This window comes from Mustela putorius, unplaced genomic scaffold (assembly GCF_011764305.1).
Source record: "Mustela putorius furo isolate JIRA1106 unplaced genomic scaffold, ASM1176430v1.1 tig00003858_pilon_pilon_pilon, whole genome shotgun sequence".
NCBI lineage: Eukaryota > Metazoa > Chordata > Mammalia > Carnivora > Mustelidae > Mustela > Mustela putorius.
In genome coordinates this window covers 19,612,488-20,100,973 of record NW_025422010.1, presented here as the reverse complement: position 1 = coordinate 20,100,973, position 488,486 = coordinate 19,612,488, and the positions used below count along the sequence as shown (strand labels likewise).

General features: G+C 43.4%; 5 protein-coding genes, 1 long non-coding RNA gene and 1 other non-coding gene across 24 annotated transcripts; 2 read left to right on the top strand and 5 right to left on the bottom strand.

The window, feature by feature from the left end:
• Positions 1–13,671: 13,671 nt before the first annotated feature.
• Positions 13,672–277,669, bottom strand: LAMA3 (laminin subunit alpha 3). Of its 8 annotated transcripts, XM_045065455.1 has the most exons (77): positions 277,129–277,661; positions 250,127–250,279; positions 213,020–213,137; positions 211,621–211,739; positions 210,167–210,337; positions 206,677–206,768; positions 202,017–202,132; positions 198,706–198,824; positions 182,344–182,434; positions 179,959–180,090; positions 178,537–178,599; positions 171,028–171,162; positions 160,745–160,882; positions 158,590–158,636; positions 157,468–157,567; positions 156,503–156,555; positions 156,177–156,282; positions 155,362–155,461; positions 147,967–148,123; positions 143,116–143,248; positions 141,626–141,768; positions 139,213–139,310; positions 138,574–138,727; positions 130,573–130,626; positions 127,545–127,705; positions 124,088–124,196; positions 122,283–122,380; positions 121,210–121,351; positions 119,395–119,521; positions 119,166–119,305; positions 117,520–117,635; positions 116,130–116,341; positions 114,934–115,138; positions 103,667–103,811; positions 102,849–102,989; positions 101,185–101,346; positions 98,625–98,723; positions 96,334–96,417; positions 91,194–91,424; positions 89,808–89,861; positions 87,166–87,279; positions 82,501–82,610; positions 80,021–80,101; positions 73,815–73,921; positions 70,557–70,607; positions 69,540–69,691; positions 65,151–65,261; positions 64,930–65,041; positions 64,522–64,689; positions 63,145–63,341; positions 61,822–61,938; positions 61,039–61,193; positions 60,629–60,770; positions 59,717–59,819; positions 57,877–57,993; positions 57,596–57,775; positions 56,542–56,684; positions 52,940–53,110; positions 50,436–50,587; positions 50,117–50,279; positions 49,336–49,469; positions 48,356–48,500; positions 44,895–45,014; positions 44,396–44,529; positions 38,850–38,967; positions 38,334–38,474; positions 35,677–35,816; positions 34,610–34,741; positions 33,403–33,556; positions 29,761–29,930; positions 26,404–26,587; positions 24,286–24,426; positions 18,927–19,086; positions 18,691–18,821; positions 16,386–16,479; positions 14,984–15,103; positions 13,672–14,231 (listed from the first exon to the last, which is right to left on the bottom strand). In XM_045065455.1, exons 1-77 carry the CDS (start codon positions 277,399–277,401, stop codon positions 14,086–14,088), a joined length of 10,101 nt encoding a protein of 3,366 aa, XP_044921390.1. In that variant the 5' UTR covers positions 277,402–277,661; the 3' UTR covers positions 13,672–14,085. The 8 variants fall into 8 exon arrangements, 6 of the variants coding, with proteins under 6 accessions (XP_044921390.1, XP_012906919.1, XP_044921391.1 ...); XM_013051465.2 differs by lacking the exon at positions 89,808–89,861 and having other exon boundaries at positions 277,129–277,660; XM_045065456.1 differs by lacking the exon at positions 130,573–130,626 and having other exon boundaries at positions 277,129–277,660.
• Positions 277,670–282,075: 4,406 nt separating this feature from the next.
• On the bottom strand, positions 282,076–308,026 carry LOC101679314. Of its 3 annotated transcripts, none has more exons than XR_006602076.1 (3): positions 307,795–308,026; positions 306,602–306,762; positions 282,076–282,332 (listed from the first exon to the last, which is right to left on the bottom strand). It is a non-coding gene; the product is annotated as an uncharacterized LOC101679314 (long non-coding RNA). The 3 variants fall into 3 exon arrangements; XR_006602075.1 differs by lacking the exon at positions 282,076–282,332 and adding an exon at positions 303,260–303,702; XR_001177917.2 differs by lacking the exons at positions 282,076–282,332; positions 307,795–308,026 and adding exons at positions 303,260–303,702; positions 307,011–307,475.
• Positions 307,492–362,191, top strand: ANKRD29 (ankyrin repeat domain 29). Of its 7 annotated transcripts, XM_013051461.2 has the most exons (11): positions 307,494–307,636; positions 308,042–308,161; positions 318,541–318,670; positions 330,281–330,379; positions 334,061–334,159; positions 337,834–337,932; positions 341,038–341,136; positions 350,620–350,718; positions 352,514–352,609; positions 354,833–354,931; positions 359,778–362,191. In XM_013051461.2, exons 3-11 carry the CDS (start codon positions 318,632–318,634, stop codon positions 359,859–359,861), a joined length of 813 nt encoding a protein of 270 aa, XP_012906915.1. In that variant the 5' UTR covers positions 307,494–307,636; positions 308,042–308,161; positions 318,541–318,631; the 3' UTR covers positions 359,862–362,191. The 7 variants fall into 7 exon arrangements, with proteins under 7 accessions (XP_044921389.1, XP_012906917.1, XP_044921388.1 ...); XM_004742840.3 differs by lacking the exon at positions 308,042–308,161 and having other exon boundaries at positions 307,493–307,636; positions 318,541–318,651; XM_045065452.1 differs by lacking the exon at positions 308,042–308,161.
• A 13,462-nt stretch (positions 362,192–375,653) lies between these two features.
• Positions 375,654–423,516, top strand: NPC1 (NPC intracellular cholesterol transporter 1). The gene is made up of 25 exons (XM_004742838.3): positions 375,654–375,893; positions 390,240–390,362; positions 391,720–391,826; positions 393,885–394,060; positions 396,857–397,024; positions 397,576–397,825; positions 399,834–399,907; positions 400,430–400,800; positions 402,019–402,245; positions 405,333–405,433; positions 408,008–408,110; positions 410,593–410,782; positions 411,390–411,572; positions 412,681–412,795; positions 414,325–414,452; positions 414,546–414,686; positions 415,873–415,962; positions 416,401–416,588; positions 416,928–417,043; positions 417,696–417,825; positions 419,124–419,324; positions 420,261–420,492; positions 421,229–421,342; positions 421,958–422,120; positions 422,729–423,516. Exons 1-25 carry the CDS (start codon positions 375,837–375,839, stop codon positions 422,809–422,811), a joined length of 3,831 nt encoding a protein of 1,276 aa, XP_004742895.2. The 5' UTR covers positions 375,654–375,836; the 3' UTR covers positions 422,812–423,516.
• LOC123387687 lies at positions 410,261–410,364 on the bottom strand. The gene has a single exon (XR_006602197.1). It is a non-coding gene; the product is annotated as a U6 spliceosomal RNA (small nuclear RNA).
• RMC1 (regulator of MON1-CCZ1) lies at positions 423,213–442,424 on the bottom strand. 2 transcript variants are annotated; one of them, XM_045065450.1, is made up of 20 exons: positions 442,062–442,423; positions 441,251–441,327; positions 439,139–439,223; positions 438,105–438,161; positions 437,235–437,321; positions 434,093–434,233; positions 433,660–433,763; positions 432,324–432,413; positions 432,130–432,235; positions 431,248–431,359; positions 428,406–428,450; positions 428,098–428,151; positions 426,813–426,941; positions 426,158–426,264; positions 425,303–425,422; positions 424,927–425,004; positions 424,543–424,647; positions 424,379–424,447; positions 424,067–424,292; positions 423,213–423,385 (listed from the first exon to the last, which is right to left on the bottom strand). In XM_045065450.1, exons 1-20 carry the CDS (start codon positions 442,161–442,163, stop codon positions 423,306–423,308), a joined length of 1,974 nt encoding a protein of 657 aa, XP_044921385.1. In that variant the 5' UTR covers positions 442,164–442,423; the 3' UTR covers positions 423,213–423,305. The 2 variants fall into 2 exon arrangements, with proteins under 2 accessions (XP_044921385.1, XP_044921386.1); XM_045065451.1 differs by lacking the exon at positions 423,213–423,385 and having other exon boundaries at positions 424,149–424,292; positions 424,379–424,425; positions 442,062–442,424.
• Positions 442,425–455,617: 13,193 nt separating this feature from the next.
• Positions 455,618–480,346, bottom strand: RIOK3 (RIO kinase 3). 2 transcript variants are annotated; one of them, XM_004742836.3, is made up of 13 exons: positions 480,108–480,346; positions 472,150–472,265; positions 471,410–471,555; positions 471,209–471,316; positions 470,891–471,000; positions 469,325–469,468; positions 468,637–468,764; positions 462,724–462,921; positions 461,294–461,453; positions 459,732–459,812; positions 459,551–459,640; positions 458,572–458,679; positions 455,618–457,308 (listed from the first exon to the last, which is right to left on the bottom strand). In XM_004742836.3, the coding sequence occupies exons 1-13, from the start codon at positions 480,168–480,170 to the stop codon at positions 457,201–457,203; spliced, it is 1,560 nt and encodes a 519-aa protein (XP_004742893.1). In that variant the 5' UTR covers positions 480,171–480,346; the 3' UTR covers positions 455,618–457,200. The 2 variants fall into 2 exon arrangements, with proteins under 2 accessions (XP_004742893.1, XP_044921384.1); XM_045065449.1 differs by lacking the exon at positions 480,108–480,346 and adding an exon at positions 479,654–479,889.
• Between the last annotated feature and the right edge of the window lie 8,140 nt (positions 480,347–488,486).

Sequence of the window (488,486 nt, the reverse complement as noted above, 5' to 3'; positions counted from 1 at the left end):
GGCTACTGCGCCCCATCAGCTGAGGCCTTCACTTGGGGGTAACTTACTACACCTCCAGCTGCTCCCGGATGGTACAGCTGGGTTCTGGTGTGCTGGGGCACAGAGGTCCTGGAGACCAGTGAGGAGAGCTGGCAAGGAAGGGTCTCCCACAGCTGCTCTGAAAACAGAGGTTGCCGAGAGGGTGTGAATGGGACAGAGGGCAGCGGCTACATCTAGGGAATAATGGCCCTGGTGGCCTAAGCCTCACTTGGGTCTGCAACTTGGATACTGGAGCCCAAACCAAGCCCCATCACTCACTCACTGTGAAGCCCTCACAGGTGTTAACCTTTCCCCTTAAGCGCTGGTTCTTCCTGTCTGTCTGAATGGAGATCAGTAAGGACCACGCGGAGCAGTGATGGGTATTAAATGCACTAACAGATGCAAAACAGCTGATGTGTGGTGACAGGTCATACACACGGTAGCAGAAATTTTCACTCATCTACCCAAAGACACATATGTTGGTTGCCAGGAACCGGGGGTGCATCTGTGAATGAGACTGGCAAGGTCCCTGCCCTCAGGCAACTTCCCTTTGGGGGGTGGGGTGTGCATTGGCAATAGACAAGTAAATAAATAAATATGCAGGGTGTTCCGGATGACAGCTGCTGCAGTGGAGGACATGAATAGGGTGACAGTATAGAAAGTAAAGGGTAAGGATGAAACTGACAACAGAAACTTTCAGGCCTCCAATAATTGCTTGTTAGCAAAGAGTCTGAGGACTCCTTTTTCATGGGAAGACGAGGCCTGGAGCTATAAAGCCTTTTACAACCAGTTAATTGTTAAGGGGAAAGGCTTGCAATATTAGTGGGATACTGGATTTGGAAATCTTTAGACTATAATCCTAATCCATGTTGGGGTAAATGCCCCATTGTATCTGATTGACTTGTCATGTATTTGGTTGTCATGAAAATGTCTTAGTCAGTCTATAAGAATTATGTTGGAGACATCAGGACTTTAAAGTGTAATATACGATCTCCTTTAGAATGAAACCATCAATCCTAAAGCGACATAGTAATTGATTGGCATAGAAAATTACACTCGGCCCACTGTTTATAATTCCTTAGAGACATGAATTCTTCTTTTTAATCTTGGTTTTTTTATTTGGGGGGGGGTAAGAAAGTATCAAGACTGCAGCTGTCTCCCTTCTGGCCTGATTGAAATAAATGACTTTAACATGTTTATTGTAATAAGGGGCTCTAAGATTTCTTTCTTTTCTTTTCTTTTTTTTTTTTTTTTTTATCAGAGAGAGAGAGGGAGAGAGCAGGCACAGGCAGACAGAGTGGCAGGCAAAGGCAGAGGGAGAAGCAAGCTCCCTGCTGAGCAAGGAGCCCGATGTGGGACTCGATCCCATGACGCTGGGATCATGACCTGAGCCGAAGGCAGAGGCTTAACCCACTGAGCCACCCAGGCATCCCTAAGATTTATTTCTTAAAAGAGAATTCTTTTAATGAGTTTATCTGTGTGGTGTGTTACCAAAAATCACTCAGACCACAATGGGCAGAATAACTTGTAAGAAGCCAGAGCTGATACAGGGTGATACAGGAGGCCCAGTGAGGAGGGTATCCCAGTAGCCCGGGAGAAAGCCTGACAACCTGATCTGGGGGCACAGTGAAGACACAAACATGTGGACAGATCTGAGGTGTGTGTGGGAGGAGGAACCAAAACGACAGGCTGAAGGGACCCAGGATGAGTCATAGGGTTTTGGCTTGAGCACTGAGATAGACAGTGATACTATTTACTGAAATTGGGACATTCAGGAGACGAATCGTTTTGGGTGAATAAGCAGTATTTAGATTCAGGCATATTTCAGCTCAGGGTGCCTAGTTTGTTATCCAAGGGGGACTACGAAGTTGGAGGAACATAAGCCTGGGGTTCTGTGCAGAAGACAGTCTGTGCCCAGAGAAGGGATCTCAGGTGAGGGTCCAGGAGCAGTCCAGGATTTGCAAAAGTAACACCCACCCCCATTTACAGGTAGGGAGTAATCTGTTAGTAAAAAGAATAATGCCCATGGATTTTTCCGGCTCAATCCTCTTTTGGAAGCCCCGCAGATCCGAGATGTGGTTGAGGCATATAGCCTATGGGAGAAACTGCAGCTCCATCCTTCCCAAAAGACCCTCTGCAGTTACTTAGGGACACATAATGGAAGCTCACGCTGGCAGTGAGGACCCAGTGTCCACGGAGGACAGCAAAGCCCTATTAACTGTGTGACTCAGAGCGTTGAATCTAGCTCTCTCTTGGGTGACTAAGATTCCTTTGAAAAGCACGCCTTTGAAAGCAGATGTGGTGCTTGGCGGATGTTTCAGTAGTTGGATGTTGGAGTGCTCTGTGCCTTTTCTATTCACGCGCGCAGAAGTCGCTTGGAGCAAGAGAGGAGGAGCGGGAGGAGGGCTGTGCTGAAGCCCGGGAGCTCAGCCCTGCGCTAGCTGCTTTTCCTAAACGTGGGACTGGGCCGAGATCAGCTCAAATGGACAGTCCTGTGTGTGTCCGCCCAGAACAGTGAGGTGGGAAACAGGATGAATAAAGTTATCTTGGCGATTAATTCCTACTTTCAACCGAAGTCTTTGGCTTAATGATCTGTTCTAAGTATGCTAATTTGGCCAGCTGGCCCTAGGTAGCTAACTTTACCCGGAAGTTAAAAGCTTCATCTGGGGGGCGCCTGGGTGGCTCAGTGGGTTAAAGCCTCTGCCTTCAGCTCAGGTCATGATCTCAGAGTCCTGGGATCGAGCCCCACATCGAGCCCTGCATCAGGCTCTCTGTTCAGCAGGGAGCCTGCTTCCCCTTCTCTCTCTGCCTGCCTGTCTGCCTGCTTGTGATCTCTGTCTGTCAAATAAATAAACAAAATCTTAAAAAAAAAAAAAAAAAAAAAAGCTTATCTGGCATGGAAGAGCACTTCTGGAGGAAGTAAGAAGGCCCACCCCCCAGAGGGAAGGAGGATTGTTTAGTCTCACGCTCTCAGCCTTTTCTAGCCCACCCTTGATGCATGTGCAAGTCCTGGCCCCCAGATATTCTGCCACTTTCCTTCCCTGTCACTGCAATGCCATTGAAACTCATCAGGAAATGGAAGGCTGCTGGGGGGGTGGTGTCTAGGAAGGTTACTGGGTTAGACTAGTGGTCCTTCATGTCCTGGAAGGCCTTCTTTTGTCTTTTGTCTTCTTTTTATTTTTTTAAAGATTTTATTTATTTATTTGACAGAGAACACAAGTAGGCAGAGAGAGAGAGAGAGAGAGAGAGAGAAGCAGGCTCTGCACTGAGCAGAGAGCCCGATGCCGGCCTCGATCCCAGGGTCGTGGGATCATGACCTGGGCCGAAGGCAGAGGCCTTAACCCGCTGAGCCACCCAGGCGCCCCTTTTGTCTAATAAATAGGATGGGATGTTTCCCCTCTTATGTTTCAGCTTTCATGACTCAGGTTAGTGCAGGGGTGACCCCAGGTGTGTGTATGAAAATGTAGGAATGATGAGGGAGCAGGAGGCTGGCTGAGGACAAAGCAAAAGCTGGCGCCTTGCACCCCCCCCTTCATCCGCTCCCCTCCATAGGTGTAGCATTCCTCAGGCACCCCTGACTGCCATAAAATGATAAATAGTTAACTTGCTGAGATCGCAATCCTGCAAGACAGGAGTCTCCCTTGGTTTGCAAATGTCCTTGAGATTTACAACAAAGAAGTTACCTTATCAATAGCCCAATTTCCAAAGACACAGAACTCAGTTCCTCAAGCCTAATGTCACCCTCCCCTCCATAAAAACCGAAGGAGGTGGAGGTAGAAGGAAAAGCAAATAAAGTTAAATTTCTTCTAAACCTAAATGTCATTAACAGGGATGCTTGATAGCAGGAATGTAACATTCCACCAGGAGACTCTCAATTGTCTTTACTTGATAGCAACTAAGCCTTCAATATCCTGATAGTATTCTTTGCCCCAATAGCCCTTCTGAACACCCCTTTGTCCTCACCTACCCAACTCCTGTGTATATAACCAACCACCCCTCACAACCCGGGGCGGCAGCAGCTCTTCCTGCCCACGGGTCCTGTCCCCGTGCTTTAATAAACCACCATTTTGCACCAAAGATGTCTCAAGAATTCTTTCTTGGTCATCGGCTCCGGACCTCAGCCCACCAAACCTCACCTAGGTTCTAGAACTTCATCAGGTCTTATTACTGTTCAGGTATGGTGAGATCAGATCAGGAGACAACGGCCTTTGAAAGCTTGTTACACTCACAGATCCCAAATGGAGGGGACTCACCAGGCTGTGCGCGGGCAGGGGAGCCCATGAGGCGGCATCAAGGTCAGTGAGGGGGCAGGAGCAAAGGATCCAGATGGGGGCAAGAGCCTTCCTTGTGGTTTCTGTGAAAGAAACAGGTAAGGCAGGGTAAGCCGGGTGGGGAGAGGAGGATTTGAATAATTTCAATGGACTTGGGGGCCATGGGGCTTCTTCCTAGCTATCTGGTACCTGACCCAGTGAGATAATGGTCCTGAGCTTGAGAGCCACAGGGTAGGTGCTGGGGTATGGGCTTTGGATTGGGGTGGGGGGCTATGTAGGGCAAGTGCTCACAGGGGATTCTTTGACCGTCTGTGCGAATTAGCTAACCCTGGGAGATGCTGCCCCACCAGCATGAGCAAGCCTGCCCTCCCTCCCAGCCCCCGCCCCCCATGCTGGAGCATCCGAAGCAGAGGGTTAATACAATGTGAATCACTGTCCTGTAAGGACTGACCTGCTTCTGATCTTTGACAGGGACGAGCTGGAGCTGCAGAGCACCTTGGGGTAATCTTGGCACTTAATCCCAGAGTCTCAGTTTCCTCCTGGGCTGAACAGAGGAGTAATACCTGACTCTTAAGGTAGCTGTTGAGATTAAAGGAGATTGTGTAGTCAGGAGGTTAGCACAGTGTCTGGTACTTGCCACATGCTCAATAAATGGTACATGTGCTTTTTGTTTTTTAATTAACATCCAGATCCTGAGCTCTGGTCAGAAGCCTGACTTGTTCTGGTTAGAGAAACTCTCGGGCTGCTGTGCTCTTGCAACATCTGATTCTCCTTGTTGGAAAGCAGTTCGTATCAGGACCCACGGGATTCTTTTCTCTTTTCAATTATTTTAAATGCCCTAAGAGCTGCTTTGCACGTAGGTGATGGTGTCACTTTGATAGGTTCATAGGCTGAACTGAATCCACTTACCTGGGGAAACGTTGGGCCCAGGAGAGAGGAAGTGGTTCCCTTCATTTTCACCCAATAGTCGAATAGCAAGCCGTTTCTGAGAGTCTTCCACTGATTGATTAACGGATCAATTTCCCATTAACCTTTAGTAATAGAACACGTGATGCTATGGAGAACGGGGTTTGGGAATCTTCACATTTTAGTTTATCTCCCACTTGTGCCATTTCTTTCTTTCCTTCCTTCAGAGAATATTTATTATGCCTGAGGCACAGGGAGGAAGCAATTTACATAAAAGAATTTAATGGGAGGAAGGAGGGCATAGGAAGCTCAGGGCGCAGCACATTTTCTTGCGATGTAACCAAGTTTGCTTTTATTTTAGATCTCTTTCCATTTTTGTGCGTGTGTAAATGAAATTACTAAGAGAAGATGAAGTCTGAGGCCAGCAAATGCCTGCCCCGGACAGTAATTAGTTACCTCTCCTTTAAATTTCCCTTTCCTTTGACATGAGGGCTTAATCCAGCTTCTAATTATTCTGCCGTGTCTTCAGACCAAATGATGTTAGCGCTCGGATTTGTGGAACAACTGACAGTGCAAAACGATGTGGATAATAGAATGTGAAAAACCCCCTTATGGGCCGACGCTCTCCGCCTTCATCTTTGCTGCAGCTTCCGCTCGTCGTGGTCAAAGATCAGAAGTAGGTCAGGACCATGGGGCGCCTGGGTGGCTCAGTGGGTTAAGGAAACCTGTCCACGGTTATAGAAACCCAGCTGTATCAGAGCTTGGTCTCTAGCCCATCTGCTGAGTCCAAAACGCACACTCTTTCCTCTTCGTTTTCATTTTCTACCGAGGGCATGAAATCCCAAGGGACCCACTTTAGGGGTTGAGAGATTAGAGAGAGCTCAATAACAAAACAAACAGCAGCAAAAACAAAACAAAACTGCCCAGCTGACACTGGAGAAAGTTCTCGAAGGGCTCTCGGCTTCCATCTCCTTCCGTGTAGGTGATCATGGCAGGTGGTGCCTACCTCCCACCATGGCTTCCAGAGCTTGAACCCCCGTAACTCTACTCTCTGGGCGCTCGCTGAAGACTAACCTCCTGTGGCCAAGAGGGACAGGTGGAGTCACACACATTTAAAGGAGTTCTTCTACCTCAAGACTTGGTAGAAATTCAAAAGATTTGATGGAAAAGGACATTGCAAAACGAAAGCTATGTTAAGCTGTAACAAAATGAAGGCCGCAGTGAAGGAAATGTGTATAGAGCAAAGTTCAAAAGGGTTTCAGTGGCCACCTCATAAAATTCCACTTGTTCCTCACCAAGCGACTGGAAAGGACTCTTCCCTAAACATGGCTGACATCAGGGGATCTGGATCCCAGCTGTACATTAGAATCACTCGCTGCTTTAAAAATGACTTAATGTCTCTCCTCATGCAAGGTCAGATCTCTGGGGATGTCTGGGGTACAGACAGACATCCATATTGAAAAGAAAGGCCCAGAGGCTTCTGCTGCACAGGGCAGACTGGGAAACCCCTGGACCAGAAAAGCCAACCAGGCTGGGAATGGAAGAGAGCAAAGAACTCTTGGCACCCAGAAAACTGAAACTAAAAATTGAAGGAAAAAAAAAAAAAAAGATCTGAAGCTTTATTCTTTATTTCTCTAGCCATCTAAGTATTAGTTATGTGAGTCAGTCTCACCAAAAGCCTACTGAAAAACATATCTCCCGAGAAACCCCAAGTTCTCCTCAGTAACAGCTGGGAGCTGGTCCTCATCCCGCCCACAATGCTCTTGACGTTTTGTCTCTTGTCCTCAAGCCTCCTTCCCCAGACCACCTTACTGCTTACTTCTCTGGGAAAATAGAAGCTTCCTAGGTTCCCCATGGGCGCTGCCCCCTCCCCAGCCACCCTCACCTCCTCTCCTCCAGGCTCACAGGAAGAGCACTCCCTCCTCTTTTCTCAAGGCCTTACCTCTTGAGCAGCATCAAAATCCTCCCTCTGCCCTTCCCCTTTAACTTCTTATAAACGGACTTGTTGCCAGCACACTAAACACTCTATTCTGCCTTCTTAAATACAAACAAAACAAAGCAATCCACCTTAGGCCTATGTTTCCCCCCTCCCACCCCCCCACCTCCCCGCCTTGTTCTTTCTCCTTTTCATCACAGTCGAGCTACCTGAAAGAGTGGTTTCCATGAGCTGCCGATACTTCCTCACCTCTCCTTCACCCTTCTTGGGTCTTCCAGACCCTGACTTTTGGCCCTGTCACTTCACTGAAATTTGCCTCACCCGCTGGGCCTTTCTTGTGCTGTCCAATGTCTTGTAGCACCTAGCCCCAGGACTTGGTTCCTCACCACTCCCAATACCCTCTCTTGACCTGTCCCTGCCTCCTCTGTGGTCACACTCCGCCCACACAAGCTATCCAGGAATCTATCAAGTCCCTGAAGCCATGCTCACTCTCTTCTCTGTGCCTTAGCAATGCTCTTCCCTCTGCCTGTAATGTCTGTGCCTACCTTTTTTTTGCTCCTGGATTACACACAATTCAGCTTAGATGGCTCCCCACTCTCTTTTGACAGGAGGAGTTATTTCCCGGTTGAGATGAGAGGGGGAAAAATGGCTTCTGCCGGTGGGCAACGCCATGGGCTGATACTTCCTGTGTGACACTGATAGTTGTCCCCAACTTTGGCAGCTCAGAAGGTTGATTTTCATCATTCTACTATAAAACTACACTAGACCCTTCTTTAAATGCAGATTCTCGATTAGAAGAGTACCTGGTTTGGAGGCTAGTAATAGGATTATTTTCTAGGTAAACCTACGTATTTGAAGAATCATGATGGAATGAAATGTGGAGTCCTATGTAATGCAAGTACGTCTTCTATAATTCTGTATTTCCCATATTCCCATATTTGATTAGGAGAATCAACTGCTGTATTTATTAAAGATAAATTTTTAATAAAGAATTTTTAATAAATAATAAATAGATTTTGGGGTCCCACTCCTACCTTGGGATTCAGAATCTCCAGGGCAGGGGCTCTCTTATTCATGAGTCCTCAAATGTCTCATTATCTCCCAGGACATAAGTTTGTGACTTATGGATAGCAAGGCCAATTACCCACCCATTACCGGTTGAAAATGCAAGAAAGACCTTGCAGGCAGAACTGGAAAAACTGGGACATTTGAGCAACATCGGAGATCAAGGCAAAACTAAATTTCCCTCATGCATGGGCTCTTGATGGGTACCCCTCACTCCTGCCAGGATTGGGCTTCTCCAAATGTGTTATCATTTTGCACAAGGCATGTAGGCGAGCAGGGAGGGGAGTGTTTGTGTGTCCCAGCAATCTTTTACGGTCTCAGCGTTTTGGTGTCATTGCAACAACTGTGGTTCGAGTTTTAGAACATCTGGTTCTCTGGGCTCTTTACACTTCCAGAGAGCACAGCCAAAAAACACAGAGTATGGTCAGAAGTCTGGACAAGATCTGTGGGACACGTGGATGGCTCAGTTGGTTAAGCGTCTGCCTTTGGCTCAGGTCATGATCCCAAGATTCTGGCATCGAGCCCCACATGGGGCTCCCTGCTCAGCAGAGAGCGTGCTTCTCCTTCTCCCTCGGTTTCTCCCCCGACTTGTGCTCTCTCACGGTCTGTCAAATAAATAAAATCTTCAAAAAAGAAAACTTAGGACAAGATCTACTCTCTCAGAGGGCATCTAAAGTTTGGGGTCCCCTGAAGCCAAGCCTGAGCAAGGGTTTGAGTACAAGTAGTTTATTTGGGAGGTGACAGAAACACAAGTAACTGGAAAGGGAGGAAAGGAAGACACAGAAGGGAAGGCAGCCAATGAAGTGAGCTCTCCAAGCTGGTTTCCACCGTGGGTGGAAAGAATTTTGCCGGAGAAACTAAGGGAACCAGTATAAAACCAGTATAGAACATGTGCTTCCAGCAGGGATGGGTAAAAGACACCAAGTCCCAAGAGTCATTGATAAGGGACACACCTGGGGCATTAATCCCGCATAGCTGACTTCGGCAATCAAACAAAGGCCTCAAAGAAATGGGGGTGCTGGCATTCGGAAGTCAGGGCAGCCAGCCCTCAGGGGGGAGAGTGAAGGGACATGAGCTGGCGATAGGCTTCCTCTACTACAAAGGATTTTTTCTTCCCCTGAAATATATCTTGCTTGTGTACATAGCACACATGGTAAACACAGGGGGGGACGCTGACTTCCTCCAACGTCTCCCCAAAATGGCAAATCAGCAAAAGGGATAAACATAAGCCACAAGTAGAATAGGAAACTTCCTCATTAGGTTTCTGGCTTTCATACTTTTGGACATTTGAGGTCCTTTCCTAGGAAAAACTAAAGGCATAAGGAAGCATCAGCTTCTAATACGTGTGTTCCCGGTTTTACATTAATAGTAGGTAACACCCACGACGACTTGCTACATCAGCTCATTGAACTTCTGAGAAGTCTTGTGAAGGGATATAATTTTTTGTCCCTCAAACTTCTAGAATATTCTAAACCATCTGACAGAAAGCTTGCATGCCTGAAACGCCATTGAAATAACAGGCCCAAGAGGGCAAAGAGTGCTCAGATTCAAATGACTTCCAAGAGCAAAGGTTTATCCTGAAGGTGGGGACTGTCTTTCCCGAGGGGCTTCCCTCTAATTGTGGGGTAGTGGGAAGAGACGGGTTATGGGGACCAGTAGAGCAGGAGATAAACCCCACTGGGATCTGGACTTGACAGAAGCTGTCAAGCTATCTTGGCAGCAGCTGGACATTTTGGTGCAGGAAGCAAATAGAAATCCCACAGCACCTCCGTCTGTGAGAGAATCCCCGCACTGAGGACATTGCAAAAACATGACACTAAGGATTGTATTCTCTGATGACGGCACTGTAGTTGAATACCAGACAGGCTCACTTATTTTTCAGGGCACAGACCACTTCTGAGGAAGCTTATTTCCTACAGGAATAATAAGTACCTACTGAAATTTGTCTTTTGAATGGACAGCATGCCAAGCTACGCCACTGGATACCCAGCTCTATTAGATTTGTCCGGGAACGCACATTCCTTGGGTGTGAAATGATTAACATTACTGATTAATTAGCAAAAGCCTTTTGAGCAGGCATGATTTAATCAGTAAGCCTACGCTGTGCTGTGTGTTGGTGATGAGCAAAATGCTGTAGAAAGTTCCAGGCCTTTGCCTTCTAAAATTCTCAATTCTCATTTTGTCAAGGATTCTGTGTAGAGTAAAATAAACCACACATTCAAAATTTATGGGGACTAAAACCTTCTGGCAGTGGAAAGGTACACTTCACATTCGGAGGTCACCGAAGTCTTTACGAACCAAGGAGAAAAACCAATTTTCAGTAAATAGTATTCAATGTCTCAGGACCCTGCCCTCTAGGAGAATAATTGTTCCTCACCCCAAGGATGATTAACAGAGATATTCCAATTTTGTCTCCGCTTTTCACGCTCAGGCATGCAGACATTATGCTAGCATTTCAATGCTGAGGAATTAAGTTATATTGTCTGGTCAATTAAGGAACTGGAAACAGGACACCTCTGTCACCCACCCCTGGTGTTATTACTGTGCTATTATTACCATTATTAGTCATGTTGAGTGAAAAGAACCTACGTCTTGGATTTCTCTATTGTGGGGTGGGGGAGGGCAGGGTAAAGAGCAGAATGGGAGCTTGAACGCTAGCCAGTTTGCCCCAGTGAAATCTTTAAGTCTCAATCACAAAGAAAGCAAACTTACAAGATGGAGGAGGAGGGAGCGGCCGGCGGGGCCTGTGGGTGAAGCCGGGCGGTTGCCCGGAGAGCAGAGTACGTTCTCCAGGTCCTTGGGTGAGGGCCTTGCTCCTTCCTGGAAGCAGGTCCCAGGCCCAGCACTGGTTTGGAGCTCTCCGATGGCAACATGTTCTGCAAACGTGGCTCTCTGTGGCTTGGCACTAGTTCTTAGGGGCAAATAATAGAACTGCCTGTGTTTTTAAGGCTTCGGGTGTTTTGCAGAATTACCCATCAGAGACTTCAGCTGACTGTGCTTGCCAGGTGCTGGGATTTGGGCTCAGATGAGTGTGAGCAGGGTGGCTGTCTGTGAGCTGGCGTGCTCAGCTGCTCCCTGTCTGTCTTGAAGACCAGGGGCGGATGCTGGCAACTTTATATTTAGTGGCATCAGACCCTCAGGCCAGTTCAAAAAGATTTGAATGTAAGTGGACATATAACCTTTGAGGAACCGATATGGCAATAGTTAGCTACAAACATAACAACGTTCTACCCTTTGACCTGGTAGATACCCTTTGATACTTCTAAGAAAATAAAGAAATGAATTTATCTTCCATGACCTAGCCATTCTTGTGTTGCTTATAATCACAAAAAGTTGAAGCAACCCAGTTGTCTAAGTGACTGGAGGTTCGTTAAATGCATTATGATAAATTCATTTGATGGCATGGTCTATAGTCAAAGACCTGGGAAAATTCACTATATAGTTTTGAAAACATATAAAAATATATGGGGTATAATTGCAATTTTGTAAGGAAATCCATGCGCATTTAAAAAGAATGCAGACATAGTACTAAAGACCTACAGATTTCTGAGTGAGGAGCGATGGGTGATTATTATGCTTTTCTGCATATTCTGATTTTTCTATAGCGAACTATATAGATGCCAGTTTTATTCAATTACAATCATGCTATTTACAAATGGAAGTTCTCTGGGTAAGTGAGACCACCTCTCACCTGGGTGGAAGGAAATGTCCGCATGTTCTGCCCAGAGCCATTGCCCTCTGACAAAAACTCAACAACCCTTCTACTGAGAAGTGAGTTCAGGAGGTACCCTGGGGGATGGGGGGGGTGTTGAGGGGTTTGGGGTGGGGAAGGTTGCTGAAGGAAGCAGCCCATGAAGGCACAACCCTGGTTCATAGTCCCGTGATGGCCCCAGAGTGACTGTTGTCCAGATTGCTGGGCAGTGCTGTTGGTCTTCTCCCAGTGGGTTTCCTCACAGTCCAGTGTTCTCACCCTCCCCCGCACTCCTGGACCAAAAGGAAACCAACTGTGGACCTGTCTCAAACTGCACCCAGCCAGCCACCGGCGAGCCCATGGTCCCTCTGGGGCCTCCCACTGCAAGGTCAGCCCAACCCGTGAGGGACTTTGAGTCAGGAAGAAGACAACAGGGACAATATTTGTATGGCACTTTACAGTTTACAAATAATTTCCACGATGCTTCTGTAGAGGAGCTGTAGACATTCCTTTCAGAGAACACACATGGGCAGTCTGAGAAGAGGCACGCCGAGGGCTTTCTGTTTCCTTAACTGTAATTCCATCTGTGACACTCTCGGCTGCCTTCCGGTAACTGGGGGGACACTTGGATAAGGTGGGGGGACAGCTGTTCTTCAAGCTACTACCAAAGGGAAGGAAGATCGGTGGTGTAGGTGAATTCGTTATCCCTTTATAATGAATCTAGAAGTGCTAATGAATAATCACTAATAAGTCACTTAGGTTAACACCAGGAAGCTGGACGAGAGAACCACGCGTTTAGTGAAGCTGGTGCCAAGGCAGGTAAAATGGAGGCTCTTCGTGCAGACTCAGTGTCCGGGTGGTGATCGCCTGATGAAGATTTCACTGGAAAATTAAATGTTCTCAAAAAACACCCGACTTGAGTTCATGCAATTCAACGTCTGAGTCTGCACAGCATCCCAAATGCCCACCAGTCAGCCTCTGTTGAATGCCCTCTGTGATGGAGAACTTGCTACTTCTCCAGGAGAATATTCCACGGTTGTACAGCTATGGTTGTTAGAAAACATGCCCATAGGCCTGCAGTGTGAGGGTCATCAAAGAGTACTGGGTTGAAGGGAGTGTGGCTCCGTTTCAGAGAGAGAGAGCAGGGAGCAACACGGATACCATATAGGATTACTATGTCCAAATTTCAGAATTATTTGTTCTTTTTCTTCTGAGGGACAAATACCATGTAGAAGACAAGTAAGACAAGCAAAAATGCTTACTTAGTCTTCTTCGTTAGGAAGAGTGGTGCTGTGTAATATTATTGGCCTCGTACATGGCTCATTATTTTGTAGATAAAACCAGAAGCAGGTCCTCCTTCCTACTAACTTCTGTTAGCTTGCCATGCAAAGCTTTAATTACAGGATGTAGAGCCATCTCAGTTCTCCTCCGAGTCTTTGTCCTCAAGGAATTGATAATCATAATTGAGACTTGGTTGGTAGCAGACTATACGTGGGAAACCAAAGGGAAATAGAGGTTCATTAATTCGGTTTGTCAGTTATTTAAAAATTTTACGAATACTGCGTGTCTCCCCAGTTGGACTGCGTACTCATTCAGGGCAGGATTTACTTCTTGTGCCTGATTATGTGTCCAACATTGGGAACACAAAGTACCTCACTGCTATGTGCTTCATGATTATCTGCAGAAAATTATGTTGTAGGTAGCATGCCGAACATGTGCTGAAGAATTAGTATGATTAACAATGCCCATCAAGCCATTGGTTTAATGCTAATAAAACATCATCATTTAAAGAATACACTGCCTTTATTTAACCCCATAAGTTATAAGCCTTAACACATGTACAATTTGGGTGTTTTTAAAGTGCTTTAAAAGATATTTATTTTTTTTTTTAACCAGGTGGAAGATAAAGTTCTTTAAAAGACATTTCATTTTTAGTGGAAGAGGAGATTACCAAAAGCGTGCAATAATTTGTTCAACATCTGTGAGAAACGGGATTTTTATATAAAATACACACGGGGCACTGAATGCCCAAATGATGAGTATGTGTGGTCAGAATTCAAAATGAGACTTGCTAGCAACCTCATCTAGAAGGTGTCTTAAGTCAAGAATGATCCTGTGGGGAGAGAGGGAGGTGTGTTGGGGAGCTGTGCTCTTGGAGGTCTAGTGCGTGGCTTCCCCTGTTGTGTGATGGGTTTGAGTTAGTGATGAGGACAGCCACTCAGACTGACAGTCCCCTGGATGTCCAGGGCTTCTGTGACAGGGATGGGAACGTGGTTGACTTGAATGTTCTTCAGACAGCCAAAAAATGATTCCCACACTGGGAGCTTCAGGGTCTTCAAACCAGCTTCAAGAGAAAAGAAGAGGCATTCAGTGGGTAATTCATTCTTTCAAGTGAATGTACCCAATTTAAAAAAGAGTCTTCTTAGAGCTCAAGGGACTGAGGGACTTGGGCCACCTGGTGGCCTCCTCCTTTGAGCTGGTACCCCACACCCCCACCTGCTATGATCAGTCAACAACAAGGCTATTCTTTGAGTTCTTCCAAGAAGCTGATTCCACAGCCCAAATCAATAGATAATAACTCTGAACTCCAGTGCTTTTTATGGGTCATGGAAGACCCATAAAATTAACAAACTATTGGGAGGAACATAAAAGAAGGAAGAATGACAAAGCTCCTTCCAGGCAGAATTCCAGAACCTGCTTGCTCCTCTCATTCTGGCCCCCCAGAGCTTAATAACTCACCAGGAAATCTAAGCAACTTATGAGAAGAGACCAATTTCTTAGCCCCTTTCCTGATTCTTTGCTGATACCAGACTTCCAGGTTAACACAGCCTTGTAAGAGGGGCTTATTATAAGTGATAGGCCTGGGACAGAAGCAGCAGCAGGAATGTGGCCTGGGCTATACAACATGCCCATTGCTAGCAATTGAGTTTTCCCATGTGTTGGAGCAAAGGGCTTCACTGTCTCCACCGTCCAGCCAACTGCTGCTCATCTAACGACCCCTGGGCTGGGGCGTTGGATTTGCTGGGCTAAGACGGATATGTTAAGAGCTGACGTGGGGCAACATGGGTGTGTAGGAGAAGTCAAGACCAGAGTTACCTGGGACACCTCCAATGTGTAGTGGCTCTCGAGTGTCGGCAGGTGGGAAGGGGAGCCGTCCAGCTGTGTAGCTGTTCTCTGCATCCAGCTCCAGGTGCAAGATGTGCTGTTTGATGGTGACTGGTGGGGAAAGGAAGCTGGTCAGGTCAGTCACCCAAGGAGAGCCCTGCCCAATATTTAAAGTCTACGCTAGTGTGTCACCACCGGCTTCTGCTCAACTCATTCCGTGGGAGCGCTGCTGGTAGGAATTCAGTTGACCTAGACTCAAATCCAACTAATTTCTCAATGCCAAGGGGGTATTTAGGTATTCTGCATACATTACAGAATTCAATCCTTAAATGCATCTGTGAGGAAGATATCTCACTCTTCTTTCCGAGAGAAAAGACTATGACTCTCAAGGCATTGAGGAGCCTGACAGGACAGTTACAAGTTGAATGGGTTGGGATTCCGAGCCCCGTCTCCAGAGGTCATGTTTATTTCATGTGATCTTAGCTTCTTTCCGGGAGACGCTGACTTCTGAAACCTGAGTCGCTTTTTGACCCTCCAAATAAAATTCCTCCAATGTTAACAGTCGTCCCTAATCGCTGTGGAGTTAGCATTCCAATTAGACAAGCAGACACTAGCTTTTTTACAAAAGACATTTTAGCCAATGCGCTTTAATGTATCTCCAAGCTCACGCACACAGGTTACTCATAAAACAGCAGACTGGCTGCGGGAGGCCAGGCCCTTCTCCACCCAGTGGTAAGTCTACCTCCCTTGCAGAAAAAAAAAAAAAAAACCACACAAAAAAACTCCAGCCCAACAATAAACTTTAACAATAGTAAGAGCAAATACTAACTGGGCCCTTGCGACATATTGGACCCTGGGGGGCACTTTGCGACATATTGGACCCTGGGGGGCACTTTGCATACATTATCCCGTTTGATTTTCACCCTGGGAGGCGGAGGTTACTTTTTTTACCTCCATTGTGCAGAGGAGGAAACGGAAGATAAAGAGCAATTAAGTGGCTTGTTCAAGGTCACTTAGGTAAAGGCCCAAACTGAGATTTCCTCTTTGTTCTTTTTTCTTTCAGAGCCAAAATCTAAATCACAATGTTATACTGCCTTGTAAACAAACAGCTTATCAGTTTTCCGAGCTCAAAAAAAAAAAGAAAAGAAAAAACTTCTCTGTTGGCGACAGAGGACCGAGGAGGGAGCACGGGTTGCAATCACCCTGAACTGCGTCCTCACTGCTGGGGTGGGTTGAGGATGGTGGTGTTCGCACTGTGAACCCGGAAGGGGGTGGGGGGCGTAGCTGAGCTCAGCCAGGGATTGAGTTGCTGACGAGGCCTCAGGGACATTCAAGTCCAGATGGAAAGGGAGACAGCTTCAGGGTGTGAACAACAGGCTACTGGCCATCATACCTGTCACAGAGTGCCACCGTCCATCACACAGAGACCGCTTTGGTGTGACCGATGCCAAGATGCCCCCTGCCTCACTGTCCACAGAGGCCGTGACCTGGAACACACAGGCATTTTCCTATGGCCTTCAGAAGGGCTGGTGGAGTCAACTTCCCAGGCTTCCTGCCTTCCCAGCCCCTGCCACCCCACCAGCCCGAAGCACTTTAGACGTAAGCCCCCTCCCACACCGGGAGATGATATGGGGGCCAGCTTTGCAAGAATCTCTCTGCTGCACCCCTCCCAGACGAGCAAGCTGCAAACCCCGGGACCCAGCCTGACGTCGCTGCCAAAAGCTACGAGCCCTGTCCTCCCAGTCCAAACCCCTCCTCTGGCAGGCTCCACTCAGAGGGCACTGGGTAGCATGGTAGAGCCTTCTCAGCTGTTAGCATGTGACAGTGGCAGCTTAGAAGGATGTGAAATTTGGAAGGCAAAAATGCTGGCTGAGGCGTATACCCTGCTGCAAGGCCCCGACAATGACAATAATTCCATGAACGCACGCCTTACAAGGGGCTCTTGTTCAACGAATTCAGCAAGCTCATGGATTGCATTTGTACTGGGCACGCGCCAGGGGTCAGGTCCTCATGCTATCATATAGAATCCTGAATTCCCCCTGAATTCTGGGCCAGGGCCAAGGGCTGAAGCAAGGTGAAGGAAGGCGAGGACTAAAATCAGCAAGCTGGTAACTAATTTGCATTTAATTTGCATGTAGCTAGATTGTGCTGCCAATTCTCAGGCAATTTTCCAGCTAAACAACGTCACTGCCCTTACGGAGGTCATCAGGTCTCAGTGTTTGTGTGTGTAATGATTTCCTCTCTAGAAGGCCTCCTGGAGCCCCTCCCGCTCCCCTGAAAAGCCGGCCTTCTCTCCAGGCCAGCCAGCAAGGGGCTGCTTGTGCCTCTGGCCTATCTGAGGCCTTGCTCACACTTAAATGCCACATCACAAATACAAAGTGTTCCAGGAGTTTGGGCTGTTTTATCTTCTTCTGGGAGTTTACCCCTCATGGTTAATAAGCCGTGGAAGGGTAGAGGTGAAGGAAAATGGCATATTATGGCTAAATAGAAAAACACAGGCCCCAATTGGAGCCCCCTAAACCCTGTTACCAGACCAGGGCTGAATACCTAACCTAAGTGACCTTTCAACCTCCCCCAGAAATGGAGTCTTAATAGATCAGTCAGGAATTTTCTGAATAGCACCCATGACATTATAATCTGTCATATGGGTCTTCTTCATTCCCTGCCCTCCCCAAATCCCACCCCAAAAGTTAGGTGAGGTAATCCACCCACTTAGACCCCCTGCCCTTGCCCTAATGGAAGGTGACCTTGCCTGGAAGAATCTTTTCTTTTCCTTTGCTTATGACTGCCTTGTCCTACCCTCGCTCCTTCTGTACAACTCCTCAGAGCTCCCCTCTGCTTGCTAGATGGGATGCTGCCTGATTCATGACTCGAGTAAGGTCAACAAGATCTTCGAATTCACTCAGTTGAATTTTTGCTCTTTAACATTATCATGATTTGCTCTTTGCCTTGAGGTCTTCCTGGAAGGATTTTTTTTTTTTTTTATAAGAGTTTTTGAAAAGGAAAGAGGTAGAACCTGGTGGTGAGAATAGGATATTGACCAGCCCCATGAGGGATGGGCAGGAGGGAACAGTAGAAGCCTATGCGGAAAGAGGAGTCCAGGTCAACCCAAAGGAAGCCTGGGGGGCAGACCGAGGGGCCACCCTGGCTGTGGGGGCCGCAGAGGTGGGTGGGTGGTGTTGGGACCATAAGGGAAATCCAAAACTGACTCCGTGGACACCAGGCCATGGGCATGGGCATGACACGGTGTAGATAGTTGTTGGGAACATCTATTCCATGACTCCTGGTACTGCCCTTATGAGGAAAAGTGGAGATGTGACAAAGGTGAAGGGGAGGAGAGGAAAAATGGACATTTATTGACTATATGACAGTTTCTATTCTCTTGATAAAAGCCCTAAGATATCAGCATTATTACCCACATTTTAAAGATAAAGAAGTGAGTCTGAAGTAAGTTAAGTAGCTTCCCTAGGGCCATGTAACTTAGTGCAGCAGGTAGAATTCGGCCCAGCTTGTTTGAGTCTTCCCAATTTTAAAGATGATGAACAGGAAACACGACCAAATGATTTGCTAAAGGAAAACACTAAGTTAGCCCCGAAATCAGGTCTCTTAAAACAAGATGGAATCCCGCTCCCTCACAACACCCCCCACTGTGGTCTCCAGCAACGAAACCCACAGACCCTGTCCTCACACGTGCGCACCTTTCCAGCCTCCAGATAAACACATAAGTGCCTCCCCGGCCGACTCCCGACGTGTATTAGGATGCCAGTAAGGCTTCTTGGGCGAATGCTGAAGACCAGCTTAAATTCGGGCCCCAACAGCACAGAGTTAGCTTTCAAAAGGAAAGAAAAAAAATTAGTTAAAATATCATAATTCAAGAAAAAAGGATCGAGTTCTTCAAACTCCAAGACCTAAACTCTTCACAACTGACCCTTACCTAGGACAACATGTCCTCCTTCCTGGGAGAAATAAATGCCTTTCTCCAAAGAGCCACCCAAGCAGGGGGACACACCAACACTCAGAGAAGGGGTGTCCAGGGGTTTCTGATCCAACTGAAAGTTCCTCAGGCATCCCACAAAGCTGTTTTGGGGGAGACTCTGCAAGAAGAAAAAAGCAAGCTTCATTAAGTTAAGCCACACTTCCCAGAGACACAGGGGCAGCCAAGGTTAAGGGCAGAACACCTGTCTGCAGAAGGGGACAGGTAGGGGGATTCAACCATCCTCCCTGAGTCAGGTGGGCCTGACGGTTTCATTTGGCTTCCTGTCCTCACTGCCAAGAAAAGGCTGCACACCAGCTGTCCAGTGGGTGGCTGAAGTCTGAGGGGTCACCTGCGTGCAGGAGGCAGGGGTGGTGGAGGCTGCTGGCCAGTGCTGGTCAGGGACCTGACCCAGGTCTGCAGACGGGGCTACAAGAGGGGAACCTTGCCTTATGGTGTCCACATCTCACCGTCTCTTTGCAGGTGCAAACCCCTTCTGATAGTTTCGTGAGCCTATGTGATTGCTTAATGCAAGGCAGCTGACTGAAAAAGAGGCCAAAACATTCCAAAATAATAAAGTGTAAAAAAGCTTCCTACGTTGTTGGGCTCAGTGTACCACCAACAAATCATGAACGCCGTGGAGTTAAAGGAAGACACGAGGCCCAGCATCGGGGGATGCGGACAGCACCTCGAGCAGCCTATCCAGAAGAAGGGCTCCTCCCTGGAGGGCCCAAGGATGTACCTCTGGGGATTCTGTGATCCCTTAAGTTACATACCGGATGTTCTCTGCACATTTTTCTGGGGAGAAAGACTGTAACTTTCAAGAAGTTTTCAAAAAGAAATGGAGGACTCACTGAATAAAATCCTTAAACTTCCTTCCAGAATAAGTGCTTTTAGGACCCTGGAATCCTACACAACAGATGCAGGATAGGCCAGTTTTAAGACATGGTGACATTAGAGACGCACATTAGAGATAGTGTCAGTATCAACGGTAAACTACCCATTGGACTCACAATGAAATTTTTAGTGTCTTAAGATTTACCACCTAATCCAATGAAGAGCCTGTCTCTGAAACCAAGCTCAGACCGTCCAGGGGAGATCACCCCCTAACACTGAAGCCCTCGGGGCCGACCGCAGATTTTGGTGATCAGAAGAGACGGGGATTGGATGTTGCCTGCCCTCTGAAAGGTTATGGAGGAGAGAGTAAGCGTTGGTTTGCCACCTCAAGCGGAAGGAATGCTGCAAGGAGAAACTTGGTTTGTAAGCGTGATGCAATGGAGTACTATGGGTTGTGCCTTATATTAGGATCCTGAGTGTGATGTATCCAGGGCCAAAGAGTGCCCATATTGTGCTTCGGAATAGCTACCCCAACCTGTGACCTCGATGAGAGGGAAATGGGTACAGAGGTTACAGAAAAGCAAACATTAACATTGAGGGTTCTCTTTGGCAATTAATGTTTTCTATTACATATGTACTATATGCTATATCACATATATATTACACAGTATTATATACTATCCACTATTATAATGCACATGTAAAATTACATGCAGTATTAATATAAACTGATTATATAACTATATTATATGTTATAAATATATATGCATATTAAATGTATAATAGGAAATAAAGCAAAACAATATTTTATGACTTGCTGGGGCTTTGACCCAAATCCCAGTGCAAAACTCAAGTGGACCAGGCTGAGCCTATTCCCAGGCTGAGACACGGTGGCCAAGGCGAGGTCAGCCTGACCGCCTAGAATCCAAGTTGCCTGAAATTTCCTCTTCGAATTAGGCCCAGATTTGGGTCTTGGGCCTTCCTCCCGCACTGTAAGCAAGCATCACGGCAGAATGGGCCAGCAGCCCCAAGGGAAGGGGCAAGAGGGGCTGGGCTGGGGCAGCACGTTCAGGGGAGGGTGGTTCTAGGCCTGAACTGTGCAGACGGCCACCTTACTTCACTGTGTGGGAGCAAGAGACAAATCAGGGAGAAGACAGACAGCTGGGTGTAGCACCGCAAGTAATGCAGATGTAATGGGGGCTCTGCTGGTGTGGCAGGAGAGAGGAGCAGCAGGGTGCCCACCGAGCTCAGCCCCGGAGCCAGGGCCACCTCGAAACCTTTGCCCTTGACAAACGTCGCACACATCCCTGCTTCCTGGGACAAACGGACTTGTCTCTTTCCCTTAGCCCCAAGTTTTCCTAAATTTGGTTCTTGAGATAATTTTATTTCAGGCACCAAATAACATGAAAACACATATTCACTTACCAAGTTTGTCCATTTTCACGTCCCTTTCTAACCTTCTGATTAAGACAAGGAACACATTCTATTTTTGCACGAATATGTCTTAAATGCCACTTGTAATTATGCAAGATGTATCGATCGGTTGTCAAACTCTTTTTTCTCCAAATGAAGGGAGCATAGCCACACTATCTGGCCAGACTTTAATAACACTGTTTTGTGTTTAAAATCACTATTATTGGGGTGCTTGGGTGGCTCAATAAGTTAAGCCTCTGCCTTTGGATCAGGTCATGATCCCAGGATTCTGGGATCAAGCCCCACATTGGACTCTCTGTTCAGTGGGTAGCCTGCTTCCCCCCCCTCTCTCTGCCTACTTATGATCTCTGTCAAATAAATAAAAAAAAATTTTTTTTAATCACTATTATTATTATATATTAATAGGTAAGTATATATATTACTATATATTTTATTTTATATTTATATATCTAATATAAATATACAAATATATATTAATATACACAATAATGTTATATTATATTATTAATACCATTATTTTGTGGTTACCTACTCTTTATGGCAAAAAATATTGGGTTTCCATGCATGGGGAGACAAAAATATGTTTTAAATAAACTTAACTTTGGGGGTTGTGGGTGGCTCAGCTGATTAAGTGTCCCACTCATTTTCAGCTCAGGTCATGATCTCAGAGTTGTGAGATCAGCCCCTACCTCTGGCTCTGTGCTGAATGTGGAGCCTGCTGAAGATCCTTTCTCTGCCCCTCCCCTCAACAGCACATGTTAAAAAAATAAAATCAACACAACCTGTGAGTTGACCAAGAGCAAGCTATTAAATAATTTTTTTTTAACCTCTGTTTGGCAAAGATGCTGAATGTGACACAAATTGCTAAAGTTTGGAAAACAATATCTTAATCAAAAATCTCCATCTATAATCTAAAACCTATGTTTGTGCATTTCTTGGAAGAGAAACTGACAGATTCGTATTTATAAAGCTATGGAGAAGCCCTAGATTCATTCCTTCAGGCCAGTGTGTCAAGCTGAACCTTGAAAGTGAAGGGTTGGGAGGGCACCTAGGTGGCTCAGTTGGTTCAGTGTCTGCTTTCAGCCAAGTCATGATCCCAGAGTCCTGGGATTGAGTCCTGCACCGAGCCCTGTACTGGGCTCCTTGATCAGTAGGGCGCCTGCTTCTCCCTCTCCCTCTGACTGCTGCTCCCCCTGCTGTGCTCTCTCTCTCTCTCTCTCTCTTTCTCTCTCACTATCTCTCTGTGTCAAATAAATAAATAGAATCCTTTTTTCTTTAAAAAGTGAAGGGTTGGAAAGGGGGAATATTCTCTGTGGGCTTTAGACATCAATTAGGGATTTTATTTTTTAAAGATTTTATTTATTATTTATTGGACAGAGAGAGGGAGAGATCACAAGTAGACAGAGAGGCAGGCAGAGAGAGAGAAGGAAGCAGGCTCCCCGCAGAGCAGAGAGCCCAATGTAGGGCTCCATCCCAGGACCCTGAGATCACGACCTGAGCCGAAGGCAGAGGCTTAACCCACTGAGCCACCTGGGCACCCCTCAATTAGGGATTTTAAAAATTATTTAAAATATTTTGAGATTCTTGAATACTTTATGTAATTATAATGATTAAAATGTGAGACGTAACTGACATATAATATTTTCAAGTGTAAAAGCATAGTGATTTTCTCTCTCTCTCTCTCTATATATATATAAATATACGTATTTATGTATATGTATATAGTGGTATGATCACCACAATAAGTTTAGTTAACATCCATCACTACACAAAGTTACAAGTCCCTTTCTTCTTGAGATGAGAACTTTCTTTGCAACTTTCTTTGATCGACTTTCTTTGCAACTTTCAAATATATAATACAGTATTATTATTATTATTAACTATGGTCACCATGCCATACATTATATCCCCAGGACTTAATTGTTTTGTAACTGAAGTTTGTGCCTTTCCACCACCTTCAGAATTTTATTATAAGGTGAATTATTTTTCTATATGGTTCTAAAGCATAACTATTTTTTGGTACCAAATGCTCCCCATGCTAAGTGTAGTAATGATCCGTCACCACACAGTTATTACAGTATCACTGACCACAGACCTGCTGTACTTTTCATCCCTATGACCTACTTATTCGACAACTGGAAATCTGTATCTCTTAATCCCGTTCTCCTATTGGTCCCTCCCCCACCTCTCCTTCTGCCAACCTCCAGTTTGTTCTCTGTATTTATGAGTCTCTTTGTCTTTTTGCTTGCTTGTTCGTATATATATATTTTGAAGATTTTATTTGACAGACAGAGATCACAGGTAGGCAGAGAGGCAGGCAGAGAGAGTGGGGAAAAGCAGGCTCCCTGCTGAGCAGAGAGCCCAATGGGAGGCTCGATCCCAGGACCCTGGGATCATGACCTGAGGCGAAGGCAGAGGCTTTAACCCACTGAGCCACCCAGGCGCCCCGCATATGTTTTGTTTTTTAGAGTCTACATATGAGTAAAATCATATGGTATTTTTCTGACTTATTTCATCTGGCAAAATAGCCTCTATGTCCATCTCTCTTGCCATGAATGGCAAGATCTCATTCTTTTTTATGACTAATGTTCCTCTGTGTGTGTATGTGTGTGTCTATCACATCTTCACATCTTTATCCATTTCTCTATCAGAGGACACTTGGGTTGCTTTTATGTCTTGGCTACTGTGAATACTGCTACAGTAAACACAGGAGTGTATATATCTTTTGGAATTAGGGTCTTTCTTCATTTTCTTTGGGTAAACTCTCACCAGTGGAATTACTGGACTGTATGGAATTTCCATTCTTAATTTTCTGAGGAAACTCCAGACTGCTTTCCACAGCAGCTGTACCAATTTACATTCCCATCATCCGGTCATAATGGCTCCCTCGTCCCCACATCTTCACCAACACTTGTTATTTCTTGTCCTTTTAATAAAAGCCATTCTGACAGCAGTGAGGTGCTCTTTCCCGGTGCTTTTGATTTGGATTTCCCTCACAATTAGTGATGCTGAGCATGTTTTTGTGTGTCCGTGAAGGGTAACTACTTACCTTTGGCTTCCCCGAGGGAGAGGATCCCAGGTAAATGGGTGCTCTGAGGCTGACGGTGGAATTTCCAGGCAAACTTCCCTCCCGGACCCTCAGACCATCCACAACCAAGTGCCCCTTCTCTCCATCTTGCCCAAACACCACCTTAAGAGTAAAGAAAATATGTTAACATGTTTTATCTTTGACAATTGGTGATGCATTTCATTACTGATCACAGGACATTTTTTTAAAACAATGTTTTTCTGTTTCTTCAAGGAGCTTTAAAAAGTCAGAAATTTGGGGGCTCAGCCATTAAGTGTCTGCCTTTGGCTCATGTCATGATCCCAGGATCCTGGGATCAAGGCCTGCATTGGACTCCCTGCTCAGTGGGAAGCCTGCTTCTCCCTTTCCACTCCCCCTGCTTGTGTTCCCTCTCTCTCTGTATCTCTGTCAAATACATTAAAAAAATCTTAAAAAAGAAATCAGAAAATTTTCTCCATACTTTTGTCATCGTCATCATGATTTTGTGAGATCATGTTAGATACTGAATAGAGGAAGCTAGAAAAGTGAGCTTTTTTTTTTTTTAAGACTTTATTTATTTATTTGACAGAGAGAGAGAGAGAGATCACAAGGAGGCACAGAAGCAGGCAGTTGGGGTTGGGGGGGGTGGGGAAGAAGGCTCTCCGCTGAGCAGGGAGCCTGATGTAGGGCTCGATCCCAGGACCCTGGGATCATGACCTGAGCTGAAGGCAGAGGCTTTAACCCACTGAGCCATCCAGGCACCCCCAGAAAAGTGAGTTTTACAAGGATTCCTCAGTGTGCCCGGGTGGCTCAGTTGAGCACCAGACTCTGGGTTTGGGCTCAGGTCATGGTCTCAGGGTCCTGGGACTGAGCCCCACTTTGGGCTCCACGTTCAGTATGGAGTCTGCTTGAACATCTCCCCCTCCTTCTCCTCCCCCACTTGCATTCTCTCTCTCTCATATAGATGGATACAATATTTTTTAAAAAATCCTTTGGCAGGGCTCCTGGAGCAAGGGGCCAGTGGCTACTTTTTAACTAACAAGGGAGCACCTATTTTCAACTCTTTGCTAAAAGTCAAGACCCCTGGGCTCTACAGTGCATTCTGCCATCTCACGGCTATGAGACCTCTGCCCTTTACTCTCTAGAGCAGTGGGCTTGAATGTCTGGCAGGCAACTCAACCCTAGGAGGTTCACAGCAGAACCCTGACTCTTGCCCAGCTGTAAACTGCTCCTTCCCAGCCCACATGCCCCTATTCCCCATTTTCTGTGTCTCAGTAGCAGTCCCTCTATTGTCCCAATTGCTGGTCCCAAATCACAGGACTTGATATGGACCCCTCTTTCTCTCACGCTCTACATGCGAGATCCTTCAGCAAGCCCTCTCGGTTTGGGGTGCAGATGCTAGACAGGGTAATTCTGTCCATGTTCCCTGTGGCCTCTTGAAGCAAAGGCAGTGGCATCCATCTGGCCACTCATCCCCATTTTAGCTCTTCAGTTAAAGACAGCTTTGAAAATATCCACCTGTTCATGCAATGCTCGTTATTTAGTTGAAGAGTCTTAAGAAGCTTCAGAGATACTCGGAATAAAATCCAAGTCCTCACCTTGGCTGCAACACTTGTATGATCCGGGCCCTGCCTCTCTCTTGAATCCCAGCTCTTATCCTTTCTTATCCTGTATCTCTTGCCATCTGGAATGCCTTCAGGCAAGATCTGAAAAGCTAGGGATGTGGGTCTTGAAGCTTGTGTTATGCAGAAGATATTCTGGGCTCAGAAAGGAGCCCCAGAGACCTGGACATTATCTTGACAGAGAGAAATGGTCCAGGCAGCAGGGATGGGAGGGGGAGGGGACAGAGCCAGGGAGGCATGGTGGAGACTGAAGAAGCAGTGAATCGAGCCTATCTTGGCATTGAGACATTGATGCACAAGATCCTTGCACGGTGTACACAGTGGTCTTCATGGCCAAGGTGCTAGGGTGCTTGGTACCTCTGAGCACACAAGCTCTGTCTGTGCTGAGCTCTGCAGCTAGTAGGCGGCTGAGACGCCTGTCCAGGTTCTCCACAGGGAGCTCCATGGCAATGGGAGCTTCTCACACAGCCCCCGCAGCCCCCACAGCCCCGGCGCTTACCGTGTGCCACTGCCTATCGTTGCATTTCTCCTTGCTTTTGAGCTTCAGTTTCTTCCCGTCTGCCCCCAAGACAAAGACCAGGCGTCCCTTTGAGAGGTAAAGAGCCATATAAGACTGCTGAGTGCCCGTGAAGAACACGAGGCCTCTGGAAGAAGCCGTCTGCACATCCACAGCAAACCGTGACCTGTCAGGAAAATAAAGCAACAGGCAAAGAAAGAAAGAGAGGTTTTTAGTGTTTTCCTGAGTCCCTGAAGCTGGAAGAGAGGGTGAGGCGCAAACACCCCAACCCTCATTATTCAAATGAACAAACTAAGGCATGTGCTGATTAAATGACTGATCTCTTTGAGAATTTATAAAAGCTGTATGTGTGTGCAGGGGGTGAGGGGGCATCTGGAATAACAAGGATTTGGTTCAAGCATCAGGTAAGCATTTTCTTTCTGCGAGACATATTTAACACAGAGGCAGAAACGTATGGAGCCACTTTCTCCCACCCGCCTTTCTATTTCTTGGACCTTAAGACCCCACCTAGGATAGAACAGGAATTAAGCAAGCATCATGCAGTAAAAGAAGAAAATGAAATACTCCTTTGCATGGTGGTTCCATAGTGTATGCACATCTGGCTGAGCAAGATGGACTTTGCACGAGAACTTACGTTCACTCTTTTACCCACCTACCCATGCATCCAACAAATACTGAATGAGTATGCAGCATGTGTAAAGGCACTGTGGTGAGCGCTGGGAATGCAGAGATGGAGGTTTTGCTCTTAGGTGTTTCTGGTGAACAGGTGCACTGATAGCGGTGCCTAAACGGCAGCATGCAAAGGTAGTGGGGGATCCTGGTATCAGCAGGCTGTTACCACCCACTCCTTGGGTTGACAGAAGGCAGAAACTTGGTCTCTCCTGCTAAAAGCTGTATCCCCACTGGGTGCCTCATACACAGCAGGCACTTGACAAACAGTTGAGTGGAATTAAATAATGGAATAGTTGAATTAAATGATAAATGGAAAACTTGGAGGCAGTATCAGGAAGTGGAAGAGAAAACGACACTGTCACTTCTCTTTGCTTTTTATTACCGTGAAGCTGAGCAAACGCAGAGATACTTGAATTTTTTAGATGAGGGAGTTTCCTTGAGGACGGTGTTCTTCAAAATGGAAGGGAAATCTATATTTGTTAAATTAAACCAACCAGATGGTGACACTGCTCAATATTTCTCTTGGTGGAGCTGCGTGCGGAGGTTTAGAGGATGAGGGTTAGCCAATTTAAGGAGGATATTCGAACCTGCTACAGAATTAAAGTACTTTACATATGTGGGCTTGGTTATCAGGCTTGACATTTGCTTTCCAGAGTTATTTCCTAAAGCAGCTCTCTTTCATAAAAGGCTAACTGCCTAACACCCAAAAAAGACTCCAGTGGATTCAAATCCCCGCGTACGATGCTGTAGCTCAGACGCTTCATTGCTGGTGGATGGGAGAGTCAGGCAGAGAGTGAAGTGGCTTTTTTATACATTCATCAGCAGGAGAAAATAGTGGTGCAGCATTTCAAAGGAGAGGCAACGGATTGCTAGAATATAAATTCGAAGGAGAGCAATGGAATAGTCCATATTCGGGACTTGCATGACCCTGAAAATATGCTCATCTATATACCATGCAAAGGAGTATCAACCATATATTATAACCAAAATATATTAACCATATATTTACCACTTCCCCATTGATTACATATCCCGTGGTGTGACAGGGGAAGGTGCTGGGGTTGAATCATCAGAAGCCAGAGAACTCGCCACACTGAGCATGCTCCGGGAGGAGATGCAAGACAGGAAGGGGCTTTGCAGGGAGGAGGAGGGCAGCGCTGGTGGAGGACAGCCCGAGCCCAGGCAGGAAGGTGGGGAGGCTGGGCAGCATCTGCAAGAGACTGCTGTCCCCAAGGTCAACTTGAACAAGAACACAGTGATGGGGAGTAGGCCTTCCTCCCAAAGGGTAGCCCCAGGAAGGGCTAATAACTGAGTGGGACCTCATTTCTCAGTCTCCATTGGCAAGTCAGGGATCACCTGCCTTTCCGTGGCACAGATGGAGATGAGGAGCTGCTGGCATAGGGTTCTCCTTCCAAACTCCACCCTTCCCCTTTCCAGCCTTCACAGCTGCCCGTGAATCATGCACTTGGCTTACTGAGTGGGCCTCCAAGGGCCCGCTCCTTGCAAGCTACTGCATCCCTCCCTACAAGGAAAGCATTATCAGCTCCATTTAAGTGATGAGAAAACTGTGTTGCAAAGAGATGTCGCAACTTGCAAAAACAATGTTGTTGCCAAGTTCATGGAGAGAAAGCTGAGGCTTAGAAAAGTTGAACAACAGCCTATGGTACCCATCAACTTGCTGCTCCAAACCCCCTTTGAGTGAACTGGTGTAGGGCACCGTGGGTGGCAGGTCCCAGTCCCCGTGCCCTCGATCTGCAATGGCATATGGGTGACTCCCAGCCAAGGACCGAGCTCAACAGCAAAACTAGACCCAGGCCATCGATGCCCAACATTGGATTCTTCTAAAGGGCGACCCTCGCTTGCAGGAGCTCCATCATTCACAGGTGCGGGGCCCCTGTCTCGGAGGAAGGTTCTTCCCACCAGCCCCTGCCCCCTCCACCTTTATTTCCCACAGGAACAGAACATCTCTTGCAACATCTAATCCCATCTTGACATCTGCATCCCAGAAGACTCACCTGGCAAGTGGCCTGAGGTCACACAGCCAGCGAGTGGCTGAGTGGGGACTGAAAGCTGGGTTTTAAACCCAGGCCATTTTGACCCCAGGAAACTCTGCTTCTGTACATAAATCATAAAGGAATTTTGGCACCTTGTTATTTATGTCTCCAAATCACATGAAAATGACAAGCCTTGTTTTCTTACTTTTTTTTCCCTGACATAATTAACATCTCTGTTCACTCCCTCCTCCCCAGAAGAGATGCGACTTGTTAGCACAAGAAATCCAAAAGGGCTCTCTAAAAATGATCTATGTGGCGTTGAGTCTACTTACAAGAATTATTTCTCTCTGACTATAGAATGTCAAGAAGAAAGGTGATTTATCATAGAAATAAATAGCAGCTTTGAAAGGAAGTAACAGTCGTATTTTTAGAATGCCATCAATTCTACACCAGAGCCCAGCGGACTGTTTCAGCCCTGAGCAGCACATGTCATGTGTGCCTTCCAGCTGTGGGGACAGAGCACACTCACGCAGTCACAGGCTGTGCCCTGCGCGGGCCAGCCCCCCTTTCCCCAAAAGTGGTGTTGCCACTTCATTAGTGACAGGAACGTAGTGTCCTACTGGCTGACCTGCTCTGGGGTACAAATGTGGGGTCGGGTTCTGAGTCAAAATACCTGTTTGTCACCAACTCCTGGGGAATTGTGAACAGCAAGTGGCTGGTGGGCCTGTCCCCAAACCTGAGGGCTCCATGACTGGCCTGGGCCCCAGGAGGTGGTAGGCAAGACTGGGCCTCTCGCCATATCTCCATTCTCCGTGGGGAGGCCACTGGTGTGTCCTGCAATGGCTGCAAGGCAGAAAAGCAAAAACTCAGGAGAGCTCAGTATCAAGGGGAAAGAGTAAAGAATACTTATCTTGCTAAGTGCCTCGCTCAGCTTTTACTCTGATCCTAGGAGATTTACTCAATAGAGATGAATTCATCCTTGGGGACGATGCATGTTCTTCCCATCCTTGACACAAGTCTGGCCTCTTTCCTGACAAGCGGTCGCCCCTGAGGCCAGTGGGTATCCAGAGCCCCTCCCCACCATGGAGCTGTGGGAAAATCATGGCATCCTTGAGAGAGCCAGCATTTGGCCAGCAGCATGAGCCTGCACAGCCCGTCAGAGGGACATGGAGCCGACGACCTGCTACCCATCTTGGAGCCAGCCATTCCCTTGGGTTTCTGCAGCAGGGCAGTGCAAAAACAGAGAGCAGGAACCAGAAGGGGTGAGTGTGAGAGAGAGAGAAGGGGCAGGGCATGGGGGTAGGAGCAGCCTGTCTTCACTTTATCCAGAATTGAACCATACACAGAAGCGCGTCCTGAGCTAGACAATGTGATGAGCTTTTGAACAGAACAAAGTTTTAATGCTCAAAAACAACTGTAATAAATATCAAGTAGGAGGAGGAAAAAGTGTTAGAAACTGAGCCTCTCCAGCTGTTCCTCCCTTTTTCCTGGCTAGGGGGAGCCCAGATTTTGATCCTGTGCCCACAACTCCCCCAAGACCCAGGGCTCAGCTGGCCTCTCTGTTTGTTCAAGGCAGAGGGCATGGATTCCCCGTGCCAGGGACTGGTTGGTTGAGGGATGAACATGTGACCTCCCTCTTAGCCAGTGAGCTTGGAGGGGGAGTAAGGGGCGGGGCCTCTGAGAAATACTTCTTTACTAATAAAGCCCAGCGGATCCTTGGACGCGGTGTTGGGCACTGCTGGGGTGAGGATAGGAAGCCCTGAGCTACACAGGATGGAGCTGGGATGAGCTTAGCCGGGCCAGGCCTCAAGCCCTACTTGCTCCCGAACTGTCTATTACTTGACTTCATAGCTCCTCTTACTGTTTAAGCCATTTTACACTTGGAGCTAATAGCTAAAAGCTTCCCAACAAATTTAAATTCCTTCAAGATCAGGTTTTCCGTATTTACCCTGAAGATACAAATCTAGCGAAGGGAAGGGGCATGTGCACCCGAATGTTTATAGCAACAATGTCCATAATAGCCAAACCTAGATGCCCATCAACAGATGAATGGATAAAGATGATGTGGTATATATATATACAATGGAATACTATGCAGCCATCCTGCCTCTGGCTTTGGGCTTCTGCTCACACAGTGGCACCACTCACGTGTCTAAATCCAGCCCATTCTCCAGACCCAGCTGGTGTGTCACCTCCTGATCTCTGGGGCAGGAAAATCTCTGCCACCCCAGTCTGGTGCATGTTTTGTGCCTTTCACTTAGGTTGTTACAGTGTATGATGACCACAGCTGATGCTCACCGGGTGCCAGACACTTTGCTACATGGTTTGTGTTTATTATCCCCCGTTTAACTCTCACAGCACCACTATGAGCTATTACTTTATATATCCTCATTATGTTGCAGGAAATAGACCCACAGAGAGTTTGTATAATCACCCAAGGTCACACACTTAGTAAGTGATAAAGCCTGATGCAAACCCAGCAAGTCTGACCCCAAAGTCTAGTCCTTAACCACAAAGCTTTGTTGCTTGTTAGCTTTCGTTCTGTCAGTGCTTTCAGAGGCAGAATTAACGCCTTATTCCACCTAATCTGGGGGCTTGCATAGAACAGGGGCACAATTCGATACAGTGTGTTCGCTGGCAGCTCCCACACGGAGGGTTCCAGCCCCCGCCCCTGCCATCTGCTGAGGCCCCCTCAGAGATACCTGACAGGCCCAGCCAGCTTTCTCCCTGGAGATGTCCTGCGGGCTCCTGTCACTCAATATAAAACACACTCCCCTCAGTCTCTTCCTCCAAATACTTGTCCTTCTCCTATCTCCATGAACAGCACCTCCAACCATCCAATAAGCCGGACTAGATGCCTTGGATTGATATTAACTCCTGCCTCTCCCTTGCCACCCACATTCAATTATTATCCAGGTCCTGTACATTCTATCTTCTCAATAGCTTTGGATCCATTTCCTTCTCTCCATCTCCACCATCTCTGGGTTAATTCAGTCTCTCCATAACCTTCAGCCTTCCAGTAAAAAGAGGGAACACATGATCTCATTCCTGAGAGCCATCCTAAAAATGTTCTTCTCCTAAGAGTAAAATGACTCCCCTCTACCAACTGTATTTCTTCTTAATAGTATAGAACATTTCGGACGATGTGCTGTCCGTTCAACTCTTCCAAGCCACTGTGCCACAGGGAAAACACTGGCAGGCGAGCGGCATGGGGCTGATGGGGTATGGTAAAAAGTGTGTTGAAGAGAAGCGTGTTCATGTTAAGAGGGCATGGGCTGGGGTAGGGGGGCTGTCTGGTTTTGAATTCCAACCCCGCCTTCTATCTGTGGGAACCTGGGCCAACTGCTTACCTTTCTACCCTGCAGCATTTTCTCCTGTTAACATGTGGCTAGTCACAGACTCCCTGGCTACTATTACTTTAGGATGGTGATACGGAAGTTTAGAAGCTTAGTAATACTATTTCCCACACAAGGTTACTTGCAGATTTAGTAAGAAAAGCCACTTAAAGGGCTTAGCGCGATGGCTGGCACAAAGGAGGTACTCAGCATTACCCATTAATCGTTTTAATTGTAACCTCCGGACGTGGGGAGGTCAGACTGTTGACCTCAGGCACAGCAAGGAATTCTTTAAGTCCTAACCCTGTGTCCAATTCATTATGATGCTTCTGCTCCTTCAAATCAGAAATTGTACTCCTTCCAGACTCTCTTAGCACTGTACATTAGAATCACCTGGAAGCTTTACAAGCTTTACAAGCTCCTGCCACTTGCGCCAACCCCCCCCTCAAGAGCATCTGACCTGATTGAGGTGGGGGAGGCAAACTGAGCCTGAGCCTTAGGCTTTTAAAAGCCCCCCAGCTGTTTCTAATGGGCAGTCAAGGTCAAACCACACTGGTCTTGATAAGGCCTGGGGGCGTGCACGAGAGGCGGGGTGGAGGGCTGTCTGTGGGCAGGGAAGGGGCATGACTCCTGTATATATTGTAACCACTGGAGACACAACAGAAGTGTCAAAAGAGCAAGACATCCTCTGTAGGACTTGAGAAACTTCAGATTCAATTTGTTCTGTCAGCAAAAATTGCCCAATTTTCACCAAGGTACAAAGTAAAAGAGAGGAAACCTTTTTTTTTTTTTTTTTTACATTTTGGTATAATCCAACTATTATCGACCCATCAATCCCACTTCATGGGGGCCCCGACCACCAAGGGATCAGGCGATTTACACTCCCACCCCTTCCCCAACATCTCACATGAGGCAGGATTTGCTTCTGAGAATCCTTGGGGGGTGGGGGAAGAAGCAAAGCCAGTGTTGGGGATCCTTACCTGGTTGATATTGAAAGTGTGGGATTTGTTAAGCCTTGTAGAACCTCTAAGCAACAGGAGGAAAGGCGGTGGGTTTAAACTGCAGCCTCCCAGGGACACGTCTCTCTTGAAAGTTTTATTGGTCAAGTCCAGGACCGCAGGACTCTCTGATTGCCTGGAACGAGGGTGGAGAAGAAAACCACTGTCCAACTGTGAAATCTCAAGGAAGATACGCTGGCAGATAGAGCTTGCTTCAAAGCCACACCCTGGCAGATAGAGCTTGCTTCAAAGCCACACATTCTTACTGTTGGGCTTTAGGCAAACTTTCACTTCCTACCTGCACATTATATCTAGAGGAGACCCCGGGCTCAGAGAGGAGGCCAATGTGCTGTGAAACATTTCTGCAATCCCTAAAATTCCCAGCACCTTGCCTTGCTCATGGGAAGGCTTAAGAAATTTCATTGGCTTGCACGGTTAGGGCTGAGGCAAAGCCAGAGGATGATAGTGTGTTCTTTGAAACAGGTGTCATTTAGAAATGTGAAAATGAACTATGCACAGAGGAGAAAAGTCGGCACTGATGACCTAGGATGATGGTGAGCATCAGGAAACCTTAGAGGTGAGTTTGCAGACGGGTTGAGCTTGCTTCATTTGAGCAAGGGAGTCTCACAGATAAACCTGCTTGTCTCATGTCTGAGCCTTGATGGACAGTAGGAGCCCCCAAGAGCCCCCAAAGGTTGCCAAGGTTCCTGATCAGTCCTGGGCCTTCCTTTAAGAACAGCTGAACATTTGCCTGCAAGCACCAGGCTCCTCTCTCTATGAAAAGTCACGGTCTGGTTTCCGAGCAGTGCTGGCCCATGCAAGTCCTCAGCCTCCCCAAAACAGGGGAGCGCTGATGAAAGCAAACTGCACGACCTTGATTAAAATGGAGTAAAATTTCAGTATGGAAAATCTTCAGGGCCATACTCTGAAAGGTAACTTTCAGTAGACCTTTTCTAATGTTTTGTGCCAAAGCTGCTCCTACAAAGGGAGGCTGGGCCCCAGGCAGGAGTTTATGGGAGAAGGTTTGTTTCTAATGTGTGTATCTTGTCTAAGAAGGTATTTGAAAGTTGATGCCATGAGAGTCTCATGCAGCACATGGTGAGAAACCCAACTTCATTCCTAGAGCAAGGAGATGCCCTCCTGCTCGTCAGGTCATGCTCGTCAGCCACACACGGTAAAGGGCACGCACCTCCGGATGAAAACATTGCTGATACAACCCTCGAAGTGACTCCCGCCCAGATACAGGGGATACTGGGAACCTGACAAGTCTTGTAGCCTTTGGTTGCTTTTCAGAGTCTGGTCGTCAATGAGAAGCCGGAGTCTGAAAGAGGAAGAAAGCAAAACAAGAGTGAGAATGGCAGGGAGGGAAAGTTTCTCACCCCAACGTCAACTTAGGGTCTTCAACTCAGACTCTGTATCTTTAACCTAAAATAACTTGTTCAATGAGGTTTATTTTTAAAGAGCACTGAAATTGTTTTTTAAATTACATTTTTATTATTCTATACATAAAGTGCACATATCCTGTGTGCTCAGTGGAGTTTTTGCCATGTGACTACACCAGTGACACCAGCGCCCAGCCAAAGAAGCAGAAGCGACCAGCACTCAGGAACCCAGCCATGTGCTCCCTTTTCCCCGTCAGAGGGTATAACCCCCGAATCCTGAATTCTGATAAAAGAAATTAACTTTGTCTGTTTTTAAATTTTATACCAATGAAATCACAGGAGATGAATTCTTCTATGTGCAACTTCTTTGACTCAGCAGGATGCTGCCACGTTCACGCACATCATACAGTTGGAGGTCTTCTGTGCTCATTACTCAGTTTCATTCCCACCATCTGAATAGACCACAGTTCGTTGATCCAACCCCCTTTTGGCTGATGGATTTTTATCCATGCACTTTTTAAAATTTATTTATTTGACAGAGAGAAATCACAAGTAGATGGAGAGGCAGGCAGAGAGAGAGAGAGAGAGGGAAGCAGGCTCCCTGCTGAGCAGAGAGCTCGATGCGGGACTCGATCCCAGGACTCTCAGATCATGACCTGAGCCGAAGGCAGCGGCTTAACCCACTGAGCCACCCAGGCGCCCCATCCATGCGCTTTTTAAATAAGGACATTGATAGAGAACCAGGAAGAAGGCTAAGACTTACTGGTAGTATAGTGTTAGCATCAAGACACATACTTCACAAAAAAGATACTAGAAAATTCCATCAAACTAAATAAAAGTCTTAGGAATCTGGCAAAAGTGCTGTCGCACTCACCCAGAGTGGTCACTTATCACAGATACGTAATGCAGTGAACCATCCGTGTATGTCTGTGGAGTTTTAAAAATTGGTCTGCTGCTATCCCTGGTGTTGAGTTCAATGTGACCTTCTTCCAGGGAGATCTGCAGGCTCCGCGTCTGAAACCATCATAGAATATACCTGTCAATGTCATTAATTTCCACTGAAAGATTATGGTGATATCAATACTGAAGTTATGGTCAACACTATGGATAAGACAGTCAGGATGTTTTGACCCAAATGTTTTGACTTCACTATTTCAGTTTAAAGATTATTTTGGAATATTCTGACTCTGTGTTTATGAAAATAAAAGTCTTATGCAGATTATTTCAATACTGATGAATCTGTCAAAAGCCTCTTATGGACCTACGTCCATAAACTAATTTTTTTTAAAGATTTTATTTATTTGATAGAGAAAGAAAGCACAAGGAGGCAGAGCAGTAGACAGAGGAAGAGGGAGAAGCAGGCTCCCCACTGAGCAGGGAGTCCAATGCAGGGCTCCATCCTAGGACCCTGGGATCATGACCTGAGCTGAAGGCAAACACTCAACTGACTGAGCCACCCAGGCTCCCTCACCCTTTTTTTCTTTTTTCTTTTTCCAATTTAACTTCTCCATCAATGATACAAAACAGTTTTTTTGGTTTCGTTTTTGTTTTTGTTTTTTTTTCTGAAGTTATTTTCATTAGGATCAATTCTTTTCTGAATCAATTTTGAGATGAAGACTTGATTCATCCTTTTCTTAAAATATATGATTATAGCAATGATATCTTCTCTTTAGTTATTATGAATTTTTAATTTTCTGGTCATAATTTCTAGGAAGTTCAATTTTCTAATGTCAGACTCTACAGATTGAAATTTTGGCATGATGATTTGGTTCTGTCAACTCTTAATAAAAAAATATGTGTTGTTTTTGCAGTTGTCATTTTAATTTTGTTGATATTTTTTCTATCGAGTACAATTTTTCCAGTTTTCAACAAGATGTCATCATTCAGTGAGCTTTTAATCCCAAACAATTTTTATGGGGTCGCTGAATGGCTCAGTGGGTTAAATATCACAGATACGACTCTTGATTTCAGCTCATGTCACGATCTCAAGGTCCTGGGATCACACCCCACACTGGGCTTTGCACTCAGCAGTGAGCCTTCTTGGGGATTCTCTCTCTCTTTTTCTTCTTCTGCCCCTCTCCCTCTCTCAAATAAAGAAATCTTAAAAAAAAATAGAACAATTTTACCGTGTGTGGTTGGCACCACTGTCAGTTTTATTTTTATTTTTTTCAGTTGGTAATTTTCATTATGAACTGGATAAATGCCAGTTTATATGTATGCCTTAGCTCACCCACTAGAAGTTGCAGGCAGTGTTGCTGGGTTATCTCTAGGATCCCTCCATTGTCGAGGAATGATCCCCTCTTTTGCTAAGTCAACTCTTCTGCCAGCCTTTGACCATTTTGTATATTGCGTACTCCGAGTCCCTACCCTTGGCAGGGGAAACAAGCACTAGACGTCAAAAGAGCTAGGTTGAAACACCCTACTTTGATAGGAAGGGCACTCTTGCAGTCAAAGTGCTGGCACGTGCTTCCTCAGGGGGTAGTTTAAAAAAAAAAATCTCTAGCAGAATGGGGGGCTTGGAGGGTAGAGACAGAAAAAAATGAAACAAGTTGGGATCGGGAGGGAGACAAACCATAAGAGATTCTTCATCTCACAAAATAAACTGAGGGTTGCTGGTGGGGGAGAGGGTAGGGAGAGGGTGGTTGGGTTATGGACACGGGGGAGGGTATGTGCTATGGTAAGTGCTGGGAAGTATGTAAGCCTGATGATTCACAGACCTGTACCCCTGGGGCAAATAATACATTATATGTTAATAAAAATAATTAATTAAAAAATCTCTAAAGGCTGATGAGCAAATATATATCAAGAGACATGAGGACTTCTAATATGACATCACCACAGAATCCGCTACCATTCTTCCTTCTGACAAATACTAATGTTTGTTGTGCAGACAATCCTAAAGAAATAAAGCCAAGAATGTCAATGTTCTACTTCTACGCTAAAATCTGCTTCATTCCACAAGGGGATTTCTAAACATTAGTTAACACTTACACCTACATAACAGCACAAGGGAAATCCTATGAAGCTGTAAGGGTACCATCTTGTCGCTCTGTTGTACATGAACAAAGAGCCAAGGACCCTATCTTCTCTCATTCCCCAGACGTAAATATTGACCAACCAGCTACTGCTGCAAGAAAGGAATCTGAAGAGCTATCTTCTGTGGAATCAAAAAGGAATAGTGGGGAGGCATTTGGATTTTTTTCTTCTATCAAAAACTTCAGGCTCCATTATTACTTTTAACAGTTATAATTCACCTTAACTCATGAAATAAACCCAGGAAGAATGAAAACGAGTCCATGAATACATACAAATTCAACTCTGTAAACTCGAATGTACTTTCTTGGCCTTATTTCTTTTAGGACTTGCCCCACAATGAGGAGTAACCTCCATGGTTGAAACAGGCAATGTCATTTACCGTGTGATGATGGATGAAATACCCAACTAGTTTACCTTCAAAATCTCTCTATCATTTTTGACATCAAACTTGATTCAGGTTTAAATCTTAGTCAGTATTCATACAATACTTCATACCTGTGCCTGGAGATTAAGTAACATGCCACTGGGTTGAAAGGTCTGAAACCCAAAGGAGGCCTGGAATTCATTGGGCAAAGGGAGGTCCACATTGGTGAACCTCAACTGTCCACCCCTGGAGAATGAGGCAGATCGCACGAGCTGAAATGCAAATGTGGAATAAATTACTGGCATTGGAATGGTTTGATGGCTGACATTCAGGATCTTATCCTATATCACTTCACCCGACCTATCTAATGTGGTTTCCATTGCCTTAGAAAGAAACACAGTTTGCTTTTCTGCATGAGTTTTGTGTGTGAAGTTGGTATTTCTTCTTTCCTACAAAGGTAATATGCAGACCAGAGGGGTTCTATGTCTTGCAAACATGGGGGACATAGAAATGAATCAGTTCACCATAATACTGTGTGCTACCACAAAAACTCAAAAGTTGGTCTGTAAATGAATACAGGGCTGTAAATGAGTACAAGACGGGCTGGCTGGGGAGCCGCGCTGCCCTGCAAGGTTTTGAATTCTTACCTTCCAGTCTTCTGAGCATTTTTTGGTGACTCCCACAGTGTCATTCAACCTAACAACACCAGTGGTTTTCTTCAGATTTTTCATGCAGCCTCGGAAAGCAGGTGTAGAAATGTTAAACCTGATTTGGGATACAAAAAAGAAAGAGATGTAGCAGACCAGGCTTGTCTGAGACCTGGAGCTGAAACTCTCCGCACCATCTGGTCCTTCTCTCCCACAAACGAGTACGTGTTTTGTGGGTACCTGTTCTCATGGGATTTCTATAACACTACTTATTTCGTGAAGCTGAGAAAATTGACTTCCTTTCTCCACGATCCCACATTCTCAGCTTTAAAAATGAAGGTAATAAGGTTGACGGAAGAATGGCCAGTGTCTTCAAAAAGTACAGAGACAGAAAAGGTAGATCTCTAGAATTGCTCTCTGCTCTCCTTCCAGAGTCGTGGTGATACAGGTGACTAGGAAGTGTATCAACAAATGAACAGACCACAAATATTAGATAAATACATATTAACAAACACATTATTTATAAGAGCTGAGAATGCCCTAGAAAAGGCTTTGCTTTTTTTTCTGTCCACTTTTAAGTTAGTTACTGTTAACTCTGTAGAAACAAACGGTTGCATTTTGGCTCTAGTCAGTGATGAAAAAATGTGTCTTGGTATTTCATCCATGCCACTTTGGAACAATGGAAAGCACTGTGAGGATTAAACAAGTTAATACACAGGAATTCTTGGCACTGCGTGTGACTGTGACAGCTCAAGGGCTCTTTCCGGGAGCTCAGGGCTCTGCACCCACACTGCCTGGGTTCAAGCCCCATTCTGGTGACGTAACCTGTGACTAAACAGTCACAGTCCTCCTTCCTACAACGGGAATGTGTTCATCTGTCTCACGGGGTTGTCGTGAATTTAGACGGGAGTTAAGATGGTGCCTGGGACAGAGTGAGGACCCCATGTGGGGTGGCGGGGTAGGAACTCCCCACCTTATGAGGAGAGTCCTCATAGCAAGAGCGATTTCTTTCTACAGCAACTCTGCCTTTGTGACTACCTTGGCATTCTGCCCCCCACCCTTTTTTTTTTTTTTTTTTTGACATTTCCCCTTTGATTTGACTTGGATCTGTCTGGAGCTGACTTCACATAAAACATTAATACAGATGAACTGAATGGAGTCCAGGCAAATATTTGTGTTTCTTAAACAAATGATGTACGGAGGAAAACACAAAGCTGCTTTTCTTATAAATCCCCAAGGTGGCTCACCTTTCTAAAAGGAAAAGTATCTGCATTCATTTTTATTCAAATCATTATAAATAGTTGAGCTACAGGTAATGTGCATTAAATTAAATTTCATTAGAAGGAAAAGGAAGAAATGAATCCTCACGGGCATGGCAGCTTGAGCATAATTATTTTATGAAGATGGCTTTTTGCCTCAGAAAAGAAGAAAAATTCCTATTAACTGCTGGAGCTCATCTATTTACACATATTTTAACATCCATTCTCTCTTGGGTTTCCATGGGGTTTGGACCCCTCGCCATCCCCTGAGGTCCTTCTTTCCGTATAGTCTGGGTCAAAGGTAGAAGAGAAGCAGAGGGGGGAGGAAAGGCAGCTGGAAGATCCTTATGGAGTCCTATTCTGTGTAAGGCACTGTTACTCTAGCCTCACCATGACCTTTCCAGGGAGGTATTTTCCTCTCCAACATTCACCGAGCTCTTACCACATGCTGGCACTGCCCTAACTCCTTGACTCGCTTTGAATCGTCACAGGACCCTGAGAGATGGGGAGCTACTCTGCCCATGTCCCCGAGGTTGCATGGGGAGTTGTGGGGAGACTTAGCAACTTGTCTAAGCTCATGTGGCAAGGAAATGGCAGCTCTGGGATCTGAATGGTCAGCGTGTCCTACCAACGAGGGCGACTCAAGTCCCTGCGCTTCACACTTACACAGTCTGTGTCCCCATGGGGCTCAGAAGAGTTATGAGTCTTTCCCATGGGAGAACAGTTATCTCCAGCAGGGATGTTAAATGGAGATCTTTTTCCACTCTTCTGGGGTGTTTTGGTTACTTTGGCTCATCGGAGGGCCTAGACTTCCACATTTGCTCCAGGAGGCAAGGGCTGAATATACTTGCTAGAGGGATGTGATTGTGTAGGGGTGCAGGCTGCTGTATTGGAAGGTTAGCACGCTGGTGGGTGGATGCACACTGGGGGCCAGGCCATTCACGAAGGTCTCCATGGTCCACGCCAGTGGTGGGCAGATTTCAGAGCCATAGGAGCCGAAGGTAATCCTGAACTGAGCAAATGTGCAACAGATCCGTGGCTGATTTTTACTTTTTTGAATTATTTTCATTTTAATGGTTTATTATTACACTGACACAATGTTGTAGCTCCTCCGGAAAGATTCCCCACTGGTTTGAGAGCCTCTGGAGTTATCGGGATGATTCTCTCGTCTCATGGAAAGCAGATAGGATTAATAGATTCTGACTTCTGACTGGAATCCTGAAAAAGTCATTCCCAGATCTAGGCCCCCATTCCTAGAAGATACACGATAGTGGAAGAGGAGAAAACAGAGCATCTACAACATCTCTCGGTGTTTTCGAGATCATGCTGGCTGGCTTTGCTCAGGAGTAGGCTTAAGGGCTACTGTCTGCGAGGGCCTTCTCCTCAGGCTGGGGTCAGAACACCCGCCTCCTTTGGAAGAATTGCTCACTTGCTCCTCAGAGCTTGGTTATGACTGATCAGTAGGACTCCTCTCTGCCTACTTGCCCCCTGCCTCCGTCAGAGGGAGTTTCATCAAAGATGTTGCCAGAGGGCTGCAGCAGGGCCAGAAACACCCAATACTGCTTAGCATTTTATTTGCAAGGGAGTAAAAGGCCAGTGAAATCTTTTGACTGGTTGCTACCTCCTACATTTTCCATGTTCTTATGATTTTAATAAAAAAAAAAAAAAATCAAGGTATAAGCTTGTCCAGAAAAAGGAGTAATCCCTTGTTTGGAAGACTCTAGGACAGATGACTAGGAAAATTCTGAATGGACATCTATCTGCATATGCATAACTAGACCCATGTACCTATTTCTTAAATGGATAGGGATGATAAGGGAAAGAGAAAGAAAGCCTGAGTGCTGACTTAACTCAAGGTCACATAGCTCTTCGGCAGCTGAGTCTAAACTAGAACGACTTCTTTTGGTTCTTACCGACTACCCTTTTCTAGGAAGCCCTAGCTGGCGGGCACCCGCATGTCTATCGGGGGTCTTGTGCTAACACTGTGCAAATGCAAACCACCAGCCAGGGGCTTCCTTGTTGCCTCCGGGAATTCCTCAGCGGTCTGCGTGAGCCCACCTGCCCCAGAACCTTGACAAGCACCTGTACCTGAGCTGTAGTCACCCTTTCTCCAGCCTGGACTTCTCTGCAGAGGACCAAGCCTTTCATCCCACTCCTCTCCCGCATCTCCACCTGCAATCTCTCGGGCTCCAGGAACTCAGGCGGTCTCAGCCTGCGGGTACTATCCACTTGCCCAAGTGCTGGAGCAAAACCTGGGTGTTACCCTTAAGCACTTTCTATTTTCCTCCCCAAATCCAAGTAATCTCTCAATACTACCTAGCCTCTGTCCTAAACAGATTGAGAATCCTCTCCCTTTGTCACCTGCACTGCCATTTCCCTGGGGCTGCCTTCATCTCCTGCCTCTGTGCTCGTCTTCCAACCACTCTACTTGCCTCTGCCTTTTCCCTCTTGAATTGAATCTCTGTGCTGCACCAGTTGAATTTGATAATGTCCTTTCTCTGCTGGTGTCCACCGAGAGTCACCTTACTGTGATTTTCAAGATCCTCTGTGTTCTGGCCCCTGCTTTCTACACCAGCCCTGAGTGGCCTCCCCGGTGTCCTGAAGTTCCTTGGAAGGTCACACTTTCTCCAGCTCTTGGTGCTTCCCATATGTTGATTGTTCCTGCCTTTCAGGGCCAAGCCAGAGGCCACCTTCCCCATGCCCCCACTGGATTAAACTCCTTCCCGGGGCCCCATTGGGCCCTGAGCTTCCCTCCCGTGGCACCCACCACACTCTTTGGTCCCCCTCCTGCTATGCTCGAGGTTCTGGCCTGCTCACTGTTGCCTTCCCCACATCTGCCACGCTGCCTGATGTCACTCAACACTATGAGTATCTGTGTAATGAGTAAATAAACGGGAATCTGAGATGGGCACAGGAGTGCTGACTTCCTCAAGTCACATCACATCCAATGGAATAAAATCAAGATTATTGCTCATTTATCATAGCAATTCATGGTTGAACTGGTATGAGATCGACGATATTAAACATGGATACCACCTCTTTGGTTCTCAATTTCTTTATCTATCAAATTCAGAGGTTATGTTCCATGCAAGGTCCTTCCTAGTTCAAAAAATCTAAGGACTTCACTCCCAAATTCAAGCGCTGAGCTTTCTCACCTGCATTTTTGTCTCTGAGGGCAACCTCAAGAACTTTAAAACAATATTAGTTTGTCTTTAGTAGAGATGGACAGATGCCCAAATATATAAGGATTCTTGAAGACAGACTACCTTTGTACAACACCTTGTAAATCACATCTAGTACTCCTTCCAACTGATTTATAAATTAGAAGAAGGGTTAACTAGCCTCAGATCTCATATAAGAATGATCACAATCAAATAAGGTGAAAAGGCTCTTCACTCAGTCACGAGTCTGTACTAACCCTCCCAGAAAATCTTCTTCCCACACATTAACATAAGCTGTTTAAAAGCCTTTTTGGAGGGGTGCCTGGGTGGGCTCAGTGGGTTAAAGCCTTTGCCTTCAGCTCAGGGCATGATCCCAGAGTCCTGGGATCAAGCCCCGCATTGGGCTCTCTGCTCAGTGGGAAGCCTGCCTCCCCATCTCTCTCTGCCTGCCTCTCTGCCTACTTGTGATCTCTGTCAAATAAATAAATAAAATCTTAAAAAAAAAAAAACCCTTTTTGGAGGATACAAACAAATTTAAATGTAAAAGTTATTTTAAAGTGCATTCTCGAAGTAGTATTGTTTTTTTTCTCATTCAGCTTCACTTCCTTTCCAATTAACTTAATTCATCCGTGTATTCATTATCCAGGAAGCAGTTATGCACCTGTTCTGTTGATAACACATAAGGGGCAGGTCATACAGACATGCCTTAGATTTTAGAGACACTTCCTGAAGGCAGCAACCCCAACTTTCAGTGCCTAGTGCTGCTTTTCAGGCCATGGAACTGCCGCACTCTCCTATGCTACCGTTAGGGACCCCAGGGCCACAGCCTCTGTTCTTAATGGCAGCATTGTCAAAACCAACCATATCCCCTATGGTTTCTCTCTCCCTGAGAATTACACTTAGGGGTGACCCATGGCTCCTTCACTCTCCTTCAGTGGCCAGTCCCGTAATCCGGTGTTTATAATCTGTTTGACTCTGTTGGTTAACATTGTAAATACTGAAAAGTTAAATTTTTTGTATTTGTTTCTTGCTAGACTTTAAAAAGGCAAACTAATTAGTAGCAATCATAACCATAACCACTCAGAGAGTGCATCTTTTTTTTTTTTTTAAAGAAACATCATCTTACCTTTCCCTGATTGAAATTGGAATTCCTCCCAGATAATATGTGCTGAAATCAAATATGTCACCGTGAATTAGGCTTCCAACCAAATCCACATTTATCCTCATAAGTTTTTGGGTTTTTCCAATTATGATCTGTATCTAAAATGAATGAGAGATGAGTCAGTAAGCAATGGGGAAATTAAGGAATCCTATTCAACATGGGTCAGGGGTATTATGTTTTTATTTCCTTCAGATTGATTATACACGTGATAGGAAGACTTTGAGCAGCAGCATTTATGGATAAAAATATAACAGTGAAACATTTCAATAGAAATGTTTGAAATTAATCATGTCTTATATATCCCATATACATATTTCATGCCCAGGTACTCAGATTTTGAAAGGAGGTGTCCTTCCTCTTTTAATAAGTTAGTCTGGGAATAGAAAAATGTTCTGGGTGCTGACTTAATTTTAAAGGACTGAGGACATTTAATAATTCACGTGAAAAGAATGAAAAGATGTACCGAATGGTCTTTCCCATTGTTGACAACCTGTGTAACTTCTTTTTCTTTCGGTGGCTCTGAATTCAGTTTGTATCGCACCAGGAGCTTGCCATCTTCTATATCTAGAGATATGAAGCGATCCTAGGGCACAGAGACAATGTACATTTACCAGAAGATTCCACAGAAGAAGGAGGAATCTCCTTCTCTAGAGGACTGGAACTCAAGTTACTCTCAAGTCACAAACTACTCTCAGCCGCAGCCCCCTCCTCAGTTAACAGGAACAACAGTGCTGTAATATCCAGCTGCCAGGATGGGCACGACGGGCAAGTGTTCTAAGTCGTGTTCCACATTGTGCCCAGTAGCGGCACACGGGAAAGGTGTAATACATGCAACTGTGATCACGATTTTGTTTCATGTGATCCCTAACCAGCAAGCACAAATGGGAAGGAAAAAGACACAGGTCATTACTACCATTTGAAAAGATGGCCGCCACATATTGGAGAGCGGTATGGTCTTAGTGAAACCCCCAATCGTTGCCTCCCTCTGTTCGCTGGTGGCTCGCTGTCTCAACCTCATTTGCTGCCTCATCTCCCTCCAGCCCCCCTCCTTCCATTTGAATGTGAGGGGTTCCTCGAGGGCCCACAGAGGAGCTCTTCTCCCCTGCCGCCCTCTCTTTGCCTCAAAGTCATAGTCACTTTCACAGGCCCAACCCAGGTGTGGGCCCACGAAGCCCAGATGCTTCTCTCCAGCCTAGACTTGTCTTCTTGGGGCCAGGTCCACACATCGGGTAACCTTATTGTTACTGCACGTGACTCCTGGATCCCTCAAATTTGAATCCCACAAGCAGAGCTTGTGGTCCACATGCCTCTCGGCAGTCCAGCCTTTCTCTCCATCCTTCCCACTGCTCTCTCTTCCTTGCTCTCTCTCACTAGTAAGAACCCTGCTAAGCCAGCCACGAGCCTACTAGGCGTCACTCTTTAACATTCCTCCCTCTCCCTTCCTGTCAAATCTTGTCAGTTCCCCCCATTTCTTAACTGTCTCTCCGTTTCATGCCACCCAGGGTCAGTCATACTTGACTAGCCAGACTACACAGCAATAATGCCCCATCCTCCCCACATCCACTCTGTCCCTTCGTGAACCCACTTGTCACTCTACAGCCAGAGCATTCCGTGGGAAATGCCAGCGTGAGCACATTATATTACCCTCCTTTGCTCTTGGGGGAAGCTCCGACTCCCCAGCACATGTTGTGAAGCCCCAAGCTCTCCTTCAGTTTCTTCTGCCTCTCTTTGCTCCAGCCATGTGGGCCACCATTTTGTCCCTGAGCACTCCCTGCCCTTCCCACCTCCAGGCTTTCTTTATGTCCCTCTCCCCACAGGGATCACCTGTCTGCCTTTCCCCTCCAAATGTTGTCTTCTCTTCCCTCCAGGTCTCAGAGTACCCATCCTTTTGTCTTTTATTCATCTTCATTCACCTCAGACTTTTCCTCTATACCGCTCATGGCCATTGTGATGACTTAATTAATCAACTAATGAGTACAGCTTTGTTAAGTATTTCTTTCCCCTCTAGAATAGAACGTTCTTTTATTTTATTTTATTTTTATTTATTTATTTGACAGACAGATATCACAAGTAGGCAGAGAGAGAAATTGGAGAAGCAGGCTTCCTGCTGAGCAGAGAGCCCAATGTGGGGTTTGATCCCAGGACCCTGGGACCATGACCTGAGCTGAAGGCAGAGGCTTTAACCCACTGAGCCACCCAGGTGCCCCTAGAATAGAAGGTCCCTGAAGGCAGCCACTGCATCCTTATTCCTGCGTAAAGCACATACTTGAAGCAGCCCTTTCCTTAGAAAGATATGCTGAGGAGTTTATGATGTAGGGCTTAAATGTTTATTCTTCCACAGTCCCTGGATAACAAGGGTTCTCTTTGATGTCTTCAGACAGAGTCCTTACATAAAAGTAACATCAGTCCATGGGGCACCTGGGTGGCTCAGTGGGTTAAAGCCTCTGCCTTCAGCTCAGGTCATGGTTCCAGGGTCCTGGGATTGAGCCCCACATCGGGCTCTCTGCTCAGCAGGAAGCCTGCTTCCTCCTCTCTCTTTCTCTGCCTGCCTCTCTGCCTATCTTTATCTGTCAAATAAATTTAAAAAAAAAACTTAAAAAAAAAAAAAAAGAAACTAACATCAGTTCTTATCTGGACCCCACATCTTGTTTTTGGGAACCAGTTAGCATTCATCACACTTGACAACTGCTGAGTCACGTCAGTTGAGTAATGAGCCACTCTGCTCAACAGCGTTGCTCACAATCATTTTTCCCTTATCTGGTTACTAAAGGCGCCATAAATTTTCTTCTAATATGAGTGGTACTTCTGGCTCTTGGTCTCTGAGAACTTCAAAAGGTAGTACAAAGAAGACCATTTTAGGAAACAACCACCTGGCCCTGAAGATGCTGTGTGACTTCTCAGCTCCTTGAATTCTATTGGCAGGTCAGGACCTTCCCAAACCCTCAGAACTGGTTCAGCCTTAAAATCTCCCAGAGGGTCAAGACCAGCCTCAGAGAGAAGAGTTGGATCAGGTCTGTGTCCCCACCCTGCAGGCAGAAGGGGCTGGTCAAATCCCAAGCTCCTTATCAATCCCATGTTCACAGAGATCCCAAGGGCTGATGCACATTTCTCCAGAAATGCTCCCTGTAGAGCAACCACCGAAGGCCCTACTGCTAGGACTAGTCACTCCAGACCCATCTCTGAGCAGATGGCGCTGTTCATCACTTATACACTTTGGATTTCCCAAACTAGACTTAAGAATGGCCTCCAGAAACTTCAGTGGCTTAAAAACAGAAGTGCTGGGCACCTGGGTGGCTCAGTTGATTAAGTGATTGCCTTTGGCCCAGGTTACGATCCTTGAGTTCTGGGATGGAGTCCCACATCGGGCTCCCAGTTCCATGGGGAGTCTGCTTCTCCCTTTGACCTTCTCCTCTCAAGCTCTCTCTCACTCTCTCTTTCTCAAATAAATAAATAAATAAATAAAATCTTTAAAAACAAACAGACAAACAAAAAAACAGAAAAGCTTCCAGGTCTTGGAAAGCCGAGGGTCAGGCTGAAGAGACATAATTCCACAGAGCCTGGCAAGAGTGGGACCAAGATGCAAACAGCAGAAAGTCAGTCTCTCAAACACCCTGGAAGGTTGTCATGTGATTCCAGGCAGACTAAGTAGATTATCAGGCGGACCGTGGTTTTCGAAGAATACAAGTGACAATGGCATGTTTGGTGGCATGTTCTCAAATTCCCAATTACTTGCCTCATTAAAGCACACACTCCCGTGGCCAAAGAAAGCAGACTTAGGCCAGGAGAAAAGATGCAGCTAACATTGGCACACTTTTTTCAGATCTAGCTAGTTACTGATAATAACCCAGTTATCCCAAACTTGCTTAATTGAGTGGACAATTTGGATTGTCCAAATTGGTTATTTGGATGTTTGTTATAGAATACCTTGTTTTCTGCAAAGAACAGCAGTCCTCTATCCATGGTGGTCTGAATCACCTGTCCGAAGGTTGGGATGGGAGCATTTGGTTGAGTTGGAACTCGAGCATAGCCTGTACCTTCAAAGTAATTTCTGTCTGACTCTTCCTTTCTCCTGTCAACATCAATGACCATACATTACAACACAGCAGCAAAGGACCACCACTCAAGTGTGCTCTCTGAAAACTGAGAAAAACCCATGCAATGTAGCTGTCATGATTTTGTTCAAGAAGAAACATCTTTAGAACAGGAAAATAGCCAACTGTTTCTCCTGGGTATGCGCTTAGGCTCTATGGTAATCAAACCCTACCTCGAAAAACGTAACAGTTGGAATCCCCTTTGAAAATATCTTCTTAGGAAGATGTGGCCTAGCAGCTGAAGACTGTGAAATGTATAAAATTATATTTCAAGTTAATAATTTTTTAACTTAATAATTTATTAACTTGAAATATAATTTTATTTGGAGCCGCAGTTTGCCCAAATCCTTTTAACTAGAGGGAAGGTCAGGAGCTTAAGATAACAATTTCCAAATAGTTTCAGGTGTCAGCGTACCTAGAAAGTCATGGTGTACTATGTGGACTAATTTTTTTTTGAAGCTTACAGTAAATATGTAATTTGTGCCTGAATCAGGTGCCATCTAATATTGAATATTTTGTGGTAGGAGGCACCAAAAATTTAAGAAGTATTGATTTTTTTTCAAAAAATCAAAAATTGGGAAAACTCTATCAATCTAATATTTTATGCAAATGAGGAAATTTTAGGGGTGGGCTAGTAGTATTGCATGCAATCATAATTTAAGATCTACTGGCCCAAAGCTATCCGTGACATCAAAAGCAATCTCATTGGCTCATTCCTTTATTACACGTAATATAACTGCAAGTTACCAAAAATCATAGTTACAGAGACGCTAGTTCCTGATTGTTTTGTTGTTGTTTGTTTGTTTGTTTTACCTTCTACAAGGCTCTACTTCCGTTGTGTTGAGATTGAAAGTTTGTTTGAAGTTGTACAAGCTCAGAACATTTTCATTGAGGTCATCTAACTCAATACAACCTTTGTATGGAGGGAACCTCAGTCTAGCAGGAAGCTGAAAAAAAAAAAGAAACAAAAAATCGAATTCAACTAAGGACAATGATCAGGTTGGGCAAGAAAAAGTATGAGCCCATTACTTTTAACTGCCATTGTAACACAGGGTTAAGAATGGGTACCCTGGGGAGCACCTGGGTGGCTCAGTGGGTTAAGCCTCTGCCTTCAGCTCAGGTCATGATCTCGGGGTTCTGGGATCGAGTCCCGCATTGGGCTCTCTGCTCGGCAGGAAGCCTGCTTCCTCCTTTCTCTCTCTCTCTGCTTGCTTCTCTGCCTTCTTGTGCTCTCTCTCTGTTAAATAAATAAAATCTTAAAAAAAAAAACAAGAATGGGGACCCTGGAGCCAGAGGCCCTGGTTTTGTTATTTACCATCTGTCTGACATTGGGCAAGTTATTAAACTACTCTCTCAGTTTCTTCATCCACGAAATGGAACGGTAATGATGCCTATTTAAATTCATAGACTTAAGTCTAGATCACAGCACACAGGAAGTACTAAAAAACGGTTAGCTTTTATCACTAGATATGCTTTAAGAATATATAGTGAAATCCATTTTATATATAATGGATAATTGAAATAGAGACCTGAGGTCCTTATGCCAAAGTGCAATGTAAATATTTTTGCTCAGTGAAATAACATTTACACTTACTCTGAAGTCAGGTGGGTAACCTCCAACATAAAATACAACATTTTCAGGATCCAGATTGAGGAGCGTGTGGCTGCTTCCACCATCCATTTCATGGAATTGGGATGTTCCGGGTTTAATGGATGTGGCTTTTTTGGTGTAATTTAGACTTGCAAACTGATAAATTCTGTTTAAAAACAAGTTAGAATTATATGTAAAAGTTATAGAAACACTGAAGAAGTCAAAGTCAAGATACTGAAAACGGGGTTTAGCAGTACATACACTGGGAGTTCCGTGAGTATGGGTCAGATTAATAAACAGCAGCAGGCCATGGGAGTCGTACCTCTGAAATTTCACCCGGTCCATAACTGCCTCCTGAGTTTCGCTCTTGGTCACGCTCTGGTCCACCTGGAGTTCCGACTCCTGCTCTCCCAGGTTGTAGACACACGAGAGCTTGCCATCTATAACTGCCATGCCAATGTAGTCCTTGGAGGCCTGGGGACATCAAGGCCACTTCAGAACATTTTGCAAACACACTGCTCCTCTCAACTTCACATCCCAAGAGAGCGCATTTCAAATAACTAAAGGGTTTTCCACAGTATGCCTTGGCCAGACAGAATGAATGAGGTACCTCTTTGCACAGAATAATACAGACAAAACAATTAATAATGTCTGCACTGTCTTTGCTCCCAGATTATTGCACTCAGATTCACTCCCCCTTTCGCTCAATCTGCAAATATTTGCCAAGCACTTGCCATTAAGATGAACCAGATATAGACTCAGGTCTCCATTAGATTTTAGTCCGGAAATAAGCCATTTTTGTTCTCCCTGTAGCACATAATGATCTCTTAACACTTTGTGCATGCTTTTGTTAAAACACCTAGAACCCTCTGTTATCACATGAGGTCAGTTACATATGCATCTTTCTTCTCTGTTAGAATACTAGCACCTGAAGGTACACACGGAGTTTTAAAGTTGTGGTAAAATATACATAACATGAAATTGACATTCAAGAAACAAGTTTCTGTTTATCATAAATACAGGGTGGGGTGCTCTGCAGGGAGATGGTTTAAATTTGTTGCAGGAATAAAGTAATGTGCATTTTGTCAAAATACACAGCAGAAAGTCATGTCCTAAGAAAGCGACAAATAAAGAACCAACATTTTAAAGCATTAGAGAGTGATTAATAATAGTGTCAATTTTAGGAATCTTTAACACCCACATACACAAATGATAGCCAATTACTTCCTAATTGGTCAGAATTTTCCAGAACCATGTTTCAGACATTTTCTTTTTCTTACCCATTATATTTTAATGCAGCCAGCAATTACCTTTTCCTCTGACACTTAAGTTGAAGAAATGTATTTTAAGAGGAGGAACTAAAGGCTACAATCAACTGGTCGAATGAACTGTTGCCTAGGTCAGGCTCAGTCGGTTAAGCATTGAGCTCTTGGTTTTGACTCAGGTCGTGACCTCAGGGTCGTGAGATCAGGCCCTGTGTTACGCTCTGCACTGGGAGTGGAGCCTGCTTAAGATTCTCTCTCCCTCTCCCTCTTCCCCACTCCCCTGCTCACTCTTTCTCTCTCTCAGGAAAAAAAAGAAAATGAAGTGTTCACAATGCCTGTAATAGTCAGTAGTGGTTTGAATAATTGAGAATGAGAAAGAGTAGGGCAACTACATGCCTTATTAATGAGGCAGCAGAGGCTTCATTCCACTTCAACCCTCATCTACAGATGGTCCCACCCCTGCCCACTTGGGGAAGGGTCTGCAGCTTGGCATTCTGAGGGGGAGGGCAGGGTCACGATTTTGTGAGGAAGAACCACGGCTGGTTTCCATGAAGCTTTGATATTATTGCCCTGGTTGTTTAGGGAGGGGTGCCGAACTTTAACCCCTAGTGTGCATGTGCTCGCATGTATACACACATATGTCATGTGCTGAGCCCACTGGGCATGTTGCACTATTTTTACCAAAATGCATCTATCTATAAACTGTAATTAGACTTATTTCTCATATTTTAAACATTTTATCTCCATCGGATAAGGCCAACAGATAACAATCTGCCCCTTGTGATGCCATCAGAGGGGGTGGAGTCTGTTGACATACCAGTGGGATTTCTTCCTGCTGTGCACATGGCAATGACACGTTTGAGACATGTGTCTCAAAAACCATATTCTTGAGCACCTGGGTGGCTCAGTGGGTTAAAGCCTCTGTCTTCAGCTCAGGTCATGATCCCAGGGTCCTGGGATCGAGCCCCGCATCGGACTCTCTGCTCAGCAGAGAGCCTGCTTCCTCCTCTCTCTCTGCCTGCCTCTCTGCCTACTTGTGATCTCTGTCTGTCAAATAAATAAATAATATCTTTAAAAAAAACAAAAACAAAAACAAACATATTCAACCCACAAAGATGATGGTGGGTTGGTGATGGCGGCATGGTCACCCCAGCAACATTCCAGGGGAAGCCTTCTGCTGTGTCATGTGGACACTTAACAGCCCTATGGAGAGAACTATGTGGCATGAAAAATCCCTCCTACCAACAGCCAGTGCTAACTCACAAGGCATGTGAGGGAGCCAAACTGAAAGCTAATCTCCAGCGCCCGTCAAGCCCTCAGATGACTGCTGCCCCAGCCCACACCTTGCGAGACACCTCATGAGAGCCCCTGAAAGAAGCCATCTGGCTAAGCCATTCTTGAACATCATACCATAGAAAGTGTGAAATAATAAATTTTTACTGTTGCTTTGGGCCACTAAATTTGGTGGTCATGCAGCAAATATATAACCAATATTCAAAAAAAAAAAAATCCTCAGGCCATATTGTTCTAAAAACAAGAGAAATGTTGAAGGAATACTTACATCTTTATTTCCGAGGTACATCACAAACATATTCTCCGTCCTCCCATATTCTCTTGAGTCAGGTCTTTGGAGAAACAAAGAAAGAGATGTGTATCCTTTCAAGTCTTCTAGGTCATTTGGCACCCGGACTTCAACTCCAGATTTACCATTGAACCTCATGGGGATAGCGACCTGTGAGGGAAGAGATCTATGTCATTAAAGATTCTTCTGTGAGGGAAGAGGGTATGCTGGGTATGCTCAGAGGGCCAGCCTGGGACTCTGCCACGACTCCTTTCAGCTCTGCACCAACATTTCCCAGTTGTTATGATAAAGGGCAAAGGAGTGTGCATGTCTCTTAGATCTGGCTTATACACTCATGAAGGTGTTTCAGGAGCTGGGTAACAAAGCATTCATGTTCTTCCTGTTTGCCAGTCAGGGGTCTTTGAGAAGTGCATCTAGTTCTCTGCACCAGAAATGTTAATCTTTATTATAATCATAATATAATTATGCTGCAGCCCTAGAAGGTTTTGTACAGATGACCTAGCATGTATGGAAGCACTTAGCATGGTGCCTGGTGTGTCGTAGATATATAACACATCAAAAATATTTTTAAAATAAATTCTTTAAGGAATCATTCCTGATTAATATATTACATGTTAGGGCGCCTGGGTGGCTCAGTGGGTTAAGCCGCTGCCTTCAGCTCAGGTCATGATCTCAGGGTCCTGGGATCAAGTCCCGCATCAGGCTCTCTGCTCAGCGGGGAGCCTGCTTCCTCCTCTCTCTCTCTGCCTGCCTCTCTGCCTACTTGTCATCTCTCTCTGTCAAATAAATAAATAAAATCTTTAAAAAATATATATATATATATTACATGTTACGGTTGCATTTACTATAGGCATTCACTCCTTAAACATGAATGCATCAGGGCTCTCTAAAAACAGTGCTTCTCAAATTCAGTTGGTGAAGGATCATTTTTCCCCCTCTCTAATCTTCCCTGGAACAATACTTTTGTAAATATATTAAAAATGAAATTATTAGAGAAATGAAATAAAGAAGGTATGCAAAATACAGATCTACTATCCCAAGCTTGAATTTTGAGGCAATTCAAATTCTTAAAAGTTTTTAGACATATACCTTCAGCTTTATATTTATATATAATGGACCAATAACAAAATTTCTAATTTCTCTGATGAGTGCTGGTCTGTGGACCAGCTTGGGTAGATGGTATTCAAATACAGAAAATAAATATTCCTTAATAATCTAAAGAATGACTCCTGGAATGATACCTGCACCAAGTATATCTTGTCTATCAAGCATTTAAATATTTATGGAAAACCTGGTTTATGCAAGGTATTATGTTGGAATGGCATACTCAGCAGTAGTGTGGGCTGTCATTTCTCAAACGTGCTGTGACTGAGCACCCCTCACCCACTTTACAGGCTCATTTGATGCCTCTATGTCTCCTCCCCTCTGCCCTTCCGTCTACCCAACCACAACCTGAGTCTTTCCTGGCATGTCCTTTGTCACCTGGAAAACTCTCAGTCTTTTAAATTTTTTAAATTAAGAAACCATCTCATGTACACATAAAACGATGTAGAATATACCTGTATATTCACTACATTCTTAATAAACTACACATAAGTTGTATAACTGAAGCTCCTTGCAAATCTCACCTTGTCCCCGTTCCTCTCTCCCACCTCAGAGGCCTTCAGAACCTGAATTTAGATTCCTATGCATAGGAATCTAATGTTGTACTATTTTCACCAAAATTCATCTATTTATAAACTGTAATTAGTCTTATTTCTCATGTTTTAAATATTTTAATATAAATGGTATCTCTACACACTCATCTACTACTTGTTTTTTTGGCCTCCCTCTGTTTGTAGATTTATCTATGTTGACATACCTATTGGCTCCAGCTCATTTACGTTTATTGTGGCATGCATACATTGATCACATTGTATACATTGTATACATTTGTATACATTTATCACAGTTTTAGCCATCTCCTATTGATGAACATTTGGCTTTTTTTTCCAATTATTTTTTGTGATGACAAGCTGTGTCACATTGAACATTCTTCTACATGTCCTTTAGTACCATTCTGAGACTCTCCAGGTAGAAATGAGTGTTGTCAAGACCTTCTCAACACAGCTTTATCCAGCTTCTTAGCCTGCTTACCAGCTGCAGCACTTAGCAGCTGGTGAGTAACCTGAGGCCAGGACTATGGCTTCCTAATCTCTCTGTCCTGGGTACCCAGAAGAGCGCCACAAAACCCAGGTGTTCAAAAGTGCTGGCTTTTTTTAAGCTGTATTTTATTATTTCCCACTTACATGGTACTATTAGCCAGGGCGTATTTTACATTACATAGTTTAATCTTAAAAATCTCTTGGGGGCCATCTTATTATGTACCCTCCTCTACAGATGAACAAAATAAGGCACAGAGAGGTAAAGTGGCTGGCCCAAGGTCCTACAGCTCATAAGTGACAGAGCTAGGATCAAAACCAAGGCACTCTGGTTTGGTTAACAAGTTCTTAACCACGGTATTATACATTTCAAATTTTGTTGGACAAATTAGTGAATGAACATAGAAGGGCAAAAGCTAGAAACATACTATTTCTCATTTTGGTTTCTATAAAGCATGAATGGGTATGTGGGTATGAAAAAGTAGTGTCTTCCAACTGCGCCTTATGCTCTTTTTCTACTAGAGGTTTTTCTTTTGTTTTGTTTTTTAAGACTTTTTTCCTTTATTCGACAGAAAGGGGGAGAACACAAGCAGGAGGAGTGGCAGGCAGAGGGAGAGGGAGAAGCAGGGTCCCTGAGGAGTGCAGAGCCTGATGTGGGGCTCCATCCCAGGATCCCAGGATCATGACCTGAGCCAAAGGCAGACACTTAACCTACTGAGCCACCCAAGAACCCCCCTGCTAAAGGATTTACGCTAAGAGTTCTTCTCTTTTCCCAGACGTTAGGACTCAAAAGAAGTAATAGTGAGCCTTGGAATCAACCAGTGTCCTTAGGGCAGTGATATTCTGACTTGGTTTCTCGACCCTCTGTCTCCAAATATCTCACAAGGGGGTGGATGAAAAATGCAAGCTGTTTCATTAATATTGTTTTAGGACAAAACAATTTCTTGAGAGAGAAGTGTCAGGAATTCAGGTAAATACTGTCAGGTTTAAACGAGAAAAGCTGATGAATTTGTGTTCCAGTGAAGAAAATCTGCTATCATCCTCTGTCCTCAGTAAAGGTGGATTCTACAACTTTCAACTTATAATAAGAAAGTAGGATCTGTGCAGTATCATATCAGCATATTCTGATGATAGAACCCTTACTTGAACTTGCAATAACACTTCACCAATGGGCTCTGGAAAACACTTCATCCCGCCTGCATAAACTCAGTGGGGAAGAAACTGCTTCAGGTCTCTGACATACCAGATCATTTAGGGCATGAAGGTAATGTGTGCTTTTGAAGGTTGACAGAAGAAAGTCATCTTTCACTTTCCAAACCACCAAAGAATTAGAAGAAAGACAACCATTTCATGTGTAAACAAACGTCTTCCCTTTCTTGGTGAATGTGGTAACTTCTCAAAGACCGAGCCTTGGTGCATGATGATGTGGGACACACCTACCTTATTTGCAGCATCTCTGGCCTGCTGAATTAGCTCCCGGATACGGTCCACATTATCAGAGATGTTGCCTAGTGGCAACAGCTGTTGGTTGATACTCTCAATCTTGCTCAAAATATCAGGCAGTTTATTGGTTAATTTCTTTACTGTTGGTGAGATGACAAAACAAATTTATAAATGTGAATTGAGAAAAGGTTAAATAGGATTTTCTCATTGACAATATTTGTCAAGAGTTATGATTGGTCCCCAAATATTGGGTAGGATGACTCAGAGTCAGGTAATACCTTCCCTAAATACATCATGGATTTTTACCTACAATCTAGTTATCAAATCATCTTTCTTGACCACTACAGAAGAAAATAAACCTCTGTTTTTGTTTTTGTTTTTTAAGATTTTTATCTATTTATTTGACAAACAGAGGTCACAAGTAGGCAGGTGGGGTGGGGGGAAGCAGGCTCCCCGCCAAGCAGAGAGCCCCATGCAGGGCTCCATCTCAGGAACCCGGGACCATGACCTGAGCCGAAGGCAGAGGCTCAACCCACTGAGCCACCCAAGTGCCCCTAAACCTCTGTTTTTTGATCCTTAGTATCAATTATAACTTAATACCTCATGATTAAGGGATCTGTATCTCTACTCTATAAAATGGAAAATCAATAACAATGTTAATGAATTAAAAAAAATCTTACCTAGTCTAATGAATAGAATACCCATATTTTTTAATGTATTATGTGAAACTATTTTCTAATATTTAAAAAAAAAAAGATTTTATTTATTTATTTGACAGAGATCACAGCAGAGAGGAAGGCAGAGAGAGAGAAGGGGAAGCAGACTCCCCACCAAGCAGAGAGCCCAATGTGGGGCTCGATCCCAGGAACCTGAGACCATGACCTGAGCCAAAGGCAGAGGCTCGACCCACTGAGCCACCCAGGTGCTCCACTTTCTAATATTTTAAATTTCTAATTTTGGGCTTTACCAGGGAAGAATTTAAATAAATCGACCAAAGCATATAACAATGCACAAAATGGATAAGATGTCCTGGCCAAAGGATGCCTGATACCTGAGTTATCCGCATCAGTGAGAGCCTTGTTGAAGTCTTCACGCTGTGTGCTCCCATACGTATCTTTAATTCTCGTCACATCTGTCTGAATGGGGCCGAGCCCATCTAGCACCTCATTTGTGATGTCATTGGCATTTCTGACCATGCTCTTTGCACTACTGATCATACCACTGATGTCACCTAAGGCACACACAGAGGGAGGTTTAAGGATCTGAAATGGTGGAAAAAAAGAAGCCAAGGACCGGGGGCGGGGTGCGGGGGCGGCGTAGGGAGATGCTGACCTCTCTGTATCCCACGAAGGTCATCACGGATGGCGGTGATATTGGTGTCAATCAACCCTTTCTGAACTGTTATAACCTTCAGAGTCTGTTGTAGGTTGTTGAGAGCAGGGCTGATTTCTACAATCAAACAAAGCATCAGGAGGCAATTACCTATGGTTTCTGATCTTCCATTGGTATTGGTGGCGCCTGAAGTAGCCAGCATTGGCAGAGCAGTGAGCAGATGTGCATCTCAGAGATACCCACTGTAGGTGCCTAGACCCACAGTTCCAGGGCACTCTGCTTACAGAGGCCAGGAGCATTCCCAAGCCTGTGGTATCAGGCTCCTCAGAAGAAATGGAGAGGCTTAATCTTTTAAGGGAGGTTTAACTCCCTTAAACTTGCCTCTGCTCGGGGCAAATGTCTCTTAGTGTAAGAAAAAGAGGTGACTGTCCTCTTCATTGCTGTGTCACAGTGCATTGTCTGGCAGTAGTCGGAGCTTGATATTAGGGCATACTTATTGAATGAATCAATGAATGAATGAATAATGCAGAAAGAATGCCTCTTCCGTCAGAATATAATAAAGAAGTGCCATTGAGAGAGCCTTATCCAAGCAAATAGACACACAAAGGAGGCTTTGTTTGTTTCTGTTTGTTTCCAGACTGACACATTTAAAACCATTTAGTGAAAGGGAAGGAGTTCACAGACATTCCTCGCTGATGATATTACCATTTGGGGTCATGGGAAATGACTAGTGAATGCTTGAAGAGCCAATGATGATATATGGTTTAAATTGTGATTCTAGGACTGATTTAAATAACAATGTAGACAAATACCACACAATCTTTCTTGTATGTGGACTCTAGAAACACCCTCAAAACAAAAACAACAAGCTCACAGATACAGGGAACATATTAGGGGCTGTCTGTACCTGGGGGTGGGGTTGGGGAAAATGGGTGAAGGGAATCAAAAGGTAAAAAGAAGCAATCAAGCTTGGTAGAAAACAAAAGAAAAGATACCGATGTCTTAGTATTTTAATCCTATTTAAAACCAAACCTCACCTCTTAGCTCAGATTTTGTAAAGGGAAGAGATGTTATACCAGGAAATTTTAATTCCTGCAATGTGCGAAGCAAATCATTCTATGTCACTACATATTTTTTTTGATGTGATTTTTCATGTATTAGGGTTTTTTTAATAAAAAAAAAAAGAAAAATACATTTGTTTACTGTCAGAAGGCCATCTAATCACTAAACGGACTAAGATGACTTCTTGGCTATGAAGGAACAAGAGAGACCAGAGAAAAATCAAGAGACGGCATTTTCAGAACACTGGAATTTGGTGAGATTGAGATGGTTTAATTGTTTTATAAAAAAAATTAAGCAAATGGGAACTTTTCAAAGATAAAATTTATGATTCAAAAATTCTCATGCTTCACAGTAGTAGTAATTTGGGTACTTTTACCTACTAAGACTCTAGGATTTAAGAAACTTTGAAGCCCCAGTGACCTGGAATTATTATGTGGGCCTTGAATGAGAAACCAGCCCTGCACATTGTGTACACCTCCAATGTCATGGTCACCTTTGGATTAAATGAAATAGGCCCTCAAGTCCTGGCCCAAAGAGACCTGTCACCTTTAAGATTTATGTATACTCATGAGGTTCTTGTTATTTTAGTACATGAGAGAATGTTGGGTAGAAACTTCAAATCTATAAAATAGACCTTGGATTTACAAGGTATCATCTGCATTGACACTGAGATTCCAGGAGAGCATCTGCTTCTAGAATTTGCTACTACTCCTGGTCTTATAGGTCCTTCTCAAGCCCTTGGCTATCCCAGCCACCCCCTACCCACCAACCCTAATACCTTGTCGTAGCTGCTTCTCTGTTATCTTGGCTTGCTTCAAGAGTTTATCACTGTCAGAACTCAGGGTTTTCGCTTTTCCAGGAAGATCTTCCTTTATCACTGTCTGAAAGCAAAGCATTCATCAGCCTCCAGCAAGTAAGTGGAAACCCAGAGGGAGATTTTCATCCTACTCTGAAAAGTCTTATCTTCAGTCTTTAAAGGATGAGGTTCAAAGGTGGGAAAGAGGTTTAAAAAAAAAACAAACTGTTTCTTAAAAGATATAATTAGGGCTGTAGGGAGATAGAGAACTCAAGGCTTAGGGAAGCAGACCTTTCCCTGGTGACCGACTGACAACCTATGTAACACCTATTTCATTTTTCTCCCTGTCCGCACAATACCCTCTTCAATAACTGAGACAGAACTGAATTGCTTTTGGGTGTTCAATATTTGGGAGAGAAACGTCTTTAACCTTCCAAGAAGGCCTGTCTCCTAATTCTCTGATGTCTAATATTCTGTTCTTTATTTTTAGGTATAGGAATATTATATGGTGCAGAGAAGGCCCCATAGGACGCTAAGGCATGCCTAGGTGTGAAGACAAATACGGGAAATAAATGATCACCACATTGTCCATAAAATCTTTCTCTTCCTTGGTAAATGTCAATACTTAATCACAGCCTAAATCATTCCTAGAAAGGGGCAGGATATATCATCCATCTTGGTTCAACACTGACAATCAGTGTAATTTCCATTTGGCTTTACAAATTGTTTTTTCAGCAGTGCAGCACAGATCAAGACCGTCAAGTGAAATACAGAAATGGTCCGCATCTAGAGCAAGTTCACGTCTATTCTATACAACGAATTCTGATTTACAATAATGCTTGTTTATATTTCTCAGTGCATACAAAAAGAAAGGGTCCCAGCGCAGGTGCCCACCTGGAGCGCAGACTCGGATGCGCTGGTGGCCTTGTTGGCGGCGTCCTCAGCTGCTTTGATGGCGTTGAGAATGTTCTCATAGGCCGTGGCGGCGTCCACTGCACAGCGCACCAGCTCATTCCCGCTGGTGTTCCTCTTGATCCTGAAAGACAGTGCGGGCCAAGGGCTCCAGCAGTCCCCACTGCTTGCAGCGGAGGCCCTCTCCACCGGCCTCTTCCCCCAGCTTCCCAGATTCATTGGGCAAATGGAAGACCAGAGGCGGCGTGCACGCAGCTGGGAATCAAACCCCTGTTGCAGGTGGGATTGGGTCGGGCCCTGGGTCCCACCCTCCACCCTGTTCTGGAGACCCAGTTGTCGGGCAGGCTTGCACACTAGGCTCCCCGTTCAGTTAGACCTCGGGGCTCACTCACTCCTCCAGCTGCTTCGCCAGCTCTTGCAAAGACTGCGCATGCGCTTCTGCCTCCGCCACCAGGGACGCTTTGCTGGTGGACCGGGAGAGTTCTCTCACTTTGTCATTTAGCCTGTGTCTTTCTTCCTTTATAGTGGCAGCTAACTTTTCATATTCCTATGTATCCAGGTAAACAGAGACAGTGTCCAATTGAAGCAAACAATGCATATGCCATTTTCTTGAACTCTCATAAACTTCAGGCTCCCGGGATGCATTACTTCGGCAGTGGGACTGACAGAACTCTAACTTTTCCCAACTTTGGAACTTTTTTCTTATGGTGGATACCCACTTTGGTAAGTTTTATAAAAGCACACTGTTATCATTAGGGTAAAGTTGTACTAAACCAAACCCTTTTTTTTCTGATTTAAAAGTAGCGATTATAAAAGATATTTCCCAAATACCCATTGGGCAGCTAATGGGGTCAATCTTTGATCAGTCCTAGATAGGCCCCACTAATAGTAAAAGTAGGCTTGATATTTTAAAAACAGCATTCCAATTTCGTTTCGTTTTCACAAAAGCAACCTTTGCTTGCTGTGGGCTAATTAGACGATAGGACTAGACAGAGGGAAGACCCATCATTGGCACTGCGGCACCCCAAAGGGGCAGCACGGTAAACATTTTGGTTTATTTCCTTCCATCTAAAAGACATCTATTGCAGAAAAAACACAGATTAGCCCATATTCTAGATTCCTCGTATACAATCTGAATGTTTTTCCAGTTTTCTGGAGAAGCAGTTTGTCTCTACCTCTTGGCTTTCCCTCATCTGCTGCAAGAGCACGTTGGTCTGCAGTAATGAAGAGTCCGCCGTGGCTAGGTACTTGGACAAATCACTCCGCAGGGAATTCGTTTGTTGGATTTGTGTCTGGAGAGAAAAAAAGAATATCTGCTTGAACGACATGATATGTTATCAGAAGGCAGAGGCCCAGTCATTGGGACTGCAGCGGAGAAGTAATTTCAGAGCCTGGAGCTTCTCTTGAACTTAAAGATCATCTAGGCAACTACAGAGCGAGGGGAAATCAGTTCCCTTTGCTGTGTGGGTGTGTTGTCATGGTTTCGTCAAACTCCATGCCAGGAAAACAACAGTTAACGCTGGGGAAGAAGCTTCCTATCCCGGCAGTGACTGGGCCAATGAGATGAGTCAGCTCTGCTTTGTGAAGCAGAATCGGGGATTTTCACTAAACAAATCAGCACCAACCATCACCATCGTCTATGCGCCAGGCCCCATGGGCACACACAGGTGCTTCAAAGTCCTCAACAAGAGAGCACACAGGACCTGGGGAGCCACCAAAGCTCCAAGACAAAATTGGATCATGCTCCATCATCATCATCGGTGACACTGGCGTCATCAGTGACTTCCAACAGCAAAGTCAGTCTAAAGAGTTTTCTGGAGTTAAGTGGATTGCCATCTACTAAGATATTATTTATTTTCTTTTACCAAATTCTTCTTGTTGGGGCTCAGTTCTGTGTTACTTCCCTCTGACCTTTCTGTCATTTTTTAAGGCCACAAGCTCGTGTTGCTGTCTCAGCATACAATGTGCACCACTGAAAAAACACAAGTACTATGAAATCTTGGGCTCTAAACCCTGTCTCTGCAGCTCCTGCATGAGGCCTGTATTTTAATCTATTTCCTGTAATGCAGATAATGGCTTAAAATGCCTTTGCCGGTGATTATGATAATGAGGTTTACCCAGCTGACACAAAAAGTCGCTTATTTAAAACATATATTATATCCTTGAATTTAATTATAGCAATATTGGTTTCATTTCTCATCTACTTGGCAACATTATTCCTCCAGTACTCCGTCAGCCCGGGGCGGGGGTAAAGCCATTTGCTCCGCTTTCTCTGTGGTTTGAGTTCACAATCTTTTCTGGTGACTGAGAAGTAGGAATGACTTTGGTTTTGCATTTAATTCCCGATTCCTGTTTGATGAGCATCTGCTATACAGACAGACACACACAGACTAGACTAGATGTGTGGACAGGTGCCCAGCCAAGCCACTTTGTTAAAGATACCTGCTTCCTCTGCCTCATCATTAATGAAAGCGTGCAGATGCTAACTGTGGACCCACCTTGATGGATTCCAAAGCTTTCTCGTTTTCTTGGTTGAGGCCAGTGGCCTGCTTTGCTTGGGCAGCTGCCTTCTGTAGCATGGCACGGAGGTCGCTGAGTTTGGCTTCGTAGTCATGCAAAGAATCCCGTAGACTCTTAACAAGGGCGCTGTTCTCGCCTTGGTGCTGTTCCAACCAGCTCTTAATCCGAGTCAGCACTGGAATACATCACATTTTGTTTTTCACTTGAGACATGAGTACTTTGAAGCTAAACTATAAAGACTACAGAAGAAGAATCGAGTTTCCACTCATTTCCTGGTTTTCTTTGAACTTATAAGGGAACAGGAAAGGAAACTAACATTTATGCAGCACCTGCTGTGTGCATGGCTATGTGTGCATATGTAACCCACATGAAAACAGTAATATCAGTCTCATGTTTCAGATATGGAAAAGGACAGGCCAAGAAACTAGGGGACTGATCCCAAGTTTCATGGCCAGTCTTGGCACTTGAACAAGACCTGCAGAGGGTAAATAAAGTACATACTCCAAACAGTACTACTAACACTACCAACTAACACTACTACTACTACTGTGACCGACTACTAACTGCAAACTAACACTGTCCCCTCCGTCAAAAGCAAACACTACTATTAAATCTGAACACCACAAATCGTAAAAGGAAACTGTTACCATCTGTATATTAGCCACTGAAGTACCATTTTATTAGAGAAGAAAGATCACTCTTTGAAAAACTATGCACCAGACTTGTGTTTCTCAGTTTTGAACTAATGAGGCATTGTCTCTTACCAGAGCCTTTAGATATATTCAATATCTACACCCAGTTTTTGGTTTCCACAATAGTAGTGCTAATATCAATTTGTGATTCCCAACCCCGATGTTGGTGAGGTGACCATTAAAAAATGATACCATGAGAAAGTTGGGTGGAGTTGAATGAAGAAGAAAAATGTTGTTAAGAAGGAAAAGGAGGTCTCAGTATCTAATGTCTTAGGAGAAGAATCTCTCTCTCTCTTTTTTTTTTTTGTGCATGACGGTAAGATGTTATGTTCTTACCACCTCTTGGTAGCTCAGAAAGGCTACCCAGGTTCACATGCTGCTCTAAAAGTCGTGTATGTTGGGGTGCCTGGAAGGCTCAGTCCACTGAAGCTCTAACTCTTGATTTTGGCTCAGCACAGAGTCTGCTGGAGATTTTCTCCCTCTCCCTTTGCCCTTCCCCCACCCTTCTAAAATAAATAAATAAACCTTAAAAAAAAAAGTCCTGTAAAGTGAAATGACAAGTCTTTCCACCTGTACCCAGGGACCCGACTTTGTTGTACTTTGCACACTGTATTTCAAGCCCACTAGAATGGACAGCATGCAAGGCTCTGGGAAGGTCCTTACAGAGCCGAGCCTCTCTCTTATCAGCTTCTGCTTTTTTCAGTTGCTTTCCAAAGTCGCGGTTCCGTAGCTCTCTCATCATGCGCTCTGCTTCAGCCCACTCTCTGGAAAAATCCCCTGGAGGCAGGTTGTTGCCTTCCCCATTGGTCCCAGAGATCTGCTTCAAGAGAACTAGAAAACATCGAGTAGTTTATTAAACTGGGAATTCTGTACTCCAGTCGACTACTAAAATACAAACAAACAAAAAAAAAGCACAGAGATTTTTATGGAGGGTTCATATTAGTTTTTTAGTGTCACTATAGGATCCCTTCCATAGTGTTGAACTCTTTAGGAGAAATTCTTTCAGGGCACAGAACAGGCTATGTAATAATAAAAAAAAAAAAAATTTAATTGGATTGAGTAACTCCTTACTGTGCACATTCTGGATGACATTTTTAATCTTTGTGTCCAGCTCTTTCGCACTTTGGATGGTCTGATCAACATTGTTATGTAATGCTTGTGCTTTTCTGGAATTTACTTGAACCTATATGAAAATAAATTCATTAGCAACAAACCATTTTGGGGAGGCAGAGCTATCAATATTTTGGGGACAGTAACAATAAAAAGTAAACGTTACTGACGTAACATCTTACCTTTTCTTGCAAAGTTTCAAATTCATGATTCAAACTACCCAGTTCCTTTTCTAGACCATCCATTTTTAATCCATGATTTGAAATGGCAGACCGGTAGGTGAGTAACTGATTCTGAAAGTAACATGCAAAGTTAATCTCACATTAGAGCAGAATTTTGGAGTAAGTCCTATCAACTTGGTAATCCTGGTAATGATACAGAAAGATTCATTTAGCAAGCCCAATACAGGTCCACAGGAAAAGGTTGGGTTCTTTGAAATCGGCTACTTGAAGACTCTACTCTCTCTCTTTCTTTTTTTAAGATTTTATGTATGTATGTATGTATGTATTTAGAGACAAGAGAGTATGGGGAGGGGCAGAGGGAAAGGGAGAGAGAGAATCTTAAGCAGACTCAGTGCTAAGCGTGGAGCCCCACAGGGGGCTCCATCTCACGACCCTGAGATATGACCTGAGCCGAAATCAAGAGTCAGATGCCCAACTGACTGAGTCAACCAGGTGCCCCAAGAATCTATTTTATGACGTAAGTTGTGACAAGGCTCTAAAATAAACTTAAAAACATGAAGAGATCAGAGATACTTTACTTGAATTAGTGACCTAACCTTAAAGAAATGAGGATGATACCACCTACCACCTACAGTCTGAAATGTAATACACTGTGTTGCTTTTAACTTTTATTTATTTATTTTAAGATTTTATTTATTTATTTGACAGACAGAGATCACAAGTAGGCAGAGAGGCAGGCAGCAGAGAGAGGTGGGGAGGCAGATACCCCGCCAAGCAGAGAGCCTGAAGGGGGCCAGTCCCAGGACCCAGAGACCATGACCCGACCTGAGGGCAGAGGCTTTAACCCACTGAGCCACCCGGGTGCCCCTTAACCTATATTTAACAATATTAAAAGCAGTGCCGAAGGCTACTTTAGCGAAGGACCCACTAGATTCAAAGAATCTGATGGCAGGAAGGGAATTGAGAGCTCATTTAAATGAACGCTCTCACATTACAAATGAGAAAATGGAAGTCCAAAGAAGTTGACTGACTTATCCATGCCACAGCTGTCGAGCTGACCACTGATTGCTTAAGGACCAGAATCCAGTCATTTTGGGTACTAAACTGTTTCATTACTTTTAGAGGGTGACATTGCTGCGCATAATATCTAGACTGGTGATCATTTTCTTTTTTTTTTTGGAAAAAAACTTGTTAATTCCTTGAAGAAATGTACAGGAAAAAGCAACATTATCACTTCCACTTGCAATGCGAGAGAGCCAGTGTTGGAGGGAACACAGGCTTTACAGCTTAGGTCCAAACCCGAGGTCTGCCACTTTGTAAATAAGCCTCACTGAGTTTTATCTCCTTCATCGGTAAATCGGGGAGTATAATATTACACTGCCAGGTTGTTTAGATGATGTTCTGAAGTGTCACATAACATCAACCTTCAAAAATGTCATTCCCCTTCTCAGGCTTATTCCTAGTGAATTTTCAGGGTATGTGTGATCTAAAATAGAACTCTTTTAATTCTACTGTGGGAAAGCTGAGGCATCCTACAGAATGTTAGCAGAATACCTAGATAAGTAGAGTGGGTAGTAAAGCGTGGTCTTTGGAATTTGATCTTGGTTTGAATTCTAGAACCACCTAGTAACCACCAAGTTACTTAGCTTTAACATGACTGGTAAATGAAGATAATACTATTTTCCTCATAGGACATTGTGAGAATTAAATAAAGCACTTACCACAGAGTCTGGCTCTTAAGGCCAGTACTAAATTGCTGGGTCCCTGCCCTTTGTTGAAGAGGTGCAGTGTTGGTTATATTGATGACAGCAAAGTGACTCCAGTGGCTTCTTTTTCTCTCCAAACACAATGGCTTTTTCCTCTCTATATTAAGTCTGAACTAATCATGAACTAAAATTTACCCTGATGGGATGGAAAATAGTCATTTTTCTAGCATGATTTTTTGCTACACAAAGTTCACCCTTGAACAAAATAGGTTTGAACTGCCTATGTCCACTTATACATAGACCTTATTTTCAACAAATATTTTGGAAAATTTTTTGAATATTTGTAACAATTTGAAAAAACTTACAGATGAACCATGTAGCCTAGAAATAACATAAAAATTAGAAAAAATTAGGTATTATTGTAAGAATACAGTATACAATACCTACACAAAAAAATGTGTTAACTATTTTTGCTGTTGGTAAGGCTTCTGGTCGACAGTATGCTACTATTAGTTAAGTTTCTGAGGAATCAGAGTTATATGAAGATTTTCAACTGTGCAGGGGGTTGGTGCCCCTAACCCCCACACCGTTCAAGAGTCAACTTTCCCCAAAGTCTCTTTTTACTATGTCTAGTTTAGGGTTTATCTCCTCTACTGAATTCTTCTACTTCAATGAGTAAAATTTTTTTTCATTTCCATGATTTTCAACTGGATCTTTTCATATCTACCCCTCTTATTTAGTTTCTAGTGTTTTTAACAATTTTCTAATTTCTTGTTCTTTCAATTGAATTGTTAATTCCTCAAAATAATTTTCTGATTGTCTTGGGATTTTCATTTTCTATAGAGGGAACTCATCTCTTAATGGTTGTTTCTATTGGATATCTTTTGTGTTGATATTTGTCTACTCCAATGTCTGCTGGTAAATATTGTCTCCCTTTCTCTCTGTGCTCTCTGTGTCCTGACCAATGACCTTATGGTCATCACCACTCCCACCCTAGATCTCCAAGGCCAGAACCAGATCTTACATTGGCAGCTTGAGTCTTGTACGTTATGGTGATGTTGAGGATGTCACATTCCAGTACAGACCCTGGTTTGTGAATCAGGTCTATAGCTTTTCTAGTTTCACCTGTACTCATTGTTCAACACTGAACACTGAGCCGTTTCAAGGTTTTTTTGTTTTTTTTTTTTTGTTTTTTTTTTTTAAGCCTCCATTCATGGGCAGAAGTGCCCTTCATTTCCCCCAGGAAGCCCGACTCTGACTCTGTGGGACACTTGAGGCCTTATTCTTCTCTTGGATATCCTCTGGGCCACCTTCTTTCCAAGTGCACATAGAATATAGTCCCAGATGAACCAAATCCTGGGCTATGAAAGAGATCTCAACACGTTTTTTTAAAAACTGGTATCATATTTAAAGTATATTCTTTGACCACAATAGAATTAAATTAGAAATCGATAACAAAAAGTTACCTGGAAGATAGATGTCCAGTTTGGAAATTAACACATTTCCAAATAATTCAGGGGTCAAAGACACATCATAAGGAAATTAGAAAATCTTTTGACTTGAACAAAAATGAAAATGCAGCTTTTCAAAATGTGTGGAATACAGCTGGGGTAGTGCTTTGGGGGAAATTCATAGCATTAAATGCTTATAATAGAAACAAGAAAGGTTTAAATCAGTAAGATAAACTTCCATCTTAAGAAACTAGAAAATGAATAGCCAATTAAACCCAAAGCAAGAAGAAGGAAAAAAAATATATATGGAGAAAATCAATGAAATAAGAATATCATTAAAACTAATAAACCTGGGGCACCTGGGTGGCTCAGTGGGTTAAAGCCCCTGCCTTCGGCTCAGGTCATGGTCCCAGAGACCTGGGATCGAGCACCACATCAGGCTCTCTGCTCAGCAGGGAGCCTGCTTCCTCCTCTCTCTCTGCCTATCTCTCTGCCTGCTTGTCATCTCTGTCTGTTAAATAAATAAATAAAATCTAAAACAAAACAAAACAAAACAAAACCCTAATAAACCTCTAGCCAGAATAATTAAGAAAAAGAGCTAAGACATAAATTATCAATATCAGGAATCCATGAGAGGGTATTTCTACAGATTTTACAGATATTAAAAGAATAAAATAGAAAATGTATGAGCAATTTTATGTCAATACATTTGATAATTTAGATGAAATGAAAAAATTATTTGAAAAGCACAAATTACCAAATGTCACTCAAGAAGAAATATATAACCCCAATAGTCCCATATCTAGTTTTTAAAGATTAAACTTATTGAAAAAAAAAAACCCCAAAACAGAAAAAAATCTTCCAACAAAGAAAATCTCAGGCCCACATGGCTTCATTGGAAAATGCCATCAAACATTTAAAGAATTAATACCAATGTAATGCAAATCTGTTTTTGATTCTTCTGAATGCAAGATACTTAGCTAAGGTTTCTAGAAGAAAAATTAGCCCAGAAACATGCAGTCAGTAAAGAACGTTCACTTAGAAGTATCAGTTTTGTGTGTTCACTAGTACTTTCCTGCCGTAAAAACCTAGTCGTCTTTTGGATCAGAGGGAGGAAAGCCCTCTGAGCCTTAACCAGAGCATTTCCCCATCTCCTGCTTGAGGGGTAGCCCTGCATGCAGCATCTACCCACCAAGGAGCTATTCTGGGCCGGGCATTCTGCTGGTATTTACCCTTAGGTCCTTGATCTGGGTCTCCAAGTGCTTCATCTGCTCCAGAGACCCGGTGCTGGTGCTCAGGCCGTGCAGCTGAGACTTGACCAGGTGGAGCTCATTGCCCATGGCGGCCAGGTCGTTCAAGAGTGTCATCACACAGCTGTCACAGTCTGTAAGGGCCACAGTCAAAGGCAAATGTGCCACAGGAATGGAAACAGAATACAAGGGCCATAGAGCCCGGTTAATATGCACATTAGGACATCACAGGCAAAAATCACAATCCTGGACTTCTCGGGAGGGATGCAGATTCTGCAAAAGAGAGATCTCTAGACAGGGAGCATCTTAAAAAGAAGTGGTAGAGTGGGGGAAACAGGGGAAAGGAGTCAAAAGGTACAAACTTCCAGTTATAAGATAAGGAAGTTCTGGGGATGTAAAATGTACAACACGGAGACTATCATCAACAGCAATGTATTATGTATTTGGAAGTTGCCAAGACTGTCTTAAAAGTCCTCCTTACCATAAAACAAGTTTGTAACTTTGTGAGGTTATTAACGAAATTTCCTGTGAATAACATTTCACAACATAGACAGATATCAAATTTATTATGTGGCGCACTTTAACCCAATGTTGCATGTCAATTTTATCTCAATAAAACTGGGAAACATGGTGATTCTATGCAACATGCTCATTATTTTGTATGTGGAAAAATAATAAAAAGGAGCTTTTATTTATTGAGAGCTTGCTATTTACCAGATATTGCGATAAGAGATTTACCAACATTTTCCCAGTGAATCTATGAAGTACATATAGTTATTATGGCCATTTTACAAATGATGAAAGTGAGACTTGAAGAAATCAGGCCACTTGCCCAAAGTCATACAGCTATGAGTTGACAGAGGCTGGACTTGACCCTAAGAAATCCTCCCTCGACTTCCTCCCACCATTGCTTTCCCATCGCATGTCCCAGCACGAGGCCTGCATTTCTTAACTGAACCCCACAAGTCAGAAAGGGGGAGGGGGATTTTCTTTTCTCACCATCACATTCTTCTCCAGGGCCACCATCTTTGGGCTCTTGGTTTAGGCAGTCTGAAAAGAGGGATAACCAAAAAAAAAAGACTATTGTTAAACTTTCTCTTCATCTGCGTTTCAACTTGGCTTTCAGAAAAGCTACTTGGGAAGATTTTAGTCACCCAACTATCCAACATCGCTGACTCTTCTCTTTTCTCTTCTTTACCCATGCCATTGTTCGGGGAACTTTCCCGTCTCCCACCAGTCTTGCTGTAGGAACAACTCTCGTGACTTCCCTGTCTATTCAGTTTCTTCTCTATAAAGTGTCATGATATTTTTATCTAATTAAAACCCCTGGGGCGCCTGGGTGGCTCAGTGGGTTAAGCCGCTGACTTCGGCTCAGGTCATGATCTCAGGGTCCTGGGATCGAGTTCCACATCGGGCTCTCAGCTCAGCAGGGAGCTTGTCTCTCTCTGCCTGCTTCTCTGCCTACTTGTGATCTCTGTTAAATAAATAAACAAAACTTTAAAAAAAAACAAAACAAAACAACAACAAAAGCCCTAATCATTAGTGTTAAGGCTTTCTTCACTTGACAGCTTCCTATGTAATTGTTGATATCTCCTCCAGTGTCATTCAAGAACATTAAAAAAACATCGATTAAGCACCTTTGGGTGTCCACGGTGTGCTATGGCATTGTGGCACATACAGGAAATACAAAGCTACTAAGTCAAAAATCCCTGCTGTTCGGTAGTCCCCTGGTCCCATGGGAGAGGCAGATAAATGACACAACGGTGTGACAGATGCTGAGAGAGAGATGCCACTAATGTTAGTAGACCCGCACTGCTAACAACCACAGATACAAGCTAGATTTTGAGGTTCTCAACTATAGTCAGGAGAGCCGACTGGTCATCACTGGACATTCTTTACTCTTCCCATTTCTCCTCTTTTCCCCATACCATGCATTGTTACAATGAAATGCCCTCTCCTTCCCTCTGGAAAAATAATCTAACCTCACCACAGGAAGTCTTAAAGCTCGAAATTTTCCTAGACATGCTACAAGGAGGCTTTTCTGTTTTGCCTTCTCAGCAGCAGACAATAATCCTCACTTTCTGTGTATATACATAGATTTTAAACTACATTTACTTTAATTATAAAATAAATAATGTAAGTTCACTATGGAAAATTTGGGAAAATCAGAAAAATAATATAAAGACATCATCCCTGATCCCACCACTCAAAGACAATGTCTCCTTTCTATATATTTGTAGACATTCTAGTTTATTATATATGTAATCATAGGTTGTTCTTACTCATCCTTTTTTTAAAACTCATTCTTATGTGTATGCATCCTTACATCACTTTCATATTCTCAATTAGACTATAAATGCCTTAGGGCCAAGAAACATGGTTTTATTTTCTTTACAATCTCCCATAGCATCTCAAATTGTCTAGGGAGGACTTGGCTCAGGTGGAGGATTGATTTATCAGGGCAGTTTTTTCAACAAGTTTGAATTTTGACCACCAAGGAATCTGTGGGTTATTATTTAAAAGAAAAAAATAGAATGAAAAAGAGGGGGGGAAATAAGATTCACAAGGTAAAAAAAAAAAAAAAGGTCACAGGAACAGAAAATCTCATGTGTGAGCATTTTGTTCCATTTGGGGAACACACAATTACCATCCATCACATCAGGCTGCTTTGTTATTGTGGTTATTGTTGTTAGAGTAGGAGACAAAGAGGGTTGAAAAGATATTAATCTCATGAATATGCTGTGTGTGGTGCTGAAGCTTCTCCTTGAATAGTCACAGTAGAAACTCACTTTTTTCCAGAACAGTCCTTTTCATCTTTAAAACCCTGAAACATCTTCCTTAGGATGATTTAAAGTAGATCTTCCTCTTTCCTTTATTTATAAAAGTTTATTTATAATAAACTTTCCACTTCTTGGGTTCTACCTCTTATGCCACACAGAACAAAACCAACCCTTCTCCCACACATCAGCCTTTCAAATACGTCCTTTCCAAGTCTTCTTTTCACAGTCCTGGTTGTCAACCCTTCATGTGACATGGCTTTGAGTTTTTTCAAAGTCTTACACTCCTTCTGAACACACTGTAGCTTGTTTAATATCTTCTAGAGAGATAAGCCTTACATGAGGACTTACATGAGCAGCATACCAGAGAATGGCAGACCACCTGGTTTTAGACTCTGGAACTCACTGAAGATTATATGAGGCATTCCAAGGGCCACCTTACTTTCCTGAGCCATATTGAACTTGGGGCTGACTAAGACCTCAGTCTTTTTCACCTGTTGCTACTAGCCCACATCTCCCTTGTCACACACTTATTTTTATGCCATTCAACTATAAGACCATGTGCTTATCCCTAACATAATGTTGTCTTGTTAGACTTGGCCCATCGCTCCAGGCTGTTGAGTCCTTTGAGTTATTTTAAATGTGCCATAGGAGACATTTTCTATTTCTCCCAACTTTGTGTCATCTGATAAGTGGATGGGCATGTTTTTTATATTTCCATTCAGGTCAACAGTGTTGAACAAGATGGAGCCAAGGATTAAGCCCCAGCACACATCAACAGATACCTCATTCTAGACGGATAATAATCGATTTACTCTACATTCCTTTGGAGCAGTCACTTGACCAGATCTAAGCCCACACAATCTGGGTTTAGTTCTTCATCTTGTCCATAATTATAAAATAAGAGATTTTATCTAAGGTTTGGCATTACATATATCCATGATATTTTCTTGGTAAATCATCTTAATATTCTCCATCAAAGAAAGAAGAAAACCATTTTCCCTTCTCTTCCAAGTTGTTCCTAATGAACCCATACTAAATCCTAGTAATTGTCTTTTCCTTGGCATGTGAAATCCATCCCAGCTATACCACCCCCATCCCAGACATTTATTGCTATCCTAGAAAAACTGTTGACTTCTTCAGTTATACACATGAAGAAAACTGATGTGATGATAACCTTATAATGCCGAGGGAGAGCTTAACAAAATCACCAAAGTAGGAGCTGACGTTAGCTTGGCTCTAATTAGTTGAGTTTTAAAACAATTCATCTTTTTTAAAAAGGTTGACTTGAAGTAAATTATTTACCGAACTGTAAATACTGCCTAAGCATTCATTCCCAAGGTTGTCAAAAGAAGGAGATCATTTGTTCACTGGACTTGTGTATTATGGTTCCTGAAAATATTTGCCAGGGTTCTTTGCCTACTACTATTTTATACCAGATTGATAAATGCAGGTTAACAAAGGTGTGAGTCCATCTTACCTCCAGTCAGGGGGTGACAACTGCCTGGATGGCCATTGCTGTTACAATTGCATGGTTGGCAGCTACCTCCAAGCTTCTGGGGAGTCCCAAAATATCCTGGTGCACACCTACTCAAAATAAAGAAGAAAAGGAGAAACATCCAAAAAACTCATCATTTGTTCCACCCAATATTTTTTCTCCTTCTAACTCCCTATTTGGGACACTGTAACCGTATAATAGGAAGGCAGACATTGATTTGCAGGAATAAATGTGTCTCAATACAGAGAATGAGAACAGAGGATGTGGAAGATGGCCAGAACTTAGTCCCTCCTCCTTGATACCAGGAAACAAAATCCTTAATCACCCCTAGATTAAAGGGCAGATGAACAAAATGCCATACAGGATCCAGTGGTTTGACCAATATGGAAATCAGGGGTGGATGAATTTTATGCAATAATTATGTTCTTGAAGATACCACACAATGAAATATTGCTTATTTTATGGCTAATTTCCTCAAAGAAAAATTTAAAGTAAAATTCATATAGTTTCAAAATGTGCTCAAAAATGGGTATTTTATTAATATTTCCTATTGGGCTATTTCAAACCTGCATAATTCATATTTGCACTAATTGCTGCAGTTCTGTATTTAATGAGCTTCAATGACTGAGAGCAGTTATAGTGACTACTCCCTGCTTGGAGCCTTTATTATTCCACATAATTTAGTGATGAGAACTCAATTCCTTTTTTAAGTTAAAAGACACTTCCTTGATACCAAGTTTCTGTTTAAAAACAAAAACAGAAACAAAAACAAACAGGGATGGCTGCCTGGCTCAGACCCTTAAGGGTCTGCCTTCGGTTCAGGTCATGATCTCGGGGTCCTGGGATCTAGCCCTGTGTCAGGCTCCCTGCTCAATGGGAAGTCTGCTTCTCCCTCTCCTTCTGCCCCTCCCCACGCTCATGCTCTCTTGCTGTCTCTCTCATAAATAAATAAGGTCTTAAAAAACAAAACAGACACATGTTAATCTTCTGGAATTAGGCTGGAAACTAAAATACTTCTATTAACAAAGTTCCACAACTCTGTAACCACACCCCCACCAAAACTGTCATTAACTCGATGTGTGCGTGTGCTGTCTTTTCATCAATGGAATTGATAGAATCAAGAGAATGTGGTATTTAACTCTCTTCCCCAAATTTAAGCTTTGCAACAAAGAACTGTTAGGTTATTTTTATAGGCTTCACCAATGGATATACTGGTGATACAGTGCAAAGGACACGCGCTTTCAATTGGGAAGATCTGGCTGGATGCCTGCCTCCAGTATGTGCTGTGTAACTGTGGGCTGTTATCTTAACCCTTCAAGCTTTGGTTCCCTCATCTACTCCTGTCATGAAAGTGTGAACTCCACAGGGGCCTGGGTTCTCTGGCTGGTACATGGCTAGCTCCTGGGTAAGTGCCTGTGCCCATATCAAGTGCCATTTAAGTATATGCAGAAGGAATAAGTGAATGATTGCACTAACAATGCCTGTTTGGATGGATGAATATGAGATTAAAATGTAGTGAAGAATCTAATACAATGCCTGCACATAATAGACACTCAATAAAAAGTAGCTACCATTTTAAGACATGATGAACTATTCCTGTAAATATGCATGTATGTATAATTGGTATCATTCGGAATGATTACATTTCAGAAAGCAGAGAGGAAGCAGAAAACCCATGCACTCCCTAATTATCAAGAAGGTAACTACGCAGAGGTGGCTTATCTAAGTCCACTAAGCATAAGTTGGCATAAGGCTTTACTTGATGTGACAGGCCTCATATTCTACTTCATAAACCATACTATGCAAAAGATCTATGTTTTTTAAAGATTTTATTTATTTGAGAAAGAGTGAGAAGATGGCCTGAGGGTGGGGGGAGGGGCAGAGGGAGAGGAAGAAGAGGACTTGCCTCACAGGGCAGGGAGCCTGACCTGTGGCTCAATCCTAGGACCCTGGGATCATGACCTGAGCAGAAGGCAGGTGCTTAACTGACTGAGCCACCCAGGTGCCCAAAGATCTATGTTCTAAATACGTTATTTTTAGATGGTTCACCTATATCTAAATTTTCCATGTAAAAGATACATAATTACAAAATACTTCATGTTGAAGTCACATAAATATTCAGGAAGTTGGACTCCACTTCTTCCTTACTCTGGTAAAAAGCGTTAATTAGCCATTACAGAAATAACCGGTTCCCTTATTCTCATTTTAAGTTAGTGTCCAAACACAATGGATTGAAGTAAAACTTCCTGATATCATAGATGGTATGGGGCAACAAATAAAGAGCAGAGAACATATTTGTCATCTGTGGCTCTGAGCGGCCGAGGGAGAAGCGTGCCTCAGAGCACAGTACAAGCTGGGAAGCCTTTCCTACCCCAGTGCTCACATTGGCTGCCCCCAGCCCAGAGGCTCCTGCTTATATTTTCCGTTTACCCTATCTTGTCCTTGTAGCTACCACTGTGTCGCTGACAGCTAGATCCAGAATGATGCCTGGCCCAGAGGGGGTCCTCAATAAATGTTTAACAAATGAAAAAAATTGACATTAATATGGCATTTACCTGTGGAAAAGTTTTAGAAAAAAAATTTTGAGAAACCCTCGTTTGCTTTCCTGAGACAGCAAATGTTAACAAACACAATCTGTGAGAACTGTTAATTAAGAATTTCTCTTTTCAGATCTGCTGCCTGCCAAATGGATGCCTCAGACAGTCTGTTGCTGTTTTCTGCTTCATTGTTTGTGAAGAACCGTGAGGAGGATTACACTAAGATGCCTCTCCCAGGTGGGAGTCTCACAGCTTTTCAACCACAGAGTCTGAAGAAACTGCCTATTTCCCATCCCACCATCCTTCCTGCCTCAGTGGAGCAGCCACTTCTGTCCCTCACCAGGGAGGCTGAGGCTAGTTGGAGGTCCTTCCCACAGTGGCGGGACCCAGCCCGGTTGTGTTCTCCATCACTGTTCCAACAGCTGGTTTGTATATCTGCCCACCACTAGATCATAACACCCTGAGGGTACAGCCTCTTCTCCAGCTACTAACGGGTCCCTAGTGTTTAGCCCAGTGCCAGGCATATACTAGGATCTCCATACATTTTTCATTGAAAGAAAGAATGAAAAATAGATATGAGGCGATTGTGGGCAATGTTCCTCCTGTGGAAATGGAAAACAGAAGAACCTTGAAATTGCTTCTTTTTACCACAGGACAGTGTCCAGCCCCTTAGCTGATGCTCAAGGACCCCATACTAAGTCTCGTACTTTCCTCCCATGGCAAATATCCTCAAGGCCCTTTGGTTTTCTTGCATTACTTCCCTGACTTGAGCCACCTTCCAGCCCCACTGGACTCTTGTCATCCCTTAGACCTACCCAAGCCCCACCCTGTCCATCAAAGATCTCAGATAACACCAGTCTAGAGTGGCCCTGCCTTCCTCCTATGAAATCCAGCTGAATACATTTTCTGGTTATTGAAATAAGGTAAAACTCTTTCTAAAGTGTATCCAGGAAAATAAGGTGCCAGAATGGCTAAGGAAAACATTTTAAATAACAGTTATGTGGGAAGCCTTGCTCAACCAAACATCAAAAGGCATTTTATGCTTTCGGAAATGACACGGAGATGATAACAGCACAAAGACCAAATAAAATGTACAGAAACGAGTTTAAGTTCACGTAGAAATTTTGTAAATGCACACTGACCTTTAGTGAATTCAACTACAAGTACTTGACAAAAGCGAGAGAGGTAAGGGAGAGGACAGGAGTGTAATAGCATGAGAGGAAGAGAAGGAAAAGCTCCCATTCCCTCCGTGAGCACATATCCCACAGTGAGTATGGCATGAGGGATGGGAATCTGCCAGGCCCCTTACTGGTCTACTCTCCTTGTGCCTCCCCTAGTGTGAACATCTCACCCTACTGAGTGTGGCTCTGGGATGCAGCTAATTACTATGTGTGTTTCCTGCAGCATGGGCCCCAGGTCACGGAGATGGGATCCTGGGCTAGTCAGAGTTACTTGGACCCTTGTAGCTGCACGTCTGACCCTAACTCTCTACCTGCCATGTGAGATGCCGGGACACCACCAAAAGTCTAGCTTCCAAATTCTCACCAACAGGAAGAAATAAAACTATAAAAGTAATCAAAGGAGGCATAAACATTTTTATAACCTCCCTAAGCATGACCCTAGTGGCTGACCACTGGAAGACTACAAGAATAGATACGTATAATAAAACACAAAGCCAAAAAAACCATACAAACAAAAACAAACTGAGAAAAATATCTGCAACATGTAGTACAAAAGGTTCATTTCTTTCCAAAGAATTTGTATAAACCAATAAAAAAAAAGAACGTTCCACTAGAAAAAAAAAAAAAGAGAGAGAGAGAATAAAAGGCTCAAAAAGCAATCCAAAAAATAAAATCTACAAATGGTCAGTAAGCACATGAAAAAAAATCCAATCTAATTATTAAACAAAGAAATACAAATTAAAATGATAAACACTTGGCCCCAACAAACTGGCAAATATTTTAAATTTGATCATTTCTGGTATCAAAGCCTAGGGCACTTGCTCTTTTGCTCCTGATAGGAATAAAAACAAGGATGACTTTTCTGGAGGGCAATTGGGCAAAATGTGCCAAAAGCCTGAAAAACACACCTATCCTTCCATCCAAAGGGCCCACACCTTGAGGATTCATGTGCACGAGTAATTCGAATAATTAGCTGCAAGGATTTACTTTTAGCGCCACTTTGAATGGAAAACAGTAGAACTATCTCAAGGGCCAGCAGCAGATTCCAGAACCTCTTGGTTCTGACACAATGTTATCAGTGAGTACTTATTGATATGGAAAGATAGTTCTAACCTTCCACTAGATGAGAAAGCAAGTTGAAACAGAGAGTGAAACAACAATCGACTCTGTTTTCAAGAAAACATCTGTGCACACAGATTGATTAGTAAGAACACACAAGTTTTAACTGGGGTTTTCTGTAAATAAGACAATTATAAGTAGGATTATATGAGCCTGCATGAGTATGTTGAGCTACAGAGACGTGTAGTGGGCCTCGTTGGTTCTTTGCTCACCTGCCTGTATTACATCATTTTTATAGGTATGTATTGATTTTATGATAAAGTTATTTTAAATTTAAAAATATGTTGTCCATATGATTCAAATGCTGTACTGTTATTTTTTCAAATATGTATGTGCTATCCTCCCAGGAAGACTGTGAATACCTTTTATGGCCTTTATAAGGCTTGGCAGTGCCCTGTGTATGGCAGCTAATCATGAAAATTTGCTTCCGAATAACGAAAGCTTGGCTCTACAGCCCTTCATAATTAAGTTCATAGTTTCCATCTTGCAACATTTTTTCTTTTGTTTCATTACTGAACACCTATTACAGGAACAGTCCCACCATAGGCAGTAGTGATTCAGAAATGAATGACATACACTGTCCGGCAGGTGTTCATAATGGGTGAGGATAGAGAGGGGATAATGTGTAGGGATAGGGGTGCGAGTGTGGAGGAATATTTAGGGCTGTGGATATGCGTGTGTGCATATAGGAGTATGTTGAGTTGTATGTGTGTGTCCAGGCAAGTAGGGATATACGTGGGGTGGGGTCCATAGGAATGGATCTGTAGGGTGAGGAGTATGTAGGGATGAGTTAATAGGGAGCTAGGGACAGGGAGGGTTATGTGTACCAGGAAGGGATATATAAGGATACGTGTATGGTGGGTGGGGTATGTAGGGATATGTATAGTGGGGTAGGAGTACGTAAGGAAGGAGTTATATGGAGGTAGGAGTAAGTAAGGACAGTAGGGGGTATAAGTCTGTAGGGTTGTAGAGGGGGAGGGGCAGGTAGCAATACATAGGGGCAGGGGTACCAGTGAGTGTGCAGGGGGATAGGCGTATGTAGGAGTATGTGTTGGGGGTCCATAGGGCTGTGATATGTTGGATCTCATTCTCAAATTTCTTGAAACATGTGAAAAACAAGAAAGAGAAGGAGGTTAATGATTTATTAAGTGAGCAGTCTTGTATTTTTCCCTAGGGACCTTTTTCTAGCCTCCATGAAACCGACAGCCCCACCCAGCTCTGAGCCACAACCCAGCACAGCCCCACCCACAGCCAAGCCTGCTGCGGCCTGACTGCAGAGCCCACCCTCCCTGCAGGCTGGGGGAGGGCGTTGGAGGAGGGGCAGTGGAAGTGGGGGAGGGGTAGCACCCACCTTTCGCACTGTGTGCCTGTGTATCCGGGTTTGCAGAAGCATCTTACGTTTCCCCCATTCACAACACAGCCAGTGGCAAAGCTTAAGGGAAGACGGAAAAAAGCCTCAGTGAAAATATAAATCGATAGTCCTTGTGCTCATTATCTTTTTTTTTTTTTTTTTTTTTTTTTTTTGCCACAATGCACTGACTTGCATTAAATGGAAACAGACACCAAGACTCTGGTTGCTTTTTATATGAAGAAAAATATGTCCATTAAGACGTGTATAGGTAATGATGAACTATTTCAGCTCACACTGGGCATATCTTGGTAAATAAGGACTGAAGGCATTTATTTGGTTTTATTTTTGGCTTAGAGAAATACATTCCTTCACTCGAGACAGAGCAAAGTAACTCACTTTGAAAGAGATGATTACAACAGCATTTTTCCAGGAATAACAAAGAAGGAATAAAACAAGTCTAGGCAGAAAAAAAGAACAGAGAGTTCTGATTCTTCAAAAAATTTTCCTCCTGTTTATTCTAGTTCCTTCATATTGGGCACATTATCTCCCAAGGAGTAAAGGTGCCAGGCCAGAGGGACCAAGGTACAGAGCAATCTTGCCCATCTAGATAGTTCTGTGGGCACAATCATCGGTGATCTTTACATTTCTGAAATCAAGTTGTGGCATTCTGATTCTCCTTTTTGTCCTGAACTAGGGCATATTTGAGAAGCATTTTTTTTTTTAATTAAATTAAGTGAGCAGATCATGAAAAAACTCTGTTGCCTTGAGGGATGTCTCTGAACATTACACCCTAGTAAGTCTGAGGGAAAGTAACTCCATTTATCACTTGCTGATAAGAGAATTCTTATCTAGGAAGCTTCTCTTGGCCTAATAGATGGATAGAGTTATACTTCTAGAGGGACAGTTAGAAATTTGTCAACAGCATGAATATCACTGGAGGGAGAATTAGATAAAAACAGTGTTTCATTGATAAATCTGAGGAACCGTGCATTACTTCAGCTGCATGAAAGCCAGAAGCTGGCCTTCGTAATAACAATATGCTTTGCAACCAAAGATGAAAAGTTTTCCCCAAGTACCAGGTGAAAATCTACTCCCTCTGGCTTCTGTTCCAACAAGTCTAGGCAAGTATCAAGTGATAAATCCCTTTGCAAATCAAGCCATAGGACTGGACCGGTTTAGGAGTATCAAATACCCAGGGAGCAAAACAGGATGCCCATTTCCAACATATATCTTCAGGAAAGCCACAGCTGGGCAGCAACTTCTGCTAACGTGGCCAATTCCTCAGATACTGGTCTGATATTAATCAGCCTAGTGGTCTGCACTTGTTCCTGAGTGGGCGTGCTGCCTACACTCTGAGTGGCATCTTCCTGATTTTCCAATCAGCTCTTGCTTTGTTGCTGTGTTCTATTTTGCTTGGACCCACCGCAAACGTGTCACAATGGGCAAGAATAGGATGAGGTACCAAGCCCAAATAGAATATGAGTTACCATGGAATACACGTGTCAGCTTGCCACCTATGCAATGGATCTGCCCTGCTGGAGTCTGAATGACAGGTCACATCCTTCCATGGGTCAGGACTGGCTTGTGGCTTCCAACACACTGAGGATAAATCCAGCGCCTAACTAGAGCCTGCAAGGTCCAATGGGTCTGAACCCTGGGGGCCCCACCCAACTTGCCTCCTGGCCGTTTCTCCTGCAATGCACTCCAGCTGCCGCCTTACTCCCCCAACACACCATCACAGAGGCTGTCTAGTCTTTTCCTTGCCTTAGACCTTCATTGCTGAGACACTACCCAACTTACTCCATTTCATTGTTCCCTGCTCCTTGCCCAGAAAACCCTCCTACTCCTCTGTAAAGAGTCTGCTCACTCACTACCAATCACGTAACCCTGTTATCAACTGCATAGCCCATCTCAATGTGAAATTATGCTTATTTGTTTGTGCATTTATTTCCTGAGTGTGACAACTGCCCCTGCCCACATTCTCCAGGTAAAGCCTTGTGAGACAGGAGACTTTGCCAGTCTGCTTTACTGTAATCACCCCAGCACCTAGAGAACACTGGCTCTTAGCCGTGTATTGGGCGCTCAGTAAATAAGGTTCGGCCATTAAATGAAGAGTAAAAGGAAAGAGGAAATGGAAAAACGCCCAAGTGTATACTTGGAAAACTGTTTTGTTTGTTTTGCTTTTGTTTTGCACGTTCGTGTGTTCTTTTTAAAATATAACTGCTCTACTGAGCTATAATTCACATACCATACCACTCGCCCATTTCGAGTATACAACTCCACGGTGTTTAGCAGATTCACAGAGTTGCACCAACTATCCAGCATGATCGATTTTAAAATATCTCCATCATCCCAAAAAGAAATCCTACCCCCTTCGCCGTCACTTCCCGTGTCCCCCCACTCCCCACCCCACCCCCATTCCCAGGCAAACAACAAACCACTTCCTGTCTCCTCAGGTTATTTTCAAGCTCTCCCAGTACCTGTTTGAGTGAGGACACGGGCAGACGCTACAGGATCCCTGGATGGCGTTGCCATAGTGACCCTCCTTGCAGTGCTCACAGTGTTCTCCGGCGGTGTTGTGCTGGCAGTTCTTGGGACAGAGGAACATGCAATTAACAGCAGCCAATCACACTGATTATTATTAAAATCACTACCACCTTCATTCCTCACACAATTATAACTCAGGTCCTCTAATTGTACGATCGTATCAGTCCACAAATGGTATATTTTTCCTGTCAATCCAATTATTGTTGGTACTAAAAAAAAAAAAAATGTAAGTATCCTTCCATCTGCTCTTTGGGGCTTGCATTTATTTGGAAGTGGAAATGGAGGAAGAACAGTTGCATCCAGACTCACTCTAATGTTTCATAGCTGTACTGTCTTGAGCAAGAAACTTCACCTCTGAGCCTCCCTGTTTTTTACAAATCAGTTTTATTGAGTGAATGATTTATACACATTCTAGTTCTCTTAAGATATATCATTGAAATAATACCCACTTTTCAAGGGTATTATTTGCTGGGAGGATTGTAAAAAGAGCCTCAGCAAAATGTCAACCCCCATCCTCTTCCCCTAAGAACAGCTTCTATGAAAATTAACTTGATATTGCTTCGTAAATCACGTAATGACCATATACTAAAAAGGAATATAGTTGTAATAAGTTTAACATGTGGAATTTGTTTAAAACAAAAAAGCTGTCCCATATCAGAAGAAAGCCCTCAGTTTAATTCCAGCGTCTCAAATAAGCAAGATAAGTTTATCTACGCTGTGTGTTTACATAAATCCAATTATTTTCATGTCAAAGTCAATGTCTATGGAAAGCTGTCCTTCAGTAAAGCATTGAGATGAGACAACTTTCCAACTAAGCAGTCCAATGAGACAAATCCTAGAGAACTGTATCAAAGTTGTTTATTTTGTGAAATTTTTAGCCCCCTGTGACATTTCTTGGTTTTACTCTAGTAACAAATATCTGAATGAACAAAACTATCCAGGAAAACTCCCCTTATTGTGGGCAATTGATAATTCAGAGATAATCTGAATTACACAGAGATACTCTTGTGTTAATTATATGGCCTGGAGTAAGGATAATATTTTAAAAATTGCTCACAAATCTTACCTCTGTATGCAGAGATGGGGCTTGGTAGGAAACTTTAATGGATATGAGTTTTCAAGAATATCTGAAGCCGGGTTATGAGAAACAACCCACATGTATATCCTAAGTGGGCGTGGTCCTGTTCAGAACATGAGCTATAATGTCCCTTCCTCATCACGTCATCTGTTCCTTCAGCTTAAACAGATCCATCCTTCACGAACCTTTGAATAATGGCCAATTACACAAGCCACTAAGATGTTAAGACATCTTCGGCTATTTTTTCCAGATATGAAATCGCACTAGACACACAAAGAAGGCTGCTCACATGTTAACGTGGGATCATCTCCAGAAAACTCATCCTGGCCCTGAATCCTTCCCTCTTCTCCCACATGTGCCCACCATGGAGGCTTCTCCCACAGGCCTGGAGGCTGGGAACAAATCCACGCGGAGGGTTATCGGACCCACAGAGCGGTCTCTCCTTCACCTTTCCCTTGTCCACCGTTCTGCCTCCCTCACAAAAGTCATTCTATTGAACTAATTATTTACCTCTCCTCTTTAGTTTCCTTCCTTTTTAAACTCGAAATGGCGATCTTAAAGAAGAATAGAGCTGCTGAATTGATACATGTTAATCCTGTATCCTGATCGGATCTGAAAACATTGGGAAGCGAGGAAGTAGAGAAACAAGAATTGCAACTGGGCCATCTGTGTCCTACTGAAAACGCCCCAGACTCTGGCCCTCCTAGGGAGTGGGGAGAGGATTGTAGAAAGGGGTGAGAACCTGTGTTGCTTGATAAGGTCCGGTAAGAATGTCTGAGATAACCCCACCCTCCGCCGAGAGCATCTACCCTGGAAGGTGTCCTTCTCAGTACTGCAAACTGCAGACATCTGCCTGTCAAGGTTCCTTGCTGTTCACTGCAAATAAATGAATGAGTGAATGGATGAATGAATGAATGAGTCTATATCTACTCCCACAGTACGTGCTCTCCTAGCTCCATCTAACACCAAACATCCATTGGGTGAAACACCACCAAACACCACACATTTACTCTGTGTCCCCCCATGCTAAGTACTAGGATTGCAAAGACGGATCGGCACCCTGACCAGGGAGCAGACAGAACCCTGTGAGTGGACCTGTTCAATATAATGTGGAAAATACGATGATCACCATGTGCCAGCATCTCACAAGAGCAAGAGGGACCTCCAGGAAGAGCTTCTGGAGGTGATGATGCCTCCTGCGTGGAGGAGAAAGGGAGAAGAGTTGGCTGAGTAGAGAAATGAAGGGAGGGCCCACTGGGCACGGGGAACTGTGGACACAGCAGCTTAGTGTTGCAGGAGTCTGGCAGGGTATACAGGCAACATGAAGCCACTGGTATTCTGGAGGGTGAAGGGCAAAGTGGGGCAAATATAGCTGGACACAGCACACACCCAGGATGTGGGAGTCTGGCCGGGATCCTCGGGAGCACCCCGTGTTGGCTGTGAGCTTCAGATAAGTCATGCTGGGGGCTCAAGCAGCAGAGAGTAAAAAATGAAAGAAAACCAAAGGCAGAGGAAGGAAAGAACATGGGAACAGCGAAGTAGATGAGGTGTGATGGAGACGGTGAAAGGTGAGGGGAGTTGGGGAGAGCTGGAGACACGGGGAGAAAGCTGGCAAGGAGAAGAGGGAGAGGCAGGGCCTCGTCAAAGAGAAGGGGCCTGTCCCTGCAGGTCCTTTGGGCTGATGGTGCCCACGCAACCATGGCCTGCTGCTCCTGGACACACGAGGCTTTATCGGCAAGGACCCCGGCAACTTTCTCTCCGGACTTCAAAGTTTATTCTTGTAATGACATGGATATTTGTGTGTGTGTGTGTGTGTGTGAAGGTCCCAGATTTTAGAAACTGACTTTGGATGCTGAATGGTGAAGGCCAGTCTGCAGAGGAACCAGTCTATTTGACGGTGACAAGCACTTGATCTCGTCATTACTGCTCTTTGAGAAGGAGGGCTGCATCCTTGGCTCCCGTGCAATGCGCATCCCCCACCCCCAGAGCAGTGGCAGCACTCAGTGCCTGCCACTGAGCAGTAGCCTGTGTGTGTGTGTGTGTGTGTGTGTGTGTGTGTGGGCAGGCACATTCCCCACCGGACAGCAGGCCTCGGGAGAGTGGGGATTATGTTGTATGGTTTTAACCACAGCATTTAGCTCAGTACCTCCCACAATAGCAAATGCTCAGTAAAGGTTTCCTGAATGAATTCTTTCTAGAGACCATATGGCCATTAGGGACAAGTGAAGACAGAGCTACAAAGAAAGGAAATGGGAAAGAAAATCTTCCTGTTTGATTAAAACAGAGGAATTATGACTCACCAGTGATCCTTTCACTGGGTGAATGGGCTACACAGAATGCCCGCTTTGTTCTTTGGCAGCTTTTATCAAGTGGACTCAACATCTAGCGACGGTTTGGTAACAAGATAAATATTTATTTTAAATTAAAGCATCTACCTGTGTTACACACAGCATACAGTATGAAGCATAAACTATCATAAAAGAATACTCAGGAGCTGAAAAATCATCTTTCCCAGTGTCTTTTATTCCTTCTGAATTTACAAAGTTAAAGTCCTCTGGAATATTCTATCAGGCTCTTTGCAACAATGTCCTGTCCTGACCTGTCCCATCTTGCAAAGGAAACAGTTCCCTGGGACATGCTGAACTTGGCTTAATACAGTCTAGGAACTCAAAGAGTTGAAACACACTCTCGATGCATTACACAATGCAAAGGAAATCTGTGCCAGAAGAATGTATTTCCAAAGAGCACCCCATAAGTAGGGGCTTGTGTGTCTGGGGGTACTGATTCTCTCTCCTTTCTCTGTCACTATCCATTCTCCTTCAAGGTAGGGAGGCCCTGACTCCCAGGGATGAAAGAGAGGAAGGCAGAATAAACAATGTCTAAAAAGGATACAAAAGAAAAATTTCCTGAGAATCTAATTTTGAATAGGAAATATTTTTTAAAAAAATATTCTCAAAGAAGATCGTTCCCCAGGCGATAAGCCATAGACAGCAAGGACTCCCTTCATCTGTCTTCCTATAGAAGCCCACTTTGTCTTGGCGCCCGTAGAAGATCGGTGTTTGAGTGACTCTGAATGCCCCTTAAGCCTTTTCATCTTAGCATCTTCTCCCCCATTACATACTTGGGTCTACGGCTCTTTTGACGGCTCCTGCTACTTCCTGCCACTCCCATCGAATGGGGGTCCAAAGTGGTGGCTCTGCTTTGCTATCTTCCAGCAAGAATGAAGTCTCAGGATGCACCCACTACAACACTCAATGGAGCAGAGACTGATAGGCTAACGCGTAATTTCCCTGTTCACAGAAGGACTTCTCTGATGGCACGTGTGAAAATGGAGGAAACAGTAGAGTATGAACTATTTCAGCCTGATCACACTGGAGCCTCCTATGTTTACAGAGCAACCTCTGTTTAGTGGCAAATGGGACATCTGATGTCTCAGGGCCAAGGGGAGTTGCAGTGGGAGGGGAGCGGATAGAGAGACACATACTGCCTGTGAGTACCTCTAGACTATCAGTTTACTCACGATACATGTTCCCGAGCCATCCTGACATCGACTGGAATGTCCGTTGCAATTGCAGGGAGCACATCGTCTGGTATACGGCCCTTCGTTAACCCGATAGTATCCAGGGCTACAACCCTATTTTTCAAACAAAGCATTTAGTCAATATAAAGAAAGAATTATTATCCAAAGCAGGTGACAATTCTGACTGTCAAGCATTCCCTAATTCAGTCTTTTGTCCCTTAGATGGTGTGTAGATTTCTACTTTCAAACACTGGCTGGTCCACTGGCTCGCTATGTCAGGTGTTACCTTGTTTCCACACCACGGCAGGAGTGTGTGCTTGTGCCAGAGCGGGAGACCTATAGGGGGATGTCAGAGAAAGGGGAGGAGTGTGCAAAATGGTTTTCTCTCCTTCAACTGATTGAGGGTGAATGGAGGGGAGGAGGGATGAGGGTAAATAGGATCAGGATCTTTAGCAGGAGGGTCTCTAAGAAAATCCCTTCAAGTGCAAGTTCTCTTTTGGTAGGCATTCGCCCTCCACGGGTGGGTTTGGATTGGAGGGGGAGGCAGTGTGGGAAGGAAAGATTAATGAGTCTTCATTTGGATTGACGTGGTAATGACAGAACAGGACTCACGTCACTGCCATGCACTGGTCTAGGGACAACAGGGAACCCTGGGGAGAGGAACACGCGTTCTCTACAGAACCCTGCAGGGGTATTCAGTTCTGATAGGACACATGAAGACCCAGCTGGAGGGAATTCCATGGGCTGGTCTTCTTCTCTAGTTCAATACTCCTTTGAATATTTCTATCTCTACACATTGTCTCTTTCCAGGATGAGTTAATATTTTTCACATGGATGAAAGGAATTACTGTTTACTTTTGATGAACTGATATTAAAAAAAAAAATTCTAGTTAAGAATGACCCCAATAGAAAAAGAAACAACTCTTCCAACACCAGCCATGAAAAATTATTTAGATTTCTGTCTTTAAAGAGAGTCATAGACACTTTGCTTATTTTGGCAGATTGAATCAGTACACTGATTAAAACCAAATGCTACCCCCAGTTTCTTTAATGACCTCCTCATATGCCCTATCTAAAATATCCAGAAAAATAATATTTCAAGATAAAACATCTTTTATCTAATCCTCTTTAAACAGCACTAAGTCTGTAAGACTCTGAAGCTACACTCAAGGGAAATTTTTGAATGAACTGTTCATTCTCATTTATTCCAAGTTTCTACCTGGTCAGGTGGGAAAGAGGAAGCAGCTAACCTGATAGGGCTGGAGGAAAAAAGCCTCATGTACTCCCCAGAGTGGAATATCTCAGTTTCTGATTGGAGCCTCTCCCCAAATTACCAATTACTACATGTCGTACACAGTAAGACTATAATTCCCAATATATTTTTCCCTTCAGCTATTAGAAACCATGTTTAGGCAAAAGAAGCTATTGCAAAAAATGAGATTGCTTTATGTGTTATATGAATAGGCTTGTCTACAGGAGAATCAAAGTATGAAAGGAATGTTCTTTAATTGAAAACATGACTGAGAGATACGTTCGAACAAAAGTCAGCCACTGGTGGTGTGATCATATCTACAAGCAAATATTCTTTGCTACTAAATACCTCTTAATTACCACCATATATCATATTACATGCTTATGAAACAATAATATTTGGTAAGGAACAAATTATCCAAATAAATAAATAAATATATGTGGTTCATTTATGACAGCATGCCTGAGTAAAAAGCCTTAATTAAACATGCTCTGGAGAAAAGATAGTCCAACCTGATTAAAACTAAACCACCCACCCTAATTTGCTTTGGATTAGAAACAAAAAGTCCCCTGCGAGAGTTCTGTAACTATCACGTGACTCTTTGGGGGAACATTTGTCAGTTACTGAAATATAATCATTTTCTCACCTCTGTAAAGCTCACAGATTGCACTGAAGACTTACCCTACATGAAAATGAATGTATCCTAATATACTATTCCAGTCAAATGGTTTAGCAACTATTTTTTTAAGGACAACTTTTCAGGATAACTTTTCCAATAAACTTTTCCAGTACAAATGAGAAAATTATGTCCCTATCAGGTTTTCAGGGTTATTTGAGTAGACATAGGATCTATGTCTCTGAGTAAACATGTAAATATCCAGAAAGTTGAGAGAGAGAGAGAGAGAGTGCACAGACAGAATTTTTGAGTGTATAATGCCTGGCAAATTGAAGCATGTCTTGTTAGGTATTATACAAACTTGATCTCATCACTTTTCGTAAACACGATTTCACTGATTCTTGTGGTTTGCTTTTTAGGTAAATTTTCTTCCAAGAAGAATCTGGAGGTCTACAGGCTTTGGACTTTTTTGTCTTAGGGGTTGGGTTACTCTCAAAAGGCAAAGTTTCATAGGGTACTAACGTCCCACAAATGTTCAGACTCTGAGCTGCCTGGGCATTTCCAGGCGGGCTGATGTTTACAGGGTTTGCGGTTAACAGCTCTGGAGAGCAATCTGTCAGGCACCCTAATAAACACTGTCAGTCAATGGGACAGGGAGGCTCTGGGTCCTTCCCCCAGCCCACCCAGAATTCATTCATCCCCTTCACTTCAAATGTCACAAAGCTAAGAACCCTTCCCCATCCCAAACCAGAATGTAAAAGGGAATGATGTTACCTGGCTGGGTTTAAAGTCCGTATGACTTGCTTGCAGATGACTTTGACCTGGAGGCTGAAGAAAGGCCAGCCTCTGCTGCTGCGAATTATATCCCAGACACTGCCCCAGGGCTGCCCCCAAGATCCACAGCCACCCTGCGCTCCTGGCTGACCACCTCACTGCTGGGGGCATTCTGGTCCTCGGGCGTCCTGCTGCCTACACACAAGCCTGCCTCTTCCTCTTATACCTGCGCTTCCTGCTCAGCGCCCAGGCCCGCCTGACTCAGGTGAGGCAGGCTGTCTGCGGCAGGAGGCCCCACCTGTAAACTTCACCCATGAGTCAGCCTGTGAGAGAGCACACATAACAGTCCCACAGGGAAGCACGCCGCTCTATAATTCCTGCGAGGTGGGGCATGCACCACCTTCTACCCACCTCACCCCGCAGACGGCACTGGCCCATCAGAGCAGCTGCAAATCATAGGCTGAGTCATGCGCAGAGAACACGCCCTGGGCAGGAGGCTAGTAATGGAGAGGTTCCACTCCTTCCCTGGGGCTATGATTTTATTTAGGTGGGCCAGAAATGAGATAGGAGGAAGGGGGATGGCGGGGGGGGGGGGGGGAGAAGAAGGTAGCAGCCACCTGTGGACTACATGTAACAAGACAGAAGTCTCCAGAAAACCAGCACAGGTGATGTTTGCAGGTTAAAAAAGGAACCGGAATTCAGATCCCCTGGGGGCTTTCTGCTTCTGAGGGGTGAGGACAGAAAGGGAAGGATGTTGCGGAATGTACACACGCGGGGTGCAGGGAATACACCAAGTGACAATGTTTGCTATTTCCTATTAACTGCACCAAACATTGTGCTTTCTCTCCCTCCCACACTTACAGCTTGAGATATGAAACGGTTTCATTTTACAGCACCTTTTAATCATCTGAGGACAAGTCAGACTGGCTGGGCCTCACATGAAGGAAGCTCTGCTGGGAGCCAAGAAATTGGACCACAACTTCTGGAAGAATCAGGACATTCTCTGGGCTCTAAGTCTATCGGCAGCGAGTGTCGCAGGGACTCTTTTTTCAAGAACAGCCTGAGAACCCCAGGTCACCCAATGCGAAGGCAGTGTCTCAAATCCTGGGATGCTCCTTTCGAGTTCCCAGAAAGTCCTGATTTCAACAACTCTCAGGATCGCTCGAGTGCCTGTGGCTTTCCTGTGGAATTCGAGATGTTTGTGATTTCTTTTTCCTATTTAATACCTGGAGGTGGTCCCGGGAAGACAGAAGCTTGAGCCCAGTGGACACCTGTCTGCTGGGCAGAGTGCTGCGGACCATCTGGGCAGCAGTGCCGGGCGGCAGACAGGAGGGCCAGCCACGGCAGTCCCGTGGGGGAGTCTGATGGGGGAGGAGAGCTTCCTACCTGGCATGAGTCACCAGTGTAGTGAGGGGGGCAGGAACACATCTCGACGTTGTGTGCTCTGCGCCCACTTCCTGTGTCCGAGGCCTCTTCCAGCCCCACCCCGCTCAGAGAGAGCCGCTGCGTCTCCGTGAAGTAGAGGCCTCGGAGGCGCAAGTCTTCCAGGCTGGACAGAACCATCATCAGCTCTTCCCGGGTCACCGGGCCGCCGCTACTGGCGTGTCTGAAGTTTCCCTACAAGTGAAAACAGAGAGACAAGGTTTCCCCTTGGCAGGCTCACTTCTGCGGGGTTTCAGAGAGACAGACACCCAGCACAAGTCAAAGGGAAGACATTTATAGGGCATATGGGAGAAGAGACTAGAATAGACAAAAATAAAATAAAATAAATTTAAAAAAATAAATAAATAAGTGAAAGATAGTGGATTTGTAATTCAGAAGTCAGGTGCCGCCCTGGGTTATTCCCAAGAAGACAGTACCACATGAAAGGGGAAAAATGAAAGCAGGAAATAATGAATAAAATGAAATGAGACTTCCCAGTTATCCTTATTTTAAAATGTACTTCTGTGTGTGCAAACACTGAGCGAGAATGATATAGGAAAGAGGCAAATGGAAGGCCACTGGGTCATGCAGTTAGATCACTCATTAAACACACATAATTGGGACAGGAAACTCAATTTTTTCTTGCACACACACATTTATGTTATTTTATTTTACTCTTACAATGGTAAAAAACACACAACATAAAATCCACCATCTCAACCATTTTGAAGTGTATTTTTAAGGGTAATGGTGTTAATTATATCCACATCGTTGTACAACCGATCTGCAGAACTTTATCATCTGACAAAACAGAAACTCTGTACCTATTAAGTAATAACTCCCATTTCCTCCTCCCCCCCTTCCTGGCAACCAGCATTCCACTTTCTGATTTTATGAATCTGACTGCTTCAAATACCTCATCTAAGTGGACTCGTGCAGTATTTGTCTTTTTGTGACTGGCTTATTTCGCTTGGCATAATGTCATCCCCTTACGCCCTAGCATCTATCTAGCTAGAACTATCATATTCCAGCATGTGACAGGCTTACATAGTGTTCCAATAGATGTATATATCATATTTGCTTTATCCATTCATCTGCCAATAGACATTTCAGTTGTTTCTACCTCTGACCTACTACAAACAGTGCTGCAGTGAACATGGGTACACAAATAGCACTTCAAAACCCTGTTTCCAATTCTTTTGGATATATAGCCAGAAGGAGGATTGCTGAACCATATGGTCATTAGATCTTTAAATTTTTGAGGAGCCTCAATACCGTTTTCCACAGTGTTTCCACTGTCTTATAGCCTCACCAACAGTGCACAGGTGTTCCGATTTCTGCAACTCTCCCCAACACCTGTTATTCTCTGTTTTGTTTGTTTGTTTAAATAGGACCCATTTCAATGACTATAAGGTAGTATCTCATTGTGGCTTTGATTTGCATTTCTCTAATGATTATTGATATTGAACATCATTTCATATATAATCTTTATATTCTGCTGCCTCCTTTAAATTTGGTTTCCACATCTCTTTAACGGACATAGTAATACCTAATCTCTCAGGACTATGATGAAGAGTAAAGCAAATTAAATAATATAGTGTATATAAAGTGTTCATCCCAGTGCCTGGCATGTAGTTGACATTCAATAAATGGTAACTATTGTTATTTACATATAAATATGATAGGAATAGGAGTTTAGTTTAAATTTTTAACAGTTTGAGATATGATTTACATATAGTAATAGCCCCTTATCTTCAGTACACAATTTTTAGTAAATTTACAAAAGTGTATAATCATCACAATACAGTTTCATATTTTTACCCCCTAGAAAAAGAACCTTTGTGCCCATTTGTAGTTACTACCTATTTCCACCTGGAGTCCCAAACACCACTATCTATATTCAGCCCTTATATATTTGCCCATGATGGACTATTTATGTAAATATGGATTGGATTTCAATGGCCCACAAATACTTTGCTTTTATTCGCTTCATTTCATCCCTGCTATATTGCAGTTGTATTTTAAATCAAAAGGAAAAAAAGTTACAAACAAAAGATATATTTTTACTGCCCCTTATATTTACTTATGTTGTTACCTTTACTAATGTTCTTCATTTTTAATATGTATTGAAGCAATTGTCTATTAGTGTCCTTTCATTTCAGTCTAAAGAGTCCCATTAGTATTTCTTACAAGGAGGGCTGGATTCTGAATTCTCTTGGGTTTGTTTATAATGTAATGTCTTATTTTCTCCTCCATCTTTGAAGGACATTTTGTTGTATATGTAATTCTTTGTTGACAGTGTGTTTCTTCTAGCACATTGAATGCCATCCCATTGTCTTCTGATTTCCATGGGTTCCAGTGAATGGTCAGTTGTCAACCTTATTGAGAACCTTGGATGTGCATTGATTCTCTCCCACTGCTTTTAAGATTCTTTCTTTGTCTTTCAGACCCTTTATTATGATGTTTCTGTGTGTGGATCTCTTGCATTTATCCTACTTGGAGATTGTTGAGCTTGGTTGTATAGATTAATGATTTTCATCAAATCTGAGAAATTTTCAGCCATTATTTCCTTAAATATCGTTTCTCTTCCTTTCTCTCTCTCTCCCCTTCTTCGGATACTCCAATTATGCATATGCTGTGCACTTGACTCTGTCTCACATGTCTTTCAGAGTCTTTGTTTTTCCTCATTCTTTGTACTTTCTGTTCTTCCGACTAATCTCAGTTGACCTTCAAATTTGCTGTTCTTTCTTTTTCCTGCTCAACTCTGTTGTTGAGCCCTTGTCTTAGCTCTGGCTGCCATAGGAAAATACCATAGACTCAATGGCTTAAACATGAGAAATATATTTTCTCACAATTCTGGAGGCTAGAAGTCCCAGATCAAGATGCCAACCAGTTTGGTCCCTAGTCAGAACTCTCTTGCTAGCTTACAGATGGTTGCCAACTCACTGTCTTACTTAGTTGACAGAGAGTTTTCCAGGATCTCCTCTTACAAGGACATTGATTCTATCGGATCATGGTTCTACCCTCATGATCTTATTTAACCTTAATGACTTCTTTGTTCCAAATATACTCAAACTAGAGATCAGAGCTTCATCCCAAAAATTTGGAGAGGACACAATTCAGTCCATAGCAGCCGTTTTAGGGAAATCTTCATTTCACTTATTGCAATTTTCAACCTCAGAATTTCTATTTGGTTCTTTTTAACAATTTCTATTTCAATACTGTTATTTTCAATTTGGTGAGACATTGTTCTCTTATTTTCCTTTAGTTCTTTAGACATGGTATTCTTTAGTTGTATTTGATGTATATAGATTTAAAGTCTTTCTGTATAGGTCCAGTGTCCTGGCTTCCTCAGAGACAGTTTATGGTTATTGCCATTTACCTCATGTATGGACCATGCTTTCCTATTTCTTTTATACATCTCCAAAAAAATATTTATTTGTTTGTTTATTTATTTATTTATTTATGACAGCTGGGCATTTAACATAATGTAATGTGGCAACTCAGGAAATCATATTTATTCCCCTCCCCAGAATTTGTTGCTATTAGTGTTTACTGTTGTTGGTGGTGTCTTTGCTCAATGACTTTTCTGAATGGATTCTGTAAAGTCTGTATTCTTTGTCATATATGGCCGCTAAAGTCTCTGCTTGGTTAGCTTAGTGGTCAGCTAGTGACTGGAAACAGATTTCTTTAAATGCCTAAAACCAAAGTCCCCAGTCATTGCAAAGTATTCTGTGGGTATGTTGAGGGACCTCTCAACACTCAGCCAGGCAGCTAACAACTCTGCTTTAGCCTTCACTTCCTGCTTGCTCAGAGCCTCAAGGTGAGTCAGGGGTGAGGAATTAGGGCCTTTCCTGAGCATGCTCACACCCCTGAGTATGTGTGGCCTTCTACCTTTCTAAGATTGTGTTGGAGATTTGCAAAGCCCCTATGTATTCCTTGTTCCCAGCCTTTTATTTTAAGCTTTGTGATTAGCCTATTATTATCTCCAGCTCTAACCTATCACCTCAGTCAGGTCTGAAGTTAAGGAGTTACCTCTAAATGTTTTCAATGACAGCACTAAGGGAAAGGCTTTTCATTTTGGGAAAGCTACAAAAGTCAGATCAAACAAAGACAGCCTTGGAAGGAGCATCTTCCAGAAAACCTTCCAATGGGTCAAATTATGACATCTCTGGGAGTGAGGCTTTGCATAAGCTCCAATGCCACTCTGTCTCCCTTGGCGGCTGATGGGCTACTGGTTTTCACCTTGCTGGTGGGCTACTGTGAAGATATGGTTGGGGGATGGGAACAGAGCAAACTGACTGCCACAGAGCCTAAGGTTCTTACCAAGATTCAGCCAGTTTTCTTGATTAAACACTTTTCAGATTGCTGTGAGCCTGTGGTCAATTTCCAGAGCTCTAGATAGTCGATTCTAACCATTTTTGCCAATATTCTCATTGCTTTACTGAAGGAGAGAATTTAGTGGATGTTCCCACCCCACCATTTTTGCTGGCATGGCCACTCTCATAGAAACAGAATGACATGCTCTTCAATACATTCATCCCAAGCATTTTTTGGCCACTGAGGAAGGCATGAGGATGACAGGGGGCTACCTCATAGCATTTACAAGCTCACGGGGTTTGTAAGACAAGGATAGTTACCTCTAAGACAGGGGAGACTGTGCCAAGTGCCATAGAGATAGTATAAACAAAGCCCTATGGGGATGAAACTCCGTATATTTTATATAACTTATATTTTAAATGTATATATACAAATTATATATACATAAGTATAATTAACATTTTAAATTCATAACATAAAATATCACAATTGCTTGAAAGAACTAAGGTGTAGAACAAAAGAGGATCATCAAGAACGATTTTGGGGGGCACCTGGGTAGCTCAGTCAGTTAAGCAATGGCCTTCAGCTCAGGTCGAGATCCCAGGGTCCTGGGATCTGGTCCCACATTGGGCTCACCTGCTCTCTGGGGAGCCTGCTTCTCCCTCCCCTTCTGTCTACTACTTACCCTCTTGTGCTCTCGCTCTCTCTTTCTCTCTCTCTCTGTCAAATAAATAAATAAAATCTTTAAAAAAAGGAATGATTTTTTTGTATGTGTTTCTTTTACCTCCACCACCTGCACACGCACATGATACAGCCGGTCTGGTCGTGGGTTACTTGGTTCCTTGTAGATGATGGACATGTGCTGACCCTGTGTAAAGAAAAACATCAGTGCCATGGTTGAGATATTCTGAGGTTTATAATCCATAAGAACAAATTTCTGTGACTGCATTATATGGAATACTCAATTCTAATAAATAGTGAAATGAACAGACTGGCAAAAGGATTAGTCAATGGAAACAGGAAAATAATACCTAATATAGTGCATGTTCATAAACAGAAACCAGGAAAATTCCCTTGATGGAAAGTGGCTAAAAAGATGGATTATTATTATTCCTATTTTACAAAAACCATGCTTCACAATCAATGTATGAGGTGCATTTCCATTGCTGCTGACAGGACCAGACTTTGGTAGCAAGAAACTGCTTCTTCGGTGGGTGAGTTCATGAGGAGGGCAGGGCGGCAGAAGGGCTGGCAGGCTGTGGAAATGGTGAGCCGTGGAGCTGCCACAGGCCAGAGGGAGAGCCCTGCAGCCCACTCCCCGTGAGATCCAGCCTTGTTCACTCTTGGCCTCTGAACCCTCCTCTCCATAAAAGGGGCTCTTTAAGGACTCCTAACAGGGCATAATGGGAAGGTCAACACCCACCATCACCACCTCCACCCCAAACCTGTGCCCCCAAACCCTAGCTTTTCTATTACAGCCCCAAGCCCAAAAGTGTTCCACACGCTAGCACTGGTGTTTCAGAAAAAAGACCATTCTCTGCCATCCCAAATGTTTCATTTAAGAAACATGCCCCACAGGCTTTAATTACAGTGGTTTGGAACAAAGCAGCAGAGTGAAGGTTTCAGGAGCCTAAATTATTTTCCATGTTCGGAGGTAAAATTCAGGAGAAATTCTGGTCATCGCATTCTGTGAATTCCAACTGTTTGTACAATAAACTCTTTGACAATAAGTACTGGTGTACTAATGGCCCAAGCTGGAGGTATTCTGAAAAAAAAAAAGTAGGAAACTGAACTACAGCACTGCCAGGCTGGTATTTCTATGGTGGAGCTCTTTTCCCTCTAAAATCTCTGGTGTTTCATTTTCAAGATGTCTGACAAAGGTTCCTCGTAGTTTTTAAAACAACAGTTCAACAAATTTGGGTGCCAATAAAAACAAAACACAACACAGCAGCGCCTAAACACAAAAACCCACCAGAATGCCAGGCTCTCAGCTGCGACAAGATGTGTGAGACTTGCGAGTCCCTGTCTTATGGTGAATGACACACAAACAAAAACCTTCAGGAAGCTGTAATTGCACTGCCTTAACCACAGCACTAAAACCAGAAACAGAATCAAGTTCAGGCTCAGACACCTCAACCTGTGTTCAAGATACTGGGCCCTGGATGTCTAGAGGTTCAGAGCAGAATGTGACATGGACCCTGCCCTCAAGGAATTTCTAGATTGCAGTTCTAGATCATGTGGCTGGTACATGGTGTACAGATGTCACTTCTCTTCTCAAAAAACCCAAAGTGGCTCCCTACTGTCAAAGTGAACTCATATTCCTTAGCGTAGCACTAGATATCCTCTTTCCTACCCTTCCGCTTGTTTTCTATGACTCTGGAATCACTGAAAATACAGCCAAGTGGGACAGGTCACCCCTTGGGCACTGCCCCTCTGCCTTGGTTTATTTTTTTCTTTGCCCCTGGAAGGGCGCTTCTCCCGTCAATCCCCTGCTGAAAGGTCTGGCTCAAAATTAACCCTTTCCATGAAGCCTTCTGGGGGTTTCTCAACCACATAAGCCCCCACTCGGACCCCAATTCTCAGAGTCTTGTTTGAACTGCACCTCAAATATGTTTTGTTCAGTGGGTTGTAGCTACGTGTCTATTTCTTCCATCTCCCCTCTTAGCTCCCACTTGAGTGAAGGACAGGGATCAGCTGTCCTTTATGAGCCCAGCGATGTGGCCTTGCCAACAGGAAGGCCAAAACAATGTTCTGAGTGTCTCAAAAACACTGGTGAGACAAAATTGAAAGATAGAGACATTTAAAAAAATTTAACATGAAGTAATAATTTAGAAGAAGCAAGCGTGAGATACTGTTATGTTCTTTGGGAGCAGAAACAAGGGCTGGATGGGGAGGGGAAGCAGGATCCTGAGAAGGGACTTTCCTACATTCAATGTCCCTTTCGATCTCTACAAAATATTGGAAAAGACTTAATCTAATTGGTTTATAGGCTCTTTATCAAGATGCCCTAAAGTTGGATCAGCAACCAATGGCAACTACTATTTCCAGCCACTTGGGTTGTGTTCTGATACCTACAGTCAACTGCACATCTGGCATCTTTTCTAGAAGAACCATGTCACCAGGCAGGCCAAAGGACTTGATCTGGTAGGTGAGGAAGCCTCCGTATGAAGAAACCTAAAATTGTATTGATAGGATCAAGAGCACAAGCATTAGAAGAGCCCATGGAAACACTAATCACATAAAAACCAGAGGCACATGAGATCTGGAAAGATACCATCTACCTGTTAGTGGTCATCTTGGGCGTGAAGAATTGAAGATGGTATTTTAGCTCTCTACTTTGTACCATTTTATATTATTTAAAATGTTTGGCATGAACATGATTGTTTTGCAAGCAAGGAGATGCTTCTCTTAAAAATAAAGATACTAGTGGAGCACCTGGGTGGCTCAGTCGGTTAAGCATCTCCTTTGGCTCGGGTCATGATCTCAAGGTCCTGGGATTGAGCCCCACATCAGGCTCCCTGCTCAGTGGGGAGTCTGCTTCTCCCTCTGCCCTTCCTTGTGTGTGCTCGCTCTCTCCTCTCTCTCTCTGTCTCAAATAAATAAATAAATAAATAAAACCTTAAAAGGAAAGAAAGATACTAGTCACACAAAGAGGTAAGATCTTTCTATTCTTGATGATGTCTAAACTAATGTTCATTTAATCTATAGTTACTCTAAGAAATCTAGGCCATTGGCTTCTTATTTCACTGAAAGAATTGGTTAATATCTATCAGTTACAAAATGAACCTCTAGAAATAATTTTTTAAAAACTTCTCCTGAGAGCAGATGGTGAGCATTTCCCACACGATCACACATAAGCCATGCCAGACTGCTCCAGTGGGTCTAAGGACCTTTTCTCAATGCCACCTAGTAGCACGATCATGGTGGAGGTTTAAGGTCATAGTTTGGGGAGGGCTACTTCACCTCCGGTCCTGTCACTTCCCACCCATAAGGTAAAAACCAGTCAAGAAAGGAGTAATTGAGAGAGAAAACCAAGAGGCAGTATCACCTTAGAGTGGAGAAGCACAGAACACCCTTCTTGAGACACACATATAATTTGGAGCAGGGGAGAGGGAACAGCATTTCTGGGTCCCAATTCACCGAAGTCCCCTAGAATCTGCAACCTGACCAAATCACAGAGCTATGATCGTAGAGTCTGGAAGTATTCCAGGCTAATAATTTAAATCACCCTATGGAGATTAAATACTGTCTTTCTGATGGGCTAAGGTGATTTTTGAAATATGGCCACAGATTCTCTGATACTTTTGTCTTCAGGAGGCGGAGCTTAAATCTCCTCCTTGAAGTTGGACTGGACTTATGACTGGCTTCTAATGAATGGAATATGGCAGAAGTAAGGGTACGTTATTTCTGAAATTAGGTCATAAAAAGATCGTGGTTTCTATTCTGAGTTTTCCTCCCTCTCTCTCTTTCTCTCCATCTCTCTCTCTCTCCCTCCCCCCCACCTCTCTCTTTCTATTGGTTATTTTAGGAGAAGCCAGGTGCCCTGTCAGGGGGAGTCTCAGGTAGCACCTGGGGGACTCCTAGGATGAGTGCTCCCCTCAGTAGCCAGTGAGGAACAGAGGCTTATGACAACCACATGACTGAGCCTGGAGGTGGACCCTCCAGGTCTGGAGCCAGGCCTGACTTACATCTCGCCCATAACTCTGTGAGAAACCTTGAGCCATCTACTCCTGAATTCTTGATCCACAGAAACTGGGCAAGGGGACTGCTGCTTTAAGCTGCACAGTTTTGGGGTAATTGTTTGCAGAGTAATAGATGAGCTCTACATGGGATTGCCATGTGAAGGCGAAGATGAGCATTAAATGAGGAAGGAGAGGGGTTCTAAGAGAGGAGCAACATTGCCCACACTCAAAGGTCAAAACCCAACGCCCTTCAACCAGAAGTCAGAATTATAGATCTCCGGCTCACAAGGCCCTCATATTTAGTGATTCTAAGAGAATATGCTGCCTCCTGAGCTGGGCCCTGTGACATCTACAGCTTCTAGAACATTCTACCCTCTGCTACCCGGTGCATACATTACCAAATGATGTTTCTACAGGAAGCCCACACTTCCGTCCTCTGAAACAAGTGTAGGGGACCAAGCTATGCCAATTTGTGCAGCAAAGGAAGAGCAACTTGTTTACAAGCTCCCAGAGGAACAGGAGCGTCTCACTAACTGCCTGCGATTCTGCTAATGACAGCCAAGCTGCCCCCGGATCCTGTGCTTCTTTTAATAAGCTCGTGAGTCACTTTTCAGCTTTTGTTTTCCTGACAAGGAGCCTTTCTTCTGCTTTAAAACAAAGAATTCTTAGCACTGGCTTTGAAAAGCACACATGCCCCATTTGCAACAGATATTATTTAAATGGTTAAGTAAAGCCAGAGAAAAGCTGTGGTGCATGATTTCCTTTGCTGGGGAGTGAACACATGTCGGGTACATTTAGCCCCTCCCAGGGGAGGGCAGCGTCTTTCCAGTGTTTGTAGCTCATCTAATTTCTTTAGTTTTAGTAACCTGAACTTCCTGATGCTTCCTTCCAGACAGGAAATGATGCTCACGCCGTGACGGAGGGGACCCGGTGAAGGCTCAGGACGTCCTTACCTTGTCTCCTAGGTAGGAAAGAGGTGCGACCCAGGACGCACTGTGGACTGTAGAAGGCAGCTCCTGGAGGTCTGCAACCACGCTGCTGCTGCCCGGGTTGAAGGAGACAGGGATGTCTGTTCCGTCTGCCGTCTCCAGGCGCCAACCCATCATATCCACAAACTAGAACACAAGAGCAAAGGATAGAAACATGTGCCTTCAGCTTCTCTGGTGATGGCTGAATTATGCGCAATAGAAGAACCATGGGGTGGCCATCTTGTTCTGGAGGCTTCCTGTATATGCCCCTTCCTGAGCTTGCACAGAACTCTCACCAAGCACTGCCTCCCACTGCCCCAAGACGACTAGGAGTTCTCAGACAACCGTGATCATATGTATGTGGGATTGCTCTTTGTATCCCAGCATACATCCTGGGTTCTTGACATTTAGCAGGTGTTCAGTAAATGTCTGAGTAATATATAAATAAGTGTGGGAATAATAACTAGGACTATGGGCACATTTTAATGGCGAGTTCCTTAGAGAACAAATGTGAGATGGAACGCAGTGGCCTGCTCTCATTACTTTCCTTTAAATAAATCCTCATAATAAATCCTTCCCCCCACTTTCCCTGATCAGACAGGAAGCCAAGAGTTAAATGATGGAGGGAGGGGAGGAATTGATAAGACATTGATGAGGAATAATGTTTCCGGGCTCCCGTGAAGATAGAAGACTTCTGTGGATTTATAAACTAATTTTGGGGGGCACCTGGGTGGCTCAGTGGGTTAAAGCCTCTGCCTTCAGCTCGGGTCATGATCTCAAGAGTCCTGGGATCGCGCCCCACATCGGGATCTCTGCTCAGCAGGGAGCCTGCTTCCTCCCTCTCTCTCTGCCTGCCTCTGTGCCTACTTGTGATCTCTGTCTGTCAAATAAATAAATAAAATCTTTTAAAAAAAAAAAAACTAATTTTTTTTCCTTAACTACGAGCCTACATTCCTTTTGGGAATGACATATATAAAATAACCTTTACTTGAGGTATCTGTTGGACGTAAGACATCACTCATACAAAGAAAGCAACCATGAGCCTGCTGGTTCATGGAATAGTGGAGGCAACAAAAGTTTCAGTTTCATGGAGTTAATTCAAAAACTCATATAAATCATTTAAAAAATTTAACTTAAATGTTCATATAAAGTAATTGAGACAGAAAGTAAAACAGAAAGAAAATAAGCAGATAAGAAGAAGCAAGGGAAAAGAGTGACCAACTCCATTTAGCCGATGAGTGTAGTGTTTATTGAGCACCTACTATATTCTGGATCCAGTGTTGGGCCCCAGGAACGCATAAGGAGTTTAAATGCTAGTGTTAGAGGAAGATATATAATAAACAAATTTTAAAACTAAACTGTAGAGTATGTCAGGGAGGGATAAATGCTAGAGTACACTAAGAAGGGTGAGCTACTTCATAGAGGGTGCTGAGGGAAGGCCCCTCTGAGCCCATCTGACAAACTGGGGCACTGAGCATGAGAACATCTGTGGGAAGAGCAGGGCAAGCTGAGGGATGCTGAGGGCGAAGTTTAACATTTCAACAAAGTAATATATAAAATCTCCACCAGAACTGCATGCTTCAGGACAACCCACTTCTTCCCCACTTGGAAGTACTAACTAAAAACCAAACTTTGACTTCCTTGCATACCTTAGCTCTTCTTTTATGTGTACTGTGACAATGATTACTTATTCCAAAACAGAAGCAGCGGGTACAGCCCTTGGGATTTGCTGGGTCCAAGTAGAACGATCCTTCTCGACACACGTTACATTCTGTACCCGCCACATTCTCCTATTGAAACAAAACACGAAATGAGAGATCATTTCCTCTAAAGCTTCTCTGATTTCAGTTCGTCACTTTCCCAAATTTATTGCCAATACAAGATGTTAGAACATGGATGCTAACAAAACATGAAGTTTACATCGTTGTGAAGCTTTTCTGTCACATTACTTTTTTAAACTCTTCTACCATATCCAAGTGAAAGAGAGAATCTTCTAGATCTCACAAGATGCCCCTTGGCATCTTGAAGGTAGATAAATGGCAACATGAGGATTCACAATATGGGGGTCTTGGTTCACCCCACTTCCTACCACCTCAAAACATCTGCTGGGACTAAGAAGCTCTCTTACCACCTGACAGAATGCCCTGGAGCAGATTATTAACCTGGGGTCTATGAGCTGGGAATAAAGCTTCCAGGGAATCTATGAACCTCTTAAAATTGTGGACTAAGGTTTGTGGCAACTTTTCTGGAAAGGGTCTGTACCTGCCGTGTGATTCTCCAAAGGATAAGAGGGGGTCTTCCCTTCTGTTTCTATCAAACGAGCTAATAACTATTAAATGCTACATGCGTTGTAGAAATCGGTTACAGGTCAGTCCCACTTCCCATTTATTTTGCTATGTTGACTCGACTTGAAGAACTTCCTCACTGACCAGTGGCTGACGTGACAGAACTGGACATTCTGTCTTACCTTACAGAGGCAAGCTTCGGTCCCTGGGTCACAGACTCCTGGCTCAGTCCCATCCCTGTTGCAGTGGCAGGGAAGGCACTCCGGGAAATGATAAAACCCAGAAGCGCACCGGTCGCACTGCCGCCCTGTGACTCTGGGCTTGCACCTGTATTCAAAGCAAAGGCGGCACAAGTTTTCATCACTGTCTCCACACAGTTCTCAAGTCTGCCTGCGCTGTTGCAGAGCAGCTCTGATGGTGCTTCCCTGGGGGAGCCTAAAAGGACAAGCGTCGTGGGGGTGGGTGTTCCAGACAGAAGGAAGAGAGGGGAACTGCCTGGTGTGTGCAGGAAGCACACGGATGAGTGGAGAAAGCTGACCCATGAACTGAAGAGGGAGGCAGGGGGCATCTCATGGGGACGGAGATGCTGGCTGTTGTGACACTGTCCAGTGGCAATGGAACGAGGTAGCTGAGCCCTGGGCGCTGAGGGCCCTCTGGCCGGAGTACTGATGAGCTCTGGCACCCAACAGAGTATCTTAATAACTCACCAAGGCTTCATATTCTCATCTGTGAAAGGGGAAAATTGCTAGCTGCTGCCTCCCAGGACTGCTGTGGAGATAGACGAGGCTGTGCCTGGAACATGCAAGCTCTCAGAAAGGAATTGCCATCTTGAGAAATTTTAAGTAGGAAAGAGTGTGGTCGGATAAGTGTGTGTGGATGCAGTCAAGATGACCATTTCCACAGCTGCCTGTTGAGTCAGGAGGAAGAAGGGGCTGAAGTAGGCCAAACACCCTGGGGATGGAGAGGAGGGAGGGGTTCCAAGCTATTTTGGGGTGAGGTTCCTGGGGCTTGTGCTGTTCTGGATGAGGGGACAGAAGAGGGGAAGGCAAGGAAGACCCTCGGTCATCCAGCCTGAGCGCCAGAGTGGGTGCTGGTGTGGGCAGGGCTGGCGGGGAGGCTGTGCCTGGGCTCCAAGGAAGGCTCTGTGGGGAGCAGGGAGCGATCCACATGTCTGAGCATGTGAGCCACAAGAGAGGAGGGGAGAGCACAGAAGCTGACAGAAGAGCAGCTGCTGCCAGCAGAACCGAAGCGCATCACCCCAAGGGTTGAGGAGAGAAGGAGGAAGTGGGTACCAGCCTCCTGTAGCCTGATCTTGGAGCCCAAGCTGACATCTGGTGGGACCCACACGCTGATCTCTTCTTTGTGGGTCTAAAGAAAGTACTAGGAAATGTGCTTTATATTAGAACATGGGAGTATAATCTGATCCAAAATATTTTATCATTAACTTGCTACTAATACCTGTTAAAATATCTTACCCAGGGACCATCCTGAAAAAGAGATATCCAACTTGATTTCCCACTAAGTCTGTCTTTGGTAAATACCTGCTTATAACCAAAAACAGAATTTTGTGTTTGATTAAGTACACATACTCGAGACCAGTCAGCCTACCTTTGAATCCCAGCTTTGCTACTTACCAGGTATAGAACCTTGAGCAAATGAACCTCTTTGTAGCTGAATTTACTTACCCCTAAAATAGAGATCATAATACTGACCTTGTAGGATTATTGCAAACATTAAATAAAATAATACATGGAAAAGCCTTAGAGCAGGGCCATGCACGCCTACAAGAATCTGCTATTACTATTCTTGCTATAGCATTAGCTAAGGGGAGTGAACAGGACTCCCTTTCTCCCACTCTGCACAACCAAAAAGATAGACTCAGTTTTTCCCCCAAGACCTGCTGGCAGGTCAAATGTCATTTCAGTTCCAGCCCCATCCCCCTTGTGTTCCTCCCCACCCAATCCCTGCAGAAATTCTTTTTGTAAGGAAGCAAAAGTTCTCCAAATCACACCTATGGCAAGGTAGATGGAAAGTGTCAACGTTCTACTTAAAGAGATCACTCCCGTGTGGGGGATGGAAACTTTGGAAAGGGGTCAGAGACTCTTCTGGGAAGCTGGATAAACTGTGGACCACTCACAGATTTCATTCATTCATTCATTCATTCATTCATTCCCTCCCTGTCTCTCCAACACACACAAATTTGTATCCACTCTCAGAGGGTTCCTAGACTCTGACTGATAATATTTGCTCTCTTCTTGTGAATCTCAGACTAAAGGCAATCAGACAGTCCAGCCCAAAAAAAAAAAAAAAAAAAAATGGCTGTTGCCAGATGACTCTCTTTCTGGAGGGAGCGGCGAGGGTGGAGCACAAGGCTCTGGTGGTCCAGAGAGGGGAGTGAAGAGAGTAGAGACAGACAGCCCCGTCCAACCAAAATTGTCAGAAAGAGGAACCCTCGATCAGGAGTGCAGCTGGGAGATGGCCTGACTTACACTGCGCAGGCTCTGCTCCTCTCACCCGGCCAGGAGAAAAGGACACTGTGCAGAGACGGTGCTACTGTCACACACTGCTAGTTGGGCAGCTTGTTGAACCAAAGTCCATGTTTCTTTTAGCTAACACGCAGGGCTTCTGGCTTACAGGTGCCTTAAGTGAACACTGGTGCCACAAGAGCCACTCACATATGGAATGCCATGCGTGGACAAGGCTAAGAGGGGCCCCTGGAGCAAATGACCTGGACCCGGGCCTAGAAGGCAAGGACAGGCAGACAGGAGCCTATTTTTTATATTTTCACTTGAGTGAAAAAGAAAGGAACTGGAGCATTTTGCAGGGAGGGCAGCTGTGGAAGCTGCTTGTGGAGACAAGGAGAAATGGAAGCAAAATCCTTCCTTGCCTCCTTATTTCAGAAGGCTGTGAGAGGGTGGTGGCGGGGACAGGTGGGCTGAGGGCATGTGGCCATGTTGGTGACGTGAGGCAAAGCTCTGGACCGCACTCCACACACAAGCAGCATCTGAGTGCCTGAGAGTGGATGAGAAAAAGCAAGAAACCGGGCAGAGTGCGAAGAGCAGGGACCTGTGAGCTGACCCAAGGGCCCCAGGTGGGACGGACAAGGAAGGGTTAACCAAAACACGGAGACTATAACATCGGGATTCCTGAGCACTGAGCATATGAATCCTGGACAAAAACAAGCAACCAGAGGACTTTTTGGTGGTGTCATGACAACAGGGAATAAAAAGGAAATTCTTCTGTCAAGTCTGGCTGAACATCTCTTAGAAACTAGCTAAAGTCAGCCTGACCTTGACACATTTCTCCAGAGAGATACTCTGCTGCCCGAAGAGCTGCCCTCCCTGAAAAGGCAAGGAGCCTCCCGCAGAAGCTGCCTGTAGGTGCGGAACAGCAGCGCCGGGGGTGTGGGTCAAGAGGATTTATCTCCAAGGCAATGGGCTCATGGCCAAGGCTTACGTAATAACATGTGCGCATGTGTGGGTGCTCTCCATGTGGCACAGACAACTAGAAAGTCAGGTGTTAGAGGAAACTCTACCTTTTGCTCATTACGTATGGTGGATCTCTTAATATCACACTCTGATCGACTCTAGTTGTCATCTAGAATCCAAAGTCTACCTGCCTTCATTGATTTACTCAATAATCACCAAGAGTGGTAGGGGATGCAGGGGGGAGGGGAAAAAGTAGAGTAAGTCGGTCTTGACCTTGGCACATTTCCACTGAGAACACAGGACACGGAGATGCCGAAAGTGAGGTAATCACGTGAGAACTGGAATGGCTAGCTGGAGGCACTGAGATGTTGAGGATGTGCTTGTGGACTCACAGAAGGCTTCGTGCCTTCTTGGGGTCTGTACTTTTCACACATAATCCTTGAAGGATACACAGGATGTGGGGGAAACAGTAGAGCGAGGAGGAGAACTGATGCCTGGAGAACTGAACATATGTAAAGTGTTTAGAGAAAGTAAGAAAACCAAGCCAGAGAAGAAAGCTGCAAAAAGGCTTAAGTTAGGGTAGTGATGGGCCATATGACCATGAAAGCTGGTCTTTCTCCTGTCAGGGAGCTGAGACAGGCTCTTGTGTAGAGTAATGTGACGGAAGTGGCACCTGGGAGACTGACACACAACATGGCGCCCACCACGCCACATTGCCATTAGTGGTTCGTACAGCTTCCCCTGCCAGACCATGACCCCTGATACATGAGGCACAGCACCCAAGCTAGAGTCAGTGCTTATAGTTATATAGTTTGAGCAATAAGATATATTGGTATCTAACAAAACAGAATTTAAGGCAAAAATAAAAAATCGCAGTAACTGAGAAAAATGTTTCATCCTAGCTAAAAAAAAAAAACACCAAGAAGATAAAATCATAAGCCTATATACATTTATCAACATTGCCTCAAGTTCTGCAGACTAGATTAATAGTTCCATATGTTAGTGCCAAAATTATGGGGAAAACAGATTTTTAAATCCCAGGGTAATTGTGTACTTGGCATATTCCCTTTAAAGTAAGGAGCCAAATAAAAGGGGGAGGGGCAACAAATGAAGAATGAGTGCATGAGTAAACCAGGAAAAGAAGGCCAGTTAGGAGAGCATGAAATCATTCAAAGATGAGAGGGTCAAAGAACTTAACCAAGGTAGCAGCAGAGAGCAGAAAGACATGGAAAGAAAGGAGAGAATCCATACCCGGCCAGAAGTTGACACCTAATCAACTGTAGGGAAAAGGGGTTGATTCTTAGATGATACTGGGATTTCAAGCTTTGGGACTGGGAAGGGACTGTCACCAGTAAGCAGAATAAAAGAAAGAAAGAAAGAAAGAAAGAAAGAAAGAAAGAAAGAAAGAAAGATAGATTGATTCAAAAAGAGAAATGGTTTGAAGGTAAGACAATGACATGGGTTTCAACTATGGAATCAGAATTTTGGAGTTGTAAGGGCCCTTCAAGTTCATCAAATACTTCATTATACATATGAGGGGACAGGTGTTCAAAGAGTTTAGGGGACTTGTCTGAGGTCCCTTAAGTAAAGCCAATAAAAGCACAGAGGTTGAATTGATTTGCAGTGAAGGTGGGATAAGCTAGCCATTGAGGGTCAGGACCAGAGCTCCGGATCTGGAGTGGGGGTGACTGAAGCCAGGAGAATGGGCAGGGCCCATTCCATATGAAGCCTGTGCAAACTCACACCACACATCTTCTCTGTCTGCAGGAGATGGAACCAGGGACAAAGCCACAGAGTGATCATTCAGAGAGACATGGAGAAAGACACTGGTGCTACAGAAGATGAAGGAAGACAAAGAAAATGGAGGTAAGAATTCTGAGCTCTATCCCTGTGGCAGGACCCCGTCCACCCTGTTCACCACCAAGGCCCAGTGTTCCCTGTCCGCCTCCCAGCTGCCTGGAATTTACCGTTCCTATTAATCAATGACGTGCATCCAAAGAATTGCTTCTCCAAGTTGGTACGGCTGATGGAACTATGCCTGTAGCTGGAAGCACTTCGTCCCAAGAAGGCCAAGTCTACGACCTTTTTGGGTATTTTATTTTTCCATCTAACACAAACATTGAGTAAATCTGTGGGGATTCGTGGAGATAGGGGTCCCTCCCCCACAAAAGGCATTCCTTTTGCTACTGCTATTCTGAAAATGCACATTTGTACACGTGGCTTTACTGAAAGACCCTGATGGAGCACCATCTCCTCTAGTTGATCTCAAAATAGCCTGAAAGGGGGGCGCCTGGGTGGCTCCGTGGGTTAAAGCCTCTGCCTTCAGCTCAGGTCATAATCTCGGGTCCTAGGATCAAGCCCTGCATCAGGCTCTCTGCTCAGCAGGGAGCCTGCCTCCCCCTCTCTCTTTCTGCCTGCCTCTCCGCCTACTTGTGATCTCTGTCTGTCAAATAAATAAATAAAATCTTTAAAAAAAAAAAAAAAAGCCTGAAAGGGGTCAGCATCATGCTAGTTTTTAAAAGCAGTAATGCCTGGCTTTTTGTATCTGTCAATGACTGACAAAATCTTCCGAGGATATTCTAACCCCTTTGTTTGTTCACAGAATCTGATGACATAACCTTCCATTATTAAAAGCAAGGCAAAGGTACATTTTCATTGGCTTTCTATCAGATTGAATTAGTGTTGCTATTAAAAACAAAATCTTGATCAATATAAGCATCTTTAGGACCTCGATCTAGCACCAGAGAAAATAATGTACTTCTTGGCATTTGTACAATATAATTTTGCAATATTTTGCATGTTACAATCAGAGATTGAAGAGGAAATAGAACAGGATTTTAAATTTAGGTAGGAAGGTAGAGATAATTTTACCAAATGTTTAATGGCTTAGGAAACTGATAGCCAGGAAGGCAGAGTAACTTGCTCAGTCTTCTAGCTAGTTTATGACAAAGGTGAATTTTATGGCTCCAACCTAATTTATTCCCAATTGCTTCTAAAATTATACCAGTTTTAATAAGGTAGATATTGAATAAGGTAGAGATTGCTACAATTATTTTTATAACTTATTTTAAGGTAGATTAATATTTTTAATAGTTTCATTTTCTTTTAATATGACAAACTTGAATACCTATAAACAGTGAAATAAAATTTGAAAATTCCAATTTTTAAGCTTTGTGATCTGTGACAATATGTACACCTGCAAGAGAGTCTGTTTTATCACTGAAAAAGGATGTATTTTTCTTCTTGTTGCAAGTTCCAGGTTTCTTTGATCATTTCTTTCCTGTGAACTTTAGGTTCCTCCAAACACATTCTTCATTTTCATTAGGAAATTTCATTTGGTGGTGGAAGAGGGACATTCTTTCTTCTAATATTTTCTAAAGAAATAATCTTTTGGGTAATCAAAAGCCTTTTCAGCATCAACAGTGGAATTATCATGAGCAATCTGTGTGATTTATAGCCATCATAAACTGAAAATTTTTCTGAGATTATCTGTTAAAAGCCCTTTCATGACAAATCTACTTTGATCATGGAAAGATAAGTCATCCCACTAGGTTATTACAGTCTCTTTGGTAACGTCAAGATAAATAATTTCACCTTTTGCTTTGGGTGTGATACAGGCCAATGAGACTCCATTCCTATTGGTGTTTCGTTAGGTTTGAGCAAAACTGTGCAGCATGCCTTGGACCTGAGTTAGGGTTTTTCCAGTCAACCAAATTGTCATTGTTCTATGCAACTAATGAATCATTGAACGCTATGCAAAAAACTAATGATGTACTACATGTTGGCTAACTGAATTTAAATTTTGAAAAATGGGAAAAAATTGTCATTGGCCAGTGAAAGTTTGTTAAATGCCCCTTATAATTTCTACCTAAGATACTACAGTAAACCTATTCATCTATCACAGATGGTGCCTCGATGCATTTTTTAAATTTTCAATGCTTTTTTTTTTTTTTTAAGATTTTGTTTATTTATATGACACAGAGAGAGAGCACAAGTAGGCAGAGAGGCAGGCAGAGAGAGAGGGGGAAGCAGGTTCCCTGCTAAGCAGAGAGCCCGATGCAGGGCTCGATCCCAGGACCCTGATATCATGACCTGAGCTGAAGGTGGAGGCTTAACCCACTGGGCCACCCAGGTGCCCTTTAATGCATTCTTGATTTCCCTTTTCTGTGGCAACAGCATTTGGAAACCACGGGTGAGGTTGTGTCTGCAGCAACTTATTCTGTTGACCAGTTACTCCCTCTTAAAACTCTCCCATTATTTCTCAGACAGAGAATTCCTCTCTATCCCCTGCTTGAAAACTGTGTCTCCATCTCCTCGGCTTCTCTGCTTCCCACAGTTAAAGGAAGGTACCCCCGCAGAACGCACAGCAGCTGTTTCCTCCTGTGTGTCCATGCCTCCTCCTGGGGGTCCTCCTCACTCTAACCAAGTCCCAAACTTCCATTCCAGCCCCAAGCTCTTCACTTGTATGTTCTGCTTGTAAAAGAAAAACCGAAGTAGACGTTACAGAAAAACAGCGCTCTGCTGGTCTGCCTTGCCCTTATTTTTATGGCTTTGTGTTTCTTTTAATTATATATGGGAGTGCTGTAATGTTTTCAGTATTTAGGGCTTTAAGTTGCTTCATGGCAGATGTGGTTGGGCCACTACAGAATCCTGCGCTCCAGCCTCTGCCAGGACTCCCGGGCCCGCATAACCTTTCCATGCGCACTTGCTGGTCCTGCTTGCTGGTCCTCCTCTCCTGCTCTTCCCAGGGTTTCTCATCCTCCAGGTGACTGATGCATTGCTTATTCTGCTGTTCAAATGGAACCTGTTCTTTTGGCCTTTTTTTTTTTTTTTTTAGATTTTATTTATTTGAGAGGGGGGGGTGCACGAGCAGGAGAGGGAGGGGCAGAAAGAGAGGGAGAAGTGGACTCCCCAGTGAGCAGGGAGTATGATGCAGGGCTCGATCCCAGAACCTGAGATCATGACCCTAGTCAAAGGCAGATGCTTGGGGCACCTGGGTGGCTCTGTGGGTTAAGCCTCTGCCTTTAGCGCAGGTCAGGATCCCAGGGTCCTGGGATTGAACCATGCATTGGGCTCTCTGCTCAGGAGGAAGCCTGCTTCCCTCTCTCTCTCTGCCTACTTGTGATCTCTGTCTGTCAAATAAATAAATAAAATCCTTAAAAAAAAAAAAAAGCCGATGCTCAACTGACTGAGCCACCCAGGAGCCGCCTGTTTGTGTGTGTTTTAGACAGGGGTACTGCTGACATGTTTCAACAGCAACAGACCGCTTGACTGACTGTCTTTCAACTGTTGTTCTAACTCTCCCTTGATCGCCTTTTTAAACCCAAGATGGCGGACCTTGTTGGTGTTGCCGTCTTGGCTTCCTGGAGAGAAATATTCCATCCTCCTTATCCTTGTGGATGTTTCCATTGAGAGCCACACATTTTATTCACAAATATGCTGGAGCTCTGGTGTCAAATGTTTATGACTGGCTACCAGTGGGCTGTCTCTAAGAGAGTTCTGGTTTTCCAGAAAGGGAGACTGGCATCTCTGGGAACATGAAAAGGGAGAGGTCAGTGGTAAGGGAGTGATGGCAAATAATAGTGTACATTCCCTATTTGAGGGAGGAAGGCTCTGGTACAGATAGAAAAGAACAAAATGGAAATCATAGTGGGGCTATTAGCCTCCAGACAGAAAGTGAGACCCACCACTGAAAGAACAGAAGGAAAAAAGACAGTTCTGTGGAATGAAGAGGTCAGGAGAGGAGATGTCGAGAGGAATACCACACAGCCCCGCTGAACTGAGGCTGTGTGGCGGTGTGATTGACCAAATCTATGAGATTCTGGTATTTGTCCAGCTACTGTTTTAGACCAAGGGTTCAAAGAGAGGGAATGGAGGCAATTTTCCCGGGGGAGACAAACCTCGGTCAGCCACAAAGTCACAGGATCACACACATCTTGTCTTTCTCTCTCCTTTCTGTAAAGTTGATTACATCAAGATGGGCACAGACAGGGTCTCTTCACTTCCCGAGCTCCTCCCGCCTCTGCAGCCAGGAGCCTATGAGCATCCCCTCGGCCCGGTGCAGCTCTGAGCTTACGCACTCCTGCACATCTGTGCTATGGGCCCAGGTGTCACTGTCCTCGAGAATAAGCTAGAGGTTTCCATGGGCCCATGGCAGCCTTCCAGACCCAGTGTTGGATCTCCAGTAATGAACTAAGAGCCTGACTTCCGTTCAGAGAATAGCTTAAGCAATGGACGGAACAGAACCTAGTGTATGTGAACTTGTGGTGATGAAACAACTCTGGACATCACCTCAAAATCCTTCCTGCAAATCGCCTTCGGCGTCGGCTCACAGTCTGAGTGGGGTGAGCAACGGAGCTGACTCAGGGCGCGCTCACAGCTGTGGTTTGAAAGACTCGGAATGTTTCATGACTCACGTTGTCACTCTGCTTCCTTTCCTGTGGCGCAAAGGGGCTGGGAGGCCCCTGGGCAGCAATTAAAGGGTGGGGAAGGGTCCTTCCTTAGGAAAAGTGATCATCGCCATTACAGAGAGTTGAGCTTGGTCCCCAGAAAGATATGTTCAAGTTCTAATCTCCAGTCTAATCTCTAATCTCTGAGAAGGTGATCTGATTTAGGAAGAGGGTGTTTGCAGATAGAATCAAGTGACGAGGAGGTCATGCTGGCCTAAGGTGGGTCCTGATCCAGTCCAACTCGTGTCCTTATGAGAAGAGGTGCACACAGAGAGGAGGGCGCCATGTAAAGACTGAGACACGTCAGGCGCGTCCCTGTCACGGCGGAGCAGAGATTAGAGTGACGCGTCCACAAGCCAAGCAACTCCAAAGATTGCTGGGAACACGAGAAGGTAAGAGAAAAGCATGGAACAGATTCTCTCCCAGGGATTTGAGAAAGGGCACGGCACTGTCAACACCTTGATTTCAGGTTTTCAGCCTTTAGGACTATGAGAAAATAACTTTCTATTGCTTGAAGTCACCCTGTTTGTGGTAATTTGTTACAGCAGCCACAGGAAATGAAGATAGCCGCCCTTGAGCTGGGGTCACAGATGCCTGCTGCTGTCCCCAGCCACCCACCCACCCACACCTGTCACACCCAGATCACCCGCACAGACCCCAAAACATCTACTCCCCATAGGTGGGGGAGCGTAGGGTGGGCGGTGAGCCCTACAGGCACTCCTGCACACTGCCATACCACCAGGGATGTGGAAGCTCTAGCTCAGTGTTCCGCCCCCATAACCCCCTCCTGACTCTTTCCAGCCACTTCTAGAAGAATGGATCCATCTGGCATCCCCTGGGGCCATTCCCCAGTCCTGCTGAGATCGGGTTCAGTACCTGCAATCACATGACACTGGCCTCTAGCTCCCGACACAGAGCTCAACCCACGGAGCCAAAGCTCTTAGCAACGCAGTGTTTGTGGGAGCTGACGTTTGCCACTGCCCCTTACCAGTCGTGCACGGGGCCTCTCAGTCAGTCCCAAGGGCAGCCTCACTCTCAGGTCAGGCTCTCCAGCGTCTACCTTCCTCCCTCGCCTGCCCCCCCATTCCCCCGCCAAGGCCCTAGCACCTATTTGAGTTTGCCTGTCTGAGGGCAGCAGGCCTGAGGCCCTTGGACTTTGTCACACACTGTCCTCAACAAAAACGCCAGCTTACCCTCGAATGAAGACTTGGATCCCAAACCTAAATACCAATGGATAGGTGCTCGCCACACAGTGACACAGTAGAAGAAAGGAAAACTTAATTATGCATATATATCGGACACCCCGAGAACAATGCTACAGAGTCTGGGAAGGAAGTTTATGGCCTCAGGTGCCTGGCATCCACTTGCCTGGGCTCTGCCAGGCTACCCTGAGCCTGAGGGGCCCAGTTACCCCACACACCACAGCCCGTCCAGGGTGGGGAGCTCCACCCTGAGGTGAGCACGGTGCCATCTTTGGACCTGTGAGACACGGGAAGGAATGGTGACTGGAATGTGCAGAGGACACCTTCCCTTCCCATAATAGGACCTAACAGGTTAATCCCCCAGGCTCACCTGCACTGCCCGTGGTCCCTGTCGCACTCTGGGGTGGTGACCCCAACTGAGCCTCTCCTGGAACAGTTGCAACCTTCACAGCCCGCCAGGGGATGGAAGCTGAAGGAATGTACGTCACACATCTCACACTGGGGCCTGACAGTGCGGGGAGGGCAGAGGCACTTCCCTGTCATCTCTTCACAGAGGTGTGGGCCACAGTTGCAAGCTGGCCAGAGAATAAAGAGACACAGTGTAAGGGAGAGATGCCACCTGGCCTCTAGCAGATTTCACCCACTGCCAGCATTTCCAGAAGTTTCCAAGGGACCTGGGCGAAACGTCTTGCTTTTTCTTCATTATGGCATTATTGAGTGCAGCTGATCTGAAAGGTATCTTTCTTGGGGTCCGGACCAACTATACCAAATGCTCACAGCACCCATAGTGTGAGAACGTTGAATGACACCGCAGCTGGACCCACTGGCACCAAGACAGGAGCTTCAAGGAACTCACCCAGCCATAGTTACACGCCATTCTAATGAGACACCTCTCATCTGTCAGGGGGGCCTCTCCATACGGGCTCCCTGAAGGGGCTCCATGTCACCTTAGCGTGATGGAGCTCTAGGTCAGGGCATAAAGCAGCAGCAGGACCCTCGTTAGGCAAGGGCTGGTCTCCAGGTGAAGACTGTGTTTGCACCACACACGTACCCCTCACTGCCACCCCATGGCATGTACTGACCCTGTGTCTCAGGCCATAGGATGGGTCTTCGATAAAGGTCCCCAGGCTTCCCATTCAGAAACCACTAGGTGCCTGTGACCTTGGCTCTCCTCCTTTTTCAACTGAGTTTTGGTTAGGCTGGAAAAATTGAAGGGGCTTCCCCGAGGAAGAGGGATGGGGCTAATAGTTTGATGCTTAAGGTTCTTTAAACTCACCTGTTTTGCCAAGCACTTGAGTCACATAGCATGGTAAACACAAATGTTTATCTTCTAGAACCTACCTACTCAGACTGTACTCCATGGACCCCTGGCATGGGCATCATCTGAGTGCGTAAGAGAAATGCAGACTCTGAGGCCCCCACCAAGCACTCTAGAGTCAGAACCTGCATTTTCACAAGATCCCCAGGTGAGTGTCCAGCAGAGTGAAATTCAAGAAGGCCTGCCCTAGATGAGCGGCAGCCAACTGGGATCAGAGACAACCTTGGATGCCCCCGATGTGCACTTACGTTTGCAATGTGGAAATCCATAGTAGCCCGTTCGACAGCGGGTACACTGCCGCCCAATGACACTGGGCCGGCACGGGCACTGCCCACCCTCTGGGCTGCAGTGATGGCCAATGGACCCGGTGGGGTGGCACTCACAAGGCAGTGCTCCCTTGTGGTAGAGGGCCACCAGGGACCTGGCGGAGTTCTTACAGAATCCAGAGGCTGTCTGGGGGCTGTGAAGACAAAAACAGCTCAAGGCATTATCCCGGGAGGGGATAAATCCCAACCTTCTCCTTCCCACTTGCTCTGCCAACTGGTGTTTTGGGGAAGGGGCTCTGGCTGTGAAGTCTGGGAAGAAATGAGAGACTACCCTACCCCTGGATTCACAGCCAGTGACAGCCAGCCTTCCTTCTACCCATCCACTCCAGAACACATCCCAGGACCGGTGGGTGGGAACTTTTGGTGGCTGAAATAGAAGGGTGAAAATTCACCTATAGGATGAATTCTATGGTATGTGAATTACATCTCAATAAAGCAGTTACAAAAAAATTATACCTAGCAGTGTATGCACCAATAATAATAACAATGGGAGGAGGCAGTGGCAAAGTGTCTACTTTTATTGAATGTTGTTGTGCTAGAAGTTTTGCCTACATCTCACTTAACCTCACAACCACCCAACAAGTTAGGTCTAAGCCTCATCTCATAGATAAGCCTTCTAGAAGTTAAGTGACATGTCCAAGGCTTCAGAGCTACCGAGTGGCCAAGCAGACATTCAAATCCATAGCTGTTGGACTTCAGATGCTTTACTCTTAATATTTTCAGTGCAGGAGACTTCTGCCCCCCACCCTGGTGTCCCCTGGAGCTCCTGGACCCCTTAGGAAACCTGCAAGAGGGCAGGGTGGGTCTCCAGAAGAGAAGAGCAGGAGCCCGTACTCAGGACTGTCCTTAGCTCTTGGCATTCAAGGATCCAGGGTGAGGGGACAGGGAGGTCCGCCTCTCTGTGATACTCCCCACTCAATCAGATGGCAAAGGAGAGGGAGAATCCAGGCTGATGTGCTTCCGGGTGGAAGGCACCCCACATGAGACTTTTAGGAACCTGAGTTGGACAACAGGATGCAGCAAAGAGGCCAAGAAACACCTAGGCAACACATGAATCCCAGCTTGGAGGGTGAACATCTGGCGGGATCGAAGCTGAGAACAGTAATCTTGCCCAAATGGGCAGCACAAGGTCTGGGGTAGGATGGTGTATGCAGAGGAAAAGCATCTCCCTCCCCAGACTCAGAATGCATTGCCACCCCCGTGGGTGGGCCCCAGGAGGAAGAAGATAGACCTGGAAGCCAGCCCCACCTTGGGTCTCACTCTGAGTGTGAATGTGGGAGAACCTGAGGAAGCTCCACAAAGTGATACTTACTCAATATAAAAACTGTTTCTTCCACAACTGTTGATAAACTCAAATGACTTGTCCACTGATTTTTTGTGAAGTATTTGGTAGTCGTAATCCTCGGCAGGCACCACTAGAACACGGACCTAAAGGAAACCTGTCAGCATGGCTTTGGATTTCCAACAGCAGGGCACACCTATGGCTATTCATTGTACTTTCCCTTCACTATGAGCAGTGTTCTCTGTTGTAAAGCCCAAGACCACACGAAACAGGTCTTACGAGAAAAGAATCCCAAGAACTCCCCTAAGCCAGTGTTAAAGGTTCAACCCACATTCCTCTGTTAGAAATGGCGTGTGCTGGGGCAGACCCCTTGGAGCACCTGCTCAGAGAAGCTGCAGCCTCAAGTGCTCAGTGGGGACAGGACATCTAAGGGGTAATCAGGGGCCTATTAGAGGGCCAGGGCCCCATGTGATCTATGCCTGGGGTGACCCTGGATCACCACAGGTCACATTTTGTATTTTTAAAGGTGAACAAACCAAAATGGTGGGACCAATGGGGGAAACTCACGTCATGGCTTGCCTTGAAGCTTACATCCTGTCAGATACTCTGTTATGAATAACTGCATCCCTAGTCTTTAAAAGTACTGCTCAGCTCTCTGTGCCTGTTTCAATCAGACTCTTCCAGTAACAAATGCTATAGGAAATTTCAAATGTCTTTGTCAATGAGTCACCAACACACAGCTTACAGAGAGCTCACTGCTCTCATGTTATTCAATCAGTAAGCATTTGCCAAGCACTGTGTGCCAGGTAGTATCCTAGGCACAAGAGATACAAAATACATAAAGTCAGGCCTCTGTCCCTAGGAATATGGCCTCCTCGGAGAGAGAATGAAGCATGAGCAAGAAACTAGAGGGTCACACAGCAGGGCTTGGACAATGCTACCTGTTTCCCTGACAGGCTTTACTGGCATCGAGTGACCATGATTCCATTAATCAAGGTAACAAACAGGGTAGGGGATACCTTGTGCAGGTAACAGGCTCATGTTTGAGGGTCTCATGAGGGCCCTAGCTGGGCAGATATGCATTAAATGATCCCATAGTGGTTCCACAGCTCAGAAAATATCAGAGATGAACTCAGCAATGTGGTGTCATTCCCACCACAAGAGAGAACAGAACCAGAGGGTACAGAGGATGTTATCCAAAGAGAAATGACAGAATAAGGGGGCTCAGGGTCACACCTGAGGGAACGCCATCATATGTGGACAAAAGGAAAAAGAAATCAGTGAAGAAGCACTAGAGAAAAGGGGGAACAGAATGAGAGAAAGCAGCTACGGAAGTCCAAAAAGGAAAGTTTTAAGAGCAAAGGAAGAGTAAATGCTTTAGAAAGAGACCAGTCAGGTGAGGAGCGAAGAGGGGCTGAAGCAGAGCGAGACCCTTGTTCACCAGAGCTTCCTACCAGGGAGTTTCTCCTTCTTATTCACTTACCCATTATTCCAATTTCCCTTGACCTTAATTGTCACCTGCTTTTTTTTTTGCTAAAGGTAGCTATGAAATTTAAACATTTTTCTATAAGACTTCAATTCCTTGGAAGAATTATTGTCACGAGCCAAACAGGCACCCAGAACAGCTGACCAAAGCAAGCACATGAAGAGCAAGCTGAGGGAGGAGCAGACCATACCAATACTAGGGACTTTCCTTCTGGAACCTTCACGGTCACAGCCACCTCTTGCTTGGAGATGTCCAACTCAACTTGATCTTCAGCAATGACTTGGTCCCGGCAGCCAAGCACATGCGGGCAAAAAGAGGCACGGAAGACACCTGCAGGCAGAGCCAGACAGGAGCTCCTGTCATGGTCCCAGGAGGCCCAGCCCGGCTCGCAGCTATGGCCCCTGCTCCCTGACACTCACCCGGCCACGGCCGCCCTCCATCCACAAAGACCTGTGTGGGAAATGCTGGGTGTGCTGGTTGATAAAAGTGGATGACAATGACATATCGGCCTAGGCGTGGTACAAGTCCTCGCAGGGTCACTTGGTTCTGGGTAGAAAAAAAGAGGATAAGGAAAACTTCTCAAGTTGCAGAGCTATGAACATTTAGAGTTTGAAAACAAAAACCCTCTAGATATTTCCCCAAGTGAAATGAACACTTTCCCTTGAATGTTTACAGTGACACTCTTTTGTAATCAGAAATACTGGAAACAAACCAATGACCCGCAGCTCAGATGAACCAACACTGTGGTCAGCCGTTAATGATGCTGGAGGGAGTGTAATTTGGTACAATCATTTCGGTAAACTGTCTGGCAGCTTTTACCAAAGTCAGACATGTCACTGAGCAATTGTACTCTTAGGTACATGCCCAACAGAAATGCATAACGTTTGCCAAAAGGCTGTTCCCAGAGTGTTCCCAGCACTTATATATCACTTGGAATAACCAAGAGAGAAAGAGTCAGACTCCATTTTGGATGTTTGACTGACAGGTTTCAAGCCCCATCGATCGTCTTTAATCTTCTGCCCCACACCTGCACAAGCCAGTAAGAAGGCCCAGGAGCCCATCCGTTGGCACAGGGAGGAAGTTCAAGCCACACTAATTCTAGCCCATGGGAAGGGGGTCCTCCTCTTGCCCTCCTCCACCTTCCCTCACCCCTGCCCAACCACAGTGAAAACCAGAGTTGTGCCCCCACTTTTGCTCAAGCTTGAGTGTGAGCCCTGCTCTCTCTAGGAAACTTTACTGTGAGATATGTCTTTTCAAATGCTCAAAAAAAAAAAAAAAAAAAAAAAAAAAAAGAAGAAAGAAAAAGAAAAGGAAAAAGAAAAACAGCAGCAATAAAAGATTATCCTCATCTTTCTGACAAGAACCGTGACTCGAAGAAGGCAAGTAATATGAGAAAGGCCATGCTCTAATTTAAGAGCAAAGCCAGAGCTAGAACTCCTTTGTCATGATTTCAGTTCATCTCCTCCTATGAATCTGGTGGACTTCCCCACAGAGGCTCTTATTAAATTTTCTCTCTCAGATCCTGTTAATTTTCTAACTTGATGCAATGGGAACGGACATGAGCCATCCTCTAGGACTGAAAGGACACCGTATCATCAAGACAAATGCTAATTCCTGCAATTTCATAGTTTATAGTGAAAAAAATTCAGTCAGTCCCTTACTATATTTCATCTTCATGCTATCGATTATTAATTAATAAATGTTTATTGAGAATTTCTTGCCTCCCAAGCATTTTGCTGGTATAGTTGGGGATGCAAAAATCAATTAGCCAGCGCAGCTTTCGCAAGTGCTTATATGCCACCTTGGGAAGACAAGTGATTATCTCAACAATGTTACACTGTTACAATGTTACACAGCAGTAGCCCATGAAAGTATGACCTATCACAAAACGGGCCACGGAAAGTTGCTGAATGGCTGTGTAGATAGAGACACAGAAAGAAAAGAGAACATCAGGATGGGGCAGTCATAGACAGGAATAGCCAGATGCCTCATATCTGGGATTCTCCACAGTTGAGAGCAGATGTCCCCAAACTTCAGGGGCATCCAAATCCCTTGGGAGGTTTATTAAAACACAGACTCCTGGGCCCCGCCTCCAGAGTTTTTGATTCAGTAGTTCTGGAGTGGACTTGTAAACATATATGTCTAACAAGTTCTCAGGTGATGTGGATACTTCTGGTAAGGGTCACGCTTTGAGAACCATAATTCAGAAACAACACACTTGAGCAGAGTCCCACCTGCGGCGCCTTCAAGATGACTCCAGTAACATCAGCAGAAGGCAGAGGATCCTGGGGCAGGAAAGGGGAAGGCTCACCCCTCGGGACATCCAAAATCAAGGCTGTTGGAGGAGTTTCAGGGACCAGAGAAACACAAGAGGCACTGAAAAAAAGAAAAGAAAAGAAAAGAAAAAGAATATTAAAAAACAACCAAAAATGGAAGAACTGTCCATTGGTGAAAATAGCAACTGTGAGCACAAGACTGTGCGACATCGACAGGACCTAGTCTCGGGAGAACCACAGGACTGTGGAGGGATCTTTATACAAAGACACTCAGTGTAGTCAACTGCCGAGTGTATTCTGGCAAACCCACTCAATGCAATGAGCCAAAGCAGAAAGAAAATCTTAATTGTGATAGAAACCAGACAGAAACTTAAGACACCTTCCCTTTTAAGAACTATAATTCATGTTAAATGAGGTCAATGCCATGAAACATTATTATTCATTTCTAAACATAAATGTCGCCATAAAATCATATAAAAACAAAGAAGGCAAGTGCACATCATTTCTCTTAGGCACAGATTTCTTTTAGGCCAGATGTCACTGTCTTGGTGGCTTCTACAGCCTTAACTATATGCCTAAGATTTTACGACTGTGTCTACAAATTATTTTTGGATCTACAACAAAAAAACCCTCCTGAAACCCCAATAATCAATCGTCAGCTAATCCTCATAACACAGCGGTGAGGTGGGTCATTATTTCCATGGTTTTTTAAATGAGGAGTCTCAGACAGTTAAAGGATTGGAACAAGGTGAGTCTTTGCGGGTTTTCAGAACAGCCCGCAGGAACTTCTCTTGAGGGCAAAGCTTACCCATTCTGCCCAGTGGCTACAGCATCAGCTTCCTGACATTAATGGAATTCTGGAAAGATGGCTCGGGGCAGTGATTTAGCTCAGTTTTTATTTTAACCCATCATCAGCCTTTAGTACCTTGGCCTACGATCCCTTCTGAAGTTAAGCATAAAGTCACAGCCTTACAAGCATTGTAGTACCACTCAGAGCACAAACAAGGAAGAAAGGAAAGGACACCCATTACCTTTGATTAACATAACCCCCGTAACTGGCAATGCATTTGACTTCAGGTCTCAAATATTCAGTTGAGAATTCTTCAATGGGTATGATACAAATTTGATGCTGTTGAGCAAATACAGTGCAAAAAGGTAACATCACAGTTATCAGCAAAGTCAACGGTAACGGTCAAACATATTCTTTAAAAAGCCGTTAAGTAAAGAAATTACAATTGTTATTTTAAAGTAGAAAAAACCTGCAGAATGGCACTCCCTATGGCATCCTTATGTGCATAAGGATTTATCCTTTTTAGCATTACACAGGATCGCTGCCCGAATGTTCTTGGGATAGTCACATGAATAAATGAAATTATGACGTTCAAAAACAACTCTTTGTCTGTGACTTCAGGTGCCTGTTTTCCTCTCCTGCCCTGGGCTGATGCTGGCTTTTCAGACCCATTGGCAGGAAGAGGCGGAGGTGGCAGGCAGCTAGGGAGCCTGCTGTTCAGAGCCTTTTGTCTGTAACTCCTGCTATAAACAATCTTTCTGAATAGAGAATGACCTGATTCTCAGGCACATTTGAACTTCATTAAGGGAAGTGTCTCCAGAACTAGTTTCTGAGTCACACAAGAGACTCAGTTATCAACTTATCACTACATTTTATTTTAATCCAAACTGTATTATCAACTCGATCACAAACCTATTCAGTAACAACAAAACTTTTTATTGAACACCTACTATAGGCCAGGCACTGAGACTAAGGGATCCTAGAAGACCAGGATGGTGAATACCCCTGCTCTCATGGAGCTTATATCCTAGTTAGATGTCCAAATGACATCAGACTATTGCAATAAGGGCAAACTTATGCTTAAAAGATGAAGACTCAGCCCTGTTATAATTCCCAAAGATGAAGAGGTTAGATTTGCTCAGATTGTTATGTTTAAAAAGATAGTCACAATTTTAAAAAGAAAGCCTTAAGCTATCATATAATTTATGTAATAACTTCTAAAAACTCAATTCCAGATAATTCTGAAGAGAAGGCTCAAAGTTTTTAATATTGTCCAGCATGAATATTTAAAAACACATTAGAACATGCTGGCCTAGCATTTCGCAGAGTGTGATTTGTGCTTAATATCAGCAGTGACAGAAAGTTGCTTCATACTTAGATTATCTTCTATTCTTTGAGGCATTTATTAGAAATCTGGCCATCCTTTCTTAACCCAGTCCCACTGCCTGTGTTTATCATAATTCTTAATATTTAAGTTGCGCTATTAAAAGGGAGGCATGAAGGTATCTAACCTGCCAAACTTAGTATTTTTAACTCTTAATTGTATATATCTAATTAACTGAATAATGTGTTTTTTGAGATAGAGTTACAATATTTTGGAAAGGAAATACCAGGTAGTTGCAACATTGAAAATTCTGAAGGAATTTGCCAAAAAACTAATAGACATGATTAAATAGTAAAACGGGCAAGAAAATAAACAGTAAATAATGGCATTTCTATACACCAGCATAAAACAAACTAGGAACTATAATGACAAAAGAGATTTCATTCATAATAGTAACAATGAATAAACATTCATGAAATAGAGTTTTGTGAGCTGTGTTCAAACTTGACAAGCAAACTTTACCAGTGCTATAAAAAAAGGCTCAAATGAAGAGGCAAAACAGAGTTCTAGATGCAAATAAAACACATCATAAAACTAGCAACTCTTAACATATTCACTTTATAGGTGGAATACAAACCCCACCAAAATTTCTCTAAGTTTTAAAATATAGAGATATCACCAAAATGCTTCTAAAATTCAAAGGGCAAAACAGACAGCGTTACCAGAAGGAATCGGGCCCTGCGTGCTCTGAGCCGAATGCCCGCATCTGCCAACAGCTCATAGACGGCGAGGCGACTCCTGCCATCAGTCACGACACTCCGGCAGAGGACACTGTGAGAGGACAGAGTGTTCTTAGCTTGAATCCTCTGGTCTCCCTGACCTTGTGCCTCCCTACGGGGTAGCTGATGGCTCTTCTGTTTCTCCTGTTTATAACTAGGTCACTGACAGTGAATTTTCTGACACAATGCATTCTAGAGAGATGCAGTCCACAATCAATACAAGAAAAAGACCCTTCTGACTGTGGCTCATCTCAGGGCTAAAGGCCTTGCTTCACTTTTTCCACCCAGCTTTATGCAATACTTGGTCTAGTCATTGGGAGAAAAAGCCCCAGGGTCAATAATGTCTGATCTTGGGTGCCTGCGTGGCTCAGTTGGTTAAGTGACTGTCTTCAGCTCAGGTGATAACCCTGGAGTCCGGGGATTGAGTCCCGCATCGGGCTCCCAGCTCTGCAGGGAGTCTGCTGTTCCCTCTGACCTTCTACCCTCTCTTGCTCTCTCTTACTCTCTCTCTCTCAAATACATAAAAAAATAATAATAATAATATCTGATCTCCAAGATACAACCTTCATGGAGACTTATCAATATTCTTAGTACTGTTGGTGACTAAAGTTGTCTATCAGCCTCACAACGACTGACGATATCCCACACCCCGTCAGCGTTGGGGCTGGCCTCACTCCAGTCATGACTAACCAGAATTTGCCATTGGAAGCTCAGTCTGTTCCTCTCGTGCTTCCTTCCTCATTGCATCAGCTGCACTCCTTCTTTCTACCCCACCAGGTGAAATACGGAGGTCAGGAACATTTAAAAGTTCGCGGTTTGAAACCAAAGAATAGACTCTAATGGTAAAACCCACTGAAGAAGTATTTTTGGAGGAATGTTTCTGACTTCATATTCGATAGCCACTTTTCTGTCTGTAAATGCAATTTGGAAACTAGTTTGGAGGCAAACTAAAAGAAATGGCCATCTCTGGGAAATATTTGAAATAATTTATGCAATGTCTTTTGGGTAAGGATTAAAATGAGATAGTATTATAAAAAGCCATAGTTAGAAACTCAAAGAACAGCTGTTTTCTTTTTCCTTTTGAGCACTTGTGTGTGTGTGTGTGTGTGTGTGTGTGTGTGTTTGTGTGTGTCTGCATGAAATTAAAATGCATTCCTTTTGGTTCGAGCACAATCCTGGGAGTTAAATATATTAGGTGATTGACTTGGATTTAGTTTTATCCATATCCTTTTAAAATTCTTACTAAGAATAGACTAATGATAATAACTGGATTGAATTAATCCGAGTGAACTTCTCTCACAGAAGGGCGATCAGATTTAAATCACAACACTGTTTTGAAAGTGGTACTTTAATTAGCACCACTACTCTTCTGTTGGGATATTTTTTAATATAACTCCATTAGAACTCACTCAAAAAATGCTGGGAAAGATTCAACTCTCAGCAGGAGAAGCTGCAATGTTGAAAGGGCCTGTCATTTGAAATAGGCTTTGATGGGTCAAATATTTTCCAATTGCACCACATTTTTGGACCATGGTACTTACAGCCTGTTCATGTTTACTTGTCCACATGACAGCCAAAGTAGAGACGGAGGAAATATTTTAGACTAGTGAAACCATATCATGGACATTCCTGGATATAGTTAAATACAATAAAAGGGAGTCCTAGTCTAATACAACCCTGTCTTGGTATTCTAATGTCCCCGGTAAAGAAGAACTTGGTGCTGTCATGTCCAGAGTCAAAGTGATCTCCAGAATACTGCACAGTTGTTTGCCCCAAATGCCATTCGGACAGACGTCATGAAACCAGGCTTATGGCTTATGGAATTCTGGAACAGTGCCCTTTCTTTCTTTAGCTTTGAAACCACTCCTCTGCTTGGTCTAGATATTCTCAGCCTCTTCTGAGATGGGTCAGAGAGCCACCAGGGACATTAAGAGTGTTTCCTCCTGGGCCCTTAGCCATCACCACCTTGTATCCTGTGGAGAATGGATCAAGCGACATGATTTGGAAGGTGGAAGGAGTCAGAGGGCTGAACCAGAGGGTGCACAGGACCTGGAGAGGCCCTGCCCCAGCCCTGTGGCCAAAAATCTCCAGGACTCAGATGGTGAGGTGACCCACTTGCCTGGGAGTGTACATTCCAGTGGTTGCTTATGTCATCCACAGATGAAACTAACATTTTCAGATAATGACAGAATATTCTGGGGAAATTTTTTGCACCATTAAAAATCCAAATATATATGTGTGTGTGTATGTGTCAGAGAGAAGAGCTGACTAGATTTTTTTTTAAAGATTCTTAAAAGAAGCCCTCACAGTTTCCTTTTTAGGGTCTCTAAGAGCATGATGTTAATTCAATAACCATTTCATTAAGTCTCATAAAAGTTTCCATTCTGAGCTTCTAAAAGTAACTCTTTTCATAACTTCTTTGATTTGCAAAACAGGGAAAAATGTCCAACTACATCAGGTCATTCGGAGTTTGACAAAAAGCCATAGGCAAGTCATGGAAACAAAATGTGTAAGGCCTTGGCCAAGAACTGGGTGGGTTCACTGGAGTTCCCCACTTGCTGTCTGAAGAGATTGACTCCTGGAGCCATTTATTATAAAATTAATTTCATGTTGAAAGCACCCCTTGCACAGATTCTTTAGTTAAAGCATATTATGGGGGCACCTGGGTGGCTCAGTGGGTTAAAGCCTCTGTCTTCAGCTCAGGTCATGATCCCAGGGTCGAGTCCCACATGGGGCTCTCTGCTCCATGGGGAGTCCGCTTCCTACTCTCTCTCTGCCTGCCTCTCTGCCTACTTGTGATCTGTCAAATAAATAAATAAAATATTTTTGAAAAATAAAGCATATTATGGGCATTTGCATGGATCTTGAAATAGTATGCAAAGAAAACAATTTTTAATAAATCTTTGTCAAAGTTCTTGGAAGAGAGTAACTAAATCAGGGTGAATTTTTAAATCTTTGGTTAATTATTTTTCACCTGATGATCATCAAACATTAATTATTCCCAGTTTCTGCACAGTGTGTTGTGAAGGCAGTTGTGATAGAGTCTTTCCTCTTTCCTGTGCGCCCCTGTGCTCTACCCAGCATTTGAGGCAAGAGCACTGAGCTCCCTGCACCGCCCAGGACTGTGGTGGCTCCATAGGAATCTGAGCCAAAGTAGCGAGCACAACACACAGAGCGTAACACACAGCTTTTCAAGAAGATACAACGTTTTCAAGCTGTCCACAGAGAAGCAACCCAATACCACACTGGGGGTGAAACCTGAGAGCATAGTCTCCTGCTTGGCTTCAAGATCGGCCTCAAAAAGGAAACAACTTCCCAATCCAGATAAAAACCAGAGTTCCCAAGGCTGACCTCCAGATCATTCCAGGACAAAGGAATCCCCCAGGACAGGATTGGTTACCTGTACTTGCAGCTGTAGATGTTCACCTGGCCTGCCAGGACAGACCCCGGGCTCTCCATGTGCACATCAACAACGGACAACTGGTCTACTTCTGTGGAATACTGGAGCACGACCACGTAGTTGCCGACGTGCGGTACCCGAAGCCGCAGGTGCAGCTCCACCTGTCAGAGAGCCCGAGCACGTGGATGTGAAATGCACTGGACGCGTTTACATAGCAACAGTGAAACCAGGGCTGAGCAGACACCTGGAAGTAGTGTCATAGGTCATCATTGTAAGAAACGTGGTCTTCTAGGTAGGAATGCCAGATAAAATACAGGATGTGCCACTAAATTTGAAATGCAGATACACAATACACATAATTATTGTTTGCACGTTAAATTGAATGGGGCATTTGTATCTTTATTTTCTAAATCTGGCAACCCTACTTATAGGGGCTTCTACTCTTTCACGTATATATTTGCCTTGTTTCTTAAGGCAAAAGACACTCTAAAACTTGAGGTAAAAAGGTATCTCCAGCAGATGTTAAAAGGAATGGAAGTCTGCCTTCAGGCTCTTTTGCTGTTCTTCAATTTAAAAAATGAACTTAAAACTTTGTGGTTGCAGATAATGAGAAGAGATACATGCACCCCACTTCTGGGATGACAGCTAATAACAATTTGGTTTTCGTACTTCCAAACCATTGTCCATGTCTGTAAATGCACATGCATGTACTTTTCTTTTTTTAAAAGAAATACTGCTTATAATAGGCAATCATGGATGCTTTTGTACATCCCAGCAGAGCCAAGTAGCTCTGACAGAGTCCATATGACTCTCAAAGCCAAAAATATTTACTATCTGGCCTTTCACCCAAAAACAAAAAAAAATGCCCATGCCTTGTTAGGAGCTTGGAGTCTGGAATCATACTGCCTCCAGCTGCGTGACTGTGAACAAGTTACTTAATGTCTATATGCCCCAGTATTCTCCAGTGTACAAATGAAGATAACAATAGTATCCACCTTTTAAGATTATCATGAGGATTAAATGAAGTAATATGGGAAGAACTCTCAGAAATGTATGTGGCATGTCACAAATACTAAATAAACACTGATGATTATAATTGTAATTATTGCCTTTTGCCATGACTTGCTTTTTTTACTCAATAGTATTTTCTCTGTTTATAGCAGGTACATGCAGATAAACTTTATTTTCTTAATGGCTTCCTACCATTTCATATAGTATGATCATAAAGTGATTTATTTAACTAATCCCCAATTGATGGACACTTAGGTTGCCTCTAATTTATATATTAGAGAGATATATAATATATATTATTATACATTATATAATTTATATAATATAAATTTAATAAATCATAAATAAAATATATAAATTATATATAGTTTATAATGAGATATTACTATGATCTATTATAGTATATATAAATTATGTAATTTATATATTATAATAAAAACCTATTATAAATTATATAATTTATTATATGCAATATATAATTTATATGTGTATATATGTATATTATAAATTATATAATTTATATAGATGTATCTATGTATATATCATCATATAGCTTTATATGTTACATGGGAAAAAAAAATATATATGCATATCCTTAGGCTAGTATTTCTGTAAGATTCCTAGGAGTAGAATTGCTGAGTCAAAGGATAGGTGCATATTGAATGTCTGAGCCAATATTAAAACTACATTCTATACAGTTTAACTCTCTTCAGTCTGTAAGCTCAGGCCTAGCCAAGCTTTACCACTTAATTAAAATCCTCCTGCCCCTTGCCTTCAGAAATTCACATTTACTGTTCTCTCTGCACAGCCCTGAACCACACAACTAATATTTTCCACAGTGATTTTTCTATCACTTATATAATAGAAAGACTTCCCTCAGGGGGAAAAAAAAAGTGGATTATCCACACCACTTTTCCACTCTGTTACAGAGTGAAATATGGGTCCATGTTCAGAGGTTATTACCAGCATTTCTCCCCTGGGCATCTCCAGACAAGAGTCTGTCTGTTTTTACCCACCATAAAGCACATACAGGTCAATGATATATTCACTTTTCTCCCAGAAGTTATTATTGGCTTCCAGTTTTATCACAGCACTCTATTATAAATTTCTATTGTTCTTTCCACTCTAAGTCCTATAGATTGACTTTTTGGAAGACGTGTAGGAAGGCTTTTGAATACATCTGTTGGTAAAAGTAGGCTTTGAGGGGCGCCTGGGTGGCTCAGTGGGTTAAAGCCTCTGCCTTCGGCTCAGGTCACGGTCTCGGGGTTCTGGGGTCGAGCCCCACATCGGGCTCTCTACCCAGCAGGGAGCCTGCTTCCTTTCCTTCTCTCTGCCTGCCTCTCTGCCTACTTGTGATCTCTCTCTGTCAAATAAATAAATAAATAAAATCTTAAAAAAAAAAAAAGTAGGCTTTGAGAAACTCAGATAAAAGACAAATGATGGCAAATGGAAATTTTACTAGTTGCTGTTTGTTTTCAGTTATTTCTATATTCCTAGTAAAAGGGAAGTTCAGTGTCAAGCCGGAAGGTTCCTTTTGGTTTTATGGCATAGAACTGCCCTTACCTAGTTATGAGTGTTTCAAGATAAAGACATAAAAGGTGGGCATATCAAATCTGATGCTTACACAAAGCTAAAAGGGATGATTAACACATCTGATGTCAAAATGAGTCTTCAAAATGATTTGGTCAAGCTCTTACTAAACAATTACTGTATGCCAGCTCCCCTGATGGGCTTATATGATGGGAAACAAGACAGACTTGGTCTCTATCCTCAGACAGACTTCAGTCAAATACTTAGATTATTAGATCAACACAGTATGAAATTACATGTATGACAAATGTTCTGACAAGGTGGGCAGGGGGCTGCCTGAGAAGGCCAGGAAGACTAGGGAAGGAGGGAGACTTCCTGAAGAAACAACTTAGCTGAGTGCTGGAGGATGAGGAACAGGCCCCAAAGGGAGGGAGGAGCATTCAGGCAGAGGGAACAAGCTGCAGTAGGAGGCTACCCTGTCACATACCTGCTGTAGGGTAGCAGATATGCAGTCCAAGAAACTGAAGGCAGGCCACCGTGACTGGGAGCAGAGAACAAGAAGAGTTATGATAAAACTGGGAGGTAAGAGGGGTAGCCTTAGAGATTCTTAAAATCTTTTGTCTCTATCCTAAAATCAATGGGATGTTATTGAAATTTCCCAGTTGTGTATGGATAAGGATGGGGTGAGAGGGTCAGGGATGACTGGATATTTCTATCAACACGAGTATGAGGACAATTGTATGGAGTCAATATTGGGAGATGCAACAGCAAGAGCTGATGTGAGTGAGCTAATTTGGTTACTGCTGAGATCCTTATGAAAGATATCATATACTGGGCAAGAAGGATACATGGAGAGGAGTAGAAACACTTAAGAAAAGGTTGGGATGGACACTCAGAGATGGGTTGTCTTTGGTGAGGGGGAGAACAGAGGAAATCATGGTTGACCCTAAGGATTCTGATTTATACAATTAGATGGATGGTGGTACCATTTACTTAGGTAGGGACATTAAAATGTAATTTGAGATCCCTCTGAGACACCTAAGAGGTAACGTCAGGAAGGAAGTTGGCTATGCTCTTCTGCACCTAAAAGCACAAGTATGACTAGACATACCAATTAGGTAGTTTTCTGTGTAGAGTTGGTATCTATCACAACAGGCATGGAGGAGGCTGCTTAGGGAGAGAATATAAAGTAAAAAGACAAAGGCCAAGATTGAGCCTGAACAAATTCTAATATCCAATGGCTAAACAGAGGTTGAGCCTGTAAATGATATTCTGAGGAAGCAGCCAGAGAGGTAGGAAGCGCTCCAGACCACTCCTAAATTATGGAAAACAAAGCGTGAGAGTATTTTAAGATGTGAGGGGTATTCAACAAGTACTGAAAGCTTTTGAGAAGTTAAATAAGTGAATAGGCGAGGAATGAAAACTATCTGTTGGACTTAGTAAAAAGAACATAATTGGAAACCCTGGGAAAGAAAGAAAATATAGGAAGGAAGGAAGGAAGAAAGAAAGGAAGGAAGGAAGGAAGGAAACCAGACTGGTGTGGGTTGAGGTGTGAATGGAAGTGAAAGAATTAGAAACAGTGTAGAATTGTCTAACTCGCTGGAGAAGTTTGGTTGTGAAGGAGGGAAGCATTATGGCTGAGGGGCTGTGGGAAGAGAAAGGAGGGTTTTAATAAAAAGGAAGATAGACTTTAGCATCTTTAAAAGGTGACAGCGACTTCCAGTTCAGATGGCATAGTGAATTCACATTTTTTTGCACCCCTTCTGCTCCAAGAGACAGCAACTATAGACAAAATGTTTTGAAAGGAAAACAAAAAGATATGTTTGAGATTAAAAGTGATGGAATATAAGTAAAAGAAAAACTAAAAATGCACTAGGGCTGAAGCCCAGAGCCTGTTGTCCTCCAGGTCTGGAAGTATGTTGTTTTGGTCAGCAGTTCAGCTCATGCAGAGTAAAGAAAACAAAAGATGCCTCATGAGACAGTGGTTAGATTCAGGCTCATTTTCTGAAGACAAAGGTAAGGGTTCCCTCAAATCATGAAAAGCTGAAAAAGGTGCTGACAATCTGCAACTTAGATCTCAGCATTATAAGAAGCTGTTGAATTCAGGGCTCAAATATCAAAGATGGAGCCTCATGACCAAGAACTGATTTAAGCCACCCACTGACTCAGTGTCTGAATCTGTGCTCACACTAGTATCACAGCAATAGAAGTGGCACATTGTAATGCTTGCCTCTGAGCTAAGGGTCCAGCGGACTGGTAAGACATTGCAAAACTATGAAGCTGAGACAGATATAAAGGGAGATGATAAAAACCTTCCATTCAAAACAAGCCAATAAGCCTGCAAACAAGATAAGCTTCCAAAACACAAAAAGAAATCTAATATCAGAAATAGGCAATGATATCATCAATCAGAAGATGAGTTTACTTCAGATGAAATGAATTTTATAGGACAGTCTGATAAAGACTTTAAAATGAATATACTGGTCCTTAATCTGAAATCTTCAAACTTGAAAAAGGAAATTATTTTGGATTTTGTTTGGTGGCAAAAACTAATCTCACCTAACCAATCAACACTTGGTGGCAAAATATGACTTGAACTAAGTTCACATATATGGTCTTCATGTATTTCTCTTGGAGTGCCTATTCATGCTTTTCACTGAAGAAATATTAACATGTTTGGTTATAGGGTGTTAGCCAGGGCCCTCCTGGAGATTGTGTGTGTGTGTGTGTGTGTGTGTGTGTGTTTATGTAGAGAATCTTAAAAATTCTTAATTCTGAAACATACCTGCCTCCAAGGGCATTAAGATACTAAAAAATATAAATGAAAGAGTAATCTCTTTAAAAAGTAAACAAAGTTGGGGCACCTGGGTGGCTCAGTGGGTTAAAGCCTCTGCCTTCAGCTCAGGTCATGATCCCAGGGTCCTGGGATGGAGCCAGGAATCCAGCTCTCTGCTCAGCAGGGAGCCTGTTTCCCCTCCCCTCTCTCTGCCTGTCTCTCTGCCTGCTTGTGATCTCTGTCTGTCAAATAAATAAATAAATAAATAAATAAATAAAATATCCTAAAAAGTAAACAAAGTTATGAAGCTAAATTGACAGAAATAAAGCAAGTAAAAATAAATATGAGTAAGAGCCAATTAGAAATCTTGAGATTTACAGTATAAATTAAACTGAATCAATAGGCTAGATAAAATCTAGACTGGAGAGAGTGAAACATTCATGTATTCTGAGGAAGTCTTGAGTAATTAACCCACCAAGTAGCTAAAGAGACAAGAGATATAAAAATATGAAAGAGCAGTTTGGACATAGATTGTGAGGCTCCAAGACTCATCCAGACTAATTTCCAGAAAAGAAAAATGTAAGGAATGGCACCAAAATTATACTTGAAGTGATAACATATGAGAATTTCCCAGGATGAAAGACATGAATCTTTATTCTGAAAGTGTACCTGAGGACTAAACAGATAAATAAAAACAAATCTACACCTAAACATACCATAATGAAACTTTAGAATGTCACAAATAAAAGTCTATCCCAGAATTTCTGGTTAAACATGGTGGATTAAGCATGTATATTTACTGATCTTCCCTCTCAGAACTCCACAAAAATTAGTCAGGATTTTAAAAATCATAAACACACAAAGAGAAAGAGAATAAGAAAGAGAAATAAAAATACAACAGACCAGAGAAATCAACAAAATTTTGGAAGCTGGAAAGCAGATGAATGTCAACCAATTAGACGAGAGAAAGCTGAAATCTAAGTGTCTGTGTGTATGTGTAGAGCTGGGGTGAGAGTTGGAAGAAAAGATTGAAGAAATCTCCCAAAGCATAAAACAAGATCAAGAGATTGTAAATGCTGATTAAAGATAAATAAATAAAGTATCAAAGAAATAACTCAAGAAAGTTTCCCAGAATAATGGATAAAAGTTTCCAAGCTAAAAGGCTGAGAACCTGGCACATTGGCTGAAACACTATCTATGTTAAGGCACATCCTTGTGAAATATCAGAACATAAGAAACAACAACAAAAAAATGATCTCAAAGGCTTTAAGAAAGGAAAACCAGATTGCAATCAAAGCCCTGGGAACCACAATGTAACTTCTCAAGAACAGGACTTGAAGCTAGAAGTCAATGAGGAAACATTATCAAATTCTGGGGAGAAATGATTTCTAACCTAAAATCCTACATCTAACCAAAGTAAAAAAAAATCAGGATTGAGAGTAGACTAAAGATAGTTTCAGATATGCAAGTACTCAGCAACAAGAAAAATAGCTCCTGTGTGGCCTTTCACAGGAAGCCTCTGGAGGATATAATCTATCAAGATGAGGAAACAAAAAAAAGAAAAAAGAAAAGAAGTTGAAAGAAGTTCCAACAGTCAGAAAAAAGAAGATTCAATAAAATGAAGATAAAGAAGAGAATATCTAGAATGGTGGGTGATGGTGGTGATGGTGGTGATGAAAAATTTCATGAAAGAGCTATGTCTCAGGCTCAGAGACTATATTCCAGGGTCAAGAAGAGAGATGAAAGATTCCAGGGAAGATACCTCCAAGAAGAAATGGAGAAGAGAAAAAAAGAAGAAAGGAAAGGAGAAGAGAGGGAGGGTTGGTATGTGGTGTATTTGAATTAAGATGAAACTTACAGTCTATCTGAAAGTCAGGGAAAAGGGTAAAAATAAAATTTCTAGACAAAAACAATAAGTAGGAGATTGGTTTACAATGGATAAATAAGCATTCTAAAGGCTACGTTGTACAAAAGAAGAGATCAGAATTACTGAGTAACTTTAGACCTTGTTGGAAAATATATACTTAAGAAGATATTTTAACATATTAAGGGTAACCACTAAAATATTAGAAAACAATCTGTACCTATCAAACAAACAGAAAGATAGAGAAAACTCTTAATCAAACAGAAGAGGGTACTCAGCTGGCTCAGTCAGTAGAGCATGTTACTCTTGATCTTGGGGTCATGAGCTCAAGTCCCATGTTGACCCCAGATCTTACTTAAAAACAAACAAACAAACAAAAACAAAAAATCAGAAGGAGGAAAATTATTTTTAAAAACATAAATTAAAAGCTAATAAACAGGTATGGCTGCTCTAGACAACAGTATAGAGGCTCCTCAAAAAGTTAAAAACAGAGCTACTCAGCTAGTACTGGCAACTGCACTACTAAGTATTTATCCAAAGTATATAAACAGTGATCTGAAGAGGGCATATGTACCCCAATGTTTAAAACAGCAATGTCCACAATAGCCTAAATATGGAAAGAGCCCAGATGTTCATCGACAGATAAATGGATACAGAAGATGTGGTATGTGTGTGTGTGTGTGTACACAATGTTGAAGGAACTAGAGGGTATTGTGTTAAGTAAAATAAGTCAGTCAGAGAAAGACAAATACTATATGCTTTCACTAATATGTGGAATTTAGAAACAAAATAAATGAACATAGGAGGAGGAAAGGAAAAATAAAATGAAAACAGGGAAGCAAACTATAAGAGACTCTTAACTATAGGAAACAAACTGAGGGTCATGGGGGGGTGGGGGAGGGATAATTGGGTGATAGGCATTAAGAAGATCACTTAATGGAATGAACACTGGGTGTTGCATGTAACCGATAAATCACTAAATTCTATCTCTGAAACTAAAAATACAGTATACGTTAACTAAATTGGATTTTAAAGAGCTAATAAATAAAATGATAAAAGTCTAAATATGTCTGAAATCACAATAAATATAAATGGATTAAAATCACATTGTGAAACAGAGATGATCAAATTGAAATTAATTTTATATATATATATATATATATATATATGTTTGTTTACAAGAGACAGAGTCTTGGTGTACAACAGTGTGATCTGACTTTAAAAGATGAGCTGTCCAGATTACCTTTCTCAGAAAGAATAAAGAAGAGAGACTCAGGTGGCAGTAAGTGCCAGAGCTAGGAGTTAACAAAGAAATGGGACCAGAGCAGACTTCATGGCATGTGCGTGAGACAAAGAGCTATGAGTAAACAAAAGAAGTCATTTCATATGGGGCGCTTGGGTGGCTCAGTGGGTTAAAGCCTCTGCCTTCGGCTCAGGTCATGATCCCAGGGTCCTGGGATCGAGCCCCGCATCGGGTTCTCTGCTCAGCAGGGAGCCTGCTTCCTTCTCTCTCTCTCTCTCTCTGCCTGCCTCTCTGCCTACTTGTGATCTGTCAAATAAATAAATAAAATCTTTAAAAAACAAAACAAAAAAAACTTTATTAAAAAAAGAAAAAGAAGTCATTTCATAGAAGGAGAGGTAAATAGGCAAACACATGAAGAGAAGGGAAGGCTTCTGTGAGAGCCAGGTAGTTCTGTCCCTCGAAGATTTCTGAGAGACCTGAATGTACTCAGTTCCTTCCCCTGGAATCCTGCCAGACCTCCCTGTATCCTAGAAGAGGAAAAACTATTCATATGAACTAGACTTCTTAGTGGGTTGCTCTTTTGACCCACGGTGCTGACGAGAACATGTTATAGCAGTATGGCTAATGGTTACTGAGTGATCACTTGATCACAACAAGAGCCCCTCATGGATTATTTATTTAATAGTAACCATGAGTTAGCTACTATTCTTATCCCCATTTTGTATACTAGTAAATTCAGGCCTAGAGAGATTTTACAGCTAGTTATTGATGACCTAAGACATGAAAGCAGGCAGTTTCACTCCAGAACCATCTTGACCATGACATATGGTTTCCAGAGGAAGGATTACTCTGCATTGCTCCAGGTGGCTAATGACAACCAAAAATTAGCCTACCTCTAGAAGAAATGACTCCTCCATCGATTCCAAGTATTCAACAGAGGCTAAGTGAATGTTTAATAAAGATAAGTTAGAAAGGATTCCTTCACAGGAAGGGAAATCAAATGATTTCTATGACCTCTTCTAAAGCCATTAGTCTTTGAATTTTAGCACAATGATCCACTACAGCACTGTGCAATAGAACTTTCTGTGATAGCTAAAATATCCTATACTCTGTGTTTTCCGTTAAGGTGGCCACTGGACATCTGTGATTATTGAACACTTAAAATATGGCCAGTGCAATTGAGGAAATGGATGATTAGTTCTACTTAGCTTTCATTAATTTAAATTTATGGAAAGCACATGGGCTAGTCATTGCTATACTAGACAGCCCAAATCTGTAAGCATTTAGATACAATGGTAAAACAGACTGTTAAATAAAACTGGACAGCCCAGGGCTAACTTTTATGCATCATGCAAATATGGGCTTGCCCAACACCTCAGTGCCGTGGCTCTGGGCTGAATCAGAGGCAAAGACACTTCCTGATGAGTCATTAGCATCATATCCTGGAGGCTGGCCCACTTCAACAGCACCTCCCTGCTGTCTGGGGAACACACACACTGTATGCGTGTGTGCATATTTAGGTATGTATGTATTATATATGTATATATTGTGTGTGTGTGTATGTATGTATGTATGTGTGTATGTGTGTATGTGTGTGTGTGTACAGCATGGTTGGGAGGGATACAGCAGATTGTTAGAATGCAGTGGGAATGAGATCATTAGCTTTACTTTATGCATATCTATATTGCCTTACTTGTTACAACAAGTACACACACATATAAACTTTTTGCAAAACAAAAACTCAAGTAAAATGAAATGAAGACTAAAGAAATATCCTTAAAATCCTATAACAGCTACCCTAGAAATGTTAGCAATATAGTTTACAAAAAGGTATACATCGAAATATTCAGTGAGAATTAGTACCATATATGTTATCAGTCTACACATTCAAGCATAAACATTGGCCTCAAAAGGTACAAAACAGAGAATGTTGTAAAAAGTCAGGAATAGAAATATAGTAAAGGAAGTTTTGTTTTGTTTTTTCAGTGTCTTTATTTTGAGGTGTTGCACTGTTTTCTTAGTGTTGATGTACAGGACTTCTAACCCAAATCTTAAATCAGTAGAGTCTTAAATTGTTTTGAGGTTTACAAACTCCAGGAAGAAAAGCAATGCCCAAACTTGTAGTGACCTGTCCTCTAAGCCACAAGGGAGGGGCCTTGGGATGCAGGGGTTCCAGATTTCTGAGCTCAAAGAAATCAGCCCTTACAAACTGCTTAGCCTGAGGGGCTGAACAGTCAGCGAGCAGTGCATCCTTTTAGGGTAAGCTGTGTAGTTTCTGAAGGCTGTTTAGAAAGATCTTGCCCTGAATCAGGTAGAGCAAGACACACCCTTATAAGTCTGAGGAATTAAAAAGGAGAGGATTCTGTGATTGCCCACGTTCCCTGCCCTGTCTAGAAAGTGCTCAAAGACAAACCGTACTGTGTTCCGCGGTGCATACTGCCCAGCCACAGCCTGGATCAGAGAACTCAGTATACCTATAATTAACACCTCTGAGAAATCTTTCCAGGTTCCCCTGAATTTGAGAAGCAGCTGCGGCCAAGGGTTTTCAGCAGACACAGACGGGGAGGTAGTAATAGCTTTGACAGTAAATAAAAGGCTGCCCCACCTCTCTCCCGCTGAGGTCCGCCATGACTGGGTGTGCGGGGGTGGGCTGCCTCACTGCCAAGGCTCTTGGCTCCCCATCAAGCAGGAAGTGTCTGGCCTCACAAGCCAGGGCACAGGGGAATCGGGTCACTGGCAAATGCTGGTAGAGCAAGCAACTTCAACAACAACAACAAAATAACAGTTACAACTGAGAACAAAACACAACATCAAAGTACATCCCCAAAGAACTCTCCCCCTTCCGTTCACTCATCGTTCCTTCAACAAACTCCTATCACGTGCCTACTGTGGGAATCGGGTGGTAAACTGTCATCTGTGTGAAGAATAAAAACAGAAAGGTCCATAAACCCAGATTCTATTTTAAGCCCTCCCCCTCATCAGATGCTCGATCTTGAAGGTATTACTTGGTCAGGCATCCGTATTTCCACAGGCTAGAGGGTGGGCGTCCCTCTAAATGCCAACTACAGGGTTCAAAGCGTTCTGTGACTCTTGTATATAAGACAGTCAACGGCCTCAGAGAAAGACCACCATTAAACAATTATCCCATGCAACTTGCTGCGGTTGTGAAGCTGAGACCTCCCTCAAATCCTTGCATCAAAGGTCCCTAATTCAGAGGACCCCAATGACACCCCACCCTACTAACTTTTCTTGGAGTGGTCCTGAGTCGGCGCACGGCTGGGTGACTGGCAGTTGCAGGGAGGAAGCCTCATAGTAGTCTCTGGGAAGCAGGACCAGGTAGTCCTAGGAAATGAAGACCAAGAGGACAATTACTCAGATGATGGTGGCCCTTCCTGAGTAATAAAACTATCAGGCATGGTTTGATTAGGTTGACGAGGTTAATAATAACCAGGTGAAGCTCGCTAAGTTAAACTGTCCCCAGCAGCTGCTTTGTTCCCCTCCCTGACTCCCCAAAACACACAAAGCAACTTGTCACAGGTGCTCCAAGCAGGGGAGATAAGCGTCTCAGGGTGAACGTGTTTGTATTCACAACTCAGGGGGAAGATTTTACCCCCTCTTCTGGGCTGGGTATCAGTTCAAAAATAAACAAAGATAATAAACCCTCAACTGATAATCTGGCCCTTTGAAATACCGGTTGCTTTCATCACCACACATCAGAACACCGAATTGTGGATCGGGTATTTCAGCTTTTTATCCCCCCACCAAAGCAACGTTCGCCTGGCATGGTATTAAAAAAAAAAAAAAAAAAAAGCCGATGTTTTGTGATCCTGGTGAATCACAGGCTGAAACTGGCTGACTGCCTGTCCTAGAAGATGAGAGGAAGATTGTGTTCCACGGAATGTGCCAAATGAATCCCACAGCGTAAATTCAGCTAAACAGCTCTTCAGGAAAGAGCAGACCTCCAGGTTTGTCAGACGCCAATGGTCTGACAGCTTCAGAAGAATGCTGGCACCACTGGCTGTGAGCAGAGGGAAGGAGGGGGGATGTCTGCCACAACCGTGAAGAGACTCATACGCTGACCATAAAGCTATTTCTCTCGTCAGGAACCTTAATTGGTCTCTAATGGAGAAGAGGAGATATGCATGGAGAGGAAAAGTAGGAGATGGTGGCCCAGGGGGCTCCGTGGTCTACCACGGGGGTCTCACTATCCCAGTGGGCTTTAATTTAACAGTGGCTATTATTCTCTTACTGAGGTTCCTCAGGATGGGACCATAGCTCCTCATTGTATTATTGTCCCATAGGTCTTAGAACAGTAAGGGTTGATAATAGGTGTTCAATGAGATAGCTCTAGAGAAAACGGGATCACAACATGGAAGCATATATATGAGAAGCTACACCACGGCACTAACTACATGTCATCAAGCATCTTCCATGCCTGTGGAGTAACATAATGACCTTCTTTCCATGAAACCAACTTTGTACTCATTCTTGGTACCAATGGGATTTTCCTTGTCCTCGTTTCTAAAGTCTTTATAGAATTCCAGAACTTTTGTAAAGCAACAAAGCTTTCTACCAAGAAGATGCAAGAAAAAAAGGGACTGAACGAATAGCATAAACTGTCACATTATTCCATAAGATCCCGATTTGGAAAGGACCTAGATAAACACATCCCTATTACAAGTAAGAGGTGACTAGGGCAATCTTGGAGTTAAAGAACTTGCCTAAGATCTGCTAATGTAGTAAGTCAAAAGGATAGTGCCAGAAGGAAAAGCTTGCTCTTTTCCACTCTGTCCGGCTGAAACCAAGCTTTGGCCAAAGACTTTATTTTCAGAAGACTTTTTATAAGACATCAATATCTCAGATAGCAATTTCATCCCTTTATTTCTCACGGCTTCTCTGGCTATTCTATTAGAGTGCAAGGACAGAGCTTTGCCCTTGATGCTGGGTTCTTTGTCCAAGGCCATCTGTGTGGTGAGACCATTGCCTGTGTTTGAGGTAGAAGAAGGCGGGGAATGTCAGAGAAGCACAGGTCCTCCGTTCTCTTTCTGCCACCACCAACTTCACTGATATTAGGATCTGCTCTTCTTGTAGCTTCTTCTGATTCATTCCATACGATTCCCAGAGGGGCTGATTTTCTAAGACGTCCTTCTGATTCACAACGAAAAATCCCAAAGAAGCTTTTGAAGGGTGGGGACATATACACATTCAGATTTTGCATTTATTCTGGTAACTTTGAGTCATTATGAGTTATAGTTGGTTTGGCTGTTTTTGTCTGAGAGAAGCTGGCTGAAGAATATAAAAGATATTTTAGGGGCGCCTGGGTGGCTCGGTCGGTTAAGCCTTCGGCTCAGGTCATGATCTCAGGGTCCCGGGATGGAGCCCCACATCGGGCTCCCTGCTCAGCGGGAAGCCTGCTTCTCCTTCCACCCCATCGGGCTCTTTCTCTCTCTCTCTCAAATAAATGCTTTTAAAAAAAGATATTTTAAGTTGACTTCTAGGTCATTTGAGGGCAAATGTCACCATAGTTTCCTATGTCTAAAAGGGGAGCTGCCTGTGATTTTGATATCTTATGATCACTGCGGGTCAGTGTGGGTGGGACCATGCTGGAGGACGGGGAAAGAATCCCACAGAACTCTCCACGGAGGAGGGTCTCTTACCAGGAGGACTCCCTCTGATTTGATACAAGCAATCCATGTCCCTGGTGTAATTGAAAATTGTTCTGCCACACCATTTCCTGGGACGGTGACAAAGGCTGGCTCCTTTCTCGGCAGGAAGATGACTTCTTTGCTTTGAGCAGCACCTATCAGAAATAAAAAGAACCACCTGAGGCGCTTTTCTAGCAGTGACTGCTGGGATTTTGGATACTCAGCTTTAAACATTCCATTTACATCTGAAAAAGTTTAAGACAGACTAGAAAGATATTGATGTGGACAGTGATTAGGTGTCCTGGGATTGTAAGTACCATTTAAATTTGTTAAGTGATTAAGTATATTAATACATGTAAACAGCTTAGAGAAGTTCATAGCACAGAGTAACTGTTTCAGTCATTACATTTGATATTAAATTATTTTGTTCTTTTATTTTCTATGGAAGAACATGTGTTTGTTCTGAAATAAGAAAAAGTTGTGGTTTTCTGTCTGTTTTTGGAATACAAAGGTTTTCTTCTGCATGGAACACACAGAGGACCTCCTATAGAGGTTCAGAAACAAACCAAACTGCTTAATCTGAGCTGAGCCCACCCAAGCCTTTTTCTTCAGAAGAAACATTTGCTCCAAACCCTTGCATTTTCTCTGCCAACATCTCCTAGATCCAGGTTAGGGACAGGAGGCAGTGCCCACAGCCAACGTGCCCTTTGCTCCTCAACGATGGGACGAGAAAGGTGAGGGATTACAGGTCAGAAAACAGGATAATTCAGCACAGAGTGGACAGTCATATTTGGGAGGAGGCAGAGACCCTTTTATTTCAACCTTAAATTGGATTTCTACAGGCGCCATTTTGTATCTATGTGGGATTCCTAGCGCTTCCTGGAATCAGCTGCCAGGAAAGGTAGATGCTCTAACTCTTGCAGAACAGACTTCCAGGCCTCACGCTCTGACAAGATCCGTTCTCTGACTGGCTAATCTTCTGCCCTCAGGACTCCCTCACCCTTCAGTGACGCTTGCATGTATGTTCCTCTCGGGAGCTCTCTTGGGCTTCATGCTTTACACAGCATTCACCTTAAAATTCCTCCCCTCACCCATTTCTCCTTGGCCTATTTGGGGTGCCTGAAACAATGGGAAAATTTAGGGCAGTAGGCCAAGATCCCTCCAATACCACCCCAGAGGTGACACGCACTCTACCATGAATGGGTGATGAATTAGCTTTACCCTGTGGTGATAACATAACCCCTGGGGTTCAGCCAAAACACACAGGTTGTTACGCCAAGTTTTTAAAAAGACAGTTAATGATAAACTTAACAGCAAAATTTGAATAAGCAGGATGTTTAGAGATTGAAAAAGTAGCAAAGGACAGGGCACTAGGGCACCACCCTCGTCAGACTCTGCATCGGACTTCAACTCTTCTCAGAAGGTAACTCTGTGAAAATTGGAGAGAAAGTTTCACTAATCAGTCACTTCCTAATCCAAAAGAGGCTTAAAAATTCACCTACCTGCTTCAGCCCGGTATGGATAAATTGTCACACGACCAGATACGGCTTCCGTTCCAGGGTTAACGTATTTCAGAATAACACGAAACAAAGAGTGACTTGACTTCCCCACATTAAGCGTGATCCTCACTTCATTCTGAAAAACACCAAAGTGCCAAGAGACAAGTGGCTAAAAGTGTCTAACTAGTGGACCAGTGTCCACTAGAGAAACCTGGATGGAGTGTAGTCAATGCTAGCCAAACAGTGACTACACTCCATTCAGGTCTCACTAGTGGACCCAATGTATACACATGCCCACTCTCTCTCTTCCTCTCTCTCTCTCACTCACTCACTCTCCTACTCAGCAAGCATCAAATAACTAACTCTGTAGAAGACGAAAATAGGCAGACCCAGCGACAAATTAAAAACACTTAAAGGTATAGTGAAAACCTGTTTCCTCAGCAACTGGGATCCCCTGTGGACCCTTCTGGAATCAGGCAGACAGAGTGAATATTAGCTGGACTAGTGTAAGGAAAGCCATAGTGACAGGGGCAGCCATCAGTTGGAAGAAACAAAGAGGCAGCAGAGAAGGAAAGGACAGTGTTATTGGACACCACCACCCCAGTAGAGGGACCGCTCTGGGGTCCGATTCACATACCTAAAATTCTAAATAGTCACAGAAGCGTATGTTGGCTAAGCAAAAGTTAAAATACTCCAAACACATTAGTGATAAAATCTAGATGTAACTAAAATATGCCCAAGTCATATGGAATTGTTCTCAGCTTCTATCCAAAGAGAATGTAGGCTTTTTTAAAAAAATTATTTTATTCTTTTTCATTGTGATGAGCGTACTCTTTCAACTCTATTTCACCCACCCCCCTCACTTACCTCCCCTCTGGTAACCACCAATTTGTTCTTTATAGTTAGGAGGCTGTTTCTCAGTTTCTCTCTGCCTGTCGGCCTGTCTGTCTCTCTCTTATTTCCTTTGCTCATTTGCTTTGTTTCTTAAATTCCACATATAAGTGACATCATATGGTATTTGTCATTCTCTGTCTTATTTTGCTTAGTATTATACTCTCTAGGTCCACCCACATTGTTACAAATGACAAGATTTCATTCTTTTTTATGGCTGAATAATATTCCATTCCAATGATAAAAGGGACAATCCTACAGAAGGATGTAACAATTGTAAATATTTATGCACCCAATATGGGAGTATGCAAATAAATGAAACAGTTATTAACAAGCACAGAGGAAATAATCAATAGTCATACAGTAATTGGGGACTTTAACATGCCATTTACACTGATGAACAGATCATCCAAACAGAAAATCAACAAGGAAACTGGTTTTGAATGACACCCTAGCCCGGATGGATTTAATAGACATATTCAGAACATTCCACCCTAAAACGGCAGAATACATATTCTTTTCAAGTGCACATAGAACAGTCTCCAGAACAGATCACATATCAGGCCACAACACAAGCTTCACAAGCTTCAACAAATTCAAAAAGATCGAAGCCATACCATGCACCTTTTCTGACCACAGCACTATGAAACTAGAGAGCAACCACAAGAAAAAATCTGGAAAGAACACAAATACATGGAGGTTAACTAACATGCTACTAAACAATGAGTGGGTCACTCAAGAAATCAAAGAAGAACTAAAATATTACATGGAGACAAAAGAAAATAAAAACACGAAGTTCCAAAATCTTTGGGATCCAGCAAAAACTGTTCTAAGAAGAAAGCTTAGCTTATAGCAACACAGGCCTACCTCAAGAGGCAAGAAAAATCTCCAACAAACAACCTAATGTTACACCTAAAGAAGCTAGAAAAAGAAAAACAAACAAAATCCAAACCCAGCAAAAGGAAGGAAATACTAAAGATCAGAGCAGAAATAAATGATACAGAAACTAAACAAACAAACAAAAAACAAAAAAATAATCAAACAGACCAATGAAACCAGGAGCTGATTTTTTTAAAAGATCAACAAAATTGGTTAACTGTCTAGCCAGACTCATCAAAAAATGAGAGGGAAAGAGCCCAATAAACAAAATCACTAACAAAAGAGAAGTAACAACAAACACAACAGAAATACAAACAGTTGTAACAGAATGTTGTGAAAAACTATATGCCAACAAATTGGGCAGCTTAGAGGAAATGGATAAATTCCTAGAAACATATAACCTACCAAAATGAAAGCAAGAATAGAAGTTTTGAACAAATTGCTAGCAATAAAACTGAATCGGTAATCAAAAAACCCCCCAAAGCTAAAGTCTATAGGACCAGATGGCTTCACAGGCGAATTCTACCAAACATTTCAAGAACAGTTAATACCTATGCTTCTCAAACTATTCCAAAATATAGAAGAGGAAGGAAAACTTCCAAATGTATCCTATAAGGCCAGTATCACCCTGATCCTAAAACCAGATAAAACACTACAACAAGAGAACTACAGGCCAATATCTCTGATGAACAGAGATGCAAAAATCCTCATTAAAATATTAGCAAACAGAATCAACAGTACATTTAAAAAAATCATTCAGCATCCTCAAGTGGGACTTATTCCTGGGCTGCAAGGGGGGTCCAATATTCACAAATCAATCAATGTGATATATCACATCAATATGATCCTTTCAATAAATGCAGTAAAAGTATTTGACAAGGTACAACATCCACCCATGATAAAAACCATCTGCAGAATAGGTCTAGAGGGAACCCATCTCAACATAATAAAGGCTTTATTTGAAAAACAGTCAACATCATATTCAATGGTGAAAAACTGAGAGCCTTTCTCCTAAGGTCAGAGTAAGACAAGGATGTCCACTCTCACCCTCTCACCACTTTTATTCAGCACTGGAAGTCCTCGCCACGCCAATCAGATAACACAGAGAAATAATAGGCATCCAAATCGGCAAGGGAGAAGTGAAACTCTCACTATTTACAAATGACATAATAACATATATAGAAAACCCTAAAGACTGCACTCAACGTGGGCTTTTTAACTTGGCAGAATCCATCTCTAAGGGTTAGTTCCATATGGGAAAATAAAAATGCAAAAATGTATAAGGAGCAAAGTTAGGGGTGATTTGGCAGAGAAACTCCATCATTTGAAATTCATTTCCTTTGCAGGGCGCCTGGGTGGCTCAGTCAGTTGAGTGTCTGCCTCTGGCTCAGGTCATGATCCCAGAGCCCTGGGAGCCAGCCCCATGTCACGTTCCCTGCTCAGCAGAGAGCCTGCTTCTCCCTCTCCCTCTGCCCCTCCCACCACTCGTGTTCTCTCTCTCTCTCAAGTAAATAAATAAAATCTTAAAAAAAAAAATTCACTTCCTTTGTGTTAACTAGTCATCCTTTCAAACTGTAATCACTGGGAGAAGGTATCCACCTTGACTGGAATCTCAGTCACTCACATCCTATTCCGATTTAATGGACTCCACTGCTTTTTTCTGAATCATGAAGATTGGAATACTAAGGAAACTGAATTTTATATTGGGGAAAAGGAGAAAGAAGTGAGATCTTATAATCTTACGTACTGTTGGGGCGCCTGGGTGGCTCAGTCAGTTAAGCATCCGACTCTTGGTTTCTGCATGGGTCTTGATCTCAGGGCTGTGACACTGAGCCCTGAGCTGGGGCTCCGTGCACAGCACAGAGCCTGCTTGAAATTCTCTCTCTCTCTCTCTCCTTCTCCCTCCCCCCGTCCCTTCCCACTCAGGTGCACTCTCTCTGTCTCTAAAATAAATAAATTTTTTAAAAAATGGATCCTAGGCACTGTTTGAGAAAGGATCCTGATGGGGGACCCTGATCAGGCAAGAAGCAACTTTAGAACCAATGATGGCTCCAAGAGAACTGTGACCCTGTCCCTGTTCCTCTAAGGGGTGACTTATGTAAACATAACAAGTATAGGATCTGCTAAGGACAAATATTGGGTCACCATGGTCATCAATTTACACCTTATATTCTGAATTTCTCCACTGAGAAACACAATTGCAAGAGACCAACCGCAAAGAGAAATCCTGAGAACAAAACTTTTCAGAAATTCTTGGTTGTAAATATTGCATAAGCTCTAAATGAGAAAATTTGTAATTGTAATGAGAAAATTTGTAAATTCCCTAGATATTCCAACAGGAAACCAAGAGCGATGGATACCGTAGAGAAGAATGAAGGAAAGGAGAAATACAGGAAAGGAAAATTAAATAGCATTAAATTCCTCATTGATCTTAGTTTCTATTCATAGAGTAATTCAGAGTTTTAAAAAGCAAAGCAAAGCAAAACAAAACAACCAGCATCTGAGGGTTTTGAAGGGGCAGAGGGGTGGGAGGTTGGGGGAACCAGGTGGTGGGTATTAGGGAGGGCACGGATTGCATGGAGCACTGGGTGTGGAGCAAAAACAATGAATACTGTTATGCTGAAAAGAAATAAAAAATTTTAAAAAACAAAACAACAACAACAACAAAAAACAACAATCAGCGCTGGTCAAATATCAACCACACACACACTATTGGAATTATTTAATCCAATTCATTTTTATTCTCTATAAATGTTTTTAAAGAACCTTGTCTCTTACGCTAAAATATAGACGAATCCCACTTGGAATACCACTGCTTATAAAAAAAATCTCTAGAGATACACACTAATTTTCTTTAACCCCTTCTTTGTCTGATTTGGTGACCAAATTAACAGTAAACTGTGACTGATACATATACTTATCAGTTAAAATCCAATCTTACCCCAAGCCCTATCCATAGTCTGGAGAAAGAGAAACCTGGAGTCAGTTTTGGGGACAGTTCACCTTTTGGGAGGACTCACTGAGACTGTTTTGGCTAAGTATATGCCTCACCCTGCCACAAAGCAATTTCTGCTGGCTACATACCTGCACCGAGGTCATCTGAGCATATCCTCTCCAACTAAATTCAGGGAACTCCAGGGGATCAAATCCAAACCTAAGTTCTCTTCCATTAGGTGTGGTACCATCTTCAATCTCATACTTCATATGATGTAAATCCGGGAAATAGTAGTTGTTCTCAGGGCTTTTGCAAATAAAACATGGATACAGCAAGTTAAGTTCACCAATAATCCAAATATTCTTTAATCTCAATAGCTACTGCTAAAAACTCCTACCAAATCGACAGAATACAATAAATGAAAAGAAATAAAAGAGAAATCCCCCTGCTTTTTCTTTAAATTATTGCTTTCATTCATGAAAGCACTCATAAAACACACCCAACACCTATCAGTCTAAGCAATAAAATGAGAAACTCACTTAGCACAACCCATAATGGTGGCAACCTTTAATATGTTCTAAATGGTTGCCAACAACTTACCAAAATCAAATTAGGTTATTTATTATAAATCCATCCATCCATCCATTCATTCATTTATGGACTCATATTCACTCATTACACAAATATTAATATATGTATATGCTCCAGGCACTGTTGCTTAGTACCATATATGCAATAGTGAATATGACATAAAATATTTTATATGCTAAGTTTATAAGTTAGATACATTTATGTATATATATTTAATATATTCAAATATATTATACATATTTATTTTTATTTTTATATTTAATATATTCAAATATAATATATGATATGATATATTTAAATATATTAAATATATAAGATGTATATTTAATAATATAGTTTATTAAAATATCAATTTAATGTTTAAAATATATTAAATAGCATTTAATATATTTTAAATATTATATTCTATATTTATATATAATATAAATAATACTTAATATATTAAATATATAAAAATGTAACCTGTAGACTTGTAAAAATATATTTATATATAAATATATGTATAATATATTTAATATATTAAATATATATAAAACTATATATATACAGTTTAATCATTATGATGACCTTTTTATGTCTTGAATTTTCTTAAACCATAGGTCTAGATATGGATTCTTTTCAAGAGTCCAATAATGGCAATCCCAGAGAATGATCAGGAACACTACACTGTTTAAGTGACATGTTACAATCAAATAATTTGAAGTTCTTCAAAATGACAATCCAGTAACAAACTAACAGCAGTTAGTGGATTTAAAGCCATAAAGATCATTTAGTCAAAAGAAATAAAAGGTTATGGCCCTACATTACAAGCAGAATTACAAATGCTTACAATTTCTCTGGAAGTGATATACAAAGGTCCTTAAAAATGTTCTTACCCATTGACCCAGTAATTCTACTTCCAGGAATGCATTCGAAAGAACAATTTTATATATAGTGTCAAAAAATTAACATAAAAGAACATTTATAATAGTGAAAACTTAGAAACAATGTAAATGTACAATTACGAAATAATTTAAAAATTATGAAATACTATGTAACCATTAATATTTCTGAAGACTAATAATAATGGAAAATGTCTGCAGTAGCATGTGAAGTGAAGAAAGGGATACAAATTTTATGAAGCAAATATACTAATTTGTATTCATAGAAAAAGCCTAGAAAACAATATACAAAACATTATTAAAAGGAGTTATTTCTGGGTGGTGGAGTAGGTAGGCCTTTTTTTCCTTTTATTTTTAGGTACTTACTAAAACTTTACAATGAACATATATTTATTACTACAAAAATTATTTGGAAAAAAAGTGAAAGTGAATGTCTTCTAAACTTGTAAGAAAAATAAACAATGTTCAGATAATATAAAAAACAAATATTTGGCAGGAATTTAGTACAAAAAGACAAAAGGTTTACCAACCCAGAGAAAAGCCAGTATGGCATCTTTGATGCTGGCTTGCTATCCTTATAACCTAGTTACAACTAACCACTAAATCAAAGGACATGTCCTAAATTTCATATGTACGTATTGGCTGTAATGTAAAAAAATCAGTATTTCTGCCTCGGGGGTGGGTAATTTAATTCTTATTCGATTGCATTATTTTTACCTGAAAAATAGCCAATTGCCTACATTGGTGGAAGGAAACTTAGCTGGTTAAGTGGGGGAAAGCTCACTTTATCAACAGGGAGGTGGAAAAAAGATAAAACATGGGTGGAAAATGTTTCTGAACCTATTTACAAAATTCCTCTGCTCCGTCATGTGCCTCGTCAGTCTGCAGGGAAACATCCCACAGATGTGTCCTCCTCCACAGACCCTTTATTATGCGACCAGCAGTGACTGCCATTTAGAAATGACTGAAGAAGCTCAGCTGGATTGCTCTGACATTTAGGATTCAAATGCTGAAAACATCAAGGGAAAGGAGAGAAATGCTGTACTAACGAAATACAGAAAATTTACTTTAACTACAGATTTCTTCATTATTCTATTGATAATGCAGAAGTAGTGAAGACACTTGCAACTTAGAAGTTGCATTTCACAGTTTCCAGTGTATGATTAAATGCCAGAATATTAAAAATTAGTTTTTTCTTTCAAGAGAAAATTATGAGGGCTCAGGGTTTCCAAAAAAGCCTATACTGATCTAGCAGACATATTCAGGACATTCTAGCCTAAAACAGCAGAATACACAATCTTTTCAAGTGCACATAAAACAGTCTCCAGAACAGATCACATATCAGGCCACAACACAAGCCTCAACAAATTCAAAAAGATCGAAGCCATACCATGCACCTTTTCTGACCACAGCACTATGAAACTAGAGAGCAACCACAAGAAAAAATCTGGAAAGAACACAAATACAAGGAGGTTAAATAGCATGCTATTAAACAATGAATGGGTCATTTAAGAAATCAAAGAAGAAATAAAATATTACATGGAGACAAAAGAAAATAAAAACACAAAGTTCCAAAATCTTTGGGATCCAGCAAAAGCTGTTCTAGGAAGGAAGCTTACAGCAACACAGGCCTACCTCAAGAGGCAAGAAAAATCTCCAATAAACAACCTAATGTTACACCTAAAGAAGCTAGAAAAAGGAGAACAAACAAAACCCAAACCCAGCACAAGGAAGGAAATAATGAAGATTGAACAGAAATAAATGAAATAGAAACAAAAATACCAATAGGACAGATCAACGAAACCAGGAGCTGGTTCTTTGAAAAGGGCAATGAAACTGATCAACCTTAAACAGAATCATTGGAGAGAGAGACGGAGTCAAATAAAAAAATCAGAAATCAAAGAGGAGTAAAAAGAGGAGAAAAACAACCAACACCACTGAAATACAAAGGATTATATGAGAATATTGTGAAAAATCATATGCCAAAAAACTGGACAACCTAGAAGAAATGGATACATTCCTAGAAACATATTCTATTTCTTCCTGATTCTGTTTTAAGAGGTTTCTTAAAACAGAATCAGGAAGAAATAGAAAATTTGAACAGACTGATTACCAGCAATGAAATTGAATCAGTAATCAAAGTAAACTCCCAACAAAGAAAAGTCCAGGACCAGAGGAATTCACAGATGAAGTCTACCAAACATTTAAAGAAGAGTTAATACCTATTCTCAAACCATTCCAAAAAATGAAAGAGGAAGGAAAGCTTTCAAATTCATTTTATGAATTCAGCATTACCCTGATACCAAAACCAGGTAAAGAAACTAGACACACACACACACACGGATATAACCACAAGCCAAGATCTCTGATGAACACTGATGCAAAAATCCTAGTAAAATTTTGCTAATAAAATATTAGCAAACAAAATCCGACAACACATTAAAACAGCCATTCAGCACAATCAAGTGGGATTTATTCCTGGGATGCAAAGGTGGTTCAATATTTGCAAATCAATCAATGTGATGTATCACATCAATAACAGAAAGGATAAAAACCATATCATCATTTCAACAGATGCAGAAAAAAAATCTGACAAAGTAGGACATTCACTTCCTAAAATAAAAAATTTTAACAGAGCAGGTTTATAGGGAACATACCTCAACATAATAAAGGCCTCATATGAAAAACCCACAGCAAACATCATACTCAATGGAGAAAAACACTTTCTCCATAAGCTCAGGAACAAGACAAGGATGTCTACTCTTACTAGCTTTATTCAACATAGTACTGGAAGTTCTAGCTACAGCAATCAGACAACAAAATGGACTAAAAGGCATCCAAATTTGTAAGGAAGAGGTAAAAACTTTCACTATTTGCAGATGACATGGTACTATACATAGGAACCCAAAAAAACTTCACCCAAAACTACTAGAACTAATAAATGAATTTGGTAAAGTTGCATTGCATTTCTATACACTAATAATGAAGTAGCAGAAACAGAAATTAAGAAAACAGTCCCATTTGTAATTATACCAAAAATAATAAAGTATGTAGGAATAACCTTAACCAAAGAGATAAAGACCTACTCTGAAAACTAGAAAACATTGATGAAAGAAACTGAAGAGGACACTGAGAAATGGAAGACATTCCATGCCCATGGATTGAAAAAACAAATACTATTAAAATGTCCATATTACCCAAAGCAACCAACACATTTAAGGCAATCCCTATCAAAATACCAACAGTATTTTTCACAAAACAAAAACAAATAATCCTAAAATGTGTATGGAACCACAAAAGACCCTAAATTGCCAAAGTAATCCTGAAAAAGAACAAAACTGGAGGTATCACGATCCGAGATTTCAACATACACTACAGAGCTGTAGTCATCAAAAACACTGGTACTGGCACAAAAACAGACACATAGATCAACAGAACATAATAGAGGGTCCAGAAATAAACCCGCAATTATGTGGTCAATTAGTCTTCAACAAAGGAGGCAAGAATATGCAATGGGGAAAAGTTCTCTAACGGTGTTGGGGAAACAGGACACCTACATGCAAAAGAATGAAACTGGACCACTTTCTTACACCATATACAAAATAAACTCAAAATGGATTAAGGGCCTAAATGTGAGACCTGAAAACATCAAATTCCTTGAAGAGGGCACAGGCAGTAATTTCTCTGACATTGGCCATAGCAATTTGTCTAGACATGTCTCCTGAGGCAAGGGAAACAAAAGCCAAAATAAACTACTGGGACTACATCAAAATAAAAAGCTTCTGCAAGGCAGGGGAAGCAATCAACAAAACTAAAATTCAACCTGTGGAATGGGAGAAGATATTGGAAAATGATGTATCTTATCAACGGCTAGCATCCAAAATTTATAAATAACTTATACAACTCCACACCAAAAAAACACATAATCCAATTTAAAAATAGGAAGAAGAGATGAACAGATATTCCTCCAAAGAAGTCCTGCAGGCAGCCAACAGACACATGAAAAGATGCTCAACATCACTCATCACCAGGAAAATGCAAATCAAAACCACAGCGAGAAGCACACCTGTTAGAATGGCTAAAATCAGCAACATAAGAAGCAACAGGTGTTGGCCAGGATGTGGAGAAAAAGGAACCTTCTGGCACTGTTGGTGGGAAAACTGGAGCTGCCACTATGGAAAACAGTATGGAGGTTCCTTGAAAAATTCAAAATAGAATTACCATATAAGGCAGTAATTCCAATTCTGGCTATTTATCCCCAAAATAAGAAAATATTAACCAAACTGTGGAAAGAACCAAGATGCCCTTCAACGGATGAATGGATAAGGAAGATGTGGTCCATATACACTATGGAGTATTATGCCTCCATCAGAAAGGACGAATACCCAACTTTTGTAGCAACATGGACGGGACTGGAAGAGATTATGCTGAGTGAAGTAAGTCAAGCAGAGAGAGTCAATTATCACATGGTTTCACTTATTTGTAGAGCATAACAAAAAACATGGAGGACATGGGGAGTTAGAGAGAAGGGGGTTGGGGTAAATTGGAAGGGGTGGTGAATCATGAGAGACTATGGACTCTGAAAAACAATCTGAGGGGTTTGAAGTGGCGGGGGGGGGGGTGGGAGGTCGGGGTACCAGGTGATGGGTATTACAGAGGGCATGGATTACATGGAGCACTGGGTGTGGTGAAAAAATAATGATACTATTATGCTGAAAATAAATAAAAGAAAAAAAAAGAAAATATTAACCTGAAAAGACACATGCACCCCTAAGTTTATAGCAGCATTATTTATAATAGAGAAGTGATGGAAGCAGCCCAAGTGCCCATCGATAGATGAACACATAAAAATGTGGTATGTGGGGGCGCCTGAGTGGCTCAGTGGTTAAGCCGCTGCCTTCGGCTCAGGTCATGATCTCAGGGTCCTGGGATCGAGTCCCGCATCAGGCTCTCTGCTCAGCGGGGAGCCTGCTTCCTCCTCTCTCTCTCTCTCTGCCTGCCTCTCTGCCTACTTGTGATTTCTCTCTGTCAAATAAATAAATAAAATCTTTAAAAAAAAATGTGGTATGTGTATATGTATATGGTCAATATTATTCAGCCATTAAAAAAAACGAATGAAATCTTGCCATTTGCTACAACATGGACAGATCTGGAGGATAAGATACAACACTAAGTGAAATCAGTCAGAAAAAGATAAATACTGTATGATTTTATATATATGTGGAATTTAAAAAACAAAACCAATAAACAAAGGAAAAAGAGACAAACTAAAAAACAAACAAACAAACAAACAACCCACCCCCCCCCAAACAACAGACTCTTAACTACAGAGAAGAAACTGGTGGTGACCAGAGGGGAGATGCGTGGGGGATGGGTAAAACAGGTGAAAAAGATGAAGAGTAATGTATAAGATTGTTCGATCACTGTATTTTACATCTGAAACTCATGTAACATTGTATGTTAATTATACTGGAATTGAAATGTTTTTTGAAATCTAGAAATTGTTAAATATGACAGGACACGGAGACAGGAAGCGGCTGTCCCTGTGACAGCTCCTCTGGGAGCTCGGTCTCCACTTGCTCCCCTGCTCCTACAGTTCATTTTAATTAGCTTCTGCAGGAGATGAGGGACTTCATCCTGCTTCTAGAGCTTTCTTCGCCCTCCCTCCCCCCGCACCCAGTGTAACGCACGCGGCCCCTCCATGCCTTCAGTCACAGGTCCCAAGGGAGAAGCTGAGCCTGAAACAACTGGGCCCGGGAGCCTGCCCATTCGCCAGGCCTGTCCCAGCTGTGAATTTCACACAGAGGTTCGGCCACGGGAACCACCTCAAGTGTCCAGCTCTAGTCCTGTCCACCTGGCTTTTCATACCTGTGGGAACTTTCCAGGGAGGCGGATGTCTTTAGGGCAACTTTACCTCCTGCTTTAACTGGGCCCACTGACCCGTGTCCAGATCTCCCAGGACAGTACATCCTCCTCTGCCCTCTCGTCTCCTCACCAGAACCGTCGGCACAGCCAGGACTCTGTGAGTCTTCCAGCCCAGCAGTACGGGAGGGGCCCGCCCTGGAAACTCACCGCTGGCAAGCCGTCCCCACGACATGCTCTCGGCACCGGCATCCTCCCGAGGGCCCGCTGCACAGGGGGCTGATGGCTCCACCAACGTCACACTGACACCCTGAAGGTCAGAGAACAACGGCAGTGACCCATCAAAGCATCTCCATGTAGAAATGGAGATGCAGAAACCAGGAAAGACGGGGCTGCTTCTTACTCCTGCCACATCTCATAGCCTGCGGATGTTAGAAATATGTAGGGACCTCCCAGAGTGACATGGGAGGTGCCCCCCCCAGGGCCCACGTGTGAGCTGGAGGTGCTCTTGGAGGTCAGCCCCAACACTGCTGTCCAGCACAAGGGGCCAGGAGCCCAGGAGCGAACCACAATTTAGCAGGTGGCGCTCTCGTAACCAACATCTGCTACCGAGAGTCTTTGGGTTGGAGGCAACAGCAGCTTTGTGGAGCCACACGCCTGCAGGTGTAGTTAACACAGCGTTAGCTCTAAGATCTGGTGCGAGCTGATCTGATAATACAAAATACATCTTCCACATGACTGTCTTGATGTTATTTACGAAATAAACAGATGCCTCCCCTCCATCCCAATGATGTTTTCTCTAATTAAACCAACCATGTGCTGGGAGAAGAGAAATAGAGGCAGCCCCAACTACAGTTTATTATTCATCTCAACTGAGTATTTGGCCAAACTCCCTGGAACAGAATTTTTTAGTCGCATCCCATCAGGAAGACTGCATGAAGACAAGGGAACTCAGAAGAGAGGTTCTCCTGCCAGTCTTTGCCCATCAACACTGACCTTCCTCAGGACCCACTGGAACTATTCACCTTGACACCCAAAGTAATTGCTCCTTTCCAAAGCAAAATATCCATCTTCACACGTGTCGCAGGAATCGCCGCTGACGTGGGACTTGCAGTGACAGTCACCATCTCGCTGCGGAATAAGCCGGATGACAAAGTTTGGTAAGATCGTACAATTTGCTAGTCTTCAAGATTTAAAACTGACTAACATGAAGCAGTTAGCGAGGGTCTGAAAATGTCCAGGGAGGTTAGCACGCCCCCTACAATCACAGAGGCACTAACCCCCTCCCACAGACACCCCAATATCTTCTGCTCCAACATCGCACTGGTTTAGGGACAATGGGCTGTGTTACCTGTCCACACTCTCCAATTCCACTCACTGTTCCCGCCACGTGGCACTGGCATTCTGTGAAGAGAAGAGAGCATCCTTGGACCAAGGCTGCTGGAAATGTGACACAGCAGCCATGTGGCATGTGTGGTCCCTGTCAGGCAAACCTCACCAGAATTCCAGTTTGCCACTGAAGCTTAAAATGGGACAATTTTCTGGGATCAGCAGAACCACCTGATCAACAGCACCCACGTATAAGGAGTAATGGCTACTTAATGACCACTCTAAGACAAAGGTTGCAACAGCTTGGGATTTTTAAATGATTCTAATGTCAAGGTCATTACTGATATGCTTACATGAAAACATACTCGAGGGGCACCTGGGATACTCAGTTGGTTAATCGTCAGCTTTTAGCTCAGGTCATGATCCTGGGGTCCTGGGATCAAGCCCCACATCGAGCCCCACGTCAGGCTCCCTGCTCAGTAGGGAGTCTGGTTCTACTTCTCCCTCTGCCCCTCCCCTCTGCTCGTGCACTAGCACTCTCTGAAATAAATAAAATCTTAGGAAAGAAAAGAAAGAAAGAAAGAAGGAAAGAAAAACATTCTACTTAAGGACATATCCACTCCACTTAGCCACCTTTAGCTTGGTGATTTGAAGTTCCTGTCCTGGCTTCAATCTAAGCATAAAATGAAAATAAAACCAAACCCAAAAGGGGGGTATAAAAAAGAAGGCAGTATAAACCACTTATCAAGTAGCTGCCTTTGCAAACACCAAAATACATATGGAAATGGGATATAAATCCCTTGCTGAGATTTTCAAAACAACAGAAGTTCTGCCAAAAGCAGGGCAAAAAAACATCAAAACATTTACACAAAATTTCAGACAAATTGAACTTATTAAATAAATAGCTCTTCCATGGGTTAGTCACTGAAGTAGGGAAAATTAAGAGGAATTTGCAATATCATAAATTATTATGTGTAAAAACTTCACCTGAACATCCATTGGGGTTTTCTTTGGCCAGATTCCAATATAATGGTTTGCAGATGCTACAAGAAGGACTTTCCACATGAGCCTTGCACTGGCAATGTCCCTTTGAAAGAAAAGCAAACTAACACTTGACATTTCAAAATTAAGACATGTTTTCAAACATACGTTCTGAACAAAGCTTGTCACAGAATTATATTTTGGGTAAGTAATTAAGTATAACCAGAGGGGGAAAAAGTACTGTGTTGATTTCAACAGACAGCGCAAGGCTTTTGTTTTATTCTTCACTTATTTTTTTCTACACAAAGTCCAAATTTGTGGTTAAAACAAAATGGGACATTTTCATTTTTCATTTCTGATGTTTCAGAAAAAGAAACATTTAAAAATCACTTTCATTGTTAACACTGTCTTATCTGTTGATTCTGGGACAGCAGGAACTACTCCTTTAAGTGGAAAGGTATTTGAATATTTTTTTTTTAATTTTTTATTTTTTATAAACATATATTTTTATCCCCAGGGGTACAGGTCTGGGTATTTGAATATTTAACATGTTGATGATCAGTAGACAGTGTGTTTATCTGAAAGTACTTTTGTAAGATGCAAGGGTCACTCTCTCATTGTTAGGATGCAGAACCTCTCTCCCTCTATCCCTTGAATGCCTGGAGGTGCACCACCTCCCGGCTTGGAAGCTAAGAAGACACATCATTTCTAATGGACTTAGAAACCTCATCAGAATACCATGGTATTCACAATATCACATATGCACTCTGAATAAGAACAATGACCTCTTTCACAATTTGGGTCTTATTTGAATTTACTTTTAATTCTGGGATGCTCCCCAGTGCGTTGTTAGTCTCTAATACGTACCCAAATACATCAGTTAGAATTGTATCCCTGGGGCACCTAGTGGGTTAATTAAGCCTCTGCCTTTGGCTCAGGTCATGGTCTCAGAGTCCTGGGATCAAGGTCCACATCAGGCTCTCTGCTCAGTGGGAAGCCGGCTTCCCCCCAAACTCTCTCTCTGCCTGCCTCTCTGCCTACCTGTGATCTCTCTCTCTGTCAAATTTTTTTTAAAATTTAAATTAAAAAAAAAAAAGAATTGTATCCCGTTTATAATCCTCTACTTACCAACTTGGAGTCCAGGGTACCGTCTGGGTCACAACGACCTGTGAAGTCTGAACATGATTTAGAAATATTTTAAATGCCTGCTGTTTTTATGTCTGTCTCTTGGTTTGTTTTGAAGTTTCACATTTTAAAAAGTTTTATTTGTTTTGAAAAACTATGCACCTACATTTGTATTTCTTGATAGATGGGTGGCAAGGATTTTGCGTATAATTCAGAAAAAGGCACACCCTGAATAACCTTTAGGGTCTTTCATCCCCAAATCAGCCCCTTTGGCCACTTAACTCCATCCCCTGCCTACTGCTATGAAGTTCATTTTGGACTGATGGTGGAGATGGGGGAAAGGACACGCCAGGATTTTGAACGTCTTTAGGACTGTCCAGAAGAGGGCGATATTATACCAAGAAACTTTTTAATCGCCCAGTGACTAGAAGCTACAGGATTCGGGAAGCACGATTTTTTTAGTCAACCAAGACTTAATTCCTTAATTATTACAACCCTCTTGTTCCCCACCTGTCCTACAATTATTTCTACAATGAATGAGTTTGTTCTCCTGCCTTCGTCAATATGGTATTACAAGCCCAAGAGAATCTCTCTTCAATACGGTGGGATCCTGCAATGTCTCAGCATTCCCATTCTAACAGCAGTATGACGGTTAGAAAGGCAGAGGGTTTGGGTAAGCCTGCCCGAGCCTGGTTTTTCCAATAATTTAAATAACCTCATAATAGGATCTTGTTTTCTTGTAAGTTATTGTGTAGACCTTTTGCCTTTGTCGCCTCTGTTTTCAGCTTGTCCCTTGATGATTGCCTGTGTCTCTCCTTCTCTGCTTGCATGTTCCCTCACATTCTTTCTTCTGTAAGAGTGAACACATCCTTCCGCCTCTATACTGTTTCTCAACCTGGCCATGCCCGGCCTCTGGCTCCTGCCCAGGCTGACCACTGTGGCCATCTGGCTCTGGAGGAATTATGGTGGCTGTCCCAGCCCTCTGCCCAGAAGCCACCATGCTTCCTTCCTCTCCTGAGCCCCTGGAGGTGAGCGGACACACCCGGGACAGCCCTGCACCCTGGAGACCTTTGAGCCTTCTCGAAAGCCAACTGCCCCTCTGAACACTGGCTACAATTTCTACCAGCAAGAAAACCCAGTGTCTTGAGGATTCTGGTGAGTCAGATTCTGGGCAATCAGGTAGGTGCTATGGCCCTGTCTTCAGACAGCTGGGAATGCAGAGCTCAGAGCGCTCCCAAGAGCAGGAAGGAGTCAGAGAAAATCAAAACCTCCAAGCAGAAAGTCCACTGCAGCCTTCCTCAAATACCTCTTCTCAACAGGGAAAGGGGCCCCTAGAGCCGCTGCCAGAAACCCTTGCCACTGGAGGCTACAAGGCCCCAGGAGCGTGGGGAGATGGGCAGCTTATTTCTGGGCCTCCTGCCACAGAGCATGGGAGAGTCTCAGAGTCTCTCACCATCTGGGGGGCGAGGAGGGGATAAGTAGTGAGGATGGCCCAAGACAGTGACAGTGTTTCTCCCAGATTGACTCGAGGTCACCCCCCCTCCCCTGGCACCTGTGCTGTGGGAGAACAATGCCCCCAGGATGCCAAGGGCAGCGAGGAGAAAGGGCCAGAAACACAGCATAGGTCCCGCTCTGCCCGCTAGCAAGGAGACCTGCTCGAGTCACCCCTCAGGAGATTACAGAGCAGTCAGCATCCTGTGCTGTGAGCCTGGAACCAGAGAGAAGCCAGGACGCCTTGGGAAGAAGGAAGGGGTCAAGGAACACTTGGTGTAGCTCCAAGGGGTCCCCTTGACCACACTGTTATACATAGGAATTGACATGCAAATCAAGAAATATAAATTTATAACAGACTTAATTTAAATAATTTAAAATTTTAAAATTATTTAATTTAAAATAATTATTTATTTAATATATTTAATTTAAATAATTTAAAATATTTTTTTAAGAATGAATCATTTCTGATTCCCTTTGAGGGCGCGTTGTCTGATATATGCATGTGGACCATATAAGCATTGGACTTGAACTGGAGAGGAACCAGGCCAATGAGGCTCAAGTGTGTCCAGGCGACGAGTGGTGGGTCATCTGGGCTTGTCTGGGAGTCTGGGTGCACACATTTCAGAGAAGGGACCGCCCTTTGGCATTCCGACGTCTTCCCTACCTTGGCAGTGAGGGAAATCATAGGCTCCTGAGAGACACCTGTCACATCGCTGTCCTGTAACCCCTGGAAGGCATTCACACTGTCCCGTCACCGGGTTGCAGGGCATCTCGTAGGAGCCAAGGACCGAACACTGGCAGGCTGGAGAAAAAGACATCAATCAGACCCAGGGCAGCAGGGTGTGGGGCCTGGATGGAGCCCAGAGGTGGGCCAGGGAGACCCAAATGCAAATTCCCGCTATGTGGGGGTGGAGGTAATTAGGAAAAACACGCATTTGCTGACCTTGGAGAGCTCTAAATCCAGGAACAGGGCCAGGGAGCTACCGACACAGTACAAAGCACCTCCCCCACCCTCACACCCACCACTGCCAAGAAACGGTAAGAGAAATGAAGACACGTGCCCAGTACTACTCAGCCCGCTCTTGGCAGACAGCAGGCCAAGGACTCCGATCTCCTACTGCCTTCTGGCTCAGCGTTCTTCCACAGCCCCTTGTTCCCCCTGGGCCTGTCTGCGGAGATCATGGTCCTGCCAAGGGGCACATTACTGAGGAAACATTCTTGGGCTCTGGGAGGGTTACTTTTTATAATGCCAACTCGGCTACACTATGAAGCTCAGATGTTTGGCCAGCAGCAATCTAGGTATTGCTGGGAAGGTTGGTTTTTTTAAAGATATAACTAATATTTCAATCAGTTGACGTTGAGTGCAGCCGGCGACTTTCCACAGTGAGGGGAAGACCTCATCTAATCAGTTGAAAGCCTTAAGAGAAAGACAGAGGGTCCGGAGGAAGAAGGAACCCTGCCCATGGGATCTCAGGTGCCACAACAATTCTTCCCTGGGTCTCCAGCCCACCAGCCTACCCTGCGGATTTTAGACTCACCAGCCCCCACAATCATGAAAGCCAATTCCTTAAAATAAATCTCTCTCCATATATACACACACACCTACATCCTACTGGTTCTGTTTCTCTGGAGAGCCCTGATTAACATAAGCTCTTTCTGCTATTTCTGTCTTAAAGGATAGCAAATGCAAAAAAAAAAAAAAAAAAAAAAAAAACCAACCAAACAAACAAAAAAAACCACTGGCAGGCAGCTAGGGCCGCCCAGCGGAGGCAGTTCCAACCAGGGTAATGTGGGGGACATGGCCCCTGACTCCTAGGAGCATAGAGGATGTCCAGGGAGCCTCAGGAAACAGTTACCCTCCAGAGAGGAAAACAAAGACCCAGCCTTAAGGGCACATACATTGTTTTAAAGCACGGATTACTCCATCTGGCATCACACAAATCACTTTAACCCAACTAGCAGTGACAGCTGCCCGATTCCTAACCCAAACCTCAACACTGGCAACCCCTCCTCCCTCTTGGAAATACTGTAATGTCTTGCAAACACTTTCATGCGACTCTTTGTGTTGGTCCCAGTCCTTTTAAGTTTCTGGAGTATTTTTACCTCTCGTTCCTCCTCGCTTCAGCTTTAACACAGACATTTTTATAAACCCCAAAGAGCATAAACACTAAGGACAGAAGAGCTCCAAAGGGACAAAGAGTGTGTCTGTTGTACTCCCCCGTGTCTTCCAGCATCACAGAGAGCCCCGGTCCCAGTATACGCCAAATAGACACTTGCTCACTGAAAGAATAAGGAGCGACTAGAATCTTCCTTCCGCCCACCCTGTGCAGGTTCTTGGCATGCACTCCCTCACTGAGCCCTGCAGCACTGCCAAGAGACGGGTATTGTATGAGTAACGCCATCCTCTTCTCCAACAGTTAATAAGCCCATCGGGTGGGGTGAGGCCCTACCGACACTACGCACGTCACAAGGTAAATGTTACATATTGCTTCCAGGACGCTGATACTGCCCATGACTTTGGAGCTTTGCCTTCTGTTGGAAACGCAGGCCGGCACCTTCTCCAGCCAGAGCCACAAAGCCAGCAGTCGGTAACACGGCACTTGCTCCTCCCCCACCTCTCAGGTTAACCTGGCCTAGAGCAGAATCGATCTACAGAAGATCCTCGAGGTTCTTCCAACCAACCCCCTCGATGTTCTCCTAGACAAAAACTGAACTCAACGTGAAGGGCCAGTTCAAGACCCATTTGCACCAAACATGCCTTCAGACTTCCCGCTATGCCCAGCCCTAGGGTTTTGTCTCCCCTCTTGGAAAAGCGGGGGTGGGGGTCTTCCAGGACTGTCCCGAGACAGAAACTTTCCCTGCAGCGCCATTGTCATTAGTGGGGGCCATGTGGCCTCTTCTCTTGGCCATTCTGTCTGATTCATGGGACTGTGCTGACAGTTGGAAGGAGGTTAATCTTGCTCTGGTGACCTTTTTCTGGTTTTGTAAGGAAAGACCTGTCGCCACAACCCAAGGACTATAGCAAACTCGAACGGGGACAGTTCCTGGCCCCGGGTCAGGTGAGTGTCGTTGAGGCTGGGGAACAGCTGTACTTGGCCGCCCTTCGGTTCCTACTCATGGGAGAACCACTTGTCTCCACAGCCCACTCCCTCCTAGCCGCTGTTCTAAGGGCTGACCCGGTGCTGCACCAGGGAAGGAGGGGAGAAGGAGGAGGAGAAACATGAAGGAGAGGAAAGCAGGAATGAGGAACGGAGGGGAGAGGAAAAGTCGGGGGGTGGGGGTGGGAGGAAGAAGAGGGGGGGTAATCCCCCAAATGACCAAGTTAAGTGAATCACAGTTATATGGTGTCATTGAGGATAAAGACGTACACCAGATATCAAAGTAAACACAAGTTCTAAATACATATAGACAGTTCTCCACCGGGGTCTCCTATCTACGATTTGACTTTCACGTATGAAAAAGAAAACTGCAGAGCATTTGCGTGAGTGGAAACTAAAATGAGAAGAATACGGCATTGTACTTAGGGACGTCTGGAGCAAATTAAGTTAATGCGAAACATGAATGCCGGACGCCGTTGGCAAGAACAACTTAGAAGGGTTTTAAAGTTTCTCCTCAAGAAGACTTTTTAAATCTTTGACACAATATAGGGCAAAGCCATAAGAACGTTTTTTTGGCTAGACTATACTGGACCATCTGATGTAGCATTTGGGGTCATGCTGATTTTATTCTAAAATTCAGTGGCCAAGCCATCAGTTTCATCTTAAGAAAAAAAAAATCAGAAGTTAAAATACTGGGTTGGACGTCATTGCTAGACAAAGCTCAGATTTCAGTGAGTCTGAGCCTTGGGCACTAGCCTCAAAACCACCCCCAAGGGAAAAAATCTTAAAAAGATCACAAAAGCTGTTGGAAAAGGAAACAGCAAGAGAAGAGAGATTATCACAGACAGAATTCCTCCAGAACCTAGCAATCCAAATGGAACACAAGCTTCAAGGTGCACGCCCACACCATGCCAGGAATACGGCGGATGGTGGTGGTGGGCACCTCTGGGGCTGGATGTGGTCTGGCAGGGTCCACCGAGACAGGACTTGAGGCGATCTGCTCCCCCTGACCCCGCTGCTTGAATTCCAAAGCCTGAACTATACTTTCTCCCGCAAGGGCACAATATGCCTGTCCCTTTGCCTCACTGTGTGAGCCCTTCCTCCACTTGAGCCACGACTTTGAACCAGACAGAACCCAGCAGAGGCTGGCTACACACATTCACCCGGGAGGCCAGGGAGCACCTGCTGCTCTCCCGTCCCCCCCACCCCCCCGCCCCCCGCTCCTTTCTGCAGCCCCTCGGCACACCTTCTCAGTTTCGTGTTTCTGTGGTTTGCCTTTTGGCCCGTGAGCTCAGAGGACTTCATTTGGCTTTGGAAGCAGGGCTCTACACCAACTGTACCAAAAATATAAATGAGAAGATACCTTCTTATTTTTTTGAAAAACCCAGACTCTATCATTTAAACAAGGAACATTGCATTATGCACAGTGGCTGATTAAAGAGTTTTCATGTCAGGGGACATCTTCTTAGGAAAAAAAGATGCTGCGGTTAAACCTCTAGGTCTTTCGAATCTCTTATAGGACTGGTCACTCTGGGGTTTTCTCGGAGAGCTGTGGATTTCAGCAACACACAGTTCCGCCAGCCTGTTTGGTTACAGCATCCTGAGTCTGCGGTGGGGGGGGGTGCGGGGGGGCAGCTCTTCCCCTTACTCCACCCACACTGTTCAGCCTGTGGACTTCACTGTGGTTCCCTGGATGTGGGCAGACTCGGGCTTGGCCAGTCAGAGCACGGCATTCCACGGCCACCGGCTGTGGTTCAGAAATGGGCACATGATTCAATCAGAACCAGACTTGGCCTGGAGGAGTGCATGCTCTTTTCCCTAGACTTGAACTTGGAAGGATAGACGTCCATTTGCTCAGGCTGCTGTAACAAAATACCACGGAGCGGCTTGAACAACAGACTTCTTGCTGTTCTAGAGGTTGGTTGGTCCAAGATCAAGGTGCCAGCAGACTTGAGGTCTCTGGGTACTGTCTTCCTGGCTTTCGGACAGCTGTCTTCCTGCTGTGCCCTCACATGGCAGAGAGTATATTGAAAAGCTCACTGGTGTCTCTTTTTAGAATGACACTAATTCTATCAGATCAATTACTTACCTTGATTACTTCCTTACTCCAAATACAGTCACCTTGAAGGTTAGGGCTTCAACATACGAATTTAAAGGGCACTCAATTCAGTCTATAGCAACGTATGTCTGAGAAGTGTCAGCTACCATCTTACCACCACCTGAGACCTCAAAATGAAGCCAATCTACAAAAGAACAGGCTTGCAAGATGGAGAAAAACAGACCCTGCCAACATCTTTTGAGCCCCTGGGTCAACCTGTTCCTGAAACCAATGCTGCCTGAATTATTCAATTACAGCCAATAAATTCTTTGTGCCTTAAGTCAGTTCAGGTTACGTTTTCTGTCACATGAAACTATAGAGTCAAAATGGACTCTTCAGTCACCAAGATGTTCTCATTTTAAAAGCACTCTTACAAAATAGACCTCTTACCAAAATGTATTAGGTATCTTCATCCTCCTAAAATGTGTTTTCGAATATAATTTCACCGCTACATCATGACCAAGAGCCATTATTATGGTATTCATTTCCTGATTCTAACAGTGACATCCTCAGTACCTCCTGAGTTGAAGAGCACTATCTGCTTCTCACCAAATGGTCCCAAGCAGTTACACTTCCTCAGTTTCATGTCTGCTTTTCTGTTTCCTCCCTTATAGTTAGTGTGTTGTCTTAGCAGTCCTCCCCACCCTTCCATGTTTCTAATTCACCATGCGTGTGGCTTAGAAAACAACCAAACTTGACACAATTATTTAAAAAAAAAAAAAAAAAAGACATACGTAAGAGAGGGCCTACGGGATCTTCTAGTAGTGAAATGCATGGATTTTAGTGCAGAACTTTGAAACTGTCCTTTTTCACTTTACAGAGGCAATAGGGGTTGAGGGGTCTTACTGCCTGGTTCTCTAATTTTTGCTCCAGATACATGAGCCAGATAACCAAATTCCAACTAGATGGAGTAATACTGCTCTGCAGTTCAAAGAATGAGGGCATATACTTAAAAAACAGTCATTTTTAAGTGGAAAAAATGACCAGAGTTTGAGGTTTATTATAGAAATCCAGGTTTCAATGGGCAGAGTTCCTATAAGTTCCTATAAGCAAATCAGAATCATGGTGCCCCTTTAAGGAAACTGTACAAATTAAATCACATAAAGGTGAGACGGAGTGCCATATAATTCGTGTATTGAAAAATCACAGCTCCTGTTTTAACTAAACTCGTGGTTCTTTTCAACTTCACTCAGTGCTGGTGAATGTCGCCCTGTACCTACATGAACATGCCAGTAAGTTCTAGGGCTTTTCCGAACTCTCTTAGGTAAGAGAGCAATCATTAAGTCCAAACCCAGTTTAAGGTCAAATCTCTCTTCCTTCTTGTTGGGTTTAAGGCAGAAGAGTAAAGGCAAGACTATGGATGAAAGATGAAACGGGTGTGCATCTCAGGTGAGCTCCTCATGCCCTTTGGTTCTTACTCCTGTCCAGTAGATGTGTAAAGCGTAAGAGAGTGGCTGCCTGCCCCCTGAACAGGTTTAGGAAGGAATTATGCCATGTAAACTGGCCCAGGTGAAACGGGTTTAGCAGGAGATCGCTTCGATCTGCTGGGCAACAGTTTCCAGTGAAAGAGGGATCCTAAATTCACCCAAACACTCCATGATTTTCAGACAATAAGTATTTGAGCATCTGAAACCACAATACCAAAGAATAGAATGAAGGAAAAGAGACCAGCTACTCAGAATCATAGACAAAATCCTCCAGGATTATTTAACATAGGTAGCTTTCAGATTTTTATAGCTACATCCACAGTAAGAAATAAATAGTACGCTGTGACCCAATAAACACACAACACACACGCATGTACACACATACATGCCAATCTACCACCTGAGCCCATTTAAAAGCTGTTTCTATGGGCTGCTATTTACCTTCATATGGGTCATACTTCCCTGATTCTTTGCATCTCATTTTTTTTTTTTTTTTAAACGGGACATTCTAGGTAACATATTGTAGCAACACTAGGATTGTTCTTGGCTTGGTTGGTTTGTTGTTTAATGACGTGTCTGAAATAGATCTGCAAGGTCTCCTTCCCCCTCCAATGTCCAGCCTCTGACGTTCCCACTCAGATATTGCCCCTTGTGTTTATCTTCTGGACAATTTTTTAACCTGCTTTGCCGGCAGCACCCCTGGGTCCATACGTACAACCTGTTGGCTGAACACCATGCTTGAACCTGCTTGGCCGGTCATTTTTACTTGAACCTGCTTGGCCAGTCATTTTTATCCTGTCCCATTGCATATGCACATAGCTTGGAGGTGGCTACAGCAGTTTGGAAAATTCAGCCAGGGACCACTAGTTTGGATTCGTCTTCTCTGGTGGCTCCTGAGAGGGAGGAGCCTTGGGCACCACACAGTTCTAGATAACCCGCCATGACTACGTTCTCATTAGGAGTAACCCTCTCCTCACCTTAGAAGTTACCCTGTGTCCGAGCAGCTTATTTGGTCAACTTTTAAACCCCTTCTGCCGGTGTGGCTATGACCCTCTGATAATGGATTTGTGTGCAGCTTGGGGATGCTTCTGAGTCTTCCCCCCGTCTGACGGGACTCCTCCTGAAGAGGTGCGATCCAGCGCCCGCACACAACCTTCTCAACCTGCAGACTTATCTGTGTCATCAGAAGGGCTCTTCTTGAATGAATTTCCCCTGATTCTCTCTACTAAACTTCCCCTTGCTCTGCCGCTGTGAGTTACCAGCTTCCTTGTAACTGCTCCACACCATGATCTATATTGCTTTCTACAACACCCTCTGCCCCGCTGTTAAAATAATTCCCTTTATCTTTGTGACCTTCCTGTCCTCCTGGCTGTTCAGAGCCCCCAGACCACCACACTTGAAAATGAGGACCCACTTTTCCTGGCGTGACACCTCTGCTCTATGAGCAGGCACTGGGCACAGGAGTGGTTGTCTCAGTTTGCCTCGCCTAGCTTGGGACCCCTGCTCTGTGAGCCAGCTGGGGTGTGGGTGATCTGGTTCTGGTATCTTCAGCCCGCAGGACTTGGTGTAATCTCCACCATAATGGTAGGGCTGGGCAGAGAAAGAAGACAGGGTCCTCTCTGCTGAGCCTGCCTGGAATACAGCTTGTCCGACACAAGCCAGGGGGTAATGAGAAATGCCTACTTATCCCCAGGTGACACTGGAGCCCCAGAACAGGAATTTAGAAGAAAGTGAACCCCCGTCTTCTTGGCTGTCCATGTCCAGGATAGAGCTTCTAAAACACACAGTTGGGGTGGCAGGGATAACAGAGCTGGCTTTTAATTAGACTTGATCTTACTGGTATTTAGATTTTCTTAAATAAATGTTTCTTCATTTGCTCTTAGGACAATTTCCAGAGATTTTAAATGATTATTAAAAATTCTTTACCAGCTAAAGTTTTGTTTTGTTGGAGGGAGAGTCCCACTGAGCTCCCTACTCAGCCATTCTCGAAGTACAACCTCCCTCTGCTCTGTCATGAATACACCTTCGTATTTTCCACCTGCCTTAAAATGAATTCGTTCTGGTAGTGAAGCAGTGTGGGGAAAAGGGCATTCTTAAGATATTGCATTATTTTTCACCTTTATATCCACAGACACAAAGGCACAATCTGACAGCCTTGCCCAAGGGAATGACTAGGTTGGAATATTTGTGATTCATTCTAGCAGAATGAGTCTGGCGTTGGGGCTGGTAAGCAGGGGGGAAAAGAAACCCTTTGGGATACTTTCAATTACAAGCATGGAAGCTGAAACAGAACCAACCTGGATGTCGTCAGATTATGGGGAAATTAACATGAGACATTCCGTCCACACCTTGCCCCCAAACAGCTTATGTCTACGCTATAATTGGGGGAGCGTCAAGAAAACAATGAGCAGCGAGAAAATTCTTGCCTGTTACAGGAGGGGAGTGAGCTACACAGCCTGGCTCCCCAAGCCTTCCCCTGCTTTTGGTGAAAAGACCTTATCTTCGACCACCTTGCCTCTCTCACCATCAGCTCCTCCGGGCTTGGGCCCTGGCGGACTCTGCAATGGAGGGTCTTCACTCTCTCTGCCTCCCCCAGACGCCTCACACGGGGTCTCCAGCTTAAAATCGAAATGTAATCATCCCCAACTTGTGTGTGCAACTTCATGATCTGGGATACATTTCCACAGAAACAATGTCAGGAGCAAGGACGAGGTCGCCACGCAAGACCCTGGAGGCCGTTGAACAGAATTTGCCTCCAGTATGATTCACATGATGTGACCATGAGCATCACCTGAAAAAGGATGTTTCCACTGGAAGCACTCTGGGCATTCCAACTGCTAATCCTGAAGTTCTCTGGTTGAGGAGGAGCTTCTGTGACTCCCAGGGGCAAAGGCTGAGACAGTGGGGCAGAGGATAGAGGTCTGTGAGTGGGGTGTGCTGGGGGACCAAGAGGAAGAGGAAGCGTTTCCTCTTCCATACAACTGAGTGCTTCCCGGGCTCTAAGAGCATCGCAGTCAGTGCGTCTGTAACCTGTAAAATTACAAGGCAACCAAGAAGCAGACAGGGTAAGCTACTTGCTGCAAAGGACACCTAGTATGAGCCTGGGGCTTCACCACTCCAGCCTCCAGCTCTGGGAGTGGGGATGGTGGGCCCTGCCTGCACCTGCCTCCATGGTTTTCCAGCGGCTGACCTGGGGCATGAGATTGCTGAAGACAGATTGCTGCCTCCAATGTGCTCTGGGGCTGGCAAGCTCCAAACAGCACTTCCCATATTCTCCTGGGGCTGGGTTCTGGATGTCCGGATGCCAACTTGGTTTTGCAAATAATTAGTACTCAAACAAGATCAGAAAGGTGGGAGTAAGGAGAAGGCTGCCTTCCCACATCTACTATGCATTTCCGCAGCTGAGCCCTATCTGGCTTTCCTGGTACCAAGCAATGGCTCTCAAGGCAGCAGGACGGCAGACCTTCTGTCCTGGAGCTGGGCTACCTACCGCAATTTGGTTTAAGGCTCAGCCCCTCTATCAGGAGCCTCTTTGGAAGCCCCGCCTGGAGCCACCCTCCAGCCCTAATAGTGGGGCTGAGCATCTAAGGACAGAGTACAAGTCCCTGTCTGTTGATAACACCCGGGGCGGGGGGGGGTGGGGGCAGGGGTTCAGTTCCGGCCCTGAGCCCCAACTGATAATCCTCTCTTCTTCTCTTCCCTCCCCTGCTGGGGGAAGAACGCCAGCGGGCAGTGGGTGGGGAGACAGCAGAGCACTTGGGCAAACCCATTCATTCATTCATTCATTGAGTGTTGCCCAACACTCAAGACGTTCCTCTTTTGCTCTAGGGACTGGGTCAGACACCTCCTCTTCCCACCCTCTGTCCCCTTCGGAAACTCTTGCTAGGACACAGAACACGTGGTGGGGAGAAGTTTGTGGTTTCATGCTTGCTGGCCCCTCTCCCTGGCATGTCCGCCTCCTCTCCCCGACTGCTCAGCAGCCTCCTAAACACTCAGCTACCACGTCCCTTCCGGAGTCAGGATTTGTACCTGAGCAGCTCTAGAGCCCACACGCTGACCACTGGGGAGGAGGAAGGATAGGATGGGAAAGACAAAAGAAGGGAGGTGACATGACCCAGGTAGGGGGACAGTCACCTGCCACTCATATCTGTAAACCAGGGGCTCACTTGCTAACCTGCAGGTTACACAGCTGTGCCAGCAAGTGCCTCTGCATCTCCTCAGCAGGGAGCTGACCTCACGGGATGGACCATCACTGGGCTGTGTGCTGCCCCCTTAACTGACCTCATGGGACGGACCATCCCTGGGCTATGTGCTGCACCCTTACCTTGGCAAATAGGGAATGAGTAGAAACCCAAGCGGCAGGCGTCACACCGACGGCCCTCGACCCCAGGGCGGCAAAGGCACCTTCCATAGGCATCACAGATTTCAGGGAGAACGCCTTCCAAGTCACAGTCACACCCTGCAAGGAAAAGGGTTTCTCAGAGGGGGGCCTCCAGCCTCCTTCCTTTCTCAATTCCTGCCTTCCCTCGGGTTTCGGTCCTGGAAACATAAAGAGTTACCTATGGCTTCTAGACATTCTTGACCTAGAACACTACTGATGAATGGGAAATAAACAAATGTGAAGGAAAGGTCAGAGATGCCATGAAGAAACATCTAGGGTGGGCACTCCTTCGCAAAACAGCTACAATCTTTCAACACCTACCTCTGGGGAAACACTTTGCTTTTGTTTTTTTCCAAATCGGAGCCTTGTGCAATAAAACTTCAATTTAATAGATTCCTATCTAATGACCATCTTGAATTTAACGTATTTCTACCTCCACTTTTTAGAAGAAAAGAAACCAACATAAATTTAACCCTACTATGTGCCTGCCGTGGATTTGGGGGGCCACACTTGGGTCATCTCTCTTAACCCTCTAGGCACAAAGCATTCCCAGCAGCCAAGCTCCTTCCAATCCCTTCAACCAACACTTGCCTCAGGATCTTTGCTCTGGCTGTTCCCTCTCCCTGTATTTCTTAGCTCAGAGTCAACTCCTAGGAAGGTCTTCCCCAACCCATCTGCACCAATAGGCTTCCTCTTTTCTTCTCTTCTTCTCTATCTTAGCTGTGCTGGTCTTTCACTTTATGTATCTTTTTAAGATTTTATTTATTTATTTTGAGAGAGAGAGCACGAGCAGAGGCAGAGGGAGAGAGAAAGAATCTCAAGCAGACTCCACGCTCAGTGTGAGCCTGATGTGGGGCTTGATCCCAGGACCCTGAGATCATGATCTGAGCTGAAATCAACAGTCAGATGCTTAACTGACTGAGCCACCCAGGCTCCCCTTTCACAACACGTAGATTATTGAAATCACTTAATGGCCTCATGACTTATGCTTTGGCACATAGAAGGAAGTGAAAGTGCTCTGGTGTGACTTCTGAGCCCAGGCCACGACAGGTTTTGTGGTTTCCATTCTCACCCTCCAGGAACTCTGAGACCAACATGTGAGTCCACAGGGAAGGGAAAGTCATACTGTCGGTTACAGTCTGGGCACTAAAACCAAGCACTGGAACTCAGTAAGATACTTGATACAGTAATGTACTTTGGCTCCAAGGCCCAAAGAATCCTGATTTACAACCACCTATAAACAAAAAAGAAAGCATCTAGTACCTAAGCATTTTTTTTTAAAGATCTTATTTATTTATTTGACAGAGAGCAGGCAGAGAGGCAGGCAGAGAGAGAAGGGGAAACAGACTCCCCACTGAGCAGAGAGCCCGATGTGGGGCTCGATCCCAGGACCCTGAGATCACGACCCGAGCTGAAGGCAGAGGCCCAACCCACTGAGCCACCCAGGTGCCCCCCTAAGCATTTTTTTTAAGTTGTTTCTGAAATTCACCTTTCAACATTTCTTCTTCCTTACCTAGTAAATCGTCCCACACAGTCAGAACCTGGAGGCTGCCCTCACGTCTCCCTGACCCTCAGCTCCCCATACCTCATCATCAGGTCATAGGGATTATAGCTCAGAAAAGTCTCTGGAATCTTCTCCTGTTTCCAGAGCTCCAGAGCCTTCGTTCAGGGCTTCATCCTCATTTGCCTAGATTATGTTGAGAGCCTCCTAACCAGGCTGTCTGCTCCCCATACTGGTATCAGGAGTGATCTTTCTAAACCACCAAACTTCTCATATCATTTTCAAGCTTAAATTCCTCAAAGGTGACACAATGCCTTCAAGACACAGGCCAATGTCTTTGACATGCATGACATAGTAAGCCTTCAAAATCTAGGCTGTCGGCTCTCATCCCCCCGAATCCTCTCTTCCCCCTGAACTTCCCCCCCCCATCCCTGAATCAGCCCCAGTGACCTTCCTGCCATCCCTGCTCCTGTCCCCATGCCTTCCCTCAGCTCTCCCTCTGGTGAGCTAACTCCAACATGCTCCACAACTCACCTCCTTCTCCGGCTCTGAGGAAGCCCTCCCACAGCTCCTACCTTCCTCCTCCCCGCCTGCCTCCCTCCCTCCCTTCATTCTATAAGGATGCCCCTCCTGCAGGCTTCCCCAAGCTTTGTGTTCTCACTCAGCTGTAGCATTAGCTCCTGCTGTTGTAACGGTTTACCTTCCTGTGTCTTCCCCCAGGACTGGAACCTTCCAGGGAGCAAGGACTGTGCCCTGCGTGTGTACAGAGGAGGTGCTCGGGATAATGAAGGAAGAAAACACTAAATATACTCTTGGACACCTTCAATTCTTTTTAGTAAACACCATTCCTTAAGTTCTATTTTACGGGCATCCACGCAGAGTCTTCAAATGGAGATAGCAGAATTTGCCTGTCCCCATTTTAAGCCTCATCTGACAGGTCTCTATGACAAGAGTGATTGGCCCATCCTGCCAAGAAGATGACATGCCTGGGCCCAGGGAAAGACACAGCCAGAAAAGCACATCTTAGCAGCTCTCACCCCAATCTCTGAGTTCCCATCATGAGCATGTCCTCCAGCCCCAACCACAGTGACCTCAAAGCTCTGGCAAAGGTAAGTAGCTAATTATAAAGTGACCGGGGGACTCAAACCCTTTTCATGACATTTGTCAAGAAACCTCCCAGGCACCCATGTCTTCAGGCCACAGGGCAGCTTTACATAATCATGCCCACATGGCCTCAGTCTCCTAGGGCAAATGCCCCATTGTTTGCTGGTTTCCCATTCTTTGTTTGAACTCAGAGGCAGGTATCTGCACTGCAGGCTGGTGTCTCTCTAGAGTGTGTTTTGCATACACTGTCATTTTTCAAAAGGAGCCCTTGAAGACTTGTTGATGATACACTGGCTTCCTGGAAATAAATCTTAAGTAGGTATAAATGATCCCTTGGATCCAGAAAACCTTAATGATATCCAAGGTCATGAAATAGAATGAAAACATTCTGATCTGCAAAACTGCTCTGTTCTTCTGCTTCAAGTCAACCCATCAGGTACTGACCATATGGAGTATCCAGTAAAGTGGTTCTCAGTCTTGGCTGTGTTGAAATCTCCTGGTAAAATAAAATTGCCTGGGTATAGAATCCTAAACCCAGAAATTCTGATATAATCCCACAATCTGTAAATGATGGCCTGAGAACCAAATCTATCCTGTTTTGGTAAAGAAAGTTTTACAGGTGGGGTGCCTGGGTGGCTCAGTGGGTTAAGCCTCTGCCTTCGGCTCAGGTCATGGTCTCAGGGTCCTGGGATCAAGCCCTGCATTGGGCTCTCTGCTCAGCAGGAAGCCTGCTTCCCACACCTTTTCTCTGCCTGCTTCTGCGTACTTGGGATCTCTCTCTGTCAAATAAATAAATAAAATCTTAAAAAAAAAAAAAGTTTTACAGGGACACAACCAAGATCTTTCACACACATGTTGTCCACTGTCACTTTCCTGATACAACAACAACATCAAGTATTTGCAACTTCGCCTACATATCAAAAAGTATTTACCATCTGACCCTTTGGGGGAAACGGTTTGCCAGCCACTAAGTGGGATTTCTAGTAAATGAGAGCAGTGGTTCTGAACAAGAGACATGTATCAGAATCATCTGGAAAACTTTTCAAAATATAAGCCTGGACTTCTTCCTGGAAAAGATAGATTAGGATCTGGGGTGCTGCAGAGGAAGTCCTACTTCGTAAAAGCAAAGGATTCTAAAACACAGCCCTGTTTAAGAACCACTCTATTAGAGGGGCACCTGGGTGGCTCAGTGGGTTAAAGCCTCTGCCTTTGGCTCAGGTCATGATCTCAGGGTCCTGGGATCAAGCCCCGCATTGGGCTCTTTGCTTGGCGGGGAGCCTGCTTCCTCCTCTCTCTCTGCCTACTTGTGATCTCTATCTGTTAAATAAATAAAACCTTAAAAAAAAAAAAAAGAACCACTGTACTAGAAAAAGTGGAAACATGAAACACCAATGGACCTTAATGAATTAAACTTCTCAGAGGTTGAGGTGGTCCCACTATTACCCAGTGTTCTGCATCTTCCGACAGTTAAGATGTTTGAGCTTTTTTTAAAAAGATGTATTTATGTAATTTGAGAGAGAGAGAGAGAGAGCATGAGTAGGAGGAGCAGAGGGAGAGAAAAATCTCAAGGAGACTCCCCACTGAGCAGGCAGCCCGAGGTGGAGCTCTGAGACCGTGACCTGAGCTGAAATCAAAAGTCAGATCTTCAACCAGCTGAGCCATCCAGGTGCCCCAAGATGTTTGGGCTTCTAATGTTCACCACTGGGAGTCAGGCCCCAAAGTGAGTGTTGTGATTTTTTTTTTTTTAAAGATTTATTTATTTATTTATTTATTTATTTGACAGAGATCACAAGTAGGCAGAGAGGCAAGCGGGGGGCCGGGGGTGGGGGCGTGTGGGGGTGTGGAAGCAGGATCCCGGCTGAGCAGACAGCCCTATGAGGGGCTCGATCCCAGGACTCTGAGATCATGACCTGAGCTGAAGGCAGAAGTTTAACCCACTGAGCCACACAGGCGCCCCAAAGTGGGTGTTTTTAAAATGCAATAATAAAAGACCAAATTGAAACAGTATCTGTGCATTCAAATTCCCGAACAGATCTCATTATGTTCCTTGAAACTTCTTTTCCTTGAGGCCGTGTTCTAAGGCTTCCCTTGTATTTTTGTAACAGATGTCAGACCATCCCTTCAAGTTCAATTAAATTTCTTTTCCCCAACGTCACTGCCAGTCTGCTTGGGGTTAAAAAAAAATTGAGTAACAAAAGGATTACTGGAAACAGGCGGTAAATGGGAGTTCTAAAACATTCTTGCGGAAGAAAACCCAAAATGTGTGGTGTAATCAAGGCTTAAAGGCTGAGTTCCACTCTAGTCAATGAACAAACATTAAGGAAGCATTAGCAGACGGCCACTGCGGACAGGACCCCACCCGTAGCGGGTACTGCCGGAAGGAGAAGCATGGCTGCCCTCCTCCAGGGACCAAGTGTCTGGTGAAGGCTTTGATAATACTCGGTGTACGACACACGGCACCGTGGTTTGGTCCGAGGAGCTGGGGTGCATAGGGCACAAGCAGGAAAGAAATTCGGAAGGTATGCTGGATCACATTACCTGGCTTGAGGAGTGCCCTCTGGGGTGCCCCCCAATCCTAGGACATTTCCCAAGCCCATTCTCTCTCCTGCATCCTGGGATGACGCATACCTTCCATCTCCTCAAGCCAGCAGCTTCCTTCCCAACCTCACCGCCTGCCCTGACCTTGATTCGTCTTTCACAGAGAAAAAAAAAAGGAATAGCCAGGAGAGAGGGTCCCTCCATTCCCATCACCCCCGCCCCCCTGCCCTCTCCCAGCCCCGCCTTGACTTGTCTTCTGCAGCCTTTCCCGCCTCAACAAATGGCACCTCTTCCTCCTGTTTGCTCAGAGTCTTGGAGTTACCCAGTGGCCTCTCTTCTTCTCATATCCCACTTCCAGGCCAGCCACCCCCTGGCAGGTCCTGTTGGTTCTAGCTTCAGATTATACCCACACTCTGTCCACTTCTTGTCGCCTCCACCAGCACCTCCTGGGTCCAAGCCGCCATCATCTTTCCCTTATAGCTTATCACTGTGGCTTTCCAGGGCATCTCCCTGCTTCCTCTTTTCTCCTCCTGCAACTGGTTTTCAACACAGTAGCCACAGAGCGCCTCATGCGATATCGTTTCTCTGTGCAAACGGTGCGTGGCTCCTCTCTCATGGAGAGTAGAAGGGTAAGTCTTCGCAGGGGCCGACAGGGGCCTGCCATCTGGCCTCTGCTTTCACACTCTGGTCTCTTGTTTGTTCAGTGAACACCCCAGCATGCGTCCCAAGAACTTCACACTGGCTCTTTCCTGGCTCTGGCTGCTGCGTGTCTCCAGACACCTGCAGAGCTCACTCCTCACCCCCTCAGGTCCTTGCTTATCTCCTCAATGAGGTGCCCCCGATGACCCTATTGAAATCTGTAAACCTCACATTCCCTCTCTTCTCTCCGGGACTTAAGTTCTACACAGCACTCATGGCCAAGGCCACCGGCAGCATACGCCCCAAGCTGCTGTATTATTGCAGAAATGGAAATCTGCAGCAGAAAAGGGCTCTCCAGAGACCATCTTCTTGTCTGGTCCCAAGTGCCCCCTCTCTGCCCACCCATACCCTGCACACACTAGGAGGAGGGGCACATGTGCTCACACATCCCTGGCACTGCCCCCCCCCCCACTGGTGAGAGGAGCATGAAATCATCAGAGAAGCAAGCTCAGTGGGTGAGGTGGGCATGGTCTAGATGGGGCACAGTCATGGGCTGTGTGCATGTGGTGTGCCCAGATGCTGGAGCAGGGGGCCTTCCTGAGTGGGTGTGTCCCAGTGTGAGCTATTGTGGGCTTACCTAAGACACTGCCCCCAGCTCCAGAATCAAACCTCAAGACCTAGAATATTCCTCGTATGCATTAGTTTGTGCCTACAATGAGAAAGGCTATCCACACCCCCTTAAAAGTAGCCCCCTTGTACAGGAAACAAGCCTGCATATCATAATCGAACGTTAAATTAGAGATTTCATTTGTTTAGTTTGTGTATTACTTTTGTTACCATATGAGTCCCTCCACTGGAATATAACCTATAGGAGAGTAGGAGATTTTTCCCTGTTCTGTTCACTGCTAAGTCCCCAGCAGCCAGAATGGTGCTGGACGCGTAACAGGGGATCCTAAAACAGATGCACAATGATTGATGTGGTGGGCGGAGCACCCACGCCCTCTCGGCATGCACCTCTCTTACCCAGGGGCTGCTCTCTGCACTTCTCCACCACTCCCTGCCCAGGGGTACCCACCTGGTTGCAGGAGCTGCTCAGCCTCCCAGGATACCGAGCCCCAGAAGCAGCCCTCCATTGGTGGCAGGTAACGGAGGTTATCCCGTCAGCTGGAATAATGCTAGGGGGTTCTAGGCTGCTGTCTCCTAGAGTTATCTAGAGGGATGAAGTTCCAGGTTCTGTAGGAGGACCTAGCTTGCTAATGCATCTTCATAACAGCTCCCTTCACTCCCTGACTCATTCCCTTACTGATGTCTTCTGGGATCATCTCCAGAATCAATAGCGTGGACTCAAATTCTTTCTCAGGGTCTCTATATGTAGACCCAAACAAGGCAGTAGGCAACTGACTGCCACTGGAAGTTTCCAAGCAAGCAAGAGACATACAATTCAAGCTCTGTTTAGTCTCTTTAATCAGGGAGCATCCTGCAAAAGACAGACTGGCATAGAGAATGATGGGTGGTAAGGAACTGAGATGGGAGACATCTGCAGGGCACCTGCCAGGCTCCAGTAAGGACTACTTGAACCTGGGCAGAGTAACAGGCATAGGAATAGAAAAAAAAAAAAATACAGAGTATAACACTTCCATTGAAGTTAAACCAAAAGAGAGAGTACTTGCCTTTTATATCTCCAGCTATGGGATCTTCAGGACTTGGAGTAGAAATGGGGAAAATGGGAATTCCTAGAAAAGTCGTTTTTAAAAAAAATACAGAGAAAGATTAAGGAGACAGTCAAGTAAAATACCAAACTGCACAAACCAGAAAGAAGCCCTTCTACCTTCATGAAAAGTAGCATGTGGAGCCTAATTTAGAGACAGGTAACACTGCTGCACTGAGTATGCAGCTGAAACCAGACTGGCCAGACATTCTGATTTGTATATTAAATGAACAGAAATGGATATTTCGTGCTCACAATAGCTATGCCTCCATCTAAGCAGGGATAAGCTAGTTTTCCTTAGCATCTTTATTGGTTTTTTAAATGTAAAATTGAGAACGGTTTTTTCTTTTAAATTTTTTAAAATTTTTTCCCCTAAAATTTGGTGTATGCCATAAAATTGTGTGGGGTTTCTTTTTGTCACTAAAAGGGCAAGTGCTGTTTCTGCTTAGCCTGTATCTAATAATTAGATTCTAAATGCATCGAGCCTCAATTCAGTGTTACTGAATACTGATGCTTTAAAAATTGACTTCTTTCAATATAAAATGATCATTTAATTCATCATCCAGACTAGGCTCCTAGATGTGGAAAGTGGGAGCTAGTTTAATGATTCTCCTGGGACAGCAGGTGTGAGCCGGGACATAGAGCCACCCCATTCGTAGATGTCCTTCTCCCCATGTCCCCACACCACACTATGCTTTCACTGCCCTGCAAAGCCGGGAATACAAGAACCAATGCGGCAAGCGGGGTGCGGAGGAGGGTCAAGACAGTGTTTCTCTGTCCTAACACAGAAGTGCAGTTTTCACCCTTCAGTGGAACAAAAAGAACCATGGCTCGCATTACAATTTGCAGGACTGATTTCATGATCTCCTGTTTCCTGTTCTGTGGTGTTTCTACCAGATAGATATTTTCTCTCTCCAAGATGCTGAGACATTCCCTTTGATCACTGTGGTGGAGGAGGTGGGAGATGGCGGTCACCTGGCCGGGGTTACCATGGGAAAGGGACAACACATCCTCCAGCCAGCCAGAACGTTGACACACACTGTGTGTGTGCCCATGAACATCTGGAACCCTTGACACTTCTTCCAAGTTCTTTTGTGAAGAAAAACCACACCCATGGATCCTGTTGAGTTGAAATTGCCAGGATGGGACCTTTCTGACCGACTGGGATGGTAGTGTCTGTAATCACTGGGCATAAATAAAACTACAGAAAGTACTCCAATAAACATGCTCTGAACTTTTGCAAACACTTTCACGTGAACACAACCTACGTGCTCGCCCCACCCCGTGTCGGCGGTGCCTCCACCCTGCCCGCCGCGCCCCCAGCTGTGAAGGCACCGGCTACAAGCCCGGAAGGGACGACCCTCCACCTGCCCCAGCTACTTACTCAGGCAGAAGGGGAAGCGATAGTATCCAACGGCACACTTCTCACAGTTGTCTCCTTGGAAATTCGGCTTGCAAGTGCAGCGGCCTGAGCCTGGCTCACAGTCATCCGCGTGTGCGGGGTTACAGCTGCAAGCTACGGGAAACGCTGGCTTTCAGAAGTCAGCTGGCCAGTGCGCTCAGGAAGGCGGCTCTGTCCCCAGCACCTCGCCCGCAGTGTTTACTACGTCACTCTCAGCCCCCGGTTATTCTTGAAAGGGCACAGCCTGTTCTCCACTTTCTACCTGCTTAATCAGGTGCCTCGACCAAACCCCAGGAACCCTCAGAGATAAGCTTATTTAGAAGACACCTGTGCTGAGTTCTCAAGAATACAGTTTATTACACTGAGTGCTGTGTGGCTGGTGCATCAGAGGCAAGGTCTGCACAGGCTCCAATCAGAGGGGTGGGGGAGGGGGTGTGCTGCAGCCCCTGGAAGGTCTGTCGAGCACAACCCCCCACCTCCACTGCCATAAGCCAACTGTGTCTATTGACACAGACATGTCATTAGACATTAGACATGACATTAGACATTGTCACAGACATGTCTATTGACACACCCACAATCCAAATGTTAGATTCCAGTGACACGACTTATTGAAGGCAGTTGTGCAACCAACACGACTATTAGGTCTGCATTCCAGACAGACATTCTTGGGGTTCAAGAGGTATGAATTTGACTCCTCCCTTGGGAGTTTCGCTTGACCTAGCAAGTCCTGACCATGGACAGAAAAAACACTGTCAGGACCCAGCTAAGCACATGCCCCGTAAGGAACTGGAACGTTGGAGGCGCTGTGGGCAGCAAGCATTCCCCCAGGGCTGGCTTCATCTGGTGTCCTTTGCTTAACTTGCTTAGGACAGATGGGTCCTGTGGATTCTTTATGCTCTGCCTGTAACATCCTTGTGAGACTGTGACTGCGAGACCACTTCAGTGATGAAGAAAGAACCTAGAACAGCGATGGGGAGCCGAGAATCACGGAGAACAGTGATTCCAGGGAAGGGATTCACAATGCATTTGCGATGTCCTGGTCTCCTTTGCTAAGGCCTATTCTTTATGGGCCCAAGAAAAGTAATGGACATACCTCACGCGATGATGTGGGAGAGGGAGGGCAAACGGGAACACTCTTTGAACAAACACAAATGCCCAACAGAGAGGCAAATCAGAGTTCATACATTCTTTGGACTTGGATGCCCTCTGATGTTAATGACATGATGAGTGAATGGGGGGGGGGTGCGTGGGCACAGCAGCCAACTAGACGCCTGAACTGTTTTCCAATGGTGACAGCCAGAGAACATAAAAGAGATGACACATGTAGGGCAAAGTCCATAGTCTGACCTACGACCTAAATTTCCCTGGGGAAAACCCAGTGGCATTCTGCAGTATCATGGATACCATATGGCACCAAGTCGGCAGACAGATTGGACCTGTACCTGGAGCTACCACTTAACGGCTCTAGGAAGTACCCAATAAATCACAGCTGTTTTAGATATCATGACCACTATCAAATCCTTGTGAAACCATTACTATATTGTCTGGATGCTAATACAAAAACCTGAAATTATTGGAGAAACATGTGAAAACAACAGAAAATGGAGGAACTATCATTTGTTAGGGCTGGTGTGTGGCAAGCCCAAAGCGTGATGTCCTCCTAGGTTCTTCTGATGGTATGTCATTCCATCTTATGGAATATGCAGGCACACCTCGTTTTACTGTGCTTTTTCCATCGTGCTTCGCAGATATTATGTTTTTTTACAAATTGAAGGTTGGTGGCAGTCCTCCGTTGAGCCAGTCTATCAGCACACTTTTTCCAACATCTGCTCACTTTGTGCCCCTGTCACATTTTGATAAATCTCACACTATTTCCACCTTCTCCATGATCATATTTGTTACGGTGATCTGTGGCCCGTGAGGACAGCTCGCTGAAAGCTCAGAGGGCGGCTAGCATTTTTTGGCAACAAAATATTTTTAATTAAGGTACATACCTTTTTTTAGACATGATGCCATTTATTAGACAATGGCATTGTGTCAACATAACTTTGATACACACTGGGAAACTGAAACCTTCAGCTGACCCACTTTATTGCAAGAAATGCTTTATCACGGTGGTCTGGAATCAAATCACACTATCTTCACAGTGTGTCTGCATTATCATTCCCATCTGTATACAAGGAATCGGAAGCCCAGGGAGATTAGTAGCTGCGTGGCGTCACACAGCTGGAAGGAGCAGAATCAACAGTGTGAAGAAAGAGGGAAGAAAGGGAAAGACCAGCCCATCAGAGTTTAGCCCGATGGCCACTCCGAAACCGTACAGTAGAGACAGTCTAAGACACCCCAAGTCAAAATGAAACTTACGGATGCAGCCGTGGGGGGCATCGACTGGAACACCATAAGGGCGGTAATAACCTTTAGCACAGTTTTCACAGTTTATACCAGCTGTGTTATGCTAGAAAGAAATGAAAGAAATTTAGAAAGAAGAGTACCGGAACAGGCCATACCTTGTGCTATTCATCTGGTGAAACCATTCTGTCATATATGATTATAATTTCAAAGTCAAAAATATAAGCATTTATCTCGACTTTGTGTCTCCAAGATTTACCACAGGGCATTGGCTTACAGGTGACTCTGGATTTTTTTTTCCCCCACTGATAGAGAAAATGAGGGTCAGTTCCATGAACTAGTCAGCTCGGGTTTTCCTCTCTACCACAGAATTTGCCCCAGGAAGCACCTGACATTTCAGTGAGAAAAGACTCAAGAGCACTATTCTTCCTAGTTTCAGTCAGAAGTGAGTCGATAACAAATCACCCTTAGGTTTAACCCAGGGAATAAAGGGCCATGTGTGTATTTTTATCTTCCCCGATTTTGGAAGAGATCACACACACAGATCTTCTTGTCATCCTGATTTTATCTGTGCTTTAGTCCTGAAACCGTTCCAGACACTTCTGTTATATGAAGGGAAATGTAGGTGAGAGTCTCCTGCTCAGAGCTCATTTTAAAGTACAATACTAGGCGGGTTTGTTTTTTTTTTTAAAGATTTTATTTATTTATTTGACAGAGAGAGATCACAAGTAGGTAGAGAGGCAGGCAGAGAGAGAGGAAGGGAAGCAGGCTCCCTGCTGAGCAGAGAGCCCGATGCGGGACTGGATCCCAGGACCCTGAGATCATGACCTGAGCCGAAGGCAGCGGCTTAACCCACTGAGCCACCCAGGCGCCCACTAGGCGGGTTTTTATATTTCATGGTTAATTGTCACAAATCAAATTGCCCAACGTGCATCACCAGTTTCCAAGAACTGCACACCATGGATCTAACTCAAGTCTGCCTCTTGTGCTCCCTAACTTGGAAACAGTTAGAAGGACAGCGTTCTCTCATTAATGCAAAGGGAGGCAATAGGAAGTTAAAAACAAAGAGCAAACACTTTGATCCGAAAAGAGTCTGCATAGAATCAAAGTGGAGAACAAAGACCCTTTTCTGAATCCTCTCCCCCATTTTAGATGGTTTTATTAATTACAGATTTTTATTTATTACCACTCCTTATCCTGTGGGCTAAAATCTGAATTCACTTTAACGGTGAGATCGAAAACCGCACTGGCCACTTCTCTGACTAAACATTCGCATGCGTAAACATTTGGGCAAATAAGAAACAGCTGTGGTCCACCTCCCTTCCACCGAATGCCAATTAACCTCTCAACTCTTCTGCTTGCCACTGTGACTTACAATAGGACATCAGGTTGACCCAGGCTCCCAAATTTCCCCCATTTTTAAGACACAAAGAACAGCAACAAATAATGGAATAATGTCTGTAGTTTACCTCCAAATCCTGGGTATTCTCTAGGACCCTCACCTTCCCCTGAGGGCAATGATACACCACTTCACCCACCGATGCTATGGCCGTGGTTGGACCAAGAAGGACCTGAGGACAGTGGTTGTTCTATATTTCTATAATGGAGGTGCTGGAGAAGCAACTCACTGGGAGGAACAGGTGCCTGAATTTGCATTTGCCTGACGCTTCACACAAGCTGAGAAAACCTCAAGCCAAGGAGTGAGGTGGGTGCTGATGGAATCCACGCAGGAGATAAGCCTACCCCCACCCCCACCTCTTTCTTCAGCACCACATAGAGAGGCTTTCTACAGAATGCTCACCTAGAAAGCCCAGGCTCTGAAAATGGACAATAATCTAATTCCTCCAAGCATAACTTTTCTAAAATGTTTTCCATTTTCAGGTAAACCCCATTCTCCCTTTCCCTCTCAATTCCTTGTCCACCATCTTCAACACTGTTGCTGGCTTCCATTCCTGTGAAGCCCAAGCACATGGAGACTATTAGCCTACTCACTGGCCACACTTTCTGGGAAGCCCCCTACCTGATTTTCCTTCTGAAGCCAACAGGATCTGCCTTCTGTGACCTCTCTGACCTGTCTATCCCTGCTCACTGCCCTCCAGCCACACAGCCTCCTGCTCCCTCCCAGGGCTTTTGCCCTGCCATCCCCTCTGCCTGGAATGCCCTCCCCTGGACAGATGCCTGACTCATTCTCTGGCTTCTTTCAGGTCTTTACTCCAATACCACATCCTAGGGAACTGGTCACCCTAATTTAAAACTTCACATACCCCAAACAAACACTTAAAATACTAAACCCAAGAAATAACAATAAAACCAATAACATTAAAAAAGGGGGCCAGGGGCACCAGGGTGGCTCAGGGGGTTAAAGCCTCTGCCTTCGGCTCAGGTCATGATCTCAGGGTCTTGGGATCGAGCCCCTCATCAGGCTCTCTGCTCGGCGGGGAGTCTGCTCCCCACCCCTGCCTCTCTGCCTACTTGTGATCTCTCTCTCTCTTTCTCTCTGTAAAAAAAAAAAAAAAAAAAAAAAAAGTGGTCCTCAGGGCGCCTGGGTGGCTAAGTGGGTTAAAGCTTCTGCCTTCCGCTCAGGTCCTGATCCCGGGGTCCTGGGATCCAACCCCGCATCTGGCTCTCTGCTCAGCAGGGAGCCTGCTTTCCTTCCTCTCTCTCTGCCTGCCTCTCTGCCTATTTGCGATCTCTGTCAAATAAATAAATAAACTCTTAAAAAAAAAAAAAAAGAAGTGGTCATCTCTGACACAATTGCTTGCCCTGCAGGACAATGACCTGGTTCTCTTATGTGCTGTCTGATTGGCCACCTGATTGCTCTCTTACGTGCTGATTGGCCACCTGAGCGTCTCCAGGCACAGCCCAGGGCTGATGGTGGCTTTTCTCATTCTGCCATTACCAGCACTCCGTAGGAAAGGTGGGAGACAGCCAAGTTAGCTGGTACCATGGACTGAATGTTGGTGTCGCCCTCTTGAAACTGCATATGCTGAAGCCTAATCTCCAATATATGATGGTATGTGAAGATGAAGCCTTTGGGAGATAATCAGATCATGCGGGTGGAGCCCCAACCATGGGATGAATGCCCTTCAAAGAAGAGATGATCTCTCTCCACCACAAGAGGATGCGAGAAGGCAGCTATTTGTGAACTAGAAAGTGGGCCCTTACCGGACACTGGATCTGCCAGCACATTGATCTTTCATTAGAAACACGAATTATGGGGCACCTGGGTGGCTCAGTGGGTTAAAGCCTCTGCCTTCGGCTCAGGTCATGATCCCAGGGGCCTGGGATCCAGCCCCACATCTGCCTCTCAGCTCAGCGGGGAGCCTGCTTCCTCCTCTCTCTCTGCCTGCCTCTCTGCCTACTTGTGATCTGTCCGTCAAATAAATAAAATCTTAAAAAAAAAAAGAAAAGAAAAGAAACACAAATTATACTGTAAACCAAATTTAAACATCTACATGAATGTGTTTCTAGATTCTCTACTAGAGAGTGTTTTTGCTATCTTGGAAGATAAATTTCCCCCAGAACTCTTCATCTTTTTTCTATCCTCTCATATTCTTTTATTGATAAGAACTTTAGAATCATTCTGTCAATCTTCATAATAAAAATCCTGTAGGAATTCTGGTAACAGTTGCACTGAATTTATAGGTTGGCTTTGAAGAAATGGCACATTTATATATTGAATCTGGAAACGCACGACGCCTCTCTGTATAGGTCTTCTTTTATATGCTCCAATAAGGTTTCATAGGTTTGGACGCAGCCCCACAGTTAATTCTTCTGTTGTTTCCTAGAATACTTCCAAAGCATTCCATCCATTGGAGCTATGCTCTCCTGCATGGATGTGTTTCTCTTTTGAATCTTTCTGGAATCTCTAGCAACTCCTGGTCTGATGCTGACACTTCTTACTTTCCATGCTACCGTAGTTCCCAGGAGAGGCTATTTTGCTTGTTTACCATCTTTTCTGTCCTATTGTAGGGATTTGGCACAGGAAGGAATGTGGCCATACATGCTCTAGTTCTTGATCTCATCTCTTAGCTTTATGGGGTGGATGTATGTGGAGGAGACAATTTAGAAACAGTTGCAACCAACACATCAGGAACAACAGCTAGAGTAGGCTCAAGACTTAGAACACAAGTCATATCTTCACAGAAGAAGCGAAAGACTCCGATTTATTTAGTGCAGAGAAAGTATCTTTCAAGCATCCTCTGAAACAATATGGGTAATCTTCAACTGGAATAAGAACATCAATATTTTCATCAAATGAAAGAAATCAAGGAGTCAACCCCCCAAATGTTGTGTTCCTTGCCTTCTTTTGTTGCTCTTTCACCCCAATATTTCATTAAAAAAGAATTCAAATTTTACAGTGAATATCTCTACATGCCCTGGGTAGAGTTTATCACTGACATTTTATTTGTATCACATAATTATCCATATATTCATTCCTCTATCCACTAATCCATCTTATTTTTTGTGCATTTCAAAATACAATGCAGATCACAGTCACTGTCCTCTACAACTTCAGCATGCATGTAATTAACTAGAGTTCAATGTTTATTTAGTTTTCTTTTCTTTAGGTATAAAATTTATATAAAAGTATAAAACTCTTAATTGTGCATTCACTGAGTTATGACAAATGAATACATCTGTGAAATCCAAGCCCCTATCTAGATGTAGGACACTACCGTCACCTCAGAAAGTTCTCCATGACCCTTTCCACTTAATTGCTCCATCACCAACTCCCCAGAGTCAACTACAGTTCTGATTTTTCCCACTACTGATTAGTTTTCCCTGCTCCAGAATTTCATTTAAATGGCTGTCATACTATGTGTATTCTTTCCTGTAAGTCTCCTTTCACTTAGTATGATATTGTTAACATTCTTGCATTTTGGTGCACCTGGGTGGCTCAGTTGGTTAAGCGTCTGCCTTTGGCTCAGGTCATGATCTCAGAGTCCTGGGATTGAATCCAGCTTTGGGTTCCCTGCTCAGCAGGGAGTCTGCTTCTCTCTCTCTGCAGTTCCCCCTGCTTGTGCTCTCTGTCAAATAAATCAATAAAATCTTTTGAAAAAATTGTTGCAATTTGTTGCATGAATCGATAGTTTGTTGCTCACGATTACTCACTGGTATTCCATTGTATAATTATGCCTCATTGTTCATTCTGTTATTGGACACCTAGGCAATTTCCAGTTTGAGGCTATTGTGCATAAACCTGCCATAAATTTTTTGTACATGTGTTTCCATTTCTAATGGATAAATGCCTAAGAGGAGAATTTGTGAGTCATGGGGTAGGTATATGGTTAATTTTCTTTTTTAAAAATTGCTGGACCTTTCCTCAGAGTGGTTGCACCATTTTTCATTCTGACCTACAATGCATGAGAGGTATGGCAGCTCCACCTCCTCACTGAAATTGATGGTGAGTCATCATAATTGTAATTTGCATTTCTCAGATCACTAATGATACTAAGCTCTTTGTTGTACACATATTGGCCAGTCATAACTCTACTTCATGAAGTGGCTATCCAAATCTTAACCAAATCTAAAAATATTTTATTGGGCTACTTGTCTTTTAATTATTGAGCTGTGGGCATTCTTTACATATCCTGAATACCAACCCGTTTGTCAGATTTATGTTTTATGAATATTTTCTCCATGTCTGTGGCTAGCCTATTTGTTTTCTTAATGGTGTCTTTTGTGAGCAGAAGTTTTCAATTTTGATGAAGTTGAATTTGTCAATTTTTCATGGTTATTGCTTTCTGTGACCTAAAAAAATTTTGCTCATGTTCTGAATCACAAAGATATTCCCCTCTATTTTTCTCTGAAGCAATGCAGTTTTTACTTTACTTTAGTCTGACCCATACTGATTTAGCTTTTAGGTAAGATTTGAGGTAATGATCAAGTTTATTTTTTTCCCATAGAAATATCCAGTTATTCCAGAGCCATTTGTTGAAAGGAATTTCTCTCCTACCCCTAGCCCCCTTCACTGGACTGCTTTGGTATCTTATCAAAAATCAAATAAATGTCCATATAAGTGTGGGTCTGTTTCTGTACTCCCTATTCTGTTACGCTGATCTATTTATCTATCCTTATGTTGATATCACACTGTTGTGATAACTATAACTTTATACTTAGTCATAAAGTAAAATAACACAGGGGCACCTGGGTGCCTCAGTCAGTTAAGTCTCCAATTCTTGATTTCCACTCAGGTCATGATCTCAGGGTCATGAGATCAAGCCCCACATCAGGTTCTGCCCTCAGCAACAAGTCTACTCCCAATTCTCTCTCTCCTTCTCCTTCTGCTCCTCCCCCTGCACACGCACGTGCTCCCTCTCTCTCTTAAATAAAAAAATAAATTAAATCTTTATAAAAAGTAGGATAATTAAGTCCTCTCACTTTATTCTGCTTCTTCAAATGGCTTTGTATATTCTAGGTCATTTATGTAACCATAAGTTTAAATATAAACTTTAGAATCTGCATGGCAATTTCTACCAAAAAAACCTGCATTTGAGCTTTAGATCAATTTGGGGAGAATTGATATCTTATAATATTGGGAACATGTTATAACTTTCCATTTATTTTTTTCTAAGTTTTTCTCAGCAGTGTTTTCTTTGCTTTAGTATAGAGGTTTTGCATGCCTTTTGTTAAATATATTCCTAAGCTTTTTTGCTTTTGACATGATTTTAAATTGAGTTTGTATGGGGCACCTGGGTGGCTCAGGGAGTTAAAGCCTCTGCCTTCAGCTCAGGTCATGATCCCAGGGTCCTGATCCCAGGTCCTGGGATTGAGCCCTGCATTGGGCTCTCTGCTCAACAGGGAGCCTGCTTCCCTCACTCTCTCTGCCTGTCTTTCTGCCTACTTGAGATCTCTGTCTGTCAAAGAGCAAAATCTTTAAAAATAAATAAATTGAGTTTGTATTTCATTTTCCTATTGATTGCTGCTAGAATGTAAAAATTAAGTTAATTTTTATATATCATCCTGTATTCCACAACCTTACTAAATTCTCTTATTAGTTCTAGTAGTTGTTATGTACACTGCCTAAGATTTTTTACATAAATAGTATGTCATCTGCAAATACAGGCAGTTCTACTCTTTCTTCCCAATAGTAATGCTTTTTATTTCTTTTTGATTAAGATATGCAATGTTCAGGACCTCCAGGGCACTGTTTGGTAGAATTTGTGAAAAGCAAGCATCCTTGTCTTATTTCTAATCTTCAGAAGGAAACAGTTCAATATTTTACCTCTAATATTTTGTTAGTTGCATGTTTTTCACAAATGCCATTTATAGATTGCAGTTTCACTTCTATTTCTGGTTTGCTAAGAGCTTTTATTGTAAAATGGGTATGGTTTTGTCTAGTGGTATTTCACATGACCCTTCTCTTTTATTCTGCTACTATGATGATCAAGCAGACTGATTTTTCAATTTATTAAGTTTTTAATTCCAGTATAGTTAACATACAGTGTAATATTAGTTTCAAGTATACATACAGTGATTCAGCACTTCCATACATCACCCAGTGCTCATCACAATGCGTGGCCTCCTTAATCCCTGTCCCCTATTGTACCCACCTTCCCACTCACATCACGTCTGGTAACTATGAGTTTGTTCTCTACAGTTAAGAGTCTGTTTCTTGGGTTTAACTCTCTCTTTCTCTTTTAAATTCATTTGTTTTGTTTCTTAGATTCCACGAGTGAATCATATGGTATTTGTCTTTCTCTGACTGACTTACTTCGTTTAGCACTATACTCTCTAGCTCCATCCATATCATTGCAAACAGCAAGAGTTCATTCTTTTTTATGGCTGAATAATATTCCACTGTTTGTACATATCACATCTTCTTTATCCATTTCTCTATTGATGAACACTTGGACTGCTTCCCTATCTCAGCTATTTTATTTTTTATTTTTTTAAAGATTTTATTTATTTATGTGACAGACAGAGATTACAGGTAGGCAGAGAGGCAAGCAGAGAGAGAGGAAGGAAAGCAGGCTCCCCGCTGAGCAGAGAGCCCCATGCGGGGCTTGATCCCAGGACCCTGAGATCATGACCTGAGCCAAAGGCAGAGGCTTTAACTCACTGAGCCACCCAGGTACCCCCATACTTCAGCTATTTTAAATGCTGCTATAAATGTCAGGGTCATGTATCCCTTTGAATTAATGTTTTTGTATTGGGGGGGGGATAAAAACCCAGTAGCAAAATTACTGGATTGTAGGTTAGGTCCATTTTTAACTTTTTGAGGAACCTCCATACTATATTCCACAGTGGCTACACAAGTTGGCATTCCCACCAACAGTGTAAGAGAATTTTTTTTCCCACATCCTCACCAATACTTGTTTCTTGTGTTGTTGATTTTAAGCAGTCTGACAGGTGTGAGGGGATATCTCATTGGGTTTTGATTTGCATTTCCCTGAGGATGAGTGATGTTGAGCATCTTTTCATGTGTGTATGGCCATCTGTAGGTCTTCTTTGGAGAATGTCTGTTCATGTCTTCTGCCCATTTTTCTTTCTTTTTTTTTTTTTTTAAGATTTTACTTATTTATTTGAGAGAGAGAGAATAAACAGGAAGGAGGGGCAGAAGGAGAGCGAGAGAAGCAGACTCCCTGCTGAGTGAGGAGCCTGATGCAAGGATTGATCCCAGGACCCTGAGATCATGACCTGAGCTCAAGGCAGATGCTTAACCCACTGAGCTACCCAGGTATCCCTTGCATTTTTCAATTATATTATTTGTTTTTGGGGTGCTGAGTTGTATGAATTATTTATATATTTTACATATCAACCCTTTATCAGATATGTCACTTACAAATACTTTCTCCCATTCTGTAGGCTCCCTTTCAGTTTTGTTGACTGTTTCCTTTGTTGTGCAAAAGCTTTTTATTTACATGTAGACTGAATACTTTATTTTTGCTTTTATTTTCCTTTCAGGAGACATATCTATAAAAATGTTGTTACTGAGAGCACCTGGGTGGCTGAGGGGGTTGAGCATCTGACTCTTGATTTCAACTGAGGTCATGAACTCAGTGTCATGAGATCAAGCCCCACATCAGGCTCTATGATGGGCATGAAGCCTGCTTAAGATTCTCCCTCTCCCTCTGCCCTCCCGCTGCTCGTACTGCTTCTCTCTCTCTCTTTCTCTCTCTCTCTCTCTCTCACACACACACACACACGCACACATGTTGTTACAATCAATGTTAAAGAAATTAATACCTGTGCTCTCTCTTAAAGCTTTTATTGGTTTCAGGTCTCACATTTAGGTTTTTAATTCATTTTGAGTTTATTTTTGTGTACGGTGTTAAAAAGTGTCCAGTTTCATTCTTTTGCATGTAGCTGTCCAGTTTTCCTAACATCATTTGTTATAGACAAATTCTGTGGTGTTGGTTGTTATTTCTCCTCTCTCATTTGTGATTCTGTTTATGTGAGACCTTTTTCTTTTTCTTTTCCCTTTTTTTTATGAGTCTGGCTAGAAATATTAGAATGAATGTGTGTGTATGTGTGTGTATGTGTATACAAGTCAAAATTTATTTTATTTTATTTTTTTTCAAAAGAACCAGTTCCTGGTTTCATTGATCTGTTCTATTTGTTTTGTTAGTTTTAGTTTCTATATCATTTATTTATTCTCCAGTCTTTATTATTTCCTTCCTTCTTCTAGTTTGAGTTTTGTTGTTCTTTTTCTAGCTCTGTTAAGTGTAAGTCTTAGTTGTTTATTTGACATTTTTCTTGCTTCTAGATGTAGGCCCTCATCTTAGAACAGCTTTTGCTGCATCCCGAAGACTTTGGAACTTTGTCTTTTCATTTTTATTTGTTTCTATGTAATTTTTGATTTATTCTTTGATTTCTTGGTTGACCCATTCATTGTTTAGTAGTGTATTATTTAATCTCTGTGTATTTGTGTTCTTTCCAGATTTTTTCTTGTGGTTGATTTCTAGTTTCATAGCATTGTGGTGAGAAAAGATACATGACATGACCTCAAGCTTTTTTAATTTGTTGAGACTTGTTTTACGGCCTTACCATGTGATTGTCTAGATAATGTTCCATGTGCACTCAAAAAGATTGTGTATTCTGCTGCTTTACAACGGAATGTTCTGAATATATCCATTAAATCAATTTGGTCCAGTGTCATTCCTTGTTGGTTTTCTGTCTGGATGATATATCCATTGATGTAAGTAGGGCAGAAAAGTCTCTTACTATTATTGCATTATTATCAATTGGTTCCTTAATGTTTGTTATTATCTGTTTTATGTATTTGAGTACTTCCATGTTGGGTGCATAAATATTTATAATTAGCATATCATCTTACTGGATTGTCCCTTTATTATTATATAGTGTCCTTCTTTGTCTCATTATAGTCTATTTTGTCTGATATAAGTATTGTCTCCCAGGGTTTCTTTTGATATTCATTTGCATGATAGACAGATGTTTCTCTATCCCCTCATTTTCAATCTGCAGGTGTCTTTTGATTTGAAATGAGTCTCATATAGGCAGCACATAGGTAGGTTTTGCTTCTTTATCCACTCCGTCACCCTATGTGTTCTGATTGGAGCATTAGTCCATTTACATTGAAAGTAATTATTGATAGTTTTATATTTATTGCCATTTTGTTACTTTTCTTGTGTCATTTCTACAGTTTTTCTCTGATTCTTTTTTCCTTGCTCTCTTTCATGGCTTGCTGACTTTCTTTAGTGACACACTTGCATTCCTTCTCTTTATTCTTCGCAAATTTATTACTGGTTTTTAATTTGTCGTTACCATTAGGTTTGTATATAACATCCTCTGCATATAGTAGTTTACATGGAGCCAATGGTCCTTAAGTTTGAACCCATTCTTTCCTCCTCTCCCCTTCTCCATGTTTCAGATTTATGGAATCATATTTTACATACTTTTATTTTGTGAATCCCTTGACTGATTTTTACAAATATATTTATTTTTCTTACTCTCATTTATGGTCTTTCCTTTCTACTCAAAGAGCCTTCTTTAATATTTCTTGTAAGTTATGAACTCCTTTAGTTTTTGTTTGTCTGAGAAACTCTCTCTCCTATTCTGAATGATAGCCTTGCAAGCTGCAGATTTTTCTCTTTTAGCACTTTGAATATATCATGCCACTTTCCTCTGGCCTGCAAGGTTTCTGCTAAAAAATCCATTTCAAGCCTTATGGAATGTCTCATATGTAACTCTCTTCTTTTCTCTTGCTGCTTTTAAAATTCTCTCTTTATAACTTTTTTTTTTCCATTTTAATTACCATGTGTCTTGGTGTGGACCTCCTTGGATTGATTTTATTGGTGGATCTCTATGCTTCCTGGATCTGGATATCTGTTTCCTTCCCCAGATTTGGGATTTTTTCAGTTATTGTTTTTCAGATAAATTTTCTGCCCTCTTTTCTGTCTCGTCTTCTGGGATCCCTACAATGCAAATGTTATTATGCTTGATGGAGTCACTGAGTTCCCTAGGTCTATCCTCACTTTGCATAATTCTCATTTCTCTCATTTGTTTAATTTGACTAATTTCCCTTACTCTGTCTCCCAGACCATTAATTCATTCCTCTGCTTCCTCAAGTCTGCTATTTGTTCCATCTAGTGTATTTTTAATCTCATTTATTGTGTTCTTCATCCCTGATTGGTTCTTTTTAATTTCTTTCATCTCTTTGTTAAAGGTCTCACTGATGTCCTCTACTCTTTTCTCAAGTCCTATGAGCATCTTTATGACCATTGCTTTGAATTCTCTATCCACCATATTACTTATATCCATTTTGCTTAGGTCTCTTCCTGTATATTTGTCCTATTCTTTCATTTAGGACATATTCCTCTGTCTCTTCATGTCATCGAACTCTGTCTATTTCTGTGTATTAGGAAAGTCAGCTACTTCTCTTACACTTGAAAGTAGTGGCCTTATGAAGAAGAGGTTCTGTACTGCCCTGCAGTGCAGTGTTCCCCTTTCACCTGAACCTGGCACTTCAAGGGTATCTCCTATGTGTGATGCATGTGCCCTGTTTTTGTGGCTGCGTTGCTTTTTCCTTCAGCCCAGGCATCTGCAATAAGGCTCTCTCTGCTGTTTTGGACAGTGTTTGGTCCTGGTGGTGTTATAGGGCCAGTCTGGGACCACCCTGAGCTAGCTGAGTAAGACCAGGAATTTGCCAGAGATGCAATAGCACCAAGTCCTTGTGTCGCCCCGTGAGAAGCTTCCACTGGTAGGCAGGGCCTGCAGTCACAGCAGGCCATTGCTGGGGCTCCATCTGACTCATGTGTGTAGTTATCTTTCCCTCTCTCCAGGGTAAGAGTTACTTTGGAGTGGTGTTGGCCATCATAGATGCTGCTTGCCTACTGCCAAGCCTATATCCTATAGGGGCTCTGGCCAAAAGTGTATTGGAGGGGGCAGAGCCCCCAAAGCACAGTGTGGGAGCAGTGGTAGCAAGCCTTGCATACCATGAGAGGGGCCATGCGGCATCAGGACTAAAGCAGCCCATCTGGCTCCATGGAAGCCAAGTGTAGGGTGGGGCTACAGTGACAGTAAGCTTTGTGCTCCCCTGTCCTCTGTAGGAGGAACCCTGCAGCACTGGGATTGAGGCACCATCCAAAGGCGTAGATCCTTGGAAGCATAGTACAGGGTAGGTGTGGCAACCAGGTGATGGGGCCAAAAAGCCTTTCATCCCCAGCTGGTGCAAGAGGGGCCCTACCATGCCAGACCGAGATGGGCTGTCTAGAGTGGTGGACTGATGGAAACACAGCATGGCAGGGGGGCAGGGTGGGGGCAGCAGTGCTAGCAAGTTAGGTAGCCAGTCCCTCGGGGGCCTATGTGTTTACACTGGGGGCCAAGGGAGAAAAATGGCACCTGCCAATTTCTTTGTTCATGAAGGAGTTCCCCAGTGATTTCTGTCAGCCTCCTGGACAGGCTCTGAGATGAGTAAACCACTCTCCCTCCCATATGCCCTAAGCTCCTCTCAGACTGCTGTTTCTATGCTGCATCTCCACAGACTGTTGTGTTCTTTAAGGGCAAGGATTCAGTTTCCTCTTGCCCTTGGCACTCCCGGAACAGAACCTACTGTTTTTTTGTTTTTGTTTTGGTAATTCCAGGCTTTAGGTCCTGCTGATTGTAAGAACTCACAAAATCCAATCCCTCTGGTTTTCAAAACTAAATGTTAGAGGGGATTCAGGTATCCTTACCACACACCCCCCCCCCACAACTGACAGTCCTGTGAGTCCATTTACCTCCCTGTATCTGCCCTTCCTACTCTTTCCAGTGCTACCTCTTCTCTACACTTAGTTGTGGAGTTTATTCTGCCAGTCTTCAGTTTGCTTTCTGAGTTACTTACACTGTTGTGAGTCTTCTCTGGCTATATCCATGCTCTGAGGTGAGGCTAGGGTCCTCCTACTCCACCATTTTCCTCAACCTGCTGACTGATTTTCAAATGTTCAATCAACCTTGCTTTCCTGGGATTAAACCTTACTCGTCTTAATATACTATCCTTATGCTATATTGCTGAAGGTCAGAATTTCCATGGGATATCATTTCTCTATAACCTGAAGAGCTTCCTTTGCTATTTCTGGTAGTGCAAATATTTTGGGTAACACATTATCTCAGTTTGATTTTATCAGAAACATTTGTCCTTTTGCTTTCCTTGTCAAAGACTATTTTTGCTAAATATAGAAATCTTGGTTAATAGTCCGTTCTTTTTTTTTTATTTAGCACATTTAAGGTATTCTCCACTGTCTTGTGGCCTCCACAGTTTCTAATAAGTTCACAGTCATAGTTATGTGTTGCTTTTCTCTACTTTCAAGATTTTCACTCTTTCTTTGGCCCTGCTAGATAGACCCTACTAGGCCCAGGAGTGGTTTTCCTTGTATTTATCTGGCTTGGGAGTCACTAAGTTTCTTGAATCCTAATCTACTGAAAAATTTGACAAATTTCTTGCCATTGTTGCTACCAACACCCCCACTGCTTCTGCTTCTGCTTCTCTGGCTTCTCCTCCTTTTTCCTCCTCCTCCTCCTTTTTTGCCACATTCTCTCTCCTCTCTTCCGGGACCCCAATTGCATGTATGTTAGGTCTTCTGCTATTGTCCCACAAGTTTGCAAGTTTCTGGTAAAATTTTTTTAATCTTTTTCTTTCTTTTCTTAAGACTGGATAATTTCTATTTAAATTCAATTTAAACATGCCTACGAATCACCTGAGGGTCTTAAAGATATATCTTCAAATTTACTGAATCTTTCTTCTATTACCTCCGTTCTGATATTAGCCCCATCCATAATCTAACATAATGTATTTTGTACTAGAATTTTTAATAAGTCTTTTATAATTTCTAGTTTTCTCCTGAAATTTCTTACATTTTCATTTATTGTGAACATATTTTTACTTATATTCTCAAGCAAAGTTATGATATCCTTAACTGCTTATTTCAACACCTAGGTAATTTCAGGATTGCCTCTATTGATTATCTTTTTTCTTGATAATGGGTCACAATTTTTAGTTCTTCAAGTGTCAAAAAATTTTGGCTTTTATCCTGGACATAATAAATATTATGTTGTAGAGACATAATAAGTATTATGTTCTGTAATATTCTTCTAAAGAATATTGGATTTGATTAGTTCTATGACATAATTAACCTAACTTTACCCAAACTGAAAACTGTAACTCTATGTGCTAATTTAAATTTCATATAAATTATTTTACCTCTGCCAATCTGTGAGTCGATGGCTCAGGGGTCAGCAAGAAACTTGGGAAGATTTTATACACAGAATTAGGGATTTTTTTCTCTTTTGATTTCTTTTTTCTTGGACTCCCTAGTCACTCTCCAAAAGTTGTTGTTGTTCCAGCCAAGGTCTAAACTCTTGTACTTCATGGCAGAAAGACCCTAGATTTTCTAGAGGAATTTTAGTTATAACATGAGGCACCAATTTTGGTCTGTCCTCTGGCTAAAAGTCAAAAACACATGTAGCTCACCCTACACTGATCCTTTATGCCAAGCAGCAGCTTCCCTCCAGAACCTTCCTGTCCATATGTACTCCCCAGTGCCTGCAGATCATTGGTTGGGAGAAAGGGGACTTCCTGGTTTTTTGTTTTGTATTTTGTCTATAGTCTATAGTTATTATTTGTGGAAAGTTTGGATCCAGTAGGAGGTCCTAAGCCATAACAGAGGCAGAATTCTCTACTTATTCATGGATTATCAATATAATATAGCAGTTAATTATGCAGAGATATACACTTAAAATGGCTACAATGGTAGATTTTATGTTATGTATATTTCACCACAATAAAAAAATTTAAGTTAATTAAACAAGGCATTTTATGTTGGAAAAAAATGCAATGAACCTAAACAGATTTCCTAAGCAAAAAATAAAAAAAATGCTTTCACAGAGCCACTATGCAAAAAAGGACTATGTTGATGCTTTTCAGGAACAGCAAGGTATAAAACATAGTGTCTCTGAGAGAAGGAAGAGGAGGAACAAGATATTTTAAAGACACATTGAAGTGGCTTACTCCTTCATCTGGAGAAAGGATTTTACCTACACATTCCAGCCCAGTGCTTCTGCAATTTAAACATGCCTACGAATCACCTGAGGGTCTTAAAGAGTACAGTCTTAAGATCCTGGGATCTTTCATTTGTGCATGAAATCTGTCATTTGTAAGGAACTTATGACTTATATTTTACTTGTAGTTTAATTACTTGCATTGACAAATGATACAAAATGGAGTGGAAGAAAGGTGGAAGATGGTGGGTCTCTAAGAATTTGAAGCTATTCCATATAAATGGGCATCTCCTGAAAAGAGCTTTTTAATGGTGCTTCCATATAAATGAGCATCTCTTGAAAAGAGCACCTTTTTAATGGTAACATTAACAAAACATCACTCTGAGAGCACACAACACAGAGTAAATATGGACCAAAGTCATGAGCATTACATCTTCCTCTATCATACATTCTTCCTCTATCATACATTCCTCTTGACTAACTGTTCTATAGAAGGGATGAAAAGTCAGTGTTTCTTACTAAATGTCAATGGCAGACTTCACTAATTGATCATGATGTACCTCCTCATGGAGTCTGGATTCAGAATCTGTCTGAAAACAGGATTTAGGATCAGCACCAAAGTTGACACCTATTTGCCCTACTATCTTAGACCCTTTTACTACAAGATAAATAGCATCCTGAGTGACAGTGAGGGACTCTCCTCCCTATTTAGGCAAAGACCTAAATGAAGAATCTAATCAACAGAATCTAGACAAAGATGTCTCAGTCCATTTTTATACCCAGCTAACAAGGACTTTTGTGTACAAAAGTAGAGAAATATTTACAGAAATACTCTCAATTGTATATCACTTTATTAACATCTCCCTGGGAGCTTGGCTTAATGAATGCTCCTTTCCATACAGTGACATATTCACTTTGACCTAAATAGTGACTCACCTGACAATTAATGCAGACCCCTCCACCTGCATAGATGCCGTGGATATTCAAGCTGGCCTGCTGCCTCTCAACATCTGGGTCATAGTAACAGTCAAGGGCATGACCATGGCAGTTGCATGCTGAAAAAGGCATTCTAAGTTAATATTCCATCATTACTATGAGACATTTTGCAAATTCTCCCAGAGAGTATTACCATTCATTGTACCACTTTATTAAGTGTATTGTATTGTGGAACACCATATTCTCAGTGGAAAATTTTAGGGATTTTTACACAAAGATTCATCTATAATAATATGTGATTAACAACTTCTTTCATCTGATAATAAATGGGAGAGGCTTCTCTTTAAATACATATATATAATTACAACATGTGTGTGTGTGTGTGTATTTCTTTTCTTTTTAACAGCAAATTAAGATATACCAAAATCCCCATTAGACTTCATGCACAATGAGAATATTACTTCTACTGTTATTACTATTATTAACAAGAATAATTGAGCTCTTGGTACACTGTGAAAAGCGTTTTCTGTGCATTACCTCATTGAATCCATGCAACAAGTCTCTAACGTAGGTACTATTATTCCCCAGAGCCCAAATAGGGGGAGACTGAGGCTTCGAGAGTTTAAAGCATGTCTCTAGTGAGAAACGCAGAATCCTGACTTATATTGGACTCCAAAACCAATTCTCTCAGCTAACACTCCAAGTTTTGTTTTTGTTTTTGTTTTTTTTTTAAATCTCAGCTCTATTTATAATAGCAATAAACTGGAAATAATCAGGGGCCTGGGTGGCTCAGTTGGTTGGGCTCAGGTCATGATCCCAGAGCCCTAGGATGGAGTCCCACATTGAGCTCCCTGCTCAGCGGGGAATCTGCTCCTCCCTCTGACCCTCCCCGCCATGCCTTCTCTCTCTCAGATAAATAAAATCTTTTTAAAACCTGGAAATAATCCCAATGTCTGATACTAGGGAAATGGTAAGCAAACAACAGTATCTTTGCTTGACTGTCAGTTCTATGAAGGCAGGAGGAGCTTGTGTCTTGTTTGCAGTAGAACCCAGTCCCCAGCACATAGTGAATACTCAGCAAACACTTGCTGGATACCCTTGATTCCACAGAATGACTACACCATGCCATCAAAAAGGATGCTAAAGGGGTTTTAATAAAATGGGAAAATATCTAAAATTTCAAGTGAAAAAGAACAGGATATAAAATTGTATAAATAATTGCATAAGTAATTATATAAATAATCTAATATATATTAAATAATAATATTAGAGTATACAAGAAGAAAACACTAAAATGCCTAACAAAATATTAGTGGTTCTCTCTGGATAACAAAATTACTGGTGGTTCTACTTTTTCTAAAGAAATTTTTTTTTTACATATTTTATTTATTTGACAGACAGAGATCACAAGTAGCCAGAAAGGCAGGCAGAGAGAGAGGGAAGCAGGCTCCCCACTGAGCAGAGAGCCCCATGTGAGGCTCAATCCCAGGACCCTGGGATCATGACCTGAGCCGAAGGCAGAGGTTTTAACCCACTGAGCCAGCCAGGCGCCGCTCTACTTTTTTAAAATAATGTCCAAGTTATCTACAAACAATGTATAATAATGAAAAATTTGAAAATAAAATTTAAAAGCCATCTAAGATTTTCATCATTACCAAGATGAAAAAGATCTAACATGAGTAAAATTCTTATTCTCTTAGAGAGAACATACATTCATTGCATTCCATGCAGATCAAAATTTCCAGGTCTTTCTAGTAATTTGTATGTTTTATAATCAAATTCCCAGATAAATCTATTAGGCAAGAAGAGTGAGTTAGAATTTCAAGTTGCTCTTTTTGTAACAGGCTGAGCACCTGCCTATTTTCATTTCTCCAGTGTGGTATCATGATTTTAAAAAATTCAAGGCATTTATATTAACTACATTGGTTATTTCTCAAGAAACACATTCATTTTTGAATTGTGCTAATCCAAATGGAATTGAGAAAGCACTTAACAAATGGATCTTAATGGGTCTGATTACCATATGCTGGGTTTTTTTTGTCATTTGTAATCACTTTGACAAGTGCAAAAAGCTTAACACTAATGAAAGGTAATTTTTAAAATTTTCCTATGTGCTGGAGTTAAACATGTCATTCACTGAAAATTTCCACTAACCTGGAAAACTAACCAAATTGCTAATGTTGGAGTTTGTGTGATAACACTCATTCAATCAAAATAGCCTAAACGGGTACTCAAAAGCACTAGAAGAAATAATTCTTGATTATTACCTTTCCTTCTTTCTGGTCCCATTCTACTGGGAGAGAGATGGGGGAGTCCCTGAGAAAGAAACTTAGCTATGACTATAAAGTGAGAACAGCCAACCAGTCAACACCCCTAGACCTAGAGATATACCTGACCATTCAGCTCAGGCAACATCAACACCTGAGACAGTGTCAAAATCTAAGCGCCCTTGGAACTCCTCAGTAAAAATCCTTTTGAGTGTTTGCTAGTCACAGAAATCATATCAGTCTCATCTCTGAGTTACAAAAACCATTTGGTCAACAAGTGTTAAATAGAGATTCCTTCTTACGTCACCTAGTTCAACAAATGTGCATCCAAATAATATTTTGGTTGTTTAAAGAAAGTAAATCCCTCTCCAAATGACTTGGAAAAAATAGGCTGCAGTCTCCAAAGCCAATAACTAAAACAAAAGTGTTTTCAGCAACTGGAGTAAATATGTGGCTTCCTAAGAAGATCAGTTTACAAGGGAATCTTCAGTTAGATCTCTTAGGGCTTGTTTGTTTAAAAATAACAGTCTTCTTACTTTATATTACACCATAATTAAAAGCAGCCTCTCACCTTTGTTCCTTCTTTCTCGGGTCCCCTCTACCCTATAGCCACCTCAATCCCCCTGCAGTCCCCCCCCCCCCATCAATGCTTCCAGCTCTCTCTTCAGACACTGATCTCAAAACCTTCTCCGCGCCTCCCTCCTCACAAGAGTTAGGATTCTGATCCAGTATCACCTCGTAATAAATGGTAAGGGTTTACAATTTAATAGTGGCTACATGATATTTTAGACTACTAAAAAGAGAGAGGCCAGCATTAAGTGAATGCTTAATACATATTAGTGATTATTACTGCTGTTATTTTTGTTCTTCTATTTGTAGCTGAAATTTAGAATGGGGCCTTTTACCTCCAGGCTGTGAGTTTTTCTTTACAATAGACAGACCTGAGTCCCTAACGGGACACCACCCCCTCCCTCCCGGTCAGGGAGAATGGAGGGGAAGAGTGGGCGGGGCCTCGGTCGCAGGCGCTCCTCCCCCAGCGCTCACCTTCACATTCATTGCTCTGCTCCCACGTGGCGGGTCGCCAGTGCCTCTGGTTGTACCCGGCACAACAGCGGTCACACGTCTTCCCACAGGTATGGTGCTGGCACTCACACTGAAACCTGGGCATGTGGCCAAGCACATCTCAGTTATTCAAAAGTTTTGATTAAGATCATTTTTTCCTGGGTGAGACACTGACAGTCAAAGGCACCATTCATGGAGCAATTATGAGAACAAAGCACTTTGCATACATTATTAGTCCAAGTCTCCCTCTCATCCTGCTTAGTGTCTCTATTGTGTAGATGCTGACATTGAGATTCCAAGACACAAAAACATCTGCCAAAGGTCAGCTGATGGTAAGTGGAGAACCAGACTTCAAACCTAAGTTTGTCTTGACTCCAGAGTTCCAGATCTTTCTTCTCTATCACCTTCCGTAACAGGAAAATGAACACGGGAGCAAGCAAGTGCTGAGTTTACTGGGAAATGCTGGGTATCACGTCTTCATGAAGATCTGGAGCAGTCCTGTGAGGAAGGTCTGCTCAGGTCTCTTGCTCTCAGCCTGGGGTCATGCACAGAGATTCACCAAACCCGAGAGCCAGTTCCTAACAAGATCTCAGAGGACCCTGCCCCAGGACGCTGACCCGGCTCCAACAAACAGCTCCTTGCAAGGCCAAAAACCGATTACTCAGCTAGGCGGAGAGGGAACAATACAAAAATCTACCTGCAATTATATATCTGCACTAAAACCATTCCAGGTTAAAATGAAATTGTTGCCATGGCACTGGGTTAGAAACCCCAAGTGCTGAGCTCTCACTTATCTGTGCTTTTTTAAAAGAGGATTCAAAACAGTTGTCTAAGGCTGTGCCCGTGGTGATTTGATCAACTCTTCTAAGGGGGGATGGGAGGATGGCATATATTCAGTTACACTCCAAAGGGAAGGTGTCACGTCTCCCAGCTCAGCTGCCTCTTAAGGGAAACGGACACAGATTTTACTGAGAGCACAGAACAGCTGGCATCCAAATGGATTTTGGTCAGAGAGACTACTTCAGCTTGTTGCCAATAAAGCATATGCATAAACTAAACTGAAACAATTATTTAGGGAATATTGCTTGAAGAACATAGGGTCCAGCTACTCTCACAGAAAGATTAAAATTGAAGGCAGAAAAAGAAAGATGGATACTAGTTTGAGTCATACTGGTATCACCCACAAATAATTACTTTTTCTGATTCGTTCTCAGCCTAGGCTGATAGTTGAAACAGAAAACTCATCCTTGCGATGCTTGGGTGGCTCAGTTGGTTAAGCTTCTGCCTTCGGCTTGGGTCATGATTCTAGGGTCCTGGGATCAAGCCCCGCATCGGGCTCGCTGCTCAGTGGAGAGCCTGTTTTTCTTTCTCCCTCTGCCTGCCACTCTGCTTACTTGGGCTCTCTATCTCTCTGTCAAATAAATAAATAAAATCTTTAAAAAAGAAAAGAAAAGAAAACTCATCCTTGCCTCTGCTGTAAGGATGTTATTGAAGAAGTTGCTGACTAGAGAATCTATTTCCTGGTGATCACCTCATAGCACTCCCAGAGAAATGTCTTACCTGATCCTAGTGTCAACAGTCATGCTCCTAAACAACTGATCACTTTTTAGATTATGAGTATAGTGAAATAAGAAAGTAGGCAGGTTTCCCCTTTTGAGTTGACTGCTAGGAAGCTCAGAATTAAATCTGTGATCTATCCACGTTTCCATGAACCAGGTCATCACGGTAGACATGCTTAATTCAAGCCCTCTTCTGCCTCTTCATGGGTTCTACTTGATTAGCAACTGAATTTTCTGATTGCCAGCCTTTGCTCCCTCCATTAAGTCACTGCATCCCCTTAAGTATGTTATAAGATTTTTGTCCTTTGACCTTGGCCCAACAACTTCTAGCTAGACATGTCTCCAAAGGCAAGAGATATAAGAGAAAAAATGATTTGCTATTAGGACCTCATCAAAATAAAAAGATTTTTGCATAGCAAAGGAAACAGTCAACAAAACTAAAAGGCAACCTACAGAATGGGAAAAGATATTTGCAAATATCTTATCAGATAAAGGGCTGGTATCCATAACCAAAAAAGAATCTATCAAACTCAACACCCAAAAAACCAAAACAATCCCATTCTGAAATGAGCAGAAGACAAGATAAGACATTTCTCCAAAGAAGATGTACAAATGGCCAACAGACACTTGAAAAGATGCTCAACATCACTTGGCATCGGGGAAATACAAATCAAAACCACAATAAGATACCACCTCATACCCGTCAGAATGGCTAAAATTAACAAGATAGGAAATGACAGATGTTGGCGAGGATGCGGAGAAAGGGGAACCCTCCTACAGTTGGTGGGAATGAAAGCTGGTGCAGCCACTCTGGACAACAGTATGGAGGTCCCTCAAAAAGTAGGAAATAGAGCTACCTGCAACCCAGCAATTGTACTACTTAGTATTTATCCAAAGGATATGAACACAGTGAATCAAAGGGGTACCTGCACCCCAATATTTATATCAGCAGTATCCACAATAGCCTAAATATGGAAAGAACCCAGACATCCATCGACAGATGAATGGATAAAAAAAATGTAGTATATGTATATGCAATGGAATATTACTCAGCCATCACAAAGAATGAAATCTCGCCATTTGCAATGAGGTGGATGGAACTAGAGAGTATTATGTTAGGCGAAATAAGTCAGAGAAAGACAAATACCATATGATTCGCTCATGTGTAGAATTTAAGAAACCAAACAGATGAGCAGAGAAAGGGAAGAAAAAAAGGAAGATGAAAATTGAGAGGGAGGCAAACCATAAGAAGCACTGAACTCTAGCAAACAAACTGAGTGCTGCTAGAGCAGAGAGGGATGGGGAGAAAGGATAATTGGGTGATGGTCATTAAGGTGGCACTTGATTTAATGAGGACGGGGTGTTATATGCAACTGATGAGTCACGAAATTCTACCTTTGAAACTAATTTTTAAAAAACTTTAAGATTTTTTTTCCTATTCGTGTGGATTTCCTTAGCATTTGCATGAATAAACCTGTTGGGCAGAAGCGAACCAGCAAGCAGTGGGAGGCAAGGCTGTCGTGTTGGTGTAAACTGAGACAAGAGGAGACAGTTTCTCTATTCACTGTGGTTTCTCACTCTGTACCACCCAGTATGGAACCCCTCCAGGTCTGCCAAGATCAACAGGGAATGCCAGCCCTGCTATGCAGGAAGCTCAGACCTTCTCCAATGACTTCAACTTCTCTCCCACATGGTGCCATTTTGTCTCAGGCTAAGGGACATTAGACCGACCTCTTTTGCCCCCTCTCTCTCCAGCTCAGGACTTCCCTGATCTTAAGGCCCTGCCCTCCAGGAGATGACAGATTAATCATGAATAAACTAGTGCTTGCCAGTTAAAGGCTAGTCCGCTGTTGGATTCATGCTGCTATCCCAGCATGGCCGGACCCTCCGAAGGAGGGCTGACGACATTAGGGACTGCTGCTGGTCGGGGACCGGGCTCCACACTATGTAAGTTGGTAGTTGGCCCCTGTGCCTGAACGTGAGGCCCAATAATGTACAAACCTCATCCAGTTAACAGTAAAACATCTCCCATCAATGCTGCACTTGGGGAATCATAGACTCTAAACAAGACATTGAGAGATTACTGCTGTATCTCGCATCCAGTCATCTCCAGCCACAAGAGGTCCCTCTTGTGTTGATCACATGAGTGTATACGGTTGCTGAAGAGTTACTAGTTAATATCCATGCATCTTATTGTATGTAAAATAGACCTCAATAAAAAACAAAAATAGGTACACCCAATGTTCATAGCAACATCCTTCACTATAACCAAAAAGTGACAGGAACCTAAAAGTCCACCGATGAATGGATAAGCAATATGATGTATACATCATAAAATATTACTCAGCCTTAAAAAAGGAGATTCTAACACATGCTACAATGTAGATGAACCTTGAGAACATTATGTTAAGTGACAGAAACCAGTTGACAAAGACAAATAACATGTGTTTCCACTTCTACGAAATACCTAGAGTAGTCAAATTGAGAGAGAAAAGAGATGGTGGTTGCCAGGAGCTGGGAAAGGAAAAGAGTGGGGAGCTGCTGTTCAACCGGACTAGAGTTTCAATTTTGCAAGATGAAATGAGTTCTGGAGAGAGTTTGCACAACAATAAGAATGTACTTAACCCTACTGAATTTAAACCACTACCACTTAAAAATGGCTAACATAGTAAACTTTATATCATGTGCATTTTACCACAATGAAAAAAAAATATTGAAAATGTATACCCTTTGGTTTTATTAGACTAGGGATGACAAACAAGTTCCCCCCACCTTGCCAAATCTAATCAATTACTTATGGTTGCCAGGGGCAGTCTGGGGATGGGGGGCAGGGAGGATCTGGTGGCTGCATCCTAGATCATCCACTGAGCACTGATTGATTAGCCATGTCTGCTCTAGGCTGGATGGAGCATGTAGAACCAAGGGCAAGGCCAGAGGAGGGGAGATATATACATGCCATTTATTGACAGTGAAACATTTCTAGTGAGGGCAAGAACTTAGAGATATTTAATGGGATGCAAACCTCTACTGAAACAATGAGACTTATTCACAGCAAGGCTAAAAAAAGTGTACAATGTACTTACAATTTTTCAGGATTGTTTGCACTGCAGTCTTGGGCATGGCCATTGCAAACACACCTCCCACCGATGCTGATATCTTTTATGCTGTAATAATACTATGTAACAGAAGACGGAAATGTTAGTTTTACTGAAGAGCAACAAACTCTGCTTTACTAACCTGTAACTCACGTCTGTACTGACCCTCTTTTCTTTCATCCTGTATTCTTGGGCATACCTTAAAACATTTGGATGCAACTTCTCTTACAAAGTAAATGCATTCCTCAATCAAATGTAATCTCATACTACCAAGCTTGTGCATTTTTAAAAGTCAAATGCTTTAAATGCATGGAAGGAAATTGCTTGGAAAACAGGCAAGCCCTATAGTCTTTGGAAAAGGGTTAAGTGGTCCCCAGATTACTTTTTATTTATTTTTAATTTTTTTTAATTTTTTGTAAACATATAAAATATTTTTATCCCCAGGGGTACAGGTCTGTGAATCGCCAGGTTTACACACTTCACAGCACTCACCATAGCACATACCCTCCCCAATGTCCATAACCCCACCCCCGTTCTCCCAACACCCCCCCCCCCAGCAACCCTCAGTTTGTTTTGTGAGATTAAGAGTCACTTATGGTTTGTGTCCCTCCCAATCCCATCTCCTTTCATTTATTCTTCTCCTACCCCCTTAACCCCCCATGTTGCATCTCCACTTCCTCATATCAGGGAGATCATAAGATAGTTGTCTTTCTCTGATTGACTTATTTCGCTAAGCTTGATACCCTCTAGTTCCATCCATGTTGTCGCAAACGGCAAGATTTCATTTCTTTTGATGGCTGAATAGTATTCCATTGTGTATATATACCACATCTTCTTGATCCATTCATCTGTTGATGGACATCTAGGTTCGTTCCATAGTTTGACTATTGTAGACATTGCTGCTATAAACATTCAGGTACACGTGCCCCTTCAGATCACTACCTTTGTATCTTTAGGGTAAATACCCAGTAGTGCAATTGCTGGGTCATAGGGTAGTTCTATTTTCAACATTTTGAGGAACCTCCATGCTATTTTCCAGAATGGTTGCACCAGCTTGCATTCCCACCAACAGTGTAGGAGGGTTCCCCTTTCTCTGCATCCTCGCCAGCACCAGATTACTTTTTAAAATGTAAATCTGGGTTCCATAAATCCAAAAATAATTTTTTTTTTACCAAAACTAATTTTTTTAATCAAATTTTGCACCTACTACAGGCAGGCTCCAGGAAGGGAGAAAATATTTACAATGAGGGAGCAGATACAAGGCTGACACTGGCAGGGCTCACCGGCAGTTGTAGAAGCCTTGCTAGCTCAAGGTTAATAAGGCAAAAGGCAGAGTGGAAGTTCTAAAGGGCCAGACAGAGCAAGCTTCAAACTCAGCTGAGGAACAGCCCCTACACCAGCCACAGCTCTGGGAAACCATGTCATCAGCAGGTCCATCTCCAGACTATCGGAGCCCTCCCTGCTAGCAACAACAGGTGGCAGTGTCCACCAGCTCCCTTACTTCCCAGACTTGGCAAATGCGCAGAACCCAGAGAGAAATCTGGAGGGCACAGAAGGCTCTTTCTCGTGAGGTCATGCTACCAATGAGAAGAACACCTGTCAGTGAGGAGGTCTTTGACCTCACAAGGCAAAAGGTTTTTATATCTTTTAGTTGTTGCTGCTGCTGCAATCTGTCACCTTAAAGCACTCTGTTCACTCAATGTAAGGGTTCTGTTCTGATTTCCACACTAAAAACTGTTAGAGTCTAAGCGTCCTGGCAACATCTTATTTAGTCTGAAGACACTAACAACCCCTCTTGTTAAAGAATTTATTTATTTATTTGAGAGAAATAAAAAAAAGAGCTTGCACAGGCAGAGGGGAGAGGGAAAAGCAGATTCCCCACTGAGCAGGGAGCCTTATGCAGGGCTCTATCCCAGGACCCTGGGATCATGACTTGAGCCAAAGGCAGACACTTAACTGAGCCACCCAGGCACCCAACAACCCCTCTTGTTAATAAGGATAAGTTCAGTATTAGAGGACTTTCTATGTCAAGTTAACACTAGAAGCTCTCATGCTAATCACCATAGAATTTTCTCTCTGTGCATGTGTTAAGGGCAGCAGCAGCAAGAGAGAGAAGCACCCACACTTCATCCCAAAGCATAATGAGGGTGTGACAGAATGGCTGGTATGCTGTTTCTTCACTTAAAGAAACAACCTAGATTGGAATGAGGGATCTCCAGATTATATGTGAGATGAGCCCCATAAAAACTTACTTTACAGAGAAGACAACGTTCACCTAAATGAAAAATACACATACAAATACAAATCTTATAACCCCCCCCAAAAAAACAATGAAGAGGGGGAAGGCAGTGAGGCACATATATGGCAAGGCTCCAAAATATCTGGATTTTGGAAACCCTGTCCAGCTACAGCTTACCAGAAAGCCCAGCTTTCTCATTCTGGGATCCAAGGTAGTCACCACCTACAGCAGCTCAGCAAGAGCTAAGGGGGCGGAAAATGCAGAGGACAGGCCTCCTATACCCAAGATGCGTGGCCTTTCTGGAAAATGCTCAAAACTGTAGCAAAATCTACTTTTCTGTTTGCCTTCCTCTTCCAACTCTCTGATACCCCTACAGAGAAAGCCAAACTCTACAAGGTTACACTGGGCATCTTCTATTCACCCTTCCAGGTCCACTCTCTAGGAACCCCTTTATCTTTCTCTTTCTATCTTTTCCTCATGGCCTGAACTTTATGGGCTGCAACAAGGATGTCTTGCCCACTGGCTTCACATTGGGTTTGGCCAATGGGAGACACCAGTAGGACATCAAAAGGTAGGAGAAGAGTAGCTCAAGATACTTAGTCTGCTGGCTCTCCTTCTGCCCAGGAGACACAGGTACTGTCCTGACCCAGAGTGATAGATGTTCACCTAATGCAGTAGACAGCACTGGTGCTCACCAAAATGTCTCCTCCACTGTGGCAACATTTCATAACCCAGCCTCTTGCAACACCACCAATTCCTGCCAATGGAGGTGACCTGTGTGGTCAGGAGCCAGTGGGTTTTCTCTAGGTTCTACTCTTTCCTCATCTACTGACCATGTGCAGGGGATCTAGAGGAGGACTTTGAGGTCCTACAGGATGTCTGCACCTCTAGATAGAAAGAGCCTGGTTCCCTGAATGACCACATGGAGCTGATCCCACCTGCTGACCCACACTGAACTGTGACATGAGTGAGAAATTAATCTTTATTTTGTTAAGCCTCTGAGACTTGGGGTTTATTTGTTATAATAGCAGACCAACTGATCTTTGTCTTTCATCCTCTTTGAATATTGTGATTTTTCTACAACAACTGAACTTCAAAATTACACCTAGTATTTCATACAAGAACAACTCCTGTGCCTACACTATTATTGGCCGTAAAGATTACTTGAAATGTAATTAATTTGATAAGCAAAAATAGGTAACAAAAACTGCTCTGTATACACTTAGAAACACTACTTACCCGCCGAGTAACTGTTGGATCTCTCTCTGCTTTGGAGATGAGGTGTCCAAGAAGGGTATTGGTCCGCAGAAAACACAGGCGGATGTTCGTAGCCATAGTGAACTCCCTCAGGGTGTGAGAGAAGGTGAAATTTTTTGCACCTGGTCGACCATTTATCAAGGACACCACAATCTAAAAACCACACAACACACACAGGGGGAAAAAAGTCCCTTCATGAAAATATAGCCACGAGTAACTAAAAATAACTCACATGTCCCAAAGCACTTGGTTTCTCTGAGCCATTAGATGTTTGTTGGTGGTCTTGGATCTTGTTTATGTCTAAAAATATCCCTGCTAATTCGGTCTTCCCTTCTTGTTCCTAGTTCCAAACTCTGGCAATCTCTCCCTAAGACCTGGGCTCTCAAAAAATGTTATCATTTCTTTTTCATACCCTTTGTTCTATCAGTATAGTTATCAGAGGAGGAGGAGGGGGAAGAGGGTGTTATGGGGTGGAAATCCTACGAAATGCTGAAAATATAATGTTAAAATCTATAAATATAAGAAAACAACTTTTGGTTACATCAAAGAAACAAAGCTAAAGTTATCTAAAAACCTAAAAGAGGTTGAAGAAAAGAAGTCTCTGCATATAGAGTTGACTGTGGAGAGGGCGACAAAAAAAGAAAAAAACTATATAAAACCCAGTTTTCATTTTAAAGCTTTAAGTGATGAAGTCTTAGGGACACTCATCAGTCACTGGAAGGTACTGGCTAGCACTGCTCAAGAAAGTTCTCCTCACCTAAAACAGGACACTGACACCCTTAAAGATGTTCATTTGAAACTCACTTCATGCTCACAATGGCCTCACAATTTCCATGGAATTCTTCTCTGATTTTCTCCATTCTATTTTTTCACATGTCGCATAACAATAGCCTAGCTGACTTTACCGGGACCAATGCAATGCCAAAAGGACGGCAATTCTTTTCTCCTTTACAGATGGTGCCCATCCTGTCCGAAGGGACCAGGGATTTGTGCTATCACCTACCCCTCATCCCCTCACTCTTTTAGGGGATATGTATTTGTGAAGCAGTGGGAGAGGTCATCACCTCAATCACCAGCAACCAACTTTCTAAGCATTCCAACAGAAAAGATAGTTCAAGACCTGTGGGCCTTGAATTCAGAATCTTGACTTCCAGAAAAGAAGTTGAGAGCTCAAAAAAATTTCCAATGTCAATTATGCCTCAATTTTAAAAAATTAATTAATTAAAAAATATTTTTAATTAAAAATTTAAAATAATTTCCAACCCAACTCATTTTGGGAGTCTTCAATGTGATTCCTTTACTAGTTAGTTCCAAGTTCTAGTTTCCATTGTGATCTATTTTAGATTTTGAAAATTCAAGTTTCACAATTATACAAAATATTATATCCTCGTGTTGACTTTGAATCTCAACTCTCCCTTCTCCCCATTTCAACATACCTCACCATTTTCCAAAGGTACAATCCGGGAATATTCAGTAGTACAAAGTACATCGTCATCTTGGGTGATAGCCATATTTGGCTCCTGCCCAAATTGTTCCAAACAATCTATTTTAGAGTCTAGGAAGAAAACATTTCAATACTATAAAGTAAAATATCATCATCTTATCATAAATCTCTTAAGGAATCTTATGTTTCCTTAAGAAAATACATCAGGAGGAAAGAACAGAGAAGCATTTAAAATTTTTAGACAAAATATTAGAATAAAGTTTTAATTCATGAAAGAAAATACCAAGACATTTTAGGCCACTTCCTTTTAATAGCAATGTTTGGAGATGTGGTTCTAATGCCTCACCCTTCATTAGGCACATTTCCCTTGAAGAAGCATTCATAGAAAGCCCATTGCCTTTGTGAGCAAAATTCCCATCACCTCAATTCATTATAGGGTTCAGAGACACTAACATTGTTCATTAGTTGAAGATGACATGGTCAAGGTAAATAATGTGAAATGCAGGAACCATGAAGATGGAACTTAGTCCCTTATTCTGTATAAAAGAAAAAGTACTGGAGCTACATCGCTTCTTATAGGTATATAAGTTATAGGTACATCGCTTCTTCCTAAATAGTGGCAAAAACTGTTATCATAAAAGGCAGTTCAACTTCAGTCCTGCATGTGTATCCTTGGAATTAATGCACACATGCTTGAGAAATAGGGACATCCTGAGAGCAACCCAGAGAGTGAAAACTGGCCAGTCCTTCACTGGGGAGAGTATGTGCTATGGTGAGAGCTATGAATTGTGTAAGACTGATGACTTGCAAACCTGTACCCCTGAAACAAATAATACATTATACAGTAATTTTTTAAAACGTGGTATATACATGCAAAAAAAAAAAAAAAACCAATGAAATTCCATGCTACAACATGGATGAACCTTGAAGAAATTATACCAGATTAAATAAGCCAGACACAAAAAGACAAATATTATATGATTCCATTTATATTAGATACCTAGAATACTCAATTTTATAAAGACAGAAAGTAGAACAGTGGTTACCAGCAACTGAGGCAGGAAGTAAAGGGGAGTTATCATTTAAAGAGTACAAAATTTCAGTTGGGGAAGAAGAAAAAGTTCTGGAAGTGGATGGTGGTGATGGTTGTACAGCATTGTGAATAGACTTGATTAAGGCTGAGATGCACACTTGAAAATTGTTAAAATGGTAAATTTTATGTTATGTATATTTTACCACAATAAAAATTCTAAATATTAAAAAAAAAAAAGCAAACAAACAGGCCAGTCCTTAATTAGCCAAACCAAGAGACTCATTTTCCAGTTAAATCCAGTATTGATCTGTTACAAATAATTAACATCCTACATAACACAATAAGCAAGATTACTTACGAGCAAAATATTGCCAGGGTGAGTAGGTGCTTCCAAAGTCTACTGATCTTTCCAAGACCCAAAGATCAGGGCGAGGAGAATTTGCAAATTTGATGATAAGATAGGCCACATGGAAAAGCTGATAAAGCAAAGGAGATACAGTTACTCACGTCAGGGCATCTACCTGCAACCTTGACCATCTTTATATGATGCTGATCCAAAGGCAACAAGCATCTAGCTACCCTCTCCTAAGATCCAGATTCTATTTCTAACTGCCCATTAGACAACTCTATCTGGGCTCAGGCTCTCAAGCTTACCATGTTCAAAACCAAATAATCACTTTTCTTTCTCTTCCAGATCTATTCAGTAATTTTGTCACTTCTTAATCATTATACCCTTGGTTTTTAACCAACTTACAGAGCCTCTTAAATCAGATTTCGAGCAATAAGCATGATGTGCTAAGCCTTCCCAGGACCAAGAGCCAAGCATGTCTCCTGGAGTGTCATGGCCTTGGTTGGTTCCAGGTCTTAGAGAGCTAACAGCTTCAGAATGGAGAGCAGAGAGGCTCTTTGATAGAGTGATAGCACCTCCTTCCCCTGCACCATCTCCACTGTCTCCTTTCATCCTAATTATTCTCCCTCTTTTTAATTTTCTCATTCATCCTCATCACTCTTACCCATGGCCAGGACAGTGCAGAAGGATGGAAGAGACAAGGGGAGACTTCAGTCTTTTCTTCACCCTCCCACTCATGAATCCCAGCATGCTTCCCACAGGGGACCCCAGGAGGCCTTGCAGCTCTACTCCTACCCCTTCCCCCAAAACTTATCTGGCTTGGATTTTGGACCCTGAGAGTCTGTGTATTTCCTAAATTCCTATATTTTCCTAAAGGATCCTGAGAGTCTGTATATTTCCTAAAGTTCTGGTTAATGAGAGAGCATTATCTCTATCCCACATGCTCAACACCTCTCACATTCCCGGACCCTAAGTAACAGATCCAACAGTGACTTTCAGAAGAGGACTCCCCAAGCTATTAACTAGCCCAGTAGAGCCATCTGAATGATGAGCACATCTAGTTAGAGAGAGAGGCAGTACTCAGATTCTGTGAGATCCTTTCATTTCTTGGGGAAAAAAATAAGGGAGTTTCCCAATCATATTTTTTTACACACTGTAATATGGTAAGAATTGTATACTTTAAAAACTGAATTCTGAGAACCAGTAGCTACTTATAAATGTTCCAAACTTGGTACTAGAAGTCAAAATCTCTGGAACAATGATTCTCAAATTTTAGCCTCAGGACCCCTTCACACTTTTAATAGTTACTGAGAACCTCTAAAAGCTTTTGTTTATGTGGATTATATCTATTGGTATGTACCTATATTAAATATAAAGGTTGAGAAAATTTAAAAATATATATCACTAATTCACTTCAAATAGTAATAAACTTACCGCATGTTTAGACATAAACACCACATTTTTGTAAAAAATCATGATTATTTTCCAAAACTTAAAAATCACACAGAGAATAGTGGCTTTACTTTACATTTTTAAAGTTTCTTTTAATGTGTACATTGATAGAAGACATCTGGATTCTCCTATCTGCTTCTACATTTAATTTGTTGTAACATATTGTTTTGGTTAAAGTATTTCTTTAAATACTGGTATCACATAGATCTATTATGAGGAAAAGGAGGATCTCAAAGCTTGTAGACCTTCTGAAAGGTCTTGGGGACCTCAGTGGGTTCTCAACCACACACTGAGAACCAGGGCTCTTGGTCATAGAGGTTACTCTTTGCTCTAAAAAGTCCCTTGGCTTTTTCTCTGCAGAAGGAAGAATTGTCACACCAATTACTAAGAACCCTAATTTCAGTCCATTCTATCCCAGTCAAACACTGGCTCTTTAATCTTGGAAAAAACTGCCTCCCTGGACTCAGATTAATGTTCCCAGATTGTTTACTGATCCTTGGAAAAAATTATCCAACTTCATGGAGAATAACTAATTAGGAATTGTAATAGTCTGAAAACCATAAGGCAATACCAAAAGGTAGGAGAAAAAATTTCCTAAAGACACATACCATTATAACATAGTGAAGAAATTCATAGGAAATCCCAGAACTCCAAATTTAGAAAAATTAAAACAAATATATTTCCCTGAAAACTATTTGCATATCTGTCTTAGATCACATCAAAGTAAGGCTGCTTTTGGATATAAGTAAGAAAGAATATAAAGGAAATATTTTTGGACACAGGAATCATTCAAAACAGTCTTAACCTCTTCCTCTGAAATTCTACAATCATAGCACACACACACATGCACACCTCAAAAAACCTATTTTTACTTAACTGTTTAAGATCTAATGGTTACTATGTTCTAGGTACTGTTAGGCACCTCACAAACATTCTCTCTCAAGAGGTGAACTAACATGTCCAACTATTCTAGGCATAAAAATCCTGAGCCTATGTGTAGTCTAGTCACTGATCATTAGCTAGACCACAGAACCTAAGAGATACTTAATATTTGACCTGTTTTACCCTAGGGGGAATAATTTGTCAGAAAACTTCCAAACACCATTATTTCAAAACATACTAAGTTTGCATTACAGGAAGCCTGGAGATGGGAAGCTGTATTATAGTACATCTTCAGGATTATTTGAGTGCATTGGTTTTCCAAAGTTACACTTTCTGCTATTGTAAAATCCAAATAAATGAAATAGCCTTGGTGACTCAGAAGGACTACTCTTTTTGTTTCACTTCATACTGTTCCAAGGTCATATGTGATTCCCCTGAAGAAGGCACAGCAGTTAAAAATTCCAAATCTAGGAGGAGCAAGATGGCAGAGGAGTAGGAGACCTAAATATCACCAGGTCCCAGGAATTCAGCTAGCTTGTTAGCAAACCATTCTGAACACCTACAAACTCAACAGGAGATCAAAGAGAAGAAGAGGAGCAATTCTGGAAACAGAAAATCAACCACGTTCTGGAAGGTAGGATGTGTGGAGAAGTGAATTCAAGGTGAGAGAGGGAAAAGAAACATGGGGTGGAGTAGGAGGGAGCCAGCTCCCAGCAAGGAGTAGAGCAACAGAACACAAAATCGGAACTTTTAGAAGTCTGCTCTGTGGAAGGACATCGCTCCAGAAGCTAAGGGGTTTGGAGCCCTCGCAGGGACAGAGTGGTCTCAGGACCCACACGGTCACAAAAAGACAGGGGGTGTCTGAGTGTGGCAGAGCTCTCAGGTATCGGAGCAGGGAAGCCAGCTGCAGAGATGGAGCGGAGAAGGGAGCTCTCAGCTCAGGGTAACCTTAAACTGTGATCCAAGGTGCAGTCGGGCCCCAGCTCTTTAAGTAGGGATCCCAAAAGCAGCAGATCCAGGGAGATTCACCTTCCTCCTCCAGGAGGAGCAGCGCAGGAATCAGCTGGGTTTGGAAACTCCAAACGGGTCCATGAACCAAAGATAGAAACACTCGGTCACAGGCTGGGTAAGCACGGAGTGCAGCCGGAAACCAGGCAGACGGGAGTGATTGATTTTCTCTGAGCGTGCACTGAGGAGTGGGGCCTGAGCTCTCAGCTCCTCTGGGCCGGAGATTGGGAGGCCGCCATTTTCATTCCCATCCTCCAAAGATGTAGGGAAAGTGTTCAGTAAACAAAAGCTCCCGAGAGGGAACCCAAGCAGATTACTTAGCCTGGCCCCTGGCAACGGTGGTGCGATTCCACCTCGGGCAAATGATGGGGTCCGTGATCAAAGGAGCGAGACTGATACAAAGCAAAGGTCAAGCAAAGCTTTATTTCACTCCAGCACCAAGAATCAAACCAAGCAGCCAGGCCCGTCTCTTACAGAGAAAGCCACTACCCCCAGCTTTACAGACTAACTCTTATAGAGCAAAGGTCATATGGTTAATCCTGGCCAATGAGATTATCTCCACCTGGCCTGATTCGTCCTTGTATTCTGGGCTCTGTTATCTCCACCTGATCTGACCCGTCCTTGTATTTGGGCTCTGTTATCAGGGACTGGTCGACCATATTTTACTGGTTTCCCAGACTTGCTTTTAAGTAAGTTCCTCTAGTGGGGGCAGGGGGATGTCAGTTTAAGTTTTATAGCACAAACAACAAAATGGCTGTTTAACTGAGATGTAGTCACTCTAGCTAAATAGGCCCCTATAGCAAAGACATTTGAGAATCACTGCAAAAGGCCCCTCCCCAAGAAGATCAGCAAGAACATCCAGCCAAGACCAAGTTCACCAACCAATGAGAACTGTATTACTCCAGAGGTAGAGGAAAGAAACACACAGAATTCATGGCTTTTTCCCTAGGATTCTTTAGTCTTTTAAAGTTAAATTTTTTTTTAATTTATTTTTTTCTTATTCCATTTTTAAAAATTTTTCCTCTTTCCTATTTCAACATTTTTAAACTATTTTACCTTATCAACACCTTTTAAAAAATCTTCTTAAGGGGCACCTGGGTGGCTCAGTAGGTTAAAGCCTCTGCCTCAGCTCAGGTCATGATCCCAGAGTCCTGGGATCAAGCCCGGCATTGGGCTCTCTGGTCAGCAGGGAGCCTGCTTTCCCTCCTCTCTCTGCCTGCCTCTCTGCCTACTTGTGATCTCTGTCAAATAAATAAATAAAATCTTTTTTAAAAATAAAATAGAAAAAATAAAAAATAAAAATCTTCTTAAATTTTTATTGCTATAGTCATATTCTGTCCCTTCATTGTATTTAACCTTATTTTTTGTATACATATAGGTTTCCCTTTCTTTAAAATTTTGGGATACAGTTTCTTCTAATAGATCAAAATATACCCTAAATCTAGAGCATGGCTTTGTTCTAGTCTCCAGCCTGATCACATTCTTTCCTCTTTTTTTCTTTTCTTCTTTCAACCAACTTCTTATCTTATCATTTTTAAAGAATCTTTTTAAATTTTCATCTTTAGAGTCAAATTTCATCCCTTTATCGTGTTTATCCTTGTTTTTGTGATATATGTATATATTTTTTTTCTTTCTTTCTTTCTTTAAAATTTCGGGAGGTAGTTTCTTCTAACAGACCAAAATACATCCAAAATCAAGTGTGTCAGGTGCGTGGCTCAGCAGCCTAATATATATATTTGTTAATTTTTTTCTTTTTTTCTCCTTTCTTCTCCCTCTTGTTTCAGATCTCTTCTGATTTGGTTAGTGTATATCCTTCTGGGGTCATTGCTCCCCTTTTAGTATTTTGTTCTATCATTCATCTATTCTTTTCTGGATAAAATGACAAAGCAGAAAAACTCACCACAAAAAAAAAGAAAATGAAAAAGAAAAAAAAACAAGAGGCAGTCCCGACGGCTAGGGACCTAATCAATACAGACATTAGTAATATATCAGAACTAGGTTCAGAATGATGATTATTACCAAGGTGTTAGCTGGTCTTGAAAAAAGCATGAGAATTCCTTTCTGGAGAAACCCTTACTAGAGAATCCCTTTCTGGATAAATAAAATCCCTTCCTGGAGAAATAAAAGAACCAAAATCTAACCAAGTTGAAATAAAAAAGCGATTAATGAGGTACAATCAAAATGGAGGTCCTTACTGCTAAGATAAATGAGGCAGAAGAGAGAATTAGTGATAATAGAAGAACAAATGATGGAGAATAAAGAAGCTGAGAAAAAGAGACAAACAACTACTGGACCATGAGGGGTGAATTCAAGAGATAAGTGATACCATAGGACAAAACAATTTAGAATAATTGGGAATCCCAGAAGAAGAAGAAAGAGAGAGAGGGTATATTGTAGCAAATTATAGCAGAGGATTTCCCTAAATTGGAGAAGGGAACAAGCATCAAAATCCAGGAGGCATAGAGAACCCGCCTCAAAATCAATAAAAATAGATCCACACTCTGTCATCTAAGTAAAACTTACAAATCTCAGTGACAAAGAGAAAATCCTGAAAGCAGCTTAGGACAAAGAGGTCTATAACATACAACAGTCGAAATACTAGATTGGCAACAGACTTACTAAGAGAGACCTGGCAGGCCAGAAAGGACTGGCATGAAATATTCAGAGCACAGCACTAAATGAGAAAAATATGCATCCAAGAATACTATATCCAGCTAGGCTGTCACTGAAAATAGGAGCAATAAAAAGTTTCCAGGAAAATCAAAAACTGAAAGAATTTGAAAACACCAAACCAGCCTACAGGAAATATTGAAAGGGGTCCTCCAAGCAAAAAGAGAGCCTAAAAGTAACATATACCAGAAAGGAACAGAGACAATATACAGTAACAGTCACCTTACAGGCAATACAATGGCACTAAATTCATATCTTTCAATAGTTACCCTGAATGTAAATGGGCTAAATGCCCCCAATCAAAACACACAAGGTATCAGAATGGATAAAAAAAACAAGAGCCGTCAATATACAGTCTACAAGAAACTCATTTTAGATCCAAAGACACCTCCAGATTTAAAGTGAGGGGTGGAAAACAATTTACCATGCTAATGGACATCAAAAGAAAACTGGGGTGGCAATTCTTATATCAGATAAATTAGATTTTAAGCCAAAGATGAGGAAGGACACTATATCATACTTAAAGGGTCTGTCCAACAAGGGGATCTAACAATTTTAAATATCTATGCCCCTAACATGGGAGTAGCCAATTATATAAACCAATTAATAATAAAATCAAAGAAACACATTGACTATAATACAGTAATAGTAGGGGACATTAACACCCTCCTCACTGAAATGGACAGATCATCGAAGCAAAAAGATCAACAAGGAAATAAAGGGTTTAAATGACACACTGGACCACATGGACATCACAGATATATTTCAAACATTCCATTCCAAAGCAACGGAATGCACATTCTTCTCTAGTGCACATGGAACATTCTCCAGAATAGATCACATCCTAGGTCACAAATCGGGTCTCAACTGGTACCAAAAGATTGGGATCATTCCCTGCATTTTTTCAGACCACAATGCTCTGAAATTAGAACTCAATCACAAGAGTAAAGTTGGAAAGAACTCAAATACATGGAGGCTGGGGCGCCTGGGTGGCTCAGTGGACTAAGCCTCTGCCTTCAGCTCAGGTCATGATCTCAGTGTCCTAGGATTGAGCCCTGCATCAGGGGTCTCTGCTCTGTGGGGAGCCTGCTTCCTCCTCTCTCTCTGCCTGCCTCTCTGCCTACTTGTGATATATATCTCTCTCTGTCTCTCTCTGTGAAATAAATAAATAAAATTTTCAAAAAAATAGGAAAAAAAACATTCAAATACATGGAGGCTAAAGAGCATCCTACTAAAGAATGAATGGGTCATCCAGGAAATCAAAGAAGAATTGATCACATTCAAGGAAACAAATGAAAACACAACTATTCAAAATCTTTGGGACACAGCAAAGGCGGTCCTGACAGGAAAATATATAGCAATACAAGCCTTTCTCAAGAAACAAGAAAGCGCGGATCCTGGGTGGCTCAGTGGGTTAAGCCTCTGCCTTTGGCTCAGGTCATGATCATGGGGACCTGGGATCAAGCCCTGCGTCAGGCTCTCTGCTCAGCAGGGAGCCTGCTTCCTTCTCTCTCTCTGCCTGCCTCTCTGCCTACTTGTGATCTCTGTCAAAGAAAGAAAGAAACAAACAAACAAACAAACAAGAAAGGTCTCAAGTTCACAACCTAACTCTACACCTAAAGGAGCCGGAGAAAGAACAGCAAAGAAAGCCTAAACCCAGGAGAAGAAGAGAAATAATAAAGATCAGAGCAGAAATCAATGAAATAGAAACTAAAAGAATAGTAGAACAGATCAATGAAACTAGGAGTTGGTTCTTTGAAAGAATTAATGAGATTGATTAAGACCCTGGTCAGACTTATCAAAAAGAAAAGAGAAAGGACCCAAATTAATAAAATCATGAATGAAAGAGGAGAGATCACAACCAACACCAAAGAAATACAAACAATTATAAGAACAAATTAGTCAATCTGGAAGAAATGGATGCATTCCTAGAGATGTATAAACTACCAAAACTGAACCAGGAAGAAATAGAAAACCTGAACAGTCCCATAACCAGTAAGGTGATTGAAACAGTCATCAAAAATCTCCCAAAAAACAAGAGCCCAGGGCCAGATGGCTTCCCAGGGGGAATTCTACCAAACATTTAAAGAAGAATTAATACCTATTCTCCTGAAACTGTTCCAAAAAATAGAAATGGAAGGAAAACCTCCAAACTCATTTTATGAGGCCAGTGTTACCTTGATCCCAAAACCAGACAAAGACCCCAACAAAAAGGAGAATTACAGAGCAATATCCTTGATGAACACAGATGCAAAAATTCTCACCAAAATACTAGCCAATAGGATCCAACAGTACACCAAAAGGATTATTCACTAGGACCAAGTGAGATTTATTCCTGGGCTGCAGGGTTGGCTCAACATCCACAAATCAATCAATATGATATAATACATTAATAAAAGAAAAAAACAAGAACCATATGATACTCTCAGTAGATACTGAGAAACCATTTGACAAAGTACAGCATCCTTTCTTGATCAAAACAGTGTAGGGATAGAGCATACATATACCTCAATATCATCAAAGGTATTTATGAAAAACCCACAGCGAATATCATTCTTTTTTTTTTTTTAAAGATTTTATTTATTTATTTATTTGACAGAGATCACAAGTAGGCTGAGAGGCAGGCAGAGAGAGAGAGGAGGAAGCAGGCTCCCTGCTGAGCAGACAGCCCAATGTGGGGCTCAATCCCAGGACCTTGGGATCATGACCAGAGCCGAAGGCAGAGGCTTTAACCCACTGAGCCACCCCGGTGCCCCGCGAATATCATTCTTTTTTTTTTTTTAATTCTTTTTTTTTTTAAAGATTTTATTTATTTATTTGACAGGCAGAGATCACAAGTAGGCAGAGAGGCAGGCAGAGAGAGAGAGGAGGAAGCGAATATCATTCTTAATGGGAAAAAACTGAGAGCTTTTCTCTAAGGTCAGCAACACGACAGGGATGTCTACTATCACCACTGCTATTCAACATAGTACTAGAAGTCCTAGCCTCAGCAATCAGACTACAAAAAGAAATAAAAGGCATCTGAATTGGCAAGGAAGTCAAACTCTCACTCTTTGCAGATGGTATGATACTTTATGTGGAAAACCCAAGACTCCACTCCATGGCTAGAACTCATACAGGAATTTAGTAAAGTGTCAGGATATAAAACCAATGCACAGAAATCAGTTGCCTTTCTATAAACTAACAGCAAGACAAAAGAAATAGAAATTAAGGAGTCAATCCCATTTACAACTGCACACAAAACCATAAGATACCTAGGAAGAAACCTAACCAAAGAGGCAAAGAATCTGTACTCAGAAAACTATAACTCATGAAAGAAATAGAGGAAGACACAAAGAAATGGAAAAATGTCCCATGCTCATGGATTGGAAGAACAAATACTGTGAAAAAGCCTATGCTACCTAAAGCAATCTACACATTTAATGCAATCCCTAACAAAATACCATCAATTTTTTCAAAGAAATGGAAAATTTATCTTAAAATTTATATGGAACCAGAAAAGACCCCGAATAGCCAGAGGAATGTTGAAAAAGAAAACCAAAGTTGACAGCATCACAATTCCAGACTTCAAGGCCTATTACAAAGCTGTCATCATCAAGACAGTATGGTACTGGCACAAAAACGAACACACAAATCAGTGGAACAGAATAGAGAGCCCAGAAATGGACCCTCAACTCTATGGTCAACTAATCTTTGACAAAGCAGGAAAGAATGTCCAATGGAAAAAAGACAGTCTCTTCAACAAATTTTGTAGGGAAAATTGGACAGCCATATGCAGAATAATGAAACTGGACAATTTCATTACACAACACACTAAAATAGACTAAAAAATGGATGAAAGACAATGTGAAACAGGAATCCATCAAAATCCTTGAGGAGAACATAGGCAACAACCTCTTCGACTCCAGCCACAGCAACTTCTTCCTAGAAACATTGCCAAAGGCAAGGGAAGCAAGGGTAAAAATGAACTATTGGGACTTCATCAAAATCAAAATCTTTTGCACAGCAAAGGAAACAGTCAACAAAATCAAAAGACAACCAACAGAATGAGAGAAGATATTTGCAAACAACATATCAGATAAAGGGCTAGTATCCAAAATCTATAAAGAACTTATCAAACTCAACACCCAAAGAACAAATAATCCAATCAAGAAATGGGCAGAAGACGTGAACAGATATTTCTGCAAAGAAGACATCCAGATGGCCAACAGACACATGAAAAAGTGCTCCACATCACCTGGCATCAGGGATATACAAATCAAAACCACAATGAGATACCACCCCACACCAGTCAGAACAGCTAAAATTAACAAGTCAGAAAACAGTCAGGAAACAGATGTTGGTGAGGATGCAGAGAAAGGAGAAGCCTTGTTGGGAATGCAAGTTGGTGCAGCCACTCTGGAAAACAGTATGGAGGTTCCTGAAAAAGTTGAAAATAGAGCTACCCTACGACCCAGCAATAGCACTACTGGGTATTTACCCTAAAGATACAAATATAGCAATCCGAAGGGGGGGCGTGCACCTCAATGTTTATAGCAGCAATATCCACAATGGTCAAACTATGGAAAGAACCTAGATGATGTCCATCAACAGATGAATGGATAAAGAAAATGTCATACATACACACACAGACATACACAACAGAATACTATGCAGCTATCAAAAATGAAATCTTTTTCATTTTTGAGCTGAAGATGAGCTGAGCTGAAGATGGCTTGAACTTTGTTCATGATCAATCAGGTAGAGGTACAAAGTACTCTTTTAAATGATGTTTTAAGAAGCAGATAACAATCATAATAGGTGGAGTGTGAAGCACTTTGACCTCAAAAGCCTTCAAGGTGAGCGGGTGAGATGAGATGGCATCACCTGTCCCTTGCTTCTCTGCCAATGCTCTCCATTTGGAAACCTCTGAAATTCCAGCCCATCATTTCAGGGCTTTCCCAGATGGCATAGTACATGTTCAGTAAATGTCACAGATGGGTGGATGGGTGGATGGATGAATATTAATGTGGTGTAGTTGTCTTTAAGTTCAGGAGGCAGAGGTGAACCCCCAAGTGGTCCTGTCGGGTGCCCAGTCACGGTGGGGACATCTAAGGCTGGAGGAGAACCAATCCGTTGTAGTAAATCCTGGCCCAGCCACCTACCAGGCATATGACTCTAAGTGTCTCAATGAACCACTCTGAGATCTTATTTCCTTGCCCATAAAATAATAACACAAAATGATCATAAAACTATACGTTATGTAAACACAAACTTTATGCACTCCATCTCAAAGAGCACCTATCACACTCTGTGGCATATACTCGTGTTCATCTGTCGTTCCCACATCTGGATTTTAATCACCCCTGTAACCTCAGAGTAGGTGCTTAGTAAGTGTGGTTGAATTAAAATGAAATTAATAAGTGTGACACGTGAAATTGCAAAATGTTTTGCAAATGTATTTAAAGTCACATCCAGAATGAGCTTTTTACCCAACTAAATAATATACCCTCCACCAAAAAGTCTTCAGTTTATGATGTGAGATTTGTCTGCTTTATAATTTGATAAACATATTGTTTCCAAAGTGGCATTTTCTAATTCACTTTTTCCGACTTTTTATTTTGCATCATCATTTTCAAACCGCAGTACAGAGCTCAAACAGCAGTACAATGAATATCTATATACCTTTCAGTGGATTCACTAAATGTTAGCGTTTTGTCGCATTTGTGTATTCTCTCACGCATGCTCTCTCTGCCTGCACACACACGCGCATGCATGCACTTTTTTTTTTGGTTGTTTTTGAAAGTAAGTTTCATATATCATTATGCTTCAACTCTAAATATTTCAGCAGGCATATCCCAAGGGCATGGGTTTTTCTACAAACTCAACATTTTGATGCCTAAGAAATTTTACCACTTGAACAAATCTTACCTAACACACTGTCTATATTCAAATTTCCTTGATTCTTCTAATAACGCCCACTGGATTCCAATCCAGGATGATGTTAAGCATTTACTTGTCAAGTCTTTTGTCTCCTATAACCTAAATCAGTCCCCCCACAATTTTGTCTTGCCTGCCACGGACATTCAGAAAATCCAGGTCCTTTCTATCACAGAATGTTCCACAATCTGAATTTGTCCGATTATTTTCTCATGATCTGATTCAGAATAAGCATCTTGGCAAGATTACTTCCTGTGTGACCCCTTCTTCTCATGGCATCATGCTGGGGGCACGAGATGCCAGGTGGTCCCACAGTTAGTGACGCTATGTTTGATCCTATGCCCAAAAAGTTGCCCACCAGATTTCCCCATTATTAAGTTACCTTTTTACCTCGGTCATTAATTAGCAACCTGTGGAGAGGCACTCTGAAACATTTATTTTCATTAACTAAATTATAAACATTCCCCCTATCCATGTAAAAATGCAAATACAAATTGTGAAAAATAAGTCCCTAAATACAGAATGAAACAACTGAACCACTTCTGTGCCTGGTGCCCATTTGAAAAGCTTACGAAGGAGCTAATTTTACAGCAAAAATTTTATTAGAGAAAGAAAAATGCAGATGAGTGAAATTAAACTCTATTTTAGTAACCTTGTTTGAAAACTTTTTACAAAACGAAATAGAATCTCTATAAAACAATCAAGGCACAGTAACGGAAATACAGCTCAGCTGGGCTAAAAAAGGATCCTTTTAATCCTGGTCCAAAAAAAGAGCGCATCTGCCAATGGCATAGCTAAGACCCTTCTTTCTTGTAGATGTTCCACCCTCGGCTGAGAAAACCAGCCCCTGGCATCATCAAAAAGACTGTGTTCAGGAGGAAAGTCACTTTGTCCCTCACTGTCTCTTACTGTCTCCCAGAAATACCTGCTCACCTGTGAAGAGGGAATGTAGACCATTCCAGAAACTTAAAAGAAGGGACTCAAGAGGTCCCTAGATCAAGCTCTCACCCAGGTTAAGAGCCTTCACCCAAGAATCTCTTTTTGAGAGGAAACCCACGGAATTGCTGAGGCATTCTGGACATTATGTTGCCTTGATGTTTAGTCAAAAACTTTCTCTCTCAGGTTCACCTCCCCTGTCTCAGAGTAGCACAGATTTCTAGTTTTCATTCCACCTGACAGCCTGCCCAGGATTTAAATACCAACACCACTCCCTAGGTTCTTTTTAAGGAATTAAGATTTAAGTCAGCAGGAGGTGAAGATTAGGATAGAAAGTGGAAAGGAGGGGAGAATTAAAGTCTCTTGTTTTCTCATTAAAAATAACTATGAAAGGCTAAGAAACAAAAACTCTAAGGCCAAAATGAGTCTAAAGATTTGGATCACTCCAACAGCTTGGAAAATGACAAGCCCACTATTTTTTAAAGATGGAAGATTTCAAGGAAAAAAAACTGAAAGAGAAAAGGTGAAACACTTGCAGCTATATTTTATTATCGATGAATTCTTAACACTGGAGGAAAAATGATTAAGGACATAGAGCATGGTTTTCAGTCCTAGTAGGCTTCAATCATTATTCCCAAGTAGATTTAAAGTGCAGAATTTGAGACTAGCATTTGTTACTCAAGATCATTTCATCTACAGTTAACAATTTACAGATAGATTCAGTGATGGTTTTAAAATAAGCTAAAGTCCACTAGAATCCAAGAACTCTGAGTCCAATTTCCTAAAGATGTCTTATATTTTATCCTACCCTGTGTGGTTGCTCTAACTGCCTGAGAATTTTTTTGGTCTAGGCCCTGATCCTTCCCATAACACTTTTTCTCATTTACCCTTTTTTTTACTGATTCGTAAGAAAATAGCCTATGACATTTGGTTCACTCGCTGAACTGAAAAGTCACCAAAGAATTTGTCTGACAAACCATACAGAACAAGAGAAATTACACAGTCATGTTCTTTTGAGGCAAAGGGGCTTCACTGACTCAACTTTAAGAACCAGCAACTAAGTTATCTAAATCCTCCTTGAATCTACCCAAAATTGGTTCAACTCAATGATTCCTAAAAATAGACTGATTTCTAGAAATGGTTTACACCAAGCTTCAATAAAATATTTCCCAGTGATGGTGACTGGTCCCAAATCAGATTCCAAATGATGTGACTGCCATTTCTCTTTAGTAAGACCACACCCCTTCATAAGGTTCCAGACTCTTCCTCTTGACCAGTATCTTTCTACCGAAACAGTTGTAACATTTGTGGCCTGCCTCCATGAGAGTCCTTTCCTACTTTTTTTTTTTAATGATTTTATTTATATATTTGACAGAGAAAGATCACGAGTAGGCAGAGAGGCAGGCAGAGAGAGAGGAGGAAGCAGGCTCCCTGCTGAGCAGAAAGCCCGACTTGGGGCTCGATCCCAGGACCCTGAGATCATGACCTGAGCCGAAGGAAGAGGCTTTAACCCCTGAGCCACCCAGGCGCCCCAAGTCCTTTCCTACTCTTAACTGTCATATCTATTTTCCTTTTTCTTCTGTTACTTCTTTCTTAAGTTCACCAACCCTGGCTAAATCTGAGTTTTATCTAGGGCCAAATGCTCCTTTTGGCTGTGTATCCAACGGCCTTACTAATGACAGGAGCTTCAAAGACCTTTTCAACAGCAGCTGTGCACGTCTGTGGGGCATACTGATGGCCACTTAAATTTTATTAGTCAGCACTTTAAAAAAAAAAATAATGAACTTTAAGCTTATGTGTTATTTCAGATCAGCTGGGCTGCATAAGAAATATTCTTGGAATTTATCCTTTGGCCAAAAGTGGTCTTGCCCTCCTGAACACTAAAACCTCTAGTGGAGTTCTCCAAGGAGGTGGTCCCATTTAAGGGTGTTTGGAAAATTTAAGGAGACATTTAATTGGTTGTCACAATAACACACCCAAATAAGGAGAGAGACCATGCATCTGTAGCGGCATCATCTCCACCCTGAGAAAGCTCATAGCCAGCTCTGGGGGAGAAGCTGGTCTCCAGGGATTCCAATACCATGTAGGGTATGCCTGGACAGGGAACCATGACAGAGGGGACCATCTTTTGTCTACCAGACTTTTGAGGGCCTGAATGCCCTTCCCACCTTATAAATCTTGCTAGTAACAGAATGCACCGCCTCACTTGAGCAGCTGAAAAGGCCAGCTTCCTGGCTCCCATGGCAGGTAAGGCAGCATGAGTCCATGACCCGGGCTCAGCAAATGTGATGTCTCTTGGAAAAGACATTCCAAAATCTTGGAAGCAAGATTTTGCTTCCAGAGCAAGTGATGCAAAAAGGTAGAGACCCAGACACTGAAAATTCTCTCTAAGCAACAAAGCAGCAGCATGTGGCTTTTTAGGGACAGTAGCCAACCCAGGAGGGGTGTCCTGAGTCCAGAGCCCAGGCTCAGGGCTGACTCTGTCGCCAGTCAGCGGCAGTCAGCCACAGCCATGTCCTTGCAGACCAGGCGATGGTTTGGACTGTGCACAACCTTTGCTTCCGCCCACTTTCTGAGCCTGATTCTCCCAGCTCCTCGCACCCCCTCCCACTACCCCACCTCTGTCCCTTCCACCCTCAGAAGTGACTTTGTCTCTTTCACGGGGAAAATCAGAACTGCCAGGAAGGAACCACCTTCCTTTCCCTTTGCAGACCTAAGAGCCATTTGCAACTACCCATCCTCTCCTTCTTCCCCTGGACTGGTAGAGTCAAAAGCCGATCCCTCCCTGGGCGCTCTGGGTCCCCTCCTGTCTTCTGTTGGACCCTTCCCATCAGCTTTGAATGTTCCTTCCAGCCAGGAGGCAAGAAGAGCCTCTCCGCCCACCCAAACCCCCTCCTCCCCTCAGAGAAACACTTCTTCCAAGAGTTGGCACTAGCCTGTCCCCCAGTTCACCCAGGCTTTGGTTCTTAGCCTTCCCCCACCTTTGTACCACACTCTCCTCACCTTACACCGTGACTCCTGATTTCTCTCTCTCGCCCAGACGTTCACAGAAGCTTCAGACCCACATGACTGCTATCTGCTTCATCTCCCCCCGAAACACCTCCTGTCCTTCTCAACTCGACAGGACCCGGGGAGGCCTCATCCCAGCCCCACGGGGCCCAGCGAAGCCTTCCCTCTGGTTAGTCCTGTGTATTCTGTGCTCTCTGGAGTGCCTTGCCTTTCCTTTAAAACATACTTGGCAGGATAATTACGTAAATGTTCGTGGCTGGAGAGCTCACAGCCTCATGGTGACAGACTGACTCTCCTGCGCACTCAGGACCAGCAACAGGAACCCTCTAGCTATGTGTGGTACGAGGCCAGGACAGCCCCCGCACTGTGCCTGGATGCGGGTGAGGCTGGACGGGGGCCAAAACCTAAGGATTACACTTACCTGGCATAAAACAGGACATCTCAAAGTCACTTTCACTGTGATGAAAAGGTGCCTCCAGGCTGAGCTCTCACACCCAGATGTAAGATGATCTCTAGTGTCCCAAATGTTCCCCCGTAAGTCCCCTGCTCTTAGGGACCCCAGCAGAAACCTTCATAGCCAGACAAATGTATGGAAAATAGTGAAGCCGTAAGGTAGGTGGAGGCCTGGGTCTGCAGGGTCAGAGTGGAACGGGGTGAAGGGTGGTGGGCAGCAGGTGCAGTGTAGACGGGCTCCACGCCTGATGGCTATCAGGAAAAGCCGGTTCTACGCATATCTCAGCATCTGCCCGAGTCAGGCGACCTGGGGTCAGTTTCGAAATCCAGACCCAGGTAAGACACTGGCAAGAATGAGAAAGAGCAGGGATTCAAGGCTGCCCCAGACTGGAGGAAGAGTGGAACCGGCGGGGATGAGCAGGGTGACCAGACACGTCTACTCCGACAGATCGGGGTTAAACCAAGAAACTGGAGGCAGTGGCCCCAAGCTAACAGGCTCCAGGTAGCTGTGGGAACAGCAACAGTCCACCCTGCTGGCGGGCAGAGAGGGGACTGTGGTGGGGGAGGAGGACACCCTCCATGCCTACAGGAACCCTCCCACTAAACGCCATCTGCCACCTTTCAGGAATAAGCTCTGGGTCTAAAGACAGTAGGTAAGACGAGCAGCTAGGCATTCTAGAAATGGGGGCCTGGGGTTGGAGGACAGGAGGAGCCTCAAATTCCATCATCCAACCTCCATACAATGACCCACCCCCTCCCCTACTTCCCTTGGACCCACTTCTACCCTCCCCCATTCTCTTACTTCCTGGTCTTCCTTTCCGAAGCCTCTCCCCAGGGCTGGACCCCTTTTGTCCTCGTATCCCAAAAGCTACACAGAAAGGGCGGATTACACCGTAATGTTGATGCCATTCCCTCCTGCAAATGTGGCATATGATAGCTCACACAGCTTCACAAGGTACTAAATGGGTTTTTAAGACACAACTTAGGAAGTCCTCTCTATAACATTTTTCTTTGCATACAACCCATTTATACCTATATATGACTTCTCCCAAGGCAATATTCCATTAAGTAAACCAATGTGAAAGGTCATCTCACTAACAGCCATACAAATACAAACTCCATCATGGTCAGAAGCAAGGAAATGGATACACATATGGTATCAACGAACTTCCCTAACCTAAAGTGCATGAATACAGAAGACATCAAACCAGATGTTACAGCACGTTTATATAAAGTGTATGTACATATTTATATACACATAAATTCATACTTATGTACACACAGTCATACTCATTAAAATGGATTCTGTGTCTTATTAGGATAGACGGGCTGCATTTCTATCTCACTCATGCTGCATGTCTACTGATGGTGGGCTTGGCGCTGCACCCCCCTAACACAGTGACACAAACCCATGGAACCCCTACTCATGGGAAACATTGCTGAGGCAGGAAGGGAATATGGTACCTCATATACCAAATCAGGTCCCAGGGCCAGGCTTTCCTTCAAAAACACGGCCAAGTGCAACCCTGGAGAGTAAAGAACCTAGAATCCTATTGAGCTAGAATTGCAGAGGGGCTGATGCTCAGAGGACCCCATTTCATCCCAGCGTGGCCCCAATGCCCCTGCCAAGCTGGAAATCAATGGTAGAAGCTGAAATTTCAGAGGCGCTGATTTCTCTTTTTTTTCACCCACCCTGCCCATGGTGGGCACAGAACACAACTGAGGCAGAGAGAAGATGTGTTCGACTCTGCACACTCAGCCAAGCTAGGGGACGGGAGGACCCTGCAGCGCTCCCAAACTAGGGATGCATCCGAGGCGGCTGGGGAGCAGGCTGAAAAGCAGATTCCCAGGCCTCTAGTCTAGAAATTCAAAGTCAATAATGAGGCCTAGAAACAGGGACAACTAAATTTGCAGACCTTAAAGCGACATGAAAGCACAGGAACCTTTGTAGAAGACACACTTTTTCCTTCCCTTCCATAGTTTCTTTCTTGGCCAATCATGATGTTTTTCTAATTTGCTACTTAATGTTGTAGTCCCCTGGGCTAGAGAATTCTCTGTGGGTGAGTGCAGACCGTCCTGGGTACCAGGGGACTTCTCCCTCCCCCAGCTGCGTACATGCCAGGACCTTCCTCCCTCAAGCTGCTGGGTTGATACAACATGGCACAATTGGCCCTGGCTGGGGGCGAGAGGTCCATCTCCCCTTCTTATGGCTCTACCCCCTCAACCTACCCAGGCAGGCAGCTCCTGCGGGATCAGAATCCCCACACCGAATCATGCTTGGTATCTGGGCGGGATGAGTGAGAGGCTCATTCTTGTCACGCTGCCCATGGCTCCACTGGTTTGAGATGGGGTGGCCCTGCCGTGCACCCCTACCCCCGGCACTGTGTGCATGCACCTAAACTCCCATGCACCTGCTCTCAGAGCCCAGCCCAGGACCAAGGGTGGCAGGGTGGAGGCAGGGCGGAAGGGGAGGATGGATGGATTGAGGTACCAGGGCTTAGGGGAGAAGATGGCCAAGAACCTATCCAGGGAGGAGGACAACTCATGAGGGAGCATAAGCTCCACTGTCCTATTAAACTTTGATTACAAAACACAAACTCAAACATAACATTATTAAGGCTTTCACCATGGCTGAGCCCCAGTCATGGGTTCCTCCTTCTGAGAACAGGGATTCAAGGACTAACTTTGGGAAACACTGGCTGAAAGACAGTTGCCTCCAGGAGAAGAAGGTCAGCAAGAAAGGTCCCAACATCAAAACATAGAAGAGAAAGGTAGAGACTCTGACAGCCAGCGCCACTCCAGGAAAGGAGACCCTCCGTGTTCTAGAATTTGACATCAGGATCCCTACCACAGACTACAAGTCTCAGATAACTGGTAAGGAAAGTAAGACTCCAATATCCAGACAGATGATCTTGATGGACTGGTAGGGATGATCAACCATTCGGGTTTGTCTGGGGCTGTCCTTCAGTTTCCCTCCATCTGTATCTGCTCTCCCTGTAGCTTCAGTAAACTCTACCCTCACTTCCTGCTGGCTCCAGTTTGAGTCCATCCTACTCAAGGCCAAGGACCCTCTTGGCTGGTCCTGCAGATACCATGTCCATGGCGGCTTGGAAGACAAGGAGAGAGCCTGTGGTATTGCCATTTATAGGAACCGTATATTTGGTCTCATCCCATTTCTGTCACACAGCTCCTAAAACCCCGGGAATTTCCTAAATGATAAGAGTGCCAAATGTGCCTTTTGTTATATTAATGAGGTTTCTCAGAATGCCCCTAGGTCACCCAAGGGGGGGTGCCCAAGCAACCCACCCCAGTGAATATAGGGCTGGAACTTTCAGTCCCACCCCCTAACCCTCCTAGAGGGAAAAGGGGCTGGAGGTTGAATCAATCACCAATGGCCAATGATTTAATCAATCACACCTGTGTAATAGAGCTTCCGTAAAAACCCCAAAGGACAGAGTTCAAAGAGCTTCAGCGTCGGGGTCACATGAGCATCTGGGGAGAGTGGAGCACCCCGAGAGGGCAGAGCAACTCCACGTCCTTTCCCACACAGCTGGTCCAAGGCATCTCTTTCATCCTGAGTTGCATCCTTTTATAATAAACTGGTCATCTAGTAAATAAAATGTTTCTCTGAGTTCTGTGAGCCGATCTGGCAAATTAGCCAAACCCGAAGAGGGCCCTGCAGGGACTTCCGCTCTATCACTGGGTAGGTCAGAAGCGTAGGTGACAAGCCTGATGGGGTGCTGGGGTCTGAAGTGGGGTTGGGGCAGAGTCTGGCAGGACTGAGCCCTTAATCTGTGGGACCTGATGCTGTTTCTGAGTAGACTATGTAAAAACTGAGTTGAACTGTAGATGCCCAGTTTGTGTCCAAGAGTTGCTTGGGTGTGTGGGGGGAAACCGCACACACTGGAACCAGTGTCAGAATTGGAGATCCCATCACAAATGCCCAGGAAGGGGAAGGGGGATGGAGAGGTCCCAGTGGCTCAGGTAGGATGCAGGGGCCTGAGGGCAGTGGGGTTCCAAGCCAGCTCCACGCCAGCCAAGTGCAGCTCACCAAGCTGGAAACCCCAGGCTCCTTTGCTCCGCTCTCCAGGCTGTAGCTTAGTCCCAGAACCCAAAGTTCTGTCCCTGCTGGGACTAGTGCCCTGAGCGTGAGAAAATGCAGGGTCAAGAAACAGAAAAAAACCGGCAAGTGGTTGCAGCAGCAAGTGAAAGGACCAAAAAAGGTGCCACCTTCAAGTAGGATCGGTTGAGTAGCATCACTAAGATAATAGTAAGAAGGAGAAGGAAGAGGAAAAACTAGCATTTACTGAGGATTTAGATGTGCTTATATGTCTCAGTAGCCTTTACCATAACCCTGGCCTATCGGTACTAATATTATCTCCGCTTCATAGATGCAGAAACCAAAGTTTGGAGAAGATGCAGAACATGTCTATAGTCACACAGCGAGTAAGTGACGAGCCACATCTGTCTGATTCCAAAACCTGGACTTATATGCAATTGGTGACCCTGCTGTTGGGGACAGCTAAGGGCACCAGAGGACTAAAGCTGGGGGGCTTGGTCCTTTCTTTGAGAAGGCTCTCCTCTTTGGTGGTTCTCTCCCTGCCAGAAGTTCCTGCACAGCTGCTTTTCCAGCCCCTGTGTGTACCTCACTCCAGAAAGCCAGAAATGAGAGGAGTATAAAGAGTTACCTGGCTGCCAGATTCTTTGCCCCCATCTCTGGGTCAGTGTGTCCCTGGCATTGTGACCCTCTGGGAGGTTTGGCCCGCTCCTCCCAGACTTCATCTTCATCCTCTCCACCACCTGCCCGGAGCTGGAAAGCTCCGTCCTCGCCTTTCTCTTGGCCTCCCAGGGGGACCTGATGACGACCAGGGTGTCCTCCAGCCCCATGCTGCTCAGAGTGTGGCCCACGAGCCAGCCACTGAGACATCATCGCTGGAGAGCATCTCAGAAATGCAGAACCTGGGTGCATGGGTGGCTCAGTGGGTTAAGCCGCTGCCTTCGGCTCAGGTCATGATCTCAGGGTCCTGGGATGGAGTCCCGCATCGGGTTCTCTGCTCAGCAGGGAGCCTGCTTCCCTCTCTCTCTCTGTCTACTTGTGATCTCTCTCTGTGAAATAAATAAATAAAATCTTTAAAAAAAAAAAAAGAGAGAGAGAGAGATGCAGAACCTAAGGGCATGCCTGCAACCTTCTGAGTCAGGAATGTTATTTGAATCGATGACTCAGATGTCCATTAAAACTTGAGAAGCACTGGCCCCGCCCATAATATATATCCTTTCTCCCATTATAAGCACGTTGCCAGCATTCCTGTTCCTCCTATGGAAACCTGATTGCAAGCAAATTTTAAGTCGGTGTTTGTTTCCTCTCTCAACATCAGTCTTTTAGCAGCTTCATCCCCAGCTAAAGGAATTCCAGTCCTGCTGGACAGCCTGCTCTACATTCTGGAATGACACATCAATGGTGGCCAAACCATCTTTACAGAAAGCCGAGCGTGTTTCTCTTGCAATGAACTATATATTTTTTCCTTGCCATGATTACGGACCAGTTTGGGGAACCAAATAAGTATGTTCAAGTAGCCAAATTACCGTCTATTTGTACAAGCCTATCTTCTATGGGATGACATGTCGAGTAAGAAATTTCAGCATAGATCACATGCTATTATGCCCCACATGTTCTCCAAAGTAAGAAATAACTCTTAACAAGAACAGAAATAATGGCCAGGAGTGTGGGTGGCAAGGGGTCTTTGCAAAAAATGCCTTGAGGAGACATTATGAGTCATGGTCTGACTGCTTAGGATGAATCCCTATGTATTTAGAAATGAACCCACTCTCTGTTATCAACACACCCATTATTTTCCTACTGTCACTGGAACCATTTAGGAGCAAAAAAAAGAAAAAAATCCTGGAGTGAAAGAATACAATAGCTAGTGAGACCTTATAATTAAAAGGTATATTTGCCCTAAGGCGCGGGGGAGGAAATCAGTACTAAAAGGAAATAGCTGAGTGAGAGCAGACTCTTTGTCCATTATGTATTATAAAAGGGAAATTAAAATCTGGCATGCTCTCCACAGGCCTTGGTGCTTGGTCATTCTGCTTGATGTTGCGTATCGCTGGAACGCTTCACTTAGAAAGAAAAAAAATTCAAAAATCGAGCCCCACCAGCTAACAAAGCTTGAATGGTTTCTGCAAGATTGCAGCGTACTTCCCGAAATGACTCAAAGATATCATTTAGCATGGTAAGAAACATTTCTATAGGGACACAGAAATGTTTCAGGCTTTGGAGAATCATTCAGGAAGGTGAAATAGGTCTTGATGGTTCATTCTAAGTGGCAACCAAACGTATGACTAGACTGAAAACAGGTTTTATTTTACTGTTTCATTAATATATTGCTTGTACTCATCTACAGCCTTTTTGTTTAAGAAAAAAAAAAAAAGGTGGAGGTGTGCTTGAGCGGCTCAGTGGGGTTAGGCATCTGACCCTTGATTTCGGCTCGGGTCATGATCTCAGGGTTGTGAGATCAAGCCCCGAGTCGGGTGGCACGATCAGTGTGGAGTCTGGTTGAAATTCTCTCTCTCTCTCTCAAATAAATAAAATGATAGATAGATAAAATCTATTCTAAAAAGAAAAAAAAAAAAAAAGGCCGGGAGGGTTATAAAGCTCTAATTCCTAAAGGATGTAAAGAAATTAATAAAAATGAAAAACAAACATAAAGGAGTAAAAGGAAAAGTATTGTTAGGGACGAACTGTTAAGCCCACAGTGAACTTAGCACACAAAATGCAGGTCATTACGTTCTACGTGCTTGCACAGCACAGCCAGAGAACTTTGCCTCTACTAGCCAATGTAAAGAGGGAAACCGGACCCCAGAGTCCATATGCTTTGTTTCTGGTTTTTAATTCCACTTAGTAATACAACAATTTGGGGGACTAAAAGGATTTCTCAAATGTATCCTCACAAGGGAACACTGTGGAAAATGAGAGACAACATCCCAAGCAAAGGACAGCAGTTACAAGCCAACACCCACAGCAGCCTGAGAGCTTCAGGGAGCAAGATTTCAGGGATGGGGATGTGAACAGGTGGTGGGTTGGGTAGTGGTCCTGTGTACACATGGGGACTGCTGGGGTAGGGAGGCACGCATACACGGGAAGAGATGGACAAAGCAGGCAGGAAAGCAGCATCCAGGACTGACTGTCTGGCTGGCCAGGACAGTAAGGAAAGGAGTTTAGCCAGGGCATGTGCAAAGCCATAGCAACCCCACTAACTGGGACAAGCTGGGGCAGCCCAGGTTGTCGGACCCACCTGTCCTAAACACCAGGGTGTTCAGGTCCAGCCCTGCCCAGGCCTGAGCAGCTGTGAGGGAGATGCCCTCACCCTGAAATGCAGGAGTTTGCAAAACTGCTGCCCTCCACCCTGTCTCCCTGCCCTCACTCCCCAGGCCATGATGAGGCTAGAAAGAGCCTTCCATGCCCTTCAGCTCATCTCTGCCAGCGTTCTCACTCCCTGCTAGCTGCCCCAGGGTTCAGCCGCCTGTACCCTCAGGCAGGGACTCCAACCTGAATTCTGCCCCCATCTAGAGATTCAGATCTCAGTTCTCTCCCGGGAAAGCAGGGGGGTGGGGCCTCTCCCAGCCCCCAGGCTCCCTGGCCCAGCCCGCCCCCTCCATCTCTCCCGGAGCTCAGGACCCTGTGTGCTTGTTACAGGCCCTGTAGGAGGGATGAGGGATGAGAGTCTGGGAGCTAGGACAGGGGAGAGGCAGGGGAGAGAACCAAATGTTCCGCTCCGGTTATTCTACGAGGTCGAGAAACAACAAAGGTAAACATACCATCTTATTGCTCAGGGGGCTTGAAACCTATGGAACAGAGCATGTCACGGAGAATGTACTGAGTCAGGAACTCCTCACCTGCAGAAGGGCTACTGGGGTGTTTTGAGAGTCAAAGAGAGAAGTGTAAGCAGCCCAGGGGCTGTTGAGTCAGAGAGACACAAGCCTGAAGCATCCTTGTCCATAGGCTACTCGGCCAAGGAATCCACCTGTGTAAGCACAGTGGGAACTGAAGGACCCCTGGGACCTGGGGAAAGTGGGCTGGCCCCTTGGGTCTGGAGGGCACTGCCTCCATCCTGGGGAGGTACATCGTCCACATTGCCTGCACTAGGAGGCCAACCGTGGGTCCGGCTGTGGCCAGGCAGACAGCCTGCTCTTGGTGGAGCTGAGCCTCCTTGGGGAGCCCTGACCTTCCCAACGGGCTCTACAGGGCATCACTCTGGGGCTGGGTGGGGACAGGGACACACACGCATAGCATCCCTCCTGAAGGCCGGCAGTGACCACGAGAAGAGGTATTGGTTTGATCATAATTAAGCTTTTCTCTAAAGGAAAGAAACATAACGGGAGAATGTAAAGTCAAAAACCAAAAGTGAGGTGAAACATGGAAAGTGGAACAGGAAAAGAAGGGGCTTCCAGAAGACAAAAGTAAAGGAAGGTTGTTTGGTTGCATGGGGCGAGGGCAGGCTCCACAGTCCTTGGGAGGAGGAGGGAGTTGGGGGCTCTACAGGGCTAGAAGACAGCTGGCAGAGGAGAGGGGGCATCGGGCCCAAGGACTCCCCTGAGACATTGTATTTAACTCGAGATTTCATTGGAACCATAGTGAAGAATTTATGAAATTCAGTTTTTCCTTAAATATGCTTGCCAATAATAGTAATAGGACAACTGCCATGATTTAAAGCCAAAATACGCCTGAAATCACAGAAGTTTCACAAGGGAAGAAACATAAAATAGTTTTCAAGATTAGCTAAGGAATAAAATAGGCTCTTTAAAAAAAATCAATTTCCATTACTGGGCATTTTTCTGATTCTGTTCGCTTTTAAAGATCTCTGGCAGGCCGACCTCACTCAGGATAAAATGGTCAGAAGTCTGTATTGGGGGATAGAGGGTAAGTAAGCTTTCCCATCAATACCTCAAATCTCACCAGGAATAATTGTTCCTTTTGTCTTCTCTATACCAACTTTTCTTTTTTTCCCCAAAAAGGAAGTATCTTCTCAATTAACTCTATTATCTTTATGTAAAAGTTCACTGAAAAAAAAAAATACAGACATAATAACTAACATGGCCTGAGCTCTTACAGCATGGGAGGTGTAATTCTAAAAGTTTTCTTCTAGGGGCGCCTGAGTGGCTCAGTTGATGAAACATCTTCCTTCAGCTCAGGTCATGATCCCAGGGTCCTGGGATGGAGCCAGAATGGGGCTCCCTGCTCAGCAGGGAGTCTGTTTCTCTCTCTCTCTCTCTCTCTCTCTCTGCCTGTTGCTGCCCCTGTTTGTGCTCTCTCTCTTAAATAGATAAAATCTTTTTTAAAAAATAAAAGTTTTTTTCTATATTACCTTCTTAATTCCTCCCAACAACCCTACAAGAGTGGTACTACATTCATTCCCAAATTTCAAAGGAAGAAACTGCCCTGGTGACATTAACTAGGGGGTCCAGGGTCATGCAACTTGAAAGGCACGAAGCCAGATTTGTACCTAAGAAATAATCCAGAACATGACTATGTACTACACTGCAAATGGGACTTACAGGGGAAAGTCAAAATCACCAATAATCCCACCATCCAGAGAAGAGCATTCTTCGTATTTTAGATTCTTTTTTTACTTTTTTCTGTGCTTATATACACAAAGCAAATGAAGTGATACCCTACGATACACACAGCTGACATAATAGTTTGATTTCTCTTCTTCACAACTTAGCACAGACACAGCGTGTCCATAAAGACCCCGTCAGCGACATCATTCTGTTGGCTGACGATCCATTGCGGGAAGCAGTCCCCTTTTGTCAGATGTGAGATGGTTTCCCAACTATGTTATATGAACAATGCTCCCAAGAATACCCTTGCTCAAATATTTCGTGCATTTATCTCATTGTTTCCTTAGGATAAATTCCTAGCAGTAGTTCCATGACAAAAATAGATAGGGATTTTTTTTTTTTCAACGCAAACATTCTTGGAGGATAGACCATCAACAAAGAGTTTCCAGAACTTGACTGTGAGCATATTTACATACTTCACTCGCTCAGAAGAGATAAAGCAGTGTAAGCTTTTTGGAAGCGCAGAAAAGGAGGGAAGCAAGGGTGTCAATAATGATTTCTCTAAGTAATAATAATAAGCCTATGCCACACTGGTCTCGTGCTTTGCCAGGGTCAAAGTACGTTCATGTACAGCATTCACAGGTGTCTCTAGCCATAGGCTGTGAGAACTCCCCACACTCAGGGGAAAGGGACTGATTTCCCAGACATTACTTTATGTAATAGTGTTTAAATATCTTGGAATGTATTTACTTACATTCGTTATCAATGCTATTTGAGATAGTGATTCAGAGAGCCAAACAAAGTTGGCATCTCAGGGATTCCCATCTGTTGCTCGGGTCGACTCAACTTCCTTGAGTTTTTCACATGTAAAGTGAAAATTCCAGATTGCCAGCCTCTTCCTAATGTATAAACTCCTTAAAAGGCACTTCAAAGGAAATTAACATGCTTAGGTTACTAGGCAATTAACATGTGTAGGCTAGGGGTGCCTGGGTGGCTCAGTGGGTTAAGCCTCTGCCTTCAGCTTAGGTCATGATCTCAGGGTTCTGGGATCAAGCCCAGCATCGGGCTCTCTGCTCAGCAGGGAGCCTGCTCCCCCCGCCAACCTGCCTGCTGCTCTGCCTACTTGTGATCTCTCCCTCTGTCAAATAAATAAATAAAATCTTTTTTAAAAAATGTGTAGGCTACTACATAAAGAATAAAAAATTATCATAAAGAATAAAATTGCATCCCCCATAGCCCAGGAGATTTTGTTGCTCCCTTTTCTACCCACTAAAAAACGATTTGTTTTCAAAAGTTGAGTCTCATGATTGTATGTGTCTGTTAATAGAATATTTACAAATTACAGATTTGTTCTGAGTAAGATCTATGTCTTCTAATAATGTTACAGCTATAGAACACTTAAATGGTGTTGCAAGGAAACACAAATGTCATAAATGGAACCAACCATCTAGTTAATTACAGAGCCAAGGCTGGTCTACCCTATCCTAGAGATTTGGTCTCACAGCAACATACTTCCACTAGTACCGTACCCTGGGAAGTTTGGACTGACCCTGAATTATCCTTGTTTCATTCTACAGTCACTCAATATATTTATTGAGCATCTGCTATGTGCTGAAAACTATGCAAGATGCTGGGAGCAGGACACCACACAGTGAACAAAATAAGACAAGGACCCTTTCTGAAGCTTATGGTCTAGGCAATTCCTGGAATCTAAAGTTTCGGCCAAATCTAAGAGTCATGCACTTTTTGGATGGAACTATATCCACTCACAGATACAACTGAGTCAGACTTTTAGGGACATGCTCTGCAAGGCGTCCCTAGAACCAATTTAATCTCCAAAGCACCTTAGCCCAAGAAAAGACAGAAACCAGCCCAGGCCTTCCTCCCGTCTGAGTCAGAACTGGCAAGGGCTATAAAGAATGTTTTGGATTCATCTGCTGAAGTCTCATAAAAGTTAAAAAGAAGGCCGGGTGGGGGTGGGGGGGAGGATCCTAGGCCTTTTACATACTCAATTCGCTCTCAGATGGTTGGATAGTGGATTTACCTCTGGCTGCTGGGAATTCACCAAATATGCTGAGTTCATGAAAAATGAAGTAAAGTGATGGTACATTTCCGTGTGACCTATTTTTTCCTTAAAAGTTATAATGCTGTTTCCTTTGTTACTCTTAATCTGAGAGCATTAGAACCGTTTCCTGAATTTTCTACTTACTATATTCTGTATAAGTTTTTCCTCATGTTTGCTTGTGTGGATATCTATAGGGTGCTCAGAGTCTCCGCCTAAACCCCCTTTCTTCCCTGTCTTCGTTTGTCTCTAAATCCAGCTCTGAAACAAAGACTGGGTGCAGGTAGCTTGTGTGTGCATAGATCTCAAGAAGCATAAGCGGGCCACAGAGGAGGGAAAAAGCCAGTGGCTGATATGTTAATGGCAGATTCTTACCACGGCCAACTGGGGCTCAATTCTGATGGAGACATTCCAAAGAATTGTTCCTTGGAGAGGCAGGGAAATGGGGAATTTCCACCAATTTTTCTGTTCCTCCTGGGTTGAGGGTTGCCCTGGGGACATTAAATCCTGTATGCCCTAAATGGTCTATATGCAGGCTCGGAAGCTGAACTCATTATTTAGCCAGATGAGATGAAAGTTTCCTATAAAACACTGTGTTCTGATTTTAAAACTGATAAGTATCGAATGAAATTGAACAGCCTGAGAAAATACCACTGTCTCCAGTGAATCACTGAAACTTCCTCTGTTTGTCACCTTGTAAGGGGGACACTGTCCTTCAGGACCGAGTCCTGAAAGTGATGCTTTTATTTGCCAAACTGTATTGTCCGAGAAAAATGACTACGAAAACCACTGACTGACTAGTCCAAAAGCAGATAGGGAAAAGTGACAACAAAAGTTGTCAGACTACAGTGCATCGATTCAAATGTCAGTTCTCAGTAGCTGGGAAAAAAAGTGACGTGCTAATAGGTTTAGGGCCTAGAGTGTACATCCCAACCATACTTCCAAAAAAGAAAAAAAAAAAATTTCACACTTCCCTACATCTAAGGTCTGTAGGTCACTATTTAGTTATGAAATCTAACCTCTCAGTGTCAGTTTTGTGGCTAATTCCAGCAAAAAGAAGAAAATACAGATCCTGCCCAGAGGCTTTTCTGGGATTTTTTAATACTCTATAGCACCGTATGCAGTGTTTTCTAGAGGAGCAGAAGCAATGAGTCTCTTAATAATGAGCATTTGTTGTTGATATTCACTTTATTTTACTAAATAAAAATTTATTTCAAAACCACTGGCCTAAAGAGGTTTAAAAATGAAGCAGTTCACTCATTCAAACCTATAGGGTAAGTAAAATTATTATTTTCTTTTTAAAGGAGGAAACTGTGGCACAGAGCACTCAAGCGTGTTGCTCAGGGTCACACAGCAAGTAAGCTGTGCACCAGGGCACAAAACAGCATAGGCCGACTCCAGGATCCACCATCAACCCCCACTCAGAGCAGCCTCCCCAGTTGGTCAGGTGTTGGGTGAATACAATCTTCATGCAGAAGGAGGCACAGCTAATGTCTGTCAGCAACCAGCAAGTTTCTAAATTGTTCCCACGTTGGTATTTTTTTTTTAGTTGAACTGTCTTAAAGATTTTTCAGTATATCAAAAGAGTCCTTTTAAAAGGTAAGTTTTTTGTTTGTTTGTTTTTAAGTAGCTTTGAGGAGAAAAAGTAAATCCAGCAGACATTGGTATTTGATGGGTTAAAATTCCCAGCTATCTACAAAAATCTTCAGTTAAATAACTGGTATAATAGGTAAATTCTGGTCATTATTGGCCAAATATCCAGTGAGTTAATGACAGACGTGAGTTATTAGCAGGGTAAGACTAATTCATAGTTGAAATTGGACTCATAGAGTCTTTCAAACCATGAAGGATCTTCCTGAATTATCTCAGATGAAAATTGTTAGTGAAAATATTCTTAGGAGAGCGATGATTTCAGACAACATATGATTTGAAGAGGTGGACAGTTGTTCTATCACCAAAGTATCCCCAACCAAAATGAACATAACACACTCCTTTGAAGACATCTTAGTATCATTTGATTTCCAGTCCGTGGGCTGCATTGTCTTTTTGATTGCGCTCAATCGATACTATTTTAGGAGAAATTTTTTTCTTTCTTTTCAATTGACGTATAGTTAACATACAACTTTGTATCAGTTTCAGGTGTGCAATATAGTGGCTCAACAATTCAATGCATGACTCAGTGCTCATCACTGTAAGTGTACTCTTAACCCGGTCCATCTATTTTACCCACCCCTCCCCCCACCTCCCCTCTGGTAACTATCAGTGCAGTCCCTTCAGTTAAAAGTGTGTGTTTTGGTTTGTCTCTTTTGTTCTTTGTTCATTAGTTTTGTTTCTTAAACTCCACATGTGAGTGACACCATATGGCACTGTCCTCCTCTGACTTATTGTACTTAGCACAATACCAGCTAACTCCATCTATGTTCTTGCAAATGGCAAGATTTCATCCTTTTTACGGCTGAAAAATATTCCATTGTATATATATTGCATCTTCTTTATCCAATCATGGATCAGTGGGCACTTAGGTTACTTCCATAATTTGACTATTGTACATAATGGAGCACTGGGTATTAGATGTAGACAATGAACATGGAATACTATACCAAAAATTAATGATGTATTGTATGGTGACTAACATAATAAAAAATAAATAATGGGGGCACCTGTGTGGCTCAGTTGGTTAAGCAACTGCCTTCGGCTCAGGTCATGATCCTGGAGTCCTGGGATCGAGTCCCACATCAGGCTCCCTGCTCAGCGGGGAGTCTGCTTCTCCCTCTGACCTCTCCCCTCTCATGGTCTCTCTCTCAAATAGATAAATAAAATCTTTAAAAATAAATAAATAAATAAATAAATAAATAAAGCAAGCTATAATAAAACTAGCAGTGCATATAGGTTTTCAAGTTAGTGTTTTCATCTTCTTTGGGTAAATGGCCAGAAGTGAAACTACCAGATTATACGGTAATTCTATTTTTCATTTCTTGAGGAACCTCCATACTGTTTTCCAGAGTGGCCCTTCCAGTCTGCATTCCCACCAATAGTGCATGAGGGTTCCTGCAGCCCAATCCACCAAGAAAAGCTTCTCGAGGACAGCACCTCGCACATCGATGCGACCTCAGCCCCAGCAGACGGGCTGAGGGCAGGCATCTGGTCAAACGGTATTTCCTGTATGAACCATACTGTGTGCACCACTATGGCCAGCAGAACGACTGGCTTAAACATCAGTATTAACACTCTTACCAGTATCCGTGTTAATGTTGCTGTGGATCTCCTATTATGAATCAGTTACCAGTCTTTCCTTACCTGAAGTTCCTCCCCACATTTCTTCTCTCCTCATTGCTTTGAAACTCTTCAGATTAGATTTCTGTACTCCAAGCTTCATTTCCGTTCCCATTCTCTCTTAACCTCCCTGCAGTCAGGCTTTCAATCCTGTCTCATCAAAGCCACCAGGGACTTCCACATTAGCAAATCCAATGGTGAAATTTCAGTCATTACAAGTCATGTTACTTGACACAGCATTTGACACAATCACTCTCTCTCTCTCTTTTTTTTCTTCCTTGAAACACTCTCTTTCCATAAACTCTTTGTTGATGTGTATCTCTCCTGAGGTGTACCTCACACACCATTCAATTGACTCATCTAAATGTACAGTCTAAAGGCATTTGGTGTGTTCACAAAATTGTCCAATCAATCACACTCAGTTTTCATCTGGCTCCCCCAAAACAAGGCGTACCTCCCAGAAGACATTCCTCAATTCCCTCCGAAACCCCCAGCCCTAGGCAGCCACTAAGCTATGATTGTTCTGCAATTAAAGAGTGGCCTGTCTGTACATTTCCTACATTGGACTCATATGATGCATGCTCTTTTGTGACTGGCTTCTTTCAAGCATCACGTGTTTAAGGTTTACCCATGTCATAGCATTAATCAGAAATTCACTCCTTTTTATTGTTGGATAATATTCCATTGTGTAGATATGGATATTTGGTGTATTTATTCATCAACTGATGGACAATTTGCATTGCCCCACTTTTTGGCTATTACGAAGAATGATATAATGAACATCAATGAACAAGGTTTTCTGTTTATGTATGTTTCCATTTTTCTTGAAAATATAACTAGGAGTGGAATTGCTGGGTAAGATGGTAAACCATTTTTTTAATCATTTTATTTATTTATTTAAGAGAATGAGAGAGCACGTGTGCATGCATACAAGAGCTGGGGGAGGGGCAGAGAGGGAGAAGCAGGATCCCTGCTTAACAGGGATGAGCAGCTCAGTCCCAGGACCCTGGAATCATGACCTGAGCTGAAGGCAGATGCTTAATTGACTGAGCCATCCAGAAAGTACCAAACCATTTTCCAAAGCAACTATGCCACTTTACTTTGGTACTAACAATGTATTAGCGTTCCAATCTCTCCAGAGCCTCACCAATACTTTATTACCTCTTTCTTTGATTACAGCCACCCAACTGAGTGTAAAGTAGTATCTCATTGTGGTTTTAACTTACATTTCCCTGATGGCTAATGATGCTGAGCATCTTTTCATATACTTATTGGCCATTTGTGTATCTTTAGAAAACTGTCGGGGCGCCTGGGTGGCTCAGTGGGTTAAAAAACTGCCTATTCAGATCCTTTGCCCGTTTTTTTTTTTTTTTAATTAGGCTCTTTGTCTTTGTACTATAGAGCTGGAAGACTGCCTCCCTTTTGATATACTTTCTTCACTTAGCTTTACGACACCACACTCTTGTAGTTATCTTCTTCCCATCTATCATTTCACACTAGTCTTCTTTACTGGCTCCTTTTCTTTTCCAGGACTTCTTAATATTGGAGAGCCTATGGCTCAGCACTAGATCCTCTTCCCTTCTCACTCTCATGCAGTCTCATGGGTTAACACAATCTACATGCCATTGATTTCCAAATGTCTATTTCAGCAGGAGCTTCACCTGCATTAGGCAGCTTTGGCCAATGCACTGGGGAAGCACTCTCTGCCCTGAAGGCCCAGTGTGTCTCAACCCCTACTAGGTGTCACTGAATCAGGAGAAGTTCATTCTGGCTCCAGAGGCAGCAGCACAAATGAGAACCAAGCAGGAGCCCAGGGACCAGATGAACACAGCAGACTACATAATATGCACCAGCTGAAAACCAAATATTCATTGGAATCACAGGCTGCAAAAGTAAGCCAGAACCCACGTATTAAACCTAAACAGTGACATCTGCTAAGCTGGGAGATTTAAATAGGATTTAGAGTCACCTAATATAATATTTAAAATGTCTAGAACACAACTGGAAATCACTCATCATACCAAAAATCAGAGGAAAATAACAACATGAATGAGAAAGAACAATAAACAGACCCCAACAAAAGGTGATGAAACAGATGATAGAATTATCTGACAAAACCCTTAAAGTATCAAAATGCTTCAGTGAGTAAGTACAAATATTCTTGAAGTAAATTAAAATATAAAAAATCTCATTCAAGAAATAGAAGATATAAAAAAAAACTAAGTGGCAATTATAGGAATTATAATAACTGAAAAAATACAATAACTAAAATTAAAAACTCACTAAATGGGCTAGACAGGAGAACATGAAAGAGAAAGGAATCAGGGAATTTTTTTTTTTGAATCAGGGAATTTCAAAATACAACAATACAATTACCTAATCTGAAAAAGAGAGAAAAGCAACTGAAAAAAATAAATGAACAGAGCCTCAGGGACCTGTGGAACAATAATAAAAGATCTAACAATATCATCAATATCCCAAAGAAAGAGAACTTGAACTCATGGAAACAGAGGTATGTATTTACCAGGGGCTAGGGAGTGGGAGAAATCAGGAGATACTGTTCAAAGGATACAAGCTTTCAGCTATAAGATAAATAAGTTCTGGGTTTCTAATGTACAACATGGTATCTATAGTTAATAGTACTGTATTATATGCCTGAAATTTACTAAGAGACAAGATCTCAAGTGGTCTCACCACACACTCACAAAAAAGAACATGAGGTGATGAATGTGTGAATTAACCTCCTCATGGTGATCATTTCACAAAGTATATGCTTATCGAATCATCACATTATACACTTTAAAACAGACAATTTTACTTGTCAATGATACCTCAATAAACGTAGAAAAGGAAGGAAGGACGTTTGTTTGAAAATATCCCAAAGATGATGAAAGGTATAAATACACAGATCCAAGAAGCTGAGAGATCCTGAATATAATTCCTAAAGAAATCTTTAATAAGTCTCTCTTCCAGCCCAGCCAGCTTCCCAGACCCATATCTCCCAGTGTCTAGTCCATACTTCCAATGCGATGTCCAAACAGTATTTCAGTGCTTGTTTGTCCACTCTGTCCCCCAGAGTATCCAACATCTCTGCAAACAACAGTTCCAGTTATCCCAGAACCGTCTCTTCTCACACTTCACCTTCAATCCACTAGGAAATCATGGCACCTCTAGTCTCAGAATAGATCTGGGACACACCCCTTCCACTGTCCCTACTTGCATCTTTCTTGGGGATTACAGTGACAGTCACTGGCTTCTACCCTTGCCCCCTGATAATTCTCAACAAAATAGAGAAATCTTTTTAAAATTTAAATCATATTAGATCATTCTTCTTCTTGAAACTCTGTAATGACTCATCTCTCATTGGAGCCCATGTCCTTATCATGGTCTAGGAGCCCTACTTGATCTGGCCCTGTCTGTTCTCTCTCTGGCCTTTTCTCTCACCACTGCCCTCTCCCTGACTTTGGTCCAACCACCCTGGCCTCCATGCAGCTCCTTATACCTTCCAGACAAGCTCCCACCTTAGAAAGGCTTTGCAGGGTGTTCCCTTTGTCTGGGTGACTGAAATCTGCATGATGAATTCTTCACCTGTTTCTAGTCTTTGTCCATTAAGCTCTCTCCTGACAGTCCTGCCTAAAACTGCAAACCCTTCTTGTCCTGGCCTCATGATCCTCTTACCCTGATTTACTTTTTTATGTTTTCCATAGCTGTTATCAGCTTCTAACATATTATATTTAGGGATATATATTTTTGTTGGCTGTCTCCCATGAGGGAAGGACTCTCCATCTCTTCATTCTTTTATGTAATGCAAATACCAAGAACAGTGCCTGACGTATAGAATAGGCAATAAATAAGTACTTGTTGAAGGAACAGGGTGAAACAGATAGGAGGCACTCCCTAGTCTGAAAGAGGAAAGAAGGTGCATTCATTTTTCTATTGCTGCTTAACAAATGAAAACAAATTTAGTGGCTTAAGACAAAGCCATTTATGATCTTTCAGTCCTATATTTCAGGAGTCTGGGCATGGTGGCTGCAATCAGGCATTTGCCAGATTGCCTGGAAAGACCCATTTCCAAGTTTGTTGTAGGTTGTAGGACTGAGGTTCCTGCTTTTTTTTCCAGCTGTTGGCTGAGGCTGTTCTCTGCTTCTAGGAACCATTCTTAGGTCCTTGCAATGTGGCCATCTCCAAAGATAGTTTATAACATGGCATCCCTTCAAGTTCAGCAGGAAATTTGATCATGCTTCAGATCTCTTCCTTTAGGTAGGGCCCAGACCTTTTTAAGAGTTCCCCAAATTAGGAAGGAATCCTCCAAGATAATCTCTCTTTTGATCAACTGACTTGGGATCTTAAACACATGTTCAAAATCCCTTCATTTTTGTCACATAATGTCTCCTTACCAAGGGAGTGACTTCCATCACAGTCCTGCCACACTGGAAATAGAGGGGATCACAGTGGGCATGTACACCAAGAGGAAGACATCCTAGGGGCCCTCTTAGCATACCACAGGAAGACAGGTCTGAAGTTGTGCTTTCTTGTGCACAAGATGGCCAAACAAAGTGAAAAACTATGGTAGTCAGTGGTCATAGAATCAGGATTTCTGGGAAAGAGAATGCTATAAAAATATCTTAGTTATCCCCATGTTCATAACAGCATTACTCACAAGAGCCAAAACATGGAAGCAACTCAGGGGCCCCTTGACAGATAACTGGATAAATAAATGTGAGACATGCGTACAATGGAATATTATTCAGCCTTAAAAAGGAAGCAAATTCAGACACACACTGCTGACACAGACAAACCCAGAGACAATAGGCTAGGTGAAGTAAGCCAGTCACTAAGGACGGATACTGTAGGATTCTACCTCTATGAGGAGACTGGGGTTGACCAATCCACAGAGACAGTAGAATGGTGGTAGTCTGGGTCTGGGCACAGAGTGCCAGTTTTGCAAGACGAGAAAGAATGCTGGTGACTGGTTGCAACAATGTGAACTTGAGGCTACTGAACCATATGGTTAAACTCATCTAAGATGGAGAGGGCCTGCATGGCTCAGTCGGTTAAGCATCCAACTCTTGCTTTCAGTTCAGGCCATGATCTCAGGGTCATGGGATCAAGCCCTAAGCGGGGCCCCTCGTTCAGCACGGAGTCTCTTTGAGATTCTCTCTCTCCCTCTGCTCTCCCTCACTTGCACTCTCTTTAAATAAATAAATATTTTTAAAAAATAAAATATCTTAAGATGGTACATTTTATGCCATGTGTACTTTGCCATAATCAAAAATAATAATAATAATTGTAATATCTTTGCCAATATAACTATTTTTGACTATTTTTAACTCTTCACAGGTATGGGTGTCTGTGTCATGACAGGCTGAGCGTGAAGGAATGCAAATATGACTGTCACAGGCTTCACAGAGACTAGAGAATTAAAGCTATGTTTGTTTTTTAGTATAATTATCATTCTATCAGAAATAACCATAGAGCGTATCATGCTTAGCGAAATAAGTCAAGCAGAGAAAGACAACTATCATATGATCTCCCTGATATGAGGAAGTGGAGATGCAACATGGGGGCTTAAGTGGGTAGGAGAAGAATCAATGAAACAAGCAGGGATTGGGAGGGAGACAAACCATAAGTGACTCTTAATCCCACAAAACAAACTGAAGGTTGCTGGGGGGGAGGGGGTTGGGAAAAGGGGGGTGGGGTTATGGACATTGGGGAGGGTATGTGCTTTGGTGAGTTCTGTGAAGTGTGTAAACCTGGCGATTCACAGACCGGTACCCCTGGGGATAAAAATATATGTTTATAAAAAATAAAAAATTTAAAAAAAAAAGAAATAACCATAGAAACGACAATCCAAATGAGCTTCCCTCTTTCCAGTCAGAAGCATAACTCACCTGCCCCAGATCCAAGGTGACATTGACTTTGTTGTACTGTGTGCCTGAGGACAGAGGAGGGCTTTGCCACCATCGCTCAGATCCATCAATTGCATTGGTGACTGGATGTGCTCTCCTGGGGTCCTCAGAATTGCAGTAATCACAGAATTGGCCCTGGAGGGGAAAAAACAAAAAGAAGCTCTTTTGTTATTTTCAAGTAATTTTTTCTATCAGTTTAGTAAAGAGGTAAGTAAAACAAAGACCACTCGGCCTAGTTTAGGGATGTCAGCTGTGAAATGGATGGCAACGTATTCTGAAGACAGTAATACGCCTTTTTCTTTTTCACTTCATTTTAAACCGTATCATCTGTTTATGCCTGTTTATAATGTTTCTAGGACATATATCATATTTATCTTCCATGTTTTACAGCTATGTTTCTCTCGTCCTATATGACATGTTAAGAGGAACCTGCTGTACCCGAGATGCCAAGATGTCTTCCTTCAGCAAATTCATTTTACTCTTTACATTCTCCTCTGCAATTTCCACGTCAGGCACCACAAGACAAAGAGAAGCCCTATCCGCAGTCCCAGCGGAGGCAATAAGGAGACAAATAACCACAAGGGAAGTGGAGTACGGTAAGCCGACAGTGGTCTGGGTCCAAGGTGATGTGTAGGCCAGGGGCTCAGGGAACGGGGTGGAAGAGGTGGGACTAAGTCACCGGTGAGGATGCACCGGGCTTTGGTAAGTGTCAGTGAGCGGCAAACAGGGAAGGGGTTCCAGGCAGAGGAACCAGTGTGAGCAAAGGCACGGAGGCCAGTTGGTCCAGTTTAACAAGAGCGTAAGTAACAGAAGACAAGGCATGAAAGGTAAGTGGGGAGATCACAGCTGGGGCTGAAGATACCAAAGTGAGAAGTCGAGAGTTAAGCCCACAGATAAATGAGAATCCGTTTTCACCTGGAGTGATAGCTCCTTGGTATTACCATCTTTACCAAATTCTGACACCAGGGATATGACCTCATCTTCTTACTGACTTCTTCTTCTTGGTAGGCAAATTCTTGGTTCTGTTTTGTTTTGCTTGCCATGCAGCATTTTACAGCCTAAAAAGCTGAACATAGGCCCTTTCCATATATTGATTACACTTGCACTGGGTCAAAAGATCATGCTTAACCAGTAGTGCGCTTCATACACTGAATTGTTTTGCTCCCCAGTTAAATCACCTCAGAGCATCACCACCATATAGGCGGGGGGTAAAGAAGCAAACTTAGAGCCACAGCCTTCCCAGAATGTTCTGCAACATAAGGGTAGCTCTACCCCTGCCCAGCGTCTTGAAAGTTAAGTGTTCAAAGTTTGATCCTGGTGGGTGACCACATGTTTTCATCGAGTGTGTAACTGAGGATTCTCTCATACGCAGAGATAAATTATGTACATCTTTTTTTTTAACTTTATCTTTTGACATTCTAGAAGGATACTTATATAACTCAGAAGCAGCACCTCAGGCAGGCGAGGCAACCCCGCCGAGTTCCTAAGATGAGAGATTGTGTATGTCCTGCTCATCACTACACTTCAGCCTGCACATTGCCTCGCACCTCCTAGAAGCCCAGTAAAGGAATGAGCCCACAAACAAAGGGAGGGGGGAGATTCTTTCTATAAAAATTTTGTTATCATAATAAAAAGTGTAATTAATTACAATATTAATTAAATAGTAATAGTTAAGCTAAGACACCTAAACATTCATGGATATTTTTCCTTTAAAGATCTTTATTTTTCCCACTTTTTCCCAGAGAGAATTTTACCAATTATTTAATTTAATTATTTGATAAGGGAATTACATTATTGCTCCTCCAAGTTTAGAAGCAACTTTCTTCCAAGGATGGGGATGCTTATGATCTACATTTATCTCCATCTCCATAGTGAAGATATGAGGAATGGAGATGATGCTTCTTCTCAGTTTTCAAATAACTACATTAACAAATAAAGTGAACATTTATACAGCACCTATTATGCACAGGAATTATGCATTTGACTTTGGCACCCTAAGGCTATTACCTCTTTCAGTTGAGGAAACACAAGACTAAGTTAAGTAATATGCCCAAGACTCACACAGCTATAGGGGGTGTCTGGGTGGCTCAGTAGGTTAAGCGACTGCCTTCGGCTTGGGTCATGATCCCAGGGTCCTGGGATAGAATCCCACATCCAGCTCCCTGCTCAGCAGGGAGCCTGCTTCTCCCTCTCCCTCTGTCTATTGCTCCCCCATCCTTGAGCTCTCTGTCAAATAAATAAATTAAATTAAAAATAAAAAAAAAAAAGAAAAGAAAGGAATCATACAACTATAAATAGTGGAACCAGGACCCAAGCCTAGGGCCCCAGAAACAGTATGTCAACCAACCACCCTTAACTCTCTTCCCCATCTAGCAGCTACTAACTACTCCATGTTATTAGACATTGTGGATGGTCAGTAATACACATTATTTCCTATTAATGGTCTAAGAAGAAGAGGTCCTGTGGTGCTCTATAGTGCAAACCCCCTTCACCAGACCCAGGTGCCGCAGGGGTGTCTCCTATGGGGCTGCTTGCCCCCCTGTTGTGGCTGAGCCGCAGCTGTCTTCAGTCCCGTCAGCTGCAATGGCTGACTTCATCTGTTGGGGGCATGTCCGGGCAGGGTTTGGTCCCTGTGCCAGTAAGGGCCTATCTGGGGATGCTCAGGATCCAAGCTGGGCAGTGTCAGCAGTCAGACAGGATGTCTGCCTTCAGCCCAACTGCCAGGATTGCCATCACACCGAACCGCAGGGCATTCTTCCTGTGACGTCCCTGAGAGGTTTGTGTTGGTGGGCAGAGCAGGCAGTTAGACCAGCTGCCTGTCCCCCACACCCCACCCCAGTCTGTCTGCTGGGGCCATAGTCACACTGATCTCCAGCAGGTTGCTCTCCCTCTACTGCTGGTTACAAGGAGAGGCTGCTGGGACTTCAGAGGCACTGGTGTGTGTGGTTATCTTCCACTCCCCCCAGGGCAGGAGTCACTTTGCAGAGGTGTTGGTCCCTGCTGGGGCTATTTGCAGGACGTGCCAGGGCAGAAGCAGCTTTGGAGGGACATGTGCTAAATGGGGTGGTGTGGATGGGACCGATCTGCAGGGGAACACAAGGGTGGGGCCCACAGTGTTGGCAAGATAAGTGGAGAGTGTTCCCACTGGTTCCCAAAGTGCCTGGCTAACTAAGCTGCGAGGGGAGGGGATGAAAAAAAATGAACCCACCAGCACACCCGTCAGAATGCCCACACTCAAAAAGACTACAAATCCAAGTGTAGATGAGAGCAAGCAGAGAAAGGAACCCTTGTGCACTGTCGGTGGGAATGCAAACTGGTGCAGTCACCGTGGGAAACAGTATGGAGGTTCCTCAAAAAATTAAAAATAGAATTATCATATGATTCAGTAATTCCACTATTGGGTATCTACTCAAAGAAAACAAAAACATTAATTTGAAAAGATTTTTGTATCCCTGAGCTTATTTCAGCATTATTTACAGTAGCCAAGATGTGGAATAACTCTGGTATCAATCAACAGATGAATGGATACAGAATAGTTGTATGTATACAAAATGGAATGTTTCTCAGTCATAAAAAAGAATAAGATCTTGTGCTCCTGGGTGGCTCAGTGGGTTAAAGCCTCTGCCTTTGGCTCAGGTCATGATCTCAGGGTCCTGGGATCGAGCCCCACATTGGGCTCTCTGCTCAGCAGGGAGCCTGCTTCCTCCTCTGACTCTGCCTGCCTCTCTACCTATTTGTGAGCTCTGTCAAATAAATAAATAAAAATCTTAAAAAAAAATAAGATCTTGTCATGTGCAACAGCATGGATGGACCTACAGGATATTATACTAAGTGAAATATGTCAGACAGAGAAAGACAAATACTATATGATTTCATTCATATAAGGATTTTAAGAAAAAAAAACAAAAAATTATTAAAAGAATTTCTAAAATCTAAATAAATGAAATGACTCTTTTCTTGGATAGGATAATATATAAATTTTAGAATTATTATGCTCCAAGAGAAGCTCAATTGAGAGAAAAGCCAGGATACTGCTGAATAGGGAGACCAGGGAGAAAGAAATTGCCCTTCAAGGTATCAGGGCTTATTATGAAGCTATTATAATTAAAACAGAGCAAGATGAGACAAACAGCCTTACAGGACAAAAAAGAGCCCAAAACAAACCCACGCATTTGGGAAACCTTAGTATATAACAGAGGTGGTACATTAGGTAAGTGGGAAGAGTAGTCTATATCCAATGGAAAACAATAAAATCAAATTCCTACTCAAGCCACAGGCAAAAATCCACATCAGTGAATTAAGGACTTCATGTCAGAAATAAACTTTAAAACCAATTAGGGCAAAATATCAGTGAGTATCTTTTAGAATTTGGAACAAGGGAAGATTTCTTAAACAAGATTCAGAAAACACTGACTACAAAAGAAGAGATAGATTAAAATTATGAACACTGATTCATCTTAGGGGCACCTGGGTAGCTCAGTCGGCTAAGTGTCTGACTCTTGATTTCAACTCAGGTCACAATCTCAAGGTCGTGAGATCGAACCCCACATTGGGCTCCAGGCTGGATGTGGAGCCTGCTCAAGATTCTCTCTCTCCCTCTGCCCCCTCACCCACTCACACACAGACCCTTTCTCAAAGAAATAAAATAAAATTTAAAAATAATAACTTAGGGCGCCTGGGGGGCTCAGTGGGTTAAGCCTCTGCCTTCGGCTCAGGTCATGATCTCGGGCTCCTGGGATCGAGTCTCGCATCGGGCTCTCTGCTCAGCAGAGAGCCTGCTTCCCTCTCTCTCTCTCTGCCTGCCTCTCCATCTACTTGTGATTTCTCTCTGTCAAATAAATAAATAAAATCTTAAAAAAAAAAAGAAATTGGTTCACCTTAAAGAAGTAGAAAGTAAAGTTACAAATGGAAAGATATTCGTAGTATACAAGCGGCAGACAGTCTCACAATGGTTGCCAGCAATTCCTTCTCTGCGTGTGTCTGCCACTTCACACATCAAGAAGTGGAGGCTATTTTCCCTAGAGGTTATTCTCTTCTCTTGAATCCAGACTAACTTTATTATTTGCAGAAGTATCATTCTGAGGTTTTCGAGCAGAAGCCTTAAAAGGGCTGGCTGCTTCTTGCAACCAGCCTCCAGGGAAAAAGTCCAACTGCCCCCAAATGACCACATTAATGAGAAAATCCACGCTAAACAAATGGCGAGGGCGCATAGAAGAGCACCGAGACACCGGACCACCCAGTCCAGTCCTACCTCAGGAGCTACTGAATACACAAGAGTTATTCCCACTGACACTACCTTGGGCAGAAGAACCACCTGGCTGAGCCTTGTGACCCCGCAGAACGATGAGAAAAAAAAAAAATTATGCCTTTAAGCCAGTAAGGTTTGGGGTAGTGTTATACAAGAATCAATATCTGAACAAAGAACATAAAGTTAACAAGGAATTCTCATCATAAAGACATACCAAACTTTTTGCAAATCAATAAGTAAAGTATTACCAGATCAATAGAAAAAAAGGTAAAAGTAGGAATAGGCCTTTCACAGAACAGGAAACACACACATCCATAAACAGCTAAAGAACTGTTCACTCTCACCACCATTAGTGATTGGGGCAGACCACAGGGTAATACTGTTTTATATCCACTCAACAGGTCCAAGTTCAAAATTTGAGGATAACGAGCATTGGAAAGGGTACGGTAGGAGTATGAATTGGTGCAGAGACTTTGAAAACTATTTTGGCATTAACGTTGAAAATTCACATTTCCTATGACCCAGGAATTCTACCTTCAAGCTTATAACCCATAAGCTCTTGCACAAATTTGACAACATCATGTTCAAGAATATTCATAGATGCACTGCTCACAAGAGCAAAATCCGGGGTATAACCTAACGACCCAGCCACATCAATGTGAATGAATCACAATGGTATAGTCATGTAATGAATGAATTCATAACCAAAAATGAATAAATGAATATATTTGACAACATGAAATAATACGGATGAATCTTAACAATATAACAAATGGGGGTGGGGGGAAGTATGATATAAAGTTAAGAACAACCAAAATGAAAAAATTTTTAGAAAAATAGAGACAATAAAACTATATAAAAAGGAAAGCAAAAGAAAAATTAATAAAGGATTCAGAATGATGGTTACCCCAGACTGTGGGAAACAGAGTGATGGGAGGTAGGAAAATCATATGGTTAGACATAAATTATTTTCGAGGCCCTATTTTGGTTTTGGTAGCCAGTACATGGAGGCTTGTTACATTATTTAAAATCCATCCATCCACATATATGTTAAAGCAGACCATGCAAGGACCCATGATAAAAGCATGTCACAAACTGAGGATTGTGAATCATCCATAATCCAACTCTGCATCTGATGTCCAGTATTTTTAAAATAATCATAAATAAATGAAAGCAGGACCAGAAGTGAGAGAAGTCAGAGGAGGACAGAACAGAGGAGTCATCTCACACTTGTGCTCCATGATTCACCCATTTATGCAACACCCCTGTGCTGGTCACCTACTCTGTATTCTAGACAGAGATAAGAATACTAAAAGACAAGGACAAGGGACTTATCTTGGAAACAGGGACAAGGAACGCATGCTCTGAATTGTATCAAGACTATTATTAGCCTAGCCATATGGGAAATGGCGAATTTAACAGAAGGTGTGGAAGGAAAGTGGACAGAACTGTTCAAACAAATAAAAAGACGGAGTTGAGATGGAAGGTTGGAAGGCTTCGGAAGATGAACTAATGTTTCAGAGACCCAGGAAAGGACCTATGCTTTTTCAGAAGGATGGAAAAAAAGTCTCTCCTGGTTCCTAACATTATTGATGATTCTCCTTGACTGGAAATCTCTTAGACAATGCTTCGCATCTCAATCCATAGTACAACACTGTATTGTTCTAAGAAACTTGAGGTTGATTACAGTAGTGCTCCCTAATAGAATTTTATTGCATGAACACTCATTCATTCACCTTCTTAGAATTGCCTACAACACGGAGAACACTAATTTGGATTCGGGCATAGAAACAAGCAAACAAACACAAAGAGTTGGCCCCTGGCCCTAAAGAAATGTAGCAAGTTTGAAGAGAAGTAGCTCAAACCCCACATAAGTACGGAAGGGTGCTGGGGTCAAGCGAGCCCAGGGATATTTAAACCCAGGAGAGGCGTGATTTACTTTTTAATCTTCAAGCCCCTCTCAGGCTTACAGCAAGGTATTCAAAACTTAAAGGCAAAAAAGAGAAGACTCAGAGAGGTGGCGTGCCTCTCCTCAAATCACACAGCCACAGGGCACCTGGGTGGCTCAGTAGGTTAAAGCCTCTGCCTTCCAGTCAGGTCATGATCCCAGGATCCTGGGATGGAGCCCCACACCGGGTTCTCTGCTTGGCAGAAGGCCTGCTTCCTCCTCTCTCTCTGCCTGCCTCTCTGCCTACTTGTGATCTCTGTCTGTCAAATAAATAAATAAATAAAATCTTAAAAAAAAAAAAAAATCACACAGCCAGGACGTGCAGGAGCCAGGATCCGTGTGTGAGTCCTAACCCCAGCCAGAACGCCGTCATCCTGATTTGGATGTTCTGCGAGCTTCGTCAAAGAGCCCCGTCTTACATTTGTATGTAAGGTGACGTCACACTGAAACAGCACTTCCATAACTTTCCATACAGCTGCCCATGACCTGGGAAAGAGATCCCGGCCCAGGAAAGCGCCCCGACTGACGGGCGCGTGGATGCACATGGCTCAGAAAACCAAGCATCGCGCCACACTTGGCCGCCAACAGCCCCATGAGGCGTCAGCACATTCACGGCACCCCGACCTTACTCCCAGACATCACTTGCCGAGGTTCCGGAGGCCGTGTGCCTTAAAGGCACTGTCTTAAGGGCCCCAACCCAAGCCAGCTGGAGCCCTGATGTGGAGAACATTCTGGAATGCACCCATTCCAAACTTAAGATTACTCCTTCCGGGACCTTGTTCAGAACGGCATCCCTTCTGAGAGGCCAAAAGCCTATCATTGTGGTTACCAATGATTAAGACGGGGGACGGGGGGGGGGGGGGCGTGTTTCCTGCAGATGGACATCTGGGGGGATGGACGAAGGGCGATCGCACAGCCCAGGACAAGAGCATGTGGATACACACCAGCTGGGGGAGGAGGGGCGGGCAACAGATTTCACCCCAGGGTGGGTGGGGCACACATCCTACTGTGCTGCGCTCCTGGAGGTAAGGATCGGAGAGATCTATAAAACAAGGGACTCAGGCTTGATTCCAGGTACTTTTTTTTTGAAGGCAAATAAGATGTCGTCTGCAAAATTTATACCTACTACTCAAAAATTGTTTCCCTCCAAGCCAAATGCTGGAGGTTTTTTGCTTTTAACTCACATCAGCTTTGCTTTTAACTCATATCAAAGAGATGCATTTTGGAGTAGAATCTGAGCATTTGAATCCTAGCTCTACAAGTTATATGTTGGTCGAATTATTTAGCCTCCCTTTAGCTCTTTTTTCCCTTTGTTAAATGGGCTAATTCTCCAACTGGATGTAGTGGTTGTGAAAATTCAATGAGACATCATCCACAAAGTAATCGCGCTGCCATGGGGATTTCCGATTACCACTGGACCCCGGGGTGGGTGTGTGTGTGTGTGGGGGGGGTGTTTAAAATGCAGATTTCAGATGCTGCATCCCTATTATCAAGGCTGTGTCTCTGGTAGGGGGGCCAAGAATTGGAATTTTTAGCAAGCCCCACAGCTGATTCTTTCTCTTCCGCCCACTGCAGTCTGCGACCACAGAGGCAGCCGTGACAGGGACACGCGGAGTACGCCACTAGAGACCCATCTTGCAGCCACAGTCACAGAAGTAGCTGCACTGATGGTGGTGATGACAAAAGGAAACATCCACCTGCCAGACAGGGCGCCTTGTACTTTGCACATGGTGACAGAACGTTCTTTACAAATCTAGTAAGATGAGTCCAATCACTTAGCCCTTTTACAGATAAGGAGACAGAGGGGCGCCTGGATGGCTCAGTGGGTCAAGCCTCTGCCTTCGGCTCAGGGTCCTGGGATGGAGCCCCACATCGGGCTCCCTGCTCAGCAGGGAACCTGCTTCCACCCCCCACCCCACCCCCGGCCTGCTTCTCGGCCTACTTGTGGTCTCTCTCTCTGTGTCAAATAGATAAATAAATAAAATCTTAAAAAAAAAAACAGATAAGAAGACAGAATCTCAAAAAGGTTAAGCAACTTACCGAAGTGGTGTAGTGGAGACAGGAAACCCAGGAGGGATGGTGCGGGGGTAGGACTTGGGAGCAGGAAGGAGGAGCCCCAGGGAGGGGCAGGTGCAAATCTGCCAGCACCTGAGATTTGGCTTTGGCCAGAGAAATGTGTCCCTGCTGGCCCTTGCCTGGGAGTCAGGTACAACCAGTAAAGGAAGATGTGTTTAGGCTCCTCCATCCCCGGATAACTGAGAATTGTGTTTGTTCTATATTGACACTCTTTTATTTGCCCAAGAATTATTTCACACATTCTCGATGCTCCTCAAACCCCCTCCTCCCTCTCCCATTCTCCAGATGAAGTCACTGAATCATCTTCCTGATCCACAGAGCTCCCTGCATGTTTCCCACATGCCTGTCTTACCTCCCATTGCTGTGGAGAAGGTAGCTGTGCTCCAAAGTCTCCCCCTGCCAGCCCCCATCCTCTCCACGCACTGTATCAGCCCCTCCTGCCTGCTCAAGGGCTTTGCATCTGCCATTAGACCCCCTAAACACACACACTCTCCTGCATCTCAGTGTGGCCCTCTCCTGGATCACTCCTACCAGGAGACAAACAAACAGCCCTCCACTTTCCCCTCCCTTATGACCTCAACCCACACTGATGCTCTGGCTGTTCCTCATTCATGCCAAGCAGGTTCCTGCCACAGGGTCTTTGCACTTCCTCTTCCCATTCCTGAGAATATGCTTTTCCCAGACTTAAGTCCCATTTCTGAGAGGTCTTCCCTGTCCACTCCATCAAAAGCAGTGCTGCACTCTGCCATCTCTTTCTACTGTCTTACCTGCTTTCTCTTTCTTCTGAGCAGGAAGCACTTATTTGTTGGCTTTGCTGTCTATCATCCTTATTATTATTATTGTAAGTGCCCTGAGCGCAAGGCCTTGTTTACTACCTAGAAGAGTATCTGGCACAAGACAGGCACTTTATATTTTTTCATTTAGTTAATAAATAAAGATGGCATAGGCTATTTTGTTACTCCAAGAAATATACTAGAAAGTGATCAATGAGCTGAGGAGGAGCAGTAATCCCAGACATGGAGAAAGGGTTGGGGCGGGGGGGTATGTGTGTGATGTTCCAGAACAACAGGAAATTGCAGACTTACACTCTTATCACTAAACTCACTAGAAAGCACCAGGTAGGGGCTCCTGGTTGGCTCAGTCGGTTGGGCACCTGCCTTCAGCTCAGGTCATGATCTCAGGGTCCTAGAATAGAGCCCTGTGTCAGGGCTTCCTGCTCAGCGGGGAGCCTGCTTCTCTTTCTACCTCTGCCTCTTAATCATGCTCTCTCTCTCAAATAATAAATAAAATCTTAAAAAAAAAAAAAAGCACAGTGTAACTAAATCTAGACCACCTTTTTATCCTCTAATGGAAATCTACTTGCTCCATCCTTCAGGGCACCCAGATCCCATTCCCAACTCCTAACGTCTGACCCCTCGTCTGTCTGCTCTGCCCAGGAAGCCCCACACGTACTCAACTCAGCTCTCCTATCTTTAGATAGTGCCTCTCCCAGAGGCACTGGGAGACTTCTTAGATACTGACTTTCCTTGCTCATCTTCCCACTGTGTCTAAATCAAAGAGCAAAGAAAGAAAATGATGGTCATTCTCCTGGCCACAACAGGCTTCTTGCTGATTTCCTTCCATTCAAAAGAGATTTCACCCGAACTATGTCTCCCTCTCCTAATCCACATGTGACCTCTTTATCAAGGCCTTCCTATTTCTACTTCCGCAACAATCTTTAATTAGAGTTACCATTCATTAAACACTAACTGTGTCCCAGGTGCATATGGTTTACTCGATGTAATCCTCAGAATAACCTTGTGAACTAAATGGTATTTGAATCCCCATTTTACAGAAGACACCAAGGCTCACAGATGTAACATAACTCACTCAGGATCACATCTTGAGGAGAGATGCTTTCGAAGCAAGCTCTATTAATTCCAAAGCCCATGCTCTTATACTTTTGGGGATTCTAGAACCAACTGGTTTCTTCTTGAAAGAATCCTTGAGGACATAGTCTGATTCATTCCTCAAGCCAAGATTTTCCCTATCAATTCCCTTTCAGTTACTGATCTCCTTCTGAAGTAATTATACTCTCCACAGCTTTATTTTCCCATTGTCCCATTCCCTCAACTCTTTTGTTCAAAGATTTTAAATTTCACCAGTCACCTAAATTCTTTTGAGGACTGGAAAGGGTATAAATACTACAAAAATAAAACAAAGCATTTATAAATTCTGGAAAGGATACAGAGGTCTCGCTCGGGCATAACATTCAAAACACGCAACAATGAGGGCAGCCTGGCTTTCTGAGTTCTCAGAACATGCCAGGCCTGTTCCCCTCTCACAGCCCTTGTACCTGTTGGTCTCTCTGAGTAGAACACATTTTCCCACCCTCTTCACGGCGCTGATTTCTTCTCAACCCCCAGTATCTGTACCAATAAAACCTCTTCGAAAAGCTTCTCCAGGGGTACCGGGGTGGTTCAGTGGGCTAAGCCTCTGCCTTTGGCTTGGGTCATGATCTCTGGGTCCTGGGATCAAGCCCTGCATTGGGCTCTCTGCTTGGTGGGGAGCCTGCTTCCCCCCTTTCTCTGTGCTTGCCTCTCCGCCTACTTGTGCTCTCCCTCTCTCTCTGTGTCAAATAAATAAAAAAATAAAAATAAAAATCTTTAAAAAAAAAAAAAAGAAAGAAAGAAAAGCTTCTCTATCTATCAAACATGGAGAGGTTTCCCTTCATGAACTACAAAACCAAAATCTTGCTTCTTCTCTCCTAGACCCAAACACAGTCATTATTGTGTATGTTTACTCACTGGTTGCAAACTCCCCATAGGATGTCAGCTCCAGGCAGGTAGAGACCTTTCTTGCCTTGTTCAGATCTGTAGTCCCCGCCCATAACATCCTCCTCCTCTATGCCTGGCACATACATGTCAATCATATTTGTTCAATACAGGAGTGGACGAATATCAGACACAACGGTGTGTTCACACCCAACCCCAGGTAGCAGTTCTTGCCTTCATTGATAAGAATCTACATTAAGAATCATCCAGGGCACCTGGGTGGCTCAGCCCATTAAGCTCAGGTCGTGAGCTTCGTGATTTTGGCTCAGGTCGTGATCTCAGGGTCATGAGATCGAGCCCTGCGTTGGGCTCTGTGCTCAGCTTGAGTCTGCTTGAGATTTTCTCCCTCTGCCCCTCCTCCACCCCATACTGGCTCCCCCTACACTTCTCCCTCTCTAATAAATAAATAAATATTTTCAAAATATCATTTACAGAAGTTCTACCAGCCCCAGTTGAGTTTCCAAGTGCTGAGATGGTCAATGAGGACAAGCCAGTCTGAAAGTAAGACTCAAGACTTCATTCATTCACTACGACCGTGAAGGCAAGAAGCAAAGTACCAGCATCCCAGTGTTTCACTTTTTTCCCCAAAGAACAGCACCAGGCAGGGGTCAGATGACAGGAGAAGTATCTCACCACCAAGGAGCCCTGAACAAAAGGCTCCTGCCTTTTTCTGAGCCCAGAGGATGGAAGGAAAGGAGAAGAGAAGAGTGGGAGTAGAAGAATACCCAGTCATCGGGGAAACATGCCTCAGCCAGAGCAGCCCATCGGAAGTCTCTGGGGAGGCATTTGGGATGCACCAGTTACCTCACTGGGGGCCTCTGACTGGGGCTCCTGGACTGGGAATGCAGAGATGCGTGTGAGCGTGGCTGGACGGGGGACCTGAGCCCTTGGCTGCAACCCCCTGCGGAAGAGTGCAACATACTCCTGTGTACAGGCTTGGCGTAGGGAGGGCAGCTTCCCCACGAGGTTGGTCGGTCAAAGCCTCACTGTCTACAGATGGACTGAAGAGATGACACACGGGATTTTGACCTAGTAAAGGACTCTCCTCCTCTTTAAAAATCCTTTCAGTGATGCAGGACACTCTGCTTTGGGCAGTTCCTCCCCAGAGCTGATCCCCATCCCTTGTGATGCAATATTACACATCCTCTTCGATTCTGTGTTAGTGAAGACAGAGAACCACTGGTTATAAACATCTCTGTCGGGATTCTTAAGTCCCCCGCCTCATCTTCCTTGTGGTTAGTCAAGCAGTTCTAAAGTGATTTGTTTCAGCTTCAATCCTCCTAAGCTAGAGGGACAACTGCTCTACAGAACAGCCAGAGAAAACGACTCCCAGAACCGAGGCCAGCAAATGATCAAAGAAAATTGAGGCTGCAGGTAACACCAAGTACAAGAGAGGGACAAAGACTTACACGGTGCTCAGAGAGAGGGAACAAATATTTTATTATCATTAGAAAGACTGATTTCAATAGCTTTATCTTTACTCAGATAAAAGTCTACTAAGTTGACCCAAAATATAATGAAATTAAACGAAAGGAAAAAAAACTTCAATTAGTTTATGGCAATCCTATAAGAGATTTTCCAAATGAGGTCTTCCACCATTTTCTGCTAATTTTTCTAAAAACATTCAAGATCGCATTAAAGATAACACTAAATGATAGGTTGTCACCATGAAATAGGAAAACCACCTGGAAACAGAGAAGACACTGCGAAAATTTGAAAGTCTGAATTTTTTGTTCTCTTCAAATCACTGTGCGAACTACCTTGCATAGAATCTTTGCCACTGAGGTCTTTTGCACACACAAATCCTCTGCCATATTTAGTCTATGCGGAGCCAGTCCCAGGACATAGGGAACTGGGACCTTCATCTCACGAGCTCACCCCACCCTTCCCCTGACCTAGCCCCGCAGCCCTCTCATTAGCAGTGAAGGAATCATCCCACCGCTGTGCTAAAGGGATCCAAGGCTCACAGTAGCCATGTATCCATCGTCCCCAAACTCCCAGAGTCACACCTGCATTAGTCAATCCTTACTTTATGCCCTTCTTATATGTTCTACATATTTAAAGATGCCTCAAGGTAGGTGATTCCTAAATATTTGATCAGCCAAGAGCAATCCCCATTCTATTTAGAGACTACACTGTGAGTTGCCAGATTGCAGAGTCTCGAGAACAGACAGCCTAGAACCACCCAGGGAGCCTCAAGCAGTGTCCTTCACCTTCCCCTCCCCCACACACAGATAGCTCACACGCTGAATACTCCATGAGCAGTGCTGACTGACAGAAACTGGTTATCTGACTTAAAGTTACTGCAATGGGCTGCATATCTGGGTGTCCCCCCTCCCCACAACTCCATACATTAAGTCCTAACCCCCAAGATGATGGGATGAGGATGAGCTGAATGGGACTAGTACCCTTATAATTATGAGAGGCCATGGAGAGACCCCTCATCTCTCCCTCTCTGTGAGGACACAGCGAAGAAACATGAACTGGAAGTGGGTCTTCACCAAACACTGAACCTGCCCACATCTTGACCTTGGATTTCCCCAAGGAAACTCGAGAACAGTGAGAAATAAATTTCAGTTGTTTATAAGTTACCCAATCCATAGTATCTTGTTTTGGCAGCCCAGAAGACGAACAGTTACTATATTCTTCTGCCAGGGCCATACCAAAGTACTATAAATTGGGTGGCTGCGAACAACAGAAATGTCATGTCTCGGTTCTGGAAGCTAGAAGTCTGAAATTGAGGTGTTGGCAGGGCACTGCTTCATCTGTAATCCGTAGAGGAAGGATCCTTTCTTGCCTCTTACGACTTCTTGGTCTTGGCCCTGTATCAGATACCTCTACTTTGAAATTCAACACATAGGGCCACACCTGCCTTCCAAAGGCAGGGTGTTGAAATTCAGGTTTTTGATTTTTGGTTTTTTGTCAAACAGCACTTCTATCCAGGTGTTGCTCCAGTAGGAAAATTCTATGATGGTGTTGCCCTTTGAAAGTTTCTTCAGAAATCATCTACGGCATGTGGGTGACACCCTGTCACAGGGAAGACAGACATGAGCAGGAAATGGTGGCCCCACCCTCAGAGAGCTCCAGATCTAGCTAATAAGGACACCAGTCATGAAGATAAATGGTTCCAGGGTAATGAATGGAATTACCGAGATGGTGCCCTGTTTGGCTGTGGCTCTGAGAAAGGAGTCGTTAGTAGAGTGGGTATGAACATGAACTCTGCAGCCAGAATCCCTGGCTGTACCACGTACCAGCTTTCTGCTCTTAAACAACGCACTTAACCTCTCTGTACTTCAGTTCCTTCTCTATAAAATGAGCACACTAAGAGGATCGCCTCCACAACGGTTATGAAAATCAAGACGTAAGTACATGTAAGGTGCTTTAGAACAGTGCCAAGCATCCATAAATGTTATGTAAGTGTATGTGTAATTAGCACCATGCATTGAGTAGGGCAGTAAGTCTCCTGATCACGAGGCTGTTCCCCCTGCCTAACCTTCTGTCTCTTTGCTTGGTATCACTTCTGTACACAGTATATGCAGTAGAGGGTGTAACTTGAAAGTAGTGGAGAAGTCTTTTTCCCACTTCTCAACAGTTAAGCTCTGCATAAATTAAAAACCATATTTCTCTCCAGCTAATGTTCATTTATTGATTTCAGATGTGTTTTCTTATGAGCATCTAGGATGGGAAAACCACTAAGAAAATACAGTATGTTTATGACTTTGAAAAAAATGGCAGGATATGTGAGATTCAAAGAGTTGGCGTTCCTCAAGGCATTTTCCACCCTGTTGGCATGAGGGATCTAATCAAGGCCCTGCTAGCTCATGAAAAAAGCTTTTTTTTTTTTTTTTTTAATGAAGCAGAAAAAAGGCTCGCTGCCTCTAAACAGACACAGCTTGCCCAGACTGGATTTCAGCCCCTATGTGTGCCTTGGCCAGGAGCCCATGTATACAGCCAATTCCATTGACTAAGACCACTGAGGTACCATTTAATGAAACTTTTTCCTCACCAGGCAAATGGTTCCAGAATGTTGAGCAAGGGTTAATGCAGGTTTCATGAAAGCTTAAACCACAACCAAAAAAAAAAAAAAATTTTCCAATTTGGAAGAATATATTATTACCACCAACATTAACCTTAATGAATGAAAACCTCCCTCCAAAATGTTACTTTTTTTTTTTTGGAATGCTAAATTTTGTTTAATGTTTGATAGACAAATTCAAGTTCATAAAGAATTTCCTTGAATTTAATAAAGATGTTTAAAGTGTTCTTTGCATTTTAATAGTTTCTTTTTTCCAAAGTTTTGAACATAACAATAAATATGTAGAAACAACCCCGTCACCTGGCTGCATTAGAAGTCCTCACTGGTGGGCTCACCATTTATAAGGAAGACATCATTCAGCACAACCCATCACAGAGACTGTCATACCAGTAGGGGCTTTTAACTTGAAGAACCGTTACTAGGTCTCTTTTATCAAGACTGTTAATCACCCAGAAGCCTTTAGCTACTAATTAACAGTTACCTATGAAATCAATGAACACAGTCACTGGCTTTAGTGAAGTGTGACCAATTGCCTCTGTCACTGATGGTGTCTGTCAGATTTTCATTTCACAATGACATGAAATAGAAAGCCCTGCAGTGTCTTCTTCTGGGGGCTCTCTTACATTTCCATCATACCTTTTCCTTCTTGCATGCTGTCCCACATTTCAAGCTCTGTCTCTTTTTTTTGTTGTTGTTCTTCTTCAAGCTGCCTTAGTTTTTCCTTATACTTTTCACTCTGCATATTTAATTCCTCTTCCATTTTGACAGCTGCTAAAGCCTCTTGTCCTTTAACAACAACATCAGGTTCCACAGCAGTTCAGTTGCCTCTGCCTCAAGGCCCTCGGCTGGGTGAAAAGCTTCTGGAACACCACAGAAAGAAGGATGAAGCTGAACACCTTCAGTGGGTGATGTCCTAGCCACAGGGACTAGCGGGGGTGGGGAGGATGGGGTGCTTCCCAGGATGTGCAGGAAGTGCAACCCTTCTGTCTCCAAGGCTGGTTGCATGAACAGCAGCTTCTTGTCCAATTCCATGGCTGCTCTCCCCCCAAAATACTTCTCTAATTGCTATAAAAATGTGTCCCTTTGTAAAAAGTAATATCTAGTTATTAACACAGTACTAAGAAAATTTAACACTGCTATTCTGCAAAAATGCCTGTGGATTATTTCCCATGCCAAATATGTTCAGTATATAATGCACCATACAGTTTGTTATCAAAATAATTTTTTAGGGGTGTCTGGATGGTTCACTCAGTTAAGTGTCTAACTCTAGATTTTGGCTCAGGTCATGATCTCAGGGTCATGAGACTGAGTTCCGCATTGGGTTCCATGCTCAGTGTGGAATCTGCATGGCATTCTCTCTCCCTCTCCCTTTATCCCTTCCCCCACTCACTCACACACTCTCTCTAAATAAATAAGATCTTTAAAAGAAAAAAAAAAATTTCTTACTCAAAAATTTTAAATGATTATTATGAAAAATCATTGTTGTCATTCACCACTGTAAACACATTTACTGGGCATGATGTACCACAATATATATTGAGTGTTTTTTATCCTCCCAATAAATGTGTGAGATAGACACTAATATTAATTCTGTCTTATATATGGGGAAACTGAGGTTATGCAATTTTCCAAGGTCAAAGAGCTGTAGAGTTAGAATTCAAACTCAGCTCTATATGATTGTATAGCCAGAATTATTCACCTCTAAGTGAGAGTAATTTGATGATATATACAATGAGATGATATCCTATTTTCCCTCATAGGAATTTCCCTGGTCTTTTAAGAAAATTAGGCCACAAAAACACTAGTCATCTACAGAAAGATCATGTCTAGATCATTTTTGCATCCTCATCATCAAACATGACATGTAAGACCCACTTAATAAGTGAAGTGAATTAATTATTAATTAAAAGAAATTAAAGGCATACAGATTGGAAAAGAAAAAATAAAACACATGTAGTTCTGTGTGTAGAAAATACTGAAGTCTACAAAAAATCTACAGCAAGGTCACAGGATACAAGATCCATATGCAAAAATCAATTGCATTTCCAGTGTGGATGTGTGTACATGTAGAAATTAGCATATATTTCCTAGCTCTGTCCACTGAGAGTGTCTAAAAGCAATGATATACTATAACAATGAGCATTTACTAAACAGTACCTCATATCCAGATCTTGGTTTCTAAACACTGCACCCATAAAATAATGCTCCTTGAAAAACCAGTTGGTTCCTAGGCAGGAGCAAAAAAAAAAAAAAAAAAAAAAAAAAAAATTGCCCTGATACATGTTGTGGTACCAGAAAGCAAGGAAGCACTCAAAAAGAAGATGTAAGGATATCACAAAAAATAGCAGAGGAAAAAGCTTCAAGGATCTGTTCCTCACTAAAGCAACAATTAATCTCACAAAAAAAGCTACTGAAACAAACATTTTCAGAACTCTGGAATCTGTTCGAAAACCTACAACAACTTATAATCAGTGAACTTAAAGATAAGTTGACTGAAAAGATCTAGCATGAGAATAACAAAGAAAAAAGAATGAACAAAAATAGGGGCGCCTGGGTGGCTCAGTGGGTTAGAGCCTCTGCCTTTGGCTCAGGTCATGATCCCAGGGTCCTGGGATCGAGCCCTGCATTGGGCTCTCTGCTCATCAGGGAGCCTGCTTCCTCCTCTCTCTCTGTCTCTGCCTGCCTCTCTGCCTGCTTGTGATCTCTGTCAAATAAATACATAAATAAATAACAAAAATAAGCAAAGCTCAAGGCACCTATAGGACTGTGACCTGTTACAGACCAACATACACATTTTGGGAGTCCCAGCAGAAGAGCGAGAAAGAGGCAGAAAGGACACTGGAAGAAATAATGGTTGAAACTGCCCAAATTGGAATAAAGACATGAATCTACACATCCAAGAAGCTTAACAAATTCCAAGCAAGACAAACTCAAAGAGATCCCCACCAAGACTCATTATAATCAAACTCTCAAAAGATCAAAGAGAAAATCTTGAAAACACCAAAAGAGAAGAAATTTATCACATACAGGATCCTCAATAAGATTAACAGCCTGCATTCCATCAGAAACCATGGAAGCCAGAAGGCATCAAGTTGATGTATTTAAAATGCTGAAAGGAAAAAACTGTCAGTCAAGAATTCCATACCTGGTAAAAATTATCCTTCAAAAATGAGGGAGAAATTAGAACATTCCCAAATAAACAAAAGTTGAAAGGAGTTTGTTGCTGGTAGACCTGCCCAACTGAAGGCCAAAAGGCTAGAGATGCTAAAGTAGTCCTTCAGCTGAGATGAAAGGATACTAGGATATAAATTAAAGCCATACAAAGAAATAAAAAACACCAATACAGGGGTGCCTGGGTGGCTCAGTCTTTAAGCATCTGCTTTCAGCTCAGGTCATGATCCCAGGGTCATCAAGCTCCATATCACGCTCCCTGTTCCAGGAGAAGCCTGCCTCTCCCTCTCCCACTCTCCCTGCTGTGTTCCATCTCTTGCTGTGTCTCTCTCTGTCAAATAAGTAAATCTTTAAAAAACAAAACAAAACACCAGTACAGCTAACTACATAGATAAATACAAAAGCCAGCATTATTGGAATTTGGGTTTGTCCCATATGATTTACAAAACAAATGCATAGAACAATAATTATATATTTATGTCAATAAGCAACAATGTGTAAAGATCTAATTTGTGAAGACAGCATCATAAAGAAGGGGGCACAGACTTGTATAGAAGCCTAGTTTTAGATACTACTGAAGCTAAGCTGATGGTCAGCTGAAACTGGACTGTTGTAAATTTAGGATGTTAACTATAATCCCCAGAGTAACCACTGTGAAAATAAATACAGAAAAGTAAATGGAGGAAAATGGTTCATTGGGAAAAGAAATTAAACACAAAAGAAAGTACTAACTGAGGAACTGAGGAACCAAAAAATAGAAGACTTACAAAAACAAAGAGCAAAATGGCAGAAGGCCCTCCTTATCATCAATCACTTTAAATGTAAATGGGTTCAACTTAACAATGAAAAGGCAAAGATTTGCAGAATAGATTTGGGGGGGGGACCACAATGCCGACCTACAAGAGATTTAGATCCAAAGACACAAATGGATTGAAAATTAAAAGGCAGAAAAAGATTTTGTGCGCAAATAGTAATCCAAAGAGAGTGGTGACGATTATACTAACATCAGACAAAATAAACTTGAAGTCAAATTGTTGCAAAAGATAAAGACACACATTACACATTGATAGAAGGGCCAATCCTTCAAGATATAACAATGTAAATATATCTATATCAAACAAAAAAGCCTCACATATACATGAAGCAAAAATGGACAGAACTGAAGGGAGAAACAGTTCCATAATATTAGTTGGAGACATCAGGGCTTCATTTCAATAATTGGTGTTTCTCAAAAAATTAAACATAAATTTACTATGTGATCCAGCAATTCCACTCCTAGGAATCAACCCAAGAAAACTGAAAACATATGTCCACGCAAAGATTTGTTTGTGAATGTTCGTAGAGGCATACTTATACTAGCCAAAACCTAAAAATAGTCCAAATGTCCATGGTTTGGATAAAGAAAATGAAGTATACAACAACATACTATTTTCTGCAATAAAAAGCAAACCAGTAAATCGTACAGCAATATTAACAAAGCACAAAATCATTATGCCAGGTGAGGGAAGTCAGACACAAAAGGATGCTCGGGTGGCTCAGTCAGTTAAGCATGCTCTTGACTTCAGCTCATGTCTAGGTCTCAGGGTCATGAGATCAAGTCCCTTGTCCAGCTCCTCGATAGGTAGGCAATCTGCTTAAGACTCTCTCTCTTCCTCTCCTTCTGCCCTTACCAGGCCCTCCCCCTCTTAAAAAAAAAAAAAAAAAAAAAAAAAAAACAGTTGGGGCATGTGGGTGGCTCAGTTTTTGAGTGTCTGCCTTTGGCTCAGGTCATGATCCTAGAGTCCTGGGATTTGGGATTGAGCCCCACATCGGGCTCCCTGCTCAGCCTCTCCCTCTTCCACTCCCCCTGCTTGTGCTCCCTCTCTTGCTCTCTCTTCCTCTCTGTCAAATAAATAAGTTAAATCTTGAAAAAAAAAATTAGACATGGGCACCTAGACCTAGGTGGCTCAGTGAGTTAAAACCTCTGCCTTCAGCTCAGGTCATGATCCCAGAATCCTGGGATCGAGCCCCGCATCAGGTTCTCTGCTCAGCGGGGACCCTGCTTCCCCCTCTCCCTCTATGCCTGCCTCTCTGCCTACTTGTAATCTCTCTCTCTGTCAAATAAATAAATAAAATCTTTTTTAAAAATTTAGACACAAAAAACCACATGTTGTGTCATTTCATTTATATGAAATTTACAGAAATGAGAAACTTTTAGAGGCAGAAATCATAGCAGTGGAAATAGATGTGGAAATTGCGTGTGTTGACACAAGAGAACATTTGGAGCTGGTGGAAATGTTCTAAAACTGCATTCTAGTGATTGTTGTACAACTCTATAAATTTATTTGAAAATATTTAATTCACACCTACAATGGATGCATGTTATATACTATTTAAATTATGCCTCTATAAAAGTGTCAAAAATGACTCATATACTTCAATCTAGTTTTGGTTTAAAAAATATGAATAAAATGTGTACTTTTCACATTCATATATGCACTAAAGATGTAAAATGCACACAGCTAACTTTCTATAATGGTTTAAGTATAGTTTTCTCATAAGTGAGGGGCTGAAATTAATCACCTTTTGTCCTTCTCTTTCCCTATGACTATATACTTCTTTTTCTCAGATTAAATGATCTACGTTCTCAATGGCACAGGTAATTCAGAACATAAAGTAAAATCCTACAATTCAAGGACTGAACATTCTCACCACCAAGTATTCATCTTCTACAACCCTGAAGACCCATGAGCTCCAGCAAAATCTATGACTTGTTGAAGCAAACACTTAAATTGCTGACATTCTGTGTGTGGAACCATGTTCCACAGCTGGTGAGTGAACCTGACTCTCCAAAGGAAAACATTTATGTTCGAATGATTTGCACATAAACTTTCATTCTAAACTTTGCTAATGTTCACACAGAACTATTAGGAAAATCATTTTTAAAAATTCATCTTTAAATTGCTTACTGCAGTCATTTGTCTGAAGTCTTAAAATAACTCACAGCTAAGAACTGTTACAAATATATCAATGGAATAGTAATGTCTTTGATTTCTCAGCCCTTGCCCAACACTTTCTTATCAGTTTCACAAAGGAAAAGTCCCTTGTTGAAGCCAAAAAATGGTTTCTCTTTCACAATGGTTCTATAAACAGCCTTAGTGAAATGAGTTTCCTGTTTATGGCCATTAGTCCAAGTCACACAAACACACAACCCAGACTGCTTTGTGACAAGCATTCTTGCTCCTGGCTGTAACTCACATGTGGGAACTTCTTTACCACTGTCATTCAGGCTAGATACACATTCCTGTGCATAAATTATAATGTAATAAAGGAATATAACGGAAGACATGTTGAACTGTCGATGTACAAAATCAACATCGCATGTGTGGTAAATATGTTCATTTCATTCTTTGTGTCATGTTTATGCCAAGCTAAACCAAACACAAGGTTACATTTTCTTTTTTTTTTTTTAAGATTTTATTTATTTATTTCACAGACAGAGATCACAAGTAGGCAGAGAGGCAGGCAGAGAGAGAGGACGAAGCAGGCTCCCTGCAGAGCAGAGAGCCCGATGCGGGGCTCGATGTGGGACTCGATCCCAGGACCCTGGGACCATGACCTGAGCCGAAGGCAGAGACTTTAACCCACTGAGCCACCCAGTCGCCCCCAAGGTTACATTTTCAATACAGCCTTCCCCTTATATTTTATCATCATCTCTATCAGATGTCGGTAAATAATGATTTTTTTTAACTCCATAGGTAAGGAAACATTTAAAATTGAAGCATAAGGTGTGATAGATTTCAGTGGTAGTTAACTTCTTAGCAGAATAGAATTAATTTGTGCATTTTTCTTGTCTATTCTTTACATTGACTTCTTTATAGCCCTTAGTTGTATCTTCATTCCACTATCTTTTCCTTTAGTATTTTCTGAGCACACATACTGTTCCAGGCTTTGTGCTATGCACAGGACACAACTATGAACCAGACAGACAAAATCCCTGAATCAAAGACCTCTCAAACATCAAAAATTTAATGTCTAAGCAGTAACAAGTATATAAAATCTTAATTAATGAGTTTTACATCCAGAGAAACAACAGTGAGCATTTTTCACACAATAAACAAAATTCAGACTTTTAAATTGTCCTGCCTGTGGGCACATGCTACCATTCAAGAATCAGGATTATTATTATAGAATCAGGACCATAAACCCAGGCTTTATTCTAAGACATAACTTTTATTCTTCTTTTTTTTTTTTTTACATTTTTTGCAAAATCCTTCTGGCCTGAAATTCTAAATCCTGGCTGGCCCTGAAGATTTATTTTTAGAAAGCTCAAGAAACAACTATTTTAGTTACTCCTCTCCATTTCCCATCTTGAGCATAAACACATTCAAGATAATCATCATTCGGGTACAACCAACTGATCAGTCATAATCTCCCACCCTTCCAAGTCCCATCACCCCTCGGTATCCTGAAAGGTAGGTCTGCACCTGTGGCTGCCAACACGGGGCTAGAGCGAGCATCTGAGAGCCCAACTTCTAGAACTCCCCTTCCCTGTCTTGTCTCTAACACACTTCTGTCCTCATTAGATAAGAGTTCTCACGTCAGCAATCAGTACATCTTCTCAAGCCCTCAGCTGTGAAAGCAGAAAGCACTATTCAGCAGCACTCTTGTTCACCCCTTATTTCTGAGAACACAGTATAACACCGGATAGCATTCTTTTTCCAAAGGCTATAGCTTGTCCTAGAAACACAGTCTGCTGAATGATCTCAGAAAAGCCACTTCCTACTCTATCTAGGACTGTGCACCAAAGTTTAAGGACCTATCCTGGAAACTCAATCAGCACAGAAAATATGACTTTTCTGGACCTCCAAGACCATAGTATCAACCTAAGAGCGTTCAAAAGAAAATGCCAGATGAAGAGAGTAAAGGTTGGCCCATTCCCAGGCAAATCTCGGGGAGAGGAGATATTTGAAAATTTCTTCCCCTTGCACTTCCTCTTCCCGTAGTCAGAACAGCTCTCTGCAAAGTTGGGTGTGCCAGGCAATCCAATGGGGGTGCCAGAAAGGAATATCAAAATGTGTTTTTTTTCATTTAAAAATGAAGAAATTCAGTCTGACTAATATTTAGTGTGCACTCTGCTTAGGGCTTTACCCCATCCATGAGCCAGCGGTCACAATGGTCCTGAGTGTCTGTCTGCCCAAGGGTAGAGGAGGAGGGGTTGCACCAGGCTCTCATCTGACCATGACACACCGAAGCTTACGTGGGCCTGATTAAGTAGACACGTGGGTTCTATTCTCCTAAACAGCAGAACAGTTCCAACCATGTACTAAAATGAGGAGTGACAAAGAAATTCTTTAAATGACACACATTCACTGTTTATCTCATGGTAAAGTATTTAAAACTTTGAAATTTAAAGTTGAGTCATACTTTTTTTTTTTTCCACAAAAAATTCCAGATTTGCTCTTTCCGGGATGACAAGGAACTGCCAGTAATGTACTACCTGATACATATTTACAAAAAAATAGAGGTACCTATGAAAGTAAAGGTATTGTATCAACAATGTGTGAAAAAGCAAATAAGATTCTAAAGAAATGTACGTTTTGAAAAGAGTGCTTTGGAAAATAGATGTTTGGAAATGTTTCATATTTCTGTTGTTCAAAAGACAGAACTAGGGTACCCTAAAATTTCTCCTATTTGCACAGTTTAAAAACCTGGACAAAGAATTTTGTAATGTATTTTAATATTTTCCCAAAAACTACTTGCAGTGAGTTTTAAATCTATTTTTTTAAACCCTTAAAACATAACACCTTCCTACCAGGAAGTACTGAATGCCATCTGAAAAGCAAACATTGACTGGCCAAGTGTCTACTTTAAAAAATTTTTAGAATAATTGAAGGATGGGCAGAAATATGAGTACCATGATTTCAAGAATTCAGACAGTATCAGACCTGCCCAGTTACACAGAATTCCATGCTCCCAAAGGCCCCCTCACTTAATTTGAGGCTCTGCTATCACCATCTTGAAATTCATAATCTTTGAACAGGGGGCTCACATTTTCATTTTGCCCTGGGCTCTGTGAATTGTTCTGGGACTCAGTGGTCAGTGCAGTGGTCCTTCTTGAATCTACAGATTTTTGAGCTATCTTTTCAGCTGTGACAACTACTAATTTCAACTATCAATGTAAAACCGACCTTGAATTGACAGATCATAAGTGCTAAACTAACTTTGCCAAAAATAATGATATACATAATCACACTTGTATATTTATAAATAGTTACAATCAGAAATTAAATATTTAGGGGCAGCTGGGTGGCTCAGTGGGTTAAATCCTCTGCCTTCAGCTCAGGTCATGATCCCAGGGTTCTGGGATGGAGCCCCGCATTGGGCTCTGTGCTCAGCAGGGAGCCTGCTCCCCGCCCCCACCCCTGCTCTGCCTACTTGTGATCTCTGCCTGTCAAATTAATAAATAAAGTCTTTTAAAAAAAAAAGTTACCACCTGCCTTTAAAAAAAAGAAATTAAATATTTAAAGAAATCAAACTTACTTGGCGCTGTTAATAAAGGAAATTAAAAAGTATTTTCATCATTGTTATTTTAGTTTTTTATTTCTATTCTTGCCTGTCCTCTAGTACTCACCCTATATTAATAAAGCAATACATGCATATAGTTTACAAGTAAATAAGCACGTATTGGCATTGCATGTTCAGCTATTGTTGTTTATGGAAGTGCGCAACCAAGAGTTTCTAAAACCCTGACCTAGATTCTCAATGGTAATCTTTTGCTCGCGGAGCGCAAGTTCCGAAATTACTCCCTCTTCCGGCAGCACTTTCCCATTCCTCAGCAATATTTCCCAGTAGAACGAGGGGAGCAATTCTGAATTACGGCTCAGCGTAAAGAGGATTTCAAGTCAGGACTGGGTTCAAATCCCGCTGCCTTCCTTTAAGACTCAGGCACGTTTCTTAACCTGTCCAACCGCTCCGGTTCCCTGCGCTGCTGTGAGGGTCCGTGGGTGAAGACCTGGGGCACCCCAGATGCTGATTAAGCACCAGCAACTTTATCATTTACGCCAGGTGTTCGCGGTAAGAGTCTGATGGACCCTGAGCGCAGGGTCCATCTCTGAACAGTTCAAGTCTCATTCGCCACAGTGACCTGAACGCGGACGCTTCGGGAAGGGCGGTGAGGTGCATCTTCGCGACACCGGAGGGAGGGGTGCTACCGATACAACCTAAAAGTTCTCTCCAAACTCGCCACGGAAACCCACTGCAACCAACTTCTCCCAATAAGGTCGGGGAGACAGAAGTGCCTGGAAGGAGGCGCGCCAGTGAAGCCGAGGGGGCACTCATGGCCTGGCCCGGCGCTGCTTGAGTGATGGAGGCAGCATGGGGCGACAGTTCCATGCACCCCGAGGCGCATCAGGGGACTTTCACCTCTGCGCCCGCAAACTTAACCTCAGCCTTCACTTACCTCGAGTGCTCTACTGGTCCCGGCCTCGGGAGGCGAACTGGCAAGGGCGGAGCTCCCGCAGGATCGCTACGGGGCACCGAGCCCATCTCCCAGGGTCGCCCGCCCGCGCGGGGCCTGGGGGAACCCTTCCCTGTCTCCTGGTATCGCTAGCGCACGGGGAAAGACCCCTCCTTCTGCTGAGGGCCGCAGGCCAGCGCCGAGAGGGGGCCGGCCCCTCGCCACCCCGCCCTCATTCACTCCCGGGACCGTACCTGGATGGTGTGGCCGCTAACCGCGGCGGTGGGCCCCCCGACCAACTTGCAGTAGAGCTCGGGCCGCGCGCCGCCGGGCTCCCGCTCTCCGCAGGTGGCGGTGGCCGAAATCCTCGCCGCCTCGGCCAGGTTGAAGTAGGGCGGGTGCAGTCTGAGCCGGGCCGCGGTACGGGGTTCCCGAGCGGCGTTCACGGCGGGCGGCAGCAGCAGCAGCAGCAGGAGCAGCAGAACCGGCCTCAATACCCAGCCTGGAACCCGCGCGGCCGCCGCCATCCTGCAGCGCGCAATCACCCCGGGAGGAGCGAGCTCAGCCCTGGGTGTGGGCGGCGGCTAATCCGCGCCCCCGCCCCACGCGCCGCGAGCCCTCGCGGTGCAGTCGGCTTCTCTGGTGTGGAGCCTGCGGCGGCTGGAGCGGACGCCCAATGAAGCAAGAACTGACAGCGCACAGCCTCGGGCCAGCAGACCAGGTCTCTGCAGCGCGCTGCGCCCTGCAAACTTCGCGGGCGGGGAGAGCGAAAGGCGTTCCCGGGCTCTCACCCTGGCAGCAGAGGCGGGGGCCGGGACCGCCCCACCTTCACGCCCCGCGCAGAAATCAGAACGTCCTCCTCTCCAGCTGCTCACGGTCTCAGACCAGTCAGAAAAGCCAGCCCGGACCTCGGACAAAGGGGGAGGCTTGGGTGAGACATTAGAACAAATTGGCACTGCGTGCAGAACTTAAATCAAAGACCTCGTGGCTTCCCGGACGTCTCAGTTGTCAAAAGACAAGTCCCGTCAATTTCTCAAACACTGTGCGCCAACAGTATCTGTGGCACTACAGCGCATTCAGAGTCTGGGACCCAAGGAGCTCACGGGGAATGGGGAGTGGCGGGACAGACCCATTTAAAAGACAGCCAAGAGCGCAGGTTGTCGTTTGCCAAGCTGCCAAAACACCTGGGGGGGGGGGGTCTTTAAATGCCCGATCTGCTAAATTTTACAGATAAACTGAGAGATAATGAGCGAATTTCTGGAGCTGTCAAGCTGGCGTCAGAGCAGAGGGTACGCCCAAACCCGGGCTGAGATTTGGTCTTCTTTGCAGAATGTCTCCCCTAAAACCGAGCCATTTTAGGCGCTCTGAGCACTTCAGGGAGAGTGCCCCTGCTGCCGGCCAGGACTGACCCAAGTGCCTCAGAGGAAGTGGGCTTACTCCGAAGGAAGGAGAAGGGAAAAAGAGGGAGGGTGTGAGAACATTACGTGAGCAAAGATTGAGATAACCATTTAAAAAAAAAATGGTACAGTTGAAAGGAGTAGAAGTGACCAGTGTATTTATTAAATACTGGGATATTTGCTAGAAAGAAGGCAGTGTACCTATTTAACCATCTGTTCTTCAAAAATAAAAGGAGTGGAAAAGGAATTTGTGAGTGTAACCAAAAAAGAGAAGCCACAAAGATTGATAAGCTGACAGAGAAACTAAAAGTTTTGTATATCCAAAAGCACCGTAATTAAACACAAATGGCAAACACGTGAGGAGAAAATGTTTACCATAAAGGACATAGGATAAATTAATAGACAAATTGTTTTCACCAAACTATAAACAGTGGAATACTCAAGGCTAAGAATCCTAAGATAATTAACAGGAGGAAAAAACTTTTCTAAACTAATAAACATATGAAAAAACTCTTGACCTTCCTGGGAATTGCAATGCAATGCAAACAAAGTACCAGGGAGACTCATCTTTGGCCTATCAAACCTGGAAAGCTTTTTTAAAACAACCACAGTAAAGCAGAGAATTAAGGGAATCAAGTATCACAGCCTTGGTTGAAGTAAAAACTTCAAAACTTTTCAGGTGAGCGTGTCTGCAGCACTTAGCGAATGACTTCAATGTGCATATATTTTGCCCTCACAACACCATGCACATTTATATCCAGGAAATAATTAAGAAAGTTTGCAAAACTTTAGTGGCAAGTGTGTATCAGAGTTATTTTAGGTTTTGGGGTTTTGTATTTTTTAATTTAAAAGAATCTAAATGGGGGTGCCTGGGTGGGTCAGTGGATTAAGCCTCTGCCTTTGGCTCAGGTCATGATCCCAGGGGCCTGGGATCTAGCCCCACATCGGCTCTCTGCTCAGCAGGGAGCCTACATCCTCCTCTCTCTGCCTGCTTCTATGCCTACTTGTGATATCTGTCTGTCAAATAAATAAATAAAATCTTAAAAAAAAAAAAAAGAAAGAAGTTAAGATCTAAAGAAATGGAAATACATCATATGTAGCATGGATTGAGAGATAATATGGTTAAGACGGCAGTATTTCCTAAAGCAGTCTAAAGAGTCAGCACAATCCCTGCCAAAATCTCAGGCACTATTTTTGCAGATCATATTGACAAAGTGATCTGAAAATTCATGTGGAAATGTGAAGAACCCAGAATAGCCAAAACAATCTTGGAAAAGATGAACAAAATTGGAAGACTCACGCTTTCTCTATTTCAAAACTTAACACAAACTTACAGTAATTAAGAGAGTGTGGTACTGGCATAAGGATAAACGTATAGATCAATGGAATGGAAGTGGGAGTCCAGAAATAAACCTTTATATTTCTGGCCACTCAATCTGCACCATTTTTACAATGCCAAGACCATTCAATGGGGAAAAAGTAATCTTTTTGATAAATGGTGCTAGGACAGCTGGCTATCTACAGACAAATGAATCAAGTTGGATGCCTGCCTCACACCAAATACAAAAATGAACTCAAAATGGATCAAAGACCTAAATGTAAGAACTAACACTGTAAAACTCTTAGACAAAAACGTAAGAGTAAATCTTTGTGGTTTTGGATTAGATAATGATTTCTTAGATATGAAATTGAAAGCACATGCAACAAAAGAAAAAATTAAATGAACCTCATCAAATTTTAAAACTTTTGTACTTCAGGGGCACCTGGATGGCTCCGTGGGTTAAAGCCTCTGCCTTCGGCTTGGGTCATGGTCTGGGGCTCCTGGGATCGAGCCCCGCATCACATCGGGCTCTCTGCTCAGCAGAGAGCCTGCTTCCTCCTCTCTCTCTCTCTGCCTGCCTCTCTGCCTACTTGTGATCTCTATCTGTCAGACAAATAAATAAAATCTTTTAAAAAAAACTTTTGTACTTCAAAGAATGCCATCAAAAAAGGTGTAGAGACAACCCAAAGGTGGAAGAAAATATTTGCAAAATCATATATCTGATAAGAGAGTCTTATCTAGATTAAAGTACTCTACTAAGCCATTAAAAGAATCAGATGACTGAAAAAGATTTTTTTGAATAGAGATTTCTTCAAAGAAGATATAAAAATTGGTCAATAAGCACATGGAAAGATGCTCAACCTCATTAGTCACCAAAGAAATGCAAATCAAAACCACAATGAGCACTTCACACCCACTAGGATGACTGTCATCAAAAAAACAAATAATTAGTGTAGGTGAAACTATGGAGAACGTGGAACCCTCATACATTGCTGGGGAGATGTAACATGGTGTAGACACTTTAGAAAACACTTTGGTAGTTCCTCAAAAATTTAAACATGATGTTACCATGTGTCCCATCCATTCCAGTCCTAAGTATCTACTCAAGAGCACGGAGCATCTACACAAAAAATTGTGCATTGATGTCCATAACAGCGTTTATAATGGCCCCAAAGTGAAAACAACAGAATGTTCACCAACTGATGAATGAATTAACAGAATGTGGTTTATCCATACATTGGAATATGATTCTGTCCTAAACACGAATGACGTTCCAGTATATACTATAACATAGGCGAACCTTGAAAACATTACACTAGGTGAAAGAAGCCGGACATGAAAGTCTATATACTGAATGGGGAGTAACTGCTTAGAGATAGATTTCCTTTTGCAATGATAAAAATGTTCTAGAATTAGTGCTAATGGATGTACAACCCTGTGAATATGCTAAAAAACACTGAATTGCTCACTTTAAAAGTGAATTTAGGGTATGTGACTTATATCTTTTTTTTCTATTTTTAACTTTTATTTTTTTTTATTTTTTTATAAACATAAAATGTATTTTTATCCCCAGGGGTACAGGTCTGTGAATTGCCAGGTTTACACACTTCACAGCACTCACCCTAGCACATACCCTCTCCAATGTCCATAACCCCACCCCACTGTGATTTATAACTTAAAGTGACTGTTATTTTAAAAGAATTTTGCAGAACCAAAATATATCTTAAATATAAAATGTACATACGGGCGCCTGGGTGGCTCAGTGGGTTAAAGCCTCTGCCTTCCGCTCAGGTCATGATCCCAGGGTCCTGGGATTGAGTCCCGCATCGGGCTCTCTGCTCGGCTGGGAGCCTGCTTCCTCCTCTCTCTCTGCCTGCTTCTCTGCCTACTTGTGATCTCTGTCAGTTAAATAAATAAATAAAAATATTTTAAAATAAATAAATAAATAAATGTACATATGAATGTGTGCCTACGTGTGCACATGCACTTGTGTGTGTGAATGCAGACTCAAAGAGATTTTGAAAGTTATACAATGGAATGTTCAAGAATGGATAGATGGGATGGAGAGAAGGGACTTTTTTGTTTTGTTTTGTTTTGTTTTGTTTCATTCTTCCAATAATGAGCCTGTATGGCTTTGCCCTAGTAAGAACTTTCATATTTTAATAAGTCAGCTGGGGGCGCAGGGGTGGCTCAGTGGGTTAAGCCGCTGCCTTCGGCTCAGGTCATGATCTCAGGGTCCTGGGATCGAGTCCCGCATCGGGCTCTCTGCTCAGCAGGGAGCCTGCTTCCCTCTCTCTCTCTCTCTGACTGCCTCTCTGTCTACTTGTGATTTCTCTCTGTCAAATTAATAAATAAAATCTTTAAAAAAAAAAAAAAAAGAAAAATAAGTCAGCTGAATGCATGCCAGTACTACCTGGAGTGGTCCAGCCCAAGGTGGTATGGTCCTATCTTAGTCAACAAAAGAAGACTGAGAGAATGTGAGAAAGAGTTTACATCATTTTTATACAAGATTACTTAAAGGAAAATATCCAACAAATGACAAAGATTCCAAAATTATTGCATTACCATGCAAATGTAAAGCAAAATCTAAATTAAAGAAGCTGTTCTCCACCCAATCAGGAACTCTTCCACAACGCCTGGCCATTTCACCGAGATGTTCTGCCATCGGAATCCTCAGCATCAGAACGGACCAGCTATGGATTCAAATCAAGTCTTCTTCCTCACAGAGCTTCATATTTTCCTATAAAAGGCAACAATGAAGAGCATGGCTTGCGAATTTTCTTTCTTGTACAGGGACAGTTGTTCTCCTTGATATGTTTTATTACATTCCTCAATCAAAAGATAGATAATATCATTGATTTTACATGGTCATTGCTGTTTAAGAAAAACTTTGTAACATTACAGTGCATTTCCCCCTGAGAACAGCTTTGAAGATGACCAAATAAAACCTACATATCTGAGGCTTATATTTGTTAGTTATATTTCTCAAGATTATGTATCTGGGATGCCTGGGTGCCCCAGAGGGGCACCGCCTTAGACTCAAGTCATGATCCTGGGGTCCTAGAATGGAGCCCTGTATGGGGCTCCCTGCTCAGAGGGTAATCTGCTTCTCCATCTCTCTCTGCTCCTCCTGTGTTCATGCTCTCTCTCTCTCTATCTATCAAATAAATAAATAAAATCTTAAAAAAAATATTATGTACCCAAAATGAACATCTCAGGAACACCTACCCTCACAGTCACAGATACCGGAGATATGATGAGATTAATGACACTTTGTCTAGGAAAGGGGAGAGAGGCTGCTCTGGAGTTTAAAGGGAGGCATGTACGAGCAAGTGCTTGTAAACATGAAACAGAAGATTTAAGGCACACTGTGTTTTCATGGCAAGATGGGGCTGTTCTGTTCTAAGGGAGAAAGATGATGCTTGAGAAAATTAAATGTCTTGTTCGTGTTTTTTTTTTCTTTCTGCTTCAAGAAGCTCTTTCTTGTTATAATAAATTAGATCACAAAATATCTTCCATTAGCTACATTTTACTCTCCTAAAATAGATCTGGGATATGACCCAGTGCTTTGATGAGATCTGGGACAGGCATTTGCAAAATTGTCACTGATATGTCATTTAAAAAGAAATCCAGTCCCAGAAATTCTAGGCCTTTTTAGGAGTTTGGACCATCATTCCCATCATCTATTACATGTCAAGTTCTGGGTTTTATTATTATGATGATGATTATTATTATGTTCAGTTAGCCAGCATATAGGACATCATTAGTTTTTGATGTAGTGTTCAGTGATTCATTAGTTACCAATAACACCCAGTGCTCATCACAACACGTGCCCTCCTTAATACCCATCACCCTAGGGGAACCTAGGTGGCTCAGTGGGTTGAAGCCTCTGCCTTTGACTCAGGTCATGATCCCAGGGTCCTGGGATCAAGACCCACATCGGGCTCTCTGCTCAGTAGGTAGTTGGCTTCCCTTCCTCTCTCTCTGCCTGCCTCTCTGCCTACTTGTGATCTCTGTCTAATAAATGAACAAAATCTTTTTTAAAAATACCCATCACCAGGGACGCCTGGGTGGCTCAGTTGGTTAAGCGGCTGCCTTCGGCTCAGGTCATGATCCCAGCATCCTGGGATCGAGTCCCACATCGGGCTCCTTGCTTGGCAGGGAGCCTGCTTCTCCCTCTGCCTCTGCCTGCCACTCTGTCTGCCTGTGCTTGCTCTCGCTTCTCTCTCTATGACAAATAAATAAATAAAATCTTTAAAAAAAAAAATACCCATCACCATATTACCCCCTGCCCCCACCCCTCTCTCCTCTGAAACCCTCAGTTTGTTTCCCAGGGAGCATAGTCTCTCATGGTCAATGCTTTCAGAGGGAGCATTGTCTCTCTCTGATTTCTCCCCCTTCAGATTTCCCTCCCTTCCCATATGGTCCTCCACGCTATTGCTTATGTTTCACATGAGTGAAATCATACGATAATTGTCTTTCTCTGCTTGACTTATTTCACTTAACATAATCCCCTCCAGTTCCATCCATGTGGATGCAAATGGTGGGTATTCATAGTTTCTGATGGCTGAATAATATTCCATTGTCTGTTTGTACCACATCTTCTTTATCCATTCATCTGTTGAAGGGCATCTCAGCTCCTTCCACAGTTTGGCTATTGTGGACATTACTGCTATGAACACTAGGGTGCATATGGCCCTTCTTTTCACTACATTTGTATCTTTGGGGTAAATATCCAGTAGTGCAATTGCTGAGTCATAGGGTAGCTGTTTTTAACATCTTGAGGAAAATCCATATTGTTTTTCCAGAGTGGCTGTACCAGCTTGCATTCCCACCAACAGTGTAAGAGGGCTCCTTACCAACATTTGATGTTTCCTCTTTTGTTATATTTTGCCATCCTAATTACTGTAATGTGATATCTCATTGTGGTTTTGATTTATATCTCCCTGATGGCTAGTGACAGTGAACATTTTATCACGTATCTGCTAGCCATTTGTATGTCTTCTTCGGAGAAGTGTCTGTTCATATCTTCTGCCCATTTTTTGACTAGGTTATTTGTTTTTTGAGTGCTAAGTTTGAGAAGTTCCTTATATATCTTGGATATCAGCCCTTTATCTATAATGTCATTTGCAGATATCTTCTCCCATTCTATGGGCTACTTTTTAGTTTTGTTGACTGTTTCCTTTGCTGTGCAGAAGCTTTTTATCTTGATGAAGTCCCAAAGTCCATTTTTGCTTTTGTTTCACTTGCCTTTGGAGACATGTCTTGAAAAAAGTTACTGTAGCCAATGTCGAATAGTAACCTATTCGACAATTCATAGTAACCTATGTTCTCCTCTAAGATTTTGATGGATTCCTGTCTCACATTGAGGTCCTTCATCCATTTAGAGTTTATCTTTCTGTATGGTGTAAGGGAATGGTCTAGTTTCATTCTTCTACATGTAGCTGTCCAATTTTCCCAGCACCACTTATTGAAGACACTGTCTTTTCTTCCATTGGATATTTTTTCCGATTTGTCAGAGATTAGTTGACCATCGAGTTGAAGGTCCATTTCTGGAGTCTCTTTTCTGTTCTATTGGTCTATGTGTCTGTTTTCATGCCAATACCATGCTGTCTTGGTGATCACAGCTTTGTAATAGAACTTCAAGTCAGGCAATACGATGCCCCCAGCTTTGTTTTTCTTTTTCATCATTCCCTTAGTGATTCAAGGTCTTTTCTGGCTCCATACAAATTTTAGGATTGTTTGCTCCAGCTCTTTGGAAAATGCCAATGACATTTTAATATGGATGGCATTGAAAGTGTAAATTGCTCTGGGGAGGATAGACATTTAACAATGTTTATTCATCCAATCCATGAGCATGGAATGTTTTTCCATCTTTTTGTGTCTTCCTCAATCTCTTTCATAAGTGTTCTGTAGTTTCTTTACCTTTTTGGTTAGGTTTATTCCTGGTTATCTTGTGGTTTTTGTTGCTATTATGAAAGGAATCTATTCCTTAGTTTCTCTTTCTACAGTTTCTCTTTCTCTTATTAGTGTATGGAAAAGGAACTGATTTCTGTGCATTGAATTAGTATCCTGCCACATTGCTGAATTGCTATATGAGTTCTAGTAATTTGAGAGTGGAGTCTTTAGGATTTTCCACATGAAGTATCATGTCATCTGTGAAGAGAGAGAGTTTGACTTTTTCTTTGCTGATTTGGATGCCTTTTATTTCTTTTTGTTGTCTGATTGTTGAGGCTACAACTTCTCACACTATGTTGAAAGATAGTGGTGAGAGTGGGCATCCCTGTTGTGTTCATGTTTTAAGAAAAGTAGGAATAGGGGCATCTGGGTGGCTCAGTCAGTTAAGATCTGCCTTCAATTCGTCATTATCCCGGGATCCTGGGACTGAGCCCTGCATGGGGCTCCCTGCTCAGTGGAGTGTCTGTTTCTCCCTCTCCCTCTGCCCCTGCTCCTGCTTGCTCTCTCTCAAATAAATACATAAAATCTTTTTTCTTTTTTAAGAGAAAGAAAGAAAAGTAGGAATTAATGAGCAGGACATAGTATTGCTGATGCCAAGTTCAAGTTCCTAGAAGGACTCTGGGAGGACAAAGGAAAAAGCTCCCAGGGGAGGCCAATCTGAAATATGAAGGCTATAGAAGGCTGGTACACAAGGAAGCCGCTGGGCTCCTTAGTCCTACAGGGGTGGGTGTAACAGACATGCATAGTTGGTTATGAACAAACCCAAAAGAACACAAGTGAATTTGGGGTTTGGCTGGCCTCCCAATGCTTCAGAAGTGATTCATGCATAGTTAAGTCCTTCAGATTTTAATATGGAAATGCAGCTCAACCACACCACTGTTGAAAAGAATTTCCCCAGAGTCCAGAACCTAAACATGTAAGGGTGATAAACTCCCTGTGTCTTGCCAAGGGCATCATCAAACTCAGTAATGTCCCTTTAGCACAGGGATGGGCTAACATCAGATTTGGGCTGATGCTCCCATAAGCAAAGCATGGGTTTTCTCCTTCTCCTTCCTTTATCCCCCCTTCCCTATGAGGCAACTTTGTCCTTCTGTCTTCCTAAACCCTCCTAGGAATATGAGCTGGGATCAGAGATCTTGGGTCCTGTCTAATATTGTTATTCTTCATTGAAGTGTATTATTAAATACAACCACTTGCCTTTGGCTCAGCTTAAGGGGAAGGTTGTAGTTTGCCTTTTCATCATCACTTCATGGAGAAAACAGCGATGTTGTTCTAGGCTAAGAGAGGCATATATATTACCAATAACAATGAAAAGAATACAAACAAAGCTGGAAAACAAAGGCATTTCTTACTTCTTGCAATATCACACACCTGGTGAGGCCTCCCCCTTAAAAGCCAGGGGCAATTAAATAATGAAGATAGTTCTGCCATCCAACTGGTTGATGTCATTGCAAACCCTATGATAGAAAGTATCTTATGAACCCAACTATCCCATCATTAAAAAAATATACATATGTATGTGCATGTGTCTGTGTGTGTGCACATACGTGAGTGTATGCCCTTTTATTACGCTTCTCTTATGACCTCCTGCTTTAAAAGAATTTCACTAACTGTACTTCTGTTATCTTTACTTTTCTTTGTATTTTTATTTTTAATTGAAGTACCGTTGACATACAACGTTATATTTTTTCAGGTGTGCAACTTAGTGATTGGACACCTACATACATTAGGAAATGCTCACTGCAGCAAGTATTGTTACCATCCGTCACCATATAAAGTTATTAAAATATTATTGACAGCATTTCCTATGCTGGACCACTGCCCATTGTTTTTTTAAAGGATTTTATTTATTTATCAGAGAGAGAGAGAGGGAGAGAAAGCGAGCACAGGCAGACAGAATGGCAGGCAGAGGCAGAGGGAGAAGCAAGCTCCCTGCCAAGCAAGGAGCCCGATGTGGGACTCGATCCCAGGACGCTGGGATCATGACTGAGCTGAAGGCAGCTGCTTAACCAACTGAGCCACCCAGGCATCCCCCACTGCCCATTTTTTTTTTTTTCCCCACTGCCCATTTTTATTTGGAGATAAGAAGCGAAGCCAAGGTTCAGGGAGTGGCCCATGTCCTCATTATCATGAAATGGTCTCCAGAACCCAGCTGTCTGCCTGCACCAGATTCCAGCACACCTCACCCCCACTTCCCTTCACTGTGGGCCTGCCTGTTCCAGGCATGTGGCTCTAAGAGCTCCTCGGGAGCTCGTCATGTGGCTTGTGTCTGGCTCGTCCTCTGAGCTCAGAATCCCCAGCATTAAGCAAACCAGAGTCAGGATCTCAGTATCCAGTTCTGCTCACTGCAGGCAGATTCCAGCTTTGGTTGGAGCCCTGACACTGCTACCTCCCATTAGGGCACTCCCTGGTAGTTAGTTCTGCCAAAGACCCTATGAAGAATTCACATTCCAATCGCATGAGGTTCCACTCCAGGGCTCCCTTCACACACTCCAGGTTGACCTTTATGTGAAATATGCTGTTGGGCAGAGCCAGTAATTTTATACATTTGTTATTAAGGAAGATGCCTTCTTTCCACCCCAGGTGTGTGTGATTACAGTAGTGCTAGGATAAAAAAAATTAGTACCTCTTCTTTATGAAATTCTTTCCTACCAGCTCAGAGCTAACCCTGAAAGGTAAGCCAGAAACCATCATTCTCATTTTGTTGATGAGTACAAATAAGCTAGTGGGTAGTTAAACCATCCATCCAGCCTGAGTGGAGATTTAAGGACTGGAACCTTCATTCTGTTGACATGAATTTAGCAATGTATCTGGCAGAGATTTTGAGTGAAAATCAGAAAGTAGACTCTACATACCCTCTTGGATCATTTTTACATTGGTGACCCTATGTTTTATGACTTGAATAGTCTCTATGACACTATATCACTACTGGGAAGTTTAAAATATGTCACCAGCGAGTATTTGAGCTCACTACATACACTTTGTTTCTGTGTTCAAAATACATCACCTTAGAGACATGTATTTGGTTAGAACTGGCCGGACAGACCCAGTAAATGGGCTATGTAACAAGACAGGAGGAAAACTCGTAAGGACAAAAGCTAATCCAAGGACTTTTTTTTCTTTGTGTCTTTAAGATCTCTATAGGAGTGCCTTATATAGAACAATAGGTAGGTAAATATTTGTCATAATCCTGAATTCATTTCACTTGAGCCCTAGAACATAGGTCTAATAAAAAATTTTTTTAAGTTTTTTAAAAATTTATTTGACAGAGAGAGAGAGAGATCGATCATAAGTAGGCAGAGAGGCAGGCAGAGGGGGAGCGGGAAGCAGGCTCCCCGCCAAGCAGAGAGTCTGATGCGGGGCTCAATCCCAGGGGCTCAATGCCCTCTGAGCCAAAGGCAGAGGCTCAACTCCCTGAGCCACCCAGGTGCCCCAAATAATTTTTAAACCAAATCTATGGTCACTTAATACTTTTTTAAAAAAAAAGATTTATTTATATATTTTAGAGAGCAAGCCCAAGAAGGAAGGGCAGCGGGAGAGAGAATCTCAAGCAGACTTCCTGCTGAGTGCAGAGCCAGAAGGGGGACCCCATCCCATGACTCATGACCCTGAGATCACAACCTGAGCTGAAATCAGTTGCTTAACTAACCGTGCCACCCAGGTGCCCCATCTGACCAATGCTGGGCAGTTCACAGAACAAATGGGGTGTGAACTTCAGTACTTCTTAAGAAGGCAGTGTGGACCCAGCCTACTCATTTCTATCAAGCTTTACTATGGATTTACAGAAGATCTAGTTTTGTTTATGGGGCTTACCAGTTATTGCCTTATCTCATAGAGTGTCTTTTTCATAGAAGTAAATTCCAAAGAGGATTCCAAGAATGGCTAGATAGCCAGGCCTATAAAACAACTGGAAAATGTGAGTAAACTACACGTGCAGCCCTGAGGAGATGGGAGGAGAGGTGAGAGGGACAGTCTGGTATGTAAGTAACAGGAAGAGATAGAGACAAGATACACCACAGACTCCTGAGCACTATCAAGATAATCTGGGCTGTTGTGATGGAAATGACTAGCTTCCTACCAAGGACTGGTGCTCGCTTTCCAAGGTGTAGAATCATTCTGAGAAGTGGTCCCTGCTCTGGGAATACATTTCCCAAGCTACGTGCATTCATCTAAATGGGGTCATAGGGCAGATTTGGAGCCAGTGAAAACTGAGGATAAATGGCCCATTGAAATCTCTTACGTGATTTTTTTTTTTTAATGTTTTATCTCTTCCTGGCTGGAGGCAAAGGACTCTAAGTCCCTAGGACATGGCGGTCCACAACACCGGAAAGAGTCTGGGTGCCCCCTGGAAGGTTGCACTCTGCACCCCTGCATTGGGTTGTTGAGTAAATAAGAAACAGGTTTTTCATTAAATTAAGCCACCAAGGTTGGGGAGGCTATCTGGGAAAGTAGTTAGTATTATCTTAACTAGTACCTTAGATTGCACTGTTACTGTTGTAATATATTTACTATAGAGGAGAGCAAAAAGAAAACCATCGTAATCAGTGCTCACTGAGAAGTAAGAGGCTAACCCAGGCCCTAAAACCAAGCTATTACTCGAGCCATGAATCTTGACCACCCTCCAGTTTTCTCAACTCACAGCCCAAGAAAGCTCATTATTTTATTTTAAAGTTATGTTGGGATATTGAATTGGGTTTATTTGGGTTTAGCTGGACTAATAATACTAGACACTTGTCTGCTGCTTGTGCTTTTCTATGCTTAACATTCTTTAAAGTATTCTCCTATTGATTCTGAAAGACAAAGTCCTTTCAGCTATTATAATAATAGCTAAAGAAAATAATGTCAGATCCTGAGAGGACAAGGCATCAGGCCAAAGAGGATCATTCTTAAGCCATAAAACTGAATAGAATTTGCCCTGATAACTTTCAGAGACACTTGGGACCCGTGACACTTTTTCTTCATTCAATTTCTCCCTTTTAGAATAGGAATGTCATCCAAGTTTGTTCTCTCACTGTATTTGAGAAGCCGATAACTTGTTGTCTGAGTTCACAAGGCCACAGATGAAAAGAGTTCCTGATATAGATGAGATTTGGGGTTTAGAGTTGACGCTGGAATGAGATAAGACTTTGGGGAGTATTGGGATGAAGTGAATATATTTTCATGTGAGAGGACAAGAGGGAAGACTGTTATTGGTTAAACTATGTTCTCTCCCAAAATTCAGAGGTTGAAGTCCTAACCCCCAGCCCCTCAGAAAATGGAAATGGGGTCATTGCAGACATAATTAGCTAAGATGATGTCCTGCTTGAGTACATTAGTGATTCCTCATGAACCACGCCTCTGAGAATTCCTGCCCTTGTGTTGCTCCTTTCTACACTGCTTCTGAGTTTGATCGTGTGACTTGGCTTTGGCAAATGAGACAGTTGCAAGGAGATGCAAGGAGAGATTTGATAAGCACTTGTCATCTTAGAATTCTCCCTCTTGGAACCCAGATTCCACGCCACAAGGAAGTCCAACTGCCCTGCAGGAGAAAGGAGAGATGTAGAAAGAGATGTGAGACCACGCAAGGCACACTGTGAAGCTAGCTTTGTTATTACAGCCCATCAGATAAAGACACGTGCATCAGAGACCCCAGGCAAGACCAGCAGAACCACCTCGCTGATCCCAGCCCAGATTGCTGAATCATGACTAAAGCCATACAGATCCTCCTTGACTCACAACATGACTGCATCCCAATGTGACTGCATCATAAAGTCAAAAAGGCATTTAATATACTTAAAGTACTGAACACCGCAGCTTAGCCTAGTGTACCTTAAACGTGCTCAGAACATTTATGTTAGCCAATAGTTGGGCAAAATCAGCTGACACAGAGCCTGTCTTATAATAAAGAGTTGAATGGCTAATATAATTTACTGAATCCTGTACTGAAAGTAAGAAACAGAATGGTTGTCCAGAATGGTTGTGAATGTATCATTTGTTTCCCCTCACGATGGTGTGGTTGCCTGGGCGGATGTCGCTGCCACTGCCCAGCAAAACACGAGAGAATGGTACCTGCCCACCGCTAGCCCTGGAAAAGATCAGAATTCAAAATTCCAAGTACAGTTTCTTCTGAACGCATATCACTTTCACGCCATCATAAAGTCAAAAAATCCTAAGTCGAAACATTGTAAGTCAGGGACCATCTATAGTTGTTTTAAGTCCCTGTATTTTTTTAAAAATTTTATTTATTTATTTGACAGACAGAGATCACAAGTAGGCGGAGAAGCAGATGGGGGCGGGGGAGCAGGCTCCCCGCTGAGCAGAGAGCAGATCATGACCTGAGCCAAAGGCAGAGGCTTAACCGACTGAGCCACCCAGGCGCCCAAGTCCCTGTATTTTAAAGTGGTCTTTTATACACCAACAAACAACCACAACACCCAGAATCTTGTCTCTTCTTATTCATCAATAACACTAGTAAATATCACCTACTATTTGCATCTTCCATTCTTAAATGCCTGGAGTTAGCGTTAGCGTTTGAACTGAAATACAGAAACACTCTTTCCAATGAGGGTGAGGAAGTTTTTCCTTCAAGACACTAATAGGAAATTGAGATTTTAGAAAGTGACGTTTATATTTTGAATATTTTTCTACGAAGTTAGTGTCTTTAAGATAAATTAAGTCAGTCTCTTCTTACTTTTTCTTTTCTGGTTTTTGCCTGTGGGTAAGTATCTAGGGAAAAGAAAAATTTGATCTCATGAGTTTCATGCCCTGTTTTTCGCTCTTGCCAAAATTCTCTGTTAACTTCATTCCAAGTTAAAAAAAAAAAAATATGAATATGCCTTCTGCCACGGCATCAAGAACAGTGCCAGAAAGGACAATTCTATAAAAATAGATTTCTGCATTCCGTATCTGTGTGAATCCACACAGTCACTCTTTTTGTAGCTGTCTTGTGAGTCATAGTTTTCCTCTAAAAGTAACTTTTTGACCATTTGTGATCCTTCCTTGTAAGCATAACCGTAGCCTCCTTCGTTCCCCTCAGCTTGGTGTTATACTTTATATTTCTTTCTTTCATTATTTATGTATCTTTCATAGGTTGGTCTTTGAAGGAAGGCTTTCTCCCTTATCCCTCAGGTGGGGAGAGATAGTTTACCTTGAAACAGAGTTTCTTTAAAAATCGTCATCAAGCATTGGAAATTCCACTAACATGATAAGCAAAAAGAAAAAAATGGAAAGAAACAGCAGCAAAAACTAGTTTTTCAGTTGTTGGGATGGCTTCAGAGTAGTCAAGCCTTGTTTAAACCAGTGTTTCTCGAAGTGTGGTGTGTGGACCAGTGCCAGTTCACAAACTGTTTGTAATGAAAAAAGTACAAAAAATGTTTATAAACTTTTTAGCAATTTGATATTGTCATGACTTCCAACTATGTGATCATTTTTCTCATAACCCAGTTTTATTGTACATTATGAAATATTGGTCAACAATGGATTAGAATTTTTTTTAATGGTCTTTCTTCACAGATAGTTAAAGAGGCACTAGTCTAAATGACCTCTCTAAATGACCTCTCAGCCTAACGCCTAAAACAGGGCAGGACCCAGAGTGGGCAGTCAAAAAATATTTGTTGATTGGCTGATTGTTACTTGATGGATAATTTTTTTTTTAAGATTTTGTTTATTTATTTGACAGAGAGAGATCACAAGTAGGCAGAGAGGCAGGCAGAGAGAGAGGAAGGGAAGCAGGCTCCCTGCTGAGCAGAGAGCCGGATGCGGGGTTCCATTTTAGAACCCTGGGATCATGACCTGAGCTGAAGGCAGAGGCTTTAATCCACTAAGCCACCCAGGTACCCCTTGATGGATAATTTCTAAACCTCTGGTTCTCCAACATTATGTTGTCTTTACTGTTCACTCAACTGTACATAAAAAAATATAAAGAGTCAAAGTTCCATAGTCTTTTTTAAAAAGGCATGAAATAACCTGCCTAATTCTCTTCGCTTCGTCTGAGTAATAATTGCACCCAGGTTTAGAGAACTCAAAAGAAATGACACATAGCTGGAGTTAAAATTAGCTTTCACTTAATCTATAATAGCACCTACTGATTTAGCTGGCTTTGAGCAGGGAGATGCGTGTAAGGTGTTGAACTCAACGTAAGGACTAAATCCATGACTCATTCATTCTGGAGACGAACTGCATCATTGGGTTATATCAGGTGAAACCCACTCCTTACACTTAGAACAGGAAGTCAGACTCCTTACAGTCATGTAGGTTCACAATTGCTCTCTACCCTAGAGAACCTTTAGGAGCCCAGCCTTCGGATTAAGGAGGCCTGAATGTGTAGCAGGAATTACATCCTGAATTCCTTCCCCGTGGCCCGTGAGCCTCAGGGCAGTCTTGCTCCTGGCTTTGCTCTGACATGCAGTCCCATTAACTGGGCTATTGCCTTTTTCCTGTGTGGTTTTAGGCCAGCCATTTCGTCTCTATGTGTTTGGATCCCTCATCTGGAAAACAAAAAAAGAAACGAGGACAAGGACACCATGAAGGTTAAAGGACACAATGTATGTGCGCATGTCTGCTGTAGGGCTGGACTGAGCCCCAGCTAGTGCTCAATAGCATTGTGCTTCACCTTGTCCCTGCTCCCTGACCACGCTCCCACCATGCAGTGTACCAGCGTTAAACCCACAGCCCATAGAGTTACAGACATGGGGTTAAGTCCCAGCTCCCCCATCGACTACCTTCTGTGACCCTGTGACTTTGGAACTCCTCTCAGTCTGTTTCTTCATCTGAAAAATTTTACCCTTGGCATGAGCTTTGTGCATATTGGATGAAGTCATCATTACAAAGGGTCTAATACAATGCCAGCTTGTAGTGTGCTTCTAATTTAGCAAGCTATTGTTATTTTTATGCCCCATTTTAGAAATAGTCTTGACTAATAGTCTTGTCTGAATTTCTGTCCAGGGTCCTCCCTGGGATTCTGGTTTCTCAGAACGTGGAAACCTTCCTTGCTCTTGGCATCGAACGCCAGTCCTTAGCAATTGAATTTCTGCTTCTACCTGCTGCACAATTTTTGCCTTGCCAGAGCCCCAGGGTCTTGGAGGGCCTTGTCAGGACTTAATGTAGAAGCTCTCAGTGCCCTAAGATCCTCTGGTTAGCTGGTCTACCTTGCCTACCGCCTACTGTCTGCCCCTAGCCTTGCAGGACACTGCACCAGCCTCTAGGCTTCTTTGTTTTCTGTGGAGAGCTCCCTGGATCCCTTCCCCCTCAGAGCCTGACTAGCCCCAGGAATAAGCCAGAGTAGACTGGCCCTTGGGCCACCTGCGGAGCCCAGCTCTAACAGGACTTACTATGGAACAGCTCAGGGCATTGATCCCATCCTGGGCCGGGCACATCACCATGGTATTAGAATGTTGGTACCAGATGAAAGACAGATGTCTAAGAACCACTCTGACTAGAAATCGTGCTTGATTGTGACTCTTCCCAGCAAATCTGCTTATATTTCTCTTTTTAGAAATCACATGGATTTCACCCCCATACCCTTCTACTTTCTGCTTGTGGTTCCTTCGTCAGCCTTGTTTCATTTGTTGTGGGAACTATGAATCCTACACTTGCACAGAATGCACCAAAGCTGACAGCGTCCAGTGAAGGGCTGTGATCTAAGCTCAGCTTGAGCTGCACCTCTTGGGGAGCGGGGAGTGGGAGAGGACATCCTGTGTACAAGGACAAGGTCCCTCAATTCCAGAACCACCACCCGCCCCTGCACACACACGCACACACACACCTCACACATATACATACAAGGAGCACCAACTGGTGTAAAATACATACAAGCACACATACAAATGGAGTCACAGACCCTTAGCAGTAATTTTCAGGACCCTCGTGCTCCTTCCAGCCCCATGTTGGGCCCAGTGATGAGAGGTCTTTGGGGAGTGGGTAGGAAGGCTCTGCTTTTGGCCATCATAGGACAATAAGGTAATGTCCTTTATTGTCCTTGATTGTTCCTGGTCCAATGGCCTCCCTTATAAACTAGAAGCACGTGCCTTATGTTCCATTAACTCCAAATCTCATGAGAAAAAAGAATACTAGAATCTTTGGTTCTATATCTGAGAAGCCTGTAGTTCCTCAGATAATCTGTGACCATTGATTCATTCATTCATTCAAAGGTATTCAGTGAGTACCTACTATGTGCTAGGGGGTGGACATGGCATTGGACTGAGAAAAGAATGAGACAAACACAGTTTCTGATTCCAGGTGGCTCCCGCTCTCACGCTCAGTCTCACTGAATTTCCTATAAGCCATCCTGCCTCTCAGCTGTAAGAAGCCCACCCAGGAACCCTCACCAAAATAATGAACCTCCTGCCACACTTGAGAGTTGCACCATTTTTAAGACACAGTTGGGCACATGACATCTAATGGCCAAACAAGGGCCTCCAAAGCCAAATGTGAATAAAAGACATTATATTCTGCATGTTCAACCATGGAGGGAGGGAATCTGTTTCCTCTGCAAACCAAATTAAACTTGAAGTCCAGTCTCGCTCCCGTGTAAGGCTGGGATAGACTGTCCATAGCATGGGAGTTCTCTAGTCCATTTTCCCTACAGACTGAACCCAGCTTTTTGGGGCTTCTCTAAAATGGCTTTGGTGCAATTAAAGATTAAGCGAAACAAGTGCCAACTTTGCAAATAATTTGAAACTAAGTCTGTGCGTATGTGTCTGCTACACTTTTACCCTTTATGGGTTTAGCAAGTGGATAAGAAAACGTAAGGAGTCAACAAAAGTACATTAAAAGACAACGCTCTCATGCGACCTCTCCACAACCCCAGTGGAATGCTAAAAACAACTCCAGTTAGGATGCATGTCTTCTGGGTGCATCCATAATAAAAAACTTTTATCCCCCAGGGCCAGATCAGTGAGAGGGTACTTTCCAATTATTAACCTGACTGTCTTTAAATAAATGTTAGGCTCTGAGGGACGTGGGAGAGTTACACAAGCATGCTAAGCCTCCAAATGAAAACCAAACACTTCAGACAAAAATCTAGGCATCTGGCTAGGGGGTGAGAGCTGCGGGGCTGGCCTCTCCACCACAGGGTTTAGTCCACTGGGTCACAGAGGAGGCTCCCTGCCTTGTAGAGCTCACGGTTCACCATGAGTTTTAGCTCATGCAACTAACTGCAAGTATTTGATGGAACTCTGCCAAAGGCAACTGGCCCCCAGGAAAGCATCAGCAAACCCTATCGTGGAAGGGAGGGAAACCTAACATTTTGTGATGTCACTATGATGAATAATAAATGCAAAGATGTGAGAGTGTACCAAAAAGCAAAGTATAAAAACGGCCTGGGTGGCTCTCAGCTTCTCGGGGGGAAAGTGGGGCCATTTTGTGAAGTTCCTCTATGTCAGCGTGGCTCTACTCTCTCTGGGGAAAAGAGGTACAGTGGAATCTTCATGCAAAGACAAGCCAGGACCAGGACTCCAAGCACCACTCGACCTAAGGCAACATTCAGATGCCCCACGCGGGAGGAGAGAAAGAGTGCTTTGGCAACAACGCAGGGCACAACTTTATTAATTCGTCAATGAACACTAGAAAAATGTTAGCAAATGAGATCCCAAACAACATTCTTTTCAGAAAATACCATAAAGAAAAATAGATTGTCAAAGGAGGAATCTCTTAAGAAATGGATTCAGAGGAAATATAGCTTAATCAACAGAAGTATCTACATTATGTTAAGTACATTGAAAAGACCCTGCAAAGTAGATACAGCCTACCAACAGCGTCCCTGGCATCCTTCAATATCAGATTCAAAAATTTTTTAAAGATTTATTTACTTATTTTAGAGGGAGAGAGAGAGAATGAGTGAGGAGGGGGAGGAACAAAGGGAGAGGGAGAGCAAGACCAAGCTAAGCCCAGAGCCCAACGCAGGGCTCAGTTTCACGACCCTGAGATCACGACCTTAGCTGAAACCAAGAGTCCATCATTTAACTGATTAAGCCACCCAGGTGCCCCCAGTCTAAACGTTTTTAAAATTATTTTCATCAGAGTAAGAATGGCATTAATTTTTTCCCTTTTTTAAATTAAGATAATATTGACATAATCTTATATTAATTTCAGGTGTTCAATGTTATGAATCAATATTTGCATAGATTGCAAAATGATTACCACACTAGTCCAGTTGATACCCATCACCTTACATAGTTACAAATCTTTTTTCTCCTGATGAGAACTTTGAAGATCTACTCCTAGCTACTTCCAAATATGCAGTACACTGTTATGAACTAGAGCCATCCCACAGTACATTACATCCCCATGACTTATTCATTTTACAACTGGAAATCTGTACCTTTTGGCCCACTTCACCTATTTTACCTGCCCCAGCTGCTGGCAACCACCAATCTATGTATCTATGAGCTTTGTTTTAGTTTGGTTTGGGTTGGTTGGTTTTTAGATTTCACATATAAGTGAGGTCATACAGTATTTATCTTACCCTGTCTGATTTATTTCACTTAGAATAATGCCCTCAAGCTTCATTCATGTTGACACAAATGGCAAGATTTCATTCTTCTTTATGGGTAAGTAATATTCCAGTGTGTGTGTGTACATGTGTATGATATGTTCTTTGTCCATTCACCTGCTGATGGACATTTAGGAGATCTCCATGTCTTGGCTATCATAAGTAATGCTGCAATGAACAGGGTGCACATGAATGTTTCCAACTTAGTGTTTTGATTTCCTTCAGATGAATACCAGAAGTGCAATTGCCAGATCATATGGTAGTTCTATTTTAAATTTTTTGACAAACCTCCGTATTGTTTTTCACAGTGCTTTCTCAAATTTACATTCCCACCAAAAGTGCACAAGGGTTTTTTTTTCCCCACATCCTCACTAACAGTTATTATTTCTTATCATTTTGATACCAGCCATTCTACGGGGTGTGAGGTGACATCTCATCATGGTTTTGACCTGCATTTCCCTGATGATTAATTATGTTGAGCATCTTTTCATGTACCTGTTGGCCAGCTCTATGTCTTCTTTGGAAAAATGTCTATTCAGATCTTCTGCCCATTTTTTATTTTTTTAAAGATTTTATTTATTTATTTGAGATAGAGTAAGTGAGAGAGAGCGAGAGAGCACCAGGACTCCACATCCCCACCAACATGAGTTGGTGGGGGTGTGGAGGGGCAGAGGGAGAAGAAGAAGCAGGCTCTCCTGAGCAAGGAGCCCAATTTGGGACTCGGTTCCAGGACCCTGGGATCATGACCTGAGCTGAAGGCAGCCGCTTAACTGACTGAGCCACCCAGGCTTCCCTCTTCTGTCCATTTTTTAATCAGATTGTTTGGTTTTTATTTTCAGTTGTATGAGTTCTTTATATACTTGGATATTAGCCCCTTATCAGATACATGACTTGCAAAAATGTTCTCCCATTCAGTAGACTGAAGAATGGCCTTGATTTTAGATTATTTTCCATTCACACATGCACTGATTCATTCAACTAATGTATTTTTTAAGATTTTATTTTTGTTTATTTATTTGATAGAGAGAGATCACAAGTAGCAGAGAGGCAGGCAGAGAGAGAGAGAGGAGGAAGCGGGCTCCCCACCGAGGAGAGAGCCTGATGTGGGACTCAATCTCAGGATCCCAAGATCATGACCGGAGCTGAAGGCAGTGGCTTAACCCACTGAGCCACCCAGGTGCCCTCAACTAATACTTTTGACATAGTCATAGTAATATCAATAATAGCACCTAGAACTTAATGGGCCCAGTGCTACATGTTTTATATGCATTAATTTAATCATCACAACAATCCAATAAGGAAGATTATATTATTATCTCCATTTTACAGATGAGGAAACCAAAGTGTAGAGAAATTAGTATTAGGGTAAAGCATACAAAACTGCTGGTATTTGCCAAATTTGATGTGCTAAATGGCAATTTCATGATTTTGACCTGGAAAATTGGCAATTTCTTACAGCTCAACCCAAAAACTTTCCCAGGATTAGGAAGTTAGTAAACTCCTGCTCTTACCAATCATTAGTATCACTTAGTATGTGCCAGAAACCATGAAAGGTTCTAGGAATACAAGGGTGAGTGGATTTATTTTGATGGATGTTAGTCATCTATACATTGTGCTTTTAAGACATGCCTAGTAACATTTTATACTTCTTTCTATTTATTTTCCTTCCCCTAGGCTCCATGTCAAATAAGACAAATTAATGGGTTCTGTTATAAGTGTTGTTCAATTTAGAGTAACAATGCACTAGGATGTTCAAAAATCGCTTGGTTTTTTTTTGGCAGGTTAGTTTTTGCTGTTGTCACTACTGATCAAGTCATTTTAGTTTCCCTTGGTCTTCTCTGAAACACATCCAGCTCAAGTTCAAGACAAACATCATGGTCTTAGGCACATCCCACTTGAATGTGTTGGGACAAAAATTGTGTACTTGTGTCTTGGAGTAGTTCTGCTCTTCCCTTCCTAGGGTTCATAAGAAAAAGTTCAGGAATATAAAATTCATAAGGCCAACTATGAGCAGTACCTGGTTTCTACAAATATTCCCTCTGTCCCATGACATAATAATGCCTCCCTCCTCCTGATGATCAAGGTCAATTACTTGATCACTGTCAGGATGGTGACTCATCTTCTCACCTGATGCCTCTAGACACTTGTGCTCATCATGCCAGCACTGGGGAGGCCAATGATAGAGGATGGTTGATGTCAACTGGTTGATGTCAACTCAGTCATTTTGTCTATTTGGTCATTTAGTGCCTCTTTTATGGTGAATTCTCTTCACTGAGAATTAGCATGTAACACAAAACTCTTCACATTTTCTGCTTACTCCAACATGTTCATCCACAGACCTCTACTCCAGAGCTCTTTCTCCCACATTTTCCAGTCTAACTCCTTCCTCAGTTCTGAGCACAGGCCAAGCCACTGCCCTCTGCCCATGAGTCATGTATAGTCTAACCTTGGGCCACTTCTTTCTATACAAAGTGGAAGACCACGTCTTCCACCTGAAGTTCTGTTTTTCCAGCCACCATCAAGTCCTAAGTGGGACTATTGGGTAGCCACCATCCAGTTTCAGCCTACACTGGTATCTATCCCCCCCCGCCCATTGCAACAGGCAAGCCACTAACCAAGCTCTAGCTTTTCCCTTCTCTATCACATTGTCCTAAGGGCTTGCCACAAACAGCAAGTGTGAACTGAAAGAGAGGTGCTGCTGACCTGCTCGTGCAGGTTTGCTTGTGTCCTCTGATCTGCTCAGGCTTGACCCCAGATAGGTCACTCCCTTCTCATGGTAGGTCGTTTCTAGGCCCACCAACCTTAGGACAGAACCTAGTTCAGGATGGAAAGTTCCAGCCATGTGGCCACTTGATGTCCATGGTCAAGCACTCTGTCTACCAGGGCTCAGTAGCATCCTGCTATGTGTTCTTCCTGTGCTCTATCTACCTCCTGGCTGTGAGGGTATTTAAGTTCATGTCAGGCTTCAGAACTATTATAAGCAGAGAGTTCTAACTCCTTGTTCTACTGTTGTTTACATGATTTAACCTCACACTTAAGCTAACTCCATCCCAGGTACCCGCTGGAGAATAAGCCTCAAACTGAGCCACTTGATGACTCAAGGAGAACAGTAGTTAGGCAGGACCACCCAAGGGTCAGGAGTGCACCCATTCTCCTGGAAGCCAGCCCAGCAGATGCAGTCCATAAACTGCACTATGTTGAGGTTTCCTGAAGTCCTTTGACGTTAGGTTGTCAGTTTATATAAAGGACTGTCCCCAAAACAGTTCCATGAAATTCACTGATGCACTTGCCATTAAGATGTTATTGAGGAACAGAAAGTTAAAAATAGAACTACCCTATGATCTGGCAATTGCACTGCTAGGTATTTGCCCCAAGGATACAAAAATGCAGATTTGAAAGGATTTATGCACCCCTGTGTTTACACAGCATTATCAACAAAAGCCAAACTATGGAAAGAGCCCAAATGTCCATTGACTGATGAATAGAGAAGGAGGATGGGGTACATATGCACAATGGAATATTACTCAGGCATCAAGAAGGATGAAATCCTGCCATATGCAATGATGTGGATGGAGCTGGAGTGTATTATACTAAGCAAAACAAATCAGACAGAGAAAGACAAATACCATATGATTTGACTCACATACGGAATTTAAGACACAAAACAGATGAACATAGGGAGAAGGGAGAAAAAGAGAGAGAGAGAGGGAAACAAACCATAAGAGACTCTTGGAGATAGAGAACAAACAGAGGGCTCATGGACGGAGGTGGGCGGGGGGAGGGCAAGATGGCTGATGGGTATAAAGGAGGACACTTGTTGTGATGAGCACTGGTTCTTATATGTAAGTGACAAATCACTGAGTTCTACTCATGAAACCAATACTGCAGTTTGTTAAATAACTAGAATTTAAATAAAAATTTGAAGGAAAAAAATGATTGAGGAAACTGTGCATTGTTCTATATGGTTCACTTTTCTCTGCAATAGCTGGCCTTCTATCATGCAAGTGGATAGTTTTGATCTTCTGGACACTGAAGAATCACAAAAATGATCCTATCCCTCTTCAGCATTGGTTGCTAAAAAGCAAGTGTGTGTCCTTCCTGCTTCCCTTTTTATGTTTTCCCTCATTCTTGGCTTTCTGTTATCTTTCCCATTTTCAATTTTCTCCAACCCATTTTAAAATTTCTTATTTTATTAATACCTTGTTTTATTCAATATATTTATTTAAGAGAATTTAAGCATTGTCTGGCGGGGTTATAAAATAGCAAACAGATACATAGGAAGCTTAGTGGCTATAAAGTCTGCTTGCAGAGAATCATTGGGAGCTTTGAGAAAATCTCAAATAATTTAACCATTCTGATGGAAGTATAAAATTGGCATAGCATTTCTGAAAAGCAATTTGTGCTTAGGAATTAGCAGTTTTCACAATTATTTCGTATGTTATGACTCTGGAATCCCAGAAATGTATCCTAAGGAAATAATAAGAAATGTGGATAAAATTTAGATATCAAATAATTATTAGCACTATTTTTAATCACAAAAACTAAAAGAAACTTATACTAAAGAGAAAGGTCTTATAATAGGAGAAAGGACCAAAAAGTGTTGTAATAGGAGAAATGCTAAATAAATTACAGTATAGCTAATTTTAAATGTAGGATTTTCTACGAATTTTTAATGCCAGAGGAAAATGCTCACATGATCATGTTTAATAATAATAATAATAAATGCAAGCATGCTTACTTCCAGTTATGTTACTATATGCTTAAGAAAAGATTAGGGGTGTATCCAACCCCTGATGACTCTGGGAAATTGTATTATGGGTCATTGTTTTCTTCTATTCTCCCTCCTTTTTGTATTCTGGGCTGGTAATTGGGAAAAAATTTATTTGACTAGCTAAAACTTCCATCTTAAGAATATTTATTGAGTAGACAGGCAAGGATATTGCCTATCAAAGGCAATAATCAAAATCTATATGTATCATTTAAGATTTAGTTATAGGTTGGGATATTGCCTGTGAAAGGCAGCGATATTAGGGTATCTGGGTGGCTCAGTAGGTTAGGCCTCTGCCTTCAGCTCAGGTCATGATCCCAGGGTCCTGGGATTGAGTCCCATATCAGGCTCTCTGCTCAGCAGGGAGCCTGCTTCCCCTCTCTTTCTCTGCCTGCCTCTCTGCCTACTTGTGATTTCTCTGTCAAATAAATAAATAAAATTTAAAAAAAAAATCTATGTGTACCACTTGCATACAGTGCTCCTGTCCCTTCTCAGAGCACCCTATCAGCAATTCTTTTATTTTGAGGGATATTATCTATAACCTTAAGGTTGCAAAATGCAGAACCAGAAACTTCATTCTGACATTTACTCAAACATTTGCGTACAAACACAGTAAAACAGCATAATGGAGAGAGAAGTTCTACTCCCTTTGCCTGGGTTCAAATATCACTTTCCATACTTCTATTCCTTGTGATCATGAACAAGTTCTGCATCCACTCTGAGTCTCAATTTCATCATCAATAATAAATTTCAAAGGAGGTTGGAATAGGAATAAAATCAATGACACATTCAAAATGCTAGCACATAATGAGCACAGATCAATGTGGGAGACGTTCTTGGCCCCTTGTGCCCCCATCCCTTGTTTCCATTCTCACTCTGTATCAGAATACTTGCAACAGAAAGTGGCTTACAAACCTAAAAACAAACAAACAAAAAACAATATATAGGTACACAGGCATGTCTATACCACATGACATAATGATGTAATCAGATGCTTACATTTACTTATAATGACTTTCCAGAATATAATATTAAATGTTTTTCATTTATATTTGACATTTCAGAATAAGGACTAAATATATCGTACATAAATATATAGCACAAAGATATAGATATGATAAATGCACATATGTAATATGATATATATGCTATGGGTGAGACTAATAAAAACATATTGATGACTCAAAACCTCCCCCGCAAAAAACCAAAACAACAACAACAAAAGAAAGTGCCTTGCACAGTGAGAAGTCCAGGAACAGGGCAGCCCCCATTTGTCAACACAGACCTTGGTGACACCAGCTCTTTGTCCTGCCACCCTCAAGGAATAGCTCCCCTCATGGTCACAAGGTGGCTGTAGCATTCTAGGCATCATATCCATGCAGGAGAGTGTCCCAAGCAAGAGAGGACCTTCTCCAGGATCTCTCTCTTAGAAGTAAGGAAACCTTTCTTAGAAGCCCCCAGCACACCTCCTCTCAGTCTCAGAGGTCAGGATTTGTCACATGCCTACCCTAATCCAGATACTACCACCAGCCTAGATCAGAGAGCTTTGGACAGCAAAGGGGACTGGGCCCCCCTGAAGTACAACCTAAGGTGGAATCTGGTAGATGCCTGAGCAAAATTAGTGTTCAGCTAGGGGAAAGGAAAGGGACCACGGATGCCAGGGCAGATTATTCAATGTTGTGTTGTTACACTGTAGATTGCATGAAGCCTCGTCTATTGTAAATCCCAAGAGATGAGACTGAGCTAACCAGCTGGGAGATGTGGTTGGGGGAGGCACACAGGGAATGCAGAGAAGGCAAGTTGTCCAGAGTAGACTCTTCATCAGGGTGAAGAGGCCTGATCACAAAAGAGAGGAGGGAGAGGGCTCAGGAGAACCAGTCTGACCTATGTCACAGTGTTATCTAGAGCAAGTTCTGCTGGAGCATAAACTGGGACAGGTGTCCCATCAGGAGCAAATGCAGGACAGTCTGCGCTGGTATGAGCAGACAGTGACAACAAATATGGCCTCATCGGAGATGAACACTGATGTCTGGGCATATTTCTGAGCATGGGGATATGGAGAACCCAATCCCTTGATTCTCCTATTGAACAGTTCCTAGACGTTGGCCACCGACTGTATCTCCAGTTGTGAACTAGCCCCTGAAGAAAATAAAAAGATACAGTAGAAGACCGGGGTCTGCTTTGAAGAATTTCAACTCTGCTGGAGGAGTCAAAAGGAACCCAAGGGGGGTCTAGAGCAACACCCAAGGCTATGGAAGCAGGAGCTCAGCAAAGCTGGAAGAGAGATGGCTGCGGGGCGTGGGAGGGGGCTTGAGCTGGGAACAACCCCTGGGAGAGCCAGGGTCTGAGTTAGGGCAGACAGAAGAGGAGGGAGAGATGAGAGCCATATGGATGGAAGGGAGGTTGATGACAAGGAGACGCTCTGATAAGTATGGAGACACTCTGGTGGGTCGTGAGAAATTATTTGGATAGAGAGAACAGAGTCATGGGGATTTAATTTCATGTGTTAGGACTGTTAGGTTTTGGGAGAGGGCCTCTGTAGATGGAGTCGCCTGGTGACGATTATGAGGGTGCTGTTCTATTTGGAGTCTTTATTGTGAAACGGACTTAGCCAGGTGTGTGGCTGATCTACAGGCACATTCTTTCCTGTGACTTTGACAAGAATCCCATCAGCAGCCTGGCCAGGACTCACTGCCAAAACCAACTTTGAGCAGCAAGTGTGGGAGTAAAAAGGAAACAGGCTTTGGAGCCAGATGAACTTCATTAAAGGTCTAGCGCCACCGTTCATTAGCAAATACCTTCATCTCTCAGAACCTTAGTTTTTAGGCTGTGCAATGGGCATAATACCTACCCCACAGACAGCACTCAAAATATATTCTCTTCCCTCCTTTTGCTTAACAAAACTCTTTTTTTTTTAAAGATTTTATTTATTTATTTGACAGAGAGAGATTACAAGTAGGCTGAGAGGCAGGCAGAGAGAGAGAGAGAGAGAAGGAAGCAGGCTCCCTGCTGAGCAGAGAGCCCGATGCAGGACTCGATCCCAGGACCCTGGGATCATGACCTGAGCCAAAGGCAGCGGCTTGACCCACTGAGCCACCCAGGCGCCCCGCTTAACAAAACTCTTAAAGCAAAACCTCCCGTGCTCAATCTTATCTAATAATGTTGCATGGCAATGTCAAAACTGTTTCATCCATTAACACCAAAGGCAGGGAAAAGTTTCGAGTCTTTCTTGATTTAACTTGAAATTCTCTACCAAATTTTGGAATGTTCTTATTTTAAAATTAAGCACAAAGTGGGGAGCCTGGGTAGCTTAGTTGGTTAAGCAGCCGACTCCTGGTTTCAGCTCAGGTCATGATCTCAGGATGGTGGGTTGGAGCCCCACACTGGCCTCCATGCTCAGCACAGTCTGCTTAAGATTCTCTGCCTCTCCTTCTTCCTCTGCCCCTACCCCTTGCCTGTGCACTCTTTCTCTCTCTCTCTCAAAAAAATAAATAAAATCTTTAAAACAAATTAAGAACAAAATAATATGATTTATCTACAACAGATAAATATTTTGATTTGATCCTGAACTTTTATTTGTTGTTTTATTTTTTCTACTTTTGAAATAAGTATTCATTATCAGTTCAACTGGGAAGAAGGAAGGAGGCGCGGAGAGGTGAGCAGAAAATGAGTAGATTCTTATAGTATGAGCGTATGAGACATCTACTTTTACTTTAGCATTTGAATTCTCTAAAAAGGCTATTATTGCCTTTTTATACTTAAAAAATAATATATTTTTTAACTTAAAAAATGCGATTCTCCCACTTTTACTTACCCCAAACCATCCCTGGGCGAGCAATAAGGTCATATGCATGAGGAAGGGAGGGAACAGCTCCTGAGCTTTTCTAGCTTTGAGGCAAAAGGTCTTAAGGGGGAGGCGGCTGGTGTCATCCTAGTGGGATGTCCTTGAGTAACATTCCCAATTTTGCCCTCCACCTTTGAAAAGGAAAATACCACATATCACCCATTCAGTCAAAAAACGTGTTTCCCAGCTCTTTCCCAGGAGGAAAACGTAACAAACAAAACAAAACAAAAATACATTATTAGAAAATAAAAGGAAGAGAAAGAAAAGAAAACCTAAAACGACTAAAATAAAAATGAAAATAACTATTTGGAAGGGTGGAAGGAGGATGGGTGAATTTTTTCCTCCTGTTCCATCCGCATCACCAACGTCTGTGCTGTACCGAGGGTTGGGAGTCCTCTGATGCAGACCGCGCTCTTTTGGAAGATGTGAGAGGGGCGGGTGCGTAGTGCGTATATGCGGATGTGAGTATGGGAGTATTCTGTGTGATTCGTGTGTGTGTGTGTGTGTGTGTGTGTAACAGGAATGCGGAGGAACGTGGAAAGCGTGGAGAGGGCGGGTGCGTGGACGCCAGTATGCTGAACGCGGAGAATGTGCGCAGCGTGGCGCGTACACTGGTGTGTGTGTGTGTGAGGCTGCGGATGTGTGAGCAATGTGGTGTGTTTGTGTGCGTGCAAAGTCCGCAAAATACCAGCGGAGTACTGCGTGTGCGGGGTAGGCGAGCGGCGGGCCGGAGCGGGTGGGTGCGTGCGCGAGCGGGGTACAGCAGGCCCACTCCCCAGGGCCCCGGCGGCCCCGCCTCCGCCCCGCCCCGCCCCCGGTGGTCCCGCCCCCGCCCTCCCCGCGTGGCCGGGTCTGAGGCGGCGGCGGGAGCGCGCGGCGCGGGAGACCGCCCCACTGCGGAACGCGGCGGGGAGGGGAGGGCGGGCGCCCGGGCGCCCCGCTTCCGGCCGGAAGCGCCGCGGTCTCGCTGGCGTGGCCGCGGACATGTGCAGGATGTCCTTCAAGGTGAGCGCCGCGGGCTCGGGGAGGGAGTGCCGGGCCGGGCGGAAGACCTCCGGCGGCGGGCCCGCACCAGGGGAGCTCCCGGGGTGGCTGGCGCCGGGGGGCCCGCAGGGTGGAGTGAGCGCCGCCCTGGGTGCTGGCGGGGGACGGAGGGAAGGTACCGGGCGATGTGGCTCCTGTGGTTGGTGGTTTGGCGGTGTGGGCTTTGCTTGAAAGGCTTTCGGTACTGGCGGCGGCAGGTCAGGAGAGCCCGGCCGCAGAGCGAAGGGGCGGCGGGGACCGTCGCCGGGGTAACGGGCGGGGGCGGGAAGAAGCCCGAGGTCAGCGCTGTCCCGTGGCCGCGCCCCGGGGAGAGACCCGGGCTGCGGCACCAATTCCTGATTCTGGGTCCTCCTTTCTGAATGCCAGCGGCACCCCTGTCGCCTCCTCTCCAGAGCACATTTTGGACGCTGAAGCTGAGTGCCCAGCAGAATGGAGCTGCCACTGATTTCCTGGCTTCAGTGTCCAAAGGAGTCTTAAGAGTTCCAGGTCATTCCATTTAATCCTCACATTTCAGGATGAAAGTAACGGTACTTGATTTGCCTCTATTGAGAGGTCCTAATAAAAATAATTAAAATGTGTTGAGCACTTAAAATGTGCCTGACTCAGCCAAGGGCGTCTGGGCGCACCTTCTGAATCCTCAGGAAGATCCGTGAAATGGTACTTTCGTGTGTTTCTCGCCTTTTTTTTTTCCCCCCTTAAAGCAAGAACACTAAAACATGGAAAAGTTAAGTAACTCATCACGGTCCTGCAGCCAGTAAATGAATGGTTTTAACATTGAAACCCTAATGTGTCTAGCTTCCATCTCCTACAGTAACTCCTGTAAAGAGGACTGATATGTTGAGATTTGCATGTTAGAAAGATCTCTGGCCACAGTTTGAAGAAGGGAGGCAGAGCTGGGTCCTCTTGTTAAATGGTAGGGACTAGGGAACAGGTGTCTGGAATGGAAGGAAATAAACAAATGTGAGTGACTTAAAAAAATTTTAATCCATGAAATTCTGTAATTGATGTTTTCCCTTAAGTTAGGGAAGACTAGAGAGGTAAAGATAAAATGTTTGGTTTGGGACATGTAAAGTTTAAGGATAGACGGAAGTCCAGAAAGAGATGTTGATTAGACAGATCTACATACTGGGAACCCCAGAGTATAGTCAACCTTGGAGTATAGTCTAGGCAGGAGGTAGAGATGAGATATAGAAGTGAGCAGTGTTAGGTGGTAATTAAACCCGTGAGAATGAATGTGATTGCCCCCCTGAGACCATGTAAAAGTGGAAAGCAGCGCACTGAAGACAAAATCTCGAAGATCAAACTTTGAGAATGAGCAGAATAAGAGAAGCCCATTTAGAAAACTGAAGAGCAGTCAGCAATGTATGAGAACAATCAGAAGCATGTGCTGATATGGAAGCCAAGGATCTCTAAACCTTTGGTAAAGAAGGGGAGGAACTCAGTGATAAATACTGCAGAGAAATCAAGCTGGGAATTAAAAAGTGTCCATTGTGTTTAGTAACAAACAGCCACTGGTGACCTTGCTCTGAGCAGTTTTAGTGACATGCTGGCTTCAGGAGCTTGATTGCAATAGCTTCAAAAGAGAGTGGGTAGGAACCACCAGGGTCTAGAGCTGTTTCAAAAAATTCTGCAAGAAACTGTGGCCACAGTAGGGATTTGGAGTTGGCCAAGGGTTTGTTTGCTTTAAAATGGTAGAGACGTGACCATCTTTAAATGATGACAAACATCCCAACAACAAAAAGACAATAACCCAATTTAAAAATGGGCAAAGGAGGGGTGCCTGGGTGGCTCAGTGGGTTAAAGCCTCTGCCTTCGACTCAGGTTCTGATCTCAGGGTCCTGGGATCTGAGCCCCTGCATCGGGCTGTCTGCTCAGCGGGGAGCCTGCTTCCTCCCTCTCTCTCTGCCTGCCTCTCTGCCTGCTTGTGATCTCTGTCAAATAAATAAATAAAATCTTTAAAAAAAAAAAACGGGCAAAGGAGATGAACAGACGTTTCTCCCAAGAAAATATACAAATGGCCAATAAGCACCTGAAAAGACGCTCAATGCCTTTAGTCATTAGGGAAATGCACATCAAAACCATAATTAGACATCACTCCACACCCACTAGGATGATTATAATCAATAAAACAGTGTCAGGTGTTGGCAAGAATGTAGATAAAGTCAAGTCTTCATATCTCCATGGTAGGGGTATAAAGTAACGCAATCATATTAGGAAACAATCTGGTTATTTTTCCAAAAGTTAAACGTAGAGTTACCATATGACCCAGCAATTCCCCTCCTGCATATATACCCAAAAGAAATGAAAATGCATGTTTACACAAAAACTTGACACAAATATTAATTTTGTTATTCATAATTGCCAAAAAGTAGAAGCAACCCAAATGCCCATCGTTTTGTTTATCGTTGATAATAAACAAAATGTATGTATTAGCTTGAGCTGCCATAACAAAATACTATAGAGTGGGTAGCTTAAACATCAGGCTTTTTTTTTTTTAAGATTTTATTTATTTATTTGACAGAGAGAGAGAGAGAGACAGCGAGAGCAGGAACACAAGCAGAGAACCCAATGTGGGGCTCGATCCCAGGACCCCGGGATCATGACCCTACCTGAAGGCAGACACTTCATGACTGAGCCAACCAGGCACCTGAACAGCAGGCATTTAATTTCTCACAGTTTTGGAGGCTGGAAAGTCCAAGATCAAGGTGCTGGAGATTTGCTGTCTGATGAGAGATCTCTTCCTGGCTTGGTAACAGCCACATTCTCACTGGATCCTCCTACTGAGAAAGAAATCTCTGGTGTCTCTTCCTTTTCTTGTAAGAACACTGATTCCATCATGGGGGCAGTACCCTCTTGATCTCATCTAACCTAATTACCTCCCTAAAGGAATCACCTCCAAATACTGTCACATTGGAAATTGGGGCTTCAACATATGAGTTTGGGGGCAAGGAGGGACACAAATCTTCAGTCCATACCATGGTGTATCCACACAATAGAATATCATTCACCATAAAAAAAGAAGGAAGCTGTGACACATGCTATAATGTGGGTGAACCTGGATACCATTATGTTGAGTAAAAGAAGCCAGACCCAAAAGGCCACATATTATATGATGCCACTTATATGAAATGATCAGAATAAGCAAATCCATAGAGACAGAAAGCAGATTCTTGGTTCCCTGGGTCTAGGGAAGAATCGGGGGATGGAGAGAGATTGTTAATAGGTAGGAGGTGATGAAAATGTTCTGTACTCATGATGGTAATGCAACCTTAGGAACACACTAAAAACCACGGAATTATATGCTTTAAAAGGGTGAATTTTGTAGTATGTAAATCAGAAAATAAATAAGTATTTGAAATGATGATAGGGAGGCTCAATGGAGGGGATGGCTGAGCTGAGTGAGGAAGCATGCAGGAGGGGGGTGAGGCAGGGTGTGAGAGCATGGCTTCATTCCTTGTAGGGGTTCCCCCAGACAGGTGGAGAGGAAACTCTTCCGTTGGGGTTAGAGGAAAGGAGGTGAGGTTGAGCAAACCTTATCCATGTTTTGTAAAGTGAAGGCCAGGATGAGATCAGAATTGGGGTGGGTAGGAAGGAAAGTGCCAGAATTTGCCGTGAAGAAGGGAGAATGACGAGGACGTGACAGCTACTAGGCGAGGCGAGGCACAGGAGAAGCAGGTGGGATGGCCTGAGTCCTGAAGGAGCAGAGGTTTGTATACTTGACCAGAAGGGCGGCATCTCCAAAACAAGGGAGGAGAGCCTAAGAGCATTTTCCACTCTGGGGCTGGTGTGGGAGAAGGCTTAGTCCCCAACAGCTGGGAGACACCTGGAGCTTAGAGCAGGGAGACAGAGGAGACACTGTGTTAGGTTAAGGACACGGAGTTGATTTTGCACGAAGTGGACTTCCGCACAGCACACAGGGAAGGCCTGAGGGCAAGGGAAGCAGAGTAGCACGCCCATCAACAGAGCCTGCACTAGCCCTAGCAGGCATACCATCAGGCATATTAAAATGTGCCCTCTGCCCAAGATGATAGACTTCTTACTGTACATTTTTGGAAGGGTGTTTATTATATTGCTATTAAAGCAATTTAGCCATGAGTAACATTTAATTTATATTGGCCCATGATTTTTCTGCAGTGTCCATATATTATAATTCTTGTGCAGAGAGAAAATCAGACCTACAAATTATTTTCATGTGCCATTAATATTTTATGAATACCGAATTTAGCAGACAAAGATGGTACATTTTCTAACTCTTTTATTCATTCACTTTGATTTTAGAGCCATAGATTAACTTTATTTTCACAAGACTCTGAAAGTCTCATAGGCCTCGTCCCTGGGTCTCCAAAGTGGTTGGCCGAGTCTGTGGGAGGATCAACAGAGCATCACTAGTCACAAGTTAGCCTCGTATTGATAACGTAGAGTCACCGCGTGTAGAGCTCTTTGCTTCTGAGCCACACAGACCCTTTTGCAGCTCCTCCTTGCTCCATTAAGCTATCAGCAATCCCCGGTCTGCCTCCAGTAAACTTCCTCTTTCCAAATTGGCAAGTTCTCCTCTGTTCTGGTTGGGAAAACAGACACGTTTGTTAGAATTATTTTTTAAAGTAAAAGCAAACTCAGAGTGCAGGTCTGAGCCTTTTTGTGGAATAAAGGTCACAGATTTCAGTCTACCAACTTGTGACTCTGTAAACGGCTGTATCAGGACTTACTCTTCAGGCCTGAGGTTGCCAAAAACCTAACACAATGAGGAAGGAGACTCTTCACGTGGTGAAGGAGGTCACCACCACAGAGGAAACATCGCTAGAGATAAAACCATGCCTGCATCTTTCTTGAGCACGTCTTCCCAGAGAGGACAGAGTGTCTCAATACCATGTTTCACCTTGGTGTTAGAAGCTGCTCATGGCTGGGCTAAAAGTAGGGGGACTTGTATTTTCCATCCTTGTTCTGAAAGTGCATAAATCATCTCATAATTGGCTTCAGTTTACCAGTCAGCTAAAATTATTTGAACTACAGGAAAATAAATTTACAAAGCCACATATGTTTTTAAACAACTTTATTGAAACATACCATATAACTCACCCATGGAAAGTGTTCATTTCAGTGGTTTTCAGTATATTCAGAGTTGTGCAACCACCAGCACAATTTTAGGATATTTTAATCATCCCCCCCCAAATAAATCACATGCCCATTAGCAATCACTCTCTATCCCCCACTCCAAACATCCCAGCTATAGATAACTGCTACTCTACTTTCTATCTCTATAGATAAGCCTATGCTTGACATACATGTCTTAGAACTTCGACATGGTCTCGCGAGTTCTGAGTTTGGAAATGTTTACTGATCTCTAAGGTAGAATGCTTGGCGCAAATCACGTACTTTTTCTCTCTAGTTTCCCATCATCGTTAGAAGTGTAACAATACAACATAGGATTTAGGCTTCTGTAATGTTTATCAAGCATTCTGAAAATTTCAAGTACTTAGCATGAAGGGGACAATGTGTTAAAATAGCCAGTGACAGGGTGCCTGGGTGGCTGTGCCATTAAGCATCTGACTTTTAGTTTAGGCTCAGGTCATGGTCTCAGGGTCCTAAGATCAAGCCCCATATCAGGCTCTTCACTCAGCATAGAGTCTGCTTGTCCTTCTCCCTCTGCTCCTACCCCTGCTCTCACTCTCTCAAATTAATTTTAAAATCTTAAAAAGAATAGACAGTGACATCGCTAAAGTGTCCTTTTGCTCATGGCTTCTCAGTCCTGCATTCTATCCTTATTTAATGTGGCTGCTAACATCGAAGAAATTCATTACTAATGTTCTCTTGGTGGAATTAACAATCGAAACCCACAGTATTCTAAACCCTTTTTTTAAACTGATGGTTTAAATCTCTACCCCCTCTTAGCTTTTGAACAGAATTCCAGTTCTGTACAAGTAACAATTTCCCTTCTCTTCCCGTCCTTCCTGTGACTAATTGCTGGAATTGTAATAATGAACAGAGCATGAGCCAAAATCCTGCCAGTAAATGGGAGAAAAGGAGAAGAAAATATGGCATATGTGGAAGTTTACACTTAGTTTTTCTCCCAGGGTATAAGATATAAAACCTCAGACTTGACTTGGAGTTGAGTTTGAATGCCGTTTCTATTACTTCTTAACTCTATGACCTTGAGTGATTTGTTACTGTGCCTCATTACCTCATCTTTTTTTTTTTTTAAAGATTTTATTTATTTATTTGACAGACAGAGATCCCAAGTAGGCAGAGAGGCAGGCAGAGAGCGGGGGAAGCAGGCTCCCCGCTGAGCAGAGAGCCGGATGCAGGGCTCAATCCCAGGACCCTGGGATCATGACCTGAGCCGAAGGCAGAGGCTTAACCCACTGAGCCACCCAGGCGCCCCTCATTACCTCATCTTAAGAATGGGATTATATGTGTACATGGGTGGCTCAGTTGGTTAAATGTCTGCCTTCAGCTCAGGTCATGAAACCAGGGTCCTGGGATCAAGCCCCATGTCGGGCTCCCTGCTCAGCGGGGAGCCTGCTTCTCCCTCTCCCTCTAACCATTTCCCTGCTTGTGCTCTTGATGTCTCTCTCAAATAAATAAATAAATAAAATCTTTAAAAAAAAAAAAAAAAGAATGGAAAGAATAAGAAAACACCGATGTCATGCGGCTGTTCTGGGAATTAATGCATCAGAGCAGTGGAAGGACACCCAGTACAGAGCAAGATGGCAGTGTTGGTTGGAGCTGCTGTCGTCCTGCCTGAGCGAGGCTCACCGGCCTCAATATAGAGATCAGAAAAACCAAGAAAGAGGTTAAATAGTAAAGCATTTCCACGTGCATCATCTCCTTCAAAGGCTAAAGGACTTGCCCCTCTTTCACTCGCCAGTACTTATGATGATATGCGTTTCAGGCCGGAGGAGATTCGGAAATTATCGAGCCAAGGTGATGTGCATCAACCCCAAAGAGAAGGGAGGTCAGGGGACTTGGAATGAGGTAGGGAAGGAGACCATTGGGGTCAGTGCTGCCTTATTCCTTGCTTTCTACAGAATTCCTCCAGAGGCCGGCCAGTGGGATGGCTAAAAGGGCAGCCCCGAGCACCTGACGGCCTGGGTCTGAAGCATGCCTGTCGTCTTTCCCTTAGTTCACCTGAGCAGTGGCATAGCGACAGTGCCCACCTCTCTGAGCTCTGGTGGGGGTTCAATGAGGTAGTATGTGCGGAGCAGGTACCAGCTGGTACACGTAAGCACTAAGTAAGTCTTAGTGCAAGATACCTTCCCTCCACTAACTGTGTCCGCCTTAGCAGCGTGGTAGGAGAGCTTAGCCATGTTTATGGTGGTCATTTCCCCACAACACCCCTTAGGCACTGAAAGCGGGTTCACAGCTGATCTCATCATTTTCCCCCAAAGCCTGCCCTTCTTACAGCATTCCCCACTCTTGGGAATGGCACCATCTCAACCAGGCACTCAAACCAGAACCCCAGGGGTCAGTCCAGGGGCCTCCTGCCACCTTCTCCTGCGTATTCGGTCGCAGACCAAAACTGTTCAGTTTGGTTCCTTAAAATTTCTCTAGTCTCTCTCATTCTCCCATCCCACTATTGTTGCTTGAGCTCTGGCCCTCATTTTCTCCTGCCCTGTCTATACAATAGTTCCCTAACCCTATAGACACCAACCTCAGTCCGGCTCCAGGCATCAATCCATTCTCCCTGAGGCTGCCACAGGGATCTTCCTAAAACACAAAACCAATAGTATCTCCTCACCTTAGAGCTCTGCCTTGGCTCCCCAGTGCCCAGGCAAACCCCATAGCATGGCACAGCAGATCCTTCAGGATCTGGCCCTGTCTGCTATCAGTTCCTTGACCTCTCTCCACTCCCATCCTTCAGTCCAGCCCTTCTGAGCTAAGGACAGTTCCCAGCACACTGGGGTGAGCCTCCATGTCTTTGCTTCACTGCCTTGTCTGCCTGGGATGCTCTTTACCCAGCTCCCTGTTCATCTTTGGAGACTGTTTTCGAGAATTCCTTCTCTTTGAAGCCATTCCTGGCTACCTCCTTCGTAAAGGCTCAGCCATTCTCTGCTCTCACAAGTAACCCGCATTCCTGCTCTAGTACCTGGGATTACATCTGCTGCCTATTGGCACGACTTGCTTCCCTCCTGGGCTGTAAAGCCATTAGAGCGGAGATCAAGGTTGACTCATACCCCTTGTCCTAAACCCTGGTCAGTACCACTGTCCCTAATATAGGCCATTGACCAAGCAAATGAATTTCAAAGGACTGTGCATTTATAGCTAGCATTTCTTGAGTATTCGTCATCAAACTGAATTGACATGTATTCTTTCCTTTAACTCTCCAACAGCACATGGCAGAGGCACTATTCCTGGCATTATTAGTCCCATTTTAGTGGGACAGAGAGAAGTTAAATAACATGCCCCGGGTCACAGAGCTAGGAAGTAGCAGACTCAGGACTTGAACTCAGCTCTTTCTTAGCCCAAACCAACTCTTCTTGCCTCCACCTCCCAGTACATCAGACACTTGAAGGAGAATGAAATCTGTCTGGCTTTTCAAAAAGCTCAGTTTCTAAAACCTTGTGGGAAACCAAGGAATCTAGCCCTGACAGGAGAGAAAGCCCTGAGGCTATCTATCCTCAAGGCCAGAGAAATTATTATGACAATAGAAGCTTGTGGTTTCCAGAGGTTTTTGAAAATAATTTGAGGTTAAAGAGAAACAACAAAATCACTAAAAATGATTTACAATTTATTACTCTCAAGTCTTCCTGTTTCAGGAAAAGCCAGCAGAGCTGCTCCTGGTACGAATTAAGTTCTCTTCCTAATTCACCCTCGAGGCTTCATTTTGGCCTTGTGCAATCTCCCTATGGAAAGGGCATTGTTTCGTGATTTTTTTTTTCTTTCTTTCTTTCTTTTTTTTCTTTTTAAAGATTTTATTTATTTATTTGATAGTGAGAAAGAGAGAGAGAGTACACACACAAGTAGGGGGAGCAGCAGGCAGAGGGAGAAGCAGACCTCCAGCTGAGCAGGGAACCCGATGCGGGGCTCAATCCCAGGACCCTGGGGTCATGACCCGAGCCGAAGGCAGAGGCTTTAACTCACAGGCACCCCAGTTTCGTGATTTCTGATACAAGTCAGACCTGGCTGGCCATCACTTCAGCCAGTCACCGACAGCTGTAATGGGGGACCCAGCCTGGTACAAAAGCCGCCAGCCCTGGGTGTGAAGGTCACCATTGCAATTTGGCCTGAAAACTGGGACCATAACATTTATGCTTTTAGGGAAAGCACATTGTTCATCCGGAATTTGAAGGGATTTTTGTTTTCCTCCTACCTGAGCCAGGAAACTATTCAAAGTATGTTTGCAATGTGCTTAGCACTCCCTACTTGTCCATGCTCTCCTCCAAGCACGCACGAGAGCACTAAATTGTGGGTGAGCTGAAGGACTGCAGAAAAGAAATCCTCATACCAACAAATACCCGCTTCATGGTGCTCTCACAATGCTCTCACTTGAGATGGCTCTGTGGACAGGTGCCTGGCTGGCTCAGTGAGTAGATGAGACTCTTGATCTCAGGGTTGTGAGTTTGAGCCCTGCACTGGGTGTGAACATTACTTAAAAATTTAAAAAAAAAAAATTTATTATCAGATGGCTCCTTGTTGTGGGTGACATTGTTGTGTTTTCTTTTTAACTTAGCATAGGTGAGTAAGATACTAAATTTACTACTTTATCAGTATATACTTTACTACTTTATCAGATAATAGCACATAAAAGGGGTTGGGGTGAGATGGGTGTTTTAAGCCCACCCAAAACATGCTTTTATTAAACAATTTGAACGCTAGAAAATTTCCTGAGGCCAGAAAAATTCTTCATAGTACCAATACTCAATTTAATTTGCCTACTGATTCTAACGTTCTAAAGAAAAGTGGACAGAGGGGGAAAAGCATTTATGATGTGTTGGGTACTGTATTCACCAATTAACCTACATCATTTAATCCTTACCTAAAACTTCAAGGCAGGTGGTGTAAGACTCACCAAGGCCAAGTCACTTGCCCAGGGCTAGGGTTGAAACCCAGAGCTGTCTGGTTCCAGAGCCTCCCCTCCACCCCCCACCCTCCCCTGGCATGGACTCTTCTCTATAGACGCAAAACAAACTGTTGTGTTTTAGGAAAGGCAGCTGTACTTCAGTCAACTCTGCCACTTGGATTTTTGAAGAACTGTTTGCCAGCTCTATTCCTTCCATAGGATGATTCCAACATTAACTTTGCAACTTTAAGGCAGCAGTGGAAAGAAAGATCCGTATGAGGACATGTAACAGTGTTTTCTGCCCAGAGTTCCTAATTCTTCACTGAATCCTCTGGCAAGTTTCCAGCAAAGAAAATTAGGTGTAGGGCACAGGGGAGGCCTTGACCCAGAAAGCTGGAATCAGATAGAAAGCTGAGGGCTTAGAAAAAGTGTGGTTTGGGGAGGTCAGAATTGGGAGAGATTTCTCTCTGCTTAAGGATTTAGGAATGTTTCAGGGAGGAAATAGCACTTAAGCAGAGCCTTAGTCTTGAAGGATGGGGGAAAACTCCTCTCAAGCAAAAAGGAAACTGTGAACAAAGACACAGAGGCAGGAAAGTGAGAGCACTCGTGGGAAATAAGATATTAATAGTGCTATATTATCAACAATGCTGCTCTTTGTAACAACACTCCCGTATCTGGTACAAAATAGAATGTGTTCCATAGCCACGTATGTTACAGTCCTCCGTCGCGGGAGGAGCTGTCTTTTCCATGCTACGACACATCTGGAAATTCTGCTTTTTGAATGGCATATCTTTGCGTAGAAGCACATTAATGGATGTCAACTTAATGGATGTCAAGTTTAAGATCCTGTCTCATTTTGCTTCTGCAGAAGGAAACTCCACTTGCCAACGCCGCCTTCTGGGCAGCAAGGAGAGGCAACCTGGCCCTGCTTAGGCTGTTGCTGAACAGCGGTCGAGTGGATGTGGACTGCAGGGACAGTGTACGGATGGATTCCTGCGGTATATGCATGCCAAGGGCACACCATTTCCCCTGCCGGCATGAGAGCAGCTCCCGAATACATTGCCCTTTACGGTGCTTACCTACTCGCTCTGTATGCTTGCTTTATCCTTTATAAAGTCCACGGTACCCTGGTGAATGTAAAAACATATTCAGGGTTAGGGGGCACTGGGTGACTCCGTTGGTTAAGGGTCCAACTCTTGATTTCTGCTCAGGTCGTGATTTCGGGGTATGAGATAGAGCCCCGAGTCAGTCTCTGTGCTCAGTGGGGAGTCTGCTTGGGATTCTTTCCCTCTGCCTCTCCCCACGACTCACATACTTTACACGCATATGCGCTCTCTCCTCTCTCAAATAAATAAATATTTAAAAAATTTAAAGACATATTAGGGAAACCATTACACGCCGAAAACGGAAAGCAGCCACAATAAGGAAAGAGGCACTTCACTGGGAATTAGAATTGGCAAGGTCCAAGAAGAAAAGCGTTTTTAGTCACAGAATTCAAACCAATGGCTTCCATGGAAAGTGGAGATAATTCAGAGCAGAAGAGGACTGCCATGAGTGTGTAAGTTGGGTTTTTCTACAAGGAGAAGAGAACTGAGAACGGAAGCCACCACCCAGCCTCTTACCTTTCATTATCGTTGCAAACATCAGTACACTCACTGGCAAGTAAGGGTCTAAAGATGGATACTACTGCCCACTGGCAGTCATCATCTGGGAATGATGGTCCCTCCCCAGACAGAAGCAGGGATTCCTCTGTACTCAGCAGGACGATGCATCTTGAGGGATCAGGAAGACTGAGAGAGAGAGAGAACAAGTATTTGTATTTTAGGGATAAAGATGTTTTCAAGGGAGCCTTATAGTTTTCCCAAAAACAGGATGTGGCATTTCCAACTTGTATTGCACAAGTTTGGTAAGTGCGATCAGCACCCTGGGATATCTGGGTTGGCTCCATTTTGCCCACTGGGGGCATCGGTGTGCAGTGTCTTGGGTCTGCACCTCCAGACCCACCCAGACCCCTCTTCAGCTGGCTCTGTGTCCCAGATCCTGAAAGGTAGGGCCTAGTGGACTTGCTTCCCTCTGGCCTCCATTTGGGGTGGCCAATGGGAACACTGGTAGGAATCGGAGGGCAGGAGGACAGGGATGTCGGGGAACCTGGTGGTCCTGCTCTGTCTGGCAGCAGTGCTCTAGTTCTGTGTCCTGGGAGTCACTGCCCTCCCCCACCACCCTGTGCCTTCAGGCTAGGCTGGCAAGGGAGCCCCATTGCCGCTAGCTCACAGTCCAACATTGTTCTTGTAGTGTCCTGTGCCCGGGGCACAGCTTTAAAAATCACTAAACTTTCTTCCAGCTATCCCAGTGTGACTACGCCCTCGGCTCCTTGCTGGGACCCAGACTGATATGAGGTCAGGCATCTGTGAACTTGTCACACCAGTCATACATGGGTCTTCTGGGCCACAATGGCATAGGAGCTCTGGTTTTCATTGGGGCCTCACCCCCGATCACAATGATGACCACGTTTCCTCTTTTCCTTGAAGTCACCTTTTCTCAGCCACCCCTATAACTTTTTCCTGACTTTCAGTGTCCTAGGGGCCACCTCTCAGTGCTACACACATTCTGCCCCCAAGATAGTAAGTACCCCGTACTCTCAGCCTCCCCAGCACCCTTTCCTCCTTGGAAAGTGTGTGACTTGTCCTGCTACCTCCATTCCCCTCAGAGCTCATCCTCTGTCTCTCTTGGTCTGCTATCTCAATCAGAAATTTTGCTTCTATGAACAATACTAATGTGTTGACTCTTCCTCATTTGAAATAAAAACTCATTTTATGGGGCGCCTGGTGGCTCATTGGGTTAAGCCTCTGCCTTCGGCTCAGGTCATGGTCTCAGAATCCTGGGATCAAGCCCCACATTGGACTCTCTGCTCAGCGGGGAGCTTGCTTCCTGCCCCCTCCTCTCTGCCTGCCTCTCTGCCTACTTGTGATCTCTCTCTCTGTGTCAAATAAATAGAATCTTTAAAACAACAACAACAACAACAACAATGAAATTCATTTTATTCACAGCTTTCTGGAAGAATGATTCCTTAACCCAAAGGAGTGAGTCTAGTTGCTGGGTCATAGGATAGCTCTATTTTTTGAGGAACTTCCACACTGTTTTCCAGAGTGGCTGCACCAGCTTGCATTCCCACCAACAGTGTAGGAGGGTTCCACTTTTTCCCCATCCTCACCAACATCTGTCGTTTCCTGCCTCCTTTATCTCTCTAATGCACAATAACCATCAGATGAGCACTGGCAAGCTCCCTCTAGACTTTTAAGACGTATGAAGGTCATTGTAGTGTTTGTTGTGGTCTTCGCCACATTTATATCCACTGTATCCAATGTTCAAAATCAGTTGGTTTTAAAAGGTACATTTTAACATCAGCCAGTGAAATAAATTAACCTTAACCTTTAGGAAATTATAGTTTGTCCAGCCTGATAATTTTGGATATAAAGGAAACATTTTTGTCTAGCTTAATAAATACATCAACAGATACTACTACTTCATTCTCTTTCTCCTTTGCCTCAACCTCTGACTTTTTCTCAATTGACCATGATGTGAAGTTGAAATACAATTTATAAAGTATTTTTATATTTTGTTTCATTCAAGGCACTTTCCTTTAAAGCAGATGCATATAACACTTTTTATCTTTCTTTTTAAATATCAAAATTTAAGTTGCTCTGTACTCCTTGTGCCTCATGATTGATTTTTATTTTGAAGCAAGTATAACCTGTATTAAAAAAAAAGTATAGCCTGTAATAAAAAAATTTTTTCTCACCTCTCATGGAAAGGATGAATAACTGTTTATTCAGATTGGATTTCTTTTTAAAATTTAATGTGTAATTAACATGCAGTGTTAGTTAATTTCAGGTGTATAGTATAATGCTTCAACAAGTCCATATATTACTTAGTCTCATTAATTCTTAATCCCTTTCACCTATTTCACTCATCCCCCAACCATCTCTCCTCTAGTAACCATCAGTTTGTTCTCTGTAGTTAAGAGTCTGTTTCTTGGTTTGTCTCCTTTTTTCCTTTTGTTTGTTTGCTTTGTTTCTTAGATTCTACATATGAGTGAAATCATATTGTATTTACTTTCCCTGACTGCCTTATTTTGCTTAACATTATACTCGCCAGATCAATCCATGTTGTTGCAAAGGGCAAGGTTTCATTCTTTTTTACGGCTGAATAATATTCCTGTGTGTGTGTGTGTGTGTGTGTGTGTGTGTGTGTGTGTATAGATATATACATAAGTATCTTTTTTTTTATAGTTATCTTCTTTATCCATTCATATATTGATGGATACTTGGGCTGCTTTCATATCTTGGCTGTTGTAAATAATGCTTTAATAAACATATGGGTGCATATATCCCTTCAAATGAGTGTTTTTGTATTCTTTGGGCAAGTACCCAGGAGCGCAATTCCTGGGTCCTAGGGTATTTCTATTTTCAATTTCTTGAGGAATCTACATACTATCTTCTACAGTGGCTGCACCAATTTGCATTCCTATCAACAGTGCATGAGGGTTCCTTTTTCTCCATATCCTCGCCAATACTTCTTTTGTGTGTGTGTGTGGTTTTGATTCTAGCCATACTGACAGGAGTGAGGTGGTATCTCATTGTGGTTTTCATTTGTATTTCCCTGAGGAGGAGTGATGTTGAGCATTTTCTCATGTGTCTTTTGGCCATCTGGATGTCTTCTTTGGAGAAATGTCTGTTTATGTCTTCTGCCTGTTTTCAAATTGGATTATTTGATTTTGGGGTGTTTAGTTGTATGACTTTATACATTTTGGATACTAATCCATTATCAGATTTGTCATTAGCAAATATCTTTTCCAATTCAGTAGGCTTTTAGTTTTGTCTGTTGTTTCCTTTGCTGTGCAGAAACATTTTATTTTGATGTGGTCCCAATGCTTAATTTTTCCTTCTGTTTCCCTTGCCTCAGGAGACATATCTAGAAAGATGTTATGGATGATGTCACAGAAACTACTGTCTGTGCTCTCTTCTAGAATTTCTATGGTTTGAGGTCTCATATTTAAGTTCTTAATCCATTTTGAGTTTATCTGGGTATCCATCTGGGGATGATGTAAAGAAGGTGGTCCAGTTTCATTCTTTTGCATGTCCCTGTCTGGTTTTCCCAACACCATTTGTTGAAGAGACTGCCTTTTTCCCATTGCATATTCTTCATTCCTTTGTCAAAGATTAATTGACCATAACACCATGGGTTTCTTTCTGGGCTCTCTATTGTGTTCCATTGACTTATGTGTCTATTTTTGTGCCAGTACCATACTGTTTTGATTCCTACAGCTTTATAATATAACTTGAAATCTGGAATTGTGGTATTTCCAGCTTTGTTTTTATTTTTCAAGATTGCTTTGGCTATTCTTGGTCTTTTGAGATTCTGTACAAATTTTAAGATTACTTGTTCTATAGAAAATGCTTTTAATGTTTTTATGCAGATTGTGTTCAGTCTATAGATTGTTTGGGGAAATATGGACATTTTAACCATTTTTTTCTTCCAGTCCATGAGCATGGAATGTCTTTCTATTTGTTTGTGTCCTCTTCAGTTTCTTTCATCAATGTCTTATAGTTTTCAGAATGCAGTTCTTTCTCATCCTTGGTTAGGTTTATTCCTAGGTATTCTATTATTTTTGGTAGAATTGCAAGTGGGACTGTTTTCTTAATTTCTCTTTCTGCTACTTTGTTATTAGTATATAGAAATGCAAATGATTTCTGTACATTGATTTTGTATCCTGCAAATTACCAAATTCATTTACCAGTTCTAAAGTATTTTTTCACTGGAGTCTTTAGGATTTTCTATGTATAGTAGCATGTCATTTGCAAATAGTGCAAGTTTTATTACTTCCTAATGAATTTTATGTCTTTTATTTCCTTTTTTTGTCTAATTGCTGTGGCTAAGATGTCTAGTACTATGTTGAATAAAAGTTGTGAGAGTAGACGTCCTTGTGTTATTCCTGTATTGGGGGGAAAAGCTCTCAGTTTACCCCATTGAGTATGATGTGCACTGTGGATTTTTTCATATATAGCCTTGATTATGTTGAGATATGTTCCCTATGTTCCTACTTCGCAGAGGATTTTTTATCATGAGTGGATGTTGTACTTCGTCACATGCTTTTTCTGCCTCTATTAAAATGTTCATGTGGTTTTTATCCTTTCTTTTATTGATATAACATATCACATTGATTTGCAAATATTGAACCACCCTTGCATCCCAGGAATAAAACCCACTTGATTGTAGTGAATGATTGTTTTACTGTATTGTTGGGTTCTGTTTGCTAATATTTTTTGAAGACTTTTGCATCTATGTTCATCAGAATTAATGACCTGTAGTCATTAAGACTTTTTCTGTAATGTCTTTATCTGGTTTTGGTATCAGGGTAATGCTAGCCTCACAGAATGAATTTGAAAGTTTTCCGTCCTCTTATATTTTTTGGATAATTTGGGAAGAATAGGAATTATCTTGAAATGTTTGGTAGAATTCACCTGTGAAGCCATCTGGTCTTGGGCTTTTTTTTTTTTTTTTTAACATATAATGTATTATTTGCCCCAGGGGTACAGGTCTGTGAATCATTGGCTTACACACTTCACAGCACTCATCATGGCACATACCCTCCCCAATGTCCATAACCTAGCCACCCACTCCACACCCCCCTACACTCCAGAAACCCTGTTTGTTTCATGGGACTAAGAGTCTCTTATGGTTTGTCTTCCTCCTAATCCCTTCTTGTTTCATTTTTTCCCCCCTACTCCCCATGACCCCCTGCCCTGCCTCTCAAATTCCTCATATCAGGGAGATCATATGATAATTGTCTTTCTCTGGTTGACTTATTTCACTCAGCATAATGCCCTCTAGTTCTATATACAATGTTGCAAATGGCAAGATTTCATTTCTTTTGATGGCTGCATAGTATTCCATTGTATATTTATACCACATCTTCTTTATCCATTCATCTGTTGATGGACTCTAGGTTCTTTTTATAGTTTGGCTACTGTGGATGTTGCTGCTATAAATATTCAAGTGCATGTGCCACTTTGGATCACTACATTTGTATCTTTAGGGCAAATAGCCAGCAGTGCAATTGCTGGGTTGTAGGGTAGTTCTGTTTTCAACTTTTTGAGGAAACTCCATGCTGTTTTCCAGAGTGGTTGCACCAGCTTGCATTCCCACCAACTGTGTAGGAAGGTTCCACTTTCTCCACATCCTCACCAGCATCCGTCATTTCCTGACTTGTTAATTTGAGCCACTCTGACTGGTGTGAGGTGGTATCTCATTGTGGTTTTGATTTGTATTTCCCTGATGCCGAGTGATATTGAGCACTTTTTCCTGTGTCTGTTGGCCATTTTGATGTCTTCTTTGCAGAAATGTCTGTTCATGTCTTCTGCCTATTTCTTGATTGGATTATTTGTTCTTTGGGTGTTGTGTTTGATAAGTTCTTTATAGATTTTGGACACTAGCCCTTTATCTGACATGTCATTTGCAAATATCTTCTCCCATTCTGTTGGTTTTCTTTTGGTTTTGTTGATTGTTTCCTTTGCTGTGCCAAATCTTTTGATCTTGATGAAGTCCCACTAGTTCATTTTTGCTCTTACTTCTCTTGGTTTTGGTGATGTTTCTAGGAAGAAGTTGCTGCAGCTGAGGTTGAAGATGTTGCTGCCTGTGTTCTCCTTAAGGATTTTGATGGATTCCCGTTGGACTTTTGTTGTTGGGAGTTTTTTTGATTACTGATTTAATTTCATTGCTGGTAACTGGTCTATTCAGATTTTCTATTTCTTCCTGTTTCAGTTTTGGTAGGATATATGTTTCTAGGAATTTAAATAATTCTTTGTATTTCAATGGTGTTCGTTGTTATTTCTCCTTTTTGACTTCTGATTTTATTTTAATCCTCTCTCTTTTCTTTTTGATCCTGATTTCATTGATCTGTTGTTTTTTTATTTACTTTACCATCTATTTCTGCTCTAATCTTTATTATTTTTTTCCTTTTGGTTTTGGGTTTTGTTTGTTTGTTTGTTTCTCGCTCCTTTAGATGTTAGGTTAGGTTGTTTATTTGAGATTTTTCTTGCTTTCTGAGATAGGTCTGTATTGCCGTATTGCCATATACTTCCTTCTTAGAAACACTTTTGCTATATTCCAAAAATTTGGGACCTTTGTGTTTTCATTTTCATTTTTTTCTTTGTTTTTGCTTTCTTCCTTAATTTCTTCATTGACCCATCCATTATTTAGTAGAATGTTATTAACTTCATGTATTTGTGCTCTTTCCAGATTTTTTTTCTTGTGGTTGATCTCTAGTCATAGCATTTTGGTCAGTAAAGAAGCATAAATGACTACAATCTTTTGAATTTGTCAGTATTTGTTTTGTGATGTAATATGTGATCTATTCTGGTGAATGTTACATGTACACTTGAGAAGAATGTGTATTCTGCTGTTTTAGAATGGAATATTCAGGATATATCTGTTAAACCCAACCAGTCCAATGTGTCATTCAAAGCTACCATTTCCTTGTTGAAGGAACAACAAGGGCATGGAACCTACTTAAAATTCTCTCTTTCCCTCTCCCTTTGCCCCTTCCACTCATGCTCTCTCTCTTTCTCTCTCTCAAATAAATGAATAAATCTTAAAAAAAAAATCCAAATAACGAGACCCATCTATCTGCTGCCTAGAAGGCTCATTCCAGACCAAAAGTCACCTGCGGATAGAAAGTGAGGGGATGGAGAAACATTTATCATGTACATGGATGTCAAATGAAAGCCTGGGGAGCAATACTTATATCAGACAAAGTAGACTTTGAAAAAAAGACTATAACAAGAGACAAAGAAGGATACCATATAATAATGAGATAATCCAACAAGATATAATAATTATAAATATGTATACACCTGGGCAGTGTGCAAGCAGCACATGGGAGCACCCAAATATATAAAAAGGTTAATAACAAACATAAAGGAACTAACTGAGAGTAATATAATAAGAGTAGGGGACTTTAACACCCCACTTACATCATGGGCAGATTATCAAAACAGAAAATCAACAAGGAAATGGTAGCTTTGAATGACACATTGGACTGGTTGGGTTTAACAGATATATCCTGAAGGAATTTTCAGTAGGTTCCAGTGCAGAGCCTGACACAGGGCTTGATCTCAAAATCCTGAGATTCTCAAGTCCAGTGAGTATCTTTTGGACCATTACTTTAAATTCCCTATCAGGCATGTTACTTATCTCCATTTCATTTAGATTTGTTGCTATGGTTTTGTCCTGTTCTTCCATTTGAGACATATTCTTCTGTCTCTTCATTTTATCTAACTCTCTGTGTCTGTTTCTGTTTGGAAAGTAAGCTATGTCGCCCACTCTTAAAACTAGTGGCCTTGTGAAAAAGAGCTCCTGTAGCATCCTGCAGTGCAATGTCCCCTGTTTCCAGTACCTGGCACTGCAGGGGGGGGGGGTCTCCCATGTGTGTTGTATGTGTTGTGTGTCCCCTGCTGTTGTGGCTGAGCCACTTTTTCCTTCAGCCCAGGAGAGTCCAGTGGCTCTCCTTGCTGTTTTGTGCAGTGTTTGGTCCTGGTGATTTTTGTGGGCCAGTCTGGGGCAAACCCAGGCTTGAGTTGAGTCAGACCAGTTTGCCAGACATGCAGTAGCAACAAACTGCAGGCTGCTTTCCCTGTGTTGTCTGCTGAGATGCTTTCACTGGCAGGTGGGGCCTGCGGTCAGACCAGCTGTCTGCACCCAGCCCACTGCTGGGGCCCCAGTATGATTGCTTGTGTGGTTACATTTCCCTCTCCCCAGGGCAGGAGTCACTTTGGAGTGCCACTGACCCTTGCTCGGGCTGCTTGTACACTGCCTGGTTTGTGGGTCTGGTTTGAGTGGGTTCCAGGCAAAAGCACACCAGAGGGGGCAGATCCACAACCCACACAGGGGGTAGTGCATGTCAGCCAGTTAGGTAGTGAATATCCATGCTTCACTGGTCCCTGCAGATGGTCATGGGAATTTGCTTGGGAGCAGGAGAAGGAAATGGTGCCTACCAGCTCCTTTGCTCCTAGAGAAGTCTTCCAAGGATCCCTGCTCCTCCAGCCATTTCTGAGACTAGTAAACAAATCTCCTTCCCATGTACCCCAGGCATTTTTTAAACTACTGCTTCTGTGCTGTATCTCTGTCGGCTGTTTGTGGTGCTGTTTTTTTAAGGGTGAGGACCCAGTTTCCTCTTGCCCTCCATCCTCTTCCAAAGCTGAGCCACTGATTTTTAAAATTCCAAGGACTCCTGGCTGGGTCAGTCAGTAGAGCATGCACTTCTTGATCTCTGTGTTGTGCGTTTGAGCCCCGCGTTGGGAATAGAGATTACTTACAAATAAAAATCTTAGGTTGCCTCTGGGTGTCTCCGTCAGTTAGCCGTTGGACTCTTGATTTCTGCTTGGGTCATGATCTCAAGATCATAAGGGGGAGAAGCAGACTTCCTGCTGAGCAGGGAACCCGATACAGAACTCGATCCCAGGACTCTGAGATTATGACCTGAGCTAAGGTAGAGAGAGGCTTTACTGACTGAGCCACCCAGGTGTCTCTCTCTCCCTCTGCTCCCCCGCCCCCCCCAACACACACAGCGTGTGCACACGTGCGCTCTCTCTCTCAAAAAAAAAATTTTTTTTAATAAAATAAAAACCTTTAAAAACTAGATAAAAATGAAATTCCAGGCTTTCAGTCCTGCTGGTTATAAGAACTCGTGAAATTTGGATCCTCTGTCTTTCAGAACCAAATATTATGGGGATTCATTGTCTCTGGCGCAGGCTCCCCAGTGTAATAATCTGTCTCCCTCCCTTCTTCACAGCTCTCTCCCCACCCAACCCCCCTCACCCTGCATACAGCAGTGGTCTATTTACCTCCCCATGCATCTCTGCCCTTCCTACCCTCTTCAGTGTGACCTCTTCTCTACCTTTAGTTATGGAGTTGGTTCTAGTCTTCAGGTCGTTTTCCACGTTATCTACAACGATGAGAGTGTCATCTATTGTGACTCCCATTGTATACCTATTGACACTCCACTGCGTCTGTCAGACACATCTATCTATGTGAGCTTAGGGTCCTCCTACTTCACTATCATCCCAGTGATCTTCCAGATTGGTTTTAAATCAGATTCTTCTATCTGTAATCTAAATAAAAATTTTTCATGTTCAGGAGGAAGTTAGTAATACCAACTTCCACATGTCATTCTAATCCTGGGAAATACAGAGGAAGGTGTTCAACTTGATAATGGATGGTACAGCCTAACGAATGTCTAACATTCAAATACCAAATACGGTCTCATGGAAGCAGAGAAAATAGAGAACACTTCCATGAAGCCATTAGTTTTTATTTTTTTACTCTACCTGTACTTTTCATACATAGCAAATAAGACTTTCCCAAAATTCGTATTGAGATTCACAGAAATCAACAAAAGCCAAATGATGACCCAACATTTATTGAAGTATCAAAATATTATAATAGCTAACACTTACTGAATTAATAGCTAACATTACTATGCTAAGCACATTGCCTACATTATCTCGTTTACCCATTTGATTTAATCCAGCAGATGCTTTTATTATTCCCTATTTTGCAGATAAGGAGGGTGAACCTTGGAAAGGTTCTATAACTAGCCCAAGACCTGTCAACTCTACTGCCTTCCTACAAAATCCCACCCATGAATTAAAATGAGGCTTGTAAGAGTCACTCGTCACCCCGTACCTTCCTCCTGTAAAGTACCATCTTTCTCTTATCCACCCTAGAAAGGCAGGTTGCTGCGTACACAGAGGTAGTGGTCAAACTCACAGTTCCAAGCCCTTAAAAACAACTGGAAATTGAACTCTAAATCCCAGGAATTAAAAGCAATGTGCCCCCAGGTGACACAGTTAATCGATGATAGAGGCTGACGTGAACCCCCCGCCCCCCAGACTCCTACTGACTACTCTGGTCTCCTATATCTTTGAGGTACCTTGCATTTTTACTTGAATCAGTTCTAAAAAAAAGTCTTCTAAACTCAGAAAACCAACAGGTACGACCTAACCCATTAAGAACAGTGTTTGGGCCCAGAAATCATTTAATATGAATCATAAAATAAGACAATTACATCCCTCCTGCCTTCACATGCAGTGATTATGGTTCCTTTGGACTGCATTTCTGAAGGTAATGGGATTAAGTGGTGTTCTTCTTTTTAAGATTTTATTTATTTATTAGAGAGAGAGTGTGTGAGAGAGAACATGAGAGGGGAGAGGTCAGAGGGAGAAGCAGATTCCCCGCACAGCCGGGAGCCCGACACAGGACTTGATCCCAGAACTCCGGGATCATGACCTGAGCCAAAGGCAGCCACTTAACCAACTGAACCACCCAGGCACCCTATTAAGTGGGTTTTTAAATTGAAAACTCCACCTGCAGCAGTTTGTCGCTTTGCTTTTTCTCTGTCTACTTTGCGTTATAAGGTTTTTCATGAGACACTCAATACTGAGAGAAATTGTGCACTTGGACGTGTCTCAAGTGGACCTGACATCTCTTTAGCCTCTCCTCCAGGACCCTCTCTGACATACATAACTGCTCTCTGTCTGTCTTCCATCTAGCATGGCACCACGCTCCTCATGGTCGCCTCCTATGCCGGTCACATAGACTGTGTGAGGGAACTGGTTCTGCAAGGAGCAGACATCAATCTCCAGAGAGAGGTAGGTCAGGTTTACACTTGAATAAGAATGACCCAAGTGACAGAGACTCGAAATTTTTACAGTGGTAAATAGGTAAGGAAGACCAGATTAATCATTGCTTTTTTCCTGCATGGCATTAATGCCCAGATTGTGGACTTTGCTGTGCCTAAAATAAGGCCCTAGAATGGACCATTGGGTGTACATCAGTGGAATGAATATTCTCAAGTGTGTGTTATAGTGTGAGGTAACCAAACCTCTAACCACATTCCCTGAGCACTCATACATTTCCTCCCAAGCTTAAATCAGGTCTTCCTTCTTCCCTGGGGAAGAGGTGCTGTAGAAGTTAAAGGATTTTCATGGAGATTTTTTTGTATTTTTAAAAAGATTGGGTCACCAACCTGTTCTGAATGAGGTTCACTTGCTAGACTATCTCAGTCATCCTCATCAAACTATGATTACAAAGGGCTTCTCTGACTGGCCACGTATTAAAAAGCTCTCCCCAAAAAGCCATGTGGTGGACATTGAACTAAAATGTGAGCCTGTTCCCATGCTTCATTCAAAGGCCACCTTGGGAGTTGAGTCTGGCTAGACCATTCTTGGTCCAGTGTAGAAGAGCAGTGGAAGGTTGGACCTTTTACCATACTTCGGGAGTCAGATCTGAGGGGGATCCATTTATTCTCAAGCTGATCTAGGGCCTTGCAAATTAACCTTTCTGGAGGTAGATCCATAGGTCAACCCTAAAGTGAATCTGACCTCTCAGTCCACACTAACTCAGACCCAAGATGGCATCCTGGGGCAAGCTTCAGACTGAACTGGAGCATTTGATGTTCCTTGATCCAGTCTTATCCTAGGGCCTACCCTACAGTTGTTTCAGAAAAGATGAGTCATCAACCAAACTTTCATCAATCAGTACACCCCGTCTTCCAGCCTGGACTGCTACCTCTGAGTAGAGCTGTGAGGGCTGGCTATTCTGTGGGGCACCTATAGTCCTTCCCTTCTCTCTTCTGGGTGTCACCTTGGCTCTGGACCATGGAAGAATGACACTTGATGAATAGACTCTGGAGTCTGGCTCTCCATAGGCCTGCGCCAGCAAGCCTGATCTATCAAGAGGAGCCATACAGACAGACCATAGCAAATCTAGTCTCAGACAGATTCTTTGGAGCAATTTTCACAACACTGGAGCATTGTTTTAAGCCATTTTTCATGTCAGCAGCTAATTTCCTTCTGGGAGGAAAATGTTTGGGCCCATTTAGAATTATAATTTGAAATTACCCTAATCTTTTTGTTTTTCCTTTATGCTTCACAGTCTTGGTTTATTATAGCTTTAAAGAATAGACAAACTTTTCTCTAATAAAAACAATATGATTCAGATCTGCTCCTCAAAAAACTTTATCCTGAAGGGCAAGTTTAACACACACAAGTATATCTTCAGAACAATTGTGAAAAGCTGAAAGAAGAGAAACATTTATTTGCTTTTCAGCCAATGTATGGTTTTTATGGTTTTATATTTATCTGTTTCATTCCGATTGCTCCACTAATATTCTTGGATATGAAAACTATTGTGTGTGTTGAACAAAAATGGCCCTCAAGGACTTACTGAAGTGTGCCCAATTTTGAAATAACCTTGTAGCCCAAATAATGTTGCTACATGAATGCCCAGTGGTCCCCTGAATTTCCCGAAGCCACCCCAGCCTCCGGTGACAGAGCTGCCAAAGAGAGGCCCCAAGCTCACACACGAGGTGAGTACCTAGCAGTGCTGTGGAAGGTACTCATGTAGCAGGCTTCTGTCTGGGTTCATTCTTAGTCCATTTTTTCCATTTAATCCATATCAAAATACTTGTTTCCTGAAAAGGTACCTGTCATTGTTTTCTTTGGATGGCTGTCTGCGTATACAGAGCTTGCAAGAACAGAAAGCTAATGATCCAGAGAGACCATTGCTCTAAAGAACCAGCAATATCAGCTAAAATTTCCAGGGTTAGGAACTGCGTGTGCAGTTTTCATGAGGCCCTGGGTTACAGTAATAAAGCACATACATTTAAGACCTTTATTCACATTCCAGCTGATGTCTGGCTCCTCTGTCTACAGATGGCCACATTCGTGTGCACAATGACTAATGAATGATACTTGTATGTTCCAAAATTGATTCACACTGCTATAGATATGGTTTTTCAATTAATATATCATAAAATCTTGATGAAAAGTCCTTTTTCTTAGGGAAGAAACAATTTCTAGAAATTGTCTCTGGTAGTTTCTGAAATTTAATGTCTGTTGAGAAGATGAGGATTTTCCTATGCTAGCCAAGTTTCTTCATCCAGACCTGGTTACATCCAATGAAAGGATGCCTTCCACTTGTTTCTATGGGAACCAAGGGGAAAGTCACTCCTGCGTGGCAGGCAGAAAGGCTCTGGGAATGGTCACATTACCTGTGCCTCCCCAGGGCAGCGTCTGGTTGGGGGCATAGCCTGAGATAGACGGTCATGACTGGGAAGGTATTGGCTTGTGTTCTGCCACAGTGGTTGGGCTCATTGGTCCCTGTCTCAAACACACACACACATGCATACATGTATACACACACACATACACTTAAGAACATGCTTCAAGGTCATCAGTAATCCTTAAGGCCTGCTCCTCCTGGCTTCTCCCACCTGGATGAGAACCTACCACTTTAAGACTTCCAGGTGAGCTGTGGAAGGTGTCTCTCCTTACTGTGCCTGGGAAGGTGTAATGTGTGAGCTTCATCCCTGCTCAAAGCACTGGAATGAAGAGCATCTTTGTATGGAAAATAGATACTGCCCACAGAGTGGTATGATGAATTTGCTCCTATCACACAATGATCTGGCTACCAATCTTTGAGTCGGCTTGTGGGAATGGCTGGAAAGGGAGGATGCTCAAACTTGTGTCTCCGACTATCCCTGATCTGGTTTAACATTTGGAACCAGGCTGGTCCTCTTTTGAGGAATATTTTGAGTCTGTTTGGGTGAATTACTTAGATTCTTCTTGGGCTGGTAGCTTTCTACTGTGGGGTACTTAACTCTGTAGCTAGAAGTCTACCAGAACTCTTCCCTGTAAGAATGCCCATGTCACCAAGCATGGTAGTTAGTTCCCTGTGACCTCTGTAGCAAATTACCACCTACTAGGTGACTTCAAAGAACAGAAATTTACACTTTTACAATTTTGGAGGCCAGAAAATTCAAGGTGGGTCCACAGGGCTGCACTCGTTTTGAAAGCCCCAGGGGAGAACCCTTTCTCTACCACTTCCAGCTTCTGGTAGCTGTGGGCATTCCTTGACTTGTGGCCGCATCCCCTGTGCCTCTGTGGTCACATTACCTCTTCCCCTCCTCTATATCAAATGGGTCTCTATCCAGTTGTCACTGGATTTAGGGCCCCCCAGGACAAGCCAGGATAAGTGCCTTTTCTCAAAATCCTTAACTTAACCCCATCATATGCCACAGAAAGTAATATTCACAAGTTCCAGAAATTAGGACAAGGACATATCTTTTGGGTCCATCATTCATCCCATTAAACCAAAAATAAAGTTCCGCTTTCATATTCTCACTTCTCTGAACAAGGAATATAATCAGTTCAAATGTAGCTCCCTCCTAGGTTAGAAGGCTTACATACAAGGATATTGTTTTGTGTGCAAATGTACAACAAATGCAATGTAACTAAATGCCTTAAAACCAGCTGTTTGTTCTCTCCTAGTCAGGTACAACTGCCCTGTTCTTTGCTGCCCAGCAAGGACATAATGACGTCGTGAGATTTCTCTTTGAGTTTGGAGCATCCACTGAATTTAGGACCAAAGTAAGAGAACTTTCTTGATTTCATACTTCGTTGAAGAATTTTAGCACTCATGATTATTCCTGTCTCTCCATCCATAGTATGAATTTGTGCTTCTTTTTTTTTTTTTTTTCTTAAGCCTGGGTTAAAGCCTCTGCCTTCGGCTTGGGTCATGATCCCAGGGTCCTGGGATCGAGCCCCACATTGGGCTTTCTGCTCCACGGGAACCCGGCTTCCTCCTCTTTCTCTCTCTGCCTGCCTCTCTGCCTACTTGTGATCTCTGTCAAGTAAATAAATAAAATCTTTAAAAAAAAAAAAACTTTTATTTATTTTAGGAAGATAGAGAGAGAACACAAGCAGGAGAAGGGGTAGAGGGAGAAGCAGACTCCCCAATGAGCAGGGAGCCTGACATGGGGCTCCATCCCAGGACCCTGAGGTCATGACCTGAGCCAAAGGCAGACACTTAACTAACTGAGCCACCCAGGCACCCCACTCTTTTTTACAAGATTTTCAAGCCTAAGAAGGTAGATTTCACAAATTTACTTGTAAAGGTTGAGAGGTAGTCCTAAGGAATCAATTCAAAATATGGCATTTTCCCTCTGGGCTCCTAATTTTATGGGGCATTATTTATGTTCTGTCTTGCACTGGTAGCTTCCTATTCTGGGACACTAAATTTTGTTATCAGGTTGGATACAATAGCAGGTGCTTTATAACTCCCTGTTTTCGTGGGCTTTTTTTTTTTTTTTTTTTTTTACTTCAAGATTAATCCCAGTGATCTATCAAAGTATTTAAGCCACTCTTAGTGGAATCTGAGAGATTTCTAAGGAGGGCAATCTGTCAGGCAGTTTACTTTTTGAGATGCCCTCACTGAAGTATGTAACACATGATTACAGTTTACATAGTTGGGCAAGGAAATGCGGTTCTTCCTTTAAAGAAGTCATTGAGTCTTCATGCGTGACACACAGATAAGAAAACTCAGGTTGCAGAAAGATCAGTTTTGTGTTTATGATATGATTGTACATGATAACTTAGGTTTATAGTAGGAGAATTTGAACTGCTTTAACATTTTTGGAATTGTCAACTTATTTCCAGCCTAATCAGAACCAAAAAATTCCTGGAAATTTGCCTGACTTGGAATCTTTCAGGCTTTCTTAAACCACCGTATGTGAAATTTGGATGTCAGGGGAGTTTCCAGTGGATTTTTTTTTTCTTTTCCTGTTAAGATGCTAACTATTAAGTAGATCTGAATTTCAGATAAGATCGGTCTGTTCCGAACGTGCTGTTGGACAGTACACATGCCTCCACACATGCTGCATATAATATACAATAATCCAAAAAATATGTTTGTATGTATTTTCATATTATCATTTTATTTGTCATAATAAAAGTAATACAACTAAAAATAGAAAGTAAAGTTCTACAAATGTAAATCTCAGCTCTCTGAACTAAGTTAGAATGGTCATGCCCCGCATATGGCTGCTTTAGTCTTCTTGGTTAACAAGTTAATGCCGGCTTTCAGCCTTTGTCTCTGCAACAGTTGCTGTCCCAGAAATCCATGGAACACAGGGCCTGGAGCGCAATTCCAAATGTTTCCATTAGGTCACCTGCAGGTGTCCAAGAACTTTCCATGGGAAGAAGAGAATGTCAAGAGGCGTTCAGTTTTCATATGATCCTGTCATTAAAATTACCTTTGTTTCAACAGTTGTTCTCATCATTATTAAAGCTATATCCCCCAAAATGTATTTTTAAAAATAAAAGGTACAGAGGCACCTGGGTAGCTTAGTCAGTAAAGCATCTGCCTTCAGCTCAGGTCATGATCCTGGGATCCTGGGATCGAGCCCCGCATCAGGCTCCCTGCTTAGGAGGGAATCTGCTTCTATCTCTCCCTCTGACCCCCTGGCTACCCCCAAATCATGGATGCATGCTGTCTCTCTCTCTCTCTCAAATAAATAAATAAATAAACTATTTAAAAATAAATAAATAAAAGGTACAGGGGCATGTGGGTTAAGCATCTGACTCTTGATCTCAGCTGAGGTTACGATCTCAGTGTCATGAGTTCAAGCCCCGAGTTAGACTCCACTCTGGGTATAGAGTCTACTTAAAAAATAAATAAAATAGGGGCACCTGAGTGGCTCAGTGGGTTAAGGCCTCTGCCTTCAGCTCAGGTCATGGTCCTGGGGTCCTGGGATCGAGCCCCACATCGGGATCTCTGCTCCGTGGGGAGCCTGCTTCCCTTCCTCTCTCTCTCTACCTGCCTCTGCCTGCTGTGATCTCTGTCAAATGAATAGGTGAAATCTTTGAAAAAATAAAAAAATTAAATAAATAAATAAATAAAATAACAAAAATAAAAGGTACCAGCTCTTCTATGACAATCACCATATTTTATCTATTCTCTTACCTCATTAGGCAAAGAGAAAAACTGACAGAACAATAGTTGGACATGTTGGTGTTCCTCGCTGCTATTGCGATTTTTGTTGCCCATGCCCCCACTCACATTGGCCCACCCCCCCAGCAGCCTCAGCCCTTCAGTCTGTCCTCCATTTTCCGCCCTTCAAATCACAGCTCAAGTGCCCACTCCCACACATAGCCTGTGAACAAGGGAGCTCTTACAGCAATGTTTCTCCAAGTGAGACCTACCTGCCACCTTCACACCACAGTCCCCTCACACGACTGGTCAGAAAGCCTGTTTCTGGGCCTCACCAGAATAAGACCCTATGAGGGTGGGAGTCAGAGAGCGGGCATTCTGCATAAACACTCTGTGCCCCAGATTTATAAACCACCCTCTCTTAGAGTTAGGATTTGTATTTCAGAACGAGATGACATGTTCTTACATTATTTACAACGAGCACAGATGCCCACAGACCAATTCGCAGAGCCAAACAAACAGCTCTCCAGATGTAGATGGGAAAAGATAATGCCTTGGCTGCAGCACCTGAGAAAAACCATCAAGGGTTTCAGTTGACCACAGACTCAGTGAGTCAGTAGTGTGATGTGGTTGACATGAAAGCTAGTTCTAATTCAGGCTGTCAAGATAAAAGTTGAATAGATGGAACAAAGGAATGTCCCATTCCCCATCGGACCACATCTACTCTTCTGGGCTCCGATTCGTTTTAGGGCCCATATTATAAAACAGATATGGACAGACTGGCACATGTTCAAAGGAAAATGCTAAATAGGATGGTGAGAGGTTCACAGGGTACATGCAGTTACCCACTCTTAATGGACCCACACCTTATCCCCTGAAGACAATGGCCCCAGATGGTTACTCCATAAATCACCTTAATCTTCGAGGCCCACAGCTGGGGGAAAACACAGGGAGAAGCCAGTAGTTGTCAAGAGGGTCTCTAGACAGAAGACACAGGAGACTTCAGGTAATTCCAAGACAGAAGTGACTGGTACAGGCTTTCTAGTCTTCATTTCCTTTATTGAGATGCAAATAGATAATTCTGCATTTGACATGGGCTGCGACTCACAATAACATAGTCCAGTAACTGTAATGTATCCCAAGCAAGTCATCCACATGTATGACGTGATGCCTTCAGGAGGAACCCTGTCATGACTATAAAGAGAAAGAGATGAAAAAGGAAAGGTGGGTTTGTTGTCATCTATGAGCAAAGTTTTTCCCAAAGCTCTCCCTCTGTGGAAGCATCTGCTCAGTAGACACGTCTGCACCCTTCTAACATGGTACTACCTTGCAGGATGGGGGCACAGCCCTGTTGGCTGCCAGCCAGTATGGACACAAGCGGGTGGTAGAGACGCTACTGAAGCATGGAGCCGACATCCACGACCAACTCCACGTGAGTGCGTTTTCAAGGGGACATTAGCTGGACGCTTGCCTACCCCCTCCTCAGCCACAGAATTGCAGTCTAAATTCAGGTGTCGGAAATGCTACCTCAAAAATATTTTAATGAGCGGTAGGACTTCAGTCCAAGAAAAAGCTGGAATTAGCCAGATGAGCTTTTTCTATGGAGAAGCACATAACCTTGTTTACCCACCTTTGTTTTACCCTTTAAACCTCTCATACATACGCGGCAGCTCATATAACGTATGTGGGCAGGAGCTTAAAAATCACGTGACACGTACTTACCCATAAGATAACCAGCCTGGCATATGGGCTTGCTGAAAAGCAGAATAATGCTGTTGTAGAGTTATCCGGGAGGAAGAGCACACATAAAGGAGAAATCAAGTTATTCGAAGAGAAGTGAGATCGGGTAGGGTTGAAGAACTGAAGAACACGCACACCACTGGCCTTCCAGAGGCTCCTGCTGCGAGTGTGGGTCTGTTGCAGCTAATTGACAATTAGCACATGGCCCAGAGGCTCTTTCCATCGTCGCCGTCAATCCTGTTATTCTGGCTTTGGACAATAACAAAAATAAAATATAAAGAGATGAAGTGACTTGATAGAGTCATCACGAGGAGTAGAAGGGTTCCTACTGCTGGTTCCACAGGAATCGTATTTTAGGCTATCCCACCAGCAGACATGCAAACACACAACACCTTCACAGACATGTAGTGAGATGTGTCAGTGGGAACTTCTCCATTTGAACACCCTCCCCTGAGTTTACATGATGGACTTCCATGTCACAGACCTCTGTGAAGCACATAGCAGCTAGCACCACCCTTTTGCACTTCAAAATCTGGAACACCCTTTGAACACGCAGCTTTCTCACTTCAATGACCAAGTTCCTTGATACGGGTCTGAGGGAGTGATTCTCAGCTCTGGTGGCCATTAGAACCACATAGGGAACTGGGGGTGGGGGGAGAACTTCCAAGCCCATCCCAGATGGAGCTGGAATCTCTGAGGGCACCACCAGGGCAGCAGATGGTTCTGATGGGCGGCCAAGTCTAAGAACACGGGTCCACAGCTTTGGCTAATTCTTTGGCTGCATATAATGAAGTATATATGAGAGCATGAATGAGAGAGAGAGTGTGTGTGTGTATATGTGTGTGTGTGTGTGTGTGTATGTGTGTGTAGTTCAACAGGAAGTACCCAAGTCTTTGGAAAAGGAAAATGAGTTGTGATTTTCATCCCATTACCATTAATAGTCAGCAATCCAAATGGACTGGCAGATTTGTGCTTGTTAGACAACATTCCATCCAAAAGGCTCACCCCAGAGTGGCAAATAATCTTAGAAATGCAGAGTTTGGGGAGAGCCCATTCCTGTACTAAATTATTCTCTGTTGTGAAGTGACTCAAGAAATTACATGCACCGGGGCACCTGGATGGCTCAGCTGGTTAGGCGCCTGCCTTTGGCTCAGGTCTTGATCCCGGAGTCCCAGGATCAAGTCCTGCATTGGGCTTCCAGCTCCATGGGGAGTCTGTTTCTCCCTCTGACCTTCTCCCCTCTCAGGCTCATTCTCTCTTTCTCTCTCAATTAAATAAATAAAATATTAAAGAAAAAAAAGAAATTTCATGCACTGAAACCTCCATTTTATGCGAAGACATTCACCCTCACCCAAATTGTCCAAATACGAATGTTTCCACTAGAAACAATCAAAACATGGAGGATCCCCAGTCAATGACTCCTGAAAGCTTCTAGGAACAGAAATGTGTCGTGTGCAGTAAAAACTGCAATGCTTGGACAGGCATTTTAGGGAATGTCCGAATTAATGGCTACGAAGAGCACGGTGGATTTTCTGTGGCCACACAGTAAGGAGCAGCTGAATATTTCATCCCCATATCAAACATCTGATTAAAGATCTATACAGGCTGAGTAATTTTTTAATGATTGCCTGAAGAGGAGTCTGGCAGCTCAGCTGTCACCCACCAGAAACCTAGCACCCTCCACCTGGCTGGACTGGCAGGGAAAAGCACTTTTTATTTTAGCTTGTGGTTACAGTTCCTGATGGGAGGGGTGGTAATTAACTGGGTGAGCGAGGTGTTTTCCACTAGATTGTGCCCAGGTTTTCCACTGCGGTCTAGAAATAATGAGGCTCGGCCCACTCTGTGAATGCTGTCTACAGGAGGTGAGCCTCTGGGGAGGAGGCATGCTCTGAGCCGAGGGCTGTGCTCGCCGCCATTACCAGTGACAGGTCTTTAAGAAAGAAATGCCCAGAGGACCTAGACACTCAGTTAAAAGGAAAACACACTAAAGGGAACTGGAAGCCAGCACTTGCTTTGCGCTTTCCTGTAGGACTTCTTCATTCTTTATACGTGTTGTTGGTGTCTTCTGGGCTGTCGGGGAGCGAGTTCATGGAGTTCACCAGGGCAGTTTTTCTAGAAGCATCTTTTGTTTCAAAGCTTAGAAAAATGGCATGTTGGTGGGGGGGGGGGACATGGAGATAGGGGCAAGAAAGAGAAAGGGGTAGGAAAGATCTAATTAAAAGGACACTTTAATTTCTGATTCATAAAAACATACCATACTGGTTCAGGGGACTTGTTCATTGTTTTTTAATTAATAGACTTTATTTTGTGTTTGTTCTTTAAACTAACACTGAGTCCTTACTTGACCAAAGAATTGAAGTGGAAAACTGCATTAAACGTATGTATTTGTTAAACTAATCAAAAGGGGATAACCCTGAGATCCCACAAAGAACACTGGTGACAGCTAACGAAAGGTCTGTGCAGATGAGAGAAAAATGATAACTAGCTATTTTGACAGCCTGGGTGCTGCTGCCAAGGGAGTGGATGATAGGCTCCATGATCAAGATTGTGTAAAGGGAACAGTCACTATATTTGTTATAACGTATCCTTTTAAGTTTATTTGAAACACTACCTTTCCACCTGACTTCTTGTGATATTTTAGACCTGTTCTTCAAAGAATAAAACACTAACCTTGAATACGAAAACAAAGTGGGGGACAGAAGTGGCAAGTTGGATTAAACGGATGTATTTTTAATTGAATTTCTTTTAAAATAAACATGAAAGATGATTTGAACCCTTTCATTCTGATATCTTTCAGGATGGAGCCACTGCCCTCTTCCTCGCTGCCCAAGGTGGTTACTTGGATGTGATTCGACTGTTGTTGTCCTCAGGAGCAAAAGTCAACCAGCCAAGGCAGGTAATGTCCTTGTGGGCAGGGCTGTGGGGCAGGGAGGGCCTGCCCGTCCTGCAGCAGCTCCTGAGATAACTGGTCAACTCTGGGCATCCTTCAACCCTTTCGCCTCAGTGATAAAGTTAATCTTGGATTAGGGTTTCTCCTATTCTTTGTTTGGGCTCACCAGCAAGCCTGCGATACCGGGCTGACTTCACCATTTACTGTTTTTGAAAATTGGGTGTTTGGTGGCTGAGGTCAAGTACATACACGGCCGCCTCCTGTTCAAATAAATTATGGCTGTGCTGAGGTCATGAGAGTGCACTCGCCTGGGACATAGGTAAATAGAGGTGAGTCAGGTAGCCTTGCCCCTCTCCAGTCCCTCTGCTGATACAATGTCTTATCTCTTACCCCTGGCCCAGAAGATGAGCCCTTCAGCCCACTGGGAATCATTAGTAGGTTCTACACCTTCATCTCTCCCAATTATAACGCTATTGAGACTGACTTTACCAAAACCAAGCTAACATCTAGCAAATCAGTTGATACCTAAAAGAACAGAACTACCAGGTAATATAGGTCACACTTTATGAATGGTAAAGAACCATCCAAATCTAAGGCATTATAATTAGCTTCTCTTATATAGGAATGGTTTCTGCACTAATCAATTTGTTTTTAACAAAACATTTCAGATTAAAGTAACATAACTTTAAGGGTAGTTTTCTCGGGGAAAAGTCAAGCTGATTTCTTCCCAGGAAATGACACCCAGGCAGATTCCCATAATAATGTAACCTGATGTGTAATGTAACATATGCTTATATGTTCACATAGGGAAGGTTGGTCTGAGCTCTTGGACCCAGGCTTCTTCAGTCTTTAGAAGTCCAAGTGCATAGGAACCTAAGATGACAAAGGGCCTTTGGGCAAAGTGAGTTTGAGGTCAGGAATCCTGAATTCTAGATCCCAGCTCTGCCAATAACTAGCTGTGTGGTTTGGAACAAGTGAATCAGCATCTCTTGACTTCTCTTCCTTCATCTGAAAATTAGGAGGCTGGACAGGATGACCCTGAGAATCTCTTCAAGCTCCCCCTTTTTAATAACTGTTTTATTCAAAACTCAATCAATATTTCTTAAGCACTTAACGTACGCCAAATACTGCTACGTAAGATTAAACTTTTAGAGTTTTAAAGACAGTCTTAGATTTAGATGGCCCCAGGAATACTCTTGGGAGAGGAGGCTCTTTGGAAAAGTTGCACTTCCATACCTGCCAGAGTTGATGTTTGGGGATTGGAGCTTAATATTTTCTTGTTGGTCCTCCTTATTTTAAAAGTTTTGATTGATTCTGAATCGGGTGCTTCATTTTGCCAAAGGTCATTTTTAGATTGCAGAAGTTTGATCTGGAGGCCATTATTGAGGGTACCACCGTGAATTTAGAAATGAAAGATTGTCAAGATTACCAGGCTTTTCTATCTGTACATCTTTCTTAAATAGTCTCTGGCACTTTGACAAATCTATTTGTAAAGTGAATCGTACTAACCGTATGCCTCAGGTACTATTCATAAAAAAAACAAGTTGATATAAGAGATTATATTTCAGGGCGCATGGGTGGCTCAGTTGGTTAAGTGACTGCCTTCGGCTCAGATCATGATCCTGGAGTCCCAGGATTGAGTCCCATATTGGGCTCCCTGCTCAGCAGGGAGTCTCCTTCTCCTGCTGACCTCTCTCCTCTCAGCTCTCTTTCTCTTATTCTCTCTCTCTCTCTCTCTATCAAATAAATAAATAAATAAAATCTTTTAAAAAAAGATTATATTTCAAATAGTGCACGGATGGTGACCACTCAAATCTAAGTTGAGTCATAAGATGACCCCGAAGCCAAGAAATTAAAGAGTGAGCCAACAGTACGGGGCTGGCCACACCCCCACGCCTGCTTTCATTCCTCATGGTGAGGATGACCTGGTCAAAAATGACCTAGTCCAGCTGTTTGGAGGATCCCTCCCTCGGATCAAAATGCAAGTGACATGCCCTTCAAAGACTGCATCCAGTGCAATTGTGTGGAATTATGAGTCCAGTTCTAAAAAAATTGTTATTCAGGAAAAGGGGTGTTTTATAAAATAAAAATAGCTTTGGAGGGAAAAAAGCAATGGAATTTTTCCTTTTTATAGGGTACATTAACCCCACTGTACCTTTAAGCCATACTCTTTTTATTACCTGCCATGAGCTGATAAGAAAAGGTTATCTAGCCAGGTCAGACTAGCCCAGGTCCTGTCTTCTTTGAAACTGTAAACTCTGCACAAAATAAAAGAAAAAAAAAAGCAAACTCTGCATATTTAATTCCCTTCCTACAAAACAAGCAGGGTCATAAATATGGCAAAAGCGATAGTAGTCCTGGATGACTTTGTCACAAGTTATGAGGAGCTTTTAAAAAAAAAGGGGGGTAACTAAAAGTTTCCATTAAAATGGCCTGTGAGTGCTAGACTATTACATCAGCAGGGCATTCGGAAACCAGTGCAGTATTCCAAAATCTCAGCTGACACATGGAATCCCTGTCAGAAAATTCTTGAATTTATAAAACAAAGGCAAGGATGTTTGCCCGATTTCATTTCTTAATGTTTTTAGATAAATTGGATTTATGATTTCTTTCCTTGCCATTCTCCGGGGTCCCAACAGTTTATGGTACCCCTGGGACAGCATGTTCACAGAGTTGCACTGAAATTATTCCGCAGACTGAGCTTCAGGGAATCTGAACAGTGGTAGGAGTGGCTTTTCCTTGTAACTCTATCATGGATGAACTGAAAACCTTTCTAGGGCTTTTGTGAGAAGGAATCCAAATCACAAAGTTATAAGCAGACTTTGGAAAGACTGAGCTCTTGATTTGAAACTTGAAAAATATTTCTGCCTTGTTCATCCTAAAGAGGGTCAAGGTCACCAAGATCATTGTAGTCTATAGTCAAGCTAAAAATTCATCTTCAGTTCTTTCTATGTGACCACAGCATGTAGAGTTGATACACTCAGGCCTTTTTAATCACCAGCTAAGATGGCTGTTTAGTCTGTTTTTCTATCAACAAAATGCTTTGAAGTGTACTTTTCCTAACTCAACTCATCCCCCTTATGAAACAGTGCTTTCATGGAGTGGCACCGGTCTGAGTGTCTACCCAGGGCTGAGTCTGGCCTGTCATCACTCATCTCCAACTTGTCCTCTCAGTGTGCTAATAAGGATTTTTTTGGAGCCTGAGAGAAAGGTCACTCATAAAGTGTCTTCTCTAGCCTTGGTTTGCACTTGTATGCAGAGATGCTAGGGCCCGGATAGTGCTGGTCCTCGCAGGTTGCAAGCTTGGAGGGGCAAACCCAGTGGTGGCCAATGGGAAAAAGTGGAGCAAATGGATTTTTGCAGTGTCCTGAGGGCTTGGGGGGGGAAACATACAGCAACAGGGAGGCCCCAATTCTTGCATGCCCTCTGCACATGATAGGCACTCTGAAAACTTCTATTGTCTCCATAAGCCACCCCATGGTTTGAGCAGAGCTCCAGTGAGGCCTGGAAGGCTAAAGACGTAGTGATGAGTGGCTGCAAACTAGAACAAGACTCACATGTAGGGCCTGGGCACCAGTGCCAGGACAACTGTAAAACCCAGCTAGGGAGCCACATCCACGCCACTGGGTGGAGAATGGCTTGTGAGTTATGGGGATATAGATAACTTAAGGAAATGAAACACAGTCCATTTTGTTTATTGACTGCATGACCTTGAGCAAGTCACTTACATTTCCTGAATTTCAGGGGTTCTTTGGGTTTCCTTTATTATTTTAATTCTAGTACAGGTAACGTTCAGTGTTGTATTAGTTTCAGGCATGTAACAGAGTGATTCAACAGTTCTATATATTGCTCAGTACTCAACACAGTAAGTTCACTCTTAATCCCTTCACGTATAACACTCATCTCCCCCTCACCCCCTCTGGTAAGCATTGGTGTGTTCTCTATAATTAACAATCTGTTTCTTAGCTTGTATTTCTTTTTTTAATCCCTTGTTCATTTGTTTTGTTTCTTAAATTCCATATATGAGTGAATCATATGGTATTTGTCTTTCTCTGACTGATTTATTGCCCTTAGCATTATACCTGCTAGGTCTATCCATGTTGTTGCAAATGGCAGGGTTTCATTCTTTTTTATGGCTCAGTAATATACGTGTGTGTGTGTGTCCACACACACACACACACACACACACCACATCTTCCTTAACCATTCTGGTATCGATGGACATTTGAACTGCTTCCATATCTTGGCTATTATAAGTAATGCTGCAATAAACAGAGGTGCCTATATCTTTTCAAGTTAGTGTTTTCATGTTCTTTGGGTAAATATCCAGTAGTGGAGTTACAGAATCATGTAGTAATTCTATTTTTAATTTTTTAAGGAAATTCCTTACTGTTTTCCACCTTGGCTGTACCAGTTTGCATTCCCACCACTGAACAGTATGAGAGTTCTTTTTTATTTTTTTACAGATTTTATTTATTATTTATTTGACAGACAGAGATCACAAGAAGGCAGAGTCAGGCAGAGAGAGAGGGGAAGCAGGCTCACTGCTGAGCAGAGAGCCCGATGTGGGACTCAATCCCAGGACCCTAAGATCATGACCTGAGCCGAAGGCAAGGCTTAACCCACTGAGTCACCCAGGCGCCCCGAGAATTCTTTTTCTCCACATCCTTACCAACACCTGTTGTTTCTTGTGTTGTTGATTTTAGCCATTCTGACAGGTGTGAGGTGTTATCTCATTGTGGTTTTGATTTGTATTTCCTTGATGACGAATGATCTTGAACATCTTTCCATGCATCTGTTGGCCATCTATAGTCCTTCTTTAGAGAAATGTCTGTTCATGTCTTTTGCCCACTTTTAAACTGAATTACTTGGTTTTTTGAGTGTTGTGTTGCATCAGTTCTTTATATATTTTGGATATTAACCCTTTATTAGATATGTTATTTGGAAATATCTTCTCCCACTTAGTAGGTTGTCTTTTAGTTTTGTTGATTATTTCCTTTGCTGTATATATGCTTTTTATTTTTATGTAGTCCAGGATTTTGTTTTTTCATCTATTGAACGAGGATAACTATGGTGCCTTTGCTGTTATGATTTCTATTTCATCCAGGCCTCACTGGAATAGAAACCCATCAGAAGGGGCACCTGGGTGGCTCAGTGGGTTAAGCCGCTGCCTTCGGCTCAGGTCATGATCTCAGGGTCCTGGGATCGAGTCCCGCATCGGGCTCTCTGTTCAGCAGGGAGCCTGCTTCCCTCTCTCTCTCTCTCTCTCTCTGCCTGCCTCTCCATCTACTTGTGATTTCTCTCTGTCAAATAAATAAATAAAATCTAAAAAAAAAAAAAAAAACCATCAGAAGTCAGGGTTGCGCCATTTCTCTCGTGAGCCATGTAGTCTGTGTCATCTCAAAGTCCCCTCTTGCCTCTCTTTCTGTCTTCCTACTCCCTTTTTTCCTAGCATCCTCTGCCTACTCATCTTGCATATAGTCCCTAAGTTTATAGGTCAGACTACCCAACTCTTGGAATAGCGATGTCATGGTTGCCACTGGGCTCTACTGACTGGACCACAGTGGACTGGCTGGCCTGCCCACCCTTGGTATGAGCACCTGTGGATGGGGGAAATAGGCTCAGGCTGGGCAAGACAGACATCTCATATCAACTTTTACAGACCTATTTTCCAGCCTGGAGACACCAAGCAGGGACCCCTGTGTGTGGCTTGAATCTAGAGATGGAAGTAGCCTAAGCGTGAGGACTAGAAGAAGCAGAAGCAAAAAGTTAGTGCTGCGAAATATATTCATTCCCATGGACAAAATAATTTTAATTAATTTGCTAAATAATCTTTAGGACCCTAACTAAAACGAACTAATATTTAGTTTCTAAAACAAATGATGTCATATGCATCATCTCGTGCTATGATCTATCTATAAAACTGTTATAAAAGGATACTTACAAATATCATCTCAGATGGAGGGAGGGGATAACCCAATCAGAAGGAACTGTGCAAGTCACCTGTGTAACCATCTATCAGACACATGAATCCTCTCTTAACAATCCTGCTGAGTGGTAATCAGCCACTGTTGAACCCCTCCAGGCGCAGGGACTCATTACTGCTATTGAGTCTGTAACCAGCCCTCACCACCACCTCTGTCTTACACTGAGCCAAAATCTCAAGTAACTTTTACCCATCAGCCCTCTTTATGCCACTTGGTATGCAAAATTGGTCTAAATCCTTTTCTGCTTGGTTTGCACACAAATAGTAAATGACAGCTCTCATAACCCTGTGAATCTCATGTTCTTCAAGCTGAGTGTCCTATTTCCTTTTCTTAAAAAGGCACCAGAGACGTCCTGACTTCCTGTGATTTAGTTCACTGTGATTTATTTGATTCAACTTATTTTAAAACTCTATATTTACAAAAATATAAATTTTTAAATGTTTTTCCTGCTCCAATTCTCTCAAAACTCAACAAAAAGGAGCCAAGTTGACTTAATTTCTGTCATTTCATTGTGAAGTCATCTTTAAAGCGAAGACTCTGACCATGAGAATAGTAGGAAAAAATAAGAGAAAACAGGAACTGAGGTGTACAGAAAGAAGTGAAAACCTTTCTCCACAAACTAGATAATCAACTAATAAATGCTTTGATTTGACAGTAATGCTCCAACTCACATTCAATTTCCCAGGTTTAACCACAAATCTCATTTTACCATTCTCACCTATTCAGTTATCTCACAGGAAAACTGAGAGAATCAAAGAATGTGGAGTGTTTTATAAACACAAGTACAAATTAAGGGGATTCTTGTTTTTCATGTGCTTTTTCAGGCGCTTCATTGTTTTCATGATCAATACGCAGATTCTGCGTATTTTCTAAGCATGCGCTAGCCGGTCCTGTGCTCAGGACCTTCCTGCATGTTTCCATGAGTATCTCTGGGAGGCTACATTTTTGCAGACGAGAACAGAGGCTCAGGGTGATTTGCCTAAGGTCTCATAACCCGGAAGTGGTGGCTTCTTTTTCCACCTACCATGACTATTGCAATTTAAGTGATAGAAGTTCAGCGTTGGCGTGACTGTTATGAATTGATGCTATTAATATTTTTTCCCAATATACCACCTCTCAACATCTTTCCACATGTTAGTATCAATTAAGATCATTTTACTAACAGGCAAGCCCTTGGAAGGCACATTGAACAAGTCGCCAGTGGGCTCTTTGCGGCTGGCTGCCTTTCCTTGCATGCCCTCTGGTGGACATAGTGACAAAGAACAGGTGAGCCCAGAGCAGGCGAGGAGGGACAAGAGTTTCCAGCGCTCTGCCTCCCTCTCCTGCCCTCTTCCATTCCAGCGCACACCGCTTGGACCACAGTCCGCTGGATTTCCTTCTCTGCTTGAACCAACCACACCTGTCCAAGCCTCTGTGACTGTAAATACTCTTCCTTCTACATGGAATGTCCCCCCCCTCCCCCCCACCTAGCAAAATCCTAGTCTTCCTTTAAGGCCCAGCCCAGATATCGCCCCAACTGACCCCCGTAACCTCTACACAGTAAGCAGGTGCCTCTCCTGACTCATCTTGAGCACTTTTGTCCATACTTTACTATAGCACTCTAATCATCTTGAAATTTCCATGTCCCATCTCCACTAGACTAAGTTCCTTTGAGACCTGAGACCAGAGACCATGTCTTCTTTAGTATTCTGCCAGAGACTTAGAAGATACTTAATAATTGCTGGTTGGTTGAGTGAATGAAGGAATGAATGATTCTAAATTAGGAGAATCAAATTAACTAATGAATGTAGACATTCTTTGTAAAACGAAAGTACAAAGTAAGGTATTATTTCTATTGCTAATAATGATCTTCAGATTCAAGAATATTCCTACAGAGACCTTGTAAAAAGCTTGAAGCGGCTCTAGGTGTTCATCTTTTTTCCGCCCTGTTTCACTCAGCACCTCTTTCCCACCTCTCCCAAGACACAGTACCAGTGTCTTCCTACCACCCCTCAGCACTCCTGGATCCTTCTAGGTTCCTAATTTGACATCACCCACCACCCCACTCAGACCTCTTTGTCCTGTATCCCTTTGCCTGGACAGCAATGGGCAAGAATCTTGTGCCTGCTGTGGCTAGTAGAATGGAGCTGAAATTATATACTGCAGCAGAAAATGAAGCTTTATGTTCTCTAACTGAATCATCTGGTTCTTCCGCCCCATTCCCACTGTTGAGTAATTCAGTCTTATCTGACCAAAACAGTCCCCTGGGACCGTATTGTCTTCATTACGTCAGAGCCTATGTTTAGTGAGTTCTAGTCCCTCCGCCCTCCTCCTTGCCCTTCCCTCCAAACTGGCCTAAGTCCTCAGAGGTCAGGCTATCATCCCCACGTTAAGGTGGGGTGGGGACACTCATGTCTGGTCCTTGTGCCATTCCAGCCTTTCCTGTCTGTGAGTATCCTGGCTGGTCCCTTGTTGGCCTGTCATCCTGAAATCACTATCTTCTATGGCTTTATCTTCCCTGACCACTGTTTACTAGCACTTCCACTTTCGCACAGGCAGACAGGAACTTCTGGGTGTGCAGATGCCTCATTGATGGGAATCAGGGATCCTGACAGATGTTTTGGGCCCATTGGCCCAGACTCCTTCATCCATTTCTGTTTGCTCTCTCAGGCACCAGCCAGGAGCAGAGATTCTCTAAGAGGCCTGCAGTTTCCCTGGGTTTCATCCCGAGAACAGGAGAAAATCCTTTTCCATCTGGAATTCACCATATTTTATCTGGGTGCTTACCTAACCCAGATTCAAGCCAGGAGGAAAACACGGACACTCCCATCTGACCTCCATCTCCCCCACTCCCCCACAGAAAACCCTCCTATCAAATCCTTTTCCCTCCCTTGGATGGTTCACCTTTTCTTCTCTGGAGCAATACCTCTCCACATCATCGCCCAACGCTCACATAAACAGGCTCTTTGGGGGCACCCGGAAATATTACCAAAAATGTCACCCTGCTCTAACTTGCTAGTATGCATTTCCTCCCAGAAGAAATCATATCACATCCTGCATGAAACTGAACTCCCTAAAAATGGCCATCTGTGGGGGATTCTAGACACTAGAATAGAGGAGTGGGAGAAATGTCTTTAGTTCTCTGGGCCTCTCACATCACCTCCAAGAAAAACTGCTTTCTCCTGTGGAAACGAGGGCCCCCACTAAGCAGGGTGTGTTGTGTGAACCCACCAGCAAAGCAAACAGAGAACCCGGGGAAAATAAACTGCTGGCCTCTCCTTCCTGGGTTTACTCACCCTCCTATGGGCTAAAAGATTCTGCCATAAAATGGCTGTATTATAAGCCCAAACCCCGATGTTGGCAATCACGCATTCCGGGTGTTCCAGGCACTGCCAGGTGCCTGTCTGTGTAAATGGGTTAACATCTCCGTCCTCATGTGTCGGGGATGGGGGTGCTGTTTGTGGGCACTGCCTTGCTGCTCGGCGGCTGCTGGGTGGTAGCAAGCGTCTCGCCTCCCCGGCAGGACGGGACCGCACCACTGTGGATTGCGTCGCAGATGGGCCACAGCGAGGTGGTGAGGGTGATGCTATTGCGCGGAGCAGACCGGGATGCCGCCCGCAACGTGAGTCTGAGTCACAGCTGCAGCACGAGGGGCCTGGGGGGACGGGGATGGGTAGTGTATGCCCCAAAGCTCCAAAACTCAGCCTGACTTAGACGTGAGGAGAAAACGCACCTTTATTTGGTCTGTAACTCCCCCGGGTTTTCCCCCAACCTCCACCGGCTCTTCAGCAGGAAAATAAAGTAAATGTCCAAGTCAGCTGAAACTTAGCAAATGCTGCCCACTCTCCCCAAGGATAAGATGTTTAATCATCGGAGATCCTTCTCCACCTGAGCTGACTCCTGGATGAACCCGGGAGAAATGCTGGAGGTAGGAGCCCGGGCCTGGGGCTGTCCTTGGGGGTGTCCTTAGCTGCAGCGCGTCTGGCTGCGCTGCGCCTCCTGTTGGCCCTGGACCGCAGTGCAGGTGGGGGCGCAGCGTCTTTGTTTTGGGGTCCAGTAGTGTTCCTAGGGCTCCACCTCACAGGGCTTCCCCAACTGCGGACACCTACACTACATCCCTCATTGGCCTCCACCTAGCAATGCTAATGTCACCTAAGTCTGTCTCGATGGGCCCCACACCAGGCCCTGTATGTAGCCCATAGGAACTAAGGGCAGCTTGGGGAGACCCTGCTGCCTGACCATACTATGCCATTTGCCTTTTGGGTTTGGTTTGGTTTGGTTTTTACAGTGTCTGGCCTTTTCACCCTTACTATTACCCTTGCTTATGTGACACAACTCCCTTCTCCATGTCTGAGCCCGGAAGGGGTAAAGACACATTTCTGCTTACTTCACTGTCCTCTCTCCCACTTTATCACTTCTTCGCATATCTCTGAAACCAGAAAAGAAAAACCCTCTAATCACATTTTCTTTCTTCCTGATTCTAGCTAAATTAAACCTTTAGAGCAGACTGGGATAGTTCCTTGACTGCAGAATTCTGTGAACTGAATCCTCCAAATACAGCAATTGATATGTAAAAGCGGGGTGGGGGGGAGGAATTTGGAAAATCTCTTCCCAAGCCAAAAAGTGATGACAGAAACTGAATATAAATTTTTGCATTTTTGCATTTCTTTTTAACAGATTTCAGTCTGTCCCCTTCCTACTCACCACCTACCCATCCCCAACTACCACAGACAGATACCTAGGCCCAGTGGAGCAAAGTTGTATATTAGGCAAAGCAAAAAAAAAAAAAGCACATTCAAAATTTTAAAACAGTAAATACAGTTCAGTAATTATTTAAGTCATTAAAAATAGTTTAAAATTAATTTCACTAAGCCATGAACTACAGACAATGCCTCTTTGGTCCATCCATGTCCTAAAATACATTCTTTTTTTTTTTTTTTTTTTTAAGATTGTATTTATTCATTTGACAGAGAGAGATCACAGTAGGCAGAGAGGCAGGCAGAGAGAGAGGAAGGGAAGCAGGGCCCCTGCTGAGCAGAGAGCCCAAGGCGGGACTCGATCCCAGGACCCTGAGATCATGACCCGAGCCAAAGGCAGCAGCTTAACCCGCTGAGCCACCCAGGCGCCCCCAAAAATACATTCTTGATGTCCCCCTCTCTCCAGTGTTACCTGGTGTTCTAAGGGACTGGAAGAGTCTGAATTCCCAAATGGCAGGGTTCTAAGAGAAGAAGTCACATATTTTGTCCAGCATTTGTTCATGCAGAACTGATTATGCTCTAAAATGCTCCCAGATTAAGAGACATGGCCTTTCCCCTTTCACCTGTTCTGACAAGTGTATTCCTGGTTCTCAACTAACATTTAGTTCTTAGCCATCATATACATATGTTAAGTCAACTTTTCTGTTCCACTCTGTTAAGGATGGTACAACAGCATTGCTCAAAGCAGCCAACAAAGGATATAATGATGTTATAGAAGAGCTGCTGAAATTCTCACCCACGCTTGGCATTTTGAAGGTAAGACTTAGAAATTTTACCAATCTATAAAAGAGAGGTTGAAAATTAAGAAGCCCATACCTGAGGCCTGCAGGAGAAGCTGAGATAATTCACATGGTTAGTTGCGTTCTTGAAAGAACTTACCTACAGTTTCTTAATGTTGGAGATTCATGGGCACTGGTTGAAATGGCAGGGTGATAAGAAGAGTGAACCAGAGGCTGTTGCTACTTAGTTTTCCAGAGGAAAAAAATAGTGGTAATTAAATCACTATCTTCATATATATATATAAAGATATATATATATATATATATATATATATATATATATATATATATCTCATAGGCCTAAAATCTTCCACAACTCATGAAATGCATAATTTGTGTCCTATGAAACTTGGGGGACAGGTGCTCATGTTTTTTCCTTTCATTATCTGGAGCAAAGATCCAGTTATCTTAGATGAAAGAAAATAAGACTCACATCCCCGGACACCCTAAAGGGTGTGTCAGCCTGGAGAACTGGGTCTACCAGGAGGCAGAGCCCCAAAATCCTTTTTTAAATTTATCCGTTTGAGACTAAGATATTTTAAAATTACAGTATAAACCAGGGTTTGGCAAATTTTTTCATAAAGGACCAGGGAGGAAATATTTTAGGCTTCATGGGCCATAGGGGCTCTGCTGGAACTGTTCGACTCTGCTCTAGTAGCTTGAAAGCAGCCATGGGGGCAAGGGATGGCTGCATTCCACGCACACTTTTTGAATGGATTGTATTTCTGGAATTTCATATTTTTATGTAGTACTCATCTTTTCATTTTTTTTTTTTTTAATCTCAGCTTGCCAGGACATAGAAAAACAATTGGCAGGCTCAATTTGGCCCACCGGCTGCAGTTTGAGGACCCCTAGTTTACATTACTGTTTTCCTCAATTGAGGACAGGAAACCTGTTCTAAACTTGGAACACTGGCTAGCACTTAGCCCTCGCTTTATTGACACATAAAATAGTCAACCTGTCCTTGAATGATCCCAGAGGCTTTGGGACACTCTATATCTAACCTTTATGTGTTTAGGCTCTATCCCTCTGATCAGCTGATACAGGCCTCCTGTCAGAATGCTGGCCCCTCTCTCCGTCCCAGTGACCAACTTCTAATCTTCCATGAGCTCAGAAGCAGGAAAGATACATTCATTAACATTGTTTGTAAAGTAAGAATAAATGGTCTGTGAAAGGGAGCTCTACAAATGAAAGAAATGAGCTTCAGAAATGGACTTTGTAATATCTAGTGGTGTTTCAAAGAGCTCTTTTTTGGCTTGGTATTATATTCTTAGCCATGTTACAAATAGATGAAGTTGACAAGTTGGTGATGATTTAGATGAGTGAAGTATCACCAGACAAGTGAGTTGTCATACATGTTATAAAAGTAAACATGCTGCTTTAGAAAGGAAAATGCTACTTTGCTGGAATTTTTCTGTAGGCATTATATTTTATTCTTTTATAAATTAAGAAAATAGTTTTATTATTATTATTATTATAAATAGCTTGTAGACATATCCATCTTTTGAAACAGATGTCATGTGACTGCCCATCATTCTTATGTCAGGCTTGTTATATTCTCTTCCTCTCCCCTCCCAGAATCTGGCTATGTGTTGCACGCCGATGCTTCCTTGGTTTAGTAGATATTTGCAGTATATTTAATAAAATTTCAGCAACCCAACCAATGGGCCCTTTTCATGCTCAAGAATGCTCTACCTCGGGGCTTCAGGGTTTCCTCACTGCACGTGCTGACAGCTTGTGAGCCCACAGTGGTGCTCCCTCCCACCTCAGTGCATGGAGAGCAGGTAGCTGGGCTGACAGGTCGGCCCCTTGGTTGACCAGCCATTTCTCCAGGCTCGCTGGAAGTGCAAAAACTGTGTATGTTGCCCTTGAAGAAAAAATAAAATAATGTGGCATTATCACTTTTGCTGCAGCAAGTTCTAATATGTTTAAAACTGACGGACTGATCGCGAAGTCACGTGTACCCTGGGCCAGATTTCTTGTTTCACTTGCCAAAGGATGTTGGCAGTGTTTGCCTGGACCATCTGCTGGGGACTTGAGGACACTCTATTAGATGCTGACATGCCCTCAAGTGGGGGACTGTGAGGAAGAGCAAAGCTCTGACCCTAGTTTCCTCACTTAGGCTGGGCTATGCTGAAAGCCAGGCTCGGTGCTGATGGCCGTGAGCCCACTCCTGACACACACTGTCGTTTTCTCCTAGAATGGGACGTCAGCCCTCCACGCGGCAGTGCTCAGTGGGAATATTAAAACAGTCGCGCTGCTCCTGGAAGCAGGGGCGGACCCAGCCCTGAGAAACAAGGTACTGGCCTTTCCCTCCTTATCTTTTAACTCCCCTGGGCACCTGTGCAGAGATAAGGCGGTTTCTACCTAAGCCACGGATAACCCATCCCGTGCCCCCTGGGCAGATTTGTGTCACTTGCAAAGGGCCATTGGCAATACTTACACAGGCCCATTCACTGTGGGCTGCGGACCTGAGGATATGATTAGATGCTGATGGGCCTTCGAAAGGGACTGTGAAGGAGAGCAAAGCTCTCACAGGTGTCTCATCACTCAGGCCGCCCCCCCCATCCCTTCTCTTCGTACCTGGGCATCGTGAGAGCATGTGAGGCTGTTGGTAGGTAGGAACGAGCAGTGTATCTAGATCCAGAAAATTAGGCTGAAAATCCCATATCTAGCAGGGGCCGTTGTGGGCTAACAGTGGTGCAGCCCTCCCAGGACAGGGGGCGGGGAGTATAGTTATGGGGCTGTGTCATCAAAGAAGTGTCCTAAGAACGTCCCCATTCTGGTAGTTTATTGCCATCCTGCATACATCCAACGTGCATATCTTGACACCTTCTTGGGGGAAATGCTATTCTACTGTTAATGGGACTTGGCACTGCTGTTCCAAACTAATCCATATCTTTCATAGGCCAACATCCTTAGTTTACAATTAAGTCAAACATGGAGGTGGGAAGATGCTCAATGCCCATTGTTTCCTATTCGACATCTGTGTGCACAGTCAAGTGTAGAACCTGGGAGAGGAGAGCAGCGTAGGGCAGGTCTTGAGAGAACATGGAACTATGAACTTTTAAAGGAGGAAGTAGGAGCAGAGCTTATCCATCAAGGGAGGTATGAAAAGCAGTTTTCACTTTATACTTCTATACTATTAGAGCTTTTATAAGTATCTAGTCCTGTGTTAATTTCTTTAATAATAAAAGCAAACACGCAGAACCTTTTTCATGACATTTTGGAAAGGAACCATTAAGAGGTGCAATTAGACAACATGCCAAGAGTCTCTTTTATTTTCATTTTACTTAGCATGTGGCATTATTATTTCCTCGTTCTTGCCATTAGAGTACTTGAAGATGTAACGCTTCTGCTTATCTCTTCCTGAGATACTCCCAATTTGTTTTCCATTAGCTGGCCTGGCTGTGTGATAAGGCAGCTGAAATCAGACTTGTACACTTATCTTTAGACCCTGGACCCAGACTTCCTAAAGAGATTGATCTTTCTCACTAAGCCATCCAGTAGCTTATGGAAACTGAAACAATGTGCAGTTCTTTGTTTGTCTCCTAGGACTTCAGCAATCATGGTTATGGGGAATTTCCAGTGACCAAAATGCTGGACTTTGGATTGTCCCTAAAGCTTGAAAATACTCTTGAAAATATAGAGATATAGGGAAGAGCTGCTCATGCTGGAGTTTCATGCACCAGCAGCCCTCAGAGAGCTGGGAGTTGTTGCCAGGGAGTTCTACCCGCATCCCATCCATCCACCAGCCACCCCAAAGAAGCCAGCCTCTTAGAGATAGCTCTAGAAGCAAGGGTGTTGGGATTTGGGCAGCCACCCAGGACTCTTGAGGGGGTATTCTTTGCCTTCCTTCATTGAACACACACTGAGGACCCACTAGATACCACGCGCGGTGCTGTGTACTGGGGAGACTACAGTGGATGGAGTTCCCTTCGTCTCTGCCTTCAAAGAGCTCAGAGTTTACTGAAGAATAAAGACAAACAAATTGCAGTACAGTGACAAGCGCTGTCAGCAGGGAAGTAATAAATGCTACTAGAAGCTTCCCAGAGGAAATGACTTCTAAGCTAATACAGAAGCAATCTGCTGCTGCAGGGGTGGAGTTCTCTGGGACTGCGACATGGAGGCCTCAGGACAGGGTAACCGATGGGCCTGATAGCTACTCCCCACACCGCAGCTGTCCCCATGGGTGCAGGCCCTGTGTTCCCGATACTCCCAACTGAAGATTCAGAACACAGCTTGTCCCGTCAGGATGGCCGAGCGATCTAAGAACACAGCTTGTCCCAAGAGCGGTTGGGAAGGAGAGTGTTTTGATGCTGTGGTATCGTGAACATGGGCCTGTGGTCCTGCCCCATAATGAATAAGATGGCCTTTGGGGGTTAGCCTGGGGCACCAGCCATCATAATAGTCCACACAACCTCAGCAACCTGAGAATTCAGTGAGGACCAACCTGGAGAGAGGAGGCATGAGACCAGGTTTCTAGAACTATATGGAGGACACCAGAACAGCAATGTGATTAATCAAAAGTTGACTACACAGTTTGAGGATATAAGGGTTTTTTTCAGTGATAAAGGTTACACATGGGAACTATAACTCAGGAAGCTTATTGGTAAAGTACAGCCTCTTAGATCTCCTCCTCTTCCTGACCATAGAGGATCCTCTGGCTGCCTGGCAGCCTGCTCACCGAGCTTCAGTAACCCACGTGGAACAGCCTTGTCATTCCTGAGTGTGCTCCGAGACTAGAAGGTGCTGACATCTGTCTACTGGGAGCATTAGGCCTGCAGGAACTAATAGTAGAATTCCAAGGCCTGAGGGGCCTCTGGTCTACAGCAACACAGCATAGTCATCTCCTGCACAATTCAGTACAGCATCAGCATCAAGGGTCCTTTGTGGTGGGTTGGGGGGCAGCCACAGGACACGCTGTGCGGCAGACCATTTGGGGCAAACATAATTCCCAGCGACTCTGTGCATAACTCCCGACAAATGAAGTCCCAGCTAGCATGTGCGGGCCAAAGAGCAGGACCCAACCAAGAAGGAAGGGACTTCAGGAGTTTCACCTAGGATCAGGGTCTCAGGTAAAGCAGGGGGTTCCAGGTGTGACTCTGGGAGGAAAAAGTATGTGAGACAAGTAACATCTACATCCAAGCCCTCTCCTGTACTCTGGGTGCCTTTCTACCCTTTAACTGCCTCCCCTGAAATCCTGAGAACATCCCGTGATTCATCTATAACAACAGTTCTCAGTATGGTCTGTGGACCCCTGAGGGCCTGTAAGACCCTTTCATGAGGTCTAAGAAGTCAAAACAATACACTTAGTAATACAAAGATGTCATCTACCCTTTTCACTGTGCTGACATTTGCTCTAATGGTGTAGAAGCACAGTGAAAATCTGCTTCTAACGGTGCTTCTAACATTTGCTCTAACTTCTAGAGCAAATGTTGCTTCTAACATTTGCTCTAACGGTGACTGAAACTAGTGGCCCCTGACACCTGCCAGCAGGGGTATAAACTGTACCAGCAAATTATTTTACACAACCTTGTGAGTTACTTTACAGATTTTGTAAATTATTTCACACACATACCAGTTTTACTTAAGAACATCTTTGATGAAGCCGTGAACAATTTCAATTTTATTAAATCTGGATCCTTGTTACACATCTTTTTAATATTCTATGTAAGGCAATGGGAAGTATGCATCTGGCCTTCCTGGTCTCTACTCAGGTGCATGGTTATCTCAGGGCCATCATTAGAATAGCAAAGTGAGCCAAGTGCCTTTTCACAAAGTGCCATTTTTACTTCGAAGAACCACTGGTATCCACCATGTGAGCCTGACGGCTTCTTAAACTCACAGGCTTTTCTGATGAATCAGCGCTAATATTAATGAAGGTAATCTTTGGAGATTTTATGACCCCGTGTGTCCACATCTAGAAGATCTGCATAACTCATTGAACTAATATTTTCCAATTGGCTAGTGTGTGATGTTATAAATCATACATGGGGGAAAACACCAGCTGTAGATAGATAGATGTATGGCTTTTCCATGTAAAAAGTTCATTGGTATGGTTTCAGATTCCACACTGCAGTTTCCTTTAAGAAATTGTCCTTTGTTTAGTATGAGCGTAGCATCAAAGAACAATATCTCCAATGATTTGAAAAGGCTGTTAAAATCTTTCCTTCCTTTTCCAACTACCTATCTGTGCAAAGCTGAATTTTCTTTATATGCTTTAACCGAAACAACGATAGCTTAGATACAGAAGCAGATAAGAAAATCCAAATGTCTCCGAGTAAGCTACACATTCAACAGATAGGCAGATCTATTAAACAATGCTACTCTTATCCCTAGCTTTTTTGTTTTTGAAAATGTGGTTGTTTTTCATGTCATTTATAGTACCATGTAGTGCATTTATGATTTTTAATGAATTAAGGGGTTTTTTAATGTTCTTCCTTTCATTTCTAAGAAGTTAAAGGCAAAAGCTTATTGGGATCCTCATTAATTTTTAAGAGTGTAAAAAGGTCCTGAGACCAAAAAGTTTGAGAACCACTGCCCCATTACATTTATTTCATGGGATAAGGATTCACTCATGAAATAAATGGGTAAGGAATGTGTCTCAACAGCATGATGAGAAGAAAGGCCATTCAGTGAAACCCTAGTGTCAGGAGGGTCGTGGTGGCCACAGAAGCTGTTCTTGACCAGGTATTTCTTATTCTCTAAATGTTTCTTAACTCTGTTTTTTCAACAGATACCTGTCCTTAGTCTCAAGTCCCTAGTGGACACACTGCCCCATACTAATTAAATATAAAATATCAAATTTAACATTACCAGTGTTTATTGAGCACGTACTAGATGCACCAGGGATTGGGCTAGAAATGAGGATATGATGATTAATCATACATGGATGCTGGCCTCCAGGAGATCAATGTACTAGAGATATGGCTTAGAAAGAAAAATAACTCTAATGATGAAATAAGAAAATAACAGATGATATTTATATGATTAAAGGAGACCTTAAAGGCTTTAAAATAAGAGTGAGTCCAGTAGGGTTTTTTGCCAGCGGAGGAGTAAGGGGAGTCAGAGACCCTGCTTTGGAGACCCTAAAACCATCCCAACTGTGGGAATTCACTAATGTCTATCTTTTCTTCTTCGAGGCCAATGAACTTCCAGCAGAACTAACCAAAAATGAACGTATACTGCGTCTCCTCCGAAGTAAAGAAGGACATAGGAAGAGCTAACTTAGTTCCATATTCAACTGAAAGATTGAAACCCTAATCACATTGTCCAAAAAGAAATTGCTTTTCAAATAGTGTTGGAAATTCCTTGAAGCAAGGAAATGCCCAGAATATCCACCCTGGGTCCCTGACCTAGGGGAGCTGGGCTCTGTGCCCCGAGTCAAGAACAGAAAGGCTCAGGGACCCCTTACCCTCACATGAACTAATCACACTGGCCTTTAACCCCACCACTGTGGGGCCTGGCAGACTCATGGAGTCCACAGAAACTCATTTTAAACCACACTAAGTTGGGTCTCTCGGTTAAACTCTTAGAGTTAAACCATGGAAGAGGTTTAAACAAGATGACAAAAGCCTTTAAAAGACTGAAAGTCTGATCTTCAGTGAATCAAAGCACTCTGCTTTTGCATTAATTGTAAGTGTGCTAAAAGATATAGCTCAAATGTAAGAGTGCTAAAAGATATAGTTCCCTTGTATTTTACACATAGATGTATGTTATTCCAGTGTAAAATGTTTTCTTCTACCCAAAGATCGTTACCATGTTGATTTGGAAGCAATGATGTATAAATTCACATTAAAGAGCCACTTCTGACATTCCATGATGTGATTTTCCAAGATGGACTATTGAACTATAAAAAAGACAGATTGTTTATTTGCGAGGTGATCCTCATCTCATTCCTAACACGTAAAGAAAAAAAAAATCATATTTACCTAGAATCAATATTGTAGGTATGGTAAGATGTACGTGGCAAATTTGGAAACAGGAAATTTAGGCTTTGTCTTTTTGAACTTTTATTTTGGTTCTTTTGTTGGGAGTCTGCTTCCCATGCCATAACTTGGTAGGCTTAATAAGCTGTGCAGTCCTGTTGCTTGACACAATGACTTTGAGGTTTGGATGAAATGTCATATGCTAGTACAATATGTTGCTATTCTATTGCAGGAGTATAAGCAATAAAAGACTGTCATTAGTATTTAATAATGTTCATCTATGCATGTTCTTGAGCTGATTGATTTCAAAAAAGAAACCCAAGTTTTACTGAATTATTCCTTGAAGGGGAGTCAAAATTTATGTTCAATGTATTTTATAACCAATGGTGTCTAAATGCCTCAGTCAGTGCCTAATTGCACACACACACAAATTAGACCATCTTTCTATAATCTACCATAATAAACGCTGATGATATTTCTATTATTTAAATACTTCTTTAGTTTTCTTTTCACATTCTGTTCTGATTTCCAGCCAATGTTCTGTGCAAAGACATGTTAAGATGGAAGGAAATGCAGTCCTCCAATTTTTTTTTAACCAGCTTGCAGTGGTTCTCACTAAAAGCGTTGTCTTTAAGTCAGTCAATGATGGAATATAATTCTTGAAATTAGAGGATATTCCCTTAAAGTTTGTTATGATCAATAAAATAATCAATCAACACAAATTAGCTTACTTTAATTAATGTCACAAGCAAAGGCAGTAATGGGCCACAGAACCCCCAGACATGTCTAAGCCTAACTATGCAACAAGTCCACAATCTAATTTCGGAATAAAAAAATTAGAAAGTTCTGTCTGTATTGCTAAAATACCTGGATAGAAACCTTTTAGTAGCTAAAAAGCAGTGCCAATTTCCTCACTGACTTCCTTTTACTTAGCAAAATAATACCAATACACTTTCCCCCATGGGAATTTCATAAAACTATGTTCATTTTGAAGGGGAAGAGAGTGTGGCCTTAAATGCTTTCTATGTTTCCCCCTTTGTTAGCCCTCAGGCCAAAACTGGTTGCTCATCACTGATATAAATCAAAATAGTATTATGGACACTGATAACAAAGTTCCAAAAGACAAAATGGGTTGAAATCACAAACTCAACGTTTTCACTAAGATGTGTTGTCCTTGACATTTGTTTTAAGTGAGAAATGTTCTTGATCAATTTTAGGGCCATAAAAATGAATCTAGTAGCTTCAGCAATACTTAATGGAGGTTTTCCTACTATAGGTAAGAGGTCTCTAGCTTAGAAGGATCACATTTGTTCTGGATGAGATTATGACATTATCCATAGCAGGGAAGATGATTATAATAACTGCTCACCAGGGACTGAACAAAAAGTCTGTTATTTGAAATAAAATTGCATTTATTTGGCACACAGGTAAATGGTTCTTAATTATTATGATTCTTATTTTATGTTAATCTAATTCACAATTCAAAGAGCTCTGCATCTTAAGACAGAACTAGCAGTTCCTATGCAAATCATTTGTTAACTGAATTGTAAAAGTTTTCCTTACATCCATTTGTTGATGACATATTCCATGTTATAATTCAAAATAAAGTTAATGTACTACCCAACTTACCTTTGCTGCTTGTTCCTGTTTGTTTTTAATCAGAAGTTAGTTATTTCTATGTGATTTTTAATAGCATGGAATTTCAAAGTGAGTAATTCAGCTTTGTCAATAAATACATTGATATTTGGAAGCCTGAGTAGATCTTTAAGCTATATGATTTCATTGTTTTAACTGTGGAGAACTTTTATAATGATCCCACAAGGTCAGACAAAAAGTCTTGGGAGAGTCATGAAAGACTCTGAAAACAGAAACTTTGACTTGTACACTGTGATGACTTGATACCTGTAAGCATTGTGGAAGGATTCCCCCATCTAGTTAACACACCCATCACCTCATATACTGACATGTGTGTGTCTTAATTTGTATCTTTATTGCCCGTGCTGCTGCTGGCTCTTCAGTCCCGTGCAGTGGCTTTGTCGTCTGCAGTAACCGATGGTTTCGTACAACCGTAAATATTTGTCTGGTAACATCATGTATCTGGAGAACTCTGTGATCATTCTGGCTCCCTTCCCTGCTGCCCCCATCCTTGGCAACCACAAGAAAGCTTTGTCTCATCGTTCTCCCACGTGGGAGACCTAGTCAGAGGAAAAGAGCACCCTTGGCGCCAACGGCAGTCTACTTAGGATTCCACAGAGATGCATTTTGGGGTGGGCAGATTAGAGGGGTAAGAAAACTGAGGTCCCAGTTGCACAAAATGGTTTCAGGGCTAGAACTGACTGAACCTCACTCAAGGGTAGTGACCAGGTGTGGTCTGCGGATCATGAATTACAGTGATAGAAACAGAAGGATTGTTACAGGCTAAGCACTTTACAAAGAGAATCTCCTAAGAGTTCATATGCATTTTCTCATTAACCCCTGACAGCCACACTACGAAACAGCCGTTACCCTATCTACATCTTGCAGCTGAGGAAACTGGCCTTGAGAGAAAACTTCCTCATAACATTGGCTTGGTGCTGTTCTCCATCCAATCTTGGGGATTTCATTTCTATAGTGGAGGAAAGAGAGGGGAGTGATGCCCAGATGCAGTCACAGTTGTCACCTCAAGGCAATGAGGGTGGTGAACACAGGATATATATATATACACACATATATACATTTATTATATTTATTTATATATTTAATATATTTATTATATTAATATATAAACACATATATGTTTATATATTAAACATATATGTGTTTATATATTAATATATATTTTTAAAATATTTTGAGGTAGAGGGACGCCTAGCTGGCTCAGTCCATGGAACATGTGACTTTTGACCTCAGGGTTGAATCTGAGCCAAAGTTTGGGTATAGAGATTACTTTAACACTTTAAAAACAGTTTTTTTAATTTAAAAAAAAATTAAAATTTAGAGGTAGAGCTAATGATAATTGGTGATTAATTGAACATAGAGATCAAGGAAAAGAGGGTTAGGATTATACTAAGATGTGGCAGGGGACCCTAGGACCTTCCCTAGGTTGGGTGATTTGCTAGAAAGACTCCCAGGGCTCATCATGGGGTCATATTCATGGCTAGGCTTACAGAAAAAGGATATATAAGAAAACCAGCAAAGGGAAAGAGAAATAGAAGATGGAGGGAACCAGGTGCAATCTCACAAGAGTTGTCTTCCAGAGGATTCTTCCAGTGGATTCTCGCAGGGGGAGCTCAATTCCTCTCACAATGAGACATGGCAACATTGACAAGTGTCTCCTGGGGAAGCTCATTAAAGACTTGCCCAGGCTTTCAGCTGGGAGCTGGTCACATAGTTATCCTCTGTCTAGCATTTAACAAAATCCCAGACTTTCAGAAGGAAAACAGGCATTCAGCATAAAACACATTGTTGGGTACAAACAGGTTAGGCACGGTGAGCCATTGTCATTAAGGGAAGGCTTTTAGGTCAGTGTAGGGAACTGTTACTTGTCAAGTCCCCAGATGCCAGCCCATGGTCAATCTCGTAAGCAAACTTTCTAACATTAGTAGTCTTGGGTCTGTTATGTTGATTCTTTTCCACTCCCAAGGCTTACATGGTGGATGGTGACAATAACTGGGTGAGAAGGAGGGAAGCAGAACTGGGGTGGGGACAGAGAGAGAGCGTCTGGACAGGTTCAGTTTAAAGAATGTGTGAAACAGATTCCAGAAGGCAGTTGGAAGCAGCAGCTTGATGTTTAGGACAAGACTGTTTCTACTGATTCAGGCATCAGGTGTATAGAAGTGATGGTCAAAGTCAGGGGGTGAATGAGGTCCCCAGGGAGACTCTGGGGAGAGGGGGAAAAACCTGAGAAGCGATTTTGAAGGATAAAGGGCAGTCCGCCTAGGAAATGAGATGAAAGGGACAAAAGCAGGAAGTGAAACACTTATCAAGGGAGGAGGAAGTCAAAGAAGTCCAGGAGGGTGGGCAACAAACCCCAAGCGGTGTGTGACCATATCACACAAGGGCTGGCAAATTCCAGACTCTTGCTCCACAACTTTGCCCTTGGTGAGCTTGTTCAGCCATGCAGAACTGTAGCCCTGAGATGCAGTCAAATGCTCTACCACTGAGCTATGTGCCCTCTAGCCCTGAGTTGGAAAAGACAAAGATGGCAACTGGTTAGGACCTGGAGCTAATGTTAAATGAAAATAAATGGTTGTCAAATAATGATTCTAGCTGTGATAGGTAGAACTGTATTTGGGAAGCCAATCCTAACATTTTTTAGGAACCGCTGGCATCTATCAGAAAGCACTGCCTCTACTTTGTCACCGAGAAAGGAAGTACGGGCATACCTCAAAGATATATATGTCTGGTTCCAGATCACGCCGACAAAGTGAGTATCACAGCAAAGCAAGTCATGTGAATTGTCTTGTTTCCCAGTGGATATAAAAGCTATGTTTACATTACACAGTGGTCTCTCAAGGGTGCAATAGCTTTATATCTTTAAAAACAATGTAGGTGCCTTAATTAAAATACATTTTATTATTGGGAGGCCTGGATGGCTCAGTGGGTTAAGCTGCTGCCTTCAGCTCAGGTCATGATCTCAGGGTCCTGGGATCGAGTCCTACATCGGGCTCTCTGCTCAGCAGGGGGCCTGCTTCCCTCTCTCTCTCTCTCTCTGCCTGCTTCTCTGTCTACTTGTGATCTCTCTCTGTCAAATAAATAATAAAAATAAAAATAAATAAATAAATAAAATATACTTTATTATTAAAAACTGCTAACCAGCATCTGAGCTCTTGCGGGGGGCGGGGGTCTTGCCTCCATGTGTCTGGCCGCTGGCTGATGGGGGTGGTGGCTGCAGCAGTTTCTTCAGTAAGATGACAGTGAGTGATGTTTGCTGCTCTGACGCTTCCTTTCATGAATGATTTCTCTGTAGTGTGTGATGCTGTTGGATAGCATTTTACCAACAAGACTTCTTTCAAAACTGGAGTCAGTCTTCTCCAACTCTGTTGCTGTTTGATCAACTAGGTTTATGTAACATTCTAAACCCTTTGCTGTCATTGCCATGATGTCCACAGCATTTTCACCCTGTGTAGATTCCCTCTCAAGAAACCACTCTGCTCATCCATTAGAACCAACTCCTCATCCATTCAAGTTTGATCATGAACTTGAAGCCACGCAGCAATACCTTCAGGCTCCACTTCTAATGCTGCTACTCTTGCTGTTTCCAGCACATTCGCAGTGACTTCCTCCACGGATGTCTGGAACCCCTCAGAGTCACCCACTGGGGTTGAAGTCAACTTCTTCCAAACTCCTGTTAATGTTGATATTTTGACCTCTTCCCATGAATCACAAATGTTCTTAATAGCATTTAGGATGGTGAATCCTAACTAACGATGTACTTGTATGGTAACTAACAATAAAATAAATAAATACATACATACATTCATAAATAAAATGTTCATGATATCTACACCTGAAACCAATATAACACTGTATGTCAACTATACTGGAATTAAAATGAAAAACAATAAAAAATAAAAACAACAACAAAAAAATAGAATGGTGAATCCTTTCCAGAAGTTTTTCAAAATACTTCGTCCAGAACCATCAGAGAGAATCACTATCTGTGGAAAGTATAGCCTCGTGAAATGTATTTCTTCAATAATAAGACTTAAAACTCAAAATGACTCCTTAACCCATGGGCTGCAGATTGGATGTTGTGTTAACAGGCATGTGAACCACATTCATCTTGTTACAGAACCAATGTGCATCCGCTCTTCGATGAGTTATAGACAGAAACCACACCCGGTGGGGCTCCCTCACAAAGTCTTCTTACCTTTAATTATAGAAGCAAGGAGATCATGTGGAATGACTCTCCAAACCTGGTTGAGCAGACTCATTTTATGAGGGGGGGAGGGGTAGAATATTCAGAGGAGATTTTAACATTATAATAAAGATGACAAAGCCTAGGTAACTTTTAGGGCATTTTCTGATTCATCTGAGCAGGCAAGGGGTCTGCTCAAATGTTTCTCTTCCTGTTCCAGCAATTTGTTGGTTAGTTTCTAAAAGATGAAATTGATAGTTAGAAGCTTCTAGGAGTTTCCTGAGTCCGGGAAAAACATGGGTCATGCCAGTGACAATCTCATGGTCCGTCAGAGGTCTTGGGTGACCAGGTGATTTGCCGATGAACAGTAATATTTTTAAAGGAAACTTTTTTTCTTATTTTTTTCCTCAGAGCAGTAGATCTCAACAGCAGGCTTAAAATATACAATAAACTATGTTGTAAACACACAAGCTGTCATCCAGGATTTGCTGTTCCATTTCTAGAGCCCAGACAGATGATTGAGCATAATTCTTTAGAGGCCTACGATTGTCAGAATGGGTCAATGACACTGGCTTCCACTTTTAAAGTCACCAGCTGCAATAGCCCTGAGACAGTCAGCCTGTCCTTTGGACTTGGAAGCCAGGCATTAACTGCTCCTGTCTAGCCATCAAAGTCCCAGATATCATCTTCTAATATAAGAATGTTTCATCTACATTGAAAATCTATTTAGTGTAGTCTCCTTCATTAATGACCTTCAATCTTCTGCAGCTTCTCTATCCACACTTGCTGCTTCACCTTGCACTTTGAAGTCACGGAGGCGGCTTCTTACCTTAAACCTCATGAACCACCTTGCCCCAGCTTCAGACTTTTCTCCTGCAGCTTCCTCACCTCTCTCAGCCTTCCCAGAACTCAAGAGAGTCAGGGCCTGGCTCTGGATTAGGCTTTGGCTTAAGGGAATGTTGTGGCTGGTTTGATCTTCTATCCAGACCTCTCAGACTTTCTCTGTATCAGCAATAAGGCGGCTTCACTTCCTTATCATTCATGTGTTCACAGAAGTAGTGCTTTTTATTTCCTTGGAGAATTTTTCCTTTGCATTCACAGCTTGGCTAGCTGGTGCAAGAGACCCCACTTCCAGCCTGTCTCGGTTTTCAACATCCCTTCCTCGCTAAGTTTAATCATTTCTAGCTTTTGGTTTAAAGTGAGAGACACGCGACTCTTCCTTTCACTTAACCACTTAGAGGCCACTGTAGGATTATGAATTGGCCTAATTTCAATATTGTTGTGTCTCAGGGACTAGGGAGGCCCGAGAAGAGGGAGTGGGAGGGGGAATGGCAGGTGTGTGGAGGAGTCAGAACACACTAGAACGCACTACATCTATCAGTCAAGTTCACTGCCTCATATGAGAGAGCAATTCATGGGGCCCCTAATTACAATAGCAGCACCAAAGATCACTGATTGCAAATCACCATGACAGATAGGATAACAATGCAAGAGTTTGAAATATCGCAAGCATTATGAAATTGTGACACAGAGACACTGATGAGGGAGCAGAAGGCTGGCTGAGGACAAAGCAAAAGCTGGTACCTTACACTCCCTCTCCCCCCTACCTCGGTGACAGTGAGACGTGCCTCAGGCCCCCTTGGCTGCCCTAAAAGATAACCAAATAGTTAACTTGCAGAGATCACAATCCTGCAAGACAGGAGTCTCCCTTGGTTTACAAATATCCTTGTGATTAACAACAAAGAAGTTATCAATAGCCTAACTTCCAGAGGCAAGCAACTCCATTCCTAAAGCTCTAACACCGCCCTCCCCTCCATAAAACTGAAGGAGGCTGAGATGAAAGGAAATATAAGTAAAGTTAAATTTCTTCTAAACCTAAAGCTCATTGACAAGGATGTGTGTGATAGGAGGAATATGGCATTCCACCAGGAAACTCCCAACTGTCTTCATGTTAGTGCCTCGTTAGAGGAAAACAATCTTGGCTTGACAATAACCAGGCCTCCAGTATCCTGACAGTCTTCTTTGCTGTGACAGCCCTTCTGAACACCCCCTTTGTCCTCACCTACCCAACTCCTGTGTATATAATCTGCCACTCCTCAGGATATTGGAGCAGCAGCTCTTCCTGCCCACAGGTCCTGTCCCCGTGCTTTAATAAACCACCATTTTGCACCAAAGATGTCTCAAGAATTTTTTCTTGGTCATCGGCTCTGGACCTCACCCCACCGAACTTCACCTATGTTCTAGAACTTCATCAACACCAAGTGAGCAAATGTTAGAAAAATGGTGCCAGTAGACTTGCTCGACGTGGGGTTGCCACAGACCTTCAATTTGTTAAAAAATTCAGCATCTGCAAAGCACAATAAAGCAAAGCACAATAAAGTGAGGTGTTCCTGCACCTGGTGCCACACCCTAGAGATGCAAGATGGGTGTGGTTGCAGCCTCAATGGGCCTATGAGTTCATGTTTTTGTTACCTTCCTGGAAAAATGAGAGAAACTACATTTATCTCTGCTGGTCAGTTGGTTTAGTGAGCGTTATTTCACTGTGAGGAGATGCTAAAAATAATCAGTGCATAGAACCCTGCGGGGCCCTGCTGTAATAAGCCAACCGTATTAGGATTTCTCATGCCTTTGTCCAATGTCAGCTCAGGCTCTTATACTCACCGGTGCTTCAAAATATGGGGAACAACAGGTAAAAAAAAAAAAAAAAAAAGTGTTCTCTAGAAAAAAAGTGGAAAAATGTATTCCACATTCCACTGGCTGATGGCCCAGCTCGTGTCTGTAGTCTACTTAACGTACCAAACACAGTGAGATAAACCACAGCTGAGACAGGTGTTTCTCCCGGCTCTCCCAACTAGACTTAGCCCTCAGTTACATAACTGAAGCATTAGTGGGTCTGGAAAGTCTTAGAATCTTTTTCTGGTGGCCTCACCCTTAATTTTAGTCATACTTTAAGATGATTGTAAAATATATCTCAAGTCAGGCTTTTACCAATTGAAGGAAGCTAATGAAAGATCTTGGGTCTTGAATGCCTTGTCCGCTTTGTCTCTGATGACAGAAAGAATTTCTCCTTCCCTCACCACTGTCTTCTGTTCTCCCTTCACTAGGATTTCACCTTCGGATTTTTAACAAGGGAAATGCTGCTGTTGCTCTCACTTTCCCATGGTTGAACTTTTAAGACTAGCCCTAGGAAGAAAGTCTTCAGGGCACCTGCGTGGCTTGGTTGATTAAGTGACTACTTTTGGCTCAGGTCATGATCCTGGAGTCCCAGGACTGAGTCCCACATTAGGCTCCCTGCTCAGCAGGGAGTCTGCTTCTCCCTCTGATCCTCCCTCCCCTCGTGTTCTCTTTCTCTCTCTCATTCTCTCTCAAATAAATAAACAAAATCTTAAAAAGAAAGAAAGTCTTCAGTTTATAGGAGTTGGACTCCTATTTTAGGAAAGATCAGACCCCAAATACCTCAGGCAAAGGGAATTGTGTCATGTGACTGAATCCTTAGAGAGGGGAATGCCACTGTGAGACAGTAATGGCCAAATTTCAAGTTACTCCTGCGTTGGTAGGAACCTCTCTGAGTGGAAGTCACATGCAGCCCATGGCTGGATGGACACTCAAGTGACCTCACCAGAGAGGCTGTTTTACTGTAAGTAACCCCCCATTTCTGAGTCAGTCCTAACCACTGGCATCAAAGTCACGAGTGATAGTCATGTCAGCTGTTTTAAATGAGGATGTCTATAAAATTGGGCTTAAGAATGGAGCTTTAAAAGGCTCTTGCAGATTCCAAAACAACTGAGTGCGCATTTCAAACAAAAGACATGTTCAAATCAAGTTTATTTATAACAGCTTAAATTGGGAACACCCCAAATCCCAGTACACCATGGGATACTACTCAGCAATAAAAAAAAAAAAAAAGGTGAGTTAGCGCTCTGAGTAATGGGGATGAGTGTCACACCCACATATCCGACAAGGCTGTGAAAGAAACCTGACCCAGGGACTGATTCCATGGACTTGAAGTTGAAGAGCTGGCAAAATGATTTATAGTGAGAGAAGTTGGAACTGTGGTTACCTCTTGGTTGGACGGGGGTGATGGTGTTGACTGGGAAAAGGCCTAAGGAAGCCTTTGCGGTGCTGAAAATGTTCTTTTTATTTTATTTATTTGTTTGACAGACAGAGATAACATGTAGGCAGAAAGGCAGGCAGGGAGAGAGGGGGAAGCAGGCTCCCTGCTAAGCAGGGAGCCTGATGCGGGGCTAGATCCCAGGACCCTGGGATCATGACCTGAGCCGAAGGCAGAGGCTTTAACCCACTGAGTCAGCCACCTAGGCGCTCTGCTGAAAATGTTCTATAGCCTTCCTCTGCGTGATGGCTGTGTGGATCTGTGGTAACTTGCCTCCAAGAAGGTCTCCTATGCTTTCCTCCTTTTTGTGGAGCCAGTGTTAACTGCTAGTCCTGGACCTTCCTTTTTTTTTTTTCTTTTCTTTCTTTCTTTTTTTTTTTTAAGGCAGTCCATGAGCATAAGTTACAATGTCTGTGAATGCCACAGGAAGTTCTTTGACATTAGCTCCAAAAAGGGACCAAATTCTCCATCAGGCCCCAGTAGACACAGTGCCTAGGGCCTCTGATACTTTTAAGTTCACACAGAAATGTTCTAATTTCTATTTCTTTTAAAATTAGAAGAAAAATAAGAACGTAATGATAGGACTATGTAATAATGAAGCCAGCCTGTATTATATTTGTCTTTATATCCTACAGTTGCAAAATGTGTTTTTTTTTTAAACTAACATATAATGTATTATTTGCCCCAGAGGGCAAAATGTGCTTTTAAGTGGTTGTTTTGGAAGGAGGAAGGGGCACCCAAAAGCAAAGATGCCTACGACCCACAAAAGTCATAATACAGTCCTGAGCAACAGGAGGGGTGCTATGGACTGAATCGTGCTCCCTCACCCCCAGATTCATAAGTGTTTAAGCCGCCCAGTCTGTGGTATTTTGTTCTGGCAGCCTGAGCTAAAACAAAGGGAATAGATGAATAAAGTAAGCAAAGAAGGGCTGGGTCCATCAGCATGGGCTCAGATATCCCCAGGTGAAGTCACTTGCTTCCTGGTACACCAAAGGCCCAGCTCTGTCTTCATTACCTGTTATTGAACTTCACTCTTCATATTAGAAACCAGGCAAATTTGTGGCACAGGTTTGTGCCATCGTTAGGTATTCTTTTTTCTTTGCCCACTTATATCATGGCCTATTTTGAAGTTTCCAAATCAGCAGGGGGACAAAATTTTCTATATTGGAAGGATTCAAAGGCATTTTGTTGTAATAAAATTTTATTAACATGAATATCCTGTTCAAAGTGCATGCCAAGTCTAGAAGATGAGGTACAGTTGATGTTTAGTCAATGAGGTAACCCACAAGAGGGTTAAAGAACATGTTTTATGGAGAACGGTGTGATCATCTGGGTTGAATACACTAAGAGGTCAAGTGAGATGACAGCCAAGGGGTTGTCATTAGATACAGCAACACAAAAACCAATGATAACTTTAATGAAAACAGGTATCCCTGTGATTATCCGGGCTTTGTGGGAAGAGTGGAGCTGGCCCCTTACATTACTCCTTACAGCAAAATAATTCCAGATCATGATTTCCATGGAATTATTAAAGGTCTAGAGGAAACTATGGAATAATTTCTAATGCTACAAACTAGTAAATAAGTAAAAGTATCTGCAACATATATGCCAGGTAAACAGGTTAATTTTCTTAGTAAATAGAAAACTTTTACAGGTCAATATGAAAAAGAAAATAAGAGAAAATAAAAAACAGACAAAGAGAAATCATTTATAAATGTACGAAGATTCCTTTTTTTAAGGATTTTATTTATTTATTTGACCGGCAGTGATCACAAGTAGGGAAAGAGGCAGGCAAAGAAAGAGAGGTGGAAGCAGGCTCCCTGCTCAGCAGAGAGCCCGATGTGGGGCTCGATCCCAGGACCCCAGGACCCCAGGACCCCAGGACCACGACCTGAGTGGAAAGCAAAGGCTTTAACCCACTGGGCCACCCAGCCACCCCAAGTGTACAAAGATTATTAATCTCACTTATAATTAAAAAAATACAAATTAAAGCATCACCACTTTTAAAAATAAGACTACACATAGAAAGCCAGACCATGAAGGGGCATCTGGATGGCTCAGTTGATTAAGCGTCTGCCTTTGGCTCAGGTCATGATCCCAGGGTCCTAGGATCCAGCCCCATGTCAGGCTCCTGCTCAACAGGATGCCTGCCTCTCCCTTTCCCTCTGCTCCTCTTCCCAGCTCCTGCGCTTGAGCTCTCTTTCTTTCTCTCTGTGTCAAATAAATGAAATCTTTACAAAATAAAATAAGTAAAATCACAGATGCCATTTTTCATCTATCAGAATGGCAAAGAAAAGGGTTGCCAAGGAGGTGGGCATCAGGCACTTCCACATGTTGTTAACAAAGGAAGAAATTGCAATCTCTTTGGAGGGCAATTTAGCCAGAATGAAAACATTTCCTTTGAGTCAATGATAATTTTTCCCAACAGCCCTACATGTACACGATTGCAAGGATTTAGGCACAAGGATGTTCATCGCATTATTGTTTCCAGTAGCCAAAGTGACAAACTAAATATATCCAAAAGGATATTGATTATGTAATAGATCAAAACTACTAACTTGAATATTTCTAGATTTCCCCGTCCGTCAGCAAGGTAAAGAAAATTTTGCTTGAGGTCAACTTTTCCATCTCTCTCCTTATGGTAAATGTTCAATAGCTTTTAGACTTTTGTGATACAGTATCACGAGGAAAGCAGTGGACACAGAAAGATGCAAAGCTTTGTGGAATCCAGACACGCTCAGGAATGTGAGGAAGCATATAGAAGAAAGAAGGTGAATTTTTGCAGTATTACTGGTGCCATACAAACCCTTCATATATACCAGAAAGGCACTTTGAGACTTGAGTAATTCCGAAGTATTGCTGGTTGGTGAACTATATTTTACTGACTTAGGTACTGCCCTGAGACTGCCCCCTATCACTCTGGGTTCAGGAATGTTATATACCCATAATAAAATCCTACAGAGCTTGTAGAGGTAGTGAGGTGGAGAAAGCATATTGTTAAATGTGGGGGGAAAAAAGCAAGCTTCAAACTGTGTATAGTATGTCCCACTTATTTTAAAAGTCCATATATTATATTCACATATATACTTTCAAATGCAGAGTTTTCCAAAGATGTTTCTGCGTATTTATAAAGATGTGTGTCTAATAATTTCATTTTCCCTCTTATTTTCTCTTTTACTATTATGCAGTCAACGTTCAATGGTATTTATAATGATAGCGGTATTAAATATTACCTAAGCTAACAAAAAATCTCTTCTAGGATCTCAACCGTGTTAAAACAATTTTTACAGAAAGAAAAAATACACCACAGTGTAACATTACCCATGATGGAATTATAAAGTATTTTTATTCTGTCCCTAAACTTTTGTGTATTTTCAAAGTTTCTACTATAAGTATGAATTACTTTATCAACAACAACAACAACAAAAAAAACCCCACATTTCTCTTAGATATATGATAGTTTATTTTTAAAATATTTCCTAGATGTTTGGGTATTTTTGAAGTCGTGCAAAAGAACTAGAAAAAAAATGGCTAAAGGTCTTTTTGTTATGGTTTTGGTGAATAGTGAACATAATGCGTGAGGCCTCAAAATTTCTGCCCATCCCAGAAATGCCTCATATTTCCTTCACTCAAGTAAATTATTTAGTGAAGACTTTTTTTTTTCTTTTTTCCATTAGGACTTGGCTAAAATTGGAAGGCTAACTAATCCTTCAGAATCCCAGGAATCCATTAGAGCAGTTAAGTGTAGAATTTGAGTGTGCATTGGAACCACTTGGAAGGCTTGTTAAAACTCAAAGAGCTGGCTCATTCCGGGTTTTTGATTCAGTGGGTCGAGGCAGTTCTAACAAATTCCCAGGTGATGCGCATACTGCTGCTCAGTGACAACAGTTTGAGTCCCTGCAGAACTCACTACTTTATCTCAAATGAATCACCTGGGGCGAGAGAGCGCACAGTTGGTGGAGTGCCAGGAAGCCCTCCACGTAGGATCTGGCCTTGAAGGTCTGGAGGAAATCCCTATAGTCTCAACGCCCAGCCAGCGTGGTGGACATCCCAGGGCGAGGAGGTGAGGAGGCAAGACAGTACAGAAAGCAGAGGCATTGTAAGCGACGCTGGGACTATCCCCTGCATCACGGTCCCTCCTAGGACTGGGTTTGATCATTGTTACAGATGGATATTTAGTCTTTTCATTGTAAACTGGCTTCCACGTTGGGAAAAGAGATCCTTACTTACCTTTCCTTAACTTCAAAATGATAAGGACTGAGGCTTTTGAGCGATCTCAATAATGGAAATCTGAGGGACAGTGTTACTAAAAATGCATATAATAAAAAATAAGCGCCAGAGCAAAACAAAATATGTGCAAGGCTCAAAAATGAAGACGCTTCTTTGTCTTTCTGTTACCCGACTTCACCTGGAAAGAACGTACTCTGGTCCCGCCTCTGGGTCAACCTTGCGGGCAGATGGGGGGGTTCAGTTGGGGTGGGGGTCTCCTCCCACCGACTGGTCCAAAGCGACGCTACGCGCAGCTCCGCCAGAGGGTGGCGCAGTTCCAGCACTTTTGCAAGCGTCGCCCCCGAGGTCACCCAGCGGAGATTGGTTGGCTCGGGAGCACCGCCCACCGTCACGCTCCGCCCCTCGCGCTCCGAGGTGAGCACACGGTCAGGCCACCGCTCAGGGCGTAACTGAATCCCGGGCACGGATTCCTTTTTGGCTGCTGAGTCTGGGGCGGAGAATTCGCTCGGAGTGCTAACCCGAGCCGAAATCAATACCTACTCCGCTGAGGAGTGGGATCGGAATTGGGAAAACAATCTCCAAGCGCTCCCATTTGCTAAAAACCCTCTCGCCCACCGTCCCCCGTCCGGGAAAGACAAAAAGGGGAAAAAGAGTTAAAACATCAATGCCACACACTTTCGGCACAACTCCAGCAATATCCTCCCAGCCGGGTTCCAGAAGTTCGGCTGCCCCAGTCTGGGATCCCTACCGTAAGTCGCACCCCCAAAACCACAGGGCCGCAAAACGCAGAGCTGACCCTGCAGAGGAAGCCCCGCCAAAGGGGCGCTGCCCAGTCAGGCCCCGCCCCCGCCCCGCCCCGCCTTCCCCGGGTCGGCCCCGCCCCAGAACGGGTCCCGGGCGTCCCGTCAGCGGCACCGCCCAGAAAGGGGAGGAGCCGACGACGCCTTCCTCTTTCCTGCTCCACGCTGGTAGTCCGCCGCCGGCGTCTGCTCCCTCCCTAGGCTGGCACGGCATCCTGAGGCAGCCCTGCGCGCCGAGCCGGGGCGAGCCCAGCCGAGTCCCGCCGCTGTCCGCAGCCCGGCACCGCGGCAGCATGACCGCGCGCGGCCCAGCGCTCGGCCTCCTCCTGCTGCTGCTCTGTCCCGCGCAGGTGAGCGGACGTCCGCGACCCGCGAGGGCTCTGGGGGGGGGGGGGACGAGGCGGGGGCGCGAGGCGGCGAGGGCCGGCGCGGGTCCAGCTGGTCCTGGGGAAGTTGGTTCAGCGATGGAGCCCCTGGCGCACCCCTACCCCCACCCCTGCTCCGGGTTCTTTCCCTGGCCGCGCACTCTTCTCTCTGGTCTGGAAGAGGGGGCAACTGGAAGCAGCTTGCTTGATCTCTGGAGCTCATTCCAGCTGCGCTCACCTCATTTCTGGGTTTAGGATGTGCAATCACGGGGAAGGACGAAAGCGGGTACAGAGGAGGAGGGATCCTGTTTATTTAACCTGCCTGTAAAAAAAAAAACAAAACAAAACAAAACCCGGCTACATGCGCACGAACTCTTTCTGAATTTGTTTAGAATATTCTACCCCTTTATTTCCCCTTCTTGTCTCCTGGATATGGTGGGGGGGGGGGTAAAGAAGGGAAACAAATTGCCAAGTACCAAATTGAAACAGTCCTGAGTAACTCAGCTTGGTTTTATTGACAGCGCGAGTTACTTGTCATTAACTCTTTTACAATTTAGAAACTGGGACCCAGCAGAGGGTAATTGAGTTTCTCCTTGTCACAGTATTAGCTAGCTACAGAATGGGGCCCAGAGCTCAGTGACCCAACTCCCTGGGTCAGCTTTTCCTTGGTTCAAGTAACCTAGGGCATGAATGCCTCGCTGCTGTTTATTGTTATTACATGTTTCAGGTGCACAGCTTTGTAATTTAACATGTACACTACAGAGTTATCACAGTCTACTTACTATTCATCACCATACAGTTGACCCTTCACCCATTTTGTCCATTCCCCAACCCCTCTTCCCCTCTAGTCTGTTACTGGATCTTTGAGTTTGGTTTGGTTTGGTTTGTTAGATTCCCCATATCAGTGAAATGACCTGTATTTGTCTTTCTCTATCTGACTTATTTTACTTAGCATAATCCCCTCAAGGTCCATCCGTGTTGTTGCAAATAGCAAGATCTCATTTTTTTAAAATAGCTGATTGGTATTCCATTGTATAAATAAATATATCACATCTTTATTCATTCATCTGTCAGTGGACATTTAGGTTGTTTACGTACCTTGATTATTGTGAATAATGCTGCTGTGAATGTAGGGATGCATAAATCTTTTCCAATTAGTGTTTTCATTTTTTTCCTGTAACTGTTCAGGGGTAGAATATCTAGGTCATAAGGTATTTCTATTCTTAATGTTTTGAGGAATCACATAGTCTTTTCCACCGTGGTTGTACCAATTTACAGTCCCACCAACAGTATACAAGTGCTTCCCTTTTTCCACACCCTCCCCAACTCTCGTCATTTCTTTTCTCTTTGATAATATCCATTGTAACAGGTGCAGGGTGATTCCTCATGGTGATTTTGATTTGCATTTCCCTAATAGTGATCTTGAGCATAAGCATCTTTTCACGTAGCTATTGTATGTCTTGTGTGCTATCTGTATGTCTTTGAGGAAATGTCTGTTCAGATCTTCTGCCCGTTTTTTAATTGGGTTGCTTTTTTTGTTGGTGATGTTGAGTTGTATGGTTCTTTATATATTTTTGGATATCAACCCAGTTTGCCCAACATGTTATTGAAAAGACTGTCCTTTCTCTATTGTATATTCTTGGCTCATTTGTTGTAGATTAATTGTCCATACCTGTGTGGGTTTATTTCTGGGCTCTCAATTCTACTCCATTGATCTGTGTATCTTTTCTTATACCAATACCGTGCTACTTTGATTACTATAGCTTTGTAAAATAGTTTGAAATGAGGGAGTGTGAGATCTCCTGCCTTGTTCTTCTAAGATTCTTTTGGCTTTTGTGGTTCCACGTAAATTTTAGAATTATTTGTTCTGTTCTGAAGTATTCCTTTGGAATTTTGATAGGCATTTCACTGAATCTGTAGATTGCTTTAGGTGATATGGACATTTTAACAGTATTCTTCCAATTCATGAGCACAGAATTGTCTTTCCATTTCTTTGTGTCTTCTTCAGTTTCTTACATCAGTGTCTTACAGTTTTCACCTTGTTGGTTAAATTTATTCCAGATTTTTTTTCTTTTTTACATAATTGGAAATGGAATTACTTTCTTAATTTCTCTTTATGATACTTCACTGGTGGTGTGGGGAAACGCCACAGATTTTTGTGTAGTGATTTTGTATCCTGTGATTTTCCTGAATTCATGTATCATATCATCTGCAAATTGTGACAGTTTAACTTTTTCCTTTCTGATTTGGATGCCTTAATTTATTTTGCCTAATTGCCGTGGCTAGGACTTCCAATACTGTGTTGAACAAAAGGGACAAGAATAGGTATCCTGTTCTCCTATGAAGAACTTTCAGCTTTTCCCCATTGTGTATGATCTTAGCTGTAGGATTGTCATGATGGCCTTTATTATGTTGAGGTATGTTCCTTCTATATCCACTTTGTTGAGATTATCCATCATAAGTAAATGTTGAATTTTGTCAACTTCTTTTTCTGCATTTATCAAGACGATCGTATAATTTTTATCTGTTATCTTTTTGATGTGAGGTATCACATTGATTGATGTACAGATGTTGAACCATCCTTGAATCCATAGGATCAGTCCCACTTGATCATGGCCTGTGATCCTTTTAATGTATTATTGGATTTGGTGTGATAATATTTAGTTGAGGATTTTTGCATCTGTGTTCATAAAGGATACTGGACTGTAATTTTTTTTTTTTTAATAATACCCTGGTCTGGTTTTGGTACACGGGTGATGCTGGCCTCATAAAATGTGTTTGGAAACTTTTCCTCCTCTTCAATTTTTTGGAAGACTTTGAATGTAGGTATTAAACCTTTTAATGTTTGGTGGGATTTGCCAATGAAGCCTCTGGTTGGTCCCTGAACTTTTGTTTGTTGGGCAGTTTTTTGATTACTGAAGACTTCCTTACTAGTAATCAGTCTTTTCATATTTCCTATTTCTTCATCATTCAGTCTTGCAAGGTTGTGTATTTCTAGGAATTCATCTATTTCTTTTAGGTTGTCCAGTTTGTTGGTTTGTAATTTTTTCATAGTAGTCTCTTATGATCCTTTGTATTTCTGTGATGTTAGTTGTCACTTCCCTTCATTTTTTATTTTGAGCCCTCTCTCTTTTTCCCTAGTCACAGACTGAAAATGAAGAGGTGGAAAAAACATTCCATACAAATGGAAATGGAAAGAATATTGAAGTAGCTATACTCATATCAGACAAAATAGACTTTAGAACAAAGATTGTAGTAAGAGACAAAGGAAGGCATTCATTACGTAATGATAAAGAGGTCCACCAGCAAGAAGATACAACATTTATAAAGATACGTGCACCCAACATTGGAGCACCAAAATATATAAAACACATATTAACAGACTTAAAGGGAGAAGTTGAAAGCAATAGTAGTAGGAGAATTTAATAGCCCACTTTCATCAGTGGATGAAAAATCAATAAGGAAACATCAGTGTTAAATGACACAATAGACCAGGGGGACTTAATGGATATTGACAGCACTCCCTCTAAAAGCAGCAGAATACACATTTTCCTCTAGTGTACATGGAACTTCTGTAGGATCAATCACATGTCGGGTCACAAAACAAGTCTCTATAAAATAAAGAAGGTTGAAATCCTACCAAGCATCTTTTCTGACCACTTTATATGAAATGACAAATTAATTATAAGAGGAAACCCCACAAAAATGAGGAGATTAAACTACATGCTACTGATCAACCAGTGGGTCATTGAAGAAAATCAAAGGAGAAATTAAAAAATACCTAGAGACAAATTAAAACAGAAATATGACCTACTGATCTATATGGGATGCAGCAAAAGCAGTTCTTAGAGCAAAGTAGCAATACAGCCTACTTCAAGGGAGAAGAAAAATCTCAAATAATGTAACTGTAACTTTATACTGAAAGGAACTAGAAAAAGAAAAAACCAAGGCCCCAAATTATTAGAAGGAAGGGAATAATAAAGATCAGAGCAGAAATAAATGAATTAGAGAAACTGAAAAGACAAGAGAAAGGATCAATGAAATTAAGAGCTGGCTCTTTGTACAGAAAAAATTGACAAATCCTTAGCTGCATTCACTGCTCTTTCTGTGTCTGCAGTTTTCTCCTTTAAAACTAGAGTTGGGGGATAAAGTCTAAGGATACAGCTCTGATTAAACCAGATGAGGACGCAGGATTGGAGCTCTGGGATTCTGTCCTTGTGCCCACTCCTGTACATGTCAGTAAGGAGGAGGTAGTAAATCAGAGGGGGAAGCAGATTCGGGGCTTTCCCTGGATTAGGAAAACTTCTCCTTAAATTTCTGGGTAGTTCTTAGAAGCAGGTAGGTTTTGCTGACCCAGGAAGGGTCCAAGAGCCAAGAGAAGAGCTGTGGCTCCCTCCTTTCTCTATGTAGAGGGGATCCCCAACTGTGTGGGCTTGTGGGAGGGCACACCTCGGTGCCTGGTTGGGAGGCGAGGCAGAGGAGCAGGGGGGTGGTTTGGAATGGGGTCAGTGGGTAGATGACTCACTAGCTCTTGCTGTGGGCCTTTTACTCTGTCAGGTCTCAGGGTTTTGTTTTTGTTTTGAAGACTAACAATACCATGTAGGATTATTGGGGTTATTAGGTAACATGATCTATGGAGAGACCTTATCACTGTAGTAAAAACTCAAGAAACAGGAGCAATTCTGTGCCTTAAAGAAAATACAGCTCTTTCAGTTTGCCTCGAGTTTTAAGTCAGGATCTGGTAGACAGGCTTTACACTGGTAAGTAGCTTTAACATGCCTCTGAAATCCTTTCACCTCAAGATAATATCCAAGACTGATGGCCAATGAGTGCCTCTCCTCCTAGGGCTTTTTAGATAGGTCAGAGGTTCATCATGAGTCACTTGCAAAATGCCTAGGAAGGTCAGTAAATCTTAACTGGAAATATACCCTTGTTATATAACAAATTAATTCCCTTGCATGGGCAGAGGCTCCCAGTACCCCTGAATACAGTGGAGGTGGTGGTGGGGGTTCTGCTTTTAGAATTCTTACAGGGACAGCACCTTGTCTGGGGTGAGCCTGGGCACTCAGGAAGTTCTGTCACAGAATTAACAGACCTAACTGTCCTTTGTAAGGTCTGATAGACTTTTGGGGGGGATTTTTGCCTTTCTTAATTTTTAGTTCTTACAGATGATGAAAGAACATGAAACTGCATGGTTTGTAAACCTTCTGGTCATCCAAATAACGTGTGTGGTTTTGAGAAATCGTGTGTAATTTTTACAGGCGTTTTCTTGAGGAACTTGGAACATAGGGAGGTATGGGTAGGAATTAAGCCATTAAAATGATTTTTCCTGAAGAGATCAGCAGTGGTTTAATCTCTTGACCCAAGAGCATTGAAGAAAACCTACATTCACCCCAATTTCAGATGGTTACTTTTTCCGAGTCTCTCCTACTCCTTGTTTGATGCTGCGCTCAAATACCTTATTAACATAAGTAATCAAGGGAAAATGAGGTTTTTATTTTAGCGAGTGGGCAGAAAGAAAACGACTTGCTGAATGGGTCTTTGTATTGCTTCAGTGTTTGTCATATTACCCAGAACAAAGAATCCCTCTGGTGTGAAGACAGTATGATCTCTCTTTCCTGGGTAACCCTTCCCCACCCTCCACTCCCCCCCAAAGGGAGGCTTTTCAGCGTGTTTTAAGGAGGACACGTTATCTACTGCGGAAGCCAGGGTTAGACCCATCTCTAATCTGATCGTGGGTGCCCCTTTCTGCCCTGTCACCTGTAGTTCTGTGAAAGGCATCAGCTCTCCAGCCAAATAAACTACTTGCTGTCGAAATCCTGCCCATCTTCCAAGGCCCAGTTCAAATGCTGCATTATCCGTGAGATTTGTTACCCTGTCCCCCAGCTAGAAGGCCTTCTCTCTGAGTCTCTCAATCTGTGTTTATACTGCAGCAGCAGCCTTTACCTGGGTGTTGGTCTGGACTTTTCCTCTCACCAAGAGTGATCTTGGACAAACCAGTGATCCCCTAGAGCCTCTGTCTCCTTCCTCTGTAAAATCGGGTTAACATCTATGCCTACTTCTTACGGTTCTCATGGAAAGAGAACAAAATATTGCTTGCATTGAAGTAGTAGATTGTAGGCTCCTTGAGAGCAAGGACTGTATTTTACCATTTCCAGTATGGCCAAGAGTCTCTTTTCTGAGTCACTGGGTCATTTGGCCTTCGTGGGTTTAGGTGTAGGGATAAGATAGAAGGATTCAGAGGTGGTAGAAACCAGAATTGCATTGCTTTCTGGGTGATAATCAGTAATCAACTGTGGCCCAACAAATTTCTCTTTGCTTGGACTCTGCCTCTTATTTTCAGTGTTTGGAATATTTGCTTTGGCAAGAAAACTGAGGGGAACAAAAGAAGAAAAACTGTTTCTCATTTGTTTTGTGTTTTATATTTGACCCAAGCCTGTTTCTGATGCAAGTGTGCTATTGGGGGACTTGAGAGGGGAGTTTTAAAATTTGTTCTTTATCTTCTTATTGTCCCTTAGGCCAGAGGAACTCTAAGTTCCTGTCATTCACTAGTTTCATAAATGTAAAGTGGTTGCTATGGGCACAGTGTAGATACAAAAGTAGACCCTGTACGGAAGGCAATCCATAAACTGTAAACGTTAGTAGCCTCTGTCCTTGGCTTGTTCATAGTTGACTGAAGAAGGGGGGGATACATAAAATTACAATACGATGCAAAGTGTAGTCTAACAAAGGGAAGAACAAAATGTTATGGGCAGTCAGTTTTTGAACTGACCTTTGAAGGGTAAATTAATGCTTAACCAGGTAGACAAGAGGGAAACCGGAGAAAATGGGGGAGTTATCTAGTTGTTACGAAAAACCAATCAATTTGGTATGTAAGTTAACTCAAAACTTTTTCAAAACGATGTTGTAGATTGCAAGAAACTAAAAAAAGAGTTACCTAATTTGTGTGTAGTACTCCATTGCGAGGACACTGTGGTCTCGTTTTAACATTACAGGACCCCTCTAAAACACATGGGATGCTGTGTTTCTTGTTTTGCAGGAAATTATGGATACTAAGGATCAAGTGGTGTCCCAAAGTCACATAGCTAGTAAATGGCGGAGTAAGGGCTTGAACCACGGTCTTCTGACTTGTCCTCTAAATGTATTCAAAATCTTGCTACCAGATTCTCCATGTTTAGCAGGCAAAATTGAATGAGTGTTCAGCAGCTGTTCCAGATGGCCAATAGGGCATCTCCGTCAGGGCTTGTTCCTAGCTCCATTCTGGCTTCTCCAAAAGCCACTGATGAATCAGGGATCGTTTTATCCTGCTGGCCTGTCCCTTTGTTCACCTGCCACACTGTGTGAACATTCCATAGGAAAAGACCTGTGGATGGTATACACTCCCATCAACCTTCATGGTTTTGTTTTAGTTTGTGGCTTTGGATTATTTTTCAGTGGGTGCAAATGTCTAATACCAACTAGTAGTATGACCTTGGGCAAGTCCCTTCAACTGCAAGCTGGAAGGCTGATTTGAAAAGTGAAGATGAGCCGAGTCTATCTAACTAAAAAATGTATGAAGGAAACACCCATTTATAGGTATGCCTGGTGCTCTCACAGAGTATCCTTTGTTGTGTGGATCTGTTCACCCCAGGTTAGCTGTGAAACAGAGATCCAGAGATTTCCGTCAATGGAAGTCATACCAGACCAGCCTCTACCCCAGATGTGCTGCCATATTTGTTTAGTCTGCCTCCCTGACTCCAGGGAAATGGCAGGCAGCTTACTCTCTGGGTAGGATGCTCCATGTCTCTGCCTCTATCCCATCCTGCGTTGTCCTGACCGGCCAGGCCAGCCTCTCTGTTCCCTTCATAGGCCTCTCCCTACCCCTGACCTGACCCATCTTGCTGGCACTGGAGCTGGTGTGGCTCCAGGTTCTGCTGTGAGCTCTGCCCATCCAAGACAGTGGCAGAGAGGATAGGACCCGGGCCCGCACTCTGCCTGCCGAGCGGTGGCCAGCGCAGGCTTCCAACTGAGGATGCTCAGCAGTAACCAATGTGACTTGACAGCTGCCTAGAGTCGTCCGTAGGAAGATGTAAATGGTACCGTTATTCCTACAGGTGAACACGTTTGTTCCCAGAGGGACGCTCTGTATGACACTCTGAGGTGACATCCGTACAGACGGAGCTGGAGCAGCTGGGGAGTGGGGCCCGGGGACAGGATAGAGAATGTTTAATTTACTTGGCCTTCAAAATCTTCATTCTCATTACTGCTTTTGTCACTTAGGAGCCACATGACCTCAGAGAGCCCTCCCTGAGCCTCCGTTTCCTTACCTGTAAAATGCTGCCCTACTGTACTAGAGGGTATCTGAGAAGTAGGCTAGGTGGGAGGGAAGGAATCCCCTTACTTTGTGTGTAGCACGCGGCCGATGTTCATGAAGTGTTTTCTGATGAGTTCGTTAGTCCTTGAGATTTACTGCAGCCGCCTGGAGTGCAGTACTCTGCTGCCGGTGTCCATAGCCTCTCCCCATAATCCGTGTGCTTCTGTAGAGCTCCCCGTCAGGGTCTGTTTAGCCATTGCTATAGTGGCTGACATGTAGCAGAAGGGACTTTTTTTTTTTTTTAAACTTGCTGCACCCCTGTTATTATTGCAAGAAACTTCCCTGGCCAGTCCCGTACCAGATGGCTAAGCTCCGGAGCATGTTGTGAAATAGTCATCTGACCTGACCTTTGCAAGCAGACTCACTCTAGCCGTGTAACTCCTGAATTCGGGTGGAGAGCCAGAACAAGCAGTGGTTCTCATTTCTGAACTGCTTACGTCATCTGTTTGAACTCCTTCAGCTCATGGAGAGATTTGACGGTTCCTGCATCGGGAAGCGCAGGAGCAGATACTGCAGAGAGTTTCTGAGGCAATACAGCAGCCAGGCTCTGTGCCTAATGATTCTGCCATCTTCCTAGGGAGTCCACACAAGAGCCAGAAATGGCCCTCGGAACCTCTCTCCCCACATACCTGACGTTGAATGAATTCTCGTGAATTCTGCTTCATCCCATGGCAGGAGCCCACAGGTTCGGCCTGGCCAGAGCCTGTCATTGTGAATAAAGTTTGCTCCCCGCCTCCTACAGCCATCACTTGCCTGGCGTCTGTGCTTGTTTTTGAGCTACAACAGGTTTGTTGAGTATCCTCCGCAAAGACCTTACAGCCCATAAGCCTACGATATTTCCTGTTTGGCCCTCTTCGAGAAAGCCCGATGAATACGGTGGGGCAGTTGGGTTGAGCCAAAAGCCAGCCTGTGCAGGGTTGTTGAGGCTTATTTGTGAAAAAGCTGTTTCAAAGTGACTTTCACTTGTCCATCTCTACTGGTTACCTGTTGGGAGGAATTAAAAGCCTACAAAACCCAGATCTAATACAGTAGCATTGGCTGTATCTGAGAAGGGGATGCTTACTTGGCATATACCTGTGAGGTTGCAGATTTGTGATGAGCGGGGACGGAGTCCATAAGGGGAGGAGGACATAAATCCCACAGTTGTTTATTTTTAACATTTTAGGAATCGGTAAAATTTTAAAACGCTCCAATAAGATGGTTCTTGTGGTTATAAATAGCTCTGTATGCCTGGTCGGTGTCCACGAGACCTACTGTGAAGAATCATTACCCTTTGGGTTCGGATCTCTGGGCCCGGAGCACCGCCTTAACAAGACATGTCACGTGGCTGTCAGACCCGGAGTTTCTGATTCTGTTTGCCCTGGAGGTTGGTCATGCTTCTCTGTTCCGTCTGAATGTAGTGACTGACAGCATGCTCGCTCTCTGCAGTCCTTGCCAGTGGGCTTTTCTCCCGTGTGAAGGACATCTGAACTCATGTCTCCTGGCAAAACACACAGGGTATGAAACAGACAGCTTTTAGGTGGACAGCTCAGTGACCTGAAGGACGGCCGGTACATGCAGCCACCGGCCGTCTCCAGCCCTGAGCTCAGGTTTGGTCAGACGCACTTTGGGCCCCAGCAGACCACAGACATTGCTAGGTTTGTTTCTGCGTTGCTTCCTCAAGTGGGCTTTACGGATGTGAAGTCAGCAGCAGGCATTCTCAAAGCCTAGTAAAGGCAGTGTTCAGCCACACCTCACTTTTTGAAAAGCAGGTGCTTTGCCTAGAAAGGAGGCATGTGCTGTGTGTGAGCTGCTGGTTGCATGGTGCATTCTTGCTCTCAGCGTCAGCTCATGCCTGGACATCCCGAGGATGCTAAGGTGCACCTGTCATCTTGGTCCATAAAGTCCTGACCACCGGCTGTGCGGTGGCCATTTGGAGACTGGAAATCCAGTCATTCCAACACCAGCTAGGGTCTTGGTGAGATGAGAGATGAGCGTGGCCCAGCCAGGGGTGACTCTGGGAGGAGCCTGTGGCATAAGGAACTCTGGCTTCCAGAACATCCAGGAAGCAGCCAGGCCTTGGGTGGGGTCTGGCTTGGCCATTTTTAGATGTGGCCTCAGATGAGTCACTCTACCTGAGTAACCGGCAGTTTGCTCTTCTGTACAAGGGTATTGTTCCAGTACCAGCCCTCCAGAACTGAAGATTGAGGGATCCAATGCCTGGATGCTGGGAGAGGCGGCCGCATACCCTCCGGGGAGCCATTGGACCAGTGCTGCTCAGGGAGGGGAGGGGCTGTGCTTGCCTGGGTCCCGCAGGCCCACCAGGACCCCAGGGGAGATGGTGGTCAAGGAGTGGCTTTGTAGGGTAACAGGAGCATGGGGAGTGTCGGGGTGGGAGACGCAAAGGCACAGGGCTAGGCAGGTCCCCCTCAGTGTGGGACAGAAGGTATGGAGGGGTGGGACATGAGCGTGCACACCGGAGTCAGGTGGGGCCGCTGGCGCTTGTCTCACAGGCCGCAGGAAGGTGGATGGAGGTATCGGAGCATCAGAAAGCTCTGGCACCCCAGCTCAGGAAGAGCCCAGCTGGTGGCTGTGTAGGAGGTGGTAGGGGTGGGTCGGGGGTGGCCCCCAGGGGAGTAGTGCACAGGGGAACAAAGGGTGGCTGTGGGCTCAGCAGGGAAGGAAGGGACACAGAAAGGGTACCTGCACTGGGAGCTTTCCAGGAGGAGAGATTGGCAGTGGAGGAAGGACTGGTTTCCTTTGGAAGCCTGGGACTGTGGGGCAGGTCACGAGAAGTGCAGCTGGAGAGGCATCGGGGTCGTTTGGCCAAGAGGGAGGATGAAATCAGAGCGGTGTTTATCTGTAGGAGCAGACGAAAGGATGCACAGGGATGCACGAAGAGATGAGGCCGAGAAGGTAGAAGAGAGGGGGTCAGGTGGTGGAGGCCCCTGAGGAGGCTGAGAAATGCCGCACCAGCACCAGCTGGTTTTCAGGTTTTCAGCCCATGGTGATCAGAGGGAGGGGAGGTGAGAGAGCGCTGAGGGGGGAAAGGAGGGCTCCCCACCAGCACAGCTGTGCAAGTGAGTGCACCCATGCCTGTGCCTCGTGCAAGGTAGGGCGGGGAGGCGGTGTGCTGCTAGACTGAGGATTCAGAGTCTCTTTCTGCAACTGGAATGTTCTGGTTTGAATTGTGACTCTGCCACTCTTACACAAATCAGCTTCTCTGTGCCTCCCATTTCCTCATCTGTAAAATGGGTATGATAGCACCTCTGTCATCAGCTTGTTCATCAGGATTAATAGCATTAATATATGAAGAGCAGTGAAACAGTGCCTAACACATAAGCAAATAGCTTGTAAGTGGCTTTGGGCCCCACTGGGTTGGGGATGCTTCTAGAGGCAGGACAACCTTGAGAAGCAAACCTAGAAGGATTGAGTTAAGCACAATTTTCCTGAGCCCAAAGAAATGTCAGGTGTTTTGCTTCAGGTCTTTAGATCCTTTACTGAGGTCCCAGCAGTTAGAAGACGGTAATCATTTCTTGCGTTGGATTGTATAGTGCTTTTGAGTTTACCAAGTACTTCCACATATAGTCCCGTATCCGATCTTCGCAGCGAACCTGTGAGATTGGCAGCCGTTATGAGCCATTCGCAGGGAGCAGAACTGCTCGGCCCAGGCTGGGGACTTGCCCCACGTGCCATCAGGCTCGGCGTGCACGCTGATTGAGAGCCTCCCGGGTTCTGAGGATCAGAACCTGGGGCTCCTGACCTTCCCCCACTCCCCTGTCCCACCTCTATTTTGCCAGGCTATGGAAACTTCGCGTTGAAATAAGAGCTGTGGGTTATAAAGGATGACTGTGAACCACAGTGCCCTGGGCCTTTATTTTCTTTCATAGCGCTGAACGCTGAGGAAAGGGAACCAAGACTCCACACCCGCCTCCCATTAGTCATGCCAGAGTTGTGGTTTGTTGACTGGGTTTCTGTCACTCCGGTGGGTGACTTGCCAGAGGGCCCCAGGCCTGGGCCTGCTTGCCCGTTGGGTCTGTTGAGCATTCTGCCAGGTCTGGGGGTGAGGGGCCACTTGGATTTAAATGTCAGTCTCAGCAGTTATGCCTCCTTCTTTGCAAAAAAGGCAAAAAGCCTTTTCAAATGTCAGTAGATGGATAATTTCCTTTTAATTGTAAAACTGGAGTTTGGGAAAAAGCTGTACTTTCCCTGGAATCACTAGGTCCGTGGCCTAATTGCTGTAATTCTTTTCAAATCAAAATAGTGGTGGAATTTTGCAACTTCTAGGCAAAGGTTTGATATGTGGCATTGTTGAATACTTGTCACTTCCTCCTTTGTATAATTTCCCTTCCTTGTGAGTAAACATATATTTTAATGAGTCCTGATAGGTGTAAGTGATGATGTCTGTTTTAAAATATCTGGAGGGGGGGCACCTGGGTGGCTCAGTGGGCTAAGCTGCTGCCTTGGGCTCAGGTCGTGATCTCAGGGTCCTGGGATCGAGTCCCGCATCAGGCTCTCTGCTCAGCAGGGAGCCTGCTTCCTCCTCTCTCTCTGCCTGCCTCTCTGCCTACTTGTGATCTCTCTCTCTCTGTCAAATAAATAAATAAAATCTTTTTAAAATAAAATATCTGGAGAATGAGAGGCACTGGGTGGCTTAGTCGTTTAGGCATCTGACTCTTGGTTTCGGCTCGGGTTGTGATCTCAGCGTCTTGGGGTGGAGGCCTACAGCAGACTCCACAGTCAGCTGGGAGTCTGCTTGGGATTCTCTTCCTCTCCCTCTGACCTTCCTGCGCTTATGCACTCTCTCTCAAATAAATAAATAAATATTAACATATCTGAAGAATGAATTAAGTCTTTCTGAGCCCTTTGATTCCCCTGCACATACACACCCCAGCCTCCTGTGAGCTGTTTTTTCTTTCATGTTTTTAGCATTTCAGGAGCCCTTGGGAAGATTTGTATCTTGATGCCAGAGACCAGCAAATAGACTGACCTCCTTGCCTATGTGTGGGTTCATATGCCACTGATGCCGGAGAGAATTCACTCTGTGACTTCTATTCAGATTTTTTTTAATGGCTTTTCTGTGAGGTGTCCTGGGAGTCATGGTTGCTTCTGGATAGCTTTTGTTTCCCTGTGGGACAGATGACTGCAAGCCCGTGCAGGCCTGTGGCCCTGGTCAGCGTGGCCGAGCTCGCTGACATGCTGATTCACGCTGCACCCTCCTCCCCTTCCCAGCTTTCTGACAGCCTTGTGACTCTCACATGGGGAATATGAGTGGCCCTTGAGAAACCTCCATGGAAGAGTAGAACATTTTTCTTTGAAGATTGCTGAGGTGGTTTTCCTTAAAGTTAGCACATGCCTTGCTTTCTCCTTAAATCTTGAGGACAAGATGTTTATTCTCATTCTTTCTTAGGGTTTGTTGGTGTTCTGGGTTTTGCTTTTCATGTTACTCATGATGTGCTGATACTATTTAACCTAAATATATGTGGAAATGTTCCTTTGTTATTTGGAGCTAGTTTCACATGCAGATGTGCAAAAATAGGGCCTTAATAATTGCATACTCACATACTATCTTGCTTTTTTCCCTCTACATGGATTTTTAGTGATCTTTAAGGATGTATAGCTTCCTTTCATCAACAAATTAGCAGGAAGTAGAAATCATGTAAATAATTTCTAGGACCTCCTTAACTGACTGTCTTGATAAGCCCATTGTGGGCATCTGGTCTATTTTAACTATTATTTTTCAAAATATTAACTACCGGGGCGCCTGGATGGCTCAGTGGGTTAAAGCCTCTGCTTTCAGCTCAGGTCATGATCCCAGGATCCTGGGGTCATGTGATCTCTGTCAAATAAATTAAAAAAAAAAAATTAACTACCCAGTGCCTCTTGCTGCCACTTCAATTTATGGGTAACATTGGAAGGTTCTGTACTGGTGTTTCGCTGTTGAAATTTCCCTTAGCCTTTGAGGCCCTGATGGATGGAGTTTTGTGTCGACTCTGTAGGTGTTGGCACAGTCCTGTGTGTGGTATGGAGAGTGTGGAATTGCAGCTGGAGACAAGAGGTACAACTGCCAATACTCGGGGCCACCAAAACCCTTGCCGAAGGACGGGTATGACTTAATGCAGGTAAATTTGCTGTCGGTGGCACTGGGAACACAAGATGCTAATCGGAGATCCTCTGGAATTATCCCATAAATATCGGTGGTGGGGTGGGGCTGAAACTAACAGGCTTAAATCTTATCCCAAACGCTTATCTGGGGTGCACCGGGGCACAGAAGATAACATAATTCTGGGGTGGAATTTCCCCGGGGCTGACTTTATGCCTTTCTCATCGTTTCCCCACAGCAAGTTACTACTGAGGGACTGACCTTGGTACCTAAGTCTGGCTCTTTGCAGCTTCTTGAAAATGTACTAGAAGTTTGCTTTTTTTTTTCTCCCCCTGGTTCTTGGGTTTCACAACTCAAATCAGCGAGGCCGCCAGGTGCCTATGACTCCTTTGTCCTCGGTTTAGTGATTCCTCCATTTTCCACCCAGAATCTGTGAGCTTCGGTTACTACCAGGATTCTGTTCTCTGCTGTCCTGCTTACCATTCCTGATACACAGCAACATTAGAGAAGAACTAGAAAAATCCAGGGGATAAGACTGGTTCTAGAGCCTTAAGTAATGTAAAATCAAGTTGACACAGGGCACCAGGCCTCCTCGACCTACACGCTGCTTTCATCAGAATTATGAAAGACATCTGACTTTCCTGGGAATAACCAGTGGAAGTAGTAAATAGCGTTTGGGTTAAACTTAAACATAAAACTTAAGAGATAAAACTGACTGTCAAGGGAGGAGAGTGAGCTTCCAAATAAGAAAAAAATTTGAGGAGCACCTGGGAGGCTCAGTCGGTTTAAGCATCTATCTTCAGCTCAGGTCATGATCTCAGGGCCTTGGGATGGAGCCCCACATTGGGCTTCCTGCTCAGCAGGGAGTCTGTTCTCCCTCCCGCTTGTGCTCTCTCTCTCTCAAATAAATGAATAAGAATCTTTAAAAAAAAAAATTTTTTTTTAATATTTCTACTGCTTCTATTTTTGCCACTCCCTTTTTTATAAATAATAACTGTGTTAGTCTTTTATTGTTTTAAACATTGTATTTACTTATTTATTTGAGAGAGAGACTGAGAGGGTGCACGCACACAGGTGGGGGGAGAGGGAGAAACATACTCCCCATTGAGCAGGGAGCCTGAGCCCCAGCCTGACTTGGACTCAATCCCAGTGCCCTGGAATCATGACTTGGGCCCAAGACAGACGCTTAACTGACTGAGCCACCCAGCTGCCCCCAATTTGAAAGCCTTTTAAAAGAATATTGCAAGAACTTGGCAGACACCTATCTTGCTTACCTAAAAAAAGGACTGTGTAAATAAAATGGTCTTATTTCATTGAGGAATGTGTATCCTTATTTGACTTTGCTGCTGTGATAACTGTGCTTTCTCACCCAAAAGGAGCTCTGCCCGGGCTTCTTCTTTGACAACGTCAGCGTGTGCTGCGACGTGCAGCAGCTGCGGACCCTGAAGGATAGCCTGCAGCTGCCCCTGCAGTTTCTGTCCAGGTAGGCTGGCCACCCAGCATGCACACAACAGCTGGTTTCGAGCGCTTGTTAACCAGGGGCATTCTGATTTCCTCCTAAAAGTTAGTTTTTATGTTATTTCAGTATAATATATTTCAATAATATAAGTCGTAGCCTTAGGACTTCTCAGAAATCAAGCATAAATTCTTGATAAAGTAAAGAGTCACCAGAGTTCATTGTCTTTCCAGTTCCGTGCAGAGCAGAGGCGTGGGCTTCCTCTGAGACAGCCCCGTCCCAAGGGGCTTTGCACTGTGAACTGGGTCCTTTCACTCTCGAGCCTCTGGGTGCTGTGCAGAGGAGGAGAGGTTCAGGTGGTCCTGCCATGTCTGTGACCAGGGATTCCCCCCTCCACGAGGTCCTCTGCATGGCTGTCCTCCCCTCACTGCCCCTGGATGGCACAGGGCTCTCTCCCCCTGCAGTGACTTGAGATGCTAGAGTCCCAGCCATCCTTAGAGCTGGCCTTTGGTAGCTGTTAACAGGATTGTTCTGGCAGAGTTGGCTGGTTTTGTCAAAATTAGTCCACTCTCCAGGCTGTTCTCTATGCCCAGGGCTGTGAAAAGGGTTGCATGGTAGATGTTCTTCTTGAAGCTTACTCACTGGTTCTCAAATGTGCAAAAGAGCAAGCTGGTGGGGGGTCTGTAGAACAGCACCTCATGGTATCTTTCTAAATTTTTTACCCTGAAGCACCCTGATAAAGGTGGGTGGCAGGAACATGGGAAGAAGGGAAGCCCTCGTCTGTGTGCATAGCATGGCGGGTGACAGGACAGTCAGCATCCACTGAGGAAACCCTGCTTCTTCCCAGAGGTTTAAGTTGGTATGGAGTGGAAAACCACCCCTAAACTGTCCTTTCAGGGCAGCCTACTGTAGAGTAGATCAGAAAGTTGAGAATCTCGTCAGTCCAGCACACCCCACGGAAGGCTAGGGGATGTTGATGGAGCGGGGCTGGAGCCCTCATTCAGTCAGAATACATTTATTTAGCACCCCCTCTAGACAGGCGCTACAGACATAAGGATAACCAAGATGAAGAGATAACCAAATGTTCCTCCGGTTGTCAGCTCTCTTTGAAATAGCGAATCATGAGAAGCCAACATAGGGAATATGGTACAACTATCAAAATCGATGATTGCAGAGATTAAATGTGGCAACATGGCAAGAGTTCGTAATCCATAGAATGTGGTCGAAATCCATGCACCCCAGGAGCAGTTTCCGTTAGGATGGTGTAATTGTGGTTCCTGTGCTTGTCACGGGAAAGCACGGGATTCCTGAAGGCATGTCTGCTCCCTCACTAGACCAGGGGCATTGTAGGCTGGGACCACCACCCCCCCCCCGGTTCTGTGTTCTGTGTCCTTGGCACCTGGACTGGATCAGAGTCGAGAGTGACTGCGATTTGGCTGTGCTGTGAGAATGCCCGTGTAATGAAGCAGCAGTTTCTGTAGATAACAGTGAATCCGACTGGGGAGCCAGTTCTGCCGCCCAACAGGTCAACATTAGGAGCTTCAGCCGTGAACCTGAAGGAGAGCAGTCTGTAGTTCTCATGAAAACCCATGGCTTCTGCAGTGCGTACAGTCGGAGAACGCCTCCGCTGTCCTTACAGCTTCTCCTCAAGCCGCAGGGAAATCCTCTTGTGTTTAGAGAGGGCCAAGGGGTTACCTGGGGCTTGAAAAAAGCCCTTCCGTAGGAAGGCGAACATTCTAACGTGTGAGTCTCCTTTTTCCCTCATTTTTCTTCTTCATCAGAATTGTCACCGTGACGCTCCCTAGTTACTTTAGCTTCAATACAAAACATACTCATATATTACAAAGCACAGAAGCATTTTTCTCTTTCTGAAATTATACCTGGACAACATATGTGTAGTACTTGGGGCAGTTTTTAAAGAGACTTCCGACTTTGGGTTGAGAATGTCTGGGTTTAAGACGTCCTTTGGTAATTTATTTGTCGTTTTATTATAAATTTTAAATGGTCTTTGCTTCTTGTAAATTGTGTTTTTGCTGGCCCTATTATCTGTGAGATCAGACAAAATATAGTTTACTTTTTCTTTAGATGTCCATCCTGTTTTTATAACCTAATGAACCTGTTTTGCGAGCTGACGTGTAGCCCCCAGCAAAGTCAGTTTCTGAATGTTACAGAAACTGAAGATTATGTTGATCCTGTTACAAACCAGACGAAAACAAACGTAAAAGAATTACAGTACTATGTTGGAGAGAGTTTTGCCAATGGTGAGTAAACTTCTAATTATTCCTTTTTTTATAGTTGATCAGGGCAGTGGATTTATTTGTTCCTTTCGGTTGTTAGCTATGTGAAAGGGATAATTTTTAATTCCATTGGCCCATGAAACAGGAAGTGTTGCTTCGTGTGTATCTAGACTTGAGCTACAACCCATAAAACAATCTCTTTAAAGTATTTGCTTAACTCCTTCCTAAGTTTCCACATAGAAATTTTTAGGGCATGCGAACTTATTTCTGTACACTTTAGAAGCCGTTAGACCTTTTTTCTAGTGGATTTGAATCGTGTAACTTCTGAGTTGTTGCAAAACTTAAGGAGAGGGTGTGGAAGGGAAAGTAGAGGAGGGGAGGTTTGACTATGAAGAAACACATCACCATAAGGGACAGTAAGCAGGTACAACATCAGGAGAAAGGGAACTACAGCAACTAGAAATCATAGGACAGTCTGAGAAAGACCTTCTAGCATTTGTTGAAAGTGATTGAAATCAAAGAGTTCTGATGTTGAGGTTGTTAAGGGCAGTGAGGCTTGTTTAATACTGTGACAGTGGGTACAATCATGATACATTTGCCAAAACTCATAGAATGTACTCTACCTAGTGTGAACCCCAAAATAGACTATGGGCTTTGGGTGACAGTGGTCCGTCATCATAGGTTTATCAGATGTAACGAATGCACCACTGGGCACTGTTGATGGTGGCGAGGTTGCGCTTGTGAGCAGGAGTTATATGAGAATTCTGCCCAATTTTACTGTGAACCTAAAACTCCTCTTTAAAAAAAAAAATATTTGAGAGAGTGAGCAGAGAGTACAAGTGGGGAGGGGGAGGGGCAGAGGGAGCCAGAAAAGCAGACTCACTGCTGAGTGGGACCCAGATGAGGGGCTCAACCTGAGCCCAAGGCAGATGCCCAGCCGAACCACCCAGGCACCCCATCTAAAACTCCTTTTTAAGAAGTCCATTAAAAAATAAATAGGGGCACCTGGGCGGCTCAGTCAGTTGGATGTCTGCCTTGGGCTCAGGCGATGATCTCAGGGTCCTGGAATCAAGCCCGGAATCAGGCTCCCCACTCAGTAGGGAATCTGCTTATCCCTCTCTCTGCCCCTCCCCCTGCTCATGCTTGCTCACACTCTCATAAATAAATAAATAAAATCTCATAAAAAAATAAGTAATTAGAGGCACTAAATGCTAACTCAGAGGGGAATGGATAAACATTGGAGCATAGTCATAGTCTATAGAATAGTTAAAACTGCTAAATGTGTGAATTAGTTGTATCAGTCGAATGACCTAAAAAACTGAAAATAAGTTACAGGATATATATAGCATGTTTTTTATATTAAATAGTACTGCATATCTATGGATACAACATACCATGAAAATACATAAACGTGCATAGGAAACATCAAATTCAGGTTGTGGTTTACCTTCAGGAAGGACAAGTATTCATAGGGAAGGGGTTCAGGGGACTTTAGATAGGTGAACTATACGGTAGGCCAATTCTATTTCAATAAAACTGTTAAAAAAAATCCATATATAAATATAGCATAGAAAAACTATAGAACTCCAAAGACTAGTCTCTTAAAAAGAAGTAGAAAAAAGATAGGAATTGTTTCAAAAGAATGCCATTTGGAGATTTCCTGACCAGCAGTGACAGAGGCCGGAAGGTAGTGGAATCCTCATGTTCCTGAGGAGGTCACTCCACCCGAACTGCCTTTCAGGAGTGAGGGTAAAACACAATGAATTTATTAAGTTTCTCCTTAGAGTTTAGAGAAGAAGATCCTGGGATGTTTCTAACAAGTAGGTGTGCTGTCTAAAACCGGGTGTCTCTCAATCGGATGGGGGCCCCCGGCTGTGGGGCGAGGGCCAGCAGGAAGCCAGTGGCACGGACAGTGAAAAAAATCACCGAAGGCAGAATAAAGGGGATAGAAGTCTGCAGGGTGGGAGCGGGGGAGCAGCAGGCTGGACAGCAGAGGAGAGAGGGGCTGTCGGCAAGGAGACAGTGGCTGGGGGCTGCTTTTAAAGGGAGGAGATGAGGCGGTATGGGCAGTATGGAACTCTCCCTTTGTTGGTATCTGGGCCTGCTTGTAAGTAGCCCGCTGCTCAGTTAGGGCTTGGGGGTAGGGGGCGGGTCACCTGCTGGCCCCTGGGGCAGGCCCCTGCTCCAGCCTGCCGCCTGTGGCCAGCGGCCTCTGTGGTGGGCACTGGTGAGTGAGTGTTAATACCGGACCCATTACGGCTGCTTTGTTATGTGCAGGAGGTCATTGACATTGCCCTTATTTCGAGTGTTGTCTTTCTGTGCACTAAAACAGAGACAAAAGAGAGCAGTAGTAGGTTCATTCACACGTGACCTCTGCCCTAAAACCAGATTCCTCCTCAGAGTTCCAAACTCTTCAGCGGTGGGGTTTCCTGCCCCAGATTTGTGGAGCCAGCTTCACTGACTGCAAAGACACTAGGGCTCCTGCTTCTCCTTCCTCAGCCTCCGCTTGTTCTTCTCTGCAGTGGTAGTAAGACTTATCTGAGCGTCGGGGATCATGTAAAGCCTTTCCTGTGTATTTTTTATGTTTAAGTTCCTTGGAATGTAGCCCAGCGTGTTGCTGGCAGGGTGATAAGTCTGTGTCAGGGGTAATCTCTACTCCTGCCCTGGGTGTTTACTGTCCCACCCACCGGCCAGGGGCTTCTGGGTGCAGGGCCGATGGCTGCGTCCGCATTCAGGGGCCTTTTGTAAGATCGCCCCCCCCCCCACCCCTTGACGAAAGCAGCATGGTGTCTCAGCCCTTTGCGCTCCTTCCTCTGCCAGCCATGTACAACGCCTGCCGGGACGTGGAGGCCCCCTCCAGTAATGACAAAGCCCTGGGGCTCCTGTGTGGGAAGGACGCCGGGGCCTGCAACGCCACCAACTGGATCGAGTACATGTTCAATAAGGACAACGGCCAGGCGCCTTTTACCATCACGCCCATTTTCTCAGGTAGACTCCCAAGCCCAGGAACCTTAATCTGCAACAGGAAGATAAACAAATTCAGGTAACTAGTTCCTGGACTTTCCAGGAGTGAGAGAGCTAAGTGGAACATTCCCTCCCCGCCCCTGGTTAATTGAGGGGCTGGCAAGGAGCGTGGAGGAGGAGGAATTGCCTTCCGGTGTTGCTGCCCAGTTGTAAGAATGAGTCCAGGTTTTTGTTTTCTATTAAAACAAAAAACAAAAAACCCGAAGCATTACAGAGGACTTTTAAGGAGCCCCGCGATCCTAGTAGACTCGCTCCTCCATGGAGTTGTACCGTGGAATGTGGGGTGCTCCGACCTCGGGGACAAATCGGTGCCCGAAGTTATTGGCAGAAACTCACACTTCTGCAGGACAAGACAGTAAAACCTCATGCAATCACACAGAAGCCTCCCGTCCTTTTTGCTCTTATGGTGGTCCATGTGTCGTCCGTGTGCTTTATCACTGGGTTTCAATATCATCAAATGCAGAATTTGTCATTTGTATCCCTAAGATATTCATTCAAGCCCATCCCCCCTGCAGATCTTCCGGCCCATGGGATGGAGCCCATGAACAACGCCACCAAGGGCTGTGATGAGTCTGTGGATGAGGTCACGGGGCCGTGCAGCTGCCAAGACTGCTCGGCCGTGTGTGGCCCCAGGCCCCAGCCGCCACCCCCTCCGGCTCCCTGGAGAATCTTGGGCCTGGACGCCATGTACGTCATCATGTGGACCACCTACATGGCGTTCTTGCTTGTCTTCTTTGGAGCAGTATTTGCCGTGTGGTGCTACAGGTGAGCAGTTCCGTGTGATCCCCAGGGCGAGAAGAGCAGGGTGATCCAGGTGGCCCTTCCAGCTTGCGCCTGGCAGTTCTTGTTTAATGAGACCAAGAGACAAGTATCACGTGAATACACTCTGTGATTGTGTGTGTCCTGGGTTTAATTAGTAGGCAGTCAGAGGCCTGCTGAGGCATTTAAACATTTGAAGTTGGTTTCGTGATTTATTCAAATCGCTGAGTGATTTTTAAAGCACTGTGCATTAATCACCCATTCTTTAACAGCCCGTCTTAGCTGAATCTGATTTAAATCTGATCAAATGCAATACTGTCTACAATGCTTTTAGATTCACAATGAGGAAGTACATTTTCTTTAACTTTCATTTTGAAATAATGCTAGACTGAACAGGAGGGTGCAAAAATAGAGTTTATATGTATCCTTTACACAGCTTCCCTTAATGCTACGACTTCCATCACTCATAGTATGTATTTATCAGAACTGCAGAAACAACGCTGGTGTAGCTGTATTAGCTAAACCACACACTTCGTTCAGCTACTACCACGAAAACCTTCCTCTGCCGCCCTTGTTCTATTTAGGACCCCACTCCACGTTCACTTTCTGTTTACTGCTGTCTCCCAGTCTGTGGCTGATTTTCTGGAGTTTTTTTATGGCCTCAACACTTCTGATGAGTCCTGGACAGTTATTTTGTAGAATGTCCCCCCGTAGGCTTTATCTGATAGATCTTTTTCTGATCTGATCTCGTGATCAGATTGAGGCTGTGTGTCTGTGGCAAGAGCATCACAGAAGTGATGAGTCTTTCTCAGCATCTCATTTGGGTGCTGCACGATCTCCCTGCACCTCTCCACTGGTGATGCAAACCTTGGTCGCTGGGTGGAGAGGGTGTCTGCTGCGTTTCTCTCCTACAGAGTTGCCCCTTCTCCCTTTGGAGTTGATCATTATCTGAAGGGAGATGGGTCAGAACTGGGTTAATACCTCGTTTCTCCTAAAACTGTCCATTGACTCTAGCGTCCATTGGTGGCTCTTGTCTGCAGCGGGTACTGCTGGGGCGTTTGCCTGGTGGTGATTTGGTGCTTTGGTGGTTTTGTATCTCTTCTGCCTTTATGAATTGGACTTACTCTGTACAGACAGCTATCCTTCCTGCTCTAATTAATTATTGATTCAATTATATTTACATCAGGATTTTATTTATTTTTTTTTTTTTTTAATTTTGTGGCTTCTGGTCAACACTGCCATTTGTCCCGCTGCTCAGATGTTTCCAGTTTGGACCATCGAGAGCACCTTTGTGTTGACTCCTGTGTTTCGTTTTTACCTTGCCCCCACCTTTGTCAAGCCTGTCGTTAGTTTCTGGAATCACAAGATGTTCCAGACTCATCTTGTATCTTCCCTGCCCCAGCCTGGAATCCACCTATTCCGCAGGGAGCCCTGGTTCCTTGTGTTGGAGACTGATGTTGAGAACGACGCCCTAGGTGGTAGGAATGCACATTGCTGCTGCAGCGCTGTGTTCGCTGCTTTTAAAGGACCTAAAGTCTTAAACCTAAATGAAGGCTACAAGGTGAAACTATCCTTTGTTAATCTATTTTTTAAATACCTTCTAAGGGGCGCTTGAGTGGCACAGTCAGTTAAATGTCTGACGCTTGGTTTCAGCTCAGGTCATCATCTCAGGGTCGTGAGATCAAGCCCTGCATCAGGCTCTGCGCTCAGTGTGGAGTCTGCTAAAGTTTCTCACTCCCTCTCCCTCCCCCACCTCACCCCCATCTCTGTGTTTTTGCTCTCCCACTCTATCTCAAATAAATAAATCCTAAAAAAAACCCTTAAATTTTCTCCTGAGACTGGTGAGCACGACTTAGAACCAGGGAAGCAGGGCGGCGGGTGGGGGAAACCAGCAGTTAGGGAAGAAGAAAACAGAATGAGGAAGTTAGCTTCTAATGGGGTTACAGGACTGTCAGAAAAATAGCCTCATATGATGAAGGTCCCCTAATACTGCTCACATGCTTTTCTTTTTCAGAAAACGCTATTTTGTCTCTGAGTACACCCCCATTGACAGCAATATTGCTTTCTCCGTAAATGCCAGTGACAAAGGTAGGCAGCTCTGTACTTACATGGATAGGATCGCGTGGGCTCGGGTGTTGGGGTCTCCTGGAAGCATTTATGCATCGGGTCTGGGCCAGGCCCTGTGCTTGTGTCAAGGACACGGCTGAGATCCCGACAGACCAGTCCTTGCCTCTGTGGCAGTAGCCGTCTGGTCGGGCTGGCAGACGGGAACCAGGTACCAAGTACCTACAGGAGGGTAATTAGGTACCGGGGCAAGAGCTGGAGGAGCTGGCGTAGCAGGCGGAGTGCAGGGGCAACCGCAGAGCTAGATGGGCCCCGCTGTGGACAGAGAGCTCAGAGCACTTACCCCTGTGTGGGGATGGCTGTCACCGTGGGCAGGCCAGGAGGGTGGCTTCCTACACGGGGAGGTGCTGAGGGTCGGGGTCGGGAGCAGTGCAGGATCTCCTGCCACCCCCCGGTGCAGGCTCAGTGCCTGTCCCCCTGTCGTTCCTACTCTCAGGAATCACTTGGCTCTTAACCTCCTGCCTCCCTTCCTGTCCACTCTTGCAGGGGAGGCGTCCTGCTGTGATGCGCTTGGGGCGGCATTCGAGGGCTGGCTGAGGCGGCTCTTCTCCCACTGGGGCTCCTTCTGCGTCCGCAACCCGGGCTGCATCGTCGTCTTCTCCCTGGCCTTCATCGCCGCCTGCTCGTCAGGCCTGGTGTTCGTCCGGGTCACGACCAACCCGGTGGATTTGTGGTCGGCCCCCGGCAGCCAGGCGCGCCTGGAGAAAGAGTATTTTGACACGCATTTTGGGCCCTTCTTCCGCACGGAGCAGCTCATCATCCAGGCCCCCCACACCCCGGTGCACACGTACCAGCCGTACCCCTCTGGCTCCGATGTGCCCTTCGGACCCCCGCTCGACAGAGGGATCTTGCACCAGGTAATGTGCTCTTAGCAGACATCAGTCCCGGGAGCCTGAGGTTGTGCTGACTGGCTTTTCCATGTGGACCGTGTCGGGGGGGTCCACCTGCTGTGGGGTTGGGGCTGAACATAGTGGGAGAGCTTGAAGACCCAACAGTAAGGAAGGAAAGGGGCTTTTCGTTTACTTCTCAAGAAAGCAAATGGTGGATGTTGAATTTAATGAGAGCTTGACTGTAGACAGCTTTTTTATTTCCTTCACGTAGCAGGGCTGGGTTCTTTCTTGAAATCAAGATGCAGAGTGTATTTATAATTCACCTTAGTAAATTTTTTCCTTGGTAAGTGAAAAGGAACGTGCCAGGATCCCAAGGAGTGAAGCCTCTTGTGCTGTGCCGGGAGCCCAGGGAGGAGCTATGCTGAGCCCCCCTGCAGGAAAGAAGTTATCCTTGCCTGAATGTGGGCCCCAGCCCGCATTTGGTAAGAGCTGCACTTGGAATAAGATCCGTCCTGCTCTCTCACAGACGCCTGCAAACCTTCCCACTTCCCCTGGTTGCACTTGCCTAGGAGAACTCCATCTATGAACAACTGGCATCCTGCAGATTTTTTTTTTAATGAACATTGCACAATCACGTGATCTTCCCTTTAAATATGGTTCTTGCCTACAGAAAGTGTGGTATCTGGAAAGAACATCAGAATGGTCTCAAGACTTTAACAGTCTTTTCTCTGCCCAGTGACTGTCTATTGCTTTTCCCCAGCTTGTTGCAAAAGATGTGCAGTGTGGTCGTTTACCTCCAGGAACGCAGTCTCTGTTAGAAAGTACGGGAATGTACATGAATGAAGGTGGCACAGAGCGAGGCAGTAGGGGCATTTTGTCGGTAGGGGGAGTGTGTCAGGAGGACAGGGCGCATTGTCCTCATCTTCCCTCTGTGGCCCTGTGGTTGACCTCTGCAGGGAGGGGGAAGGGGGGCTGTTTGTGTGTCCGGCACTGAGTTCTGTCTGGGTGATGGTGCCCCCTCCCGCCTCTCAGGACGCCTCTCAGCGGGGTTTCTCTCCCAGCTGGCCATCTCTAAGAGGGGGCCCCAGGTGCTGTCACATATGTTCCCACAGCATGTCTTAGTCCTCTCCCTTGCGTGAGGAAGCATTTTCCCCAAATGCTTTTTACCTTCTGACCTGTCAGGGCTTTAGTCACCATCTGAGAGAAATCTGATGTGTTTCTGGATTTGTTTTTAAAATCTTTCAGGTTCTCGACTTACAAACCGCCATTGAAAACATCACTGCCTTTTACAACAACGAGACCGTGACACTTCAGGACATCTGCGTAGCCCCACTCTCACCCTATAACAAGAACTGCACCATCATGAGTGTGTTGAATTACTTCCAGAACAGCCATTCCGTGCTGGACCACGAAGTAGGCGATGACTTCTTCGTGTACGCAGATTACCACACGCACTTGCTGTACTGCGTACGGTACGTGGTGGGAGATGGTCATTTCTTCATCCCCCTGACCTAGGGACACTTGCTTTTACTACACGCTGTTGTTGATGCCAGAGACCAGGCAGCAAGCACACAGCGTGGCCCTGCCCTGTGTAGCACATGCTCTAGTGGAGGGAGGCCAACACCGAATAAATAGACAGATGCTCTGATGCCGGGTAGAGATGAGAGCTTTGGAGAAATTAAGCCCGGCAAGGAGATGAGTGCAGTGGGGTGTGCTGCTTTAGATGGTGGCCACTGGCTCACACGGAGAGGAGAGGAGAGGAGGGAGCCTGTGAATATCGGAGGGGAACGTGTTCCAGTGACACAGGCAGCAAGTACAAAGGTCCTGGGGTGGGAGTGTTCATGGCGTATAAGCAAGGAATGGCAGGTACTACTCAGCATTTAACTCATGCCTGGAATGATAAAGCCTAGTTGCATCTGCCACACCACCAGTGCTATCATGGTAACAGAGGCTTGTAGTGCTTTTTTTTGTCTTTCAGATAAGAATTTATACCATGATATCAAATTATTTTTAAAATGTCGGGGCATTTGGTGGCTCAGTTGGTTAAGCATCCAACTCTTGGTTTCAGCTGAGGCGTGGAGTCTGCTGGAGATTCTCTTCCTTTCCCTCCCCTTCCCCTCTGCCCCTCTCAGTGCATGTGTGTGCACACTGACTATTGCTCTCTCAGAATAAAATGAAATACAATGTGTGGTGTCCCCTTGAGAAGTGGGGGTAGGACTGGTGCACAGTTTAGAATGGAGGGCAGCGAAGCTGCTTCCCATTGGAGGCCTGTCCAGCTGGGCAGGCTGCACTTACCGTGTGCATTAGTCACAGTGCTTGGCGACCGGTGGGGTGATCTTCAGGCCTGTGCCTGTAGCAGGGAGAGCAGCCTGCCCTTGGAGGCCTGCTGTCCCTGAATGCCCTCACGTGGCCTCGAGACCATCGTTCAGCCAGCCAAACAACCACCCTGGCTGTTGGGTCACCTTGGGGACAGAGAAATTATTCCTTGTCACTTTTTTAAAAGATCTGTTTATTTTAGAGAGGGCAAGAGTGTGCATGAGAGTCGGGGGAGGTGCAGAAGGAGAGAGACATGGGGTGCGAACTCACGACCCTGAGACCATGACCTGAGCCGAAACCAAGAGTCGGATGCCCAACCGCCTGAGCCACCCCAGAGCCCCATTCCTTGTCATGTTCGAGTGTGCTGTCAGCTAACCACATCTCTGGAGCCAGCCACTCTTGACGTCGGGTCTGGCCTGGTGGCCTTAAGCTCTGTTCTGTTTTTATTACTGGGATGTGATTTTGAGGTAGTTAGGCTGTGGTTGCTCTATTTCAAGGAGGCCCCCTCTAAAAATCTGAGCTCTTTCCATAAAACACTGAGAGCATGCCCATGTAGACTAAGGCAGCATTCTCCACGGGATAGATGGAACAGGACAGCCATGGGTGATTTGAATATTAACAAAAATGAAATTAATATTCTTCAGTTTTTATATTTAAAGGAAAAAGCTATTTGCTTCCTGTCTTATAAAATGTAGGTCAACAAAATTGTGGCAGTTAGGAATGCAGGAGACTAGTGTTTTTTCCACGGCGGGAATGTAGTTCGGTCGGAGCAGAAACGGTGCTGTGGGCCACGTCACTCCCACCCGCGGATCTTTGCTCCTATGTGTCTCCAGCTCTCACCTCCCTCCCCAACTTTTCGTGGGCCTCCCCCCAGCCCCGAGGTCCTATGGAAATGGCCATCCCAGTGCACCCAGAACCGAGCACAGATCTCCTTCCCCCGCACACCGCATATCATGTGATGGCACCACATCGACCAGTTACTCCACCTTGAGGCTCTGTCTCGCATCCTTCCTCATCCTTACCTCCCTCGTGTAATTCTTATGGATTTTAACCTCTGGATGGGCTCTCAAATCCACGATGTGGCAGGGTCCCGTGTGTGGGGGCTGCTGGGACTTGGCAGGGGACTTCGTCCCTGTAGCCTGTTTGCCCCAAGCAGGTGGCCTGATCTCCAGCCTGAGCCCATCAGCCATGGGCTCTGAAGGGCCGAGCTTGGGATCATCTGTGAAGAGCTTTCTGAGTGCCCAGCAGAGGTCTGGCTCAGGATGCGTCCTGGAATGCTGGTCCCCACACTGGCTGTCTTCAGACCCTGACGGGTCTGCGGGGGGCTTTTCTGCCCCTTTCCTTTCCACTTCTAGACCCCCTTCCGTTGTACCCCCTGAGTTACCTTTCTAGAACAGCTCATGACATCCTTCTTCCCCGGGTCTGTCATTCCCCAGTGCCTGCAGTGTAATAGTCCAACCCATGCAGCAGGCCACTTAATCTTTTTTTTCACTGTCCCTTGCCCTTTCTGGCCCTGGCCCTTCCCTCAGAAGTCCTCCCGTTTGTGGGCGCCCCACGCTCTAGACAGGACTTGCGTGGCTTCAGACATGGCTGTCTTGTTGCTTTCTTCTCCTTCGTCCGTTCTCACTCTTCCCATGTGGTGGTAGTGGGAGCACCCTTAGCCCCCTCATCAGGGGAATCGTCCCTTGGCCTCAGAGACCCGCTTCTGTACAGGCCTCCTCTTTCTGGCGGCAGTCTTCCCCGTGTATTAGCTGCTCCCTGCTCCGTGTCCTGCACCGCGTGGGTCCTCCCATGTGCACCGCGCCGTACTGACTGCCTCATGCTGGGTTCGCCTGCCTCTCACTCACTGATTCTGAGCTCCCAGAGGCAAGTGCTGTGCCCCATTACCTAAGGAACCACAGGGCCCACATGGTACTTAGGATATCCTCGGTGTCTTCAAATGTTTGTTGTGTAAATGTTTAGGTTTCAGGTGCCTGGGTGGCTCAGTTGGTTAGGCAACTGCCTTCGGCTCAGGTCGTGATCCTGGTGTCCTGGGATCGAGTCCCTCGTCAGGCTCCTTGTCCTTGCTTGGTGGGGAATCTGCTTCTCTCTCTGACCTCCCCTTCTTGTGCTCGCTCTCCCTCTCTCTCTCATTCTCTCTCTCAGGTCAATAAGTAAAATCTTGAGAAAAAATAAATGTTTAGGTCTCTGTGATGTGTTGGGGCTTGTTCTAACTGGGAGGTGTTTTCTACACTTCTTTGCAGGGCTCCTGCCTCTCTGAATGATACCAGTTTGCTCCATGACCCTTGCCTGGGTACGTTTGGTGGGCCAGTGTTCCCGTGGCTTGTGTTAGGAGGCTATGATGGTAAGTAAGAGAAGCTTCTAGTTTTCCTACTGGGTAAAGTAGTCTTGGTTCTGTCACTAAGAATCAAGTGGTAATTACAAAGATGTCATGGAGTGAGCAGTCGTTCTAGTTCCCCATCTCTTAAATCCCAAGTGTAGGTTTGCTTTGGGCTTTGGCTTCAGGGTTTCTTCTGGGCGTAAAAGAAGTGAATGGTGTTCACCTTCTTAAGCCCACACTTTGGGAAGCTGTCACAAGCCAAGGACTTTCCCCCAGAATAGTGCAATTGTACACCTCCACACAATTCATTGTTTAGTTTCAAGGACTTCAAGGAACCCTTAGGGAGTCTGTGGACATCAGGTTAAGAATATCTGTGGGGACGCCTGGGTGGCTCAGTTGTTAAGTGCCTGCCTTCGACTGAGGTCATGATCCCAGGGTCCTGGGATTGAGCCCCACATCCTGCTCCCAGCTCAGTGGGGAGCCTGCTTCTCCCTCTCCCTCTGCCTGCCACTCACCCTGCATGTGCTCTCTTACTCTCTCTCAAATAAAATCTTTAAAAAAAGAAAATGAGAGAGAGATGATATGTGAGATACAGGGAAGAAGAAACAAAATTGTTCTGTGTTTTCTTCCCAAACCAGTTGGTTGGGAATTGAGACACTTCTCTAGAGGAAGGAGCAGTGGGTTTGCCCTTTGCTGGTTGGTTCCTATAGCACCTGGAACAGACTGTATCAGGTATGACGGGGTCATGATTCAGGTGACACCTTTGGCATCCGAAGCCGGATTATAGGCAGCTCAACAGGTTTTTCTGCAGTCCAAGGAAGAGGCCAATTAGATGTTGTTCTCCTCACCCTATAGGAGGGGAGAAGTCCTATCTATATTTAAATTTTACTCTTCCTCATAAAGGGGCACTTCTGATGGGTGGAGATGGTGTCACCCACTGGCAAGCCACAGCCATCAAAGTTAAATTTGATTTCTACCTTATTCCTTCCATCCACATAAACTCCAGATTTGTCAAAAACAGATGTATAAGAAATGAAGCTATTTAAGATCTAGAAGAAAGTATGGGAGGAATTTTTTTTAAATAATTTTAAAACAGGGAAGGCATTTCTACGTGAGACACAAAACCCAGAAGCCACAAAAGAAAACATTGATGAATTTGACTACGTAAGAATTTTAAATTCCTATGTGGAAAACAAGCATCATAAAGTTAAAAAACATTAAAAAGGGCAAGTAAACCAGAGGGGGAAGAAAAGCAGCACACATAATGGACAGTGTATCCTTAATATATATAGGTCTCTTATGGGAAAAAAAAAAAGGTCAGCAACCCAGGAGAAAAGTAGGCAAAGCTATATGAAATTTAGCAAAAGAACAAATATACGGGGCTGTTCATTATTTGGGGAAACCCTGTGTAGGACCCCATTGTTAGGGGAGTGGAAGTGGTTCCTAGAATGTAAACTCAAGGCAGGCAGGGATTTTCCTCTCTTCTGTTCACTGATACATATCCAGAGTACCTAAAATAATGCCTGGCATGAAGCAGAGTCTCAGTAGATGTCTTGTTAAATTAAAGAAATGAAAAAGAGGATAGCCTCTTTGAAGGGCAGTTTAGGCGAATTTATCAAAATAGCAGTTGCACATACTTTTTGATTCAGTGCTTATACTTGTAAGAATTGATTCTCCACCTATGTACTTTACACATGAAAAATATTTATCAGATTTTTCTTTGTAGTACTTTTGTTTATAATCCTAAAATTGCAGAAATGTCCATCAACTGGAGATTGGTTAAATTATGCTAGAAAATACAGTACAGCAGAAAAAAAGAAAGAGGCTCTTTATGTCCTAAAATGGAGTCCTTTCCAACATATAAATGAAAAAATGTAATGTGCAGAACAGTGTGTTGCCATTTGCGTCATTAAGAAGGAAAGGTTGGGATGCCCAGGTGGCTCAGTTGGTTGGGCGTCTACCTTTGGCTCAGGTCATGATCTCAGAATGGAGTCCCATACTGGGCTCCTTGCTCAGCAGGGAGCCTGCTTCTCCCTCTGCCCGCTGCTCCCCCTGCTTATGCACGCATGCTCGTTCACTCTCTCACAAATAAATGAATAAAATCTTTTAATATATATGTATATATATCTTATATATTAAAAGATTTTATTCATTTATATATACATACATATATATTAAACAAAGGAAAGGGCAAGAATATATGTTTGCTTGAGCATGCATGGAGTGTCTCTGGAAATATTTCAGATGGTGTGGAGGAGAACTAAGCATAGAATGAGGCCTGGGGAAGGAGAGACTGCACAGATCTTCTTTCTGCTTGAAATTTTTACCATGCACATGCTCTGTAGTTAAAACCAAAAAAAAAAAAAAAAAGAATTTACTCATCCTGAATGAAACTGCCTATGTCAGATAGAGCATCCTTTTTATTCATTAACTGAGCTACATAGACACGATGTCCATAAACTGATTTTTGTTCTTAGAGCAGTCTATAGCCCCGTGAAAAATCAGTCACCTTACTGTCTCGTGATTTTTCCCTTGTGTTTGTCTAACTTTCTGCATGCTTCTCATCCTCTGGATGTCCCATTTTTTTTTCCATTCTAGATCAAAACTACAATAACGCTACAGCCCTTGTGATTACCTTTCCTGTCAATAATTACTACAATGATACAGAGAAGCTCCAGAGGGCCCAGGCCTGGGAGAAAGAGTGAGTTGCTCTTTGTTCTGGGGGAAGCTGGGCGTGAACAGAAGGCACTAAAACCTTGTTCAGCTAAATTAACCAATAGCAGATCTAAATCATTTTTTTCCCCCACTTGGTACTAATAATGCAAAGAAAAGAGTCTGTAAGGCAGTTCATCCACAAACATTGTGTGAGTAGATAGCCCTGCACAGGGACGCACAAGTCTCCAGACGTGCGGAAATGCTCTGTGCACCCACCTCTCCCAGCAGGCCACCAGGAGCAAGGTAGATGCACATTAATAAGGGACACGCATAGTAGGAAACCCTGCAGGGACTAAAGAGAGGGGAATGGATGGTCAGATGGCTCCAGATGTAGGACAGAAAAGCTGCCATCGACACGGCTAGGGAAGTTCGTGTACATGCTGTCCATCCCTAGAAAAAATCTTGGGCACGGGACCCGGGAGATGGTTAACTGTTTGTAAATCCTAGAGAGCAGGACAGAGGGCCAAAGAGTACAGGACATTTTGACCCTTTATACCTTTCAGTGCTTTTGGTTTTGACAGCTTTGTTGGAATATAAATCCCATCCTGGACATTTCACCCAATTAAAGTGTGTGATCCAGTAGCTTGTAGAGTATTTGCGGCTATGCAGCTGTCACCACAGTGAATTTGAGATCTTTTTTGTTTTTTAATCTCAAAAAGATTAATGTCCTTTAGCTGTTACACCCCATACTCATCCTCCCACCTCCCAGCCCTGCGCAACCATTCATCTGCTTTCTGTCTCCGTGTGTTACCGTATTCTGGCCGTTGACATGAGTGAAAGCACGGACTTCCGTGTCTGGCTTCTTTCACTTTGCATGTTTCCAAGGCTCATCCAAGTTACGGTGTCTATCAGGGCCTCATTCCTTTTTATGGCTGCATAATGTTTCATCCTGTGGCTGTGCCACATTTTTATCCAGTCATCAGCTGATGCACATTTGAGTCCTTCTAGGCCTTTGGCCATCACGAATAATGCTTCTGTAGACATTCACATACAAGTTTTTGTGTAAATTTAAGTATGTTTTCATTTCTCTTGGCTATTTACCTAGGAGTAGGATTGCTAGGTCATACGTGACTCTCTGAAGAACTGCCAGGTTGTTTTCCATGATGGCTGCAGCATTGTACATTCCCACCAGCCTGTATGGGGGGTCTTAGTTCTCCATAACCTCATGAGCGCTTGTTATGTGACCTTTTGGCTCTGGCCATCCTAGTGCATGGGATGTGGTGTCTTATTATGGTTTTGATTTGCATTTCCCTGATGGCTGCTGATCTCTAGCATCTTTCCTTGGGCGTGCTGGCCATCCATATGCTCTTCCTATCCTTTGCCCATTTTTAACTGGATTATTTGTATTTTTACTATTAAATTATAAGAATTCTTATGTGTGCTACATGTCTGCTGTCAGCTACATGATTTCTGGGTATTCGCTCCCAGTTTCTTTGTTATGTTTGCTTTGTTTTTCTTGCTGCTGCCCGCTGAAGCACAAATTTGTAGTTTTAAAGTCCAATTTTTTAGTTTTTTCTTTTGTTGTTCAAACTTTTGGTGTCCTGTCTGTGAAACTATGGCCTGATCCAGGACGTGGCGATTTACGACTGTGTCATCTTTGGAGGGTTTCAGAGTTCCAGCTCTCAAGTTTAGGTCTTTGATCTACTTGAATTCATTATTTTCATGTTGTATGCTATCCAGATGACCCCAGGCCATTTGTTGAGAAGGGGACTCACTCTTTCATTGGACAGTCTTGCCACCTTGTCGAAAATTAGGTGACCACAGATACCTGGTTTCTTTCAAGACTCTTACTTGTGTTCTTTGATTTTGCCCATCTTTATGCTGGTACCACACTCTCTTGATTACGGTCATTTTGTAGAAAGTGTGAAATTGAGAAGTGTGTGTTCTCCTCCTTTGTTCTTCTTGAGAAAGAAGGGTTTGGCTCTTCTGGGTCCCTTTTGATTGCAAATGTGAATTTTAGAGTCAGCGTATCTTTCTATGAAGGAAGAGGTCAACTGGGATTCTGATAGGAATTGCATTGCATTTGTAGATCAACTTTTAAGTTTGCTCCATGAGCATATATCTTTGTTATGATATGATTCAGTTAGAGATCCTTTTTAGTAAAAAAAAAGAAGATGAGACCATGAGCCAGGCTTTTTTTTAATGGAGTGCTTCATGAATTTGCATATCCTCTTAATGCAGGAGCCATTCTAATCTCCGTATCATTCCGATTTTAGTATATGTGCTGCTGAAGCCAGCACTGTGAGCCAACTTTTAAACTTGTCCTAAACTTGATCCAAGTGATAGAAACATGAGCGTGTCTGGAACTTTGTAATCTGGGGGTGTTGCCCTTCTGGTCTCCAGTATCAAGAATCCTCATGTAAGGTACGGGTTGAGTAAACATGGCTTTTATGTCCTAGAGGTTGGGAAGAAGTTTCTCCCTTAGCTTAAATTTCAACTGAAAATATAAAATGTGTTCTCTCCTTTAGGTTTATTAATTTTGTGAAAAACTACGAGAATCCAAATCTGACCATTTCTTTCACGACTGAGCGAAGTATTGAGGATGAACTGAATCGTGAGAGTAACGGTGATGTCTTTACTGTCCTGATCAGCTACGCCGTCATGTTTCTGTACATTTCCATAGCCTTGGGCCACATCAAAAGCTGGAGCAGGTTTCTAGTAAGTGGGGTGTGTGTAGTGTGTGTGTGTGTGTGTGTTTGAGAAAAATGACGATGCACAGCTTCATGTCCTATTTTTGCCTCTACTTTTTGGAGCGGGGGTGGGCAGAGGGAGAGAGAAAGAGAAATTCCTAAGCAGGCTCCACGCCCAGCCGGAGCCTGACATTGGATCTCAAGACCCTGAGACCATGATCTGAGCCAAAATCAAGAGTCAGATGTTTAACCATCTGAGCGACCCAGGCGCCCCTGTTTCTACTTAGTTAATCCTAAGTCATGTTCAAAATTGGTTTACATTCCCGTTTTCATTGTATATAGTATTTTCTGTTTCCTGCATATATTTTTTTCAGTTCCAAATTTTTGGTTTATTTTAAAACTTAAAATTTATTTCTCATAATCCAGTTTTTCCTAATTTGACTACACCATCACCTAAAAATTGAAGCCCGTAAAGCATGCTACTAAGGGAAGATCTAGAACATATTTCTTATCTTTTATCTTTTCTTATCTTTCTCTCGGAGAGCACCTTTAACTCCAAGAAAGAGGTAAAATGAGGTCCTTTTAGTCATAGGACAGACGATAGTCTGACTCTTTATCTTTGTTGCATGGTTCAGGTGGATTCTAAAATCTCCCTTGGCATCGCTGGGATCCTCATCGTGTTGAGCTCAGTGGCGTGCTCACTGGGCATCTTCAGCTACGTTGGGATCCCCCTCACCCTCATTGTGATCGAAGTCATCCCATTCCTGGTGCTGGCTGTCGGGGTGGACAACATCTTCATTCTGGTCCAGACCTACCAGGTGCGTTTTCATAGCCTCACAGAGCTTGCCGTCAGACCAAATAGTGAGCTCCGTTAATGGTTGTCCCGCTCCATGCCGAGTACTTGCAAGCATGGAAGTGGGGTAGCTGTGTTTCCTGTTCTCTGTGTTGCTGATTGGGGTCCATAACTTGCTCAGCCTTCTTCCTTGGTTGGAGGAATAAAGTGAGACTTGAATTTTAAAGATTTTTTTTTTTAAATTTGAGAGAGAGAGAGCAAGATCATAGGAGAGGAGCAGAGGGAGAGAGGCAGACCCAGGGCTATATCCCAGGACCCTGAGATCATGACCAGAGCTGAAACCAGGAATTGCATATTTAACTGACTGAGCAACCCAGGCGTCCTAAGAATTCAGTTTTAAATATGTGTGCAAGAAGGGCTTGCATGCTTGCGAAAAACATTTTGGATACAACTCTTATTTTTTTTTCTTTTTCCTTTTTTTTTTTTTTTAAGATTTTATTTATTTATTTGACAGACCACAAGTAGGCAGAGAGGCAGGCAGAGAGGGAGAGAGGAGGAAGCGGGCTCGCCGCTGAGCAGAGAGCCCAATATGGGGCTGGATCCCAGGACGCTGAGATCATGACCCAAGCTGAAGGCAGAGGCTTTAACCCACTGAGCCCCCCAGGCACCCCTTGGATACAACTGTTACTAAAATGAGTCTCTAGTAGTGTAGAAGAATCAGAGACTTGTCAGAGGTGCCACTGAAGATAGGGCAGGATAGGACCTGCTGATGTAGAATATGGTCTCAATCATGATATTTTTCTTTCCTGGTCGCCTTACTTGGGGACTCAGTGGCATGTAAGATTGTCCCTTAATGGTCCAGCCACCTGCAGGCTGCATTCCGTGTGTCTTCCTGACAAGGTAATCCAGTCTTCCCTTGAGCTTTCCACCCCTTACCTAGCGCAGGGGTTTAGTGATACCCTGGATGGATTGTTGGGGCAAGTTGCAGGGCCCCCATCAAAGTTTATCTACAATAAGTAGAAGCTCCTAATCATTTGTCTTTACTGTTAACACAAAGCAACAAAGAAGCAAAGAGATGGCATTGTGATTTAGAAATGTTAATGGCCTGTGTATTGTGTTCTATTTTTTTTAAGCGAGATGAACGTCTTCAAGGAGAAACTCTGGATCAACAGCTGGGCAGGGTCCTAGGAGAAGTGGCTCCTAGTATGTTCCTGTCCTCCTTTTCAGAGGCTGTAGCGTTTTTCTTAGGTAATTACTCTCTGAGTTCTACCAGTCCCACTGTTTTCTGAGCCTGGAGGTAGAAGGTGTTGGGTATCTGACTATGTCCCATCATGTTACTTCCTTGTTTAAGCTTATTCTGTAATCAGAAAGTATCAGAGTGGACCACAGGGAAAATCAGTGGCAGTATCTTGGATATCATTTTGGAAGTGTCCTCTTTTCTTTTGGGGGGTTGGGGGGAGGGGCAGAGGGAGAGAGATTGAATCTTCAGGCTCCACGCCCAGCGCAGAGCCCAATGCGGCACCTGATCTCATGACCCTGAGATCACGACCTGAGCAGAAATCAAGAGTCAGCTGCTTAACTAGCTGAGCTGCTCAGCACCCCTCCACTTTCTCATGTTGTTTCACGATAGTGTTGATGTTGGGGTCCAGACGGACAGATAACCTTGAACTTCTCTGCTGCTTCCCCTTTTTGGCACCTGTGGCAAATGTGGATCTTTGATAATGACATTCCTGCGTCCCACAGGAGCCTGGCCAACACCACACTCACATTCCTCTTTGTCCGCACAAACCCTCGGGGAAGCAGCCTCGTTAATGAGCAGAGGTCCTTGGACCTCCCCTCGCTACAAGGAGCCAGAATGAGCTGGAACAAAAACCAGCGCTTTCTGTGTTTCTTTCCTGTGGAGAAATCACCATGCAGCCTTACTCACAGGGCTGTCTGCCCCCTTGTCTGCTGTGTGGGATGAGACAACCGAGTGGGTCTTCAGAGCAGGAAGCTAGGTTAGAAATGGGATCCGTGGGCCACAGATGGAAATGCCTCCATGAGCTGTTCACACGGGGCGACTGTAGGCTCATGAAGGCTGCGGTCTTTCAGAACAGACCCAGGATGCCGTCTTCATTTCCATAGAGCACTGTGCTTTCAAGCCTGTGGTCCTTACACTTCCTTTTGATGGGTACAAGTGCAGAGAAAGTTACTTTCTCTTGTTTTCTCATCAGAAAATGTGGTGATAATAGCAGCTGACACTGTGCTTCATGATTGGAGTGACTCTGGGGGAACTGTAGGAGCAGAAGGCACAGGTCTAGAAAGGACAGTTACGTGTTGCTGGCCCAGTGCTGCTAGGTCCAGTTTCTTTTTTTAAATGAAGCTGTGAATCTAGATTTTTGTGTTGGGTCTCATTGTTAAATATTGGCTTCTTTTTTTTAAAAAAAAAAAAAGAAATGTGTTTTCATCCTAAAATGAATTGATCTAATGTGGACCATACAGGATATAATCTGGCCTGTGGGCTGCTAGTTTGCAGTCTCTGGGTGTTAACCCAATTCTTCTGACTGGGAGCGCCCTCATCTAACTGTGTCAGAAGTGGGAGACTAATACTGTTGATCTAATAGCAGAGAGAAAATATTTCTGTGGCACTCCTCTGGGGGGGTTATGGGAAGCGTGGGTCTTCTCGTGGCTTCAGTCTGTTCTAGCTCCTTGCGTTCCTGTGTGCACGTGAGGGTGAGACCCGCAGGGAGTCCCCTGCTGTAAGTGGACGTGACGGGGCAGCTTCTCTCCCCCTGCAGGGGCGCTGTCAAAGATGCCAGCCGTTCACACTTTCTCCCTGTTCGCCGGGATGGCCGTCCTCATTGACTTCCTTCTTCAGATCACATGTTTTGTGAGTCTCTTGGGGTTAGACATCAAGCGTCAAGAGGTAAGTTGTTGTCAGGATGGCAGTCTGTTTACAGCCTAGAATCCAAGTGAAGCAGCCGGAGGGTGTGACCTTTGTCCTTCTTTGTCCTCTCAGAAACATCGTCTGGATGTCCTTTGCTGTGTCAGAGGCTCTGAAGATGGAACTAGTGTCCAGACCTCAGAAAGCTGCCTGTTTCGGTTCTTCAAAAACTCCTATTCTCCACTTCTGCTTAAGGATTGGATGCGACCTATTGTGGTATGAGTTTGTCTGTGGTTTTCCTCATTTTTCTCCAAAAACAGTTTTATCACATGCCTTCTAAGAAAGGAGCTTGGGTGAAGCACCTGCATGGCTCATTTGGTTAAACGTTCAACTCTTGATTTCAGCTCAGGTCATGATCTCAGGGTCATGGGTTCGAGCCCTGTGTTGGGCTCTGTGCTCAGAGCGGATTCTGCTCGTCCTTCTCCCCCGCTCCTCCCCCCTGCTTGCACACATGCTTCTTTCTAAAGTAAATAAATAAAATCTTTAAAAAAGAAAGAAACCAGCGTGGGAAGGAAAATCTGACAGTTGTTAAGTATATATGCAAAATGCAAAAGCAAATATGTACAAGTACATAAAATATTTTTCTAGCTAGCTTTTAGTAGTCAGTATAAGCAAGTTTTTATTTTGAAGTAATTATAGATTCATAGAAAGTCAATAAGATAGTACAGAAATGACCCAGGTACCCATCAACCCAGCTTCTCCCTGTGGTCTTACACAAATATAGTTCAGCGTCAAAACCAGGAAATTTGACATGGGCACATGTGTGTGTCGAGTTCTGAGTCCCCTCATCCCATGCAGAGTGGCAGTGACCACCACTGCAGTTGATACACGGAACTGTCCTGCCACAACTCTCTCCTCACGCTGCCCCGTTACAGTGCCACAAGCCTCCCCCGCACACCACCCACCATCCCGAGTCCCCAGCAAGAGTGTGAGAGCTTTCTGAGGTGATCCACTGGAGATAGCCAGCAGTGATGACCGATCACTGCTCTAATAAAGGAACATGACTTCGTCTCCAATAATAGTAACACTTAACATTTAACAAACACTGAATATTGGGTACAATGCTGAATCTGGATTGTCCGCAGATTTTCTCATCTAACCCACAAAACCGTCTTATGTTATACATCTTTTATTTTTCGTGTGTTACTGATGAGGAAATAGAAGCTGAGAGAGGTTAAGTGACTTCCCCAGGGTCACTCAAATCCTGGAGCCAGGATTTAAACCCAGGGAGTTTGACTAGATGCTGTCCTCTCAGCCAGGAACCCTGCTCTCTACCTTAACATGGCATGTAAACTTTTCGGTTGGGGACAGTCCCATGTTTCACGTGTGGAAGATCTTATTTATGTTCTTAAGCTGTCATGCACGAAGCAGTCCCTGCCTTACAGCTCACTTTTTATTCCAGATAGCGGTATTTGTGGGTGTCCTGTCCTTCAGTATTGCGGTGCTGAACAAAGTGGAAATTGGATTGGATCAGTCTCTCTCCATGCCCGATGTAAGCTGCTTTTCTCTTTTAGTTGTTTAGCCAAAGGTACAAATATATTTTCCAAAACTTGCATGCAGTTGTTCTGGGCGAATGCCTGCTTCTAAATGCCATGTGGCGGCTGGTTCCCCAGGTTACAAGAACTGCCGTGGAGCCCGCATGGGGCCCATCTTAGCACATGAAACTCTCGGGGTGAGGAGGGTACAGAGAAATAGAGCAGCGAGCCTCTCACCTTGTAAGGTGCCCTCCTGGCGGTGGGCCTGCCAGAGAAGCACCTTGGGTGCGGGGACGTGAGGAGCCGGGAGCTGGCTCGGGTGCGGGGGACGGTCTGCATCCGGGCTGGGGCCGTCTCGATCAGCAGCATCCCAGTGCTGTCTCCATCCTTAGCCGTCCCCTCACCTGAGCTCGTCAGCACATTCCCACTGTGTCCCGTTCTGATCGCTCATGCAGGACTCCTACGTGCTGGATTACTTCACGTCGCTCAGATACCTGCATGCGGGCCCACCTGTGTACTTCGTCCTGGAGGAAGGGCACGACTACAGCTCCCTGAAAGGGCAGAACATGGTGTGCGGGGGCATGGGCTGCAATAACGACTCCCTGGTGCAACAGATCTTCACCGCGGCTCAGCTGGACAACTAGTCAGTACCACCCGGCGTTCTGGTCCTGCCGCAGAAGCAGCCGGAAGGGGCCCCCGGCCGCCGGCCGCCTGGGCCTGACATGGCTCACTCAGGATAGATTTGTTTAGAAAATGTGTTGCTCAGAATCATGCTAACTCTAGCTTTACCTCAGCAAAAGCTTTAAAAGGACTAATTGAGCAGCTCCTATCTGGAAGGGTTTTCCGTTAAGTGGTGATGAAGTCTGTTCTTTGGGCAGCAGTGTAACATCTAGAAAGCGAAGTTAGGTTTCGAGAAAAAGGACTGAATCTGAGACCTCCCCCCTGCGGAGCAAGTCAGTAACTTCTCCCTCCTTCTCACCAGTACCCGAATAGGCTTTGCCCCCTCGTCCTGGATCGATGATTATTTTGATTGGGTCAAGCCTCAGTCTTCTTGCTGTAGAGTCTACAACGGCACGGATCGCTTCTGCAATGCCTCAGGTACTTTCATCTCCTTTTCCAGATTTTTCTCTTTTCTCTGAAGACTTGTGGCATTATAATTTATAACTCCTTTGCATTTCACCTCAGTTTATACTGGCACCAGTCCCTTTTCCTTGGTTGCCATCTCTCTGCTCCGCCATGTTCTCTGAAGGGTGTCGTGTTGTTCAGCCTCCCTCCGACCCCCACCACAGGGCTGCAGGCCAAACAGAGCCCCGGTCAGGGGACTCTGGTTTTCAGAGTCTTCCGGGTTCTCTTCTCCCGACACCACTAATAGCATCTCTTGTTTGGGATCTGGCTGCGTCTCGCGGAGTGCTTCCCATTGTTATCACCGTTGCCCTGCAGTTTTGTTAGGAGTGTTGAGGTTGTCCTCGAGTTTTCTTGGTAAAATCATGGAAGCCTTGGATTCTGATAATACCAATCAGAGTCATCCTCCAAACAGGCCACCTATTTCAGGGAAGAAAGTTTATACAGCCTGCCCCAGATGAAGATGGAATGTCAGACGGATTAGACCGTGAAAATCCCATGTGTTGGAAGCTCTGGAGCTTCGGGGTCAGGAAAAGATCAAGGAAAATTCCCCTTAGATCCTTAAGTGTTTTCAGATAACATCTGGAACCTCGTTCTTCTCATCTGGGCCCCTCTGTATCTGTGCTAGTGGTTGACCCTGCCTGTGGCCGCTGCAGACCTCTAACCCCAGAGGGCAAACAGAGGCCTCAAGGGGAAGACTTCATGAGATTCCTGCCCATGTTCCTTTCTGATAACCCGAACCCCAAGTGCGGCAAAGGGTAAGTGCTGTGGAGCCACTCAGAGACGTGCCCACTTCCGGTTATTTTGTGCGGGACAGCTAGCCGAGGGCTGGGGTCGGGGCAGCTGTATGGGGAGGGTCCCTTTCTTCCCTTCCCCACGCGCCCCACCACCGGGTCTTCTGTGAGAGCAGAAAAACCTCATACACCCATAAGGAGAGCTTCTCAGCCTCTCCAGCTGATCTCATCCTGGCTTGAGCGTGTCTCCCTCCCTCTTGGCCTCTTGTCCTGGCTCTCCTGGCTGCGTGAATGGCTGCCGAGGGCTGTGCCAGCGTCTAGCAGGACAGTAGGGGAGCAGGGACGTGTGGCATTTCAGAATGTGTTCACATCCGTCCTGGGGTCAGGGACAGCTTCTCTGCTCGGTCACGCCATCCTGGACCAAGGCTCAGATTCCTGCAGCCCGGCCAATCTTGCCAGCCTGTCTGGCTCTGAGGTTCGGGGCTGTCGCACGCCCCCATCTAGGCGGGCAGCTGATTAGCTGTGTGGAGGCAGGGCATCTGGGCCCAGAAATAGGGAAGAAGGCTGGGAGTCGGGGGTGGGAGGATTCAGAACCTTTTGTAGGAGCAAGAAGAGTGTTCTCATGTATGTTAGGCAAACCCTGGACTTCCCTGTTTTTCCTAATACGTAATTCAACCAAACTCCTATCCGTCAGTCCTGTGTATCGTGGCTGTGCTTGGAGACCTGTATTTGGTACAGAGGAAAGACTGTGCCTAAAGATAAAAGCGAATCTTGCAGCGTGGTCTGCTTGCCCACTGAACGCTTTGGCCTACATAAAACAAACCCGGGTACATCCAGCTTGTAGGAAAGCAACAGCCACCACTTACGGGGAGCCTCCTACGTGCCATCGTGCGCCAGGCCCCTCACCCACGTCGCCGCCCTTACCACACAGCTTGTGAGGAGGTGCCAGAGGACACCGCAGCCCAGATTCAGTCCCATCGCCCAGGGTTCCTTGGCTAATACGGGGCGGGGCCGAGACCCGCCTCACGGCCATGGACTCCGGGGCCCTTGTCCTTTCCCGCCCCGTTACACAGCACTGCCGAGCAAACACCGCAGCAGAACACAGATACCCAAACAAGAGCACCTCTGCACCAAAACAACCAAAAGTGAGAGAATAAGCTAAAACCTTCACCGTCCCTTGCACGGGGCCTTCCTCCCCTGTCCCTGAAATCTAGAGCTGGTCTGACCTCTGAGCCCAGGGTCAGGTGATTCCAGTTCACCTTGCATGCTCGCGGTCTGCAGGGACTTTCTGTGGCCTCCCTAACACCACAGTCTTCCCATAGGGGACATGCTGCTTACAGTTCAGCCGTTAACATCCTCGGCAATGACACGGCTGTCGGCGCCACATACTTCATGACCTACCACACTGTGCTTCAGACCTCTGCTGACTTTACTGATGCCATGAGAAAAGCCATCCTCATCGCCGGCAACATCACCAAAACCATGGGCCTCGAAGGAAGCGGTTACCGTGTGTTCCCGTACAGGTAGTTTGAATTTTATAAACGAGGTGTCTTGGGTTAGGGCCCACAGCCTGAGGGCTCTCCTGATGGGAAGCTGATCCTTGGCTTTCGTTCTGACACCTTCTCCATCGTGAGCAGAAGCAAAGAATATCAGGGGAAATAGCATCGGAGCAAGGAAGGCCAGGGTCTGCAGCACCCCTCAAGGTCTGAGTGCTGCACGCACAAAATCCGATCTGTGAGCTAGAGCTCACCATCCGAAGAAAGACACACTTCAAAGCAGCACCCTGGGTGGGAGGGTGCGGTACCGGGGGACCAGGCTTCACTGAGAGGGCGGAGCAGACGTTCCTGATCGGTAGCTGCTCGCCGCCCCTGACTTCCAGTTCCCTGGAACATGGGGTCTTTATGGAGGTTTTTCATTTTTGTTTGTTGGGGTTTTTCTCCTATAAAGTAGAAGAAACAGGTGGTTTTCCCCACCCCTGTGATCTTGCTCAGAGGGGTTCTGACCCATTCTTGACAGTAGGACAGCCTGTTTTTCTGCCGAAGAAGTTCTCAGAATGGATGTCCTAATTCCTGAGAAGAGCTGACTAACTTTGCCAAAAAAGCATTTTTCTCCTTAGGCCCCACACAGATCTCATTTGGTCTGAGGTAATTCTCAGGATAGATCAGGACTTGTGTTTTCAACATTCCATGAAATACTCTGTAAATGCCTATGAAGTGAAGAGGTTGAGCTTATGAACAAAAACTTTATATAAAATACACATTTTGGATCACTATTAGGCCCTTTTGTAGGTGTCAGTGGTCAGAGGTTCATTTGAATTATTATAGAGGAGTCTCACAAAAACAGGGAGTTTTTATGCAAGGGATGACTCAGAGTAGTTGGTTCTGCAGTAGTGGCAGGATGAAAAAAAGCTTCCAGAAGCAAGCACGAGCTATAACAGAACCTTCTGCTCTTTTCTCCAGTGTGTTCTATGTCTTCTACGAACAGTACCTGACCATTATCGATGACACGATCTTTAATCTCAGTGTGTCCCTGGGAGCCATCTTCTTGGTGACCCTGGTTCTCCTGGGCTGTGAACTGTGGTCTGCAGTGATCATGTGTGTCACCATCGCCATGATCTTGGTCAACATGTTTGGCGTCATGTGGCTCTGGGGCATCAGTCTGAATGCAGTTTCCTTGGTCAATTTGGTTATGGTGAGTCCTGGCCTGCTCAGTTGGCTCCTGCCTCCCGTGTCACTTCTGTGAACTGTTTCTTGGGGTGAAGGACCAAGGCCAGCTCTTGCTCATGGAAAGGTGGGATGAGTGCTAATGGAGTGGGGACCTGGATAGTACAGAGAACAATGGAAGTGTGACTCCGTGGTGTCACGGGGGTATTTTGCCTGGAACTTCTGTCCCAAAGGGTCTGCAAAAACATGTAGCCCAATGAGAAGATGTTCACTTTTTAGAAAAAAATGCTCCTTCCCAGTGGAATTCACTACCAGTACCTTTCACTTCTCATGCAATTGCCAGGTGCTTTTTGATAGTCTTGAAGATAGGAGCATTTGAAAAACTACTAAAATAGCAGCGTGTCTGTACTTACAGTATGAACACTGTTTTCGGGAAAGCGGCAGGGAGGCCCAGCTAAAGCAAATCTGAGGGGTGCTGACTCTTGAGGGGTAGGGGTAACCTTATGAGGGTTCCACAAGTCCCCCTAAAACAAGCAGATCTGCTTTAGAGAAGTGGCGTCTGGGTGCTCAAGGGTCCCACGAGTTGCCCGGTGCACCTTCAGTGGGCGTGCACTGCTGGGGTGCTCGGTGTTACAAGGTAAAAGGGATGCTTAGGGTTCCTGGGCCACCTGTGGTGCCCGGCATACCAGATCCTGGGAGAGGAGTGCCTGCTGCTAGGATTTTCAGCCACAAGAGGGCAGTCGTAACGGGAGACTCTCTTTCAGAGCTGTGGCATTTCCGTGGAGTTCTGCAGCCACATCACAAGAGCGTTCACAGTGAGCACGAAGGGCAGCCGCGTGGAACGGGCCGAAGAGGCGCTCTCTCACATGGGCAGCTCCGTAAGTAGCCTGGCCAAAGATTTCTGCACGGGGTGCCCAGCTCGTCAACTTCTCAGAGACTAGAAAAGTCCATAGGGAAAAGAGAATTTGAGTTACTTAGCCACTCGCAAGAGTGACACGTCTTCAGGCATTTCATGAATAGCTAAATCCTGAAGTTCTTTAGAACCGTTCTCTTCAGTGAAACCTTTACAGACCGTGAAGCAGGAAGAGAACGGAGAGGTTCGATTTGAGCACATGTGTTGGCACCCAGGGAGCTGGGGCCCTCAGAGCCAGGAGAATCTTCTTAGTTCAACTCCATAGCCTGCTTCTGCCTCTCAGCCAGTTTTTTGCTGCTCTAGAAAGTCCTTAATAGTTTTCATCTAAGTGTAAGGAAAGCTGTTTAAAGACAGAGTCCATTGTCCATGCAGAATACACAGCTTTTACCCTTCTATTTTTTTTTCCCCCAGGTCTGTAAGCAGCAAATCAATTTTAGGTAGAATGTAGTCCTGCTTGTCAGTAACTAAAAGCTGGGGTTCAACCCATTGCTTTGGGCCTTGCCCATCAAGAAATCGCTGTGAGGATGTGTTGAATTAGAGCAGGTTGGTAAGCGCTTTCCAATGCTGTCTCTTCTTTCAGGTGTTCAGTGGAATCACACTAACAAAATTTGGAGGGATTGTGGTGCTGGCGTTTGCCAAGTCTCAGATCTTCCAGATATTCTACTTCAGGATGTATCTGGCTATGGTCTTACTGGGAGCCACCCATGGCTTGATATTCCTCCCTGTCTTACTCAGCTACATAGGTAAGCATTCTTGTTCTGAGATAAGTGGATGGAGAAAGCATGTGACTAAGGGAAAAGAGATCTAGAAGCATTCTTAAATGGTACTTAAAAAAAAAATTGTGAAAGGAAAATAATCTGGACTAGGAATTTCATGGTGGTCCAAACAGCTTCATTAGTAAGCTGCTAATGCTTTTTCTGGAGGCTCCACTTGGCTGCTGCACAAGGCCCCGAAGTCAGATGGGGAAGGCGCTTGCATGGCCGCGGTCCTGGGGGCTCCCCGCTGCCCGAGAGGGGTGGCTGCCGGAGTGACTCGGCCGCCGGGCAAGTCCCAGCAGTGCCACAGAGCAACTCTCATTCCCTGACTCACGGGCCTTGCTGAGGACTTGTTTCAAGACTGCCCTTAAGATTTTTTTACTTCTCTGGCCATTTCAGCTTCCGTAAATGAGGTGGGGTTGGAAGGAGAATGCAGGACCAACTGGCTGTCTCAGAGCTTTGTAAGCTGAGGCGTTTGCGGGGAGGGGGTATTAATCTCTGGGGGATAGGAAGTTTGTACTGTAATACAACGACCTGATTGCCATTTCTCCTGAAGAAACGATTCTGAAGTTTGTTTTTTTTTAAATCCCTCACAGGCCCATCCATAAATAAAGCCAAAAGTTTGGCCACTCAAGAGCGATACAAAGGTACAGAGCGAGAACAGCTCCTAAATTTCTAGCCTCTTGCGAGGTGTGGGGACTTTGAACTGTGTGGGTCGGTGGGCTTACTGTGGGACAGTTACCATGTCGTCAGGGCGGATGCGGAGAGCAGGCTCGAACAGCAGCAGCTTCGGCCCTAGTGCTTTCAACTCCGGACCACAAGCTGACGTGTGAAGCAGTATTACCTAATCGAAGGCAGCTCCAAGACGCCAAAGGGCCCTCCACGGTCTTGGGGAACGAGCCCTCATCTCGGCAGACGGAGGGGATGCTAGTGAGGCTGAGTGGGATCTGCTCCCTGACACTTTTTAAAGGCCAATCAATGCAATGTTTTTCCTTTGTTTTTGGAGTAAGCCATCACACAAGTTCTATACCATATTTTTAGTAACACTTGAGGATGTTGTAGATACACTTTACTATAACATTTTATAGTTTAAAGAGCTTTATTAATGCAATAAATTAACTTTGTACACATTTTTATATATATATATTAAAAAAAAAAACCTAGCAAGTGATTTCAGAATGTTGTAGGCCTCATTAGAGCTTGGTCTCCAAAAACCTGTTTGAAAAAAGCAACATGTTCTTCACAGTGTTCTCCTATAAAGGAAATACAGATTTCATCAGATGTGGCACAAAAAGAGGAAAACGAGAATGAACGCTTCACAGCTCATAGATATGGACGGTGGGGTTTTAACTTATTTTCTTTCATAAAACACTTGTTTTCCTAAGCTGCTGAGTTGTCCTTTTTATTTATACAGCTTCTGCCAGGGCTGTTGGGCACCTTCACAACCCCAGCAAACTGCCACCTGCTTTGAGACACGAGTGGCTTGCCTGTCCTGGCAGTGCCACCCCACACGGGTTACCGGGGGGCCTGATGCAACCTCACATGCTCCTTCCCCATCCTAAAGAAGCTAGATGCCTGAGGTTTCATAACTTGGGAGACAAAGAGCTAAGATTAGCGTAGGCTTCCTAAGACCAACAGTGGTAAGCCCCAGGCCATGTGACATGCCTTAGTCGCGGTTTCCTGTCACCATTTCCCGTCCTATCCCTGCTTCCTCAGAAAGTGGCATTCTCAGATCAGTGGCATGGGCCACACCAGAAGTGCATTAGCTGCAAGTTCCGGAGCAGGATTCAGATTCCACGGGCAGATGGCATTTTGTTTCTAAGAAAGGTAACCTAGGAGTTCTTAGAAGGGCCCCCAGAAAGTCCCGGCCGCCAGCCTGCTCCTGCTACTGCCAGTCTGTTCACTCCCTGCTCTCACGGCCACCACAGCCTCACCTGGTGTGAAGTTAGGGTTCCCTCGCAAACGCTGGTTTCGCTGTTCAAAAAATCGAAATATAGTATAGAAAAGCATGTTGTCTTCAGTCTGTTTCGCGGCATCTAAAAATTTTCGTGCAGAAATGTTGTCATGGCCGCCAATGCCCCGGATGAACCGCAAGGCGGCCAACACCTGGTGTTTGGAAAGAAGCACCTCCACGATTTCGTCGTTGGCGGTGGACAGTCGCTGGGAGGGAGGGAGAGAGGTCCTGTAAGTGCCGAGACAGGAACAGATAGGCACACAGTTCCGAACGCGGCTGTGGCAAGAGTTACCTTCAGCATGTCCAGAGACAGCTGGTGGGCAGGAGGGTAGAAACTTTCTAGGGATAAGAGCAAACAAGCCTGAAAGACACATTTTCAAACTGGCTTCAGCATCAAACGTTAGGAGGTTAAACGTGAAGTCCTGAAGCCCACGAACAGAAACGGGGGCCGCATACCAAAGGCTTGGAGTCGCTGAGGACGTGGTACTGCAGGAACTGATGCAGCATGTAGAAGAGGTTGTGCTGGACCAGCGTCTTGATGACAAGCTCGTGTAAGTAGTGCTGAGGACAGACGGGAGGACAGCACATTTCCCAGTCCCCCACCTGCACCAGAGGAGAGGCTACAGGGCCAAGGACCCAAGCTGTTCTAAGGACTGAGTACGTGTTTCCACGAGGAAGGGGACAGATTTCTGTCCCGTGTGTCCATAGGACACCTGACGGAATGCCCTCCTCCCACCTCAGGACAACACGGTAGTGTCGGGAAAGTCACTCCACATCCTGGGTCTGGTGTGCGGCCCCTGCTCCTCTAACTTGGGACCACACCTGCTGACTGGAAGGTACCTGTACTGTGATCTGAAACTGGTTGAGCGAGCGAATATACTCCATCAGGACGGCGATCACGAACTTATGAGGCATGTCCTACGGAGGAAAAGAAAAAAGTCTTGAAAACACTGAGGACTCGCGAGGGGGTCGCCTGCAGCTGATTTCTCCACCCCTCGTTTCCACATGAATCTGGCCCACGGTTCTGTTTTGCTGGTTTTGCACAGATCCAGAACCTTCCCCATCCACAGTCACGTTCTGGCCTGAATATTGGAAGTCAAACTACTAGCACTAGGTCTTCACCGGAGAGACCTCCAGTTGGTCTAATGGCATTCTGAGTTCTACTCCTTTGCTCAGCTCCCCGCAAACCAAGCTCTCCAGAGGCCCCGTCACTCACCTTCTTCTCCGTGAACACGGACAGGACGTGGGTGTACATGTCGGACTGATCGATCACCGCCTGCGTCCGCACCGGCCTCCTGAGAAGCGGACTGCTCCGGCTCTGCCCGGCTTCTAGTGCCTGAATGACACATTGGCAAATGTGACCTGAACCATCTTCTCGATAAGCCCAGAAGCCTCGATTTCTAGACCCTGTGCACCTCAAATGGGAGCAGAAGGTGGCACATTGGTACTTGGACAAAATGATTTCTCCCGTGCAGGCTGAGGCAGGGTTGGGGAAGGCAGAGGTGGTCGTCTTGAAAACATGCTACTGTTCGTGAATGGAACTAAAAGGCGAAGGTGTAAGTCTGCTTCCTTTTGAGACACATTTTCTTAAACCTAAAATCCCTATACGAATCACAGACTTTCTGATGTTTGTTACCTAATAAAAACAGAATGGCGTCCTTTTTTAATAAAGTCCTGATCCTGTGGTAAATGAAGACCACGTATAAAACTGTCTGGATGTCCGAGTGATAAGTAAGCCCTCCCCGAATGCCACAGACGGGGAGAGCTTTGTGACACGCTGCACTGCTTCACCTGACTCTAAGGCAGTCTGCCCAGCGCAGGTCACGTGGAGCTATAGCAGGCCCTGAGAGGCTCCAACTAGCAAGGGCCAGGGCTGAAGAAGCCTGGGAGCCAGAGCAGGGTTGCACAGAAACCCATGGGGAGCAGCTATCCTGCTTCCCACAGCCGTGCAGACCAGCAGCTGCCCCCCAACTGCAGCCACCATGCCCCCTCAGCCCGCAGGCCTCAGTGGTGTCCTGCCTCCTCCTCAGGAAACACGGGGGAAGGGTGGAGAGGAGCCCACACAGCTTACCGTTGTGTAGCTCTGCTCCGCATCCAGGTACTTCTTATACTCGTGATTGAGCTTGTCAAAAACTGTGGCAATCACAGGTAATGTGGCTCTGTCGGACTCACTCAGCACTGGAAAGAAGGTTCACACAGGTCAGCCAAGTTTACGTCCATTCGGAACACAAACGTGCTGCTGGGACAGAAAGAACTAACCTCAAAGGGCCATCAGGGCAAACCTACCTCCAGTGGGCATCCAGAGAAATGGAATCGTTCTGAGACCTGAAGCCTAGAATTCACTCACCAGCCCCTCCCAGGGACTAGAAAAAGTAGCTATGGACGGTTTCAGCAGAAAGTGCTCAGAGATCTCTGTAGTGAGGGACTTGGATTCTGGAAAATGTCTGTTTTTAGGCTGGGGATGGCAGGGCCCTAACCCTCAGATGCCCCAGTGGCGTCTGGGTTGCTCTCACCTGGCACCATCCTATCTAGCTATCGTCCCCAAGTAACTACAAGTCACGTTGCGATTTCATCACCTTTCCAGGGGGTTAAATGATCCATCCTTCAAATGAAAGACCAGGCTGTGCACAAGACACAAAAATGTGGCCCAGCTCCCAAGGAAAGGTGTGGGCAGCACAGTCCCAACCCTGAAATCCAGACTGAGCGGAGAGGACTGGTCTGCTTACTCTGCGAACAGACAGACAGGATCACCATCTTGCACTCCTTTCTCTGGAGAAGAAAGTCCATCAGTCTTCCTTTATCTGGTAAGAGGTTTACAATGGGCTGAAGCTTCACTTGGAGGTTCCAGAGGTAGCCTGGGTGGAAGAGGCAGCACAGTTCATACAGGATGCAAATCGGAACAAAAGCCCAAAAGGTGGTTCCCTTGAAACATTCATGGGCGGGGGGGGCATCCTGCACAGCACTGATACGACCCTGATCTTACCAAGTGCAGCTTAGGACACACAGGCTACACCTAACAGAAGAACTGACAGCCACACTACAGGTGCATGCTCAATGGCTTCTTACGCTGAGGTGACCCTCTTTGATCACTGGGACATCAATGGTGTAGCTCCAAAACGGACGTGGGGTGGGGGGCAATGGTGGGGGTGACTCAGAGCAGTTCCATCCCTATACCTAACCCCCTTTTTAGCCTTTAAGGTTTAAAAAGATGTTAACGTGTGGCATGAACCTGGGTCCTATACTTTGGTTCCCTCCACAGTGGTTCTTCAGTCAAAAGTTAACTCCGGAGGATCCCAAGGGAATTTTGTAATTCATCATTCACCAATCCATGACTTTCCCAAACATGCATACTGCCTTTCTCAACTGGGGTTCCACTAGAGAATTTAACACTGCTTTAAATATGATCTAAGCGATCCCCTTCTCGATTCTCCCACAGCTGCTCAGAACTAGATGGAGACGAGAGAAGTGGCTCTCAGGGGCACCAGGGCTAATTCTCGCCCTGAGAATCCCAGGAGCTGAGACAGGAGAGTTCACAGATGCCTGAAGACAGATATAGGACGTCCTCTAATGGAAGATACAGGGGCTGGGGGGGCTACCAGGAAGACCACTAGCATCCCAAAGAAGCCTCCCCAGCACCGTGGGAAGCAGGAGCACACCTCTCTGTGCAGCCAGAACAGAAAAGGGCTCAGGCACACGCGGGTGTGGAGGGGGAGGTGGGAGGTCAGGACAGGGCAGGGACGGTCTTGTGCACCATGCTATAGGGTCTGGCTTTTCAGAATGGACAGAGTGGAATGGGCCAAAAGTAGGGGAATGGCCATTCTTCGCTATTAATTTTAAAAACAATAAGCTCAGGATAAAACAATAATAAAGCATATAAAGTGACGAATTCTCCCACTTTGGGGATGAAGGGAGTGGTCATCTCTCAGATTCATCTTGAAAACAGCACTGGCTACTTCTGTCATCCCAAGCCAACAAGTACTGTCTAACTTAGCGACCGCCCCTCTGACCCACCTTGGCTTGCACTGATGATGATGTCGGGTTGAAAGACAATCCAGGATGAAGAATCTACGTGTTATAGGAAATGGTAAACCAGGAAGAAAAGACAAGCCCCCGTTCTGATCGGCACTGCCCGCCCCGCCCCCTACTTGCAGAGGCTCCTTGGCCCTGGGTGGTGAGGAAAGCTCCCCTGGAGGCTCCCAAGCCTTTAGATCATCCACAGCTAAAAAGGCCAAGGCCATAGGACCTCTCTCAGACACCAGTATAAAAGGGGGCAAGAGCTTCCGTTCCGTGCCCAGTGGCAAAGCCTTTGTAAAGGATACAGAGTTTGCACGGGACAGGAGACTGGCTGGTCACAGGAGCAGGACCTGCAAATGGAGAAAACACCAGTGGGCAAGGACAATGCCATCAGAAAATCGGTAAATGTTTATTCAACTGTGGTTAAATGACAAAGGAATAAACGCTCTTGTCCCACTGATAACTCCTATAAGGAGGAAGGGGGAAGTCGAGAACAATCCATGAAAATGTCCTCCCAAGAAGGGGAAAAGTATCGAGAATTCAGATTTCGTAATTCTTTAATAACCAAACATGATTCATCATCATTTACACATGCACAGTAAAGAACTGAGAAACGTCCCTGGATGATTCAATATCAAATCCCACGTGACAAGGACTCATGATGACCAGTTACACTGCCCGTGCATCAGGTGGGCAGCCCTCCGTGAACCGGACACACAGCCCGGCAAACTAAACATCATTCCCAGTTCTGTTCCCACCACTCAGGGATAATCAGAAGATAGGTTTTAATCAGCAGCCTGAAAAAGACCACCCAAAAGAGGAAAGGGCCCATGGGTCAGATAAGCCAAGACAAAGAACACCTGCATCTACCACCCAAGGGTGAAGGTCTTACATGTGGGCCTCAACACTGGCCTCCAATCATGCGGACTTAACTGCTCCCATGTGAGAGCCAGATGCCCTTGGTTTTTAAAGCACCGCCCCCTACACATTAGGTGATCCTAACGTGTAGTCAGCTCCACAACACTGGTGGAACAAGACCAAAAACAGAAGGGGAAATGACAGCAGCTGGCTCATCCCCAATTTGCCAGTGTCCTCTTAAAACAGCCTAACAAGCTCTTCCTGCCGGCACGCCCTGCAACCGCACAGGGCGGGCAAGGTAAAAAGATGCTACAAGCCTGCAAGGGGCTTACAGTCTAGCAGGAAAAACAAGATAGTCAATAACTGTAAAAGAAGCTTTACCAACCCACACTCCGGAGGCCAAAGACTCAATGGACCTTTGAGTTATTAACCTTTGTCAGGACTATTATTTTGATCACACCTGGCATTTGATTGTAACTAGCCAGTTAGAACCTGCCTGCCTCTGACTGGTCCCAAATCACTGAACAGAGCAGGAAGTTTTTAATGGCTGGAAGTGGTTTTCCCTCCAATTCACCAGCAGTTACCTTCATGCCCAAGTAAGTGGCAAACACAAGATAAACATCTGACACAATCCATTTTCTTTCTTTCTTTACTTCTTTTTTTTTTTTTGAGAGACAGCAAGTGCATGGGGCTGGGTGGATGGGGGGTTATCTTAAGCAGGCTCCACGCCCAGCTCAGAGCCCAATTCAGGACTGGACCTTACCACCCTGAGATCATGACCTGAGCCGAAATCAAGGGTGGGACACTTAACCAACTAAGCCATCCAGGTGCCTGGACACAACCTACTCTTTTTTTTTTTTTTTTTAAAGATTTTATTTATTTATTTGACAGAGAGAAATCACAAGTAGATGGAGAGGCAGGCAGAGAGAGAGAGAGGGAAGCAGGCTCCCTGCTGAGCAGAGAGCCCAATGTGGGGCTCGATCCCAGGGTCCTGAGATCATGACCTGAGCCGAAGGCAGAGGCTTAACCCACTGAGCCACCCAGGCGCCCCACAACCTACTCTTTTAATGCTAACACTATGAACTCAAGAAAAGGAAGATGCTGGAAGGAACACAGAGGGCCAAAAGTCTTAATCAAACATAAGAACTCGCTCCTTCCTCCCCCAGTGCTGCCAGAGAGCTATCAAGCTTCCAGCTGATCCACAAATCGAGGCAGGCAGACCGGAAGCGGAGCTCTTGCTGGCCTCTGAGCCGCAGCCAGACCGGAATCTTCCTGACAGGTGTGAGCCCCTCCTGACTGCAGGAACCCCGGGCCCAAGCCCACAATACTATCTGAAAGAAATCCCTTTTAAGGAGAAAACATTGCTACCGAAGCTCCAAACGTGTGCCCTTCTGACTAGCCGTGCGCACTGAAATTTCAACCAGCTTACTCTACCCTCCAATCTCCTTTAAAAGAGAGCTGAATGTTATTCCTGTGAAATCTAGCTTGAAATCAATTACACTGGGAAAGGCAAAACAAGAGCCCAACTGTTTCTTTCCCCTTCACGGAAATCCTGACCTCCTCTCTTCTCCGACTTCCTTCTCCTCCCACCTCGTGTAGGGCAGATCTCAAAACACCAAAGCAGCACAGCCTTAACCTCTTCCGGGGTCAACCAGTGAGAAGAAAACGCAGTATTTACTAGGTAGCCATGACACACAATGTGGGAGAAAGGCAAGGAAAAGTGATCCCACATTCAAATAAAGTCAGAAGCAGCCACTTCTAATCTCAGGGTTACAGAGCACAGGCAAACGAAAAATGGAGGGCGTATTCAATCATTAAACAACTAAAAAATCTCTCAGCTTCAGTGGGTAATCCTAACTCTCTGTTTTAGTTACTTATTTTTCAAGTAGGCTCCAGGTCCAACATAGGGCTCAAACTCGAGACCCCAAAGAGTCAAGTAAGCTCCAGGTCCAACATAGGGTTCAAACTCGAGACCTCAAAGAGTTGCACGCTCAAACTCGAGACCCCAAAGAGTCAAATAGGCTCCTGGCTGGCTCAGTGGGACTGAGCCAGCCAGGAGCCCCTCCCAACTTTCCATTTTGAAAGCTTAGGGAAATTATTCCGTTTTCTTCAAAAGAAGATTCATGTATCTTACAAAATGCTTTTCACAACGGCACAATTTTACTGGTATGATTAATAGGATTTTCATTAAAAAAAAAAAAAAACAAATCACCCCTCCCCAGAACACCTGGACCTGGGAACCCTCACTTGCCCACCTCATTCCAACCACCTGGGGTGGGGGGGGCTTACCTGCCACGGGGATCTGGTAGGGCTGAATGGAGCGTGCTGGGAGAACCGGGTGATGGAAGGTGACGGTGCCATCAAACTCGCCCCTTAACTTGATGTCAAATATCACCGATGTCTACAGTGGAGAGAAAAGAAAAACTCAAGATGCCGAAACAGGCCACGAAGGACCGAGCCTGCCCCTTCCATTCTCTCGCATCCTGTCATTCCCATCAGTGTAGAGTCTGTGCGCAACACACCCCTGCAGGCTGGTTCTGAGGATGGGGGAGTGCGCTGGGGTATCACTACTCTGGGACCCTGCTCCCCACGCTCTCGCGGACACCCATTCCTGGGGCTGACGACAGGCAGACCCTGAAGAGCTCGAAGTGATTCCAGATCTTTTTCACTTTAACTCATGACACCTTCGCTAGTCAAAAGAAGGGGGTCACCACCCTGCAGGAGGTGTGAGACAGAAGTAGCCTATGACCAGCCAACCTCACAGAAAATAGCAGGACCAGTCCCAGTCTTTCTCTTGGGCCACAGAGCCGCAAAACTATGATCTCTCAGCATTATCATCTATCCTCACACAGGAAGCACCAAGCTCACAGGCTCACGTAAGACTGTGGATCTGCAGTAAGTTCCCAGCTTAGCTGAGTCAGCCAAATAACTGGGCCAGACTCGAATATCCACACGTGCTACTTTCTGGAATAGTCTTTCACTCACTGTAATCAACAGAGAGGGAATCACTGTTTTTTCCTAAACCGTCTAGAATACAAAACCCATTTGCATCTGGAAGACCAAAGCTTTAGCGCGAAAAGCATTTTCTAATCTTCGTTCTGAATGTTTTGTCAATTTTCACAACTCTTTTCAGCAACCTTGACGGATGAGAAATGCACACACCACTCTCACCTCTGTGTCCTGATGATGAACCACCACCAGGTTATCCACCACGTTGAGGGCAAACTTCCCCGTCCGATTTAACTTTAATATGTGCATCTTTTTACAGGCTCCTTCTCTGTTGGATAACACAAAGGTCAAAAAATAGATCGGCAAGCTTTAGTTCATATTTTAAAATCGGAGAACGAGGACAGCATTAAATATACCGTGGTAGGTGGTAGAGGACTACCTCCGCTCCTGTACTATTGGAGATCCGGGAATGATGCCTCAAGAAGAGAACGTAAAGCTGTCCATATCTAGAGAACAGAGAGACAGATGTCACATCGGGCCACTTGAAATGTCTCCATTCTAGATGCTGAAGTAGGAGGTCATCAGAGTTAATTACGACAAATTCACTAATAGAGGTATTTCATAGCCAACAAAAATAATTACAAAGTGCAGTTAGTTTTAAAAAAAAAAAAGAAGAAAACAAAGCCAATTACAAAGCAAAATGGGGGAATGCAAAACTAAATATAACTCAGTCACAACCCTTTATAAGGAAACACAAACACAAAGTCCAAAACCACTAGAAAGCAATACGGTGCTAATAGCTATTCTTGGGTAACAAACTCAGGCCATTTTCGTTTTCTCTAACTTTCAGTATCTTCCAAGGTTTATGTAGTAAATATGTTCCTTGATACTAGGGCAACAGAATCATCTTCATTTGCAAGCCTCACAGCCCGACTACTGCTGCCAGCAGTTCCCACATGCGCACCACTATTCCGGAGGCCAGCACTGCACTCGGTCTGCCATCGGGATGAGACCAAAGGGAAGGGAGTGGGTCCCTGCTGCTCGTGGGCAAGGCCTGTTCTCATTGTACCTACTCTCCAAACTAAAAGGCCACAGAAGATTGCCTTAAAGAAAAAAAAGCATTCTAACTGCTAAAAAATGTTAAACTTCAAAGCTACTCTTTTAGGCCAAAGAAAGTTATTCAGGAAGTTATTTAGGAACAAAATTTTGACCTCTTTGAATAGGGTTAGGGGTACATACGATATTCTTTGTATCAGTTTCCATAACTGTGTGTTTAAAACTTCCATAACGAAGTATAAAAATTGAGATAACCTGCATTTACAAATGAAGATATACCTTCCGACCTAAGTAATTCAGTTCCATGTTTGTTAGATAAAAAAAGTATGTTCTTCTTTAGAGCAAGTAGGATATATGTCAGCTAAAAGAAAGTCCTTGATAAGCTTCAGCTACTCACAGAATTAAAAAAAAAAAAAATTCTAGAACTAAGACACCTAAAAAATAGACTGGCCCAATGTCTTCATTTTATCAGGCTAGGATGGTGGAAAAACTTCCCTAAGATCACAAACCTAGGAAAATCAGCAAAGAATGCCAGGCCCATGGCAGGTTTTCTATATTCATAAAATCTAGGCACTAAAAGGGCAAGAGGGCCTGTTGGGCATGTGTCAAAGGCCAGTCCCACAGGGCTTACGACGCACTTCTACTACTTCCATCACCAAAAGCAATTTCAAAAAGGAATTATCTCAAAAGACATACATGGTTGCCATCGCGATGTCTCTCTCAGAAAGGTTCAGCTTGGTTGACTTGGGCACAGCTGGTAATTCAATCTCAAACTTGGGCAGCTTTGACATAGTGCCAGCCTGTTTAGGTGATAAAAGTATCAGGAAAAGCCGATTAAACCCCTCTGATGCTTTAGCATTCCTTCCATAACACCAGTGAGGCTATGCACACACTATGCCTCTCCATCCTTTCCAAAGTCCTGCCATGGCTTTTACTCCCAGGGGTCCTTCCCCACACAAGGAGTCCTTCTTGGGGTGACGGGAGGGTAGAGTGTGCCCTCTAGTGGTCAGAAGTGGTGAGCTCACCGGTTGGAGGAACTTGCCCCTTGGAAGTACTTGACACCTCAGGAGGTTAGAGGAAGGGGGTGGGGAGAGGGAGGGACTTTCCCCAAAGAGAGGCTCTCTCTTACCCGAAAATAAAAGGGCTGCAGCACATTCCCAAGCACTGTGGTAGACAGAAGGATCACAGCCCCCTCGGGGCAGTACATGTACCAATTCACATTGATATTCTGGCTCTTCAGGAGTTTCAGATTTCGTTTCTCTGGTAACACCTGAAGCAAAATTCAGGGAACAGAGTAGTTTAAAACAGTAAAATGGAAGTCAACTGACAGGAAATTTAAAAAACAATATAAAGCAGGGGCGCCTGGGTGGCTCAGTCAGCTGAGCGTCCAACTCTCGGTTTCTGATCAGGTGGTGATCTCAGGGTCTTGAGTTCTGCTGCAAGTGGTGGGGGCTGCAGGCCCCGTGGGGAGTCTGCTTCTCCTCTCCCTCTGCCCCTACCCCCCCCCAAGCTCACACTCTCTCTAAAATAAACAAATCTTTAAAGAAAAAAACAGAACAGGGGTGCCTGGGTGGCTCAGTCAGTTAAGTGTCTGCCTTCGGCTCAAGTCAGGATCCCAGCGTCCTGGGATGGAGCCCCGCATCGGGCTCCCCGCTTGATGGGAAGCTGGCTTCTCCCTCTCCCACCTCCCCCATTTGTGTTTCCTCTCTTGTTGTCTCTCTGTCAAATAAATAAGTAAAATCTTTTTAAAAAATAAAAATAAAAAGCAGGAGAAAAACCACTAAATAAAGCTGAAAAGATTTTGTTTGTTACAGCTATTGATCCAGATGCTCAGTGCATTACAAATCTTGGCTCATCTACTCACAGCACGCCCCTGAGACATGGGCACCACGGACACCTGACCAAGGAGAAAACGACGCTCAGACACCAGTTACTGCAGTTACAGCCCAGGCAGGCGAGGTCACCACAAGGACCATTCCGAGACTCCACGCGCTCGCTCTCTGGCGCCATCCACCAAAGGGCAAGGAGTAGACGTGCCACCACCCCCACCCCTACCCACCGGCCCCAGAGCCCCACGTGTGGAATCAGCCACCGTCCAGCCCGCAGAACCAGCCTTCCTCCTGGCCTCCACCTAGCAGTTAGCACTGAGCCCAGAAGCAGCTCCCTTTTGCTAATGATCATGTTCGTGAGAAGCTGCATGCAAACCTAGTATTTTATAGTCAAGGCATGTTTCAAATATACTGTAAATATTCTGATACATTAAAGAAGACGGTATAGAGACCCAAGACGTTAATGCTCCTAGAACACTGCGCTCAAGAACGGACATGGAAGTCAGGGTCGGCAGGCCTGGCTATCTTGACAGTTTGGGTAGAACAAAATAAGGATGAGCTAGCGTCCTCTTTCTTTTTAACTTATTTCTTGAAGAGCTGAAGACCGTCTAGATGATGTGAACGTACACTCTCCCAGCACAGAGAACAGAAAGCCGTGTGACTGTCCTCTCCACGCTACCATATACACACAACCCCATGTGCAGCTCTGTGTGGTTTCTGACCCATGGTCATTACAAAGGCTCTGATGAGGGCCCACAGCAAAATCCCGTGGCATTAACATCTCACAGTTTGCTTACACAGGCATATTTTCTCCAGCCCTATATTCTAAATTATACTGCATTCATGAGGTCGACAAAATTCAACCCCGCGAAAATCCTAACACCCTCCAGATTAGCTCCACTGAAAGCTCTCATGCATTTCTCAAGGTCAGGCAGTTGGAACATATTACGAGCTGATGAGGCAGCTGCAAAGTCAAGCCAACAGAGTGAAAAGGAACGGGGAAACATCTGCAAACCATGGATCTCATAAAGGGTTAATACCCAGAATATACGTCTATGAACTGATAGTATGCAGTTCTGGCAAAAATATGGGAAATGGAGATTCCTACATTGAAACTGAAAGTATGGGGGCGCCTGGCTGGCTCAAAGGAAGGAGCAACTCCTGATCTCTGCGTTGTGAGTTCAAGCCACACGGGGAGTGTGGAGCTTTCTTAAAGTAAAGGCTAAAAAAAAATGTTTTTAATTTAAAAAAAGATTAGCAATATTTGTTCAGATTTTTGAAAGTTCATGCCTAGGCAGTAATTCCAAGAGCTGCCTCACCCAAGAACATAAAGAAATGTTTGCAAACATGTTTGTTGCAGAATTTATAATCACAAAAACATAAAAACAAGCCAGAGGTTCATCAACATGGAATCAACTAAACTGTAGGACACCCACACAACCAGATACTATTTGGTCAGAATAAAATATGGACAGGGCGCCTGGCTGGCTCAGTGTGGGGAGCACGTGATTCTTGATCCAAGGTCGTGAATTCAACCCCCTGTTGGGTGGGTGGAGAGATTACTTAAATAAAACTTCAAAGATTGCTTAAAAAAAGGGCGCCTGGGTGGCTCAGTGGGTTAAGCCGCTGCCTTCGGCTCAGGTCATGATCTCAGGGTCCTGGGATCGAGTCCCGCATCAGGCTCTCTGCTCAGCTGGGAGCCTGCTTCCTCCTCTCTCTCTCTCTCTGCCTGTCTCTCTGCCTACTTGTGATCTCTCTCTGTCAAATAAATAAATAAAATCTTAAAAAAAAAAAAAAAGATTGCTTAAAAAAAAAAAGAATAAAATATGAACAACATGTCCAAGACATACTACTATGCAAAAAAAGCCAGCCACAAAAGTTTACATACAACATTCCTGATTTTTTTGTAAAATAAAAAAGTTTGTACATATGTATGAAAAGAAATATAGGGCGCCTGGGTGGCTCAGTGGGTTAAGCCGCTGCCTTCGGCTCAGGTCATGATCTCGGGGTCCTGGGATCGAGTCCCACATCGGGCTCTCTGCTCAGCAGGGAGCCTGCTTCCCTCTCTCTCTCTCTCTCTCTCTGCCTGCCTCTCCATCTACTTGTGATTTCTCTCTGTCAAATAAATAAATAAAATCTTTAAAAAAAAAAAAAGAAAAAAGAAAAGAAAAGAAATATATACTGAACTTTTCATACCAGTTATTTCTAGGGATTATGTGGGGGGGGACTTTTACCTTCCATATATCCTGGTGATGTTTAACTGTTTCGTAAAAAACATGTGTTTCTTGTAATTAGAAAAAAAGAATAAAAACCCAATAAGCAAGAGACTAAACCTCTAGAATCTCAGTCTATTCAGAACTGAATTCAAAAGGCTGCCAAACTGCCATCACAGACCTTCCCCGGCACCTCCCATGCCGTGAAAATAAGCAATCAACCTAATACCTGGTAAAATTCAATTCCTTGATCCGTTATGAAGACAATTTCAGTAGAACTGGTCCAACAGAATCCTAGTATGTTGGCGTTCTTGGTCTGAAAAGGGATTACGAAAAATTTTCTCAATAAAAAAATGTTTGTATAACTCTCTTCAAAAGCTTAAAATACTCTATCACTTAACTAAAAGTTACCCGGATTTGATTACTTACTAACAAATCAAACTTTCTTTTGAGCAATACAATGTTCCCGGATTTCCACCTGAACACCTCATTGAAGCCCCGGGATCTGGATTACTTCCGTCAAGAACAGAGAGAAAAGACTAAATTTCGGAAAACAGTAACCAACCACAGCTTCTACCTTAAGGAATCAAAGGACAGCTGGCTTTCTCTTAGCCACAGCAGAAAAGGCACTAGGAAAGAATAAAGGCCTAAAGGTTCTCAGCGAGTGCTGCACAGGAAGGACACAACAGGGACACCAAATCAAGGTAAGGAAACATCAGGAGAGGGGGAAAACTCCTCTTCTTAAAACCTCCCAAGAGGAAGCCAGGGTCCTGGCCAGAGGTGCAGCCGGCACCGGGAGAAGGGCGAGGGGCTCACGAAGCGCTGACACTGACCCGAGCATAACATCCCGTCACCACTGAGTCCTCCCGATTCCATCTCATAGAAGAAACAGGCTTGTAACCCGGAGACCAGAGCCCACACGCAGCAGGTCTCAGCGTGAGGGATGGCCCACCTCCAAGCCTGCGCTAGCAATCTCCACCCACCCCACCCCCTCCACCCCCCTCCCCCCCCCCCCCCCCCCCCCCACCCCCACGGCTTCTCCACCCTGGGACCCGCACAGGGCAATGGCCGTCAGCCAAGAAAGGATCCGGGCCCATACCTTGCACTCCTGAGTGTACTCCAGCTGAGAACTATCCGGGATAAAATTAGAAAAATCCTGAAAAGTTTAAAAAAAAAAAAAAAAAGGGAAGGAAAAGAAAAAAAAAACAAGGAGAAGATTTAGATCAAGCAGCATACTGCCAACCTATGTTGATAGACAACAAGACAAAAGACAAATTCTTTTTTTTTTTTCCCAAAAGGCAAATTTAAAGTCATCAAAAAATAAAAGACAAGAAAACTAAGAGGACCAATGTGGACAATCCGTCTCCTTACAACTCAATTTAAAAATATATATATATTCAGTTAGAGTTTAGAAACTGATACTGAAAATCAATTGATTTCAGAGAAATGTGTTGCTGCATCTTCTAAGATGCTTTCCAAAACTTAGAGCAATGAAACCTGGCAGAAGAAAATCAGATTCTGCCTCTTCCCAACAGCTTCTACTCTACTTTACAAATGACAATGGTGAATACTTTTAAAGGCAAAAAGGCCAAACAGTGCTCCAACTTTGATCGTCTGTTCCTGGAGGTCAAGCCATTCAATGATGTAAGAAGTGAGTAAATGGAGCTATTCCAGGTAAAGCTAATTCACCAAGTTGCCAAAAACGCACCTCGCACCTCACAACATCTGCGCAGCTAGCTATCAAAACAAAAGATGCCTAAGGCTCCAAATTACTTTAAAAAAAAAACTTAAGTCAAAAAGGACAAACTAGGGTCCTAAGTATTTATCCCTTGAAATGTCCTTCTTCAAGAATTCTAAACTGAAATATAATACAACAGAACTATAACTTTCATGGCATTAAAATAATAAAGGCTTCCTTAAACACTGTTTTTTGCAATTCATTCTCTTCCTAATGTACTTATAATGTCCTTTCCTCTGTGCTACCTTTAAAAGTATGTCCTGGGGCACCTGGCTGGCTCAGCTGGAAGAGCCTGTGAGGCTTGATCCCGGAGTCACAGGTTCGAGCCCCATGCTGGGTGTAGAGATTGCTTAAATAAATAAAACTTGAAATAAATAAGTAAAAATATGTCTTACCACGGTCTTTGAGGTCCTCTGAACTGCCAATATCTTATTTTCTAACGAAAACTTAATGCACTTCACTTCTCCTTTGTCTTCCATTCTTTAAGGGGAAAAAAAATGTTATGAATTAAAGCTAATAACCAAATTCTAGCATCTAGCATTTTGTGAGCAAAGTTGTATACTCAAGGAAGCAGCAAATCTTAAGTTGAAAATTATGTTTCTGAAACTACCAGGACTTGTCTTCAAACAACAAAATCCAACTGGCAACAAGTTGCTGATGAACTTTACAGCTTTGTGGTTAACAAGTGACTGACAAATTGAAAACAGATGATTCTCCGATGAGAATCATCTGAGACATAAATAATACCCTCACAACAACCTTCTCCAGACACTACCGCCTTCCCCCTCCCCCCACCCCACCGCTCTCAGAGCAGTGTGTGTGAAGCAGTGTAAGCTTTCCTGTTTACTTCCCAACCTACAGGACCTCAAACAGACGTTACAAAGGGAAGTCAAGGGACGGATTACAGAGCAGCGCCAGCCAACTTTTGATTGTGGAGACGGTTACGCATGACAGGACTCATCAACTATATATGCTAAATATAAAACTTCTAAATATACACAAAATTCCTAAAAATTTTTGCCAATAAAATTAAAATTTAAAAGAGGGTAAATCCAGTATCTTCCTCCTCAAAATCTACTAACCCCCCAAATCTGGATCATCATGGTCTCTCATTTTCCACACCCAAAGAACCGTCAAAACTTACCCAAGACTTTCCTAGGCATCTCCTGAGTGCCCATGAGATACCAGTCTACTCTGTCTTCAGTCTGGTCTTTGATATGCCTGGCTCAGACCACTGCAATCATTGCTCAGTGGTATCCCTGACGTTGATATGCTCCCGAATAATGAAGCTTCAATGCTGTGAACAGCATGATCCTTCCAAACACTGTAACATGCCCCATCTTACAAATTTTCAGTAAGAAGATAAAGCCCTAATTCCACAGTAGAATTCATAAAGTTCAAGGTGACTCCTGCCAGGGGCCAAACCACCACCTCCTCTTCCCTGCAAGGCCACCTCATGTCAGTTACACAGACCTAGAATTCCCCCAGACACCATGCTTGCTCGCTTCTACACTCGGTGTTCTCTCCACCTGGAAGGCCTACTCTCTTCCCCATGTAGAATCATCCCATTCAAGCTTTAAAGTTTTGCTCAAAGGCTCCCTCCTCTCGGAGGCCTTCCCCATCTGTTTCCTGGCCTACCCCAAGATAAATGTCTCATCTCTTTTGTGCGCCCAAATTCTGAACAGAGTGCCATTACAGCACTTTGCACAATCAACAGAATGTGTCCACACACTTGTCTCCCACACTAAACTGAGGAGTTCTGCAAAAGGGCACCAGGCTGCACATGCCCGGTGCCTAGCACACAGGCTATAATCAGTGTTTGTCCAACAAATGAGTGATCTGTTTTCTACTTCAAAAACTGTTTTCTATTAGCACAGGCCAGCTGCAAAAAAATGTAAGTCACCACTGAACTGAGGGCCCACAGTGTACTTTCCCCTTTTGTAATCACAGGAGTTAAAGACCAGATAATTTATCAACCAAATCGAGATACTTCTGAAAGTGAAAGGAAGTGCGATTCATTATTATACTGGCTCAACTTGCATAAACCGGGAGAGCCAATCACCTTTAGTGGAAGCTGGGATTTCCTTAATATAGATTATTATATAGGAAACACTAACCAGGTATCTCCTCCACCTCCCACACAGCCTGAAAAGACTGGGGTGAGGGAGGAAATGAAGGCCCTCCTTGGTCAGGATGCCAGAAATGAGCGCAATCAGTAAACTGACTTGCTAATTTCAAGTGCCAGGAAGTGGGTTCCCTATGTTGGAGCATCTGATTCCCAAATCAAGAGAACTACTCTACACAGTTCACTTTGACACTAAGTACTGACAGGTCCCAGCAACACTGCACAGCAGGTGTCTGCCTGCATCTCTCTACACACAGGGATCTGCAAGCGTGTATACACTTTAGCCAAGGAACAAACTTTTTAAAACCACCTTCTGAATGAGAAACAGAAACACATCATTATGGGCATGTGTGACCATTATTCTGTGCATGTCAACAGTTACCGAAATGAGATGGGATTCCTGTCATCTGGGCCTTTAACTACCACCCCGGTAGCTCCACCGGATCGAACTGCAAAAACCTGGGAGGGAAAAGAAGCAACGTTAATGACCTGAACTTTGAAAGACTTTTAGACACATTCACCCGCCTCCAGGCGATTACTTCCCCTACACCCACTCTGGCTCAGCTCAACTAACGTGGTATCTATCAAACTGCAGATGCCTGGTGTTCATCTCAATTTTAAAGGACAAGAGCTTAGAGACCAAAAAAGGTTATATACTCTTCCCAGTGCAGTCCACTCTGCGAGACTGGGCTGGGGTCCACGCGGCTACACACTTTAATCCGGAACAGCAAAGGCGCCCCTGATGCACTTGAGCTCCCCCTGCTACTCCTCACACTGCTCCCCCCCCCTTTTCCAAAATTCCGAGAGTAAGAGTAATCTCAACGTCTAAATCCACGACTGCAAGGGTAAATGGTGACAAATAAAGACAACAAAGGCGCCGCAAAAGGGCTGGCGAGCTAACAGCTGATCACACCGGCCAAAGGGCGTGCTGGATGGGCGGCGCAGGTTCGGGGTCCACCCAGCTGTCACTTTGGAGAAAAAAAGCCCCCGCCGAGGTAGCGCCCGGTCCCTCGGCCCACCCAAGAGCCCGGAGCTGGCGCCACTCCGGCGCCGGGACCCGAGGGGAGGCCCCAGGCCTGGCCCCCACCCCGGCACCCCGCCTGGGTGCGCGCGGGACGCCCCCGAGGCGCCGGGGACGCCGGGCGGGGTGCGTCGGGGCCGCGCCGAGGAGGAGAGCACGGGCCGGCCCGGACCTGCTTGTTGGCCTCATCGAAAAAGACGCAGTTGACCGGGTTCGCCTTCTCGAAGTGCACCGGCCGGTCGCAGAGCTCCAGGTAGTAGTCCTCCTCGCCCATAGCGGGCGCCGCCGCTGCGGCGGGGAGTCCGGGGGCGGCCGCCAGCGTGGAGCGAGGCGAGCGGCGCCCGCACCGGGACGCGGCGAGTCGGGCCGGGCGGTGGCGACCGCGATCGAAGCGGGCGCGGAGGCTGCTTCCTGGTGCCACGCCCCCACCCCGTCCGGCACGTGACCCACGGGCCTCCGCGCTTAAACCGGCGACGGCGGACGGGCAACGGTGGGGCCTAGCGACCGCGACCGCGCCCAGCCTGGCGCGAGAGGCTCCTCCCCTTTCTTGGGGGGCGGAGTCCCAGCGCGGGTCGCGGGGCGGGGGCGTGACCCGGAAGCCGCGCGGAGCCCAGGGCGGTTGTTGGCACCGCCGCTGGTGCCTGCGTCTTCCCGAGCGAGTGCGGGGCCCCGGCTCCTAGGTCATTCCGGGAGGTTTACGCCCGGCCGGGAGCCCGCCTGGCGCAAGGCTGCCCCTGGTCCAGGGAAGGTTTACCCTGTCTCTCCCGCAGGTTTATTGAGCCTGCCTGTGGGACTTTGCAAGGCTGTGGGCGTGGAACAGGGGACCCCAGTTTAGACAGCAGTCAGAAAGCCTCTTTTGAATGGCTTTGACGTTTGAGGTGGGGTGGGCAGAACTCATTCAAGGGAGTTGGGACGGAGGAAGGAAGGGACCACGGATGGCCCCGAGGTGGCCATTCTCAACAACCGGGTGGTTTCGAGCACCGTTCTCTAAGACAAAGAGGCTTGAGAAGTTTGGCAGGGAAGTGGTGAAGATCACGAGCTGCGCCTTAGACATGTGAATCCGAGGACAAGTGACCTCCGCATGGATGGGTTAGGTGGGGTGAAGCTCACCTAGAGTGACAAGGCTGGACGTAGTAACTGCGCGTTGTTGGACGTCTGATGGTGTTTGAAGCCGTGGAGTTGGATGGCACTGCCTCGCAGAGAGCCGTAGAGGAAGAATCGAGTGTAGAGGAGGAGAAATCAGCAAAGGACAAGGGGCAGAGCCGGCCAGAGAAGTACACAGAGAACTCCGGGTGGGGAATGTCTTGGGGGCTGAGTGAAGAACTGTTTCCCAAGGTGGGGTGTGGTCTGCTTTGACAAAACCTGCTGAGAAGTCAGAGTGCTGAAAGGTGTCCCCCGCTTTTACCCCAGGGAAGACACTAATCCTTCCGTGGGAGGACCATTACCTCAGGGACTGGGAGGCAGAGCTACAGGGCAGGCAGCGGGTTAGAAGTAAGAATGGGAAGTGAGGGGGCGCCTGAGTGGCTCAGTGGGTTAAAGCCTCTGCCTTCGGCTCAGGTCATGATCTCAGGGTCCTGGGATGGAGCCCCACATCGCGCTCTCTGCTCAGCGGGGAGCCTGCTTCCTCCTCTCTCTGCCTGCCTCTCTGCCTACCTATGATCTCTGTCAAGTAAATAAATAAAATCTTAAAAAAAAAAAAAAAAAAAAAAGAATGGGAGGTAAGGAAGAGATCCGTAGTAACTGATCTGGAGAAGCTTGTCCCTGAGAGCCAGGGAGGAGTGGACATGGAGGTGACCCGGGATGGGAGGAAGTAGGAATAAGTTAGGTTCTTCAAATGGAAGCAGCAGCACAGCTGGGCATACTTTACTGAGCATGAGAGCATTGCAAGAGTCTTGCGGAGCCCAGGGATCGGCAGAGGCCAGGGACCTCAGACACAGAGTTGGAGGATTGTATTCATAAAGGACAGCAGACCGAGGCATCTTTGTGAGTGAGAATGGTTTAGCAGAGGTAACGATGGAATAGAGAGAGGACCAGATACCCGAGTGAGGTGAGATGGGGCAGGACCCAGAGTGCACATGGAGGGGCTGGTCTTTTCTGTCACCACAGGAAAGGAGGCTGGGAGATTTCTGGGTAGGGAAATGAGGGCCGTCCTCCCCTTTCTCTAGTAAAAAGAAAGAATGGGAAGGAAGGAAGAGAGGGAGGGAGGAAGAAAAATGAAAAAGAAGAAAAAAACCTATTCCTGTAAGGCTCCTACCATTGGCCATACCAGTCCAGGATTACAGAATCCCTCCACCCACATCCTGCCATCACCTATGAGCTTACCTGTGGATGACCCATCCCACGCAGTGCTGTCCCTCCAGAGGCTCCCTTGTGACCATTCTTGACCACCTCCAAGACCCGCCTTTGTCCTGCTGTATCCGCCCGGTCTCGTGCCCCTCCTTCCCTCCCCTCCTCATCCAGCTGCAGTCCCGTTCTCCTCTATCCCAGTTACGCTCAACATCTTTGCTCCTCTGTCCTTGTCACACTCACGTGACAGAGCCTCAGCCCAGGTGCACTCCGCCTGGGTTCTCTGCACCTGCCACCGTGGGAGGAGCCGCACAGCCTGGCAGCTGGCAGCAGTAGAAGCACAGCCGGCCCTTGGTCCTGCCTGGCTCTCCTCCCATCCCCTGCAAAGACACTGCCAAGCCTTCCTCGCAGACACCCGGCCTCTGTTTAAGAAAAGAAAAGCCATCAGACCATAATGCATGGTCCAGACCACCGTTGCTGCCCCCTCCACCCTTCCTAGCCTCCATGGTGTTAGAAGAATGCCTGTCCTGCCCAAGAACTCTTTGGATGCCATTTCTCACTTTCTCAGAGAAGTTAAGGTGTGGATTACCACACCTCCCCTCACATCCTAGAAAGACCTAGAAATGGTCTTTCACTTTGCCGCTCTCTTCTCATTAACACAACCACTGAGCTGAAAACAAACAAAAAACTTTCCTGAAACCATTGTGTGTGTCCAGCTATGACCTCCTTTCTCTCCTTCCCAGCACACTTCGAGGAGTTGTGCTCTGCCCTCACTTCTGCAACCTTACCCCACTCCTGTCTGGCTTTGACTCCATCGCTGGAAACAGAAGAGCTCTCATGAAGGTCCCCAGGGAGCTCCACATCACTGTGTTCATGAAAATTTTTCAGTCATTTTATGGATTTCCCAGAAGGACTCAGTACCTTTTAATCCCTCCCTCATTCTCATGAAACTTTGTTGATATTTATGTTTGTCATTCCTTAACTAAATCTGTTCCTGTTGCACATGAGATCTAGGGGAGGGCTGTCTTTGTACTCATGTCTGTCCCTCGGCCCTTATCTCCAGTTGGGTTGCTTCTCACCTCTACGAGGGTACTTTAGAACACTTGGAAACCAGCATCTCTAAAACAGCACTACTAACCTTCACCACCCAGGTCCTCTGTCAGGGTCCCCTATCCTTGTATATGGCACCTCCATCCACCCAAATGCACAAATCAAGGACCTGGAGTCATCCTGGACATTTCTCACTCTCTTAGCCTCTCCCTATGCCCAAACACCAATAGGTCGTCAATAAGGGGAGTCTGGAGACTGAGGAGCACCCAAGGTGACAGAAAAACATATCTGGAACAAGAGCCTCACAAGAATGTTGGCCAAGAGCAGCGAGACAGTAGGACACTGTTGGTGGGGGAAAGGGGATGAGGTGTTCAGGAAAAACTTGGCTTCCTTTGATGCTGGGCATCTTATCCCTCTTCCCAGAGAGTTAGGTTCAGTCAACTATGGCAAAGTTTTGCTCCTAACAAAGCCCGGCTAACTTTTTGTGCACCTCGCCTTGGGTCTGCAAGCGGCATTGAGATCTGCCTGGTGATTGATGCGAGGTCCCCGAAGATTTACAGTGGCTGTGGCTCAGGGAATGCAGAGCATCTGAGAAGCCACTGCAAGCCACACAGAATCCAGAGGATCTGGAACTACTTTGGACAGACCAAATCTTTGCCTCTACATGGTCCATCTCTTCTAGTCACAAACATATTTGTTTCTGTATAGTTGCTCAACTAAAGACATTGATTGTTCGCCCCATGCCCATGTAGAATTCCCTATTCTTCCCAGATTTAAAAAAACTATCTTCTCCTTGGTAATCATCAAGACTCTGAACCTCGTCCATACAAATGGATCAACAGTAATTTCTAGAATTTTGAGCTTACAAATATTACCAGGACTCAAATTCATAAGTACCTGATACCAGCTTGGGAATCACCATAAATGACAGATCAGAATTACAATTAGGTGAGAATTTTCTTTCCATTGTGTCCTCATCCAGTCTGATAATTCCTTTATCAGAAGGTTCTTTCTGTGGGTTCCCTTTGTTGCTTAGGTAGACGTTTCCTTCCTCAGTTATTTCTGTTCATAGTTCCTATTTCTGCACCTTCTTTAACATTAAATTGGCAAAAGGTTGCAAAGCTATACCTCTATTTTAGTGTCTTTTTTTGCTGCCACACTTTTTGTAGGCTCTAGATTTGATTTTCAGAGACAAAAGTTTATATACAAATCAGAGGAATGCAAATGTTTTATATTTAAAATTCACTTTTATTGGGACTAAGAAGTTTCATTTTTTAAATGATTCATTAAACAATCTCAAAACACTTCTTTTAACTGAATTTTGTTGTTTTGGAAAATAATTTGAGCAAAATTTTTCAAAAAGCCTGTTTTTAGATTGAAACCCAAGGATAGACCAGTAGGCACCTTGCCCATCCCTTCCCATGACTATATTGGAGTAAAAGTTCACAGGGGTGTTTGAACTCAGACATTTCCCAAGATTCAATGGCTCCACAAACCAATTGGTTGTCAGAATCAAAATGTTTTAGGGGCACCTGGGTGGCTCAGTCATTAAGCAGCGAGCTGCCTTCAGCTCAGGTCATGATCCCGGGATCCTGGGATCGAGCCCTTCATCAGGCTCCCTGCTCAGCAAGAAGCCTGCTTCTCCCTCTCCTACTTCTCTCTCTCTGTCAAATAAATAAAATCTTAAAGTTTTTAAAAATAAAACCATGCTATATTGTAATTATGGAAGAACACACACATGGAAATCAATATAATTTCAATAATACAGAAAGATATGTACAAAGGAGCTCTCTTATCCCTCCTTCTCCCAAATCCTCAAGGCCACCACCCAGAGGAAACCACTGTTACCAAATTCTATTTGTACCTGGGACGATCACACTATAACACACATACTTACCTCATTTTATGAGCTTCAGGTAGTACATGTTTCTCTGCTATGAAAAGATGAGGAATTTAGCACACTGATCCGCCTCTCAACTCCCCTGCCCAATACTTCTCAATTTTTGTTGCCCATACTATTTTTAGTTCTTCTCGTATTTACTCACATAACTTCATATGATATACCCAGATCTCCATTTTTGATCCATCAATGTTAGGAAGTTTCCAGTGGCTTTACACTACAGAAGAAGGGGAGATGAAGGCGCTTAGATCAACCGCTCTCCTCTGCTTCCGCTCCTGAGTCCAAACTACTATTGTCAAGGTTTTGGGCATTTACATTCTGTAACTCTAAATTCAGTCTATGGATTATATAGAAATGTTGAAAAGTAATAGCATTAAAATACTACCATTATTTTTAGAAACATGATATTTACCATAGAACCATGTGGAATTACTGGATCTATAGAAAAGTCAAAGTAATTGTTGGTCCCTACACTTGGGCACTTAAAAAGAATGTCCCAGGGGTGCCTGGGTGGCTCAGTCTGTTAGGCCTCAGCCTTCAGCTCAAGTCATCATCCTGAGTCCTGGGATCGAGCCCCACGACAGGGAGTCTGCTTCTCCCTCTGACCCCCACCCCCCCCACTTGTGCTCTCCCTCTCTGCAATGAATAAATTTAAAAATCTTAAAAAAAAAAAAAAAAAAACTGTTCCAAATATCTAGGTCAAAATTCTCCACCATTTGCTCAAAGAATCATGGCATGTTTTTAACAAAAGTTGACTTTGTTATATAGTTTTATGTTTCTTCTGGATCCTTTACCTGCTTTTCTATTGTTGTTGACAGAGGTGAGTGTGTGTTCATTGTATCTCTCAGCTCTCCCCGGCTTTTGTTCATTATCCAATTTGTGTGATGGACTCCGCTTTGTTCTTGCCCAGGTCCTACACAGAGCCCATGGAGCTCTCTAGTTTCTTACTGTTTTGATTGTATAGCTACTGTAGCAGTTGGAATTGTACTTGCCCAAGTAACAGGAAACCCAACTTAGAGCAGCTTACCCAAATAGGACTTTAATTTTTCTTAAGGAATAAGAAATCTAGAAGTTAGCCATTCAGGCCTGGTACTAAGGTTCCATGATGCTTTGGAGAGCCACATTCCTTCTCTTTTTCCACGGAGCCATTCATCCTCAGTGTGTGGCTTTCCTCCTCACGATCATCACCTGTTAGCTGCATGATGGATGCTTACTTCTAACATGGGGTCTACAGTCCCCAGGCAGGAAGAAGGGGAAAGGCAGAAGGCAAAGAGCTGGTGCTGGCCGAGTTTGATCATCTTTTAAGAGTTTTCCCAGAGGGGCGTCTGGGTGGCTCAGTGGGTTAAAGCTTCTGCCTTTGGCTCTGGTCGTGATCTCAGGGTCCTGGGATGGAGCCCCGAGTTTGGCTCTCTGCTCTGCAGGGATCCTGCTCCCCCACCCCCTCCTGCCTCTCTGCCTACTGTGATCTCTCTCTGTGTCAAATAAATAAATAAAATCTTTAAAAAAAAAAAAAAAGTTTTCCCAGAGGTGGGGCTCCTGGGTGTCTCAGTCAGTTGGACATCCAACTCTGGATTTTGGCTAGGGTGGCGATCTCAGGATTGTGAGATTGGGCCCCAAGTTGGGATTCTATGCTCACTACAGAGTCTGCTTGGGATTTTCTCTCTCTCCCTTGCCCTCTGCCTTACCCCTCCCCTGCTTGTGCTCTCTTTCGTGCACACACACACACGTTGTCTCTCTCTCAAATAAATTAATAAATAAAATCTTTGAAAAAAAAAGTTTTCCCAGAGGATCACACCCAGCAACTTCTACTTACATCTTATTGGTCAAAACTCCGATATCAGCTCTAGCTGCAAGTCTGGGAAATGTAGTTTGCAGCTGGGTACATTATGCCTTGTAGAAAATAAGTTTTTAGTAAGGGGGGGGGTGTAAATAAGTACTGGATTAGCAACTAGCAATGAGGTTTTTTTAAAATTGCATTCCAAGGTTAGTTGTGCAGTTTCTTAAAATTCAGATTCCCAGGTTCTACCATTCGCACCCCCAACACCATCTCCATTAGGACTGCTACTTTGTCTTAGTAAACCTCCTCAAGTGAACATCTGCATGCAGATTTTCACTTGTTCACAAACAAACATGAGGGAACCACTATTTAGTTGTGAAGGTCAAAGCTGCATAAGAACTTTTTTTCTTGTAGGGATTATTTAATAAACACCTATTTCTTTTTTTAAGATTTTATTTATTTATTTGACATAGAGAGACACAGCATGAGGGAACACAAGCAGAGGGAGTCGAAGAGGGAGAAGCAGGTTTCCCACGGAGCAAGAAGCCCAATGCAGGGCTCGATCCCAGGACCCTGGAATCATGACCTGAGCCAAAGGCAGACGCTTAACGACTGAGCCACCCAGACACCCCTCAATACCTATTTCTGAAGCTCCTACTTTGTATCAGCATTTCCTTAAGCTCTTTGGAGAACACGTCATTTATTACCCTGGCTCCAAAAAAGTGCATTATAATGCCACATACGTGATACACAAAAAAACCTATGGAATATAATACTGTAATAGAGCTAAGAAGGCCACGGGGGCTTATTGGCTTCGCTCTGCCTTGAAGACCAGTTGTGGCCAAACACGGGAGGGGGCCATTTTGGAGGGCGCAGAGGCAGGGGATGAAGGCAGGAAGAACACGTGACAACAGGTACACCCTAACAGTAGGGAAGCAAAAAACAGGCTAGCCTATGCAGTATTTCAGGATACAATTTAAAGGTAATGGGAAAGGACTGCTACATTATTGCCATGTCATAACTTTTGGTGACTTAATAGCTTTGCATAAAACAGTGTCTGATCTCTTCAGAGCTAACATTTGAGTCATATTAAAACTGCTATGGGTGTCCAATAGCATTTTAAAAAATAAAGTACTGGGGGACATCTGGATGGCTCAGTGGGTTAAGGGTCTGCCTCCTGCACAGGTCATTGATCTTGAGGGCCTGCTCAACAGGTAGTCTGCCTCTCCTCTTCCCCTCCCCCGCTCATGCTCTCTTAAATAAATAAAATCTAAATAAACTGAAATGAAATAAAATAAAATAGTGCAAGCAAGGTGTGTCCTAGAATTCGCTCAGTTTTAAAGTGTTTAGGTAAAATAATGCTTGCATGTTTGTTGTTATTTTTTTTTAAAGATTTTTATTTATTTATTTGACAGACAGAGATCACAAGTAGGCAGGTAGAGAGAAAGAGGAGGAAGCAGGCTCCCTAGAGCAGAAAGCCCCATGAGCCACCCAGGTGCCCCTGTTGTTTTTATTAATGTGACATATTGGGTGATAGGTAGGCGTAGCAGCTCTGTCAGTTGTGTGTTGTATTTGTGTAAGAGCGAACTTAGAAAACTCTGCAGATCCAGGGTGGACGGGAACCTTCCTTGGCTATTTTCTGCATGTCATGGATAAAAGAACTACTGCACAGTTAGCCTGTTTTCGCAATATGTGTGCCACTTCCACAGCTGAGTCATGTGTGCTCTCAGGAGGCTGGGGACAATGAGTGTGGCAGCTGGCGAGGCTATGCATGTGGTGGCAGAGTCCACCACACGGCCCCCTGGGTTTGACACCGGAAGAGCAAGTCATGCATGGTATTGCTGTCTGAATGTGAACTCTAAAATTATTAAAATAAAAGTTTTCTTATGGTTCCTCAAATATTTTTGGTTCATCTAGAGACTAGAAACACTAAAAATTGGGACAACAATTAGAAAAAAAAAACAACACTTTGTTTTCATTCTTTTGTGAAAGCAGTTTTTGTACTTTTCATGAAAGTGCTGGAGAGCTACCAAGGCGGCTGGAACCGGAAAAGCCACGATCCTCAAAGTCTGACATTTGCTGTCACTTTGTTCCACAATGAATTTTGCTGCTTTGAAAGTGAAGACTGGGGGATGAGACATTGAGCAAAAAAGGGAAAGATCAGAGACACCGAAAAGCTGAGCAAAATGTATGTTTAGATACACTCAGGGCTGCTCTGGGAAAGCAGTCCTGGAACCACCAGGCCATCAGGGGGTTCCTTAAGGGCACCCTACTGGGAATAAGGAAACTAAAAAAGGCAGTGCAGGTTCCAGCCTGTGAAACTCCAGGTGATGAGATGAGATGCGGTCACCTGCCCCACCCTGACTGTCCCTGGCTGTAAAGCTAGTGAGTCAGTAGCTAAGTTCATTCATCAGTTTTCTTCTCTCTGGTTTTACTATGGACCAGTATTTTCCAGAGCCACCAAAGCCCAGGGTAACCCCTGGGGTTTTAGATAACCAACTTTACCGGCTTATTTTACTTCTAAAAAAAATCTAAACACACATACAGGCTTTTCTGGTTTCCTGTGTTTCTTTTTTGTTTTTAATTCTTTTTCAGACTTTATAACAGATGTCTGGAAGGACTGGTACCAACACTTTTTATAGTGGCTTTCACTGGTTGGCAGGTTTTCGTGTGACTTTCACTTTCTTCTTAGAACTTTTAAAATTCCTTTTGGTTTTCAAAATGTATCAATACTCCTCTCCTTTTATTTATTTATTTTTTTTAAGATTTTATTTATTTGTTTGCCAGAGAAAGAGAGGGAGAAAGAGAGCACAAGCAGGGGGGGGCAGCAGGCAGAGGGAGAGCGGAGGGAGAAGCAGCCTTCATCCCAGCAGGACCTGAGCCAAGGCAGACACTTAACTGACTGAGCCACCCCAGGCGCCCCCAAGTGGTAGTTTCTTAAAGGTTGGTAGCAATGTCGCATCTGAAACTATCAATAAATTTTTTAGTCTTTCTTGAACTTTGAATGGATCTTATTTGTTATCTATTGCTCTAATACAAATTACTCCCCCCCAACTTAATGGCTTATAATCACAAACATTTCTTTTTTAACAGTTTCTGTGCCTGTGAGCACGACTTCCCTGGGTAGTTTTCACTCAGGGTCTCTCAGGAGTAGCAGTTAGGATGTCGCCCAGGGTTGCCATCCTCTGAAGGTTTGAAGACAGAGGATCTGCTTCCAACCTCATTCACGTGGCTATTATCAGGCCTTCATTCCTCACACGAGTGAGTCACTCCATAGGCTTCTTGAGTGTTCTCAATACATGGCAGTCGGCTTCCCTGAGAGCCAGGGATCCCAGAGAGAACAAGACAGAGCTACAATATCTTTTATGAACTAAACAGAAGTCACACATCAGCACTTCTGCTATGTTCTCTTCATTAGAGTCACTGAATCAAGGCCACATTCAAGTGGAAGGGAATTAGCTTCCATCTTTTGAAAGAAGAGGTGTCAAAGAATTTGTGGACATATTGTTAAAAACCAGAATAGTCATGATTTTGTAATATCATGCACTGTTCATTGGGAAAATATTTGTTCACTGAGTTAAAAGGATAATTTCAATGATAATTTCATTGTATTTTCAAAAAAAAAATCACATGTCGATATTACTACTGATCTCACTAAGTATCACTACACACCTATTTAGAATGGCTAAAATTTAAAAATAGTGATTATACAAAATGCTGGAAAGAATGTGGAGAAACTCATACATTGAAGATGGGAGTGTAAAATGATATGCCCACTCTAAGAAACCGTTTGTTTCTTATAAAACTAAACACGCATTTAGCATATAGCAATTGCACTGTTTCCTTCAGGCAAAACTGTGGATACACATGTTCATGGCAGCTTTATTCACAAGAACCTGATACTAGAAACCCCCAAATGTCTCTTAGTGGGTGAACGGTTGAACAAACTCTGGCATCGTTCACTTGCAGATTCCTGTCATTTCAAAAATCTGATAACTGGATCCTTTATATCTATATATATTGATGATCCTTTATATCATCAATCAAGTCTCTGTCAAAAACAATGAAAAAACAAGGGTTGATTGGAACGTCTTTGAGTCACCTGAATCTTTGACCATGATTGGCTACTAGGTTACTCAAAAGCTAATCTTATCTAAAGTTACCCCAATTGTCTACATTCTTCTAGTTTATTGGGTAAGGGTGGGAGGGAATAGCACGAGTCCAAAATCCTACCTCTTCTATTTCCCTATTCTTAGTAAGCCTGCTTGGGGTGCCTGGGTGGCTCAGCCGAAGCCTCTGCCTTCGGCTCAGGTCATGATCTCAGGGTCCTGGGACTGAGCCCCCACATCAGTCTCTCTGCTCAGCAGGAGACTGCTTCTGTCCCCCCACCCCACAACCCCCACCGCCTGCTGCTCTGCCCACTTGTGGACCTCTCTGTCAAATAAATAAATATTTTAAAAAGGCTGCTTAACAGATTTTTAGAAATTCATGCGTGCTCAAGTGATAGTAACATTTTAATAATTAATTCTATATATGCAACTCACTTTTTTATAGCTTCTTCTTTTCAAAAGTGGTCTTGGAGTGGCCCCTGCAGGATTTCCAATAGTGTCCCATTCTCCATGATTCCTCCTTGATCACAGGCAATGTTCCCACAATCTCACCTGAAATTGTCCCAAGTATTTGTTGTCCAAGCAAAATTTCTATATCAGCTGAAGGAGTAGGATGCCCACTAAAAAAATATCTTTATATCTACCTTAAGTTTGTATCAGCCTACTTGTACTATCGTAACAAATTACCACAGACTGGATGATCCGAAAACAGAAACGAATTTTCTCACAATTCTGGAGGATGGAAGTCCAAGATCAAAATGTTAGCACAGCTGGGTGTCTGATGAGGCCTCTCTCCTTGGGGTGCAGACAGCTGCCTTCTGAGCGTCCTCACATGGCTTTTCTTCTCTTCTTGTGTTGGGAGAAATCTCTGGTGCCTCTCCCTTTCTTCTAAGGAGATCAGTCCTATTGGATTAAAGCCTCACCTTGATGACTTCACTGAACTGAATTAAAAGCCTCCTTAAAACGCCTCATTTAATCTCTTGAAAAGCCCTATTTCTAAAGACAGTTATCACATTAGGGGTTAAGGAGGCAACATATGAACTGGGGGGTCCTCTGTCCAATGTTTCTTTTACCATTTTCCAAATATGATACAATTCAAATAAATGAAATTGATGAGTAATTGAGAGATTGTTTTTGTTAGTAACAATATACTAATAATATGAGCAATGGACTTGTTTCTTCTTCAAACTGAACTTTCAAAACCTTTTTGATGTTTTCCAGAGTTTTCATAAATTTTGACTCATTTGATGCTTTACCCATATACTGTTCTTATGATTCTGTGTCAAGTATTCTATTGACTATGTGTTCTTTCTGTCCCAGAAGGCATTAGAAAGATTAAGCTCAGAGCTGTAAGTAGTAGCTCATTCTTTATTCTGTGATGAATATCCCACCTTCCCCCTCCTTCTGCTACTTTATCTTTCTACTATATTTGATCTTAAATCCTTAAAAAGCTAGCTATGTTTGGGAAAAGCTGGAAAGCCTAGGACAGCAAAAGTAATGCTATCCCCAAATGTACCCTTTTAATATTCCTTAATTGAGAAACATATAGGAAATAAAAAAAATTTTTTTAACAAGAGTAAACTGAGGTTTCCAAGCATAAAATAAACTTAAAAAATTTAAATCAATCTTAATTTTGTATGTAATCCATACAAAACTCCAACAGAAAAATAGCTATCCTCAAAATGTAAGTATTAAGATTTGAAAATACAATCAGATGAGCTTTCACTCTCAAATTTTTTGAAGTTTTTTTTAAGCAATCTTTTTAAGAACGCACGACACTGAGATCAATGGCTGCATCCTCTACCAACTGAGCCAGCCAGGTGCTCCCCACACCCCCGCCAACTTCTAAAATGCTGGAAAACTGCCCAGAATCTCAGAAGGTACAGATACCAATCTCTTTTGAGCAGCAAAAAATGTCCTGCCTCTAACATCTTGGGGACTGCATGTCCTTCATCTTCCTTAGGGGTCTACCATGACCAACATTTTACCATCAGCTGCCTCACTGCATCCTGCTTCCTGTTCAGATATTTTAAAACATTAACATACATCGAAGGAGAAAAATTTGGCAGGGATGCATGTCACACTAGAAACAATGTTTTCTGGAATACAAGGGATTTCTACTTTAGCATTTCTGAATTTCTGTAATAAATTCAAATGAGCATGCATGTCTTTTACTTTTTTTAGCAGAAAACTTGATTTTTTATAAGAAGGAAATGCAGAGACTTATTTTGTAGATATAAAAATACTTTACAGTCATCCTTATTTCTGTAACTTAGATATTCATGTATCTACTTCCAATAAAGTGAAACAAAATATCCTTATTTCCAAATTGTGGTTTTGTCCCATTCCTATTTGAGTCTTTACTTACCAAACCAACACTTCCCACTTTTTTTCCCAAAGTGAAATATTTACTCTCTGATACACAGAGAAAAACCTATTTGTAATGTGAAATATACTGGTCATTTATTAAAATCTAACTATGAGAAAGTTTAATGGGGAAAAAATTGCTTAAGGTAGCACGACTTAATTTTATACAGAAGGGTAACTTGATGCCAGGATGTAAGTTATCATAAAGAACAGTAAGAAACCACACAAAGAACCAATTCTAAAATGCTCTCTTCATATTTAATATTTTAAAAAGCATGTTCACAGCACACTCCAAGAATGCCACACAGCAATGGTTTGCTGCTCTTTGTCAAACAGAGTATGTCAGAAACCAAAACAAAAATTTTTTTAAATGGTTCATGGTTTTAAAATCAGTTCTCTGAAATTTCTGTAAATCCAATAATCACCAGTCGTCTAAATTCTTGTTTCAGAGTAGTAAACATTTCAGAAATGTAGTGAGTATCTATCCAAAATCACACTTCTCTGAAATGCGGTTAAAAGCTATATAACAGAAACAAAAATAAATATTTTTCTAGAAAGAACATATTTGGCATTTTAAAATAATGTTCAAGAAGCTTTCAAGTATAAATGACTTTAGCTTGTTACTTTCCAGTACCAGACAGAAAGTATGGGTTATTAGTCGCAGAAAGCCTGGGTCTCTAACGTCTATCTGACTTCAGTAACAGGAGGAATGATTACATTGTTGTTAATGAACTTCAACCCTAATAAAGCCAATGTACTTTTCCACTACAGTGCTTGATTTATTAAGGAACTGACATCCAGCCAGTACTAAAAATTATGTAGGGAGGCCAGGAGTTCAAATTACTTGGTTCATCTGGTACCCAAGTTGTTTTATACATACTTTTCATCATGTGATGATTTAATATTTCTAATTAGCTTGCTCTATTTCTCTCAAAATCAATTAAATGTACAGTTTGAATGAAATGTAAACTGAACTTTGTTTCACTCACTTCATTAAAATATGTCAAACATGGTCGATTATTATATTCCATACTTCCAGATAATTTACATTTTCATTATAAATGCAGGGCAGCTGCACCATGAGTTCTATCCTAACCATTTCACCTAAATGTTGAAAACCTGAAAGTTAAATTTAAAAACTTTGAATAGTTAAGAAGTTCTTATATATTTTTCTCTTTCAAAGATCTGTGATGCCCTGTCTTGGATATGAGTATGGAAAAGAAAAATTCAGTTCATATTCATGATTTACCAATAAACTTCTATTTCTGTCAGTCATTTTAAAACCAAATTTCCATTTATGTCACCTACTGAAGAGAAGAGATTTTCCTTTAGAATCATGGTCACAACCTGAAAAAAACAACTAAGGAGGGCTAATTTTAGGCCAATAAAATATTTGAGGAAAGCTGTAACACAAAACAGGGGAGGTGAAAAAAAGCAACTATGTTGTAATAAAAGCCTTCCTTGTAAACACACCTGTCCTTTCCTCCCATGTTTGGAAATGTTACCTAAGTTTTAAAAATTCTCATCAACACAATTTATACCACGAATTCTATAAAATCAGGTTGATTTCAGGTAGATAACCTATAGCTGTTAAAGAATTATATTATCCTGTTCATAAGATGAGAGGTAGTGACATTTTATTCTCCCAACGCTGAGCTACAAATTCCACACATCTGGCATATGGGTTACAAGGGGAAAAAAAGCACAGAAGCACCATTGAACACTCCTTCTGTTTTGGTATTTCAAGTCTCCCACAACTTCACTTGCCATTGGCAGCTGACAGTCACCACTGTGTTAACAATGAAAGCAGTGGGTGTTGGTGCTATTCATCATACAGGACTGGCGGACCTCCATCATCTTTTAAAAATGAAGCAGCTTTCCTTCCATTCTTCTGAACATGATCTTCATTCATTTTCTCCAAAGCTTCTATCTACAAAATTAATACATTGAATCCATTTGTCAAATCTTAGTTCATAGAAACCATACTTTAGATTGAACCAGCATTTTTACTCTCTTAAAACTAGATCAATCCTAAGGACGCTGGCCTGAAATTAGAATTACAGTGTGTGACACACATTACAGTGTCTCACAGACATGCACTACAGGTGATGCATACATGTATGTTTTTTACTTCACTGTATTATCAATATCAAGGTCAATACTTAGTGTCTTTATCGATCTAGCAACTAGGATCACATGTCCTACTATGTACCTATAAAGCTTTCAGGAAACCAGAAAAAGCAGATTCTAATGTTGGTTCAACAACAGTAGTAACACTTACTCACAGAGCAACTGTACTGTGCAAGAGATCAGATTTACCATCTTCCTATGACTTCTCCTCTGCCTTTAGGTTCCACCACAGCTTGGCCAAATTCAAATCATACTAAGGAGTTCTGGAACAGACTCTATAATCATTCTCTGCTTTAGTATACTGTTGTGAATAACTAGCTGCTATTTCACTTTTTCGTTTTTGTTCAATTTTAAGAGAACTCTTCTGTTGGAAGATTTTTTTTTTTATGGTTCTGTAGATCCATATTATAATGACTAGGCATTTGTAAGGACGACCACGGCCAACTTTCCCTGTTCACTGAAAGGCATGGAACGTGTGTGATCGCTTTGTATCACCCAGTGTTCACCAGTGCACTTCCTCACTCATAAACACAGGCAACAGGAGTGCACTGGTAGTGGTGCTATTTGTCCCTCTTAACCAAACTGTACTCCTTGATGAAGTGTTTTGCTGTAAGTCTATCCTAGGTTTTAAGTCTGGAAGGCAGCTATGCTCACCACTATACCACCAACGTGGTTTTAAGTCTGGAAAGGACCAAAAACATCTCAAGGAAAGAAAATCTCTAATTTTGCTTTTGAGGGGATAGAATAAAATGAGGGGTGCCTGGGTGGTTCAGTTGGTTAAGGGTCCAACTCTTGGTTTTGGCTCAGGTCATGCATGATCTCAGGGTTGTGGGATCGAGCCCTGCGTCAGGCTCTGTGCTGGGCGTTGGAGTCTGCTAGAGACGCTCTCTCTCCCTCTCCCTCTGCCTCTGCCTTACCCTACGACATGCACTTTCTCTTGTCTCTAAAATAAATAAATACAATCTAAAAAAAAAAAAAAAGAATAAAATGAGCTCTGGGTTTCAGCTAACTACTCCATCCAGCTCTCCATTAGCAAGGTGAGTAAAATGCACATAAAATTTACCTCAGCTAAGAAATCAGCCTCATTATCTGCTGAAATGTTTAAGCCTGAAACAGCATTAAAGAGTTCTCGTTCACCAAGGGCTTCCTTTACTCCACCTTTCTGGAAAAACTAACAAAGAAATATAAGTCAGTAGGAGATATTATAGCAAGGTTCTCTTGAAAACAAAAAAACAGAGAATAGTATACTTGTAAGATACCAGTGAATTCCTTCCATAATTTTTAAGCCACAGATTTTCTCATTTCAAGTTTAACTATGGGGCTCAAGTTCTACTTGCTATTTGTCTTCTTCAGATGTCCACATCTGTGCTGCCTTCTGGATTTAATTTCTCACAACGCACCTTCCATAGCTATAAATGAGTGGTATCTATAAAACTGGGTGGCATTGCTTTGAATATATATACTCAAAATATTCACTAAATCCCATGAATTAAAATCTTCAAGTAGGTTTATAAATTATTTCCAATATGAAGTTATTCGATCATTTAGAAAAAACATTCTTATCTGAATCTACTGCAAACAATCAATTTCATTTAGAAATAACAAATAAATGTGACCCTACTCAGCGATTATGTGTTTCACCTTTCCTCATCTGTTTACTTCACAGATATCAGTGATCAGAGACAGCACCACTAAAAGACTATTTGTAATAACAATGGCAGTGAGCACACAGGCTTGCTAATGCCAGTTTCACTCAAAGCACTGTGCATGTTATGTCTACTTGACTGCTTAAATATCTGCAGCCAAAAACTCACTCCCTTGTCAATTAAATTCAATAGCCCAAATGTGAGGCATGCAATCAAATTATTGTTGAAAATGAAATCTGACTAACTGATCTCTGTATCTTTACCTCAAAAGCAGTTGATAACCAAACCCTTCCTTCAATTTCTAAGAATATGACCATCTTATTTTTCTTAGGGATGAGAAAAATATTTGAATCTGTTATATCCTATAAAAAAAAATGTATTAGTTTACATGCCCACCTGGGAGACATTCCTACAGTCACGGAACAAGAACTCCAGGCCATGAGGATGGGTTGGTTCTACAGACTGACTCACGTCAATCAACCAGACCTATTTAAACACAGAGCATACATTCAGTATACATTCAGTAATCTACATCAAGTCATTTTGTGTGTGAACATTAACAAAATGTGCTCCTCACCTTCCCGGCATGCCACAGCATGTTATACTCACTGAGGTCGGCATGGACAAGTGTGCATTCATTGTATAACTGCTGCATCAACTGGAAGAGGCAAGGCAGACAGTTAGGATGTGAGCAACCATTCCAATTTACCTATGCAACTGAAATGTCTATGCCCACCAATACTTCTCAGAAAAAGCAAAAGTAGGTTAAAGAACGTATTTCCTCTTCACTTTGTACAGTCTAAGACTCAGTTCTTTTTTGTTTTTTGTGAACACTGAGGCAATGGAGGGGATGAGTATGACACTCTACTTCTTTGTCTATGTGACCACAGTGAGGTCAGGAGACCGAAGGGCAGACCTGGTTCCCTACAGAGTAAGAAAGCAGCCATATTATGGTCACTCACCAGAGGATCTAAAAGCCACTCTCCTTTAATAAAAGTGGGTGAAAAAACTTTTTTCATCTTTTCATATAAGGTAAAAAGTACTTCCTGCCAAACATAGTGGGGAAGACAGTCTTACAAATTAAGTGGCATTATATACTCATTATTGATTTCTTATGGCTGAAATCAGCATTAATGTTTTATTTCTCAGCCTTAATAGACTCAAATCGGAAAAGTGTAGCACTACTTCATCTCTTCCCCAGTCACCCCACTGGCCAATGAAGCCAGAAAAAAAATGAACTTGATTTTCCTTTCAATGTTTTCCTATTGGAAGCAGAGGAAGTTGGATTACCTCCCTAGCAATGTCTTTAAAACTTATTTGGATAACACTTTCATATTCATATAAGTTACTGCAGGATGTGAGCACTTTATGCAGAGACCACGTAAAAAGTACAGAGGCTTCTCTGCTATTCAATCAAAACAACTAGAGAGGCGGAGCCCTGGCTGGCTCACTTGGTGACCGTGTGACCCTTGATCTTGGGCTCATGAGTTCAAGCCCCATGTTGGGGGTACAGTTTACTTAAACAACACCCCCCCCCAAAAAACAAAAACAAAACTACAGAAGAAGGACAGTTTTAGAAACATTTTCTTAAGCTGGAAGGACCTCAGATGCAATTCAGTTGCTGTCCCGAAGCATAAATGGCTTCAAGACTCCTGACATGCTCTAAGACCTGTGCACATACAAGAGACCACTCCCTCCCATCTTCAGCTTTTACCATCACTCTTACAATGGGACTAAATCTGCTCCCTGCCAACTTCCCAACGAAAAGCATTTTCTTAGCTGTTAAGAGCTAGAACATTCAATAAGGCATACAAACTAATGAGGCAGGACATCTGCCAAATGTGGAAATGTCAATTTTTATTTAACAGATTGTTTCGTGAATAAGAGCTTCATGCTTCCATGTCACTAATGCTAACCAATGAGGCCTCATGAGCTCCTTAGCTCTATGATTTTTCTTAAGTGACTCAGGTCATTAGCACATTGATAAAAGACAACTCTTCAATGTTAACATTCCGTCAAACTTCAGTTTGTCCTTGTTTTATTAACTTAAACTAGTACTATTTTAGGACTTTTTTAAAAGGTTTATAGACAACATATTTTTTAAAAGTTGGTACACGAATGCTTTAAAAAGCAACTTACATGAAGAGTTTGGTAGTAGGCTTCTTTCATTTCTTCACTACTGAGCTTTACTTCTTTCAACTTAGGAGCTGGAACTTGATCATGGCCAATAAAAGACATAACTAAAATGTGTTTCTTGAGTAGTACAACTGTTGGACAAGGAATTCCAGCTCTCTGCATTCTACACAGAAAGAAATAATTAAGAAGGTAAAAATCAGGAGAGAATATTTCACTTATTCAACAAATAGCTAATAAGCACCTGCTATGAGTTGGCACCGTGTTCCGCCCAGGGGGTGGGAGAGGCAGAGCCGGTAGAACCCAGCCTCTGCCCTCACAGAGCCATGGACTGCTGGTAGGCACAGACAAGTGAGGAGATAGTCACAGTGTAGCACACGCACTGGCAGGAGTGTGGGCAGGAGCTACAGGAGCACACAGCATCAAGGAAGGCTTAGTATAAAAAGAGGGTGAAGAGGAATTAGCCACATTAAGACAGTGTGGGGAAATGCTGGTCTAGGGCTGGAAGCAGCCTGTGAAATGCACAGAGGCATTCAAGAGTGTCCATTTGGGGAATGTATGTCAGTTAACATAGCTGGATCTTAAATTGGAGGAAGGGCAGTGTAGGTTGAGGTTAGAGATAGGTGGGCTCCACATCAGAGAAGGCCTTTGAACTTCACACTAAAGACTACAGAAGCTGTTGAAGAATTTTAAGAAAGGCAGGGATGAGATCTCAAAAGCACAGAAAAGAGATTGAAGGGCAGCAAGACCTCTTAGGAAACTATCCTACTTACAAGTCCTACTAATTAGAAGAATTTTGCAACTAATAAATATGGATAATTACATTTGAAAGCAGACCTCTTTAGAACAAACAAAAATTAAGCATTTAATAGATTAAGATATAGAAGGTTTACTGAGAAAGATTAATACTGTATTACTTGGTTGATAAATTCCTTGATAAATTCTGCTTAGAGAATTGAGACTCTAGTCTAATGAATTAGAGCAAAATGCAATTTGACTGGTCAGACTGCCCCACCAAATTAACAACACAAGATGTAATAAACATTTTCTAAAACAAAGAAAGCAAATCATTATTTACAATAAGCCTAACAGGAAGCTGAACAATGACAGCATGTAGACATATGACAAAATGTCTCCGGCAGAAAATGACTTTGCTACCCTCAAACTTTACTGAGGGAAGAAAAAAGAAAATGACTTATTCATCATAAAGGTATAAATTCACGTTATACCCAGGAAATATTTTCTTATACAAAGCCTCATTGAACTAGAATTTCGAGGCCTTCCATAATTTCCACAAATGAATTTAAAAGAAAGCATGGATTTTTCTGCCTGGCTAGTAGGCCAGATACAAGAAGGTAACTACCCTAGATAATTACTTCTTTTTCTTTTTTTTTTTTTTAACCCTAAATAACTTCTAGCACAATGATTTTCTTTACCTTGTGAGATTGTGCATTTCTTTTTCTGCCCACATGCGGATGATCTTACGTGGATTTAGTTTACTGAAGCGATCTTTAAACCTGAAATCATCTTTAATATATTTGTCACGATTCTTAAACTCATTAAGTGTTGTTTTAAATACCTTGATGGCACATTCTGTAGGTATAACTTTACTATCTTCCTTTTCATCCTCCATGCTAAGTGGAAGAAAGAAAATTAAGTCAGTGTAAGTTGCCAGCTTATAAATAAAACAATTTCAAAATAAAACTTCTATGATACAAAAGTAGATCTATCTTCTCTAAGAATGTCAAGCTTTAGTGGTTTTTTTAAGATTTAAATTTTGGGTCTTAATATAACCTTAGGATTTGTTTTTTTAAATAAAATACTTTCAAATAAATTGTCAACCAGTTTTCAATAATCCATAAATTAATCTTCACTTAATGACTATCAATCAAATCAAACCTGAGGAACAATGAAGACACACATACTTTAAAATAGGCTACAATCTACCAGGGATGGTTTATGGGCAAAATTCAATAAAAGCAAAAAACAGAGCAGCTTTTTAAAATGTCTCTTTCACTTCTAACAGATAAAAAGGTGAGTAAAGGGACACCTGGGTGGCTCAGTGGGTTAAAGCCTCTGCCTTTGGCTCAGGTCATGATCCCAGGGTCCTGGGACTGAGCCCCACATTGGGCTCTCTGCTCCACAGGGAGCCTGCTTCTCCCTCTCTCTGCCTGCCTCTCTGCCTTCTTGTGATCTCTCTCTCCCTGTCAAATAAATAAATAAAATCTTAAAAAAAAAAAAAAGGGTGAATAAAGGGATCCTTGCCCTTTATGCAAGGAGGGGCAGGAGAGAATAGAAGTACATGAATAAGGTGGTCCCTTTGGATTGGGAAGGCCAGACAAGGCTTCATGATGTAGGTGGCAACTGAACCAGAACCAGCACAATGGGTAAGCCATGAACAAGTACAGGCACAGTATTAACAAAAGCAGAGCTGGAAACCACAGGACATGTCTGAGGAATAACAAACACTATAGCTAAGACTTAGCTGGAAAGAGAAAATGAAAGAAATCAGAGCTGAGGGACAGGACGGAGGCAGATCCATGAAGAGAAGCCTCGATGTATTCCTAAAGGTGGTAGGAATCATCATGGGCTTGACACATAGCACGAGGATCAAGTCAATGATAGTATCAGCATAGAAGGGGACAGAAGAGCTCAGAGGTGTGGGGTGAACTTGGGATGCTAATGTAATGCTCCCTCAATAGTGAGCCACTGCAAAGGCCTGAAACATGGTGGAGAGAGTGTGAATTAAGTATTTACCTTTAAATATGTGAAAGGGTGTTAGTCTGGCAAAGAAAAGAGCTCTATTTCCAGAAGACAAAATATGACTCAAACTCTCAACCCCTTCCTTCTGTACCATATTTTCCCTTTCTGCCAGTTCATCTCAGAAGGTTGGAGTATTCCAACCTATTGCGTCTTCTCTAGCTGGGAAATTTCATTTCGCCCTATGGTTTTACTTATTTACTTTTTAAAAAGAATTTATTTGAGAGAGAAAGATAGCAAGAAAGAGCATGAGAAGGTGGGAAGAGGGAGAAGCAGGATCCCTGGTGAGCAAGGAGCCCAAAGCGGGGCTTGATCCCAGAACTCGGGATCATGAGTTGAGCTGAAGGCACACTCAACCAACCGAGCTACCCAGGTGCCCCACAGTCCCATGGCTTTACATATCATTTGTATACAGGGGTGCCTAGGTGGCTCAGTCAGTTATGCATCTGCCTTCAGCTCAGCTCATGATCCCAGGGTTCTGGGTTCGAGCCCCACTTTGGGCTCCTGGCTAACGTGAGGAGCCTGCTTCTCCCTCTCCCTCTGCTGCTCCACCCTCTCAACCCATGCTCTCTCACACTCACTCTCTGCTCTCTCTCAAATAAATAAATAAATAAATAAATCTTCAAAAACTGTATCCTCTATATACAGATAACTCCTACATGTCTACCCTCAGGCCCAACTCTCCAGAACTTCAGGCCCATTTACCTGATCCCTAACATGACATCACTTGGATGCCTAGCAGACATCTCAAAGTTAACATGTCAAAACAAGTCTTATTAATTGCGCCCTAAACCTGCCTTTCTTCACACTCTCATCTCAGTAAATGGCACCACCCAGGTGCTCTAGCCAGAATGTTAACTTCTCACACTCATCCAATCCAACAGCACACACTGTTGACTCTTACCTTCAAACTGCTTCCTTATGGTCTTTCCTATTCTTCACTTTCACACACCTCCTTAGTCCAAGCCACTGTTCTCTCTTATTTAAACTACTACAATAACTTTTTAATAGACCCTTACTGCCTTTTCTCTTATCCCTCTTATCTATAATTCATTTTTCACACAGCAGTCTGAATAATCTTGCAAAACAAAAATCAAATCACAGCTTTGGTTCCCACCACCGTTAAAAAAGCAGGTTCCTTACCCTGGCTTCAAGTCCTAACTGATCTAAGCTTACTTCTCCAGCCTCCTCTCTCCCTTTCACAACTGTGCTCTCCGTGTAGTGCCTTTCTTATAGGCTCTCAGAGATACCAAGTTTGTGCCTGTCTTAAGGCATTAACACTAGCTGTTTTCTGGTCTAGAATGTTCTTCCACCTGATCTTTACACTGTTCCCTAGATGTGTCATTCAAATCTTAGTTTAAATGTCACTTTCTCAGAGAAGTTTTCCTGTCCTACTAATAAAAAGCAGTGAACCAGCTGCTATGACATCACCATATTTTAACTACCATAACACATATCTGATGTTTTTTGCTTATTTATTACTGTCTTGGAAGGTGGCTGGGGTTGGGAGGAAGTACATTCTATGAGCTCAGGGATAAAGTACAAGTTACTATTCCAGTAACTGTTGATTACCTGGCCAGCCTGAAAGTGATAGAAACCAGACAGTGTTAAGGTGGGCAGAGTCCCAAGATGGCTCCCAAGGTCCCAGTCCCTGGTATGCACACTCTGCATAGTTCCCTCCCCTCAAGTGTGGGTGGAACAGATACTCCCTCGAGTAGCTGACACTGTATGGCAAAGGTGATGGTATAGTCATTCCCAGGATTATATTCCAATGTCTAAGACTCGGTCTTAGCAGACTGGAGGGAGAGAGTCTCCTGCCAGTTTTGAAGTGACCTGTTGTGTGAAAGAACAGCATGACCAACACCTGCAGGGACCTCTAGAAGTTGAGAGCAGGCCCCACTTGACAGCCAACAAGAAAGCAGAGACAGTTCCATAAGGAATGCAACCCAGACGACACCCAGACTATAGCCATGTGACCCTAAGCAGAGAGCCAAGCTAAGCCATGCCCACTACAACTTCCAATCAACAGAAACTGTGAGATAATAAATGAGTGTTGTTTTAAGCTGCTAAGTCTGTGGTAATTTGTTATATAGCATAGAAAACTAGCAAAGTTTTAAAAGTATTTACTTTTAAAAAACTTGTAGAAAACCGAGTGCTCTCTAGTTTTGTTAAATTACAAATGTCCAAGTATGGATTACAATACCAATTCCACCAGAAAGAAAGAGAGATCATTCACTATATCAAAGTAACATTAAGCATAACAGGAAATAGACAAAGGATAAACAAGGCAGTTGACAAGAAAAAGGAATACAAATGGCCAATAAAGCACTTGGAAAAAATGTAAAACCTTAATCACAAATAAATACACACCAAAATATCAAAATAGTATTTTTCATCTTTTACACTAACAAAAAAAAGAATTAAGTTTGATAATACTAATAAGTATTAATGAGGATGAGGGAAACAGGTTCATCCTGCTGCATAAATTAGATCTCACAGGGCAATTTGTCAGTATCTACTGACATTTATAGAATTCACAACAACCTGGAGATCTGACTAGCTCCTAGAGAAATTGCATTTGCCCTGCCATTATAATTAAAAGATAAACACGAATTAAAGATTTTGAGCTTTGGTGTGACACATAAGAAATTTTTTTCAAATTTTTAATAAATAAAAGAAAACAAGATATGCTGCTTGCTACAACAGCCAGGGGGTACTCTCCATTCATTGAGGCCTTCTACTATTTAACAAAAAGGAAAAAGAGTACATACAGTCTGTGCCCCAGTAATTTCAAAGCTAGAATTCAGCTTAAGGGTATGTTTGCAAAAACACACCAAAGTAGATATACAAGGATATTCTTAGCTGCATCCTCTATTATGTAATTATCTTTTATCAACCATAACAGTTATTGCTATAATGTTCTCCTCCTGGCTATGCCATAAGCCCAGTAACACAATAGAATATGCTACTATAAAAATGGGATGCTATAAGCTTGGAAAGATCTATTAACTGAAAAACCAAGACGCTGAACAGAGAGAATCATTTCTTTTGTATAAACAAATTTAGGGATATGGGCATAAAAATTCCTGGGGAGACTAAACTAAAAACTGTTAATCGTGGTTATCTTTGGAGAAAAGATCTGTGAGATGAGAGCTGATAAAAAGGCTACTTTCCATTTTAATCCCCTCTGTAGAGTTTTAATTTCTACCATGTAATCTCTCATTTTAATTTGCGCCACTGAGTTATATTTGCCTGGTCTTAGGGAACCCTTAAAAGAAATTTGGGAAGAGTTTAAAGGTTAAAGGGAAAAAGGTTAAAGCTTAAAGGGAAAAATAAATATTTATTAAAATTTCCATATACCAGTCATTATCAAATATGATATCATTTATCACCACAAAATCCTATGAGGTAATAAGGGTCAGTTTTTTTAAAAAAGTTTAGTAAATTGCTCCAGATGACACAACTTGAAAAATGTGACCTATTTTATACTAACATTCATATCCTTTTCGTTTCGGAAACTTAACAGTCTAATTCGATATATGTTTACACATGTATGTCTCATCTAGAAAGGGAGACTACGGTGCCTGGGTGGCTCAGTTGCTTGAGTGACTGCCTTCAGCTCGGGTCATGATCCTGGAGTCCCGGGATTGAGTACTGCATCAGGGCCTGCTTGGCAGGGAGTCTGCTTCTCCCTCTGACCTTCCCCCTCTCATGTTTGCTTTCTCTCATCCTCTCCCTCAAATAAATAAATAAAATCTTTAAAAAAATAAAATTAAAAAAAAAAAAGCTTTAGAAAGGGAAACTAAATAATTAAGAAAACCAAAGGCTAAAAAAAAAAAAAAGAAAGAAAACCAAAGGCAAGAACTTAACCAATAATTGTCTAAATCCCCTTAAGTATACAGTAAATATCTTCTGAACCTAAAAAGAGCTAGAATAATTCTGGAATCTACTTTAACATTTTTGTCTGTAAACATTATTGAGGTAAAGGAATCTCTGAGGTAGTAAGCCTTGCTAGTTGACCTCAATAGCAAATGACCAGATGATTTCACATTCCTGGCTTAAGCATATTCTCTAAACAGGCTCCTCTTTAAAAAAATGAAGCAGGTAAGATCTAAATAGCGTAAGATCTTTACAAGATGCTCCATAAATGATGCAAGCATTATTTAGTTGGTACTTTCTAAAGGATCAGTTACAAGGACAAGAATCAGTAACTGATCTAAGCATATCCCCCTCAACCTCGTGCTAAAGGACCCCAAAGTGTAAAGACCATGGGTTTTGAGACAAACCCAACTGCAAATTTTGCTCTGTCACAGCAGCCTGTATGATACAGGATTACAATAATGTAGAAAATAATATATGCATAGAAAAAAGACTGAAGGAGTCTACACAAACTGATTAATCGTTATCTCTGGATGGTGAGATTAGGATGATTGTTTTTCTTCATATGTCCTTATATGGTCTAGACTTTCTTCAAAACTTTTTAAATTACTCTGCTTGCCAGGTAGCACTGATTCTGCATAAACCCATTTATATGGGAAGAAGGGGTTAAGATATTATTGATACAATGGTATTGCATTTTGCTCATTTACCTCCCGCCATATGCATGAAAGACAACAGACTCCTTTCCTGTACTAATACAGCCAGTGATTGTCTCCAACATTCCAGAGTTGACCATTTTATACATAAGTAAACGTGTTTTAGGATCAACTGCTTTTTCCTGCAAAAGATAAAGCACTATAAATGAAAATGACTGGTAATAACAAAAAATTTTTTGAGCCATTTCTAGTATCTAGTATATTCAAAATATACACTTTTTACCTTTATCATTTAATTTACCTAGATGTATATATAACAGGCTCTTAAAAGACTGCTGTCAAAATAGATTTCATTTCTATAACTAACTCCAATGCCTATGAAAGTGAGTATCTAAAAGAACTATTAAAAATCAGGCTCTTAGTCAAAATCTTATTTTATCTTCAAACTTTAAATAGCTTTGCTACTGTAGTTACTATTAGATTTTTTTTCTTAAAGTTTAAAAAATTACTTTATTCTCAAGATATTAGATACTATCTTTACTAATTTAAGACATTAGAAATTAAGTTATTATAAATGTCGTAATGTAACAAGAAATGATTTCTTAAAATCTTAAAACATTCATATTCATATTAATTATGACCACTAAAATGTCAGTTTCGACATCAAGTTTTGTTTTTTGCCCAAATATGAAGTTTTCTAATATGAACTTTCCATCAAAGAAAAAAATGTAAGAATACTTACTGCAGTAGAATGCTCCTTTTTCTCATGGAGGCGGGCACTTCGACGTTCTTCTGAGTAGGCATGTTGTTTTAAAGCATTGAAGACGTGGTTTGATAGTTTTAAATCCATTCCGATCCCATCTCCTACCTGAAACTCAGGTGCAAACTGCCAAAAAGAAGAAAAAAAATTAGCATCTGAATACTTTAAAATGGGGATGGTCATAACAAAAACCAGATCAGTCTTAACTTGGAACAGGTTTTTTACTCAATGATTAGGCTACAAAAGCAGAACCCATAGGTATTACAAAGAAAAAAATAAAATAATTCACTAAAAAAACAAACAGGAGAGCGAGGCTATTTAAGAAAAGCACAGAAAATACTGAATCACATCTAAAAACTAAGGTATTTCAGCATATGCTCTGCACCTTGCTTTTACATTAGACAAAGGACACATTATATTTTGAAGACTACCCCAAATCTTACCAAAGAAATACAATTTTATAATTATTTTTGAGGAGTGGAATAATGTAACAAGCTATGCCCACACCATTACAATTATGTTCTAGAGCTGACTGTCCAATATGGTAGACACTAGCCACATGTAGATATTTCAAGTTAAATAAATTAAAATCAAAATAAAAATTCAGCTCCTTGATTGCATCTTTCAAATTTCAAGGGCTCAATTGCCAAATACAGTCATTATTAGTTAACATGGAATACAGAACATTTCTATTATCACACAAAGTTCTACTGGAGAGGGTTGTTCTAGAGTCAGATCTCGACTATTTCTAGAATTTAATAATAAGTTTACGGGGCGCCTGGCTGGCTCAGTCAGTGGAGCACATGACTCTTGATCTTGGGGTCACAAGTTCAAGCCCCACAATGAGTGTAGAGACTGCTTTAAAAAATAAAGCATTAAAAATAAATAAATAAATAAATAAATAAGTTTACTTAACAAGTGTTTGTGTTCTAAAGTCTAAATGTTTTCTATTAACCACAAGCTTTATAAAGGAGAAGAATGCTAATTTTTCTTTTTAAAATTTTTTTTAAATTACATTTTATTTCTGATTTTTCAGGGGTAGGTAAGGTACAAGATTTGAATTTGTTGAATTAAAAAATTCAAACAAATATAAAAAGGTATATAGTAGAAAGTACTTCTCTCACCCATTCCTATCCCTTAGTCACCACTGATCTGTTTCTTGGGTAGGGGTGCTACCCAAGAAAGTAATATACTGAAAAATAAATACTCTACCTTTCATAAGAACAATTTAATTTTTAGAATCCATGCAAATCAAACCAGTCAAACCAAATAAAATCTTAATATTGTTGTAGATTTTTATTCTGAAGTACATTCTCATTAGTGGCTGAGTTTTCATGGTATTGTTATATTATCATCTTAAAGAACTTTAGATCTATCCTTATGAAGGGTATTTTTAGAAATTTAAGATATTGTATTTATTTTTTTAATTAGTTAAACTTTTTTTTTTTAACAGAAGTAGAGTTGGTAAGATATTATATTTAGAATCCCATGTTTTTAACTTATATCAATAAAACTCTTGATTCGGAGATAATACATCCTGTAACTTACATTTTCCATTCTGGCTGTATTCTTTCTCCCACATACTACTTCATCATGTTTGGTGGTGATGTCTTTTCCTTTTCCAATAAAACCCTTTTTGGGAGTAGGAACTGGTTTTGCTAAAGGTGATTAAGACAAGACAAGTTAATGTAAAAGTAGCAAAGACTAAACTGCTGCATTCAATATTGTCTGAAAAGATATCTGACCTAACAGTAAATTACCAAATGAGATTCAAAGATAAATATAAAATACAAGGATCCATTGGAAAACTTAGTCTTCCTCTGTCCCTAACCTATCCCAAACCCCAGAAAATAAAAGCACTGATACCTGGTATGTAGGGATCGTCACGAGTGTCTTGCCAGTCAACCTCATCCTCAGAGCTATCACTATCTTCGTAAGGATGCACTTTGCGATAATTTTCAAAGGAAATGGAAACTTAAAAGGCAAAGATAGGTGAAGATTTATTTAGGAACACGTTACAAGCATTTCCTGCCACCCAGTGGAGGTGTCATAATAAGGTCATAGTACCTTTGCTATCTCCATTGAATTTTTTTTCTTCACGCCTAAGCTGTGCGTCATATTCTCTGTCAAATTCCATCTGTAGCATCTGAGCCAGCATTAGGTCACTGGAAGTGTCAACGTTTTCTCCAGTAATAAATGGTCCTTCAGTGACACTATTCAAAATAAGGCAACATCAACCAAAATAATGTCCTTGTATAAACAGATGCTACCTACCATGAGAGAGGAGTGCCTTTTCACTGTTACAAATTATGCTGAAGAAGCAATGGGAAAAACCTGATCATGTCATTTACCTTCTGTCCAGCTGCTCTGTGACCAATGTCAGGCACCTGTGAGAGCACCAACTAGGATTGACAGAGCTGCACAAGAAAGCTAAAAGGTCTCTAATCTAAACTAAGACTCAACCTCATTTGTTGTATGTTCTGGAAAGATAACATGGATGAAAAGATAAAATATAAACATTTGCTCAAAACTGTATCCTACTTCACTATTTGCTAATTTGGGGATCATGTGATACAACTGTTGTAGTGACTAAAACCCAGAGGAACAGAGTGGTCTGCCCAAGACAGTACTGACAACTAATCACAGAATTAGGACCAAAACTCAAATATCAGTGAGCTCCCAGTATAGCGTTCTTTCTACTGCATCGTTTCTCAAAATGTGTTTCTTAATCATCGGCCAGGACAATCGCTAATCAAATCCTAAAACTTTCATAAAATGCTATTAGATTCTTCATGAATTTTACTTACGCAACTTCAGGAAAAGCAGCAGCTTCCTCTTCCAGCTGCAGTTCTTTAGCCAGCTGTTCACTCATCACATCAGCCAAGGAACAAGATATTGTGTTCTGAGGGGTAGCCCAGGGACACTATTTAAAGAAAAGGGAGGGGCTAATTCATAATCGTGAAATTAAAGTATCTTCCAAACTTGAAAACAGGCTATCTTTTGAGAATTAAAAAAATCAACCCCAAATAAATAATTATCAACTTAGAGAAATTATCTGAAAAGTAAAAATACTGGGGCACCTGGGTAGCTCAGTCAGTTAAGCATCTGACTCTGGATTTCAGCTCAAGTTGTGATCTCAGGGTCATGGGACTGAGCCCCACATCATGCTCAGCAGGGGAGTCTGCTTGAGATTTCTCTCCCTCTCCTTCCGCCCACCTCCATGCCCCAGCTCACACAGGTGCTCCTGTGCTCTCTCTAATAAAAAAAATAATTCTCGGGCGCCTGGGTGGCTCAGTGGGTTAAGCCGCTGCCTTCAGCTCAGGTCTTGATCTCAGGGTCCTGGGATCGGGTCCCACATCGGGCTCTCTGCTCAGCAGGGGGCCTGCTTCCCTTCCTCTCTCTCTGTGATCTCTTTCCTTCCTCTCTCCTACTGTGATCTCTCTCTGTCAAATAAATAAATAAAATCTTAAAAAAAAAAAAAAACCTTTAATAAAAAAAAAATTCTCTAAATTATATAAACTAAATCACTAAATTTGTCAAAAGCACTTTCTAACCCATCTGATAACCTGTTAGATAACCCATTTGATAGATGTGTCTCTTAGTTGAGGAGGAACATCAGGCTCGTGCATATACAGCATCACCCCACTGCCTGATTAGTTCACGTAATACCCTTGTTCTGATTCCATGCTCATAAAATAATCTGCTTTTAATCTGGCTTCCCATGTAGAGTCTCTCTTTTTCTTTTTTCAAATGCTTTATTTCTAAGTAATCTCTCTACCCAATGTGGGTCTGGAACTCACACCCTGAGACCAAGAGTTGCATGCTCTACCGACAGAGCTGGTTGCATGCCCTACCAACAGATGCCCCTGTAGATTCTCTTTTAGGAACAGATTACACCAACTAGCACAATTCAAAACACACTTAGAACTTACACCTCATTCTAATTTAAGGAGTAAGTCTTCTACACATGTAAAGTATATGTCAGCCACTCTCAAGACATCCGGGATATGTTAAAACAAAAATAACAATGACAACAAAAACTGCATTTCTGAACTTTAGAAGCTGAGAAACAGTCTTAAAACAATACCACTATAACAAAGCAATATTCTGTGAGACACTTCTTGGATGATCGGCCAGTTGGCCTTCCTCAATGACAACACAATCTCAGCCCTCTTGAAATACAAACTGTAAATTTCACAATTACTAATTTTTGAGAGGGCAAACTTTACTTAGCAGCAGCAAATGACTACATTTGATAGTTTAGTGATTAAGACCACTAATATTGAATAGTATGTCTCAATCTCTCTTGAACTGACCCAGCTTTCTCTCTCTCCCTCCTAAGATTCTACCCCAAGGTATCACCCTCCTATCACTGGGATACTCTAATAAGAGAGTCATAACTAATCTTTCTGTTTCTAGTTCTGCTTGTTTCCATTTTCCACACCATAGCACAAGGGCTTTTCTAAAATGCAGATTTGATTAGTTCGGTTTCCTCACCTACAGCTCTTGTTTCAATGTTTCCCACTGACTTTAGGATAAATGAGTTCAAACTCATTCCTTAACCCCTGCTGAGTGTCTAATTCAGAATCTAGAATATAGCATATGATGATGTCTGTTTTAGTCACAAAACTTTTGAGTCAAGTTTAGATCCTCTAGCTGGCCTACCACCCTTGCTCAGTTTCCACAGCACTGAGGCTCAGGAATTTACTTGGTTCAGGTTGTTAGGATGAAACTCTGAAGGATGACAAATGATAAATATATTTATGCCTAAGTGAATCAGAATCAAGTTTTATCTAGTCTCATCCTGAGATTAATGAAATGCACCCAGCCCCCAGTACATACCTATACTAGCCAACTGCACAATTATTCAAGCCTCACAGAAAGCCAGATGTGGAGAAAACAAGGCAGGCTTTCTCAAGGTCTGGTATGACTTTCATTCACTTAGATCTTCAAGTGCAACTGAGTACTCTCCTGATGAGGATTTTGAGATCTAGAAGCCTGAAGTTCTCCATAATCTGGAGAATACAGCTATCCCTTGGCCAATGACTTCTGCTGACTTCCCTCTGAATCCTCTAGGTAGAATACACAATGCTAACCCCTTACCTAGAAATGTCTGGTCTGATCAGTTTCAAAGTCCAGGTTCCAAAAGGCAAATGGCTGTATTCTCTAACTCAGATATGTCAACCACATTTTGCAATGAAAACAGAGTAACAGACAACACTGGGTCACTGTATTTTAATCATTTGCCTAATACAGATAATTTACATAGATTATTTGAGACCCATAACCACTGCATAGGTACAATATCATCCTCATTTTATAGACTTAGAAACTGAGACACAGAGAGGTTTTTTAACTCAAGATAACACTGTAGATGGTAGTGCCTAGATTTGAACCAAGGCAGTAGAACTTAAGGGACTGCGCTCAGCATTTTGCTATACTTCTTCCCTAATCATCTTGTCCTGGAACATGAGAAGCAAACCTTTACACTGCCTGCAGTATGAAATCCAAATTCTTCAACAATAAACGCCTTTCACAATTTGCCCTACTTTATTTTTCTAGTCTCAGCCCATACATACCCTATGCTCTAATAACAAAAATTATATGCTAATTGTGGCATGCTTTCACCCCTCCATGCCTTCACACATGCTTTACTCTCAGTGGATTTTCTTCCTCCTCTATTTCCTCCAATTAAGCATTGCCAATTCCCCAAGGCTCTCTCAATTTCATCAGACGACATCAGATTCTTGCCTTTGTGCTCCCATACCACTGTGCAAATATATTTACATGTGGGACCAGTGACTCTATTAGAGTTAATGTACCAGCTATAATACAACATGAGCCCCTTGAATGGCCAGGTCTTCTCATTCTCAGAGCCCAGTATAGAGCTTCAGACATAAAGAGGCACTGAATAACATGTGCTAAAAAGAAATACCGAAAATAGTTCGCGGAACTGCCAGGCTGTCCCCAGGCTGCAGAGGTCTGATGCCTTTCTACACCCCTACTATTCTAACACCCCTTTCTCTATCTTGAAGTTGGCCCCTTTGGCCAGCTACTTATGCTGCTTCTAGTTGTTTGCCAGCAGTCAATTTTACTAAGATGTTAAATAAAGTATTAGCTGGCAACTTCTCAGAAGAGGCAAAATTGACAAGCAGTGACTGTTCTTTTGAGGCAGAGGCTGACCTACATCCAAGACAGACTGAGCCAGAAAGGGAAACACATAGAGACCACCAGAGAGCTCCAAGACATCCTCATCATCCACTCCTGCTGATCTTGCTCCTCGGAGCCTTGTACTCCAGAGCTGTACCTTGTACCTCTGCTGACCAGTTTAGCTGGGCCGACTCACACCAGGGCAACTTGCATGGGTAAAGGTAAATAAGGTAACAAAGGCTGCCAACCTCCAAACCTCTAAGTCAAATATAGATTCCTCAAAATAGCAGTCAAAGGCCCTCCATAAACATTTTTGGGCCGCAGGAGAGACAACTGCCAGACAGGGGGCAATCCTCTATGGACATGAGTGGTTCCTCCTCCCAAGGGGGCCTTAGAAAATTTATTGGGAGCTCTTCCTATGAATGGGCACCAGAGGACATGTATAGAGGAATCCTCTGTCATCATCATGTAACTTCTCAATAAACCAAAAACACTCTTTGTTAAATGTTAAGACAATAATAATAAATTTAAGGAGACAGGGAAAAAAGCCCTCCATAATCTCCACTATCCAGTGTCATTCCCCCCTATTCCCTTCATCAGCATAAACTCCCCATGTCATCAAGATCTGATGGGAAACCCAACACAGTCCTTCCCAGTTAGTTATTCTGCTTTAAATGAAGTCTATCAAGCCCATAGCCAGCTCCCTGATTGTTTGTTTCCTGTTTGCTGAAGACTTCTGAGACCAGACTTGTCTTCCTCTCCTCTGGAAAATCCACCACTGAACTCTGCTCCTTGGAGTTCGTTACTACTACCACATTCTTTAACACCAGGCTGGCTACAGATTAGAGGGATATTATCTCCCTTTCCTTGTATTTCCTAAAGATGCACCTCTAGCTACTCATTGCGCAAACAACTGTGGGGAAGAATCAAGTAAATAAAAAACAGTAAATATGAAGGAGGCACAAAATAATAAAAATTCAGTCCTCAACTTGAAGCAAGTCAAGAGAATCACAACCCACAGGAAGGTCTCTTTTCTGCCCACACAACTAAAAGATATAATTTGGGTAGAATATTTAAGTGCGTAATTTCACTTCTCAAGACAAGGGTCTCTGGAAAACATCATCTGCGTCTATTGGGTCTACAATACTAATCTTTTTTTTTTTTTTTAACTTTTAATGTTGGTTTTAGAATTATAAAAAAAAATTGCAAAAGTAACAGAGTTCCCAAATATCTCATACTCAGTTTCCCCTGTGTTGGTACTGTACATTTGCCATAATTAATGAACCAGTATTTATACATTATTCTTATTAACCGAAGTCCATACTTTATTCAGATTTCCTTAGTTTTTCTGCAATGTCCTTTCCCTACTTCTGGATCATATGTATCCAGCATACCATATAACTTGTAGTCATCACACCACTTTAGGCCCCTTCTGGCTGTGAGTTTCTCAGACTTTTTTTGTGATGACCTTGACTTGACAGTTTTGAGAAGTACTATGAATTCATTTTTTTACAGTTCTCTTGCCAAAAGAGCTACACATTTCCTCACTTCCACAGTTTGCCAATCCTCCATTCTTGGAATATCCACTAAAATTCTTTGTCCATAACAGCAGTTTGGCATTTTATAACTGCTACCCCAATGACTCTGGGGAGGGGTCCCCAAGACCCTTTCAGGGTGTCTGTGAGATCAAAATTATTTTGTACTAAGACATTCTCTGTCTTTTCTAGACTTACTCTCTCAAGAGTGTAGACTGGAGTTTTCCAGTCTACAACAGATCTGATAACAGCACTCTGATGGCTTGTGGAATGTGTATTTGAATATTCTCGCATTTTCCAAAATTTTCTAAGGTAATAGTTTTAGGGTATAAATGTGCATTCTCAGAGATTAGTTCAGTTTGTTCTCAGTACATCTACCATGCTTTTATTAGCCATCTTTAAAAAAAATTTTTTTTTTAAGATTTTATTTATTTATTTGTCAGAGAGAGAGACAGCAAGCACAGGCAGACGGAGTGGCAGGCAGAGTCAGAGGGAGAAGCAGGCTCCCCGCAGAGCAAGGATCCCGATGTGGGACTCGATCCCAGGATGCTGGGATCATGACCTGAGCCGAAGGCAGCCGCTTAACCAACTGAGCCACCCAGGCGTCCCTAGCCATCTTTGATTATATCTGCTATAATCTATGCATCCATGAGGATGGATTTTCTTCATATACTTCAAATAAAACATACCACAACAGGCTGAAAAAAGGTCTTCTATTAAATCAGACATTAGGGGTGTCCAGGTGGCTCAGTGAGTTAAGTGTTTGCCTTTGGTTCAGGTCATGATCCTTGGGTCCTGGGATCCATCCCAGGGGATCCATCCCCAAGCTTGTTTCTCCCTCCTACTCTCGACCTCCCCAGGCTCATATGCGATACTGTGTGCGCCTGCAGGCTCTCACTCTCTCTCTTTCACTTTCTCTCTCTCTCATCTCTCTCAAAAAAAGTAAATCTTGGTTGGGAGAGGGTGGTGGGGTTATGGACATTGGGGAGGGTATGTGCTATGGTGAGTGCTGTGAAGTGTGTAGACCTGGCAATTCACAGACCTGTACCCCTGGGGCCAATAATACATTATATGTTTATTAAAAAAAAAAATAAAGTAAATCTTAAAAGAAATCAGACGTTAAAGAGAATTGCAAAAACACAAAAATGCACCACTAATTTTTTTATTCTGGAAAATGGGGGGGTGTTTAACATATAAAAATGTTATTTATACTAACATAATGACTTTTAAATCACTTAAATAAAAATGTTTCAATAGCTCAGTTTTAATTTCTGGTATGACAAATATCAATAGATGCAACCAATATAAACAATTTGGGGTCCTCAATGATTTTTTTTAAGAATGTAAAATAGTCCTGACCAAAAAGTTTTAAGAATCGCTGGACTTTAACATTCTTTCCATTTTTCAAGGTCTTCTTCAAATCACCTCATCCATGAAGCCTCTGATAAACACTTAGGTCTTCCAAGAGGTTAGAGGAGTAAAGTATTAAGAGATACTTGTAGCATCTAATTGTCTGGACTGTGAAAATGCTGTCTTCCCAGTAGAACATCAATAAACCCCAGTATTTTTTGTTGTTGTTGCTGAATGATGAAAATGCCATTTTCATTTCTGATGATGCGTACTTAAAATGAAAATATGACTAATAACAAGCAATTTTATTACTGAATTAGCTTTGTAAGTAAAATTTGTTCTGACATTAGGTATCCTGACCAATGTTTGTCTCATTTGACATTTTTACCATCCTTTGGGGTGCTTAACTGGAGGAATTTAACATGTAAAGCATACATTTATTAATATCTGGCTACTGACTTTGTCTTTTTTTTTTAAGATTTATTTATTTGACAGAGAGAGATCACAGTAGGCAGAGAGGCTGGCAAAGAGAGAGAGAGGGAAGCAGGCTTCCCGCCGAGCAGAGGGAGAGAGCCCGATACAGGACTCGATCCCAGGACCCCGAGACCACGACCCGAGCTGAAGGCAGCGGCCCAACCCACTGAGCCACCCAGGCGCCCATGACTTTGTTTTTTTATGTCTACTGATCTTGGCCTTGTAAACAAGGCTTAATAGAAGAAATAACACAAAATAACATGGAGACATAATCATATTTGCCAACAGATTACCTTAAGTTCTCCCTACCGTTGTATGAGAACTTTCATAAAATTAACTTTAATTCAACTTTCACAAATTCCTTTTTAATAGTCAAATATTTCTCTCTTCTCTGTTAAGGCCTAGCTTAAAGATCTAATAAAATGAGTGATCCTTTAAACGGAACAAATGTTCCGTGACAGCATGTGAAAAACAATTAGAAAGCCATAAAAGTTGGATTCTTTCCAACCTTAATTTGAGGAACACAACATCCCACTTGAAGCACTCTTGCTTTCAAGCAAACCCTCGCTACAGCGGCAGAAGTCTTTTCATCCTTCTAATGAAAGTATCATGCAAAGGAGCAGCCTGAAAACCAGAAACCAAATGTAAAATAAACCCAACAGTTGGTCATTACAGGAAAAAAGCTTAACGTTAAAGCCAAGCAGATAATGAGAATTCATAACTTTTTTTTTTTTTTTCACAATATGTAGCGTATCCCCGAGTATTAGCCTGGGGGAGAAAAGTGCGCCTGGACTTGACTTACCTTTTACTATTTCAAAAACAAGAAACTGCCTCATTCGGATAACTGCATTTGTCAAGTTAAAGAAACAGCTGCCAAAACGACGTTCCCGTCGGGCTCCAATCGGCTGACTCACTTGGCCCGTGAAAAACAAGATCGTGCTTGATTTCCCTCAAACGTCAGCGTCTCTAAGCCAGCCCTGCCCAATATCGGCTACGGAGGTTCAGAAATCAAGGCGCAGAGAGCCCAACCCGCCAGGAGTGGCCACTGGCAGCTCCGGCCGCCCTCCCCACCTTTCCCATCCCACCCCGGGCAACCCCGCCACCTGTCCCCACCTTCCGAGGTCGCCAAAGTCCCGCTCAGAACTTCCCCCAAGTCGCCTGCGAAGACGCCTCGGCGCCTGCCACCTTCTCCGGGCTTTTCGGGAGGACCAACCCGGGTGATCAAGACAGGTGCGTCAGCTCCGACCACCACTCACCTTGCTGGGTCCCCAGGGCGCTGCGGGCCCGGGCTCAGGCGATGCCACTCCGACCAGGTCCATGTTGGAAAAGAAGACAGCGACGAACACAGGGCAGACAGGTGGCAGGACCGGGAAGCAGTCTCCGCCGAGGAGACAGGCGGCGGGGCTGGGGCGACGAGCTGCTGGTGCCGGAGCTAAGGTGACAGATGGCGGCGCGGCAGCGTCCGGAACTACATCTCTTCTCTTCCGCCCACCCCGCTGGGGCCGTGGCTTCTGATAGGCCGCCCGCCGGGGGTTCCCGATTTTGCCCCCTTTCCCCGCCCCCCAACTTCCGGCGCTGCCCCCGGCTCGGGCTGCCCGGGTCTCTGGCTCAGAGTTACGATCGCAGTCGCCGGTGCCCAGCAGAGCTGGCTTCGGGTGTGGCTTCCTTTAGCCCGGCCGTACCCTGTTGCCGCATCGCCTTCCCCTTCCTTCCCTACCTCGCTGCCCGAGACAGCATCTGGATCGAGTTAAACTGATTTAGGCTGCGTGTTACTCAGTTTGTAACAAACAAACGAGGCTGCTTCTTTTCATTCTTTATTTTCTGGGTTAATTCTGAGCTGGGATGGTACGGGGAGCAGACAATAGCTGGTGTGGAGAGGTCGGATTTTGTTACTGCAGTTTGTCGTTAGGGAGCGGGGCACGAAAATGAAAACTTGTAAAATGTGTTACAGAACATTGAGCAAAAATAGGACTGCGTAATAAATGTTTTGATGAGCTGTTTTGTAGATTCTGATAAAGTGACCAGATAAAAATAGCTAAGCATTACATTTCACTTACTATATTGGTGCATTGTCCAAAGTACTGTATTAATTCTCACTGAGGGGCATTCTATTTCTAGCATGATCTCAATTTTACTGGAATGTAGGCACACACAGCTGAAGTAACCTGCTAAAGGTCGCAGGGCTGAGTGGCAAAAGAAAGGAGTGGTGAACCTAGGCATCCTGGGCTAGGGGACTAGCTCTATATGTACATGTTGACTTTTCAGACATTCTAGTAATAAACACTGAATAACCTTGTTCTCCTTAAATTGCAGTTCCGAACCAGGATCCCTGACTGTCTAGGCTTGAGATCCCTAGGATACCCACCTTGATGGTTTCCCTTAGCACACAGTTTGCCATTCCAGATCAGAACATGTTCCGAATCTTCCAAAAACTTCAAATTAAAATAAAGTGAAATTATAACTATGTGGTAGGATACAGATTTATGCTTGGCAAATGTTGCTCATATATGTGAATATGTGTAGAAATCACATTCCCTCTGAAGGTTCAAAGAATTATAACTAGGGTATTATGGTTGAAGAAAAATGGATGTAGCCAGAAACTAAATGGATCTTTCAATTTTGGATAAGAAAGAAACAGGAGGCAGAATCAACCAAGAGAAGTTATTGGAGTTTCCTATTAGCCAAGAATTTTTAAAGAAAAAGATGAAAGGAAAAAGAGCAGATCAGAAAGAAAGGCTGAGGCACAGTGCATGACAAAAATGTGCCAGTGAGGGGCCTTTGGGGCACGTATCAGAAAAGGACAAGAAGTAAAAAGTAGAACTAAGAATCTGGATATTTGTTTTAGATCACTTTATTCAACACATTTTAATTGAGTGTTCTCTTTAGTGCCTACCATTGATGTGACATATGAATAAAAATATGTGCCCATCGTCATGAACCTTGAAGTCATAAACACAGTACAATTAACTGTTAAAGATGCTATGATCAAAGTATACACATGGATGACATAAAGGAAAGAGGTCAGATCTCCTCAGACATTCGAGAATGATTCCTTAGAGTTTATGACACTGAACTCAGGCTGGCAAGATAAGCCTGCACCACTAAGATAACCTGTAGGGCAAGTGACAGCTTCTGCAGAAGGAGGAACTATATACAACATGCACTGGAAAAGGGCAAGTGGTTTGATATAGCCTGAATGCAGAGTTCAGAAAGGACAAAGTAAAAGATGGGGTTGGAGAATGCGGGAAGGGCCAGGTCAAAGAGATTTTAATGCTGAGAACTTCAGAGTTTAGACAATAGTCGTTAAGAGATTTTAAATGGGAAGAATAATGTTTTTAGATTTGCTAACTAGGAAGATAATTCTGACAGCTGTCTGGTGGGTGGAATGGGGAGAGGTGAGGCTGGCGCCTGGAAAACCTGCGGGGTGATTAATGATGAGGGTTGCCTGGACTTCCACTAACACGTTCTTTAAATGTGTTAATAGTTTGAGACTAATTTCAGGTCTCAGAAGTTTATTTCTATAAGGAGACTTGGAATATCCCAACTCTTATCTCATTGCTCCTATTCCCAAGATATTATTCTTGGGTTTTGGTGCTTGATGTTGGTAGTAAGTACCAAATAGGGGGAGCTGTGGAATGGGAGATAAGGCATCTCAATGAAGTTCCAAGAGCTGAAACAATTTCTGATTTTTCAGCTGGTTAATTGGGTAGATGGTGGTGTCTGAACATCTGGTTTGGAGGGAAGATAATGTTAATATTTTTAAAGATTTTATTTATTTATTTGACAGAGGTCACAAGTAGAGAGACAGGCAAAGAGAGCTAAAAGAGGAAGCAGGCTCCCTGCTAAGCAGAGAGCCTGATGCGGGACTCAATCCCAGGACCTGGGATCATGACCTGAACTGAAGGCAGAGACTTTAACCCACTGAGCCACCCAGGCGCCCCAGATAATGTTAATTTTGATGTTAAACTTAAGTTGCCTATGAAATTAGCAGCTATCAAATGTATAAACACACACTTATTTGCCTATTTCCTTTTTACTCTTTGAGAGAAGAGACCATGTTTATTATGTTAACTGTTGTAAACATTGCCTAGTAGGGTGCCCCGATAAATATCTGTGAATGAAATGAACTGAATGGATGCAGTTGAAAATGACCAGTGGCAGCCTGGAGTTTATGAGAAAGGGTAAGGGTCAAAATTAGAAATCCAAGGGGCGCCTGGGTGGCTCAGTGGGTTAAGCTGCTGCCTTCGGCTCAGGTCATGATCCCAGGATCCTGGGGTCGAGCCCCGCATCGGGCTCTCTGCTCAGCAGGGAGCCTGCTTCCTCCTCTCTCTCTGCCTGCTTGTCATCTCTCTCTGTCAAATAAATAAATAAATAATCTTTTTAAAAAAATTATAAATCTGATAGTCACTCTCATAGCTACCATTTAGTGAATGCTTACTATGTGTTGAAATAAACACTTCAAGCAGTTAGCTCATTTGGTTCTTTTTTATTTTTTTTTTAGAGTTATTTACTTATTTGAGAGAGAGGGAGAGAGAGAAAGAGAGAGAAAGAGTGTGTACACACATAAGTGGGGGGAAGGCGAGAGAGAGGGGGAGAAAGAGAGAGAGAATTTCTAGAGACTCCCCGCTGAACACAGTGACCAAAGCAAGGCTCCATCTTAGGATCCTGAGATCATGATCTGAGCTAAAATCAAGAGTCAGACACTTAACCGATGAACCACCCAGGTGTCCCCTAGCTCATCTCGTTCCTAAAACAATTCTGAGGAATATTATCATCACCATTTTATAGATTGGAAAACTGACACCTGGGGAGTCAATGTCACACATGATGAATTATGTGGTTTATATTAACTGTGGAAAGAAATGAAAATGGAGATAGCTTTTAGGAGGAATGTAAGGAGTTAAGGGACAAAAGGTGTGGATGAAGTTGAGTGAAGAAATTTGGTAGGAGAGATGCCCTAATGGAGCTGAAGAGTAAAGAGGTAGTGGGCTCAATAGCAAGAGTTGGTGAAGATGTGGAGAATTCTCCCATGTGGCTGGTTGGAATGTAAAATGGTGTTGTTACTGTGGAAAACAACTTGGCAGTTCCTAAAAAAGTTAAACATAGAATTATATGATCTACCAATTTCACCCCTAGGTATATACCCAAGGGAATTAAAAACAGGTATTCAGCAAATACTTGTACCTGAATGTTCATGAAACCATTGTTCATGATAGACAAAAGGTAGAAACAATCAAAATGTCCATCAGTGGATGAATGGATAAACAAAATGTAGTATATACACCCAATAGAATATTATTTAGCCACGAAAATCAACTTTTATGGATTGAATCATGTCCCCCCAAACTCACACATTAAAATCTCAACCCCCAGTATCTCAGAATGTAAGACTATTTGGAGATAAGGTCCCAACGAGGTGACTAAGGTAAAATAATGATAGTAAGGTGGGGCCCTAATCCGGTGTGACTGGTGTTCTTATGGGAAAGAGACATCTAGGGTACCTGCTCACAGACAGACATCCATGTGAAGGGTCAGCAACAGGGTGGCCAACTTATAAGCCAAGGAGAGTAGCGTTTAAAGGAAACCAACCAGGCACGTGGGTGACTCACTCTGTTAGGTGTCTGCCTTTGGTTCAGTTCACGATCCTGGAGAGATTCTCTCTACCCCTCTGGCCCTACCCCTCCCTTGCACACTTGCTCATATTCTCTCTCTCTCTCTCTCCAAAATAAATAAATGAATCTTAAAAAAATAAAATGGTTAACTTCATGTTAGATGAATTTCACCTCAGAGGAGACAGAAAGAGAGCAAGTGAAAGAGAGTGCTATTTAAGAGTTTCAGAGGTAGTGCAGACAAAGCCACGGAGAAGCAATGGTGAGGAGAAGGTTCAGAAGCTTAAGGGAACAGGGTAAAAGGTCAACATGTTGGATGGGTGATCCACATGGACCTTAAAATTATCCAGCAAGATCCAGCAGGGCTTGGGGTGGAGTGTGGTGAGTGTAAGCAGCTGTCAGAGCCTCGAATACGTGCAGATTATACACCAGAGGTTTGCAGAAGATGCTGGTAAGGAAGCTTAGACAGAGTGAGGGAAGGATGGCATGCCAGAGGAGAGCCATCTTCCTGAGGGGTTGGATGCAGGATTACATGGGAGTTCCTCTGGAGATAGCAAAGAATGCTGACCCTATTCCTTGACCCTTATTCCAGAGCGAGATGAACAATCTCGGAGGGAGCTCAAGTTTTAGAGAAGGCAGGCTGTAGTCATAAGGGAAGTTTTTTCACTGTGGGATGGAGTTCCAGGTTAGAGTACAGCCTGTGGGTTAAAAATTTAAGTGATTTTAATGATTTAAGGTATATCCCTGTTGCCACCAACCGTATACTTCTTTAAAAGGAAGACAGAATGAAATTTACAATATTGAAAAAGTTCACAGGTCACATTTATAAGTATTATTAATATTAAAAATGTGGTTTTGGAACAATGGCATATAGTCCTATGTTATTTACGAGTCAGTCCTTGAGTGGTGTGACCGCCATGTCACTGTGAAATGGAGTAAGCACAATGCTTAATGGATTTAGCTCCAGATTTACTCCAGATTTATTTCTTGATAAATTCACTGGTGCTCAACAGAGACAAAGCTGTTCTAGAATTTGCACTGCCGAAACACATGGAATCAGCAGATTCCAGTCTCTAAAGAGAACAGGGGCATCTGGCTGGCTCAGCTGGTAGAGCATGCAACTGTCGAGGTCATGAGTTCAAGCCCCATGTTGGCATGGAGCCTACTTAAAAAAAAAAAAAATTAAAAAAATAAAGAGAACAGATATAAAACTCTTTAGTCTTTAATACTGAAACTGATTGAGTCTATTTACAAGTAGTTGTTTCAGACAATCAACAAATATTTATTAACTGCCTAGGATACTCCTGAAGTCCTGTGGGAGAAACAAAGAACTGTCAGATACAGCTGGAGAGATAATGTATTCACATGACATTACAGAATAGCACAGTAACACTTTCTTTTCTTTCTTTCTTTTTTAGATTTTGTTTATTTATCTGACAGAGATCACAAGTAAGCAGAGAGGCAGGCAGAGAGAGGGAGGAAGCAGGCTCTCTGTCAAGCAGAGAGCCCAATGCGGGGCTCGATCCCAGGACCCTGAGACCATGATCTGAGCCGAAGGCAGAGGCTTTAACCCACTGAGCCACCCAGGGGCCCTACACTTCTATTTCAAAAGAGTACATGATTCATTGCTGAAGAACAGCTATAGAGAGTGGATGTTTCAGGACTCACAGCCGGTTAATGAAATGTGGAAAGGCTGCATGGAGGAGGGAGGTGCCTCCAAATTATGCCGTGAAGCTTGGAGAGAAGCTATACATTAGCTTCAGGAGAAGGAATGCTGTAAGACAAGGCAGAGGGGCAGAAAAGTCTGTGGTGTATTTAGCAATGACTCAATATTTTCATAAGATTACTTGGGGCACTTGACAGGCTCAGTCAGTAGAGCATGAGATTCTTGATCTTGGAGTTGTGAGTTCGAGCTCCATGTTAGGTATAAAGATTACCTAAAAATAAAATCTTAAGAAAAAAAAAAAGGTGGTTAGAATGCAATGTTACGGATATGGTTCAGTGGGGTTTGGCTGGGACTCAATGATTCTGATCCCTATGCAATCCACTGGCACTTTTTAATGACAAGTTTTTTGTTTTGCTTCCTTTACTGTGCAATATATAAAAAATTGGTATAGTACTCTGACTGTAAAGGAGCAATGAAAGGAGAATAATATTTAATAAAAAATATGTATTTGATTCTATTTACAAGAGGTATCTAAGGTGGTCAAATTCTTAGACACAGAAAGTAGAATGGTGGTTGTTGGGGGCTGGGGGAAAACTGGCAAAGAGGAGTTATTCAATAGACACAGAGTTTCAGTTTAGCAACATGTAAAGTTCTAGAGATATGTTGCACAACATATACTTAACACTACTGTAGTGTGCATTTAAAAATGGTTAAGGTTGGGGATGCCTGGGTGGCTGAGTCAGTTAAGCTGCTACCTTCAGCTAAAGTCATGATCCCAGGGTCCGGAGATCTAGTCCTGCATCGGGCTCCTTGCTCTGCAGGGAGCCTGCTTCTCTCTGCCTTTGCCTGCTGTGTGCTCTCTCTCTCTCTCTAACAAATAAATAAAATCTTAAAAAAAAAAAAAAAAAAGGTTCAGGTTGCCTTGGTGGCACAGCTGGTTAAGCATCTGACTCTTGGTTTCAGCTCAGGAGACACCCCCGACCCCGTCAGGCCCCACACTCAGCGAGGAGTCTACTTGACATTCTTTCTCCCTCTTCCTCTGTTCCTCCCCCTTGCGCGCTCTCTCTCTAAAGTAAATAAGTAAATCTTTTAAAAAAGTTAAAATAGTGAATTCGTTATGTTTTTAAATTGCAATCAAAATATGAATTTAAATATGAAAATGTGGCTAAGTGGTGGCTTCATTTTATTGATACGATGTATTACATGAATTGATTTTTGCGTGTTAAACCAATCTTGCATTTCTGGGGAAAATTGCACTGGTCTTGGTGTGCGTACTTTTTTCACATGTTGCTGGATTCCTTTCCCTAGAGTTTGTTGAGAATTTTGCATCTATTTTCATAAGCAATATTGGTGTTTGTCTGTATTTTTATTTAGTTATTATTATCTTTTTTTTTTAGAGAAAGAGAGAGAGGATAGGGAAGGAGCAGAGAGAATCCTAAATGGGCTCGATCCCCAGCACTGAGTCAAATGCAGGGCTTAATTCCACAATCCTGAGATCACGACCTGAGTCAAAATCAAGAGCCAGTTGCTCAGCCAACTGGGCCACCCGGGTGTCCCGCTTGTCTACTCTTAAAGTGGACTTTATAGTGTTTCCAAAAGCATGCTGCTGCTTCTGCCATCTTTTGAGAATTCTCCATGTGTGCTGTCAAAAAAATTCATTATTAAAAAGATTTGTTGGGGGCGCCTGGGTGGCTCAGTGGGTTAAAGCCTCTGCCTTCGGCTCAGGTAGTGATCCCAGGGTCTTGGGATTGAGCCCTGCTTCGGGCTCTCTGCTCAGTGGGGAGCCTGCTTCCTCCTCTCTCTCTCTCTCTGCCTGCCTCTCTGCCTACTTGTGACCTCTGTCAAACAAATAAATAAAATCTTTAAAAAAAATATTTGTTGGAGGGCTCCTGGGTGGCTCAGTCGGTTAAGCATCTGCTTTCAGCTCAGGTCATGATCCCAGGGTCCTGGGATGGAGCCCTGCATCAGGCTCCTTGCTCAGTGGGGAGCTTCCTTCGCCTTCTCACACTCTTCTTGCTTGTGTTCCCTCTCTCACTGTCTCTCTCTTTCTGTCAAATAAATAACATCTTAAAAAAAAAAAAAAAGAAAGAGAGATTTGTTGGGGGAAAACCCCCAAAGGCATTTTTATATCTGAGTCCCCCCCCCCCCACGGGTATTTAGCACTTTTGGCTCCATTATCAAGAAACAAATTAGTAACTATGATCTTTTGGTCTCAAAGATCTCAATTAACAACATGGGTAGTTAAATCTTTTTGTGTGTTTAGGTCTAACTCAGTCTCATATACATCGAACAGTTTGACAGTGTAAGACCTGATGATTTTATTTCATTCAGTCTTAGTTTAGTTTGTTTTGTGAAACAGA

Excerpts from the sequence above, each read along its gene's own strand:
- LAMA3 (XM_045065455.1), bottom strand. The coding sequence starts at position 277,401 with ATGGCGGCGGCCGCGCGGGTTCCAGGCTGGGTATTGAGGCCGGTTCTG. Across the intron at positions 117,636-119,165 it reads AAGGAAAGTCCCTAGTATTG|GTCCGTGTTCTAGTGGTGCC; the intron begins GTATGGTCTGCT and ends GGTTTCCTTTAG. Across the intron at positions 59,820-60,628 it reads CATCCGAGTCTGCGCTCCAG|ACAGTGATAAAGGAAGATCT; the intron begins GTGGGCACCTGC and ends CTTTGCTTTCAG.
- ANKRD29 (XM_004742840.3), top strand. The coding sequence starts at position 307,616 with ATGTGCAGGATGTCCTTCAAG. Across the intron at positions 307,637-318,540 it reads TGTGCAGGATGTCCTTCAAG|AAGGAAACTCCACTTGCCAA; the intron begins GTGAGCGCCGCG and ends TTGCTTCTGCAG. Across the intron at positions 318,652-330,280 it reads ATGTGGACTGCAGGGACAGT|CATGGCACCACGCTCCTCAT; the intron begins GTACGGATGGAT and ends TCTTCCATCTAG.
- NPC1 (XM_004742838.3), top strand. The coding sequence starts at position 375,837 with ATGACCGCGCGCGGCCCAGCGCTCGGCCTCCTCCTGCTGCTGCTCTGT. Across the intron at positions 375,894-390,239 it reads TGCTGCTCTGTCCCGCGCAG|GTGTTGGCACAGTCCTGTGT; the intron begins GTGAGCGGACGT and ends TCGACTCTGTAG. Across the intron at positions 420,493-421,228 it reads CCTTGGTCAATTTGGTTATG|AGCTGTGGCATTTCCGTGGA; the intron begins GTGAGTCCTGGC and ends ACTCTCTTTCAG.
- RMC1 (XM_045065450.1), bottom strand. The coding sequence starts at position 442,163 with ATGGGCGAGGAGGACTACTACCTGGAGCTCTGCGACCGGCCGGTGCAC. Across the intron at positions 441,328-442,061 it reads TCGATGAGGCCAACAAGCAG|GTTTTTGCAGTTCGATCCGG; the intron begins GTCCGGGCCGGC and ends TTTCCCTCCCAG. Across the intron at positions 439,224-441,250 it reads AGGAATCCCATCTCATTTCG|AATGGAAGACAAAGGAGAAG; the intron begins GTAACTGTTGAC and ends TTCCCCTTAAAG.
- RIOK3 (XM_004742836.3), bottom strand. The coding sequence starts at position 480,170 with ATGGACCTGGTCGGAGTGGCATCGCCTGAGCCCGGGCCCGCAGCGCCC. Across the intron at positions 472,266-480,107 it reads CGCCCTGGGGACCCAGCAAG|TGTCCCTGGGCTACCCCTCA; the intron begins GTGAGTGGTGGT and ends TTCTTTAAATAG. Across the intron at positions 471,001-471,208 it reads TGACGATCCCTACATACCAG|CAAAACCAGTTCCTACTCCC; the intron begins GTATCAGTGCTT and ends AATCACCTTTAG.